Here is a 576,716-nt window from a genome sequence, read left to right on the forward strand (position 1 = left end):
ATAGGAAGTCAAAATGGAATTCACATGAGCCTTCATTACCTTAGTAAGGTACGGAAGTAAGGAGATGGGTCTAAAGCTATCCTATCTGGTGGGGTCCAGTGAAGGTTTTTTTAGGAGAGGGGCAACTTTAGCATGTTTCCAGGATGTGGGGATGATGGCTGACTGAAGTGAGTTGTTAATTAGCGCCTGCCCCTCCCGCAGAATGGAATCCTGGAATAATCTAAACAATTCAGGCTTGACAGGATCTTCCGGGGAACCGGACTTTACTTTTTTGATCAAAAATTCCATCTCAATCTGCTCAATGGGCGGAAAAAATTGTAGTGAGTATGGAAGATCATTTGAACCTGTGATGGAGCTAGGATTCATAGTGAGTCCGTCTGAGTTCAGGGAGTTGTACATCCCTTTAACTTTGTCAACAAAGAAACACGCTAGCTCTTCCCATTGTGCGTCGATCACTATCAAGTTGCCTGTACCCTCCCGGGCCTCGGTCAGGTCCTTTACTACAGCAAAGATGGTTTTGGAGCGGTTGGTGCTGGAGTTGATCAGATCGGTGTATTACTTGGCTTTAGACGTCTTTATAAGTTTATGATAAGCTTTAGTGGCTACTCTAAAATTGATTTTGGCCAGATGGTCATATGATCGCCTCCAGAGGCGCTCCAGTTGCTTACATTGCTTTTTTTTAATTGTAAGTGCCTCAGAGTACCACGGATGGGACTGGCCACGCTTAGGTCTTGAGCATTTCATCGGAATGAAATGATCAAGTGATTCTTTTATCCACTCCCTGTAGGCTGTATGGGCCTCCTCCAAGTTGCTGGGCCAGATTGGGCAGGAGGTTTTAAGTCTGGCTTCGAACGTGACATTGTCTAGCTTATTCCAGGAGCGCTTCCACAGCAGGGGTGGGGGCTTTTCCCTACAGCTAGCTGGAATCTTGATTGAAATAAGGACTGGAAAATGATCGGTCCAGCTGAGGGGGCTAGGAGTGGAAATAGAGGCTTCCTGGATATTTGTAAACACCGGGTCTAATAGATGACCTGCCTGATGTGATGGCCCATTGACTAGCTGGTTAAGCTGGCAGGCCTCCAGATCGCCCAGAAACTTCAGTATAGCGGATGAATCACGACGCTCAAGATGGAGGTTGAGGTCCCCCAGTACAGTGAAGTTTGCTGATTGTAGGGCCAGCGCAGAGATAGTCGAAACCAGCGACTCTTGGAAGGCACTAGCTGACCCAGGAGGACGATAAATCAGGAGCCCCGTAAGGGTAAAAGTATCAGAAACCCGTATCTTAAATATCGCACTTTCGCAGCCGGTTATATTTGTAGAATTAAGGGTACACGAGTAATTATCTTTAAAGATCACTGGGGCGGCGTGGCTAGCAGCCGATGCAAGCGGACGCAGCCTAACGAGGCTCCCGTCCTTTGCCCCATTAATCCGTCCAAATATCAGTAATCCGGAGCGGAATCCCCGTGCAATCGGGTTGATTCCGCCCTAATCATCGGCGCCTGCTCAGGGTTTGTGTCGGGCCTGTAGGCTGCCCGCGTTCGGCGCTGGGGTTCCTCCGGACCCGGGGACGGCCGGAAACAACATGGCGGAGTGAGGACGCGACGAGCCCTAACACCTAAGGCGAAGGGGTCTGGAGCTCGGCGATCGTCATCCGACTCCATCGGAAGGAGGGGGCTACCCTTGTGAGGCGACCTGGTGCCCGCGATCGGCGGGGAGGTGACGGAGGCGCTGTGGAGCGAGGTGAGGACCGGAGCCCGGGGGAGACCGGAAATCGAGGTCCCGGCTTCTGGGCCTGCTCCCCTCTGACGTCGGCGCGGGCTGCAGCGCGCACAAGAGACGTGCGGGCGGACCCCCGGGAGGATACCGGGTGAGTGGCCGAACCCAGGACACGGGCGGAGTACTACCGCAGACCGCCGGAGGTGCGGGGGATGTTCTGGCGGAGGGCGGTAGGAGGCCATGTGAGAGGGAGCCCGGCGGCAGAGAGCTGGGCGCGAGTCCTGCTGCAAGACCCGCCAGCCTTTCCCCGTGAGCCCTGGGGGGGGCCCGACTGCCACTCATAAGGCGCGACAGCACTGAGAGGTGCACCCCTGTCCCAGCTGCTCGGCCCACCCGGACTGCCAGCTCCCCCATTATCCGACTCCTGGGGGGCCCCTACGGAGGTGGTCAACGCTCTACGGACACCAGGAGAGGCGTGGTGGTACATCATCAGAGTGGTGGGACAATAATTACGAGTCTTGAAGCTGGGGACAACACAGGCCCAGACAGGGGGCTCAATAACCACCCGAGTGGATGGAGGTGATGGCGGGCTAGCGATCTCAAGCTGCGCAGATGAGCGGCCCAGTTGGTGCATAGCGGCGGAAACTGGCTGACCCGCCAAGGAGTTGACGTCCCAGCCCTCCGCTAGTGGAGCTGCATCGGCAGGAGTGCGGAAACGTGCGCACGGACGTCCAGCACACAGACTGCACTATTGGCGACCCACGGGGTGAGGGGGAGCGCGGTGGATCGGCACCAGGGTGCGGAGCAGGAACCTCTCCGGACCGATAGAAGTGAGCGGATCACTGCGGACCCGCACTGCAAAGGAGGCCGGTTTGGGGCAGCCACCCCACCACCGAGGTGGTGGACAGGGGGCACCCGGGTGAAGCGGCGAGACCCCTGGAAAACAGCTACCACTGCCGACGGGCGGCTCCTGACCGCTCGGCCCGCGGACTGCCCCCACCTTGCAAGTACCGGCTCGGCCTAGGAGCAGCGACCGGTCATCCTACTGAAGATCCTGTCGGTAACGCCCGACCCTGCTGGCCCATCGGTCGCCGGGTGGAGACATGGGGAAACCGAAAGGACCGAAAGGGGAGGCAGGAATGGCTACGGAGGCCCCGGACACCTTGCAACAACCCCAGTCGGACTTGCTGACGATGCAAGACAAAATCCTGGAAGCCATAGCGGCCACGAGGACCGCTCTGCAAGACGACATTGCTCAGGTATCGACGGGCCTAGGCCTCTTGCGGGCAGATCATGGGAAGCTCGCCGACAGGGTCAAAGAAACGGAAGTAACTCTGAAAGAAGTTGTGCCAGGACAAAAGCTTTGGAAAGTAAACTGACGGACGCCCTGGAGCGCATACAGACATTGGAAAGGAGGGCGGAGGATGCGGAAAACCGAAGCCGGCGGAACAACGTACGTCTGGTGGGCCTTCCGGAGAAAAGTGAAGGGACGGACATACTGGGCTACGTGGATAATTGGCTGAGGACAGTTGTGGCACCGGAGGGCCTATCCCCGTTCTTCACGTTGGAGAGGGCGCATCGTGTGCCTGCTCGACCCCCGAAGCCGGGACTCCCCCCGCGACCGGTGGTGATTAAAATACTCCACTACAGGGACAGGGACTGGCTCCTACAAAGAGCGAGAGAAGCGGGACCCTTCCAGGTCGAAAATAGCAGAGTAACACTGTTCCCAGACTACACCTTCGAAACTCAAAAACAAAGGGCCTCTTTCCTTTCCATTAAAAAAGAACTACGAACTGAGGGCCTGCAGTACTCGTTGTTGTTCCCAGCGAGGCTTCGAATCTCTTTGGATGGGAAAGCACTGTTCTTCACATCATCAGCGGATGCCTGGACTTGGTGGGACTCTTATAAGGCTGGATCAGATGGGGCACGTCTCAGAGCTGCGGAGGACCTCCAACAGAGATCAGTGCGACGATCCAAACGGCTTCGGAAACGTGGCCAACACCAAAAGCGGCCGACGGACTCACAGACGGCAATGGAACGGAAGGCAGCATTGCAAGCGGTACAAGAAGTCTCTGGTGTGGTGACACCACAGCGGCGGGAGGAATCGCCTTCGGAGGACAAATGAACAGGGTCGGAAACTGAATTGTCGGAGGTGGACAGCACGAAGGGCCCGATTGTGACGCCACAAACGGCGGAAGAAGTATTTGGCAGTTGAAGCTCATGCTTGGGGGGGGCTGGTGGTGGCAGCCTGGAACGACTGGCGAGCCCGAACGCTGGAGCAGGCAGAAGTGAGACTGGTTAATCGTGAGTTTGGATGACTATTGTGGGGTGGTAAGGGACAAGGGAGGCGTATTGTGCAGAAGTTACTAGTTAACGTACCCAGAGGCCCCTAAGGCCACCACAGTACAGACTGTGGAGTAGACAGTTTTGAGAGCACTTTTGCTCTATTGTTTGGACGGGGGCGACTCTTTGTAGTTGGGTCCTGTTCTAGGGGGGGGGATGTCTGGAGATGTTGGGGTGACTCAGGACAGGGTGGGGAGGGGGTGGAGAGGGGCGGGGCGGAGTGGGGATGGGGAGCGAGGGGGAAGTGAAACAATGCAGTTGGGGATGGGGGACGGGGGGGGTGTTACTGGTGTCTGGCCATTAAGGGACAGAGTCCTTAGCAAACAGAATCGAGATGATGGATAGTGTGGGTTCATTAAAATGTGTGTCCTGGAACGTGCGGGGTCTGAACTCAATGACTAAAAGGCACAAAGTCCATTCTTACCTGGTCCGCAGGGGGGTCCACATTGCCTTTCTGCAGGAGACCCATCTGACCAAAAAGGAAGGGGCCGCTTTACAGAGGAGATGGAGGGGTCACTTGTTCTACACCACATATTCCGCATTTGCTAGGGGAGTGCTGCTTTGGATTCGGGCGGGGGTCCCACTCAAGGTTACTAGGCATACTGCGGATCCAGAGGGCCGATTTGTAGTGGTCGAGGGGTTACTGAGGGGTCGTCATATAGCGCTCTGCAGCGTCTACGCACCGAACACTGAGCAAGCGCCCTACTTCACTAAACTATCCAAGCACTTAGCGACCTACTTTGCGGGCCCGGTGTTACTGGGGGGGATTTCAACTCTATAGCGGACACCACCTTAGATAGGTCTCACCCACCGCTGCACGCATCCCCAGTGCACAGACTAGCGAAACATAGACTGCAATGGCAGGGGCAATGGGACCTCACAGATGTGTGGCGAGCACAACACCCTAATGACAGGGACTATTCCTTTTATTTCTGCATGCATGACCTACATGTTCGTATAGATGCATTCCTCTGCTCTCAACACATGTTGCCCTTGGTTACCCGCACGGAGTACCTAACACGCACTATCTCAGACCACAATCCCCTGCTACTCACCCTGGCCTGGATGAACGGAAACACACCAATTCCAACGTGGCGGCTCAGGCCGGACACGCTGGATGATCCACCGTTCAGGGCGGACCTGGACCTTAGGAACACCCAATACTTTGTAGAAAACGAGGAGACCACCTCCTCCAGAGCCACCGAATGGGACGCATTCAAGGTGATGGTAAGGGGTCACTGTATTGGGAAGTTTTCAGGCGCACGACGAACGCTGGTGGAGGACCTGGATAAGGCGGAACGAACGCTGCGAGACGCAGAGAAATTGCGACCCGGTCACCCCGAATTGCAGGACAGGGTTAGTGCAGCGCGCGAGGCGGTTGCAGTCGAAATGGAAAACCTGCGCAGCTTTGATTATAAATCTTATTTAACTAGGACTCTCGCTGAGGGGGACAAAACGGGAACACTCCTGGCCTGGCTGGCCAACCCCCATAAAGGTTCTTCCCCGATACTGTCCCTAACAGGTGTGAGCGGGGAAGTGCACAATACCCAACCAGGAATAGTGCAATGCTTCACAGACTACTACAGCACTTTATATCGGAGGGGAATGGAGGCCCAACCCGAAGCAACGGAAGCCCTATTAGCAGAGACCCATCTACCCCGTCTTGACCCGGAACTCGCTACGGCGATCGGAGGTCCGATCGACCTTGCAGAAATTAGAGGAGACATTAAGAAAATGGCGCGAAACAAAACGCCGGGGATAGATGGACTACCAATTGAGTTCTCTGCGAAGTATGTGGAGATACTAGCCCCAAAACTAAGGACGGTGTATAATGAAGCCAAAGAGAAGGGAGAGTTGCCCCAATCGATGCGCGAAGCAATCATGATTCCGTTGCTAAAGCCGCGTGGGGATGGCACAGATCCAGCTTCATACCGCCCGTTGTCAATGCTGACGACGGATTACAAAATCTTGAGTACGATCCTGGCAGGGAGACTGATAGCACATATGAGGGGTTTAATCCACGAGGACCAATCGGGATTCATCCCCACCAGGAACACGTCCCACAATATTCGACGGCTGCTCAGACTACTGGCAGACCCGCCGCAAGCTGCAAGAAGCCCGGTGGTGTTATCTGTCGACATTGAAAAAGCGTTCGATAGTCTGGAGTGGGACTATCTCTACGCAGTGATGCGGGGTTTTGGCCTAGGGGATGACTATATAAAATGGACCAAGGTGCTATATGCGCGGGCGGGAGCAAGGGTGAGAGTGGGAGCATTAATATCAGATCGCTACGAGGTGAACAGGGGAACGAGACAGGGCTGTGCTCTGTCGCCTCTGCTGTTCGCTATGGCCATGGAACCGTTTGCAATGATAGCTCGGAGAGGGGATGCATACTGTGGGCTTGAAGCTAAGGGGGTACACCATCATATATCATTATATGCGGACGATCTCTTGCTATTCTTAGATAACACCGAAGAGGCGGTTAGAGGCGCGGAGGGGCTACTACTGAGATTCGGGGCGCTGTCGGGCTTGAAGGTGAATTGGGCGAAGACTTGCCTTTTCCCGCTCCGAAAGGAGGAGAAACAACCGCCGACGACCGTTGGCATGCGCTGGGAACCAGATTGCCTGCACTACCTTGGGGTTTACATCTATCACGATCCCACCAACTTGCTTGACGGGAACATTGGTCACTGTATCCGATCGTTGAAGGGCAACATGGCCTTCTGGGCTACCCTCCCCCTGTCCATGACGGGACGGGTGTCCCTCCTTAAAATGATTGCACTTCCACGCTTGTTGTACCTGTTTAGGACCCTCCCGGTATGGATACCGGGAGAAGTGTTCCGGCGCTTAAAATCAAGCGTGGTGTCATTCCTATGGGGAGAAGGCAGGCGGCGAATAGCATTGGCGACTCTCATGCGCCCCAAAGACCAGGGGGGGCTTGCAGTCCCAGACTTCGAGCTCTATTATCTGGCGGCACAACTTCAATTCTTCACGCAGGAGGTGGCAAGGGTGTATCGGGGACCTGACCAGGAGAGAGACGCGGGCACCCCCCGCCACGTGCTGGCGTACATAGCCCTGCAACAGAAATTGCTCTTGAGGGGGTTGACCCTGGAGGAAAGGACTCTACGTCTGTGCTGGAACCGCATGCAGCGGCGTGCGGGTCTGGGACATCCATACGCGCCCGAGATTCCATTAGGGATGATGACAGCGCTTCCACACGGAGGGGACTGGTCGAACCTCCAACTATGGGAGGACGCAGGCCTCCACGTGATAGGTGACTTATACACCGACGGGGTGTTGATGGACTTCCGGACTCTGCAGGAACAGTATGACCTCCCACGTGGGGACTATTTATTACATGCGGCAGTGGTGGGGGCAATTCAGAAACACTGGGGGGAGGGACTGACTGAACCTAAATTGTCATTGGCGTGCCAATACACGATGATGACAGCAGGCACTTTCAAGGCGGTTACATGTCTCTACTCCCGCATGAGCACCGAAAACATTCTGCCGTTAACACGCCTCAAAACTCGCTGGGAGACTGACCTGCAGAAAGAGATCCCGGACGCGACGTGGTCCCATCTAATCCAACGGGCCAGGAAAAGCACCAGAAATGCCCGTTTCCAATTAATACATCTTTACATCCTGCATAGGGCCTACCTCACTCCAAGTAAAATAATACAATACTTTGGCGCGATAGATGCAGCATGCCCCAGATGCACGCTAATAGGTGCCGACTTGCTACACATGCTCAGGGAATGTCCGCGATTGCAGGAGTATTGGAAGGGAGTAGGGGACACTCTAAATGAGGTCACGGAAAGGGCCCTGCATTACGATAGCGCGGTCACCCTCCTACACTGGTTTCCACACACACGCAAAACGAAAATATCGAGCAAGTTTATAGACATGGGCCTACTGATTGCGAAGAGGGAACTCACTAGGGGTTGGAAATCCAAGACAGCACCAACGCGCCAAAAATGGCTGCATGAATTTCTGAAATGGGCAACGGCAGAGAGCACACTCAGGTACCAGCTAGCCCGGCGCACGGCAGATGAGAAAGCACAGGAAGCGGCACTAGCATGGGAGACCCTAGTCCAGGAGCTGAGGGATAGTGTAGAAACGAGGGACGATGAAGACGAAATACCACACGGGGAGGCCCCTGAAGAGACAGGGTAGGACACCGCACTAACACCGGACACACACACCTAAGCATTGTTACCAAGATCCTACTTACACCAACTCGCCTGAGTTTACGAACATGACACTTTGGTTCAGACACCGGGGACATGGGGAGGGGGGCGGGAGAACACAGTTAAACTGATCAATACTACGAAGGGAGCTCATACACCACCACGGAATGCGGGGAGGAACCGGGGGGCAGAACACCCAAAAGCGGAGGGGGTTGACTAACTGAGCCATCTGTGACTGGAGATTGTACACTATGATATGTGATTATCTGCCACCCAGCCTCCGGGATGTGGGTTGTAAGGCTGTGTACGTAATGAAGGAAAGTACAGATGTGGATGCGACCCTGAGACCAAACTGGTGTATAAGAGATGTGACCCGCTATACCTCTGCAATAAAAATTGTTTTACAAAAAAAAAAAAAATCTTTAAAGATCACTGCTATGCCACCCCCTCTTCCCATGGGTCTATTCTGAGTACCTATGAGGTAGCCTGGAGGGAGAGCCAGGGCAGAAATAGCCGAGGTGTCATCGGTTAACCAGGTTTCTGTCAAGAATAGGAGGTCGGGGGAGTGATCTGTGAGGAACTCGTGAACGTCTTCATGGTGTTTCACTAATGACCTACAATTAAGGCTCACTATGCTTAACTTTGTAGAGAGCTTAGCCACTAAGGTTGCTGATACTGGCAGCTGACTAGTCTCGGTGGCCTTAAAGCCACATTGATCACATTGTGCACAGAGGGAGCCGGGATGCCACGAATGTGCCGTACATACTGCCTGTCTCCCAATGGCAGTCAGCTCCTCACGAGCGTAAGGGGCCATTCGATTGCCTGACGGCCAGGGGTCCGGGCGACTGGCGACGGACTAGGGTGGACGGGCGCAGACGGGCTCGCCTTCGGCGAGCCGCTGCGCGGGAGATTATGGTGCTACCTAAATAGGCACCGGTCCCGCCTCTGGCGGAAGCATGACGCCCTCGGGGGCCGGGCCAAAGGTCAGGGACGCCCTCCACGCAAGCGGCACAAGCCGTGGTGGAACGGGGCGGTGACCTGATGGAACACGAGGAAAGCTGCACAAAGGTAAACGTTTTAAACAAATGCAGTAGCGTAACTTTAAAAGCAGAAATACACAATATCAGTAACGTGAGTTTAAAATCAGAGAGCAAACGCTGCTGCGGCACCTAGCATCTCAGGCGCATCCGCTGCACGGGAGATTATGGTGCTACCTAAATAGGCACCGGTCCAGCCTCTGGCGGAAGTATGACGCCCTCGGGGGCTAGGCCAAAGGTCAGTGACGCCCTCCACGCAAGCGGCACAAGCCGTGATGGAACGGGGCGGCGACCTGATGGAACACGAGGAAAGCTGCACAAAGGTAAACGTTTTAAACAAATGCATTAGCGTGACTTTAAAAGCAGAAATACACAATATCAGTAACGTGAGTTTAAAATCAGCGAGCAAACGCTGCTGCGGTGCCTAGTATCTCAGGCGCGTCCGCTGCGCGGGAGATTATGGTGCTACCTAAATAGGCACCGGTCCCGCCTCTGGCGGAAGTATGACCCCCTCGGGGGCTCGGGCCAAAGGTCAGGGACGCCCTCCACGAAAGCGGCACAAGCCGTGGTGGAACGGGGCGGCGACCTGATGAAACACAAGGAAAGCTGCACAAAGGTAAACGTTTTAAACAAATGCAGTAGCGTGACTTTAAAAGCAGAAATACACAATATCAGTAACGTGAGTTTAAAATCAGAGAGCAAACGCTGCTGCGGCGCCTAGCATCTCAGGCGCGTCCTACTAAAAGATGTATTTTATTATTCTGAGTTCAGGCATGCTAAATTCGAATTTCTACCATGTTCCCTGAGTCAGTTAGGATTATAAAAATTTAATAATCTAACTGCCCACTCTGGCCTATGAGAACAGGTAGCCTTCAATAGTGAAAAACGAAAATTGCTGTAATTCACTATTAGAACATGCTACACACGTCAGAGCATGTCCTACCATATACTTACAATGCACCCTGCACTTGGGCCTACCATAGGGGTGTCTAATATGAAGTAAAGGGAAGGTTTAGGGACTGGCAAGTGGGTGCACTTGGCCAAGTCGACATGGCAGTGCTAGACTGCACACAGGCCTTTCAATGGCAGGCCTGAGACACACTTTACAAGCTGCTTCTGTGGGTGGCACAACCAGTGCTGCAAGCCCACCAGCAGCAGTTGATTTACAATCCCTAGGCACACATGGTGCACTGTACTAGGGGCTGACAGATAAATCAAATAATACAATCAGGGAATAACAAATTAGTACATCAATTTAACATAGGGAGCACTTGCACTGTGGCATTGATTAGCAGTTGCACAGTGCCCAAAGCATAAATCCAGTAAACACATATCAAAACAGAGGAGGCAATCCATCAAAAATGGAAGGGAGACTCACGCCAATGATGCCAGGTCTAACAGGTATGATGTATATAATTGAATTGGAAAAATTCAGTCTGGCGTTTCTGGTGACCATAACAACATGTGCAAGAGTTGTGCTTAAATTTTTGTCTGTTCATTCCTTGCCTACCTTCCTTTTCCTTGTGTCCCTCAGTCTTCCCAGGACTTGCTTGCTTTTTCCCCTGTTAGATCTGTATAATGTGATGATGATTTGACTTTAGATTCCCAGGTAAGTAGTATCTGTAGGGGACTACTGGTTTCCCATCCTAAGTTTGCACTGTCCCTTGACTCCTTGATCACTTAATTGAAAGCAGTATGTGTTCAAAACTGGCTCATAGGTATGCTGTATACCACACTGAGTTGCTCAACCCCCGTTAATATATCAGATTGTCCCACCCTAGACAGTGATGCCCTGGTAAATGCAGCCTAAAGTGTTGTGTTTGCAACATGTCTCAATCTGGACAGTCTTAGGAGAGTTGAGTTAGGCTTGGCCTGTGTTCCAAAACCTTTTTTTGTTCAGGTACAAGTCTTCGGATAGGTTTTGGATGAATCTCTTGTGAGTAGCTATCAATATCTTTTTTTCCTCATTGCCCTGAAGAGTCTGTATCTAATTACTCGATTCCTTCAAGGAAAAAATAAAATATCAGTAGTCAGATAAGGAGACCTATTCATCATTCTGACAGCTCTTCTGATTTGAATCTGAAGTTCAGGGAGTAAATATACTATTTTGGTTACACTCTGAAAAAACAATTCCATTCATGAATATCGGACATTGTCTAGATGGTGGGTGACTTCAGATTTAGAACACTGTCTTCTTCTGCTGCAACTCAGCTGACTTCTCCTTCCTCTGTGACTGAGCAATACCTCTCCTGGTATGAGCTACAGCTCTGATGGACAAAAGTTCTGTTTCCTGCTCACAGCGAGGCCCTCAATGTATTTCTTTGTACCAAGGAAGACAAGGGAATCAGATTACATTCACCGGCTGGCCTTCTGGGGGCGTAACACAAACCCTGCAGCTCCTGCCAAGCAGGGTAGCCCCATCCCTTCAGAGACCCCAACCCTCCAAGGGTCCCCATTTGAGCGAAGATCATTCAATATCTTTGAGATAAAATAGATGCAGGGACCCCTCATCACATTCTGTGAGTGGGGGAGTGTGCATCATTTAGCTGCTGCTTCCATCTCAATATTTTAGAAGGTCTCTTAGAGTTGGGTGGAAAGCGACATCATGTATAAATCATTAGGTATCTGTCTCCACTCGCCTCTCAGTTTCCACACCTCATATACAGGTAGGGGATTCGCCAATGTCAGAGTCTCAGTTGGAAACGTCTTGTTGGAAACCTATTCGCCTAAGGTCCCCCAGCTCAACAGTATTCAAAGCCACGTCCTATTTCTGACATGCCTTTTGACATTTTTTTTCTGTTTGTGACTGCCAAGCAAAGCATGGTGGACATGATCAGGAAACACGCACAAGTGCACTGGGAAAAAGAACGGGCAGTCCATCAGGACGTTTCCTTTTTTTGTTTTTCACAACAAAAAACCCTGTTTGGAGGTTTGTTTCTGAACAACAAAACAACAAAATCAATTCATAGGATGCTACCATGATATGGTGGTTCACCCGGCAGTCCCCTAGTGGCCAAAACCTAGGGCTAAATGATCTGCATAATAATCTTGTGGGTCAGTAGTTTTAGAAGTTATTATTAACAAGCACTGGCGTTGCCAGTAGGTCTCGTAGAATGCAGTGCATCCTTCTTGCTGTAGTAGGGTGATTGGGTGGCTGTTGGTAATTAGAGAGTGGCCGGAGGGAAGCCGGATGGGGGCAGGAGAGCTGAGATAGCGTGTTAGGGGAGGAGAAGCCGCAGAGCGCACGCTGAGCGAAGCCCTTTGATGTGCTGTGCGGCCGTGACTGCCAGCGTGTTAGGGGAGTAGAAGCCGCAGAGCGCACGCTGGGTGAAGCCCTTTTATGTGCTGTGCGGCCATGAATGCGCGAGCTTGTTTGCTCACGTGATTCACGTGAACTTAAAGAAAACCGCACGAACGAAACCCTTGGTTTCACGATTGTTTTCAGCACTTGAATTCTCGCTCCCTCAATGCGCTTGCGCGCATTGATAGGTCACGAGACCTAAAAACCAACACAAACCTTTCAGCTGGAGACTTCACACCCTCTCGCTGCCTCAAGGAAGTAATTCTGATAATTGGTTGTTTGTCTTATCTGGGACACCCATTGCCAGAATTATTGGAAAGGTTGTAGATAACTCCAAATGAAGATAATCTAGCAAATTCTTCCCTTTAGTAATTCCTAAGATACTGGTGCAGGAAACATAGTAATGTTTTATTTGCTGAGGTGGTGTGGTCAATTCTGATCTTTTCAACCTTAACTGAACCTGGACATTATCCTCAACAAGTACATTTATATTATATTGCAGCATTTGTATAGCGCTTACTATCTCTATATGGGGACACTGGAGCACTTACCCACACATATCGCAGGCTACACATGTGAAGTGTGTGGTTGAAAGGGTGTGAGTATTTATTTTGAGCTTATGTGGGAAGTATTTTCCTGTTGTGCGTAATGACCACTGAGATATGGTTATCGTCTTATGGAACGTAGCGCCTTGAGGTATGATGCGTGAGGGTATATGAGAGTTAGACATCCAAATTATATTTGCAATAAACGCTAAAACATATAGGCAACTATACAGCACTAGCCTAGCCCTAGGTGCTGCAGGAGACTCTGCACCATCTGTGATAGCAACCACTGTTGCAGGAGGTTCATAAGTTCTTTTTTGTACAACCTGATCTTTTTGCCTGTTTATTCCCTGTTTATTCCCACTTTTGGAAACAAGCTGAGAATTTCGACATATGTAACGAGGTATGCCTTAGCTTTGTAACGCTTATCCTTGCGAAATCTGTGCACTTTTTCATTTTCACCATATTTTTTAAACCAGACTTGACCGTAGTGTATGATATTGTGTGCGTAGAACAGAAAGGATGACAATATGAAAGGAAGTGGAGGTAGGTACTTCCTACTGTTGAAAAATTATCTTAAGCTGTGTCAAATTGTAGATCACACTCACCTTTACTTATTTAAGCCGTTTCTTTGTCCAACTATACTAAGACACTGCTTCGACCAATTTTTGACATTTTGTTTAGCAGACCTCTCCCCTCTAATAAATTACGTTGGGGGCCTGGCTTGCTCTGGTAATGAGGACCCATGAAATATTTCCTGAGTGTCCCATTCAGATTAGCCTTTAAGTACTCTGCCTTTTTCTTTAGCAACTTTTTTTGTAACATTCTGCAAAATGCTCAATATTTCTAAACTTTTCCTCATTTTCAAAAAAAGGTGGCAGCAGAACCTCCAAAACTCGTTGCCAGCTTTATCACTCACTTTACTGACAGTTTATAGTCTGACACATAATAAAACCAGGAAAACAGGAATTTTCCTAATCAGCGAAAGTCACATTAAGATGCCCCCCACATGCATCAACCTATTTAGGAAGTGCAAACGGTGCGAATCGGTAAATTCGGCCGTTTGCACTTCCTAAATACGTTTTTGGGATGCATGAAACAATTCGCTATTTTTTGCATTTCTTAAAAATGCAAATGCAATTAAGGAATCGCATTTGTGCGATTCCTTAAATACAATGCATCAATTTGTAAAAAATAGCGAATTTTGAAATTGGAAGTGCAAATTAACACGAGGTTGACCCATGTGTTAATTTGCGAAAATGTTTAAAAAAGCAAAAAAATGCATTTTTTAAACTTGCATGTTACAGACACACATGTCCTTAGGACATGTGTGTGTGAAACATGCACTTGAAAATACATTTCAGGGGTGCACCCTTGCAATGCATCAAAAAATTGCGAGTGCAAAAAAAAAAAAATGCAAAACGGCATTGATTCCTATGGGCCTCTAGGCCCATAGGAATCAATGTAATGCCATTCCTTAATTGAGATTCGCAATTAAGGAATCGCAATTTCCGAAAATTAGGAAATCCTAAAAACTTTTAGGATTTCTTGATGCATAGGATTTTGCATTTCCTTAATAGCGATTCCTTAATTTTCGCTATTTAAGAAATGCAAAATCCTAGATTGATGCATGTGGGTAGTCCAAAACATGGTAAGCGTGTGGGCCCACAGCCCCTATTGTACCTTACATTCCTTAACAATGTTTTCTGTTAATTGGGATGTTTGATTGATTCCAGTAGTCAATTAAATTGCTACTTTATTTGAAAGGCACATTAGAGCTCGACCTGTTGATGCTGTCTCTAACCATGTGGAATTTCGAAAGCCTCGCTATACCTGGGATCAAGTGGAAAACATCAGCGCCGTCAACGTGAAAGACACTATTTGCAAAGAAAGATCTCAACATCTGCAGAGGCATTTCCTTTGCATTGTAATTAAAAAAAATAGACACATTCCATTGCCCGTGATGGCCCTGTTCTCTCCTCTTTGAAATATGCGTGTGCTTTGAACCTTAAATACAGGCCATCTCCAAACATTTGTCAGCACTCTTGGGAAAGTTGATTTATAGCATATCTGGAGAACTGTCAGCAGGGAGCTATGGCAACCAGGAGGAGAAGCGCAGCTAAGGGTTCCATGTTGCCTAGCAGCAGGTTTATTCCAGGTGTGAGCAATTTCATAGTCATTTGCAGAAACAAAAGTAGGAATGGAAAAGGTCTGTCAAACCCATGAAGGCTGGGCTGCTTGCAGATCTTGTTAAGTACAAGAGTGCAACTAATAATGGTGACCAAGTTGTTCTTCGAAAATCTAAGTCTTTCTTCGTTGACACTTAACCCGATAAATTACCTTGTTTTATTTTTTTTGAAGCAATTCCTTATTAGTAGTTTTAGAGAATATTACAAAATCAGCAGGCAGTGTATCCCGCCAGGGACAGCCATAAGCAGGTTCAGACACTAACATTTACAGTTTATTAGGCGACACAGTGCCTCCAGTAACTCAAGTTCGAGCAGTAACACTTTTAAAGAACCAGCCCTCTAGTGAGAAGAGCCCGACATTCCAGTCATAGGCAGAGTGAAACCTCTGTGGCTTGTCCCAGAATTGCACCTTCACCACCACCCAATGCCTACAAGTGCACTTTACCCACTACCCAATGCTCAGAAGTGCAGGTGTACTATCTCCGGACAGTATTGCCCTCCAATCCCATCAACACCCTCCAGGGCACATTGGACTGCCCCAGCCTATCAGGATGGATTATATCATAACATTCCACACCTTAACGGAACATTCCACTTTAACGCATCACAGCGAATACCAATTGTGCATCGCCACTCCTGACGCAAATGTGGTGGGTCACTTCTCTAGGGTGAAGGGGTCCATTGCCAAGGGAGCAGTTAATGGGTATCAGCTGATCAGGTTTATTAGGAGGTTTAGTAAACGTACCCAGATTGCGTAAAAAACAGGCATCTGATCAGCAATCTTATAAATCATGCCGTATCCCTGGTTAGCCCTAAGAGCCACTCCGAAAGTGTGGGAAGGGTCGGTGCCCTCCACTGCCGCAAAATGCACGCTTTAGCCAAGGCTGCAGCCAGCCAACAATGGGAATGTTTGTTAGGTATGACGCAATCGGTCATGTCATGGACATAGGCAAGGGTAATCTGCAGCCCAGGGGCGGTGCCTAACTATGGCCACACCTCTGCCCAATATAGAATTAGTGATGTACAATGCCTCAGAATGTGTGGTAAAACGCTGCCCTCTGTGCACACCTCCAACAAGTGTCATGAAGAAGGAAACCTGCCCCATTGAGCCCCCTTGGGATCATATACCAGTTCAGGAGGACCTTGATGCAAGTACATTCCAGTTTTTTCTCTAGGGGAAAGGTATTATTTATTTATTTATGCAATTTGTATAGCGCGCAAATACCCGGAGGCGTCTCGGCGCTGAAAAACAGTATCACAGAGCAGAAAGAAATAGCATTTACTGGTTGAAAAGCCACGTTTTTACTAGCCTCCTAAAGATGAGAAGGGAGGGGCTGGCCCTGATGTGGGTGGGCAGGGTGTTCCACAATTTTGCAGTGGCGATTGAAAAACATCTTTCCCCCCATGACGATTTGTTTGTCCGGGTGACGGTAAGAAGGCCAGCTGAGGAGGAGCGCAGGAGTCTACTCTGGATGTAACGTCCTAGTGACCTTCTTAGGAACTTGGGTCCTGAATTGTTAACTGCTCTATATGCAATACAGAGAGCTTTAAATTTAATTCGATTCCTGACTGGCAGCCAGTGGAGCTGGCATATTGCCGGGGAAATTGATTTGAACTTGGGTGTGCCTGATAGGATTCTAGCTGCTGAATTTTGAATTAACTGCAGTTTGTTCAGTACTTTTTCATGAGAATTAAAAAAAAGCCCATTACAATAGTCGATCTTAGATAAGATCAAGGTGCACATCAGAGTTCTTCCTGCATTCGGTGGGAGAAATTATGAGTGCCTAAAAGGTCCGCCCATGCCTCCGGGGCATAATCTTGATTGAGCTGATATTGCCTGGTGGCCATAGCGAGTTTCCTCATGGGTGGCAAGAATAGTTTACCAATTGGTAAATTGCACAGTCCAGAGACCAACCCCTTAAATCTACCCCAGTTCTCTAAGTATTGCTGAGTGGGAGAGCTCTGCAGGTCATGCGGAGCAACCCCAAGTTGGCCCCTCAATCAGTGCCTCAGTTGGGTATAGATCATTGCCGAGAACGAAGTTAAGTGAAATTCCGTACATAGGTCCTGGTCTTAAGGGTATCAGTCTCTAGCAAATGGTTCCCACATGAAATTCCACAAGTATGCCAGTGTTATGTGCCCATGTTAGGCGCAAGTGGCAATCTGCACATTTTCTTACATTGTACTCTTTTGCACAATATCATTTTCTGCTGAGACCTTTAGCACATATTCAGATGTGTGACAATGTTGGAATAGTTTCTCTGAAAGGCCATAGGGACAGGGTGGTCCTGTTATTAAAAGTAGCTGGTGGCCTCCCTGACCAGTTTTAACCCACATTATCACACATAAGATACCACACCACCAAGACTCTACCTTGCAGTCATCATAGGACATACCAATAAAAGATCTCAGGCGGACCCACTGGACATTGCTTTGCCAGCCCAATGAGGAGCAGTAGCCCTATGATGAAGCCCGACATCCTTTGGGGATGTGTGAGGGCAACATGAAACAGTACTGTTGACTGCCACTGTGCATATGCCCGAGTCCTGCACAACCTACTGATATGACCTCTTTCTCTTTAGGAACAGTAGCCCTAATTTTTGTTTGTGACATAAACCAAGGAGCACAGGCACTGTTCTTCTCATCCAGCTCCTACTGCCCCACTTCCTCTCTCTACGAAATCCTTTGATACATATTTTACAACATGGATAGTCACAACTTCAGTCCATTGTATCATTGAGCTGGACACTTCAGACATTACATTCTGACCATGTGCAGTGGCTTTGTATCAATAGTTCCAATCTATTTATGCATGTGGTTTAACTAAGAGACAGATATTACTGGCACAAAGAGATGCAAACTATACCATGTTGCACAATTAAAAATTAGACCAATTATCTTTCACCTGGGCTGAGACATTAGCCACAGACTGGATAATCCATGGTTAAATTACCCTGCCAGTTACGACTTTCCAATTCCAATATTGTCTACAAGACCACCCAGCAGGCAGATATGAATCCCTGTAGAAGGTTATGTGCACGAATACTGCAAATTACCATGCAGGAATGGGGACACAGAGGTTTTCCTTAGTGGTTGTGACTGTGAGGGTGCTTTGAGCGGGTCCTTAGTATACAAGGACATTTCACTTCATGAGGCATGTAATGTTTTGGTTGCAAAGTTTTCCTGGTATCTGAAAGGCTCCCTAACCACCAGGATTCATACGGTCTTCAGACTGCTCTCTAATGGGAGTCACTTGATGCTGAATGATCACGGCAGCTGTGAAATGGAACCAGGCATCGCTTATCTGGTGACAGTTAATTCCATAGTTACTTGTACACAAGTACTGTTTCCAACTCCTGCACATTTAGGGAGGCAATGCTGTGGCCTTCGATACATTTATCCAACATACGCTTTGATTCTCTGAGCAAACTGAAAGCCATGCTTTTTCACAGGATGTGGCCTTAACATCCACCAGAGAGACATCTGATCTCCAGGTTGAGAAGTCTTTGTCCGAAATGCAGACGCTACTCCAAAATAACTTCCCACTGCATTTTATGGAGCTGATTAACAGTATCTTTAAAATGTCTGATACGAAGAAAAAAGTTCACTTTTTTAAATGTATTGGCTCTGGTCTGGTTAACACTTCCAGACAGTCTTTGGAGTTATTCCATATTTCATACACTCTGTATTGGGAAGTGTTTGTAGGGGTCTCCCTCTTGTCCTGCTACTTGTGGCGGGAATTTTGATTTTAATATTTCTACTCATCAATGGACGTCCCAGTTCAAACCAGAAAGGAGACAGCACTGCTTGTGCAGCGATGCCGTGAGCACTTGATACAATGCTTCAGCACACCTCAGGTTCGATAACTGAATGAGCACTTTTTCTTATCGTTCAGGTCAGTGTGGCCTCACTACATACAACCTGTATTTGCTGCCTCCTGTGCAGTCATGAATGTATCTTGGATTTCTGTCTCGGATCACAATTGGTTGCGCGACTGGACTTTGAAGTATTAATGGACTCCTTGAAAGCCCATGGGTATAGTTATCCCAAGTGTATTCCTTTGCTGATGAATGCATTCTTTAAGCCATCCTGGGCTCCTAGAGATGTGGATACTGGCTTTACAGAAATCAGACAGGATGTAGTCCTGTGGCTGCTGTGGGAACTGGATGGAACCACAATTTGCTCTATAAACCTGCTTCGAGGTACACCCCTGGGAATGTTGCAACTACCAGTCAGAACACACAAAGAATTGGGTTTTCATTTGGTGGTAACTATTTGGCCTATTTTTCAACAAAATGTATCAAAATAATATTTTTCTTCTATTATTCTAAGCACCATGGCTTTCAGCGTGCTTGGAGTTTTAAACAGTATATTGGGTTTTAGTGACTTTTATAAATATTTTAAAGGAAAGCTTGCTTTTAGATCATTTTTAAAAGTGGGTTTAATACTTTTCATTTTAATTTGAATATGGCCTGCTGCTCTATATCGCCCCTTAATATGAGGCATGGGTGTTATGTGCCAGGGTTAGGCCTATGTAGCAACGCTGCAAATTTTCTTACATTCACACAATAACAATATTTGCTGCGACGTTTTGCACATGAAACTGCGTTGCTTACACATCTGGCTTTGCAAAACATTATCATGATGCCCCGAACACTGAGCACTAGGCCTTTTATGCAAGATGTACAAATGTCATCCTATTTTCATACATGGGACAACAGGGTTATCTGCTTAACCATAACATTGCTAATCTATATGTACATCACTAGGATGCTTTCTATTATCAATGATAGGCATCTCAGAGGGTGGAAAGTGGAGGCACTTCAGCTGACATCGAGGGTCCCTGCATGCTGATACTTCACCAAGCAGCGGTCTGACATCTCTGTGAGGGGTGTCCAGTTCGTGACCTGGACGGGTCCTACATTCTTTCTAGCCAGGTAATAGTGTTGGATCATCCCGTAGGGGAATTCTTGGCTACGTACCTACATACACTCTAGGTACACATAGAGTAGGGTTCGGATAGTGGGAGTACGCCCAATTACTAACTTGTATTATATGCCTGCATATATACACTGTCTTCGCACCAAGGTGGAAACATATCTACTATTTACTCTTTTGGCGCTTGTAATCCCTTTTATCTGCTTCTGTCTACTGATTATTGCAGCACATGTATTCTATACAAGAATAACTTTGGTCCAATAAATACATTGAAAATGTCTCAGTGTGTGCTATCTGTATATTTCTCTGAGAGCAAAAGAGCATGAGTGACTGAGGTTCTAGCTCTGCTACAATGATTCCTGAGGGGGTCACGGTTGTGATGTTCAGTGGTTGTCAGAAACTATTCGCTCTCTGTTTGGGATGGGGGGCTTGTGGGGGCATTGTGAGCTAACTAGTCTCTAGGCCAACATATCCTGTTGTGGTGTCTGGAATCAGTCTACGCACCTCTCCCAAAGCTTATGTTGTCCAACAAATGGGCAGATCATTTGGATTAGTGAAAACTACATGACACCAGGTTGGCCAGTGCACGAAGGACCTCCCTATTTGGATTCTCCAACCATGCCAAATTCGTCAAAGAATTAAACTTGTGTTGGGTGTGACAACTGAAAAACAAAATAAAACAAACATTGGAATAGCCAATAGGTCCCGCCTTTGGGACCTTAGAAGTGTTTAGCCATGCAGCACATTACCCTGGGTGCTGTGCCACCAGGGATTGGAGAGAGCTATACAATTACTACTCGCTGGGTCACGCAGTGTGATTCAGGAATACATGCTTGCCTCAGGAAACATTTATGGACACATTCCAAGGCTTTTTAATACACAGACAGAAAAAGAAGTGCTTTGATGAAAGTCAACAGCACTATAACATTTTGTGTGTGACTGCATCACTAGAATATTGAACACCCTACGAAAAAAGCAGTGAAGTACTTTCAAATGACGGAGATGTCACATTCCACCTCCTCCAGGGCTCTATTCACCAGGCACCCTTCTCCAGAGTTTTCCATTCAATACACTGTTCGCACCATCTGTTGAAGAGCAAGACCCCAGCCACACCCTCTGTCGCAGGCCCCTGGGTACAGGAGCACTGGACATACCATCAACAAAAAAATGCCTCCATTTGGTAGGCAGATGGGAAATAATTAATAAAGAGGGACGGCGTCGGCATTTCATAATCTCTGCGAACCTAAAAACAAAACAATATACCGGACCTTGTGTAATGTAACTGGAGTTTTTGAAAAGCACTTCAAAGCATTTGGATCAGTTCAGTTCATGCGACATGGGAGGAGGTGGGAGGGACACATTCTGCTCACATTTGTCAGGTAGAGGAGAAATAATGAATAAACAAGGGCTGTGTCTGCATCACTCAATCTCTGCTCACCTAAAAACGAAAAAAAAGACCCCAATCTTGTGAAATGTTACTGGCACTTTCGTAAAGCTCTTCAATACCTTTGGGTTAGTTAAGTTTGCGCTTTATAAAAATACTTAAAAAAATTAATCTGACATTGTGTAATGTAACAAGACTTGCCCTTAACTGTGCTGCGAGGTTGGGCTGCTGAAGGTCTGGTGTCTGAGGCTTGCTAAAGCAACAAGCAGTGAAGCGGAACATGTTTGGGGAAAATCCTCTCACTTTGAAGTCAAAGAGTATTAAAGAGTCAATTTCCAAAACTGTTTCTGAAGCCTCTGAAATTTCATCTCTGTAATTGAATGAGATGGGAGATTAAGACATGGGCACAGAAGCTGAACCGCTGAAGATGAGCAAACAGTGACACGAGCAGGAATCAAAGAAAAAAATAGTCCCCAAATTAAACACATAAACACAGAAGCGTAATGTTAACAGTAATTGGGCAGTGCTTGGTGGGAGGCAACTAAACACAAAAGGAAGAGGAAGGGTTAACCACTAACAAGAAAGCATTTTTGAATGACAATTGAAGGGATGAATAAAAAGGGAATGGGTGGGCTGTAAGCCGACAGAACTTACAGAACTAACATTTACACTTTTAACAGTGGTGGGAAAGTAAATTTAAGAATAGGCAATTTAGAGCCTGCAACAATTAATTCTACTTTCATGATTGGCATGAGTTAGGGGGTAGAAACCTGCTGACATCAGCAGATCCCGTCATCAAGCTCATGTGGTTTATGGCAGCCAATGCATAAAAGAATAGCAAGTGCACGCCATCTTCTATGATATGTGTCAATGGCTAGTCAACATAGGGGTGAGTGCTGAATCTGTCCTCTCCCTCCGCTCACTCCTACACCCTTTCACTGTCTGTGGGGTCAGTTAGTGAATTGGAACCTGGTGTCAAAGAAAAGGTCTTCATTTTGGTGTTTGAATCTAGACTGCTCTTGAGCAACCTCAACACTTATGTCAAAGCTCCATCACAGTGACTTCCCAAAAGCAGCAATTAGGCTGTAAAACAACAGAACACATCCACCCATAAAGACCGCTATCATCTTTATCGAACGTTTGTTATAAATTACAGAAATAAAGATACGATCTAAAAATTATTATAGCAATATTGATAACAACAATAATAAAAATCATTATGATTATTGACAATAATAATAATTATGACAATAATAACCATACAAATCATAATAACAACAGTTGGTGTTATTTTTGCTATTATTTTGCATTTTATTTTTATAGTCTGTGATTACTATTAATTTCTATCAATATTATTATTACTATTATTAATATTGTTAAAGTTGTTATTCTTGTGATTGTTATTGTTATTATTGCTAGAGTGTTGTTATCATTAATAGTACTAATCAGAATACTAATACTTAATGCTGTCAATATAACCACTGCTTAGTAACAATACCGCAACTAACAATACTATCATTATAATACTAATATTATGACAAAATTACATCAGTAAATAATGATGCATGCAGAAAACAAAGTATGCAAATGGTAAAACTTTTAACATTAGAGGTGACCTTTTCGATCATTGTACACCGCTGTGTTCAGTCCCATAAGGACCTGTAATCCTTACACTGACCACTAGATGGAAGAACTTTGCAATTATCTGTATACTTTGCTGCAAAATGAAGTAGCTTCTGGTGAAACCATTGAGGGGAGTTTGTTTAAAGTAGTTGTTGTTTTAAATCTATTAAGCTATTGTCCACTGAACTGTGTATATCTGTATATTTATGAATGATTTATAGTGCTAGTCTTCTGTCCAGTTTGACCCTACCTGGGCTAGGTGTTCTGTACTCTTACAACCTAATAAAGTGCTGTTGAACAAAAAAGTAGCTTCTGTTGAAATTTCAAACAATAAAGTCTGTTTATGAAATAAGAGATTGAATGACACACTTTACAAAGAACATTTTGTCTGCGTTTCAGGGGAGCAGTAATATCATGTTTTGGAAATGTAATTATCACTAATGCACCGAGGCATGTGGTGAACTTAAATTGTCACAGGCAAAAGTAAAGAGATGTACAACCTAAAAAAGAAACATAGACAACAGATTAAGTAAAGCACCTGCAGAAAAAACAAACATGGGCAAGGTTGGAGACAATATTATCTATTTATCTATCTCTCTATCTTTCTCTCTATATATATACACATACATATACTTTTTTGCTTAAAATCTTTATTTCGGTATTTTTTGCCATAAAAGAGTACAGATAAAACATGGATTTAAAAAAAAGAAAAGTACATAAAATTCATTAGTATAGACACCTGCAAAATGGTACAATTCAGACAATCTTATGAACAGATCAACCCAAGCATTCATTGGCAATTAAAAGTCGTCGCTTGGACCACAGAGCTAGCAGGTACTCGGAAAGCGCAAACACAATATGTCTAGATGTATCTGTTTTTTGGATTCTAAAAGCATATAGACATTGAACAAAACCCATGTTTTTACATAACGGTACTAGCCAATAATTCCTGGGTTTGCTGTAGGCTGGACAAAAAAAGAGTATGTGATGTTCATCCTCTAAATTACAGCTCCACCCGGGACAGGACTTATTGGTAGAGGCAGACCATTTGCTTGTGAAAGCTCTTAAGGGTAATGTACCATATCTCCATTGGATATAGAGTTTCCTTAATCCTATGGGATAGATAACGTCCATAAAGTCCTCAAAACAGTAGGAAATTTTAAATGTTAAAAAGGAATTGGTCAAGGTACCAGCATGTGAGTCATACAAAGTCGAGTTAGGTTTGTTATCCATAAAAATCCTCGTAAGGGACTTGCCTGAAACCTCGCGGCACGCCCTTTCCGGATCATACCACAAGGCAGGCAGACCCATTCTCCCAAATTCCTGTTTTAAGAAGACGAGCCAGGGAATTTTTGCTGCACTATTACAATTTAGTATTTCCTTCAGTTCTAGCCTGTAGTTCATCAGTTCTGGCGTTATCCAGAGCCTGCACTAGAACCTGAGGGGTTTTAGAGCTAACTCGTCCTCAATCCCAGGTCTAACCTTAGCGGAAGAAGCGGTGTACTTTGAGGGAGCGCCAATAATTGCCGGATAAATTTGTCTTCCGTTTTGGAAATTTCAGGCCTACACAAATGCCCCCAGAGCTCCCCACCATACAGGACCGCTGCCCTCGCTTGGGTTTTATAAATCTCTAACACGGGGCTCACCGGTTTAAATGTCGATCTATTGGACAGCTTGAGAATTCCCCCCACCAATTGGGACAATTTCATTTCAGATTTTACTTGTTGGGGGCCCCAAGACAAGTTTTCATTTATCGTGACCCCTAAGTACTGGAAGGTCGTTACCCTCTCCAGTCTCACGGATCCCAAAATAGGGGTAAGGCGGGTAGATGCAGAAGGATTGAAAATCATAAATTTTGTTTTATCAACATTAATCTCCAATCCTCGGCATCGACAGAAGTCCACAAAGCCATCCAATAAGAGTTGGATCCCCATAGGAGACTTGGAAAGTAGGAGGGTGTCATCAGCGAACATAATCGCCGGCACCCTCCTGCCTGCCAGCCTAGGCGCATCATTGTTGTGGACTTCATCCAGATGCAATATTACACTATTTACATAGAGGCAAAACGGGGTCGTTGCCAAAACGCACCCCTGCCTCACCCCCTGCCGACTGGGAACCTGGATGACAACGCCCCATTCCTCCCACATCTGACCTGTGCAAAGTTCCCTTCATGCAGCCTCATCAGGACACTCAGTATTTCGGATGGAACACCCAACTCCAGTAGCACCGACCACAATTTTCCCCTAGGGACTAAATCAAAGGCGGACCGAAGGTCCACAAACACCATGTAGAGGCTGCCACCCTCTATCTTTGCCGTTTTCCAGTACAGTAAAATAAGGCGAAAGATCTGGTCCATGGGGAATGTGTTCCTCCTAAACCCCGCTTGGAACGGACTGAGGACATCGTGTTCCTCCATCCACTCCTGCAAGCGATCCAAGATGAGCTGCAAAAAGATTTTTTGGGGCACACCAATGAGGCTAATGGGCCTGTAGTTGGCTGAGAGCAGGGGTGAGCCTTTCTTGAAAATTGGAACTATCACTGCTCCCAGCCAAGTACAGGGTACCTCCATGCCTCTTAGATCTGCATTGAAAAAAATGTGCAGATAGGGACCCCAGATCCTAGGTTGGTGCTTAAAAAGGTCACCTGGGAGTTTGTCAAGACCCAGAGCTTTTCCCGAGGCAAGTTTCCCTATGGCATGACACACCTCCTCAACAGTAAATTCCAAATCATCTGGCTGTTCAGTTAAAACCACGGGTGCCGACATAGTTTCCAAACCCAATTCAGCTGAGTATAGGGCTTTAAAGTGGTCTTCCCAAACCCCAGCCTCAATGTTAGGTTCTATAGCAGATTTTGGTTCTCCAGACCCTGTACTAACTATTGCCCAAAATCTGCGTGCATCCCTGGAGTCTAGGGCGGAAGTTAGATTTGTCCACCTTTCCATATCCCACTCTTTCTTCGCGTGGTTCAATGTCTCCTTATAGTGGAGTCTCAGAGTGCGGGTTTTGTGTTTATCACTCCCAAGCTTAAGAGCCTTAAGCAACTCAGATTTAGCCTTCCTACATGAGGTGTTATACCAGGAAGATAAAGGCACCCTTTTCCTCCTACTAGAGACATACATATACATATATATTGTGTGGCGAGGGTCTGAACAGAGCGCCTCTGAATTTGCGACAACGATTAACAACACACTAAATCTCAAGTTCACATGTACCACCAGCACTGAAAAAATAGTGTTTTTGGACTTAGAAGTCTATCACGAAAAAGGCAAGATAGAAATACGAACACACAGGAAGGAAACTGCAGGGAATGCCATACTGCACGCACAAAGCTTCCACCCCACTAGCCTGAAAGAAAGCATACCCTACGCAGAGTGTCTAAGAATGAAAAGGAACTGCAGCACAGACAGGGACCTGCAAGCTAATACTGACAGCCTTTTCAAGACACTGAGTGCAAGAGGGTACCATCAGAAGACCCTGAACAAGGCCAAAGACAAATGCAACAGCCTAAAGAGACCTGATCTGCTCCATAAGAGCAGTAGTCAAAACTCAGAACCCAAAACCACAAGAACTACCACGACTCCCAGGCTGATAACAGGGTACAACAAATATCATGCTAACCTTCGCAAAATCCTATACAGGCACTTGCCCCTCATCAGAAGCGACCCCACCCTAGGCCCAACGTGTGCAAAATTACCACAGCTCACTTTTTGGAGGGCCACATCCATGAGGCAAGAACTTGTTAAAAACGCACCAACCATGGAGAAAGGCAACACCTGGCTTAAAGCTCAGACAGGGTTCTTTAAATGCACAAAATGCAAGGCTTGTAAGCATGGGGTGAACACCAAGGTGGTACACTTACCACTCGTGAAAACACCGTATGAAATCAGAGGGCACTACAAGTGCAAAACAGACTTTGCGGTCTACATCCTTAGGTGTACCTGTAACAAACTATATGTGGGCAGCACCATACACCCTGTTCACCTCAGAATCCTGCAACACCTTTATGCCATGCCAAATGACGATCAATCATACCCAGTGGCACGGCACATAACTACCCACCACAATGGCAGGGCGGAAGATCTATCATATTTTGTGATAGACAGTGTCACTCTGAATCCCAGGTGGGGAAACAGACTACAAACCCTACGAAGATTAGAATTGAAATACATCATCACGCTCGATTGTAAAATCCCCAATGGACACAACTCAGATGAAGCACTAAGCGTACACCTGTAACCTGTGCGCACCCTATAATGTGACTGACAAGCCTCCTCGCGCTCGACCCCAAACAGCAACCCATTCTTCTGTAAACATCATGTTTCACCATCCTCTTGTAAATACACACACAACACTTGGCACTGTACATAGTAACCACACAGTCACCACACCTCACTAGCTACCAGCCAGGAAGCGCTTAACGATCACAATCACAACTGCCAGCATCAACTTCCACTCAGACCTCCACTCTCCAAAATCGCCATTACGGACATACACAACGATAGGACAAGAAGGCACCACAACGCCAAGTAGGGCCGCCAGGCACCTTCCCCGAAGGGTGAACTGTATCGCATACAGACCCCCACCTTGGGTCACAAGTCATTATGCCCACTGGGGCATCATTGTCAAGCACCAAATACCAGAATCTCTCACATTAACGGACAGCGCCGCGTTCCAAATCAAGTACATGGCATCTGCCTCTTGCTCACCTGGTCCGTGGATGCAGGCGATACGGTCCGAACCCGGCCACTAGGCACAACAGAGGAGCACCGCTCGAGGGTCCCGGACTTACAATAAACTCCAGTCCGACGGCCCCACTGAAACCGTGCTCAGTATACAACTCGATCTACTAGCTGTACATTCGCACCGGGCCCCCATGGCGTTCCCTCGCACAGTGGGAATCCCCGCACAACATAGACACTAATGGTTGCCACACTACCACCCTAGGCACAAGATTCTAGCCACCAAGTGCTTAAGACACACAAAACACAAGCCGCACAGGAATAATCAAACATATGGCTTACCTGATCCCCTTGCAGTTACAGAATGAGCGCGCGCAGGAATATTTAAAGCCGCGAAACACTTTGTTATTTTGTCTATGTGAGCTGCTGCACGTACTGACACATGAGACAAACACCACACGTGGAGGCACAAGGTATACATTCCAAGATATCAAAATGTTTTACGAAAAGCAGTAATAAGTGTATGATCAAACATAGCACCAGCAAGCATAGTTTAAACATTTCAATGTAATTGTTCGTCTACATGTTTTCAAATGTATAACCCTGACTTGCATTTTAAAATGACACAAACTTTTCCATGTCTATCACTATCTCACATGTTACCTTGGCAACCCACCTGACCCTCTAATGGTTACTCTGCACTACTATAAAAATGCTCACTTCTTTGGTGAAGACAGATGTAGTGAACAGGGCGGACTTGTCCGCCGAAACGCGTCTGGTCGTTTTTGGAATAAATTATCTTTGATCTTCAAACCCACGGAGTCGGTGCCTGTTTTCAAATATTGCAGAACCAGGATTGGAACTATGCATATATATATATATACATCTATACATATATATCTAGCTATCTCTCTCTCACTCTCTCTCTCTATATATATATATATTACCTACTGGCGGTCGCCAGCTGATTGGCTTTCGGGTGTCTGTCAACATTCCAAACAGTCCGGAGCGGCCACCATCTTGTGTCTCGGTAGGATCGAGACACAAGAGGTGGCAAAAACAAAGGGGGAAATGACCAAAAGGGGGCAGGGTAGAGCCCCCTGACCCCCTAGGTTTGATGTGGGGGCCATAAAAGGGCCCGTGGGGCAAAAAAATCAAAAACAAATCTGATTTTCGTGCACGCACCGGGGAGCGTACCAAGGGGAAACCCCAGTGAAACAGTAAAATAATAATTTAAAGTGCTTAGAGGTAGGGTAGCTTTGCATAGAGTTGTTGTGTTGTGTGGGTGATTTAAGTACCAGCATGTAGGTACCAATACAGAGTCTTAAATTCAATGTACACCGTCTCCTCTGTAGATATCTTGCATGTTGTTACAGAAGTTATTGTGGTATATGGAATCCATAGCATAGTCTGTCAGGAAAGCAGAAACAACATGGAGGCAGGAGATGAAAAAGAGATGTCAAATGCACATTGGAGATAATATAGTGGGAGAAAGGAAGTAACTATGAGCAAAATTACTATGTAACACAAAAAAGTTGGAGAGTATACTGTAAGTCTCACTTTATATTATATTCATTTTGGTACTATTTCATGAATTACATATAAAAATGAATAATGTCTCGAACAATTTTTAATTATTAAATAAAAATGTATTGCTCTGATTTTTCAAAATTTAATAACACTTCCAACATTATATCGTCAGGAATGTCCTCATTTTCAGTCCATGATTCCATTTCTTCCACACAATTAACTAACTCTTCGTCTAGAGACTGATCCATAAAGTCAAAGTCTTCCTCAGGATTGTTTTGAAGAACTATTTCGAAAGAAATATTTGCTTCTCCTTCCATTTTCTTGCTGTAAATTATCAGTAGAGTTAGGGCAGCGTTGGGTTTAAGTTTAGACATGTACTTCTGAGTTTTTAACAGTGAAGTTATCTTTGGGCAGTGTATGGTATCAGGCAGGAAGTAGAAATCTCAAAAAAGTGTATGTGAAGAAGCCTAAGTAATTTCATAATTATACCAGAGAAGCCTAACTCAATCCATAACTATAACAGAGAAGCCTATCTCAATCTATAACTATAACGGAGGGACAGTAAATAACTATCAGAAAACGTTTTTACAATTTAACTTAAAGTGCTCCTTACAAATTAACTTACCTTATTAAAAGGTGATGAAGATAAATGGAGAAAATTTTTTCAAGATGTACCTCAGGTAGGTGTAGTCAAAATGGCCGTGTTTCCCTCTCATTTTTCATTTATATTCATGTACATAACCAATCAAATGTCAGGAAAAAAAAGTAGAAAATAAAAGTAACATTTTAATTGGTTGTAAATCCTAACACTTCATATGTGTTTTTGTCATGTAATTTACCTCAGGATATTTAGACAGGGCTACAGCTCAAATGGCTCAATGGAATTCCACCAAATTTGGGAAAATGGTAGGGACTGGTATGTAGTAGGGCCTATTCTATATTTGGTGAAAGTCTCTCCAGTGGTTTTTATGTAAATAATTTTTTTTACATTTTGGGAGCGCTTACCGGTGCGCGCCCCGGTACGCGTACCGGCAGCGCTACGGGAGTCCTCCATCTTGTGTTTCGGTAGATTTGAGACACAAGATGGAGGACAAACAATGTTGGGAATGGGTAAAAGGGGGCACGGTAGACACCCTCTGACCCCCTAGGTTTTCTGAGGGGGGCTTAGGAGGCCCATATAGGCCCAAAAAAACCACGTTTTTTTTAATTTCCTCGGGGGAAGCGCCCGGTACGCGTACCGGGGAGTGTACCGGGGAGCGTACTTTGGTGAAAAACAGTGAAAAAAGTTAGAGAAAAGTAATCATTTTGAGTGATCAGAGGTAGGGTAGCCCTGAAAAGAGCTTTTGGGTTCTGTGGATGATTTAGGTACCTACAAGTAGGTTCCAATGCACAGTCTTAAATTCAGAAGGAATATTCTATTCCCCTCATCTGAGAAGTGCACACCATCTCCTCTGTAGATATCTTGCATGTTGTAACGCAAGTTATTGTTGTATATTGAACCCATTCCATAGTCTCTCATGTAAGCAGAAACAGATTTATTCACATGTTTCCGTGCTTTCTCAAATTGTGGACAAAATTGGTTGGACCACTTCCATTTCTGTCTTTGGCATATATTGGAATATACCAAGGCAGTTTGTGGAAAAAGTGTCATCAATTGCCCAAAGGTGTCCTTTAAAACCATTTCCAGACCTACCCCAGTCAAAGTGCCTAGGTCATTTCCACCACAGTGCAAAATTATACGGTCAGGGTGTGGCAGATGGTGAAAGGTTTTCACCAATGGTATCAATTGATGACATCTCAATCCTCTTTGGCCAATCCACTTGATGTCTACATTTGGTAAATCAAGGTTGTGAACATTTCTGGTAGCTGCATACCTTTGAGCCCAGTGGATGTAGCTATGTCCAATAATCCAGACAGAATACATGGTGAGAGGAGGTTCTGGTGCAGTCAGATGAAGTGTAGGAATAAAATGGCAGTTGGAACAGTAGGAGTTTGCAAAAGAAAACTGTGGAGTTTCAGTGCTGTTGAGCAATGATTGGTAGATTCAGATAGTTGAAAACTGAAAGTTAGGGTGCATGGTTCTGTTCTGTAAAAGAAGTAATTTGAATGGTTAAGAAAAGGTCATTAAAAGAAAGATTGCACCTGATAAGCTGGTGTATTGAGAGGTCAAACATCCTTGCTGAGTTCATTTGCAACATTGTAGAATAAACTTTTAACCCTGAGAGCTCAGTGAGGAGGGAGTTGCTATGGTAACAGGTAGAAAGGGCTGAGGGGGGGGAAGGGTGTTGGTTTGAAAATAGAGAGGGAAGAGTTTTGATTGGTTACCATGAGGAATATGTGTGTAGAATTAGAGGTTTTCTGTGCCATTCATGGTTGAGGTGCCTGTAGTACATACCTTTTGCTCTGCTAAAGAAATATTGGTGTGTGTATCTCACACTGTTCTCAATCTCCCAAAGCATTTGTAAAGGCGAGTTATGATTCATTCAATATAGATAGAGAGTGTAGATTAGGAAGCACATTGAGCTTCTTTGCTGTTGGTTTGTGTGATGCTTTTTGAAAATGCAATATTTGAACCTTTCACAATCATGTCACCTGTGTTACCTCAGATTAGGAAGCAGACTGAGCTTCTTTGCTGTTGGTTTGTGTCATTTTTTTTTGGTAATGCTTGGTAGGAATGTTTGCAAGAGAGAGGAAATGTTTTTTGTAAAATAGTGAGTTTTTAGTACTGAAATGGAATGCTTGTACATATGACCTGCGTTCTGTTTCTAAAATGTTATTCAAAAAACGATTTTGGGGCAAATCAATGGCTTTTACATTTTTGAGAAGGAATAAATAGTGTGTGCATGATTACATAAAAATATTTGAACCTTTCACAATCATGTCACCGGTGTTACCTCAGATTAGGAAGCAGACTGAGCTTCTTTGCTGTTGGTTTGTGTCATTTTTTTGGTAATGCTTGGTAGGAATGTTTCCAAGAGAGAGGAAATGTATTTTGTAAAATAGTGAGTTTTCAGTACTGAAATGGAATGCTTGTACATAGGACCTGTGTTCTGTTTCTAAAATGTTATTCAAAAAACGATTTTGGGGCAAATCAATGGCTTTTACATTTTTGAGAAGGAATAAATAGTGTGTGCATGATTACATAAAAATATTTTAACCTTTCACAATCATGTCACCTGTGTCACCTCAGATTAGGAAGCATACTGAGCTTCTTTGCTGTTGGTTTGTGTCATTTTTTTGGTAATGCTTGGTAGGAATGTTTGCAAGAGAGAGGAAATGTATTTTGTAAAATAGTGAGTTTTCAGTACTGAAATGGAAAGCTTGTATATAGGACCTGCGTTCTGTTTCTAAAATGTTATTGAAAAAACGATTTTGGGGCAAATCAATGGCTTTTACATTTTTGAGAAGGAATAAATAATGTGTGCATGATTACATAAAAATATTTGAACCTTTCACAATCATGTCACCTGTGTTACCTCAGATTAGGAAGCAGACTGAGCTTCTTTGCTGTTGGTTTGTGTCATTTTTTTGGTAATGCTTGGTAGGAATGTTTGCAAGAGAAAGGGAAATGTATTTTGTGAAATAGTGAGTTTACAGTACTGAAATGGAATGCTTGTACATAGGACCTGCGTTCTGTTTCTAAAATGTTATTGAAAAAAACGATTTTGGGGCAAATCAATGGCTTTTACATTTTTGACAAGGAATAAATAGTGTGTGCATGATTACATAAAACCTTTCACAATCATGTCACCTGTGTTACCTCAGATTAGGAAGCAGACTGAGCTTCTTTGCTGTTGGTTTGTGTCATTTTTTGGGTAATGCTTGGTAGGAATGTTTGCAAGAGAGAGGTAATGTATTTTGTAAAATAGTGAGTTTTCAGTAGTGAAATGGAATGCTTGTACATAGGACCTGCGCTCTGTTTCTAAAATGTTATTGAAAAAACGATTTTGGGGCAAATCAATGACTTTTACATTTTTTAGAAGGAATAAATAGTATCTGCATGATTAAAGAAATACATTTGAATCTTTTACAATGATGTCACCTGTGTTACCTCATACTAGGAAGCACATTGAGCATCTTTGCTGTTGGTTTGTGTCATTTTTTAGATAATGCCTGGTATCAACATTTGCAAGATAGAGGATTTGTATTTTGTGAAATAGTGAGGTTTCAGTAGTGAAATTAAATGCTTGTACATAGGACCTGTGCTGTGTTTCTTAAATTTGATTTGAAAAATGATTTTGAGGAAAACCAATGGCTTTTAGATTTTTGAGAAGGAATAAATAGTGTCTGCATGATTAAATAAATATATTTGAACCTTTCACAATGATGTCACCTGTGTTATGTCAGATTAGGAAGTAGATTGTGCAGATGAGGCGAGGCATGTCCAGAGTTACAGAGGAGGTGAGGCCTGTGTTCAAGACTGTAGTGGGAGAGAGGCCTTTTCTGGGGAGCATAGGGGGTGAGGCCTGTGTCTAAGAGTGTAGTGGACTAGACTTCATGAAGCCTATCCCCCACTGTAGTCTTAGACACAGGTCTCACCTCCTTTGTACCCCTGGACAAACATCTCTTCCACTACACTCTTCAATACAGGCCTCACTTCCTTTGCACCCCTGGACAATCCTCACCTCATCTGCAACCCTGAATAGACCTCAACTCATCTGCATCCTTAGACAGGCCTCAGCTTATTTACACCCTTGGACATGCGTCACCTCATCTGCACCCAGTTACCATCAATTATACCCAATACATTGAGGCCTGTGCAGAGGACACAGATGAGGTAAGGCTTGTCCAAGGGTCAGAGGAGGTCAGTCCTCTCCACTGCACTCATGGATACTGAATGCTTGTACATAGGACCTGCGCTCTGTGTCTAAAATGTTATTTAAAAAACGATTTTGAGGAAAATCAATGGCTTTTAGATTTTTGAGAAGGAATAAATAGTGTCTGCATGATTAAATAAATATATTTGAACCTTTCACAATGATGTCACCTGTGTTACCTCAGATTAGGAAGTAGATTGTGCAGATGAGGTGAGGCATGTCCAGAGGTACAGAGGAGGTGAGGCTTGTGTTCAAGACTGTAGTGGGAGAGAGGCCTTTCCTGGGGAGCATAGGTGGTGAGGCCTGTGTCTAAGAGTGCAGTGGACTAGACTTTATGAAGCCTATCCCCCACTGCATTCTTAGACACAGGCCTCACCTCCTTTGTGCCCCTAGACAGATCTCTCTTCCACTACACTTTTCAATACAGACCTCACCTCCTCTGCACCCCTGGACAATCCTCACCTCATGTGTAACCCTGAATAGACCGTTTGCTTATTGTCATTGCTTTGTTGTTTGGTAATAGTGGTCTATAATGTGTTCTTTTTTTCTTTACCACAGATTGAAATCAAGATTTCAATAGTAACGAAATATGCCCTCAAGGCAGAGGAGAAGGAAAGATGCCAAGTGGAAAAAATCAAAAACAGCAACAGAATTACAGCACTCCACTACAACAAATACTTCAAAAAACAGGAAAAACGCTCCTGGTAAGACAACTAAGTCTTTTTTACGGAACATATGTAGATAAAAAAAAAATGTTGGTCAAAATGTGGATAAAGAGAAGGAGAGAGCAAATTTGAAAAGGAAGGAGAGGCCCACCCAAAAATGTTAGTCCTGGAGCAGGAGAGAATAATATGTATAGGAATAGAAGGCAAAACCAATTTAGGGACATTCGTAAATGAATGTTTCGCAATAGGGTGGTTTTAAATTAGTTAAAAAATATTAAAAAAGGTAAACAGAGATCTGCTTTTTATAAGATAAAGAAAAGTGTAGAGAAGATTGTTGATCAGGCTTTTGAAGTTAAGAAAAAATTATTTATTTTAATAATCAATAGAATTAGGACACCTAACAAGACAATTGATGTTTTCAAATCAAACAGTAGATGGAAAAGAGTAATTAATCGGACTCATTTTTTGTAAAGTTTTTTCTGGAGAATGGATGCACAGTTCAAGTTGTGAGCCATTTTTCAATGAGGAGAGTTACTTCTAGGAGAAGGATTTAGTGCATCCAGTTGACACCAGTGGTCGAGCATATGAGGTGAAAGACGGTTGTCCGATTAAAAAAGAGAAAATTGTGCCTAGAGAACCAGAAGAGGTGTTAACTGATGAAGTTTTAGGGAGACGTACTAAGGGTCCAGTTTACACTTGGAAGTGTAGTAGTATTTGTAGTGTGCGACAGGAATCAATCGATTTGGTTTGTAATTTCTTACGTACATATAGTAAGAAAAGTCTAAAACAGAAAATGAAGATGTTGCAAGACTTAGATCCTTGTAGAGTGAGAGAAAACACAGGTTTGCAAGGGCATTCACTGGCTTGTCTTTCTAGAAAAGTCTGTCAGAGTGTTTTTCATCATTCTAGGATGTTAGCAGTGCATTATAACAAAATGAGGAAATTAGTGAGAAGGTTGTATTATGCAAAAAGTCCAGCACTTAAACTTTAACAATTAAACAGTGCTCTTTTGCATGGAACTGAATTAGATGTGAAGAAGATTTGTGAAGAAACTGAGATTTGTTATTTTGGTGATAAAGAGGACAGTGTAGAAATTGACACAGAAATTCAAGGTAATGTGGAAGACAATGTACAGATTTCAAGTACAGAAAAGTTTGACCAGGAAATTACCAGGTTTAAGGTGAAATCAAGTGAAAGGCCGAATTTTAATTGTGTGTGTTGTCGATGAACTCATTATAAGCATCAAACTAGATTAGTTGATTTATACGTAAAAAGTGAAAAGATAAATAATTATGAGTGGAAGGATTTTGCCACTTATTTGTGGGTGGAGAATTCTTTTGATTTGAGTTCTGATCAGCGTATTTGTAAATATTGTTATGATAAATTAAATCAAAAAAGAATGCCTGCTAGAGCTGTTCATAATATTCTGGAGTTGGTAGACATTCCTCCTGAATTGATGGATTTAAATACATATGAGTCTATTTTGATTCAATGTGTCCATCCTTTTCAGGCAATTGTTCGCATGGAGCCTAAGATAGGAAAATTGCCTCCTTCAGATGTACACAGAGGATTAAAGGGAAGAGTTGTTTATTTGCCTCTAGATTTCAAGAAAAATATTGATACAATTGGTGTAGAGAAAGTGGAAGAGGAACCTCTGGTTATTCTAGTTAATGGGGTTCCGACAAAGAGTAAGAAAATCTGGCAAGATTTAGTGGATGTTAGGAAAGTCAAAAAGGCAACGTTGTATTTGGTCAAAAACAATGATTACTACAAACATGTATGTGTTGGAGCAGAGGAAACAGCTGCAGATGAAGACAGTGATTGTTCAGCTGGCCAAATTGAAAAAGCTGATGTGTCTAGAAGTGAAGAAATATATGAACATTATACTGTTCATCCTTTGCATTCCAAAGAAGTGATGGGGAATGCAATTGACTTGTTTCAAATGAAAGCTGCAAAAGGAAGTCCCATTAGTGTATGGGAAGAAAGTTTGGAAGCGCGTTGTTTTCCAAATTTATTTCCAACAGGTCGAGGTGGACCATATGACGGTCGACCACTTCAAATTCCTGCATCTGAATATCGAACTTTAAGATTATATGCTGAAGATCCAAGGTTTCGTCAATGCATTCCATATTTGTTTCATCTACTGAATGAAAGTGACTTTTCTGGGCTTTCTTATGCAGTAAACCATATACTGAAAAGTGGAGCACATCTGCAAAATGATTCGGCGAGGGACTTTATGGAGAAAGTCAATCTGCAAGATAATATTTTGGAATCTCATCTAATCAATCTCGTGGCATGTCAGCGTGGTACAAGTAAGTATTGGTACCGTCGTCATGGGGAAATGAAATGTATGCTAAGAAACTTAGGAACTCCTACATGGTTCCTCACTCTTAGCTGTGCTGAGTATGCATGGGACGACTTACTTCAATTTCTACGAGAGGCAAATGCAAATATACAAAATATAGAATTCAAAACTGCTGGAGAACTGTGTTCTTTGGATCCAGTGAATGTATGCAGATATTTCAATCATAGATTTGAATCTATGATGTCTTTTATTACCAACAAAAAAAATCCTCCCCTTGGAGAGGTTTTGGATTTCTTTTGGAGAAAGGAGTATCAAGCGAGAGGTGCTCCTCATATACATATGTTGTTGTGGATTAAAGATGCACCCAAATTTGGAACAGATTTGGATGAGACAGTGATGAGCTTCATTGAAGAGTATTCAACATGTGCTGTTCCGAAAACTACCGAAGAAAACAGTTTACGGCAACAAGTTTTACGCTTTCAATCCCATAGTTGTGGAAAGTACTGTCGTCGAAAATTCAGAAACAAGGACAAGTTCTATACAAAATGTCGTTTCGCGTTTCCACAACCAGTGATTTCTAAAGGAAGAGTAAATAATTTGATGTCTTCTCTGCGACATACTGTGACGAGGAAATCACCAAAAAATACATACAATTTAAAAAGAAGAGTCCAAGCACATCAACGACTACAACCCAGTGATTTTGTCCATGTGGAATGCTAACATGGATATTCAGTTCGTTGCTGACAACTCTATTGCTGTGGCTAGATATGTGACATCTTACATCACAAAAAAAGAAAAGACAGAACTGAAGTAAATGTGGGAGGACATTTCACATGAAAAGAGTCTAAGCAAGAAATTATACTGTTACAGTCTGAAGATGTTGTCACATCGAGAAATTGGAGCATATGAATGATCTGATCGATTGTCATCAGCAAGTCTATATGCCAAATCTAGAACCATCATTGGGGTGAGTCTAGGTCTTGCTGCAACACGAAACCGAGTTTTGAAATCTGTACAAGAAATAGAGTATTTGGCGGAGAAAGAACCAGAAAGTACAGATATTTTGAAGACAAACATGTTGGATACATACTATCCAAATAGAAGTCCTTACCTTGAGAACGCTTGTCTCTATGAAGTTCTGCAAAGATATATTTATAAGAGGAACATCAGAGAAGATATCAATAATGGAATATATGGTGTCATTGGGTGTGAAGGATGTCTAGTGAAGCAGAGAAAAGGCCATTTGATTAATCATCGAAAATTGAGTTGCGAAAATCCAGAGAAAAGGGAATTTTACTATTTAGCTCTTTTGCAACTCTTTAAGCCATGGCGTACAGAAGAGCAACTACTTGGAGATTTTCTCTGTTACGAAGATTCTTTTAATGCAACCAAGGATACCATAGAATGTCCAGTTTTTACAAATTATCTGCAAATGTTGAACGAAGAGATAGAGCAAGAAGCCACAATTGCTGTAGAGATTGCTAGAGACAGTTCTCAAGACAGTCAGAGTTCTACTTCATTGAGTCAGGATCCACTAGGAGGACCAATTATCCAAAATGAAGCTGCCACAGCCATGGATGAGGTGGAAAGAGCTATGGAACAAGCTCAAGATGATGTAGTTATCTTAGAAGATTTGGTGAAACAACTAAACCTTGAGCAGAAGCAGATATATGACGAAGTCACAGAGCAGATTGAACATGGATTCAGTCATGAGAAAAAAGAGTGCTCATGTACATCATTTAAGCCTGTCCAACTGTACGTGAGTGGAGAAGCGGGAACTGGAAAAAGTTTTCTGATTAAAGTCATTGCAACTTATCTGCAGAAAAGGACTGAATCACCGCTATCTTGTGTTGTTACCGCTCCAACTGGGCTGGCAGCACATAATATTAAAGGGATTACTTTACATCGTTTACTGATGCTGCCAGTGGAGCATGATAACAAATTGCAATACCACAAGCTATCTGGAGATGCGTGTTCCGAAGTTTCGAGAGTCCTGAAGAAAATGAAACTTCTTATCATTGATGAAGTAAGCATGGTCTCAAATCTAATGCTTGCTTTTCTGCATTTGAGAATGCAAGACATTCTTAGAACAGAGTACCATGTGTTATTTGGAGGGAAACACATTAATGTTTTTGGAGATCTACTGCAGTTGACTCCAGTGAAAGGACAACCAGTGTTTAAAATGGTCACGCATGAAGATACCAGGAAGTGCCTAGGAAGCATTGGAAACGTTAATATATGGTTACATTTCAAATATGCAGAACTACTCCAAAATATGCGGCAGGCAAAGGATGAAGATTATAAAAATATTCTACAAGATGTAAGAATCGGAAAAGTAAGTCAGCATGGGAAAGAAGCTTTACATGGACGAATAATTTCAAATTTGTACCCAAATGAAAACATTCTTCCAGGGAATATTTTTAAGAAAATTAACGAGAAGAAATCTGGGATATGTTTGATGCCAACTCTGAAAGAATGTTCCATGTTCAACAACAAAATGTTAAAGTTAGAAAATGAAGAGATAGTGAAACTGGAAGCTATAGATAAAATAGAGCATATGGGAGCAACAATTATTTTGTCTGAAAAGTTGAAATCAAAATTGCATTCATTAGAGAAGACTATATCTAAAACTGCTGGTTTTGAAAAGACTCTGAATGTGTGTTTAAATTGTCGTATCATTTTGAGAAGGAATTTAAATGTTGAAAGAGGTCTGGTAAATGGAGCAATGGGTCATGTTGTTGATTTTGTGAATTACAAAAATAGAGATGGAATTGAAATTTTAAAAATAAAATTTGATGGCATTGACGAAATAGAACAAATTTGTCGTTGTTCAGCTAGATTTTTGCTTGTGAAAGACTTATATGTTCGCAGAAAACAGTTTCCTGTTTGTTTGGCACATGCGGTGACAATCCATAAATCTCAAGGTTTAAGTGTAGATAGTGCTTTGGTGAACATTGGAAGTTCTGTGTTTAAAGAGGGTATGGCATATGTGGCATTATCACGAGTCAGAACTTTATCAGGATTGTACTTGATTGAGTGTGATGAAACAAAAATTTGTGCAGCTCTAGATTGTGTTAAAGAATACAATAGGTTAAGAAGAGAGTATGCTCCACATTTGCCTCAATATCCTCTGTTTGAAAAACGTGTGGTAGGCCGAAAAAGAAGAAATGAGAATAACTGCAGTGAGGTAGTAGTAAAAAGACAAAAAGTAGATGAAACTGTAATTGTAAGCAGAAGGAAAAAGGATTCTGTTGAAGATGTTGTTGGATTTCAGTTTGAAAACAGTTCTGGTGTCAACTGCTATGCTAATTTAGTGGTTAATGTTGTTTTTATTCTTCAAAATTTACAAGAACAGATCGTTGAAAATCGGGATCAAACATTCTGCTGTTTTTTTAATTCTGTGTTTGAGAAATGTAGCAGTGATAGAGCAAAAATAGAAAGTGTTTCAGAAATTCGAAATCTTCTAGACATATGTTCTGGTCAAAATCAATTTTCACAGAATATTCAGCAGGATTGTCAGGAATTTTTAATGTATATGTTTGATGTATTGGAAGATGAAGGAGTAGATATAAAAAATCTTTTTAGCCTTTCTTATCAATGGCAGCATGACTGCGACAACTGTAGTTTATCAAGTAGTACTACAATAGACACTGAAAGATTTATATATTTGACTTTACCAGACTGTAAATCAGTGTCTTTTAATAATCTAGTTAAAGCAGCTGATCACAATATGGTGTGTACCCAATGTAAGCCTGCAAATCGGTCCACATTATTTATACAAAATTATGGTCAGTATGTCATTTTAATGTTTCAACGTTGTAGACCTGATAGAAGTAAATTGGCAACTTCTATTAAAAATTCCGTGGCTTCTCAGTTATCAATATCAGGACGAACTTTTGCAACTGTAGCTATTATTTATCATGACGGTCCTTCAACAACATCAGGGCATTACACATGCTATTTAAAATGTCGAAAAGGTTGGACTATGTGTAATGACACTCATTTGACTTTCAAACAACGTTTGCCTTTTGACTTAAATAATTCATACCTAGTGTTTTTAGAACCAAAATTTAAGTAAAGGTAATTGCCCTATGAAGACGGGAGCAGTTAATAAAAGTTAGTTTGCTGTTTAAAATTATATTGTGAGTAAAAGTGATGAAGATAATATAAAAATTATAGTTCTCATAAAGGTACGGTAAGTGGATCGCATAGTAAGTGATATCAGTATTATAGGAAATGTTCAACATGAGAGAGCCAGAGCTGGAATTATGAATATTTAAATATTGTGAAAATGTTGTTTGAGCCTTTCTTTCAGAACGTCGGGAAAACGGTAATTTTAGAGTTTGTTTTAAGTAATTTGAAAATATACTGATACATCTGACACTATTTGGCCTTAAGGAAAGGTGAAGGAATGAGCAAAGAGTCATGACTGAACAGGAGTATATGCAAACATTGAAACATATTTCAGATGTTCTTGGAACTTTTTTTCTAGAGAGTCGATGAAATGGATTTTTTAGAGAACAGCAGAGTACCTTCCAACGAAAAGGATCTTCATGATGTACTATTTGGCCTAAAGGAAAAGTAAGTGAATCAAAGATTAGTGTACATATGTGATTTGTAAATGTATATGTTTTTTTTAAACACAATCTTTTTGATTGTGTTTTTTTCCCGCTGTAATATGATGAAAAGTTTGAACTCACTGATTTTAGTGAAATTCAATATGTTCTGAGAACAGCAAAAATAAACTATCTAACATGTTGTATAAATTATTCTATAGTTTGTATTGTTTAATTTATATTGTATTCCCTTTGTCTCACACTCACTTTCCTTTTTCCTCTCTGTTTCAGCTCTCTTTACTCACTCACACTGCCTTTCTCTCACTTTATTTCAAATCCATTCGTTTACTGCACTTCTTTCACAACCCCTCATTTCCATTTCAAGTGTCTGCATCCCCTCTCTCCCTTGCATCACTTTTCAGCTTTCAGTCTCTCTGTTTTACTTCCCTTTTCCGTCTTTTCCTCTTTTGCTCTTTTAGTAATTCCTCTTTACTCACTCACCAGTATTGTTGCACTTTATCACTATAACTAACCCACTCTCCCTCTGTTTCACTTACTCTCAGTTATCTTCCATTCCTCATTCTTCTAAATGCATCCTTAATTAGACTCCTTTCCCTCTCAGTCATTATCTTTTTACTTACTCCTGTTTCCGGATTTAGTTTTGCTAACTTACATTCTTTTAGTATCTTTCTTACCTTCAGTTCATTTCTCTCTTCTTCTCTTCCTCTCTGTCAGTGAATCTATATGCCTTACTCTTAGTAATTTGCTCTCCTTCTATTCCTTTTTCCTTCTTTTTCTCCTTCTACCTTACTTTATTTCCCTTTCTGTGTCCTTCACTCTTACTTTATTTCTTAATACACTGTTATGATTTTTAATCTCTTCATTTGTATCTTTTATTTTAAAATATATATTTTACTAATTAGAACTTATTTTTTCTTCTCTCTTTCACAGATACAAAGTGTAGTAAAACATGTAATTAAAGTTACATTAATTATATGGTAAGTGTGACTAAAAAAATGTAGTTTGTCATCACCCTTTGCTTTAACTTCACTACTATTTTCTCACCCTACCTCACTCCTGTTTCTTTACTCTGCTTCCCTCACTTATTCTTATCCTCCATGTTTACTACCATTTCCCTAACTCCCCTCCCACATTCAACTTCTTTCAGTCCCCCTGCTTTACTTCCCTTACCCTCTGTTCCCTTCCTTTGCTCCCTCACTCATTCCCTTTCCCTTAATCATTTACTTTACTCTTGTCACTCCTTCTCTCAGTCCGTCTGTTCTCACAGTTCCTCACTTCCGTTCCCTCACTCTGTCTCTCTTATCGTCGCTGTCTCTGTCCCCTCATTCTGTCAATACTCTCTCGTCATGCTCACTCCCTACAACTCACCCACACTCTCTCACTTACCTTTCTTTGCTGCTTCACTCACTACCTTTCAGTCACTCCTTCCCGTACTCTCTCTCTCTTTTCTCTCTGTCAATCCCCATGTCTTACCCTTATTCACTTTTATCCACCCTCTTTCACCCCTCTTTACTTACACTCACTGCTCTTTTCTAACCCTCCATCACCGTTGTTCCTTTACTCCGGTTCCGTCACTACCCCACATTCCCCATCCTTTACTGTCCTTCCATTTACTTTTAACACCCACTCACATTCTCCCGGTACCTCTGCTTTAGTTTTCTTCCTCTCTCTTTACTTCTTTCACTCCCTTATTCATTTTCCTTTTCTCACTTACACCCTATTACACCTTCTCTCTGTCTTACTATGTAATACACAGTCCCTCTGTGTTGCTCCCTCTAGCTCTCTTTCTCTTAACATCACTCTCTCTGTCTCCTTTCCTCATGCTCACTCCTTCATTATTTTTTTTTCTATTTTTTTGGGTGCGCGCCCCGGTGCGCGTACTCTAAGGAAAAAAGAATGACAGAGTTTTTTAAAAATGTAGCATTTTTTTTTAAATTGGAGGTAGTTCTAAAAAGAACTGTTTTTTTAATTCTTTTTGTTGTTTTATATTTTTTTATTGTTTTTTTAACATCTTTTACTTTTTTTGGGTTTCTGAACAGTTTTATATTTTTTTGTATTTTTTATGGGGAGAAACAAAAACAGGGAATTGTAAACGGCTCAACTGGAGCAAAGAAAAATCAGGAAAAAATCAGGGTTTTTTGGGGCAATTGTGGTTGTCACCAGCAAGGACGATGACCTTTACGCTCTGCTCACCATAGCTGATGGTCTTACCACAAAAAATACAAGTGACCCTGAATTCACCAAACCGTGGTTGTATAATTGGCATCATCTCTCTTGTCTCTGGTCCCGATGGAGTGGGTTGCTTTCTTTTGGAGGTGCTGGGTGAAGATTGGGGAGGGTTACTGGCCAGTTCTCTGATCTCTGCAGCAGAATAGTTGTTGGGATGCTTGCGCTGCATATGCCGAATCATGGTGTAATTACCAAATGAATATTTTTTATTAGGGTTCCCCCTTGAATGTTCCGAGCCACAGATTCGGCAAGTCACCTTTGGCACATTCACTTTCTTCTTGCCCTCTGGGATGAAAAAAAACTCCCATACAGTGCTCCTTTGGCCTATATGGGGTATTGTCTTCTGGCAGGAATGTCCTTCTTCCTTCCTCCTCCTCCTCCTCCTCTTCTTCTTCTTGACCACCAATGTAATGTTGTGGTGGTCCTCTTGGTGGTGGTGGTGGTGGTGCAGATGCTCCAGCTGCTGCTGCTACTGTAGCCATTTTAAAGTACAAAAGATTAGGGACAGATCTCCAAACAGGTTTTCCTCAGTCAAAGGACAAAGTCAGAATAAGAAAAAAAGGTGGGGGATTTCATCATTTGGAAGAAAAAAAAACTGTCCTGGACCAATGAAAAGTGTTATTTTCAGGTCACATGACCCGGACTTTCATCATTTGGAAACCAAAACTGTTCTGCACCAATGAAAAGTGTTAGTTTCAGGTCACTTGACCCGACGCGCTTACGCTACGCGCCCGGGGACGCGTTCCGGGCCGCGCCCGGCGGCGCCTATGTTGCGTGATCGTATGCGCTCGGGTGCCTCCGGGTGCGCTTATGCAGTGCGTCATATGACGCATCACGCGGCTACGCGATACGTCACGATGTTGTTTTCGTTCGCGGCAATAGCGCTAACGGGACGCTCCCCGGTACGCGCCCCGGGGCGCGCCGTAACATTGTGCTCACTGGTGAGCACATCAGTACGCGCTCTGGGAGCGCTCTGGGGCCCAAAAATAAAAAAAATAAAAAACTTAAAAAAAATAGTATTACTTCATTATAAAAAATATTACATTTCATACCTATAGAGATTTGCTATTAAAAAACCTATGAAATTCACTGAAAAAACCATAGGTTTCACATCAGTTATAGTTAGGAATTAGTATTTAAAAAACCTATGAAATTCACTGAAAAAACCATAGGTTTCACACCAGTTATAGTTAGCTGGAAATTTTACTCGCATAAAACCAATGAAATTCCCACGTTATAGTTAGTTGGACTCACTATAACTTGCGCGAGTAATGCACTGCTGATGACGTCACATATTACATCACTCATGACATGGTCAGTGACATCACTCATGACATCACTGATGACACCATCCTTGTGACAGAGTGACAGACCTCTTTTCACTGTAATGTAACCCTTGAAACACATATTCAAAACTAGAAACTAAATTTTTCAAAAAAATTGAGATATCCATACCAGTTACAACAACCAATTCAATAATTCCACCATCTATATACACATCCACTCATTCACCAACAGTTCTATATAGTCACTCATACATATACTCACTCATCATATGTAGTGGTACACCTATACATCCTCTTACACACCGACAGTCATCCAAAAGATACTCTCACACATACTCACACATGCAAATAAACTATTGAACATCCATTTATTTGCATATACAGCTATACACACACTACCACTTTACTTCTAAGGAAACTTACACATACTTACTCTCTTAAACAATCACTTATAGAAACACATACTAATTTAAACAGGAACTCTTACAATCCCTCACTCTCACATATACTCACTTATATACATCAATACTCACATATACTAGATCAAAACATATGTAGCTACTGATAAAGACACTAGTGAGACAGTCATTCACTCACTAACACACACATATACACACTCATCCACCCATACAGTCCTGCACATATGCTGTCTTCAAAACACATACAAAGAGAGAGTCAGTCCTTCATGCATCTATGTGTTAAGTAATACCTCCACCAAACCATACAAACACTCATACTGATACTAAGAAAAACATCTAATAACCCATATACATACACATGTAGCTACTCACCAACCCATGCAACCACTTATACACAAAGTGAAACACTAATACATATATTTAAATATTTAAACATTACTCTCTAATATATGAATTCACTAAGATACACTTAATAAACCAGTTAACCAATCAATTAAAAAAAAAACATCCAAGTAAACACTTATTTAAACATTTATTCTTCCATCAACTTTTACATATACATATATAACACATATTTTTTTTTTTAAAGACACACATTCACTGGATGGTGTCATCAGTGATGTCATGAGTGATGTCACTGACCATGTCATGAGTGATGTAATATGTGACGTCATCAGCCGTGCATTGCACGCGCAAGTTATAGTGAGTCCAACTAACTATAACGTGGGAATTTCATTGGTTTTATGCGAGTAACATTTCCAGCTAACTATAACTGGTGTGAAACCTATGGTTTTTTCAGTGAATTTCATAGGTTTTTTAAATACTAATTCCTAACTATAACTGATGTGAAACCTATGGTTTTTTCAGTGAATATATATATATATATATATATATATATATATATATATATATATATATATGGTCCAGTTGAAGGCATAGCGCCAAAACAAACGCTTAGACCATCCATATCTTTGCACAAATGGTGAAATTAAATAAATATTGAAAAAGAATAATTGCCCAGACGTGACTTTCTTCATGGTGTCATGGTTGCCTTGCTGTGTAAGGTGAAAGCGTTGGTGATTACGAAGATATATATAGTGAAATTCCTTCCAATATGGCATCTCAGCTCCAAGTACATGACAATACTGGCTTGCAGAATCTGTATGACCTAGCCTTTGATGAGTCATCTCAACCTGTTCCCACTGTCAGTCAGGTGGTCAATGTGAATCGAACAGTACCGACACCCTTCAAACCTAAATCGACATTTTTTCCACTAATGCCTCGTGATGCTGTGGATATATTTAGTGATCGGGTCATCATTGAACTCAAAGCCCTGAATAGATCGATCTTGGGTAAACACAGACAATTGAAATATAATGACCAGCAATATAATTTGCTAATCAACAAACTTAAATCCAACCACAATGTGATTGTCAAGAGTGCCGATAAGGGCGGTAATACTGTTCTATGGAAGACATCAGATTACATTGAGGAAGCTCAGAGACATTTATCTGACTCTACATGCTACATTTTGTCATCGCAATTCACTATGGTTCAAAGTCAGAACCAGATACGCAAACAATTGAATACTTGGAAAAGACTCCATCTTATAACTAAGGAGGAATGCAATTATCTCACTAAAGACCATCCTGTTACACCTTGCTTATATTTCTTGCCCAAAGTGCATAAACTTATCACCCCCACGCCAGGTCGTCCAATCATATCGGCCATTGGGAGTATGACTGAGAATATCTCCAAGTATGTGGACTTTTTTCTTCAGCCCCATGTCGCAAGTCTTCCTTCTTACTTGAAAGATACTACAGACTTTTTAACCAAGATCCTGACTATTCACTGGTGCAGTGATTTTTTGTTTTTAATTTTGGACATTGAATCACTCTATACCTCGATCAATCATCACCATGGTATCAATGCATGTCAATACTATCTAAACACACGTGCTCTATGTTTCAGAGAACACAACTCTATGCTCATTGCCATGATCAGATTGTGCCTAACCTCCAATTTTTTTCGCTTCCAGAATAACACCTATCATCAATTGCGTGGTGTGGCGATGGGCTCGTGTTTTTCCCCCAGCTACTCATGTCTTCATGTGGGTTGGTGGGAGGAACACGAGCTCAGAACCGCACACGTACATTGGTCATCACACATCGCGCATTATTGGCGCTACATTGATGACATCTGTATCATTTGGAAGGGCACTGAGGAGGAAGCCCTTTCATTTGTATCTGATTGTAATACCAACTCACTCAATCTGAAATTCACTGCTAATGTAAGTGTGAATGAAGCAGAATTCCTTGATGTGCATTTGTTTGTTAAAGATAACAAACTTGAAACCAAACTGCATCGTAAAAGCACTGCGGGCAATGCTATCTTGCATGCGCGCAGTTCACATCCGACTCATACCATTCGTAGCATTCCTTACGGTGAATTCATTAGAATTCACAGAATTTGCAGTGACCATGACTCATTGACTACATGCCTTGAGGAATCTAGACAGCGCTTCATAAAGAGAGGTTATTCCAGAACCATTCTGGATCAAGCTTTAGCCAAAGCTTTATCAGTGGATCGTACTTCACTCCTCACATCTAGTGATTCCACCACTGCCAGTACCAATAACACACGGAATACCTCTCAGTGTACTGTCAGATTGATCACAACTTTTTGCTCTCAGGAGCGCAAGATCAGGCGCATCATTGGTACTGAATGGCCAATTATCCTGACTGACTCCATTCTGGGCCCACTATTACCTGAAACACCCACTATCACATTTAGACGTGCGCCCTCCATGCGTGATGCTCTGGATAGAGCAGCACCTGAAAATCCACCTAAAATCAGTAAAATCAACAAAAAGGGCTTTTTTAAATGCACATCTTGTCGTGCCTGTAATTTTGCCACCAACACGACTCAATATGTTACTGCGTTCAGTGATGTACCCATCCTGATTAATGAATATTTAACTTGCAGATCTGAGTTCGTTGTTTATAAGCTCAAATGCACTTGCAACTTGGAGTACATTGGTAGCACTAAGCTGCCTGTTCATCAAAGAATACTGCAACACATTAGACCTATTGTTAACAGTGACAGTAATTACCCTGTGGCTAGACATTTTGAAGCAGTTCATGAGAAAAAACTGAAAGATCTTCAATATACTGTCCTATGTTCGGTACCTCAACCGAGCCGCGGTGGTGACCGCGAAAGACTATTGAGACAACGTGAATCCCAGCTTATCATGTCACTCGATACTAAGGCCCCCAACGGTTTAAATTTGACGGAGGACTTGAAAAGTTTCCTCTAAATCCCATTCTGTTATTGGTTCAGGTCTTGGTTATTTTCTGTTCCCTTTTCCTAGACTGTGATTACATTGATTCTTATTCTAGTAACTGCGTCATCCAGTGGTCTGGATCTAGTTGTTATCTGTTCTGATGATTTTTGTATCAGATTGATGGTAGTCTCTTTTTCAGCATCGGTGTTAATTTAACCCTTGCTCTCTCCTGTACCTATTTTTTTGTCTCGCTAACTAATTTCCCTTGCTTTCCTTTTTTCTCTTTATTTTTTCAACATTATTTTTTGGTTGGGCCCTCTGTTCTGTCTTTTATTTTTTCTACACCACTTTTTCAGATTATCTTAGGTACATGTGTTTTTTATGTTTAGCACTTCCTTTTGCATGACTTATATGATTGGGCTTTTTAGCAGTTGTGGCAGTTCTCTATTTTCTAACAGTTATGTGGTTATTTTCATTCTTGACACTTTGTCTTGATGCTTCTGACACAATTGGTTTATTTTATATTGTTGGCTCACAATTGCTCTTTATTGCTCCTTTAACAGCAATGTATTGTAAATTTTGGCACCATGCCGTTACATTTGCCCATTGCATATCACGTTGCATTTATTAGAGCATCTGACTATTTTAGTCTGTTTTCTAAGCTATTTTGGCCATTTTTTTCTAAGTTCTAATTTACCATCTTATGTCAGACTCTTGTATTTATACCAACTTTATACATTGTTATCATTGTTTATTTCGCCACTGCCAATTCAATTTGTTTATGTGTTTTCTTGATTGTCATGCGCCTTTATTTCAAAACAGTATTCCTTTGTGCACTTTCTTTATTTCCTTTTTTATGGGTGTGTTCCCTGAAATTAAGCCCCTCCTTATGTTGTGTATATATACTTTTATTTTCCCCTGAGTGTCTGTATGTGACCAAGCTCCCTTGTGGAGTGAAACGCGTCATTCAGTAATTAAACGTTTTCCTGCATACTCACTTGAGTTGATTCGTTTGTGAGCAACTTTGGCCGTTTGTTGTGGCGTCCTGAGGTCTGCACCCTGCTGTTGCCTGTCGTCCATTGACAGGTTGGGATCTCTCTTTCATATATATATATATATATACACACACACACACACACACACACAAACATACATAACCTAATGGTGATAGTTATGGTTAGGACCATAGTTTCCATAGGAAAATCGTTTTTTGTTTTGCCAATAACATTGGCGCTGCTTGACAAATCTTCATGACATTTTTACAAACTTCCCTTTTTTGATTCAACTGCTATGTTGAAAGTTTCAGGGATCCATCAAGCAGGGGCCCCATGTTATTTTACATAGGGATTTTTCATTATTTGAACATGACTACAGTCCGAACCACTTAACAGAATTACACCAAATTTGGCAGAAAGCTAGATGTGTGTTCAGAAAGTGTGCTTTTTGTGATTTGGTATAAATATATTCAGTAGTCTCAGAGATATTTCGGTTTAACAAAAATAGACATCTGGGAGCCCAAAATCCTATTGAAGTCCTACTGAAGTTTGATTGGCTGCTAACACTTTAACTAGGTAAGTAAGTAAAAAGCATGTAGAGCGCACAAATACTGAGGTGTCTTGGCGCTGGGTCTAGCACGGGAGCAAGAGGTTGCTCCATTCCACTGAAGGGAAAATCCAGGTCTTGAGCATTTTCCTGAACTGGGGTCTGAAGGGTTGAAACCTACCCAATCAGGGAAGTGTTGGCAGCCATCCTGGGACCAATATACATGATAACACTCTACTAAAATATATTGTAGTGAATGGCAGGTTTTGAGGGTCACAAAAACGAGAATGTAGAAAGGGTGATAACAGATTTCAGTTGCAATATAAATCATTTGTTGATGGTACCATACTAATTTTAGGAATTGCGATGTGTTCTAATATAATTTTAACCCGTGGAAAGGCCTTCTGTTGGGATTTCAAGAATCATGTTTGAGAGAAAACTGTTTTCTCATGATTTTCCAATAGAGGTTATGGAAGGTGCACCAGAAGCTAATATGAGAGAATATTTTCTGTAAATTTACACTATCTTTCTCAGTCATATGAAAATGAAGCCTGACAGTCGATTTCTTTGTGTTCTGCAGTAGCCTCCCAGTGTGTTCTAAAGAACAACAAAAATGCTAATGGTGTTACTTATGACAAACGTGTGGCACACCTGTAGCCATGTTGATTGCATTAAATTGGTAAAACTTAAAACATTTAATTTAGAAAGGAACAAAATGAGGGGGTTCTGTTTGTAAGAGAGATTATAGTTAGTGCTGCAGGAAGAAAAATGAGGACACATTTTAAGTGAGTGCTCGAATATCTTGCTCTTCTATTTCATTAAAACATTCTGATATGCAGACTGAAATATGCACTTTCAAAACATGCACACAAGCCGACTGAAAGATGCACTTTCAACACCAGCAGCAGACTGCCAGTTAACTCCCTTGTGATCACCAGTTTTACTAGTGTTCTAAAGAGCAACTAGTGTGCTAAAATTCAGAATTCATGCCAAAGGTGTGGCACATATGAACGCCATCTTGATGGAATCAAAGTAAAAACCTGAAAGCATTTTCTTTGGAGGATACTGCAGTAAATGACAAAATAGAGAGCTTCATAACAAATAATTCTCCAAGATGACCACCAGAAAAAAGCCCGAATATAGCACAAATGTCACCCAACTGTAGCCCAAGTGTAGCCCAATGACAAACGTGAGCAAAACACTTAAATATTTCGTTTTTTTGCATTTTTATATAGCACAGACCAGACTCAAAGTTATAGGAGTGCTTTACATGATGAACATCAGTTAGTTTACACATGGACACATTCATTTTGGTTTTAGGCACGGGGAGATTGACTGATCTGCTCAGAATCACAGGATGCCAAACTGATGCTGAAACTGGAACCTGGTTCCCCAGTTGCAAAGCCTACAGCTCCGGCTGTAATGCTACATCCTCTCCCTTAAGTGTAACACATAATCAAGTGATCAACTGGACAAACAAAACATAACCATAGCAAATTATGTAAAAGTGTTTTGTTGCTATTTGAGAACTCAGAAAATATGCCCTCATTTTAGTTGTTTAGAGCACTAACCATAATTTCTATGGGAATAAAACCCACTCATGGAGGAGGGTGCAGAGACAACAAGTTGACCATGCTGTGCAGGCACGAGGGGCTGTGGCAGCACAACAGTTCATGGAGGGCAGGGAAAGGGGGGGCATGGACAACAAACCAACCAGGCAAGAGAGGCTGTGGAAATATAAAAGACCATTGAGGTCAGAAAGAAGAGGCAGTGGCAGTACAACCAAACATGCCAACAGACCTGATGTAGGCAGGAGACTCCTGATGTTTTATGCCCAAAAGGCCTTTATTGTATTTGTCTCCTGACTAAAACCTCCACTTTTTCAATGTAAGTCAATGAGGAAATCCAATTGCCCAGGTTTTTTTCAAAATCTCCATCTTACCAAGTTCAAAATGTTGGCAAGTTTGGTACACTGGATCACCGAGGGCAGGAGGAATGGGGAAGGGACATGGACTCGGATAAACGGGGGCAGGAGGGAGATGGGCGGGGCACCTAAGTAACCCTACAAGGCAGGCGTCAGGGGTTGCAGCAATACAATACATCACACAGGGCAAGTGGGACGGCAGTGCAGGAAACCGACCCTGGAAAGGAAGGGAACAGGGCAATGCATGGTGACAACAGAGTCAGAGGGGAAAGAGGCAAGGGCAGCAAGCTGACCATAGTGGACAGAAAGGAGGGCCAGTGAAGCATAACGGACCATGAAGGGCTGGAGGGAGAGGCAGGGGATCGACAGCCGACCAAACAAGGCAGGAGAGAGACGATAAGGTTCTGCACAATGAAAATAGATGGCAGGGTTCCAGGGGCAGCGAAAGAGCAGCAAGCTGACTATGGAGGGCAGGTGGGATGGGCACTGGAAGCACAACACACCATTGAAGGGATGGTGGGAGGGGATCAGGTCAGTAAGCTGACCACACAGGGCAGTTCGGAGCGGCTGTGACAATACAGAATACCATGCATGGCAAGCGGGTGGGTTAGTGGCAGTACAAAGGCCATGGTGGGCAAGAGGGAGGGGGCAGGGGCATACAAAATTGACCATGGAGGACAGAACGAAGGGTTAGGGGTTGGACGCAGACAAAAGAGGGAAAGTACTTCACAACAGACCATGCAGGGCAGACAGGAGGAGCAGAGGCAGCACAACAGAGCATGGAGGGCAGAAGGGAGTGGCTGCAAAATGCACCAGGAAGACAGGTGGGAAGGGATGGGGCATGGAACTTGGACAGACAGGGTGGAGGTGGCAGGGACAGGCGGCAGCCATATGACAATGCTAGACAGGTGGGAAGGGCAGTGGAAGCTCAGCAAAACACTCTGAGTAGATAGCAGGGTAGTAGGTCCATGGAATATGGTAGGCAGAAAGGAGGGAGCAGTGGCATTCACACAGATATTGGAGGGCAGGGAGAAGGAGAGTAGGGAGATCAAGATAAGCACAGAGGCTAAGCAGGAGGATAATGATGCTGCCTAGAATTGGGAAATGCCGGTGAGGAGGAGTAGGCAGGGTCATTGAGCTAAATGGAAGTCAGTGGAAGCACATCAGACCATGGTGGGCAGGAGGAAGGGGCTGGTGCATGGACTCGGACAAAAGAGGCTAGGGAGGAGGTGATTGGGACAGCAAGCTAACTGTTTAGGGCAGGCATTCAAAGGAGTGGTAAACAACATCCATGCACTGCAGTAATGAGGTAGCAGGATTAAGGACAATGGATAGCGAGCACAAGGGGGCAGGAGCAGCAAGCTTGGGTGGGGCAGCACAATGCCAGGCCAGGCCCTGCGGTCAACCACACCTCCAATGTGCATTGCGCTGGTTATCTTAGTTCACGTAAAAAAAACTAGAAATTCACTGAAAAAGAAGGTTACAGGGACGTTTTAGTTAGGAAATGGAATAAAAATTCAGAAATTCACTAAAAAAAACAATGGTTACAGAGACGTTACAGTTAGACCCAGGTGTTACTCGTACAACACCAGAGTAACTCAGTTGTTGTAGTTAGTGAGGTAACTATAACTCACTCCACCACAATGCACTGCTTACGACCTCACATATTACAGCACAAATATCTTTGGTTTTGTATGAGTAACACCTGAGCCTAACTTTAACGTCTTTGCAACTTTTGGGTTTTACATTGAATTTCTAAGCCATTTCTATTCTATTTCCTAACTATAATGTCCCTGTAACCTATGGGTTTTTCAGTGAATACCCATATATATACCAAGGCAGTAATGTCGAAACGTGTTACAGCAGATTAAATAAAGAGAAAATTGTACTATATATATATATTCACTCCACGAAACTTCAACAAATCTTGAAGAAAACAGGACACCCAGAGCTCCAGTTAAAGGATTTAATTAGCAGATGAAAAAATCTTCACGACGCGTTTCGCCATTAAGGCTTGGTCACGCTCGTCTGATAATATTAACCACCATTTTTAAATACCAAACACCTCGGTGAATTGTGTGCACATTGTAAAACCAGGAAAAGCGGCAGACATATTATCGTTGGTTCACATTCAAGGCATAACAAAATTTATACATGATTTGTGGTATACCACATCTTGATAAATCTCAATTCGTCTTCAGATAATTGTTCCGTAATATCGTTCATTCCCTACACCCAATTTACCATATTGTGCGTAATTTCAAATTTCTGTTGTAAATTACATCATTTTATACCTTATCATATCAGATACACCAAGATTAAGTCAGCATGTTACTTTGTTTCATGACCATGATGTTATCAACGGTTTAAACAGTACAACAACCTTTTGTTACATAATTCTAGCAAGCGTGAATTTCATTGGCTCTTTGAAAAAAATATTGCACTATTGGTTCTACTCGCGGTTGCTAAGCAATCGAAGGGGTTGCAATATATCAACATTGAAATACATGTAAAGTCCTCTTAATCATGCGATATATAACTCATCAAATTGCAACCTCCTTACGCCGAATAAAGCATAATCAAAGTTTCATATTGTGCAACAGGCAGAAAAGTCTTATATAGTAGTGACCTGAATGCTCGATGAGCCCTAGTGGGCGATAGTGCAATTTATGTATATGAGGAGTCCATCATGTATGTTACGCCCAAGTGGGCTATATATTCACAATTTTGCTAATAAATCGTTCAATATTGAAATCCGCATTCTTCCGCTACCCAGTGATAAGTGAAATCTAAAATTAATAAAAATAATTGAAATTATAATCAAGAAGGCTGTAGACAAACATTTACAATTGCTGTTCTCATCAGAATTATTATTCATGCAAATGTACAGATAGTTCCTCACTAATGTTAAAGCCTTTAGGACTCAAACATTCGAAATCAACAATATATTTGGATTCAAGTTTTCAGACGGACAGTTCACGGTTGCCCCCTCTGACCCCCAAATCCACATTGTCAATCACTACAAACCGGACCAGTTTTTCATCCTGCATATGCTCCGCAAAGAAATGCCTAACCAAAGGGTATTGTCTGTTGTTATTGCGTATGGCACGTAGGTGTTCTAATACCCTTTTCTTTGCTTCATGCTTTGTACTGCCCACATACCATTTATTACATGGACACGTCAAAATATACACACTAAAAGGTGTGTTGCAGGTAAGTCGTTTACGTATTGTTAATTCCCTGTTAGTGTTAGGAACAATGAGTGTCTTGCAATCATGGCTATATTTGCAGGCTTTGCATCTGTGACAACATTTAAAGCCTAAATTACCCATATTATTGGAAGCCATTGTTGAGGTGACATGATTTTGACTTAACTCATCTCTCAAAGACCTCCCTTTTCGAAATGTGATCTGGGGATTGTCATCAAGATATTTTTTAAGATGACAATCAGTCTGCAAAATATGCCAATGTTTTTTGAAAATCTTGCGCACCTCCTGTGCTTGTCCAGAAAAAGTAGTGATGAATCGTATTGTTTCTGATTCTTTAGTCTCTGTTCTCGGGTTCAGTAATTCTTGCCTATTTTTTAGATCAATCTACCCTTGCCGCCCGGTAAGAAGTTTGGGACATCGGGGAAAAGGAGCGTGCGAGCGCTGCATCTACTTTTGTGTGGCTGCTTGAAATTCCAGATTACCTGGTGTAACCGAACAGACTGCGGGCTGCTTGATAAGGAATTCAGGGGCAGGGAGCAGATTACTAACAAACGACAAATTTACAGTTGGTGATCTACACAGAGCTCCTCGAAGATATTTTCTAACATGGCAGATGAATTAGATGCTCGTCGCAAGAAAACTGCGGACAAACTGTTCTTCACAGATTCAAGTACTAATATTGACGAAATGCCGACCGCCACTAACATTGGAACTGAATTGAGTTTACAGGCAAAATTAAACTTATTGGAAAAATTATACAGGAGGGAACTATCCAAATGGTGGGAAGCGGAGTCTCTCCAGAGATACATTGAGGTAAAAAGAGTACCTAGAGGACTCCGCATTTTTACGGTTCCCACCTACGAAGATCCAGACGCTGAGATGTTGCAAGAATGGTCTGACAACTCAGCAGCATGTTCCATGACCATGATGCGTATTCTGGTAAAGTTTGCTGTCAAAGATAGGGCCAAGCTTCTTGTGGAAATTGAGAAATTGACACTAGAAATTAGTCAATTAATCTCCAAAGAGGCATTGGAAGAACATCTTAAGAAACTGATTATGAAGATGGAGAAATTAGAAGAGGAGATTACTGCTAAGAAACAACGCAAGTTTATAAGAGACTACAAAGATTATCAATCCGGACGCACCTTAACCTTTCAAAAGAAATACGACCATTTGTTTGACAAAAAGACCGGATTAGCTGTGGCCAACAATTCAATATTAACCATCGGACAAGATGCAACAGAGAGTGATATATCAGATGGGAATATTTCTGATGCATCCAACTCAGGACCCATTCAAGATTCAGCAATTGACCCAAGAAGGAATCCGAATTTTTTATTACAGTTCCAAATGATCAACAAAAATCGCACAGAAATGTTCCAGAATGGGGGCTCACAAAGAGGACGAGGACGAGGCAACAGAGGCGGAATTACCGCAACAAACAAGCCAAAAAGAGGAGGTGCCGGCGGAAACAAAGCTCCAATGGGAATGGCAACGAGGAGCAAAAACCAGAAATGAATATGACAGTGGTCAATCTATCGGACAGAGTGCTCACCCAAGATGAGATGGATACATTGGCCTTGGGACTTTCATTTTGTCCCTCGAATAACATTAATTTTGCTGAGACACGGATTGATCTTTTCTTGTTTTCTAGAAAACTAAAACTTAAGAAATGGTTTGCAACTAAGCCCAAGACAACAGGAATTGTAAGTACTCCTATGACTATTAGTAATTTAGACACATATGATGTGGAATTACTACATGCTATTAACTCTAATTTTGATAATATCTGCAACACCCCGGAGTGGGACACATGGGGTTTTGACGGGGGGGCTAACCCAGGAACTAAGTTTAAACCAAAATCAGTTTTTCTTCCATTGATTCAATGCGACGCTATTGATGTGTTTGAAAGAGGGGTTTTAAAAGATTTAACCAGAATGCGATACCAAAAGATATCACGGACAAACAAAAATTTAACAACTGACCAGATTATGGCTATTGACAATTTGAAATGTGATCCCAATATTGTCATTAGACAATCTGATAAAGGTGGGAATGTTGTGGTAATGGACAAGATCAAATATCTGAATGAAGGTTTAAGACAATTGAGTGATGACAAAATGCTATTGTAGAATTGCTCATGATGAACTATTGAAATCCAATACAAATTTTAGGGACTTGCTATCAGAATGGAGAGACAAAGGATTATTGGAGTGTGAAGAATTCCAATATTTATATTGTGCGCATCCCAGAATCCCTATTTTGTATCTGCTCCCCAAATTGCATAAGGACCCCATTGATCCACCTGGGTGTCCAATAGTGTCCTCAATTGGATCATTGTTGGAAAATACTTCCAAGTACATAGACCATTATCTCAGATCTTATGTGATGGCTCTCCCATCATATATCAAAGATACCACACATTTCCTCACGGTTATTAATGGTATCCACTGGGACGACCAGTACATCTTGGTCACATTGGATGTAAGCAGCCTCTATACCAGTATACAGCATGAGGATGGGTTGGAGACTGTTAAACATTTCCTTAAGACTAGATCTGTTTCCTTTGTGCAACATTCAGAAATGATCATATCTATGATCGATTTTTGCCTCAAAAATAATTTCTTTTTCTTTGACAACATCATGTATCGACAGTCACAGGGCACAGCCATGGGGACCTGCTTTGCCCCCAGCTACGCAAATTTATTCATGGGCTGGTGGGAGGAGTGGGTCGTCAGGGAATTGGCGGAATTCGAAAATGTTGCCCTGTGGCTTCGATACATTGATGATATTTTTTTCATTTGGTATGGAGATGAGAGGTCTGCCAGATTGTTTATTGATAAACTCAACCATAACCATCTAAATTTGAAACTGACAGAGCATATCAGTAATCAAAAGATTGAGTTTTTAGATGTGACTGTGGAGGTAGTAAACAATCAGCTCAACACCAGACTTTTTCGCAAAAAGACTGCGGGTAATAGCATTCTTGATGCCACTAGTTGCCATCCCCGCAGTCTAGTGTATAGCATACCATATGGTGAATTACTTCGTGCTAAGCGCAATTGTAGCACACAGGAGTCATACAAAGAGGAAGAGATGATCATGTGTCGTAGATTCCTTGATAGGGGCTACAGTCAGAAAGTGATCAACACAGCTATAACGCGGGTTGATCTAAAAAATAGGCAAGAATTACTGAACCCGAGAACAGAGATTAAAGAATCAGAAACAATAGGATTCATCACTACTTTTTCCGGACAAGCACATGAGGTGCGCAAGATTTTCAAAAAACATTGGCATATTTTGCAGACTGATTGTTATCTTAAAAAATATCTTGATGACAATCCCCAGATCACATTTCAAAAAGGGAGGTCTTTGAGAGATGCGTTAAGTCAAAATCATGTCACCTCAACAATGGCTTCCAATAATATGGGTAATTTAGGCTTTAAATGTTGTCGCAGATGCAAAGCCTGCAAATATAGCCATGATTGCAAGACACTCATTGCTCCTAACACTAACAGGGAATTTACAATACGTAAACGACTTACCTGCAACACACCTTTTACTGTGTATATTTTGACGTGTCCATGTAATAAATGGTATGTGGGCAGTACAAAGCATGAAGCAAAGAAAAGGGTATTAGAACACCTACGTGCCATACGCAATAACAACAGACAATACCCTTTGGCTAGGCATTTCTTTGCGGAGCATATGCAGGATGAAAAACTGGTCCGGTTTGTAGTGATTGACAATGTGAATTTGTGGGTCAGAGGGGGCAATCGTGAACTTTCAGTCAGAAAGCTTGAATCCAAATATATTGTTGATTTCGAATGTTTGAGTCCTAAAGTCTTTAACATTAGTGAGGAACTATCTGTACATTTGCATGAATAATAATTCTGATGAGAACAGTAATTGTAAATGTTTGTGTACAGCCTTCTTGATTTTAATTTCAATTATTTGTATTAATTTTAGATTTCACGTATCACTGGGTAGCGGAAGAATGCGTATTTCAATATTGAACGATTTATTAGCAAAATTGTGAATATATAGCCCACTTGGGCGTAACATACATGATGGACTCCTCATATACATAAACTGCACTATCGCCCACTAGGGCTCATCGAGCATTCAGGTCACTACTATATAAGACTTTTCTGCCTGTTGCGCAATATGAAACTTTGATTATGCTTTATTCGGCGTAATGAGGTTGCAATTTGATGAGATATATATCGCATGATTAAGAGTACTTTACATGTATTTCAATGTTGATATATTGCAACCCCTTCGATTGCTTAGCAACCGCGAGTAGAACCAATAGTCCAATGGTTTGTTCAAAGAGCCAATGAAATTCACGCTTGCTATAATTATGTATCAAAAGGTTGTTGTACTGTTTAAACCGTTGATAACATCATGGTCATGAAACAAAGTAACATGCTGACTTAATCTTGGTGTATCTGATATGATAAGGTATAAAATTATGTAATTTACAACAGAAATTTGAAATTACGCACAATACGAGAAATTGGGTGTAACGAATGAACGATATTACGGAACAATTATCTGAAGACGAATTGAGATTTATCAAGATGTGGTATACCACAAATCATGTATAAATTTTGTTATGCCTTGAATGTGAACCAACGATAATATGTCTGCCGCTTTTCCTGGTTTTACAATGTGCACACAATTCACCGAGGTGTTTGGTATTTAAAAATGGTAGTTAATATTATCAGACGAGTGTGACCAAGCCGTAATGGCGAAACGCGTTGTGAAGATTTTTTCATCTGCTAATTAAATCCTTTAACTGGAGCTCTGGGTGTCCTGTTTTCTTCAAGATTTGTTGAAGTTTCGTGGAGTGAATTTTAAAGCTAGCTGGTAGCTGAAACAGGACCGCCCGTGACAGCCTCATTTCCGAACCAGCACTGGTGGAGTGTATATATGTATATATATATATATATATACATATATATATATATATATATATATATATATATATGCGGAAGCACAAACCCCAACCACACAGCGCCTTTTTTCCCAGTAGGCACCAATCAGGAAACGGACCACCACGGCAAGTGATGTTATCTCGTGCTTTATTTCCTCATAGCAGACATGATGCGTTTCGACCGGGGAACCCGGTCTTGATCACATGACATGTTGTGACCCCTCATGTGATTAAATACTATTCATTTCGTTACATGCTCCTCCCTATTGTGTATGAACATGGAAAACAGACTTTCTGTGTGTCTTACATCGCCCTTTACATAAGGCGTTATTGTCATGGTGTTTAAAATAAACATATGCCATTTACAAATACACAGATTAAACATAGTGGGCAAGTGCCCATAGAAACTGTTAAAAATACATCCTCTCTAACTTAATCATAATTAAATTTCATTATGTAGCAGATTTCCAAGATTCATTATTGAGGGCATGTTTTGAACAGTAAATTCATTAAAAATGTGTTGTACCCAATGTGAAAAATAATATTAAATAAACATATTGAAAATTCAAAATATAATAAAACAAATGCAATTCAATTATTTTTAGAATTTAAGTTATCAGAGAATTTGGGACACTGTCCAAAATTCATATGTTTAATTCATTCTTCTGATCATTATGATGCTTTTTGTTGTATCTAGTCATCAAAGTGCCAGTTATCTAGAAAGTGACATGTGCGATTAAAGTACAGTTAACAATGTAAACAATTCTATAAACTCAAGCTGATTATCTTAAATATTACAATATAACTACAATAACTTTAGACTTACTGTGCAAATAGCAAAATGCAGACCTCCCACCCCTCTGTAATATGTGACATCATCAGCAGTGGATTGCGGGCGCGCGAGTTATAGGTAGCAGAACTAACTATAACGTAGGAATTTCAATGGTTTTGTGTGAGTGAAATGTCCAGCTAACTATAACAGCCCTGAAACCTATGGTTTTTTCAGTGAATTTTTAAGGTTTTTTAAATGATAATTTTTAAATGTAATAATAGTTATATGTAGTTTTTGATACTGATTTTCTACAGTTTTTTTATCTGTTTATTTTTATATATTTTATTTTTTAAATCACATTATACATTTTTAATATAAATGAAAAAAATGTTTTTAAAAATATTGAAACTGATTTTTTTTTGTTTTATATTTTTATTTTAATATGTTTATATTATTTTCTTATTTTTTTTTCCGTTGGAATTACCAATGTTATCCTATGGAAGGAAATTCAGTTTGCAGGTAAAGTATGGCCACGTTACTTTTGTAATCCAGTGCTGGACTCCCAGGTTCAGCACTGGGACCTCTATGTAAAACAGGCAAGTAATTAAGTTTTTATCGTTGGTATGATTTTTAGCGAATATTTGTAAGTTTCAAAAATCGGCACTTAGAAACTTTTTCAGCAAAAAGCAGGCAATGTTATCCTATGGAAGGAAATTGAAGGTACTGGTAAATACGGTTAGAATTACTTTTCAGGATCCATACTGAGCTCAAAGATGCAGCACTAAGGTCTCTCCTGTGGCGCGTTTTAAGTTGGAAAATTAATTCCTCCTCAATCCTGAGGGTCCCTAGGGGCCAACTAGCCCACCAGGTACCTCCAGTATGCCCCAGAGAGCTGCGTTGCAGAGAGGTGTTCAGAGGCCACGCCCCTTTTTACAACACTCTGTACCACAGCTCTGTGGCGCTTACTGGAGGTACCTGGTGGGACCCTCAGGATTGAAGAGGAATTAATTCCTGAACTTAAAACACGCCAAAGGGCGTGTATGCACACATATCACCTCAGACCCCGCCCCCTCCCTTCACCACTGTGCCAACGCGCCCCGTGGTGCGTTTTAATTTGTGGGATTACCTTCCCTTGAATCCTGAGGGTCCCTGGGGTGCAACTAGTCCAACAGCTACCTCCATTAAGTGCCACAGAGCTGTGTTGCAGAGAGGTGTAAAAAGGGGCATGGCCTCAGAACACCTCTCTGCAATGCATTACCCTGGCACATACTGGAGGTTCCTGGTGGACTAGTTGGCCCCCAGGGACCCCCAGTAATCAAGGGGAATTCGTTCCCAATCTGCAAACGCGCCAGGGGGTGCGTTTGCATAGAGCTGCAGCGAGGGGGCGGGGCCTCTGCGCAATGCCGTTATTTTCCCCATTTTTTTTTAAGAAGGGGAGCTGTGTGGCCCCCCTTCTTTTCCTATTTTTTCGGCCCTGGGGAACCCATCCCCCAGGGCCTCACCCCTATTTAAAACATTTTTTTAAATAATTTGAAAGGGGGGCCGAGTGGCCCCCCCAAGGCCTTAATCAGCCCAGGGACCCCATCCCCTGGGGCATGGCCTTTATTTTTATTTTTTTATCTTTTGGAGGGGGGCTGCATTGCCCCCCTCCTTAGGCCACTTATGGCTCCAGGGACCCCATCCCCCTGGGCCGGCCTTTTTAAAAACATTTTTTTTGTAATGTTTTACTTTGAGGAGGGGTGCCGCGAGGCCCCCCTCCCGGGCCACTTATGGCCCCAGGGATCCTATCCCCCGGGGCCTGGCCTCTCGTTGGTTGGAGACTGTGGGGGGTCCCCAATCCTAATGCTAAGATGCAGCTCCCATGTGGAAAAGCAATTTGGTTTGCATTTTGAAAGAGAGAGCAGGTTTCCCTGCTCTCTCTTTCAAAATGCAAACCAAGCTTGCTATGGCAGAGCAGGAGACGCGAGGCTCCCGCCCTGCCATAGCAAACTACAAAGTCCCGGGGGTGGGCACCCCGGGACACTGCAAGAGCCAGCCCTGGGGTTGGCGGTCCCCAGGGTCACGACAAGGCTCCCTCCCACAACCTACAAAGCCCTGGGGGGTGGTGGTTTCCGGGGCTGGGGGGTACGTCACGGACCCCCCAATTTACATATTTAGAGCCCCGGGGAGGTGGTGAACCCCGGGGCGTGTGGGGGGGTATGAGCCCCCCACACACAGGGTATTTAAAAAAAAATCCCCACCGGGTGGCGGTCCCTGGGGCTGCGGGAGGACCTGAGAGCCCCCCACACCTAATTTCAAGAAGCCCCAGGGGGTGGCGGTCCCCGGGGCTGGGGAGGCCTGAGAGCCCCCCACTCCTCATTTCAAGAAACCCCGGGGGGTTGCGGTCCCTGGAGCTGGGGGTGCCTGAGAGCCCCACCACCTAATTGAAAGAAGCCACAGGGGGGGTGGTCCCTTGTGCTGGGGGGGCCTGAGAGCACCCCTCACACAATTGAAAGAAGCCCCGGGGTTGGCGGTCCCCGGGACTGGGGGGGCCTGAGGGCCGCCCGCACATAATATAAAAAAGCCCAGTGGGGTGGAGGTCCCTGGGGCTGGGGGGCCCCTCTGGGCCCCCGTTTACATAATAAGTATTGCCCCCGGGATTTCCCGGGGCCAATTACCAAAGAAGCGTGGTTTTTTTTTATCAGCAGGATCTGCCCACCCTGCATGGATTTTGCTGATTTTTTTTAATATATTTTTTTGGGGCCTTGGTGTTCCTTGTGGGACCCCCTGAGCAGGCCTAGGGGGTCAGGATGTTTCTGCCCTGCCCCCTTTTTGTGTTTTGCATGTTTCTGCTCAGCATACAGAGAGAACAGGGAGAGTGGGCGGTGTTACTCGAGGGCAGGGGGGGCTTGCCCACTGTTGTTAATACTGTCTGTTTGGGCGGCATCAGGAGTAACACCGCCCACTCTCATCAAGGAACTTCTGCTTTCTCGCCGTGCGAGAAGGCAGAAACAAATAGTAGTTATTACGGTAATAACTACCATTTGTTTCTGCCTTCTCGCACGGCAAGAAAGCAGGGGGGAGGGCGCCCAAACGCCCCCATAGAGGAGCCGCCACGGCACGGTTTTCAGCCAGTGAGGAGGAGCGAGACAGAGACAGAATGAGAGGTAATAGGAGGAAAGAGAAAAAGAGACAGCTGCCAGAGGAAGGGCAGGGGAAGTGGACACTGTTGTTTTTATGCAGTTCGCATGTAATATAAAGTGGGAGGAAGAGGGAGGAAGCAGCTGCTTAAGCAAAGGTGTGTGAGGATTAGTCGAGTCCTGTTACTCTGTCGCCTGCTGCTGCTCCTGGGCCTTAGCCACTGTAGTGCCGCAGCTATGACGTCAACAGCTGCGACAGTGAGGGCAGCCCCATGTATGAATCCCCTAGAGGTGAACATCCTGATGTTTCCCCTATCATGACCGGGCCGTATGGTATGGTCCCAGTCATGTGATGGTATCGCAATAAGAGTGCATAACGCGGATGCGATGTCACGAGCCGCACGTACGCGGTAGCAGTATCACATACACATACTGGCTCAGTGTCTTTATTGAAATAGGCCCTGTCGCAGATAAATAGCTTGCCAGCTCACCTGTTGCAGAGGTCCCTGTGCCCAACACAACACTGGAGATGAGGGTGGGCGGGTTTCCCATCGCGATCTTTCACAGGCGGCCGCGTGTGGTTAGAGGATGCCCCGCGGTGCTCGTGCCCCTACATCTGGCTGCTGGTGCCCGCCGCGAGTGGAGTCTGTGGAGCGGAAGGTCAGGAGTTTTGCCATTGCTGGGGGCGAGAGCTGTACTCTGAGTGCTGCAGGGGTTGTGTTTCACCGAGACCCCGCAGGCGCTGATGGTGTGCTGATGGTTGCAGGGAGAGTCGCGAGCGCATGCGCTTTGGCCCGAACTGAAAGGAGAGGAATCTGACTGTCATGCTACCGCGCTCCCATACGCGGTGTTAACCCTGTGGCCCCTGAAGGCCTGAGAGGGCTGCAGGGAGGCAGCCAACCACCAACGGACAGCGGCAGTAGTAGCATCCACCCCTATGAGGTCAGCCAATTCCAGTCAGCTTGCAAGTGCTGTGGAGGTGTGATTGGTGTGCTCCCAGTGACAGCATTTGGGCCAGCAGCAGGCTTCTAAGTTTCATCCAAACCTCATCCAGGGAAGGCACACATTGTGAGGTGCAGTGTCACGTCACTGCAGCGGGCTGCCCTAAGGAAGGCTCACCATGTCCATCATCCCCCCAATTGAGCCATTCGTAGTGGAGGGGTCTCCCTCTGCCCAGGCGCCCAGATGGAAAGAATGGGTAGAATGACTCATTATATTCTTTGATGCGACGAAAGTACACAAGGACCAGAAGAGGGCTGTGTTACTCCACCTAGGAGGGAAGGACATTCACCGCATTACGAAGACTCTGGTAGAGGCGACGCCCAAGACTCACATGAAGCCTCATTATCGTGCTCACTGGCCATTTTGAACCAATGGCCAAACTGGACTACGAGCGCTTCATCTTTCGTCAAGCTAGGCAGCTACCTGATGAATCACTCTATACATTCCATGGCAGACTCAAGTTCCTAGCCTCCACGTGTGGATTTAGTGATGAGACGGAAGAAATTAGAGGGCAGATCATCCAAGGGTGTGTCTCGGCGAAGCTTCGCAAGAGAATATTGGAAGAGTCAGGCAAGCCCTTAGTGGACATTTTAACCCTGGGAGGCACAAAGGAGCTGTCCAAGGCCAGGGCCTTGCACATGGAGGCGGCACTGCAGTCACCAGTCAAAGCCGAACTGGTAAATGTAGTCATTACAAAGCCAGGGGACCGTCGCAACAAAAAAACTTTCACCAGTGGCCCACAAGGGAGTCAACAATATTGCGGGTAGTGTGGTGGTCCACCTCACAAAGCAGTTGATTGTCCAGCGAAGGGCAAGAAATGCACAGGTTGTGGCCGACTAAAAACATTTTGAAAAGGTATGTCGCTCCAAGCAATACCGAAAGCCCAAGCAAGCAGTTAATACAGTACCCGAAGGATGTGATGAGTCAAGTGACATAGACGACGATGAAGAGGAAGAAAAGGCGGTTCACACGGTGCACATGATTGGAGCTGCATCGAGCAGGAGCAGACGTCTGCCCCAATGCTGTATTTAGGTGGGCAAAATAATTAACAACAAGGGGTGGTGATGGACAGAGTCTCTGAATTAAGCAGAAAACTCTCACCCAGTCAAGAGATCAGGGGCTAGATCCAACACCGTTTTTTAGCTCACTGCATCATCCCAGTTTCAGAACCTGGCTGTATGCAAATTAGTCTGTTCCTGTCCCAGTGCATGATGGGAGCAGGGCAAACCAAACTACAAAGCCAATTCTTACACTGGAAAGGAAACAAGCTACCGGGGACCGGTTTCTGGCATTACAGCCTCTTCGGCCCGGCTTGCTTGAATCCTGATGGTGCAGTGAGCAAGGGACTCATGTCTGAGCATACCCTTCCACGCTTAGGGTGGACAAAATAATTAACAACAAGGGGTGGTGATGGACAGAGTCTCTGAATTAAGCAGAAAACTCTCACCCAGTCAAGAGATCAGGGGCTAGATCCAACACCGTTTTTTAGCTCACTGCATCATCCCAGTTTCAGAACCTGGCTGTATGCAAATTAGTCTGTTCCTGTCCCAGTGCATGATGGGAGCAGGGCAAACCAAACTACAAAGCCAATTCTTACACTGGAAAGGAAACAAGCTACCGGGGACCGGTTTCTGGCATTACAGGAGAGAGAGTACTCTGCTTAATTCAGAGACTCTGTCCATCACCACCCCTTGTTGTAAATTATTTTGTCCACCCTAAGCGTGGAAGGGTATACTCAGATGTGAGTCCCTTGCTCATTGCTCCATCAGGATTCAAGCAAGCCGGGCCGAAGACGCCTGAAATGGCAGAAACCGGTCCCCGGAAGCTTGTTTCCTTCCCAGTGTAAGAATTGGCTTTTGTAGTCTGGTCTGCCCTGTTCCCATGATGCACTGGGCCAGGGACAGACTAATTTGCATACAGCCAGGTTCTGAAACTGGGATGGTGCAATGAGCTAAAAAACGGTGTTGGATCTAGCCCTGATCTCTTGACTGGGTGAGAGTACTCTGCTTAATTCAGAGACTCTGTCCATCACCACCCCTTGTTGTAAATTATTTTGTCCACCCTAAGCGTGGAAGGGTATACTCAGATGTGAGTCCCTTGCTCATTGCACCATCAGGATTCAAGCAAGCCGGGCCGAAGACGCCTGAAATGGCAGAAACCGGTCCCCGGAAGCTTGTTTCCTTCCCAGTGTAAGAATTGGCTTTTGTAGTCTGGTCTGCCCTGTTCCCATGATGCACTGGGCCAGGGACAGACTAATTTGCATACAGCCAGGTTCTGAAACTGGGATGGTGCAATGAGCTAAAAAACGGTGTTGGATCTAGCCCTGATCTCTTGACTGGGTGAGAGTACTCTGCTTAATTCAGAGACTCTGTCCATCACCACCCCTTGTTGTAAATTATTTTGTCCACCCTAAGCGTGGAAGGGTATACTCAGATGTGAGTCCCTTGCTCATTGCACCATCAGGATTCAAGCAAGCCGGGCCGAAGACGCCTGAAATGGCAGAAACCGGTCCCCGGAAGCTTGTTTCCTTCCCAGTGTAAGAATTGGCTTTTGTAGTCTGGTCTGCCCTGTTCCCATGATGCACTGGGCCAGGGACAGACTAATTTGCATACAGCCAGGTTCTGAAACTGGGATGGTGCAATGAGCTAAAAAACGGTGTTGGATCTAGCCCTGATCTCTTGACTGGGTGAGAGTACTCTGCTTAATTCAGAGACTCTGTCCATCACCACCCCTTGTTGTAAATTATTTTGTCCACCCTAAGCGTGGAAGGGTATACTCAGATGTGAGTCCCTTGCTCATTGCACCATCAGGATTCAAGCAAGCCGGGCCGAAGACGCCTGAAATGGCAGAAACCGGTCCCCGGAAGCTTGTTTCCTTCCCAGTGTAAGAATTGGCTTTTGTAGTCTGGTCTGCCCTGTTCCCATGATGCACTGGGCCAGGGACAGACTAATTTGCATACAGCCAGGTTCTGAAACTGGGATGGTGCAATGAGCTAAAAAACGGTGTTGGATCTAGCCCTGATCTCTTGACTGGGTGAGAGTACTCTGCTTAATTCAGAGACTCTGTCCATCACCACCCCTTGTTGTAAATTATTTTGTCCACCCTAAGCGTGGAAGGGTATACTCAGATGTGAGTCCCTTGCTCATTGCACCATCAGGATTCAAGCAAGCCGGGCCGAAGACGCCTGAAATGGCAGAAACCGGTCCCCGGAAGCTTGTTTCCTTCCCAGTGTAAGAATTGGCTTTTGTAGTCTGGTCTGCCCTGTTCCCATGATGCACTGGGCCAGGGACAGACTAATTTGCATACAGCCAGGTTCTGAAACTGGGATGGTGCAATGAGCTAAAAAACGGTGTTGGATCTAGCCCTGATCTCTTGACTGGGTGAGAGTACTCTGCTTAATTCAGAGACTCTGTCCATCACCACCCCTTGTTGTAAATTATTTTGTCCACCCTAAGCGTGGAAGGGTATACTCAGATGTGAGTCCCTTGCTCATTGCACCATCAGGATTCAAGCAAGCCGGGCCGAAGACGCCTGAAATGGCAGAAACCGGTCCCCGGAAGCTTGTTTCCTTCCCAGTGTAAGAATTGGCTTTTGTAGTCTGGTCTGCCCTGTTCCCATGATGCACTGGGCCAGGGACAGACTAATTTGCATACAGCCAGGTTCTGAAACTGGGATGGTGCAATGAGCTAAAAAACGGTGTTGGATCTAGCCCTGATCTCTTGACTGGGTGAGAGTACTCTGCTTAATTCAGAGACTCTGTCCATCACCACCCCTTGTTGTAAATTATTTTGTCCACCCTAAGCGTGGAAGGGTATACTCAGATGTGAGTCCCTTGCTCATTGCACCATCAGGATTCAAGCAAGCCGGGCCGAAGACGCCTGAAATGGCAGAAACCGGTCCCCGGAAGCTTGTTTCCTTCCCAGTGTAAGAATTGGCTTTTGTAGTCTGGTCTGCCCTGTTCCCATGATGCACTGGGCCAGGGACAGACTAATTTGCATACAGCCAGGTTCTGAAACTGGGATGGTGCAATGAGCTAAAAAACGGTGTTGGATCTAGCCCTGATCTCTTGACTGGGTGAGAGTACTCTGCTTAATTCAGAGACTCTGTCCATCACCACCCCTTGTTGTAAAGTATTTAGGTGGGAGCACAGGAGGTCACAGCTGTCGTGGACACAGGAGCCACCATTGACATAATGGCAGCTGCCCTCTACAAATCCATGCTCCCGGCACCCACTCAACAGCCCACCAAAATCACGGTCTTCGCATACGGACAAGACCAGCCGCTGAAAATTAAAGGGAATTTTAAGGCTACCATCACCCCTGAAGATAAATCAATCAGCACCATGGTGTACATCACCAACGATGGACAAGGCATGCTCCTGGGATGCAGAGCAGCTGAAGACCTGTGTATTGTGTTGTTTGCATTTGGAATCCACCAGGAATCAATCCAGCACATACTCACAGAGTTTGCATCGGTCTTTGAAGGCATTGCAAAAGTACAGAAGGAAAGAAATCCACCTTCATATTGACAACACAGTACAACCCATGGCCCTGCGACACCGGCGTGTGGCTTTTTATCTACGCCCATTGGTGGAGCAGAAGCTGCTCAAGCTGGAGCAGGCGAGCATCATTGAGAAGGTGTCTGGTCCCACACCCTGGGTTACCACAATTGTTGTCACCCGGAAACCTAAGCAACTCGGAGCTGTCAGGATATGTGTCGACATGAGATTGCCCAATGCAGCCATAAAAAGGGAGCAACACATCACCCCGATGATTGATGACTTGATCGGAGAGATGGCAGGTGCATGTTGGTTCTCGTAACTCGACCTACAATCAGGATACCACCAACTAGTCCTTGATCAGAGGTCCAGGAATATTATGACATTCTCCACTCACGTGGGACTTCCCAGGTACACTCGGTTGGGCTTTGGGATAACCAGCACCGCAGAGGTGTTCAAGAATGTCATCCACGAACTGATCATGAACATCCCCGGAGTCATCAATGTGAGTGACGACATTATGGTACATGCCAAGTCCATCCCAGAGCATCACTTGCACCTGGTGCTGGTCCTCCAGAGAATAAAAGATGCTGGACTAACATTGCACTGAGAAAAATGTGAGTTTCTCAAGACCAAGCTGCGGTTCTCTGGGTACACCTTCTCGGCCAAGGGGGTGAATCCTGACCCCGACAAAGCCGAAGACAATAAAAATGCACCGGCCCCGTCAACGTCATAGAAGTACGCAGCTTTTTTGGCATGGTGAATTATTGCGGGCGCTTCATCAGAGACCTTACGACTCTCACCCAGCCCTTGAGGGAGCTCACCAAGGACTCAGTACTGTCGGTGTCGGAAGAACCACAAGCCAAACCCTTACAGGACATTGAAGATGCTCTGTCGGCTGCCACTACTTTAGCGTTCTTTGACCCACAAAAGCTCGCGATGATTGCAGTGGACGCAGGCCCAAAGGGTCCGGGCGCAGTGCTAATGCAATGCCGCACGGTGGAAAAAGACTGGGCCCTGGTGGCATTCGCCAGCCGCTCGCTCACGGACACCGAGCAGCAGTACTCCCAAATTGAAAAGGAGGCTATTTCAATCCACTGGGGTGTGACCATTTTCACCTTTATGTCTACGGCAAGCCATATGTGGTGGCCACGGACCACAAGCCTCTTCTGCCCCTGTTCTCAGGCACCTCTTCAAAGCCCCTGCCATGGATAGAAAAATGGATGCTGCAATTACAGATCTACAATTGTCATATTGATTAACAGCCAGGTAGCCGTAATCCTGCGGATTATCTATCCAGACAACCCAGAGGTGCTACGGCCCAAGAGGAGGAGGATGCCGCTGACACAGAGGAGTATGTCAGATGCATCACAGAATGGTCATGTCCTATTCCCCTCTCAATGGGTGACCTGAAAAGTGAAACTGAAAAGGATGAGTGCCTGCAAAGAGTCAAGAAGGCGATGGAGCACGGCAACTGGCATAAAGCCCAAGACAAATGGAAGATACTCACCATGGAGGCCCGCAGAATACTGTCGAGCTTATATCATGTTCAGGAAGAGCTGGTGGAAGACACCACAGGCTGTTTCATGCGAGGTCACTGGCTGGTAATTCCGTCCTCATTGAAGGAGAGGGTCATTCAACTGGCCCACAGTGGACATCAAGGAATGGTAAAAACCAAGTCGAGACTACGGACCAAAGTGTAGTTTCCCTTAATGGATGAGCTTGTGGAGGCCGCCTTTGGTGGGTGCCAGTGTGTCAGGTAACCGGAGGAAGCCCCAAACCTGCTCCTGTGGCCACAGACCCATGGCGAGGCCTAGTCCATGGCTGAGCGTCAGTCTCGACTTTGGGAGCCTACCGGACCGAAGACACACCTTCGTGGCTATTGATGATTACTCCAAGTATACAGAGATTGAGATCGTGAATACACTAAGTGCCGCTGAAATAATCCAGAAGCTGGAGAAGGTGATGGCCACACATGGCATTGTAGATAAATAGCTTGCCAGCTCCCCTGTTGCAGAGGTAGCTGTGCCCAACACAACAGCCACCTCCTTTGTGATCCTCTGTGGCGGGGCTTATTGAAAACACCAGTGTTCGGTTAAAGCGGTGACTTAATGGGCTAGGGAACAGCAAGGAGGAGGCAGCGAGGCACCCACACTGCTGATGCTAGGATTAGAGGTCGGGCTGCAATGAGAGGTCTGCGGGTGGATTGAGCCAGGGCAGGGGCCACCAAGCACGCACAGGGACTCGGGAGGGGCATGAATGGTGCATTAATGCTAAGGACGCCGGCAGGTAAATCCATACCCTGTTTAAACCTATGCTGTAAGTGATATCTGTCAGTAAAGGTGAAGCAGAGAGCAAAAAATGAAGGCACACTGGCACGTAGCCAGTGAAAAAATGGTGAAAAAGACCCAAAGAAGAAAGGAAAAAAAGCAGAAGCAGATACTACTGCTGCAATACTCCGGAGCCAACAAAGTCCATACAACAGATGATCCCACAAGCCCTGTAAGCTCGACCTAAAACAGATGAATGTAATTATACCAAACATGGCCTGAAAGTAGAACTTTACTCAAGGAAATGCCTTTGCTTGGTTTGTTAAAAATCTGTTCAGTGATTTTTGAGAAATTAGGGGCATATTATCAAGAACGGCGTTAAAATTATCGCCGCTTTAGCAGCAGGAAACTGGTGTGAAAATGGGCTTCTATGGGAATTCACAAGGGCATATTATCAAGCCTATTATCGCCGCTTTAGCGGCAATTTCCTGCTGCTAAAGTGACGATAATTTTAACGCCGTTCTTGATAATATGCCCCTCTGTATTTATAAAATATTTAAGGTGAGCTTCAAGTGATCAAAACATTAGCGATAGCTGAACTATTATTATGAATATGGTCTCCAAAGATGGGTTAGCATACCAGCTACGGGCTAAATTTAAAATAATATTCAAATCTGAATAAACAAGATACCTTATTTTCCACTTTATCTACTTCAAGGTCTGCAGACCCAAAGCCTCTGATTGGCTAGCCACAACAAAGCTGATTCTGTTATTGGCCCCATTACATTACACAAGGCACAGCCTGTGCTTCCTGAAACATGGAGTTCAGTATCCTGGAAAAAATATATAAATGTGCCATAATGGGGAAGGAAAGAGCATGTCTTGACCCTCAGGCTCTGGTTGGGTGGTGGTGGTGGTTAGGGGTGGTGGTGGTGCTGTGAGCGGGGGTAGGGGAGGGCCAATGGGACAAATTCGAGTTACAAAAAGAAAAATTGATTTTGGTGGTGAGTTTGTAGACCCCAGATAGCGTTCACAGACCACAGCCAGGTCTGAGATTTGTAACCTCTTGGCTAATAGTCCGCAAACCTGAGGCAAGAATTCCTGGACCCTTGGTGAGGCGCCTTCCTGCAGGGTTGGTAGACCCGGTACTGAGCCTCCCACGGCTGGTTGGTCTGTTCTTTTTCCCTATCAGGTTGGGGCTCCCACTCAGTTGGCACAACATAACAGTGCTAGATAAAATATCTTATGATTGCACCTTCTGAACTGCATGTGAAACCCATTGCTCTACAGAAAACACAGAAAAATCCCCTAGAAACAGAGATACATTACCTAACAGACCATGTGCAATCAGTGAAAAAAATGTTTTTAAAAGGACAACAGATGTATAAAACTATAGTATTTATTGGGATATAATCGCATTAAACGCATACATTTATAGAAACAAACAATGCCAGAAATAAACAAAACGTTATTAAGAATATTTGATAAAAATACAAATAATAAAAACACTGGCTCTTCCAATTACATATCGTACGGTTTTGCATATGTGGTTATTCATATTTCAAAACCCATACGAGACAAGAAATAAACAATTACGCTTCTCTTCTTCTTCTTTGTTTATGACTGCTATTGTCTGTTTCTATAAAATTATAAGTGAAATATGATTATATCTTAATAAATTATATGTTTTTTTTACCTCAGATGTCATTTAAAAAGTGCACATTTTGTGCATGGCCTGTTAGGTTATGTATCTCTGTTCCTTGGAGAATTTTTTATGTTTTGTGTATAATTGATCCTGTCCCCTTGGTTTCAAGGTGTTCTCTCTCTCTCGCTCTTGTATTTTACAGTGTTTTGTAGAACTAGTCGGTTGGTGAGTTTGTTCCTTGACCACAGTTTTTTTCTATGAAACCAATGCCTCTAGTCAATCTTTTTGTTTAAATGGTGACTTAAAACGAAGCATTTGGCACAAACTGGCTGTCGGCTGAGGGGTTTCACTCCCCAAACACCTATTTATTTCAACTCACTTTGCTGGTTTGACACAACTTCAGGGGGTCAACTGTACACTCTTACCTACAAGGACAACAGTCATCACTTATCACCTGAACTAAGTACTTGTGCTTCAGGAAATGGATAAAGGCAAGACCTCTGACTTTCCTGGTCAGTGTCACTGCTGTCTCCCCATGCAGCTCCACCGTTAAGGCTCTGCCTTTGAGCCCGAGCTTCTTTCAGGTTGGTGTTCGAGGCTCTCCTCCACCCACAAGATCCTGCCTGAGCATCATCCCTGGTGGTCTAGTGGCAGAGCACCCTGCTCTTCTGCTATTCTTCTTTGTGTCCTCTGTTATTTTACCCTGTACCTCTTTTCTTTTGCCCATTCACTTGCCTCTTTTCTCTTTATTTGCCTCTTTTTATCTTTATTTGCCTCTTTTCTCTTTTTTTGACTCTTTTCTTTGCCCTTTGGTTTTGCCTCTTTTCCCTTCCTTTTGCCACTTTTTTCCTCTGCTCACCCCTTTCCTGCGATCCCCACCACTGCTGTCCATTCAGCCCCTTCCCCCAGAGTTTTGCACACGCCTCCCACCTGATCGGCCTCCTCCCGACCCCTACATAATGATAGCCGATGCGTGTGCAGCGGGCACACCGCTAGGCACCCCAACTGTGACCAGCGGCAGGGACCCCAGTCACCCTACCCTATGTCGTTACAATCCCAGCACCCTCCACGCTCTCAACCTCAGACGCAGCAACCACTACAAGCTCTACACCGAGCAACACCCAAGGCCCGTTCTCTTGCCGTCACTGCCGCCGCACCTTCACCCACCACCGGACTCCAGCCGTACCCCAAGGCCACCATAGGCTAACGCACACAATCCACTAAACTGCATCCTCCTAAACATATGCTCCCTGCACTGACACGCCATAGAAATCTAGGACCTCCTCAACACTCTCATGCCCAAGATCCTGAGAAAAAAACACCACAACCACCTAGGAGGATGGCTCACCATCATCCACAAAAGCACCCTCCGACTGAAGACCACCGACTCGAATAATGCCTCGCCCCCCCCTCCCGAATGGAACAGGTCCACTTCCAGATCCAGACCAACCCCAGAACGAAGCTCCGCAAAACACTCGCCTTCAGACCACCTGTCCCCGGCACCCAGTTCACCGACCTCACCCCATGCCCTGGCCTCCACAGACTACATACTCCCAGGAGACCTAAACTTCCACCTGGACAACCACAGCAACCCCAGCACCACCACCCTATTAGAGAACCTCACCAATATAGGACTAAAGCAACTTGTCTCCGCCCCCACCCACACAGCGGGACACACACTGGACTCCATCTTCGCAGAAGGAAAGAGCATCTTCTTCAGCCACACCATGGAACAGCTCTGGACTGACCACCACTGCATCCATTTCTCCTTTACTAAACCCACCGCACACAGGCATGCGCGCTGCCTCCCACGCAGAATCTGTAACAAAGTCTCCAAAGAACACCTCACCTCCGCTCTCACATGCTCTCCTCCCCCAACTACCACAGACGGCAACAACGGGGCAACCAACCTCCACCAATGTATAGCCAACTGCACAAACACACTAGCCCCCCTTCAAAACCCCACAAGACGACACAACAAAAAAACAAACTGGTTTACCATGGCACTCCAAGAATCCAAGTGATCCTGCCAACTGGAAAAGACGTGGAGTAACAGCAAAACCCCGGAAGCACGCTCTGCCTACAAAACAGCCAGCACGGCTCACCACTACCTCATCAAATCCACAAAGAAGAACTTCTTCCAAGACAGAATCCTCTCCAAGGCCCACATCTCCAAGGAACTCTTCACCATCATACAGGAATTTGCCTAACCCAACAGTGAAACAACTGACATTCCTCTTTCCCAAGACCTCTGCAACAGACTGAGCTCCTTCTTTCAACGCAAGATCAAGACGCTCTACGATAACCTCAAAGACAAAGACCTGTGCACCACCTCCAACCCACACCTCCAGCGACGCCACCCAACAGACCGTACTTACCTGGACCCCACTCACGACAGAAGACACCCTAAAGACCATGAAGAGCATCCACTCTGAAGCACCTTCAGACTCCTGCCTGCCACACATCTTCCATAGGGCCATCACAGCCATCGCACCGAAGCTGCATCGAGCCATCAACTGCTCCCTCGAAACCGCCACATTCTCCGACAACTGGAAGCGCCCGAAGTCAACCCCCTCCTAAAGAAACCCTTTACAGACCCTCAAGAATTTCAGGCCCATCTCACTGCTTCCCTTCACAGCCAAGGTCATTGAAAAGGCTATCAACTCTCAGCTAGCACACTTCATCAAAGTCAACAACATCCTAGACACATTTCTCAATATGTATTCCGCAGCATCCACAACCCAGAGACCACCCTCCTAACCGCCACGACAACATACGCACCCTCCTCGACCAAGACCAAAGGCAGCTTGCATCCTCCTGGACCTATCAGAAGTCGTCTACACCGTCTCCCACCAGATGCTAACCACCAGACTCCACGATGCCGGCATCCAAGGAAAGGCACTAGACTGGTTACACCCATTTCTCATGGGTAGAACACAGAGAATAAGACTCCCACCCATCTCTCACAACCGACAGATCAGATGTGGATTACCCCAAACATCATCCCTCAACCCCACCCTCTTCAACATCTATATGGTCCCCCTCGCAACCATCATCAGAAATCACAGGCTCAACATCGTCTCCTATGCCGATGACATCCAGCTCATCCTCTCCCTCATCAAGGAACTCAACATCACCGGGCACAACTTCCAAGAAGGGATGAAAGCCATCACCACCTGGATGAAGAACAGCTTCCTAAATTTTACTCTTAGAAAACAGAAGTCCTTGTCCTCAGCTCCACCCCCTCCACATGGAACGACACATGGTGGCCCCGCGCCCTCAGAAACCCATCTACTCTGACATATCATGCACGTAACTTCAGCATCATACTGGACTCATCGCTCACTATGAATCACCAGATCAACGCCGTCTCCTCTGCATACTTCAACATCCTCCGTATACTACATAAATCATTCAAGTGGATCCCCTTCGATGCCAGGAAAATGTTCACTCATGCCCTCATCACTAGTAGAACGGACTACGGCAACCGTCTCTATGCCGAAATCAACAAAAAACTCCTGCGCAAACTCCAGACGGTCCAGAACGCCACAGCCAGACTAACCCTTGATATCCCACGACACCACCATATCACCCAACACCTCCATGATCTCCACTGGCTCCCCGTCGAAAGCAGAGTATCTGTCAAGCTGCTCATGCATGCCTACAAGGCCCTCCACATCATCTGACCTCAATACCTCTACAACTTCCTCTCTTTCCATGCCCCCAAGAGAAACCTCTGCTCAGCCGACCTCTCCTTAGCCACCTTCTCACGCTTTTACAGGACCAGATTGGGTCAAAGGTGCTTCCCCTATCTGGCAGCCAAGACCTGAAACAATCTCCCTCTCCACCTCCAGCGAAACCCGACACTGCATCATTTCAAGAACGACCCTAAAACCTGGCTCTTCGTATGACCCCACCGGAGCTGCTCTCACCCTCCCCATAGCGCCTTGAGACCCTAACAGTGCGCTTTACAAAACCCTTATTGATTGACTGATTCAGACAATTATTCGATTGGATATCAAAACTGTTGACATTGAGTTAGTAACCTTGGACATGGCTCATACCTCATAGATGTCTGGACTCCTAATTTGACACAATCATTGAAATAAATCCAGGCATAACAAGGTTCTGAAGTAGCCGTAAGGCAACATATAGGGACCTATAAAACCGGGTATCCACCCACTAAAATTAAACATGCTAGAAAGAGGTGGAAAGTAAGTAACTGATTTGTTACCACCTAGAACAGGCAGGAAGAGGAAAAAGCTTCTTTTTAATATATAACCCTCACCCATTCTAATAGTAGCATGCTTCATCATCGGGTCCACCCTGACTCTTAAAGGTCAGGGTGGGCTCAACTGTATTCCAGGGAGCAGATTGCATTTGCACTTAGGTACATATTGATCGACTGCTTAAATATGGGGCTTCCAATTGCTGCGTACAATATCTTGAGCAATAATGATGTCCTTTTTTGGCTTACTATGTTTTAACATATTTATTAAAGAGTTTTTAGAGATTGTTTTACTACTACGTGCTTAACTAATGTGATTAGGGGCATTGTACTTTTCATGTAGTGCTTTTCTTTGCACTTGCACTTTAGAGAATTATGCACTTGCACTTTATCTAATACCTTTATTAGATGATGACATTATGTTCATTTACCATCCTTGTGTGCATTCATGCAGTGATTTTTATCTCTGAATTTTTTCTCTGATTTATACGTATGATGCCATTTTATTTTGGGGACATTATGTTTGTATTTATTAGTACATTATTGCAATCATGTGTGATGTTGATATTAGTCTTTTCATTTGACACTAGTCTTTGCATTTACCCCACAGCCTTTTGACTATGTCTGTAAGCTTTAGTTTTGTTTTTTTGCACTATGGATGGAGTTAAGTTGCACTATTTAACAATGGCATTTTGGCAGTGTGTCATTTAATCAAGAACATGTGCCTTATGGTCAAAACGCGTCATGGTAGGTGTGGCGGCTCCCCTCTGCACATGTGGGAGTCGCGGTGAATCACTAAAAGTATACGCCTGGCACGCAGCGCATAATCATGGGACTCCACACACTTGACTAGCAGTGTCGACCGGAAGTCACGAGAGACTCCGGCCCGTTTATTTATGCTCTCTGGCCACGCCTGGCCAGAGAGTGATACATTGTGCCAGGTGTGTTCCGGGTGGGCTGGCGGCCCCTGCACAACTAGACCGCTACACCCCATCCCAACTTGGTTCTTTTGTTTTTCCTTTCTCTCGTTCGAAAGCCAAAGCTCAATTCAACACACAAAGTCAACTAGCTTTCTGTTAGACTTTGGGTTTTGCCGGAGGTTGTAATGATGCCGGTTGAGCTCTCGTTCATGTCGGGCTGTGACTACACTCTGCACTTTGCATGTCATGCTGATTTGAACATTCTGGCTCTGTTGCGTCCTGATGTGACCCATTGTCAGTGCCACTTTCTTCTGTGACCGAATTTCTTTCAGGAGTCACATGTAGGTCCCCTCTCGGGGTTGGCTCAACAGTGGACGGGACTTCTTTGAACCACAATATATTCCTGGTAATCACTTCCCTGTCATGTTCTGTGGTGACAGCTGTGCTTTGGTCGACTGGACGGTCCACAGACCCGGTTCATAGGGCGTTCAGAATTTTCCTCCACCCCATCGATTCTGCAGTATCACCTTACACCCAGGGGTTACCACTCAAACTTTAGCTCTTCGTTGGCGACTGGCCTTTTCGTTAGTCTGTTGCCGCCGTGCTTGGGCATGTGCCAGGTTATTGGGGCTCCGGCCTCCCGTTTGGTGTTGTCCGTAATAGATCTCGTCGACTGCCAATTAGCATAAGCGACCACGGGGACTGCTGCGTCGTGCAGTGAGGTGTAATGCGGTACTCTCTCAGGAATTGTTGTAGCACCGTTTCTGGGTCGGTGCCCTCTGCCACAGCTATGCGCAGTATTTTGTTGATGGTGCGCATGAACCGCTCGACCTCACCATTTGCTTGTGGCCATTGAGGCGTTATCCGGTGATGCTTGATTCCTAGACGTGTCATGAACTCCTTGAATTCACTGCCTTGAAAAGCTGGTCCGTTATCGGTCTTGATGAGGTATGGTAATCCAAACATAGCGAAGGATTTCTCCAGAATCGGATGCAGGTTGATGAATGAGGTGGATGGCAGAATTTCGACAATCGGATATTTGGTATAGCTGTCAATGAGGACGGCGGTAACTCTCCCATCCGGGAAGCTTCCAAAGTCGCGGCTTACCCATGACCACGGTGATGGAGCAGGGTCTTCGGTGATTACCGGTGCCGAGACTTCTGCACTGCTAGTAATCTGACAAGCATTGCAGTTACGCACGACTGCTTCCACGCTGCTCTCGAGGTCTGGGAACCACACCTTCTCTCTCATTCTCGATTTCATCCTCCCAATACCTTGGTGTCCTTCGTGGGCAAATATTGTTGCTAGTACCTGCAGGCTGTGTGGTATGACGATATGTCTTCCTCTCAACACTATGCCGTCCTCCGCCGAGCTGAGTACATGTCAAATTCTCCATAGTTTTCCTAAGCAGTTCCTGTCGGGTTCACACCACTCTGAGATGTTCTGAGAAATCCGTCCCACGAGCCACTTGTAGGAGCGTTGATCACCCGCTGAAGCACCGCATCTCGTCCTGTTTGTTCCTTTATTTCTCTTAACTAGAGGGCCCGTGGGCATGACCACTGAGTGACCATCTGGACGAATTCTTCTGTCCTCGCTTCCTGCTCGTCCGCCTCGCTAGCTGGTGGTGCTGGGTGTCTGGACAAAAAATCTGCCGGATTCTTGGCACCTGGCCGGTATGATAGCTCCATTTGATAATGTTGCAACTGTATGGCCCATCGTTCAATCCGTGGAGGCGGGTTAGGTGCTGCTCCTCTGAACAAGGGAACTAGAGGCTGATGATCCGTTATGACTCGGAACGGGTGCCCGCTTACATATCAATGAAAATGTTTGCATGCCCATTTGATGGCAAGCGCTTCGTGTTCTATTTGCGAGTATCGGGCTTCTGTGGCTGTGAGCGCTTTGCTAGCAAATGCTAAAGGAACCCAGGCCCCTGGTTCAGTCTCTTGGGTCAGCAGCGCCCCAAGGCCTACTGGGCTGGCATCTACTAGTAACTCTGTGGTGCGTGTGGTGTCAAAGTAGGCCATGGTTGTGCTGTCCAGTAGGGCCGACGTCACCTGTTTGAAAGCCTTGTCCTCCTCTGTGGACCAGACCCAAGGAGCTTCTTTCTTCATTAGCTTTCTTAGTGGCTCTGCAATGGTCGCCAGGTTCGGGATGAACCTCCCGCAATATGTTGCCATTCCTAAGAAGCTTCGTACTTCAGACGCGTTGGTTCGGGCTAGAGCCATTTGTATTGCCTGAGATTTTCGGGGGTCCACTTTGATGCCGTCTGAGCTGAAAACATAGCCAAAGAAGTCAATTGTTTTACAGAAGAACTTGCACTTTTCTTTGTGAAGTGTCACCCCATGGGCGGCCAATCGCTGAAGCGTAGCTCAAAGTCGCCTGTGATGTTCCTCAAGGGTTTTGGAGTGAATGAGGATATCATCGCTCACATTTAGCACGCCTTGGAGACCTGACAGAAGTTCCCTTACAGTGTTTTGAAAGATCTCTGCTGCGGAGGATATCCTGAAGTTTAACCTTTTGTACCTACGCAGCCTCAGGTGGGTTGAAAATGTTGTGATGTATCTGCTTTCTTTCGCCAACATTAGTTGGTGATATCTGGCATTGAGATCAAGTTTTGAAAACTACTGCGAGCCATTTAGATCAGCTAGGATATCGTTGACTGGTAGTGTCAGGTGTCTCTCCCGTCTTATCGGTCTGTTAGGCATTCTCATGTCAATGCAGATCTGGATCTTCCCTGGCTGCTTCGGCTTTTCTGCAATTACCATGAAAGATACCCATGGAGTGGGCCCATGCACTTTTTCGATAACCCCCTGCTGCTCAAGTTTAACGAGTTCTTGTTCCACTAGCGGTCGGAGGTGAAACGGGATCTGACGGTGTCTCAATGCTACAGGTTGAACTGCCTGATCTATGTGTAACTTCACTGGGGGTCTCTTGATCTGTCCTAGCCCTTTAAATAGTTGGGGGAACATGTCCAGAATGTCGTCAACCTGGAGGAGCTTGACTGCGTTAGCAAACGCGATGAGATTGAGATCTTCAGCAGTGTGGCTTCCAACAAGTATGTCTGCCTCCCTATCCACGACATGGAACGTGGTCATTACCTCATGTGCTTCGGACCTCACTCGAACTGAAATCTTCCCCTTCAACGGAAGCGGCGTTTGGCCTCCATACGTGAATATGCGGACTTTGGATGGGGTCAGCACGGGCTTTGGTTTTAGCTGCTTGTAATGCTGTGCTCCCATGACGTTGACAGTAGCCCCAGTGTCAATCAGGCCAGTGACAGGGGATCCGTCTATTTCAATATTGCATTTGGGTTGTGGTCGTCATCTTTTCTTCAGATCTTCTGCAAATCACACGAAATAACATTATTCGTCTTCCTCGGTGGAGGAGTCTTCTAGGCATTGGGTGTGGCGAGCTGATGTTTTGACTGACCGCTACCTCGTTGGTTCATCTAGTGTAGAAAAGTCAGCCCATAACGCACCGGATGCCCAGGCTGCTGGCGCAAGACGCCTCTTAGTTCCCATCTTGAATAATTACCAAATAAAGAGACGGGCGCTGGAAGCAGGAAGACAAGGAAAAAGGTTTATTTCTCATGAGGAGAGCCTGTCATTTGGGACACTCGCATAGTGTCTTCGGGAGGTGCTCTAACATGTTTCTCTGAGGCTTCGTCTTTTATACACAGGTTTGTGGCACACAGGCATCCTTTATTACAATCAAGACATTGTGAAGTACGAAGATATTCCAACGCGTGGCTACAGTAGGGGCCCTTATCCTCCATACAATAGGAGGGGGCTGTCATGCAGCTGAGTGTTCTGCTGATTCCTTTGGAATGTGTGCTCCTGATCGAATCTCAGGGGGTAGGGAGGTCATGATCAATAGTGGCTCTTTTTAAGAGAGGCGAGTGCATACAGTAGTGGGCAATAAACTGTATCCTCAGGCTAAGGAGGTGACCAGCGGTCCATGTAGACAATTAGGTTCGGAGAAAGAGGTCATCAAAGGAGGGGTATTCATGGAGGAAAAGGAGGTGTTGGTCAGGCTCGGGGGTGCGATTTTCAGAGACAGAGTCATGCGGGAGGGGAGGGCTCATGACTTGTGCATGTGAGAGCGGGGGCAGTCAGGGTGCATGGGGGAAGCTTGCAGGGTCAGGGAAGGGCACTGGTGATCGATCGCAAACAGAGAGACCACGGTACCTAAAATGGCTGTTGTATATATGTGTGCATGGGTCTATGCTGGCGGGGTAACACAGTCAGTGTTTTGCAATGTCCATTCTGCTTACGACAAGAGGTACAGTGAACACAAATGAACGCCGCTTATGTACACATGCATTGTCATTTTCAACAGTCGCCGCTTTTTTACATAAGCAAGTTCAATTTCTACCTAGTCGATGCTATAGGCAGAATGCAATACATGTTAATTTACATTTGTTGGGTTCTTCATACAAGCCTAGAGATTGGCATAATACTTTAGTCGGTGTAGAATCAAGGAAAAATGTTCCGACACATTATAAAATCAAGTTCACATTTTCTCTCCAGTGACATCAACATACAGGAAAAAAATGCTCTGATACCTTCGGGTCTTGTCAGTACTATAAGAAACGTTTGAAAAACTAACTACATGAGTGACCGATGAAACATTTTAAAAGGCAATACAAAATGGTTGAGGGAGGGATTCAATTCGCAAGGGGTGAGTAGAAAGTTCTGGAAAGGGGGAGGGTCTTTGTCGCAATGTCTTTTAACAGAGTCCGTCTTCTTTTGTTGGCGCTGCTGAGCACCGGCGGTGGAGCTATAGGTCCAGCTCGGATTCATCCTTACACGTTGCAGGGTGCGATCAGTCCTCTGCTGTTAGATCACAGTCCTGTTTCCTAACTTATTTTCTTAGGGGTGCCTCAAGCTGGGCACCTGCGTGTCTTTTCTTTTTCCGTGGCAAAACCTCATTCTATAGTCAAAAGTTTATGCGAAAAGGGTGAGTTTGTTGGATAATCGAGGGAAGAGAGGGCGGAGTGGGGCTAGATCTTTGAACACACCAAGGGACCAAGGGAGCAAAGGACAACGAGCAGGCAAGCCCAACAGTCGGACTCAAAAGGGGACGGGGGACTTTAGGCACGAGTGGGTCAGCAAGTCGAGGGCTTCAAGGCAGCCCTTCATTCCTCCATCTGCTGAGTTTGAAAGTTATGCCTCGTCCCGCGTCTCGTTGCTCTGCAGTTCCACCTTTGGTTGTCACACGTGCTCCATGATCTGTGGCCAGGCTGTGCGTTACGTCCAGCTCCTCTCCTCCGGTGATTGTATCTTTGAATGGGTAGAAAACAAGTTTTAGAAAAACTGGCAGGAGAAGACATTTATACATCTCAATTCCGTCCCCACTCCTGCGTAGGTGGGGGATATGTTCATCGATCACAGTCAGAAGTCGTCACTTATGGAGTCTGTCGGAGTGCATTGTTATTGATTTCATGGACCTGTGTGGCGTTCATGCGCGATGTATGGTGAGAGGAATTGGACTTTTATACATGGTGTATTATCTCATCACTCAAAACTCGAGCCCCTATGTAGAGACTCGCCCTTTTTCATTGTAACCCAAGTACTGACAGTCTTACACTTCCCTTCGGGGTCTGCTAACTCTTGCAAGCAGGCGCGTTATCGTCATGAAGAAGGGGGAGCGGGCAGATGTTAAACATGGCTTTCCTGAGGAATGACCGTTAATCAAGGTCATCAATTACGTTTCGTGGGTAGCTGACATGAGGCTAGGGTTAATCGGGGCGCGTGGGGTACTCTGGACATCCGCACTTAGGCGCAGGGGGGTGGGGCATTCGGGGCATTGGGGATCGCATTTCTAACGAACTGAGAAACAGAAGACCATTGACGTTATAGTTCCCTTATAAAAGGCCAGATTAGGGGACGTCCGTCGTCTTACCTGTCCTTTCCTTCATTACCAACTCGGGTTCTATCGTTTTGCAGAAAGGAGAGGTAGTAATATGGCAAGTCACAATCGTTTTGGTCAATTTTGCTGAACACCTTTGCGTTCGAGGAAACCCAATTATGTTTTGTGCCGGAGGGGCACAACGTCACCATACAAGGAAAGAGGGAACAGGGGGCTTTTGGAGAGAGAAAGAGAGAGAGAGAAAGAGAGAGAAAGAGAGAGAAAGAGAAAGAGAAAGAGAAAGAGAAAGAGAAAGAGAAAGAGAGAGAGAAAGAGAGAGAGAAAGAGAGAGAGAAAGAGAAAAAGAGAAAAAGAGAAAAAGAGAGAAAGAGAGAAAGAGAGAAAGAGAGAAAGAGAGAAAGAGAGAAAGAGAGAAAGAGAGAAAGAGAGAAAGAGAGAAAGAGAGAAAGAGAGAAAGAGAGAAAGAGAGAGAGAGAGAGAGAGAGAGAGAGAGAGAGAGAGAGAGAGAGAGAGAGAGAGAAAGAGAGAAAGAGAGAAAGAGAAAGAGAAAGAGAAAGAGAAAGAGAAAGAGAAAGAGAAAGAGAAAGAGAAAGAGAAAGAGAGAGAGAAGAGAGAGAGAGAGAGAGAGAGAGAGAGAGAGAGAGAGAGAGAGAGAGAGAGAGAGAGAGAGAGAGAGAGAGAGAGAGAGAGAGAGAGAGAGAGAGAGAGAGAGAGAGAGAGAGAGAGAGAGATACAATAATGGGCCATTCAGGGCGCGCACAACACAGAACAACAGGGGTTGAGTAATACGGAAACACAGGCAGAGGGATGACGTAGATTCATGCATCACGTACACACAAACTCAGACGGGGGAGACAGTTCATGTATTATATACAAAAATCCAAGACAAAACATAGAACAGTTATTGGCCAAAATGATCTCCTCCTGTACGCTGCGCATTCTCAGCATCCTAAGCTCTCTTTACTTTTTCTTTTCTTTTTATTGTCGGCTGCCTTTACTGGAGGTTGTGGTTGCACACACTTACGTCTCTGCCACTTGGTCATGAACTAACCTGGTCGGGCTAGTGCTCACGGTGGTATTTTCGAGTCATTTTAGCAAATGTGTTTCCAGGCTGAGACAATAGTCGGTGTCAATGGGGCAGCTTTGAGTTACATGTCTATGAGGATGCGAAAAAAAGGGGGGGTAGTAGGTTTTTAAATATTGGCAATATTCCTAGTCCTCTCGGCGGAGGATACTTGTGTAAACCTTACCTCGAAATATACCCTAAACTTTTCCCTATTTAGTTAAGTGTGGAGTGCTTAATCATGTGTGCACATTATTTTTGGTTGTATTATTCGGAATGCGTGGGCACCATATTCGAACGCCTTTTTCCCGTCTTCTTCGTCCGTTAGATCACCATTTTCCTTTTTTGTATTCTTAATCGATGTTCCAAAGTGACCTGCAGAAAGAGGGAAAAAGAAGGGGGGCGGGGGCAGCATTTAAGAACACATCAGCGCGCATAAACCCGAAAAGGCTTTTACTTACTACATACTCGGTCTATCTCCACGGAACGCAGTTCTTGCCAACTCGGCATGTAAGCCCAGATGAACCTTTTAGTGTGGGAGAGATGATTATCGGAGGCCGGTGGATAGCATAGGTCACCGAAGTGTGGTATTACGGATCGTATGTAGGGAGGCTAGATGGCACTCCTTCGGAGCGACTTAGGGGCATTTTAGCACAATTTTCCTGATACAGGTGGCATATAAAGTATAGACTGAATTCCAGGGTCTTTTAGCGGTTGCTTTAGGCTGTACAAAAATGTGCAAAGTACATACAACAAAAACCTGGACCATTCATGTTTGCAGTATTTCTGCGTACTATACCCTTTAACCCTTATCTAATCGAGCTGAGTCATTTCACCTATATTTTAGTTATATCGAAAATAGTGATCATTCATTCGAGACTTATCAATTTAAGCGGGACAACTATATTTGCTTTCTCCAAAAATCTTTAATAAGAATGTCGGTGCACAAATACGGGCCTACAATCCCGTGGGCCGGCCACGGAGCAGGCTGGAACTGTATATGTGGGGATACCTATTAGTGAAAAACTTTAATAGAGTCGGTGGTCGTTTATTTCATAATAAAAAGTGCGAAAAGTGTAATAAAATCATGTCGAGACTTCAGTGTGAGCGAGTGTCATAAGTGTTGGGCTTCGAACTTTCAATAATCATGATGCGTCAAACTTAACAACAATTCATTGTCCGAATGTTCAATCAATACCCATCTGATGTCATTTTACTGTCTGAACACATAATCAGTACCCATCCAATATCAATTCATTGTCCGAACATATAACCAGTACCCATCCCATATCAATTCATTTCCCGAACTGACAGTACACATCCTGAATCAATTAATTGTCCGAACATATAATCAGTACACATCCTATATCAATCCATGTGGTTAAAAAAACCTGCATACATATCTCATGACAACAGGGCTGAACAATCGGGGTACAACAAGGAGTTGAAAGTTTCATTTGCATCGGCGCCATTTTGGGTGCAGTCAGGCAGAACCAGGCATAGTCTAAATCTCTACTAACTCGTGGTTGGCCCAGAGCTTCCTTTGGCAGTCCAAAAGTTCCGTTAAAGGGCAAAAGAAAGGATCGGTGGTCTGAACCATCAGTCAAAAAGGGGAGGGAGGCAACAATTTTCCTACCGGGTCATACTGTGTTTTCACCGGAACTGATCCGAACTGTAGTCTGCAGGATTCTAGTCATTCAAACTGAGGCTGGCGCCAGCATGGGAGCGCCGACGTCCTGCGGCTACATTTCCATCGTTCCGTGGGCAATCATGGCAGTCATTCCCCATCGGGGGTATCTGCGGGAGTCGGGGACTCCCGCGGCTCCTCTAGAATCTTCAAGGACGAGGAGAACTTTTATGATGGTGGCATCCACAAGCAACCGGGCCATTCCTTCATGTTGGGCCCGCTCTTGCAAGGTCGACCGCCATTTTGAGAGTTCGGCAGCTACCGGCGATCGCGGGGTCAAATGAGCAGACGGGCTCCAACCTGCAGGGCGAGGTGTTGCAGCATCGCCACAGTGGATGAACCCTTTTCCGGGTGCGTGGAGCGTCGCTGCACCGCAAGAGTGGACGAACCCTTTGCCGGGTGCGAGGAGCGTTGAGGGCGCAGCTGGGGAGCCTCCACCTGAGGAGGTGGGAGAGGCTCGTTCGCGCCGCCTCTCCCTCCCGGTGCACCCTACGGCGTCTCGCTTGACATTTGTTATGGCCGGACCAGGCGATGAGGACGGGGGGGTCGGAGGCATGTACAAGACACCCCCCCCCCCAGGGTTGTCGCAGCCATTATTGAAGAAAGAAGAAACGTCCCGTCCGTCTTTGGGCCGGGCCTCTGGTTGATGGTGGCCGGACGCTCCTTGCCACGGCCCCAGGAACGGGTCCCTTAGTCCATCCTGGGGACAGGCCTTGGCGCGCGGCGCCGCCTTCGGGCTGTTGGCGTAGCGGCCTCTCCACCCCCAGACCTCCCATGGAAGCCGGTCCAGACTGGGAGAGAGAGAGAGGGGGGGGTCGAGGACATGGACTTTCCCCCTCCCTGCAACTCTCCAGGGTTGTCGGAGCAGTCCCCTTGGCCGGGTCCCGTCGGCCTCGGCCTCTCCTCCGGCTACACCCCATGTGATGATCTCCGGCCGACGGTTGGCAGCAGGACCCGCCCTACATGTGTTGCTTCCGGCTGGGCGTAGCCGCAAACCTGTTGCACTTTGGGAGTTTCCAGAAAGGGGGCGGATGTCTGCTGACTTGTATCTTTCCCAGGTTGCCGTTATTTGGGCGTGGCAGGCGGTGGGACAGACATGTTTGGAGCAATGAGGGGCGATGAAGCCTCGTTGCCTCGTGGCCGTCGCAATGTCAAGCTTGGCTTCTCTTATCATTTTCAGGTTTCTTATTACGGGCTTATTTCTAACGTTTCTTGTTTCTAGGACAATAATAGGTTTTATCATTAAGTATTGTTATCGTTTCCTTGTTCGTTATTTAATAAAAAGTTCATCAGTGGCCTACTGATTTCGTTTTCCTATTCCTTTCTTTCCAGGTTATTTCATGCTAAAGTTTCTGTTAACAGGATACAGTGATCACTTCGTTATTATTGCATATGTCCTTTTCACTAGGGGTGCTCTCTGGTCGGGCCAGATGACCTACCTCTAGTGAATGGTCCGGGTGAAACTGGCGTATCAATCAGTGGGGAGTAGATAGGCATGACAGATTACAACGGGGGACAAAGGTCCGCATTACCTACCCTTCACTACTTGCAAAGATTTTCCTACGTTATTTGCAAACAGGGAATACCTCCAAGAAAAGAACCAATTTCCAAACAGTCAATGTTCGGACAAACAATCAATCAATGAGGAATGAAATAGGCACGACGGGTTACAATTGGGGGCAAAAGCCTGCGTTACCTACCCTTCACTATCTGCAAAGGGAGAGAGAATATTCCTATTCTTCCCCGTTTGTAGGCAGAGAATGATCCTTAAGAGAACCAACTTCGAACAATTCAATGCTCGATTCAAACAATCAATCAATGGGGAGAAAAATAGGTATGACGGATTACAATGGGGACAAAAGTCTGCATTACCTATCCTTCACTATCTGCAAAGACTAAACAGAGTATGGCGACTCTGTGCTTGTTTGCAAATAGAGAATCTCTCAGAGACAATAAAGTGAGTAATACTAGTATTTTCAAACAATCAAACAATCAATTTCGCAATTTGTCGTGTGTCACGACCTTACCCGGACCGGACCATGTGGACAGTTCTTCGCCTTCCTTTTTCCAGCGCCCGATCGTTCTCTTTCTCCATGTTTTTACCGCAGCATTCCTGTGGGATTCCAGTCAGGACAATAGGTCACTTGAGAGAGGTCCGTTCGGAATCGGTGAAGTTCATTCAATCGGCAGCCGGACGAGGGCCCTCTCAAGGCAGGTATACTCCAATCATTTAGATGTTCACCTCATCGTCTGGACCTCTCTTACCGGACCTTATGTCGCTGATGGACCCCGCGTTGGGACGCCAATTGTAGAAAAGTCAGCCCATAACGCACCGGATGCCCAGGCTGCTGGCGCAAGACGCCTCTTAGTTCCCATCTTGAATAATTACCAAATAAAGAGACGGGCGCTGGAAGCAGGAAGACAAGGAAAAAGGTTTATTTCTCATGAGGAGAGCCTGTCATTTGGGACACTCGCATAGTGTCTTCGGGAGGTGCTCTAACAAGTTTCTCTGAGGCTTCGTCTTTTATACACAGGTTTGTGGCACACAGGCATCCTTTATTACAATCAAGACATTGTGAAGTACGAAGATATTCCAACACGTGGCTACAGTAGGGGCCCTTATCCTCCATACAATAGGAGGGGGCTGTCATGCAGCTGAGTGTTCTGCTGATTCCTTTGGAATGTGTGCTCCTGATCGAATCTCAGGGGGTGGGGAGGTCATGATCAATAGCGGCTCTTTTTAAGAGAGGCGAGTGCATACAGTAGTGGGCAATAAACTGTATCCTCAGGCTAAGGAGGTGACCAGCGGTCCATGTAGACAATTAGGTTCGGAGGAAGAGGTCATCAAAGGAGGGGTATTCATGGAGGAAAAGGAGGTGTTGGTCAGGCGCGGGGGTGCGATTTTCAGAGACAGAGTCATGCGGGAGGGGAGGGCTCATGACTTGTGCATGTGAGAGCGGGGGCAGTCAGGGTGCATGGGGGAAGCTTGCAGGGTCAGGGAAGGGCACTGGTGATCGATCGCAAACAGAGAGACCACGGTACCTAAAATGGCTGTTGTATATATGTGTGCATGGGTCTATGCTGGCGGGGTAACACAGTCAGTGTTTTGCAATGTCCATTCTGCTTACGACAAGAGGTACAGTGAACACAAATGAACGCCGCTTATGTACACATGCATTGTCATTTTCAACACTAGTGCCAGGTGTCTCACAGCTCCTGTTGGTGGCTTCCTTCCGGAGCTGTATCTACCTTGTGAGCCTCCGCGACATACACTCGCGAAGTGGTTGGGAGTTCCACATTTGGAGCAGGTTTTTCCTTTCACCGTACAACTTTCTGGCTTGTGCTCTTCTCTCCCGCAGTATCCACACTGTGATCGCCACGGTGTTTGGGTTGGCCACCTTCCTCGCCCGCCCCGGGACGATGTACGTACTGCATCTGCCCGCTTCGTCTTAACTGTCACCGTCTGCTCAGGCTGTTGGTTGAGGGCCGATTTCATCGCCGTTGCTCTTATGTCTGAAAGCTCATGGGATCGAGCAGAAGATCAGAATCTCTTCCAGGGTTATTCGGGGTTGTCGAAGGATAAGTGTTCGCAAGGTTTTGTTGCGGCAACCCTGGATAAATTGTGCTGTGACCTCCATTGTCTGGTCATCTTCGGTGCACGTACTCGCTAGTTCCCTGAGGCGCGCATGAAAGGCATCCATTGTCTCACCTACACGCTGCCTGGCTTGTCGAAGCTTGAACCTTTCATAATGGGGATTGAGCTGAGGATCGAAGTGGGCATCCAATGCTCGGACTGCAGCATCATAGTCGGTGGCAGCGCCTGTGTTCGGAAGGTGTGCGAACAACTTGTATATTTCATCGCCTGCAAAGTGCAATAACAGTGACCTTTTCACGGCTCCGTCGGTCTCCCTCGTCGCGAGAAGTAGTTGTTGAGGCAACTCACCCATACCTTTCACCTCGGTGATGCGGTTGCCAGGTCTATCAATTCACTGAATGGCGGTAGCGCTGTGATTTGCGTGTGGACGGGAGGCGGAAGGGCCATGGGGATTGCTTGCTGCCGGCCTGCTTGCGTGGCTGGAATCACAGGTTGAACTGCCTGCTGTTGGGCTGCTTGCCCTGCCGGGTTCGACATGATGTGGCCTCACTTATTTATGTCCCCGCTAGCGTTGTCCTGCGATCGCTCTTCTTTTGCCCTTGTGGGTGTGTTTGTCTTTCCTCAGTTGTGTTTGCCAGTGCTGGTTTGTCACCTTATTCTGGTGTTGGAGGTTGTCGGGTATTTGCGGAGAGCCTTTGCCTTCAGGTGTAATTGTCTTTGGGTCTTGATTATTATTTTTTTTTTCCTGTTTGTTCCTGTGGGCCCACTGTTGGCTTTGCCAATGCTCCTTTGCCACGTCGCTCACTTCTGGGGTCGAGCTTGCCTTTGCTCCGTGGCAGGTTTATCCTGAGAGGGTCTCGCTGGGCCTTCGCGCGTCTCCCCGCACGTTGGTTCTGAGCGTCGGCTCTCGATCGCTGTCCTCCGCGCATGCGCGCGATTGTTCCCTTGCTCACGGGCCTCCGGCTGGGTCGCCGGGCCTGGCGCTGGCGCGTGCAGCGCTTCGCTCACCGCGGTGGATTTTGGGGCACCTTGCTGGGTCAATCGCTACTCCGCTTGGCAGATGCTGATCGCGTCGCACTTCTTCCCGCTTCGCTGGTCGCGATGCCTCAGGTAAGGCGTGGGTTTCGGCTATGCCATCCTCGTCGCCAGTGTGGCGGCTCCCCTCTGCACATGTGGGAGTCGCGGTGAATCACTAAAAGTATAGGCCTGGCATGCAGCGCATAATCATGGGACACCACACACTTGGCTGGCCTTGTCGGCCGGAAGTCACGAGCGACTCTGGCCCGTTTATTTATGCTCTCCTGCCACGCCTGACCAGAGAGTGATACATTGTACGAGGTGTGTTCCGGGGTGGGCTGGTGGCCCCAGCACAACTAGACCACTACAGTAGGCACTGGCTTGTGCAACACAATGTGATGTGCCGTGAATCCAATAAAGCACTTCTTTGAATTTGAAACCGGAACATCTTGTGGTCCGTACCTTGTGTGCCCTGCTTGTCTCATGGTGAGCTAAGGATTGTTTCTTCATACATCTTGAGATATATATATATATATATATATATATATATATATATATATATATATATATATATATATTACCTACTGGCGGTCGCCAGTAGGTATATATAGTTAGGATTTTTTCTCTATGGGATTTTTGAAAATTCTATGTCTAATAACTTTGCCGTTTGTGGACGGAATTGGCTGAAATTTTCAGGAAAATGGCACATTTTGTTTCTGAGCAGCCTTTGAAAATTTGGGGGGGGTTCGTCAAGGGGGGGCCGAGAAAAAAGGGGGGTCCCAAAACGCGTTTTTCCCATGTTAATTTCCATAGGGCGGTTGGCCTCACTTTTAGCCCGAACGGCTGAATGGATTTGCACGAAACTTGGCAAAATTGTAGGGACTGGTAGCCCGATGTGCCTTTTATAGGTCTCAATATATGTGCTCCAGTGGATTTTGAGAAATTAACGTTTAAAAAAAGATATATATCTGTAAGCGCGGACCGGGCAGCGGCCTAGGACGCGTACTTTTCGCGCAACGGAGCTTTGTGAAGCGAAGCTGATTGGTTCTCCGGCGTCTGTCAACATTCCAAACAGTCCGTAGTGGCCGCAAACAGTCCGTAGTGGCCGCCATCTTGTCTCTCGGTAGGATCGAGAGACAAGAGGAGGCCAAAGCGAAGGGGCAAATGACCATAAGGGGGAATAGTAGATCCTCGCTGACCCCCTAGGTTTGATGTGGAGGTTTTAAAAGGGCCCCGCGGGGCAAAAAAAAAAAATTATAATAATAATCTTACGGCTGAATGGATTTGCACGAAACTTGGCAAAATTGTAGGGACTGGTAGCCCGATGTGCCTTTGCTAGGTCTCAATATATGTGCTTCAGTGGATTTTGAGAAATTAACGTTCAAAAAAAGATATATATCTGTAACAGCGCACCGCTTCGCGTACTTTTCGCGTTACGGAGCTTTGCGAAGCGAAGCTGATTGGCTCTCCGGTGTCTGTAAACATTCCAAACAGTCCGTAGCGGCCGCCATCTTGTCTCTCGGTAGGATCGAGAGACAAGAGGAGGCCAAAGCGAAGGGGCAAATGACCATAAGGGGGCATAGTAGATCCTCGCTGATCCCCTAGGTTTGATGTGGAGGTTTTAAAAGGGCCCCGCGGGGCAAAAAAAATAAATAATAATAATAATCGAACGGCTGAATGGATTTGCACGAAACTTGGTAAAATATTAGGGACTGGTAGCCCGATGTGCCTTTGCTAGGTCTCAATATATGTGCTTCAGTGCATTTTGAGAAATTAACGTTCAAAAACAAGATATATATCTGTAACAGCGCTCCGCTTCGCGGAGATAAAATTATATCTGTATTACCTAGCTGTTGCTAACACCAGTTAGCGACGGCTAGTAGGAGATAGCGACCATCTTGGGCCCCACTTTGCATGTGAGTGATATTTATCACTAATGACATGCAAAGTGGGCATGCCAAGATGTTAGCGACTGGAAACAGTCGCTAACATCGCTATCTCCTATTATCAACTTTTGGAAATATTCGAGATAAGCGCGAATATCTCCAAAAAGTAACAGCTGCCCTGAGCAGTTCTTAGCCATGTTATCCTATGGGAGGTGGATAACATGGCTAAGAGGATTAGCTCGGTAATGCATGAATATCGCTGAGTTTTCAGCGATATTAATGCATTGCGGTCGGTTTTTATCGTATTTGCGATAAACTTTGATAATAGCAAGGTTTATCTGCGATAATTTCTGACGGTAAAAAAATCTTTGCAATGCATCGTTAGGGATAAATATCGCTTAACTTTGGTAATATGCCCCAACGTCTGTTAACGTTCGATTCGAAGGAAATCAGGAAGTGTTGAAAAACATTGTCTGCGCCATCTTGTCTTTTTTCAAATGCCACACTTTTGTCGTGCACGGCAGCCATTTTAGATGCCTTGACCAGACCCACTCTGTGCACGCTGTCGATCCTTAGCATGGCTCCCCACCCTCGCAAGCATCTCCCCCAGGCAGTGGTCACCCCCGCTCTCTGTCTTATGCATGGGTAATAAACCTCCCCCCATCTGCGCTGCTCTTTCCTGAGAATCACACCCTGTGCCCGCCCGACACCTCCCTTTCGCTCTATTCACTACTGCACCCTCTGACACTCCTTTTCCTCTGTGTCCGATTGTCCAGGCTGGTCCTAGGGTATCAGCTAGCCCTGCAGATGTAGTTTATGGCCACAGCTGTAAAGATTCACCCCTCTTCAAAGGAGTTATAGTAGATCAAGGCCCACACTCGATGAGATCCGTCACAGCAGAAGCGTTGCTATTATCTGAAAACCATCCTGTATTGTGATTGGGGAGGGGACCGAGCGTGAAGCGGAAGATTCCAGGGATGACTCTTTGTACATCAAAGTTTTTACAATTATGTGTCACATTAAAAATATATAGCACTCCGACAAAGTAGTAAGATTATAAAACTTTAATAATTTATAAATATATACAAGAAAACAAAAATAGTAATAACATATAAACATTTTTAGGGAAAAACAACGAAGTAGCGGTCGGCTGTGCGAATAGTCCCAACGCAGCACAACGTCCAGATTTCCGGCGTGGGGCGGGTCATCAGTAGCAAACTGTTGTGCGAATAGTTCCAAGGCAGCAGAACGCGCTGAAATCTAGATGACACGAAAGTGATGTCTAGTAAGTTGCCACCCAGCAAATAACGGCGTGGGGCGTCGCGGGGGGTGGGTCTTCAGTAGCAAACTGTTGTGCGAATAGTTCCAAGGCAGCAGAACGATGGCACCAAGGTGATGTCCAGTAAGTTGCCGCACTGGTTTTGGTATCCTACAATGCTGCTCCGAATAACGGCGTGGGGCGCCCCGGGGGAGGCGGCGTGAACGGGCCTCTCCAGGTGGAGTGTCATCTGTTGTAGTGGGGTGCCCCTTTACCGTTTCAGTTGCCATTCCGTCCGTTTTTGGTCCACTGTGTCAAAAGCCGCAATTCAGCTGAGTTGCGCCCACTCTTGCGGTGCAGCGATAGGCGGCTGTCACAGGACTCTCAAAATGGCGGCAGGCTCTTTCCTTTTTGGGCCTGGTCCACTGAAATGGCCCTGGGACACCTTGGAAATCGGATGCTTGTCTGCTAGGTCTTGGACCCCATTCTCGAAAGCGTCCCCTCCGCCTTGAGAATTCATCAAAAGTTTTGGGGGCCCCGACTCCTGCAGGCTTCTGGTGGGGAGCGGCTGCCATGATTGCTCGCGGAATGACTACGACGGAGCTACGAGATGGTGGTGCTCTCATGCTGACGCCAGCTTCAGTCTGAAACATCCAGAAACAAGGTGGGGCTTTCATCGTTTGGAAAAAAAAAAAGTTTTCATCCAATGAAAAGTGTTGTTTTTAGGTCATATGATCAAGCCTTCCATCATTAGGAAACCAAAAGTAAAATGAACCAATGAAAAGTTTTATAAACAAGTCACATGACCTGTTATGCGGCATAGGGTATAAAATGCGGAGAAAATACGTTGGCACGTGAGGCGGCGTCAGTAGCGGACCGATGTGCGAATAGGCCGAAGGCAACACAGCGCGCCAAGATCCGGATGGCACCGAGGTGGTGTCCAGCAAGTTGCAGCACTGGTGTGGCCATCCTACAATGTTGAAAGTCGGCGTGGGGCGCCCCGTTGGCCTGTGAGTTTGCGTCAGTAGCGGACCGATGTGCGAATAGGCCGAAGGCAGCACAACGCGCCAAGATCCGGATGGCACCGAGGTGGTGTCTAGTAAGTTGCCGCACTGGTGTGGCCATCCTACAATGCTGAAAGTCGGCGTGGGGCGCCCTGTTGGCCTGTGAGATGGTGTCAGTAGCGGACTGATGTGCGAATGGGGCCAAAGGCAGCGCAACAATATTTTCTGACTGACACCACAAGGCGCTGAGATGCCAAGATCCGGATGGCACCGAGGTGATGTCTAAGTTGCGGACTGATGTGCGAATGGGGCCAAAGGTAGCGTAACAATATTTTCTGTATGGAAGATACCACTAGGCGTTGAGATGCCAAGATTCGGATGGCACCGAGGTGATGTCTAGCAAGTTGCTGCACTGGTGTGGTCATCCTACAATGCTGAAACTCGGCGTGGGTCGCCCCATTAGCCTGTGAGATGGCGTCAGTAGCGGACCGATGTGCGAATAGGCCGAAGGCAGCACAACGCGCCAAGATCCGGATGTCACAGTGGTGGTTTCATAGTTGAGAGGCACTTCATCTGCAGTGGGGCGCCGAGATCCGGATGGCACCGAGGTGATGTCTAGCAAGTTGCTGTACTGGTGTGGTCATCCTACAATGCTGAAAGTCGGCGTGGGGCGCCCCATTAGCCTGTGAGATGGCGTCAGTGGCGGACTGATGTGCGAATGGGGCCAAAGGCAGCACAACGCGCCAAGATCCGGATGGCACCGAGGTGGTGTCCAGCAACTTGCCGCACTGGTGTGGCCATCCTACAATGCTGCGCCGAAAGTCGGCGTGGGGCGCCCCGTTGGCCTGTGAGTTCGCGTCAGTCAGTGGGGGCTGTTTGAGGATCTGACTGCATTGGAAAGCAATGTGATGCTGTGCGTCGCCCCCAAGATGGAGGTTCCTCGGCTGCAGTGGGGCGCCCCTTGGTGTTTCACTCGCTATGCAGCTGAGTTGCGTGCGCACTTGTGGCGAATAGGCCGAAGGCAGCACAACGCGCTGAGATCTGGATGGCACCGAGGTGGTGTCCAGCAATTTGCCGCACTGGTGTGGCCATCCTACAATGCTGCGCCGAAAGTCGGCGTGGGGTGCCCCGTTGGCCTGTGAGGTGGCGTCAGTAGCGGACCGATGTGTGAATAGGCCGGAACCAGCACAAGGCGCCAAGATCCGGATGGCACCGAGGTGGTGTCATAGTTGAGAGTTCTGAGCAGCGCTTGTAACACTGTCTGAAGCTTATTTGCACCTGCTGCAGCTTCACTATTGCCCTGGTGTGGCCTAAGATCGCCCATGACATAGGCGGCCACCTCCCGGGGTCCGGCGGAACTTTTTTCCTTTTCCTTTCTGCATCTTGTCCCAAATTCGTTTGACCTGAAGACACGACCAGGTTCCTGAATGTGTGCAGGGGGACGCTATTGATTGAATCAAAATGGCGGCTTCACACAAAGCTGACTCAAGCGTTTTCTGGTGGTTTCATAGTTGAGAGGCACTTCATCTGCAGTGGGGCGCCGAGATCCGGATGGCACCGAGGTGATGTCTAGCAAGTTGCTGCACTGGTGTGGTCATCCTACAATGCTGAAACTCGGCGTGGGTCGCCCCATTAGCCTGTGAGATGGCGTCAGTAGCGGACCGATGTGCGAATAGGCCGAAGGCAGCACAACGCGCCAAGATCCGGATGTCACAGTGGTGGTTTCATAGTTGAGAGGCACTTCATCTGCAGTGGGGCGCCGAGATCCGGATGGCACCGAGGTGATGTCTAGCAAGTTGCTGTACTGGTGTGGTCATCCTACAATGCTGAAAGTCGGCGTGGGGCGCCCCATTAGCCTGTGAGATGGCGTCAGTAGCGGACTGATGTGCGAATGGGGCCAAAGGCAGCACAACGCGCCGAGATCTGGATGGCACCGAGGTGGTGTCCAGCAATTTGCCGCACTGGTGTGGCCATCCTAAAATGCTGCGCCGAAAGTCGGCGTGGGGTGCCCCGTTGGCCTGTGAGGTGGCGTCAGTAGCGGACCGATGTGTGAATAGGCCGGAACCAGCACAAGGCGCCAAGATCCGGATGGCACCGAGGTGGTGTCATAGTTGAGAGTTCTGAGCAGCGCTTGTAACACTGTCTGAAGCTTATTTGCACCTGCTGCAGCTTCACTATTGCCCTGGTGTGGCCTAAGATCGCCCATGACATAGGCGGCCACCTCCCGGGGTCCGGCGGAACTTTTTTCCTTTTCCTTTGTGCATCTTGTCCCACAATCCGTTTGACCTGAAGACACGACCAGGTCCCTGAATGTGTGCAGGGGGACGCTATTGATTGAATCAAAATGGCGGCTTCACACAAAGCTGACTCAAGCGTTGCTGCTGATGCTATACAGAGAAAAACTGGTTTTCAGTTTGTACATTCTTCAGGATTTTTCCATCCAAGGCTGGTTGAGAGTTTGTATAACAATGGCTTCAGATTTTCAACATACTACTCTTCAACATTCTTCCTAAATGTAACAATGTGAGACTCACTAGGAGAACGGTGTAGTGAGGGCCACAAACGGCTGTTTGTCTTTCCTTTCAAAATGCTGCCAACAATATTTTCGGAATGGAAGACAACACAAGGCGCTGAGATTCGGTTGGCACCGAGGTGGTGTCCAGCAAGTTGCCGCACTGGTGTGGCCATCCTACAATGCTGCGCCGAAAGTCGGCGTGGGGTGCCCGAAGGGGGGGGGGGAGGCGGCGCAAACGAGCCTCTCCCGCTTCTCCATGTGGAGGCAGTTCATCTGCAGTGGGGCGCCGAGATCCGGATGGCACCGAGGTGGTGTCTAGCAAGTTGCCGCACTGGTGTGGCCATCCTACAATGCTGCGCCGAAAGACGGCGTGGGGTGCCCGAAGGAAGTGTCCTTATCCAGGGCATTATCGCTGTATCATGTCCTCCACTAAAATGGCCCTGGGACACCTTAGAACTCGGACGCTCGATTTTTTTTTCCTTTCCTGTACATGCAAAAAAAGGTAAATGCCCGGTACGTTACACGCTTCATCTGCCACGATGAACTCTCCAGAGGAACCGAAAAAAAATATAGTTGTGGTAACTATACCATGCATCGTCATATGGAGAGGTGGCACCAATTAATTATAGTGCTGCATAAAAGAGAGATTTGGAGGAGAACCCCTGACCTGCTAGTACATTCATCAAAGAAGTGGCACTGAGAGCTTCAGAGGCAAGGGAAACGGTCCCAAATTTTTAGAAGAACTTTGGAAAGATTAAAATGACATGTTTAGATTGTGGCAAATTAATTTCATGTGGACAGATGAGTGTTACTCTAATAAATACAGCATATGAACATCATCATAGTCGATGGTTGGTAGAGACATTTTGACTATATCCTGGACCTGCCCGTCCTCGCCCAAAATGGCGCCGGAATAAATGGGACTCGTAACTCCTTGTTGTGTACTGGTTGCAGAACCTTGAAATCACGAGATACGTATGCAGTTTTGAAGCACATGGCGGGCGGGGACGAGAATTGATTGAATATTTCGACATCCCTATTGATATTAAGTTCTGATGTGTTATTGATTACTGTACTGTTGAAAGTTCGAATTAACGTCACCCATGGTACTTGCCCGCAAATGTATATCTAGATAATTTTATTGTAACTGGCCCTGTCGTATTTTAATTATAAAATGTACGTCCACCGATTCCGTAACTGTTAGACACCTTAGTTCTTGCAACCTAATGGCCCGCCCGTTACGTTCCTCTACAGTGTAAATGTCTACTCATCACATACGATTACAGTTTGCTCCGTGGCCGGCCCACGTGGTTATAGGCTCGTATTTGTATAATGAAATTTTCAAAATAAAGGTTTTTAAAAGAAAACATGGTAGTAGTATATACATTGGTAAAGTTTGTAATAATAGTCACTGTTTTAGAATCATTAAAAGGCAAGTGAAATAAAGAAGACCAATTACATGAAGGGTAAAAGGTATAATACGAAGGAACGCAGTAAAGATAAATGGTCAAGGGCTGTTGTGTTTTCTATTCCTGCAACATAAAGTGATCGATAAGAATCTCATATTCAGGCGTATCGGCGACTAAGACAGCAGGTCGACCCTCTTTTGCTCAACGGCTCCATCATGGGACGAAGAAACGCTCTTTTTCTCGAAAAAAGAATATATTTTACTTGCAGGACAGTTGTAAAATTTCCGGGAAAGTACATTAGTCTGGAACATTATAACATATATTTAAGAAAAAATAATGTTCGGAAGTAATGAAAAGCGTAATTTTTAGGTCATATGACCAAGCCTTTCATCATTACAATAAGAAAAGTAAAATGAACCAATGAAAAGTTTTATTAACAAGTCACATGACTTGTTATGCTTACGTTACGCGCTGCGCGCCCCGGATGACTTCCGGATGCGCTAACGCGGCGCGTCATATGACGCATTACGCGACAACGCAGGTCCAGAATATAGTCAAAATGTCTCCACCAACCAGCGGTCGGAACACAACCCCTTTCAGCAGGCTAAATAGTTCTGTTAAATGAGAACAGAAGGGACAGGCAACAAGAACCATCAGTCAAAGAGGGGAGGGCTAGTTCTTCTCTACCGGGTTACATTGGGGCGCTACCGGAACTGATCGAATTGGTAGTCTACAGTGTTTCTGGATGTTTCAGACTGAAGCTGGGGTTAGCATGAGAGCAGCATCATTTCGTAGCTCCGTCGTGGCCATTCCGCAACCAATCATGGCAGCCGCTCTTTATCGTTATTTTGGGCGGGGTGGGTGGCGGAGCCGAGCTGTTTTGCAGCCATCATTGTGTGGAGTTCAGTTCATCTCACTAGTTTTGTATTTGTCATGAGGGGTTGTTCCTAATGTTTCTATTTTAGCGAGGTCAAAAAGAGATCCCATTAGTGGCCTACTGATTTTGCTCGATTCCTTTTCTTTTTTTTACACGATTTTTCGTTATCTGCAAAGACTAAACAGAGTATTGCGACTCTGTGTTTGTTTGTAAATAGAGAATGAACCAAAGAGAACTAATTCTAAAACAGTAAATACTTGGATAACAATCAATCAAATGGAGAGAGAAGCAGGCACGACGGATTACAACGGGGGCAAAGGCCTGCGTTAACTACCTTTCACTATCTGCAAAGAGAGAGTACTCCTAATAGAAATGAGGGGGGGGGGGGTACCATTCAAAGCAGATCAGTGTGCATAAACACGAAAATGTTTTCACTTACCACGTACTTGACATTCGACAGCTTATGATATTTGCTATTAAAAAACCATTGAAATTCACTGAAAAAACCATAGGTTATAGACCATATATAGTTAGGAATTAGCATTTACAAAACCTTGAAAATTCACTGAAAAAACCATAGGTTATAGACCATATATAGTTAGGAATTAGCATTTAAAAAACCTTATTTTACTCACACAAAACCATTGAAATTCCATATATAGTTAGTTGCACTAACTATATATTGCGCACCCGCAATCCACTGCTGATCATGTCACATATTACATCATTCATGACATGGTCAGTGACATCACTGATGACATCACTGATGACATCTGAAATGACATCACTGATGACATCACTGATGACATCTCATTTGACATCAATGACCACATCACTGATGATATTATTCATGTGACAATACAATGCATCTCTTCACATTTTAATATAACCTCTGTTTCACCCAGTGTTAAAAACAGAGTATAATTTTTGAAACCATTGACACACCAATACTAGTTACTACATACGTACTCACTGATTCCTACGTCTACACACACATTCACTCATTCACCCATACAATCATTCATACATACAATCACTCATGTTTACAAGACAATCATATGCACTCATACACCTATACAGACACTCACACTCTGCCACTCATCCATGGAGTTACTCACACACCTAGTCAGTCCTGTAAAGAATCAATCACACTTCCATTTTCTACTCTATACAGTTAAACATAGAGCACCTTACGTTTTCAACCATATACTAACACATACTTACTCTCTTATACAATCATTGATACAAGTACACATTGATCTGTACAGAGTCACACACCTCCCATCCAGCCACACACACACTCAGTCTCCCATGCAAATACTTGGGCAATCAATCAATAACCCATATAGTTACTCATATAGCTACTGATCAACACATGCAGCAGTTTACAGAACAACAGACATAATGATGCACAAATTAAGACAGTTTAGTCACTAACCCATGCACTCAGTGAGACACATTTAATCACTCACTCATACATTCAGTCATGCACCTACTAAATCCTTCGTCCAGACACTTATACATCCACTCATTCTTCAATATGTAAGACATATTTTAACTTTACAGAAACATAGTCACTGGATGTTGTCATCAGTGATGTCATCAGTGATGTCATTTCAGATGTCATCAGTGATGTCATCAGTGATGTCACTGACCATGTCATGAATGATGTAATATGTGACATGATCAGCAGTGGATTGCGGGTGCGCAATATATAGTTAGTGCAACTAACTATATATGGAATTTCAATGGTTTTGTGTGAGTAAAATAAGGTTTTTTAAATGCTAATTCCTAACTATATATGGTCTATAACCTATGGTTTTTTCAGTGAATTTTCAAGGTTTTGTAAATGCTAATTCCTAACTATATATGGTCTATAACCTATGGTTTTTTCAGTGAATATATATATATATATATATATTTATATATACCAAAGAAATTACGCAATATACGGTTTCACACATCATTTTTTATAAATGAGTGTGGGATTTTTCTTGTATGGTGTGTTCACTTTCTTAGTGTTTGAAGTGCTGCATATTCTCCAGGATTGCTTCCTTGGAATCGGCAAACCCCTCCACGCTTGGTCCAAGAGGATTGAAGCAGCGACTCCATTCCAGGAGTTTTCTTTGTTCCACTCCGTGAGGAGTAACCTCAGTGCCCCGGGAGAACAAGAAGCAGTTCCGGACTCGAAACGAGGAAGTACGCCAGAAGTGGTTCCGGTTCGTGGGAGGTGATCGCTGGAGTTCTCTGGCGTGACGCTGCTCATGGTCGGACGGGAGGTGAACTGGCAGTACTCGGAGAGACGACGGAATACTTCAGTAAGTCCCGTGTGGAGTGTGCACTGCCCCGTTTTTCGACCCTATTTTGACTACATTGACGGTATTGACCAAACGGGGCAGTATATTTAATTGAGCTTATATCCGCCACCATGTCCGCCGACATGTTGCAAGGGCGGTCTGAGGCAGCCAAGTCTATGTTCTCTGATTCCCCGTCTGGGGACGAACTATTACCTGCATCCTTAGGGGACCCGATGGAAGCTCACGGTAATGTCAAGGACTTGTTTAAAGCTCTAGAAAAAGCCAGCAAAGCAGAACAAGCAAAGTGGTGGGAGCATAGCTCCCTCACCGGATATTTGGAAGTGGGCAGAGTCCCACGGGGATTGAGGCTCATGCTGGCACCATCGTACGAGAACCCAGATCCCAAAATGTTAACAGCCTGGGCGGAATGCAATCTAGATTCCTCCAAGAGACTAATGATTATTCTGGTAGAATTCGCCGAAAGTGATAGAGCGAAGCTGCTTTTGGAGATGGAAAGGTTGAATGAGGAAATAGACAAGCTACCTAACACTGCACAAATCACAAAATATAGAGAGGAAATGCTCGTCCGACTGAAAAGAGAGGAAGAAATAATCAAGAGGCGCAAGGCGTATAAGTTTAAAAGAGACCGGCTGGACTATGAACACGGGCAGATCTTCACGTTTGCTAAAAAATACGATAACCTCAAGAAACCCACACCCAATATGCCGGCACGCAACTTGCCGACAACGTCAACACCAAGGGTGGAAACTGCAGAAATCCCTTCAGCCTCTGACGCGAGCTCTAACATAGAGAGCGAGTCTGACAATGAACAGATCAGGGCACAAAGAGTGAGGTTTCGCAAACTCACTCCTGCACAGGAGTTGGAAGTAGTACAGAGGGACAGAAAGCAAACTCTGCGTTCAAGTGCACAAGCTGCCACAGGAAGCAAGACATCAACGCAAAGCGGGCAGCCAGGAGGAAACGTAACAAACAACGCAAGTGCGCCAAACAGAACAAGAAAGAAGCGCAATCAATGGAATCGCCGTTAGTTATCACAGGTGATTCCGATGTCCAACCTCCCACAGTCATAAACTTAACAGACCAGCCTCTCTCCATCAAAGAAACTTCGATATTGGGACTGGGGCTATCATACAGCGCGAAAAACAACTTTGATTATGCCGACACCAAAATAGAGCTTTTCAAATATGTTAGAAAGCTTAAGCTGCGCAAATACCACAAAGTACACAGTAAAGCCGAAATTCCCATCCGAGACATACCAGACGCCCAGCAACTTTCCTCATCAGCCCACGATGAGAGCCTTCTAACTGCGTTGATTGGGATGCAAGAGGAGCCTATAGCAACGCAATCTGGCCCACGCTCAGGACAAATTCACAATCTGATCTCTACAAAGTTCAAACCAAAATCCAAGTTTTGTCCACTTATGATCAAAGACAATATCGATCAATTCCATGACAGGGTGTCCCAAGATCTGAGAGAATTGTATTTGAAACACAACACCTTTTCCAAAAAACATAACTATCAAGACTTTGAATACCATCAATTGATAAGGAAATTGAAGAACAATATTGATGTGATAGTAAGACAATCCGACAAAGGAGGAAACGTTGTATTCTGGCCTCGTAATATGTACTTAAATGAGGCAATGGGGCAACTAAATGACCGCACATGTTACCGAAGAGTTGACATTAGTGAGGTTAACCTGGCCAAGAACAGCGTGTATTCATAACTTATGGCATGGAGGAGTGCAGGAGTAATAACGATGGACGAATTCAAATTCATGAAAAACGAAAATCCCATCACTCCTGTAATCTACTTTGTGCCGAAAATACACAAAAATAGTCAGGTCCCACCAGGGCGCCCCATTATATCGGCATGCAACAGCATATTGGAGAACACCAGCAAATATGTTGATTTCTTTTTGCAAGACTTTGTCAAATCATTGCCCTCCTTTGTACTGGACACAGGTGATTTCCTCAAAAAAGTGTATGACATTAAGTGGAAATCCAGCTATTTAGTAATATCCCTAGATGTGTCTGCATTGTATACAAGCATACACCACAGGGATGGCCTGAGAGCAGTACAACATTTTTTGAACTCTCGACCTGAGCAACTAAGAGACCATACACGCATGATCATGGACATGATTAGTCTATGCTTGGAGAACAACTTCTTTCTCTTTGGAAAGCAATACTTTCAACAAATCAGAGGAGTTGCAATGGGGGCCTGCTTCTCTCCCAGCTATGCCTGTTTACACATGGGATACTGGGAGGAGCAGGTCCTTGCACTCAAATTTGCAGACACCATGTCTAACAAAATAGTCAAATGGTTAAGGTACATCGATGACCTTTTTTTAATTTGGGATGGTACTGCACAAGAAGCTGTTGATTTTATTGACAAATTGAATGATAATGAGCTGAACTTACAATTTACCAGCCAGATTAGCGAAACATCTATTTGTTTTTTAGATGTAGAAGTCTTTATAAAACAAGGTAGGCTGGAAACAAAAATGTATAGAAAAGCAACAGCTGGCAACAGTGTCTTGCACTCCAACAGTCACCACCCTGCCCATCTTATTAGGAGCATACCTTACGGGGAAATGCTCCGCATAAGACGCATTTGCAGTACAGAAGAAGATTGCAGGGCATCCCAGTTACTTTGTAAAGACAGATTCATACAGAGGGGCTACAAGGATGAGGGTATACAAAGAGCAATGAACCGAGCGAATGTTCTAGATAGGGCATCTCTACTACCAATAAATCCTTCAGGTTTGGTAGGGGCTCAGACAGCAAAATCAAGGGTCATCAAGGCAGCTACAGGCACATTAGACAGTGAAATACGAATGATATTCACCTATAGCAATCAACATCGCACCATAAGGAACATTGTTAAACGCAACTGGTCACTGATTACCAGTAATCCAGTCTTAGGAAAAGATATCTTGGGGGCTCCCAAGATAGCCTACAAACGCGCCAAGACAATGGGTAACTGTCTAGTGTCCAGTAGTCCAGAAATAAGGACCAAGAATGTGTGGCTAGGAGCAAGTAAAGGCTTCTTACATTGCTCTTCTTGCAAAGCCTGTAAGAATGGGGTAAGCAGAACAGAATACTCCACGCCATTCAACAATATACCTACTATCATCAAGGTAAAACTGACGTGTCGCACCGAGTACGCAGTGTACGTGCTGGAGTGTCCCTGTGGCCTGCGCTACGTGGGTAGCACAAGACCACAGGTGCAAAAACGTATACTCCAGCACCTCAGGGCCATCACCAACGGCGACGCTGCGTACCCGGTGGCCAGACACTTCGGTGAGGTCCACAACAAGAAAGCGTCTGATCTGCGGTACTTTGTAATAGACACGGTCCCACCACAAAGAAGAGGTGGTGACCGTGAGTTACTCTTGCGCAGATTAGAGACACGCTACATCATCCTATTGGACACCAAGAATCCTAATGGGCTTAACGCAGGGGAGGACTGCCATACGTATTTATAAATACATATACAAAAGTTAGATTTATCCCATAGACCGGCTGCCTCAGATCTACATTCAGTTAATTTTACTTCATATCAGAAATATTATTTTGCACACATTTTTTGCATATCATTTATCACACAGGGTAGCACGCAAAAGCCTGTAACCAAAAATCAATTTGCCATACTTGCACACGTATAGATGTATGTCTAATGTTAAAGGTGTCCACAGCCCATTGGGGAACAATTATATTATAGTAGCTCATGAGTATCTGTAGATAGAGAATAGAGGGAGCAATATTCACTTTTAGGCCAGTTTACAACTATGAACAAATTAGGAACAGAACTAAGTTATTCTGTAGAGGTACAAGATACTTACACCTACTTTTTAACAAATAGTATGTAAGAATATATATATCAATGCTCCAAGGTGTCCACCTTTGAGTAGCACGCGAACAGCAGCTTGGTTTATGTATAGGTGAGGACGGGGATCCATTCGTAGACGCCGCTCCGTACGGGATCTGCCCGACGCGTTTCGAAGCTCTATATGCTTCTCTTCAGGGGCTTTAACGGAAGCGGTGTGCGCAACCGCCGACCCACATCCCCATTTTATATATAACACACCCACCGATGGGAGGCTCAAATTAGACTGTGCATTCTGGGAAGTGTGGTCCGGGAAGCACACAATCAAGTCCTGTATGGACTCCACAATTGGGCCCGTCCTCGATTCCAAGTACGACTGCTGCTTCACTGTCGTGACCCCCAGGGTACCGGGGTGGTGCATAATATATATATATATTTTTTTTTTTTTATATATTTTTATATGTGATGTTGGTATAATATGTGTACTGCATTATTTGCACATTGCATTTTTTGCACAGTCCTTACCATCCCTTGTTCCTCATAATCCTTTCCCTTTAAACTTGCTGCTTTGTTGTGTATATATATGAATTTTACCAAATGTTACATGCGCGCTAATTATACAGAAAATTAGGGGTTATTAGTATGCATGTACCAGAGCAAAATGTATAATGTGAATTAATTTACTATCCCTTGATACAGTAAAATGAAACAACATAGCTACTAGTTCATAAAGACATCCTGTACTTTCATTTATGCAGTCAGTAAATGATTATAGTAATTCATCTAGGTCTATGATGATTTTGGCACGTACCTATTGGTTACTAGCACTTTAAATGTAGCACATCCGCCCTACAACGTTGTCATGTGATTAAGGTGCTTCGAGCATCGAAACGCGTCGTGGTGGAGTGGTGGTGAGCAAATAAATCACTGCACTATACCTGGGTTTGCTTCGTCTCCTTTTTGCTGCCGGACCGCTGCAGAACGTATTTATGCTGAATATATATATTTATATATACCAAAGAAATTACGCAATATACGGTTTCACACATCATTTTTTATAAATGAGTGTGGGATTTTTCTTGTATGGCGTGTTCACTTTATTAGTGTTTGAAGTGCTGCATAATACTTTACTCATTGCCTCTAAGTAAAACCTGACTGCTTTTGTGCCAATCAACGAGAGGGTTATGTACAGGTTAATTTGGGGTTTGCTTGTGTTTCATCTGACAAGAAGTGTGGTTGATGCTTGAGTAGGGTTTCACACCCCTAAAACAGTAACAACATTTCCTACACTGTATAAGCTATTATATTATACATGTAGTTTATTAAAACCATAAAGTCTTAGCTACTGCTGGACCTTAAAGCTGTCTAGTCTAGAAATGTGACTGTATGTGTTGTTTGTGTTCTGGCCAGCTGTTCTGCAAATACACTGCGCTGGTGAAATGATAGATAATCTGGCTGATGCTGAACCCATAAGCAACATCCCTGTCCTATGCCACTATGTTCAAGATACAGCCGAACTTTGCATACCACATGTACACAGAAGATATACAACTATACTTGAAGATATCCTCCCTAGACTATGTCATTCAACTAAATAACACGTTAGCCAAAACCTATTCCTGGTTCTCTCAAAACAACCTCAAGCTTAACTCTCTGAAAAACGAATTCCTTCTTTTCTCCCCACCAAATAGCTCCTCGCTCGTCCATGATTGGCTCAAGCACCGAGATGCACTCAATTGCACACCTACCATCATTGATTCCATGAAATCCCTTTGAATAACACTGGACAACAGTCTAAATTTGAGAGCTAACATCAGAGTGACCACACGCAGTGCAACTTTCCAACTGAAAAGGGGGGGCCCTCGGCCCCCCCGCACGCATGGCGGCGCGGCGACCGTCGCCCCCACTGTCTCCTTTGTTGCCACTCGGCGGTGGGGGCGTGCCCTGGGGGGCGCGGCCCACCGCTGATTGGCTGGCGGCCCCCTTGACCCGGATCCTGGGAAGTGGGTCCGGGTCGGGGGGGGCGGGCTAGAGGAGGGGCCACCTGGCCCCTCAGGAATAAAGAGATAGGGAGCGCCCAGGAGACCCCCTTGTCCCTGGACGCTCCCTCGCCGAAACGGTGTGCCCCGCGCTCGGGGCTGCTTTGTTTTCCCACCCACCATCCCTTGGAACAAAAAGTTTGGTAACAGTTCTTATCTCTGGTTGAAGGGTAAGTTCTGGATGTACGGTCCACGGGTCTCACAGGGTAATAGAGATGAACGGTTGGTGTATTTTGTTGATGCTTTTGTCTAGGAATCTTCCCCCCTTTTAGCAAGTCATGGGTGAAGTGAACTGTATTTAATGCTATGTGTCTTTAGGCCTTTTTTCCCTTTGTAGCTATACGTTGATACTGTTTGAAGTGAACTGTATTTAATGCTATGTGTCTTTAGGCCTTTTTTCCCTTTGTAGCTATACGTTGATACTGTTTGAAGTGAACTGTATTTAATGCTATGTGTCTTTAGGCCTTTTTTCCCTTTGTAGCTATACGTTGATACTGTTTGAAGTGTACTGTATTTAATGCTATATGTCTTTAGGCCTTTTTTTTTTTTTTTTTTTTCCCTTTGTAGCTATACGTTGATACTGTTTTATTAGCCAGTGTAGCTGTCCTTTAGAATTTTTCCCATAGGTCGTCGTATTTATTAGGTATGGGGCATGCGGTAAGGTCATTATCGGTGAGCACATATTTTGAGGTCTGAGGGGGCGGGCATCATCCTATGGAGGTTCCCGCCCAGGGGGAGGAGCCTGCGGGCCACTCCCACAACTCCAGGGGCAAGGTAATAGATGCTGCAAAGCAAAGGAGCGCGGGTAGGAGTAGTTCACGCTTTCCTTAGGCTGGTAGCCACCCCGCGCGCGTGGACTCATGACGCCACCGGCGCAGAGTAAGGGCCCTCCTTTAGTGGGTAAATGGAGTTCAGGGCGTAGACCGGGCAATTCCCGGGGTAACACTGCGCATGCGCACATCCAGAGGGGAGGCGCAGCTTGTAGGACCTGACACCGGTAGTGACCCTGCCATATGGCCAGAAATGTACAAAAATTCTAGATGAGGATGTTTAGTATAAGTTAGGAACAACATGTATAGAGTTTTGTTAAAGTCAGGCTCTCAAACTTGTTGCTAAGAGTATGTACCTAAATGTCCTGCTGAATTTTTGTATGAATTGTTGATTATGCAATTAAAACCTTTTTAATTTCATACTTTAATAAATACGGCCGGGCGACTAGCGCCCGCCTTCCAAAAAGTAAAGACGTCTCGTGTCCTCGTTCCTGGGTATGGGGTGCCGGATTGGGGGGGAGGCGGCAGCTAGTCGCTGACCATGTCATAATAATGAAAAAACTGAAACCATTTCTACCACTTTCAGACTTCAAACAAGCAGTAAAAGCACTTGTGGTCTCCAGACTAGAATACGTTGCAGCAACACTGTCAGACTACCCAAAACGAGAACAGCTCCACTCAAAATGACTCTTAATGCGGCAGGGAGACTGGTAACAGGAACTAGACGCTTTGACCACATCATCCTATTGCTTTGGTATCTAAACTGGCTTCCCCTTGAAGCAAGAGCTCAACTGAAAATTAAATTGCCTGCCTCACACACAAAGCATTACATTTTAAAGAACCAAGTTACCTGGCAGAAAAGAGTTGAATATCCAGTGGCATCCGCTACCTTAGAAGCGCTAACTCTCTCAGGCTGGAACCTCCTAGATTCCGAAAGCAAAAAACTTCCACACGATCCTTCTCCGGAGCTGCGCCAAGGATCTGGAATGCCTTACCACCCAAGGTGCGCTCTAATCCATAGATCCACTTCTTTAAAAAAGAGGTAAAAAAAGATCCTAATGAATAGATTCCTGGCATAGTCTTTCGGAGAGACAGGGCACAAGGGTCGTCTCAATGCCGGCAGCCTGTAGATTGGTAAGAGGCAGGTCGTTTACTGGAGAACCCTCAAACACTCTGATCCTCTCGGTATGTGGTTCTGAATAGTTTCAGAGCACCAGCAAATACCCACCACAAAGTCAATAGAGCTATGAAGACTAACGGAATTTTAATGCACTGACTGTTTTATAATTATGATATTTTGTTGCAACAGCCCAATGCTGCTCTTTACTCTAGAGGTATCTGTGTCTGTACCTTTCATCTTGTTTCATTCAACCCTATGTACAGCGCACTGATACCCCTGGGTCATGTGCGCGCTTTATAAAACACTCTACAAAAAGATACATTAAACTAGGCATGGCATTAGCTTTACCCATTTGTCCTGCCAGGAACACGTTTCCCCCATTTTATTTAGAACAAAAAATGGTCTGTGCCACTGCATTCTTTTTCTGGAATGGGACCCTTTGTGACCTCCAGGGACTGAGCATTTAACTTATTTATAGAAAATGAAAGTTGCCCTAATTAGAAAGTTTTGTGTTTTAGAAGTTTGAGACTCTCCCTCGTTTTTCCTGTGCCGATTCCTTCGAGAGTTTCCCTCAACTTCCAGAGGAGGTCTCTCGTTTGCTTCCATGCTCTCTCCCTCAGTGGGCCTCTCTCTCCCTCCTGCCTTCTCTGCCCTCCTCCCCTCCCCCTCAGTAATTCCTCCTGACCCTGGCAGGATTCCACCATCCTCAGTCTGCCGGACGACCAGGAGCTAAGATGCAGGGCCACGATAAGGAGCACCTCTACAAGATCCTGGTGATCGGGGACCTCGGGGTGGGGAAAACCAGCATCATCAAGCGCTACGTGCACCAGAACTTCTCCCCGCACTACCGGGCCACCATCGGGGTCGACTTCGCCTTGAAGGTGCTGAACTGGAACCCAGAAACCGTGGTGCGACTGCAGCTGTGGGACATTGCTGGTAAGTGATCGGATAACTCTCCACCGAGAACTGCCCTTCTAGAACCCGTTTAGATACAATCTTCACTTTTTCTGCATGCTTCCCAAAGTCTATGTAAAAAATACCTGCAAAGGCTGGAACTCTTCAGAAATGCGCCGATGGGGTCTGTTGTTTGGATTTTAAACTCTAGTAATGGGGATGTTACTTTTAATGTGCCTGTCACATGTAGCTAGTGGTCTCTGCCGTATATTCGTCAATGTTGTATTTTATTGTATTTCCTCCATAGGCCATCATGCACCTTGTTTATCGCCAGAAGATGTCAGGAAAGAGTGTGATCGCGAAAGTTTGTGTAAAAGTTTGTAACGCTGGTTTGTATTTCTCTGTACAGTAAAACACGCCCTCTGTTACAAAAAAAACTTCATTTAAGAGGGAAAGTGAATTGTGTACCACCACAGTGGTGAATATAATTCGATGCATTGCCTCAAAGAAAATGTCAAAGTGTTACTAGTTCTATGCGGTTTCTACAAATTGACCTAATCTATACGTGCAGCCGCACTATCGTTTGCAATCAGGGCAACCAGTGTGCCTGGCATCATTGCGATTACTGACGTAACAGAGGAGTCGTGAGTTTAATAGCAGGTCTCGGACGTTTGCTGGTCTATAGCATTGGCGTAAAAAACTAGAAATTAGTTGCTAAATATTAGCTCAGACATTAGCGTCCCCGCTGCATTCCAGGTGTAAAGTTAACACAGAAGTGTCTATTGAATCCATCCACCTTCAGATATATGTGGCAAACCTGTAGAGGACGAGTTGCATTCACAGGGGCCAGGTTGGGTCTGCTGTCATGGTGATTCTCTTAAAGTAGAGTGTCTACTCTGAGCATTGCATAGTCCTGCAAATGCACAAGGCGCTGGGGAAGGTCCTAAGAAAATGATACCGAAGTGTTGGTTTTCACAGTGCGCAGCGAAAGCATGCCTAGATTCACACACTAATGCAAAAGCTTTAAGCAAGAAAGTGCGCAACATGTAATTATTTTATTTATGTTTATTTTTGGCATGATTATTGATCAACCTTGACCTTCTAAATCCTGCAATCTGACTCCCTGTCACATGGCGCCTCATCAGCCAGTCATCTTTTTGGCCAATGTTTGATCTTATACATTAATGGTCCCGTGATATGGGACTCCAAGTCCCAGAATGCTACTGGGTGTTCGTTTAAAACATTGGAACAGCCGAGAGGTGCTACTCACATCCTTGCATCTGTGCCCTGTATTGGCACTCATTTTTACACACAAATAATGAGAAGGAATGCTCATGTTGCTATTGGCTGGCTGACAATGACTGTATCGCAGAAAAAAAACCCGACTGAAAGCATGTGCTCTTCATGTGATCACTGTCTGCGCGAGCCCTAACCTTGATCGCGGAGACGCCCAACTTGAACCAAAGGATTGTAACGCGTAGTGATCCGTGCTGACGCCCGATGGGGTGGGAGGCCGCGGTCATGTGCTGTGTGGCCATATGATGAGGCTTGCAGTTAGCCGAGGGACCGAACAAGAGCTGACAGTGTTCTGCAGAAGTATGCTGCCTGCTGATTGGTTAACCAATGAAACTGATGGCCTGTGGCTAAGGCGTGACTTGCTACACTTATTACAAGTATGAAAAGAAGAGGAAGCGTGATATTAATGATTAGCTACAAAAAGAGCCCTGTTGGGTATCAACTTTAACAAAAAAAAAATAATAAGGAAATCATGTGCCAAACCACGTTAGTACGAGCAAGTAATTGAGCTCTGTAGATATAAACCGGGATTTAAGTGGAATGAAAAAACGGGGGCGGTGGGGGTCACTCAAAGGGGCATGACCATTGTAAGTAAGGGCTTGGCTTAAAAACACATAAGCTAAAAGTCTGTGCTTAGCATAGTGTTCCACCCAACGGGTACTCTGCTGCATCTGTTATTGCATCCAGATATATATTACAAGTAACACTACACCAACAACAATCCAGGACTATTGGCTTTGTCAATAGTTGTTAGTTGCCTAAGATAAATAAGCAGCAACTATGGCTTCGTTGTATAGAATGTTGAAAATGCTTCAGTTTTTAATGAGTTGTGAAAGGATTATCACAAGTCACTTTGAAGATACCTCAAAGGCAGTGAAGTGTGGTAGGCTGCAGAGTTAAGATTCCCCTCCCCCGAGCATGAGGGCAAAAATGGAGATCCCAGTAGGGACACGTCTCAGCACCTGCTTTTTAGAGATGCCGGTGCTCAGCACCTGGCCCACTTAAAGCCCTGTATATAAATATATCCGGTACAGAGGGAAAACTCAGCTTTTCATTTTCCAATAGTTGATATATATTTATGGATTCATGTCATGCAATTATAACCTCTATTAGTGTCACCCTTACCCGCGACCATCTCCCTGCTTCTGGCAGGTCGCTCCACGCACCGCGCAGCTCCACCTGTTCGGCACCAGTGCTCCCAGCCAGCTCCTGCCAGGGTTTGAAGCCCGCTTAGGCTCTGCCCATCGTTGGTTCTTTTCGTGATTGTTACTGTTTGGTGTCTGTAGAATTGTGCTACTTTATAACTGAACATCCTTTTGCCCCCCACTATCCCCCTGACCTCTGCTCTCCCTCGCCACCCCCTCCCATCCCCGGTTCCCCCCGCTGCGTCCCCTGCGGCCCCACCTCCTCATCCCCCATTGGCCACCCCACTCCCGCCTCCCAGCTGCACCTCCCTCCCACCTCTCCATTTATGGCCACCCGTCTGCGCCCGTCCGTGCCTGAACCGCGACCAGCGCAAGAACTCCTGGCCCCCGCGAATGCCACGACGCCCGACTCCACTACGATGCCAACACCCTCCACGCACTCAACCCCGGACGAAAACACACCTGCTTCCGGGCCTCCCCGAAGCGCACCCACGGACCCTTCTCCTTCCGGAACTGCAGCTTCACCAGCATCCGGCACACCAAACCTCCAACAAAAGAACCCAACCACCTCAGATGCATCCTCCTGAACACCAGCTCCGCCCTCAAACACGCCATCGAACTCTGGGACCTTTTCGACTCTACCTCTCCAGACTTCGCCTTCCTGATGGAGACCTGGCTGAATCTCACCTCAGCCTCCGACAATGCCATAGCCATCCTGGAAGACTACAAGATCACCTGCAGGGACCGTACCAACGGCATTGAAGGAGGAATCGCCATAGTCTACAGAAACACCCTCAGAGTCTCGACCAACACCAACGACACCCTCAGCACCGCCGAACACATGCCCTTCCAGATCCACACCGACCCCAACACCACCCTCAGAGGAACCCTCGTCTACAGATCCCCCGGACCCCAACCACAGGTCAGCAACTCCATCGCCGACTTCATCAGCATACACGCCCTCGCCTCCGCAGACTACATCCTCCTCGGAGACCTAAACTTCAACCTAGAGAACAACAACAACATCAACTCCACCACCCTGATCGAGAACCTCACCAACCTCGGACTTAGACAGCTCGTGACAACACCAACCCACGCTGCCGCCAACACACTGGACCCCATCTTCACTGCAAGCCCCCACGTCTCCTTCAACCACCCCACCGAACCCCACTGGACTGACCACCACTGCATCCACTTCACCTTCAGGAATCCCACCACGCACCACCGCACCCAACAAATGCCCCAACGCTGCTGAAGCAAGGTAAAAGAAGACCAGCTAACCAACACCCTCGCCCAGAACCCACCTGCCGACTCCGCCGACCCCAACACCGCTGCCCGCAACCTTAGACAGTGGATCGACATCTGCGTCAACACCCTCGCCCCGCTCAAGACACACTCCAACAACCACACCAGCAAGAAAGCCACCTGGTTCACCGAAGACCTCCAGGCCTCCAAACGAACCTGCCAAAAACTGGAGAAGAACTGGCTCCGCAAACGAACACTGGACAGCTACGCAGCCCACAAGGACACCACCCGCAGACACCATCAACTCATCAGAACCGCCAAGAGGGCCTCCTTCAAAAACTGCCTGGATAACAATGCACACAACAGCAAAGAGCTCTTTAACATTGTGAAGGAACTGTCCAACCCCAGCACCAACACCAACGATATCCCTCCTTCGCAAGACCTGTGCGATTCACAGGCCACCTTCTTCCACCGCAAGATCGCCGACATCCACAACAGCATCAATGCCGCGATCGCCCCGAAAACCACCGCCCCCACGACCACCACCTGCACCAACTGCCTGCTCTCCTGGACCAGCTTCAATGACGAGGAAACCAGCGAGACCATGAACACCATCCACTCTGGGTCACCACTGGACCCATACCCCCACCACATCTTCAACAAAGCCAGCACAGCCATCGCACCCCCTCTTCGGAAAGCAATCAACACCTCCTTCAAGGCAGCAACCTTCCCAGAAAGCTGGAAGCATGCCGAGATCAAGGCCTCACTCAAGAAACCCAAGGCGGACCCCAAGGACCTTAAGAACTTCCGACCCATCTCCCTGCTCCCATTCCCGGTGAAGGTCACCGAGAAAATTGTCAACAATCAACTGACCCGCTTACTCGAGGAGAACCACATCCTGGACCCGTCCCAGTCCGGGTTCGGCAGCAACCACCGCACCGAGACCGCCCTCATCGCCGCCACGGATGACATCAGGACCCTGCTTGACAACGGAGAAACAGCAGCCCTCATCCTCCTGGACCTGTCAGCCGCCTTCGACATGGTCTGCCACCACACACTATGCACACGCCTACACGACGCCGGGATCCAAGAGAAGGCCCTCGACTGGACAACATCCTTCCTATCCGGCAGTACTCCGAGCGTTTGCCTCCCCACCTTCCGCTTCACGGCCACCGAAATCATTTGCGGTGTACCCCAGGGCTCTTCCCTCAGCCCGACGCTGTTCAACATCTACATGGCACCCCTTGCCCACGTTGCCCGACAGCATGACCACAACATCATCTCCTATGCCGACGACACCCAGCTGATCATATCCCTCACCAAAGACCCTCACACCACCAAGACCAACCTCCACGAAGGAATGAAGACCATCGCCGATTGGATGCGGAACAGCAGACTGAAGTTGAACTCGGACAAGATGGGGGTCCTCATCCTCGGCTCCACCCCCTCAGCCTGGGATGACTCCTGGTGACCTGCAACCCTAGGAACAGCCCGACACCCACCAACCACGCACGCAACCTAGGGGTCATCCTCGACTCTACCCTCTCCATGACCAAGCAGGTCAACGCCGCCTCCTCATCCTGCTTTAACCCCCTCCGAATGCTCCGCAGGATCTTCAAGTGGATCCCCACCGAGACAAGAAGAACAGTCACCCAGGCCCTCGTCACCAGCAGGCTGGACTATGGAAACGCCCTCTATGCAGGAACGTCGGCCAAGCTCATGAGGCGATTGCAACGCATCCAGAACGCGTCAGCACGTCTGATCCTCGACATCCCCCGCCGCAGCCTCATCACACCCCACCTGAGAGACCTGCACTGGCTCCCCATCAACAAGAAGATAACCTACAAGCTCCTCATCCACGCACACAAAGCTCTCCACAAAGACCGGCCAAGCATACCTCAACACTCGACTCAACTTCTACACCCCCACCCGCCAGCCCCGCTCCACCAGTCTCGCCCTCGCCACAGTTCCCTGCCCCTGATGAGCAATCACCGGCAGCAGATCCTTCTCCTACCTCGCTGCCAAGACCTGGAACACCCTCCCCACCAACCTACGTCAGACCCAGGACCTACTGGCCTTCAGGAGACTCCACAAGACCTGGCTCTTCGATCACTGGCAGGACCCCCCACACCCCCAGTGCCTTGAGACCCTCACGGGTGTGTAGTGCACTTTCAAGTGTTATGATTGATTGTTTGATTACAAACGTAAGTTATACAACAATGGCATCAATAAAGTAAGGATTAGGCCTCCAATCAGTTGCTGTTTTTCAGGGAATTGTCACATTTTTTTGCACTGGTCTTTGCATCGCAGAAATGGTCACTCGGTAGGATTCGCAGAGTCCATCCTTGTGTTTATTAATGAGACAAATTTTTCACTGTGAAACAAATGCAGAGATGAATATTTGCAAGAAAAAAAGCTGACCTTTGTCACTGCAGTCACATTTGTAACATTGAGCAATTGCAACCGTTATCTCTTAAAGGGACAGGAACTGCAATAAAAGTAATTTCATAATACAAAGGGCCATATGGAGAAGGTGCTGGGGCTCCCTGGGCAGCTCTCTTCTCCCTCTTTTGCCAACAGCTTCCATTCTCAAAGTGGAAGTTGTGACTCACGGACAGCCTCAATTATGCAAATAGATACCATCCCTTTCGGGTAACCCATTAATGGATTGCCCACTGATACATATCCTTTTTGACTCTCAATTAAGGCAGAGGGGCACCACTTTCAAGACTTTTCTTTCCTGCAAATCTCACAGATCCACAATGGAGACATTTCAAGTCCCAAACCAGTTTGTGTCCCCTATATCCATTTAGTACATGTTGCCGCTGGTTCTTGTACTTACAAAGCTTGCAGTTTTATGTAACACAGGACTTGATAGTGCAAAACAATCTTGTACATTGAGCAATTAGATAGTAGGTGTGACGTCAAACTATTTTACCACATATACATCAGTTCCCCAAAATGATAAGAATAGCGGAAGCGAGATCACACAGTCTTTGAACCCTAATTTCACCTTGACGTTAAGGTTGTGTTTCGTTTATGTGGGTCAAAAAGGTCATCTTGGTCAAACTGTTACTGTTAGACCTGGCACCATTGGCGTGGGTCTCCCTTCCATTTATTGATGTTGCCTCATGTGTTTTTGCTGGTGTTAGATGCTTTGGGTACTGTGCCACTGCTGTCCAGTGCCACAGTGCGAGTGCTCCCTACTGTAAATGTATGTATTAATTGGTGATTCCATGATTGACTATTTGGTTTACTTGTCAGACCCTAGTACAGTGCACTGAGTGTGCCCAGGGTGTGTAATTCCAAATGCTGCTTGTGGGCTTGCAGCACTGGTTGTGCCACCCAAAGAAGCAGCCTTGTAAAATGTGTCTAAGGTCTGCCATTGCAGAGCCTGCGTGCAGTCTGGTACTGTCATGCTGACTGGGCAAGTGCACCCACTTGCCAGTCCCTAAACCTCCCCTTGTCTTCATATTAGTCACCCCAATGGTAGGCCCAAGGGCAGGGTGCATTGTAAGTATAAGGTAGGACAAGCACTGATGTGTGTTGCATGTCCTAATAATGAATTACAGCCATTTTAGTTTTTCACTGTTGCAAGGCTACCTGTTCTCCATAGTCCAGAATGGGCTTCTAGGTTATTACATGCTTATAATCCTAACCGACTCAGAGAACATGGTAGAAATTCGAGTTTAGAATGCCTGGACTCAGAATAATAAAATACATCTTTTAGTGACGTTTATTTTAATATTCTGTGTTTGCAAATACCACTTTTAGAAAGTAGGTATTTGCTTGCCTAATCATTTAAGCCTGCCTCTGCTAGGTTGTGTATTCCTTTGTCTGGGTTTGTGAGTGACAGGGCTGGGGGATTCCAGAAGACAGGCTGGGGCAGCCCAGTGGTGAGTAGAGAGATCTGCATCTAGATGGGAGTGAGGAGTTGCACCTGGGACCTGAATAGGGCTGGTCCTTCCCTCTACAATGCCGGCTCCACCCCTGTGGTGCGTCTGATGTCACTGCCATGCACACTGAAAGAAGAGAAGGAAGACTGTCAACAAAGTGCTCCAGGACTGTACTTGCCTTCCACAATGCTGGCTCCATCTCCTGTGGGGCGTCTGATGTGCCTGCCCTGCGCTGTGAAAGGAAATGAGAAGTCTGGTATACAGAGTGCTTCAGAACTGGTTTGGACTAGGCACAGGCCCCTCTCCCCTCAGAGAACAAAGGATTTTGGGGTATAAGTATTGGGACCCTGATCCCAAGAAATTAGATCACTTCTGGACTTACAAGACGAAACCTCTGCTGAATAGAGGACCCTGAAGATATTGAGGAGAGACTATTCCCAAGCTGAAGTGCTGCTTGGGGGATTGGCCTGCAATGGTTGCCTTACTGCCAAAGAGAGGAGAAAGAACTTTGTGGACTTTACTTTCAACTTATGCAAAAGATCTCAAAGGGCTTGGAAGAGAGCTTGCCCCTGACCGAAGTCCCAGGACCAGTGGACTTCACCAGCCTTTGTGAATTGCTGCTGGTAACGCTGTTTCAGTGGCTACAGAGGCAGGGAGCTGTGACTCTCATGACCGGCCCAGTGTCCTTTAGGCACCGCATCAAGCAACGTCCACCTCGAAAAACGCAAGCTCTGAGCTCACCTACTCTGTCCTGACGCCGTCACCGAGCCGTTGCCTGCACGCGACTGGTGGACACTGTGACGTGCAACGTCTCGCTACACTGACTCGTATTGGTCTGTCCGACGCAGTCACTGCTGCTGACTTCGAGTCCTGTGGACGCACCGGAGTTGGGCACCACCTCGCATGCTTTGCGATGCATCACCCTACTCGCACCGCTGTCCGGACTGATCGACGCCAGCTCCCGAACTCCAGCTCTGTCGCAGCCCCGCAAGCTGCAAGCACCCCATCGAAGCACCGTCTCGCCCTGCGAGGCATGCCTTGGAACCACCGACTGTCAACTGGCAGCTGCCTGCACCGCCTCGAGGGACAACGCGCACTGCAATGCTTCCTTTCTGCATCGCGACGAACACCGGAACCGGCTCGCACATCCGTGCCGGCCGCCTCAAGTAAAAGGCAATGTGACTGAGCCTGTCGACATCTGAGTGGGCCCGTACCGATGCGGTCCGCTGGATTTGCTAGACTCTGTGTTATTTCAACAACGCTATAGCCAGAGAGGGCTACCAACTCGCACAGAACCTTGATTTAAGCCTTTTTAACCAGAACTCTTGAAATCTAATAGTGCTGTGGATTCTTTTTGTTGTTTATTGGTCTTGTGGTAACTCTATATAAAACATACTTATTTTTGATGTATAACTTTGTGTGGTGTCCATTCATAGTGTTGTCACTGGGTTACTGTGTGTGGTCAATAATGCTTAACTTACAATGCCTCTGAGATAAAGCCTTGCTGCTCGTGCCAAGCTACCAAGGGGGTGAGAAGGGGTTATTTTAGGAGTGTAATCCCCTTATCCTGACTAGAGGAGAGGATCCCTATTTGTCACAAGTATCTACCTATGCCAACTAGAGACCCCCAATTCTAACATTGGTGGTCAGCGGATGGGATTTCGGATTTGCATTTGTGACTCATGTACAGTGATTGGTGAACACTACTTAGTGAGTGCAGACCATAACACAACCATGTACTTCTGATACTTGTTTTGGCCAGAGATCTCCATTTTTACAAAATCATGCCTGATTCAGTCATCGTGGAGGAGACAGCATCTATTGCATCTGTTGACTGTGATTGGGAGGAAGAGAAAATAGAGAGCTACACCAACAAGCAGCTCAGGAGCTTCTGCAAAAAGTTTAAAATTCCCCTAACCAGAAGGAGCAGTATCACAAGGCGCTGAGGGCCTGGATGGCGGCAAGGAATGCCCCTGGAGATTTAGTGGATTATGAGGATGCAGAGCAGCAGCTTGGTGGGCCACTGGGTCCTGAGAAGAGGGGTGCGCCCTCCCCAGCGGGTAGCAGTGTTTCTGCCAGAGGACTGTCCCCCGAAGAGTTGGCAGAGACGAAAGAAAACAGGATGCATGAAATGGAGATGGCCAAGCTCAAATTGAATGGGCAACTGGAGCTAGAAAGCAAGAAGATGGCTCTGGAAGAAAAGAGATTACAGTTGGAGCATGACAAAGTTTTGAGGGAGTTGGATCTGAAAGCAAGGAGCCTAGAGATTACTCCCTCTGGTGGCAGCACACCGTGAGCACATGTGGAAGTTAGAGTGTACATCCCCAAAGATGTGGTAAAGGAGTTTAAAAAAAATGATGATATTAGGCAGTGGTTCAGAGCCTATGAGGTAGCCATGTCTTCCCTCCGGGTCTCTGAGAGAGATTGCGGAGCGGGGTTGTGGGGAAGGTTCCTTAGTGAGGGGCGGGACACACTGTTGGACTTGCCTTCTGAAGTCCATAATTCCTATAGCCACATGAAAGATGCACTCATGACTAGGTATGGTCTGACCCCTGAACTCTATAGGCAGAGGTTCAGGAAGTGCAAGAAGATAGAACATGTTACCTGGGTAGAATATGTCACTTTCTTTCGCAGAGCGTTGGATGGTTGGGTGAAGGGCAGCAAAGTTAATGATTTTCAAGGTCTCTTGGATTTGATTGCATAGGAGCACTTGTCTGATATTGTTTTCCAGAGCTGTGCCAACACCTGATTGATAGCAAACTGACTAACTCTAGGAAGCTTGCTGAGGAGGCGGAATGCTGGGTCAGTACCAGGGTCCGCAAGGGTCACGTGGGAGACTCAGCCAAGGGTGGGCAGGGTCCCCAGCAGAAGCGTGGGGGGGACAAGGGTAAACAGAGGGAGTTCCGCAGAGGGCCCCAAAGTAATTCCCACGGGAACCAAGGGAAAGGTTCCCAGCCCCCCCCTGAGAGAAAGCCAGTGGTCCCCGACATGTAATCCTGTTCCACAGGAACCCCTGAGATGTTACAAATGTGGGGACCCGGGTCACAGGGTGAGTGATCCCAGGTGCCGCCCCGGCAGATGGTAAGTGTACCCTCTGGGGAGGAGATTGGTGTCCAAGGTGGGTGGAGTCCCGCAGAGATGTCCCTTGTCTCTCTAGGAGACTGTGAGGTGGTCCAAGAAAACCAACTGCCCAGGAACACTAAGAAATATGGGCAGTGGGCAGTGGGTGAGGATGAAGGTGGAGGCTCTTAGAGACACAGGAGCCAGTGTGACAGTTGTCAGGTGTTACCTGGTGTCTCAAGAGCAGATTGTCCCTCATGCATTTTGCCGAGTTGTTCACGCCGACATCACAGAGAGCCATTGTCCCATGGCTTAGGTTCCCTTTGATTGGGGAGGGGGTCTCGGGTACTCTTCAGGTAGCTGTGAGGCCAGCCATGCCTGTTGACTGTTGGGGAACGATTTGAAGAGCTCACCTTGGGAGAAGATGGAGAAGGTTACTCACCTGAGGATGGAGGGTCTGCCTGACTGGGCGTGTGGACCACCCTGTCAATGGCAGCCAGTAGGGGTGCTCAAGAGGACCTGGAGCCTTAGAGGGAGGCGGAGGAACCTGCCTTAGAGAGAAGAGGCAGGGGGTACAGGAAACCACCTCCCAAAGTTCCCACGGCCCAGGAGGAGGTAGACCCTGAGGGGATGCCCTGGAGCCTACCGGGGACCAGGTAGCTGAACTGGGGGACCTGCCTGAGCTGACCCATTGGCAGCAAGAAGGAGGCCCCTCCAGGGAAGAATTCTTTCAGGGAGCAGAGAGAATGCCCGTCTCTTGAGGGCTTGCAGCAACAAGCTGCAAGCCAGGCAGCAGGTGATCAGTCTGGGTCACATTGGATCTACTGGGAGAATGGTCTCCTGTATAGTGAGCCTAAGGTTGCTGAGCCTGGGTCAGCCCATGTGCTGGTGGTACCCCAGAGCTTCAGAGCCTTCCTACTGAGGCTGGCTAATGATGGGCCATTGGCAGGACATTTAGGACAGGACAAGACTTTTGAGAGGCTTGTCACCCACTTTCATTGGCCCCCAAATGCGCAAGAGTTCAGACACTCATTGCAGGACCTGTCAGACTTGCCAGGCAAGTGGAAAGAGTTGGAGGAAGCAGAAGGCTCCTCTCCAGCCATTCCCTGTGGTCAGTACCCCCTTTTAGCAGGTGGGGATTGACATTGTGGGGCCACTGGTACCCAAGACAGCCATGGGGAACAGATTCATCCTGGTCTTGGTGGACCACGCCACTCGGTACCTGGAAGCCATACCTCTGAGGACAGTGACAGCCCCCGTGGTGGGACGAGCACTGATGGGCATTTTCTCATGAGTAGGATTCCCTCGAGAGGTAGTGTCTGACATGGGCACCAACTTAATTTCCAAGTATATGAAGTCCCTGTGGCAGGAGTGTGGGGTAACTTACAAGTTCACCACACCTTACCACCCCCAAGGAAATGGGTTGGTTGAAAGGTTCAACCGAAACCTAAAGGGCATGATTATGGGTCTTGAGGAAGCCATGAGGCTTAAGTGGGACGTCCTCTTACCATGCCTGTTGTTTGCATACGGGGAGGTCTTTTTATATATAAACAGGGGAACCCAAATAACCCAAAGGCATCTGGGAATAAAGCAACTATAACAAAAACAATGCCTATGGTAAAGGTTTTGAACAGTATAACTTAATTATAGAAAAGACACCACTAATTGTCCTTTCCTTACCTGTAATAATGGTCATATGAAATTAAATCAAAATTAAATCAAAAAAACCTGTTTTCCTATGTAACTTGAGGTTACACCAATCACTCAAAGTGGAATATTGAAGCTATTTATTATCAGTTAGAGCTTGTTATTTTCTTTTTTTAGTAACACATATTTTTTAGTAACACATATTTTTACAAAACATTTGTACAAAACACACATATACATATACACAATTTATACAATACATACAAAAAACTTTTCAAAATTAACCAGTTTGTTGGTCTAAACGGCCCACATCTATTTAAAAAAAAGGACGTTGACTATAATTATGTCAAAGCATTCCCTATATCTGGTCATCAACAACAAAGCAAATAAGGGCTTGAAAGGGTCAATTCCTTTCTCCCTCTAACTAATATCAAGCTCCTTATTCATGTAATGACATATATTATATCACAATCTTCTTGTGTTGATGCCTTATTATATGTAGTCGACGCGTTTCAGCCTATATGTTAGTTCAGGCCTCTTCAGGACTTTAGGGCAATTCAACCAATTCATTCCTAAAGGTTAAGAAATAGATTGACTATTAGAGTATTCTAAGTGTATAGTGCTTTAATCTAGTAAACACACATTACTCCATACTACAAGGCAAAAATCTAATTTTTTTAAATGTAATCTAATTCCCTCGAGGTAAAGGCAGCACAACATAAATTAAATCTAACACCCAAAGTGACAAGTGTATATGAATTTGAGGTCCAAAGAATAAAGTAAATTAAGTTCAAGTTCACTACACACCATTATCGCCCTTAACACCCAAACGTGACAAGTTCCTCATCAAAAGCCCTCTGATATGCGGACCACATACCTTAAGTCAACATCTCTAAGAGGCAATCCACCCCATGGGGTCTTTTAGAAGCTCTCACAAAGGTTTGTAGGGGATACCAATTAATTTTCAACTGATCGAGTATCCACCTCCTGTATAAACAAAATTACGATATCCTGGAGTAACTACATATATCGGGCAATTAAAATTAGAAAACTAATTGCAACCTTACCCGTGTTACAACGGTCAATACTCCCGGTTAGATTAGAGTGGCTACTGCATTACCTGTAAGAAACAGGCATTCGATAAGGTCTCTATTTTATTAAAAAAACGAGCTACATGTAACAGGATTTATATGTCATACAGAATTCAAGTACTCACCTAAATGCATCAATCATTCTCATTTGAAAGGGACCGAATCTCTGACTGCTTCTGAGGACGCGGAACGCCGATTCTCAAAAGGCTTCCGGGTATTGGAATAAACGGCGGACTAATTCGATTCTCTGCCAATCATAACACTGACTCCCTAAACGTCACTACTACGCAACTAAGATTAGAGGTTGTTTGTCTACGAAAGCTCGCAGCTGACCGCCGCGAGTAGGGGTCATAGGGAAAGAACTCAGCTCGTGAATTTCCAAAGAAAATATTAAAGGAACCAGGGACCTTGTAATGGAAACAATTACACGCGCTATTTCACTAAGGTGAAGCAAACATAACACTCGTTTGGCATTACATGCAAACTCTTGCATATATTAATAAAATAATAAGGAAAACAAAATTATCCTACATAACCCAGATCTTATCACGGCATCAACTAATCCACACTAATCATTTAGAATTAGTGTTTCTTGTTAATAATCTTTATGTCGACTCTCTAAAAATTATATAAAAAATATATAAACACCTTATAAGCAAAGTATGAGGCCAACCTCTCACATTCTAATAGTCTGCCTAAGGGATTTCACAAAAGGGAAATTACAAGTTAAAACCCTTCTATTCAAAAACCAGTTCACATTATTTTCACATATCCACTCGATGTATTCACAAACATTTATATTTCATGTTTCAAAACATAGTCACAGCTTAACATGATGAGTACTTCAGAGCACATCATTGTTCACTAAAGAGGGTCTGATCATTGTAGCAGGGCCCACATCTCGTCTCTGTCATTAAGACTGGTTTTAGATGTTTGGTACTTTTCTATTGGCCTTGCCTCCAACCGGTTAAGCTTAATTTCAGTCTCTCCTTTATTGGTATTGGTCACTTTACATAAAACGGACCACTGTAAGTCTTTTTCTGAATGATTGTGCCTCAAAAAGTGGCTAACCAGAGGGGCCCCAGTAATTTTACATTTGATTCTTGATTTATGTTGTAAAATTCTAAATTTTACAATTTGGGTTGTCTGTCCAAAATAAAATTTGTTGCACGGGCATTTTATATAATACAGAGAAATTGTTACACCGGGGATACCCAAGAAAACTTATCAAAACAGCTCTGAAGAGAGCTTGGTATACCCCAAGAGAAGCACTCATGACTCCTAAAATTAAAAACAAGGAGACTCCGTTAACATGTGTTTTGACTTTTGACCCAAGGGCGAATAAAGTTAAAAAGATTATCCCAAAAAATTGGAAATTGATTGAACAACTGGGTATTCCTCAGCCTTTGTTTGCCTTTAAAAAGGGTCAAAATATTCGAAATCAATTGGTGAGAGCGACAACTACTATTAGACCGTTGCCTGAAACAGGGACGAGAGAACTTTTAGGTTTGCCCCCAGTTAATGGACACTTCAGATGTCAAAATTGTGCTGCATGTGAACTTACTAAAGATACCAAAGAGATTGTTATCAACGGGAGCACACGCACACAGAAAGAGTTTTCCAATCGTAACTCCACTGGGAGGTGCCACAGAAATCTCTAGGGTTCAGTCCCTTTGAGCTTCTCTATGGGCACCTGGTCAGAGGACCTGAGTCAGGTCAAGGAAGGCTGGGAGCAATCTCCCAGGAAACCTCCCCAGGATGTATATAGCAACATGCTGGCCTTCAGGAACCAGACTAGGCGTTTCAGGCAACTCGCTGAGGCGAATCTGGAAGCGGTGGTATGACAAGAATGCCACTCTGGTAGAGCTTCAACCTGGTCAGAAAGTGTGGGTCATGGCCCCAGTGGAGCCCTGTGCGCTCCAGGATAAGTGGACCAGACCATTTGAGGTTGTGGAGCGCAAGAGTCCAGTTACCCACTTGGTGGACTTGCGGTCTCCCAGGAACCCCTTGAGGGTACTGCATGTCAACCGCCTTAAGCCCCACTTAGAGAGGTCTGAAGTGGGCATGCTCTTGGCGACAGATGATGGAATGGAAGAGGAGACTGAGCCTCTTCCTGACCTCCTGGCGGCCACAGAGTAAGATGGGTCAGTGGATGGTGTTAACCTCTCTTCCACCCTGACCCCTGAGCAACAGAATGACTGCTGCAGCTGCTGGGACAGTTTTCTGATTTGTTCTCCCTGGTTCCTAGTATCACATGTTGGTGCGTGCATGATGTGGATACAGGTGACAGCTTACCTGTGAAGCACAAGTCTTACAGGGTAACTGACAGGGTAAGGGCTTGCATCAAAGAGGAGGTCTCAAAGATGCTTGCGCTAGGGGTGATTGAGTCCTCCAGCAGTCTTTGGGCCAGCCCAGTGGTCCTTGTCCCAAAGGCTGCGGTGCCGGGTGCCACACCCGAACTCCAGTTCTGTGTTAACTACCGAGGGCTCTATTCGGTCACGAAGACCAACGCGCACCCCATACCCAGAGATGATGAGCTCATTGATCGGTTAGGGGCTGCACAGTAGCTCAGCACGTTTGACTTGATGTCTGGGTACTGGCAGATCACCTTGACTGATGGGGCAAAGGAGATGAAGAATGCCCCTGCCACCTTTCAGAGGTTGGTCAACCAGGTGTTGATTGGACTGGATGAGTTCAGTGCCGCCTACCTGGTTGACATCGCAGTGTTCAATGTCACTTGGGAGGAACATCTGCGCCACCTCTGGGAAGTGTTGTTGGCACTGCGGAAGGCAGGCCTCATGATCAAGGTAAATAAGTGCCATATCGGGCAGGGGTCTGTGGTGTACTTGGGGCACCAACTTGGGAGCAGCCAGGTGGCGCTCCTACAACCCAAGATTGAAACCCTCCTGGCTTGGGAGGTGAGGGCCTTTTTAGGACTCTCAGGGTACTCCAGGAGGTTTTTCAAGGGGTATGGCAACATTGTTGTTCCCCTGACAGAGCTGACTTCCAGGAAGCAGCCCAAGAAAGTGATTTGGACTGACACCTGTCAGAAAGCTTTTGAGGCCCTGAAAGCTGCCATGTGCATGGTGCCCCTGCTCCTGGCACCTAACTTCTCCAAAGAGTTAATCGTTCAAACAGACGCTTCAGAGCATGGTGTGGGGGCTGTTTTGTCACAGATGAATGAGGAGGGCCTAGATCAGCCTGTAGCCTTCATCAGTAGGAGGTTACTTCCACGGGAACAGAGGTGGAGTGCTATTGAGCGTGAGGCATTTGTTGTGGTCTGGGCACTGAAGAAGCTGAGACCCTACCTGTTTGGGACTCACTTCCGGGTTCAGACAAACCACAGGCCCGTCAGATGGCTAATGCAGATGAGGGGTGAGAATCCAAAGCTGTCGAGGTGGTCCAGTTCCCTACAGGGTATGGACTTTACGGTGGAACACCGCCCTGGTACAGAACACGCCAACGCTGATGGTCTGTCCAGATTGTTCTGCCTTAGTGATGAGAACTCCCAGGAGGTAGGGTAGTTCTCCGCACATTTCAGCTGGAGGGGACACGTGTTAGACCTGGCACCATTGGCATGGGTCTCCCTTCCATTCTTTGCTGTTGCCTCATGTGTTTTTACTGGTATTAGTTACTTTGGGCACTGTGCTACTGATGTCCAGTGCCACAGTGCGAGTGCTCCCTACTGTAAATGTATGTATTAATTGGTGATTCCATGATTGACTATATGATTTACTTGTGAGACCCTAGTAGAGTGCACTGAGTGTGCCCAGGGTGTGAAATTCCAAATGCTGCTAGTGGGCTTGCAGCACTGGTTGTGCCACCCAAAGAAGCAGCCTTGTAAAATGTGTCTAAGGTCTGCCATTGCAGAGCCTGCGTGCAGTCTGGTACTGTCATGCTGACTGGGCAAGTGCACCCACTTGCCAGACCTTCCTTTGTCTTCATATTAGTCACCCCAATGGTAGACCCAAGGGCAGGGTGCATTGTAAGTATATGGTAGGACAAGCCTTGATGTGTGTAGCATGTCCTAATAATGAATTACAGCCATTTTCGTTTTTCACTGTTGCAAGGCTACCTGTTCTCCATAGGCCAGAATGGGCTGCTAGGTTATTACATGCTTATAATCCTAACAGACTCAGAGAACATGGTAGAAATTCGAGTTTAGTATGCCTGGACTCAGAATAATAAAATACACCTTTTAGTGAAGTTTATTTTAATATTCTGTGTTTGCAAATACCACTTTTAGAAAGTAGGTATTTGCTTGCCTAACCAATTAAGCCTGCCTCTGCTAGGTTGTGTATTCCTTTGTCTGGGTTTGTGAGTAACAGGGCTGGGGGATTCCAGGAGACAGGCTGGGGCAGCCCAGTCGTGAATAGAGAGATCTGCATCTAGATGGGAGAGAGGAGTTGCACCTGGGACCTGAATAGGGATGGGCCTTCCCTCTACAATGCTGGCTCCACCCCCTGTGGTGCATCTGATGTCTCTGCCCTGCACAATGAAAGAAGAGAAGGAAGACTGTCAACAAAGTGCTCCAGGACTGTACTTGCCTTCCACAATGCTGACTCCACCTCCTGTGGGGCCTCTGATGTGCCTGTCCTGCACTGTGAAAGGAAAGGAGAAGTCTGGTAAACAGAGTGCTTTAGAACTGGTTTGGACTAGGCACAGGCCCCTCTCCCCTCAGAGAACAAAGGATTTTGGGGTATAAGTATTGGGACCCTGATCCCAAGTAATTAGATCACTTCTGGACTTACAAGACGAAACCTCTGCTGAGGAGAGGAACCTGAAGAAAGTGAGGAGAGACTATTCCCAAGCTGAAGTGCTGCTTGGGGGATTGACCTGCAATGGTTGCCTTACTGCCAAAGAGAGGAGAAAGAACTTTGTGGACTTTACTTTCAACTTGTGCAAAAGATCTCCAAGGGCTTGGAAGAGAGCTTGCCCCCTGACCGAAGTCCCAGGACCAGTGGACTTCACCAGCCTTTGTGAATTGCTGCTCGAAACGCTGTTTCAGTGGCTACAGAGGCAGGGAGCTGTGACAGACTCTCACGACCAGCCCGGTGTCCTGTAGGCATCGCATCAAGCAACGTCCGCCTCGAACAACGCAAGCTCTGAGCTCACCGACTCCATCCTGAAGCCGTCACCGAGCTGTTACCTGCACCGCGACTGGTGGACACCGCGACGCGCAACACCTAGCTACACCAACTCGTACTGGTCTGACCGACGCTGTCACTGCTGCTGACTTCGAGTCCTGTGGACGCACCGGAGTTGGGCACCGCCTCGCACGCTTCGCAGCGCAGCGCCCGACTCGCACAGCTGTCCGGACTGATCATCGCCAGCTCCCGAACTCCGGCTCTGTCAGCGCTCCGCAAGCTGCAAGCACCGCATCGAAGCACCGTCTTGCCCTGCAACGCATGCCTTCGATCCACCGACTCTGTCAACGGGCCGCTGCCTGCACCGCATCGAGGGACAACGCGTCCTGCAACGCTTCCTTTCTGCACTGCAACGAACACCGAAACTGGCTCGCACATCCGTGGGGGCTCCCTCAAGTAAAATGTACTGTGACTGAGTCTGTCGACATCTGAGTGGGCCCGTACCGACGCGGTACGCTGGATTTGCTAGACTCTGTGTTATTTCAAAAACACTGTAGCCGGACAGGGCTACCGACTCGCACAGAACCTTGATTTAAGCCTTTTTAACCAGAACTCTTGAAATCTAATAGTACTATGGATTCTTTTTGTCGCTTATTGGTCTTCTGGTAACTCTATATAAAACATACTTATTTTTCATATACAACCTTGTGTGGTGTCCATTTGTAGTGTTGTCACTGGTTACTGTGTGTGGTCACAGATGCTTAACTTACAACGCCTCTGAGATAAAGCCTTGCTGCTCCTTCCAAGCTACCAAGGGAGTGAGCAGGGTTTATTTTAGGAGTGTAATCCCCTTATCCTGACTAGAGGAGAGGGTTCCTATTTGTCACAAGTACCTACCGGTGCCAACTAGAGACCCCCAATTCTAACAGTTACTGAAAGGAGAATGTGTAATACATTTTGTGGGCCATCTGGCTGTTTGTTCGGCTACTGACAAAACCATGAAAACGTACATTCCTCTCTTTCAATCAGTTGAGTTACATGATGGACCTGGATCAAATTAGCAGTGCATTTTGATGGACCATTCCTTATGTTGCCTGTGAGATCCAAATTTGATGTTATCCAGGCAGACTATTACAGTAAATGGTTGGAAGCTGAATTCATGGCCGATCCCAACACTACAGGGGTCATTAAGTTTTTTCAGAAAGTATTTGCTAGAGAGGGTTTTCCTAGAGAGTGCTGCTCGACAGTGGAGTACAATTTGTGTTGAGAGAGATGGTTGAAATATTGAGACTGTCCAACATTTTTCATCATAGAAAGCTCTGTATCATCCTCAAGCCAACAGTTTTGTAGAAAGGATGAATCATATGTTAGTTGAATGTGTGCAATTGGCAGTGAGTTGTGAGATGAATCGTGAAGAAGCAATTGAAAGCATGTTGTGGGCATATTAAACTACACCTAGGTATGTGAAGGGTAAAAGTCCTTTTAAAATTTTGAGAGGAAGATATGCTTTCTTTGATATGTGTCCAGCTTGGATGAAAAACTGGGGCCTACGGGTCAATCATGAAAAGATCATTGATGCAGAGTTTAGGCCACGCATTGAGGAGTACCAGAAGGGTTCAAGGAACATTTTAGCTCAAAGAATAATGTAAGAGGAAGCTTACCAAAGGTGTAGGTTGGGGATTGCATTAGAATTAAACCTCCAGTGAAAGTACCCAAGGGCATTTTTAAGTTTAGCCCTCCTATGAAGGTGGATGCTGTTAGCAGCAAAGTTGTCAGTGTCAAAGGGAAGGATTGGTGGAATATCTCCAGGATCTGTAAAGTGCCTGCTGGTCAACCAGTTGTTCAGAGGAGGGTTGATGGAAAATAATGTCAGCAGGTTTGACTCCGCAGCAGTATGAGGGTGAAAGCTTCCCAGAGGTTGGGATGATGTTGAGTTGTATTTAGTTAATTTGTATTCATTTGTGATTCATTTCTGACATATGTATCTGTACACTTTTCTGAATTTATTATGACAAGTATTTGTCATTTAATTTAATTATGCCATATTGTTTATATGTTCTTATATTAGAGGAATCAAATTATATCATTTAAAACTGTGTACTAATTTATTCATGTTTATGTATTTATTGGTTATTTTGATATGGTTGTAAGGGAAGCGAGATGTGATATTCTTGCTGAAATGTATGTGCGTATGCAGGGTTCTGTTTGGAGTGTTGCCGTTTGAATGCTCCAGGTGTTCTGATCAGTTAGATGTCTGAGAGCTCAGAGGCTGTGGTAAATAAATGAACACCTACCTCATTCCTGTGTTTGGAGTAATAAACTACTACATTTTCCTATGTGTGTTTTCATTGGATATTGTTGTTGTGCTGTTAAGTATTCCTTTCTTTGGTCCACATTTGACATGACATGTATCTTATAACTGGGAACCAGAATGTTCTTTGATGTATTTAGTATGATGACAGAACAATATTTAAATTTACTTTGCCGTCATGATAACATGTTGTTGGATGTTCAACTTTTTTTGTTCACAGTGTAAAGACCTACAAACGCACACGTTACATAAAGATGCACAAAAACACTAAACCTTTGTCTAAAGTATCTATAGTGCAATATGTGTCTGTTTATTATTTTTAAGCTTACCACTCTGAATGAAATCCTTTGACTCCTTTCATAAAATCCTTCTTTTAGAGTACAGCTTAATATTTCTAATTCAGTCTTTTTAGCAAAGGCACTCTTTCTTCTTCTTATTTTTATTATTAAAAGAAAAAGTACGTCATTCAATTTGATTAATATACCATAGGTTTTCTTCTTCTGGATTGCTGGAATTTATGTTTCATGCTGAGAATTGTGAGAGACATGCATAAACACTTTACAATGTCACATATATTAAAACCACTCGTCTATAACCACAGAGGTTTGATTTGGTTACAACTGCATTCTTGTACTTCCTTCTTTTTAACAATGCTAAAAGGTGTAAGCAAGAGGTCTGAAAATGCCTTTAATAGCCAAAACCAATAAATAGCAGATAAACAAGGTATTATATGTCCTAATGCTGGATCACTATGACTACCACTTTTGCCAAGACTTAAACCATCACCACCATAATGACCATCAACATGACCTCCATGCCAACCCCACCACAATTACCCTCACCACATCACCATTACTGCCACTATTATTACCATGACCACCACCACCATTGCCACCAACATCTTCACCATAAACACCAGAATTGCAATCACCTCTTTCACCATCACTGCCGCCACCACCATTAACACTTCTATAACCAACATCACCATCTTCATTTGTCATCACTTTTACCACTGCCATCAACATCTCTACTATCAGCAAAATCACCACTACTGCCACTATCACTACTACCACCACTGCAACCACAGTCCTAACCACTATCACCACCACTCTCATCACAATTACCATCAGCAATATTACCATCACCACATCTGTCTCTCATGTGAGGGACTGTGATTCTATGACTACAGCAACACTACTACTACCACTACCGCCAACATGGCTACAACTAATAGCAACACTACTACCAACATCACCAGGATCACGTGTACTACCACCACTGGTATACTACCAAAACCAACACAACAACTACCAATACCATCACTGTCAACTTTATCACCAACATCATCCCTACCAGCACTATCAGAACCATTATCAATAACATTCATGCTACCACCATCACCAACACTAGCAGCAGTACTGTTTTCACCATCACCAGTGCCACTTCCACCAACATCACCACTACCATCATCATCATCTCTACCACAATAATCAACATTGCCTTCTGTGCTACCTCCATCACCACTACTATTGCCATCAACGTTTTTCCCACAATCCACGCTACCACCACCACAACGGCTATCACCACCACTATCATCACTTCTACTACTGGCACTACTGCCACTACTGTGAGCATGACTCCCTTCATTATAACCACTACTCTCACCACCACTTACACTGTTATCACGTTTCAGTGACACCTGCCCTTGAACCCACTGTCAACGTTCTGCATGGCAAAGGTCCAGAGGCCCAGCATCCAAACTACCAGCCCCCAGCTATTCCACACCAATCACCTGTAGGGCCAGGGTGTGTACAAGACATTCTTGTGTAGCTATCTCTCTTTCAAGTTCCCTATGTACTTCGTAGAAACCCTCTTCAGCCCCTGTAGCAGGCTTCTACTGCCACAGTCCCAAGCTTACCAGAGAGCCAGAAGGAGAACGGAACATGGATACCACCACAGTCACCCTTGCCACCTTTCCGACAGGTCTCCATCAACTGCTACAGTCTTCTGGAGTCCAGGTGCAAGGCAAACTCTACTACAGAGGCCTGCTGCATCAATTGTAGATCCATCTATCTGTCCTCCGCCCCCACCCACTCCACAGCGGCGAAAGCCATCTCTTTGTCCATCAGAAAGAGTGGACTTCCGCACCTGTAACTAAACATTGCGAGTATGGAGAAGCTGTCCAGCCACTAATACATGCTCTAATTGGCAGCTACTGAGATATGAAACTGAAAGTGCAGCTACTCACACATGAACAATCACTGGCAGTCTGCCCCTCTTTCTCACACACACACAGAAGCTCAAATACTATTTCCCCACCGTACACGCACACATCAAACACTCACTTCACAGACCATGCAGCAATATTGACCTTGCATTATATGGTGTTTGATATTTTTTGACTGAGTTGCATGATTTATTGCTTTCGACCTGAAGAAAGAAATGAAATTCTCCACTTTGAATATGACGTTCCAGTCTTCTGAACCACTGTAATTTATTAGTTCACGTTAATTGTTGCTTAAACGTGCAGTCATATCGAGGCTTTGACATCACAGTCTGCTTGCTCTACGCCAGTGGAGTCTAGAGCTGGCGAATTCTGAGTCCCTCTTCTTTTTCTATAAACTCGATTGTTCCCAATAGGGAGGCTTACAGTATTGTTAGACCTCCGATAGGGCTCTTGTTGATTGATATTGCAAAGGTTTGCAAGAGTGATTGTAATTTGTGTAATCAGTTGTTAGTGACTGTGGGCCCGATTCACTGAACTAACTTAAGACAAAATCCTAAACGTACTACTTTTGGTATTCACAGAAGTTAGGATTTTGTCTTAAGTTTGTCTTAAGACAGACTTAAGACAGACTTAAGACAAAATCCTAACTTAAGTCTGGCCTGCCAGCTTATCCGGTAGGCAGGTGATTTTTAATTTCCCTTCGGCTTTATTTCCTACAGATCGTGGATCCGCGCTGCCAATCCAACCGCCACGCTTGGACTCTGTTTTCTAATTCATACCAAGTGATCACAGTAATTAACCTCCGTGCTCAGTCTCACCCCGCCCTAGAACCACTCTAACCACCACATAGAGACAGTGTGGTAAAAACCAGGCGATTCACTTGTTTAGTCCTGTTGATGATCCCTGTTACCTAATGAGCTTGGGATCGAAACGCAGTCGACGTGTTAAATAGTGCCATTTATTGCTATTATGTATGCTCAAATATGGTTACAATAATTGGATAGCGTGATTCACTGCATTTCTAAACGCAAGCTTCCAAAAGCTCGAAAATTTGTCTGTTATTTTCTGTTTCTGTTTTTTTTGTTTTGTTGAATGTTTTTTCGTCCTTCTGGTTCACAGATCGGGTGCAGGACTGCGTCCCGTTATATTTGTTCCTCCTTCAAAGTATCTAAGTAATCTTTGTTCTTATTTACATATAAAACTCTTTGTCCAGCTGGACATCGAAATTGTTATAGTACCCATTCAGGTCTATATTGTATTTTTTGTTGCTTTATACTTGTCTACTAAGGACCATTGTAAAAAGGTGGGCATATTGAAATAGGTTTCCTAATGTCATTAATCGATCATATAATATGTGTTAGACACACATTTGTTTATCCGGTGTGTGAGATGGCCAGTGTTTGTTATGTTGAGGCTATCTTTTTAAGTGTTTCATAGACGATCATAGCAAGTTGAGAAAGTAGCTTTAAGGGATTCTTCATCCTGGCATACCCTTCAATTATTTTGTTTTCGGTAAACATTTATGTAAATATGGCGTTTGTCATCTTTTATAACCTGTGCCAGTGCTGTCAACATAACAAGACAAGGATGTGCTTTAGACCATGACCACAGATGTGTAATTAAGAAACGATTCACTGCCGTGTTACTTAATAAGATGTAATTGGCAGTGAGATGTGAAATCTCCATTGTACATGACCTTTGACCGCTCGCCTTCGTTTATGGGATTTCTGAGGAACCCAAATTGCTAAGTCACATTTTTGAGTACTGTGGGCTAGGTTGGGATCAAAGAGCAGCGCGTGTCTGTCCTTAGAACACAACAAAGCAATTTGTTTCTTTTCAGTTTGGTAATAATTAGGACGGGGTGTCATTACTTTACGCATTATTTCAATAGTACATTGGAGGTGAAATGCACATCTTCAGTGTTGCCCTTGATTAGCTGTCAAAACTCAAATAAAAAGGAAAATAAATGAAAGTCTTGCTAGATGAAAAGTTTTACTCTCATCTGGGATTCAAATGTCTAACATTGAGAATCTATGCTACTGCCCTGTTGGTGATATCCAGCCACTCCTATTTAAACACTCCAGGTCCAGCTTCTTTACGAGCTCTATATAAGGTGCACCATTGAACAGGTCCAGAATTGTTTACTGTGCTACGAAATGGTAAAATGTACCAGCACGTGCTTGAGAGCAAATACACTTATTGTGGCTTGCAATCAGTATGTCTCAAAGTTCTTACTGTACATAGCACTTAGATACATTGTACTTCTAATTTTTCTCACATATCTCAGGTGTCGTGTTTTAGATTTCACTTTTTGTGTTAGCCACCTGGTTTCACTTTTTAATGCAAAGACGATGTCATATTACAAGTCATAACCCAAGTAGGCGTCATCAGACAAAGCAACATTCTAGATACCCAATTATTTATGTTTCTCAGAGATGCAAGACTGGTTTAAGATCACATAATTTTTCTCTACAGTGAATGCGCCCTGTTGGAATTGGTATTCCTGGTTGGCTGAGGTAAGCACCCAGGCCAGGCAGGAACCACCACTCTAGTCAAGGTAAGCTAAGTACACGCTTCAAAGATAGCCTATGCTCACCTTCTGATAGCTTAGTACAGAGTAGTCAGGCTTCTCTAAAGAGGTGATGTGCAAGTATTTGTGAAAAACTAACACAGTACCACACTAAATACACGACAAAACGGCTCCATACAGGTTTAGAAAAATCAATAACTATATTATGAACAAAACAAGACCAAAAGTTATAAAAATCCAATGTATAGAAATCAAGATATTGAATTTCAAAAGAATAAGCGAAAAATAACAAAGCGATTTAGGGGTTACTTTGGGCTAACCGCAATGGAGTGCAGGCAGGCTACAGGACATACGCAGGTCTAGGTGAACAGCGAAATGCATCATGAGAGGTGTCGAAGTAGGTTCTCCAAGTCGAGGATGCGTTGATATTCTCCATGCGCTGATGGGGATGCGTCGGTTCCGTATACAGGTGCCGGAGTCGAGAGGCGTCAAGCGATGCACCGGGTTTCTTCAAGCAGTCAAGGAGATGCGTCGATTTCGGGAGGCAAAACGCTGGTTCCAATGTGATGGCGAGCGGGATTACCAGCTCAGTTTACCATACTCACCTGGGCCCATAAACATTCACACATTGAACCAGTAATCCAGCTTAATTTCCTGCCTACCAGAATTTTATTCACTTTAGGACTTACACCTGTATACTATGACTTACCAAATCTTTGTCACCTGTGCTCTAAGTCCTGAGGATCAAGGGAGTTAGAATAATAGGTAGAGAAAAACTTTTACCTTCATGAAATAACCACAGACTTGAGTAAGTTTTAAACACTTTATCTATGCAATATTTTGTGAGTCGACAGCCACAATAGTGAACTAAAGACTTTTCGAGTAAGAAAATAATTATTAAAGCAATATTTCTGCAAGACTTTAAGGTTATATTTTTAGACATTGGTACCTGGGAAGGGTGAGAAAGGCAAACGGTACAAGGACATACTACATAGATTATATTAACCTAGAATGATGCGAAGACCAACCCTGTCCACTTGCGGGGACAAGAAAAGGCTCCAGACTAATCAGGTGCCAACAGGACAGGAAAGGTGCAGGTCAGGACAGGTATCCTCAGCTAAGTACAACGCCAGCGCCACACCCCTATCTGCGGCTAACACTCAGATCCGACTGGATCAATCGATTCTTCTCCCTCAGTAAACTCCCGATTCGTCTGTCAGAGTGCTCGACCAGCCCTTTGCCCTTCAGCATACGTTGAGTCAGTGACAGGTCTGGGACAAGTCAGACAATCTAACTGACTAAGCCTACCTTAGTTATACTATTTTCCAGGGCAATGTTGCAAATTCATGTATTCCCTTCATTTGATTGGCCAGAAAGGTGAGGAGAGGTCATCATGATAGAGCGCGCGAGGCCACCTGACCAATAATTTCGCCGTTTCCGGCTTCAGGGCCCATATATTTTCAAAATCACCATATACATTGATCAGGTGACTTCACGAGCTCTACCAATTTGTGTGTGTTCCCTATTATTTGTTTCTCAGTGCACCCGACTTACCATCCACCGACACGGGTACCTAATGACCACAATGAATCAGGGAGCTAGCTGTAAAAGGAAAGGCAACAAAATACAAACCCAACCAATAACATTCAAAATACTTGTTGTGAAATGACCACGGACAACTGGAAGTTTTAAAATGTTTATCTAAAGTTCGTTATTTTCATGCATAAGGTGTACAAGAATAAGGCATTCAAGAACTAGTATAATGTAAATGATATAACTATAGAAAAATAAAGACAAGGTAATCATCGAAAATATTGCTGTGGAATACAAATGAGAAAAATACTACACAACCTCAAAAATGTTCACGTATGGACAGACTATGCATGGGTAACTTATAGGAGGGCCTATAAAGAGTAACACGCTAAGCTTAAAGTGAATGGACCTTTAAACAGTCTAGGTAAAGAGGTTCTAGACCATATCAGAAAATGACAAACTGCAATGCAAAATATAATTTCTAACAGGTGAGAATTCATGGAACACGCTTATGAAAATTGCAATTGACTTTCAATGGTTGCGGAAAGCATGGAAAATAACATATGCAAAGGTATCACTTTTATTGAAGCAAAAGGTAGAAATATAGAAAGGTGCAAGTTTAAAGAACTTAGAGCAGTATTTACCTAGACTGGTGTGGAAACCAAACCCTGGCCACGGGTCAGTTAAGGACAGGAAATCCTCAAGGAAGGATACCCCTCAAAGGACAGCAGGTGCAGAATGGACACCCCGGACAGGACAGGATACCCTCGGATTGGGAATCAGGACAGGACCTCAGGACAGGACAGCAAACCCTCAGGACAGGACCGGAACCCACAGTTCGGAAGCAACGCCTGCGCTCCACCCTCTCTGCAGCTATCGATCAAGACCCCGATTGGGTCAGCGAACCCCCAGCAAAGTGCTTCGCCAGCACTTTAAGGTTCAGTAGAACCTTAGTCTATGGTCAAATTCGGACAGAGTGCTCCGCAGCTCTCTGTATCTTCAGTCACCTATTGAGTGCGATGGGTCAGTGACAGGTCAGCTAAACCAGACAAGTCGGACAATTCCCTAGGTGAACCCAGGGTAGATATACTGTTTTGGGGCAGTGTACCACCCCCCAATGTTGCAAAGTGTCAAAATCCTTCAATTTGGATTGGTCCTAAGGTAGGATTTGGGTAACACACCAATCATAACAGAGTATTTGTATGCCCCATTACCATATTCTGGTACCGCCTAGTGAGATAGGGGTTCCCATGAGAGACTACACGGCAAACAGTAGCGCAACATTACAATGTAACATATAAGGAGCCACATTCGCTGTTCTCGCGGGGCAGAGGTGACTTTCTCAGGAACATCTTGCCCATCACTGCCAACTGGCTGTGTTCCATCAGTCAAGGTCCACTGTGCCGCAGAAAGTTGCGCAGGCGCAGAAGGGACCTCCAATATGGCTCTCCTCTCTCTCAGACCCCCATTCCCCGCGGTACATGAAAAGTAAGCGAAAACAAATTAATACATAATAATGTCATCATGAAAACACATCACAGGGTTTGTACTTCTAACTTATCATCAAAAAATATACTTATGCAATCTACATGTTAGCTACATAGAAACGATGACATTAGCAGTGGCACGAGCAGTACCACATTGGGCCAAGCTATGTATTACGCATGCGCATAAATTTCCCTCCACTTCTGCAGACGCGTCAGGACACGTGAGTGTGACTGACGCATGCGCAGTAACTAAATACAAGCGGCGGCCATTTTTAGGTGACTCGAGTAAATTATTTTAGTAAAACACATGTGCAAGCTTCGGGATCCCTATTCAAACTTAATATAAACGTTAGTAAAACATACACTTGTTACCTTATTACATATAAACGAGGTTCTTGAGTACAGCAAGTCCGCAAAATATGCGAAGCTTTGCTTCATCAATCCCCTCTTTGATGATATTTACTATCATCACAAACTAAATGGAACCAGATGCCAACTTTCTTTCACACTTTATACAGCTCTATCTCTTCCAACAATCGCTCCAATTTCTCTCTTTCAGTTCTGGTAGGGTGAGAAGTCTTCACCTTTTTGTATATCTGATCATTCATTTCCTCCAATTCGATTTCATCCACACTCCGTTTCAACCCTCTTGCATTTACCTCGTGCTTTTTGGTGCGCTTGCGACATTTTCAACAGATAAAAATGAGAAATATGATAAGACCTATAATTCCAATTGGCATCAGTATCTTGAACAATAAGCTTTTACCTACGCTAGCAAGCCAATGACCTACATTTGAGAGACCATCTACCAGTCTCTTCCAGGCACTATCAACCTCGAGTGGTTTGAGTTCCTTTGTCAAATTAGTAATGTTTTTCACATATCTTTTGATCTGTACACTTTTATCCGGAATATAAGTGCAACAATGTTGCGCCTTCAACATCCGGCAGACTCCGCCCTCCTTTGCTAATAAGGTATCAAGAGCAAGTCGATTCTGCAAAACCATTGATCTGATCGCAACCATTTCGGTGTTGACCAGCAGAAATCCATGAGCTGTCTCAGTAGACAATACATCCACTATAGTAGACAATTTACAAATTCTGTGAGTGTTCAGAACCACTCCCACTCCAGGTATCAGTGCACTGAAAATACTACCCATAATTTCACCTATACTTTCTCTTTTACTACGCACTAAGCCATTAGTATTTTCATTGCTTCCAGCTTTCCCATTCACATGGTATATTTTCGGGAAGACAATGCCAAAATAGCAGCTTCCATACCAGTGATCCGGCAATTTGAAATAAGCCTTGTCCCCACAAATATAATAAATTCCAGGAAACACAGGCTCTGACCCATTTTTGAAACCCCAACCTCCAATTACCTTGTAATTATGTTCGCATTCACTGGAACCAATGAAAACATTATTATAATAGCTAGTCTTCTCGCGGTGAAGACATAGCTTGCCTTTCTTTTCAAAATCCAGCAACAGAGCAGGTCCCGCCCCACCATTTGAGGTGCCTTCCATGTTCTCTGCCCACTTTGGCTTTTTCTGACTTTCGTCATTAGCCTTCTTTTGTATTTTAATTCTTCTTTTCTCTGCCATGTTCAGGAACATCTTTTCCTGTTCACGCAAAGAACAAGTCAAGTTATCTCTGTGTGCGTCCGCTATGTCAATGTTACCTATAGTCAGAAAGTAGTCTCCCATATATCTTATGGTGTCACTTCTGATATGTACAGGATTCAAGTTCCCACGTATAGGAAGTTCAGAAAAGATCACGTCATTGTTAGAGTACTAGTACTGTAACGGTCCTCTTTTGTAAAATAAACTAGCTAAAATGCTACAGGAGATTCCATATGTCAATGGCAAGTGATGGTATGTCACGCCTTCAGCTACAGAGGTAGGTAGCTTCATGCAGACATAGCAATCTTCAATTTCCATAGTCTCTACATAGTGTATTAACAAGTTTGCGAAAACATTTAAGTGTGTCTTGTTCTTAACTCCATGATAATGTAGTCCTCCCTCATCTGATGCTTCTAAGTCTTGTTTTGTTTGTCTCAGTGCTCTCTCGTGTCTTGTTACACTCTGTGTTGTCAGTTCCTCACTGTCAGTATTTACAATTTCAGTAGGGACAATATTAGTATTTTTACTTACAGTAAAGGGTATAAAGATTGTTAGTCCTATCCAGATAACTATCAGTACTACTATACTACATATACACACCTTGCAGCATGTCTTGAAACGACTGCAACTAGGTCTACCATTCACAGTTGAATCAGACATTTCGGCTCAGAAGAAGTTTCTCGACCCCTCTTTGTGTCTTTACACAACTAGCTTACTTTGTGCAAATTCACGGTGGTTCGTCTTCTTCTTCAGCAGAGTACTCAGGGACGGGCTCTCCGTCGCTTACGTCAGTTATATCAAGATCTTCAAGTTCTTCCAAAACGAGTGTCCATTCAGGAGACTTGTACTTTTTGTTTTGTCTTTTTATTCGATCACTCCTTCTTTTGGAAGTGTTTTCCTCTTGCTCGGCTATCCGTGCACTTCTCCTTGCTTCTGCACGTTTTTCTTCCACTGTCTTTATCCTTAGCCTCAATTTCTTTACGAACCTAGGCTCAAGGTGCTTTCTTTTCTTGAGTCTCTTAGTTGGTACTTGGACTTCGCCTTCTTCTCTTACCCTCTTGTTCTCTTTAACTTGTGCCAATTCTGCTTCACCTTCTTCTTCTTCCCCTATCTGGCTAGTTCCAGGGCTAGCATCTAGTTCTTCTGCCTGGTTACTAATCTGACCTTGTTCAGGAATATTTTGTTTTTGGCTTTCGATTGTCTCTGTTTCTGTTTCTGTTTCCTGAACCCGTTCTTCTAACCCTGTCTGATCCTGTTCAAGCACTTCGATCTCTTGATTTTCTTCTGCTCGAACTATTACTCTATGTCTAGTCTGTCCCTTATCCACATCAGGAGTTAGTGGAGGCGTATCGAACACCTGTTCTGTCCCTGTCTGACCTTCTCCTTCCTCAGTTTTGATGTGAATCTCAAGAGGCTGAGGTTCTTCGCCTGTGCCTTGCTTTTCCTGACTAGTCCACTCTCTACCTTCACAAAGTCACTCTCTTGTTCGGATGGGATCTTCGGTCAGATCAATCAATGGTATCCACTCTTCTGGCCATATGCTTGGCAGCTCGTCATCAGCTACTCCTGGCTCAGTTTCCTGGACCTCTTCAGCAGGCTGGATTCTTGGCAGTTCGTCGTCAACTACTCCTGAGCCAACGTCTGCTGTTCCCGCAGCTTGACTGGTGCTGGGCTGTTCGTTGTCAGCTGCTTCTGGTCTGGCTCCTGCAGATTCCTCTGCTGAATGCCTCTCTTCTTCAGGTTCCCCGTCTGGTAATACCTTCTGGGTGTGGCCGGCGTGGATCCACTGGGGAACACCTGCGCACTTCACTGCAGTGGTTGTTACCAGGATTACTTGGCGTTTCTTTCCCCACCTTGGTGCCAGACAGCTTGACCGAGTGTGCTTCTTTATTTTGACCCAGTCTCCTGGAACCAAGTTGTGGAGAGGAGTCGTTGGATTGAGGATGCCGTCGTCTCCAATCTGGTGAGAGATAGAACGCACTTGGTCACCCAATCTTCTGCAGTATTCAAGCACCAAATCATCAGTAATACTCAACAGAATGCTTCCTGGCACCCATGCTTGTCTCATCACTCTTCCCATAATGATTTCATGGGGACTCAGGCCTGTCTTGCGGTCTGGAACACTTCTCAGTCCCATCAGGACCAGGGGCAGGGCCTTCACCCAGGTCATGCCAGTTGCATCAGTCAGCTTTGCTAGTCTGTTTTTGATAGTTCCATTTACTTGTTCCACTATCCCAGAAGCCTCTGGATGATATGCACAGTGAAGTTTCTGCCTTATTCCAAAGGCCTTACAGAGTTCAGCCAGTATTTCATTCTGAAAATGTCCGCCCTTATCTGATTCAATAATGAATGGCACCCCGAATCTAGGTATCAGTTCTTTTAGTAAACACTTCGCTACTGTCAGTGCGTCACTTTGGGGAGTAGGGTAAGCTTCTACCCACTTTGAAAATACGCAAACAATGACAAGGACATATCGCTTCCCTTCACAACGGGGCATAGTGATGAAATCAATCTGTATCCTTACAAAGGGACCCCCTGATCTCCCAATTTTGCTCAGTTCAACCATTGTCCTCTTGCCTGGGTTCATCTGTTGACATGACAGGCACCTCTGGCAGAGGGATTCTGCTACTTTCCTGAACTTCTTACTGTACCAAGTCTGTTGAAATACCAGAATCATGGCATCCCTACCAATGTGTGATCCCTCGTGTATTAATCTTGCCATTGTGCCAAGCAAGTGTCTGGGTAATACAGGCATACCAGTTGGGCCCAAGATGACACCATCCACACGTCTCGGTCTACACCCATCCTCCTTCCATTTCTCTCTTCCTTGCCATGGGGCCGCCTCCTGCCACTCTCTCACTTCATCCCAAGTAGGCACTTCTTCAAACACTTGAAGTTGGCAGCTGGCTCCGATCCCCCCTCGTTTAGGATTAACGATATAGTGATCTCTGGCGCACCATTGGGCCACTCGATCAGCATAATCGTTTCCCAGTGATACTTTGTCCATGCTCTTCTTATGAGCAACGCATTTTACCACTGCCAGTTCCTTGGGTAACTGGATGGCCTCTAAAAGGTCATGAACAACTTTTCCATTTCGAATGGGAGTACCTGAGGAAGTCAGGAATTCCCTCTGTAGCCACAATTGGCCAAAGTCATGCACAACACCATAACAGTACTGACTGTCAGTGTACACTGTTATGCGTATGTTTTTCCCAATTTGGCAAGCTTTTATCATAGCAATCAATTCGGCTACTTGTGCAGACTTTATGTTATATAGATAACCTGCTTCTTCAATTTTTGTTAAGGAGACTACTGCATAGGCAGCACTCAGGCCTCCTAGTTCATGTCTTAGACAGGAACCATCCACAAATAATTCCATGTCATGCACAGGCAATGGAGTTTCTTTAATGTCTGGGCGTGGCTTGGTGCTGAACTCTGTCAGATCAATGCAGTCATGTTCATCATCATCCCCACCTTCCATGTCCATGGGGTCGGGGAGTAAAGTGGCAGGGTTCAGAATACCGCACCTAACAATGCTTACATTTGCTGCACCCACAAGAATCCTCTCGTATTTAGTCAGCCTACTAGGGGTGAGATACTGCGTTTTGGTTCTGGTCAATAGAATTACCACTCCATGTGAAACATACACAGTCACAGGATGTCCCATGACAATGGACTCACTCTGTTCTAAACTTGCGCAGGTAGCAGCTACTGCTTTCAGACAGCCTGGTAACCCAGCAGCTACTGGGTCCAAGGTGGCAGAGAAATAGGCCACAGGCCTTCTGGTCGTGCCATGTTCTTGAGTCAAGACTGACAATGCGCAATTATCGCGAGTGTCACAGAATAGGGCAAACTCTTTGGAATAATCTGGCATTCCCAACGCAGGGGCTGTACACAGACAATTTTTCAGTTTTGTGAAGGCCATTAGGCTTTCATCGTCCCATTCTACAATATCTGGCATTCCTCTCGTGGTCATTTTTATCAAAGGCCTGGCTAAGACTGCAAATCCCAGAATCCACTGCCTGCAGTACCCTAGCACACCCAGGAACATTCTGATTTCCTTTTGAGTACGGGGCAACTGCATCTTTTGAATTATTCTCACTCTTTCTGATGTGACTTTTCTGACACCCTTTTCTATCTGGTGTCCTAAATATTTCACTGATTTTGCACAGAACTGAAGTTTGTCAGGGGCCACTTTATGCCCTTTCTCACACAGATGATTTAGTAGGGCAATGGTGTCAACTATACAGTCCCTATGACTTTTAGACGCCAGTAGGAGGTCGTCTATGTACTGCACTAGGACAGAGTTCCCAGGTAAGATCAAAGTCTCAAGACATTTTTTCAAGATCTGATTAAAGATAGAGGGGCTCTCTGTATACCCTTTAGGGACCCGGTTCCAGCAATACACGTGACCTTCGAAGGCAAATGAGAAAAGAAATTTGCTGTCGGGGTGCAAGGGTATCGAAAAGAATGCATGACACAAATCAATCACAGTGAACCACTCAGCATCCCAAGGAATCTGGTACAATATCACTGCTGGATTCGGGACAATAGGGCAGCAAGGAACTACAATTTTGTTTACTTTTCTCAGGTCTTGCACTACTCTGTACTTGCCACTAGGCTTCTTGATACCCATAATCGGGGAGTTGCATGGGCTACTCATCACTTCCTGTATGATGTTTCCTTCTAGTAATTTTTGTATTTCCAGTGTGACACAGGCTTTCACTTCAGCATTCATTCGGTAGGGCTTGGTGTTAGGGTATACCGCATTGTCCTTGATGGCTATCTGTATGGGGTCTACATCCCTCATTAATCCTACATCTTTTCCAGTGAAGTCCCACACCTCTGGCTTTACTGCTTCCTGGAGTTCTTTGGGCAAGTCTTGCAGAGTCAATCGTTTAATTTCTGAGTCCTGTCTGAGCAACAATAATTTATAAATGCCATCTTCATCCGGGGTCTGAATTTCAACACCTTTTGGTGTGCAAAAGATGGTACAGTTCATTTTGCACAGCAAATCACGACCCAGTAGATTCACTGGACTGGTGTCACAGACGACAAATCTATGCATTTGTTTAAAATTTCCAATTGAAATTTCCATTGGTTCGGTAACAGGAGTACTTATCAATTGATTAGATACACCCACTACTTGGATATTTTCTCCCGAGAGGGGTAGGTTTGGGACGTCCACTGTTCTTACAGTAGAACGGGTAGCGCCAGTGTCCAACAGAAAGGTGACATCATTTCCGTCAACCTTTCCTTCAATGTATGGTCCAGACTGGTCTACCGGCAAGGAAGCGCCAAGTACGCACTCCTCGTCCTCCCCTCTCAGGCCCCGTCAGTACTGATCATTACAAAGGAAGGTATCATTCAGCAGATACTGCGAAGTTGCTGTATTTCTGTTCTCACCGCTTTCCCAAACTTCTATCTCATCACCCTCTGCCTGTTTTCCCCTGTATACCTGCTTTGGTGCACGAGGCACCTGAACTGTTTTTACCTGTGGTTGAGTCTTTCTTGGTCTTTCTTTCTGCGTCTGTGGAGTTAAATCAGGTGTTTTGGCGTTATCATCTATCAAATAGGGACACTCGTTACGCCAGTGTCCAATTTCGCCGCACTGATGGCAGGGAAATTTCTTCATAGCCTCTTCCCTGCTAAATTTGGGCCGGGGCTTTCCTCCACCCCCACCCCCAGGACCTTTGTTCTCAGCATTTTTAACCATGTTACTCAACTGTTTTTCCTGCTGTTCTGCGAGCTTTACTTGAGCCCACATCACTTTCTCCTTAAGGGCCTTTTTCTTTTCTGCCATCTCGTCCTCGCAGTACTTTGCGTACCGCAGGACCTCATCCATCTTTTTGGTGTGCCAACAGATTTTATTATCTTTTATTCACTGACAAATTTCGGGTCTTAAACCATTTACAAACCTGTAAATAAAATGCGTCATGTCTTTCATCTCGATGTTATCAATACCACTGTATGTTTTGAATACCTGCAATAACCTCTCATAGAAGGAGTGCACTGTCTCGTCCCTTTCCTGTGTTGTCCTATCTATCTTGGTCCAATCAGTTTCCTTAGCTGGCACTTTTAGTTTCAAATGCTGAATTACCTGCTCATATTTTCTCATGACTTCTTTTGATGGCTCCCCTGTTTCTTTATTCCTTGGGTACTCTTCACTAGGCCAGGCTATAGCTATTTTACACTCGGTCCATAGATCTACAGGAACCACAATGTCGAAAAACCCATCCAGGTCTTTCCACAGACATTTCTGTACCTTCACGAACCTTTCCACCTGCCTGTACCAGTCTACTGGTTTCTCTCGTAATTTTGGAAAATCGTTCGTAAAGGACACAATATCCTGTCTGGACCGGGGACATGCACATATTTCCCTCCGGGTACTTCGCGCATGGGGCATAACTGCTCAGGTTTTTCTACCTCCCTTAAAGCAAACTCAGGAGTCGCTTGCCGGGAGCGAGCCTCTTCTTTCTTTCTCGCCCACCTGCTTCTCCATTTTTCCACATCTCCCCATTTTTGCAGCACCCACAATAATTCTTTTATCTGCAACTTTTTCCCAGCCACATTCAGGTGCTCTATATCTTTGTCTGAGAAGTCTGCTCGGTATGGTTTCTGCAAGGGCTTGGATTTTGAAATATCTACCCCCATACTGGCTGCGGTGTCTGTCAGTTTTTCGTGGAGCACTCTGGTGTTTCTTGTAAGGCTTTTACACATAAACGACAATTCTTCTTCAGAGTAGGTATTCAATCGATCCAACCCCACATTTCCTGCCATTAATTCTTCTATTTCTACTCTCAGCTTGTAGAGGTCTAAAGGTTTCGTTTGCGGAGTCTGTTTCTCTAATTCGCGACTCCAACTCTCAATTTCATCCGGAGTTACCAGAGAGACACTCCTAGTACCTGTTGCTGACTCTAATTTAATTTCTTTCGCATTAAAAGGGTTATGCCTCTGCTGCATTCCCTTTCCGGTCTGTTTGTTTGGCAAGTCCAGGAACGCAACTTCAGACTCGCACTCACTGGACTGATCATCTATGATTATCGGTTCCTGTCTCGGGGGTGCCATGACTGGGGTCATAACTGGAGTAATCGGATTTCCCTGACCATTTCCGTATAACGGAACCACTGGTCCAATAGTTACTGGAATAGTCAACGCCTCAGGACTGGTATTTAACTGGGAGATTTTCTGAATTATTTCTGTCCTTTGTCTAGCTAGAGCCTCTTGCTCCTTTTCCACTAGTATCCTTCTTAAAGTCGTGTCATGTAATATCTGTGGGGTCAATGGAGGAGTAAAACTCGGGGCAGTAGGATGCGTTTCACTTGGTCCCCCACCATAATTCGGTTTTGGGAACAAGGTTCCGGTGTTAAAGGACCTGCGCTCTTCCTCATATGGAGGTTGAACAAAAGGCAGTCCTGAACTTGATGGTTTCTCTTCGTTTTCATACAGGGGTCTGGGAAAGAAAACTTTCGTACGAGAATATTTTTCTTCTTGGGTTGCGGGCACTTTGGGATATATATCCCTTGTTTCCGCCGGTTCGGGTTTCTCAAAATAGGGCAATACCTGACCACCCCCTCCCAGTCCTAGGGATCGGTCTTCTTCCTTTAAGAAGTGGCGACGGGGAGCATCTCCTACACTGGAAGGACGGGCCCCCTCATTATAAGGTGGCGGACTTCTGGTACAGATGTCATCTATCAATTCATCATCTGACTCCCCAGGGGCCCCCCAATGCTTGCACTTTTCGGTATTTTTCTCACCCGCTGCAGGGTTATGACATGCTGGCATCATGGGAAACAGACCTTCAACAATCATACTCTGCCTCCACTGCTTCATCCTTTTATCCCTGGACTCCTGCTTTAGCCTTGGGTACCACTTGGTCAGACCTTTGTCCATTCGGGGTTTCTCTCTTTCAAAAGCCTCAATCTCCCATTCCTCTAATGCCTCATACTGCGTTAGTCTCGGTCTGGGGTGTAATTCATTCATGCGGGTTCTCAAATTAAATAAAATTCTGCCATTGAAAGTGCCGTCTAACGGAAAAGCCAATACTCCGTCATCTTTAGTGTACTTTACCCAATTCTCCAACCACACACAGGTGTTGTACCCTCTGTCAAACATCATGAATGAGGCAGGAGTATTTGGTGGCGGGATAGTAACGCCCTCTCTAGATTTAATCGGTTTGTCTGTTTTGAAATAATTCTTTACCCTATTTACAAGGGACATCTTTCTCTTAGCTCCGTACATGATATCGTATCTATTAGCCTTCCACTGATCCCTTTCGAACCCTTGGTTTCTTGGATCGGGTCTAGTCTCTGGACTATACGAGTGCCACATACGTTTTTTACGCTTAACTCTGTTTACAACTACCTCCAATCAGAACGCGCTTCGGAAATCCGTGCAACCAATGGGTGTGCGACTCTGAATAATCTCTGCCAATGGGTGCGCGGCCCCTTCGTGAGACAGTTCCCACGCTCCGGCGCTCACCCCTCCTTTACAATTCCAGCTCCGCTACCCGCCCGCTGCTTCTACCAATCCTAGCGCGGCACAGAGTGACGTCAGAGGCGCTTCGCGACTGACTCCCTCCCTTCACAAGGTAACGGAAACTTTCTTTCTTTTAAAGTGCTCAGTGCTTGGTTATTTTACAACAATTACACATTCGCCACAGTGCTCAAGTGTCTAGACAGAGAAAGAATTATTTTACTGCAAGTAAACTACTTCCATTTACTTTTCACGCGCTGCGGGTAGATCTCTTCCGCCTACCCTTCACTCTAGCATCGGTGAACCTGTTATTCCCCTAAACTCATCCACTTCTCCGGGATATATCCGAGTCTAAGGTTTCCCAGTGGACCCTTCTGCTTTCACGCTAGCTCCGAGGAACCTGCTACTCTTCCGATGTGACCCTTACTAGGTTACGCCACTATGGGAATTTTGCCAATGAACCCCGTTACTGACATTTATTCACACATGTATTCAGAAAACCCTAGTTAGTGCTTCCCGGTTATCTTAACCTGCACCTAACTTTCCTCGAACCTGTGACCTCAGGACAATGGATTCTATTCACCACTTGCCCTTTCAATTCCCCGGGGAGTTCGGACAACACGAAACAATACGGTTTACGAACGCATGGATTAATACATATAACAATATAAGAACAAGAATAATAACAATACAGCAATTCATGAATTCCAAAACAGCGTATTCACAAGAGAATGATCAGGTCTCTTAGAACAGCCGCTCTTCTAGCAGCATTAATGTACTAGCAGCTTCCGACTCAACTAGTCTAACCAATCCTGCCTAACCTTTAGCTAGTCCCTAACCATACCTCTGCTACCAGAAAAACTGATAGAGCGCGCGAGGCCACCTGACCAATAATTTCGCCGTTTCCGGCTTCAGGGCCCATATATTTTCAAAATCACCATATACATTGATCAGGTGACTTCACGAGCTCTACCAATTTGTGTGTGTTCCCTATTATTTGTTTCTCAGTGCACCCGACTTACCATCCACCGACACGGGTACCTAATGACCACAATGAATCAGGGAGCTAGCTGTAAAAGGAAAGGCAACAAAATACAAACCCAACCAATAACATTCAAAATACTTGTTGTGAAATGACCACGGACAACTGGAAGTTTTAAAATGTTTATCTAAAGTTCGTTATTTTCATGCATAAGGTGTACAAGAATAAGGCATTCAAGAACTAGTATAATGTAAATGATATAACTATAGAAAAATAAAGACAAGGTAATCATCGAAAATATTGCTGTGGAATACAAATGAGAAAAATACTACACAACCTCAAAAATGTTCACGTATGGACAGACTATGCATGGGTAACTTATAGGAGGGCCTATAAAGAGTAACACGCTAAGCTTAAAGTGAATGGACCTTTAAACAGTCTAGGTAAAGAGGTTCTAGACCATATCAGAAAATGACAAACTGCAATGCAAAATATAATTTCTAACAGGTGAGAATTCATGGAACACGCTTATGAAAATTGCAATTGACTTTCAATGGTTGCGGAAAGCATGCAAAATAACATATGCAAAGGTATCACTTTTATTGAAGCAAAAGGTAGAAATATAGAAAGGTGCAAGTTTAAAGAACTTAGAGCAGTATTTACCTAGACTGGTGTGGAAACCAAACCCTGGCCACGGGTCAGTTAAGGACAGGAAATCCTCAAGGAAGGATACCCCTCAAAGGACAGCAGGTGCAGAATGGACACCCCGGACAGGACAGGATACCCTCGGATTGGGAATCAGGACAGGACCTCAGGACAGGACAGCAAACCCTCAGGACAGGACCGGAACCCACAGTTCGGAAGCAACGCCTGCGCTCCACCCTCTCTGCAGCTATCGATCAAGACCCCGATTGGGTCAGCGAACTCCCAGCAAAGTGCTTCGCCAGCACTTTAAGGTTCAGTAGAACCTTAGTCTATGGTCAAATTCGGACAGAGTGCTCCGCAGCTCTCTGTATCTTCAGTCATCTATTGAGTGCGATGGGTCAGTGACAGGTCAGCTAAACCAGACAAGTCGGACAATTCCCTAGGTGAACCCAGGGTAGATATACTGTTTTGGGGCAGTGTACCACCCCCCAATGTTGCAAAGTGTCAAAATCCTTCAATTTGGATTGGTCCTAAGGTAGGATTTGGGTAACACACCAATCATAACAGAGTATTTGTATGCCCCATTACGATATTCTGGTACCGCCTAGTGAGATAGGGGTTCCCATGAGAGACTACACGGCAAACAGTAGCGCAACATTACAATGTAACATATAAGGAGCCACATTCGCTGTTCTCGCGGGGCAGAGGTGACTTTCTCAGGAACATCTTGCCCATCACTGCCAACTGGCTGTGTTCCATCAGTCAAGGTCCACTGTGCCGCAGAAAGTTGCGCAGGCGCAGAAGGGACCTCCAATATGGCTCTCCTCTCTCTCAGACCCCCATTCCCCGCGGTACATGAAAAGTAAGCGAAAACAAATTAATACATAATAATGTCATCATGAAAACACATCACAGGGTTTGTACTTCTAACTTATCATCAAAAAATATACTTATGCAATCTACATGTTAGCTACATAGAAACGATGACATTAGCAGTGGCACGAGCAGTACCACATTGGGCCAAGCTATGTATTACGCATGCGCATAAATTTCCCTCCACTTCTGCAGACGCGTCACGACACGTGAGTGTGACTGACGCATGCGCAGTAACTAAATACAAGCGGCGGCCATTTTTAGGTGACTCGAGTAAATTATTTTAGTAAAACACATGTGCAAGCTTCGGGATCCCTATTCAAACTTAATATAAACGTTAGTAAAACATACACTTGTTACCTTATTACATATAAACGAGGTTCTTGAGTACAGCAAGTCCGCAAAATATGCGAAGCTTTGCTTCATCAATCACACCATATCAGTATGAAATCATTATCATTCAATAAAGTTGATCAATGTTCCCGCCCATAATTTGCTTTCCCTTTTTTTGTTTATTTTTTTTGTGATTGATTTTACCCCTTTTTATGCAAGGATATTCAGATACATAAGGCAGCAAGCTTGTGATAAAAAACAGTAAAAGAAAAAAAGCAAAGACACACAATCTACATAATTATGAAACAGCTCATATAAAAAGAGTACAAACAATATAGGGATGGGCAAAGTATAGCAAAACATTACATAAAAGAAATAACGTCAAGTTGTGATTAATGGGTTGTCCAGAACAGATCAAAACCAGTTTGCACCTAAATCCATTCAGATATGGGAGACCAGATCTTCACTACCATTGCGCTCTTCCTTCTCTCTTTTGTTTTATATATTGATAATTCTAAATTATACATGGCAAGCAGCCTTGAGCACCAACTCAAAAATATCGGTGGATCAGGACTAACCCAATCATTAGTAATGCAAGCCCGTACCACCACCATACAAATAAACAAAAAAGACATAATGGCTCTTGATCTTGTTTGTGTAATAGTGTCCAACCCAACCCCTATTAAACCAATTCTCCAGTTATACTCAAAGAGGATCCAATTATTGTACTAAGAAACAACTCAATTTCCCTAAAAAAATTCCCCTAACTTAGGACATGAAAAGAACATATGAATTGAATCTGCTGCATAAAGGCCACATCTATTGCATTTGACACCAGCAGATTCCCCCCATTTAGAAATTTTACTTGGGGTGTAGTGAAGATCGTACTGGGCCATATAATGTTGAGTGCGCATCCTCCCCGTCATCAGAACTTGATTAGCGAGCCCTAAGGATTCACTAATATTAACATCCTCAACCCCCAGTTTTCTTTCCAATTTTCCTTTACAGGCATCTAAATCATCAGGAAATGTTTCTACTAGTTGTACATAAAATTGACCAATAGGTGTTCTTTTCTTCATTTTTTCAATAAGCGGGATCTTTACAAGCTGTTGTTCATACCCGAACCCTTGCTTAGTTAAAAACCTGCGCATTTGCAGGTATTTAAAGAACTCATGTTTGCCTAAACCCTATTTCGATTGCAACCACCACTCCCACTCACCAGCAATTCACTCCAACACCTCAGTTACCCGCATTAACTGATCCCCATCCACATACACATCACCACCTACAACTCTATATCTGCCCACACCAGAATGTACACCCATCCAGGCTGGGGCACAACCACCTACACTCATATTTCAGCTACCCTCCCCACTCACATCCACTTCTGATACCACGCTGGACGAGTTATCATATCCACCCACCCCACTCATAATAGTACCAGATACCAGTCTGGATATGATTATGCCCGCACTCTACCAAATCAAAGAGGAACTCCACATTGTCAAAGAGATTATATCTAGGCACCCAATGCACATTAGACCTGCAAATATGTATAGATCAAGCAAGCCCGCAACTCGCCTTTCACTCACCTCCAATCACATTCTCCCCATCTGGAATTCCATTCCATCCCCCAATCTCCCTTCCCGCTGAATCCGGAGCACCAACCTATTTTTGGAGAGTGATATATACGCTCCCTTCTCCATTCCTATAAACCCCCTCTCTTTCCCCATCTCTCCAGCACACACGGCCATTCCGACTATTCCCCCCAACCAACACCGGTCCTCCACACACAACAATAGAGGAATCATCGATAATAATCTTAGTAGAATCACACTCACACTCGATCCCACCACTTCTCTCGTCACAACCCATCTTAGATGCACCCTTTTGAACTGTAGATCGGCCTCTAGACACGCAGCAGACATTGCCGACCTCAATATCTCACAAGAGCTTGAGCTGATTGTGTTAACAGAAACCTGGCTAACTGAATCCTCCTCACCCCTCTTGGACCTTCTTGTACCACCAAACTACGACATCATTGGATTGCATAGAAGTGATAAGACTGGGGGAGGAATTGCATGCATACATCGGAGCAGCATCTCAGTAAACAGAGCCTTATCCCCCACACTCTCCTCTTGTGAATACATGTGCATTTACATCAACAGCAATGGCACTCCAATATGCACACTACACATCATCTATCACCCACCTGGCGACAACCTCACCTTCACTGAACACTTCATGGACATGGTCACAACGAACACCGGACGTCAAAACGCTCAAATATTCCTAGGCGACTTCAATCTCCATTGGTACGACCTCAACGACTCAATGGTTAACAGTCTCAAAAACTTCATCGGTGCGCTCGACCTCACCCAAATTTGCAACAGCCCCACACACAACAAAGGCGCAACCCTGATTTTAATAATCTCCAAAAATAAGCTTGATTCAATCCTACCTTGTGATTGGTCAGACCACCATATCATCACCTTCTTTATCAGGGAAACCGTGAAACTCAACGCAGCCCAATCCACTAAACCGAAGATATGGAAAAGAGACTTGAAAAAACTCAACCCCAACACTTTACCCGCCTACAGCCATAAACTACTCCAGCCTCCGTCTGGCCTCTCCAACGTACATGACCTCACCAACCACTACCTTAATTCTATGACCTTGGTTATCAATGAGGTTGCTCCTCTTCAACTAAAGAGAGTTTCCTCGAAAGACTCTAAACCTTGGTACAATGACCTGCTGAACGATGATAGACGCTCTCTTAGAACTTCCGAATGCAATTGGAGATCAGTCCCATCTGCCAAGCACCTCAAAATTCTAAGTAATAAGAGAAATGCTTACTATAGAAAGATCAAGCGCACTAAGCAGACTTTTTCACGCACCAACTAGACCAAGCAAGAAACCGTCCCCAAAAACTTTTTGAATTAATCAAATCCCAATCTAAGGATGAACCTCAACGACTACATGGCATCGCACGTACTCAACCCACGTGTGAAGAATTCTCTACCTTCTTTAATCTGAAGACTGAAAATATCAAGAAATATCTCCTTAATGACCTTACAGTCTTACAGTCAAACGCTCACACAAAACACTTCCTATTCTTCCAACGTCGCCACAACAAGCCACTCCAAAACTTGAACTAAAAACGACACAGCCTGGTCTTCCTTTTATACCTCCACTGAAGAAGCAATAGCTAAGATTCTTAGCACCTTCAAGCCAGCCAATCACACCACCGATCCTCTCCCCGCTAACGCAGTTAAAGATCTAACCCCTTTGATTATGCCGCTCTGGACCAAGATCATCTATAGCTCACTTCATCAAGGCTGCATACCGGACATCCTCAAAGTAGGATACATTTCACCCATCCTCAAGAAACCCACAGCTGACCCCATGGACCTTAACAACTCTAACCCTATTTCCAAAAGCCCTACCCTAGCCAAACTCTTGGAAAAATGTGTACTCCAACAACTGACAAAGCACATTGACCAATTCGATCTTCTTGACAAACACCAATCTGGCTTCAGAGCAGGGCACAGCACCGAATCAGCTATGACACACATTATTGACAATGCTTTACAAATACTTGATCAGAATGGATCATGCCTACTCATCCTATTAGACCTCTCCACAGCCTTTGATACGGTCAAACACGAGAACCTGATAGATCTGCTGAATCTCAGAATGGGCCTATCAGGGTCAGTGCTTAATTGGTTTACCTCCTTTCTTCAAAACCAAACTCAAAAATTCAAGGTCAACAACTCCCTGTCTAAATCCATGCCCACAAGGGACCGCATTATCACCAACACTGTTTAATTTATTTATGGAACCACTTACTGTTCTGTTGCAAGCATCCAACGTCCAATTTCACATGTACGCAGACGATACACAACTTTACCTTAAGATACACACACCAGAAGACATCAAACTGATCAACAAAACGTTTTTGAACACCCAGTCATGGTTAGCTGAGAACCATCTCAAGCTAAACACACTAAAAACTGAATTCCTCCTATTAGCTCCACCTGCCAAAATACCTCTCTAGCATGATTGGTTCAAACACCTTACGTCATTCAACGTCCAACCACCCATCATTGACTTAGCAAAATCATTGGGTATAACCCTTAACTGCAACCTCAACATGCATAAACATATTAGCAACGCAACAAAGGGTGCACATTTCCAGATTAATATACTAAGGAAGCTGAAACCCTTCTTACCAATCAATGATTTCAAGACAGCAGTTCAAGCTCTAGTTATCCCCAGGGTAGACCATGGACGTGTCTCTCTTTGTGGCCTCCCCAAAGCGACAACAGCACCACTAATAGCCTCCATCAATTCTGCCGCCAGACTCATCACGTGCTCGAAAAGAAGGTCCCACATCTCCCCGGACTTAAGAGCCTTGAACTGGCTAACATTGGAAGCCAGAATTCACCTAAAAATCGCCTGCATGACTCACAAAGCCATTCACCAAAAGGCACCCAACTATCTCACTCAGAAACTCACTATCTCTGGGGGTAATAGATCCACAAGAAGTGCGTAAAACCTACTACTGAAGCCCTACAGATTCAACAAGACAAAAACTTATAAACGTTCCTTCTCAAGGATGGCTCCTAGGATTTAGAACGCACTACCCCCAGAAACCAGAGTTATCACATCTACTGCATTTTTCAAAAAGGAAGTAAAAGCGATTCTCATTGAAAAATTCACATGATCATTACCTAAGGAAATCATGACCTCACTAGTACCTCTACTGGTAGCTCTTTTATCACACGGGTACAAACAGACAATCTAGGCTCCACAGTTGCTATCGTGTTCTGCACCCTTTTGTTTGATTTACTTTGCACAACATGTTACTTATATTTGATCTACCTCTTTTGTTTCGATTTACTTTTCACATTATGTCATGTATACTTGATCGACCTGTTTCTATTTTGTTGTATAATTTTGCATCACTGATTGTAAAGCACTCTGATATCCGCAAGGGTCTGATTCGCGCTCCATAAAACTTTCAAAATAAATAAATAAGTCTGCAAACAATGCCAGTTGACCGTCAACACATAAATCCCCTAGGCAGTGTATTCCTTTTAATCCCTATCTATCAACCACTTGATCACAAAAAATGATTGGATGCAGCCCAGGAGCTGCAAATGGGGTATAAGCATTCCGCTTAGAGACACAAAACTTATGCTTGACTTGCTTCCAAACAGAATAGGCTGCCTTAAGAATTTTAATTTTGGTTTTCTTAAAATAACTTGGTTCAAATATTTTAACTAGGCATTCATTAGTCTCATCCCCCAACCCGAATTCATATATTGATGGTCTATGGCATGGCAAAATTTCAGCCCTGTCACCAACTACCAAGGGGCTGATACATTTCATCATTGCTGCCCAATAATACAACATAAAATGTGGAATACCCCAGCTGCCACGATCTTTTGGTAGCACCATCTTCTTGTAAGCTCTTCTCTGTCTACTATACCACCATAGGAATCTGGTCAACTATCATCTCTACGCAGACGACACTCAAATCTACCTCAAGGTTGCCTCCACTCACGATCTCTCCGTCCTAAGCTCTACCCTCGACTCCATTCAAAATTGGATGTCAACACATCAACTGATTCTGAATCCCTCCAAAACTGAATTCCTCCTCCTCTCCTCCTCTCTTTCTCCTCCCCCGGTTCAATCATGGATGGACCAGATGAATCTGCTGAACAACAAACCCATCATTGTCGACAGCGCAAAATCCCTCGGTGTCATACTCAACACAAAACTCAATCTACTCTCCCACATTAATTCAATTGCAAAGTCTGCCCGATACCAACTGCGCCTTCTATGGGGGATTCGTCGCTTCTTCCCGGAGCAAGACCTTAAAACCCTGGTCCAATCGTTGGTCCTCTCCAGACTGGACTACTGCAATTCTCTTCTGACTGGCCTCCCCAAATCCCACCTATCCCCCCTTAAGTCTGTTCTCCATTCAGCAGCTCGTTTCATTTATGGGGCCAAAAGAAGCGACCACATCACTCCCATGTTATCCACCCTCCGCTGGCTTCCCATCGAGGCTAGAGCTATCTACAAGACTGCCTGCATCACCCACAAAGCCTTGCACTCCTCCTATCCGCGCTACCTGGCGAATAAACTGAAACTCTCTGGAGGCTCTAGACCATCACGAAATGCGGAAAATCTACTGCTGGAACCTCCCATTTTCAAGAAGGAAAGATCGATGACCCAATCCTTTTCAGGCAGCGCAGTGAGAGTCTGGAACTCACTTCGGCCTCAGCTCCGGACCACCACCTCCTCCCAGGCCTTCAAAACTGACCTCAAAGTTCTCCTCCTTCAAAGACACTTCCAAATGTAATCCATGCCCTCTCTATTATCTGAAGGAAGCCCTTTTAATAATTGAAAATCTACTTTGCATGACTTTGGAAGTGTCCTCCCAGTGTGTTCTTGTGGTTTGAGTGTCTGCCATTTATTGCAGTATTATCCTACCTGTCTTTGGGACTCATGTGTAACATGCACCCGTCACTTTCTCTTGTAACACACTGTTTTCTACCTCCTAAATTTGTTTGTTTTCGATACCTGCACAAGTGCCACCAGTGCCTACGTAACGTTTGTTCTTGTGCTTGAGTGTCCTCCATATATTACAGTATTTTACCTCTGTTTATTTTGTACGCTTTTGTAACCTGCACACGTCACTTTTTCCTCCTGTAATGCACCGTTTGCTACCTCTTGTATTTTGTTGGCTCACGATTGTCACTTTTGTAATGCACCGTTTGCTACCTCTTGTATTTTGTTCGCTCACGATTGTCACTTTTGTAATGCGCCGTTTGCTACCTCTTATATTTTGTTGGCTCACGATTGTCATTTTTGCGTCATTTAATGTAACGTTTGCTTTTGTATTTTGCTCACTTGTAATGTTCTCATGTATCAGTTCTGTTCCTATTGTGAAGCGCTCTGACACCTTAGGGTAAAGTCCGCGCTATATAAAAACGCATAAATAAATAAATAAATAAATAAATAAATAAATAAACAAATCCTCTCTAATTTCTTAAAACATGATAAGGGAAATTCTAGGGGAATTGTTCTGAACATATATAACATTTTTGGCAATACCAGCATTTTTAATACATTAGATCTCTCATAAAGGGATAAGTGCAAATGATCCAACCGCTCCAATTTTGAGTTCACCCTCGCCAATACTGGATTCATATTCAGTTCTGGAATATTCCCAACAGGCATTGAGATTTTAATTCCCAGATATGTGAGATTTGGGACAGTAGCCACATTTGCCGGGGGATCACCACCTGAGTAAAGGACTTGGGTTTTGGCTATGTTTATTTGGTAGCCAGAGAGGCTCCCAAACTGACTTGCCAATGTATTGATCGCAGGAAGTACAGTAACAATATCACTTGTAACAACCACAATATCATCGGCATAGGATAATGCTCTATACTCCATATGCCGCCGTTGACTTGGTTTTATGTCTGTATGCCGATTCAATTTGTTAAAAAAAAATCAATATATAAAGCAAATAAAAGAGGGGAACAAGGGAACCCTTGCTGTGTGCCCCAACCTATCTTAAATGAGCCCGACTCTTGACCGGAGATTCGTATACTTGCTTCCGGACAAATATACAATGTCCTAACTGCTTGCCGGATCTTAGGGCCAAATCCCTTCAGCCGTAGAACCTACCACATGTATGGTTAGAAAACCCTGTTGAATGCCTTCTCGGCATCCAACAAAATTACCCCCAAAGTGGTCTCAGTTGCTTGTGCCCAGTCGAGGAAAGAAATCACACGCCTCACATGATCAGCAGTATCTCTGCCTGGGATGAACCTGTGTTGGAAGTTGGAGACCAATGCAGAAATAACTTCAGCTAAGCGCAGGGCAATTATCTTAGAATAAACTTTACTGTCAGAACTGATTAATGAAATTTGTCTGTACGATGTGGGCAGTAAATCAGGCTTATCCTTTAAAAAAAAAGAATAGTTTTGCGCCAAGACTCTGGCGCAAATCCTCTTTGCGCGGCCGATAATAAAGTCATAAGTTCTGGTTTTAAAACTTAGCGAAACGTCCTATAAAATTCAAGGGGGATACCAGCAGGACCCACAGCCTTGTCTACTGCAAGTGATGTTATTGCTGCTTCAACTTCCGCCGAAGTGATATCTGCGTCTAATTCTTCCATTTGATCATGTGTCAATTTTTGGCTTTCGATATCCGAACAAAACTCCTTCAATTTCTCTTCTACTCCAATAATTTCATCCTCTGCATACAGCTTCTGATAGAATTTACAGAACACATTGAGCACTTCCCCTGAGGCATCCTGTACCTGACCAAGATGATCCTGAATCTTATTGATCCTATTGGCAATTTCTTTCTGATGTAGTTTTTTTCACAAGGATCCTACCTGAATTCTCACCAACTTCATACAATTCTGACCTATACATAGAGATTTTGGTGGCTAATTTAAGAGCAACATTTTGACATATCTTCATTTTATGGACGGCAATATCCCATAAAATTTGTTCCATGTTTTGACCCCTAATTACCGCTCCCATAAGTTCTATTTCTAATAACCCTAATTTATTCATTCCATCTTGAATTTCGCCACATGCTTTTCGCTGTTTATCAAGAGAATAACTTAGCGTTTCCCCTCGGACCCCCGCCTTAAATGCATCCAAACGATAGGATTTAGGCAAAACCCCGATTATTTAAAAAAAATTCACTAATCTATTTGCACATTTGTTCACAGTATTGAGAGTCCAACAAAAGTTTGCGTTTGAAAGTCCATGCTCTTGGTGATAATCTGCTACTAAAATTCAATTCTAACACAACAGGATTATGGTCTGATATGATTTTATGTTTAATATCAAACCTAGCGTTTCTTGCTTTCTCTGATGTTATAAAAAAATATTCTAGACGCAGATGTTTTTTATGGGGTGCAGAATAAAATGTTGCCCCCAAAGCTCCCTTACCCTTAGCACACCATACATCCACCAACCCAAATTCTTTAAGTAACCCTCTAGTAGCTTTGAAAACGTTAGTTTTCTTCCCGTCATATAAGCTATCACTTGTTATATCAAATCCTCCCTACAAAAGGAGGTTAAAATCCCCACAAAGTATTAGTGGAGATGGCCATGCCGCTAATTCAATACTCAAAAAATGCAGCATATCTGGATCATCCTGATTTGGACCATATATTGAACATATCATCACTGAGCACCCTCGATCCATAATTCGACGATAACCCAACGTCCCCAAACATCTTTTTTAACCCGTTTGCAGACCCCCAAACCAAATCTTTTAAAAATCACCACCCCTCTAGTGGTCGCGCTCCATACCCAGGTCATTCAACCACTTCTGGTTGTTCCATGCAATGTGAGTCTCTTGTATACAGAGCAGATCCACCTGCATTGTAGTTAGAATTTGGGCCATGATCCCCCTTTTCTTTTTGTCATTTAGGCCACAGATATTCCATGAGCACACAAAAAATTTACCATCTTTATAAAAAATTCAATTCGACTTTCCTTGCTTGCTCTGCCCAAGCCCTAAGCTGTATTTCAACAATAAAAAAACATGGTTCCGAAAAATTTATTCACCATAACCTTGATGCCAAACACATACCCTACCCGTATGATACTGTCCTTTGCCCCTCCACCCAAACCTCCCCTCCCACCCCAAGAGCACCCTCCCCCCACCCAGACCCCCACCCAAAGAGGCATAAGGACCGAATAGTCCTTTTTTGTGATGGAGAGAGAGGACTGTGTACACTCCTCTTACCCCCCCACCCGTGACGAGAAAAAGAAAAAAACCAGAAGACTAACTACTGAGCAACACTCCCACTATATTGTGCTTAGAAATTCCTTCACAGCAATCTCTGTTTTATCTTTGTGAATAATTTTGAGTTTAGACGGATTGAGGAGGAAGGCCTGTGCCGCTGTGCGACTTTTGCTTGGAATAGTGGGATCATCTGGCGCTAATGCCATCTATGTTGGACCGCGGCCTGACAAAAATCAGGACGAACAAAGAATTTACAGCCCTTCCTACCTCTCTTTTGGTCCGGCCTTGCTAAATCATACAAAGACTCCCAAGCAGAAAGTTATTAAGACAAATCAATATAGCCCTGAGTTTCCCATCAGGCCCCCCTGCACCTCCCCTCAAATAAAAGGGAAATTCATGAGCTCTTTTAAGTTCTACTTCCCACTTCCATTGACTCAGTTCAGGTAAGACCTCTGAGAGTAAATCAATAACAAATTGTCGTATATCTTTGCCTTCTTTGCCTTCTTTTCCTTCTGGAACACCTAGTATACATAAATTTTTCTTCTAAAACAATTCTCTAAATCAATAAGTTTCCAGTTAATATCATCTCTCACAGACTGTAAGGAAGTTAATTTTGTTTTCTGCTGCACTATCTCATCCTCCATTAGAGATATTCTTGCCTCCACTTCCCCAACCCTTATAGAAATCTCTGTATAATTCTTAACAACACGCCGCACTGTATTTTGAAGTTTATGGACTGTACCCTGAGTGCGTAGACCCTCCGGTTTAGTTTCCTCCCAATGTGTCATTATGGCTTGGTAGATAGCACTCAGAGTGATCTCCTTTTCTGCCAAAGCACCAGTACTGTCAATCTCTCCAGTTGCACCAATGTTACTGCCCAAATCTTCATTGCTCTCCCCAAGCTGTGGTGAGAATGAATAGTCCCAAACCAATGACCCAATTTTATCAGATGTTTCCTTAGAAGCAGATTGGAGAGATCCCTTAATTTACGCACCGTTCCTTTCTCAACAGAGACATCCAAACTCCTTTCATCGTCATCCTGCAGGACAGAGATGGTCTCACTTCTATCATCTGCCCAGTCTCCTCCGACAATCTCATTGCCGAGCAGTTAGATGGATCTGACATCAAGTAAAACTTTCCACCCAAGTCCCCTGAATCCAAATCTTTTATCATATCTGTATTCAAACTTTCCATGCTACATCCAATATCTTGTAGTACCTCTCAAGAACTTTTATGGACCGAAGACGTAGATGGAGACGGAGACGGAGCAACCTCCTGAGGATTAGCAGGGAGTCCTGCTACTCCCGATATACACTGAGGAAGAGCCAATGATTCAGGTGCCTCTAATATGTTCCCTGATTCCTTCTCCCTATTCACATTCATATTATTGATCCCACTAGGGGGTATCTCATTCTGAGATATATCCGATCCAGCACCTGTATTGCTGCATCCTAAGTCTGGCAAACATACACTTTTTCCATTCGCTGTCAACACCATTGCCCCTTGCTGCATTGGAGGCATTAAAGGCTTTTGTTTCGTTCTGAATTCTAGTGTAACATTTGTTGGTACTAATGATGCTGCAACTTTGTCGCCAGATTGAGCAATTGCTGATGCCCCTGGTGATACGTTTCCCCTGCGTCTTCTTAAACTTTTAATATTTTCCCTGCAACGCTGTCTCCATTCCGTGAAACCCCACTGCCTCATCCGTTGCCTGCAGAAGTGGAGAGATGTGCGGGGGGAGTCGAAATCATTGAAACTGCCGCCCGAGTCTTAGGACCCTTCCTGGCGTTCTTCAGCGCCATCACTATCTGTGCGCTCCGGTTTCCATCTGATCCTCCGACTGAGCCACAGCCACTCGCCAGGACCGCCGCCGAAAACAGAGCACTCCGGAGCTCCACAAATATCCAACAGAGCTGAAGTGTTTACGATGACCTGCTCGCGGAGGCCCCTCAAAATACATGTAGCGCCACAGGCACAGCATGCCCAGAAGTTTATTTGCAGTTTTGCACTACATTAGTCGCCAGGAGGTTAAGCATGGGGGGTTTACACCAAGGAGCGTCCACAGCCTGCTCACACGATCGTGGACACGACCGCCATCTTGCCCTCGAGCAGCCCATAATTTACTTTCCCATGCACTTTTATTCCACCCAGCAATATTTGTTTCAAAATCATAAACCATGTATTCGTACAGTACAGCGTTCAGTTTCCCAGGAACATCACGGGTAAGACGGGTTTTGGCTGCTATTCAATGACATGGACTCCAAGGCACTTTGTGCTTGATTGCGCATGCCAAAGGATTTTCAAAATGGAGTTTGTAGCACCCTTCCGGCCCAAACACGAGCTATCAGCAAAGTTAAAGAAAGACACATTAGAATACAAAAATAAATGAATGCACTGTATACCACTTATTTCTACTCTAGCCCCATTACTTTAATTTTGCTATAGCATTAATAGTTAAGCAGGACATACGAAGTTTAGTTTAAGCAGAAGCATGTGTATAAATGTGTGAGATGAAGCGGCCGTCTTGGCACTAGTGTGCAGCTGCAAGAAATGCCCACCAAAAGCGAAAGACGTCATACTACGTAGATGCAGTAGACGCATGCACAAAAGGGTTCCCACGTTTTTGGCGGCCATTTTTAGACACTCGGATTACTGTTAGTGAAAAGCACATAGGAAAGCCTCCCCTAGATACTAAAATGCTGTGAAATGCAGGTTTTAGTATTCACAAAACATGTTGATTAATAAGTTACATGTTATTTCGAGAGGATTGAATCCGAGCAAGTTTCTTTACGTATGAAACCATGCTCCATCAAATGCATTGCACCAATTTCACTCCTGCAACCGGGTCAGAGCACGCTTGCAGTGAAGGCAGAGTCCAGCTCTCCTTTAGCAAAGTCAGACGGCAGTAGGCAGCAGAGCAACAAGCTGAAAAACAGGCCTTAAAGAGCCACAGTCCAGTTGAGGCCTTTAAGCAGCACAAACGTTCTTCTGGCAGAGCTTTAGTTACAAATAGAGTAGTGTCTGGTTTTAGGGGTTCAGAGACCCAGTACTTATACTCGAAAGTGCCTTTGATGTGGGGTGGGGGGTGACTGCAAAGTGGCTCCTTGAAGTGCACAGATCATCCTTTCAATCCAGTCATGTCTGTCTGTGGGGGGTAATTTGTGTGGGACAGGACACTACTTATTCAGTGAAGTTTTAGCCCCTTCCTTCCATCCTGGGCCGGCAGGGCTATCAGAATGTATATATGTAGATAGGCATTAAGACACACCTAACCTTCCTTTGTTTGTGGATGTCTAGAGAGAAAGCAGAAAGTGTAGCTGACACCCACCTCAGACGAGTATTGGAGACAGACTGCAAGATACACAGAGCAGTAATTGTATAGAAATGTCCACTTTCTAAAAGTGGCATTTCTAGAACAGTAATATCAAATCCAACTTCTCCAGTAAGGAGGATTTATCAATGCCATTCCAAAGGTATAAAACAGGAAGTAGCTAGTCCTTTCTGGATAGGAATTGCCACTTAAAAGTGTATAAGGGATTCCCAATGCTAACCTATGAGAGGAGTAGGCCTCATAGTGGTAAAAAAACATATTTAGCTGTTTGTCACTACCCGGACTTGCAAAACATAAAAGTAGATGTCCTGCCTTTCACTTACATAACACCCTGCCCTTAGGGCTACCTGGGGTTCACATTAGGTGTGCCTTATTTGTAGTAAAAGGGGAGTTTACGGCTTGGCAAGTAGTTTTAGATGCAAAGTCCAAGTGGCAGTAAACTGCACGCACAGGCCCTGGAATGGCAAGCATGAGACAGGTTATGCTATTCAGGTGTGCACTGATTACACACATGTTTAGGACTGGACAACAATGGTAAAGTGCTCAGAGTTCTAAGGCCAACAAAAAGATTCAGCAAAACATGGAGGTCAAAAGCAAAAAGGTTGGAGGAAGACCACCCTAAGGATGATAGGTTTAACAGGCCCTTTAAACATTATTTCCTATAATGCTGATATGGTAGGTCTACAACGGTTCTATACTGTTACCTCAAGTATGCTTCTCTTTTTTTTATATTGTGCAGGGAATACTCGCTAGCAATACCCTGGTATACTGTAAATATTTTCAGAAAAAGTCCATTACACCGTGATTGGAATCTCAATTGAGAGGTTTTGCAGAGTGTGAATGGTGAGCACTATTACCGCACAAAACATACACCAGTACATACAGTACTGCTCAGATTACTTACCGGTAATTTCCATTACTTCGATTCTCTCTTCCTTGTCCCAGTTCTTACTATGTAGGTTTTACCTATTTTACTCCCTTTTTCCATACTTTTTACCAAGCTTTTTTCCCTTTCTAGTTACCCTCCAAACTCCACCCATAACCCCCTCCCTATTCCTTAGCACTTGCTGTTTTGCTTTTGTGCACCCATTTCCACTCGACCTTCCAGAGGTTCCAGGGGCACCCCTCCTTGATGCCTGATCTTTATTTTACTTCCTTTTTTTGGTTGAACTTTACGTTTTTTTCCTCCTGTCACTGTGTTACCCCTGAGCGTTGGCCTCAGGTTTCAGTGGTCGAAGAGGAAGTCAGTATGTGGTTCTGGACTGTTAGAATGGTTTTCTCACAGCGGCAGAAGTATTTTTCCCTCATTTTCGGAAGCCGGCAGCATTGTAAGGGGTGATAAGCTTGGGCTCAGCTCCTCCGATATAGATTACTGATATTAGACGCGGCACTTGGAACCTTGTTTCCTGATATATTATTTCCCATAAAGACAAGGCATGCTCATTCTCTCCCTGCGTTCCGGGAGGTTGAGCATAGGAAGTTGGTGCCTTATGGGCAGTTCAGCTCGATCTGTCCTGCTGTTTTGCTCCCTGAATACCAGGAGAAGCTAGCTGCCTGCCTATGATGGACTTCGAAGTTGGAAGAAGATGTTTCACAGCAGTAGCCCACGGTTTTAATGTCATCATACAAGGTTAGACAAATCGCTTTTTTGTGCTTACTAACATACTCCGCCAGACCTGCGTTGTTATTATTATTATTATTATTAAAGGGGCTTATAAAGCGCATGGTGACGCCACCAGGCGTATGCCCGCGCTGTGGAGAAGAATCAGGGTGTCTGAGGAAGAGAACTACAGGGTGAATAAATGGGTTTTTAGTAGTTTTCTAAAAGTGAGCTCATTATTCGCTAGCCTAATGTTGGAGGGGAGGGAGTTCCATTTGTTGGCTGCCAACGAGCGGAACGATCGACCTCCCATTCTCGCTTTTTTTATACGAGGGATCTTGAGCAAGCCCATTCCCATGGAACGAAGGGATCTGTTAGGCTCATAGGGAACGACGAGGTCAGCCAAGTAGGACGGTGCTTTATCAGAGATAATCCTATAGCACCAGAGAAGTGCTTTAAATAGGATTCTCTTCCTAATAGGCAACCAATGAAGGGTAGCTAAGGTAGGTTTAGAGGGCACTCTTCTAGGAAATCTAGTTTTGTAGCACCTGCAGCCTCCTGATGTTTTTTTCCGAGGTACCTAGAAGGAGCACGTTGCCATAGTCCATTCGAGAGGTTACTAGGGCCTGAATCATGGTGCGCCTAGACTCCAGGGGAAGGAGGTCAAGGGTACGGTTGAGGGTTTTCATAACCCCAAAACATTTCCCTACCATTTTATGTACATGGTTATTAGGCCTCATACAAGTAAAAGAGTGTGAGACAGCAAGGGTAGTCTCTTTTATGCATTACTAAGCTGGCTAACAAACCCCCTGTTTTCAAATGAGGGTTTGTTTCTCTCCTCATTTGATCTATATGTTTGCTTTACAGAACACTTGCAAGTTTGAAGGGGGTTCTATCTACTACAATTTCTTTTTCTTCATCTTAGGCAGTTCAGGGTCCTCTTGATGGGGTCCTAATCCTCCACAAATATAGGAGTCTTTACCCTCTTGTCCCATTATGTGAGCTCCTGCTTGAGCATCATGATGGGCAAACATGCAGAAGCAGAGGCATTTGTGTCCCTCTCATTCTCCAGGGAGAGATTCTCTTCATGCTGGTCTGAGGAATTCTCAGAGAAAGTCTCACTCTTCTCCAGCAACACACAAGAACTTACAGAAGAAAGTGAAATGCTTGTTGAAGGCTTACAGTTGTTTTAGGATTAGTATGGAATCCCTCCATCTCCTGGTTCAGATTCTTCTGTTTATTCTGTGTCCTCTTCTTGCTCGGTTTCATCATGGGCCTCTCCAGAGTATGATGAAGAAGATTGGGGGTTCCCAGATAGCTCTTCAGCTCCACTAAGAAAATATATACATAAAGAAAAAAATAATTCCATTCCTGATTATTTGTCTTCCAACTGGCAGCTTCCTGCTGATTCTGAACAGCCGTCCTCCAGTGGTGACTGGTTTAGACAAATTCAGAAACCAGCGTTCCCTAAACTCCCAGTTGTGGCAGATCCTGTGGACCTAAAAGCTGAGGGGACACTGAAGCAGACATATACTGGTTTCAGTGTTTCTGTAAGATTAGAAATGCATTCAGTTTAGACATCCCAATTATTGGTGAAAGTCTTTCAGTCCCTCTCTTCTGACATTCTTGAGGGGGAAGATTGTTTTCAGCTTCTTGCTTGGACAGAGGTCTGGGCTAAATTTCTTTCAGGTGTGGTTTTTGACAGCCATAGCGCCTCTGCTACGTCTTCGACAGGGGTAGTGGCGGCCAGACATCATTTACACTTGAGAGGCTGGAAGGTTGATTCTTCTCAAAAGACTTGACTCCTTTGCATGCCCTTCTCGAGGAAAAAGTTATTTGAATAAGATTTTGAAGAATTACTGAAGAAGTCCTTCAAGAACCAGAAACATACACTGCCTTTCAAATACAGGCAAATAGACTTTCACAAGAAAAAGAAGAGACCAGGCAAACACAAAGACAAGAGGCCCAATTTCTATCTCAATAGGTCAAGATTCCAACCTATATTTTAAACTTCTACCTCTCACCAACCTCCAGGTAACAAAGGCAATCCTTCTCAGTATTCCTGACTATGCCCGGGAACCAGTGGGAGGTCATCTCTATTTTTTCAGGACTACTGGGCCTCCAGTGTCCAGGACACGTGGGATCTGCAGGTTATAAATGAGGGTTTCACCATTCCTTTTATCTCCTGGCCTAAGGCTCCCTCATTTTCAGCCTGCTCCTCGTCCAGGACACAGCTTCAAGAGGAAGGCCTTACTGGACAGTGTATTAATTTTATTCAGGAAGAAGGCTATCTTTCAGGTCCCACCAGGACAACAGGGGCTGGGATGGTATTCTCGGGTATTCCTGGTCCAGAAACCTTCAGGGGATTATAGAGTGATCATTGATTTAAAGCACCTGAACAAGTTCATTCCAACTGTTCATTTCAAGATGTGTTACCTTCAACAGATCATTCCTTTTATCTCGTTGGGGGATTTTCTGCAAGTCAACAATTTCTCAGGTTTTGTATCGGGTCCTCCCCTTTGGGATAAAAACAGCTCCTTCTGTTTTCACGAAAGTAGAAGAGGTAAAACCTTATAAAGTAAGGACTGGGAAGATGAAGAGGATGAGGATGGTTATTGTTGTTGGAAGTTTCACCTTTACTCATTTCTGTGCATGAGGGCTTATTTTTTTATCATTGGACTTTGACCAAGAGCAAGAGAGAAAAAAGCCTGAAAAGAGTGGCATGAATTATGTTACATTAGGCCATTAAAACACACAAAGCCTTTTGAACCATGAAAATAAAAATGTTCTTGTCCAATGCATTTAACAGGCCTCTTAATCATCGAAGGAGCACTTTTCGATCATTAAAGATTTAACATCTCCTACTGCATACAATATAATGGCAAAACCCTTTTTTGGAAATGTGTATCAATCTATACCATCTTTTCAAGAAATATAGCCGCTAAAAAGTCTTGGCTTATTACAGAAGAGCATCAAGTCAAAAAGGTACCAGGGCCCTCAAAATCCTCACCCAGTTACTTCAAGGCTTTCACACCAGTATCTCCCACAGTTGTCACAGTCACTGCTAAAACTATCAAATCTGGCGTTGCTCTTGACTCTTGCCAACTCATATTGTCAATAAGGTACTAGTGATCATCAGTCCTGTGCTGACAGAGACATCATTAAGAACTTTTTCATCAGGTGTGATTCTTGGTAGCTGGATAAAGGATTTTCGGTGTGAGAAATAGACACACAGTTTATGGTAAGCTGGCAGCTTTGTGCAGCTATGCAGATCCCTTTTAGATATTTCGTATGTTCATAGTCCACTTAGCTGGTGACTGTACTTGGTTGTCCATTCTGAGATATTTTATTTAAAGTTCATGGTCATGAGCAGGCATAGTTTAAAGGGAGAAGTGATGGAGAGATTTCCTAGGATGGACTTGGTTAATATTATTCCAAATCTGATTGTTATTATGAAATGCCAGGAAGTGGTCCTAGCATGTTGCTAGTCGGGACCTGCAGTATTGGACTAAATTAGAGTCCTCTCTTGGCCAGCGGTATGTGACAGATCTCTTCAGCTGTTCTGTGCCTGTTCAGTTGGTAACGGGTTGCCTATTGTTTTGTCTTATGTGAGTGCAAGAGTGTCAAGCAGTAAAAGGGAATTAGAATGCAGCCTGGTTGAGCTACAATAGGCTGCATGATTGCTGAGTGTTATGTTATTAGTTTTTATGTGGGTTGTATATTGCATTGTATAACACTTACTTACTTAACTTTTCTTTTACAATAGGCAGCACTCTGCTCCAAGTCCCAGAGTTAGTATTTTATTGGCAGTTATTGTTGGTCATTGGAATTAGTTGTGTGCTCTGCAGGAATCATTCCATGCCTTACTCTAGTTTCTATGTGATAGATTATATTAGTAGGAATTAGGCGTGCTCTTTAGCGGGAGAGGGGTGTAGGAAGCTGGGTTACTGGTTGAGTTGGGTTAAACCCTACTCAAGCAGTAAACACCATTTCTGTCAGGGTGAAGTCACAAGCACAAAAGCAGTCAGGCCTAACTTAGAGTCACTGTGTAAAAACAATACTCTGTTAGAAATGGAGGTCTCTAGTTGGCAGAGGTAGGTACCTTTGTCCAAATAGGGACCCTTGCTTCTAGTCAGGGTAAGGGGGCTACACTTCTAAAATAACCCCTGCTCATCCCCTTGGTAGCTTAGCATGAGCAGACAGGCTTATCTCAGAGGCAGTGTGTAAAGCATTTGTGAACACATACAGTACTAGGGTGAAAACACTACAAATGGACACCACACCAGTTTGGGTCACCCGGCGTCGGTTACATGAGGCTTTGCACGTTTTTGCGATGCTTCGCACAGGTTCTTGCAGAGAGAAGCTGCAAAACCCTCTTCTGAGGCCTTTTGACTGCAGGGGGCACCTCAGGCAAGGGTAGGACTCACAGATGGCAGAGTCCAGCAGCACCAGCAGAGTTGTAGGAAGTCTTTTGTGTCCCTGAGACTCCTTAACAGGAGGCAAACTCTGTTTCAAGCCCTTGGAGATCTTTTCCTCAAGCAGGTGACAAAGCAAACAGCAAAGTCCTTTTTTCCTTTCCTTGGCAGCAAGTAGCCACTACAGACCAACCCCAGACAGCAAACAGCACAAGGGCAGTATTCCTCCTCAGCTTATCTGGCTCTTCCCCTTGGCAAAGGTTCCTCTTGATTTCCCAGAAGTGATGTAAAAGTCTGGGGTCTGGGCCCCTCTTTTTATACACCAACATCCTTTGTGCTCTGAAGGCAGAGAGTGTCAGTACCGAGCCAAAACCAGTTCTGGTGGCACTTTGCAAGTGTACAACAAATTCCTTTGTCGGTGTGAGCCTTGGCTCCAGACACACCACAGGGGCCGGAGCATCATCGTGGAAGGAAGACACAGCTATATTCAGGTGAAGGTGTAATTCTTCCCACCACTCCAAATGCAGACCAGGCCTATTCAGCCCAGTGCTGACTCATCAGACTTTTGGAGCTGCTGCCCTTGTCCAGCCCCTGTCATCCAAAAGCCAGACATGCAATACACAATTCTAGCAGAGGCACACTGGATGGTTAGGCATGAAAATCCTACTTTCTAAAAGTGGTATTGTCAAACACAGAATGTAAAAATTACACTCTCTAAAATAGGCATACTCACTTAGTATGCTTGGGTTCAGGCATACTAAACTTTATTTCCCTATTTTGTTCCTAGGGTCAGTTATGTTTATAAGTATAAACAAACTCTCCATTCTGGCCCGTGGGAACAGATAGCCTTGTAATAGTGAAAAACGAAATTGCCAGTATTTCACTATCAGGACATGCCACACACATCAGGGCATGTCCTACCTTTCACATACAATGCACTATGCCCACAGGGGTACGTTGGGCCTACCTTAAGGGTAACTAATATGTAGAAAAGGGAAGGTATACGGACTGGCAAGTGTGTGCACTTGCCAAGTCAACATGGCAGTCCCAGACTGCAGACAGGCTCTGTAATGGCAGGCCTGAGTCACATTTTACAAGCTGCTCCTGTGGGTGGCACAATCAGTGCTGCAAGCCCCCCAGCAGCATTTGATTTACAGGTCCAGGGCACACATAGTGCACTGTACTAGGGTTTGACAAGTAAATCAAATAAGTCAATCATGGAATCACTAATCCATAACAATACTTTACAAAGGGAGCACTTACATTTTGGCACTGAACAGCAGGGGCAAAGTGACCAAAGCATCTAGGCCAGCAAAAATGGGATTCAACATACAGCAAAACACAGGCGGTAAAGCCAAAAAATGGAAGGGAGACCCACACCAATGGTGCCATGTCTAACACACTCCAAATAGTAAATGGATGCATCAAACTTGTTGGCTGATTTGAAGTATTGGGTCAGAAGATGTAACGTCATTCCCTAGACCCAAACAGGATTTTGGGCAGGGATGGGCACACTTACGAACATCTCCACGGTCACCTTGCTAGCCAACCAAGCCCTTGCAAAATCCAGGCCTCTTTACGCATTCTTTATAGACCTCAAAGCAGCCTTTGACAAAGTCCAGAGAGCCAAACTATGGACAAAAATGCATAACTGGTGTGCTCCAACTAAACTCTAAGGCTAAGTAACACTCCAAACAGTAATACAATGAAAACACAAAACAACAAAAATCCCACATCAATTTAGAAAAATGGAGTAAAATGTAATACATTATTTGACACCAAATGACAAAAATCCAATCCGTGGAACTCGAGATATGCAGTTTTGAAGATTTAAGTGACAATAGTGCCTAAAAGCACAAAGCACCAACTGTGGTTATCTGTTTGCGCTGGGTTGGGACAAAGTCAAGTTTTTAGGCTTACCCCGATGGAGCACGGGCCAGATACAGGAATCAAGTTAGGCCTACTGAACAAAGTATCTTTAATGCTGGCTGCTGAGCGTTGCTAGATCCTGCATAGAGGATGGATGATGCAGCAGTTATTCTGATGAGCTGTGGGCTGAGATGTGAGGTCCTACATCGAGGATACACTGTGAAGCGGCATTGCCAGAGAGTTATGGGGCTACGATGCGAGGCTCTGCATCAGGGATATATTGTGCAGCACCGGATCCGAGGGGTTGCAAGACTTTGATGCAAGGTTCTGCATCGAGGAGGCATCCGGATCAGCAGTTCTTAAGATCTGCAGGGTCCTGCATTGGGGATGCGTCGCACAACGGTAGTTCTGATGGGGGGCTGCAATGAGATGTGTCGCACTGCATTGTTTTTGCCTAAGAGACAACATCTTGGCTGGCAGAGCTCCTTTAGCCTCACTTCCAAGGGTCCAGGAGTAGGGTGGCACAACTTGGGAAGCAAGGTCATAGAACAGACTCCGGGTGCTGGGTTCAATGGGGGTAGAGTCTTTTCTGTCCTTGAGGCTCTGATCTGGAGGTCAGCCAACTAGCCCTTGAAGTCACTTTGGTGGCGGTCCTGATTTCAAGATCCTGGTGCAGTCATTTTCACTCTGTCAGCAACGGAGCAGGCAGCATTGCAGCAGAGCAGCACAGCAGTCCTTCTAAGTTTTCCACATGTCCAGAGGTGTACTGAAGAGTTGAGTATGAGTGTCCAATATTTATAACTGGTGCCCGCTTTGAGATAGGAAAGTATTCTGGAGGTTGCACCCCCAGAGGTGTCTGGATTTTCCTTACTCCCCTCCCTGAGCTTGTCTGAGGCACGAAAGTCTAGTGTCAACCCCTATGTGAGTGTGCTAAGGCAGTGATGTGCAAGTGTGATAGGTGACAGCCCCCCATCAAGTCAGAGATGGCCCATCCTGCCAACAAATATTCCCCTTTTGTCTCACTGTCTGGGAACAATACACAATGACCGACTGCCAGCTACACCTGGTCATGTAACCCAGGATGGAGGCTGCAGCCACTAAATGGTTATGTCAAGAAAATGCAAATGTTCTAAAAGTGGCATTTTCAGAATTGGGACTTTAAATCCAACTTTACTAATTAAAGAGGGTTTTAAAATATAATTCTTTAGACATCAAACTCGACCTTCCTATTTGCTCCAAATCAAAAGTTATCACTTAATAAATGTAATAAGGTAACCCAAACTTATTCTATGGAAGAGGTAGGCCTTGCAGTAGTAAAAAAACAATCTAAGAGTTTTTCACTACAGGACATGTAAAAGGTAAAGCTACATGTCCAACATTTTTAACACACTGCACCCTGCTCTATGGGCTGTTTAGGGTCTACCATGGGTGTGACTCATAAGTATAAAACATAAATATTTAGGCCTGGAAAAGGGCTTATTTTCCAGGTCAAAATATTAGTTTACAACTGCATACATAAGTCTGAGACATTTTTAAAAGGCTACTAAATGGGTGGCACAATGAGGGCTGCAGGCCCACTAGAAGCATTTGAACTGGTTAGCAGTGGTAAAGTTGGCCTAAGACCAGCAAAAAAGAATTTATAAAAAATAAAAAGATTGAAGGCAAAAGGTTGGTGTAAAACAATGCCATGTCTGTCAAGTCAAACAGGGAAATATGGGAATTTCATGCATTAGTTGGCAGTATTAATAGGTAATTAGTTATAGCTAGGGTGCAAAATTTGACTTTTAAAGGAGAGATTGCATCTTTGAAATAAAGTGTAGGTCATTTGCAGGGATACAATAGTCAGTATTAAGGCAAACATGCATGTGATTTAGCGTGGGCTGTACTCAGGTAACAGAGGCATGCCAAGGATGGAAAGAAAGGAAATTTTAATTCAAAGTCAGTTTTCATGCAGGTTTTTTAGGAATATTGTGGAGGCGTTTTGATACAACATGCAAACCTGTAGAAAGAGATAACATTATTTGCAAGGTTTTAAATATAATTGTAGGATATGAAAACACAACATCACGCGTACACCATCCTCACCCTTGGGTAAATAGTATTAAATAAATATGCTTTCATTTTCCGGTAAAATTAAATGGAAGGAAAATACAAAATAGGAATGTTATACTTTAAATGTGTGTGCTAGAGATGTGCTTCCTGTTTCTCTCTGATGATCAGGGTGGGATGAAGGAGAGCAGCGTCTGGTTAGTGGATTTGTGTAAACTAATGCTTCTCAGTGCAGGTAGCACCAAGGGCTGTGTCCAATCTGGAGCACCCACAAAATAGTGTGAGATCTTGCATCTGGCTTTCATTCGGTCCTCATGTAGCAGTAATCAGACATACACGAGGAAAGTTCTTACTTTAAAATATCCTTAACTGAGCAATAGAAGGTCGCGCTGAGGTGTCATTCACGAACCTTTGCCTGCTGCTACAGGAGTAGCCGTCAACCTTCCAGTGTCCCAGCCCTTGCAGAAGAGGAGGAAAACCACCGGTGAGGCCGCAGAGGAGACGTGAGGCGCGGCCCCGGGACTGCGAGGCTCAGCGTTTAATTCCATCAGCTGTTGCCTCTTCCCGTGTGAGCCGCGCCCCCTCCCAGTGTCCGCCCCCATTGAACTGCTGATAACCTCTCACGGCCCCCGCTTCGCGGGAGCCGCTCGCGCTGAGGTGTCATTCACGAACCTTTGCCTGCTGCTACAGGAGTAGCCGTCAACCTTCCAGTGTCCCAGCCCTTGCAGAAGAGGAGGAAAACCACCGGCGAGGCCGCAGAGGAGACGTGAGGCGCGGCCCCGGGACTGCGAGGCTCAGCGTTTAATTCCATCAGCTGTTGCCTCTTCCCGTGTGAGCCGCGCCCCCTCCCAGTGCCCGCCCCCATTGAACTGCTGATAACCTCTCGCGGCCCCCGCTTCGCGGGAGCCGCTCACGCTGAGGTGTCATTCACGAACCTTTGCCTGCTGCTACAGGAGTAGCCGTCAACCTTCCAGTGTCCCAGCCCTTGCAGAAGAGGAGGAAAACCACCGGCGAGGCCGCAGAGGAGACGTGAGGCGCGGCCCCGGGACTGCGAGGCTCAGCGTTTAATTCCATCAGCTGTTGCCTCTTCCCGTGTGAGCCGCGCCCCCTCCCAGTGCCACGCCCCCTCATATTCTACAGGGATTTAACCAAGGGCATTAACGCGCATCGCGGGACGCGCGCGGGTCGCAGCCCGGGGCGAAGCCCGGGCAAAGGGCGGGCCCGTTGTTGCCCGTTAGTGCCCGGTAGAGACCGGACCGGGCCCCACCCCCCTTGGATTTGACAGTTACTACTGATACCATCTAGTGTATAGGGCTCCATACAACAAATGTCCACCATGCGCAGTAGAACCAGAAGTAATACTAAAAAAGCAATGGCCGTAGCACAAGTTACTGGGCCTATAGACCACTTTATTTCACGGGTTAATGAAACAATCGATCATAGCATCATCCTGTTGGAAAAAAGAGTATCCTTGGATCTTATGAATGCCAAACGCTCGTCCTTGGGCCTTTTGGCAACTGTAAGTTCACCTGTCCAGCAACCGTTAACTAATTGTTCCCTCCCTTTACCTTCAACTGCTGCTGGTACATATACAGTTCCAAATGCTGTCGACCTATCAGTAACTCAATCTGATTCTGACCCGTCATATGTTGATCTTGAGGCCACTCCAGACTTAGAAGCTTGCCAACCATCTGAAAAGTCAGAGTTGAGTGCAGACAAACATCCCCATGTATCAAGTGTAGGAGCTATCCCTGTATTGCCTGATCCAGGGAACAGAGGTACTACTAAGAATGCGTTTAAGACTAAGGAAAAGCCTAAAACTAAAATTAGGAATCACAACCTTGTCTCACCTACCCCTAACTCTGCATCAGGCATACCCTGCTGGGTTGAAAATATGGTAATAGACTTAAAATCGGATCTTGAAGCTACAATAGCGGCTCAAATTAAGCCCTTAATATCTAAAATTGACAGACTGACGTCGCTAATCAACTCGAAATGGGCTAATAAGGCAAGTGGGAATGTGCCTATACAGACGCACGGGGCAACAAAAGAAGTGCCTCTGGAAAATGCACCTAGTACCAGGCCCTTGAAAGATCCTCCCACTAAGGCCAATACTTTACTAGATAACAAGGGAACAGCAACACAGCACTCGACCCAAACAGGGGATAAATCTGTTGTATCTCCCCCAACCCCTAGTGTGATTGGTCCCACCCCGACTATACAAACACCATCTGGCCCAAACAAAGTGATTAATCAACCAGCAAAGGGTTGCAATGGTTTGGTCACCAATTCGACAACAACTTCTTCTTTAAATAAAACTCAGGAACCAAAGACAAGGCAGGCCCGTTTTAAGACCCACTCTTCACGCTTCCCATTTGACAAATTGGCAGTGCTCAGGCAATTAGCAATCACTCCCTACTGAGTGCTTCATTGAATTTTGAAGAGGAGTCTTTTCTCCATTCCTTCCCGCAACAGAGTCTTTTCTCTACCCTTAAGCCTCAGGAATGCAGGTAAATGCTGTATTTACACTTCACCTACGAGGGGAATCAGTGGCAGAACATCCTCCCCAACCCTCCGGACCTCTTGCAAAAAACACGACTGATGCATGATTATTCCAAGACGTCTTGTTGAATCATGCATCAGTCGTGTTTTTTGCAAGAGGTACACTAACATGGCTTTTTGGCAGATTGTATATGTACTTTTGGTGATGGATGATTTAGGCTGATAATAATAGTCAATATTGCAATGGTCATTTGTTTTATTGTCCTTTACAGTGATTCCTGACGAAGGGCACTAGTTGCCCTAAATACATTTTTAATAAAACACTGTCTTGGACGAATCATGCATCAGTCGTGTTTTTTGCAAGAGGTCCGGAGGGGCACAGCTAAAGCATGGGAAACCTGGAAAATGGTATAATATTCCGCTTGTGGAACAAAGAATAAAATTTAGGTCGAAGAGAGGATGAAAAGATATGTAAGGAATATAATGAACAAACTGATTAATATGGAGGAGTAACTAAAATAGTCGCCAATCTGGTGCAACACAGCTGTGCTATTGGAGGGGGCGAGATGACGCCCCCCTTGAAAAGTTGTGACTTTCAGAAAGTGAACATTTTCTTGTTTAACCATCCTGTGTGCCTCTGCCTCCTTGTGGATCAACTACCTGGTTTTAGACTGACAGGAGCTGTTTATGCATTCACTCCCGACACTCACACAAAGGGGACTGAGGTGTGCCCTACATATGCTTATGGGTCTTACTGGGCTAAGGTAGTGGGAGGAGTTGTCACTAACACCTGAATAGGCTGTGACTGCTCTGCACATTGCTGTCTCCACCCCTGTAGTGGGGCTGGACCAGGGAGGAAAGTACTGGTTTTACTGAGCAAGAGAGATTTTCAGCACAAAGACTGCAAAGGGAAAAAGGGGTATAAGTATTGGACCTAAAACCCCAGAACTTTATAATACTTCTGGAATCAAGAGGAACCTCTGCCAAGGAGAAGAGCTTTAAGGAGGAGACTGCCCCTTTGCGGTGTGTTGCTTTGCTGGGTTTGCCTGAAGTTGCTGCTTTTGCCATAGAGAGGAAAAAACGGAACTTTGTTGTTTTCCTGCCTGTGAAGTTTCTCCAAGAGCTTCTGTGTGCTTTCCTCATGTTGTGAAGTGTCAGGGACACAAATACTTCACTTCCAGCATTGTTGAACTCCACAGCTGGGAGTTCTGACCTACCTTGTGGTGCCACATCCGGTTTCGGGCCCTTGGAGGTTGTTCCTTGTTCAAAGAACTATCAAGCACTGAAGAAACCTTCAAAATCTACACTTTGTCCTTCTTGCAGTTGAAATTTCCAAGGCAGCTCCGCCATGTGGGAGAAAATCCTGATGCACAGCTTTGTGTGGCTAAATAAATCAGTGCAACGCCTGTAAACTGCCCGAAGAGTCGTCACACGTCAAGCCTTCTCACCGTGTTTCTGAAGTCCGAGACCACCGCACCGACTCTGATGCAGGCCCAGATGTGCAGCTAAAACAATCAATGCATTACCGGTCAACAGCTGCCAAAGTCGGTGCAGTCCCTGGAAGCATTCTGCAGAAATGCTGCATCGCCTCCCTAAAGACTCAGGAACTGACCCAGCGCTGTTTTCCAATGCTTCCCCTCTCTGCAGCTGTTTTGCCTTGTGAATTTTGAAGCATTTGAGATACTTTGTAAAAAAACATGCATCCATTGTTTCCTATGAACAGAATCGCTTGAAACCTTTTAAAAGTTATATTTTGAGTTTTGTATGTTGGATTTTTGTTCTTTTGGTCTTGTTTGGTTTAAGTAAAGATATTGTATTTTTCTAAACTGGTGTGGTGTCCATTTTTAGTGTTGTTACTGTGTTACTCTGTGTATTATGTACAAATTCTTTACACATTGCCTCTCAGATAAGCCTGACTGCTCGTGTCAAGCTACCCGGAGGGTGAGCAGGGGTTATCTTATGTATGCAATCCCCTTACCCTGACTAGAAGGAAGGGACCCTACTTGGACAGGTTGCGTACCACAGCCAACTTATGACCTCCATTTCTAAGACTTGTGGTTAAGTGTGCCGAGTCTTGCTTCCCGGAGGCGAGTCCCCTGCTCCCTGAAGAAAGCGCAGCGGGCAAACTAATTCTGATGTCATCAACACAGTGCCCCATTGGCCAATGATTTAGAAACAGCTCTAACAGGGGTTGGGAGAGAAACGACTGTGTGTCGGGTCAACACAGATAGGGAAGCAAGCTCTGAGAATTAAAAGTGTTAGAACGCCAGACAGAGGCTCCCTTTCTGTGGACACTCACTGCTAGCAGCTTTAGGAGTAATGTGCACCCTCTTTTTTGTATGCCGTGTTTGTCTGATAAACAAGACACACATCACCAGAGGATAATACTTATCGTCCGGTGGTATAGACTAGTATCAGTTGCATTACCATATCTTCAATAACAACATCACAATTTCTACAATAGTGGCCCCATAATTTCCCTTCCAACGAAAAAGAATGGATAAAGTAGCAAACAGAATATGTCATATCTCTATGAGTTAAGTGCTCACTGCTGAGACACAAGACTCAGCTTTTCATCCTTAGAAGGTGGATATAGGTGCAGCATAGTTTTGGGTATGTGTAGCATGTGCTATTTCCAAAGTTACAATATGCCCAAAATTGATGTAGAAAGTAGTATACAATGTACGCTAACAGAACTGTAGTCTATGGCCTTTCTTCAGGAGGAGTGAAGGAGGAGAAGTGTGGCTCACTGGTTAGAGGAGGCAGATCCTGAAGCAGAGGTCAGACCCGGGACCAGGGTTCAATTCCCGACGCGGCAGGGTCTTGAGCCCAAATATCCACGGACTCGATAATTCTCGTTTCGGTGCCTACTCGAATCATGGGTTCACACTCTGCAGCTCTGGGCATTAGCCTGCTTAATCTCCACTACGGCCCCCCTGCGGCGGGATGCCTGGCTTTCACCTTGGGGGAAGCCAGGACGGGTTCCCAAGGCAAGCGCCGAGATGCCTACGGGTAATCGAGCGCTATATAAGAACTAATAATAATAATAATAATAATATCTGATCATCCGCTCAGGATAATGCTGAACAATTTGAAAAAGGTATTACTAAAAGTTTCATCAGCTGCCCCGCCCACCTACAGACAGGCACGGGGAGGGAGAGAGCTTGGGTGGCTGACAGCAGCACTTCAGGACCGGGTATGCGTGCTGCACACAGGGTACCCACAGCCATCTGAGCATACTCTGGCTCCCAAGATCAGGTCAGTGCTGAAAAGTGTGCATGTCCCTTTACTCGGCCAGAAAACAAATTGTCTGTCATTCTACAGCAATTTTCAATTCAAGAATTGCTGTGCGACTTCTGCATCCACAATCTTGCAAATAAAGGATATTATGGAGACGGGTCTGTAATTCACAGGATACTCTGAGAAGATCAATGTTTTTCAGTGAAGCAGTGATTATAGTATATTTTAATCTCTGAGTTCCAGTAATTGAAGACAGATGTAGGTGATGTTTGTTATCTACACAGCAAGTATAAAGAAGCAATCTTATTTTGTTAGCTCTGTATGGTTTCGCCTGGATGTTCGAGATATTTCATTTTCCATCCCCTTTGCAAACCTGATTGTGGCTTAGGACTAAAAAACATAAGATCATGACTAGGTATTTGTGGAGCAATCAGTGTGCAGGGTGGTGACCATGACTACTTTTCTGTCTCTGCCCACATCTTAATGTTTTTGTTCTCAAAGAAAGACATAGTTTTGCACTGTTGACGAGAGTGGGGTTTGTTGCTGCTGGTTTTGTAATTTCCTGGAACACTTTGATAATACTTTGGCTTGCTTAGGTGACTAATAGAGTCTGATTGTCTAAGTGATCTTGCCTTTGTTTTCAGGTTTGCTTAATAGCAATCTTTCACATAAAGCCAAAAGAAACAATTGATGGACGGAATGCTAGACAATGCAAACATTCACCCCCAGTCACAGGATCTAGGTTAAATCCATCATTCTTTTGCTCACCACATCACCCCAGTTTGGACTTAGCCATATGCAAATCAGTCTTGACCCTGTTCCTTGTGGGACCAGTCCAGCCCGAACTGCCAAGCCAGGTCCTCCCTGGACCGGACAGAAGCATCCTGAGACCGGTTCAGAGCATCACCCTTCATCAGCCAGGATAGCTTGAATCCAGTGGTGTAGTGAGCACGGGACCCACATCTGGGCATACACTTCCCACTTAGGGTGACATGAAGCCATCAGATAGCTCCTAAGTCTTTCACATGTCTTTTCAATTTTCAGCTCATTTTTACCAGCTTTAAATTAAACCACTTTATTTGCAGCCTTCTCAGTTAATTAGTATTGTTTTTTGTTAAGGAAGGACCTCTTCATTAACATGTCTAGAAATTCATGACGGAGGCACACGGGGAGTCTCATGGTTGTCAGAAGATGACATCGGTCTATTGACAGAGATGAAAGCTTGACTAAATCTAGAAGACTTGGCCTCTGAAAAAAATATAAGGGTGAATCAAATGGTGGGCTCTGCTCTTGTAAGTTTTCATTCGGTTTCAGTGCAAAATGTACTGCATTCGGATTTACTGTGAAATTCGATCAGTTATCAGAACAGGGAGTAACCGTTATTGTTGTAGTGAGGTTCTCGAACGTGAAAGTGCAAACAACATAGTACACTGGAAATATGTTAAAATCAGCTTAAATATCCTAAATAATCTATATCATCAAGGGCATGTTTTTTTACTTGCAATGTACACTCACATATTTAAGTCAAAGGACTAGGGTTGACAGTACCTTATCCTCAAAGTATTTGATGAAGATAGGGTTGTGACTTAGCTTACGTTAGAATAAATTGCTGATGAATGAGGAGCTAGGACATCACATGAGCCATACAGACACCTGCGCGAGCAAATTGCAATCCAACCCTGAAATCTTTATACACATTAACTCATGAGAGGGGAGCCCTAGTGTTAGACCTATGTCCTCTGATCTATCCTTCCATAGGAGTTTAGGCAGAGGGAGAGGAAGGTTATTAAGTATGGTGACAGTATCTGAAATTAGTCAGGTCTGGGTCACTCAATCTTTCTCCTCTAGCAGTTCATGTCTTTTTTCGGGTAGGCTTTTAACTGATCTAGCTTTTGTCAGACTGTTGTTGATTGACTCTCATTTAGGTCATTAGGGTTTGCCTGCACCATTTTTCATTTAGTGGGACATAAAGGCACATGTTTGCATGACTTGGTCTTTGTAAGGATGATCATATTTCTAAGTAATCTATGTAAAATAATACCTTCATTGTCCCTTTGATCTCCTACAAATAGTAATTGTTTGTTATGTTTGATTCGTTGCTAGAATTTCTGTGAAACACACTCATTAGTCCTTTGGGGTGGAGTGCCTCTTGGTCACCTTTAAATTGAGTAATTTCTTCAAATGCGTCCTTGGGTGATCAATATGCATACTCGTTCAATATCTGTATATATTTGAACACATTTGACATTAAGCATTTCACCCATTCTTGGCATAATGTGGAGTATTTTCATCACAGGTATAAAATACAGAGTCAAACCTTTAAAATAGGCGTTTTTGGTGCTCACTCATCTCTCAACGTCAATATTGTACTCATGGAACTTGGATTCTTGCACATCAGTTGCAGGGGAAGAATTGACAGCTGCTCTATCGAGGATGTTGATTAGGGGTGGGCGTAGTTCGCGAAGTAGCGCTACGCGAAGCTACGCGAAGTGCACTTCGCACTACGCGAACTTCACGTAGCACTACGCGAGCTGCGTAGTAGCATGTTCGCACTGTGCAAGATGCGTTTTCAATGATTGCACAGTGCGAACAAGCATCCGGCACTGTGCAAGCATTGAAAACGGCATCTTGCACAGTGCGAGCTGTAGTTTTCTGCTGCTCGAGGAGATTATTACTCGAGCGGCAGCTTTCTCAACGCGAACAGGTAGTTTCTCATTGAGAGCGGTCGCGAGCATGCGCAACCACTCACAATGAGAAACCTGACCTCCTCGCGTTGAGAATCTCTCGCCGGGATGTCATTTTGCTTGCTCGCGGTCGCGAACATGACGTTCAGGACCGCGAACAAGCAAAAAATGAGCGCTGCACTACGCTACGCTGCACTACGCATGTTCGCACTGTGCTACGTGCCGCTCGCGTAGTGCGAAGTTGCAAAAACTTCGCAAACTCCGCGAGCGGAGCGTAGTGCTTCGCCCACCCCTAATGTTGATGTAAAGGGACTACATGTCATGGTAAATATAAATCATAACTCACGGCAAAAAGGGGTGCCTTTCATGCTACTGATGAAGTTGGTGCTGTCCCTGACAAAGGCATAGGTTCTGGTCCAAAATGTTTTATGAAATGGACGATCTATTGACAAATTAACCCCAAAATGGACACACATCTGGAGATAATCAGACATCCCTGATTGTGTTCACTGTTTTTGTGAAGTTTGGGTAAAGTATAATTCAACGGTGTACATGCAGATGTTTTATTTGGCAACTGGTAGTCATGAACTCTACGATAACCTAAGTCCCTTTCTTGAATAGTATTTCTTTAAGTCATGCTGCAGTCAAATTCCAAGTAAGTTTTATTTAGTTGTCAGGATTGGATAATTGTATCAGGTCTTACTAAATATAGTATAATTGTATCAGGTCTTACAAAATATAGTAATAGTCATGATTCTATTGTGTTTGTTTAGGGAAAGGATGACATCCTTCTCAGCTCCCTCATATGGAAATCAACGTGTCTCCTTTTGCTTGTGAGCAAGTCCAAATCTTGTTTTGAGCTGGCAAATTTGCTTTTCTTTATCCTTGAAGATTCTAAGTCTATTATTTTTTTTCTGAGTGGCTTATATAACTCATCTTTGGTATTGCAGAAATCAGGCCTAGCAGTCAGTACATGATAGGCACTATAAATCTACATTTGGGGTTAAGGATTACCCTTAAATTGATATCTAACTAGATCCTGTAGGCCTAAGAGGAGCGCAAATGTACTTTAGTGCAGATTTCTCCTTGAATGTATAATACAGACCTTCATTGAGCACTGCTGACCTACACTATTAATGCCCACTCACATTATAAGACCTACCCCAGGTCAGTACAAATCCCTAAAGTGTCCCATCTGCAACAGGCTACCTTTGTGCAGATATTGGGTGCCGTTAGAAGGTAGTCTCACTTAAGCAGCCGGCACAAGTTTACTTACTGCCTTTTCCATCACCCAGTAGCACAGTAAGTGACATCACTGGATCTCCCATCATCTACCTGCACAGGAACTAACATCACTGAATTTCCCATCATCCATCTGGGCAGGAATTGACATTACTGGTTTTCCAACCAAAACTGCCTTTTAAAGAAGAAGCCAAGCAAGAGGACTTCATTTCCCATTACCTATGATTGCAGGAAATTACATTATCAGACCCCAGACTCCTCCCCCTCACAGGACCTTATTTATGAGAGCTGCATCATGGCCATGCAGTTGGTATGCCTATGGTGTGCCAAAGGTGAGCCAAAGGCATCAGTGTCTGCGCTTATCTGCCCCTGGACTGTGCCCAGCTCCAGGTCACTGCCCAGCGATACTCTGCAGCACTCTTTAGGTTGCTAGACCCCGCATGCCATTGCCCCAATTGCTGCAGTTCTGTACCTCCCACAACATTAAGAGCTTTCACCTATACCAATTGCTGGTTCTCCAGCAGCCACTCACCCACCACACAAATACTAACTATGCCCTCAACACCCCATCCCAACATACACACCATAAAAGCACCAATGCCTACAACACCTATACTCCCATCCTCACCACACTCCAAGGCAAATCCACACTCCAACGCAAACTTGAATGCATGTTTCTCAACACTTGATCACTCAGCAAACACACCCAAAATGTGGGAACTTCTGAGCAGCAATCCACCTGACACCCTATTCATCACAGAAACCTGGCTTAATCCGTCATTGGTTACCAGCCTTGCTACAGCAATCCCAGCAGGTTACAAGATGGCTTGACAGGACTGCCTTCATGAGTCAGGAGGAGGGCTCACTGACATTTACAATGAATCCATAGCCCCACACCACCAACAGAACGACCTATAAGGCTGCACTATCTCCAGCAAATTAGATACACCAAGAAAAAAAGCACTAGTGGACCGCATTGAAGGAAGTTCCAACAACTGTAAAGAGATCTTCTCGATCGTCAAAGATTTCACCTAGCCCTCAGCCACTGTCAACAACATTGCTTCTACGACAAAATATCCAACTTCTTCCACAGCTAATCGCAATCATCTACTGCTATTTCGCACACCAACCCAACCCCAGAGAACTCATCGCTAAACTACCCACCACAAACCCAGATGGCCACCTGACTGAGTGGAAAACGCTCACCAGAAACAACCCAGTAGCAATCATGAGACCATCTACCCAGGGGCCCGAGGGACCCATGCCCCCCCACATCTATAACTTGGGAACATCACCAATATCTCCATCATGTCTACCACTTTCCCGGATGAATGGAAATTTGCAGAAATCAACGCCCTTCTCAAGAAGCCCACAACTGAACCTAAGCAACTGAGCAACTTCTGTCCCTGCTCTCCTATCCAACCAAAGTGATTGAGAAGACCATTAACAAGCAACTTACAACCCACCTCAAACTTCACCATCTTCTAGAAAACACACAATCAGGATTCAGAAAGCACCATGGCACCAAAACAGCATTCAACACAGCCAACAACGATATTCAAAACATCATGGACCCAGGAAAAACAGCAGCCCTTCTCAACATATATAAGACATTACTAACCAACATCATCCTATTATAAGACATCGCTGCCATCTCCAATGCTGATGAAACCCAACTCACCCTCTTCCTGACCGCCAAGACAAGCACCACCAGAACCAACTTTACCAACGTCATGACCATGGTAGCAGACTGGATGCAAACCAACGGCCTGACGCACAGCTCTGACAAGACAGAAGTTCTCAACTTCGGTAACAAGAACCCACCATTGGATTCCACCTGGTGGCTGTCAGAGCTAGGACCAACACCCACAGCCAACACAAGAAATGTAGGCATCATCCTAGATGACAAGCTCAACATAACAGCTCAAGTCAATGCAGTGTGCACCTCCTACTTCCACATCTTAAGCATGCTGCAAAAGACCTTCTAGTGGTTGCCTCAGAACACCGGACGGGCCATCACACAATCACTCATCACCAGCGTGCTGGATTACTGCAACACTCTCTATGCTGAATTCTCCAAATAACTCCTACACAGACTCCAGACCATCTAGAATGCAGTCGCTAGACTCATACTTGACGTCCCAAGCCACACCCACAACTTAGCAAACTTCACTGGCTCCACATACACAAGAGCTGCCAATTCAAACTTCTCATGCACACATTCAAAGCCCTAAACAATGCAGGGCCAGAATACGTGAGTAGTCACACACATTTTCAACAACCCACCAGACACCGACACTCTGCCTCACTCTCACTCATGCCCCGCATACTCAAAAGCAAAACTGGAGGCTACTTATTCTCCTACATCGCACCCAATGCATGGGATGACCTCCCTCAGCACATCAGATCCTCCTCCTCCTTACTTCTTGAGTTCCGCAAGAAGCTGAACACCTGACTCTTCATATAAACCCCTTGGGACTACACACCCACACACATTGGCCAAGTGACTGGTTACCCCATTGCAGAGGTCTTCAAACTTTTTGATGCCAAGACCCCCTCCTCAAAAGTTTTTAGGTGTAAGGACCCCCTCCTGACAAAATATTCTAGAACCTGTTACTCTCCATCAATAACCATAAACACCCTTAATTCCTGTGGCAAATCATTTTTACGGTGGGTAAATATTATTAAACAGTGTAATCTGTAAAAATGTTTAGGTTTTTCACTGCCAGGTAGCTAAGTATAAAATAGCTGGTAGTTTAAGTGAAAAATACATTTAAAAAAGATTTAAACCTAAAAAGCTGTTACTCAGTGGGAAATGCACAATAGTACATTATGACATCTTTATTGGTTTAATGCACTTCAGAGGTCTATGTGTAACCATGGACCCACATAATTAATTCTTTGATGGTGCAGTGGAGAATAGTGACATGTGCATTTTTTGTGCTAGAAAGTTACAGATTGTTACCGAAAACACGGTGAATATGAAAGTCATTATTTAAAACTTGCATTTCAGTAATACCCAGATTGTAAAAAAATATTTTTTTTTTTTTTTTTTTTTTTACAAAACTGTCCCTTCAACACCTCCTGGGGTAGTAGGCTCTATACAAATTCAATTACAATTGAAAGCACACACTTCAAATCTCAATTGTTCTCTTTGCACTACCACTCAAAAAGAATGCATCTGTATCATCACAAAGCTTTGAATGATTCAATCAATTAAAACCAGTACCTGCTTTCAAGCACCCTTTATTTACATTTTCACCTAGCACATGTTTGTATTTCTTTCAGTCAAGCTGCTGCACCCTGAGAGTTAACTGTCTGTGACCTTCCGTTTCGCAGCACATGACACTCCTTGAATGACACTCCAGCTAAAGCATAATAACTATTAGAATTAACCGTCCCAGGAGGGTTGTGTTTTTCCATAAAGTAGGGGAACAGCTATTTAAATATGTTTGCGAGTGCTTTCATTGCAGAAACCATCTTCTTTACACGAAAGGACGCACGATTGCACTGTATAAATGTAACATTTGGCAGAATTATCCATCAATGAGAGCAAAGAATTAAGAATTAAAAGTTAAAAGAAATAAATCTTACACGTCAATCTGCAAACATTTATTTAAAAGGAAATATAAATATTCTAGCACCAGGTGTCAAATGCCTTTCTAGTACAGGTTTTTTATGCACCACAATAAAAAAAATCGAAAATCGAAAGTATTTGTGTAGTTTAGGTGAAAAAAACAGGAAAAATGACAAATTTCGAAACAGCAGAAGGTAAGGAAAGTTCGAAGTTGGGTGGTTCTGGCCTCTGATTTCCATCCCATTTTCCCCTCACTGAGAACGGCCTGCACCAGCCCCCCCTCCAAGCCCAGATCGCACCTTCCCTTGTAGGTGCAGTGCATAAACAGGCCCAGCACGAGGTCAATTAAGCTAGTACTTGCCTCCTGCAGAGCCTGTCTGCCTCTTAATGTCGATGTCACCAAGACCCATCCTCCTTCATCAGCTGGTGTGAAGTGTGCACAATAGGATTGCTCTTTGGAGCAGCTCCCAGTGCGAGGCTCTCTCTGGCACATCGCTCAGCTGGGAAATGTACGCCCCCCTTCCTGTGACTCCACGCCCCCCCCTGGGGGTCACGCCCCACAGATTGAAGACGTCTGCCCTATTGGGTGATTGGTGCGCTATACAAATCAACATATCACATGTCCATGTGTAACCATCTCAGAGCCTCTAACGTTAGTTGAGCAGTAGTTGCCTTATCTTAAAAGGTGGACACTGACTGTTAGCACTCAATCCATTTATTGCGAATTTCCCATGAGTGAGACTTAGATCACGTGCTTCATGTAAATGCCCCAAAAATGGGAAGTCATATGCGAAAAATCCTTGGGAACTAAATGGGTGGAACCGATTATCAACAATAGTTCAAAAAATGTGCTCACCCTCACTAACACTGTTATTTTTACTTTTCCCTTTTAAGTTGTTTGTTATTATTTTTGTAATTAATTAATAATCATATATCATTTTTTATCACATATATATGAGTGTATGCCTATACACATGCATGCACGCACACATAATTTTCAATGTTGAACTCATTTAATTTGTACATTAACTCCAATGGATTTTCTATAGAAGTGTTGTCTATTACCAGCGGTTGGCCGTGTGTGGTGCTTGGTTTGCTCCAAGGACCACAGCTGGGCTGTAGTAAATTTTAACCTGTTTTGGCACTTTTAGAGCTAAAGTAACTTCAAAAGTGTATTTTGTGAATTACTAATATTTTCCTTTTTGTGGATGTTCTACACTAGCATTTTCTTCCCAAAGCCCTCTTTCATTCTCCCTGAACCCCTCACATTTAGTAGTAATTATTCCCTTACGTTCCCAACACTCCCCTATCCCCTGTATTTACTACTAATTTGCATATCTTCATGTGCTAAGGTAGTCTGCCACCCCGTCAGATATTGCAGCAGAAAAGATAGAATACCTCTTTCCATTGGTTTGTGAATTTCAATTTTGCAGTTCGTATGCACTCTTCTATCAGGCCCCCTGTGCGAGAAAGAAGGGAGGCAAATTAGAAAGAACACTTCTAGGTGTTGGGAAAGGAAAGACAGGGATGGAGAAATATGTGCTTAAGAAGAGGATACTCTGTCGAGGGAGGCAGTGATATGAGCATCATCACCGAAGGTTTACGAGGCATATGGAAAAAACTCTAATAGCCACTCGGCTATTGCAGAGGGGAGTCTCCATGCTTAATCAGCAGCTCTTAAATATCTCTCAGCGAAATGAGAGGAATAATTATCTAGACATAGATTATTTTTTCCCTCCTATAATTGGTCTCGTTCTCTCTTACTTGACACAAGGGAGAGGTTATTTCAGGCCAATAGAGAATTTAAACTTCAGAAATCTGTTTTATAAAAGTAATTAAAGCTGAGAATTGTGAAAACGCTATTAGCAATCAAGCATTCCCCAAAAATACTGAAGGATAACATGAAAAGCATATGTGCCCCCTCCTTCGCTCCTCTGGCTCACTTGAGTCCTGGAGGGCATTCCAGCTGTGACATTCCTCTAGGATCTTTTATTAAGAGTATTTTACTCTTGAGGGCATATTTACAAAGCCTTTCGCTACTGGAGGATCACTTTTTGTGACGCTCCGGCAGCGTAGCGCCATTTCACATATTTACAAGTTGGCGCTAAAAACCACTTAATGTGGCTTAACTGCACCTTGTAAATATGCCCCTTTCAGCAGCAGTCTGATGTGGCAAAGGGGCAGGCAATGGGTGCTGTTTTGGGCGTTCTACCGCAACACCTATTGCTTTTTGATGCTGCCCCAGATTTAAAAAACTGGAGCTGCGCCCAAAACTAAGGCCAGGTAATGCCTGGTTTTAGAATAGCGATATGAGGAGAAATGTCTAATTTCTGCTCGTTTTTGTACTTTTTAGTTGCTTGAAATATGCTTGAAATAACCAATTAATGTAACATTCAATGACCAGCAGGGACTAAGACGTTTGATCTCAGAGTACGTCCATGTTTCGACCCTCTCTATTACTACGAAGTAATCAAACCACCGCTATGGGGTCTTCATCACGACTATAGAAACACGTGTGTGAAACTGCGTAGAAAATCACGGTAGCTTCACGGTAGCCTTGTTTGGAAAAATCTTCTGAATATAGCTGCCTTCAATCACAAATCACAAATTGCCGATAGAATCAGGTCCATACATATGGTGTATTTCAAACTACCAAAATAATCTTGTATCCTACCTCAAATTCAAAATCTTGAAATGCTGCACAGTTTCACATCTGACAGATTACAACACTGGGAAAATCCAAACAAAGCGGATACAAAGCTGTTCATATTTAAATGCTAATTATCTTTTACTACAGCTACCTATTGGGAGGTCTCAGGTTGGTGCACTACAGTGCAAGGAGTAGACAATGACCTTAAATAAGCTCTTTGTGGCTTCTAGGCTACCTATTCAAATCTACTACTATATAGGTTAAAACAATTATATTATAATATATTATATTATTTTTAAAAATGCAGGTAACAGAAGCGCACATAAGACCTCTAAAAGGATGATCCTAATGAAATTGAACCTGGGGTGTTCAGACTTTTTCTGAATACGTTGAGGGGGTTGCTTTGTGTATTTTGCCAGTTTTAGATATGTTGGTGCTGAATAACAAAAGAATTTAGGAGTATAGGAAGTGTTACTACAAGAGTATTCTTTTACGTCCTCTTACAAGCCCTTGAGAAAAGAGAGTAGAGGGCAGTGTCCTTTCTATTTGTATTAAATGTTTATAAATATGACCTCAATATTAACATTTGTGACGTTTTGGGGATAATTCACAAAGGTGTGTAAAAGTAGTTAAAAGATTACTATAGAAGTACTATCATGAGTACTATTAACGAGCGCTAACATGCCTTTCTGAAGAGACCCCACTATTTTGCATTCAAAGAAAAATGTATATAGCTTTTTTTTTTCAACTAAAACACAAACGCAATTATTTGATTTGGTTTTCTCAGAGTAAGCAGTTGTTTTTCAATATAAATCATAATTAATTTTTTCAGTCATATGAAGTCAGTATGTTAACCGTTTCTGGTCTCATACATGATTGCCTTATGGCAAATCAATGAATACATACATTTTGTGGCAAGTTATTCGCTTCTACAATAACAATTAGTTTATGCTTGTAGAAACCAGCCATGTTTTTTTTGACGGCCATAAAGACCTTGATTTAGAAGAGGTGGATAATGCGCAGGGAGCATGTTCCAGGACATTTAGGGGCTTATTTACAAGCCCCTTGCACCGCTTCTGCGTCACTTTTTATTGATGCAGTGGCTACACAATCAGTGCGCCACACTGGTCCATATCTGCAAACTGATGCATTGGGCCAAATGCGTCATTTTGTAGACCCCTGCGTCACGAGGTGCCGTTGTGGTGAGAAAGAAGAAAAAAGAAGAAAAAGACAGAGGAGAGCAGAACTCAGGTAAGTACATTAAAAAAAATATATATTTTTGGGACCCACCAGGATGGACTCTTCTTCACCTCAATGCCCTCCATTGTTGAGGGTCACCGCCTGTCACTGAATCTATATATTTTAATTTATAGTCCTGTCTGCTTGATTTTTGCTCCAGCTCTGCAACTTTCTGCTCTAATCCAGCTGTATGCACCTGTATCCTCTAACTCGCTGCACTCATGGTTTTAAAGAGCTGCTAACTCACTGCATAATTTTAGAGCAGGGCTGATCCCATTAGAGACTCCCAGCAGATGTAAATAGTTTGAAGAATTTCGGGAATTATTTATCACTCTACCCATGAAATCTGCTTTGGCCTTTGGCTGGAGAGTTTCAATAGGCTTTCAGCAGCTTCCAATGTTTAGAATATTACAATTTAGAATAATTCTGCCACCATTTGCATTTGCGCGGGTACACCACCATGAGTTCCTCTTTAAGGAAGCAGTGTAACCAGGGATTCTGTCTTGTACAATGAGTAGAGTTAAACATTTTTGTATAAGCGACATAATCAAGAGCTTGTTCTGTAGTATTATTAAGAATTAAAGTGCTTCATCAATATTGTCTGCTATTTTTATATTGCCTAATAGAGTCTCTGATTAGGACCGAAGAGGCTTCTCATTTATTTTAGACCAAGGAAAAGTTCTTGTTTAGTTTGAGGATCACAATTTCAAATGGAATTATATATTAATCTAACCAGGCTCAAGCAAGATTGAAAGTATTTACGAAATTTAGTAGGAGCAAATACAAGGTCTCATCTGTTGCCTGTATGATGAGTTGGAGACATTACTATTTGATCTGTACTGAAAAAGAAATGTGTGCTCACAAAGTTATTAGCAATCCCATCCAATCAGTCATCTATGTGTATATTGAAATCTCCAAGTAGGAAACGGTTAGAGACCCGAAGTCTGTCCTGACCATATTTTCTAATATATAATCATAAAAAGTTATCCCTCGATGGAATAGCTTCGGCTATAGGGACATCATTCTGTATCGCTAGTACTTTTTACAGTAGAAGGTACATGCACCGTGGTTAAAATCCATTTTTATAATCTACTGGCAACATTGTGCAGTGAATAATGACTTAAAACGTCTGTCTGTAGCCTAGGTGTGAAAAGATAGAGGGGCATATTCACAAGGAGCCATCGCCAAATTAACGGCACTTTATCGCAGCCAAAGTCATGATAAATTTACCCCGCCATTCACAATCAGGTGCAAACAGCCCACTGCACCAGTTTTCCCACGATAGCAGCCGCAAAAAACATCGCCACAGAGGGCCCCCGCAACTATTGCTAATGAGATGCAGAGTAGGCATTCCCGTGCAAAAAGCCGCGACAACACCATACCTCAACATTCACAACGACCAGACAGATCAAATATAAGAACACAAAACACACGATGTGGTGCGTTAGCAGCAGGTATTTTACACCTGCTCTGACCTGGTGCAAAGTCGGACAGCAGCCTGCACCACAATAGGGAGCCCTGCCCAGTGCATCATTGGAAGGGCAACAGATGCCATGGAGCCACTCATCATGCAGCACGGACACCCAAATGGGCCACAACACCGACCCGGCACCCCCCACCCCCGGTCCACCACAGAGGCAGCGCAGACAAAGACTGCGGGCCTCCAGGAAACGCATCTGAATCACAGGTCCAACATCTGACAACATCACTGTCCACTACAGGCTGAAAGGAACAACCATCCTACACATCCTGCCGGCATCGGCCAACAGGCCAACTGCACCGACACAGCGGACACCCAACATCCCACCCCACACCAAGCTGCTGGCATTGCACCGCCTGGTGGCCCCTGGCACACCCCAAACAACACTCACCAGAGGCAGCGGAGTCTCACAGCCAGCGACATCCAAGGCCCCCACACCTGAACTTGACATCACCATCATCCTGGCACCCCAGTCCCCATAAGGCCAACACAATGCGCAGGAACCACTGGAGACCAAGCAATGACCATATGCCATAGCCGGATGCACGCACGTGTTGGGGCAATCCACTGCATACATGTCCCACCTGTGCCCCCTGGTGACACAGCACACAATCAGCGCAACAGGAAGCACACTTCCCACACTAATGTGCTGGCAACATCCGAACACCATGGGACCTTCACCAATGTCAACTCCAAATGCACAGCCAGTGTGCATGACCCCTTCACCCTCCTACAGTCCAACAGCAACCAGTCGTCACAGGATGGCACCAATGGAAATATACAACCCTTTGGCGACTCCTAATTAACACCCCACTCACCTCAACTCCACAACTGTGCAATCCACAACTCTGGTAATGCACACATCACAAGTCCACAACCAAGATGCACAACAACATGCCCACTCACTAGACACGATAGAACAACTCACAGTGGTAACCTGAGCAAGCCGTGAACATGACCATTCAATGGCATGGCACCTCAGCCACACAGTAGACGATTGTTGGGAGGGGAGGCAACCAGGCATATGTGAAGGATGCAGCAGAACTATGATTGGGAAAGTACACAATGCCAAGCATGGCGTCAAAGTGCTGAACAATCCGCAGTATGCAGAACACACCCACATGCATGGCGACATACACCTCTGGTGAATGGAGTGTAGTGGACAGTGGTAGGAACCATGTCACCCCAGCCAGTGGGGGTCCTTGCGGAAATCTTGCCTGTGATGCCCCACCCGTAGGAGTTAGCAGAGTGGGATGTGCCGTCGGACGCCCGGCCAGTGTAGGTGTGTGAATAAAAAGCACGTAGCCCAGGGTGTTGTCCTCTTCCAGAAAGCCCAACGTCTCTGCCAGGGCGGTGCCTCCCACCCGCCACAAGGCTGATGCCATCCTCGTTAGCGCAGTTGCCTGAGATCCTGTGCTCATGCCATACCCCGGCCTGCTGGAACACAAGCCCGTCAGGGCCAACCCTACGCAGCCAGGGCACACCAATCTGCATCGGACACCGGCGTGTGTCATGGAGGGCCCACCACGTGCCAGTGTAAGCTCCAAGCCCAAGGCCCGCGATCCGGCCAGCCTTTCAGACCACCGCTGTTCCCCCGACGCTGGCCCACATTACTCCTTTCTCGTTTACATATTCGACCAGCGACCTCTGCGGCCCACTGGGTCCCATATGTGAGACTGTGTCCTGGCTCCGGAATGGCAGTGACCCCAAATCCGGGACAGCAGCCACAGCACCAGACCCCCTTCGATCCGTGAGGCATAGTGCCATATGCGCTTCTTGCGCCACATCCTGCCACAAACCCTGTCCAACGCCATCCGGTGAGCCGTGCTGCCACAAACCCTGTCCAACGCCATCCGGTGGCCCGGGGATGAGGGACTAGGACTACCCTGCGGACCAGTAGGTCTCACATCCTGCACCTAGTCGTGAATCACGAATGGCAGAGTCCACACCAGTGGTCACACAGAGAGGAGTAAGAGGAAGATGCGGCTCAGTCCGCACGAAAGCCGGGTCACAGTCATGGAGATGACTGAACACGTGGTGCCACTGAACCTGTACTAAGCAGGCCGGTGGGGCCACCAACCTATGCTGGCAACACTCGGTGAATGGCCCGTGCTGACCGCTGCTTCTGGCCTACACTGCTCTTGGCCTAGGCTGTGCTCGAGTAGGTCACAGATTTGGAACTGATCATCGAGTATGCTAAGGCAGATTACATGTCATTGCACGCAAGGAGTGGCCTAAGAGGATGTCATCTTGCATCTTGGCAGAGAGAAAAGGATCATCGTTACGGAGGTGTTCGTACACTACCGACAACTGCCCTGGTGTCACTGGCGCTGTGCATCGTGGGCCCAAGACACATGGCTGTAGGCCACTGCTAACCGCTGCCTACAGCCTACACTGTGGGCCAGTAGGTCACAGAGTCATGATTCAGCAATGGCGGAGTCCATATCAGTGTACCGGTATCATTGCAGTCTGCATCCCCACTCTGCCCCGGTGCCACTATGTCTGTTCCCCGACATTCATGAATACTCTCTGGTTGAACAGTGGTGGCGTCTGAGCCTATGGATTATGGGGCAGTTTTCACCCCCATGTAGCTGATACGGAATTAGTGGTGGCAATGGGCTGTCGCATTCCACTCCTCTATTTGTTGCTTTCAGATAAAATCAAACCTTTTGGCGTCTAGCCCTGGAGGACACCTTCCACTGTCCCCAGAAATACTCCACAACATACACCTCGGACATTGATAGTGAGCCGCTCAGGTCGCATGGCCAATCTGACTGCACCGCAAGACACCATCCCGTGACTGGGTGCCTGTGCCGGTTGCAGTGCATCCAGGGCCTCCAACTCTGTGCTGGTCAAGTCCAGGACCCCTTCTCCGGGGACATAGGCTGGCCCCTGAGGTGGAGGCCTTGGGGTCATCAATGCCATGACTCTGTGGCCTTGCGCTGTACGAAACCTCCAGGCCCAAATGCATCCCACAGGGCTCACACACTAAAGTGAGTCCAGACTGGCCCGGACGACGCATCACCGCAGGAGGCACATGCCCCCACCGCAATGGCCACCTCCTAACACCATCTGCCAGAGATGAAGCGGTGGTCCTGACCGACTTTGGGGTTTCTCAGGCCTGCCGTGGATGCCATCAACCCTGCTCAGCACTCCAGGTGCCAATGACTCAGTGCACCACAGGCCATTGTCTGTTGCTGATTGTGGTTTGTGCTGTGGAGCGGTTGCGCATGTATGTCACCGCAAACAATGTGGGGACCCTGAGATGTTGATGGTGAGGATGATACAGGTCTGCCACACCCCACTGCATCTGCATCAGGATTGTATCGAAGAAACACAATCGAAGAATTTATTCAGTAACACGAGCGTGCTCGTCTCTAGTGTCCACAGCCCAGTGCACTGCAACTCACTGACACTTCTGTTTGCATGTTGACTGTCCTCTAGACTTCATCCAGCTGACCCCATGTTGCTCAGCAGTTGACTCTGTATTTAATTTTTTTTTCTGTTTCTATTGTACTGGTGTCCAATGTCCAAGTGGTTGCCAACACCAGACATTCCATGTGGATTGGCTTATACTCACCCTACACACATCCAGCACAGCCGTCACTACATGTGGCCCTGCCAATGAAGGGGCGGGCGCATGTGTTCGTAGCCAGTTTGAGGACCACTCATCCCAAGAGTCCATCATTCTATATGATGCCTAAAAATTCATAAAAACCTACTTGATCCTCCACTACGTCCCATTGTATCGACCAGGCAAAGTCTTCACGAACCTACGGGGCAGTTTATTGATAGACTAATGCAACCGACAGTCCAGAATATGGTCACCTACATCCGAGATACCACGGATTTTCTGTCCAAATTGAATGCTCTAAATCTTGACGATCAAGAATCTTTGATACTATGTACAGCAGATGTTAAATCTCTGTATACCTCCATCCCGCATGGTTTGGGCATTGAAGCAATGGAAGAAGCAATCTTATCGACAGAATATGATCCCAAACTCCAGTCCTTTCTTATGGAACTCGTTAATTTCACGCTTTATCATAGTTATTTTAAGTTATTTTAAGTATGATAATACGTGGTACCAACAGCTGATTGGAACGAGCATGGGAAATAGCGCAGCCCCGGTCTACGCTAATCTGTATATGAAGGCGTATGAAACTCAACATATCTTGAGCAAAGCACAGTGGAAGAACAACCTGAAAATGTTTGTACGTTATATCGACGATGTTTTCATTTTATGGAAGAACAGTCCAGAATCATTAGAACTTGCTCTGAATGAACTGAACAGACAAGAAGAAAGAATCCAATTTACTTGGGAAATTTCAACGAAATCATTGACCTTTTTGGATGTCCGAGTCAATCTCAATGAAGGAAAGATTGAAACAGAAATGTACAGGAAAAGTACAGATAAAAACAACACCCTTCACTATCACAGTTTTCATCAAGAATCACTGAAAAGACATTTACCTGTATCGCAGATGATGCGAGCGAAACGCATCACGTCAGACCCTACAAAAGCCTCAGCTAACATCAAAGAAATGGGAGAGAGATTTCGCAAGAGGAACTATCCAGAACCTATTATTCAGCAAGCTGCACAAAAAGTTGAGAATATGCAAAGAAAAGATCTGTTAACTGTCAAACAAAAACCTCAACAAGACAGAATGACAATTGTTTCCAAATATTCTACTGCAAGTTTCAACTTTAAAAGGATCATAAAGAATCACTGGAACATACTTAAAGCTGAACCTGATTTCCAACAGTCCTTCCAAAATCCCCCTATTTTTGCATTCACTAGGAATAGGAATTCTGGTGAAATGCTCAAACACACCTCATCGGACAATAAACAATACAGAGGTACTCGTCCTTGCCTACAGTGTGGAAATTGCAACAGCATAATAAGAGGTAACCACATAACCCATCCAATGAAGGGAAGCAAAATCAACCTCAAAGTCAATGCAACCTGCGACAGTTCGAATCTGATCTACATGCTGAAATGTCCATGTGGCAAGTCATATGTTGGAAAGACTGAACGTAAGATAAGGACAAGACTAAATGAACATAAGTCAAATATTCGTACAAAAAATTTGAAGTCCACTGTAGCTACTCATTTTCTAGAGGCCAACCACAACATTTCGCAACTGCAATTTGTGGTACTTGAAACTGTGGATAAAATCGAAGGCAGAGACAATAATCGTGTTCTCCTCCAAAGAGAGAACCATTGGATTTACCTACTTAATTCGAGCAAGCCCCATGGGCTTAATGAGCGTATTGAATTTCTGTGTTATCTCTGAAAACTTGTTTAGTTTTATTGGATAGTTCGTATGGGTCGCTCTATCCATACTTAGCATCTACATAAATCATGGTTTGTATTTTTTCTGTTTCACCATTGTTTTTACAGGTAAGATAGTCCTTCGTCATTTTGTTTGTAAACAATCTGCATTTACCGCCGATTGGTGTGTTTACCGATCACGTGACAGGATAATCTAACGTATCAAACCGAGTCACACAAATGAACCTAGACTCAATTATATTAATATCCACTGTGATTGGTTCATACTTCTTCGAACTTTTTTCACGCCAGATAGGAAGGACAATCCGGTCACGAACAGTATACAAACGCGTTCTGCGTATTATAAGTAAGCAATAACAGCGGATTACTATGTTGCATATCATGTTACTCTTTTGTGTTAGCGCTAAGTAACAGCGTCCGTATTTATTTTGATTTCTCACAGTACATTGTTTTACTTCGTAGAACTTCAAGCACAAAACGTGAGACCTATTTCTACTTAATTTTCTTTGCATGCATGCACTTAAAGGGAGAGCACTGAATGTATATGGAATGTGTATTGATGCCGTCATTTCGTTACCATGTTTCATGTAGTGTTATCATATGATGTGGGAGACTTATAGATCTTATTTTTGTCTTGCTTCTAGCCATTGTCCCGGATGAAGGGCATACAGCCCGAAATGCATTGGACTGTGATTTGTGTTATTATGATACCGTTCAATGAATTGGTTATTTGATACGAACGATTGTTGATGGATTCAATAAGAATTTTCCTGAGTTGTTGAATATAAGAGATGGAATCAAAACGTTGCATGGATCTTTATTTTGAAAAAATTTGAACTCTCTGAGAGTGGAGCGCCAAGGGATGCCTCCAATGGACATTGGAGGCACTTGTTTTCGTAGCCAGTTCAACATGATCTCTGCATGTGTCCCTGTGGTCTTGTAGTATGCGTGTGGGCCCTGGGCCCTACAACTTTACATTGTGCTCTGTACATCGGATGCAGACATGTCACCGGAGGCAGCAAGTTGGGGCTTGGTCATGTAGCTTTGTCGTCACCCACTCAATTTCACTGTTACTGGCTCTGCCACCTGTAGTGGGCATGTTTAATTGCATGTGCGGAGCCAGTTGTGTCCCCTGTTCTGCAGCGTCGGCTATGCACATAGTTGCACGTTGTCGTCAATGTGTGTGTGCTGTTCTTGCTATGTGTGTGTGCTGCAGTGTGTCAAGGGGATCTGGGACATGATCCTGGGTGTTTGTGGATGTGCGTGTGCTATGCCTGTTTGTGCATGTGTGCCATTGTGCCCATCTCCCCCGGTGCCCCAGGCCATGTGTGTTGCACTCCCAGTTGGTGTTGTGTCAGGTCATCTCGAGCTGAGTCCATACTCCCTACTCCTTGCAACGTCTCCACACTGATGACTGTGGGCTGGGTTTCCGCCCAACTCCTCCTGTGGTGCTGGACTGCCACCTCCTGTCGCCATTGCTGCCTTCCTGTTGGCAGCGGGTTTGTGCGTGGTTTAGGTTGTCACGTCATGCTGTCGCCTATTGGCCTCCTGGATTGACCTCCTTGGCACTCCGCCTGCATTCCAGGTGGTCTGCTTGTGGGTCAGTTGCTGATAGTGTTCTGTCACTTGTGTGACGCTGGTCTTGTTTTCCATGCTGGTAATCATTGGGGGTTGTGGGGTTCGAGTTAGCCCACTGGGTCTGGGTGCATCCTTGGTGCTACGTGCTTTGGCTTGATTCTGGTGTGTTTTTTCCGGGGTTTTTATGGTGCATTGTCCCGCCAGATGCGTGGGATTTGCAGGCCCGTGGCCGGTTTTCGCTACTTTTTGTACCGCGGTTGGCCTCATCACATGTTTGTTTGCGTTTGCGTATCGCATTTTTGTGGTGTGGCGTTGATTTTCATGCAGACATTTGCCGCGTTGTCTGGTGTCTATCGCAGCTACCGCCTTGTTGTGAATTCCACGTTGACACAGGGTTATTTTCCCGCAATGGTCTGTGATGTTGAAAGTTGCGTTACGCTACTCTTGCGGTAGTTATCACACCTTCTTGTGAATATACACCAGAGTGTTTGCACTATGCTGTGTAGAAGGCATTTCTTGTGACTTGGCTCACTTGTCAGAGACAGGGTGAAATCCATAATCACTCAGTGGTTTCTTACTTCAATTGATGCTGAAGGTGGGGTCTCTAGTTTCATGTGCATTTTCATTTTTGCCTGGTTGTTTCTCCCTTCTGCACAGGTTATTTCTGATGCTTGTTCGGTACCTCTTCATTAATACTGCTTAGGCTGTGGGCAAATTTATATTAAAAGTGATCAACATAAAATTTCAGTGCTCTAGGTCATGTAAAATGCACAACCAGCAATGTAAAATGTCCAGTGACTATTACTGAAGAAGGCATATTGGGAATTTGCTGATGGCAAATATTTTGTTTGTGTGGCTTGTTTTGGAATATGGCTCATTGAGAACTAGAACTCTTTTTGTATTGGTCTATCATGCCATCAGAGGTCAATAAAGATCATTCAGTGTTCAAAGCAATAGAAGTCAACTACATGCTTCTTCTGAATAAACCAAAGTTAGCAGGTGTACAAAGGGTGGAACCACGTGCAAGTGCAATTTGCTTAAATGTATGGCTACATTACCAAATGGATATTTCAGACTTACCTACGACATTTTATCATCCGCAGAATAAGATTTCACAAACCACAACATACAAATATTGAAACTGCACCATTACATATTGTCCATATACCAGTCAAGGGGCTAGATAGAATGCAAATGTATTTATTTATTTATGATTTAGTAAGAGTTTTTTTACATCAACCCACAAGCTGGAAGGCAGCTATGCACAGCACACATATATAAACACTCTAAACAGTAAAACACAACTAACGTGATTTAACCTTAACATAGGGTATTCACACATAAAACCAGCAGCGGCCCATGCAGGTAAGAGCGCTGGGGGTTCGGACCAGATGGGGGGATTTCAACAGACGACCACGAGGGAAGAATTATTATTTACTTAATTTTCCCTCATGGTCGTCTGTAGAATCCTCCCAACACTGCCTCACCGCCCCCACTGCTCTTACCTGCACTGGCAGCTGCTGCATAATACCCAAATGCAAGAAGATTCTGAAGTCTGGACAAGAGAATACAGATTTAGCCTGCTAAATCCAAATACAATGATTCAAAAGTATGGACAAGTATAAAGAAATATTTCAGTCTGAAAGGGATTGCCAGGGAATTCCTCACCATCGTTGCCATGCCTATACATGATTGAGTCATGGTCCCAGGGAATTTGAGTCAAAGAACCTCTAGCTTCCGAATATCTCTATGTCTAGTGCTTCACTCTCTTCTTGACATTTTTAAGTTCCCAGAAGAACTGTTTTAAAGACCAGCGAATTTTGTACCAATATGAGCTAAAATGGGAGTCAATGCATGAAACAAAGAATTTGTATAATATAATTAAGGCTCCCAGTTCTCTGTTTTTACAGATTGTTGCATTTATTTTTAGAAGCGGACAAATACAGAAAATTGGGCATCTTTTAAGTGGCTCTCTGTGCTGTCTTTCATGAATTCCAGTCAACAGCTGAGCTGATTGACAGCGTGGGGAGTTGAAAAACTGAATGAAATGTCATAACATAGAGTCGTATATCAACACATCAACATATAGTTGTAGAATAATGCTAATATTTCCCTGTGGGTGTATTGTTATGTTATATTTAGCTTCTCAATTTGCTGAAACATGGCAGGCTACAAAGTAGGAGCGCTCATTTATCAGTTAAGTAAATGTGAAAATATACGATTTTATAACTGAATTCACTCACAAAACACAACATAAATACAGATAAAAACTGATAAGATGACACAAAAAATTAAAAAGGATAATTACAGAAGGGAATGTAAAACAAATAAATACCATAAAACCGGAAGCCTTAAATATAATCAAATACACCAGCCCCAATGATTAGTCTGGCTGCAGAATACAGTACCGCCTTTAAATTGTAAGCAGATTCTTGTACCAGTTTGAAGTACAGAAGACGCATGCTTCATGGACAATCTCAGTTACTGTACAACATTTGAACTGTGTTCCATTAAATTAGTAACCCTGGCCCGATGTACTATTGCTCAGGTTGCAAACCAGTTACAGCCTTTGTGCACCAACTGCTTTGTAACCTGACCTACATTTTTTGCTGCTACAGATATACTATTTTGTTTCAGCACACAGTAAGCTCAGTAGAATACTCCCACATTTATATTAACAGGGCAGAATTACATTTTGCGGATCCCACTAATTGCCTGTAAAAGCAGAGATGAAGGCTTCCAAATCATAGCAGACTTCCACTCCTGCATTCAATATCAACGTGCCATTTTCCCCTTAAAGGACCAGGCCTGATTTCAGAAAAAGGAAATGCCATGTTGTGAAGGGACATCTGGAAGTGTCCATTACAGACAGCTTTTGCTTTGTGAAGGGCTACCACCTGCTTTAACAGGTTAGTATTCAACCAATGGTTTGCAATTGCAATTGGAGTCGCAAAATATTGATACATTCTCACAAGCGTAACTCAGACTTGTCATTGCTAGTTCTGAGAATTTCTATTATTTTGAGTGCCCCTTTGACCAGCAGTATTTTTTGAGAAAGTACTGATAGAACAGCTGCACAAACTGGTTTGGAAGTGGGCCTTTTAAATAACAATCAATCTGTTTTTTGCCCAAATATGGTATGGGAAATGTTTCTAAGGGATGTTTTAGTTCCTTCTTGTCAGGGGGGAAGATTAGGACTTTTCCATCATCTCAAACATGAGTCGAGTACGGAGTCCCCAAAGGTTCTTTGATGGTTCCTAATACCCCAAATCTATCTGAAACATCTCCTGAATTTTCTTACTAAATTTAAAATATTTTAAATCCTGCGTGCGGATTGATCTGCATGTTAGTGATACTTTGATGGTGTTCACTGCTCTGTCAGTGAAACTCGTCAGTAGGGTGGAGAAAAGTGCAAGTGGCCAGTGGTTTAATGTAAAAAAAAAAGAAACATTACTCCTATTATTAAGACCCCAAATCGTGCTCATCTCAGAGGCCAGTTCACCGTGTTGTTTTGCAATACTCCATTTTTGGAAACAATATAAAACATCTATAGGTAATAGTGAATGTCATCCTTAGCATGAACTCACATTTTTTGTGCTCATGATCTGGGAAGCCTTCTTCAGTTTTTAACAAATTTTCTATTTCAGCCCCTCAAATTAACGTAAGACTATTGTAAAGTCATTGGGGAACTTAATATTAGATCAGGCAAAAGTCGGGTTGAAGTATGCACATGAAGAATAAAGATAGTTGGCAGGTTCATTGTAAGAAATTAGAGACAGTGAGCAGGATGTTACACTCCAAGTAGCAAAAGATCTTTAGCACCTCAAGTATTCTGGAATAAAGGACTGCAGCACATAAGAATACATTCCATCAATGCATCATAAATTCTCTACAAATCCACAAAACATTAGCCAATTTTATACACAGATATATATTATGTTTCAATATACACAGGTTGGAAGATTAAGGAATGATGATGGAAACAATATATATCTAGTCAGGTACACAGGTAGACAACCTTCATTTGCACTCTACGTCACCATCTGGAAAACCCTTACTAATGTCACCCTATGTATTATGTGCTGGTGCACCACCTACTTTTTTTTCACCACATCATATTGTAGAGGTGAAATCCAGGTTCTAATTTCCAAGTTTACTGTCGGATCGAACATAATATTTCATTGTCAAACAACAAGATTATCCAATTTATCACAAAAAAAACTTTAGTGAAGAAATAAAGAAAATGTTCAACACCTACAAATGTAATAAAAAAATTACAAAACAATAAAAACATCAATACAAGTTCAGTAAAATTACAAGGAGAGAAACTGCTCTCACTCGTCGATATACGATTTGTACAAACTGTCCTATAAGGTAATTTCATCAAGACGAGTGCTTAAGTGATCTCAAACTCCGGTTAGAATATGTGTCTAAAGAACCAAGCCGCAAAAAGAGATTTGGGGCCCGATGTAGGTAATTAGAATTTACTGATTCGTAAATACAGAATTTTACCGATTCGGTATTTACAAATCGGTAAATGCTATGTAGGTATTTTTACCGAAATACTTACCGAATCGGTAACATTCGGTAATTACCGAATCGGTATTTACGATTTTACAAGGGGGACAGGGTGTCACTTTGACACCCTGTTGCACCCCGGATTCAGGCTTGTGTGCCATGTGACACACATACATGCCCTTAAAAATAACGAATTATTAAGGGCCTGCGGCACTGTTTTCATTCTGTAAATTTACCGATTCGGTAATTTACAGAATCGGTAAATTTACCGATTCGGTAAATTGACAGATTTGGTAATATTTTGGCCCCCTACATCTGAAACTCCAAATACCGGTCGGTAACGGCCGTTACCGACCGGTATTTGCCGTCCTACATCTGCCCCTATGATACTGCAATCACTATCACATTTGAAGAATCACATTAAAAAAAATCTGAGACTATTTGTGCAATTTGTCATTCCCATAAGACTGCACAAGGGTGCAGTTCACCTAGCTCTAGGTCAAGAATATTTTGGGCAGAAGAATAACAAATGTTGCTCATGCTCATCAAAAAGAATTCATGACTGGCACAAGGTATACTGAGGTTCCGTAAAAATTATTACGACGTTTTGGGCATTACCGAATATGGACGAGTTTGGTATCTACGAACCGTAAATGGCGAGTTCGATAAGTGTACGCATTTTTCGCTACACTACCTGATAGGGTTCGCCTAATATTACGTGTTCTTCATCTGAACCCTCGGGTTCCATTTTAGATACGGCATCCATTTCGTTTCTTGCCCTCACGTAGTCAGCGAGCAGGTAACTGTTCGCCCCCTGACCCTCTAGTTCCCAAGCCTTGCGGAAGACGCATATTCCTTTCATGCGTCTTTATGGCCGGAGGAATGACACAGCGAAGGCAGATGGCTCAGCTTGAGGGTAATCTGGTCGTGCCGGTCTATTGTGACAGCCGTGCAGGCGATGGGATCCAGCTCTTTGATCCTACGATCATGCTTCCGATATTACCCCCACACTCTTTTCTCTACACGTGTCTGACTTCCTTGCAGCTGCTCTTGTCTCTTCTTCTTGGTCATTTACAACTCTAATGGGTGTGCCTAATGGTGGGAAGATGTACTTTTACAGTTGGGAACCGGCATTGCTACTGTAATTATGTTCCGGGATTCTGAACACATGAAAGCGACCCTTTTGAAGTTTACTGTGGGAACTGAATTGTAATCTTTTGTTCGCATGTTGTGCAATGGCAACATTTTGTATAAAAGAGAGCGACCTACATATGCAATTTGAAGCAGACTCGCAGAACCTACATGCCGATGTACTTCTAATGACTCTTGTTTCCCTGCAGTAAATAAACGCTGATCTTTGACGCCGAAGGAAGTGTCCCGTGTCTCTGTCACTGTGCGCCGAAACAGGTATCCCATGAAGGTTATAGGTGTTGTTCCCTGGCACCGCTGGTTCTGTTAAAACTCGTGTCCTTCAGTTGGCGCCCACGTGGAGCGACATCAGCGGTACCGGTCCAAAGCCTGACGATCGTGAGGAACTTCGTGTGAAATCTCCGAGGGAAGGTGCACCCCGCTTCATCGATCCTGTTGTCGAAATAAGTGGCCCGAAGATTTTCCCTGCGAAGATTCCCGCCTCCTGACGGCTACGACGGACCGATGCCCTGACTGTCGACCTGTCTTCGACGCCCGGCGCAGACCTTACGTACAAGCGAGACGATAGACGGGCCTTCCTGGTGACGCCATTGAAGTTCTGAGTTAAGTATTTGTGGGTCGCTCCCAGTCCTTAGTGGTTGTTCTAGCTTCTTGAAGCTTTGTTGTAGCTTATTAAAGCTTTGTTGTTCTAGCTCGTTGAGCTTTGTTGTAGCCTTTTAAGGCTTTGTTGTATTGCATGGTTCCATTGCATTTGTGGTTCTTAGTTGTGGTTCTTAGTATTTTATTTGACAGTTGCAATTGCCAAAAACCGAGGGTTTTGTCTTACACGAAGATTTAGCACTTCGGTAACCCTTGAAGTTTGATACTAGGTTAGTGTGCACGATGCCTAGCCATAGTGGTTTGTTTGGTATCTTCAAATGTTGCGCAATGGATTCCCGGTTGGAGGACTCGTGTCCGATACCTCCAGTTGGAACTCCGATATATGAGCTCTACAGTCGACATGGTGTGGGTCCTATTATATATAATGAATACTGGGTCCGTTACACGAAGAAAGACGGTGTCCTTAGTTGGCCACCGCATGGAAGTTTTGAACTTACGATTTTAGATAATCTTGAAGCTAAATTATTTCAAAAGAAAGCTAGGCCAGCTATGTTTGATTCTTTTCGGCTGTGGCGTAAAGAGGCCAAGCAGAAAGAAATCAAACAGTTTAAAAAGGATCGAAGAGAAGGGTTTGTTCCGATAATGCAAGTTGTACAACAATGTAAGCGAGAAAAAGAAGAAAAAGAAATGGAAGTTTCCACTAGATTACATCATATGAGTGTAGATAAATGTTATCCGGTTTTACCGACTGGTCTAGATAAGAAAGAAGAAGATTCGAAGGAGGATTCCTTGTTAGCGTATTTAATGAAATCGCCACCTCCTTATGCACAGGGTGCTACGGCTCCTGTAGCTCCTCCTGTAGCTCCTCCTGTAGTTCCTCCTGTTGTTCCAGCGGCTGCGGGTCAGCCCGTTGTTAATCCTACGTTTGTCCCACCACCTGTCCTTGTTCCTACTGCCCCTGTACCTGTACCTCCTCAATCTGTTATTTCTGTTACCCCGACTACCTTGTCTGTTTCTACTATGCCTTCCTTCGCTTCTAATGTTGTTGCTCCTGCTCTTCTTTCTTCTTCTCCTTCTGTTCGTAATCGTATCCCTAACACTGTTGCTACCCTTTATTCACCGCTTTCTGGCCAGTTATTCCCGTCTGATCTTTCCGAAACTCCTCAGAGACGGAGTCCGATCCCTAGTGGAAGGGAGAAAGAGACGTTAGTGACTATGGCACATAGATGGATAAGACACCCTGCTAACTACACTCCACGTGTGGTCTTCGACACGTTTTCTCAGTTTAATGAGCCTACGCAGAGATTCGTGTTCGAAGAAATGTGTAACTTTTTGAGGGAAGAATGGTATAACGATGATCTAGATAACGTACCGCCCGATATAACTGAACTCCAGAGTCACTTTTCGAACGGTATGATTGTAGGTGGAGATGTACGACGTGCCTTGGAACGTTTGTTAGCGTTCAGATCCACAGTGCATTCTCGAGTGTCATTTGATGATGCCACTGAGAATTGGAAAGCGGCTCCTGGTCAGTATCCTATGAGAGAGGTTCCGCCACTTTGGGTGCCTGGTGATCCGCAAGCTAACCCTGCGGTTTTACCGCATTTTCGAAGAGTGTGGATACACCTCCCATGGAAACGATCGGAAGTTTTGCAAGTGAAGCAATCCTTGCCTGATCCGCGTAAGAATCCGGCTGGTTAATATAAGGAGCTATCCCAATTGGTGGAAGCTTCTGTTATGAACCTTGCCGACATCGACATGTTGTTTGGTAATGTTGTACCACAAGCAGTTTGGGCGAAAATTCGTCAAGCAAACCACGCAAATGAGTTAGGTGGTGATTGGGCTGCACTGATAGCGGCTGATGCATTGCAAGTCGGTGAGGCTAAGCCTGAGCAGTTGATCTTGGATTTACCTCAGAAAATCATTACGCTCATGAAAACTCTCATGCCAGCGATGAAGGTGAACTGGGATAAGTTATCGGCTTGTAAGCAAAAGAAAGACGAGAGTGTCTCGGATTTCTTCACAAGGTTTGAGGAAGCGTTTGTCGACCACAGCGGTCAGGACATGGGCGCTGAGGGAGGCCAGCGGTTATTTGTCGACAAGTTCGTGTCGAATTTGTTGCCTGAACTATGCAACAAATTGAAGAATTCAGAAAGTGCATGGGCGGTTTCAACCACTGCACAGATATTAGCAACGGCTCAATACTATGAGAATAAAGAAAAGGAAGAAAGTGATCGTGTAGATAAGAAAACGAAGGAGCTCAAAATGAAGGTTTTGTTGCAGCAAGCGTATCCTCCACGATCAAACCAAAATGATTCACAACAGCAGTATCGACCGCGAGCACAGCCCGATAGGATGCAGCCGCGTTCTGACAACTCTGACTATAGATCTTCACTTGGGTATAATCAGTGCGCATATTGTAGAAGAGAGGGACACATAAAATATGATTGTCCTGCTTTACGGGACCGTCTAAATGGTGTGTCGACACGAGGAAACCGTGGTGGTGGTCCTCAACAGGCATCACGAGGTAGAGGTCGTGGTTCACCCCAAAATCAGATTGATCGCCATCAAAATCAATTAGACACGAATAATTGTTTTGACCAGCAAAATGCGGGGTCAGTTCGATCTGCACAATATAATGTGGACGATTATTACGTAGAACATGAGACTCTTGCAAACGACCATTACTAGGACAGCCACCGACAAAGAGAGGGAGTAGTATCAGTTCCGGTTGATCAGAGTGGACCTTACGTTGCAGTGGCTACATCGGGCGTAGTTGAGCCTTTTCTGTTAGACACTGGTGCGACGAAAAGTTCCATCATGCATTCGAAACTCCCTGGCGCACCTTTTTCTGGCTTAACGAACGTTTCCGTTGGATTCTCTGGCGCCCCTGTTAGCAACCCCGTCTCTAGTCCTTTGCCCCTTACGATTGGCCCTCGTGAGCTGAAGGCTCCGCTGATTCTATCTACCGGCTGTGGTGAGAATCTTTTGTGTCTGGATTTGTTGAAACGACTATATGCGACTTTGTATTGCTCTCCTGAAGGAGTGGAGCTTACATTAGGTTGGAGAGTGATCTCTCCTATGTACTTGTCGATCGATAAATTCCCACCGGAATTGAGTTCCCTTCCTGCGTCTCTATGGGCCACAGGTCCCAATGATGTGGGTCTGTTAGACATTCCACCTTATGTGATTCAATTGAAACCAAATGTGCGATTACCACGTTTACCTCAATATCGCATCTCTCTTGATGGTGAGCGAGCGCTGTTAGCAATCGTTCATGATCTTATTAAGAAAGGTGTTGTTGAAGAAACTCGTGGAAACGTGTGTAATAGCCCTGTATTGCCTATTTTGAAACGAACTGACCCATCCAAACCTCCTGTGTATCGTTTCGTAATAGATTTGAGAGAAGTAAATAAAATAGTGATTCCACAATTTCCCGTGGTCCCTGATATCACGGCCTTACTAACAATGATTCCGGCCTCTGCCTCCTGGTTCACGGTGATCGATCTAAAGAATGCTTTCTTTAGTATCCCGATTGCTGAGGAAAGCAGAGACCTATTCGGATTCGCATTAGGTGGTCGCAGTTTTAGGCTAAGACGCGCTCCACAGGGCTACTGTGAGAGTCCGTCAATCTACAGTCAAGCACTTAAAAGTCAGCTTGATGCCTTTGTTTTACCGACGGGTGCGGCTTTGATTCAATACGTTGACGACCTTCTAGTGGCAGCTGATACAGAAGCTATTTGCAAAACGGCTACAGTATCATTATTGCATTATCTGCATGACTTACATCACAAAGTATCACCTTCTAAGCTACAATATTGTTGTCAAGAAGTTACCTATTTAGGTCACTTATTGTCAAAAGAAGGGAGAAGGTTGACCCCAGAGAGAATCGCAGCGATTTCCCGAATGACTGTGCCAAAAACCCAGAGAGATGTTCGTGCCTTTTTAGGTATTACGTCCTACTGCAGACAATGGATTCCAAATTTTTCATTGTTGGCGAAACCATTGATAGCCCTTACGTGCAAGGATGTTTCATCTCCTTTGCCTTGGACTGAAGAGTGTCAGAAAGGTTTTTCTGAATTGCGTGATGCGTTGTGTTCGGCTCCTGTGTTGGGTACTCCTGACTACAGTAAGCCGTTTGCACTATACGTTCACGAGAGGGATGGTTGTGCATTGAGTGTTCTGACACAACCTTTTGGTGGCAAACAACGCCCATGCGCCTATTTTTCTTCGACTTTAGACCCAGTAGCTAGAGCCTTGCCGAGTTGTTTAAGAGCAACAGCGGCAGCTGCGGCGTCCATTCGACAGTCCGCAGGTCTGGTCATGGATAATATGCTTACGGTGATGGTCCCGCATGCAGTTGACACTCTTTTGAACCGAACGAAGACTCAACATTTGACGAGCGCAAGATTGTCTGGATATGAGTTAACGTTACTGGCCAGTCATATATGGATAAAACGATGCAATGTGTTGAATCCAGCAACATTGCTGCCGATCGACACAGAGTCAAGTGGTGAAGCACTACATGACTGTTATCTAAAAACTGAGGAGGAAACAAAGGGTCGTATTGACCTAAAAGATACTCCATTGGTAGATCCCGATGGTACTTTGTATGTGGATGGTTCCTGTTTTAAGTTGCCGAATGGTGATGTGACGACTGCGTATGCTGTAGTAACATTGAGTACAGTTGTAGAAAGCGCAAGATTGAGTCAGAATTCGGCTCAGGCTGCTGAGCTGATCGCATTGACAAGAGCGTGTGTGTTGTCTAAAGATAAACGGGTGAATGTGTTTACAGATAGCCAGTATGCATTTGGTGTGGCGCATAGTTTTGGGCGATTGTGGAGAGAAAGAGGATTCCTTACGTCGCATGGCACAAAGATTCAGCATGGTCAGCTTGTGAATTACCTTTTAGATGCACTCACATTGCCTAAACAGGTGGCCGTAATCAAATGTAGTGCACATCAGAAAGTAACGGATGACGTGGGTCGTGGTAATGCGTTTGCGGATGAGACGGCTAAAGAGACAGCTAAAGATTTGACGAATCGAATGTATGTTACGAGTTCAGTGAGATGGCCAACAGAGACTAGTATGTGTGAAGACACGATTGAGAGTGTGAAGGGAATACAGAATGAAGCCACTGAGACGGAAAGGTCTAAATGGAAAGAGAGTATGGGAAGGCTGGATGAGAACGGATGTTGGGTTGATTTGTCAGAGAAACAGAGATGGATGTTACCGGATGCATATGTGCTCGCTGTCGTTACAATGGCTCATGGTACAGCACACATAAGCACGAAAGGCATATGCAAGTTGTTGTCTCATGTATGGAAGAATGATGGGATTACTAAGTGTGCAGAGAGAGTGGTTAAGAATTGTATGGTGTGTTTGATGCACAATCCCGGTAAGGGCACTCCCACTCCACCTGGCCATTTTGCCCCTCCTACTTACCCTTTCGAAGTTATCCAGTTGGACTTCATCCACATGGAGAGATGTAACAACTTGAAATACGTGTTGGTTGTGGTATGTGCATTCTCCAGATGGATTGAGGCTTACCCCCTTAAGGATAATACTGCTTTATCCACGGCAAAAATTTTGCTCAAGGAGTATTTTCCCCGATATGGAATGCCTCGGGTTGTATGGTCGGACAACGGAAGTGAGTTCGTGGGAAGTGTGATGAAGAGTGTGTGTCGTGGCCTCGGTATAAATCAAAAATTTCATAGTGCAAATCATCCACAATCAGCGGGCTTGGTGGAAGGATACAATGGCACCCTAAAACTAAAATTGGCTAAAATTCAGGCAACAACTGGTTTATCATGGCCCGACGCTTTGCCTCTAGCTCTCCTATCGACCAGGGCAACTGTACACTCACGAGTAGGGCTTAGCCCATACGAGATTGTGTTTGGTCGTCCTGCTAATATATGGGGAGTCCCAAGGCCTAAGGAGTTTGATAGAATCGAATATCCAATGTTGATTGATTATCTTCATGATCTGACTGCTAAATTGAGTTTGATTCATCAACAGGTCTTTGAGGCTCTGCCGTCACGAACAGAGGGTCCTGGTCATCGGCTCCAACCAGGGGACTGGCTCCTTGTCCGCAATTTCGGACAAAAACGGAACCTTGAGCCGAGATACGTGGGACCATACCAGGTGCAACTAGCAACGAGGACGGCAGTTCGACTGGAAGGACGGAAGCACTGGGTACACGCTACCCACACCAAAAGAGTCCCGCTTCCTTTGCCTTCGGACACCTGGATGAGAAGAGGTTTTACTTCATCTGAAACCGACGTTCCACAACGTTTTGTCCCATTCAGCGAAGCTCAGCTTGTATCTGACACCCTTGTTGATCCCCCTCAAACAATTCCCTTTCCGTCAACCCTGGAAAATTCGAGTGCTGAACAATCATCTGAACAATCGAACACTCGTTTGCCATCCAATCCACTATTTGAAGACCAGACTCGCCCTGGAAGCAGCCGATACTTTCTTCGTCCACGTACAAGCCACGAATAAAAAGATTTTTGTTTTTAGGTTTCACATTTGCCCTGAACATAGTGGACATTGTATATTGTGTACCTTTTTCCTTTTCGTACAGCCAAGAACATTATAATAAATTGAATGTTCAATTTAGCTAAAACCTATCATCCAGGTTGGCCGTAGGGCCGTGCGGGTACTTCCTTCTGTTTAGCAGCTATCGACACTAGGTCGGTTTCTTTTGTCGATTTCTGGGAACTCCTGGGAATTGATAATCGCTACTCAGAACGAAGTGCGTCAAGAACGTCGCGGACGGTCGTTAGGGGATGAAATTGTCATTATCTGAGCTGTCGAAGAGAGATAAAATGTTGGCGCAAAGATTTGCATTAGATAAAATGTTTCGTACAAAATGGTTTTTGCTACAGGTTTTCATATTGTTCCTGACTGTATCTATGTTACTGGTGGGGGGAGTATATTTTGGGTCCCAATTCTTACTGCTTTCTACTATACCTACTCTTCCATCTCATGGTCTAAATTTCGTTTCAACTGTCTCTCCACATTCCTTTCATCTTCTGCCTCAGCACGAACAAGCCAGACGTGCGGAATTTAGAAACAACTCCTTTATTCAACTCTTGCATCAGCATCAGTTAGTGGTAAACACTACCAATTGTTGGGTGTGTGGGTTAATGCCACATACCATGGATAAGGGTATTCCGTACTTGGTGCTGCCTTATAGTTCCCAAGGGTCAGCTCGAGCATTGCAAACTATGTTCCGTAGCGCACTAGATTCCTACCCCCATCGAGAACCACACTCAGCAAACTTTGGTCCTGGCCCGTACCACAAGACTCTGGCGAGAGCTATTGCTGATTTAGATAGAGATATTTTTGAAGCATCGCTTATCCCAGAGGAGGAGGTGCGAGCATATAAGGAACTAAGTGAGGCTGAGTATAGTGTATCAGTGGGTGATAGGCAGCTTAAAAGCTCATCACCGATATGGATTGTACCTCACCTTGGTAACTTCTGCCTGAAAGGTCTCGGTCGAAATCCGAGAGCTCAGTTTGGGGAGAGTGCATGTACTGAGACATATGTCTTACCAACGCTCTCATCCCCTGTCTTCCTAACTGCCAAGGGTACCTATTTTGTATGTTATGATCGAGCCTATACGTGGTTACCTCATGACTTCTCGGGTACCTGCTACATTGCAAATCTTTTGCCTCCGACTTTCACTGTGGCCTCAGATTATCACAGAACTAGAGTTGTGAGAGGTGTTGTCAACAAAGAAGATACTGCCGGTCAAGAAGCAGGAGACTTCTTTAAGGGTTTCCTACCGTTTTGGGGCCCTATGGTCAATAGCAGGAACCTGAGACAGTTAACTCGTGTAGTAGAATCAACTGCCAACATAACTGCAAGTGCCCTTGGTAATTTGACAGCCGAGCTTCAGGCGGATAGACTGATGACGTTACAGAACCGTATGGTTCTAGACGTTGTTCTAGCAGATAGAGGTGGTGTTTGTAAGGTCATCCATTCGAGCTGCTGCATATTCATACCTGATAACGCTCCAACGGTTTATCAAGCCATCTCTAAGTTGCACAAAATTTCGGAGTCCATACACGTGGACGAAGGAAATTGGACGCTTCTGGGATGGTTTTGGGGCCTGATGTCGACTTGGGGTTGGAAAATTCTGATGATCATAGGGGTTGTTGTGACGTTTCTATTCACATGTTGTCTTTGTGTGCAATGTGGTCCTGCCTTATGTGGCCTTTGTGTTACAACGTGTATAAGACAGCCAGTTGTCACCAAAGAGGCATTGATGGATAGAATAATGTATCAGCAACATCTAAATGATCTGATGAATATCGAAATCGATTATGATTCCGACTAGTGCTTGCCTACATGAGGGCAAAAGGAGCGTCTGAGGTTCCGTAAAAATTATTACGACGTATTGGGCATTACCGAATATGGACGAGTTTGGTATCTACGAACCGTAAATGGCGAGTTCGATAAGTGTACGCATTTTTCGCTACACTACCTGATAGGGTTCGCCTAATATTACGTGTTCTTCATCTGAACCCTCGGGTTCCATTTTAGATACGGCATCCATTTCGTTTCTTGCCCTCACGTAGTCAGCGAGCAGGTAACTGTTCGCCCCCTGACCCTCTAGTTCCCAAGCCTTGCGGAAGACGCATATTCCTTTCATGCGTCTTTATGGCCGGAGGAATGACACAGCGAAGGCAGATGGCTCAGCTTGAGGGTAATCTGGTCGTGCCGGTCTATTGTGACAGCCGTGCAGGCGATGGGATCCAGCTCTTTGATCCTATGATCATGCTTCCGATATTACCCCCACACTCTTTTCTCTACACGTGTCTGACTTCCTTGCAGCTGCTCTTGTCTCTTCTTCTTGGTCATTTACAACTCTAATGGGTGTGCCTAATGGTGGGAAGATGTACTTTTACAGTTGGAAACCGGCATTGCTACTGTAATTATGTTCCGGGATTCTGAACACATGAAAGCGACCCTTTTGAAGTTTACTGTGGGAACTGAATTGTAATCTTTTGTTCGCATGTTGTGCAATGGCAACATTTTGTATAAAAGAGAGCGACCTACATATGCAATTTGAAGCAGACTCGCAGAACCTACATGCCGATGTACATCTAATGACTCTTGTTTCCCTGCAGTAAATAAACGCTGATCTTTGACGCCGAAGGAAGTGTCCCGTGTCTCTGTCATTGTGCGCCGAAACAGGTATCCCATGAAGGTTATAGGTGTTGTTCCCTGGCACCGCTGGTTCTGTTAAAAGTCCAGTCCTTCAATACCCTGACTTGGCAGAATTCCAAGATGATGTAAACACATCAATCGGCAAAGTCCTGTACCTCTACGGCAATCCACTTAAACATCAGAAAGCTGAAGGTGGGAGAGAATATGATTTTCATCAATCTATTCTAATAATCGCTTTAGGACTTGCATGCAAAAGGTCTTTTGCAAAATGTCGAGAAGACTAATTGGTCAGTAATTAGATGGGAAATTAGGGCTTCCTTTTATAAAGAAAGGGATGATCTTTGCCTCTTTCCACATAACAGGTATTGCTGTGCCAGTTGAGATTGCATTTGAAACAGCGTTGATACAAGTGGTTTCTCTCTCAGTAATAGTAAGGATCTAATCAGATTCTCGTGAATAGGAGTATAGGTTTTCAAAGTGGGCAACCTACTCACATGGCAAGATAGAAGTCTCCGCTGGTATACCTGGATTCCCACTACTTTGGCTTACTAGCCGCCAAAAGTTCTTCAAATCATTGAGGGTAGAAGCTTTGAACTAGTCTTGACTTGCCTTACTTCAAAGTGGCATTGAATTCTACATTCCCTGATCTCATGCCGTACTCCTTTTTTATTGCATTCAGAAGGGTATTCTTTGCCTCTACTGTGTTGGAAGACCATCCATTCTGGCTAGTCCTCTAAAGGACCTTCTTAAAGCTCTTAAGAAATTTATTTTTAAGCCCAGCGTATAATCTGACATGCTCTGCAACAATCATATCATAAATCCTCCAATTATCTCGACATTGATTCCATGTGAAAAGCAACAGCTGCATCCATGCCCGAAAACTCCTCGGAAGACAAACACACTATTTACCACTTCACATTCCTGTCATTGTTTGTAACCTCTAGCAGTTGCCTCAAGGCTCTGAGTGTAACGAAGAAGCACAATGGATCAGGTCCTTCACAGTTAGGACCAAGGGTTTATTGTCACTCTCATTCCTCTCTACCACTTTCATATCTTCCATCAAACATCATATTTTAACATCTAGATTAATATAATCAATATAACTTAAATAAACCCCTTTTTGGAAGGTAGGCATTAGCGTAGCATCAGATGGCAAGTGGCCACTGCGGGCCCATAAGCCATAAGGGTAAGATCTACCATTTGTACGGCAGCCCTTGTAAAGTATCCCTTCACTGGAGATGTTAAATAGGAATTTCCAACACTTAGGAGCCCATTACGATCTCGGTCAGAAATTAAGGCGGTCAGAACTTAAACCGGCTGGTCATTCTGGCTGGATTCCAAAGGGCTCAAGGAGCCCTCGGCTATTCGGAGACCGACCTGTAATCCATATGGATGGCGTTTTACGCCATCCAGATTACGATGCTCGGTTTCTGACAGGCTTTCCATGCCGGGCTTTCCGACATTGAAAGCTTGTCGGCAACTGAGTTTGGGAGCCCATAGCAGGATCCCCTTCTGGTTGCGGCCTCCGGTTGGGGGTGGAGGGTGCCTGCCACATGATGCAGGGATGCTCCCATAGGGAAATGGGAGTGTGCAACCGCAACATGTGCGGTTGCATCATAATTAGGCGGTCTGGACCGCTGACCAGAAATCAGTCAGACCCGTATACGTGTCGGTGTCGGGCGGAAGCAAGTCTGCCTGACATCATAATAAGCCCTAGGTCTTCCTCATGGCAAAGGTCCTGAATGATACCATCCACTCATAAGTTAAGTTCAGGTCACTTGCCACAATGACAAAATGGGACTTGAAATACAAAACTGGAATCTAGTCCAATAAATGAAAGGATGGAGATTCCATCCAGTTTCCAAGGCTCCAGTTTTATATATTAACCAATAAAAAAGGATTTGCCTTAATAAAAGCGTTAATCAGTCCTTGAATGTCGAGTGACCCAGTGGGGAGCTCTACTGAAGTGCAGATCAATGTAGTATTCACCCAAGCGAGCAGTCCACTTTATGACCATCCTGCACAGGACCTAATGACAGGAACACAATAGCTCTTGAAGCCATTTTAAAAGGTTTTCAGTCACCCATGTTTTTCCGGAAAAGACAAATCCATGGTTGTTAATGAATTGGCCTCACTCTAAATCTTCTTATTTTGAATTTATCCCAATAATGTTCCAGCTAATAACAGCTGTGATATTTGTTGTGAATATCAGCACTGCAACATGACTGTGGTCCTCTTCCCTACTGTCTGTCTTCCACAAGGCCTTTCAGAGACAGTCAGCCACACAAACATAGAAATTTCTTCAAAAACATACTGCAACAAAGTTCCCAATCTATGAACAACCTGCAAATATAAGGGGGGAAGAAAGTGAAGATTCTGGACTCCACCTGCATCTAAATTACGGGTGGGCTGGACTAGCGCAGTTTCACTCTGCAGAATTTTAGAGAGTTACCTAAAAACTCTCATAGAATGTGAAGAGTTCAGTGAGCGGCAGCGGCAGACTACGGTACATTGCTCTACTTGCACTGATTTTTACTGCTGTAAAATCAGCATGAACAACACCAAGCGGTGCACCAGAGGGTGCTGCTTCTTTCTGCCACTCGAGTAGATTTTCGACTCAAGCAGCAGCTTTCTCAACATAAGCGGTAGCTTTCTCAATGCGAGAGGTAGTGACCTGCTGCGACCACACATGTTGAGAAATCTTGCCAGGAGGCAGTCTAGCACTCGATTTTCTCACTCATCTACTTATCGTTGGCAAGCCACATGCGAACAAAAACTCTAGCAGTTGGCAGATTTTTTCTGGAAATCCACGCTTCATGCAGAGTGGACAAAACTCTACAAACTCTGCTGGAGGATCGGCGTTTAACGCTTACCCATACTTCAAACATGAAACTCAATACACCAACCAATCACATACAGGCTGACTCCATAAAAATAAATTCACACTTCTACCAATTTTTGGGTTCACTACAACATTGAATGTCTTTGAAGCTTTGCTGATCATCTCAAGGATCATTATTTGATGAGGGGAGAGGGCTTACTGGCAAAGGACACAAATCTTTGGGATGCCAGTGAAGCATACTTTGCCAGATATCACTTCTCATCTGAGGGGATCCTTGATATGGTTTCAGGCCGAAAACTGATGCTTGATTAACTTAAGCTTTCCCAGCCCATCTCAAAATATTGGATACGCTCCGTTTAGGTGCCACTGCTAGTTTCCAGAGGATCACATCTGATAATGTAGGCATCTTGATGCTTGCAACAGGCACTGAAATTCATCGTAAGTGTGAACCAATTTAACTCATACCTCTGTGACTGGAGAAAAAGTGAAGATGCCAATGGTATTCTATGCTTTAGCCAAATTCCCTTTTCTATTAGGCATCACTGATTGCCACTCGCTTCAGCCACCCCACCACGGGTGACACCTTTTCAACCACAGACACTGATAGCACTCCATCAGTGTATAAGCTGCCTAAAGTGCCTGGGGTTGCTTCACTAATGTGTATGATGTCTTTACTGTGAGCAGTAGCGGTCGGCAGTAGAAGTTACTGCAGGGCGGTGACGTGGGCAGGGAGAGGGGCAGTTTGGGGGGTAGTAATTTATGGATTATGGAGTTTTACAGGTAAGTACACATTTAAATAAATAAAACGAATTTTGTTGCGCGCACTGCGTCACCAAATGTGACTAAAGCGGTCACTGATAAAAAATTTACAAACGTAGATCTGTGAATGCTGCCCACAAATGTTAATGTAAATCTGTGAGAGATTTAATGTTTTCATTGTCCCTGGTAGGGGGTAAAGTCTCATCCACATCTCCGGCCACGCAATACTGGTGATTCTGCTGGTAGTGGCACACGTGATGATGCTTGTTGTGGTGCTTCTAATAGTGCTTGTTTTAGAGTGTTGTAGGTGTAGGTGGTAAGTTTGTGGATATTGCAAGGGGGATCAACTCAGGGTTTGTGGTCCTCATAGGTTGTGGTGCCTCATTTGAATCCTTTGCACGCCTTGATACTTCAGATTGACATTGGCGCTTTCTGTCAACCTCACAGCCAAGGTTTGTTGCATTTCATTCTCTTCCCTCAAGCTATGAAGATGTTCACTGTGCTTTTTTTCCATGTCTTGGTAACATTTCACAATATTATCCAAGGAACAGGTCTGCCTGTCGACCATCTGAGGGGTCCCTAAATGTGGTCTGCAATCTTATGCTGGTTTGCCCCCTTGTTGCAAATATCACCCCACACAATGGACTGTTGATCAATCCCTTCCAGAGTTCAGCATTTTACCATGACGAATGCCCTGATTGCTTGGCTGCCTGAGATTACCAGAAGATTGTCAATCACAATCCAGACATCATCTGAGATGTTGCAGATGGAAAATGATAAAGGGGGAGAGCTCCTTTCCACTGGGTGTTCTCTCCCTCAGATGACTGAGGGATAACTGGAGATGCACATTCATGGAACGAGTGTTTCAGGAAGTCAACTGAGATACTGGTAGGTTGAGGGCTTTGTGGACGTTAGACCTCTATACATACAAACATTTGTGGATGCTTAGCTGGTGTCCGGCGACTAGCAATCCTCAGGTGAGACCTTGGAGGAAGATTACTGACCAGCCATGAGGTTGTCTTGTCTAATGCTGTCTATGTGGAAGCAGCAATGTTCTCCTCTTTTTTCACCTTTTCCTCCTGCTCTATCTTCTTTGCTGCCTCCTCCCCATCATTTCATGCTCATTCTCATCTTTTTTTAGATGGCTGCTTGAATGAGTATTTGAGTTTCACCTGGAAAAGCCATACTCTGCTAAATCTACTTTCTAGGCACTCTCAAATGTTGGCATATACAGAACCCCCTTGTTATTGCCTGTACTGAATTTCATGCGGATTTACAGCAGCACTCTGGTACACGTGTAACATGAGCTTCTGCTTACCAATACATAAAACAAAATAGAAACTTTGTTACTTGAAAAGGAAATCTTCAACTTTTAAGAAGATACAGTACAGATACAGCCCGGCACCGCCCGCTGTCCTTGCTCCGGGGAGTACATTTGATACTGTGGTTGGTGTGGCGCCTCAGCTGACTCCACGATAGCCTGCCTAGTCCCCCTTACCTCCTCTCGGCCGTCGCTGCGCACCTCGCAGTGACCATCATTGCAGACCTACTTACCAACAGCAAGGCCTGCTCCTAGGAACTGGGTCAAGCCGGGGAGAGCACGGGGGCGGCGCTCGGGTGTCCTGTTGCCTCCATTGCAGTTTGCTGATACCTGGATGCCTTCTACTGGGTTGGAGGGGACCACAGGGCCTCCCCTGCTTCCTGGCATGTTTACGCTTACCGGACTGCATTCTATGGACGTGGTGCTGGTGGCCTCCCCCGCTTGCTGACCGGTAGACGGCCTCAGCTCCCGGGTTTTGACCCTTTTCAGCTTTATGGGATGAGCCCTCCTAGTCCTCCCGGTCGGACCAACACAAGGATACTGGCGAAAATCTCACCCGGCATTTTAACCTCAAGATGGCGCCTGAGAAGAAATGGACCTGCTTTTTGAATGATCCATAGCAGATCCATGTGAACTTTTATCGTACTACCTACCCACTACCCCTCCCCACTCTACTCCTCTCCACTTTCCAGCTACTGACCTCTGCCCTCACCTGTCCTGCCCCTTAGTCCCCACCCTGTTTATCTGTGCATTTTCCCACGTCATTTGAGATCTAGCTATTTTGTCTGATGCCCGATGGAGCTACCTGGTTTAGCTATAGGGGAGACAGATCGGGGATTCCCTCCTTGGACGTCACCTACCCAGTTGGTCTTTAGCCAGACTTCCTTTCGCCTCTCCTGTCGTCTCTTCCCGCACCCTCCCTCTATTTATGTCTCTCCTTCTCTCCTCTCTCAATATATTGAGACTGAACTATTTTGTCTGATGCCCGATGGAGCTACCTGGTTTAGCTATAGGGGAGATGGGTCGTGGACTCCCTCCTTGGTCGTCACCTACCCAGTCGGCCTTTAGACAGACTTCATTTCGTCTCTCCTTGTTATCTCTTCCCCTATCCTCACTTTCTCACCTTCCCTGCCCCCTCCCCGCTACGCTCCATTTATTTTGCCCTCCATGTTCTTTAAATGTTTTCCCAGTGAGACCTAGCTATTTGGCCAATGCCCGGAGGAGCTACCTGATAGCTATAGAGGACATGAGTTTTGTGACTTCCCCCTCGACCGTCACCTACCCAGCCGGACTTCGGGCAGACTTTCCTTCGTCTTTCTGCCGTATCTCCCTCCTACCCCTTTACCCTTACCCCTTCCCCTCTACACTTCACTTATCTCGTCTTCTATCCTCTTGTAATTGTTTGTCTAGCAACTGATGTAAATTGCAACTGATTTAATCTTGTAATTTTGTGGAATTTCATGTAAATCGCTCCGATACCTCCGGGTCTAGCCAGCGCTATATAAAACTCTTAAAATAAATAAATAAAATAAAATCTTTTTCATACTCAGAGACCCCAGTACCTGCAAGAGATAGTCATAATCAAGAAATGAATGGGCACAATATAGCTGACCTGGAAGACAGCTGTGGCTCCTGCTGGCTGTAGGGTTAAGTAGTCCAAGGGAAAGATGGCAGAGTCTAAAGTGTGGGCAGTATTATGTTTCATTGTGTAAATAGGCATCAGATATGTAGGATTTGGTTCACGTGTATACTATTCCCTTCCATGTGGATGTCTTCTCCTGGGTGTTGGAGGTTTACACCTAGGTGGAGCCGGAGCTCTCCAACTCGAGGGCGTAGGTCTCAATCCCCGTTTCTACAAACGGGGTCCCCTTGTTTTCCCGTCTATGCATTACGCGCCACCCCAGGTTCTACTAACGCGGTCTTCTTGTTTTCCCGTCTACTCAATCCCAATGGAGCACATGTCTACCAACTAGGTGGAATGTAATATATAGCTGTAAGTATAAGGAGTTTTCCTTACCTTTTACCGTTGCAGGCCTTGGTGCCGCGTGCCAAGCTATCCTGCAAATGCAGGTCCTGATGTGGCTGTGTCATGGGTCCCTGCGGGATTCCTCCACATTGGACTGAGGACATGTTAGCATCCTAAGAGTGAGACTCCTAATCCCCACAGATAGGTCTTTGTATACACCATATGATGGAAGATTACATTAGAATTCTACATTTGCTTAAGCTACCTTTGCAGCAATATTAGTGACACATAGTTATCTCTAGCCATTTATTTAATATTTAAAATATTAGTAATGATCACTTATCCTTTCCAATCCAGAATAGCTAAAACCTTATTTTGTCTTAGCTCATATCCTGCTCTGCACTATATAAGGGAGCTCCATCCTGAAGTCGTTACATTGCAGTTGTTCTCTACACTTGCTCACTCGTGGGACTCCGTAGACTCTCCTCCTTCCTCTAGTTCCTATATACCGATTAGTTCCTGTCTGTTGCTTAGCCTGGAGTTTTCTCTGGTCTCCAATGTTTTTACCTTTTTGCTGTATTTTATTCTGGAGCATTGCTGGATGGCCTGATTTCCATTCTGGCATTAGGTACTGTCCCTGAAGATGAGCTGCCTTTTCTCTGGTACAAGAAGTTGATCCCAGAGTCACCCAGATGACCAGCTCCTGACAGGAAAGCTACCTATAGTAACTTTATGGTCAATAATTCATGTAATGGTTCCACTCCCATATGTTAGAGGATGGAGACAAGGAGGTCTACATCTAGTTAGAAATCTCCACAAAGAAATAGTAAATAGCAATAAACTGGAGACTCACACCTGGGGACAGTAGTAGATCTACACACCTAAATGTGCCTTTTTAAATCGGACCCCAGTATTTTATAACAGCAGTATGCCTGTAAACAGACAGAATGGCATTGAAAATCGGTATGTCCTGGATATATAGGGGCTCCAAGACTATCAATTTAAAGAGGGTTGCAACCATGACACGGCGCTTTAATAGATTCCTCTTAAAGGATACTCATTTTTCTTTGCATGTTCAAGTGGGAGCATTAGCCTGTCAAATCTATACAATTCCTTGGGGGTCTTTATTGTATCCTTTGCTTTAGAATATGAATCATTCCTGCTTTGGCCTTAGACCACTTCTTTTTCCCCATAACCATTTCAGAACTGAACGACCAGTGTCAAAGTTTGTTATAGTTACAATGATATTCCGCAGTATACCACCGAGATATACATAAAATGTACATTTTTACAGCACATCTGACACACACAAAACATTCAAAAGACTCCATCAAACAGAGTTCCTACAATCTCTGGTGAGCTTTCGAGTCAGTTTTTGAGTTCATATTCCTCTAAATACACACCATGTTTATGCCATTCTAGCTATGACAGCATGTTATTATCCTTATGTGAAATTAATTACTTTCATGATGTCTTGTTTCTAAGGCCTCTGTGAGCTCGGGTCGGCATCAGGCTCAGAGTCCCCTAGCACATTATGTTTTATATGACTTTGCACTTCATTACACAGTTGATGTTGGTTTGGAATCAATATAAATGGTCCAAAGAGTACTTAGAAATCTGCTTTAGCATTAAAGCCATGATTACGAGGATGAAATGGTGGATAACTTCAAATAATAGGTTTTCCATAGTGCTGAGAATTAAGCAGAGGTTAATTGAATTTCTGATCTTTAAAATTATAACTGTACAGCTATAAATAGTGCATACCCAAAGAATACAATAGAAATTACTGCTGCAGAAAAAGGCTAGAAAGTTTCATTTTCATCATAAATTGCTTGTAAACCATCTAAATATCGACTCCAAATTATTAATGTCCCCGTATATTGTGTTCAAATATCATGACTGCAAAAAAAATGGACAAAAATATAAGAGGTAAATAGAATAGTTTTTAACCTTTTTTTCAATAATACAGTTTAAAATATTGTTTACTATCATATTATTTTTATTCTATTGCTTCAATGTATCGGATTATGTTAAATTATTTTTCATATAATTGCGAAATCAATTTTTGAACTATTTTGAAATATTACAGTAATATTTTTTTTATGGGTTGTTGAGTTTCTTGGTGACAATTAGGGTCATCTCTATTACCCTTCTTGAATTTGGGGACAATGATGGAAGTTTGCCAGGAGGCCGGCATATATGTGTTGCCAGGTTACTGAACACATAAGTTAGAATAGGGGACCAGAGCTCAGTGTTAAATTTAAATAAATCGATTGAGACACCATCGGACCCTGCGGCTTTTCCCTCTACACTTTGAGAGAAGGCCCCATCCACCTCATGACTATACAGCCACCTGAAATGTCCTTATGCCCTTGTCCCACCCATTCAATCCTCTGTATCACAATTATTTCCTCTGCATTCCTGGTATCAAAATACTTATATCTATTTAACCAATGTACAGTTTTGTTATTTAGTTGTACCCAAGACTTAGCTGAACCTGCCTTCAAAGGAGGAACACCAGCCAGTACCAATACAAAAGAGCAAGCTCCGGAGGAAGATTCAATATATCTTTGCAGGGAGTGGTGGGCTCCAAATCTGCTCCCAGCGGGCGAGTGGAGTTAGTCCTCTCAGTCACCATTTCTTTAGCTGGGTTGGTGGTACCCGTGTTAGCAGACTTTATAGCCATATCCTCACAAGTGGGGTTTGATAACATGTGTAGCATGCCTCCGTGACTCGTCCACTGTGGCAGAAACACTATCCGACCTTATTTGGCGACGATTAGATTGTGTTTGAATGGAGATTATGACAGTATTCTTGGTTTTTTGATACTTTGATTGACTCGTGATATCCAGATAGGGATCGTTCTATCGAGTCTAGATGCATTATATTGGGGTTCAGTTTTTGATCAAGAATCGTGTTAAATAGGGAGATCACAGTACTAATGTCATTAATTCGTGAGCCCTGACCCCGTCCATCTATACATAGGGGCCCCTCTGTTTGAGATGCTTGAGTCTCACAGTGGGGTTTAATCCAGGGCAAGAGCGGACTCTGTTCGAATCTTCTCAAAGGCTGGTTTTCAGTTGTGGAAGCTGCGACAGCTCCCCTAGGAATCCCCCTGGTTCTCTCTTTTTCCTCAAGCTGGCTTATGCATGAGCTTTTTGGTAAGTTTAGACATACAGGAGCGATAGTTGGTGTGGAGTCAGGAGCCCCATTGTCAATCAGAGGTGTAACAGATAAACAGGGCTCAGGCAGAGCTGAGCAGGCTATAGCTTCAGAAGAAGGGCAGGAAGAGCCTGCTTCTTCTTCTTGGTGACTTAGGGAATACACATATCTAGTGAGCGTCTATGCACAACTAGCACGATTCCATTTGAAATCACCCTTCGCTTGCCCATTGTCCAAAAGAAAATAGAAAAAGTACCTTTTGTTCACCTTGTCATTTGCGGGGCAAATGCACTGGAGGATTTCTCCTGGGCCTCAAAAGAAAGTGGGCCCAGCTCAGCCTCGTCCGGCCACAAACTGGCGCAGACGGGCCCGCTCTTGGTCCAGTCTTGGCCAAGGCACACTCCTAGGCACATCCCGCACTGCTGTACCCCGGTCCCAATTAATGCAAGCGCCTCCTGACGTGGACGTGATGGTAGTGGATTCCTGCTGCGATGGTGTCTGGGCTTGTGGTCTGCCACCTGGTCGCATTGCTGTGTCCCCCACGCTGCGGGATCCCGGGTCCCAATTTATGTACCACCCCCAGGCGGGGATGTGACGGTGACGGCTTCCGGCTGCGATGGTGTCTGGGGCTTGTGATCTGCCCCCTGGTCCCATTGCTGTGTCCAGTAGAGAGACTAATAAAGAGAGATTTTTCTTTCTGTGGCATTGTTATGACTTATGGTGACAAGATGATTCATTAACTTGATTCTCACCACTGTTATGTTCGCTCATCTGCTGATCCTGATTTTAAATCACGCTAAGCCAGCCCAGCTTTCTATCCTTCCAAGATCTGCACATTGAGTACTATTAAAGTGGGTATCAGTATCACCCGTTAATTACAGTATTTATAAACAATGGAAGTATGATATAAATCGCTATCAAAAAAATAAATGTTACTGTTACTGTGAATGAGGAAAAGGCAGAGCTTCAGATCTTACAATACCATTCCAGAACCACAGTTAGCATGTGAGCACACTAGTGCTGAAAGAATAAACAGACTGGTGAGCTTTTTAAAATGGGCTCTGTATGTACACCAAATGCACAGAAATTGGATCAATTGTTACCTTAAGGATAATGTTGTGGTTCCACATACAAGATATTTCTATACATTAAAATGCCTTCTTTTCCAAAAACTCCAATCTCTTCCGCGCATAATTCCTCCTGCAACACAGATACATTGTAGGATAAGGTGGACTAGTAATGCTATATCCTTTCGAATGTAAACTTCCCATTATCTTTTATATTTTCTTCATCTCCTGCCTCCTTGTTGAGTTTATGTATGCAGTATCATATGGAAAGGAGGCCACAGTCTGGATGTAGGCTGTGACCAAACTCCTAGAAAGCTCAAATTTTACTTATAATAGATATAACTCTGTCTTTGATAAATATATGATTCACACATAGTTGCGCTCTAACAGCAAAGATTATCTCTGAAAAATTCTGTGTAATGTGTGCAAAAAGAACTAAAACAACAACACAGTTACGAAATAAAAACCTTAACATTTCCAAAGCAAAGCAGCAAAACAACTGTGTATTTCATCAGAAGGACACAAAAACAACTCAATGAAAAACAATGGAAAAGGCAACCAATGCTACTGCTTGCTGAGTGCCAGGTGACATGAATGCTCTTTTTACCACATGCTTATTGTGCAGCTGTTGATGAGGAACAACAAAGTAGATGGAGTGCCCCTTTTCACATTCCACCCACACAAGGATAGGCAGCTCTAAAAGCAGGAGACAGAAGGACACATTTTGACCATGACAAAGAATCCATTGGATAGTTTCAGCATTAGCAGCTGAAGCAAGCCATTAACATATTCTCATTTTTTACTGCAAAATGAATGTCCTTTCCATAAAGTTTGTGATGTTCAATTAGAGAGAGTTTATCATTGTGGTATCTCAGCGCATGCCAACTGCACTCCAGCCATCTGTCCTGCTGTTGGCATTAAGGGCGCCCACGTTTCCCCATGTTCAACAAGCATTGTTCGATGAAATTGGATTTTAGCAGTGTGTTAGTTTCATATCAATTACATCTACATAATTGTTATGATCATGTCCTTGCCAAGTTGTGGTGTTCCAAGTCACATCCTGGCTTGTGAAGGATAGAAAAATAAATCAATGTTTTACGTTGGCATCATAGCTCAGTGTAGCACAATGCCAGTATACGTAGGTCACAATATGTGCTACAAGTGTGCTATCCGAATCTGTCACTATGTTCAGGAGAGCTACCACTTCCTCTCTACCACATTTTATGCCAGTTGATTTTAAAGATGCCGGGATTCCATACAACTCATTATTAGCGCGTTCTCGCTTCTCAGGATTATTGCTACTTTTCAACACAATAAAGGTTACTCCACTGTAAGTATGGCATTTAGTTAAGCAACTCTTGCTACCCAGCCTTCACAGAGAAGCAAACCTGTTTAATTTGCCCTCATAAAGTTCCACAATTCTGCATTTTGATGCCCTGATAGCACTTTTTCAGCCTCCTTGCGTAATTTGCAGTAATTGCTGTTTTGGAAAATGGGTTTGCAAGAATGATACATGTGAATCTTGAAAACAAATTAAATGGCCTCATGCTGTATTAGTAGAACCGTGGACTCAACTGGCAGTGTCTCGTGTGAGTGCCATTCCTCACCACCACAGGTATCAAGTCAACAACTGATTCCCCCGGCACTACAATCCGTGTGTGCAAAGCTTCCCATTAGAGCAAGACAAGAGAATACAAGGGGTCTAAAACCACTGGTGTATTGTAGCTCCTCAATGCAGCAAGAGAATAATAGAAGGCAAGGGGTCTGAAACCCTTATTTGCTCTTCCAATCACAACAAGAAGAGAAGACATGGAGTTTAAACCCTTGTGTATCACAGTTCTGCAAAACAGGAATATATCAAAAGATAAGGGGTCTGAATCCCCAGGCTATCGTAGCTCTGCACAGTAGGAGAAAACAAGGGGTGTATAAGCTATGGGCATCACAGCTTTTGAAGATGTTATGAAGAGAGAAGACAATGGGTCTAAAACCCCTAGGGATTAAAGCTCAATAGGCAGCAATGCAAGAGAAAAGAAAGGGTTTAAACCCATGTATATAGTTCCTCCTGACAACAAGCAGGAGAATACAAGGGCTCTAAAACTCATCACTCCACAAGACAAGAGAAAAATATGGGGTCTAAATTCCCTGGGTGTGATAGCTCCTCAAGAGAGCAAGAAAGGAGAAGGCACAGGGCCATATGTAGGTAATTGCCAAATACAGAATTCTTAATACCGAATTTTACCTATTCGGTATTAAGAATTCGGTATTTGTGATGTAGGTAAATATTCGGTAAAAAATACCGAATCGTTAATATTTCTTATTACCGATTCGGTAATAAAGAATACCTACCCATTCATTCCTATGGGCTTGGAGGCCCATAGGAATGAATGTGAAGACATTCGGTATTACCGATTCGGTATTACCGGGAGGTATTTTAAGGGTGCCAGGGTGTCCAAAGGACACCCTGTTGCACCCTTGAAATGTGCATGTGTGCCACATGGCACTTTAAAAAAGCAAACATTTGTTTTTTTAAAGGAATTCAGTAATTACCACCAACTTGAAGTTGGTGGTAATTAACGAATTTCTAAAGCCCAAAAGCACTCTTAAAAGTGCATCCTACATTGCATTCAAGGAGTCGCTATTACCGATTCCTTAAATGCAAGGCCAATTAGGAATCGGTATTAAGGAATCGGTATTTACCGATTCCTTAATACCGAATCGTTCCCTACATCAGGAATGCCTAAATACCGGTCGGTAACAGTGAAATTTACCGAATTTCATCCTTACCGACCGGTATTTGGGCCACCTACATCGGCCCTAGGTGTTTAAAAGCCATTAATATCATAACTCTTCAAGACAGCATGACTAGAGAGGTAAGGAGTCTACAACTCTTAGGTGTTGGACCTCCTCAAGGCAGCAAGACAAGAGAAGATAAGCAGTCTAAACATCACAGTTGCCATAACTCTGCCAAGCAACAAGATAAAAAAACAAGGGTTCTGAAATCATAGGCATCGTAACTCTGACAGCAAGATAAGAAAACAAGCAGTCTAAAACCCATGGGTGACAGAGCACCTCAAGACAAGAGAAGGTAAGGGGTCTAAAACCAGTAAGGGTTATTGCTCCTCAAGACAACAAGACAAGAGAAGACAAGGGGTCTAAATCCCGTAGGGATCATAGCTACTTAAGGCAGCATGACAAGAGAAGACAAGGGGTCTAGAACCCAAGTTTGTTATATCTCCACGAGTAAGCAAGATAAGAGAAAAGAAGGGTCTTAAACCCATGGGTATCTTACCTCCCTAAAACAACAGCAAGATAAGAGAAGATGAAGGGTTCAAACCCCAAGTTTGTTATATCTCCACAAGACAGCAACATAAGTGAAGGGTCTTAAACCCATGGGTATCATACCTCCCTAAGACACCAAGATAAGAGAAGAGAAAGGGGTTAAAACTCCAGAGAATCATAGCTCCACAAGACAGCAAGCTAAGAGAAACAAGTTTAAAACCTGTGAGTATCATTGTTCCTTAAAATTAACCCTGGGCGTAGTTCGCGAAGTAGCGCTACGCGAAGCTACGCGAAGTGCACTTCGCACTACGCGAACTTCACGTAGCACTACGTGAGCTGCGTAGTAGCATGTTCGCACTGTGCAAGATGCGTTTTCAATGATTGCACAGTGCGGACAAGCATCCGGCACTGTGCAAGCATTGAAAACGGCATCTTGCACAGTGCGAGCTGTAGTTTTCTGCTGCTCGAGTAGATTATTACTCGAGCGGCAGCTTTCTCAACGCGAACAGGTAGTTTCTCATTGAGAGCGGTCGCGAGTATGCGCAACCACCCACAATGAGAAACCTGGCCTCCTCGCGTTGAGAATCTCGCCGGGATGTCATTTTGCTTGCTCGCGGTCGCGAACATGACGTTCAGGACCACGAACAAGCAAAAAATGACCGCTGCACTATGCTACGCTGCACTGCGCATGTTCGCACTGTGCTACGTGCAGCTCGCGTAGTGCGAAGTTGCGAAAACTTCGCAAACTCCGCGAGCGTAGCGTAGTGCTTCGCCCAGGGTTACTTAAAATAGCAAGGCAAGAGAAGACAAGGAGATTAAAATCCGTGGGCAGAAAAGCTCCGTAAAAAATAAGAGAAGACTAGAGCTCTGAAACCGTGAGTAAATAGTTCCACAAGACAGCAAGATAAACAAGCATTTGCAATGCAGTAGGTCTCGAATTTACGCAAGTTTAGGCTATTGGCATTGTAAATGACAATGCGTTTTATTTATGTTTCAAAAACGAAAACATAAATCAAAGGCATTGTCATTTACAATGCAAATAACTCAAACTTGCGTCAATGCGAGACCTGTTGCATTGCAAATGCTTGTTCCATTTTATTTTGACTTGACACTGGAAATACATGTAATCTGCTTGTGCTAGGTAATTAACTAGTTTGCGAAAAATTGCGGTAGGCGACCCCTTGGGGTGTTTTTACGAATTGTTGGCTGTTACTGGCAAACACTCCAGGTAGTACAACTATTGTGGTATGCCAACTTAACCCGGTAAAGCAGCCTCAACCACCTCCATTATATATATATCACTAGTTTGGCTATTATTTTTAATGAACATTATTATGCCCATATCTGGTTGTTTTATTGTTCAAATTCCCTTCTCACAATGTATTTTATCTACAAAATTCTGTCTACCGCCCTGTGTACAACTTTATGTATTGTGCAATTTTTCTTGTCAAAATGCTTATTTCTTGCACAATCAGTGACACCTCCTACACCCTGAAAACACATTGGCAGCAACTGGGGTTACATACAGTGGCATAACCATCACCAGTGCAGCAGACACAATGGGGTCTGAGAGGCCCACTACACCCCAATCAAAGCAATCTGGGCGCCCATTTTTCTTCTTGCAGTATGGTCCATGGCACAACTGCTACGCCAGTCGCTCCATAACACAGCAAACTTCCCGAAACCAGAGACACCTTCAGGCATGTGTAGAACGCAATACTGTGTAATGTCCATCAGTAAAGATAAGGTAGGACATGGGAAATGCGGCTGAAGGTGGCTGCCCTATCTGTTGTCACATTATGCACATCTGCCATAAAGACATGCCAATCCCTCTCCGTGGCTAAAGCTAGTCACCCACAGTCCAAGTCAGGGCAGATTAACACAGGTCATGGAGCCAAAAATCTCAAACAACCAATGCTACTGACCCTTAGAGCACAGTCTAGATTCGCTTGACACCTACATTCCCACCCACAAGTCAACACGTAAACTGAGCCCGGGGTTTCCCATTCATAAAAAAGGGTGTGCTGTTGCAGTAGGGGGTTAATAATGCCTAAATGCACATAACACAAAGAAAGACCCGTCCAAGCCCAGGTCAGAGGTTCTTATGCGTTTTTTTTGTTTAAACTAAATATTACGAAAACATTAAGGGCCCTTAAAGGCGTTTGCGGCTCAATAGATCCTGGGGCTGTTTAAATGCAATGTTGGTTGCCAAGCAAAAGTGCAGCGGAAAACATCCCGCCTCCCACTACCCGATAATTTTAGTAAACCAGTATTTCTTCATACCTGTCTCTCTGGTCCATCCAGATGGTAGTTTTGCTGGTGTAGTCGATGTAGTACACCTTCCTGTCAAAGTCCACAGCTTCATCCCAATTCTCTGGCAAAGGCAGCTCCTTCCGCCACTGGGTGATGTTCCCCATGAAGCACCCAAAATGTTACTCTTGGCCAAAACATTTGAAGTGTGGAAGTTGCACTAGGGAAGCGGACGGGGCTTGCCCCTTCCACGCCACCTCAAAGAGAGGGTGCAGAGTATAGTGTCACTACAAAAGCCTCCATCAAAGTAAATGTACCTCTCTACGCGTCTTGCTAGTATAGCGCCTACAAACGCAATCATACACTGGCCACAAGTGATGAACTGTTTAACATGGACGCATGAAACCCTGCTTTCCTGAGTGCTTCAAAAATGCAAACGTGCACGAATTGTCACTTTTAAGGGAAAGCCGCACTACTCGAGGAAAAGTTTTTAAGTGTCAATGCTCCTCGGTACTGCGAGGAACCTGTTCAGTAGTGAGATGTTTCTAGTTACCCCTGTGGCTCCTGAGATGGCTTAAGAGCGTGGATGAGCCTGCCTGCATGGCTCCTTGCCACAGGTGAACCGTGCAGTGTGCTCTCGCCAGAGGTATGCACAGAGAAGAGGATCTCTGCCTCGTGCTTTCTGGGTGGTGCTGCTCTTCCAGGCACTGCGACTATGGCTTCCAAGCTCAGACCACTTCCTTTTTCCTCTTTTTCTCTTTAATTTCCCCCTTGTTCTTCAACGCCTTTCTCTGCTTGTGAGTGTTTTTGGCTCCTCCATGATTAGGTTTCGCCTGGCGTCCACAGCGCAGCAGCGTTCGCGCAGGCGAAATCTTTGGAGAAGCAGTATTTGGCTTTGTACCGCCTCTCTCTTACATTGGCTAGCTCCATAAATGGAGGCTAGCCATTGGAAGAGAGATATGTCCGTCATTGTCCGAGGCGATTCGTGGGTGTTCCGTACATTTTTTACCTCTCCGCCCCTTTTAGAACGTCATTGCGGCGGTGGGCGGTGGTTTATTTATTTATTTTTTAGTTTTTTTTGGGTCATTCCTCCAGGCTGACCGCCGCCGGAAGAAGTCCTGGTGAGTGCTCCCCTCCCCTCCCGCTGTCCGTGTGCCCGTTCCCGCCACCCCCTCCCGCTGTCCGTGTGTCCGTTCCCGCCCCCCTCCCGCTGTCCGTGTGCCCCCTCCCGCCCCCCCTCCCACTGTCCGTGTCTCCGGCCCCGGCCCCACTTGTAAATGCTTGTTTCATCTTGAACACAAGGCAGCACGGAGGTACGAGAACAAAGAGGCTCTAGATTTCTAATTGTTCTGCATTTATCCAAATTTAATTCGATATGTAGGATGACCCGATCAAATTAGAATAAAAGGATTGGACAACCTATTAAGATAAGATCTATACTCCCTAGTTGGACCGGCGCATCTATTGCACAGGATGACGCAATTCAACCTGTGGGTAACTAGAGTGTCGCACCGCAATCTGCCCACTTACAAAAGACCGTAGAGGAAAGAGGAGGCGCCACTTTCCAGGAGTCCTTTCATCCAGAGGCTGGTCGGAGATTTTAAAGTTCGAACACATCACGACATGCCAGGCCCATACATCAATGGCAAACACATGCCCATTGTGCGGTGGCATGCACAACGGCGCGTGTGGGGAAAGGGGGGGGGTGTAGCTAAACTATAGTGTGTGTTACAACAAGCGCCGCGCCCCCACCCGGGCCCTGGGCTGCTGTGTGTCCCGAGTGAAGGCATCATGGCAGACCGCACGGTGGAGCGGTGTTTCAATGTATGGCGGAAGCAGACGCGTGAAGAACACGCATTACTCTCTATACAACGAGATTCTGTCCCAGAGCAGGAAGTGGGGGCGGGCTCTTCCTAGAAATCACAGCAGGTTGCGAAAGGTTGCAAAAGTTACACCCCGAGTGAGCACTGAGTCAATGAGGTCTGGCGGCCTCGGGGCGCTATTCATCAGCACCGAGTCACGTTGGAGGGGCCGCCACATGGACATTTCAGACGGACGGCTTCATGCTCTCGACCAAACCTCCATGGACTGTCAGTGATTGGAATTATAGAAGTGCAGGTGCTCGCTGTCCCAGAGGGCCTGTGTGCTATTGAGAAGTGCAGCTACTCGCTGTCCCAGAGCGTCTGTGTGTGCTACTGAGAAGTGCAGGTGCTCTCCCTTTCACAATATAGAAGCACAGGTACTCAGCACCTGTTCATTTAAAGCCCCCTCGCTGTGCTTGCTTCCCTTCCCCCTCGCTGTGCTTGCTTCTCTGCCCCCTGCGTGTGTGTGTGGCTCTGGGTGGGTGTGTGTGGCTCTGGGTGGGTGTGTGTGGCTCTGGGTGGGTGGGTGTCACTCTGGGTGGGTGTGTGTCGCTCTGGGTGTGTGTGTGCGTGTGGCTCTGGGTGTGTGTGTGTGGCTCTGTGTGTGTGTGTGTGGCTCTGGGTGTGTGTGTGTATGTGGCTCTGGGTGTGTGTGTGTGTGGCTCTGGGTGTGTGTGTGGCTCTGGGTATGTGTGTGTGTGTGTGTGGCTCTGGGTGTGTGTGTGTGTGTGTGTGTGGCTCTGTGTGTGTGTGTGTGTGGCTCCGGGTGTGTGTGTGTGGCTCTGTGTGTGTGTGTGTGGCTCTGGGTGTGTGTGTGTGTGGCTCTGGGTGTGTGTGTGTGTGTGTGGCTCTGGTGTGTGTGTGTGGCTGGCTCTGGGTGTGTGTGGCTGGCTTTGGGTGTGTGTGTGTGGCTCTGGGTGTGTGTGTGGTAGTAATTGCTGTCTGCTGAGCTCGTCCGTAGGGTACAATAGGTCTCACATTTGCGAGAGATTAAGCTAATGGCAATGTAAATGAAAATGCCATTTATTTATCTGTTTTCAAAACCAACACATAAATACAAATTTTGTCATTTACAATGCCAATAGCTCTGACTTTTCCAAAGGCAAAACCATTGCATTGTAAATGCTTGTTAATCCTCCTCCTTCCCTGACCACTATAGGCTTCAGCCAAACTCTGCTCCTTTGTGTTCTCAGATCTTTTCTTCTAACTTGTGACTCGCTATGGATGCCGAGCAGGGTCAGGCAGGAGCCCCGGGCAGGATGGCTACTCAGCACAGGTCACTGACCGGGGCTTGCTGCCTGTGCTGGTGCTGTGTGTCATTGGCCGCGCGCTGTCCCGGGAGCTCCAGGCTCTCTCCTTTGCTCACTCTCCACCGGTTTGTGTGGCTAAATCTTGCAGGTGATTACCGTAAGTAAGGTAACAGACATGCACTATCAAAATCTTTTCCTGCAATGTCGTAGTTATTTTACCCCAAACATCTTGGGAAACCAAATACCTTGACGATAATTTTATTGAATTCTACTTAATTTTTATTGTCACAAGTTTGTGCTGATTGCTACAGCTGTTAAGTAACGTCTGTTACTAAGAATGCCAATTTTAAAACAAGCTTTTGCAATGCAATAGGACTCGCATTTTTGCATGACCTATTACATTGCATCACGGACAATGGGGGGCAGGGGGTGAACCACGGACAACAAGAGTGGGGGTGGGGGGAGAAGAGGTGAGAAGGCACGGACAAAGTAGTTCTCACAGTCCAAATAACACGTACCGTATAACACTCGAAGTAAAGGGGTCAGTTGCCATGAGAGGGTACAAATGACGACATGGCCGTAAGAAGGAGGGACTAACAAGCCTCATAATCAATCAGAAGGCAGCATTTGCGAAAGACAATGACATAATCCAATTAAAAACATGGGTGGAGACTGGGCGGAGCTTCCACAGAGCTTCCACTCCATACTCCATTACTGCAGGTCGAGCAGCGCATGCGCGCTGACGCTATAGGCTCGACCTAAAAAGGGGTCCAAAAGAGAAGGTTTTTCAATCTGCTCTTGAACTGTGTCAAGCAAGTGCCTTTTTAAAAAACTAAAGGTAAGCAATTCCAAAGCTAAGTCCCAGGTAACTGGAGTGGTTTGTTACCCAACGTAGGATTTTAAACCTAAGGACCTCATATCATTCTCTGGCAGGGGACCTCAGTGATCTGCTTAGGATATAGTATTTCGCTCTTTTCTTACTATTTCAAGCCACATTGGCGAATGACCTTAAAAATCAAGAAGATGGAGTGTGATATAATACTATTCAAGCTATTCAAGTATCAGAGACGTTGAACTTGCAAATTAGGATTATTATGCTCACTGAGATTGAGCACAGTCAGCACTCAAATATTCCATGACTCTGATTTGTTTCAAGGTAACCCAAGATCTTCTGAGGTGTGTCTACAAAGATGGTGCTACAATAATTTAGACTAGAGATTATCATAGTCATCGCTATAGTAACTCTCTTCGTTTCTGTCAGAATGGCTGTAACTTGTCAAGCGGGCGAATATAGTGGCAGCCAGATTTAATCAACTAATTAGCAAGCTGTCAAATACCATCCATTGGATTTTAACACAGGAGGTCAAAGGCCTGTAAATATGTCATTTATTCAGCTTTTTATGGCTGTTGAGTATTCCACCAGCATCACCAAAATCTTGCATGTATTTAGAGTGAATCAAAATCCACACATCGACTCACTGATCTCTTCTACTGTGAGAGAAAGGGCCTTAGCATCAAGATAATGAGCTTCATTTAGTTAAAGAACAGGTTTAGTGTTAGCAGTGAAAAGGTCTTTTGAAAGAGTTCACCCTCTTCAGATTAGACTAAACTGGATTATGCTTCATGACTGAGCATTCTTTCCTTCATCCACATCTGACATAGCCTTATCAGTTTGCAATGGAGTATAGAATGACCTCTCCCAGCTTACACCTCAGGCTGTCTTACCTCTGAAAGCCTCTACACCACACATGTCCAACCTTCATCCAAGAGAACCAGAGCCATGCCAAACCTTCAAGTTAACAACTATGTAAATAAGTCCCCGATATGTTGATACCAAAAACACTGCAGTCAAATTGCTAAAGGGCGAAAGTACATTTATTGGCTTTAAGAGGTAGAATGTCAAAAGAAACAACCTTACAGCAGGGCAACCAGACCTCCAACTGCCAAGATTGGAATTTAGGTAAATACAATTTGCAATGACATCTGAAAGTTTTAAGTTCAACATAATAATGATGTCACTGCCAAGCATGCGCACAGCTAAACCGCAACACCTCCCTCCTTTAGAGAAAAAATATAATTATATCACAGATAATATACACATAGAGTAAAGAAGGAAAAAGAAAAATACACAAGGAATAAATGGGGTAATGCAGGTAATAACGAAGACTTACACTAATATTGAATCATAATATTTTTGGTACAAAATTCGGGCCTCTGGTTTTATGGTATTTTTATTTTTAAAGTTTCCGTCTTTATGTATACATCTTTATTTGTAGGCCCTCTTATTGGTATTTATGTTGTATTTTGAGGATATATGGAGTAGTAAAATAGTTTATTTCTACGTTTATTTAACTCTTACATGCGGACTCATACATGTATGCCTGCCACGTTTTAGCAAATTACACCACTGGTTATAACGAAGCACTACAATCATAGGTATACTGCAAATATATGTTAACATATGCCTGTACTGAAGGAAATCTTGTCCTAATTATACATGGTTTTTAACTCTCCATGTTTTCTATCTTCTCAGCAGTTGTCTGGAATTCATGAAAGACAGCTTGGAGAGTCTCCATTTTCAGTATTTTCCGCTTTTAAAAATAAATGCAAACAGGAAACACATTCTTTGTTGTCTGTATTTATCTGTAAAAATCTGTAAAAACAGAAAACCGGAAGCCTTATATATAGTCTATCCCCTACTTGGGTCTGTGGCAACTTCTTATACTAAATACATCCCTTTCATCAGGAGATATGGTGAAATTATCATGAACACAGTGATCATCAACCCCTTGAGATTGTAGATTTGCATCAGACCTCACCAACCTGTACGTACATCACCTGTGTCAAGAACCACAACATACCTCTGTACTTCCTTTTTAATTAATGGTCCCATATATTTGGAATAACTCTTTCAAGTTAGTTTTTTTCACAAGAACCACTTTTTCCCATTTTCCACAACATCTGTTTCACACACTTCTTGTCTTCAAGTCAGGTATTATATCTTCACTGATAATCTCTTTGCCTGGTAACAATGTCCCTTTTATCAATTATTCTGGTTCCTTGTCCCCTTCTATTGTTAGTACCCTGCCTGGCTTAAGTTTGAAATTAGGTATCAAACCCTTTGATTCAAGGAAAAGAGATTTCATTGTTATGCATTTGGGAGTATTGTGATGTGCCCACCAAGTTTCCCGTATAACATCCTTGAGCGGAATCTCAGGGCCAGGTTTATCATGGTTTTGTGTTGCAAACCTAAGTGAAAAATTCTCAAGCCACGCAAGGCCACTTTGCATGGCCCTGCATGGTTTGGTAAATCTAGAGTAACATAACGTAGAGTAACGTAAAGCAGTGCAAATCATCTCACATCCTACAAGAAGTATTTGCCACTTGCCCTAACCCCCCTCTTGCACTCCTCAACAATACTCTCAGACTAGGCTCAGTTCCCGACTCCTTAAAGATAGCTGAATTCGTCCCTATTCTGAAAAAAAACCAATGCTGACCCTTCCCTGATGAGCAATTTTCGTCCCATCTCGCTGCTCCCTTACCGTAGCAAGCTGCTTGAGGCTCATGCCACCAACTTCCTTAGCTCTTTCATTGAACATTCTCGGTTTCTTGACCCCCAACAAGCAGGCTTTAGGCTAGCACATTCTACTGAGTTAGTCAGTCAGTCAGTCAAAAACTCTTTATTCGATAAAATTAATATCATAAAAGACATGGTACAATCATTTTTAAATAAAACATTTCAATTTGATTAACAAAAATTCAATACAGTTCATTCATTATCATTAAAAATGCAATACATATTAAAAGAGTTTCTAGCATTAAAAATATGTGCCTTTTAAGAGCTGTTAGTACTGTAATTACTATGCAAGTATAATATATCTTTCTACAGAAAAGTATTACTCAAAACAACTTTGGATCTGAGGTAAGCTGTTAATGTTTTTTCTTATGCCAATGGCTGCCGTCAGGAAACTAGCCACACAGAACATAATATAGGGGCTATCCAGTTGCATTAAATATGTTAGAGCGGGCCTAACCTGAATAAAGCCCGCCTTCTTCAGGAGTGGTAACAAATATTTCCGTCTACATGGCTCATAATGAGTGCAAAACATAACAAAATGAAGCGCATCTTGTAATGAAAAGCAATCACAAGAACAGGGATCCGCCTTGTCCGGTGCGCACCAAGTGCGGAAAACTCCCAAAGAATAGTGAATCAAATTTAGGCGGAATCTTGTCAGGAGGAATCTGTGGTGTCGATTATTCACCACTATTAAGTATGGTTCCGGGCCTGGGCCACTAACCAACCCATAGTTTCTTCTTACAAGAGGTTTTCTCAGCTCCATCTCCTCTCGATCTAATGTAAAAAGGTCCATTAGGGCCCTTTTAGTTGGGAGAATATCCTTTTTAGTTAATATTTCGGGGGAGTAAAACATGGCTGAGCGACCTATTTTTTGCAGACCCTTTTTAATGTAATTCAACCATACAATTTTATCAGCCCTCTCTAAATGCAGACAGTCTCTAATGATAGAGTGGTTTAGAGTAATTTCTTTGTTGAGCCAGATTTTTAGCCAGTACAAAAGGGGTGCCATTTGGATTTGGTCTGAGATATAGCCAATCCCCACTTCAGTATGTGTTGTAAAAGTGGGGGTAGACTGAGGGACTGAGAGGAGACCCCTCAGGAATTTGTTTTCCACTAATTGGATTTTTTTGGGTGTGGTATAACCCCATATTTGGCATCCATAAGAGGCACTGAGTTAGTCATTCTCTCAGTCATGGATGAAATTAGGAGGGGAGCTGACCATAACATCAGTCAGGCCTTAGTGCTCCTGGATTTGTCGGCCGCCTTTGACACGGTCGACCACAACATCTTGATCGACCGTGTCAGCGACACCGGCATCCAGGGATCGACTCTTAGGTGGATTTCCTCCTTCCTTAGTAACCGACACCAGGCCGTCCGCCTGTCCAACTTTTCTGCTGAAAAAGTTAAGCTGACCTGTGGTGTCCCCCAGGGATCCTCCCTCTCCCCCTTCTTTTTAACCTGTACCTGACTCCCCTTATTCGGTCCCTGCGCGGAAGCACGATCACTGCTTTTAAGTACGCAGACGACATCCAGCTGGTGTTCGACATTGACTCATCAGATCACTCAATCAACAACTTCCAGTCCACAATGTGCCTCATTAGCGACTGGATGGTGGCCAATCATTTAAAACTCAACCCGACAAGACTGAGCTGATCCTGACTGGAGGCCCCTCCAACCCGTGGAATTCTAACTTTTGCCCCCCCCTCCTAGGCACTCCCCCCTGCCCTGTTGAATCTGCAAAAAGCCTGGGGGTTATAATCTGTAAAGACCCAGATTAGCGCAGTGGTATCATCCTGCTTTTTCCACCTCTGCAGAATTCTAAAGATCCCCAGATTCTTAACCACGGAGGCCTTAACTCTGGCGCTTCTGGCCCTGGTCATCTCCCGCTTTGATTATGCCAACTCACTTTACATTGGCATCCCTGCCTACCAGCTCCGCCGTCTGTAACTGGTACAGAACCAGGCAGCCAGACTCATTTTCCACTAACCTAGACACCATCATGTTCGCCCCCTGCTTAAAAGTCTTCACTGGCTCCCGGTGGCCAAACGCTGCGAATTCAAACTAGGCTGCATCACCTTCAATGCATTGGCCGGCCTCGGCCCAGCCTTCACTTCTTCTTTGATCCACCGCTATCTCCCCTTTCGTAATCTTCGCTCCTCCCACTTGGCTCTGCTCACAACTCCCACTTTCAAACGTAAGAAACGTGCTGGTCTTAGATTTTCTCTTCTTGCCCCCTTCTGTTGGAATTCACTCCCTCTGGAACTTAGATTAACTACATCCTATACCCACTTTGGATCCCGCCTGAAAACTTTGCTGTTCTGTCAGGCCTATGAGTAACGCAATGCCCTTCTCTTACTCCTTGCTGCTGGTTCTGCTGCCCCCCGTTCACAGCGCCATGAAACCGTCTGGTGTAAGTGCGCTTTAAAAATAATTTTAGCATAACATAACATAACATAATTGCCTTGCATTACTCTGCCCCAGGGAGGCGTTCCATAGGTGGAGCGTGGGTGCTCCGACGCATCCATCCATGGATTTTCATTCCCAGATTTGCCATTAGTGGTAGACCTGGGAATGTGTCAAAATGCTACACCTTTATTTCTCCTTTGTTTTTCCTCTTTCTATGTGTGCTGCATTCTGCAGCAAATATAGAAAGAGGAGAATGCCGCTCAGAATTGTTTTTGTGCAGGAAGGTGTTCTTTCCTGCACAAAACAGTCCTACCTACAACGTAGGCACCCTTGCACCATGACGCAAGGTGCCTGCATTGGTGCTGGGCAGCCAAAAGTGCACCAGCACTAGGAAAGGACAGGAGTGCACCCAGTTATCCATGCCCAGTGTGGATAATCAAGCAAATCCCTGACTTAGTTGGATCTGCACTTACCCCTCTGCTTAACGCAGTTCTATCATCTGGAATCTTTCCCAAACTATGGAAAAAAGCCTCTGTGCTGCCGCTTCTGAAGAAACAGTCATCAGACCCCACGGACACTAACAACTATAGACCGATCTCTAGGCTTCCGTTGCCAGCGAAACTGCTATAAAAGGAAATGAATAGACAAGTTAGTGATTTCTTGTCATTCAATAACATCTTAGACCCATCGCAATATGGGTTTAGAGCCTTTCATAGCACTGAGCAGGCCTTATTAAAATCTACGGAGGAAATCGGAGAGGCCGTGGATAAGGGAGGAAATGCCATACTAATCCTATTGGACCTATCCGCGGCCTTTGATACTGTCCACCATAAGGTACTGCTGAACCGGCTTTCGGATATAGGGGTTAATGGCTCAGCATGGGAATTGTTGCGATCATTCCTATCGGATAGATCTCAAACAGTTGACCTTGGCGGAAATAGTTCTGAACCATTTACTCTTCCATGTGGAGTGCCACAGGGCTCAGCACTTAGCCCTACACTTTTTAACATCTATGTGGCACCGCTGGCCGGTATCATCAGGTCTTTCAGTTTCCAGCTCACCTCCTATGCTGACGACTCACAAATTGTGTTGTCGCTGACGGAGGGAGCGGAAAAAAAGACGGGTGATCTCTTCCATGAGCGTATGGGCTCTATCTCAACCTGGATGTCCTCCAATTGCCTAAAACTGAACTCGGGCAAGACGGAGGTTCTGAAATTCGGTAACAATCCCTTGGTCTGGACACCAGAATGGTGGCCAGAGGACCTGGGCTTGTGTCCTGAACCCTCAAGGAAAGCCAAGAATCTGGGGATCATGGTGGATAACAAACTCACCATGGGGGACCAAGTGAACATGGTGACTTCATCATGTTTCATGGTCCTCAGAATCATCAAGAAAATAAAGTTCTTCCTGACTAAAGATAACCTTAGGACGGTGGTGACAGCACTCATAATGTCGCGGCTGGACTATTGCAACAGTCTCTATCTCAATGTTCAAAAACAACATATGTATGTGAGATAACAATCCCAGGCATACAGTCTCAAAGAGTGGCACAATAGACAAATGGCAAACACACAACCAATTCAATATGAAAAAATATACATGTTTAATATGATAAAGACATATAATAAAAATCAATACATTGATCCTAATTGATAAAATAACATTGTACTAATACATATGTTGTCACAGTAAAAATTAATATATAAGGAGTTGACGGTTTCCTGTCGACGCGTTTCGACATACACACTATGCCTTCATCAGGACTGTAACCATCATTATTCTCATATTAAAAAGGATTTTTCGTATGATGAACACGTAATTTGTATAGTATATATACAGAATAGGAGAACAGAGTTCACACTATCAAAATTAGTCTCATGGACATCAATGTTTTTCAAGTTGTTTTCTATTATTGTGGGGAAGCGGAAAAGCGATATCTTCAGGTTAAGGATATAATTACCCTCGACGGTTTCTAAATAGTGAAAGTTTGTAACGTTGTTGTTTATAAATCTGACTGGAGGCTTCCAGCTCAGACGACTAATCGTTACCTCTAAGCATAAGGGGTCTGTGCACGATGTCTCTAGGCGCAGAAGGTTTGTGCACGATATTTCGATTGTATCGCGCAAGACTGGATGTGTCAGTGCCGGTAGCAAATATGTTGATTGTCCGCGGCTGCTAACCCTTACTGCTTGCGCATCGGTCACAGCATAGAGATGCGGTGTGTACCCGTCAATCGATTCCGCTTTCCAGTCAGATTTATAAACAACAACGTTACAAACTTTCACTATTTAGAAACCGTCGAGGGTAATTATATCCTTAACCTGAAGATATCGCTTTTCCGCTTCCCCACAATAATAGAAAACAACTTGAAAAACATTGATGTCCATGAGACTAATTTTGATAGTGTGAACTCTGTTCTCCTATTCTGTATATATACTATACAAATTACGTGTTCATCATACGAAAAATCCTTTTTAATATGAGAATAATGATGGTTACAGTCCTGATGAAGGCATAGTGTGTATGTCGAAACGCGTCGACAGGAAACCGTCAACTCCTTATATATTAATTTTTACTGTGACAACATATGTATTAGTACAATGTTATTTTATCAATTAGGATCAATGTATTGATTTTTATTATATGTCTTTATCATATTAAACATGTATATTTTTTCATATTGAATTGGTTGTGTGTTTGCCATTTGTCTATTGTGCCACTCTTTGAGACTGTATGCCTGGGATTGTTATCTCACATATATTGTTTGCCCTGTCCCAGGATATTTATCCACAACAGGGGGTCCTTGTTTTTTTCACAAAAACAACATATGAACAGGTTGCAATTGGTCCAGAATGCGGCAGCTAGAGTGCTGACCGGAACATGTAGGTTTACTTCTGTCAAAGGAGACTTCAGAAAACTACACTGGCTACGGATACAATTAAGATCACGCTTTAAAGCATTATCTATTGTCTTCAAAGCGGTCAATGGTATTGGTCCGGAGTTCACCAGGAACAAATTTTCTTGGTATATCCCAGGAAGAACATTAAGATCCACGGAAGCTAAACTCGTCCAAATTCCCCTTTTCAAAAAGGCCAACTGGGGAGGTAGAAGTTTTGTTCACTGTGCAGCTAAAGCCTGGAATGAACTCCCATTCCAACTTAGAAAAATTCCAGACTTCATATCCTTTCGCAAGGGTCTTAAGATATGGCTTTTCTCTTACTGTTAGACCTACATTTGCTAGGTGATCAATACTCAGCGCCAGGACACCCTAGGGTAATCACGGGCTCTACAATTAGTAATAACATAACATATAATGTTAAATACAGTGCACTCCTGCCCTTTAAGGCAGCATGGTGGCTCGCTGCATTGCACTGCATGAACAAATGAAAAAATGGGCTTTAGTATCTATTGCTTTTTGCTCTCATGTTAAAATAATTGTAATTAATGCTATACAATTATTTTTTCAATTTGTAATACATAATAAGTGAATCAAAACATTTTACTATAGTTGGGACTTTAAAAATACCTTTAAAAATAATTTAAATGTAATTAAAAATACATTCATTGCATATTTATTTAAAAAGTAAGTTATTAGTGCTGTGGCATTTTTAATGCTATTCTCTATTTAAAATAATTTACCGCAAATGTTTATATAATTGTTTCTTAAGTTTAATAAACATTAAGGGCCAGATGTTACAAGCATTTTTCCCATTCGCAAATGTGCTGATTCGCAGAATCGTCCCATTTGGGAACAGGAAAAAGCCTTTAGGGATGTATCATCCCAAAAGGCATTCACAAAATAGGGAATTGCGAAAATTGTGACTCCCTATTTTGCGAATGCATTTAAGGAATTGCAATTTGCAATTCCTTAAATGAAATTCAGGAAGCCAAAAAAAAATTGCGACCTGCCTTTAAGGAATAGCAAATTACCACCAACTTCAAGTTGGTACTAATATGCGAATTCCATGAAAAATGCACTTTTTTGCATTTTTGCAGGTGCCATGTGGCATACACACATGCCCTTAGGGAGTGTGTGCGCCACATGTCCACACATTCATTTTCCATTGGTGAAACAGGGTGTCCATTTGGCACCCTTGCACCCTTGGTTGCATGCGCAATTTGCGAGTACCTATTGGGTACTCGCAAATTCCGCAAGCAATTCCCATTCATTCCTATGGGCCTCTAGGCCGATAGGAATAAATGGAAGCCATTCTTTATTTGTGACTCACAATTTGCGAATCGCAAATAAGGAATATGTAGGAATCGCAATTATTTTAGCGAAACCAACATACATTGTATTTTGCAATTCAATAATATGGAATCGGTAACATTTGCTGTTATGGAATTGCAAAATCCAATATTGATACATCTGTCCCTAAGTATTTTCCTTATACTTTACTATAGGGAGATCTTTGCCCTGGTTACAGAGGACTTTACCTATATGTGAAAAGTTAGGAGTAGTCATGTTACACTATTAACTTATTTTTGTTGGTCCCAGGTGAATATTCCACTTGGAAACAGCAATGGGAGGGCTTTTCTGTCCACCTTCTAATCCTCTGGGCTAGATTCTCTCCATGAACATATCTGCTCTTAAAGGCTGATGATCAACCCAAACTGTAAAAGGCAACCCCTGCAAGAAAGAATTTAATGGTGTATTGCCAACACAAAAGCCATTGATTCATGCACCATAACTGATTACCATTCTTCTGCCCCTTTCAGGGATTGCAAAGCAAAAGCTACAACTTCTCTTCACCATCAATATTCTGAGAAAGCATGAAGCATGAAGACTAGCATCAGTGGTTAGAATGGGTCTCTTATGTGCTTTAAAATATTCCAGAATTGGCAAGCTACCAATGCATTTCTTGACAGACAGGAGTTGTCATTAACATTCATCTGACCACACTTAAGCTCCCACCTTTCGCAGTAACCTGAAAGGTTGAACCACACCATCAAAATTAACTACACATTTTGAACAAACTTCAGCAAGTCCCAGGAATAGCCCGACCTGATCACTGTCTTCCAGCGTGGGTGTATCACTAATACGCTTATCCAATTCCTACTTGGGACTAATTCCCTCTCCTGAAATTATGTGACCTAAGAAGGTCACCATTGTAATTCTGAATTTAAATGTACTTTTCTTTAGTATGAGACATGATGGCTGCAATATCTTCAAGATACATTTCAAAATTCTGTCGATGTTCTCTGTCCCTGTGGAATTCTCTCAAGTAACTTCTTAATCACCCTTTGGAAACGTGCAGCAGCAGATGCTAACACAAAGGGCATCCTTTAGAAACGTAAAGCTCCCATAGGTATGATGAAGGAATTAAAATCTCTAGGTTCAGAGTGCAAGGGTACTTGATGCTAGGCCGATGCAAACTCCATGATGCTGAATAATTTGGCACCCCTACGCACAGCCAATGTCTTGTTGTTATTTTGATCAACAACCATGGTATATGGTGAACGCTAATCCATTAATATTATCACTTTTCCCTTTTCCTGCACTTCCAACAGATAGTGGATCATAATCCACTCCTCCTTATTCTCACAGTTAAAATCACGTTCTTCATGCTGTAAAACATATTCACCACAGTCTCAATTTTAACACTGTTGCACACTTTGGCATAATTACCCTTTTCCCTACATTTTTCAATGTGGCATTTCATGCAAAACAGCCTAGGTGATTAAAAAGGTGGTTTGTGCTAACACATCTGTAACATTTCAACTGTGACTCTTGTAAATCATTACCAAGAGGAAAATTCTTGCAATCAGTTTGCACTTTTCTCACATCATCCTCTAAATTCTTCTTAGGCATTACTTAATTCACTAACCCCACAATTCCTATTGCATCCCTTCTCTCTCTGACTTTCACAGAATTCACACTACAATGAAGTGGTGATCTCCATTCCTTCCACAATCGCCACCACTTCTAAACAACCTGGGTTTTTAGTCAACAAATTTTCTTGAACTCGTTTATTGTTGGTGCATTCCACTAGCTGATCCATAATAAGTGTACCTGTGAATGTCTCAAAGTCACATGTACACACTAATGTTTTCAGGAAAGCTATATCATTCTTTCCGTTTTGCTTTGGGATCTAGCAAAATTGTTTCTCAGCCTAAACACAGACATTTCAATTACATCCCTTGGTTCACCGTCAGCGGAACGAATGGCTGATTCAAATAGAATTTTACATATATTTCTTCCCTCTGCTCCTAAATTATTCAAAAGTACTGCTTGTGTTTTGGCAGCTGAAACATTTTAGCCACCTATAGCAAAAATATATAAATCAAACAGTTTCTTACACTGCTTGCAAGGTAGCAGGGATCACCTTTCAAATAAAAACCCAGGTGATTGTGACATACTTGCTGCAGTCATCCCAATGCTGCAACTAGAAAGCCGACCACTAATAGCCCGAAGTCTATCAATTGTCTACAGATCAATGCCAGGTCCGTAATGAAACATAAAAATGACTTGGAGTGCCTTATACAACTCGAAATTCCAGATCTGATTTTCTTAACTGAAACGTGGGCAAATGACACGAATAATCCTGACTGGAATTATGTAGTTCCATCTGACTATTTTGTCACAAATATAGATAGGACGGGGACAAAGGGGGGAGGGTTTGCCTTAATTTATCGAGCCTGCTATAAGGTGAGAATAACACCGGAGCCACTATTGGACGCAGAGGCCATGTTTTTGAGTATAAAACTAAATAATATGGAATGTTTCCAAGGAATCTTAGTATACAGACCCCCTGGTCCTAGGCTATCTTTCATCACTACTTTGCAAACCCTCATGGAGTCCTGCTTTAATGTGGATTCATTTGCGCTGCTAGGGGATTTTAATTTTCGTATAGAGGCAACAAACAACTCGGATACCTCAAGTTTAATCGATACCCTAGCCAGTTTTGGAATTACGCAAATTGTGCGGGAACCCACACATCAGGCAGGACATACTTTGGACGGCATTTTTACTAACAGTGCCCATATTGAAATGATTCATTTGCTGCCCTTGCTTTGGTCAGATCACTATGCTGTCAATTTTATTATTAAGATCTTCAATAATAACTTGTGCCGCAGAAATCGATCCCCTCTGAGCAAGGTAGGTGCTTGGAAGAAAATATTCCAACAAGAGCTAACTACGGCCTGGAAAGAGAATCTGACTTGTAGTGCAGATCCCAATCAGGCAGCCACAGATTTAATAACTGGATAATCCAGGCAATGAATCCGTTGGTGCCGGAAATTAATAAAATGGCCAAGAAAAGACTGGTATTATCTCCTTGGTACTCAACAGAGCTAAAAACAATAAAAATAAAATGCAGATTCAAGGAACGCATTTGGTGATACACATACAGTTTAGTACATAAGATCAAATGCGGCTCAGCACTAAAAGAATACAAGGGAGCAATAATATCAGCTAAAATAGCCTATTTCACATATAAAATTCTAGCAGCTACAAACTCCCCCAAAGAACTGTTCAAAACAGTAACAGCTCTGTTCCGACGTCCGAGAGCCCCTGATCAAGCCTTTGTGGATAACCTTGTGGTTTTCTTTAAAATGGTCTATGAGGAGCTTCTAATCTCAGCGGAGGTCAACAGTACGATCCCTCTAGAAACATGGGAAACACATTCTCACCAAGGTAGTCTAATCCAATTCACCAGTCTGAATGAAAAGCAAGTGTTAGACATTCTTTCATTACCCAAGTCAGAGTCTCCACTTGACCCCTGCCCCCCATACATTCTACATTTAGATATGGATAAGGTTGGTGCATCACGGACCCCGCTGCTAAATCTAGTCATTGGAACAGGGATCTTCCCAGGAGGATGGAAAATGGCCTGTATTAGGCCTATTCTAAAAAAAACGTCACTTGAACCATTGGAGGCTAAAAACTACCACCCCATCTCCTGTCTACCTCTGCCCTCTAAGGTCCTGGAGAAAGCCATTAACTTGGTACTGACCGCCTACCTTGAGGAAAATAACATTCTCTATTCCACCCAGCATGGCTTCAGAGCCCGGCATTCCACGGAATCAGCTCTGATTATGGCTACAGAGGAGATCCGAAGAGTGCTGGATGAGAGTGGCAGGACTCCCTAATATTGCTAGACCTCACAGCAGCTTTTGACACAGTACACCATACAGTGTTAATAAATAGGCTAGAGTCCGTGGGAGTCAATGACAAGGCCCTGACCCTTCTCACATTTTTCCTCGATTCCAGGGAACAAATAATACATTGGGATGGCCTGAGATCGGAACGGTTCTCCCTCCCGGGTGGAGTCCCCCAATGCTCTGCACTTTACCCCACCTTGTTTAACATCTATGTAACACCATTGGCTAGACTATTTAAATATCATTGTCTAGTGCTTGTGTCTTACGCTGACGACGCACAACTGTTGGTGTTGGTCACTCAAAATGACAGTATGTCAGCGGAACGGGTCAGTTATTGCCTTTCCTCTGTGACGTCATGGATGAATGTCAACTTTTTAAAACTTAACACAGAAAAAAAAGAGATTCTGGAATTTGTCAAGAAACCTTCAATATGGAGCCAGTGTTGGTGGCCCCCTGAAGCTGGTACATGTCCGTCGCCGGTGTCTAAAGCCAGAAACCTCGTTTTTTTCATTGATAAAGATCTCACTTGTGCGCCCCAAATAAACCAAGTAGTCTGCCTGTTTTTTCACACTCAAGATTCTGCGTAAAATTCTTCCATTCATCCCGTTTTCCCTCAGGAAAAAGGTGGTTGGCGCCCTTATCCTATCGAGGATTGATTTTTGCAATTATTGAACAAAGAAATTTCCTTTCTGTGTACTCAATTTAAGTATATCCAAATAACAGATTATTTGTTACAATGACCATCCCTAATTCTAGCAAACCATTCATATATTGTAGCCACACACGTAGATATATGTACTATTCTTGATTTTTATTTTATAAAAACATGACTGTTAAAAACACTCTTTTTCTGAGAATCGGTTAAAATCACATTGGTTTCCAATGCTGCTTGTACCATTACACTCTTTTGCATACATTGGTCAATATACAAAGTACATTCATTATACACAATATACAATCAATACAACAATAAAAAGTCCTTATGTCGACGCGTTTCGGTGTCTTTTTATGTATAAAACACCTTCTTCAGGACAGAACAGATTCAAACATCAAGTCTTCTTTATTGAGTGTTTATTTAATACTTCCACTCTTCAGAAACCGGACCTTCAATCTATTAGGTACGTCTGATTTGATGCTCCTTAATCGAGCCTTCCTTTGTGTTTGATCGGTAAAGGTGTTCTTTGTGTCATCAGTTTGGGTTACGTTTTCCTTTAGTCCCCAAGCGTTTTCAATATGTTACCACTATTTAAACAGTTAGCCTTCATATATACGTATGTCACCCTGTACAACTTCTACAGAAGACGGCTGAGACGATCGGGACTCTGTTTTTTTACGCGCTCAAAGGCGCTCCATGGTAGTAAAATTCCCCCACTAACCATTTAAAATATTTTTTTCTCAATGTATTGATCAAATAAAGCTTGTGTTTGGCAAAAACATGCATGTGTCCTTACTGGACTGACAAGGCAACAGTTTTGATGTGATTTCCTTTCATTGCATGCTCACAAGCAGATTGGACTATGACAATGTACTCTACACAGGCATCCAACCCATCTTCCGCACAGACTTCAAACCATCCAAAACGCAGCCGCCAGACTCATTTTTGACCTTCCGCACCGAACCCACACCACACTCTCGTCAGAGAGTTCCACTGGCTTTCTATCCAGAAGTGCTGTCAGTTGAAACAATCAAGTCACTACACAACTTGGGTCCTGCATATCTCATTCACTGGCTTCACTTTCACCAACCCACCAGACAACTTTGCTCAGCATCTCTCTCAATTGCATACTTACTCCACATCCACAGAAACAGAACAGGAGGTCTCATTCTCCTACCAAGCAGCCAAATCTCGAACGACCTCTCCCCACACATCAGGGTCTCCTCCTTATGCAAGAAGCTGAATACCTGGCCATTCAATTAGTCTTCTTGTGGGACCATCAAGACTGCCTGTATTCAGTCCAGGTCTCACCACACGCATACACACACCTACTCAGCACCTGGATACCCTCATGAATGACAAGCAGCGCTCAACAAATCCACTTTATATTACATTACATGCTCTGTGATCACTTTTGTCCTTGCTAATATGAAATTTAATATGCGTTTTGGAGATTGTTAATACGTTCACATATCTGTTGAAAGAAGGGTTCATGTGTTCATGCATTATGTGATGGTTAATCATTGTAGTACACATAGCTTTGCACTAGACACCATGCTTACATTTTTTCGTAAATTCTGAATGTTAGTAAAAGATAAAAAATTCACTGCCGAAAATCGTGAAAAGACTCTATATTGTTCTTCTGACACCTTTGAATAAATGCTCCAAATGTGCCTTTGATTCATAAACACTGTAACACATTTAGTGGAGATACATTCGCAGAATCCCTGGCTACAATCTTTGATAATCTGTAGCAGAGACCAATCTCACAAAATTGATATTTTTATCTTACTTGGAAAATCGTTTACAATACAATAACCTGGGCTGTAAGTGATGTAATATTTTCTCAAAGGCTGTTGCTAAAGCCTGAGAGTTGAATGTAAGTGAAGTAAGAGTTATAAAGAAAAATTTAAACCCTAAGCACATACAGCAATTTAATATTCCTGGAAGACAAGAGCTGCACAATTTCATGAAGGCTGTGGGCTAGGTTCAGTAGCAATTCTGCAGGGCTGAAAAATCGAGCATCTGTAGCTTTTTAATCATTTTCTGTATTTGGAAACAAACTTAAGGGCCCTATTCACATAGGGAAATCTGCATGCAGATATCTCTGCATACACAGATGTATGCATGCACAGAAATCCCCACCTGGGACTGTATTATGCAATGCAACTCGTTTTCTTTGTTAGCACCGGGAGCACCTTTCAAAAGATGCGCCCAGTGCTAACAAGGAGAGTGCGCCGTATTACATTTAATGCTGCCCGGGGGGCAGCACATTCAAGTGATATACAGAGTGGCTTTGAAGCAGCTGTTCCGTACTTTACTGTGCAGGTGGGAACCCGCCTGCACTTTTAAAAGAGGATTGAAGATCCCCATGCTGAGGGGTTACTGTGAGTGACTGCACCTGCCTGTTAGGAGATGTCCGGGGGTCCATAAGAGGACTTTCCCCATGCAAGAGAGCTGCTATCAGGGGGCGCACTGACAGTGCGCCACCTTTTAGGTGGTGCATTGTCAATGAAGCTCCAGACAGCTTCTTTGCCTCTGTGCCCTCGTCTATAATAGAGCACGGGGCAGAGGCAAAGCGATTCCCTCATTTCATGGGGCCATGAGGGGAATGCCTCTCGTGAGAGTGCTGGTGCTATATCTGCACTAGTGCTATCTGCACAAGCATCTGCAGCCCCGGGGCACTTTGGTAATACGGCCACTGGATTGTATTCACCAAATCCAGGTGTAGATTTCTGCCCCATACAGGAGTATCCGAATATCATTACATGAGGGTTTGGAGGCTCGTATGACAGACGTTTCCACAGCTCTAAAAGTAACCTTAAGACCATATTTTCGGTCTACGCCTGTGGGCAGAGTTCTAGGCAATGGATGTGCCCCTGCTATTAGAACTTTAATTTGTAGCAAATAAGGAAACAGCATTTACCTGAACTAAAGTAGACACATCTGACAAAATTAATCCTGAAACAACATAAAGCAGCCCAGACTCTTCACTCTTCTCTTTTTCCCTTGTACTGTGTGAACTTGTGCCCGCTTGAGACAGTCTCAAGCCTAGAGGACGCACCCCACCCCAATCAAGAGAAAGAAGGTCTCTTCCTGGAGGCTGACCCAGATCCCACCTATGTGTCACGCCCGTTGTTAAAGTATCCTCTGCACTGTCAACCGTGACTTGGTTTATGACCTGCCTGTCCTGCAGAATGCTAACGTAGGACAAGGTAAAGAAATACACCCTTTTACTTTCAACGTCATTATAAACTGGACACTCATGTCACGTTCTCTTTAAAAAGTTCATACCTCGTCCCTCACAGAAACACACGCATCGCAAACACCATTACCAGTACACAGCATTAACCACCTATTTAGAGTTTAAACAGATTATACTAATATAGGCCTTGTCTAATTTTACTTGATCCAGTCCCAATGTCTAGAGCATTGCAGTAGCAATTCCTGTGACAGAGTGTTAACCATGATCCACATCCTAATGCAAACCTACCACCAAGCCAAGTATGTTTTATTGCTATTAATATCACAACCACTTGGTAAAGGACTGTATTTTTATACTTTAAGTTAATAGTCCTCGGATGGGGTAATTCTAATCATGTCATCTTTCACTTTGAAAGTCCTGTATTGCCTGCCCCTCTGCTACATACTACCACCTCCTATGCCGCACCCTTATTGTGCCACCTTCTGTACTGACCTCAGACACCAGATGGATGGCAGAGCCTTATAAGTCTACAATCACGTCAACTGCATTTTGTCTAAGCATTTCCCTCTACATAAGCATCAGGAAATAGGAAGTATAACTGTATAAAACAATAGGGACCTCTGTTTTCACAATGTCTCAGTACCAGGTCTAATAGGTGAACTTATACGCCTGGTATCTGTGTTTACTTCAGTGTCTGTAGTCTTATTCAATAATGTATAACCTTCAATTGTGATAATTCACTGATACATATATGTGCACCTCCTGGCACCCACTCTATTCAGTCATATATCCCCTGCAGACAATCCATGAGTGATATATCCTTTAGAACAGAACTTTTCTCACATCGTGTTCATTTCTGTCTATAAATGATGCCTTTCTCCCGGTACCTGTCACCCTGGAGAGGAGAATGACTTTTAATTTATTGGGTGTTGGAAATTAAATGACTGGTTGAGGTGGGTGAAAGCCTACTCAAGCTGCAGCCACCATTCCTTTCAGGGTGAAACAGAAGCAAACCCCCAAATTAAGCAGTGTTTATCCCTCTGGTAGCCTAGCACAAAGGCAGTCAGGCTTAATTTGTAGTTAATGTCTAAAGTATTTATGCAGCACTTCAAACAGTAATAAAATGAAAACAGGACAGATGAAAAATCCCACACCAATTTAGAAAAATAGAGTATGTCTCTATGCTCCATCGTATAGCCCATTCCTACTCGCTCACTCAGGTTTATAAATGAGCTGTTATGTTACTATTTGATTAAATGCCTATTAGATTCCCCATGTTAGACTCATGTTTGTTACCTTTGCCTCAAATTGTAAAGCGCTCTGATATCCTCCGGGATAAAGTTCGCGCTATATAAAACTCTATAAATAAATAAATAAAATCTAATAACTTTGTTTACACCAAACCAACAAAACTCCAATAAGTAGAACCAGAGATATGCAATCTTAATGATTTAAGTGAAAACAGGCGCTAAGTAGCAAAAAGCACCAACTACTGTTATCTGGTTGTGTTATACTGGGTCCAAGTCACAAGTTCAGGCTGGCTGTGACAGAGCGCGGGGAACATACAGGACTGAGTTCAGTCCGTTAATTAGTACCTTTTGCCTGGGCTTCGAAATGCAAAGTCCATGCAATGGGTTGTGCTGGCCTGCATTGAGAAACCATAGAAAGGAACTTGCAATTTGAGGTCCTGCATCATTGTTGAGGAAATCGCTGGGGCTCGCGATGACTTGCGTTGCAATGTGACGGTGCTGCCCACTGACCCTTGGAGAGATTGGAGTCCTGGGACACACAAGCAGGCTGGATTGAGCAGGGCAGCTCACAAAAGAAGGGTCCTGGTGTTGCAATAGCAAGCCTTTGGCAGAAAGGGCAGTCATTGGGCAACAAAGCAGGTCAGAGGGCAGACTTCACAGCTGGGAAGCCATTGTTCCTGGCAGGGTCCACAGGCCCAAAAGTGAACTGTAGAGCTTGGTCTGACAGTCCAATATTTATGCCTGGTGCCCCCTTTGAACTTGAAGAAGTTATAGAAATTCCAGCTCCAGAGATGCTTGGAATTTCCTGCCTCCTTCCCCTGGCCCTGCTTGTCTGGGTTCACAAAAGACTAGTGTCAAAATCTGTGTGAGTGTGCTCAGGCAGAGCCTTTGTGAGGAGCAAGTGTGGTCTGGGACAGCTCCTCCCCCTCATCAAGTCAGAGATGTCCCATCCTGCCAAACCCTATTCCCCTTTGGCTTATTGTCTGGGAGCAATACACAAAGACCAACTGTCAGCTACACCTAGTCATGTGGCCCAGGACACAGACTGCAGGCACCAAATGGTTAGGACAAGAAAAGCCAACTTTTTTAAAGCACCATTTTCAGAGTTGTCACTTAAATTCCGACTTTACAATTAAAGAGAGTTTTAAATTACAACTCCATGGACACCACACGTAACATTTCTATCGCTCCCAACTGAAAGATTCAACTTATTAAATGTAATAAGGGAACCCAGTGTTATCCTATAGGCAAGGTAGGCCATACAATAGTGAAAAACGAATTTCAGAGATTTTCACTACCAAGGCATTTAAAGTGTATTAGTACATGTCCATCTTTTCATAAACACTGCACCCTGCCCTCTGGGCTGTGTAGAACCTACCCTAGTGGTGACTTATATGTATTAAAAAGGGAGGTTTGCACCTGTCAAGACGTTTATCTTCCCAGCTCGAAATGGCAGTTTAAAACTGTACATACAGGCTGAAGTGGCAACCCTAAGACATGTTTAAAGGGTTACTTAAGTGGGTGGGACAATCAGTGCTGCAGACCCACTAGTTTTATCAGGCAACAAAGTCCTTAACTTAACCGGATAACCAGAAACAATTAATGAATTATAGACAACAATCTGTGCTATAACGAAGAACGTGTCCAGCCGGACACTGATTTAATCAATTGCAAAATTTAGACAGATTAAGGTGAACATTTATACAGTGGGATACAATCCTGTATCCAGCACACATGACAAAAGCAGGACAAAACCAAGGAATTTACAAGGGCGGGGTATTTGCAGGCAATTAGGTAATAGCAAGACGCTAGTGAAAAGTAATAAATCAGCCTAGCTGTACTCATGTAGTAAACACAGTTGGGTAACACAATGGGAAAACTGGTGTGTGACTACATAAACTGTCGACGGCGTTTCGATCCTATTTTAAATAAAGGATCATCATCAGGACTAAAAATACATTGCCTAAATTTGCAAGCCCTAAGTGGCTGGGGGGCGGGCAGTCAGAGTAAGCAGCCGTCCGGGGGGTGGAGGTGAAAAGAGGCCAGGCTCCTGTCTTGGTAAACTTGGATGGAGAGTGCGTGGTCGCGGTTCCATGGTCCTGTTGGGTGCCGGTGAGGCGGTGGGTGTAGAATCTGAAGTACGTGATGCTAGGTAGATGACGTGTCTAGGCGGTCAGTTGGAGTGCTGCCGGGGACCTGGGGATCCAGTTCCTTGGAGATAAGGTACATGAACCGATGTTCGTTGTAGAATTGAGCAGAAGTCTCGGCGGGGGGCCCGTCACGAGGTTTTCCAACGGTGTGGAAGTTGGTCTTAGTGTTCCAGATAGAACATCTTCAGTCCACTGTCGGGCTCAATGGCTCCTGTCAGGGATTTGAGCCAGGGGCAACTCGTAGCATTTAATTTACAAGCCCTGGGTACACGTAGTACCACTGTACAGGTGACTCACAAGTAAATTAAATGTGTCAATTGGGTATAAGCCAATGCTGCCATGATTTAGGGAGTGAGCAGATGCACTGAGTCCGAAGGCCAACAACAATGAGATCAGCAAAAATGGACTAGTAAGGCAACAAGTTTGGGGAAGACTAAGCTATGGCTGATAGACCTAACAATGGGTAACATTTGGATAATACAATACTCTCATACTATTTGTGTTTGGATATTTCAATACTCTTTGTGTATTGCTCTCAACAGCTTAAGTGATGCAACTGCAAACTCTCCTGAGTCACACTGTCAAAATTCTAAACCTTTTCATGTGACCCACCAGCCCATATATGGTATGAATATATACTTTTTGTGGGCATACATATATCCCTTCTCCACCGGGAGACAGACAAGTAGGCGTTCCTCATGACTATTGCATGTTATATGTGTGTCCAGTGTTTGACATGAGACTAACAACATAAGAGGTGAGTATTTGGACAGTAGTAATGTCAAACTCACAACCTACAGGGCATTGAGAAATAGGAGTCCTGGTGATAGCCCAGGACCTTTTTAGGCCATGGTGGAGGGCTGATACATGGTGATGAAGATGTGGGTGTAGGAGTAGTAACCCCCCTTGTATGCACTCGATTAATAGGTTTTTAACCATAACAATAGGCACTCAATATTAAGTGGCAACCGCAGTATCCTAAAGATATTTTAAAATTTCTAGAATCCCAATTAGAGAAGGAAAAAAAGTGCTTCCTGGAATATGGTTGACCCGCCCCCAGGTAACTACAATGTAAAATAGGTCGACATGTTTCGCGCCTGTCTGGTCTCAAAGATCTGTGGCACTTCTTCAGGACCAAAAAAGCAGGGTGAAGTGATGTGCACGTGAATAATGTCAGGGTCCAGGTTGAAGGTACCTGTGTTCAAGATCCTCCAGTTTCGTTTAACGATGTTCTTGATTCTGTTGGGTGTTGTGTGCGTCCCGGTCATCATGGGGATCGATGACGCACTGGCACGTTGGGGCGTGTGCATGTATCTCGCTAAAAGTGTAGTTGAGACTCCGCACACGTGCCGTTCTCTCTTGTGTTAACTTCTCGCCTTCATGTTTCCTTCATGTCACCACGATGTGCGTAGCCCAATGATAGGCTGTGGGGACTCTTTGATATGCCCCACGTGTAACTCTGATGCACATTTTGTCTCTTTTCTGTCATCTCTCTCCTAGGTGAAGCACAGGAGCGGCCATAACTAAATAGTTTTTTGCAGCTAGACTGCAGGGTATACTGTCCCCTGGCCTGCCCTGACATCTCCTCAGGGTATTAACCCTGACACTATTCACATGCACAACACTTTACTCTGCTTTTTCAGTCCTGAAGAAGCGCCACGGATCTTTGAGACCAGACAGGCGTGAAACATGTCCACCTCTTTTACTTTGTAGTTACCTGGGGCTCATTAAGCCGACTGAGGTAACCTCTAACCTTCGGGCTTTTTACTCTGTCAAGGGTACCCCTTCATTAAAAATCATAACTCTGCCAACCCTTAGACAGTTTTAATTCACGTTGCATGCACCACACCACCCTCCAAGAGAACCCACTCCACACACCCGCATACACCTTACGGCGTTTTGTCTCAAAACATCTCCGCTAATTCGACCCTTCGGGGGACCCGTGCGGCATTGCAGCGCCAGCCAGATGAGGAGCAAAGCGCCCAATGATGAAACAAGACATCCTCCGGGGTATATATGAAGTCATAAATCAGGCTTTTATTTTTCCATAAAAGCATGATATATGACTTCATATATAAGACATACTGAGCAGGCGAGAGTGGGCAAACGTGTTGAGTGCCTCGTGAAATAAAAATAAAGAATTTAGCTAATGTGGTATGCTAATCCGGGGTTTAGTAACTTGCCATATGACTTTGACCAGTTTAATAAATTTAGGGCTAATAGATCCCGGAGACACGGGCACCCGGTTGAATTCTTTCGTAGCATTCAATAAGATAATATTAAGAGGTTCCTAAAGAGTCACGGCCCAATATATCAAAGTAGTGATTAGATTTGTGTGTGAGGTCATGTCCTTCCCAGGAATGAAGCCATGTTGTTGAGGTGATGTGAACTGGGAGATTATTTTATCAATTATATTAGCCAAGAGTTTAGTAAATATCTTAGAATCAGAATTAAGACTTGACATAGGCCGATATGAGCTGCACTCTGTTGAATCTTTATCTTTTTTCCGAATCGTTGTAAATATGGCTTCATTTCAAGAGGACGGAAGACCACCAGCAATCCGGATTTCTTGCTGCACTTCTAACAGCAGTGGAATGATTATAGATTCCAAGATATTATATGTTTCAGATGGAATATAGTCTGGTTCCAGAGCTTTCCTGACGGCAGATTAACAATATTACTTCTATGTTCTTGTGCTGGAAATTCAGTGTCAAGTGGGTCATTATCCATTGTCGCTAATTTGGGCAACTCTAAAGGGCTCAAGCAGCTGTAAATACCCGTAAGGCTACACTCTGACTCCTCCTGATATAGCCTGGAATAGTATATAGTGAAAGCAGATAGAATTTCGGAGTGTCAAGAGCAGACACGCCATGAAGCATCCTTGATCTTGCCAATTTCACAAGTAACAGCTTGCAGTTGAAAAACTTTTTTATTGATTCTAGCAACTACTAAGGAAGTAAGCCCATCATTTTTAGGTATGTGGCTTGTGCAGCAGCAGAACAAGATGCAAGCTGTGTCATATGAAGTTGGATTAAACTATTTAATTGTCCCCTAATGGATTTCTCTTCTTCACTATCTGTATTAGAGATCTGAATGATAAACAATTGTGATACTCCCCTAATATAGGTGTTGATTGCATCCAAAAGCAATAAAAGTGTGAGCTGAGCCTAGATTAGTCACCACAATTTCATGCGTAAGTCTGCGTAACTATTATATGTAATCAGAGAGTTCTAAAACATGCTTGAGAAACTAGTAAAAGCTCACTTAAACTCAAATGCCCTAGTAAGATATGCCTCATATGCATTCAAATCTGCATTTCCTGAGGTGAGGGGTAAAACCAGTCTGCTAAATTCTGATTTTTCTCATGTGGCTCTCAAAGAGGGAAGAATGTCAGCAATCAGCTCAGATAAGGATCCACTATGTGATAAGCCTTTGCCCACTATATCTATTCCCCATTCATCCGAGGCAGAGGAATTAGAGGCAAACTACCTACTCTTCACCCTCAATACCTGCTCAAGACCATACTAAAGGAAATTCATGCAGTCAAAAGTAGTCAATCAATCAATCAATCAATCCATCAATCATAACATTTGTATAGCGCGCTACTCACCCGGAAGGGTCTCAAGGCGCTTGGGGGAAGGGGGGTGCTACTGCTCGAACAGCCAGGTCTTGAGTTGTCTTCTGAAGGCGAGGTGGTCGTGGGTCAGTCGAAGGTGGATGGGGAGGGAGTTCCATGTCTTGGCCGCCAGGTAGGAGAAGGATCTGCCTCCGGCGGTGGCTCTTCGGATGCGTGGTACGACGGCGAGGGCGAGGCTAGCGGACCGTAGCTGGCAGGTGGGCGTGTGGAAGGTCAGGCGGTTGTTGAGGTACTTGGGGCCCAGGTCGTGGAGAGACTTGTGTGCGTGGGTGAGGAGCCTGAACGTGATCCTCTTGTTGACGGGGAGCCAGTGCAGGTTCCTCAGGTGGCCGGAGATGTGGCTGCGTCGAGGGATGTCCAAGATGAGTCGGGCGGAGGCGTTCTGGATGCGTCGTAGTCTTTTCTGTAGCTTGGCTGTGGTTCCGGCGTAGAGGGTGTTTCCGTAGTCCAGCCGGCTGGTGACGAGGGCCTGGGTGACCGTCTTCCTGGTTTCGATCGGGATCCATCGGAAGATCTTGCGGAGCATGTGGAGGGTGTGAAAGCATGAAGAGGAGATGGCGTTGACTTGTCTGGTCATCGAGAGGGAGGATTCCAGGATGAAGCCCAGGTTGCGTGCATGGTCTGTCGGCTTGGGGGCGGTGCCCAGGGCTGGGGGCCACCAGGAGTCGTCCCAGGCGGAGGGTGATGGTCCAAGGATGAGGACTTCCGTCTTGTCTGAGTTCAGTTTCAAGCGGCTGTTCTTCATCCACTCGGCGACGTTTTTTATCCCTTCGTGGAGGCTGGTTCTGGCGGTGTCTGGGTTTCTGGTGAGGGAGAGGATCAGCTGGGTGTCGTCGGCGTAGGAGATGATGTTGAGGTTGTGTTGGCGTGCGATGGCTGCGAGAGGTCTCAAGTAGACGTTGAAGAGGGTGGGGCTGAGTGATGATCCTTGCGGGACGCCGCAGATGACTTCGGGTGGCCTCGGAACGAAACGGGGGGAGGCGGACTCTCTGTGTTCTTCCGGCGAGGAACGAGGTGATCCACTTCAATGCCATCTCTTGGATGCCGGTGTTGCTGAGGCGTTGGACTAGGGTGCAGTGGCAGACCGTGTCAAACGCGGCGGAGAGATCCAGGAGGATGAGTGCCGCTGTTTCCCCGTTGTCGAGAAGGGCTCGGATGTCGTCGGTGGCTGCGATGAGGGTAGTTTCGGTGCTGTGGTTTGCTCTGAAGCCGGACTGCGAGGGGTCGAGGGATCCATTCGTCTCGAGGAAGGCGGCAAGCTGTCTGTTGGCGATCTTCTCGATGACTTTGGCCGGAAAAGGGAGGAGCGAGATGGGGCGGAAGTTTTTGAGGTCGGTGGGGTCCGCTGTTGGTTTCTTCAGTAGGGCGCTGAGCTCGGCATGCTTCTGCAGAAACTGATACATTTGAGAATCTGGTGCTGAAAATATTGTCCATTGAGCAATTTGGTGAATTTGTGGATACATATCAAAATATCAAAACTAAGATGCAGACTCTGGAGGCTCAATCAAGTCAGGTGGATAACAAACAAGAAGTTATGCATGACCAAATAAAGGCTCCTAAATGCAAATGTGAGGACCTTGAAAATCGATCATGCAGATCTAATCTTCATATTATAGGAGTACCAGAAGGCTCAGAGACGGCAGGCGGCACTGACTGTTCAGAGAATGCTATGAATAAATGGCTTGCCAAACTTATTCCTACACATGTTCTGGCCAGCTCTCGAACCAGTGAACAAAGCTCTACCGAATCACTCTCGATTGCACAAGCACACAGGGCTACAACAGGGCCATATAAGGCAGGAAACAGGTCAGGCACCTTTATTGCCTACTTTCAGGACTGTAATGTTAAAGAAAGAATTCTTTCAATTGCAGGAGATTTTCTGTGCTAGAGGGCTATTATGTTTCTATTTTCCAGGATCTGGCTTGGAAGACAGCATCCAGGGTGCCAGAAATGTGGGCCCTTATTCCCAAGTTCAAGGTTGTGTCAGTTCCAGTTTCCTTTACAAGGGGCTCATCTCTCAAAATACACTGGAAAGGGTCCTTTGTTATATTTGCAGAACCTGAACAAGCCAGCCGATTTCTAGATACTGGATGTACCCCACATTGATTACCTTGTCACTGGTGTATGATAATTGGGTAGTTTGACTAAACTGGAGGGAGTGAGTAGTAGATACACTAACATGAGCACCCTCGCAGCCATCGCACGCCATCACAACCTCAACATCATCTCCTACGCTGATGACACCCAGCTGATCCTCTCCCTCACCAACGACCCCGCCACCGCCAGAGCCAGCCTCCAGGAAGGAATGAAAGACGTCGCGGAATGGATGATGCTCAGCCGTCTGAAGCTGAACTCGGACAAGACGGAAGTCCTCATCCTCGGACCATCCCCCTCTGCCTGGGACGACTCCTGGTGGCTCCCGGCTCTGGGCACCGTCCCCATCCCCACAGACCACGCACGCAACCTGGGCTTCATCCTGGACTCCTCCCTCATGATGACCAAGCAAGTCAACACCGTCCCGTCTTCATGCTTCAACAACCTACGCATGCTCCGTAAGATCTTCCGGTGGATCCCCACGGAAACCAGTAGGACGGTCACCCAGGCCCTCGTCACCAGCCGTCTGGACTACGGGAACGCTCTCTACACGGGTACCACAGCCAAACTACAGAAAAGACTCCAACGCATACAAAACGCCTCAGCACGACTCATCCTGGACATCCCCCGTCACAGCCACATCTCTGCCCACCTGAGAGACCTGCACTGGCTTCCCGTCAGGAACAGAATCACATTCAGGCTGCTCACCCACGCAAACAAGCCTCTTCACAACATGGGCCCCAAATACCTCAACAACCTCCTCATGTTCTACTCACCCACCCGCCAACTCCGATCCACCAGCCTCGCCTTCGCCACCGTCCAACGGATTCGCAGAACCACCATCGGAGGAAGTTTTCTCCTACCTGGCGGCCAAGATGTGGAACTCACTCCCCACCCACCTACGGATGACCCAGGACCATCTCACCTTCAGGAAGCATCTCAAGACAAGGCTGTTCAAGCAGTAGCAACCCCCCCCCCCCCAGCGCCTTGAGACCCTCACGGGTGAGTAGCACGCTTTACAAGTACGATTGATTGATTGATTGATTGACTAACGGTGGTAATTTTCTGGGGAGCAGGAGAAGATACTCCAATATATTCATCAACCTTTATGTCAACTAATGGTGTTTCAGAAACAGTCCAGTAGTTTGCTTTAACAGCATTCCTAACTGCAAGGTGGTAATGCCACATTTTTCCACTCAATTTAAGAACTCTGGAACCACTTTAATCTATGGTGTACCATGTGTTGTAGTCTAGATGTACAACAAACGACCTCCCAAGTAGCAACATGAAGGATCATAATCAATCCCTATAGAAATTCACATAGAAACAATTCTGGACCCTATTCAGAAAAGCAAATTCAGTTGTAAATGTAAGATTACAACCAAATTTACCTTTTTTTACAACTGTCAGCCATTCACAAAATGATTTCTGGCTAGTATAAATGCATTTAGTACTGTAGAATTATCTACTGCGAGCACAGAGAAATATGCCATAGCAAATCCCACTAAGGGGATATGAAATTGGAATTCCAAGGAATGGTTTGCTTTGGAAGTTTGGGAATGTCCACAAACACTGCCATTTGTGGGCATTTACAATCTTTGGTCTGACGCCTTTCCACTCTGCAAATCAATTATCTGAGACCTACTCCAGCCAATGGCTTTTCTGGAATTGCCACCACATTTGGGTGACTAGTGGGGAAGGGTAGTCTCCAAAGTAAAAAATCTTTTCCTCGCAGAGTGAAAAAATTTTCATTTGCACAGGAGGCTTTATTCCCCTAGCATGGACTTTTATGCTAACATAGCAAGTATAGAAAATATGGGACATGTTACCTGACATTTACACCTGGCACAGATATTTAGGTGTCCTTTTTCAGAAGTCAGGAAATATGAAATAAAGACAAAAATACATTTAGCTGGAAGAATACATCTCCACCCGCATTTCTATTTTTATTTTTGTGAATCGAGGCATGCATATTTTACTTGAGGATTTGTATTGGACCATACTGCATCTATCTGATGTGTTCTGCAGATATTTCACATTTACTTGAGTATTTCCCCATCAGAGTATTTTACGTTCGCAGATGAATTGCTTTCCAGGGGGCACCCTAAGTATCAGGTGCATGTGGTGCCAATCGGGGTGTGGCGTGTTTCACTTATTCCAATCTGGGTTACAGGTCTCACCCTGCAAACACTAGCTGAGTTTGCTTCTGTAACAAAATTGTACTCAGTCCAAAGACTCTGTTTGTGACATGCAGCAATGCACATGAATCCATTGAAATGATCCTTGTATGTTAATAGCACCTCCACCTGGTAAGGAGCATAGAGCGCTCGTGGATTAGCTGGCTTATTATGGGCACAACATTCTGTATTGACATCAATTGGGGTGAATGTTACTCATGAATATAAGCTTTTTTATGGTATGGTGTGTACTGTCTCCAACCACAAAAGTGAAATCACTTCCCGCGGTTGCACACCTCAACCTATGAGACAGGCACTGAGTGCTTGATGCACCTTTACAGCTGACTATGGGAGCCATGCTTCAGAACCAGCAACTCACTAATTAAACTCAAAATGTTAAACTATTAAGATTAGAAAACCTTTTAAATAAATTGTACACCACCTTACATATCCAAAAGAGTGAATTTCTTCATGAACAGGCAGAAGTTGCCACTTTGGAAGCAGTTTTTAACTGATCTTTGAACCGAGCACTCTGGGGGAAAGAAGCAAACTTGGAAGCTCCAAACTGGGCATCAGTGATGCAAGCCCCAAAAATGTACGCACTCAATACATTTTCTTGTCCTCTGGAAATAGCATGTGGGCTTGTGAAGCAGAGAAAATAAACAAGGACCTTACTTGCTCTTCCTAGGGCTAATTTCTGAAGATCACCCTTTATGGAGACTGCCTCAGAACTGCCAGAGACCCTAGTCAGTACATTTAGGGCTGGACACCCCTTCAGTCTGAGAGGTCAAGGAACACAGCAAAGGTATTTCGAGAAACCTTTGTATTTAACACTTTTCTAGTTTATAGAAAATTCCAAGCAATTATTTCATAATAATTGAGCACTTGCCAATGTGAATAAAAAGAAGATGAATGTAAAGGAGATATCTTACATTAAATAAAAACAACCTAGCAAATTTCTACATTATTGTCAGCCATTGTGAAGACATGTAGCCACTCCCCACATACCCTGACTACCTGGGTTGTATACCCTCACTTTGTTAGAAGGCCAGGTCAAAGGTAAAATTGTGCTTTCACCATTCATTGTGTTGCCAAGCACAGCATTCTCCTCTCTAGCTACTTACTAATACACAGGGTACATTGTTACTTTTTGCAATCACAAGACATGTGTGACTCAATCAATCCATACTTGTAGAGCGCAGCTTATCACCCATGAGGGTATCCCGGCATTAGGTTGCTGAGCTTAGTCAAAAGCCTTGAGTCTCTTACTGAGGTCCGTGAGCGTGGCTGATGTTCAGAGTTGGAGAGGAGGGCGTTCCAGGACTTGGAGGTGAAGTGGAAAAAGGAGTGGCCTCCGCTGTGGCACATGTGCAGTGTGTGTGTGAGGGAGGCAGAGTGAAAGGTTTCTGGATGGCTACTGGAAGTTCAGGAGTTGGTTCATGAATGCTGCTCCTTGGTCGTGGAGGGCTTTGTAGGCATGTGTCAGTATATTGAATTGGCCTCGTTTCAGGACAAGAAGCCAGTGGAGGTTCCTCAGGTGTGCGGTGATGTGGGTCCATTAGGGCAGGTTGAGCATCAGTGTGGCCGCTGAGTTCATCTGGCGCCTTCTCTAGAATTCGGTGGTGGCTCCTGTGTACAGTGTATTGCCGTAGTCCAGCCAGCTGGTGATAAACGCTTGCATGACTGTTCTTCTTGTGTTGATGGGGAGCCATTTGAAGAGTATTTAGAGCATGTGGTGAGTGTGGAAGCAGGCAGAAGAGACTGCGTTGATCTGTCATTTCACGGTGAGTTTGCTGTCCAGGATGATGGCAAGGTTGCGGGTGTGGTCTTTTGGTGTGGTAGTGAGACGGAGGTTGGTGGACCACCAGGTGTCATTCCAGGGGGAGGCATGGCTGCCAAAGATCAGCACTTCGGTCTAGTCAGTGTTGAGCTTCAAACAGTTAGCCCCTTTCCCCTTTGAGAATGTTGAAAACGTTCTTAAAAAATGAAACTGAAAAGTATCAACTTATGTTTTTAAATGCATCCCATTTCCCTTTAAGCAAAAGGGGTCTATTAAAATTGAAACAAGATTGCTTTATTAAAAAATAATCACAGACATAGTGGTCTGCTGACCTCAGCAGGCCACCATCCCTTTGATGGCTGCGATTCCTAGTGGGTCGCAAATTGTGACCTTTCTCATTAATATGCATAAGGCAGGTCTGTTTGCAATCCATAAGGAATCCCTAATAAAACTCAAAAGACTTTCATACACTACAAATACTGATTTCATACTTGCAATTATCTCCAAATCGCAATTAGGAAATCATTATTCCTAATGTTTGTACACCTGATTGTACATATGGCCTATAGTGTCATTTAAAGATGCAAATACTTCACTGTGAGTAGTAATCTTCACACACTCCAACACACACACACACACACACACACACCCACACACACACACATACCCACACACAGAAATATATTCTGGAGCTGAAAGGAGGATCCTTGTATGGACTTGCTCTGAAACACAGGCTATGCACATTTAACTTCCATGCAAGGAACAACCTTTCTATGGCAATATTACCGAAAGTTAGCACTGGTGAAAAAAAGCTGGGTAAATACATGATGTATTGTATTCCTGCTTGTGTAGTAGTGAATGGAGCATATAATTGTGCTTTACACCATGTTATAGGAAATGTTATCCACAAATGCACAAAAAGTGGAAGAAAATTGTGCCTCCACCACTAAACATACACATAACACATTAGTTGATTTAGAATGTTTTTAGACATGTATTAAAAATTCTAACACAGACATATAGGTCTATAAGTAAGTTTATTATTTTTTAAATAATAGATAGAAATTATTTTGCCCTATTTACTTATTTAGGGGGAAAATGGAACAAGCTGCATTTGTCTCAAAGGTAATGCCATTTTCACTTTCGGGCAGTGTACAAATGTATTTTCCACATTTTAGAAAGTCAACATGGCATAAATACGGTTTGAGAAATTATTCCATGTTTTGCCATCCATTGTGTAAAACTTTAGTCTGATTCCCATTTGCTTTGTTCCCTATTACATATTTAGTGGAAATTGTGCAAATGAATACTTCCTTATTCGTGCACCAATACAAAGCTTTTGTAATACCGTTGGTATATTGTGGCAAGCATTTTTCAAGCCCTGCTCAGCCCATGAGGAGAATTATCTGGAAGAGTGTCATAGCACAATGATGTGCAATAAGATATATTTATTTTCTCAACGGTGTGACTCAAAGGCAATGTTTGTAGTAGGGACATCTTAAGGATTTTGTCAGCCCTGGGCCAATTATATTTTGGGGACCCCTATTCGGAACACCTTTGAATTCATGATCCAATGTCAGCTCTTTAATGCCCTCTTTGGCAAGACACTGACAGTGCACAGCCACACTCATCCAAATTCTAAATGTGTTTACATCTAATATTCAGGGATTGTAACAGCAGCAGTTCACTAATATTACTGAAATAATAATAATAATAATAAAACTTTATTGTTTGATTAATTAAAATCATTACAATCATCCGTTTGTGGCATCAAAGAATATTAAAAGTAGCATTCATCTGAGGTTGTTTAAGAGAAAAAAAAACTAAATACAATTAATTCACATGATTGAACAACTTATTAGTCATATTAAAAAGGACACTTAGGAGCCGTTGTTGTCCTGTATGAGTTAGCGTCTACTAAAAATAAACACAGGACGAAAACCAGGATTATAAAGATACATAGTAGGTACTGCTAAAAACACAAATCTGTTAAAACAGTAAGAACACTACGTATGATGACTTAATGGTCCTAAGACACGTGGTGTCCGTAAATTGTCTATGTAAAGAATACAGCCTCGATCGTCTGCTATTTCACGGTACAAAGGGGTAGATCATCCCATTTAATGTTGACCATTGGTTACTTGTTGACATTCCCGGTTGTAAATCTTATTGCTGCTCTTGTCATGAACTTGGTAAATCGAATGTTAAGCATTGGGTTGTCCGGATTCATTGATGCAAGTATGGCTTGTCTGCATGTACGTATACCAAGTTTGTTCCATTCTCTTTTTAACATGGTCTTCCGGTCGTCGATAAGTACTTTACTGCAAATAATCTCTGTAACACCCTCTCATTTCTCATATGTGAGGTCCTGTTATGATTTAAAATAAACTTTATTATGGATGTTGTATGCAGCACAAAATTCCTCTACAGAATGTCAGTAATATACTCTCACACATCACACACAATAAAAACAAATTAAGTTAAAACACCAATTAAAACAACCTGTTTAAGAATTATCAAAGGTCATTAGGGCAAGACTCTCTGCAGAAGAGAGGTGGACCTATCAGGGACCTTCCTGAAAGGCTGGGGCTCTGGGCCAGAGCCCACTTTGCCCATGCCTTAAAACGTCTCTGGTTTGTAGTGGTATGAAAACAAAGAAAGTCTGTTCAATTCAGAAAGAACTGTAATACAGTCACAGTTATAAAATATTTTATTGAAGATGAATGATGTAGGACACCTAAATTCAGATGATACAGAAGTTTTCAAGACCTATGCAAACCTGTGTTATATTTAAATGGGAGTCAAGTTATGGAAACTTCAGAGCACTGTAGAGTTTGAATTAAAGTCCAGACCCGTACGAGGCTTTCAATCATCTACAGGGTATGAGTTCCATTCAATAGTCTTCACTCACCACCATTAAATCCGTAGCTTAGCCAAATGTAGTAGGATGGTAGAGTTCTGCATTTAAGGTTAGGTTCAGAGCATTCTATAGCCTTGGACTTTGCACTCTCAGCGATCTGATTCTTTATTTTTCCTTCTTGAACATTTGTTGGGTGATCCAGTGTGACGTAGCTGCATGGAGAGTTCTTTTTGGGATGTAGTGTGCTTTAGGTACTTCATTTAAAAATCTTGAGCTTGATTTTCGCTTCTACCAATAATCATTGAAGCACTGTCAATGTAGGCTTTTCGAAGATTTAGACACAATCTTGTTTCAATGTTCTACAGTCACTGTAATATTTTGGTCAGTTGTTATGGCCAGTCCTGTATAACCACATTGGAATTGTACAGCCCGAGCCTTGCTATTACCAAGGACCTTATCAATTGTATCTGGTGAGTGCACTAAAGAAAGATAAGGATATTTTAGTGCAAAGATGGTTCAGGTCTAAACGCTTGACCACAATGCTGATTTGAGTTGAAAAAGAAATGCTAACATTAAATAGAATTTTCAAGCCTTCATATATGTTGGGGGAATGAGGGGCGCTTCTGCAGTTCTGTGGCCATGCAGAGTGGATGGATTTAATGTCTCTTCCCATGGACGTGGTAAAGGGGTCACTTGAGGTCGCAGCTGCGACCCCCGGCTTTCCCTTGCCACCCCTGGAATTGTCTTTGTGACCCATGCATTTGAGATCTTAAATGAACAACAACAGAATACAAAGTGCATCCTTTCAATCCATACTCACCTCAGCAAGGCAGGCTGGTAGATGAGACGGCGAGGGAAGTTACTAATTCTCTGACAGAAGAAGGAAAATACAGGACTGGAGAGACAATCTACCTAGGTATGAGTCCTCTGCCATTAATTTGGACATAGGGAGTGTGCTCATGCACATGGAGAGGTAGGTATTGCTCATAAATATACTCTTAACAGGTGCAATGCAAAGTTACTTACACTTTTTAAACTGTAAACAGTCTTCTAATGTTAGTAAGCCCTCAACCTGTCTGTTTTACTGATGGTCCTTTCACAAACATTGATATGAAAAAATGTTTGTATCAATGTCATTGACTATCATGTGCCTAGGGCAGTGTATTATTCATCTTTTAAATCTGGTCAATATGTCATGTATTTTTGGTGTCAGTTTGTATAGTTCTATAACTGAGGAATATGGGTGTCTCTCAGCTGTACTGGGGGTTCTTCTAATATTGAATTGTTTGTCCAATTTGAACTTATTTTTGAAAATCATTAGAATGTGCAATGTCTAACTTGAGTCTTTTGGGAGCAACACAAACTTTTTTGACAAACATCATAGCAAAAGGTTGATAAGACAACAGTCTTACCCCGAATTAAAGGTAATTCGAAAGCAAGCATGTCAAGTCCCTCAGACCTTGTACTATACCTACTTCACAACTGACCAGATTGCATTAAAATGCACCAGCTCAGAATATGGTGAAACCACACACCACAAAGAGGTTCCTATGATGTAATTTGCTCCATGATCCTATGATGTAACTTGCGGTGATATCATCAGTCGGTCAAAGCACATGTGATGCTATGCGGGTTAAGCATCACATTTTAGTGAATCTACATCCATGGCTTTTTCTCCAAAACTCAAGGATTTAAGTTTTTGCTCTAGGCTTCTGTATCACTGAAACTTTGCAGTAAAACAAGGGAAGATCCATTTGCATTAGCAATTGGAAATGGAGCAAACAAATTGTTTTCTAGTCCATAGTGCTGAAGTATAAAGGCACCGAGTTAAAAATGGTGGAATTAATTGTGGAACCGCGACTAAACTATATAGCCCATTTCTTGATAAATCATTTTACATGTTTAATAAAGATTTTAGCAAATAAGTATTAGATGACAAGTAGCACTATTTTAAAAATGAAATCGCTTTCCTCATTTTACCTCTAACTTGGAAAATAGAGAACATTTAGCACAATGTGGGACACAGGAAAGGATACGAAAACACAAAAACACACTTACAAAAGGGTAAGTCAGTTGCAGTTACAAAAGTTGCACCAAAATCTGCTCCAGCAGTGCTACAAAGCAAAAAGGCCCAACTTTATTCCAGCAAAGTCTTGGAGCTAGTGACACGCTACTCAATGGAACCATAGGAAAATCACATATACATCAATGGAGGCAGGACATAATAATACCAGCACAATGACCACCCAAAAATATAATTTATGAAAGGAAAAAATGGTCATATGACTCTAAACATTCTAAACACCTAAGCAATTCATATTATAAAAATGATAATCAATAACAAATGAATTAAATTAAAATAATGCTATTAGTGTACAAAAAGCCATACTGCTGTCAAATACACCATAGCTTATTGCGTGACCCAAACACACACAGACACACACACAACCACACACACACACACACACACTATTTATGCACTCCCAGTAGTAATATTTGTCAAGGGTCTGTTTCCATTTTCTTTTCAATTTGTCGTTCCCCATAGCATAAACGTAGGTTTCCGTTTCCACTATAGTAACTACCTTTGGCAAATGTTTGTCTAAATCATGGCTGTAAACATATTACTGTTAACTTCGTGGATGGATATATTTAGTTTGTTATGTGTCTGTACCCACTCATGTACAAGTAAGTACCCCTGCTACCAGATGCAATTCTCCACCCGAATGTGCTGAATTCTATTTAGGCAGCAGTTCTAAAACCACTGTTTCATCTTTCACTGCAAGGAGATTGAGCTTGGCTTTGGAGGGCGACAGGACCCAAATCCTTGCTTCATTACAACTTAGGGCCCGATTCTGATGCAGTTAGGAAAGCATTCCCACCTATGGCCCAGTTACGATGCAGTTAGGAAGGCCTCCTAACGGCATTTTTTCCTTCCAAATCGGATCGTTAAAGTGTCTTCCCAACCGAGGGCCAGATTACGATGCGGTTAGGAACATCAGCTCCCATAGAAGTCAATGGGAGTCCAACCAAATCGTATCTGGAAGCATCCAGATGCATCATACTCAGTCAGCTGGACTCTCCTGATCTGAGTCGGTCAGAAACCATTTCCAAACCGATTTGATCGGGAAGATTTCCTAACCGCATCAGAATCGGGCCCTAAGTTAATCACATAAACTACATCTTTTAGCATAACACTCTTGAAAAGAAAATATGAGCCAAGATCAACGACTACCACTGTAAAATGTCTCTATACTTTTTTTTTACAAGCACATTCTTTTTTGCTTCAGTAAGGAAATGCATCTAATTCAGTTGTGGGGTACAGTGTCTCGTTACATACAACAAGAGGTTCCCTATAAAGTAGTGGTCGAACTTTCAGAATTAAAAAAAAAAAAGATATTTGGAAAACCATATGAAATAATGTTTACTGTTCTTTTTGCAGGCCAAGAAAGATTTGGGAACATGACACGGGTGTACTACCGTGAAGCTGTTGGGGCATTCATCGTTTTTGACGTGACGAGACCTGCTACGTTCGAAGCAGTGCTAAAATGGAAAGAAGATTTAGACTCTAAATTGACTCATTCCAATGGCACACCTATTTCAACAGTGCTATTGGCAAATAAATGTGACCAGAGGAAGGATGTGCTCATTAATAATGGCATCAAGATGGATCAGTACTGCAAGGAGAATGGATTTGTGGGCTGGTTTGAAACATCAGCAAAGGTAGGCTAAGCATTTTATTGGAACTTTGATATTTCTAAAATCTATAATATATATTTCATTGATTTGTTTCAAGTCTAAAAAGAAGTTGGTTCAAGACACAGATAGTGGCTTCTAGTTTAATGGCCGGAGGTCTTTGCTGAATAGGATGACATATCTCTTCATTTGATGTCCACATTTTAGTGCTAGCGATTGCTTTCGGGGCCAAGTAAAGGATTTTAAACTCTTTTCTTTGGTTCATGGGCGCATTGTGTAGGGATCTCAGGCACGGTTTGTTAAGTTTCCATCTGTGAATTTTCATCAGCATTTCATTGTCCATCTCAGAGTTTTCTAATGATATATTAGGATAGTGAGTTATAGATGTTGGTGAGTAGTATTGCTTGTGTAACCAGAGGACCAAAGTTTATACTTTACTATTGAAATCAACGGTTGTATGAACGCCATATCCCATTGAATGACTGGTGGTTCATTGCAATTTGACAGTGTGTCAATTCAATTTACCAATGACATTTTCTTTGTACCTTGCCTATTGAGACATGACCAGTTGCATCTGATGCATCATTCTGAATATGGTAATTATTTCTACCTTTGTAAGCTCAGTGTGTTGTTTTTGCTAATTCACTTTTAATTGTATGTCCCTATGTGTAAACTTCATGATGGTGATTAACTAGATAGCACACTGTATTAAAAAAAAGTAAGTGTTTATTACTACAAAACAACAATACCATGCAATTTTTCACAGATAATATGCTAGAAGGCAAATGTCATATTATTGTAGTTTGGCACCAACCTACCTTAAATTAACTAGTGATTGCAGAATTAAGCCTCCCATTCAGGCTATTGAACATCTTCTCTACCAAGAAAAGATAAAAGTGCACTTAAGTTTCATATTGCATTATCCTAAGTAAATTATTTTATCCACAAACCTGAGTAGGGGTTAAGCCTCTTCCAAATTCACACCTAACTTTATCTCAATACCATATAATTAAAATTGAGAGTGGCCTGCTTTTGAAATCACTTTCCTTTCTCTTTATCTATAAATGATATATTGAAGGTGGGCATAACATTAGGAGGCTGAAAGGCATTCTAGTTAGTATTTTGTATCAAAGTAGGACAATAGTTGGGAATTTGTATGTGCCCATACAGTCTTAAGATGCCTGCCCAAATTTACAAACTGTTGTGGAAAATTGTAAAAGACCTATTTGAATAAGCTAGTGAAAACAATGTAAACAATTTAATAAATGTTGTTTATGGTCCAATTGGTAATTTGTGGTTATCCTTGCTTCAAAGATCTGGATCCTGAGGTTTTTTGTTTTAGTGTAGTTTTCGGCTCTATATAGTAGTATTGCTGTAGTTAGGTTTAGAGTAATGCGTGTAGGTGTGATGGTCGTGAGGTTCAGCATCAAGTGCAGATGTTTCAGGTTATGCATGTTATGATATGTGATGACATAACATAACATAGTATCTATCCTAAGGCTTACCAGCGCTGCATGAGTAATGACATGCACCTTATATCTCCATAACTATACCAGAGTGGATTGGCTGGGATATAGCCAAGGTTTTAGCAACTTTATAAATGTATTCTCCGTGAGTTCAGTCCTCTGATCAATAGGAATTGAGGGACAGAAAAGGAAAATATCTTCCACCCTATCTGGTCCTTTGAAGGTGTGAGACCTTCAAAAGACATGAATTATTAGGGGATCTTAGTGTCCTCTTGGGAGTGAAGGTTACCAGGAGATCCCTAATCACTGGGGGCTCTGTTGTTAATTGCCCTGTTGGCCATGCAGAATCCCTTAAACTTTAGTCTTTGCTCCACTAGGAGCCAGTGCAATGAGAATTGAGCATTTTTGCCTGAGGAATACTTGGGCAGCTTAAGAATGGTCTTTGCCATTTTATTTTTGACCGCTTGAACGCTCTTGACAATGACTTTAGGTGAGCCCAAATACAAGGAATTCCCATAGTCTAGATGGGAATGATTGTATGTATTTCAAGGTGAGATTCTTGAATCAGATGTGCAAATTGATCAGTAAGGGAAATGAGGTGCTGTTTCTGAATCGCAGCAGTGTTGGACTTGAACCCAAAATCATTCCTGGGAAAAGAATTCATACCCACCCCCACTTCTGGAGGCATGAACAGGAATGGGTTATGGGGTTTTTCATGGATAGGTCCTAGCAACACATCCAGCTCTAGAAGTAGCCCCCTAACATGCAGCCCACCAGAAAAATGCCTGTGCTGCACAAGGGCCAGCTTGACCCTAATAACAGCAACACTCTTGGCTTTTGCATTGTGAAAAATGTGATCCATGATGGGGATCACATTTGGTTCCACAAAAATGTTTCTAGATCAGCCTGAAGTAAGAATCACAGTTACTCTCACTGTGCATTCTAGATGCCTGATTGGTCTCTTTGTAGTTTTACAGGTTGTTGGCACCAGACAGTAGCGGCTCCTGGTGGGAGTGCTACCAGGCAGTGACTTGGGGCGGGGAAGAGGCTGGGTGGGGGGTAGTAAACACTGGAATACTGATGAATGCAGGTAAGTTGACAATCAAATCCATTAAATGAATTTTGTTGCACGCGCGCAACAAAATTGTTTTATTGATTTGATTGTCTACTTACCTGCATTCATCCATATTCCGGTCTTTACTACCTCCCACCCAGCCCCTCCCCCACCCCACGTCACTGCCCGGTAACACTCCCATCAGGAGCCGCTATTGGCACCATAAGCAGACTCAGATCCTTTGAATAGTCCCCTGAGTCCTTGCGGGTACGGGAAGGGAAATCTAGTTAAATATTGATAAATTAGGTGATAATGGGTACTACTGTGATATACTTGTCCATTTGGAACACTTTATTTATGATTGCTTTTCTTAATGCATGTTAACTCTGGGTGGGGGTATTGATGTTAAAGTTTTATTGTACTCAATTTAGTAGACTTAAGATATGAATTAAATTTTACAGTAGTAGGAATGTGCTTGAATGCTTGTGTGTGCAAGGCATTTGAGACATATGGATTATCATTTTACACTTGTAAATTATAGTTATCTGAGTATTCTCCCTTTTAACCTATGTTTGAATCTATTTATTATAATTATCTGTGTACCTTTTTAAAGCAAATTACTGTACATGTAGGGCACATCATTTATGATCTGTATTATATGCCTGTGACTATTGCACTAATGTATATTTAATAAAACTAATAAAAAATATTTAAACGAACTCTGTAGTTTTACATAAACGTCAGAGTTATCTTCATGAATGTGAAAGCCCACTAAAGTGGCTCTTAGCGCTTTATTCCAGCAGTCTCATGTAAACATCGAGCTGAGCTGGAATTGATCAGAATTTTCTGTGCATTTTGGGGCTGTGTGGTATCTGGCTTGAGGGGTTGAATGCTGTTCAATAATTTCTACCAAATGGGTTTGGAACATTCTTTCCACAGTCCTTGCTGTATCCGCAAGTGTCATGGCGCCTGTTTCCCTGCCTTTGTCAAAATACTTATTTCTTGAGCAGGAGGTCCTTTCCTAAGGTCAATTTTACTTTTATTCTATTTTAGGTTTATTTGCACATGCACCCATTTATTTTTATATTTTTCTAAATTGTATTCGTGAGTTCGTGCCCCCGTTTGTTTTTGTAATATTTAATTGTATTTGTTTGCAGGCGCCCTCTCTCCCTTCCCCGTAGATGCTAGCCGCCACTGCTCTAGACTCTAACATTCTTTAAATAGATACATTAAAAAACAAATATTCCTCCAAATAACTTCTATCATGCGCCTTGCAAAATAAACTCTTACATTATGCTTCATCAAACTACTTGATTGAGAATATTCTCAGAACTATAACCTGTGACATCCAGGCCGTCTGATATATGGGGTCCACTACAGGCATACCTTCTACAAACTGCAACACAGGGGACGGATGATACTGGGACTGACGAGGCTGCACACTTGCCCCCCGTGGCAGACCCAGAATAGGCACACGCACCTTGCATCTAGGTGGGATGGGGATGCTGAGATTGTGGTTGCCCTGAGTGCCCTCGAATTGACGGATGTGCAGGATGTTGCTTGATTTACCTTCTGCGGACCCGCAGACCTGTGTCCGTGTGGCTGAACTGCGGGGTGGTAATGGTGGAACGTGATAAACCGAGGTGATGTTCCTCTTAGTCTTTCAGGTAGCAGTCACGCATAACGCTTAAGTTGACACGGGTGTTAGAGAGGGCGCGAATGCTTTAGGTATCAGATTGGTTCCATGCTGCATGTTCAAGATACCGGAATTTCCTGCACCACTGTCTGAACTGTTTCACAATGTTCATTCCATAGTAACCACTCACCCGACTGCTGGCCTACTGTCTACCCAGTCACGAACAGACTGCTTATGCATTACAGTGATGTTGGATGCCTCCATGCAGCTATGCTTTGTCTTCTTTTTCTTTTAATACTCTTATGCTCCTTCATTGATTAAAGTGAATCGCTGCCGGCCTGCTATGGTTGTAGGCACACTGCTGTGTAAATGAGCACGAATGACAATAAAGGTTGTTGAAAATCAAAAAAAAAACACAAAAAAAAACGACTTGATTGAGATTCCAAAGACTAAATTCGATAAAACCATATCTGTATACAATTCAATCAGTAGACTGAAGATTCGAGTTTGTAAAGTTTTAGGTGAAAATAGCGCCTAAAAGCACAGGTGGAAAGTCACAAGTTTATGAACTTGACCACAATGGCATATGGGTTGGTCATAGGGACCAGGTCCAACCTGCTGAAGTGATACCTTCTAAAGTCCGCTTGAGGAGCTGTTGTTCATGTTAGTGGTATGAGGAGCTGGTCGGAGGTTGCGAATGGTCACTGTTGTTGCACAAGGAGCTGGGACTAGCTAGAGGTTCACATTGCCGTGTGGGCTGTCGCTATCGGCGAGACAAACAGGCCTCACAGGAGATTCATTTTGGCGGCTGATGCGAATGGTACTATTGGCGCAATGGGCAGGTCCCGCTAGAGCTTCACATTGGTGATGGCCACGGGAAATCGATTCTGAAAACTTCTGTATCATCACCTTTTCTTCAATAGGCGTGCACTCAGATGCCAGCCAAAGGATGAGAATCTGTAAGGCACCTCCTGGTGTTCTAGACTCACTCCAGCAGAGGCCAGCAGGCGGGTTCAGACAGGTCCAGGCAGATCCAGATTGTACTGGCCAGGTGCAAGGAGTCTTCTTGTGTCCCTGTAGCTCGAACGGGAGGTCAGCCACTTGACCGTTGAAGTTATTTCTAAGATCCTGGGTTCAAGGCAAGCAGGTCTAATCTCCCTTTTTCTGACAGAAGAGATGTCCTTCTTCTGCACCTTCCACATGTACTGGTGTGTTCTATTGAGACCTTCCGAAGGTACCACTTGTAAACCTGATGCCAGCCATTGTGTGGGGAATTCCCTGACCTACCAATAACCTGCTTCTGGTCAGTTATTTCCCTTCTCCTGGGTGTGGCTTCAAACTGTCTAGGGTGACAAAAGTAATAGCAGGCCTGGTGCCTGGTTCCTTGGTGTATGGGGACATTTGAAATGTAATCAGGGTAGGGCACAACTCCTCCTCAGCCAGTCAGTAAGGAAGACCCTCTCATTCTACACCTAGGCCTTTTCTATCTCAATGTGGGGAAGAAATACAGAACCCACAACAGCAGAGCCATTCCCAGTTATGTGACCCTGAACACTGGCAGAAAAGCACATTTGGTTTAGGGCAGTAAGAATGCCAACTTTGTAAAAGTGGCATTTTCAGATAAATTTTACAATTAAAGAGGATTTAAAATTACAATTCATTTGAGTGTAAACAGTACATTTCTATCTGCTCACAAGTCTAAGGTAAGCACTTATTAATGTAATAAGGTAACCCATTGTTAGACAATGGAAGAGATAGGCCTTACAACAGTGAAACCCAGGTTTAGGTGTTTCTCATTTCCAGGACATGCAAAACTAGTAGACATGTCCTACTTTTTAAATACAATGTACCCTGTGCTTTGAGCCTTTAGGACCTACTTTAGGGGTGACATAGGTTTTGAAAAGGAAGGTTTGGGTCTGACAAAATGTTTATTTTGCCAGGAAGAAATGGCATTTGGAACCGGCCCTATAGGCTGCAGTTGCCCAGTCTGGGTTGATGCGGGAGGTCATAGAATGAAAGACCTCCTGTTCAGCATGAACAAGAACGAAGCAGTGAGCAGTGGTGATTGTAACCTGATTACTTCCCAGCTGTGTTAGTGATGTCCTTCCTACTTCTAAATGGCCCCCCCATTTCAGGAAGGAATGGAGCTGCACAAGATGTAGGTGAAAGTGTGAGTAAAGGTGCTCCCTCCTCACAACCAATGCATTGATGCCGAATGCAGAAGAGTGAGGGCAACCAAAGGATTAGGTAGTGAAGGAAAATAGGTGGACATTCTGGAAGGAGAGAGAAAACAGAACAGAACAGAACCCCTTGACGTTTCTCGTCTTTAAAAGGAACAGAACAGAACCCCTGGACGTTTCTCATCTTTAAAAGGAATATTATTGCTGCCAGTACCTGTTGGCCGGGGCACAGGTCCTAAAAAAAGAAGCGGGGGGACGCTCCAAGTTAGGTGGTGTCACCGGAAGTGACGGCACACAGGAAGTGACATCACAAACGGTATTCCCCATTCATTACAGGTATTTTCACAATGGCTACTGTAACGAGCCTTATCTCGCTCATGCTGGAGAGCCGAAGGTACCACATATTTGCCGGCTGTGGTAAGACTATCTCGGAAGGGTCAATGTATAGAAGTAGACATGTCACAGCTTTCTCCACTCACCGTGACACTGCCCCCTCTGTCCACGCCCCAAGGCACGCCTCCTGAGCTGCCCTTTTAGCGCCACTCCACCCCACTATTCATAGCCTGACTCCTGCCTCTTGGTTCTCTGCTGGCACATTCTCCACTCTCGAACGGTCTTCTGTTCTTCTCTCGTGTATCCTCTTTCCTTGTACATCTGCTTCTCCCCTCTCTGCGCCATCTTCCTCTTCTCACTCAATCATCCCTTGCTTTCATCCTGCCTCTGCAACTACTAATTGAAAGTCCAGCTTTTGGGCGGGGGGACGGCGTCCACCCGGTAAAAAAAAAAACGGTAAAATAAGTGGGGGGACGCCGTCCACCCGCGTGGTACCCCGACTCGAGCCCTACTGTTGGAGAGGATCCTTCGGCCACTCAAAGCCCTCCCTTGCTATATCAGTATAGATGGGACTGACTTTCATAAAACGTTCTGTCGATAAATGTAAAAGCTAAGATTCCCGAAGTGCGAAATTACGGTAAAAATCATATACATAAAACTTTGCTGATGGGCAGAAAAGAAACTCGAAGGAGGAAGAGCAGTGGTGGACAAGACTCATGCTTAACATAACTTGTGAGAAATAACCTGAACTAAGGTGTTTGGAAAACATCTTTGTGTGCACAGCTGCCGCAGGTATTTATTTATAAACCAACTCACTGGTCCACTTTCTAAAATCCCCTACTTAGCTTTTGATCCTTCTGTGGTTAACAAAATAAGTTCCACTGAGTTGATCAATGCAATATCTTGTCAATAAAATTCACGATTAATTTTAAGATGTGTTCTATATAAATAGTGAGAATTGCGCCATGCTTTTAAATAGTGCTCTCTCACTAAGAGGTAAGGATTTTAACACCTCCAAATGTATGTTCGGATATCATATTTTGTTTGAAACTTTGTGGTGCTATCGCAGTAAAACCCCATGAGGTGCATTTCGATGATTTACGACTGTGCTTTCCTGGGCACATTTAATTAGTATCCTTGTGTTCGTTTATACGACGTTTTGCTGTGGTCGGCTTTTATCTAGTTGATTATGTAAACAATTCTCGGTGGAGAATGTAAGCTGGATCTGAACATTGGTGAAAATATGTTTTACATAATTGGTGTACTCAAGCATAGCTATTCGCGTCTCAAAATCTGCTGCAACCCGGTCATAATCAGTTTACAGCTTTTAAAAGCAGCAGCATTTTTGCCCTAATCAAAGCAAGATATGAAAAGTGCGTGAGCCTCGATTCTCATTTCATACAGAGTTAGGAGATGTTTGATTGTCCTCAGGGCACGGAGAAATACATTTTCGGATTCGGCACACTTATTTATATGAGATATTAAAGCCAGTGTACTGTTGACGAAAGTGATACCGAGGGGTTTAACAAATAATGATGGGTAGGGTGAAGGAGAGTTCGTTCAGCCGTACGTAGTCAAGTTTAGTTTTGTTGACAACACTGCTTAATTTGTCCAAAAAAAATAAGTGTAGGTGGAAATTGTAGTGTCCTGCTAGGACACAGTCTAGTTGTTCCATGTGTAACCCTACACTAAACACCCACCCACCACAGACGTCACTGGGTCAGGTGACGCTGTTAATAAAAGACCCGAGCGCACGTGCTCGTGGCCAGATCTACTATCCCCTAACTGGTGTCCTGTGTCATCCTTTACTCCACCATGAGGGCCTAGGGCCCCAACTTTACATTGGCGACGAGGTCGGTAGTGAAGCCCATGCGTGCCACTGGCCAAAAATCGATTGAAAGGGGGAGAGAGCTGCCCGCCTAAAGGGCATCCCCTGCAGCACGGCGCAGCTCGCCGAGAAGCCGGTGGGCACGTCGGAGCCCCGCAGCGACCGGGAGGCCCACAGCAAGCTGACCGGAGCCCACCCGCGTCGGCCGCCACCAACAGGCACCACCAGGGAGGAGCGGACCGCCCAGTGCCCACCTGAGACGACCGCGAGGCAGAGACCCCACCGGAGAGGTGTACCGGCCGGGCGGAGCCCACCCGCCACGTCCGCGACAGAGCATCAGGCCCGCAGGCCGAAGGTGAGCTCCAGGGGCGAAGTGCCCGCCATGAACTATGCCAAAGTATAAGCAAGACCAGCGGAGCCCACCCGCGGCCTGCCCGAGGTGTCCCCTGTCCCCGCCGCGTGTATGAGTGAAGGCGGTGGGCGTAGAGACTGTAGACGGCGTGGGGAGTGTGCGGCCGGACCCGTACCTTAAGTGAACTACGAGGGGGAAGGGGCGGAGTAGCTAACCGCCTCCCGACCCCCCTCGCAACGTGGTCTGGGCATTGAACAGGCCAGCGGAGCCCACCCGCGGGCCGCCGGAAACACCCCCAGCGAGGAAGGACAAAGCAGAGCCAGCGGAGCCCACCCGCGGCCTGCTACGAACATGGCTGGTCTCCGCCGCGCAGCGCGTGAAAGGTGAGGCTGCTGTGGCGGGAGACCGGGGAAAGTGAAGCCTGCCGCACCGGACAATCACCAGAATCTAAATAGGCAGAGCCGGCGGAGCCCACCCGCGGCCTGCCTCGAGCGCCCCCGCCCAGGGAGGAGTGACAGGAGCGACGCGCTCCCCCGCCGGAGGAAAGCTCCGAACCCCCCCCCCGTGCGAGGACTGCCATGGCTGCCGCATGCGGGGAGGAAGGTAAAGACTGCACCCACCGACGCTAACCAGAGCACCGGCAGAGTAATGGAGCAGCCAGGGACGCCGAAATAATCCAGAACTGTGTGCGAGAGCCCTCAGCATAAAGGAGCATTTCCCCCCTCATGCACACACAGACGTTTTGCCCTTCCCCTGGCAGTACACAAAAATAACGCCTTCTTTGCCCCCCACTGCCAGAGAGAGAGAAGGAATCTGCCCAGAGCTGAACAAGCAAGCCTCTGCAGTAGCGCCGCCAACTAGAGCACCACAGCAACCCTAGCTAAACCCCCTGTGACCCACACACCGTGCATGGAGCCCTTGCACGTCCTGGGGTCACGGGAATAATGCAGAGACTCACCAGGTCACAGCAGCAACTCCTGCCCCTCATGTGCACCGAGTTAATAGAGTGCTCAACAAGGGAAGACAGTTGTGAGCAAAGAGGAAGCCAGCATTACTGCCACCCAGTGGCCTAAAGGAAAAGCGCACCTGCCACCAGGAGAAATAAAACAAGCATTGCACAACACAAGATAAATCAGCAGCAGCAAAGGGCAACAGACTGAGTAACGCCCCAAGAAAAGCATATAATCTCACGCAGCAAGTAAGTGCGCAACAGCGCAGAAGACACCCACACACACCAGCAAGGAGTCGGCAGCTGCCACTTCCAGCGCGACGTGGGAAGAGGCACGAACGCCTCACTAAGCATCCAAGCACTGACAGAACGTCTGGAGGAAACGACTGCCAAGCACTGGAAGAACGTCCAGGGAAACGACTGCCGAGATCAGACGACGGAGAGAGCAGCGACGCCTTGTGGCCACAGGTGTTCACCGCAGCATCAACTACCCCCGCCAACGGTCCAAAGCAGCAAGTCCCTGACAACAGCCAAAGCAGCAAGTACCCAACGACTCGCAACAGGCGTCCAAGAACTCCACACCCGCACGGCAGGACCGCGCAGCACTGCGCCGGAACGTGCCAGGAGCGCCAGAGTGACGCTACACAGCGACACGCCAACGCCACGGGACAGAGCACAAAAGCCCCCAACGGAGACAGCGATGTCTCACAGCAACCAGAACGCCATCGTCAGCACGCATGGCGGCATGCACCAGGAGCGGTGACGCAACCCTCCTCCGCGCAGACAAAAGCGCGCCAACGCCAAAACACCGTGACGGTGAATAGCGACCACAAAGAAAATAGCACAGCATGACAACTCATGCCCAAGATGAAAACCGACCACCCAGTCTGGTCACCAAGGAAAGAAAAGCAACAACAGAGAAGATTGCGACAACTGGCCCAGTCAGAGAAGAGAAGAACACCATGCCGGAGAGCTATGCCCAAACCAGAACGAAACAGGTGGAGTGCACGCCGCCTGGGGAAGACTGGTCGGGAAGGCCAACGACAGCAAGAGGACCAGACCACGTCGCAAGAAGGAACATGGAAAGAAAGGGCGCGACGCCATAAAGAAAAGGAAGAAGGGACAGGAAGATAAGACGACAGGTCTAGTCACCAAGCCAAGTGAAGACAGTGTCCTACCACATGGACAAGACCAAGGGGACGACATGTAGAGGGCCCACTACATGGAAAAGCCTGGTTAGCATGAGTAAGCAAGAAAGAAGACCGGACCGCGTCGAGGAAGTGAACAAAGAGGAAGAATGGAGTAACACAACATCACTCCACAGTGGAGGTGAGAGAACCACAGCACACAGGAACATCGGTGCTGTTCAAGGAACATCGCAACAGTCAGCACACAGGAACATCGGTGCTGGCCAAGAAACATCGCAACATCCGTGTGGATCCCAGTAATCCCTACAACCTGCATTCGAGGAGACCAACCACTGAAGAACTGCATGGGTGCCCCGTGAACCTGAAGCTTGCCGAAGCAGAGCATACCCGAGCACTAGACAATCCACCCTTGTGGACTACACAAGACTCGACTGTGGCCATGTCCGAAGTTCCGCAGCGACCCGCACAGCCCACGCGATCATGTGGCAGTCCAGGGGACAAGGGCCTCGGCCGCATGTCCTGTGAGAGAGGAATCCGGATGGGAGAGGTGCAGCAGCGGCAGCTCCACGACAGGCAACAGGAAGCATGAAGGCCCCAGGTAAACACCTGGCACCGAGAAACGGTCTGAAGAAGACACTGAACCCATGTCCTAACGGCAAGACCATCCTGGCGGATGACAGCAACACCCCCGAGGACATCATGAGAGACTTGGTGGTGAGTCCGTTGGCAGTTCGGCAGCGACGCCTTTGCGCGGCTCATGCGAAGCCTGCACGGTCCACCCGGTCCCATCGTGTCCGGCAAGAGGGTCCTCCCAGCGTCTCTAGTGAGAGAAGAGTCCAAGCAGGAGAGGCCAGTCTTCGAGGCTCCAGTGAGAGAGGAGTCTGGCAAGAAAGGCAAGTCGGAAGTTACTTGGCCGGACGGAGATGTGAAGGCATCAAGATCAGCAAATCCAAAGAAAGACCTCTCGTGCCATAGTCGTCTCCTACAACCAACAAGCGTTGTCATTCACTGGACTGGGAATACCTGAGAGAGCCCTCAAGGGTCACACCCATTCTGCTCCCGATGCTCCAAGTGATGAACACTGTATATAAGCGTCAACACAGCAAGACAAGGATGATCTGAAGTACACCGCCGAGGTGAAGCTCATCTGACTGACTTTGTAGTCCTGGAACTTTCAACAGTCTCCCAGCTGATCGCCTGAAGAAGATCTGTTGGGGCTATCAAATGTTATTGTTCTGTTTTCTTGCAGGTTGGACATTCGCTTTTCCTTTCATTAAAGTTTGGGAGGAATGTAGTGTCCTGCTAGGACACAGTCTAGTTGTTCCATGTGTAACCCTACACTAAACACCCACCCACCACAGACGTCACTGGGTCAGGTGACGCTGTTAATAAAAGACCCGAGCGCACGTGCTCGTGGCCAGATCTACTATCCCCTAACTGGTGTCCTGTGTCATCCTTTACTCCACCATGAGGGCCTAGGGCCCCAACTTTACAGAAATTAGTTTTCTTAAGACGCTACCTACACTTCCCCTCTGACACTGCCCACTTGCACCACTGGCGCTGACCACTGCCTCCATAGATGATTGCAGGTTTCGAAGAATTGGTAGATTCAGGGAGGGAGGGGATATTTGGCCCTGTTGAACATTTTGCTAAATAGTCAGAGTGTCTAACTGGGCACCCTGAAAGGGAGCATGTTGGAAATTTGGTTAGTATTTGAGGGGTGTGAAACCCTACTCAAGCAGAAACCACAATCTCTCTCAGGGTGAAACACAGGTAAACCCCAAATTACCCTGTGATTAACCCTCTGGTACCATGACACAAATCAGTAAGGCTTAACGTAGAGGCAATGTGTAAAGTATTTATGCAGCCCTTCAAACAGTAAAAAAGTGAAAACAGCACGTAAGAAAAATTCCACAACAATTTAGGTAAATAGAGTACAATTTAATGAATTATTTCACACCAAAATGACAAAAAGGCATCAGTAGAACCAGAAAAATGCAATTTAAGGGTTTAAGTGAACATAGTGCCTGGAAGCACAAAGCGCCAACTATGGTGATGTGGTCGCACTGGACCGGGACAAAGTCACAAGTTCAGGCCAACCACTCTGGAGCATTGGCTAGTTATAGGAACCAAAATAGACCCGCTGAATGAAGTACCTTAATATACTGGTTGAGGAACAATGTGAAGTCCCGCAGAGAGGATGCATTGCACAGCAGAGGTGAAGCGAAGTCCTTGCTTGGAGATGCGTCAAGCAGCAGTGGTTCTGCGGTGCTGCGGGGGTGATGTGAAGTATGTGTGGGGAAGTGCATTGCATAGCAGCACATCTGAGGAGCTGTCGTGCTGATGTGAAGTCCTTGCGGGAGACGCATTGTGCAGCGGTGGTTCCAAGGAGCTGCAGTGGCAATGAGATGTCCTGCGTGGAGATGCGTGGTGCAGCAGCATTTCTGAGGTGCTGGGGGTTGCGATGCAAACTTCTGGTTCAGGAATGTGTCACACAGCAGTTATGCGGAGGTCAGGGAGGTGATGCGTTGCCCTGCGTCCATTTTGCTGGGACCACAGATGAGCTGGCAGAGCTCCGTCAGGCCCACTTTCAATGGTCCAGGACAGGGGTGGCACACTTTTAGGGTACAGGACTCACAGTTTGCAAAGTCTAGGTGCAGGGTTCAAGAATGTTGGAGCCTGTCCTGTCCCTGGACTCTTATCAGCTGGCCAGCCAACTGGTTCTAGGAGTGACTGTGTTGACACTGGGTTCAATATGCAGGTTCCGCGCTTCATTCAGGCAGCAGGGCAGCAGGCAATAGGGCAGCAGAGTAGCAGTCCTACTTGCAGAGGTGCACAACAGTCCTTCTGAGTCTTCCACAGGCCGAGAGGTGTACTGAAGGGTTGAAATAAATAGGGGAAGCCTCCCTAATGCTGTCGGGTCTTACAGGGCACATGAAATATTTTTGTACTTTCATGGTCCTGTTTAGGGGAGGGAAAGGCTGCAGAATAATTAGAGGTGCTTTTTTAATATTCATCTTGCTGGAGTGCAGGTATATCTGGGATAAGTCCAACTGCTGGAGTGTTGGTGTCTGTGATTCCTGCAATTGTGGATACTTATACGTGTGAGCACTGATAGTTGGATCAGATTTACTAACTTTTCATGGAACATAGTGTAAGGGTGTGTGCATGATGTCAAGCATATGTTTTGTACTGGAAGGGTACCCTTAAAGTACAAAGTAATATACTTCGACATAGTTAACACTTTTTTGCAGTGCAGCATTCATGCAAAGTTGGAAAAGTTTGGAAAAATCAAACAATTTCTGAAAGTTAACACCAGCCTCAAAGAGGCATTATTTTTGTGGTGCAAAGCCCTTTCTACAAACTTTAGTGGATAGTGCTTTCTGTAAAAAACCATGATGGCGTGTATGGGAACGCCGATGAACCACCCATGGTATTCCCCACTCATGCAAAGTATCGTCATGTAGTGCATAGAAGTACTTTCTTTTAGGGCTGTTTTTTGCACTGGGAAGTAAATCACAATTCTGCATTTTGCACTGGTTTGTATGACTGTTGTGATACAAACCCAGCACAAAGTAGGAGTTGGAGTAGGAGTTTGGTGGCAGCTACTCCCCGCTGGGCGCCGAGCCTTGCAACTTTTGAAAGCAATTCGTTTGAGGCACTTTATGACTGTTTTGGCGAGTTTTTTGTCCTGTGTACTCGAGCTGGAGCTCGAATTTTAAATAATCATTTTAAATTAATGCAGTGACTGTGACTGTATTTATTTTACTATTCACCCTGACAAACTTGACCACTTACTCGCACTCACCAGGGACTATTACTAATCTCTCAGCTGTGGACTGTCCTCGCTCTGTGTAAAGGCAACCGGCACTCCAGCCAATCGCGGTTGCGAAGGGCGGGACAGGGGCGGCACCTTACGGAGTGTCGAGCGGTTAGCGCTCTAGACCTCTGCTTCCTGGAGGGTATTCAGGTTGCGAGGAGGCCGGCGTGTTTGCGGTAGGAGTTTGGTGGCAGCTACTCCCCGCTGGGCGCCGAGCCTTGCAACTTTTGAAAGCAATTCGTTTGAGGCACTTTATGACTGTTTTGGCGAGTTTTTTGTCCTGTGTACTCGAGCTGGAGCTCGAATTTTAAATAATCATTTTAAATTAATGCAGTGACTGTGACTGTATTTATTTTACTATTCACCCTGACAAACTTGACCACTTACTCGCACTCACCAGGGACTATTACTCATCTCTCAGCTGTGGACTGTCCTTGCTCTGTGTAAAGGCAACCGGCACTCCAGCCAATCGCGGTTGCGAAGGGCGGGACAGGGGCGGCACCTTACGGAGTGTCGAGCGGTTAGCGCTCTAGACCTCCGCTTCCTGGAGGGTATTTAGGTTGCGAGGAGGCCGGCGTGTTTGCGGTAGGAGTTTGGTGGCAGCTACACCCTGCTGGGCGCCGAGCCTTGCAACTTTTGAAAGCAATTCGTTTGAGGCACTTTATGACTGTTTTGGCGAGTTTTTTGTCCTGTGTACTCGAGCTGGAGCTCGAATTTTAAATAATCATTTTAAATTAATGCAGTGACTGTGACTGTATTTATTTTACTATTCACCCTGACAAACTTGACCACTTACTCGCACTCACCAGGGACTATTACTCATCTCTCAGCTGTGGACTGTCCTCGCTCTGTGTAAAGGCAACCGGCACTCCAGCCAATCGCGGTTGCGAAGGGCGGGAAAGGGGCGGTACCTTACGGAGTGTCGAGCGGTTAGCGCTCTAGACCTCCGCTTCCTGGAGGGTATTTAGCTACTCGTCGGCCCCAGCGCGCAGCGATGGCGCGCAGGGTAGGCGCCTCTGACTGCGCCAAAGACGAGCCTAAGACCAGCCCGTCTGTGCCCGTCCGGGCCAGGCCGGGTCACGGGGCAGGAAATGCTGCTACAGGTATGATCTCTGCGGATCAGCTAAGGGCTCTGCGCCCTAGTAGCAGCGGAAAATGTACCGTCCCAACACCTTCCCTAACGGGCATACAAGCATGTCCTCATTGTGCTTTTGCCCTATCTAATGTTCAGCCCCACCCAGAGGTCACACAAATTCGTAAGTTACCTACTCAATCCCCTGTTCAAAACCCGTGTGCTTTTACTTTTTATACTGTGAATTGTAGATCCTTACCCCAACACAAAGCTGATATTTACCATCTCTTAGCTGAAGAAAAACCTTGTGCGATGTTTTTAACGGAGACCTGGCTGCATGATAGTGCAGGTCCCGATGTAGCCGCCGCCTTGCCCTCTAACTATGCTATTGCTAGAGTAGATAGAGTAAGACAGGTTGGAGGTGGTATTGCCGTGATCTTTAACAGGGAGTTTAACTGTGACCTTGAAGTGGTTAACATCCCTGGATGCGAAGTAGCATTTTTTAAAATTTCACTAAACCCCAATTTTATGTTCTCTGGTTTTTTAATTTATCGCCCTCCTGGAAATAGTAGTGTTTGGGCTGCGAATTTGGTTAATTTCATCTCGCCTTATTTTCTTAATGCCCAAAACCTGACTGTATTGGGTGATTTAAATCTCCATTTGGAGGACAAATCAAATAGTATAGCTGTGAACCTCCTGGAGGATTTTACTACTCTGAATATGACACTGGGTAATGAGGGCCCTACTCACAAAGCTGGACATTTGTTGGACCCCATTATATCCAACATAAAGGAGTTAAAATGGCTAAAAACTGACCCTATCTGTTGGTCCGACCATTTTCTAACTCTCTTTAGTATTACCCTTAGAGAACCCAAGCGGCCATGCTCCACCCGGCCTCCGGCCCTTATGAGAAACTGGAAAAGGCTGGACCTGACCGAGCTGCAGAATGCGCTAAAGATATCCCCCCCTGTTCTGGGTTGTGATATGGACAAAAATGCGCTGGAAACCCATATTTGGTTGGAGAGAGCAGTTGATACTTGTTTACCTATTTCCAGGTGTAGAGGGAATGCTCACCGCCCACCGGCTCCCTGGTACACTGAAGAACTCAAATGCGAAAAAACTAAGTGTAAGGCACTCGAACGAAAATGGCGTAAACACTACGACCCTTTAAAAAAAGAAATATACCGTAAGGCCAGAAACCTTTATCACTCAGCCTGTACGAGAGCCAAAGCCTGTTATGTAACAGAGACCATAAACACTGCTGCTAACAAAGCGCGGACTCTCTTCAATACAGTCAAGGAATTAGCTGGAGCAAATTCCATGGCTGTCGCACGCCCCCTTTCCACCCAGAAATGTCAAGATCTTGCCACTTATTTTGTGGAAAAGATTGAGACCATTATTGCTAATATTAACCCCTCGGTGAGGGATGACAGAGAAGTTCCGTCCTCAGTTACATCAGCAGGATACCGGCTTGACTCTTGGCCATCCATCTCCTTGGACACCCTGAAATCCTTGGTTATTTCCATCAAGTCAGGCTCCCCCTGTGACCCTCTCCCTATTAGCATTCTGAGCCAACTTGATGACTCTGCTTTGAGGATCATTTCTGAGACATTAAATGCCTCTATTCATCTGGCAAAAGTCCCAGCGTCTTGGAAGCACGCCATGGTCAGCCCTCTGCTGAAGAAGCCGTCTGCTGATCCTGAGGTGCTGGCCAACTATCGCCCCATCTCCCTGTTGCCTGCTTTCTCAAAAATTTTGGAGAAGCACATTCACGGTGTACTTACTACATTCACGGAGAATAACAACTTACTCCATTTCTCCCAGTCAGGTTTCAGGGCTGGTTACTCCACCGAGTCCACCCTCCTGGGAGTCACCGAGAAGATCAGGGGGCTCTTAGACGAGGGGCAAACGGTTGCGCTTGTCCTGCTTGATCTAAGTGCAGCCTTCGACACCATCTCACACAACAGACTGCTTGCCAGGCTGAGTAAGGATGGTGTCGGAGGGACAGCGCTGGACTGGATCGAGTCCTACTTGTGCAACCGGACGTTTCAGATCTCGTCCTCCCAGGCTCAGTCAGACACCTTTGTTTCGCCCCATGGCGTGCCTCAGGGCTCAATTTTGAGTCCGCTATTTTTTAACCTGTATCTCCGCCCCCTCGCCGCTCTAGCTGAGCGAGTAGGTCTTGAACTCATGACCTATGCGGATGATTCGCAGATTATTTTTTCTCTCACCAACTCGGAGCCTTCATCCCCCTCTGCGCTGAAACTAGGTCTTCATGAAATCTTCAGCTGGATGTCAACGAACCAGCTGAAGCTCAACGGGGAGAAGACGGAGGTCCTGCTCTTAGGTAAAAATAGAGACCTGTGGCAGGATACTCATTGGCCGCCATCTTTGGGCGCTTTTCCTATTCCGGCTACCCAGGTCAGAAACTTAGGGGTGTGCATCGATGACACACTATCGATGAAACAGCAGGTCAATAAAGTGGCTGGCACTTGCTTCACTATCCTCAAATGGCTGCAGAAGATTATCTGGATGCTGCCTGTTGATACCCAGAAGACCGTAGTCAATGCCCTCATTACATCTCGGCTTGACTACGGTAACATCCTATACCTGGGTTCCAACTTAGCCGTGATTAGGCGGCTTCAGCTAGTCCAGAACTCCGCAGCCAGGCTGCTGTGTAAAATCCCCAGGACAGCGAGGATTTCGAAGCACCTTAAGGACCTGCACTGGCTTAGGGTTGAGAACCGTGTTCGGTTCAAAGCCTTGACCTACATGTTTAAGATCAAGGCAGGAACCGCACCAAAGTATTTGCAAAAACTAGTTAGGCCCTATTCTCCTGCACGCAATCTCTGTTCTTCAAATGGAGCAAATTTTGTGGTTCCTAGATTTAAACTGGCCAGAGTGGGAGGGAAATCCTTTTCCCATCTGGGACCAGCCCTTTGGAACTCCCTTCCCCCAGCTCTACGAAAGGAGGAGAACTTTGCCAGCTTTAAGAAAAGCGTTAAAACCTGGCTTTTCAACAAATAATTGTGATTTCTGACCGTGTTGCTTTCTGTGTTGTCGGTCTCTTAGTCCTGGCGCCGGGAAACCCTTTGTGGGTATCTGCGCGCATTATAAATGCAAAAAATAAATAAATAAATAAATAAATAAATAAAGTGTTGGTAAATTTGCCCAATAGTGATATATTGCTTATGAGTTGTCTTTGCTCTGTCCTCTCCAGACCCCACAAAATGTGCTAGGGCGTATCATATGATATGGGAATCTAAATTCTGAGAGCAAGGAGGAGACATAACTCTGCAAGCTGGTTTTAAAGAAAGAACAGTGTGCACAATTAAAATGCTATGAAGCAGGAGTGAATGCGGAAACTCATAAAAAGTCTCATAATCTGCATCTAATAATCTCCACAATGATCTACAATTAAACATGTTGCTCTCTGATCAACCAATAGGAAAAGTATTTATAGCACAGTGACAGTGTACAGTCTGCTACCACCCCACCATGGCAGAGCCCAGCCATCCTGGCATAAGTCTGTTAGTTTACCAACTGTTGAGATGGGTTGACAAAGAAGGAGGACACTGGAAGGAGAGTGTAAGATACATTAAATTTCAAAAGCACAGGAGCTTGCTGCCTTCTGTTAGCCTCCTTGGATCTCAATCTCCAACTGCCTCGCTCCACCATTTGGAATCTTGAGATCTAATTGATTACACAACAGTATGTCAACAGCTCGAGAACAATTAATAACATAACACAAAACACATAATTTCTCACAGAAGCCCAAAACCTCAGATAAACATCTCTTTTTTCACAAAAGAATACATTAAAAAACTAGCAAAAACAAAAGTCACAACTAAAATCAGCAGTTACAAATTACACATAACAATTATTTGAATATTGTGGTTTCATAGAAATTCGTCAACAAGCAGTGACACAATGCGCTACAATGTTTTCATTTACACTCTGATTGTGATTCTCACATGAACACCTTCATTCACCCTAGAAACACTACTCTGAGCAACATTTGTAATGAAGACCTTCCCTGTATTAGAGCATTGATCAATAACAAAGTAACAAATACAACAAAGCATTGTCATTTAATCCTCGCAATTTATCAGTTAAAATCTTTTTTTGTACATTATAAGCTAAAACAAGATCACACTTGGACCTCCACCTTGCATCATCTGACTTAACAGAATTGTGAGCTACATATATAACTCTGAATGGACCCACAAACTTAAAATTTCACTTAGACATCCTGTGCCGCACATCTTTCAACATAACCTAACAACCTACTTTCAACTTTTCCGACCACAATTTGCATTTAGAATCAAAATAATTCTTCATTTTATTCTGCGTCAGTCACCTTAGAAACAATGTTATCCAAAGACACCTTCTCATCGTAGATACACCACTTCCTTTGCAACACACCAGGAACAAGCTCAGTTCTAATTTTTCTCCTTCTTAGCAAAACAAAATATGAAACTCCTGTGATGCTTTGTGGCATATTATGATGTACCCAAATGTTGATCCTCAAAAACACATTAACACCATATGCTACAGTACTTTGGATTCCTTCTTTCAAAATTCTATGATTGTTCTCCTCAGCCACATTACTTTGTGGACTATTTAAAGCCACAGTATAGTGTTTGATATTCCTGAGTTTAAGAAACGTTTCCATCTTACCCAAAACAAGTTGAGCACCATTATCAGTTACAAGTTTTAAAGGGTATCTTTCAAAAGCAAACAACTTAGCTAAAAAATATTCAAGGAACCTGTGTACTCATATCCTCCACAAATTCATAACAGGTTGCAAGGGAGTTTCTCTTATTTGCTAATGCTTGTTAGATAACTAACAAACTTCACATGTATTGACTTTTGCATCCACTAATTGATCCATACCAAGCCACCAAAATGATTTTCTTTGAACTTTCGTTGTAGATTTTGCTCCTAGATGACCAGAATGTCTCTTATTTACAATATTCTTCTGCAACCCAACTGGAGGTACAAACTTACCACTCCTCAACAAAACACATTTTCCACAAATAACTCCGTAGACACATGATAAAAATTCAGGTAGTCACCGCTAAGGTTCTTAACTGTTGGCCATCCAGAACACATATATTGCCTCACTTTAATAATAGAAACATCCTTACCATATTCCTCTTGCTACTCTTCCTCTGAAATACAACCTAACAATATTTGATCACATCCACCAACTGCACATTCCACACAACATTTATAGTAGCCTAGAAGAAGCAGACCTATACTCTTACTGCCCAATAAATAGAGTAATGTTTTGTGGTCTGTGCACAAGATAAACTTGGTTCCACATATATAAATCTCAAACTTTTCAATGCCTCATACACAGGCAAGAGTTTCTCTCTCTATTGCACTTTATCTCTGCTCAGTATCGCTAAGAGCCCTTGATGCAAATGCTGCAGTGTTCTCATATTTACCCGCTCTCTGGCACAGAAATCCTCCAACCAAAACACCACTGGCATCCACTGTGATAGTATTTTGGTGTCCAGCTACAAATGTTTTCAAAGTAGGAATCTTTACCAAAATGATTTTGATGATCTCAAAAACATCTTTTTCCTTATCAATTCAAACAAATGGTTCTTTTTTCTCAACATTCTAGTTAAAGGTTCCATGATGGTTGCATATCCTTGAACAAATTTAGGGGCAGATTTACAAGGAAGTGCCGCAGCGTAGCACCGCAAGCCCTTTGGCTGCGCCATGCTACGGCACTTCCGAAGCACCGAGATGCAACATATTTACAAGAATATGTCGCATCTCTGTGCTTCCCCCTGCGCTGGCGCACAAACTGCAGCCATGCGCTGCGCAGGCACCCTTGCACCATGGTGCAAGGATGCCTGCGTCATGCTGAGATTGTTTTTGTGCAGGAAGGGCACTTTCCTGCACAAAAACAATCACTACAGGCACTTTCCGCTTTCAATGTGTGCTGTAGAATGCAGCATGCATTGAAAGAGGAAAAAACAAGAAAAAATGAAAACATTTCTCTTCGTTGTGCCTCGCTATGCCACCTCTAGGTTGGCGTAGCATTCAGATGCATCTCCAGATTTATGATTTATCGTAAATCTGGAGATGTGTCTTGTTCCATGGGTATTGTGTGGGAACACCCACAGCAACACCCATGAAACGCCCCTTCAACGCAAAGTGCTGCGTGTGAAGGGGTCGTATTTACAAGGAGAGGAAAAGTCATTCAGGGTGGCTTTTCCTCTCCTTGTAAATATGGAGGAGCCCCCTGCGTCACCAGTACGTCATGAAAAGTGGCGTACTTGTGGCGCAGGGGGCTTGTGTAAATCTGCCCCTTTGAATATTAATCGATAAGCCCAGTAAATGACTTGAGCTGGTCCTTATCCTTTAGATGTGGGATGTTTTCAATGCTCTAAGTAAGCCAGCTTTATGTTTTATGCCATCAGCAATAATTCTATGACCTAGTTGATCAACGGAAGCAGTGAGAAATTTGCATTTTTCTCTAGCTACAGCCATGCCACGTTCCTCAACAATACTCAACACTTTTTTCAATATACAATAATGCTCACACACATCTTTATCAAAAACACAATATCACCCTGGAATGCTTGCACTCCAGGAATATCCTTAAAAACAAGAAACCTCAATTTTTGGGAGACGCTAGCCACAGAAGCAAGACTAAAAGGTAAACTCACATAAATATATGCTCTAAATGGTTTAAAAAATGTAGTTAACAAATGCAATTTTTTTCTAAGTGACACCTGATTATACACAGCTTTTAAATCGATAGTGTTAAACACTTTTGCCCATCTTGCCATTGTCAACAACTCTTGCACCTTGGGTAATGGGTGGAAATTTACCAAAATGTTCTTACTTAAAAATCGAAGATCCACATACAACCAGATCTGATCCTTCTTTCTTTTTGGCAATCACAACAGTGCTGACCACTCAGATGCATTTGCATGTTTAATAACCTTCTTTCTGCACAACTCATTAGGATGTTGTTTCAAAGTCCTCTTTAATACTAAGAGGAACATCATGAACCTTATGTTTCACTAGAACCACCCCTCTTTTAAACAAATGTCATGCACAAAACGCTTAACCATACCTTTACACTCACTAAATACTTTTTCATGTTTTTTCAAAATTCCAAATAAGTCATAACATTTTTAGTAATGAGCATAACTGGGGCATCTGTACCAGGCCTTAAAACAATCCCTAACCTGTTTTCATCTACCCAACCCATGATATCTCAGCCTTCAACTGCCACATACATTTTCATAGCAATTTTCCTGCCTTTAAACTTAATAACATCTCAAACATACCCCAACATTTCAATTTACTTTCTTCCATACGCAACAGCTAATATCTGACTTACATAAGCTCTTATTGCCCCATAGCATTCTGAAAGTTCCCACATTCATCATTGTTACTGGTGAACATGAATTCTCCATGATACCCAACTCAATATCTCCAATCCAAACATTAAGAATTGTCCTTTCTTCTTTGCCACATTTCCCTCATCATTCTCATCTTGTACAGATAACATGACACTTGATGTTTTCTGTCACTTCATGAGCTTCTTCATTGCAAACACTACTAACTTTAACAACATTGCCAGTACTGTTATATATTCTCATGAAATTAACCACCTTTTTACATTTAATGCAATTTTTACCATTGGCTGGACATTTAACATTGTTGCCAATATGATTACTTGAACCGCACCTGTAGCAATTAGTGTTTCTAAGCATTAGTTTACTACCTCCCTCCAGCTTCTCATGCATTTTGTCTTGAACTTTGCTAAGAGCATCGACCTACACACATTCGCATTCACCAACTTCCTTAGTTGAGACACATACAGCACCGAGCATTCAATACCCTTAGAAATGTTGATAGCTTTAGTAAATGTAGGATGTGTGCAACACAATAAGTGCTCCTGCACTTTTATTGAAGCACAATTCAAGGCAATTTGATCTCTAATATATTGGCCCACACAATCTTGTAAATTACATGTGGCTGTGGGAATCCTTAAAGAAAGAACATAATGATTAATGAGTTCCCTACTGGATTGTTTCTGTGAATAAAAGTAAGTTCAATCTTTCCATGACTACCCTCAATACTTCAGATAAATGCAAAGAAGCCACTTCAGTACTTCAGTGTATACATTCCAACCATCTCCTTTCGATTCATTCAGTTGAGTTCCAGTTAAATGATCAAAAACAATTTGTCCTTCAGCTGCTAGGCAATTAAACAAAAGTGTCAGTTTCCTGGGCGGTGAGTAATTAACTCCATCAATTGGCACAAGGTAATTTTGAACAGGCTAATCAAATGCCTCCATTGTTGTTGAGGTCTGCCTGGGCTCTGTAAAAGCCCAGAAGGTTGTAGCACATGACCTCCTCTAGCCATATTTTCAGGATTATTCAAGTTACATGTGTCCCATTAATCCAGTACACTAGGGTAACTGCTAGCCTGTGCCAAAACAAGTCTGGCACAAAAGCTGAACTTAAATAAATCTTTCCATCACAGGGATCAAAAGGATTAGAATTAGAACAACTGTGGTCACGTTGTAAATTTCAAATGAAGCATGTTACATTTGTGCATCGACAAACCACATCAACAGTTCCTTTATACTAACCCCACATTGAACAATTTTGATCAATAAAAAATGGCAACTGATGTGACGTGACCATGTAATCATGTCTTTCACCAATGAAAGTTCAGTGTTCAATGCAGATAACCAAACCAAAATGGCTGCTGAAATTGATGTCAGTGCATGGTACGTCTCATGCTCCACGCACCAATCTAAAGTGGCAGCTGAGACAACATCACTGGATGTCCTACTCCACATACCAAAAGCCTGAGCCTGACGTCACCACAAAATCTCAGCCAAAACAACAGAATACCAAACCAGAGATTCTGAATCACTGCCACACCACCGTGATGAATCACTATAGCATCAAAGCAAATGAATAACCAGACTACACCACAATAAGGAATGGTTGAGCGCCGTCAGGATGGTGAAGCAGGTACAGCTCCCCAGCTACATTGTTTTCTTTCTCCCCATTGCCATTCTGTTGAGACGGGTTCACAAAGAGGAGGAAAACCTCAGAAGAGTGTAAGTTTTATCTTTTTCTAAACCACAAGAGCCCATTGCCATTTGTCATGCCTCCACGGATCTCAATCTCCAACTGCCACTCTCAGCTGTTTGGAAACTTGAGACTCGAATGATTACACAACAGTATGACAACAGCTCAAGAACAATTAATAACATGCCATAAAACATACTCCTGATACAACACTTGCCTAAAAAGATATTGCAGTCAATAATTTTGCCTTATTTCCTGTAGCATACTTCAAGAATGTGAATACTACACAGAGCTTAAAGCGTTTTATAGCTTGCTAAAGCAATAGCTAAGGGATACAATCCATCCAATAGTAAAAAAACACTGTAATATATCAGACCCCACATCACGATTTAAACAGAAACAGGGACAAGAAAATATATTGACAAGGAAGCTTTAAACACACAGAAATGGTCCCCGGAAGAGGAGGATCCACACGTTCTGGCAGAATGACATGGGTTGTGTACCCTCAAGGCTCTGGAACTACTAACTATGATGTTTACAATTATCCCTCAGACCAACATTTCCCACATGGTATAGTTCTAAAAATGCTATTAATGAAAATAGCATTAGTGTCTTTATGACCCCTGCTTCACCTGCTTCAGGGTTTGGTGAACTGAGAAGGTCTCAGCCTAGAGGAGGCCAAATCTCTCCTGGGACCTGCTCTGTTTCCCATTCATAAAGGTTGCACCTGCAGAGGATGGCACATATTTTTCTGTGGGTAACAGAGTGCTGCCCTGGTCATATTTCTCCATACAGGCATGCAGTGTGCTTGTACAAACACATACATACATATAAAAGCCATAGTTGACAACCTTCTCAGAAGTGTTACATATTGAAAAGCTGAATTTAAAGGAATTAAGCTAGAAGATTTATTTTTATTATCGACTCAAACCTCATATACAGCGCAGGAGCAGGAACATGCATCTTCGTCCTCACAGCTCCCGTCTCATTCCTCCCCAAGTGACCTCATAGCTTTCTCGAGCTTGAGAAGGACGTGAGCCCCAGAATCCTATGAGTTCACACAACATAACACTTCCCCCTCCTTACAAACAACAATTAAAGATATGACATACACTATTGCAACTTCCTAACAATGAGGAGATCACCTCCTTAACAAAAAAATAACATAAATAGTGTGAACATCACAGAGAGAGGACACCCCATAAAAGTACAAGGATGGTGTACCCTTCAAAGTGAACTGAATAACACTTAATTACATATGGGTGGAATGTAATCCTCTAAACATTTGGGATTGACACATATCCGCCCAGCCCTAGTGACTTCCACTTTCTCAGTGTCCATCATACTCTTTTCACTTCCACACTCAGTATTTACACCATTTGCTCCACTCACACTACATGGGTGTGGGTTGTACACACTCCATGGGCTCTTGCGACATTGGGACCTATTTAGGTGGATATATGTCACCTACTTCCTTAGAGGGGATTATATCTTCAAACCAATCAAACTTTCTCAGCTGAGTACACACCCTGGTATCCCCACAAATTACTTTACCCGTATCATGTTGTTCCAAACCTGCCCTGCAGCTCCCTCTAAATAAGGCAATCATTTTTGCATGCCACACCTTACCGTCACTGAGCAGTGCAGAATTGCATACAATCATCACTACTTTAAGGGGTGCAGAATATTTACTCTCCCCCTTGCACAACAATCTCCCTTTTTTCCCTTCACAACATCACAAACACGCAAACTCACTTTTTTCACCCCATGTAACTGGTCATACTTTTCCCTGTATTTTCCCAGATTAACTTCCAGGGAACCCTTCATTTTCTTTGCTGACCACAAAACCATTTGTGTGCAATTCAACCATCCCATATTATCTTTAGTGTGTGGTGATCTCCCTCTCATCAATTGAAATGGGGAATGTCCTGTGGATTCACACTGGGTAACCCTGTACGCACCCACAGTCTTCCTCATCTTGTCCTCCCAATCCATAACATTGCTGTTTGGCAATTCGATAATCCCTTTTATAACCCTGCTGATGCGCTCAATGCTTCAATTTTCTTCAGGGTGATAAAGGTATGTAGTTCTTTGTACAATTCCTGTTTCCCTAATGAACTTCTGGAAACAGTCAGCCACAAATTGTCCTCCATTGTCTGAAATTATATCTTTCGGCAACCCTTCTCGTCCAAAAACATCCTGATGAAACACAACAGGGTTTCAGTATCTGCCCTTTGGACCACTTTAACATCTGGCCACTTAGAGAAGTGATCAACCAATACTATGATGTATTTGTGCATACCATTAATATCTTTCACAGGACCGAAAATGTAAATTCCCACTCTCCCAAGGCATACTCGGAATAACAATAAAGTGTAAAGGTGGTTTGAGAGTAATCAAAGTTTTGTCAGAATTGATGCACTTCGTACATTCCCTGACAACCCTCTCTATTTCTTTACCCACTCCAGGCCACCAGTAAGAGTGTTTAATTCTACTTTTGCTTTTCACTATTCCTAGGTGTCCTTCGTGGCACAGATTGATCACCTTGTTTTGAAATACCTTCGGCAGAACAAACCTGCCCTCTCTAAGTAACAACTCCTCTTCAAGAGACAACTCATTCTTAACTTCCGAAAAAGGAATTAAATTCTTACGTAAGTGAGCCTTCTCTGGCCAACCCCCCCCTTGGATATGTTTAATAACAGTGACTAAAACCCCATCCTGGGAAATGGCTTTGATCCATTCTCCATGACTGATGCTTTGTAATTCGTCTTCAAAAATTGTCACCACCAGCCAATCATCCCAATCATTCTTTACTTCATCTTTCACCGGTAATGGACATCTGATCAAAAACGCTGCTATTCTGTTACTCATACCAGGCACATATTTGATTTCATAAACAAAACCTAACAACTGCATAGACATGTGTGATATTCTGGGAGACACGTTGTTTAACCCTTGAAGTGTGAGGGCTTTAGTGAGGGGCTTATGGTCTGTTCTCACTATGACGCTGGTACCCCTCACAAATTGGCTGAAGTTTTTAGGCCCCCACACACACCCCAAGGCCTCCCTCTCAATAACAGAGTACATTTCCTCCGTTGGAGTCAGCGCTCTTGACGAGAATTCAACCACGCACTCCATTCCATCCTCCTGTATTTGAGATAACACTGCACCTAGTCCTCTACCACTTGCGTCCGTTGTAATAAAACTCTTGAGTTTGGATTCAAAACCCTGAAGTGCTGGTGTGGAACAAATATCTTTTTTAATGGCATCAAAGCTGACTTGACACTCATTGGACCATACAAATGTGCAACCCTTCTTAAGAAGCTGATGAATGCAATGCATTTTGTCAGAAACGTTGTAGACAAATTTTGAAGAAAATTTGGCCAGACCTAAAAAAGATCTTACCTCATCCTTACTCTGGGAAGGGGGAACACATAAACGTAAATGTTTTTATTAAGTTCCCTCAGGGCCACACACAAACGGATCCGGCCATTCACCTTGCGTGCTACGACAAACTGGGTCCAATGTGAGGACTATACTCGCTCAATAATCTCACTGTCTACCAATTTCTGGACATCACTGATTACCTGTTCTTTGGCACTCATGGGAATGTCCCTTAATTTGTAGATGCATGGTCGAGCGTTCTCTTTTAAAACTATCTTGTGAGAAAAGTCTTTAAGTTCCCCCTTAGACCTTGGGGAACCTTGCTACAAACTCGGTGTCCTCACCATCTTTACTCCTATCTACACTTAGCACTGGATCAGGACTATTGGGATCAAGTAGTATACCTAACTCCCCTTGACCCCGGTCAATCCCATGACCTTGGTCGGTCAATCCCATGACGGATGCAGTGTCGGGCGGATAATGAGGCCCTTAGTGTCCCAGAACTTAACAAAAAGGTCTCACAGTCTACGTCTCTATTTTCACATCATTGAAAATGTTGGGGGTGCTTAGAAATAGGTATGATATAGGTAGCATGTCCTACTTAAAAACACTGTGACAAAGCAAGTACCTTGGTTGGCAATTTACTAGCAGACTCCACTACTACAATTAACATCTAATTCTGACTTCATGACTTCACCTAAATATGCTGGAAATAAATATTGAATTACAAATTTGGACGAAGCACACATTATAGTTGTATTTACCAGGAGTGTTAGCTCCTTGCGGTTTCCATCAGACTTACTGCCACCCTATTTGTGGTACGGTGGGCTACTTGAAAAATGCAGAAAAAGAAGACTTCTTTAAATCTCTATCTACGCATTTGGCTAAATTGTGTGCACTTGGGCATTACCTTTTGAGCTCAGTCATCTGACCAAATGTTTTACCCAAAATTTGGAGTATTCAGAATCAATCCAAAAGCTGTAATAAGTTTCTAAAAAAAAAACCTTTCAACTGTATATTACTGAAGGGAAGAATGCATAGAAGGTGCCAACTCTCATGGTCTGTTCACCAAAATGTAATATGGTGGTAAAGCAATAGGCTTTTAACAAGCCCTCTTCAATGCTCAAATCTGCCAGAGAATGTTTCTAATTATATTTTGTTTATAGAAGAGACATTATGGTAATTTTCATCAAATTACTGGACTATAGGAGGTAAAGAGAAGTTGGTTGCAGAGGACCATTCTCAGTGGAAGTACATTTAGTAGGCTGCCCACAGGGAAAACAAGGACGAAGTACAAACATCAACCATCTATATTGAACCCCCAAAGGACAGATGAACCAAGTTTCGGATGGTGTGTAGGACAGGGCAATTAATGGCATGAGGTCAATTGATTTAGTAGGATTAGATCGCACATGACCTTGGGATACAGTCTGTTACATTAAAGCTTAAAAGAAGGATTGCAATTGGCATGAAATATGCCGAAATAAACTGCATAAATACTGAGGATAATTACAGAAAAAAGCTTTTCATACCTTGCCTTCTTGACAAAACAGAACCTGACCATTTCGAGCAATGCATAGTTTTGAGATGCCTGAATGTTACTGTCAGACCCCCTTCACAAAGTCACCGTGTCACCAGGGGCTACTGGGACCCAACCACGTTGGTTGAGGTGGTTTTGCCACTGGTTTCCTGGTTTATGGCTCTGCAAATTTGGCAAAGAACATTCCTTCTGCATTAAATTCACAGGGTTCTGGGTGAGCAATCAAAGGTTTCTCAGTGAGGTAGTGTGGGTGGACACAGTCACAAACCTTAACAGTCAGCCAATCAAGATAATATATTGCCCAACTAAGTGCTTATCTTTTGAACTTTATTCACACAACACTTTTTATTGTACACAGCACAATAAGGGGAATGTGACCTTGGTGTAATCCATTCCCCTTCGATGTTCCCTGCTAATGGAATATTCCAATGTCTGTTGTCCCTGACATCTAATGTGGGGTAAGGCAGTGTTTATGTACAGGTGAAGTTGATTCAATCAGACGCAGGGCATATATCCACCCAACAGTTCCGTTCATGTTTCTCTTCTTGAGGTTATGTGTAAAAATTCTTAGAGCCAAATTTATAAACACATTGTCCTACTGAAAACTCACCAAAAGTGTCAACTGGTGCAATGGAGGTTTTTTGCTCTCCAGCACAAAACCGTGTTTTGCATAGGAAATTAGCCTTAATTAATGTAAAGTAGAACTTAGTTTTGCACTACTTTATAAACTACTTTACTTTATTTACTACTTTACTTTAGTTTTAAAACCTGGCTTTTCCCAAAATAACATTTATTAGGAGGACAGCCAATTAGGAGGACAGCCACATTCTCCTCCTTGATGTTTCTTCGTCCCCCATACTGCCTTTTACCATGATTTTAGCACAATTTGCACCAGGATGCAAATCCAAATCCAAATGTCAAGGGGGCATCCCATAGGTGGTACATGACATTCTCATGCAACCACCCATGGTTTATAATGCACCACCCTACATATTAACATTTGTAGACAGGGCTTTGCAGTATAAAAATGATTCCTCCTTGAGGCACAAAGTAGAGAAACGTTGTCTTTTTCCAAGGTTTTTAAACGTTGCATGTGTACTGCACCGTACAGCACACATACAAAGTATTATTTAGAGTATGTCTTAGCCTAATATATTTAGTTGTGCCTTTCTTAAGCTGGGAGAGGATGGGATGAATTACCTTATTTCTCCAGTAACTGGCTAATGCATAGGGTAGACTGGCCTCTCACCACCAACTCCTCAGAATATTATTATGCTGGAAATGCACCTAAGGAAGAAGGCCTTGCTGTAAGAAAGAAGATGCATGACTGTTGGTAGATGAAAAAGACTCAAAGACTTCTGACTCCAGTGGCACCCAGGGACTGGGAATATTCTCGAGGCTTGTCTCCTATTTCCTGTTCCAAGGATAACAAATGAGAAGGATGTCTGACTCTAAAAGGGCCTAGTTGACCATAAAAGACTGAACCCTAAAAAAGCCCTGGCTGGAGAGCGATTTAGTTCGAAGAACCCTATCCTGAGGAGCTGGAGATTGCAGCAAGCAAGAGATTTCCCAAAGGTGGAAAAAGTTACCCACTTTTTTCCAACCACTGGGAAAGCTCCCTACTCCGAGTGGGTCAAGCTGGTTGTCTTGCCTGCCTAGCCTGCTGTCTCCCAAGAAAAGTCTCATCACCTGGGAGACAGTAACTTAGGCAGGCAAGACAACCAGCTTGACCTACTCTGAGCTTTTTGTGGCACTGAAGATGGGCTCAACAGGACATTGCAGCAAAGGTATCTGGCCTCATAGACTCTTGCCCATCTACAACTTCCAGCCTTGCCTGAGTGAGGATGTTGAGAACCAAAAATCAGTCTGAAGATAAAACCTTGGACCAGGCTGAGGTGACAAATCTAGCCACATGATGAAGCCACCTCGGTGGCTAGGAAATCCACCTTTGTTTTGCTTGGAACTTTTGGTGCCAAGACCAATGACTGCAGCAACAGGTGCGGTATCTGACTTTAAGGGACCATTGCCGGTTTCACTAGAAGTGGATTACATTTTTTTAAAAATCCAAATGTGAAAAAAAGAGTCTCTTGGGATTCAAATGTTCTATATGTTTGTTAATATTTTTATACTTAGTAAAACATTTCAAATGGAAAGCATAGGAAGGTTTCTTACTCAATAATGGTTAGTGCTCAACAATAGTGCTGTGCAGATGTTAGCAGCTCCTGGATATTATTCACCACAGTCATGCACTTGGAGTATTTATAAAGCCCAGTGAAGCAGAGGTGAAAACAATAGATTGCCAGATGTACACTGGTTCTCTTTGACGCTTTTGCTGACATTCCAACATGCATGCTGCCAACTAACTCCAGGAATAGGTGAACTGAAAAGAGATTTCTTCCTTCCTTGTACCTGTGTTTATTTCTGTACCCAAGCAGGGCTGGTGCAGTGGGGCAAGAGAGGACGGTATCCAGGCTTTCTGGAGCCTCTTGGATCATACAGCTAACAAGTTAGCTTCAAATATTCAAGTCATGTTTGTCTCCAGACATCAGGCTGGCCAAGCTAAGTAGAAGGCAGGGCTGCCAACTGCTGCCAGGAGTACATTGATAAATTGCTAGTCTTGAATCTCACAACATAACCGTCTACATTTGCTATTTTTTAAGTTTACTTATTGCACCTTAAATATTGTACTTTTTCCATGCCATTTGAGCATAATTTCAGAGATGTCCTTGTCCTCAAAATGGGCAAGGTGTGGTCAGATGTTTGCTGTATCCACTTGTTTGAACTTCTGAAAGGGCGAGATTTTGATCGATACCTTATATCTATTGATCCAAACCTCGATCTGGTCGACTGAACCTTTATTGCCTGTCTTGGAAGGAAACAGTACACCTATCTGCAAATTAGTTCACCCAAGAAAGGACTCTACTCTCAAAGATCACGGACAACTTCTAGGTTTCAAAAGTTTATTGTAAAGATATAATGAGCTGCAAATACAAGCATCTCAGAATGAGATTCACGAGATACACAGGTCCAATTACATACATGTGCTCTCGAAAAGCCCTCAGACGAGCAACAGAAATCACTAACACAAGTTCTAAAAATAGCAAAGCTATCAGCATAGACGCATATCTCTCCTTCATTTAGGTTGGAGGAAAACAAACACAGGTTAGGCGTCCCTACCCTGTTCTAGATGGTATCCCTACTTAACCAAATCCCAACCTAACAAAGGTGTCAGCAATGAATGACCCCCAAGGGAAGTCACCCACTCTAAGTCTCTTGGTGAAAACCTAAAGTTCTCCAGTCATGACCCCTCACTGCCTACCCATCCGCTCTCTAAAGGGTCCTCAGGTCTCTGCTCTAACTCCACCCAGGGGTGCCGTCCCTAATACAAAACAGTCAACAACATTTGAGACGCCCCTTGCGAAACGCCTCTCACGTGGTGCAACTTCAGGCTTTTTCCATGATGCTTTGTATTGGGCCTCAGACGTTAGAGTTGACCTTGCTTCTCAGTCTCTTCTCCGGCCCGCTGATACCCCTTAAACATTCCAGAACCCTCCTCCATGTCTGGGCCGTCTACTGAACAGACCTCTATTCATTCACTTATAATTGGACCCCCCTTTCCTGTTGCAGACAGATATCTGCCGCCAAGAACCCAACTCTCATAGACTTCTAAAAAGGCTTGCAACATTTCTCAGCCCAGACATGTACGTGTAAATCACTGCTAAAACATTTCAGGCCTACAATATTTCACATTATGATTATAGCATTCAAATTCTTCATTTAATTAAAGCATGTTAAACTCTTATTCTATTATTTAGAAAACATTACTCTAAATCACGGCCCATTAATGCAATGACCAAAAACGTTAAACAATCTGTGTCGTGAAAAGAAACACCTTCCCTTTTAGCTCCAGCTCTGGCCCTGAGGCCTACCACGTTCTGCGTTTTACCACAGACCATCTTATATGTTAACAGCTACACGACATAGATTCAAAATAATCACGTCTAATAAAATCATATAATGTCACACATTTCTGTATTAGTTCCACTTCTACTTAAATCTCTATATTAGCTATACATTTAGAATATAATTTCAGATACTATTAGCACTCATGGCATTTCTCATCATGACTTGTGCTTACTATAGGTAAGTGTGATGTACTCATACATTTATATCAGTTTGCGCTCTCTCAGTTCCCCCCTTTGATGACCTCTCGGGGTCATCACTAACATTTAAACTGCAGTTATTGCTGGCATTCTCTGTGCTTCCAGAGCTCTCAGGCTCCTGTACTGATTATCTTGTATGGCAGCCAATCTCTGCAACTGTTCTCTTTGGGCCCTTTCTGACCTTCTTGCTCTGTACCATTTGAATACCCTCACCAATCCCCACAATATTATCCCACAGATCAATATTATGATGATAGGCTTTAGGATATACCAAATAAAGCTTTTGCCTAAGGTGGAAAACCACCCTCCAACTGTACTCATTCCATAGCCCACCTTTTCCCAGACATTTTCTCTACTCAAGTCTTCGATCTCTTTGTGTATATTAGTTATGTTCTTAATAACTTTCTCAAGGGGTTTTGAAAGGTCTGGAATGTAAGTGCAACATTCCTGAACCTTCAAAGCCTTACAGACTCCGCCCTCTTTTGCTAATAAGACATCTAATGCAAGCCGATTTTGAAGAACCATAGCCCTTATCGATTGCATCTCTCCTTCTACCAGCATTAAGGACTGAGCAGTGCTGGCAGACAACCTGTCGACAACTGTTGCCAGTCGTCTAATTTTAACATCATTAAGGATTATTCCCAAAAGAGGGAACATAGCTCCAAAGACATCTCCAACCATTTCTGCATCGCCTAAATCTCTCCTTCCCCTCGATGATGTCTGGCCCTCAATGATCAATAAGTCTTGTGCATGATATATTTTGGGGAAGACAATTGCCAAGTAACATGATCCATACCAGTTGTCAGGTAGTCTCACGTAAGCATTTCTTCCACATACAAAATACACATTTGGAATCACTTGCATTCCCTTCAGGAAATCCTTAGTGTAGTACTCTAAATTAAAAGCATGTTCACAGTCAACTTCACCCACGTATACATTTTCATAATACGTTTTGGCTCGGTGAAGACATAACTTTCCTTTCTGCGCTTTATCTAAAGCTATTGGACCACTACTACCCTTTCTCTTATGTGACTTCTCTTCCTCGGTCCAATCTAATTTCCCTTGTCCTGATTTTTTCAAAATCTTTTGTCTCCTGTAACGATCATCCACCTGCCCTATGAACTTTTTCTCGACTTCTGACACCTTGCATGTCAGATTATTTCTACGGGCATGTGAAGTATCTAAGGTAATCCAAGGAATGAAGAACTTGGCCAATCTGTCTTCACTCTTCCAGTAGTCCCATTTATTCATCTGCTTATAATTCGGGACTTCTGGCAACACAGAATCATAATTGGAGAAATAGTATTCAAAACTATCTCTCTCATAAAATATACTAAGCAATAAGCTACATGTAATGCCATATGTCAGAGGGAGGTGATGATATCGAATTCCTTCATCTACAGACGCAGGCAACTGCATGCAGACGTAGCAATCCTTAACCTCCATGGCATCCACGTATTCATACAAAAGTTTAGCATAAGCATTTGACCTAAAGTCTCCTTGGGACTCGTCTACATGTAACCTGCGGGCTTCTGCAGCCAATAACGCTTTCTCTTGAGTGTTTTCCCTTTTCTCACCTGCAACAGTGGGTGTAAGTGTTACTACAGAATTCGCATCAGTTACCTTTACCTCTTCCTCATGTCCCTTTACATAAGAAATTGTTACCACTAAAGCTATTAATATTATCACTCCTACTATTAGTGTACCTATTATACATTTAGCTCTGCGGTTCGGGGTGCCGGCCTCCATTTCGTCAGACAATCTAGCTTTTCCCTTTCTCTTTGCAAAAAAGTTCTTTTCCTCTCGTTCCTTTACAGTCTCTTTCAATCCCTTTTTTGTCTTTAGAATCCACACAGCTGGAGGCTGACAGCCTTTTTCGCAAAAAGTCCTTTCACAGTTCAAAAAGACAACCCTAGCCCTTCTCCATCCACTCAAGGGGTTCCCTAAAATTCTCTGCTTCCTGGGCGCTAGGTAATCTTCTTTTCTTCTACTTGCTTTATTTACAAAGTCCTTTAACAATCGACTATTAGATTTGTGGTTGCAGCTTCAATAGCATAGTTCAATATTTCCATGCGAAGAGTATGCTCTTCATGTGCTGTTATCGTGGTACCAAAGTCGGGGAATTTCAATTCTGTAAGAAACATGTGTTTTAACTTGCTGAGGCGGGGAGGTCTGGGGAGCACGAATGTTAGTGACCCTTCTTGTTCGACACCGGGTACCAACAGTTGTATTTCCACGGTGATAATGGGCTCAGAACTGGACACCACCACCGCTCGGATCCTCCCTGTCTCCGGTTTCACAGACATTTGTCGCCAGATATGTCCACTCAGGTGTGGAGTATCTTCTGTTAGGCACACGCACTCTTCTTGACCTTCTTCGGTCTGGTGCTTCAGCGCCCTGAGCACCTTCTTCTGGGTCTGAGTCTTCTGATATCGGAGGAAGGGTTGCTTCTGGAGTTGACCTCAGGCTAGAACTTCTTCTTTGCGGCCAATTTGCTTCTCCACGTGCCCTTCTACTCCTTCTCCTTCTGGTCTGTTCTCGCTCTCTTTCAGACCTGTCAGGGTCAGACTCGTACTCCCAGCTGTCTTCTCCTTCTGTAGCGTCTTCTGTTTCGCTGTTGTACTGACCGTCCTCAGCTTGGTCAGACTCGTTCCCTGCTTCCACTGGCACCTCTACAGCTTGGCTAGCCCCCTCTATGGCTTCTTGGTCCTCTGCTGGACGTCCATTCGAGAGAGGAGCTGTTTCCAGAGGTGCTGGAACCCTTTTCGTATGCGACGCGTGTATCCAGTTGGGCAGGCCTCCCACCTTTACAGCTGTACTTGTGATCAGGATGACCTGGTAGGGCCCACGCCAACGAATATCCAAGCAGCTTCTTCTCACATGTTTCTTCACCAGGACCCAGTCCCCAGGATACAGGTCATGGCAAGGGCCCTGGCACGCTGGAACCTCTGCAGCCTGCACCTGAAGGGACACAGAACGCATGGCGTCAGACAGCCCCTTACAATAGTCCAGGATCATATCATCTGTGATATTTAACAGTGCAGTAGCTGGAATTGATGGCAGTCTCATTGCTCTCCCCATTAACACCTCATGTGGTGACAACCCTGTTCTTCTGTCTGGGGTACTACGAAGGCTCATGAGTACTAATGGCAGGGCGTCAGGCCAACTCAGGGTCGTTGAGGAGCAAACTTTCGCTATTCTGGACTTGATCGTGCCATTAATTTGTTCCACAATTCCTGAGGCTTCTGGTCGGTAACTGCAATGGAGCTTTTGGTCGATATTCAGTGCAACACAAATCATCTTCACAAGCTCGCTGTTAAAATGTGTTCCCCTATCTGATTCCAAAAAGGCCGGCACCCCGAACCGAGGGATAAGTTCTCTAAGCAGTAACTTAGCCACTGTGAGGGTGTCGCACCTACGTGTAGGGTATGCCTCAACCCATCTGGAGAACACACAAACAACCACCAAGACATAGCGGAGGCGGTTGCATCTTGGCATTTCAATGAAATCTATCTGCATTCTGTTGAATGGACCTCCAGACCTTCCTATGTGACTTAGTGCAACTGGTGTTCTTTTCCCTACATTCAGCTGCTGGCAGGTCACACAACGCTGGCACACTGCTTCTGCTGCTATTCTAAACTTAGGATTGTACCAAGTCTGTCTAAACACTCTCAGCATAGCATCTCTCCCTAAGTGTACGGGACCATGTATGAGTCTAGCCATTGGACTCACCATCTCGTTGGGCAACACTGCTCTGCCGTCTGCTGAGACCCAAAAATGAGTCTCACCCATTACACATCCTGCCTTTTCCCATGTTTCCTTTTCTGAATCAGGAGCATTTTCTTGCATGGTTGACAGTTCATCCCAAGTATCAACAGTTTCCAGTATCATGGCTAATTCAGTTCTCACATTTATTCCACCCACATCCACCTCTGTGAAAGAGTAACCTTGTTCTGCGCAATACCGCGCAACTTCATCAGCATATCTATTGCCTTTCGAAACAAAGTCCTCATTTTTGGTATGTGCGATGCACTTTACAACTGCGATACTTGCTGGACATTGCAATGCTTCTAACAACAAGCGCACAAACTCTCCATTGCGAATGGGAGAGCCTGAAGAAGTCATGAACCCTCTTTGAGACCATAACTGCCCGTAATCATGAACTACCCCAAACCCGTATTGGCTGTCGGTGTAGATGGTGACTCGAATTTGATTGCCTGCTAAGCAAGCACGTGTTAGGGCAATAATCTCGGCTACCTGAGCGGAGTGTACTCCTTCCAGGCACCCAGCTTCCACAACTCCTTCAATTGTACAAACAGCATAAGCTGCTCTCAACTGCCCAACTTCGTCTCTTACACATGAGCCATCGACAAAGAAAACTTCATCTGGGTCCGTCAGTGGCTCATCCACAATGTCGGGTCTGGGTTTGGTGCATAGTTCAGTCACATCGAGACAGTCATGGTCTGTATATTCATCATCATCATCAATATCATTTGGAAGTGGCATTAAGGTAGCAGGGTTCAAAACAGAGCATCTCTTGAGGGTCACGTTCTCTGCAGCAAGAATAACTTGCTCATAGCGCGTGAGCCTGCTATTGGTCAGATGCTGTGTTTTGGTCCTGGTCATCAACAGTTCAACAGAATGTGGCACGCACACCTCTAACGGGTGCCCCATAACGATATTTTCACATCTCTCAATGCTGACACCCGTTGCAGCAACGGATTTGAGACATCCGGGCAACGCTGCGGCTACTGGGTCTAAAGTAGCTGAAAAATAAGCAACTGGTCTACGGGCATTCCCATGGATTTGGACCAACACAGACAACGCACAACCTTCTCTCTCACAACAGTAAAGAAAGAATTGTTTATTGTAATCAGGCATTCCCAATGCCGGAGCACGACACAGGTCCTCTCTCAGCTGTAAGAATGCCATCAAACAGTCTTTGTCCCATGGTACCGGATCACTCACCTCTTTGTGCGTCAGTTTTTGCAAGGGCTTTGCTTTCAGTGAAAAGTTCACGATCCACTGTCGGCAATAACCCACCATCCCTAGGAACATCCTGACCTCTCTCTGTGTCTGAGGCGCGTTCATTTTCATGATCGCCTCTATCCTGTCTGGTGACACTTTTCGTTTGCCTTTCTCAATTCTGTGTCCCAAGTACTGTACTTCTGTCAGGCAGTACTGCAATTTTCCCGGGGACACCTTGTGCCCATTGGCAGCTAGGTGATTTAACAAAGCAATGGAATCTTCCCTGCAAGCTTCTTCTGTTTCTGACGCCACAAGGAGGTCGTCTATATACTGGACCAGAACTGACTTCTGGGGCAGCACTAGACTTTCAAGATTTTTCTTCAGAAGCTGGTTAAAGATCGATGGACTCTCTGTATACCCCTGAGGGATACGACACCATGTTAGGACGCGATTTTCCAGCTTAAATGCGAAAAGAAAATGGCTATCTTCGTCCAAAGGGATCGAAAAGAAAGCCTGACAAAGATCTATCACAGTGAACCACTCTGCTTGGAATGGAATCTGAAACAGTATCACTGATGGATTCGGTACCACTGGACAACATGAAACGACTATGTTATTAATCTTTCGAAGGTCCTGCACTATCCGAAATTTCCCATTTGGTTTCTGCAGACCCATAATCGGGGAGTTACATGGACTACCCACGATTTCTTTCAGTATTCCCTGTTTAATCATGGACTCGATCACGGGTTTTATGCCTGCAATCGTTTCTGGAGTCAATTTATACTGGGGTGTTCTTGGGAACTCAGCATGCGGTTTCACTACAATTTTCACTGGGTCCACCCCTTTGACTAATCCAATCTCTTCCCCAGTGAAATCCCATACCTCTGATGCCACTGTCTCTCTCAAATCCCAGGGAAGCTCGTCTACTGTCAAAGTAGGGTACAGCTCCACACATATTCTTGAGTTTGCAACTTTGAAATCTGCATCATCATCATTAGTCAATACCTCCACTCCCTGGAGTGTACAATATATAGTACAATTCAATTTGCACAACAGGTCTCTTCCTAGCAGACACACAGGGCTTGAATCGCAAACTACAAATTGGTGCTCATCGCTGTACTTCCCTATTTTCACCTGTACCGGTTCTGTCAATTGGCTGGTTATTCTCCTGTTTGCGACCCCTACCACCTGTATGGTCTCTCCAGACATGGGCAGGTCTGGAACTGCAGCTGATCTGATCGTGGATCTAGTGGCTCCTGTGTCCACCAGAAATGTCGTAGGGCACCCTGCTACTTCTGCTTCCACATAGGGTCCCCTCTGATCTACCTCTAAGGCTGCCCCAAGGGTGCAGTCTTCTCTTTCCACTCTCTGTCCGGTTAATGGGTCCACATAATAGCATTCTTCACCTTCCACAAACAGGGGCATTTGTCTATAGGTCTTACCCATACTCCCTACTCGAGGAGGTTGCGGGAACTGGGCTCGGGGAGGAGCCCCCCCCCCTTTGAGCACCTTTCCTTGGTATGGCGTCGCCCCTCTCATAGGTGCGCTCTGGACCTCTTCCTCCTCTATCTCTTGCTCTCCTATCTCTACATTGTAAGGGCACTCGCGTTTCCAATGCCCCAACTCGTTGCACTGGTGACACCTAGTCGTTTTCTTCAAGGTAGCTATGTCTACTCTGGGTCTGAAGGTAGTACTCTCCTCATTACCCTTGTTCTGACTGTACTGCTTCTTACCTCCTGTACCTGTCCCTTGCTGCTGTTGTTGCGGTCCCCCTTTTCCTGCTGCCTGCAATTGTACCACCATCAGCTTCTCTTTTAGTTTCTTAGCCTTGGAGTCTACCTCATCACAGCAGTACCTGGCATATCTCAGTATTTCATCTAGGGGTCTACTTTGCCAACAAATCGAGTGTTGCTGAATCATTAAACTAATATCCGGTCTCAGTCCCAGGACGAACTTGGACACGAATTGCCCTATGTCCTTTGGATCCATTACATCCAAGCCGCTATACTGTTTAAACGCCTTCAGCAATCTCTCGTAATATTCATGGACTGTCTCTTTGGGTTCTTGTCTCGTTCTGTCTATTCTGACCCAATCTATGTCTTGCATTGGCACCTTCTCTTTCAGCCAAGTCATCACTCTCTCGAATTTTGCCATCACGATCTCGGACGGCCCATTAGTCCTAGCATCTCTCTCTGGTTCCGTTGTGGGCCACTCAGCGCTAACCTTGCATGCTGTCCACAGATCTCCTGGTACTACAATGTCAAACAGCGTGTTCAGATCTATCCATAGGACTTTTGAGATCTTCACAAACCTCTCGACTTGCTTGTACCACTCCACGGGGCTCTCTCGTAACTTGGGGAAAGATGTGGTAAAAGCAGCTAAATCTCCCCTACTCCAAGGGACATGTACATAGCTCCCATTGGCAACTTCACGCAAAGGGTAAGCTTCTATTCCCTGCTGTCCTGGTGTTATACCAATCATGCTTCTTCTGCCGGTCCCTTTCTTGGACCACCTCTCTTCCCATTTATCTAGTGCCCTCCATGTCCTTATTCCAGTAATCAGTTCCCTTATGTGTGTTTTCAGCCCAATCGTTCTCCTCTCATCTAGATCTCGATCTGAGTAATGTAGCCTGTGGTTACCCTGTAATGCTTTGGTTCTTGACAAGTCCACCATATATTTGCCTGCTAGTTCGACTAACTTCTCATGGACTGCTCTCGCCTTTCGTGTGATGTCCTTTGCCATATACAGTATTTCATCCTGTTCATACATTTCCATTCTTTCTAAAGGCAGGGTACCATCTACCATGTCATCCAGATCTGACCTTAAGCTGGAGACATCAAGTCTCTTGGCTTTTATCTCAGCTCGCAATATGTCTTTTGAAGGGGGCTCACTGGTCTCCCTACCATCCCAACTTCGAGCTCTGCGTTTGGGCTCGGGAGAATTAATGGGTGGCCTCCCTTGCTCCCATCTCTCCAGGTCCCATGCTCGGCCATCCAATCTTGGAAGGTGATGGAACACGGGCCTTTTATCCCTACTCTCTCTCTGCCCACTCTCGTCTTCTTCTCTCCTCTCACCGCACATCTCTCTGTTATTTTCCCTCTGGTCGCTACACTCCCTTTGCCTCGTATCGCTCAGTATCCGATACGATCCTTCCTGGTTCCCCATATTCCCTGGGCTGCGCTCATTTCTGTCATCACAGGGACTATGGTGCGACCTCTCACAACTCCCATTCTGTTCTCTGGTGCCAGGCACACAGTGTGGACACTTAAAGCTGTTCCTGTACTCTTGCGCTCTCCTCTCCCCTTCACTGAGTATTGGGCACGCCACCCCTTCACTCCCGGGGCCCCCGTTTTCCAGGTCTGTTCTACCTCCATTCCGGGCCCAATGGGTGACTCCCCTACTCCCTCTACAGTCCCACTCCGGGCTACTCTCCCCAGCCCCGCAGTGAGTTCGTGCTCTGCTGTCCTGACTTTCCCTTTCTGCTTCTGCAGCATTGATGCACTTTTGAGCCTTCACTGCCTCATCCCACTGCTTCATGTACTCATTTAGCTCTTGAAAGGATTTTCGTCCAGATCCCCTCAGATCCTTTGGCCATCTAGGGCCCCCAGGATCTCCTCCTGGGTCCCCTGCTGTGTGCATCGGGGTACTCCACTCTCTGGGTATTGGCATCTGACTTGGGGAATTAATCGTATCGTTCCTCCTTGCCTGCTCTGCTCTTTCTCTGTCTTTCCGTTTCCGTTCTTCCCCTTTTGCTCTCTCTTGGTCATATATCGATATTATAGGACCTATGGTAACCGGTACCTGTAGTGCATCTGGTAATGGGTAGGATGTGGCGCTTTCCGTTTCCGGCGCTCTTTGTACCACAAACCTACCGACTACCTGTTGCACCTGACTAGGCTGGAGCAACTCTTTCTTTGGCTCAGGATCCCACTCTGATCTGGGAAGCGGTCTATGCTCTCCTGCATTGCCCCCCTTTTCTCCTTCAGTATTCTCGACCTCTCCCCCTTTTCTATTATACGGGGGTGGCCTGTCTGTCAGTAATCTGTTTATCAGGCTGTCCTCTGTTTCGCTCTCATCATCTTCTTCTAGGGGGCTTTTATTTACTGGCGCCTCTAACACTGGGTACAGTTTATTTATTTCCAAATTATGCACTCTCCATCTTTTAGCATCCGCATCCCACCTGGCATCCTGTACTGCCCTTACCGAGCGTTTCACCCTTTCTTGCCGTCTGTTCATATTCCTTTCATGCGCTGCCCTAAGCCATGCTTCAAGGGCTTCAAACTGGGTTGGTCTAGGCAAGGGTCTCTTTGAGGTCATGACTGATTTCAATCGATGTAACACCTCTAATCTGAACGTCCCGTACTTCGGGAACGTCAGTTCCTCGTTTCCTTCAGTAATCTTACTCCACTCTGATATCCAAAGGATCGTATGCAACCCAACATTTACAGCCATATAACGAGCTGGCGTACCCTCCGGCGGGGCTTCTTCCCCTTCATACGATCCTCTCCTCTCTTTCTTAAACAGCGCTTTCAACCATTTAAAACACTTCATAATTATGCGCACAAAATCCAGCCTCGCTACTCTGTTTACTTCCTGATGACAATCCACCAATCCTGTCGCGGCTTTTTTTTTTTGCTTGGCCTATCACAGCGCGGTTTTTCTCCTGTCGGCCAATCACGTCGCGACCCTGTATGACGTGTTCGCTAGCTGGCCTATCACAGCGCGGTCTTTCTCCGGTCAGCCAATCACTGCGCGACACCACCTGACGTCTCTTTTCTCCGCTTCGCAGCAGCACCCCTCCTTTCTCAACTCGTCTCCCGGTTATGCATGCGTCCCATTCATACACTGAAAAATGACTACTTCCGACCAAGCGGTCACTTCTCTCGACTGTACGTCCACAGTCTATCTGTAATTGTCAACACAACTGACGAGATGTCTATCGTCTTTCTGATAGGTTACTTACACACACAGTAACTTCCGACCAGCGTCCGTTACTCACGCACTCACTCTTACGTTCCCCCTATCTCGGTCTCTCGGGTGATCAATGGTACCTCATGACCCCCTTCACACTAGTTGACAATTACTCTGGGTGTCCGATACACCCGAACCACTTAAGCTCTCCTTGAACTTAAGATTTCCACCGGTTGCGCGCGCTCACAACCTGTTCCACAGTCACTCTACAGACATTCAACTCCGCCAAACATTACAACATAGATACAATACAAAAACACCGCAATCTAACACGCATAACCCTTTATACTCACTCTCTCTGATACTGCTGCTTTTTCTGTCTCACGTCATCCGGATCTTCATCTGCGGGCTGTTCTTCCGATCATCGATTTCTAGGGGCCTTGGGGTAAGCTAACCTGGCCTAGGTCACCGTCCTCAAGAAGGCAACCATCCTCTATAGCTACCAACTGAAAGGGCGAGATTTTGATCGATACCTTATATCTATTGATCCAAACCTCGATCTGGTCGACTGAACCTTTATTGCCTGTCTTGGAAGGAAACAGTACACCTATCTGCAAATTAGTTCACCCAAGAAAGGACTCTACTCTCAAAGATCACGGACAACTTCTAGGTTTCAAAAGTTTATTGTAAAGATATAATGAGCTGCAAATACAAGCATCTCAGAATGAGATTCACGAGATACACAGGTCCAATTACATACATGTGCTCTCGAAAAGCCCTCAGACGAGCAACAGAAATCACTAACACAAGTTCTAAAAATAGCAAAGCTATCAGCATAGACGCATATCTCTCCTTCATTTAGGTTGGAGGAAAACAAACACAGGTTAGGCGTCCCTACCCTGTTCTAGATGGTATCCCTACTTAACCAAATCCCAACCTAACAAAGGTGTCAGCAATGAATGACCCCCAAGGGAAGTCACCCACTCTAAGTCTCTTGGTGAAAACCTAAAGTTCTCCAGTCATGACCCCTCACTGCCTACCCATCCGCTCTCTAAAGGGTCCTCAGGTCTCTGCTCTAACTCCACCCAGGGGTGCCGTCCCTAATACAAAACAGTCAACAACATTTGAGACGCCCCTTGCGAAACGCCTCTCACGTGGTGCAACTTCAGGCTTTTTCCATGATGCTTTGTATTGGGCCTCAGACGTTAGAGTTGACCTTGCTTCTCAGTCTCTTCTCCGGCCCGCTGATACCCCTTAAACATTCCAGAACCCTCCTCCATGTCTGGGCCGTCTACTGAACAGACCTCTATTCATTCACTTATAATTGGACCCCCCTTTCCTGTTGCAGACAGATATCTGCCGCCAAGAACCCAACTCTCATAGACTTCTAAAAAGGCTTGCAACATTTCTCAGCCCAGACATGTACGTGTAAATCACTGCTAAAACATTTCAGGCCTACAATATTTCACATTATGATTATAGCATTCAAATTCTTCATTTAATTAAAGCATGTTAAACTCTTATTCTATTATTTAGAAAACATTACTCTAAATCACGGCCCATTAATGCAATGACCAAAAACGTTAAACAATCTGTGTCGTGAAAAGAAACACCTTCCCTTTTAGCTCCAGCTCTGGCCCTGAGGCCTACCACGTTCTGCGTTTTACCACAGACCATCTTATATGTTAACAGCTACACGACATAGATTCAAAATAATCACGTCTAATAAAATCATATAATGTCACACATTTCTGTATTAGTTCCACTTCTACTTAAATCTCTATATTAGCTATACATTTAGAATATAATTTCAGATACTATTAGCACTCATGGCATTTCTCATCATGACTTGTGCTTACTATAGGTAAGTGTGATGTACTCATACATTTATATCAGTTTGCGCTCTCTCACTTCACAGCATGCCTGAACATGTAGTTTGATATGTCTTTTTTCCCTTACATAAAACATGGTATCACAATAAAATATGTCAAGTTATCTCTCTGTCTGTTTTAGAGCCCTCATCACAGAAACATTTCACGTGGAGTATATGTTTATGTCAAAGTTCATTTAACAACATATGAAGGGCGCAGAAACAAAACCTGCAGTTTGCAATCAATGTTAAGAAAACGCCAACAATGTGTCAGCATTAGCAAGACATTATTCCTTCAATACAAAAAACTAAAACAGGTCAAATTGTCAGCATCATAAAAGCATCCACATTTGTGAACATTTTCAGTCCATCAACCCACCAACCAACACTTCCATCTATCTATGAATTCTTTTAATCCATCTACCCTCACACTCGTGAAAACACCCAAGTACCTGTGCACATATGCCAGTTGTAGTATCGGTGATTTCCTGCTCGTTGTCCATGTGCTGACGTGTGCCCGTCTGTGTGCATTTGTGTGACTGAGTATGTGTGTGTGTGCATGTGTGTGTTTTTCTGTGAGTATGCATGGATTTCTAGTTATTTGTGTGCATATATTTATGTGTATCCAGGCTACTTTGTGTGCATTGGTTGCCACATGTATGTCGTGTTGCACGGTCTGCAAGCATGCCTTTATGTAACATGGCTGTTGAAAATAGTCCTGTTGTAAAGTCAAACCCATCTGCTTTGCTTTCACACGAGCAACAAAAAAAACTTAATTTGTGACACAGGTTGGCTCGGTCAAATCCGAGCCTTTCGAAAGTAAATGTCTCCGGGGCCATGAGTTGTGATTTAAAAGGCAATGCGTGTGTACCTCGGCCACCACAAATAGCTCTGCGATTGCTCAGAGGGCTCAGATGATGAAGAACAAAAATAAAGATTGCCTTTTTAAGTGTAGATCGCACCTGCAAGTCTATTTTTATTATTATTTGGAAGTTATTGGGGCCAGTGGTACAGTGTGAAGCCATCGCCTTCTATGTTGCCAGTGGGAACAATAACGCGTCGCCGGCTTCCAGTTGTGAGAATGTTAAGCTTCTCACGGAGACAATAAAATGCAGCCACGGCTGCCTTTCCTCATTAGACACAATGAGAAGCGCGTTCCAGGGGTAACAAAAGGAAGATGTACTTCTGAGTCATCTGTGGCGAGGTCAGGGGCATCAAAGCAATCGTTTTCATGAACAACACAGCCATGCATAATTCAACAGCCTCAAATCAGACATCAGAGAAGAGGGCAGTCCATTTTTCAAGCTATAACAGAGAAGTAAACACAATTCCTAAAAAAAATATGAAAATACTACACCGTTAGTTTCTGAATTGAGCACGATAGCAGTACACAGTCAGACTTTGTTTACTGTGCATGGCTTGATTGAGCGTCATTAGCGCGAATGACTGGATTCCTATTCCAGTACATCACTGATATGACGTCACCACAGTGTGTAATAGCATTTGTAACTCACTGTTGCTACGCCATAAAGGAATTCCAGGCTGCTGTGGCTGGGGTGCTCCGAAGGCCTGTCAGAGCAGCGGTTGAGTTGGTAGAGGAAAGGAAAGGGAAGGAATTTGGGTCATATCAGCAACAACTGGCGATAATTATTGCTAAGCGCACTTAGCGGTAGGATAATTATCGCCGGCTATTGCTGGATTCTATTGCCGAGATAGCGCGCTATCAGCAACGTTTACCTCCAAAGCAAAAGAAATCCAAGGGTTAGCTACAAAACTGTGCGATTGGCGATACCTTGCTGATAGGGCAGGGTGGATTTAGCCATGTAATCCACCTCCCATTGGATTACATGGCTAAATCAGATGGAAAGCTGGCATACAGGAACCTGCATTAAGCGTGGTTAGCGTTTCCGTATTCATCACTAAGCAGGTTAGCGATTTCCTTGTTAATTGGAGAAATGTCGTTTAGAGACATTCTCCATGTAAGTTTGGCAAGGTACGCCCACTTTGCATTTCATTAGAGATGCAGAGCTGGGCGTTGGGGAAGAAGGGCGCTAAGGCAAGGATTCACGCAATAGCGTGACCTTGCTGATAATGCGATATAATTATAGCCACTTTTCACCCGAAAACGGACGCTAAAGCGGCGATAATTATATAGCGGACCCTTGATGATATGCCCCAGAGAGAGGTCAGGTGGGACATGGAGGAGAAGCAATGTTATGTGTGGCTCCCCCATTAATCGTCTGCCCCTGCGTGGCAGTTAAAAGCAGGGGCAGATGAATTTAGGGGTCATACACAGTATAAAATTATAGATGGGTAAAAATTAAATTTCAGGGACTTTTTTTTCCTTGGGGTTCTGAGGGACATCGTAGACAACTCGACCTTCGTTCTCGTTGTCAATATGTTGTCAGTCAGAAGAGGCTGAAATGCCAGAAACCGGTCCCCGGTAGCTTGTCTCCTTTCTGGTGAAGAATTGGCTTGGTAGTTTGGTCTGCCCTGTTCCCATGATGCACTGGGCTAGGGACAGACTAATTTGCATTAGCCAGGTTCTGAGCTGGGATGGGGCAGTGAGATAAATAACGGTGATGGATCAAGCCCTGATCTTTGGACTGGGTAAGAGTGGTCTGCTTAATTCAGACACTCTGTTCATCACCACCCCCTTTTCTGTATCGTTTTTGGCCACTATAGGTGTGGCAGGGTATACTCAGACATGAGTCCCTTTCTCACTGCTCCATCAGGATTCAAGCAAGCCGGGCCGAAGAGGCTGAAATGCCAGAAACCGGTCCCCGGTAGCTTGTCTCCTTTCTGGTGAAGAATTGGCTTGGTAGTTTGGTCTGCCCTGTTCCCATGATGCACTGGGCTAGGGACAGACTAATTTGCATATAGCCAGGTTCTGAGCTGGGATGGGGCAGTGAGATAAATAACGGTGATGGATCAAGCCCTGATCTTTGGACTGGGTAAGAGTGGTCTGCTTAATTCAGACACTCTGTTCATCACCACCCCCTTTTCTGTATCGTCAGTCAGAACACTGTCACAGGTGGATAATGAAGAAAAGTCATTGGAGACAGCTGAACAGAGTGATAAACATATATTAATTGCTTTAGATATATGGGCAACAGCAGCAACTAGAAAAGAGGCTTTTGCCGCAATCACCACCAACTGCCACCCTTTGCGCTCTGAGCATTCCAGAACCCTTCTACACCACAGGTTTTGGAATGCTGAGTGCGAGCTAAACAAGCCGGACATAACACATCTCCTTCCCTTCAGTTGCACCAACAAAGTGAAATGCTAAAGTTCTGAACCAACAATAGCATATCATTGAAAATGAAAAATGAAAATATCATAATCATAGGTAAAGTCAATCAATAAAGAATTTGTATTTTTATTTATTTTATTTGAAGTGTTTTATATAGGCCAAACAAGAGCCTTACGGGTGACAGAGCGCTTCACAATTATAATGAGAGGCAGCCATAACACAAACGAAAAGTGAAATACATGAAATAAAATAATAATGTTCCCACCAGATAGGGTAAAAAATAATACATTTCCATACAAATTGATATAGATATATAAGCAAGTAGAAGTGAGAGAGACAGGAACCCATAATTGTTCGTAAATACTGGCATGGGCTGAGTCCGATAAGTGTTGGGACTGTGTATAGAGTTTGGGAGAGGAAAAACTTCTTAGATCTCGATGATGTGCAGGGCCGGACAGGTCGAAGCGGACACAGGGTGTTTTCGAGGCGGCTGGAAGGGTGGGGGACGGTCTATGAGTGGTGGGGACAGTTTTGGTACTGGGGGCCAGTTTTGCAACAGTGCTGCAATCTCTACCCCATGTAACAAAATTGGCAGCGGTGCTACAGTTGCCAGCTGTGCTGCTCACTATCACCACCACTCCCCCACCCCCCACAGGCCTGTCCAGTTGTATTGGCAGGGCTGGTTTAGGTTCCCAGTCTGGCACTGATGAATTGGAGGGAGGCGTGGGAAAATGGAGGGTCAAACAGGCAGGTAAGCATCATGATTGAGATAAGGACGGTGTGACCTCAGTGTGAGAGGAATTTATTGGCTAGTAGCAAGCAGTTTTACTGCTTTCCTGAAGATGGAAGCGGAAGGGTTGCACCTGGTCTCTGTAGGTGCAATTTCAGAAAAGAATCGATTGTAGGTTTTCTTTTTGTTGAATGTATGTGTCTTAAGTAGGAGGGAGCTTGTACTTCTAGAAGATCTGTTTTTATCAGATTGGGTCGATTTCTGGGACAGGTAAGAGGGGGTGTTGTGGTGTTGTGTTTGTGGGTCATACAGGCAATTTTGAGATGTACCCTCACCTCAAAGAGTAGCCATTTCAGCGATTGAAGGTCAGTGTGATGTGATCTCTTTTTTTTTTACCTAGTGATGAGCCTTGTTGCGGAAGGCCCAAAAGGGTTACACTCCACTACGGCCCCTACGGCCCCTCGCGGTGGGATGCCTGGCTTTCACCTTGTGGATACCCTGCCGGGGTATCTCACAGGGGAATACCAGGATGGGTTCCCTAAGCAAGCGCCTTGATGCCTTCGGGTGATACGTGCGCTATATAAGTCGCAATACATTTACACTACCGTAGTCAAATTTAGATATTACGAGAGCTTGTTTTGCGATCTACAGTGGCAAGGAATGGTTTTAGTTTTCTTAGAGCATGAAGCTGATGGTTAGCTCCTCTGGTGATGCCACTTATGTGCTTTTGCATGGAGAGGTCATTGTCCAGGATTATTCCTAGTAATGATGTGTGAGGTGCAGTTCAAGGCAGTAGGGTGTGGGAGCCAGAGGTTGACCCTAAGGGTGATACTGGGTGGAGAGATCAGAAGTAATTCTGTTTTATGGGTGTTAAGTTTGAGGTGGTTGTGAGTCAATCAGTGTTGTGTTTTAGTCAGGGTGATTATGAGGATTCTGATTGTTGTTGAGTGCTCGGTTGTAAAGAAATATATAAATATGCAGATACATAGCCGTATGGAAACTGCATTCACTTGGGCCACTACTCTTCTATGCCATACCTCAGAAGTGAACATATTTTTGCAAATGTAAATATAAACATGGGCTGGCTTTATGACAGACAATATCTGAGCGGCAGAAGAACAATAAGTGTAGCAGTTGTCCCCAAAGTATGCATCAGGTAGCACTCTCAGGCTTTGATCCTAAGAGAGACAGCAATTTAATTGAGATCTGTTAGTTGCCACTGGGTCCTGTAAAGAATTTTCAATTTACTAGTATTCAAATCGAAGAAGTTATTGCCCATCTAGTATTTTATAGGCGCAAAGAAGCCTCCCAGATTTTTTTAATTACTGGACAGTCCAAGAAGATCCAGAAAAATGTGAGTATTATTGGCTGTGTGAAAAAGTTCAGGAGTAAGAGGGCCAACTGGGGTTAGTGGGTTCAAATTGAAATAATGAGAGCTTCTATCTACTGGTGCCTAGACCATTTAAATTACTTTTTAACCCAAAACTGTGCACAAAGTGAACCTCTTTATTACTTGAATCTCAAAGTAAAGAAGTTGAATATCCGGATCTATTGTGGTGTTGAAACTCAGAAATTCATGAATCACATACCAATGGTTAATAAATCATTGTAGAGCCAATGCTTTTACTTAGTAACTGGCTCACAACGAAATACCACACATGAAATGCAGTGGACAACATGTTTGGTCCTGGGAACTTAATTTTCTTCTGTATTAACCTCGGGCAGTGTAAACAAATGAAGGGGGGATCATATTTGGGAGTGACAGGGAGAGGGGATGCCCATTGCTCTTGGGGAATAATGTCCTTTTATTTTTCCCTATTAGAAAAGTGGTGAAAGTACTGTTACCTCTAAATTCTCTAGTTTAGCTGCCCTGGTGTTTGTAAGAACTCTTATGCTCCAGAGTTTTGGCTGTGCACTGTATCTTGTCAGTTCAAGTAACTGGTAGTTTCCATGATGTACTGTCGGCCAGTGCTGGGGATTTACTCCTGGATATGTGTACTTTCTCACACATAACTTTTACAGGTGCAGCAGTGCTTTTCTCTGCCAATGGTCTCTAGTAATTTCATCAAGCAGTGTTGTTGTGGCAATCACGCACGTATGAGTCAGGTGGGGCGAAGCAGCGTAGATACAGCTAACAAGTGCAGAGGCCCACCACCCAAACAAATGAAGAGCTCAAACCGGTTCATTTGTAGAGGCGAAGAACTACCAAATGTGATTGTGATCTGCTGTAGCATCAAGCCTTCACAGATGCTTGTCGGAAAATTTCCGCCATCATAGTTGCTTTCCCACAAGACTCCATGGACCGGGTGGGGGAGTGACGAGTGCCCAATGCAAGTGCAGTCTTGGAGAGTAATCGTCCTTGCTCTTGGACATACATAGACATGCCATAAGAATCCAGGGTCATAAGAACTGACCAAACGACCTGGCACTGCAAAACTTCCACTAGGCTACACTGGGCTGTATTCAGTCCTTCCTACACAACTTCTCTTGGGCCTTCTTTCATAGGCAGCCTTTCCTTTGTTCAAGGTTACTTCCACAACCCTTCCTCAGCAATCATTGGGCTTGCAGATAAAGTGTGTGTATCCCACAGGTCCTCCTCTGAAATGGTCATCAATTCACATACCCAGTGCCCAAAATGCAAATGTTCAAATATTTTACAGTGAATTTGCAGAAGATCTGTGGCAAAATGTTAAATAAACTGTGCTTGAGCCTGTCCTGAGCCTTCTTGATGCCCTGGGGACCTCATTTCTAGGAAGGATTGGTTAATTAAAGGGGAGGAGTGTTCAGCCCTGCTCCTTGACCCTCATTGAAGCTCCCAGGCCGAACACACAATTTATGGGAGGGGGCATGCAGCTGCCTCCCCAAGCCTTAGTCAGGGACCAAGTACATAACTTTAGAGCTGGCATTGCGCTGTCAAGTGCAGATTCAGGGACCTGCCTGGTTTGCGTGAGGAAAAGTACGTCTGGGGCGTTGTCATGCAGCAGGTCCCTGATCAGTGTTGCTTATTTTGTGTGAGTGAGTGAGCAAGGGCTGATGAGTATATATGTGAGTGCAGAATTTTGTGTGGGTGGCTGCAGAGAGTGGGCTGTTAAATGCTGTTGGTGCGGGTGCAGTGAGTGTTGGATGTGGATAAATGTAAATGTGTTGTATTTGTAAAGCGCACGGCTGCCCATGCGACGGGGCGTCCCTGCGCTGCACTCATACCGCTGTGGAACCCTTCCTGGCTTTTCCATGTGAAATGTCCACTCCTGGGCACCCACAAGGTGAAGCCAGGCATCCAAGCGCTGCTGGGGCCGTTGTGGAGATTAAGCAAGCTATTGCCCAGAGTCACAGAGTGGGACCCATGATTAGACTAGGCACCAAGGCGAGAATTATCAGGTACGGGGAGATTTGAGTCCAAGAGCCGCTGAGGCGGTAATTGAACCCTTGTCCCGGGCCAGACCTCTGCATCAGGGTCTGCCACTCTAACAATTGAGCCACCCTTCTCCACATAAGTGTATGACAACCTGCGGGAAGTGCAGGAGAACGATCCATTGATCTTGTGTAATCTTGTGTGATGTGGTGAGGCAACAGCATGGTGAGTGGAAGCTGCAATTGAGGGTGTGAACATTATCAAAGGGAGGGGAGGCAGGTTTCCTGGTGCTGGGCATGGTTCAGGTCTTGCCTATGGCAGCTGCGGCATGTATCAGCTGTGTGCCCATGCTTCTGCAGCCTTTAAGTAAGACTTGGAAGGAGGAGGAGTGATGTCACTTCCTGTGCAGATTGATGATGGGAAATCCACTCATATCACTTCCTGTGGTGATGGATGTTGCAAAATCCAGTGATGTCCTTTCCTGTACAGATGATGATAGAAATTAGTCCTCTTGCTTGGCTTCTTCTCTTTTAAAAACAGTTTTGGTGGGAAACCAGTGATGTCACCTCTTGTGCAGATGGATGTTGGGAAATTTATCTTTTTCACTTTGTGGATGCAAAAACTGGCATTTTTTAAGTAGTTTTATCTCTAGGAGTTCAATATAGTTCGTTTTAGAGTCACCTTTCTGAAAGTGCTTGGTGGGGCTGTTAGAAAGAAATCTCTTTCTTCCCCTGATGGTATTGGGCCAGTCTATCTGCTCTCTCATTGAGAGTTTCTGAAGGAGTTGGGGAGGTGCTGCGCAGCAGCCAGATTGGCTGACTCCGGAGCATGGGGCTCACAGTTCGATCCGGTTTGATCACCGCTGGAAGCTCAGCTTCAAGTGACTCTTGGCAATAGCTCATTTAATCTCCCCGACGGCTCCCAGCACCTTGAAACCCTTAAGGGGGATGATATGTTCATGCTTTACAAGTAGACATTATTAATATTAGGGGACTGTTTGCAGTGAGAGCACTCTCGAGGGAGGGTTTGGCAATACCTCCACTGGAAGTCTGGATCGTCTTTGTCCACAAGAGGGGTATGTTTTGAAGTGCTATCCTCAGACACAACGAACAGTTGAATGGAGCTGAAACTACGATTGACTGTAGCTGTGGTAAGAAAGCAAGGTGTTGATAATCCAGTCAAATAGTAGACTGGAAGCGAAAAAATAGAACCCTTTTCTGTGGACATGACAAGCACTAGATATTTCTGTCATGGTGGGCTTATAGCAAGGGTAGAGAGCTCAATACATATGCCTCATTGGCTGAAGATTGGTTTGTTTCTACCAACAACCCCTGTTGCTGAGTGTATGGTCACTTTTTACTCTGGTTGTTGCTCTTTTAAAGGAATTGGGGGTTTCCCAGCCTGAAATTGTGGAATGATTCAAGCATGTTACCCTATGAAGGATCAAATGAAGGTAAATCTGTATTTTATTGTCATTGAGTATTCAGCCAGAAACTGCTCCAAACACAGATGCCATGTCAGTACCAGTACAAATTGTGGACGCTAGATTATTGGACACAATGGTGCCCTTATCTCCAATGATGAGGATATGAAAAAAATTGCATACTGCTTAAATTGGCAACAAAACAGATAATGTAAGTGTTAGGGGCCAGTTAATAGAGGCTCTGTATAGAAACTATAGCACAGAAGACAGTTTGGCATCCCTGTTGGGTACCCTGTCCGCATGGAAAATAGTTCAAGCAGCGTTTACTTAATAGAGAATTTAGCCTTCAATTTGAGCATAGTGTTTGAAGGATGGAAACATATGATACTGTGAAAAGACATTGGGACAAAACTGTTCAAAAGACTACTTAGTCTTGTCAAAGTCTTATCCAAGAAAGACAGTAGCAAAGGATTCTCTATAAAAGCATGCTTTATCCAGAAGTATCAGGGTTGTATAAGTATGTTTGAACATATTCTTACATGGAATAAAACCATGGTGCTCATCAGACATTATTGAAATATGCACTGTTAACCAGAATTTTAGCCAATAATTTGCAACCACTTTAGATATGATCACTCAGGAGATTTTTAGTGATGATCACATTGATAGTAAACAAACACCTTCATATCCAGGTAGCAGTTATTTGAGACCTTGAAGCAGGGCCGGACTGACTACCGGGCGTTTTGGAATGCTGCCGAGCTGGGGGCTGATTTCACTGCTGTGGGGGCTGATTTCGTTGATGGAGACCACGCAGGTCTCCATCAACTAAATCAGCCCCCAGCTCAGCAGCATTCCAAAACGCCCGGTATCCAGTCCGGCCCTGCCTTGAAGCAGTGTTCTCTTGATGACCACGGTGCTTGAAGCTCCAGGTGTTGTATTCAATGGCGGTGAGTTATTTGGTGAAGCCTGTGGTGGAGCCTTCTGCCCTCTACTTTACCACAGAAGTTGAAGCTACAGTCACAATTGAATGTGGAGCTCCAGGCTGGAAAGCACAGGCAGGTGAGTTCTGGCTGGGGCTCACTTTTTTTGTTGGCTGTCCTTCGCCACTATTCTTCCTCCTTGGTCTCCCCAGCCACTTTTTGTGAAACTGGTTCCCAATCAGTTCTCAATTGCTAGGAACTCAGTCCCACACAGAGGTGCAGAAATAAATAGCGTTGAAGTCTTGCAGGGGGAGGTGCTACAGAGACCATGAAAACACACAGATCTGTACCATGCACTCTCGGTTCGGTGAATAACGCAGTATAATCCGCAAAGAGGTAGACCCAAACTTAGGGTAATGGCCAATGATGAGCAAGCCTTTTTCCCACCTGAGTATTTTTCTAAGGGTGATATGGGTGAGGACGGTGTAAAGTGAAGTGAGCTACCTAAAATCAGAGAAATGCTCGAATGACACCCAAAGACCACAAAAAGACTTCACAGTCAAGTGCAACTGCTGCTGCTGCCCTCCCACGTCTGCCATGTTGTGGTATTCATGGCATTTTGTCAAAATCAGTACTGCGTGAATAGTGCTCCATAGAAATTACAATGTACTCCATTTTGCAATAGAAGTTAAGTGTCTGGCTATTTTATAAATGCCTTGGTTTTGGAAGTTGGTGGTTTAGGTGGCATTATTGATAAGAACAGCTCTATGATTTGGTGGATGTCGAAATTCCCTAGGCAACTCCAGCCAGTGACATTGTGCAATTTCTACTGTGTGTTTATTTAATTATTCGGATTTATTAAAGTTGCAATGGAGTTATCCAATTTTCCACTGGGTACCACACAATTTTGCATCTAATTATGATTTACAAAGCTGCTATTACCACCTGTAGTCTGATAGCAAGGACCTTGGGACCCACAGAAATGATTACGAACAGCATTCTGCATATGCATAAACATTTCAGACATTCTATAAGCGCTAGGATTTGGAAGGGGGGCGCATAGGATGATACAATGTGCCTATGAACCGTTCATTGGTTTCCTAATCACCCCTTGTGGAAAACCAAAAGGCAAAATCCATTCAATAAAGTTGTCTAAGTCTGCACTGGCGCAGTGTAATTATTTACCGCCTGGTCTGTATAAAATAGTGTTTACACCAGCCGGGGGGGTGAAAAAACAAAATTTGTGTGCCAGTCAGTTTGTGCAAATGCTATTTTGCCCTGGTTGTTTGGTGGGAATATCAGTAAACAATCTTTCTGCAAATGCACAGATTGTATGTAATCGGACCCGAGTCCTACTTATTTTAATTGATTTGACTAGGACAGTATCCCCCACCACACTCGAAAAAGGCATCTCCCCAGCTTGATTACTGCCGTGTTTGTCTCTAACGTCAGTTTCTCAGATTCTGACACTTGATTTTCAGAGAGCTGTTTGAGTATGTCACACCTGCAAGGAAGGGTTTCCCAGCTCCTTCAATTAAGCATGTTCTAATGTCTCACCTAATTGAGTTCAGAGCCGCTCGCTGGGGATGTCACCGTCTGGCAGCACAGGCAAAGAGGATTTACTGAGCTGCTGCTAATGAGAAAAAAATCCCAGCTCTCCCAGACACTGGCTTTTCTAGTGCAAATATATTTTCTTTTTTCTAATTGGGTCTTATCCAAACATAATGTTTGCGCCTTAAATTGTATTAATCCCTAAAAAGTGAGAGTTCATGAATTTGAACACTAAAGCAGGTAGTCTGACAAGTAGGTGACCAAATGTTGACATGGCAGTGTTGTTCTACTAAGACCACTTTTCAGGCATTCCTAACAAATCAGCAAGTATAATTGTTGGCATTATGTAAAAGGTGCACCTTAGTTTGTCAATGGGAGCAGCTACTACATATTTATGCAAAGCAGATTATTCAGCATCCTCGTGTCTTTGCCATACAAGAGGCAGTGTAGGCACTAAAAATGTATATGAAGAACCCAGGCATTAATTGTTCTGTTATTGTATGTAAACTTGTACGTATTTTTCAAAATTTGTTTTTTAAAGTCAGGGGGATTAGTTTATCCAAAATCTTTCTAGTGTGCCTGCATGCCACTGCCTTGTGCTCCTGCAAGTAAAAAAGATAACATGGTGAAACTGCACACACGCTCTTCTCAAAGGGCTCTTGGGTTTGCGCCACTTAAGGTGGATATGGCAGGATCAGATATTGTAGGACTTTGCATTTGCACAATCAAGGGCTGGGCAGTGGTTGTGCTTAGTGTCCACAGGCATAAGTCATGAAAGGATGCAGGCACAGACCCTCCACCTGGTTTGTTCATGTGCATGCCCGGTGTTGGGAAGTGCACAGGGAGCCTCGTTCTAACCCATGAATGTCCTGCATAAGTATAACTATGCATGGTTCATGTATCCCCTCTGTATTGGGGGAAAAAAGGAAAAATATGATTTCAGGGGAACTGGCTATGTCAGGCCAGACCTACAGTGCCTTGGGGATTTAGAGGATCTGGACATTCCTTGCCACAAGTATCAACACATTTAAATCCCATGACCTAGGCAAGTATCTGCCGCTCACGGGCACTCCAACGACCTCTTTTTGGTCTTTGATTCTCAAGGCGGACCAGTCAAATCTTACTTCTGAATAGAGATGTAGGGTTACAGATTCATCATAGTCATTTTTGAAATTACGTATGATAAAATGGAACCTCAATGCAGTGCTGTATCTCTTAAAAGAAACAGGAATTTTGTTTTATGTGAGGAGTAAATAGGTTTGTAAAATGCAACAGCTCAGAATTCAACGGTTCTCCACCGGTTGTGTTGAATCTGTTCTTTAAATAGTACTCAGTTCCAGCTGGGCTGAATATAGCTCAGTAGTTTGTCATAATAGTGTGGTTATGTTCTGTGCATTTGGCTGGGTTTGAGCAGATCTGAAATGGAGTTTGAGTGTTATTATTTAACCCTTACCTTTTTGATTGGCAGGCATACGTTCACCATGGTCACGGATGGCATAGGTGAGATCCAGATGACCCCAATGGAAGTTGCTTATAGCCTGAGCAGTGGTGGTCAGATGTATGTGGTGTGGGCGCTGGGCGGAGGGCCACCACTCTTGGTGGGTAACCACAGGATGATGCAGAGCAGGACAGCAGGTGTTGTAGGAGGGTCAGTCTTTAGGCATTCGGTGGATGGTGTGGTTTTTTTGTTTGGAGTTCTCAGCTGCTGGTCTTTGAAATACTCTGCAAAGATGGACCCAGCCATAGGGACAATGATCAAGTTCACAGTGGAATATGAGCATTTGAAGCAACTCCTAATATAAGCAACAATTCGATATAAAAGTTTCCTCAGTTATTTTCTTGACAGTTTCAGCTTCAGGAGAGAGAGAGAGAGAGAGAGAGAGAGAGAGAGAGAGAGAGAGAGAGAGAGAGAGAAAGGGAGAGGGAGCGAAAGGGAGAGGGAGAGAGAGAGAGGGAGAGGGAGAGAGAGAGAGAGGGAGAGGGAGAGAGAGGGAGAGAGAGAGAGGGAGAGAGAGAGAGAGAGAGAGAGAGAGAGAGAGAGAGAGAGAGAGAAAGGGAGAGGGAGCGAAAGGGAGAGGGAGAGAGAGAGAGGGAGAGGGAGAGAGAGGGAGAGAGAGGAGAGAGAGAGAGAGAGAGAGAGAGAGAGAGAGAGAGAGAGAGAGAGAGAGAGAGAGAGAGAGAGAGAGAGAGAGAGAGAGACAGAGACACCTATCTCCTAAGTAGAATTTGAGATAGGGGCGGAAAAGTGATGTCTGTGTTGGCTCAGTTCATCTTAGAAGGGATGATCCAAGTCAGCACAGACCGCTCTCACAGACAGCAGGTCCTCTCAACAGACTTAAAACAGCTGGCACTATCAGCCAGTAATGTCATAGCCTGGTACCTCCCTTTAACAAAGGAGGCACTCTTGGGGTAGACTACCATTTCCAACACAATTGAGTACTTTGCTGAGCAAGTCCATCCACAGTAATTGTAGAGTATCTCTGATAGGACGTGTGAGCAGGAAATCAGACTTGGGTAGTCTAAATTCATGCACATAGAGGCAAAGGATCACTACCAACCTAGGTGGTGGCACACATTCCTATTTACTTTATTAGAGTCTATGGGGACTACTGAACACATAGGCTCTAATGTGCATTCTATGGACAGATACATCTGTGGTATACCTACAATGAAGAGGAGAGGTTAAATAACTGAGCCTTGTGTTATGTCTACATTGATGCTGAAACGGGGTGATATAAATGAAAACTGTGACATAATGCTAGACGTGATGAAGAAGAAGCATGATCTCCACTTTAGGATAAGTACCTTGATGCCAGTGCTTAATTTGAGCAGGTGGTTGCCGGTGTGGCACATAAACATTCATTTTTTGGGGACCAGCACTTATTTATTCTCAACAGACATTTCCCAAAGCAAAAAAGTTACAAACACAAATAAGGGAAAGAAGAAGGAAGAGACATTTGGAAAAAAATATCAAAGGGAGATAAAGGGGCAGGGAGTTTCTGGCAGTATATTCAAGAGACCTGAAGTAGATTTGAGACTACACAACTATAATATTCACTACACTGACATTGATTGGTGCTGGCCACGGGCTTCTGAACAGATCATTGTGCATCAAAACGCATTCATTTGCAAATTAAACACTGCTTAATGCCCACTTGCTCTAGTCCCCGAAGAAAGGAGTGGTGTAAGACTGGTCAAATAATAGACCACTCTCCCTCTAGCAATCACTTTTCCTAGAAATAACCTTGGTAAAATCAGAGATGCCATTCCCAGTAATGGGATATGATTTTAAAATGGGTCAGTCTGTTCGTAATATGCACTAATAGGTCCTGCCTTGCTGTTTTATATGAGGAATATGACTGTATTCTCTTCTTGCTGTTTTTCCCATGGTGTTGTGCAAGTGATCGTCTCTCTTAGTGGACTGGATGCATGTAACAGCAGCCTTCAGACCTTTATCTGTGTACCCCGCATTCTTTAAATCGATGTGCCATCAAAGCCTGTTCAGCAAGGAAGTCTTCTTCCATGCTACAGTTTTGCTTGGCACTTAACATTGTTCCAGGAGGGATACTCTGTTTTAAGTTCTTGGGATGGATACTGTTTGAGTGCAGAAAGTTATTGCTAGTAGTCTTTTTCCTATGTAGACTTGCACTCAATGTAATACCAATAATGGTGATGCTGGTTGGTATCTAGAAATTCTATTTGGTGTTCACTGAAAATATTGGTGAAGTATAGGTTGACATAGTTTTGATTGAGTTTATCAATGATATCAAGTGCTTCATTCTCGGACCCTCTGTACATAGTAAACATTTCATATTATGTATTAGATCCACATTATGATGTGCTCATACTCATACCCTGGAGTCATGCTAAGGACCTAGGGCCCCATGCATCAACCTAAAAACCGGTCGCAAACAGGCAGATTCACAGAATCTCCCCCTCTGCGACTGGTATTTTTGCATTTGGGATGCATCATCCCAAATGCAAAATTCGCGATTTAAGGAATCGCAAATATGCGATTACTTAAATTGCGATTGCATTTAAGGAATCGCAAATTGCGATGTATCAAATGCAATGCATGACGACATTTAAAATAGCGATTTCGCTATTAGGGGACAAAAATTACCATCAAAGGAAACTTGACGGTAATTTGCTAAAATTTTGAAAAAAGCACTAAAGTGCATTTTTCAAAGTTACTTGTTACACACACACACACACACACACGCATTACAATTTCAGGGGTGCCCTTTTGTCACCCTTACACCCTTGAAATTGCATGCGCAATTTGCGAGTACCTAATTGGTACTCGCAAATTGCGCATGCAATTCCCATTCATTCTTCTAGGCCTGTAGGCCTATAGGAATGAATGGGAAGCCATTCCTTAATTGCGACTCACAATTTGCGAGTCTCAATTAAGGAATGTGTAGGAATAGCGCGATTCCTATATGCATAGGCTTTCGTGATTCCTTAACAATTGCAATTGAGGAATCGCAAAAGCCTTTCTTGATGCATGTGTGGGCTAGTCTTTCCATCAGTCCATGTAGCTAGTTGCATAGTTGGGAGCGCAAGCAGGTCCCCATTGCAGTCCTATTCAGTTGTTTGTAACTGGTAGAGTCAAATAGGAACACATTATTGGATAGATAAAACAGCCAAATGATAGCAAAATATCCAACAGCATTTCACTGTGCAATAGGTAAGATAGGGATCTTGCAAAAGCTTGAAGTTTGTGCATGAACCTAAATAAAACCCAAGTGGGTGAATTAAAGCAATGGACTCTTCTGCTTTAACAAGGTCTTCTCCAGATTCTATTTATAATTTGTAGTTGAATCCCCACAAAAATAGGAAAAACAAAAACAAATTAGCAGATGCTGCAGAGCATGTCTATATACTAAAATGCAACTGCCTAATAACAGTAATTAGGCAGGGCTTCCTTCAAATAATATAAAAACTTTGACAACAGCCAATGAGGTGTGGTTTCACTGTGAGTCAAAGGTGCAGCTGAACCATTTTTCAGATCCTGTGGAATTGCAACACTGAAAAATACAACAAGTATACTAAGGGCCCGCAATACAAAATGCCCCTGACCTGGAGACATCATACTTCACCCAGCAGAAACCACGTTTTATTTTACAAAATGGCTAGCTAGGATTTTGTGCCCTTGCTCAACCGCCACCTAAGAAAACCTACCACATCAACACATTTCTGAAAACTAGACATATGGGGTGTCTGGGTGGTGTGACTTTTGTGCCCATTTGTGTGGCTGGACCAAGTGCCTGCGACAGGACCAAAACTCCAATATACCCCCATGGGAGGGTTGGGGGGGGGGCTGAAAGAATGTTGCAGCCTTTTTGGGGTAGGGGCATGGTCATATACCTGGTGGGAAACCCCCAACTCTATTTTTTCTATACCCCTGGTGTCTAGTGGGCTTTCTATGCCCCCACCCCCAGGAGAGGGATGGCAGATTGGGATAAACCTGCATTCTGCCCTCAAGTGGGGCAAAAAGACTGCTGCTCCCTTTTTTTGGAGTGGGGGCATGGCCATGCCCATGGTGAGCAAGCCCCACCCCTCAGATTATTTTTATATATTCCTTGGTGTCTAGTGGGCTTTCTTCCTCCAAGGTGGAGACAGATGGGAGTTATTGCTCCATCCCCTCCCGGCAGGTGGGCAGAAAAACAAAACCTTTGTAGGGTGCTGGGGTGAGCACAAGCCCATGGCCGGAAACCCCGCTTACTACCTGTTAAATCAGTATTCCCTCATCCATTTCATAGAAAAAAATTCACTAAACATTATTTAATTATTTTGAAAACAGAAATGTATTTGTAAAGCTTACAATGAATAATGATTGTCATTTGAAACATACAAATTGACTGGTATCTCTCAAACTCTCCTGTTAATTGCCATGCTACAAGTATGAGGTGTCCTGATCTCACCCAGCTTGTGAATCTCTACTAACAGACCTGACAAAGTCTTTGGATATGAAGGATGTAGCATTGGAAGAGACACTGACATTTCCAACATTATTGGATACCATGCCTGAGATCTCCAAAGAGGAGTCCCAAACGCTTTCCATTTGCATACCATCAACCTCACTCTGGCTATCAAAGGAGACACATAAGGATTGTGTCCTCTCCAACCCTGAAGGAATGCATCTATCCCGGATGGTTCCACATCTAGACACCAGCTATAAAGTCTCCACATTGCAAATTCAATCTGTTTGCTGAAAGGTCCACTTTGAATGGACCACTTATCTTTTCAAGCCTTAGATTCAAGCCTTAGAGACAGTCAAGTCTTCAATTGATTGAGTCATTGTAATTTCATGAAAACCAGTCGATTTCACCTAAACTGAAACTGTTGTTTCAGTTTAGGTGAAACAAAAGTTTCACCGAAACTGAAACATTTCTCTTGAAACAACACTCCCTAATCACATTTTCACGATCCACAAGTCCTTTTGACTGTGGGCTTGTCATCCTTAAACAGTGTCCATTTCCAGTAACACACATCATTTCACCCTGTTTTCTGTGAAACATTATATCACTAAAGAGCCTGCCAACAATTCTAAGCAATTTATATACATCTTGCTCTCCGTCACTGACCATCACCCTTTGTTGAAACTAAACCATATCTTTCTCTCCAATCTTCTAAGCTTGCATCCAAATCTATAATGACATTCGCAGTCTCCCAAAAATTGCTTGACCAATCCAAGCCTCCATGTTCTCGAATCACCATTCTAACTCCTCCATTTCCTCTGAAGTCAGATAAATCTTCTGAGAATATTTCAAACCTCTCCCCAAATGCCCAGCTTTTATCTTTTGCAAAGCACGATAATTCAAAGGGCAGGAAAAATAGCCTGATTTGTCAGAAAGGATAGCTCACTATCCGAACTAACATCTTCAAAGAAATTTGACCAACACACAATGTATTTAGAATTTCTTCCTAAATCCTTTTCAGCCAGTCTCTAGGGAGCTTCAAAACTCCCCCTCCTATATCCACCATAAAACCTAAAAACGGGGTCTCTTGACTTGGAACCAAATTTGACTTCTGCTTGTTTAATACAGACCCAAACTCTCCAGCAATCTCAGTTCTTAATATCCATATGAAGTAACATAACTAACCTCTCCTGATCCATAATCAATATATCACCTAGCTGTGTGAGTAGTGTTACTCTTCTCTCACTGAGCCAAGCCACTACTTGATTCAAAAACTTTGTGAAACACCATTGAGCCCAAGGAAGGCCAAATGATAGACAAACGTCCACACCTTTCTACCCCATCAAAACTGTAGAAACCTCAGATGGGTTTTCAACTTAGAATTATCAGATATGCATTCTTTAAATTCAATCGTGTCACCCAATCTCCTTTTTGCAAAATGTCTCCCAACAGATGCTTACATTCCGTCATGAAATGGTGGTAAACCAACCAATCATTTAGATCTCTCACAATTGCTACAGAATGCAGTCTTTTGTCTCTCTTTTCTACAACATAAATATTGCGTATGAAACCTAACATTTCATCCTGCACTTCGAAAATAGCTCCTTTTACAATCAACTCCCAAACTTCCTTGTTCATTGGAACAACCTCTCCATTCTATAAACTATTTTCCTTGGTAATCAATCCTTAACTTAATCCACAACAAAATCTTTTCGTAACCCCTTGGCTGCCTTCAGGACCCAAAGATCCTTTCTAATCTGAGCCCATTTCTAATAAAATTATGCAAGTATGCCACTCAACTTTAAAGGGAGAGTAATAATGTCTTGATATATTGTTACGTGTGGATCGTCCAGTCCAGCGCTCACCATAGATACCGCTTCTGTGATTTCTTTGTCTTTGTGGGAAAAACCCTGAACCTTAAGCAGAGTAGTGTCCTTGATAAAAGGGTCTAAAACTATGAGTGTATGATACATTGGCCACAACCAAGGAACTAACCCATTGCTTGCCTGGCCACACCAAAAACACACTCATTAAACATTCTTTTAAAGTCAAGCTGTGACTTCTGGAGTAAACAGCAAGCACCCACAAACCCTGGCATTCTTTAATAAAAGCTTCTCCAAACAGCTTACCTTTAATTGCTGAACCTTTTTATTATTTTCCAAATTAAACAGGTTCGGGTCAATCTTAAGCCAAACACTCTTTTAACATTCTACAAACAATGCCGTATTGGCATTGCCAAAAAAAGACACCATGCATGCACAATTATTCAACATCTATTTCCTTGTGACTAAGATGGACCTATTTTGCCATGACAATTTTTTTTTATCTATGGCGCAATAACATCAAGAAGTCTACCTTGACAGGTATGCAAACCATTGTCTAGACCATTACCAGGCTCTCATCCAATGTTCCACAAAAAACCAAAAATTAGCATGTAAGTCAGAAATAACCATTACATTAATTGCCGAAGAAGGTGCAGGGCACTCCCACCTCACTCTTATGCGAACATGTTTCAGAATTTCTTTAGGCAGCCAAAATTCAAGGTACTCGGCCACAGGATCAGATAGAGTCCACTCAGGTGAAAAAGGGGTTTTAATAAGAAAGGATCAAACATGCTATTTCCCAAAGCATCAGTCAACACTTCTTGATCTTTTTTCCTTTCATCCTGAGTTTTAAAATCTTGATCTTCTGATTCAAAATCAGATGAACATCTAATCTCACCTACGCACTGCCAGATGACTCATAACATCTCACTGCAGTATGTCGCCGTTCCTTATTTTATGCTTTTTTTTTTTAATATATCTTTCTGGACCTTTTTTCTGCTCTACTTGTGTGACCTTGGCACAATCCTGGTCTGTGCGTCCAGAGAAGCTATGTTCTGCCTCACCGATCTCCAGTTTTTTCCTGAAAAATGCTATCCTCAGTATGTTTTCTCTTACAAGACGCCATGCCACCATGCTTCTTACTCTGACTATCTGTCTAACCAGATCATAAAAAACTTAGAAAAACTCCTCCTCAGAACCATGGGGCAACCTTTGGGACATTGAAAACATCTCTAATTTTCTCTCCATTTTGCAACTTATTTCTGCTGCAAAACTATCTGTCTCTTTGATAATTCTGTCTTCGATGAGATCATCCTGTGATCTTCACGATTCCTCTTCCATGATAATAAATAACAATTGGCTTCCAATTCTGCTGAAAAAATAAAACAATCATCACAGACCACAGGCATAGCTAAAACGTATCAAATAATATATCATCTGGCATTTATCAGTTTGTGAAAGGCCGTAATAAAAGAAGGGAGATGACTGTGCTCAATGTTTTTATGAACGCTGGAATGCTGATGAGTTCTATGTTCTTTAAAGGTGTTTCTATGATTTATTGCAATAAAGGAGGAATTGAATAATGTTAGCCCGCAGGTCTTGACATAAAATCGTCAATAAAAAGGCTGTGGATGAATTGCAAGGATCTTTATAAGTACCACTGTGTTATCAAAGAAAATGAGAGACTTTTTGATGAGTTTGCTTTTGGCCTAGAACTGATGTTCTTTTGCTTTCAAAATTGTGGTGGGGGTAGAATGAAGACCCCCTCTCATAGAATTCTATCTAGGGTTCACTTCATGTGACACTAGTGTTATCATTGCAAGTCCCCTCTTAATGTTATCCTATGGAAGAGATAGGCTTAGCAGTAGTGAAAAATGAAATAGGGAGTTTTTCACTACCAAGACATGTAAAACATAAAAGTACATGTCCTGCCTTTTAAATACATTGCACCCTGCCCTGTGGGTCATACAGGGCCTAACTTAAGAGTGACATATTTATACAAACGGAAGGTTTAAGCCTGGCAAGAGGTTTATCTTGCCAGGTCGAAGTGGCAGTGTAAAACTGCACATACAGTCTCTGCAATGGCAGACCTCAGCCATGGATAGAGGGCTACTTAAGTTGGGGGCACAATCAGTGCTGCAGGCCCACTAGCAGCATTTAATGTACAGATTGAGTATATGCAGTGCACTTTACTAGGCACTTATAAGTATATTAATTATGCCAATTGTGTTTAAGCCGATATTACCATGTTTGGGAGAGAGATCACAAGCACTTTAGCACTGGTCAGCAGTGGCAAAGAGTCCTAAGCAAGGCAAAACCGAGGTCAGAAAATGGAGGCAGGCAAAAAGTTGGGAGAAGACCACCATAAGACTATCAGGTCTAACACACCCCTCCTTCATCACAAAAAACTCCAGTGAATGTCTTCACACTTTCAAGTGAACCCAAGGATGAAGCACGCCACATTGCGTGGGTGAGAACTCGATTAACTTTTAACACTTATTCAAATCGCAGAATTATACAGCACAATCTATGTGCTTCCTAACAACCTATTATGTATATTTGTATTATGGGTTTGTTCATGAGAGAATTTTAGTGCTGCCACATTGAATAGTAATGTTTGAATCAAGCAAAAACGCACGCGCTTAGGCAGTTTTCTAGAGACATAGCTTTTGGGGATTCTTGTAATGGCTGTTCTTAATGTGAAGGGTGTGTGCAGTATCCCTGTGGGTTTGTGCATGGCCACATGTTTGCTTGTGGTTGCCCATGTTTGTGAGTTTTTATTTGTGATCATGTCACTGGCTGTACGGTATTTCTCCCATCCTTAGTATTTTCATCCTGCGTCCTGCTCACTCTCTCAGCATCCTATCCACTCCTTGCATTTTTATTATCCCTCCACAACCACAATGTCTCACTTTGCTCCCACAACTAAAATATCATTAAGAAAATGAATATAGTTGTAAATGAATAATTATTAACACCAAGTATATTTTCAATTGTCTGGTCCTGAGTGACGTTATAGACAACTAGAGTGAAGTCTCTTATTAGCCATGTTGTAAATATTGTGTATGTTTTGTGTGGCTCGTGCGCCCCTTCTTCCTCAGTTTCATTACCTACTCCAATATATAGGTAAAGTAAGGGAAGATTAATTTGTACTATTGCTGTCATAACAAAGATATTAATTACCATGGTTCACAATAATAATGTCCTCTTCTCCCAGAAAGTAATGTGCCAGCTTTCCAGACAACCATCCTTTCTCCCCTTTAGGACTATGAAAAAATAATAGGAGTCCTGCCCCCCAAATTGCGCAGTGTTTTCCTCTGTCTGCGGTTGAATGACAGAGGCACTCATGACTGAACCACGCGTGCCTCTATCACACAGCCCCAACAACAAATGTCTCTAAGCAACGTATTTCTTTACCACACATGCCTTTACCATACAGGCCTTTACCGTGCAATTTTGTGTAAAGGCATGTTTAGTAAACATGCCTTGTCCTTGTCCGCCCTAAGTCCTAAAATCCTGCCCCCTGCCCTATAACCCGACTCCCCTAGCCATATTAACAACCCCACCCCTAAAACTTTAAACTATCCAGAATCCCCCTGCCCTGGGCCCCAAAGACTTCCCCTGACCTGAAAACCTAAAACTCTGTCCCCTACCTTAAAACCAACCCCAACCCCCCCTGCCCCTAGTACTAAAAACTGCCCTCCCCTGTCCTGAAAACTGCGCCCCCCTCCCCACCCCGGCCATGAGCTCTAAAAATCTGCCCCTACCTTGAAACCTACCCTACTGAAAAAAGACCTCATATTCCACCGTTCCCCGCCATCTTCAGGCTGTCCCCTGTTGCTTACAGGCACATTGACATCGCACAAGTGTAAAGTCAGATTGTTTGTCAATAGGGTGATTTCACAGAAGTAGACAACCACCACTTCTATTTTTTGTTTTGTATAATGGCCATCCATGGGGGAATTTTCAGCAAATATCCTTCAGTCTGACAAGAGGGTTAAGTCTTCAAAAAGCATTATAGGTAGTAGGTAGGGGAGACGATTAATAGAGTGATAAAAAAAAGCAATGAACACGGATGTCTTTTAGAGCACGAGGCAAAAATGAATGTCCAACATACCATGTGAAAAGAAAATCATAGTTGACCAAAAAGCCATCATAACGATTTAGGTTCAACTAAGAATGAACTTTAGTGATCTGATAACATATACCGGAACCGAAGTATATTTAAAGGAGCATATTGTCGATGCAGAGTGCTTTATTTATCTGGTTAGGAATCCTGAAATTCCAATTCCACACAATCAGAGCTGTGTGTTTGTTTCCACCCTTTTATGGACTACTGTTTGTGTAAGATGTGGCAGCGGTATCATGGGCTGTCTTGTGACTTTTCTACTCTGCCAAACTCTGAGCAAGATGCCTTGCCTCACATTTTTTAGATGTTTGAGATAATTTCTCTGTAACAATCCATGCTTAAGGGAGAAGCCAGGTCAGATGACTTACACATGTTAAGACAGCCAGCATTCCACTGAATTAAAACCTGCATGACAAACTGACAAAGCAGTGCCTTTTGCACAATTATAGAGTTAATAACGTTTTACGTTAATCCCATAAAATGTATTCAATTGAAATGAAGTAAATTACTGACTATACTAACTTTCAGTTAGAATATTTTTTTCAACATGTCAGACTCTTGATGATAACTTTGTACAAAAAGGTCAAACAAGCCTTGGCAATTTCAATAACCCAGTTTATGAATAAAAGTGCTATTTGTACCTTTGATAGGCGGAAATGCTCAATAAGTCATCATGCCACACTCTTTCAGTCATCATTGCACTTAGGCATACATTCATCAATTGACTGACTCATCCTTTCATTCACTTTCTGATGCAACCTCACAAACTCAACAGCATATGCAAGATAAATTAAAAGAACACAAATAGAAAAAAAGAAACATACTGCCTTCTAAACATGGCGGGCATATGTTTGCAAATAACAAAACTAAAGATAACAGCGGGTGTCTGTCTTGTAAAGGAATGGGAATTAGTCAATAGTTATAGAGAAGTGGCCATGTGGAATGCAGAGCACTGCAGATGCAATGAGCGGCAAATAAAAAAAACCATAAGCACTGTTTGGAGAGCTGTAGTATCCTCTTAAAAACATTGAATTAAAAAAACCAAGAAGCAAAGAAATGAAAGGGGAACTATAAAAGGAGAAAATTAAAAATGAACGGACTGGCTAACCAGCTCTGATACTGAAGTGCACTAATTTTCAGATGGATGTACACTTGTGATTAGAAAATGCCCTCATTCACAGGGCCATCGGTGGAGTTTAAAACAGCTGCTCCTGCCGGACGGGAGCAAAGAAACGGGACCAGCTTCTGCCAGCACTCACTATGGTGCTAACTGGGGAGCTAGTTAGGGATGTGGGTGCCCTCTACTCCCCGCCTCCACACTCATCAAAGGCAGGAGTGTGGTTGCTCCAGGTGGGAATAGGGGCATCCTTTGAAAATGTATAAAAAGCTAGCTCGCACTAGGGGAGCCAGCTGGGGCCATGGGGGCCCTAGGGCTTCTCCTGCAGCCCATAAAAAGAAATAAAACATGTGGGTGCCCCAGGTTGCAACAGGGACACCCAGAAAGAAGAGGAAAAAAAGCCAAAATTGTTAGTGAGATGGAAGTGGGACTCAGGAACCTGCCTTCGAACATTAAGGCCCTGACCTCAGGATAATGTGTGTATTGTTTGTGTATGCTGTATTTTACTTTGTGTTTGTATATAAACACTAATTTTTCATGAAAGCAAGTATTTGTCTGGGCAATCATGTATGCTCCTATTTAATGTATTTTGAGTTGTGAGCCTGTGCTCATCCCCTGCATCTACCTCTCCCCGAGTAGCCTTGAACTGCTCGGCCCAGGCTACTACCAGTTGTCAAGTGCTGAAGGGGCAGTAGCTCAGATCCATGTTAAATCTGGCGCAGAGCATCAGGACTTAAAGGCCTCAACCCCAACAGTTGGACCCAGCAGCTTCTGCTTCCCCCATGGCCCTCTGAAAAGGGCTCTAACATATATACAAGTCCTTAGTGGCAGAGGGTCTAGAGAACTTTATCTCAAGCTATGTTCTGGAGAGAAATCCCAACTGATCAATTCTACTGACCAAATAATCTTCTTCATGAATAGCATTTTTAACTTGAACATTAATGACACTCCTGTTGGGATCTGGAGTTTGAAATCTATCCTATCGCACAGTGGTGTAAAATGTCCTTCTAAAAGGTTACAAATTTTGAAAAAACAATTGTTCTGGTTTTAGTTTGCTAACAGATGGAATTTTGATTGCATCAGCACATTCACGCCAGACCTACTGACCCTGCCATAGCCTATTGATTTTTATATTAACTTTTTTTTTTTTTTTTTTTAGAAATTTTTTATTACAAGCCGTAGGTAAGGACAATACATTGGTACATTAATTTCTTCATAATTAGACAAACATTAGCCAAAAAAGTTTATAAAATCCAAGAGACAACCCTAGACAATAGAATACCACAGTAAAAATAGAAAAAAAAATAGTGTTGCAAGTTTTACTTAAAATAATAATTAAAAAAACCGTTTTAAGATTATCCAATCAATAAACAACTGGTGATGATGGGACAACATCAAGAGTAATATTATTATTATTATACCGAACGTAGAGTGCAAATGCAAAGAGTATAATGACCAACACTTGAAGGTGCTGTTATGTGCAAAAAGTAGCATTAATAAAGTGACTAATGCAATAAAGTGCCAATGCATAATAACACGAAATATTTCGTTCTTAAAAGTGCTAATGCAGAAAATAGAAAAACCGGCACTTAAGAGTGCTAATGTTATTATGTGGAAAATTTTTAACCTGTATAAAGTGACTAGTGCAATAAAGTGCCGATGTATAGAAGCAGAAATAATAAAACATTTCCTAATGTAAAAATAAAATAACATACAAGAAAAATGTTGACATGATAAAAGTACTTAGCAATTTGATATAGCATAACAGATGGATACTTGTATTTCCTCAGATATAAATGTGATACCGTCTTTCAATTAGCTAAAATATAACAATCACCTTCCCTTTAATAGTTCAAGCTGGTCAAAATATTTCCAATTCCTTTCAAATCTTGCAGTCGCACCCACTCTACCTGCATAGGCTCTCTCAAAATTATAAGTTCTTTTCATTTTATTAACCCACTTAACATGGCAAGGACACGCCGTGGATTTCCAATTTTGCAGAATCAGGGACCTTGCCACGGCAGAGGCAATAAAAATAAACACTTCTTCTGATTCATTGAACCTATTCCTGTCCTTACTAATGCCAAAAAGGGCCACTTCTACTTCTGGAGGAAGAATTTTCCCAATTGCCATCTCCAAATCTGCGAAAATCTCCCTCCAGAAGGGTTCCAACTTTGGGCATGAAAAAAAAATGTGATGCCAGCCACCCTGTCCCCTAGTTTTGCATCTAAAACATTTATTCTCGTATTCGGGGAACATTCTTTGAAGGGCTTCCGGGGTGTAATATGCCAACCATCGGCAAAGAAAAGACATTCTCTTGTAATTAGCTGCTCGAAGTGCCCTGTTTCCTAAGTAACTTATTGTCTCCCAATCTTTATCAGACACCACACACTGTAATGTGAGACTTATTTTCTCCAGATGGTTGCCTATTATATTGGTTGATCCCGGAAGAGGTAACTTTTTATACCAAAATCCAATACCCTTATGTTTTTCCCCATATAACGATGTTAGCAAAGCATTGGGTGTTCTATCAAGACTTCCTATAACTTTTTTTATAAAATAACTTAATTGCAGATATTGAAAAAACATTAGCCGATTCGGATGCGTTCTGTCTCTAACCATTTGCCAGCTAATTAACGTATTTTGCATGAGAAGATGCCTTATTTCACAAAATCCGGCCGATTCCCATTCTGTCAAATGGTTTGAAGAGATCCTAAGACCCATTTTAACACATTCCGAAAGTTTCAAATAGATGGATCCATCTGAGCCATGTTTTTCAAATAGAAGCTGTAATCTTGATGAATACCCCACCAGTGTCTTATATCGTGTTCTCTTTGGAAGTTTTGCAGTTTTTAAGAAAATAAAAATTTGAGAACCTGATTCCTCAAGCATTCTATTTAAAAAAAAGTTGTCTCTTGTCTGTCTAGCCTTTAATAATCCTGCCATTATATCAAAAAAAGCTGCCTCGTAGTATGTATAAAAATGGGGAAGAGCAAGTCCACCTTGGTTAACTGGAAGTTGTATTACCGCAAGTTTGACTCTATTGGCCTTTTTATTCCAAATAAATCTTCTTATCATGGAATCTAGTTCATTAAAAAAGGCCAAATTAACTTTAATTGGGATATTACTAAACAAAAATAAAAGCAGGGGCAATATATTCATCTTTATCAATGCCACTCTGCCAATCAATGATAGGGGCAGTATATCCCAATGTTCTAAGAGGCTCTTGATTTTATTCCTAGTTCTTATATAATTCAATTGAAAAAGTTCTTGGTAGTCTCGGGTCACGTAAATCCCTAGATATCTTATTGGGTCCCTTTTTTCAGCTTGAGACTGTAAATCTAGCGGAAGGAAATCTAGATTTGAATTTTTTTTTGTGTGTCTCCGGGGGATGTCCGCAGAGCTCCACGCCTCTGCCTAGGCTCCCGTGATCCTCGACCCATGGCCCCGCCTCCGTAATGGCAAATGCAGCTTTGGAGACGCCGAGACGCGGATACCGCTGATACCGCCGCTGCTGGTGCCGCTGCTGGTGCCGCTGCTGGTGCCGGGAGCCTAAGCGGGAAAGGAGAATTCAAACCTACGGGTGTAATGCGGTGCTGAGCAGAGCAGAGGGATTCTGGAGATCGCTGGAACGTTGGGATGCGCTGAGAGAAATGACGCTGCCTCTCCGTTGCAGTAGCTGTTCTTGACCCGTCAGTCAGACAGGGGCTCGGAAAAGCTCGTTCCATGCAAATCACGCCGCCCATCAGTTCCTTCCCGAGGTGAGCAAGTGTACAGCATTATTTGCGGCCAGTCAAGGAGCTTTTTCATCGGTTCTGCTGCGGCTGCATCTCTTGAGGTTGTGGAAAACAGGCTGAATACGGTCAAATACAGGGCAGCTACGGAGTAGATACTTTCAGAGACTTAATTGTGTCAGGCTGTGTTAACTCTCCACGGAGGAAATTACTGCTTTGAAATACTTTGAAGTGATTGTATACCAAAAAGAAACAATAATAACTCGCTGGGGGCTCCTGAATTTGCTGGGAGCATTAAAAACTTTTTCTCTATCCAAATAAAATAGGGGAGTATACTTCCTAAAAAAAAAAAAATGGGCAAACTTTTGAAAGATGATGACACGGTAAAACTCAGTAAAGTGGAAGCGGCTGCCCGTCAGAGAGCTAAGACTCGCCTCGCCCTGGCTCTTGCTAAAAAAGCTGCATGAAAAGCGGCTTGTGATAAAAATAAAGACACCAATAGGGAGGAGGTGGGGGGCCTTATAACAGATGATACAACACCTGAATCCTCAGATAACGAGTCGCCCTCCTCCTCTACTTCCCTACAGCACAACGAACAGCAAGAAGCGACAGTGGAGGGAGACAAGATGAATTATGTTATTACAGCAGATGTACTTGCACAGCCGCAAGCGGAAGTAGAAATCCATCCTCTAACTCTTAACCCCACACCGGCACTGGCAACTACAGCGCCTCAGGTGGTAGAAGAGAGGAGAAACAGTGGGACGGGAGGAAAGGAGGTGAGAGATTTTCCACTGTTTACGAAAAGAACTACTCCGAAATCTCCCCTCTCTAATTCATCACAGCCCCTTTTGGTCTCTCTTACTTTGGATCCCCCAGCCTCTAATGTGTTATCTAAGGGCCCTGACATGACAGCATCTCCATCTTCATCTCAAACTCAGCTTTCTTCAGTAAATGTAACAAATGAAGTGGTTCAAGATGGGGGGTGTATACAAGATAAGACTCTCGGGAACGAAGAAATTCTAGGACTCGATTCAAGTCTTATCGACAAAGAAGCAAGATCTGAGGTAAAATTCCAGCTAGATATTCGTGAGATGCTCAATTTAATCCTTGATGAGATCCGTGAAATCAAAAACAATCAGCGAACGGAACTAGCTGCTATCCACGCTAGAATAGATAAGCTGGAGGAATTAACATTGGCACTCCCCAACAGGGTCTTGGAAGCTGAGTCAAGGATAGCAGTCCTTGAAGATCAGATGAATCTGGTTTCAGGAGAGACTAAAGAGGCCACTAAAAAGAGGATTTTTATGGAGAACAAACTCGAGGAGTTGGAAAACCACTCCAGTCGATCTAACCTGAGGATCGTAGGGGTCCCTGAAGGAACGGAAGGTTCCGATACAGTGCAATGGGTTAACTCTTTTATACAGAAAGCAGTTCTGCCAGACTTTGAAGGAGACTTGACAATAACAAGAGCCCACAGAGTACCGGCTCAGCGCTTTGCGAACTCTCCATTTCCTAGAACTATTCTATTAAATTTTGCGGACTTTAGAATTAAGGAACGGATACTCTCCAAGGCATATCAACAACGCCAGTTTTCCGTTTCCGAAGCTACAAAATGCAGGATTTTTTCGGATATGACAGCAACTGCAGCTAAAAGAAGGAAAGAGTTCGTAAAGCTGCTGCAGTTATTCAAAGCTAATGGTGCCCAGGCCTCGATTGCACAGCAATCAAAGCTGAAGGTTCTTGTCAAGGGAATTTTTTTTCTATTTACTGATCTAGAAGAGGCACAGACCCTTCTTAATCAAATATCAACAAGGGCCTAGGCTCAGTGGTTTGGCTATATTGAATGAATGTTGAATACGAGGAATCCATGTTATAATCCAGAGCTATAATTAGGGAAAAGGAAAAAAAAAAAATGAGAGTTTGAAAATATCTAGGCGGGGTTCCTGGGTTCGGGGTCACACCAGGGTCACACCGGGGTGTAACAAGAAGACACCCGAAGTAGAAGAAAGGGTGGGATGTGGGCAGCGTGGACAGGAAGGGGGGTCCCGCATCCATGGGGGGGTTCTTGGGGTGGGTGGGTGAATGCAGCAAAAAAATACAAGATTAGTAGGTTTTCTATTCTTAACATTGGTTGGTACAGAAGAGGTTTAGAACTTGATAGCCTTATCAATGAGAATTGACTTATGTAATATCCTGTCCATTAATGCGAATGGGCTGTTAAATAAACAGAAATATGGAGCACTTTTGAAATGGGCAATTGCTTTTAAACCCCACGTGGTCTTCCTCCAGGAGACGCACTTGAAATCGAACTCCCCAAAGTTATTTCTTCCTAGATATTTTTCCCATGTTTTTTTTTCCTCTGCTGGTGTTGCCCAAAGGGGTGTTGCTATTTATTTTTCAAGAAATTTACCCTGGGAGATTCTACAAATGCAAAGAGATTCTAAAGGGAGATGGCTTTGGGTGGCAGTGAAATTGTTGGGAAAGGTATTCAATTTTGTTAACTATTATGGCCCAATTTTCGAAGACACCTCGGCCCTGACTGAAATTAGTGAAATTCTAAGGAGTACTGCTGGGCAAATTATAGTAGGAGGTGATTTTAATTACATTCAGGATTTAAAAAAGGACACCTCTAACAAGCATAAGAAACAACTAAAACCAAAAACAAAAGGGGTGTTAGAGGCTTTTATGTCAGAATATCAATTGCGGGATCCATGGCGCTCTCTAAATCCCAACCTAGAATCTTACACGTGCTATTCCAATAGGTTTCACACAGCCTCTAGAATAGATTTCTTTTTATCCTCAAGATCGCTCCAAATTTCCAACACATTGATAGGTTGCAATCCTTTTTCAGATCATGGGAGGATCGAGGCTCAATTAATATTGGAGGGCACGACAGGGGAGCGACCAAGGTGGCAGCTGGATCGCACCCTTCTACAGAATATGATATGGGTTGAGGGTTTTAAAGAATGGATAAGGGAATTCTTTCTAGCAAATAAGGACTCGGCAGAGCCTTTCGCAGTATGGGGGGCATTCAAAGCAGCAGCGCGGGGGCAAATTATAGCCTTTTCTTCCAACAAAGCAAACGACCAAAAAAGAAAAATATCTGCCCTCCAGGACGCCGCAGAAAATGAGTATGCCTTGAAACTAAATCAAAAACCAAACAACTGGGAACAAGCTAAAGCATTACTTAGGGACTTCTTCATCTTGGAAGAGATAAATAGCTCAAAAGCCTTCCAACAAAAGCTATATGAAGATAGTCAACTCATGGGTAAGCTGTTGGCAAATTCGATTAGGAAAAAACAAGAATCCTCCATCATCTTAAAAATCCAAGATCCATCAGGCAGAATAGATACTAGAAGTGCGGGAATCGCGAAAATATTCCTTGATCATTATGAGAGAATATACTCTACTGATATCCAAGTTGAAGAAAATCTAATAAGGGAATATTTCGACAACTTAAATATCCCCAAAATTTCTAAATCTAGATTTAATCAAAGAGACGGCGATATAAGTCATTTGGAAATTCAAAATAGTATAAAAGCCACAGCGGGAGCAAAGGCTTCAGGGATTGATGGATTCCCAATCGAATTTTATAAGGTTTTTCTGAAGGAGCTGGAGGACCCTTTGAAATATTTATTTAATTATATAAGACGAGGTGGTAGGGTCCCCTCAGAGTTTAAAGAGTCCACAATTATTAGTTTTGTTAAGAAAGGCAAGAACCCGGAAGACGTAAATTCCTACAGACCAATTAGTCTTTTAAATTCTGACTATAAGGTTTTTATGAAAATTTGGGCTCAAAGATTCGTGTTGGCCGCCCAGGAGGTGATACATCAAGATCAAACGGGTTTCATAGCTGGACGCTATATGGCTGCCAACACAGAATATTTATTACAGGCACTAGATTATTTTAATCTTAACTCTATTTCTGCATGCATTCTTATGATCGATGCGGAAAAAGCATTTGATTTAGTTAACTGGTCAACGTTATTTTTTTCCTTGGGTTATTTTGGATTCCCCGCCCCTATTATTAATATGCTACAAAACATTTATGAGGGGGCATCTGCCCTGGTGATAATAAATGCCAAGCAAGCAGGGAAGATTAGAATAAATCGAGGCACAAGGCAAGGTTGCCCTTTATCTCCCCTGCTTTTCACCTTTTTTATCGAACCCCTGGTAATAAAAATAAGAAATAATAACGCAATATCTTCTCCAATTGCCGGAATGTCGAAGTTAAAATTATTCGCAGACGACATTATTCTTTATATGGCTCCTGATAAAGAAAATATAGAACATCTTATGAAAGAGCTACAGGAATATGAAAAGATAGGGGGCTATAAAATGAACGAAAAGAAAACGGAGGTTCTTATTTTGAATTCAAATCTAGATTTCCTTCCGCTAGATTTACAGTCTCAAGCTGAAAAAAGGGATATTAACTTTTGATCATATTAAAAACTGCATATGAGAACTTCATGGTAATTATTTCTTATGTGGAGAAAAAACTGCCTGACAGGTTTAAACCAAAATCTGAACGATGTTAGAGAATCCATTAGATTAGATACTTCTTGTGGTTTGGTGTAAATCTGCTAATTAGGATGTGATTTATTTAAGAAATAGAACATTTGAATTTATTATCAATAGGTTTATCTGTACCATCTAGTTTGTGAACCAGTTTGGAAATTTTGGTTTAGAAAATACATTCAAATTGAATTGGCTGAAATGACATCAGACACTCACCATGCTGGTTTGCAAACCAAGCTTTACGTGACTGGGTGACAAAGAATAAGATTTTTCTCTCCATCCCTATACAAAATGAATGCCCCAAAACAGACATTTATGAAACAAAGTCTGCAAATTATTTTACAAAACCTATGTTGTAGAACTCTGATTAAAACGTAAACAGCAGGTGGGTCGGGGAACCCCCAGAAATGTTTGGAAAACAAACCAGCTGATTTATCAGGAAACATTATGAAATGAATAAAGGGTAACAAAATTTCACCTAAATCATACATGATTTTCAAACCTGAAGTTAGTGGTTCCTAAACCAAACCTTGATTGAAAACATTTTGGGTTCACAAACTAACTTGAAAACTAGGTTCGCAAACTACTGGCATAATTACTATGGTCACAATCAGTTGTGGTACATGAACGATACCTGGTTTGTAAACTTAAAAAAAATAAAATAATGAACAATTTGATTGTAAAACCACAAATGTGTATTAACCGTTTAACCGCAGCGGCAATTCTGCCACAGCGCTGCAGTTTAGCGGAATGGGCGGGGCCGCGCCGGCCTACGGAGGTAGTGCTCGCGACAGCCGTTGGCCGACAAATGCAGCGAAGCGGTTAAGCTAAGTTGTTGTTTAGACATACAAACGAAGTACATCACTGAACTTGTCTAGCAGTAGTTATCAGCACCACTTGAACCATAATGCACCAATGGCAAAATGTAACCACAACGAACCATCTACTTAACATGAGTTCGTTTGAGGCTGAGGCTGATGACTATAAATTGCCAGTTTCCTTAATTTCTAGTTTTTTTGTGTCTCAACCAGTAGGTTCCTCAATGCAATTTCTTTTAGCTATATTTATTGTACATATGTAGACACACTGAGTGTAGTATTCTATTTTTTACCTTTATTGAATGCGTGAAGGCACCATGCCTCACAGCAGAAAAACCTTGAGTGTGTCATGTTGCCACCACCTCCCACAATAATAGTAGTACATAGCATTGATACTTTAAATGGATCTCCCAATGTGGTATATGTCATTCTGTTTTTAATATATACAGGCTGTAAGCAGAACTATGACCAAATCTAGTTAATATTCGCCTTGTGTGAATTTCTCCAGTTCTTTTCTGTGTAAAGTGGTCCTACATAAACTACAATTAGTTAAACGTTATCAGTGTTAGGCTTTCCCAGCTAGTTAGGCTTTACTGAGTAATAACAGTTAAAATGATCTTTACGTTTTGATAATTGCGTGTGCACATTTCTGCTTATTAATACAGTTCAATATACTGTGCTTTCTTGGACCACATTAATATCACCCGTGTGACGTAAATACACATATGCAATTTTGAATAGCAAGCTAAATTAAAATCTGATCAGTACTAGCAACACCTTCTGGCAACTTTGAATAGAAGATAAGAAAGCCTGTCTTTGACGTCAATGGAAAATGAGTGTTGACAAAGGGTCAAAACATGGACGATCTGCTTAGACTTGTAAAACATTTGGTCTCTAGAAGCTGACAACTTGAATTTGAAGATGGTAATAACATCACTGATTACAAACTGTGGCATGAAATAAGAGATGCCTTCTGCCATCAGAATGTGAAGTACTCTGAGTAATGAATGTGGCAAACCACAGCACATAGTTTATAACGATTCCCTGAAGGCGAATGAGCTGCTGATGCAAATTACATTCCATTGCTGTTGAGACAGAAAGATATTAAAAGGAAATATAGCTCACGCTGCTATCTAACATGAAAATGTTCCTTCATTTTCCTTATTCATAAAACATCTACCTTACGTTTTAAATACCGATGTTAACCAGTTCTCGGACAACATCTTTTCAAAGTTCATAGTTGGTTGCATGACATTACCATGCATGCCTTTTACACACATGTCTTTACCACACATGTAATACAACTCGTAGATCTTTACAACGTGCTGTATTATATTGTGGGTCTTTACAACATAAATATTTCCATGAAGTCATCACACTTGACACTCTAGTCAGTGCAAAAGGCCATTTATTAGGACAGGATGCAAAAACCAAAACTGTTCAATAATATATAACATCATAACAGAATATCATATATCCTCCTATTGTTATTCTATCCAGCACTTTCACCCATCCATTTGCATCACTTTCCGTCACACCTCCTGGTCCCACAATCTCCTTCTCTCCGTAGACTCATTCTCCCTACTTCTACAAACTTCCTTTCGATGTAACACGTTCTTGCCCTATCCCTGGTCATCCTGCACACTGTCATTTTACCCTGCATACACCCGTCCCCCTCCACGAGGGGTGGTTAGGTCTGCATCTGACTCGCCACTCCCCCTCTCTCCTGCCAACCAGCACAAACCCTGAAAGGCGTTTTGCTGCCCCACACAGGAACACTACTGCAACCTGCAAACACAATACACTCAATGACACCAAATCATCCCCCCCATAAACCTGCCAACAAATTACGTATCTCCATCATGCAGCATGCTTTGCCCATTTTAGACAGATGTACGCCATCTGCACGAAATAAGACAGCCTCACTTTCCAAAATCCCCCCATGACACAAGACTGATATTTCATGAGCTAAACAAAAAACTCTCATTGCGTGGTTCAATTTTCTATGGGCTCTATCCGTGGCCCCATGTTTCAAGGCCCCCCTCCACTTTCTCCTGGGCACAAACTCGGCCCAGATGATTCTGACACCAGCCAAGCGATGTTGAATCAAAACCAAGTCGCTTTTCATGTCTTGCAGTAGGGTGAGTCCAGAGACCTGAATTACGTAATTTTCTCCAAAAGAAGCAGTAGCTTGTTCAGACATGCCCTGTTGGGAACCATAGTTGCTAGGAATGGTAGCAAATTACCCCATCTTATTCCACTCTTCCCCCACCAGAGCACCTCATGCCGGCTGCTTGGCAATCCCAGGCTTCGTCCATAAATCTGGCGTGCAGCATACTTCTAAGCCCAGTGAATAAAGAAATGTCAAACCAACCATTTGACTGTCTTGTCACTCCTGTGGCTGCTTAAGTGCCCTAGCGACAAAGGATGAACATTAGCAGAAAGAACCCACAACCCAACAGAGAAGAAAAAAAACCACACACCAGTGCCTCACACCCACTTGATCACATATCTCTCACAGCACCTGGATTGCTATCTGCTAATCGGCCGGATTCGTGACCAATCTCAACTCAAACATGCCGCTGCATTCGCCGGCCCAATCCAGAAAGAATGAGTCCCATAGCGAGCCAGATCCCTGCCAAGACAGCCCAAAACCATGTGCAGCACACTCAAAACCTGAAAGGACTTGTGCCTGGTCTCATCATCATGGCAAAAAACCTCCAGCCGCCGGAGCCCCGGCCAAACAGAAAGATCCTGCCATTCCCACACCAGGCATGCTTCAAAACTACCTTCTTTCAGACGCCAGACCCACTTTTTCTTACCCAGCTGATCTGTCTAAAACTTCCTCAACCAGAAGCTCAACCTGTCCCCCTCAAGAAGTACCTCTCCACACAAAAACCCCTTTTCGTTTCTTAGGCCCAACAGTAAAGATACACAAAAGGTGCCCTAAAACACCCAGAGAATGTTCAGGTGAAACAGGGCAAGCTCAAAATGGTACCACGACATTCAGGCAGAACCTGCAACAAGTCAACCAACAGTTCAAACATAACAGCTTCCCTCGGCTATCTACCTCTCCCCACCCACTCCTTTCCCCACCCTTTCAGTACTTTACCAAACATGTCATCCTGTGCGGGATCAACACCCCAATACAGCTTGCCACAGAAGGATACACCCGCCCAGTTTACCCGCTATGGTGGGAGGGGACAAACCCGATCAATCAATGACAAAAAAACAACACAACCCTCCTGGGCTCCCCGGTCCACTTGAGACAGACTGCTGGAGCAGGCCTCAACAGACATAAATTCACTCCAAGTCAGCTGATTGCTCTTCCTGGTGGATGCATCTACTGAGTTGTCAGCCAGCCTAAAAGTGCTCATGTCCTCCCCAGTCACAGGCATCTGCCTGGATCGGTGTCTTGTAAGCCTCCGCTCCCGGTGCCAGATTGCGAAAGCACTGCCACGGTGAATGAGATTAGGAATTAGTGATCGCGTTGTTGACTCCAGGCACATGCTTAGCCTTAAACACAATGTTCAGCTCCAGGGAAAACAACATAAACCTGCACAGCAAACACCACACCCTCAAATCCTTTGCCCTCTGTCTGTTAACAAGGTCCACCACAGTCATGTTGCCCATGTGGAAAAGCACCGTCCTGTTCGCAAACTCAGCTGCCTAAACAGCCAAGGCTACCAACAGCAGAAAGAATTCTAAAAAGGCAATACTTCGCCCATCAGACAACCATGCTGCCAGCCAAGCATCAGTGCCCCAGCAACCATCCCAAAAGAACACAAAACCATGAGCCCCAGACGCATCAGAAAAAATCTGAATTTGCCACACCATGTCCTCAACCAGAAATTGCATAGAGACTCCATTGTACTCCTGCAAAAAAGGCCATCCAGACCCTCAAGTCCGCCCTCCCACTCATGGAAATCCGAATCTTGTGGTGTGGCAGAATAGCCCCAGCCATCGCCAAATCCAGTCGCCTGCAAAAGGTCCAGCCACCCGGACTACCGTACAGGCAAAGTTGAAAAAGCCCAACAACTTCTGCACCCCCCAGAGCTCCAGTTTCCTCAATTCCAGAACCTCCTCCAGGAAAGCGTAAAACTTCCTCAACTTGACCCCTGCCAGCTGGCCATCATGTGCATTGAGTCCAACTCGATGCCCAAGAAGGTCAAGACCGCAGCGTGACCGACTGTCTTCTCAGGCACCAAAGTAACCTCAAACTCCGCAGCCATAACCTCAAACCTCCATTGCTGCACCAACAGAAAGGAAGGCATCAAGATAGTACTATACAACCGGGTGTCCACTGTACCTCAAAAATACCCACTGCAAGAAAGTGCTGAAAGCTTCAAAGAGAGCATAGGAGAATCCTCCCCCCATGGCCAAGACTCTGTCCGCGTAAATCTCCCCATTCAGTTGCATCCCCTGCAAGGGGAAATCCTTTGGATGCCAAAAAGGCAACTTGATCTTACACTTCGCCAACTCAGATCCTGTTCCATAACTCCAGACCAACCTGATCGCATCATCGACCGAGGGATATCCCACCCTCATGTCCTCAATGGAAATTAAGTCATTCACCGAAGACCCCTCCGGCGAAGACAAATGATGACTCCCTGTTGTTTCTTGGAGACCACTCCAAGAGGCGACACAATCAAGTCCTGTAGAGACCAATCCTGAAAAGGACCCACAATCGTGCCTTCCTCAATCTCCCTCTGAAGTTTATCAGAAACCACACTGGGGGTAGCCTTGGCTGATAGCAAGTTCTCAGCCCACCTCCTGGCCCTGGGACCTTGGTATCCCACTCTGAGAGCTTCCCTTAACCCCAATCCAGCCTCAAAGCCATATTCCTGTCTGGATAAAGAGCAAGCCACAGTAACAGTGCTCCCAGCCTAATTGACACAGGATCCTTTTGCCAAAAGATACTTTATTTCGACCTCACAAGACCATAAAAGCACATATAATACATTTATAATTCATTAGAATGTATCAATATATAAATATTTCTATACACATAAATATAAAAACATCTACAAAATTAAAAGGATAAAATATTAAAAAGCTTAGTAGGCATTGTGCATCTCAGACATGGAATATAAAGTCGAAATGAGGTGTCGGGGTTATGGAAAGTATAAAGAATGGGCAGTTTAAACTTGTACTGTCTTTAGGACTGCACGACGAGCGCACCGCATTGAAAAAAGATAACGGGACACAGAATAAACAATAGGCATGCCAGTGTCGTATTTAAGGATTCTATAGGCCTGTAGGCAATGAGAGGTTCCAAGATTCCTTCAAAGCTGTCTTAGCCAACGGGCCATTGTTACCTTGTAGGTAGGGCAAAAGAACAACACATGCAGGTCGGTCTCCATACAGTTTTTGTAAGACAGACAAGCTTTTGTCTGGCTACCCCCCCCCACTTAAAGGTGACAGCATGTAAGGGGGAAGGAATGCCATGCCTGAACTGCATGTCGAGTTTTTTGGCTAGGAAGGGATGTATATCATCGATGTTAGGTTCTAGGAGGTATGAGAATTTAACATCTTAGAAGGATGTAGTAATTGTGCCTCTCCTGAGGCCCCTCTGGAGTGAATTGAGGTGATGATCCTTAAAGTTTTGTATCAGGACTTTTCTTGGTGTAACCAAAGAGCTTTCTTATGGGCTATTCCATAAATCTAGAAACCCCTCACTCATCACCTAGTGATGACATGCTTCATCATCGGGGTCCACCCTAATGACCTAGCGCCATCAGGGTGTGCTTCAACACCTGATTACAGTGGAGCAGGTTGTGAGTGGTGGTGCGTGAAAAAAATGAAAAGTAAGTGTGTTAAAAATTGTCCTGGTTTGAACTTGAAAAATAAAGATTTTTTATTGGTAAGCAACTGGACAATGTTAAAATCGTGGCGAGATAAAATAAGGGCAGTGATGAGCCCGTGTATCTCTTTAATTGTTGGGTCTATGTGTTGGGTCTACATGTTTCAACCTTAGCGGTTATGGTCAACCAGGTTTTCGTCAGGACCTCAAAAGCAAGTTGGTGGATGGTCTGCGTCCCCTAAAAGACGCACCCACTCCTACCACATGGGACCACTGGATGGCAAAAATGTGCCCGTGGTATTAGCTCGCTCCACAATGGGTGAGCTGTGAAAAAATCAAAACACCTGTAAAAGAAAATGCGGACATTTGTCACAAATTGAGCGTATTTACAAGCCTGTAACGTAGTGCAGTGCTTCAACGTTGTGTCTGCATGCTGTCACACCCTGTTACATGGTGAATTCAATGGTAGCATCATATGTCTAGTGTTACCGGTGTTGGGCTCTACTCCAGCATACTTCTAGAGGAGGGAAGTGATAGTGCACAATGTGGGGCGGTGAAAATTACCCGTAACTTGCACACAGAAGGAGTGTTGTGGTTATTTTTCTATTCACAACTTTCACGCAGTACAATGAATCATCACCGCGTGATACTAGCTCGCATACTGACTAGTTGGTGCGAGACTATATCCATTTGGATAGTGCATGCATTGTCAAGGTAAACTGCACAACACAGAACAAAAACAGACACAGTACAGACACATGACTGACAAAGAATATATATAACCAAGGCTCACTCTTAATGGAGTGTTCAAGGACTTCATGGGGCAGGGGAGGTTACCCTCGTAAATAAACGTATTCTGTAAAAGAATGGTATTTTAAAGGAAGACATTAATGCGGGCAAAAATGGCTTAAGCGCATCAAATTCGTGTCCTGTGTGCGCTCGTGAAGGCGCTAGTTGAAAAGACACGTCCTCAGTGAAAAAGAGCTTCTCTACTTACAGTTAGATGCCGAGGAATTCAGCTTGTAACCTACTGCCTGCACCGCCCCGTTAGTAATGGGCTAGGTGAAGGCGGGAGTAGATAAGCTGCAAACGCTTCCGTGATGGGCGTGGTTAAGCCGCGATCACGTGCGCGGGAGCCCGGCAGAGGCACTGGGACGGTGGCCTCATTAGATCAAACCAGTACAGCAATATCGAGAGTTCGAATCCCGGGCAGGAGGCAAAACAGATGACGGGCTCAGAATTATTACATTGATAGAAATAAAATAAAACAAAAGGATTGAAACCACTAGGCAAAGTTTAGTGACTATATAGTAACCACTCACTAAAATCACTGTCCAATTATTAGTGATTGCCTCATAGTCAGTGCGAGTACCCAGATAGCTATGGGGAAGTATGAATTAAGACCCCAAGTAAAACCCCAATGTGGGAATATGAACGCAGCCCAATTACACGGCTATGATTACCGGGGAGTTTGGTAAAAGCCATGGCTGATCTTCATTACAGGTGTGCCAGGCCATGGCAATTCGTACATATTCGCAGAAGGGTAGACAGCCCATTGAGTGGTCATAAGCAGGCAAAGTGTTGCTTCAAGGACAGTGGGTAGAATCAGAGTACTGAGGCCCAAGGGATATTATCATTAAGGCCAGTGATATGAGTAGAAAGCCTGTAGACCCAACGTTGTTCTTTTTCGTGTAGAGCTTTTTGGGAGTTGGAGTCGTTCAGTTGGCCTATGGCCCCATAATTCGGCGCTGTACAAGGCAGCTCCTCTAGCTTTTGCCTTGTATATTTCCAGCACCGGCCCCAGCATTTTACGTACACATTTCCTCTGCTGTTTCACGAGACCCCTTGACGTTTGCGTCAGCTTAAGACAAACCTTCCTGATTTGGTCACCCCACTCCATATTCTTGTTGAGGGTTAGGCCCAGTTAGTCACAGACAGAGACTTTCTCTAAAAATTCTCCGGCTAGTTGTGGATTGGGACGCATTGAGTGGCCTGCATTGAACACCATATATTTTGTTTTCTGTGTATTTATTTCCAGGCCCCTGTTCTTGCAAAATAGGAAAAAAATATCCAGTGCCCTTTGCATACCCATCAGTGATTTTGACAGCAGGAGGGTATTGTCTGCAAACATCAAGGCAGATACATTGCGGCCCGCTAATTTTGGTGCGTCGAGATCCCCTCCAGCTGCCAAAGCCTCCACTAGGCCATTTATAAAGAGACAACAAAGGGTAGGGGCTAGTACACACCCCTGTCTCAACCTCTCTCTATGGGTATGCGATCGGTGAGGTCTCCATTTTTTCCAAATCTTATTTGGGCATAGTTGTTCATATGCAATCTTTTCAGAATCTCACATAAGTAGGGAGGCACTCCTTGATCGTACAAAATAGCCCATAGTTTTTCTCGGGGAACTAGATCAAAGGCCGATTTCAGGTCCACAAAAATCATATAGAGACTGCCACCCTCCAAGATTACTGTTTTCCAGTGCAATAGTTGCAACCTGAAAACTTGAGCAATTGTGGATGTTTTAGTGTGAAAACCGGCCTGGTAGGGGGTAAGAATAGAAAACTCCTCCATCCAATTCTGCAAATGGTCCAGAAGCACTCGAGCAAAGATTTTTTGTGCAACATCGATGAGGCTAATGGGCCGATAGTTTGCATGAAGGCGGGGTGAGCCCTTCATAAAAATAGGGATAATTTCAGCCCCTAGCCATGTTATAGGGATCTCCATTCCCTGTAATATAGCGTTAAATATACTCCAGAGATAGGGGCCCAGACACTAGGTTCATTGCGATAGAGGTCTCCGGGGATCTTATTAAGCCCCGGGGCCTTAGCTGGTGTTACTCGGGCAATAGCAGCCGTAACCTCTTTTGGCCCAGGAGGGCCGCCCTGAGATCCCCGTCCTTTGGCAGCTTTCTACTGTTCAGAGGGACTTGCCAGCATGAATCACTGAGTGACGGGGTGCCTACCCCCACACTTGGAGCACTCGTGTTTGAACTTGCAGGGATACAGCAAACAAGCCCCCTTGTTGATGTTCCAACAGGTCCCCCCCCACCTTTGTGCCTACTGGTTTGGGCACGGGATGTGGCTGAAATGGCTTATAAGTAACCAGCAGACCAATAGCTGTGTGAGTAGAAGCCGAAGACTGGGTTGAGGACATCCACTGCATCCACAGCTCCGAGTCCACACCCCCCCAAGACTTTTCAGGGTCAAGGCTCACCCTGGCCTGGAACTCCTCATCGTTGCTGAGCCAAGCAAAGACACCAAAGTGTAACTGCGCTTTACAAATGATGTGCATATATCTAAATAAGGTAATGGCATCAGCAAGTTTCTCACAATATATGCTCCTATATATCAGGAAAGGCCGATGTTACATTTTCCATGGTGATAAGTTTGCGAGGTCCGCACCTTCCTGGTATATAAGGAATAGCACCTACTGTGCATGTTCTAAGGGTGCTCAACAGTAAGGTTCTTGTCATTTTGCATTGCTGACTCTCAGTCTGTGGGGTCAAACACACAAACGTTGATAGTATGAATGCTTGCATTAATTCTAACCACTGGCAATTGCTCATGGTAGAAATTCCAACCCAACGTTCTTTTGCCCGCCATGTCAATTCAGTTTACACCCATCCATATGCAAATCAGTCTTGAAGCTGCTCCAATAGGAACAGTTCAGCCTAAACTCTCAGACCATATCCTCCCTGAACTTGAACAACACAAGACATCGTCCTTCCTCATTTTGCTCTTTAATTCATGTAACTTGGTCCCAGTGCCACAGTGGGCATGGCACCCACCTCTGGCCATAGTCTGTAGAGGACATTGTGATACTTTTCTTAATCAAATTAAAAGTACTGAGCCAAATAGAGTTTCTAACCTGAGATGGGAAACCCCCTAAGCCATAGTACACTTGAAATTAGGAATAGATGCAACAGCCAAATTAAATGATGTATCAACTCTACTATATTATTTAAATCTTCCATGACGAAGATTGAACAGTATTTTGATTGTTTCTACCCTTTTGTTGGACACAATGCTACTTTCAGAAGAGACTTTTTAAGGAGTTATAGCTTGAAAAGGCTTGTGAAGATAAATCAACATCCTTAGTTTCTTTCAAAATCAGAGTTAAGATCCATTTGAAATCTACAAGTTTTGAGGGGGACTATCAGCAAGCCTTATTGACTTAATTGGAATTAATCATGGCTTCCTCATATATTTTGCTTAAACCACAGCAATACTTTATGGAATTAATTAACCCTAGATCAGGAGAAGAATTTCTGTTGCTTAGGATGCTATTTAGGGACAAAGATGTACCTGGTGTGTAAAACAACCCCTCAAAGAACAACACCTGTAGATTGTGTGCTTTAGGTGTAGAATCTGTAATACTTCCTATATAGTTTACAGCCCCAACCGATCTCAGAAATATATACCTAAAACAAATAATTAAAATCTAGAACATTTCTAGAATAAATTGTGCACTTTTCATTTGTTTACAGAGTGCCACTCTAGGCAATTACGCAAAGGTGATTTGATTTTTACGATTGGTAGATCTTAAATTGTTGTCTAATAACATGGTCATAAAGTTGCCTAATTGATGTTTACTTGAGATCTTAATTTGGTGAGGAACAACGGTGTGGTACTAGAACACCATGCCTACGTTTCATCTGACAAAATGTTTTGTCCTAAGTATAGTTTACAAAAATATCATCCCATTAGTGTTACTAATATAAAATCTGCACCCAACAAAGGGACATTTTTGTTAATAATATTTACGCATTATAATTCTGTCAGACATTAATTTTGTTATCAATCTTTTGACATACAATTTTGAGCAGCATTATTTAATTTATGTATAGGTTTCCCACACAGATATAGTTATGATAGTCTGCATTTGATTTTAAAATATTTGCTTGAGCAGGATGTTTTATGAATTAAGCTCAGTGAATTATACTTAGCGTACTATTAGTAAGACTGATTGCAAATAAATGTTGCTATTACTCGAGTAAGTATTGCGAAACTGCGGATTGATGAGAAGATAAGTTAAGAATAAGGACGCAGCAGAATTGTGTTCAATGTGCAGTCTCTAAATCAAATATTTGGGTAAGCCTTGATAGAAAGAATTCATATAATTCATCTTAGAACTATCAACGGTATGGACTATTGTTTTCTGAGACCTTGGGATAAGGAGAAGTGCCTATCTTGATGTCCCTATGAAAGAAAATAGATTTTGGTTAGATGGGAGACTTGATCTTCAAAAGTTAGTTGAAAATCAACCCAAATGTCAAGGTTTCATACAAAAAAAGAAAGTTAAGGGGTTCACATGGGGTCCGATTTTCTGCGATGGTGGGCAAGAAATCTTGAAGCAAAAAGACTTCCTTAGGGAAGGAAGGGGTGACATGCTATTGTTGAAAAGGTTAGGGTTTAGTAATGAGCCTTGTGGGACACCCAAATTGATGTTAACTGGTGCTAAAATAGTTGGAGATGAAGATACTGATCAGCCCTAATTGACAAGAAGGAGCTTCCAACAGGTCAAGAAGAACAAAGGCTACAGAAAGTTCTTGATCCCAAATCTTCTGGAACAGCCAGCAATGCAGGTTCTATGCTGTAGTATGTTTAAGGGCAGATTGGTACTGGAAGCAAAGAGATGCAACAATGGGTATTCAGAATAGTAGGATCAGCATTTACTTTTTTTTCAAAAAGGAAATACAGTAGCATTCTTCCATGCAGTAGGTCCTGTAGCCAAAGACAAGGAGAAGTTAAGAAGTTCTAGCAGGTTGAGGCTGACAATATATGCTCGTTGGACTAGGATGTGGTGCTGGCAGAACTTGCTAAAACAGATTGCATTAAGAGTATCAGTGAGATTCATTTTTTTTAATATTTTTTTTTTTATTAGGAATATTAATACATTTACAATGAATAAGAAACAACTAACAAACAAAAAGAAAAATAAATAAAAGAATAGAACAATACAGATAAAATCCGGACATAAAACCAGGCTCAACACCAGTATACAATCAGAGGGGTGCTACGACAGTGCTAAAAAATTCTAGCAGCACAATCCAACAGGACCAAATACGTCTTAATTACAATTCATAAAAATTTGATCTTAAAAATATAGTTATGGTGGTGATGGGATAGTTTCAGCGATACTCCTACAACTTTGCCCTCCTCCACTCTGTGACAGGTGCCCAGAGCCTTCTTCCAAAATCCCGTGTTTTTAGTCCCTTTTGTTCATATAGGCAGGACTCAATATTATGGATTCCCAGCAGCCTAGATAGCCACATTTGGAATGAGGGGGCCACCGTATCCTTCCAACCTGCCGAAATTAAAAGCCTGAGTACAGCCACAGAAATAAAAATCAGTGCTTCTTCCTCTTTTCCCAATTTTAAATTAGAATCCGTACCCAAAATCATTAGGGTAGGGGATAGGTCGATCTTAAGACCTAGCAGCCCCTCCCAAAACTTTTCAATCTCATTTTTAACAGGCGTTAAAAGGTTGCAATTGAAAAACATATGTAATAAGTCTGCTTGGCCATCCCCACACCTTGGACAAGTATCGTCGGTCCTAACCCCCCAGGCAAATAATTTCGCTGGGGTATAATACAGGTTAAATACCGTCTTGTAATGTTGGGCCTTTAAGTTTGTGGCTCTAAAAATCTTTTTATTCAAAAGAAGGGCCTGATCAACATCTACGTCAGGGTTGCCCAATTTTCTGGCCCAGGCCACCTCTGTCTTATCCACATCATCTTGGATCTCTGAGATAAAGATGTTATACAGGATCCTAATTTTTTTACACCCTCTAGTCATGGCCTCCAATAAGGGACAGATACCGGGGGATGTCAATTTGGGTCTCTGAGCCTTCAATGACCCTATCAGTTGGGTATACACAAACCAATGGTTGTCGGGGATTCCATACCTATTTTGTAAAACATCAAAGCTTACTACGCCCTCTCCGTCAATTACTTGCCGCAGTGATTTGATGCCCAACCCACCCCATACTTTGAAAGTCCTATCTGCTTCTAACGCAGAGAGGAGGCTGGAGTTATAGATGTGTAGGTATGGATTGATTTTAGGGATGTTGCAAAACTTTCTACAGCCCATCCAAACTCGCCAGACACCATCAATAATCTTGAACCTTGCCTTCTTATAGAATCTACGATCGATCTCACAGAGCATTAGCCCCAGCGCCTTCCTTCCTAATAATAGCTCAAATATCAAATTGGGGAGGGCCAACCCCCCCCTGTCTTTTGGTAGGGACAACAGATTAGTGGACCGTCTAACTTTCCCAAATTGCCAAATGAATTTAATAAAAATTGACTCTAGATTCGCGATCATTTTCTCTTCAAAAAATAGAGGTATAGCTCGAAATAAATATAATACTTTAGGGAACAGAGTCATTTTGACAGCGTTCACCCTCCCAATCAATGATAAATGTAGACCGTCCTACCTTCTCAGATCGGATTTAATTGATTTAATAAGTGGTGTAAAATTATCTTCCACAATTTTATCGACGTTGGCATTGATTGTTACACCTAGATAAACTGCTGCGTCCACAAATCTAGTATCAGCTTTCACCACATTCCTTGTGCAAATAATCTGGGTCTTAGCTTCGTTTAATAGGTAACCTGACCTAGCACCAAATTTTTTCGTTAGATCGGACAGAATCCCCATTGCCTGCTGGGGATCAGAAGAGAATACCGCGATATCATCCGCGTAAACTAAAACTTTATTTTCAAATCCGTTAAAAACCACTGGTCTTAACCTGGGACACCCTAGTATAGCCTGGATTAGTGGATCGATGAAAAGGGAGAAGAGGATCGGGGAGCACGGGCATCCCTGACGGGTCCCTCTCTTTATAGAGAACAGATTCGATTTCTCTCCCATAATCGTCACACTGGCAACCGGATCTTGGTACATTGCCTTAAGTGCTCTTATAGTTTTCTGTCCAAACCCTCTTCCTGCTAAGATATCCCAGAGATAGCCCCAGACCACTCGGTCAAAAGCTTTTTCCGCATCGAGCAGGATCATGGCCATCCCCCCCCCCGTGGCGGCATGGGCATCAAATAGAGCAATAGCTCTGCTAGTATGATCCGTTGTGCCACGTCCGGGAATGAACCCATGCTGCCACGGAGAGACGAGACCGCCTATGATCCTGCCCAACCTCAAAGCCCAGATCTTGGAATATAGCTTTGTGTCGGAATTGATAAGCGAAATAGGTCTGTATGATCCCGGATTCTCAGTGGGTTTACCCTTTTTATGGAATATAATAATGTTCGTCTCTTTCCAAGAATCCGGGGTCTGACCTGTACTGGCTATCCCATTGAAAAGATCTACCAGGAGAACAATAGTTTCCGATTCTATACATTTATAGACCTCCAAGGGAATGCCGTCGGGTCCTGCAGCCTTCCCTGATGCCAGGTCGTGTAGGGCTGTCTTAACCTCCAGTTGAGTAATATCCTTATCTAGTTCTTCTCGGGATAAGATATCAAGGTGCGGTCCTGAATCTTCCAAACTATCTTGCTGTTCTCCAACCCTACTCTCCTCATCATATAGTTTCTTATAGAATTCTTTAAAAACGTTGAGAATCTCCTTAGTTTCAGTATATTCTTCACCCCTTTCCACTATCTTTGAGATTACATTCTTAGACCTCTCTTGTCTTAATCGGAGAGCGAGAGCTCTACTGGCATGTTCACCTGTTTCATATCGATTAGTTCTAGTGGCCTGATATTCCCCTATCGCCTTTTGAGTGATCAATTTCTGTAGCTCTGTTTTAATAGTAGAGAGGGCATTATAGCTATTATTTCCATCACCACCTGATGCTATAACCCTGACATGCTCTTCTTCGATATTAGATAGTCTTTCCAACAGTTTAGTTTCCTCCAACCTATCTTCCTTTTTTATTTTTGCTGAGAAACTGATGGTCTCGCCTCTCAAAGCCGCTTTGAAAGATTCCCATACTATATTACGGGAGGCGCTATATCTATTAGCATAAAAAAAAGCTTCCGACCAGTTCTTTAAATGGGTTACAAATCTTAGGTCTGCCAATAATCTCCTTTCAAAGGTCCAATGGGATTTAGTTCTTTGACCACCAACCCTTTTATACAAAACTACCAATGGGTTGTGGTCCGACAGCACCCTCGGTAGCCTAGTGATGGTAACTTTATTGATTTCTGAGGAGGAAATAAAAATATAGTCCAATTTAGAATGCTTCTGGGCTGGGTTCGAGAAATATGTAAAGCCGGAGCTTTGTGGTTCTTTAGTGCCCCAAATATCGGTTAAGGCCAGTGATCCCATAAGTGCCTTAATTGCCCTGAAGACCCTGGGCTTCCTACCACCATACTTTGCATTGTCCTCCCAGTTTGCTGAAATATTTAGGTCTCCGCAAACTATTAAAGGTCCAGGCCAGCCAGCTAATTCGATCTCTAGAAAATCAAAAACCTCTGGGTCATCTCCGTTAGAGCCATAAATTACACATAAAGTTATGCCAATTTCCAACTCTGTGATAGCCCATCTCCCGTGACTGTCAGTCTTAACCCTTTTAACACCGCACAGGGATTTCCTCACCAAAATGGCGACCCCCCCTGATCATTGTAGATTGAGAGGAGCATGCAACTAGCTCAAAACCATTCAAAAACAGAAGATGCCTCTTTGCCCAAGGGAGGTGTGTCTCCTGGAGACAGAGTATATCTATTTTATTGAATTTAACAAAGTGAGCCAAACTTTGTCTCTTTCTCCATTCATTTAGACCGCCCACATTCAATGTGCAGATATTACAGTCTAACATCGTAGCTACTGATTTGATGACCCTGTGAGCCCTGACACTTAATTCTATTACCCTTATTTGATTGCTCTTTTTGTCCGGACAAATAAAACAGTAATGCATTTTATATTCCCATTTTTCATTTTCAACCATCTGCACCCCTCCACCCCCCTCACCCCCCCCACCCCCTGTCCCCACCCCTCCCACCCCCTACCCCCCAACCCCTCCATCTCTACCCCCCACCCCCCACACTGTGAGGCGCACAGATCTAGTCTGTGCATGCGATGAAATGCAAAGCTAACGGCGAGGACAGCTAAACATACAATTAAAAAAAAAACCACCAAAACCCCAAGAAGAAGAAAAAAACAAAACCCCAAAACCCAAAAAAACCTTCATAGTGCACATTGAAAAGTCTAACGCACTGAGAACCCTAACCTATAGACAAAGGACCATGGAATAGATTATACCTGTAATAACTGTAATACCCTTATACCATTATAGTCAATGAAACTACCAATTTATCAAAAACTATTTGCCCAGGCTGTCTAGATACTCCTTAGCCTTCACTTCTGAAGAGAAGTACATCGTTTTCCCTTCATTGATTATCTTTAACTGTGCAGGGTTAATCAAATAGGCTTGAAGTTTTTTATCTTGAAAGGGTTTTATCAACCCCCTAAGACGCCAACGACTTTCCACAGTCGCGTGGCAAAAGTCTGGGCGAACAAAAAACGACACCCCATCTACATTTCTCCTGGCATCAGGTCTAGCCTTATCCGCGATCGCCTGTCGAAGGACAAAATTACCCAGAAATATCAGTACTGCTCTGGGTTTATCCCCTTCCTTGGTGCTTCTTCTCTGTTTAAAAGGAAATCGGTGCACTCTTTGTAGTTCTTTGGGCCAGTCCCAGCTTGATAGCTCCGGGAAGGCTTGTTGAAACAGTTTGATGATAAAAGCCCTTATGTCCAAGCCTTCGGCCCCCTCCGGAATTCCCAAAACTCTCAGGTTGTTCCTTCTCAGCCGATTTTCCATTTCTTCCAACTTCCACTGTATGTCTGACACCTGAGAGCATTGAGCTTCAACCTTAGATACAGCACCTGCCACCTCGGTTTCTGTTGCTACCACACGCTCCTCTAGGTCCGACACTCTATCTCCTGTAGCAGCACAAGCTTTAGATAGTTTCCGCACCACTCCCTGCATTTTCCTCATCGCAGCCTGTGATTTCCGGCTATCCTGGCGCGTCTCTTCTCTGTGAGCCAAAATCTCTTGGTGTATAGACTCCAACAGGGATAGTTGTGTCTGTTCCATCAGGGGGGTACCAATTAGAGGGAGGGCAGAGGAGTGGTCCCAGCTTAATTCACTTTGCTTTGACTCTTGTCCCCAGGCAGCCTTTTTGGTTTTCATTGCAGTGGCTGGCATGTCACTCTCGAGATCGGGGTCCGAGTCTGACTCTTCACCGGAGCTGTGTTCCTCATCCTCCTCAGACCACTCACCTCCGCCTTCAGAGACTGAAAAGAAAGCCTCACTAGGATCATTCTCCTTTTTCCCGATAGCCCCTGCTGCTGCCTCCTCATTCATATCTTCATTTCCCGCCGGGGGTTCTGACAGGGTTTCTAATGTGCTGGGTATCTCTTCACTCGCACTCTCCAAAATTTTATTGCTACAAGATGGTGTCTCATTAATGCAACCTGCTGCAATAGGTGACCCTTCCACGGGGTCTCCCCCTGGTACTTGAGGAATAAGGGGTACATCAGAGTTCCCAAGTAAATCATGTGCAACCAATGGAGCACTTTCCCCCAGAACCTTCTGCCCCTTCTCCTTACCGGCCTTTACCAGTAGCTCCAAAACAGTAGCGGAAGCTAGCCGGGTCTTGGGACCCCCCTGTTGTCTCTTTCTTTGCTGGTCTTGTAATGGAAGCTCTCCATGAATGGGGTCCGTTATTAAGACCTCTGTCTCGTCTTTTGCAGCTTTCTTTCTGGCATTATTTGATTTTGAGCTGGGGTTCTGTTTGGGGGCCATTTCATCCCTCAGCTGCTGAAAATCTGCTCGATAGCTATTCCCTGTGCAGGTGGACTTCTGCTTCCTCTCCTGTCTCCACTGACAGCAACACCGAAGCGAGCTCCGCGGCTGTTCCCGACTCGGGAGATGACTCCGCCCACTTCTCAGCCCGAGGCGGCAGCCGGGAATCACAGCCTCCAGCGCCCGCAGCACTGCCCTGAAACGCCGCCTCGAAGACCCGAGCTGCGCGAGGGTCAACCACATTTCACCGTTTTCGGCACCAAGAGAAGCCTTTAGGCAAGGTATGCCAGCTATGCGCGGTGGGTTTATTCGGTAGTACTTTTCAAGAGGGGTTTCATCCTGATTACCGTCCTCGCCGTACCTGCTCTGCACCGGCCGCTCAAGCGGCCGCCATCTTGCCCGAGTATCAGTGAGATTCATGTGGTTAAAAGCCATCAGGAAGAGAGAGACCTGTTGAAAAAGGGAGAGTGAAAGTATTCAAGACATCAAGAAGGAGTTGATCAGGAAGCAGTGACTAGATATTATCAATACTATTACAGAGTTTAAATGAAGGTGGGATCATTTGTTTGAGAGCATTGGGCTTGGTAAGCTGTTTAACATTCGAAAATATTACTCTTGAGGAATTATTGGTGGATTGTATTATTTCTGTAAAATATATGGAGTATGTGATGTGAATCAATTTATGATATAGTCTTCAACAGTCTTTGTAGACTAAATTAGAATGATGGTTGTAATGACACCTTCATAAGCACTCTGAGTCTAAACCTAATCTCAATTCTCCAAAGGCTTTACATGCATAGATTGATTACATATTTAAAGTAATTGGAGTGAGACTTTGTTTGGTGCCTGTAAATGATGTCGGCAACATTTTATTTTATCATTTTGTTTTTTTGTCTACATCTTGTGATCTTTATGTGAACTCATACTCTTGTCTAGATCAAGGCATGTTATTTTATTTGTCATCCAAATTTAAGGATTCTGTTGTTTCTCCATACCTTTGGTTGGAGTTTTATCTGCTTTTGCCATTTCCATCTTTTCAGTCATTTTTAAGAGTCTTAGGGTACTTTCTCACCCTGTATACTTTCTGATGGTGATTGAATATTTGTGATCAAAATTGAGGGTCTAGAACTCAGCATTTGCGTTCCAGCTTAAGTATTACCTCTTGTCCTACATTCCTATTTTGTTTATTTGTCCTGGCCCCTCTTAATTTCTGTTTTAGTTTTCTGCCCTGGTTTGTTTGTCAAAGCAGTGCTACAGGCTTTTGTATGACTGTATCCTCACAATGTTTACTCAGGGGTCATGGGTATATCATTCAACAGGGTTTTTCAGCCTCCTGCAGCTCTAACATTACCCAATTTTGGGCCCGTCATATAGATACTAACCTGCTGGTAGCCCATGCAGACAGAAGTGCACTGCCAGTTATTGATCAGCTTTCTAATCCACTAGACCTTCAGTTCATATGGCCATGAGCTTTGATTTCACCACCTTCAATCTATAGTGCACTTTTAACATGGAGCAGGGTCGTAATGCCGCCCCTTGTAGCCCCTGCGGCACGGAGGCCCCCACCCCTTCCAAGGAAGACCAGACCTTCAGGAGACCCCATTCAACCCAAGACCAATGAATATTGGTGAGATATGGAAGACTTGGGGCCTCTCATCACATTCGGTAGGGGTATTCTCTCCTTCTCTTCTTCTTTGTCTACCTCACTGGGCTGTAATCTACCAGGCCACACCCCTGCTGCTCTGCTCCACTACCGTGCAGCTGCCTCGCCGTTGCCCCGCTCCACTCGTAAACATGTGAAACTAACCACTATCTTCGCTCTTCCATTTCCAGTATGTACTTTTTCTGAATGTCTTAAATATACTCTCATGAAGATTGTCATTTTTATTGATATGAACAAAAATTCTGGGGCTAATCCTGGCTATGCTATGCAACAGATTTTTTTTAAGTTGCAAGTAGATACTTAAACTTTGATCAGTCTCTCAGTCTTCGTGTTTTCATACAAAAGTGGTACAGTAAATGTTTGTAAGACTTTGTAAAGGAAGGAAGCCTCAATATTTCTGTTTACAGATGGAAAAGAGATAGTTCTTACAGTGATTTTGTATCAGCAACAATTTGCATAGTATTGGTAGCCTTTTATTCATAGATCATTTTATACTACATCTATGTGCAGATTATGGGCCTGATTCACAAATGTAAATTTACACTTTTGTGTCAGTTTACGGTTGTTTGCAGAGACTCATAAAAAGATAGGTCTTTTTATGAGCGGAGGCTCAACACTCGTAAATCCCTTTGTGAATAGGAAACAATCATAAACGTACCCAAAAGTGTAATTATACCTTTGTGAATCAGGCACTATATGTTAACTTCAGAGACCTAAATCGTAAATCATGTATTATTAAGTACTATTCAGACTTGGTTGATATGATAAACCCTTACCCGTTTACAAGCAATCCAATATCCTTGGCTGCTACAACAATATATATAAACTACTACTACACCTAAGTAGAGGGTTCCATTGTATGTCAGTATCACGTACATTTAAAAAAATATATATATTAGCATATTGGGTTTTGTAAGCAGAACCACAATGTACAATATGTTGTTCTTTATACATACATATTTCGTTATGCAGCATTACTTAATCTCAGCCATCGTATGTAGCATAGAAGAAAAAAGAAAAAAAACTGGTATAAATATCCTTTCTCTAGTCATTTAAATGTCTTGGCAGTATTTTCGTGATCATGTCAGTGTTATATATGTTATCTTCGTTTTCCAGGTTTGTGGATAATCCTGGTGTGGAACATGCAGAGTTCTCTGATCTCATCATACAGACTTTCACTATATGCTTTTAATACAATAAACATCTGCAACAACTATATGCTACTCTTTTCTTTTCTGGGTTCCCCTCTTATGTTCTAATCTATACATGTCGTTTTTCATATACCTTAATTCCTGTCAGTATCACGTACAGGACTAATTAATTCTCGGCACATGGCAATATTTATGTAAGTTCTGTTATGTTACACTATGTTATGTTGTGACTTTTGGGCGAGAGAATATCTTACCCAGGAGTGAATCCAGACTCTAGCTAAGAAGAGGACTGAACTGACCAAGTCTGAGGCCTAGGTAAAGAGCCATGTCTTCAGTTTCTTGCTTAATTCAAGCACTAAAGAGATGGCTCTGATAGGTAGGGGAATATTGCTCTAGGCTTTGGGTTTGAGGTGAAAGAAGGCGTGGCCACCTGCTCTGCCTCTGTGGATCCAGGATATGTGAGCAAGCAAGAGAACAGCCGATCATAGATTTGTGTTCAGGGTGTGAAAGTTCACACAGCTGTTGAGGTAAGTATGGTCTAGGTTGTACAAGGCTTTATATGCGTGGATGAGGAGCTCGAAGAGTGCACATCTGTTGATGAGGAATTGGTTCTGAAGAGTACCACTTCCATTTTGTCTGCGTTGAGTTTCTGACTCTTGGTTTTTATCCAGGTGGTGACTTTTGGCATGCATAAAGTTGGTCCTGCTATTGGACGTTCGCCATAGAGGGAGAGGATAGGCTGAATGTTTTAGGCAAAGGAGATGATTTTGAGTCTGTGAGATTGGATGATGTCGGCAAGCGATGTCATGTAGGTGTTGAACAGTGTGGGGCTGACTGATGATCCTTGGGGTACTCTGTAGATGAGTTTTACAGCAGTTGAGGTGTGGGGGTCCAGCCTGATCAACTTAATGCACTCCTGAGGAAGTAGCAAATTCAGTGGAGGGTAGACCCTTATATGCTAGACTCATTGAGATGGGATGAGAGACAGAGTAGAAGGTGGCAGATAGTTTGAGTAGGATGAAAGATGCAGTCTCTCTTGTGTCCATGATCAATCCAATGTACTCTGTGGATGAAATAAGGATGTTCTCTGTGCTCTGATGGACCTGACCCTGGAATAGGTCGGGTCAAGGAGGCTGTTGTTGTATAGGTGGTTCGCCAGTCATTTGTTGATGAGTTTCTCAAGGATGTTGGCAGGGTAAGGCATTAATGAGGTTGGCCGGTAGTTGTCCAGCATCTTAGTTTATGCTGAGAGTTTTTTCAAGAGGGGTAGTATGTTGGTGTATTTTCAGGTATATGAGAAGGTAGCTGTGCTCATGAAGTAGTTGAGTATAGTAGTCAAGGTTGTGCAGACGGGGTCCAGTTCTGTGGTGAAGGTGGAGTATGACCAGGCATCCTAAAGAGCTCCAAATCACATATTTGCTGCAATTTCAACCATAGTGATGATGGGCCAGGAAGCATGATGGTGTTCGGGAGGTTTTTCTGGCTTGGTGGTGAAATTGTAATTGTCAAAAATGTTGCTGATCTTGTGGCTGAAATGATGGGAGAGCTGGGTGCAGAAATTCTGAGATGGAGGTGATGATAGTGGAGCTGCCAGTGGGTGAGGTGAGTTCCTTTACAATGGCGGAGATTTCTTTGGCATTGTTTGTGCTGTTTTATATCCATTCAGCTTGGTGGACCTGATTTTCTGGTGGTAGAACCTGAGGGCTTATTTGTAGGAACATGTAAGAAATTGGTTTATTAGTTAAGAGGGGTGAGAGTGCCACTCATGCAAAAATCACAATCCTTGTAAGGGTGAGCAACAAGAGTCACCAGATAAACCTGTGATTACTTCAGCAGTTTGTAAGGCATTTATGCAGCACTAAAACAGTAATACATCGAAACATTACAAAATAAAAATTCCAAACCACCTAAGACAACATTGTTTATTTTAATGAATAAAATGACACTAAAACAACAGAAATCCAATATGTAGTACCGGAATCATCAATATTTAAAGTTTAGGTTAAAATAGCTCTAAGAAGCACAAAACACCAATCAGAGTTATCTGGCCGCAATGGTCAAAGTCAAAAGCTCAGGTTGACTGCAAAGAAGGGTGGATTAGATACAGGAACCAGGGTCCTTCGGGTGGAAAGTATTCCTTCTAACTTGGTGCATTTTCACGTGAGGAGCCTCTGTCAGAGTGTTGAGTAGGCAGAGGTCTGCGATGAGTTCATAGTTGGCGCGATGAGCTGATTGCCAGTTAGAGCTTCACATTGGTGGGAATTGCAGGGTGGTCATTGCTGATGGGAAGAGCACTGTGTGGTTGATGTTTGGAGTCTGTGACTGGGAAGGCTAGGTTGGTAGTCAGGTGCAGATCCCTCTGTGAAATCCACTTGCGATCGCTAGGAAACCAGGCTTGATTCTATTTCAACGTGAAGAGCCCAGAATCTCTGGATTTTCATCTGGAGTCCAATTATTGTGGTTTGGGGGCTGGAGGAATACACTCTGACACAAGTCAAAAGTTCAGGACTTGCAGAGATACATCTCAGGGGTCAGAACTCACTCTAGCCGAAACCAGCGGCTGCATCCAGGCAGCGTCCAGGCAAGTCCAGTTGGTACAGGTAAGCAGGGCAGTTGCAGGAAAAGGCCACTTTTATACCCAGTGCTAACCTGTGTGGGGGGTCACCACCTTTGTCTAGTCTTATACTGGTTCTGGTCAGTTCTTCCATTTTCCCTGGGCCTGGCTCTAATCTGTCTAGGTTAACAAAGGGCAGACAATCACATGTTTGAACTACATTTGCCAGTGGTAGGGCAGGCATCTTCAGAAGTCAGGAAGGAGGTGGGTGCAGTCCTCAGCCTACCCTGTGAAGCTCATGAAGGGCTGAGTACAACCCCCACGGCCATCCTGCTCAGGAGAAGAGCATGCTCCCAACACCCAAGGCCCTTTTGTCCACTGTCTGGAGGGAATACACATCACACCACTGGAGAGTGTTAACAGTAATTTGTCCCTTGACAATGGCATAAGTGTACCTTTGGTTTAGGCAATAAAATTCCAACTTTTTAAAAGTGCCTTTTCAGAATAATATTATCTGACAGTGCCATTTAAGAAGATTTTAAATTACATTTTAAAGGACTGAAAGAAGTACTTCTCCCAAACTGAAGTCATCACTGATTAAGTGTAGGAAGGTAACCCAATGTAGTCTATGAGAGAGTTAGCCTTTGTACAGTGAAATATGACTTTGCGGGGTTTTCACTCCCAGGACATGTCGAACTTAAGTAAACATGTCCTGATTATTTTTGTACAAACCCTGCACCCTGCCCTATAAGCCTTTAGGGCCTATCTAAGGGGTGACTTATAAGTCTTAAAAAGGAGGTTTTGGCCTGGCAAAAGGTCTATTTTACCCTGTCAAAGTGGCAGTTTAAAACAGCATTCAAATCTGCAGTGGCAGGCCTGAGACACGATTTACAGTGCTACTTTATTGGGTGGCACAATGAGTGCTGAAGCCCACTTTCTAGCCTTTGTCCCCCCCAAACCAGTTCTAGTCACTTCCTCTACCCCTCTGAGTTTGGTGCTATCCTGACTAGATAGACAGAGGGAATGAATGTGTAGATATGAGCTTCATCTGCCAGTGACAAGATAGGCATTCTTTGAAGCGCAGGAAGTTGCAGGGAGCAAGGTTTAGGCTTGGTAATGTTTGTTTTTTCTGCTTTAAATTGCAGTTTTAAAACTGCACACCAAGATTGCAGTGCAAAGCCTTGAGGCACGTTTTACGTTGATACATTAGCGGGTGGCACAATAAGTGCTGCAGCCCACTAGAAGCATTTAATTTACAGTGCCTTGGTTCATGTATTTCCATTACTAGGGACTAATCAGTAACTTAAGTGTGCCAGTTTGGTGTGTAGTAATTTTACTATGTTTGGAAAGGAGGACACAAGCACTATATCACTGGTTAGCCCGAGTAGAGTGTGCAGAGTCCTAATGCCAACAAAAACAGGTTAAGCAAAAAACTAGGGTAGTAAAGGCAAAAATCTGGGTGAAAGCCCCCCAAAAGTTGGTAATGTCCAACAGTGCTTTTGCCAGTTTCGTTACGTCTCAGTCTCCAAATGCATTCAAGTTGCTTGCAGTGGCACTTGTTGAGTCTAAGTTCTTCTGTGCACAAGCTCGCTTGCACCCTGGTACTGGTGGAGATGTTGATTTTGAGACTGCAGTATGTATGTATGTATGTATGTATGTATAAACCATTTTATAGCGCGCTCCGTTACTTGAGAGTATCCTGGCGCGGGTACAGGAGAGGCAGACAGTAAGACAAAGAGAAGGCATCTTAGCTTACACTCTTAAACAAATGTGTTTTCAGGTGTTTTTTGAATTCAGCCACTGTAGGCATAGAGCGCAGATGGAGAGGGAGAGCATTCCAGGCCCGAGCCCCGATCACGGAGATCGATTGGCCACCGAGTCTTGCTCGTTTAAAACGGGGAAGATACAATTTGAACAGAGTAGAGGATCTGAGGGTGCGTACAGGGACATAGCTGGTGAATCTCTTCCTCAGATACAGGGGGCCTTGATCGTGAGAGGCACGAAACGCAAGCACCAGAGATTTAAACAAAATGCGTTGTGCAACAGGAAGCCAATGGAGCGTGCGTATCTCTGCGCGGACACTCTTCCATCTAGGGATGTTGAATAAAAGACGGACAGCCGCATTCGGGATGATTTGCAGGCGTTTCACCAGATAGGCCGGAATGCCACTAAACAGTGCATTCGCATAATCCAGCCTTGCCAGTATGAGTGCTCTAGCAACTGTCTCCTTAGCATCCCTGGGGAGCAGGGGGAAGAATTTGCGGAGCATTCTCAGAGTGGCAAAGCAGGTGCCTGTAAGTTTCTTAATATGGACCTCGAATCTGAGATCCTCTGAGAACCAGATGCCAAGGTTTTTTGCAGGTCTCCCCATCTCTTTCGGGCTGGGAATATTAGGAGGCCACAGTGTGTTGTTGAACGAGGGGGGGAAGGAACCATAGAAGAGCACTTCAGATTTTTCCTCGTTGCATTTCAACTGGGCCTGCGTTAGCCAGCGAAATACGGAGGACAGGCACAGATGAACAGCCGACGTATCCAAATTATCGTCCGGCCAAGTAAACAGCAGTTGGGTATCATCTGCATACCCTATGATCTTAGCCCCAAACTGTTCCGCCAAAAAAACCAGGGGGGTAATATAGACATTGAACAGCAAGGGGCTAAGAGTAGACCCCTGCGGAACCCCTGTAAGCAGTGGTTTAGGCTCAGAGGCGTGAGGAGGCATCCAGACCTGCTGAGTCCTGTCAGACAGAAAAGAGGACAGCCAGTCTAAAACAACCCCCCCAATACCAATGGCCGACAGCCGGCGGAGGAGGAGCTCATAGGGGACGGTATCGAACGCGGCAGAGAGGTCCAATAAAATAAGGACCGCTCTGCCACCTCCGTCTAGACAGTCCCGAATTGCCTCGGTCATCTCCACCAACGCCGTCTCAGTGCTATATGCAGCCCTGAAGCCTGATTGAGCGGGGTGGAGGGCATTGGAGGCTTCAACAAAGCTCTCCAGTTGTTGAAGAGCAACCTTCTCGCAGATTTTCGTGAGTGCCGGTAAAAGGGAGATGGGACGGTAGTTACCGGGAGCCAACGCATCCAGTCCAGGTTTCTTCAGAAGCGGCAGCAGCTTGGCCTGTTTCCAAACTGAAGGCAGCTCGCCAGCGGCCAGGGAGAGATTAACTATCTGCGTGATCTCAGCGCTGACTTTTTCCGCCACTTCCGAAAGCACCCGGGCCGGGCACGGATCGGCTGGAGAGCCAGACTTCAGAGACTGGAGGAGAGGGAGAACAGTACACTCCGCAATTTGAGCAAAGTTCGTAAGCTGCAGTCCCGGACATGGACATAGTGGAGGGCCCAAGTCAGCTGCTAGGTAGTCGGCTGGAAGAGCCGCTAGAAGGTCCTGCTGAATCCTCGCTATTTTAGTAATGAAAAAGGTGGACAGCTCCTCGCACCATTGCGCAGAGGACGGGAGGGGAACAGCAGCAGCCACAGGTGACATAAAACTTTTAACAATAGCAAAGATCTCTCTGCTATTGTTGTCCGCCCTGGCGATGCGCCCTGCATAGAAGTTCCCCTTAGCTACCTTAATGGCTGCATAATAGTCTTTCTGGGCGAGCCGTAGAGCGGATTTAGCCTCAGAGCTATATCCACATCTCCACGCTCGTTCTAGTTTTTTACACCCCAATTTCAACTCTCTCAGTTCAGGGGAGAACCAGGGTTGAGAGGGAGAGCGCCTGGCTCTAGACAACGTGCAGTATCAGTGCAGTGCAGAATTTTGTTCAGAAGTAAAAAGGCTCATTACCAATTTTCAAAAAGCAAACTATTGGCAGTCTCTCAAAACAAACAAAAAGCTATGTTTTCGTATCATACTGTTAATGACCTGAAGACATGTGGTGGGCAGCTTTATTTTCTCAGTGTTTTAGCCTTACACAAAGTCAACTCAATTGTAATAGTTACCAATTTTGCTATACTCAAAAATTAGCTAAGACTTCGCACATTTGTCTATGGATTGTGTGCATTTTGTGTGGTGGTTTGATTGTCTCAGGTGGTGGGTTAAGAGCTATATTGATTTCAGGAGGAGTTGATTTGTGACTCGATTTTGGCTTTCACACAGGTCCCATCATCCCTATCATCAATGCCCTAATGCCCCATAATTGGCCTATGGTTTAATGTCAATGCCAGACCCACAGTTGATATAGAATTGCACATTTTAAGTGGCATTACACTTGCCTCATTTTTTAATTCGGCACAACTCTTATCTGACCACGTCATGGGCATGACTTTTAACCATCCTTGTTTTTTCAGACAACAGCACTGACAATGCTGGGTCTTGAAGATCCACATTTCTAATGGGAACATGTTAAACTAAATGTCCCATCCTGCTTAGCGCTGGGTTAAAGTCATCCTCATGTTATAAAGCCGGTTGACGTCTATTAGAGTCATCATTTGCTTCAGTTATTTTGTGTGGCAGTAAGACAGATTTGCTTTTGGGACTGTATAATGAAAGTTTATCCTTTATGTCCTAATTTCAACATTACAACCTACTCTGGAGCTAATTCATGAAGGTAAATGGACACATAGGTACATCAGCACGTGTAAATATACTCTTACACTTACATGTCCCGACCCCCTGAAACAGGGGTGGAGTCAGTAAACAAGTGATATACAATATTAAAGTTATTATTAGTAGTTGCTTTACAACACTATTTGACATTCCACATATATTGGAAGAGACCTCAACAATTTGAGCAGAAGTCTCTCAATCTAAAAGTACAGAATAATTTAGAAAAATAAATAAATTAAAGTAAATTAAAGTTTAAAAAACATTTAAAATATTTGTAAGATAATTTTATATGTGATTTTTAAATGTAGATTAAAGGTATATTTTTATACAAATGCTACAGCACAACTAACATGTTTACAAAAAAATTATTGAATGTAGCATTAAAATTAATGAATGTAGCATGATAACACAAATTAATATTGTGGTTTTTATGTTTTATTTAACAAATAACACCCACTTCAATTATAATATTTAAATGTATGTATTATGTATTAAAAGCTCATGAAAGTAATGTAAAAAGGTGAATGAATTTAATTTGCATTTTATTTCACAAATTGTAAGCTGCATTTATTAATAAATTAAAAATATCGATAAATTATATTGAAATAAAATCATATATTTTTATATTTTATATATAACATTAAAATAATTGTATATTTTTTTAAGAAGCTTAAATATGTTTTTTTATTTTAACATTATTTCCTATGGAGTTTTATTTAACATCCTACATCCATCACTTTCTATGAAAGCGTGTTGCGCTACATGTGAGTGGCCAGGGCTGGTGCTGCGCTTGCTCAAGCCTTGAACTGGAGTACATTTATCCCTGTTTTGAGTCATTTTTGGCTGTAGTAACCATTGAAGTGCAGTTCAGTTGTGAATAAAAAGGGGTTTACTCTTTTGTGGGTGAGTGCATGTCCATCCCTATCACTCCTTTAAGCACTCCTGACCCCTCCCTAAACCCCTCTTTTTAGGTTATAAATATTGCCCATTTTCGAGCTACTCCCCCACTCCTCCCTCATTTGCTACTAAACATATGCTTAAATACGAGACGAGGAGTGGAGACCTCCGCATGTAGATTTTTGAATAGCATTTTGCAGTACATTAGTGGTATACTATTGAGGTACTAATAAATGTACTACAAAATGCATTTTGTGAATAGGCTTTATGAATAGGTGTCCTGTCATACTGCAGAAGTACCATAGCAAGAACAGTTGGTGATTTATGCACTAAACTGGCAACAAGATGCCATAAGGCGGATTTGTTATTGGAACGGGTCGTTTGCCAAGTGCAAGATGGGCTGTGAAGTGCATCATAGAGTATTGGACTATTACATCTCACTTGTCTTGCATGTTCTATCTGAGACTCCTAAATATAGAAGGAAAAATTAAATGTAGTTTGAGAGTCAATGGATATAATGGGGCTGGAAAATGTCAATCAAACGTGCATATTCAGCACGCTTTTCAGCCATTTTTAGATTTCTATTTTTGAGCAGCAAACTGCTTATGTAAAAAAAAAACTACCCACAGTTGGAAGAACTTTTGAAATTACATTATATTTTCCACCTACTGTTTTATGAAGAATCATCTTATGCAGCAAGTAAGTGCATTTTTTATAAGAAAACCTACACTTATGTAAATACCGGACGCAAAAATACACCGGCACAAATTAAATTGGCATTGAAGATCAGGTGCTTTTTGTATTTTTTAAGTTCAAGTTTATTGAAACCAAACAGAAAATACAAATGTGAAAAGGCATTAAGAAATAATAATATACAAGAAATAATGGAATGAAACAATGCCAAAGAATAAGAAAGCGGAGTCAATAAACAACTCACTCTCGTTCATGAAAAAAGAAGGAGGGAGAAAAAATATAAAAATAAAAATGAGTGCTTTTTGTATTTTATGGGGATAAAGTTCAGATTGTTTTCTGTGTGTTGGTGCCACTCACACACTATTTGGATGGGCAGGTATCACCAGCTAAATACTTGTGGTAATAGCTTTTGGGCACTGGGGCTAAAATGGGCTCACATTCAATTTGCACCCAATATAACACTGGTACCTGGGTCTACATAGTATTGTAAATGACGTGTGACAACATTCTTCTAAAATTAGCTAGTTTTTCTTTACCACATTTGGTAATAGTCATAAGAACCTAGCATCTCCAAGCCCAAGGGAAAACATCTCAAAGGCATCCATTCATGTATTACCAGTGAAATGTGCTCCTAATTCCATAATCTATAAAACAGTGACAGTCACGGAGTCAGACTGCAATGCTCCTTTTGTGCAGTATCAAAAGCAATCACCGAACGTGAAACCTGAAGTTAACCCGGTGATGGTAAGCTGCTTTGTCAATAGCATAAGAAAACTCAGCAGAATGAGCGACCAATGCTCTCAGAACTGGGATGCTGACTGTGTTTGTGTGGTCACCGCAGGATTATAGATCATAATGTAACCTAATAAATATAGGGGACTGCTCAAGGCTTGCCAATTCATCTTTCTCTTAGGCTCTCAACAAGACAAGCACCTAAGAGTTATTATGGACTAGCAGTGTAAGCACTTCAGTTCATGGCTGGAGGCATTACTCTGTGGTGTCGGGCCTCAGGCCCACATGGCGCGAATAACTGAGACGGACACCAGGTGATTAGGTACAGTTACTGACCACGAGCACGTGCACCCGGGCCCTTTTATTAGTGAGGTCACGTCACTCGTGACACCCGTGATGGCTGGGTGTGTGGGTGTAGTGTGTCCAGCCCTCAAGGGAGTGGCTGGTAGTCTAGCTTCCTGCGGAACACTAGAACATGTCCTGCAGGACATTACATACTCTTGTGCCTGTTCCTAGTTTGACAAGCAACTGGTTCACACCCGCTGTTCCCATTGTCAGAGACTTCATATGTACCACGCTGTGCCCTGTAGCCACTCAGTAGCCAAAAGCAAAAGAGTGAGTCTTTAAAAGTAGGAAAGTTTGAGCCTCAATACATGGAAAAGCAGTAAACAATATCTTAGTGGATTCAAACTGAGGGCCCGATTTATTTGGTAGCAGAAATGGTACTCTGCCAAAATTAAAAGCGGAATGACCGTAGTTTAGTGACAGCAGAGACTACTCCATCTTTGCCGTGGCCAAACTTCTCCAATGGCCGACGGATTAAGGGCTGTCGTTGAATTGGCTATGTGTCCAAATGGCCAATTTAGAATAGCAGACATGTAGCTGTTTTTTTATTGCTCGTCACTGCCAGGAAACCCTTTTGGTAAGCAACAGTGAACACATAAAATTGCCCCCTCGCCATGGGCAATGACTCCCAAGGCGAGGGGCATTTTTTTTATTTTCAAAACCAAAATCCAGCTTTGGGGTTTTGTTTTTGAAAAAATAAAACTTTGTAACATTGCCGTACGGATCCGTCATGTTATATCTCAAAGTTACAATGCATTCACTTAAACCACCTTGATCGCAGTTCCTGTGAATGCTAAAAATGTCAGTCGGCCTGATAGACATTTCTAAATTTGGCAGCATGGACCTCCGCCAGGGTGATGAAGTGAAATACTGTGTTGTCCTGTCTGAGAACGGCCCGACCACCAACATCTAAATCGGGCCCTTTGTTCATCCAGAGAATACATGGATATTCAGATGTTCCAGGATAATATTCTATATCCAGGATATGGTTTTAAAATGTATTCAAAATAGATATCTTACATATTCCAAACTACATATGCCCATGAAGTGAAGGAGAAGGTGACCAAAGAAGCAAACAGGTAAAGCCTGATGAAAAACAACCTGATCATTTTACCCCACCTGTATCATTTATCCCACTCCCTTGCAATAATCAATTTTGTACTCAGAAGCAATTGTATTCTTTAAGATGTACCTATTCCCAGTAATGTTTGTCGACAGGTGTCCTGTGTCAAAGACTTGTCCATGTGCACTCTAAGCACTTTCTTCACGTACTGCACTATCTCCTTAAGGAAGTAGGGATTGCACTCAGTTCTGATTGAATGAATGATTTCACTGTATCATGTTTTAATGATTTCGTCATACATACGTTTGTTTATGCCTATGCATATGTTGTACTACTCAAGTGCATGTATAAAATGTTCATGTAAATGGTGGGTATTGTGCAAAAGGGGGCCAGTTATTCAAACAGGTAGGGGGCGGGCGGGCCACACATTCACACTCAATCACACCCATGTATTCTAACACACCCACTCACAAGACGCACTCACAAATACATACACACAAGCTTCAAACATAAAAAAACATATCACTTACCGGCTGCAGCATCTTCGGAGGGAAAGCCTCAATAGTTAATGGCAACTGGAACTTTCACCTCCTTTCATTGGTTGGTCTTAGGTCAGCCAATCAAAGGAGGCAGCATTCCCTTACTCGTCATAAAGTAGATGGGGTACAGTTAGACTGCTGTCCGCACCGTACTCTGTAATGAGCTATCTCTGATTGACACTTGACTCTGGGCACTTGAGGGCTTAAAACTGAAGCGCCCAGATCCGAGGCTACCAGTGACACTCAAAACAAAAGGTCTGGGTTTTTGAAGAATTCTACAAGTGTATAAAGAATGGAGAGGTCATTTGACCAAAAATGAAGGGATACACCCTCCCAACTCAAACATACTACTAACAAAAGAGTATCCCTCTGGAGCTAAGTTACTTAGAAAAGAGGAAGGGGACGGTACGTGCCTCAATTATGCACCACTCCTAAGGAAGTGGGGAAGACAAAAGATCCATTTTTTTAATATAACCATCACCCCCTCTAAGAGTAGCATGCTAAAAGTGAGGGTGGGCTGCTCAACCATATTTCATGGAGATCTCATGAAGATAGTTAAATAGGGGGCGCAACTTTAAAGGTAAAAATTCCTCATTCACTCCCGGGTATCCCTTTATTGCAATCGGGGTTTTTCAAGCAATGGTCCTAGGACCCTAAAATCACCAACATGTTTAGCCCTCTACTAATGACCTGAAGAGGTTCAGGGCTTTCGTCAGGGTGAGTTCTTAAATTTAGCACGACCCCATGGACGTATTTTACGTTTTCCTGTGTCGCATGCAAATACACTTTAACCATGCACAGGCATTGTAATACTTGCCACTCTAAGTTGTACCCAGTGTATTGGCGACAATTGCATCCCACAAAGAGAAAGAGTGGGTGTTTCTGCAGTCAAACCTTCGGCAAGGGTCTCTACCCGCTTCGTGACCTACTTAGCAAAGCTCTCTTTGGCTTGTGGCACTCCCCCTTGTCATGAGGGGCAGGACCTCTTGAGGCACTTTGCTGAGCATTTTTAGCCCCGCAAAGTTCAGCTCAGGCAGCCAGGTGCCTAAGCATTTAGAGCATGTACAGCTCCTGTCTGCCTGACCCGACCATAAAGAGTGTCTGTCAGACCTACCTTTGCTTAGTTTAACAGGCACTCTTCAGGTCTGAAGAAATTTGAGTGGCCCCTGCTGTTATTATGCATACTTTTTTTAAAGAGTTTAACTGATATACAATCTTACCCTCAAACAACTCAATGCGCTTTTGTTCTCTATAAAAATTTAGGGCCTGATTTAGAGTTTGGCAGATGGTAACTCCATCATAAATCTTATTATACGTACCATAGTCCAGTCCATCGCACTGCAAGTGCATTGTGCATTAATGTACTTCAATAAAGCAGATGAGGTATCTGTGCAGTTTGTGACTGAGTACCTGCCGCCAAAACTCTGTATCAGGCCCTAAATTTGAATCCAATGGGGAGGGCATTTTGTAGCCAGACTCTTCTCTGTCATCATCCTGCACGCAGAGGCAGACCTGCTGTGGATGCTTCATGGTGCCACCATTAACACTACAGTGCAGCACTATTTGTGCTACTTTTGTACTTGCACTATAAGCTAGATCTTCAATATTATACGCTTGTGTTCATACACCAGAGGTGACAGACAGCGTGAGGAGTTTCACTAACCTTGCTTGTGAACCAATCCGGTACCATTATTTGCTAATAGAAAGGTCAACGCCCAAGGGGCAGTGATGTGTGCAAGCATGCTGCGGTCATGTGCGTAGCACATTTTTTTCTAATGACTGTCTTTGTGTGCTATTGGGCCCTACCTGAGCCTCTCGTCTATGACATCCCACTCTCTTTACACTCAGCACAATTCCTTTGTTCAACACACTTCTAATGTGACTCTCAAAAGTACATTCACAGTACAGTCTTCCATTGTTTTTTTCAAGGTCTATTTATTGGCATTTCTATAAAAGCAAGTACAAAAACCAAACTGTGCTCTTGTAATTTCTTTGACATTGTCTTCATTGCACCATCAAACCTTTCTGTCTGGCCCCCCTCCTCCAACACAGCCAACAGCAATATTCGACTTGACCATCATAGGTGGCAATTCCTTCCAAGTGACAGGGGCGAGGTCATCACTTATGTTACCTCTGTAGCTATTCCAATGTACCCAGATCTTTTCCCACTTTTGGGGTCATCTCTGCCTTCTTATACCACCATCTCGATCAACATACACCCGTCCATATCACTTTTCCAGGCTTCCAGCTGCATCGCTTGTTCAGCGCCCCACAATCTTGCAACATTCCGGTTACCTACAGCCAACCCTAGGGTTATCCATATATGCTCCATTCGGAGCAAATATGTATCTTCCCAGATATTCAGGAGACAAGACTTTCCCAAGGTAGTGAGGGAATCCCCATAAACCTCGTCCATACATGCAGTCACCACCACCCAAAAACACTGCAGTATTAGACAGTCCCATATCATATAGTTTAGTTTAGTTTAGTTTATTTGGTTAGCACAGTTAATTAAAACCATTGCTATAAAATATCAGCATTAGCACAGTTATCACATTAGAAAACGAAAATGGAAAAACACTCTGTCAAGATTAAAAAGTCTATACATGTAAAAACAGTCTTATAGTTATCAGTGTTTTCGTACTACTGATCTGAACCAAAAATGATTTAGATTGAGAAAGTAAGTGCTAAACCAGGGGACAAAAGAAGTCTGTGATAAGCATTTGCGGGGGAGGGAGAGGAAGCACTGGGGTCAAAGAGGGTGAAAGGAGATAGTCAGGAGTCTCACGAACTTTCCAATCCTTGCAAGCGCTTGAATGTCTGAGGAGGTAAAACACAGGGCCGTTGCCTCCCAGCATGACCTAATGCCCCATTTTAGAAATACGGGTTTTAAGAGTGTTCTTCTAGGGGCATCCATGGCAGAGCAACAACACAAAAGATGCAGCCATGACACGGTGTGGTAGGTGCACAGGCTGCAGGCCCCCGCCCTCCTTTGAGGAAGCCCATCTGTAAAAGGCCGTAGAGCAAAGGCCTAGAAGGCGCATGAACATTATGTTCTTCCGAGCCACTGCATTCAGATTTTCCAGCAGATAAGATTGCGATACCCCAGGATGGTATGAGATATATAGGGGGAGCAGGACAGTAGGTGTGTTTAAAGCCTGGAGGTGCATCCGATGGGAGATTAGTTTCACCTGCTTGTTGATAACTTTTTTCCAGACTGAGTATGGAATATTGTCTGACGTTAGCAGTGAATTGTCAATCTCTAGCGATTTTATGGCCTTTGTAATCTGATGATTCCATGGATTTCCAGGACTGGCGAAGATTTCTTTAAGTTGGAATTTTAAGGTGGTATCTGCAGCTTTTAATGACCTTAAAAAATATTTCAAAGTGTCTGCTTCGTAATAGATGGACTGTCTTTGTAGGCCAAACTCCAGACGTAGTCTTGCCCTCTGAATGAATTTCGGAAGATGAAAGATTTTTTTGTAGATGGAAGCTTGGGCATGGTCAAGACTAGCGGAGCATGCACCAGGGAAGGCCTGATGCCCATAGTTTAAGGCGGGAAGTAGTGTAGCTTTGATCACCTTCAGAATGGGTTCTGCGGAAGGGCTGCTCAGGGACTGGTTCAGTCGGGTCAGGGAGTATGTTATTGCACCTGCTCTTTTTTTCAAGGCAGCTAAGTGGGCTGTAGGTCTAGAATTCTCGCAGAACCAGACTCCCAGATAATTATATTTTGAAGTTGGGTTGATCTTTGCAGGCCCAATGTGCCCCCTTAGACTTCTCTTGTTCTTGCAGCTGCCAAATATCAACACCCTGGTCTTTTCCTGGTTGATGTTTAGGGCATTGGCGGTGTTGTAAGTATGGAGCATGCTTAGCACTCGTTGTAGCCCAGATTTTGCCTGGTCCATTATAACAATGTCATCAGCATATTGTAGAATATGCAGATTCCTTTTTGCAGGGCCCAGTTTTGGTGGGAGAAGATTACTTTTCTCCAGAAATGTTCCCAGGTCGGCAGTATAAATGTTGAACAAAAGAGGGGCAAGAGCACAGCCTTGCTTCAACCCATCTTCGATAGCAATTTTTCTGGAGACAGTCTTTGGGCAAGTTTTGATTCAAACCCAAGTGTTCTTGTGCAAGGAGATAAGGGCACCTAGCAGGCTCTGTGGGATCCCCCATTTGTACAGTTTCCTCCATAAGATGTTACGAGACACTTTGTCAAAGGCTGCGCTGTAGTCTATAAAGCAGCAATAGAGTGGAAGATGATTTTTTTGTGCTGCTTGTTGACTGAGAATGGCCAGGGTTGTGATGTTATCAATAGTGGAGGCCGAGAATCGAAACCCCGTTTGAAAGTAAGGTAGAATGTTGTTTTCTGCTACCCATTTTTCTAAAAGCTTAAGAAGACACCGGGCATATGCCTTCGCCTCAAGATCTAATAGGGCAATAAGTCGATAGTTGGCTGGGAGTGTGTGGTCTCCTTTCTTAATTATGGGGCATAAGATCGAACCTGGCCATGAGTCTGGTAGCTGACAGGTCGTAAACACGTTGTTGTATAATGGGGCCAAGAGTTCGGCCCACTCTTCCAGAGCACATTTAAATACCTCTCCAGGAAGGCCATTGGGCCCAGGAGCCCCGTCGTTTTTCATGGCCTTCAGGAACTTGGAGACTTCGGCTGCAGTGGTCACCTCATGGATTTCTGTCAGGATGGAATCGACACGGTCTCTTAATTCGATCACCACGGGATCCGCCGTGTCGCAACTATATAGTTGAGTCACATGCTGAGCCCAATCTTCTTCACGAACTGCGTTCCCTCTGTTGGTATTAGAGGAACGGAGCTTGTTCATGTAGTTCCAGAACTGGGACAGGTTTTTGCCCCTTAACAGGGCAAATATTTTTAACCACTCATTCTGTTCTTTTAGGCTCTTAGCATCCCATGATGATTTTTTGTAGGCCTTGCGCCGTAAAGCCCTGTTGTTGGCAGAGTGCACAGTGCCATTCAATTTGTGCAGGCGCACGGCCCTCCTTAGGGCTTTCCTTTGTGTGGCTAGCTCTGGGTCGAAGGTCCGCTTCGGGCGTAGCCCGTGGGATTTATGTTGAACCACGGGACCCGTTAAGAGGGCATGTAATTTGATGATAGCATGATCCCACCGGTGATGTAGGTCAGTGGTGGCGTTATGCATGAGATTTGGAATTTCTTCTGTGAGCCAAGGACCCACCTTGGCAGAAACCGATATGTCCCATTTGATTCTTCTGACTGTGGTGTGGCGTTCAACCAGCGCTGAGTGTCCCACCACTGTTATCTCAGTGGCGGCTGGCGCTAGCATTTGCATTGCTACCGTTAAGGGGTTATGGTCACTCTTGTGACGATGAGGAATTTCCATCCTAGTTAGTTTGTTTCCCAGAAACGGTGAAAGGAAAATATAATCAATAGTTGAGATGTTCTGAAATGTTGGTAAAAAAATTAGCCCCAGGGTTCAATTCCAGTCTAATTGGCTTTGCTGAGTGTAGATTGTGATTGATTAAAAATGTAATCATGGCTTCTTGCTCTTTAGTTCTGGTGGCAGAACGAGCGTTGGTTGCCAAATCCTTGATGTTAAAATCCCCTAATAGCATTACTTCTGTAGATGCGAATTCCAATAACAGATCTTCCAGATGTTTGATCAATAGATCTGTTGCTTTTGTGGTTTTCGTTATATTGTGGTAACAATTGATTAGGAGTATGGAGAAGGCACTGCCTAAAAATGAGAGGCCGGTGATTAATACAGTCTGCCCTGTCATTGAGTTCCGAAGTATGGGGGTAGCCGCTATCTTGCACCTGTGCTTGATGAAAATAGAAAGACCCCCGGAGGGTCTTCCATGGGATTTGGCCCGAGTAGCTGGTTGGAAAAGTTCGTAATAGCCGAAGAGAGGTGTTGGGGCTAGAGCCCAAGTCTCCTGTAGACAGATGATATCACTTTTGTTCAGATATTCCACGGCTGATTTAGAGGCCATCGTTGACTTTAACCCAGCCACATTCCAGGATGTAATAGTCAGATTAGGAACTGACCGGTTAGCTTCCCCGTTAAGAGGAGCGCTGCTGGGCACGTGTTGTTGCAGGCTCTGGGTCAGGATGCCCGTAGCAGTTATCGATGGCGGGGGGGACAGGGCGGCTCAGCATGCAGCTCACCAGGCGATGGTTGTTGTCGCATGAGATGTTGATGAAATTATCCACTTTCGTCGCTTATGGGAGCCAGGCGTGAGTTGCGCCCCGGGACCCCTTCAGAACGCTAAAATGCTGCCTCGCAGGGGCCGCCGGAAGGAGAACGTGGGGATATTTTTGTTGTGTGGGCACCCACATTTCTATGCCCCAGTTTTCAAATATGCATGCTTAACCGAGAATTGCGTCCCTGGTAGATTCCCGGGACCACGTTGTTACGGTGGCCTGTGAGCCCCCTTTGCCTGGTATTGAGGAAAACATGACCGATGTCAGGTACGAAGAATTGACCCCAGACAGGGCTGGAACGTTTTAAAATAGCCGAATAAGATTGTTTCGATTGAGGATGTCGTATGGGCCCTTATGGACGTAGTGAGGGAAAAAAACATGTTCAGCGTCCTTTCCGGGACTTTGATGGTTCTGACTCCTGACTGATTTGCTTGAAGATGCAAGCACATTCAGTTGTTGGGGTCGTGCTTCAGATGAGTAATTGTTTCCCTCCTGTTGACTTTTCGCTCCCGGGGCATATTTAAGTTGGGGATGAAAAAGCCTCTGCTTTTGTATAGAAGAGTCCCCGCAGGCTTTAGTTGGAGCCTTTGGCAGAAGGCACGTAGAACAGCCCGTCGCTACACCCTCTGTTACAGTTTGAAGGTCTCCTTTCGATACTCTTGCCGGTCCCTGGCCTTTGTTTTGGCTATTCCAAGCGTCTGGCCTTGCTACTAAGGGCTGTGCAGTATTGTTCTGGCTCCCAAGGCCTAGGTCATAGGTGGCTTTTCCTTTGGTTTTATTTGGCAGTGAACCATACGTTGCTGTTGTGGAGTATAATTCGGTGACTCCCAAGGCCGGGGGTGTTCCCACAGGCGCGTCCTGTGTCATTAGCCCCGGTTTTTCTGTATTAGCCTTATTACACACCTGAATCATGCTTGTCCCGGTAGTTTGCGTTTTGGGTTTTGAGGCCAGACTGAAGATTGGAAAATAAGGAAGGTCCAAGGATTTGATGGCTGGCATGCTAGGAGCCACTGGCCCCTCAAACCCCACTCTCCTTTTCGCTAGGCGTTGCTTTTTGGATTGTTTTTTCAATTTCTTTCTCTCCCTCCTTGACAATGGAGGCTTCATTGGGAGAGTACAGGGCGTATAGGTCGTGTTTTTATGGGCTGTATTAGTGGGGATGGGCTGCGGAGTCGCTGATTTCGTCGGTGTTAGACTGCTCAGGTCGGTGCATTCTGGACCCGCTTGGAGGTTTCCTGGACTGGACCCCGGTGACAGACGAGCTGAGCAATTAGGATCTGGTTTGGAAGACGGGGAAGTAATTTTTCTCCCTGATGGAGTGCCGGCCAATGTAGCAGTGTGTAAAGGCTCCTCAGAGGAGAATGAAATTTGAGGTTCTTGTGTCAGTTTCACTGTCCCGTTTCCATTGATGTTGCTCTTCACACTGTCCAGGAGTTCTCCCAGGATTTCTGGGAGAGAGGAGAGTTTGTCAATTAATGGAGAGCAGGAACAGAAGTTCAGGTTATCCAGCGGCCCTGCAGACCTTTCAAGAACGCTTAGTCTGGAGCCCAGGTCAGACAGTGTTGAAGCCAAGGTTTGAATTAGGTCAATCTGCAGTTCCATTTTCTGAGATTGCCATAGCATGGCTGCGGCAATTGCGCCTTGCTTTACATGGACGGATGTCAACGAGACCAAGATGGGATTTATAGATCCCAGAGAAGTGAACACAGGTAACTCTTGATCATCTTGCACAATGCTAGAAGAGTTGGAATGCGAGCTGAGGCCCGGTGTGTGAGCAAGGGATTCTTCGATTCGGGCTTCTAGGGAAGCCAAGAATCGAGGGGCTTTCATACTTTAGGTACTTATTTAATGATAAAAGGTCCTTCTGACTGATTTGGAGAACACCTGAGCCTGGGCTGCATTGTGGTAAGGGCTTGAGTGTTAAATCTACTACGTTGCAGTTGTCAGAATATTTTAGAGGTGTAGGTGGTGCTCTGCCTGGACTTGGACTTGGACTTGTAACCTGGCCGCAGTATTTATTACAGTGGTGTTTGTAGTGGTGTTTGTAGAATCTGAGTCCAAGGCTGGTTCAGATGGGTTCCACAGGCCAGTAGAAAGGGTACATGGTGAGACAATGGAGCTGTCCTGGGTCGTGATGGCGTCGTCCTGAGAGGACGAGCGCGACTGATAATTCTCGCGTGAAACCAGGGCTTTGGGCGAGGATGAATGAGGATTTTCCGAGCAATGAGCTTTTGAGGTGTATAGGGCTGGAAGAGGCATGATTGTCATAAACCAGGATATCTGCGTTTGTTTCCGCGTCAAGCTGTGACATTCCGGTGGAGGGAGAGCCTGTTTGAGGCGCAGTGTTGCCAAAAAAGTCACTTATCCGAGGTTGAGACAGCGAGCCGCCTAAGTGAGGCGTTTTGACCTGGGGAGGCGGCAACTGCTGCTGGATGGCCCTCGGGGAGACGGCACGTAAAACGGTGCCCTTTCTCCAAGGTAATTTCCTAAGTGGCTTGGAAGACTCCATAGCGATTCCGCAAATATTGCAGCTTGCTGGGAGGGCGCTTGCACTCTCCCTAGTGCCCTCCAGGAACTATGGCGGCCCAATAGTAATAAAAAGAACTGCAGGGACAACAATCCGGGGGCAACAATCTGCCAGAAGATAGGCCTGCAAGAGCCCAAGAATGGTTCGTCAAGGGAACTGACAGTGCTGACGGTACAGATTGTAGTATAGATAGAAGGTGCTAGTTACCAGTTGCCGCACCGCTCTGGGCCCGTGGCCGGTCCTGACCGTCCAGGTAGATGTCCACTCTTTGATAATCCCTGCTCACCCCCTTATGCACACACTTCCGAGTGTCGCCCCCTTAAGTCGCAACACCACCGAATCTCCAGATGGGGGGCAGGGAGACGAGCTGGGAGATCTCTGCCACGGACGATGATCAAGCGAACAGGCTGCCAATCAATGGCTGGGTGGCCGGGGGGGGGTCTAGGCGGCCCAGACTCAGCACAAGCAGACCAGCGGACCCGCCGGCAGCTTGAGCTCAAGGCTTAGTTCACGGTGTTTGGTTCACGGACCTCCGTGCCTCCTGGCAGCCGTGGCCGTGGCGGCCAGTTTCGCCCGCTCTCAACTGGGCACCCCAACCGAGCTCACCCCTAGGCTCAGGCACAAGATTCCCCGCAGCCTGCAGCCCTTAGCGGCAGCTCACAGCTGAAGCTGATAGCCGGAGTAGAGTAGTGTGGAGCGGAGCCGCAGCCGAAGTCGTGCCGCTACCGCTGCCGGAATCTCAACCCAGATCTTTTGACTGGGTGTGAGTGTTTGATTGGTTCAAATGCTCCGTCCATCACCACCCCCTTTTGTACCGGAATCTCAACCAGGGCAAAGGCTGTTCCCATTCTGTTCGCCGTTCGCTGCTCGCCGTAGTAACCCCCGCAGGTTCCGCGGATTCCGCCGCACTCCCTGGTCTCCTTGTCTCCTCCCTGACGGGGGCTCTGCGCTTAGCGTTGGGGGGAGACGTGCTGCGGAGGAGCTGCCGCTGCTGCTGCTGTGGGTTGTGGAATGGCGGTCTGGCTCTCTGGCTCTCTGCTGCTCTCTGCTGGTTCCAATAGTACAGTAGTGCCTGCGGATAGAAATAAGTACTAGTGTGTCCACAACCACACCAGCAGTTCTCATTCGGTGTTCTACTGATCTTAACCAGTATGGTCTGAACATAATGGGAGCGGTGGAGGATCTTTAATTGAACTAGGCGGAAACCCGCCTGTATAGCCAGCTCTCTAGTGGATGCAAGGGTCTCCGCCCACTCGTTGTCCTCCAGGCACCGGTGGCTGGTTTTAACAGGCGTAGGGGGCATTGCCCTCCCAGTTTCGGAGTGGAGAAAAGGGAGAAATTAACACCACCATGGACATGGAGCAGCTTTAAATCATGGTATGCTCACTGCTTGGTGCTCCTACCAATTTGAAAAATGTTTATGTAATAAATATCATCGTTGTTTTTTTTTAGGTCGGACCCTCGGACGAGAGTCCCCTCCCAGTGCGCATGTGCTGAACTGGGCGAGGAGAGGGACATCAGCCTGATGGGAGTGGCTGAACCAAGCACCAGAGATTGGGCTTCAAATGGGGTGCTTCTGATGTGGCCCACGGCGCGGTCAGCAGAGCCTCATTGACTTTAAGGGGAATGGGTGGGGCTGGCAAACAGCAACACAGTGCAGTGGGTGGCAACAATTGTAGCACTCCTTTCGCCTTCGCACTGTTCATTGGATAGCTGCTGGGGGCGTGGGTTAGTTCAGTTCAGCTCTTCTTCCTAATTCCGTGATTTATCAGCATGTGTTAATGGTTTTGCACATGAGGGAGTGCTGAGGCAAGACCCCTCCTTCCATCACCTCGTGAGTGAGTCCCCTCGCCACTGGAAACGTCCCGGTCAAGCTGAAATTACAAGCACGCTCTAAACTCACAGTAGCTGCGGGCCGCAGAGTAAAACAAAAGGTAAAATCAGTTTGGTTGATACTTAATTTTCTATGTTTAAGTGTTTCTATGGTATGCCAATGCCGCCATTGCTAGTGTTTGAATATGCGGCTGTAGGCTAGTGCAGTTTATTTTTAAGGGTGCTAATAACAATGGCGCAGGACAATGATGTTGGCAGTGCACAGTGACCACTGATAATGATGCTGTGTGATACCTTCTGAGCCTCATAGATACTTTGCTTTGCTTGTTGCTTTAGCAGCCTTCTTAGTAATTGCCCTTGGCTGGGACGCACTCCGCAGGGATTGTTTCGGCTTCCCCTGTTGAATTCTCAGGGTAGTCCAGGTGAGCAATTAGATGTTTAGCCTTGCAAATTGCAGGAAGGCTGCTATACGAAGTTGTACCTTGAAGCGGATTTGCTGTACGCAGCAGCGTACGCTTTCTGCCTACTGGACGTCACATTTCGAGATCTGGTGAAAAGGAGTATGATGCACACTTGGGGCCCGATGTGGGCCTCAAGGCCCATAGGAATCAATGGCAATTACCGAATCGGTAAATACCGATTCGGTAATTACCGAATCATATCGATTCGGTAAAAATTACCAAGTTTTTTCCTACATCTCATTTACCGAATCTAGAATACCGAATCGGTAAAATTCGGTATTCTAGAGTCGGTAAATAAGATTTACCTACATCGGGCCCTACCGACACAATGTATATTTACAAATGCATTTAGAAAGTGTGGTACCCATGAGAGTGTATCAGACAGCAGCTGCCGTGGATCACAGTTTATGTATTACCGATTACTTAAGCCATAAAGTCCGCCATGGCTCGGTCTGGGGGAGGCATTGGCTGTTTATCGCTGCAATGTTCGAAAGGTATAGGCCTGGGGCCAATAATGCACTAATAATTGCACGTGACAGTGCTAACCTTCACGCACTTAGTTTCGAATCCTGGAAATAGTGGGGAGGGGCTCCATTTTCGAGCAGGGAAGCTGTGCTCGCCGTGTAAGTAAAATGCTGTAAACGGGTACTGTAAACTCCAGTGTTTTCAAGCCTGTGTGGTTATGGGGCCTAGTCAACTCTCTTTTGTCTTTAATGTCGCTTCAGCCTTATCTTGAGAGGGATGGGAGCATGCTGATGTGCCAAAAGTCTCAGGCTCCCACATATTTTGACTTTTTTTATGGAAAGGCCAAGGGAGTCTCCTCTTTAAACACTGCAGACACAGAATTGCCTGCTTGTGGCGTTTTTTTGCCAGGCCTATGAAGGAGCCAGCGTTGATATCCTCCATTCACAAAATGCATATTATAAACAGTGCACTCTGCTGCTAAAATGAAAATAACTTTGCCTGGCCCCTACATGTGTAACTCCGTTCTGCCAATCAGTCTGAGAACTAATTTAACCTCATAAAAAAATGCACAGTAAATCGCCACGGACTTCCATAAAAATGTTGTGCCCCCTCTCTGCACCACTCTCAGACTTCACCATCTGCCACTGCCTCCAGGCCTTCCAAGTCATAGACTCAGCACTCTTTCAATTGCCTGAGGGTATCAGGCACATTATTAAGTAACTTAACTTTTTGTTCACCAGGGACATGGCAGGACCTCCCTCAGTGAATGTTTGTATACCTCGGAGTTCCGTAAAAGACTTGAGATGTCCCCCTCATTGCAGAACCGTTCTATCCATCCAGAATGGGGGTTCCTCCAGGGAGCAGAAAACCAAATCATTTTTGGTGGTCAATTGCACCGCACAGTAGTATTTTTGGATATCAGGTAGGGCTATCCCCTCATTATACCATCCCCTCGTTAGTTTGTGTTGCACTATCCGCATCAGGCCCCCATCCCAGAACAACGTTCTAAACTTGCCCTATATTTTCTTAAAACACGATTTATGTACAATATATGGCGTGTTTTTCAGGACATAGACAAAACATGGTAGGGACATCATCTTAAAAAGAGCAGCTCTACCTAGAGCTAGATTGGCAGAGAGCCTCCAATGTTGAACATCTCGTTTTAACCTCTCCAATTTTGGCGACAGGTTGCTGTGGAAGACCAAGTCAAGGGTCCATTGTTACATTAATCCAGAGCTTTCAGCAATCCTCAGGTGTCGAAACCCACCTCACAATGACGGGGCAATCATGGTAGCCATACCTGAAAATTGGATATTTGGGATTTTCTTCAGTTCATTTATATCGTGAGCAATGACCAAAGTTGGTTAGGATCTTCATTAACCTCTTCAGGGTATTTTCAGGATCAAACATAAAGTAGGAGACCATCCACGTATACAGATATTTTATCCTTCCAGTGATCAGCCCATTGCAGACCGGGGACCAGTGGATCCTACCTGGTCCAGACTGTCAAAGGCTCTAATGCTGGGGCAACGATTAAGGGCAACAAAGGGCAGCTCTGCCAAGTACCTCATTGAAGACGAAATTCACAGGATGTCCGCCGGCCCCACAGGGGCAGCTCCTCTGTTGTAGTGTAGGAGCGTTACCCCACTTAAATGCTTCAAGAAGAAAAATAAAATGGTAATTCATTACCATTTTATTTTTCATCCACCCATCCCGAACATAGCGTTTGAACGGGTTTTGCCTTCTGAGTGACAGCAGCAGGGAGGAGGGTGGGTTGTCTATGCACTGTTCAAAGTGTGCATGTCTCTTTGGACAGCCATCTTGTGACGGTCAGCCACACATGTGCACTTTAAACATCTCTAACCAGCTGTCCTAAAATAGCTGGGTTAGAGCAAGTAAAGGCCTGCAGAGCACTGAGGAGCACTGAGTGAGGCCTTTCCTCCAATCAGGGCACTGCTCTCATGCCGGTGAGCAGCGCCAGTATTGGTCAAGGGAGATTCCTGGTAGCTGGGCTGCAGTCGCAACAAGGACGTCCGGATTTTGTGAGGTCCTGTCGAGTTTGGTAAGTGTTTATTGTTATTTTTTTTGATCGTGCCTGCCCCCAGGTAGATGCCAGCAGCCACTGCCTCCCCAGTCTTCCATTGTTGATGTTTTAGCAAGGCCTCTGCTCAACTCTGATTCCTAAGTCTTTTTGCCCTGAGTGTTCACAAGCATCACAAAAGCCACCCATTTGGCAATGTGCTGCTCTCAAAATTTTATTTATACAGCTCAGTACCCACATCTCAAAACTCCCATGTAAGAGAGCACATACTTCATGACCAGCACATGCGAATGCAACAACATCTACCACATGTTCAAACCTCGACTGGGCAATTCTAAGGTGTCTTACAGCCAAATGGCAAAGTACACTCCAACAGTCCAAAAACCTGCTGTAATGAACAATACAAACAGGCTTGTGGACTGCCAACAGGTATGGCAGTCCACAAGCACACAGAGAAGCAGTTATTGGTAGCGGTGTAATACAGATTCCTGCAACGCCTTTGGCACAGAAGGGCACCGCAATCCTTCAAGGGGTCCCATTCAGTCCAAGGGCAATGGTATTTGTGGGAGATGAGAGGCTAGGGAGCCCATCATCACGTTTTGCAGGTGACATCATTTACGCCGCTGGCTATTGGCAGACATGCACCATGCAAATAGCATTTCAGTAACATCCCATGATGTGGTCCTGGCTTAAATGAGGAATGTCAGGCAAAGAACGACACTCTTATTTGTTCTCTTCAGATGAATAAATTGTACTTGTACTTATTTCATGTTTTTATAACGTATGAGCTGTCTCTTCCTGTAAAGTATTTCCCATGTTGAATAAAATGCATTTCCTTGATTGCGTAGAAAGCAAATCAAAGTAAAATGACCTTCATAGGGAAGAACCCTGGCCCGCAGTGCAGATTTTGAGTAGGGTGCTTACAATTGCCCTTTTTAGGTCGCGCCTGTAGCAGCGCGCATGTGCTACCCTGGCGAGAGTTTTAGTAAGGGGCTTTCAATAGCTTACCACACGCTTATGTGTGTGTGGCCTATTGCTTGCGGTTATCCGCACGGGTACCCGCACGGGGGCCACATGTGTTTTAAATTATTGTGCCCAGACACGGGGATGATAATTCAAAACACATGGCTTGCTGTGGAGTGTGCGCACCACTCGCATGCTTGTTCTACACTGCTTTTAAATGTAAATGTACAGGAATTTATATAGCGCAAATCACCAAGCGGTTTCTAAGCGCTTGCTTAGGGAACCCGTCCTGGTATTCCCCTGTGAGATAACCCCGGCAGGGTATCCGCAAGGTGAAAGCCAGGCATCCCGCCGCGAGGGGCCGTTGTGGAGATTAAGCAAGCTATTGCCCAGAGTCGCAGAGTGTGAACCCGTGAATCGAGTAGGCACCGGAGCGAGAATTGTCGAGTCCATGGACATTTTAGGACTCAAGACCCCGCCGAGCCGGGAATTGAACCCTGGTCCCGGGCTGACCTCTGCTTCCAGGTCTGCCTCCTCTAACCAGTGAGCCACACTTCTCCACTTCTCTTCCATTAGATTGCTTCATTCCATAGTCTGACTACTCCGGAGAAGTGATACAATGTTTGTGGATTTACAAGAACTTAGTTGGGATCAGAGTCCTGACTTTTCTATGCCTTGCATTATATGGCATCAAGTGGACACAGAAACGGTGAAGAGTTCTGCTTAAAAATGAATCAATTGAATGCAAAAATGCAAGTGAGTCAGACAACACACTATTATATGGACTGTTCTCCCCATACGTAATGCACAAAACATTTAGTGAAAGAGGTCTAAGTACTGAAACTTTCCAAATTTTCCCTTAAGCTGATTTTTTAGAAGCTGAAAACATGCATTAGTAAATCAGGTAAAAATCAGTAATTTTACATTTAAAGTTATTTTATCCTCCAGAAGACTGAACTCTGCAGAAGAAAACCCTTTACACTACACCAATATAACATGTGGGCTTGCTACCTACCTTGACTGTTCAGAAAATGTGTTTTCCTCGGTTTGTTAGAAGTTTTTTGCACTTTTCCATAATTGTAGGTTATAATCATGTCAATATTTCTATAATAACCAATTTGGAGACAAGAGATTTGTGCCTTGGTATTCAACAATACTTTACAGTTTCTTGTGTAAGTCCCACATTGAACGCACCTCAATGGATCAGGGCACACACAGAATGCATGCAAGGTACCATGGGAAATGTGCATCACACAAGGCATCGCTCGTACATCCGGAAATACAAACAGTTGTGCGTGGTTACACTCTTTCTGGTGGTGCTGTTAAAAGGACTTCAAGGGTGCAGATCACACAAGCGTGGGGTGATTCACCGCAGTCGCTATGGGTATGTAGGCCAAAGCATTTCAAAACGTTAAGGTAGCAAACACTGCAGTCTCGTTAGGTAAGGGTGCATTCCTGCTCAGTGACATACTGACCACACTAAAAGCCGCAGTGCCGCTCATCCCCATGGGAATCCCTGCTCCAAACACATACAGGACAGCTTCTTCTTAGAACAAGGAGATCTCTGAGCAAGTTCTTTTTCTGCACAAAATAAGACTTGTTTCATATATTTACCCATCATCAGGATTGCAACACGCTATCAAAAGCAAAAAAAAGACATCAACTAAAGTAAAAAAAAAAAAAAACGTTACCCAACTCCCACCAATTCCGCAAACAGCACAACCTGGATTGAGCAGCCTTTCCTCTAGAAAGTTGGTCATGCAAACAAATGTCTTCAAAAGCCCTAGAGCAGCAAAAAATATAGATTGCAATACAACAATCAATGTTACACCCAGCCTGAAGTATTTACTTTCTTGACGATAGGATTGTCTTTCTGTCCAACCACAATAGGCTGCAGTACTTCAGAAAACAATTTGAGAGCAAAGAGTTCAAAGGAAAGCAGAGACTAAGACACGCCTCTTGTACTCTGCATTCCTGTGGGGCAGCTAGCGTCACATGTAGGGGGAAACCCTGCGACTTTGGCAACACCGCCACAAATCAGTGCACAATGCTTAAGCTGTGCTATTGTGTGTGTGGGGTGGAACTTGCCCATTCAGAGTGAACTCAGCGATTTCACTGTACACCTGAATCATGTACTCTGGGGACATGGTGATACTGCACACAGGAAAAAGCGCATGTATCAGTGTTTGCCCAGGTGTCATTCCCACTTCATTTTTTACCAGGGAACTCATGATAGGGTCCTATAATCCAAGCTGAAAGATTTTTTTTCAGTGAGCACCAAGATCACAGCCGTCTCAAGGTCTGAGAGAATGTGTCATTACTTACCTGTAATCTTCATTACCATGATTAAGGTCCTCCCCGCCCCAGTCCTGTTCCCTCCCTCCCTCCCTCACGCTGTTATTGTGTCTGGTCTTGTTACTGGAAGGAATTGTGTGGGGTGGAAGCGTTTATACAATAAAAATAAAGAAAGGACTAGCGCTGTAAGGCCTGGGGGGGGGGGGGAGGTCTGCCTCACTTATTTAAGGACTGGGACGAGGAGGTCCCACGAGGGGGTAATGTGTGGGTTTTCAAATACGTAGGAGGTCAAAGGCCAAGTTAAATAGGTGGATTGTCGGCCATCCCCAGGCCATAGGCTGGGATGAGTACTTTGTTTTCTGGAACCACATGAAGCCACTGTTTTGCTTTGGATAATGGGTGCAGTGAGCAACACAATCTGTCTGGTTGAACTTGGAAGCCCTTTCCTACCCGCTAATACCATGGTTCAATAAAAAAGAAAATATAAAAATGTTTTAATTCTGTAGGAAAGTATCAAAACGATAATACCTATATAGAATTAATACATTTCATCTAGTTGACTGAATTAATGGAATAAAATAGACTGCAACATGTCATTATTAGCCTCCAAGCTGGAATTCAATTAGAAAACAATGGAAAATAAAATATGCACATACACCAACAATGATTATTTATTGTCCCTGAAGTTCCACTCAAACTCATGAACGATGCCTAATGGTGTATTTCCTATTTATTAAAAGGCCCGTATCCTTCTACACTGCAGCACAAACTTAATTTTTTACTCAAACCATCCATTTTCTGAGTTCAGGCGACTGCTGCAGGATTCCAGTAAGTGATTACGTGTAATGATGGTTTTGCTCTTCATTTGTATAAAGTGTCCTGGATCCGCACAGCTGCTCTCCTTTTCAGAAGGCTTTATTCTGTGCACCACTTAGGCACTGCTGTGATGGTATTGTTGCCTTATTGGCCATTTACTCTAATTAAATTTCACGGCTCTTTGTAAATGGCTTGTGACATGGCTGAGGAATGTAGTACTTAAGTCTGAAAGTGCCTCGTGATGTAGTTGAGGTCTGGAAGGTCACAGACAGTTTATTTTGATTTCCAGACCTGTGTAACAATTCAGCTAATAGAAATGTCAATACATCCTGAGATGGTCTATTTGTTTACGAGCAGCTGGAGGTCATGATTCTATTCTACTATATACAGAGGGCTCATCTATTCTGCAACTAGAAATATTACCACATTCGCCTGCAAGAAAACTGACAGGACTAGTAGCATCATTTGTAGATATTTAGTAATCGGCATACCACACTTTTATGCCATTTCAATAAATTATGAAGGGTTATTCCACATCAGATCATGGAAATCCCATCAGAACGTGACTATCATCTGCAAAAGACTGGTGGTCTTCAAGTGCAGACCCCCTAGAGGCTAAGTCGAGTTGAAATACCTTAGTGTAATGCTATTATATTATCTATAGTCTACTTCAGGACAGTGGCGGCTCGCATAGGGCGTGCTTCGGAGTGGACATACGACGGAACGGAGGAACATAATACGTTCCTCCGTTCCGTCGTATGTCCGAGTTTACTACCCCCCCACCCTGCCCTTCCCCCAACCGGCCCCACCGCCCCGCAGCACACCCTATGCGAGCTGCCCCTGCTTCAGGATTTAAAGCAGGACTGTAAGTTTCTGTAAATGCAAATAAAATCTGACTATGATACCTGAACCAATGAGGAATGCAAGTACAAATATAAATCCTATTGGATATAATGGGTGCGTCAGACGGTGATATCCGTCTCCGGAGTAACCCGTCCGCCAAGATCTAAATCAGGCCCATAGTGTGAATTTCTAGGTTTAAATGCGTGCATGTATGTATGTAGTGGTGTAGTGGTGTCCTACATGGTGGACCTGGCTGAAGAGCAGCAGAGTGGAAGTCGATAGGATTCCAATTATTTTATAAGAGGCAGGTTGTACAATGGTTCGTGTTGTGTGCGCTCTGAATAGATTTGACTTGAACACCTTTTTGAATTATCTTCAATTTTGATCTGATTTATAATTTGCAACAGTAACCTGTATGCATGTAAAACCCTAAGTAAAGTATTTTTTAAATTAAAATGGTGTATCTAAAAAGGCAGAGATATTCTACTTTTAATGGAATGCTGTTGGTATCCATAATCCGGCAATGGGTGCAAAAACAAACCTAAGGTGAAAGGTCATGATTAAAGTACCAGCAGATATTCAGACACGAAGGAAATCTACATTTGGAGCAAGAAGAGGCATGAGGGAGGATGCAGAAGGAGTGAGATGTACTACATGGACCACAGCACATGATAGGGTGGTCAACCACAGTAACATGCCTGGCACTGACTGCACATGTATACAAACACATACATCCACAGCAACACACGAAAAACAGGGCAATTTCTTCACGAGGACCAGTTCCCATAGAGCACTAGTTAATAGTTGAGGGTGTTGATCCCTACTCAAGCAGCAACCACAATCCTTGTCAGGGTGAAGTCACAAGCAAACCTCAAATTAACCTGTGCTCAACACTCTGGTAGTTTGGCACAGAGGTCGGCACAGAGCAGTCAGGCTTAACTTAGAGGCAATGTGTAAAGTATTTATGCAGCAACTCATACAGTACTAAAGTAAAACACAACACAAAGAGAAGTCCCACACTTATTTAGAAAAATTGAGTAACATTTAATAAATAATTTAGCACCACAATGACAAAAATCAAATCAGTAGGGCCAGAGCAATGCAATTTTAAAGATTTAATTGAAAACAGCACTTAAAAGCACGAAGCGCCATCTGTGGTTATATGATGGTGCTGGATGGGACAGAGTCACAAGTTCAGGCAACAGAGTGCGGACCAGCTATAGGGGCCCAGCTAGGCCTGCTGATCAAAGTACCTTAAACCCTGGTTGTGGAGCATTGCATGATCCTGCTTCCAGGATGCGCCATGCATTGATGGTTCCAAGGAGCTGTGAGACTGCAATGCTTGGTTAGGAGCCGTTGAACATGATACCAATGAGGGGTTTGCAATAAGAATTCATGAGTCAAAGTTATGTAGTGCACTGGCTAATAACGAAGAAGTTGAAAGGGTTGCAATGTGAAGTCCGTTGAAGGCCTGTGTTGAGGATACGTCTTGTAGTGGCAGTTCCGAGGAGACAGCGGGCTGCGATGCGATGTGAAGTCGTGCATCAGGAATGCCTCACCCAGCGACGGTTCAGAAGCAAAACTGCGAGGAGATGTGTCCCGCTTAGTCAGTTCTGCCCAACGGACCACAGCTGGACTGGCAGAGCACCTTCTGGTCCACGTCTAAGGGTTCAGAACTTGTGGGGCACCACTTCCGGGACAAGACTCACAGGAAACTGAGTCCAGGTGCTGTGTTCAAGATGATGGGAGCCTCATCTGTCCTTGAGGCCTCTGATCAGGAGGTCATCCAACTTGCCCTTTGGGTCACTCTGGTGGTCCTGGGTTCAGAATACAGGTCCTGCCCTTCACTCAGGCATCAGGGCAGCAGGGCAGGTCAAAAGAGTGGCAGTTCTTCTCCCAGCAAAGCAACACAACAGTACTTCTTCTGGATATTTATCAGGTCTAGGTGTGTACTGAAGAATTGGGACTGAGGGTCCAGTGTTTATACCTGGTGCCAGCTTTGAAGTAGGAGATGTATGAGAAGGCACTAGAGGCTTCTCCTCGAAGTGTCAGGCATCCTCTCCCTCCTTCCTTGGTCCCAGCTTGTTTGAAGACATAAAAGAGTAGTGACAAACCCTTTTTGTGTGTATCAGGCAGAGCCTTTATAAAGTGCAAGTATGGTAGGTGGCAGCTCCTCCCTCTTTTTAAGTCAGAGTGGCCCAACCTACCAAAACCAATCTTCCCTCTGTATCACTGTCTGTAAGGAATACACAAAGACCAGCTGCCAGCTATACCAAGTCATGTGACCCAGGAACAGGCTTTAAGCACTAAATGGTTAGGACAAGCAAATGCTATCTAAACGTTTTAAAAAACAGATGATGGGCAGAATGCTGAACAAATCACAGATCTCGATTTAATCACTCAGTTTTTTCCTCCCCATACCTCCCTAGCTGTATGCAAATCAGTCTTGACCCTGCTCCCCATGGAAACAGTTCAGCCTGAACTGCCAGGCCAAGTCCTCCCTGGAATGTAAACAAGAATCCTGAGACCAGTTTTGGGGTATCACTCCTCATCAGTCAGACTAGCTTGAATCTAGTGGCACAGTGAGCACATGACCGTAATCTAGGCATAGCCTTCCCACTTTGGGTGACAAAAGCAAAAAGAACTGATGATGGATGGAATGTTGCACAAATCAAACAATTACCCCAGCCACAGTTCTGGGTTTTATCCATCGTATTTTTGCTCACCATGCCACCCCAGTTCGGACCTAGCCTTGTGCAAATCAGTCTTAACCCTGCTCCCCAGGAGAACAGTAGTGATTTTCCTTAGATGGGGCGCTGAATTTTTCCCTGGGAACTCATGACTATTGTCACATACAACACAACAACCTGGAGTCCCTATCCTTGGATCATTTATTTTAAATGCATTTCACTGCATGCATTCTTCACCTCTGCTACAAGAAGTCCTGACTGTGGTGTTGACAAATCAGTGCATGTGGGCAAAGCTCCATGTTTCTAGACATCGCCTTTGTATGAATCAGTTTAGCAAGTGACTAATGGCTCCATGTACTAAGTTTAAGCCGCAAATAGAGGCTGTGCAGGCACATTAGTAGAGTGGGACAAGCCAGAGCCCAGTCATGGGTCTGGCTTGGCTCCTAGAGACTGTAAGAGGCAAGCCATAAAAATATTTGGTATGTATATCGTGCAACAAACATAGTGTAAAAATATGATACAATCTCTTAACAATTAAAAAAGTATATTTCTTTACCATGAGGAAGCATTTCACCTTGGTACATCAGATTATATAACTGCATAGACTGACATTTATTAAAAGTGATAGCCCGATTCACAAAGACAATCTGAGACAAAAGTCTAACTTTACGACTTTTTGTATTCACAGAGGTCATTTCTTTACATCCGCAGTCAGGCCGAAATCTCCGCACCCGGGCCGTACTCGCTGGCTCCGGCCGTACTCTCCGGCCTAGGCATTACTCTCAGGCTCAGGCCTGATAAAGTGTAATCAATCGGCTGGAATACAATTATTTTTTCCAAAAAGGAACATTAGGAAAGTGTGATAAATGGTACAGGAGGTTATTAGAATCAATTTGGGCAGGGAAAATGGTGTGGCTGGACACTACTCATAACCCAGAAAAGTTTGCTCCTTCGCATCCTGGTACATGCAGTCCACGATTTGCGCTTCCTTGGTGTTGACTTTAATGTCAACACTACGGTTAACACTAGTGTTGACACTACAGTCAACACTGGGGGGAGCTTAAATAACTGGATTAGGTGTTCCTGGATGGACCATCACTGGCAGGATTGGGGGCAGAGCTGGGCACAGCCCCACATGCAAATTGATAGGCTGTGCCCTTTCTTTATACAAAGGACTTGACATTGTGCATTGTGCCTGTAGCAAGGCCTAAAGGCCTTGGGCATGGTAGAAAGCAAACTCTAAGCACTTCAAAGGGAATTCTCTATAAACGTCTCCTTCAAAGATGGAACTAAGTATAAAAATAGGACCCTCAGACCATCTCTTCATTTTGCTTTCTGGACCTGCAGGGGGACTCCCAGAGGACTACCTGCTGCTTTGGCCTGCTTGGTACTCCAGAAGACTGTTTTGATGCACCTGGAAGGGGTGATCAACTCCCTTAAGCCTGTCTGGAACCATCAGAGGCCTGCCCTGCTGCTTGAGCCCAGGACTACCAGAGCAACTCCAAGGGCTAGTTGGCTGGCCATCAAAGTCTCCAACCAACTTGAACTCATACCTGGACCCAGCTTGAGTGAATTCTGACTCTCCAAGTGATCCCCTGCCTGTCCCGGACGATTGGAAGTAGTGCCATCATAGCCACAATTCAAAACTTGGCTCAAAACTGCTCTGAGAGCCAAGACTAGACCAGGATCAACCTTCTTGTTTTTCTTAAGGGTGCAATCTTCTGTTGGCCTGACTTTGCAGCAGCTCATCCTACGCTCTTCTCTGCAACAGCAAATCCTGTTCGGCAGTCCTACACCGAAGGGGTGTCTAGCCTTGTGCATCCCTCTTCATCTACAGCCACCCGCTGGAGAATTTTGACTTCCAAAATAGAAACTAAGTTCAAACGTGGAAACCTTCACCCACGACTTTGTTCAATGGCTCCAGAATTACAAACTTTCCCCTTAGACACCGCCTGCAGTCTTTTCGTCCTGTTTTTGTTGACATTTCTTCTAAGTCCACTTGAAAGTGCTGACCTGGCCAAATTCACACCAGTCGGCCATGTTTTTCGACTTTGAACCTGGTTCTCCCAACAAGATGGCCACAGTTGGCGCTTTAATCTTTTAGGTACGAGTTTTTACCCTAAACTTTAAAAATTCATAATTCCCGTTCTCCTAACTGGACTTTTGTCATCTATGAGTCAAATCATTCATACAAATGTACTCAATTTTTCTAAACAGTTTTTTCTTGTTTTGTGCTTTCACTCTATTAATGTTAATGGGCTGCATTAATACTTTACACGTTGCCTCTAAGTTAAGCCTTACTGATTTTGTGACAAGCTAGCAGAGTGTTAAGCACAGGTTAATTTAGTGACTCTTGTGGCTAACCCTGACAAGGATTGTGGCTGTTAGGCTAACACCCTACTCAAACAACACCCACATTTTCATGCAGCAACAATACAGTCTATTAAATCAAATAAAAGAGATGCTTCTTCAGCGCACACCATGAACTCAGCGATTTAAAAGAGCACCCATGTTTTATAATAAAGAAAAAGTAGGCTCTGTGAAATAAAGTATTTCATAGTATAAGACAATTTGGATGAACAGGGAAGCTGGTATGATTAGAGTTTATATGGGTTCACATTTTGTTATACAACCACCAGATGGGCATCACTATCTCTCTTTCTTTCTCCTCTTTAAATAAAAGGTTGCTGTTTTGTCTTTCATTCTTCCCTCATGATGAGGAAAATTGATATAGAAATTGCAGACCCGATTCAGGGTCCCCCAGACTCAACTACCCATCCAAGAATGCATTTATTTGGGGGGGGTCATACCCAAAACATCCCTTTGAAGCCACGCCCTTGTCTGTTCCCTGTGTGAATGGCTGTGGTAAGATTTTATCAGCCATAAATGTAGGTGCATCTACTGTCACTAGTGGGTGGAAGTGGGAGTCAACAGAAGTAAAAAATATATATTATGTAGCTGTAAGTTTATACAGAGTAGTAATGCCTTGGTCTTTGCATTGTTGAGGATAGTGTACCATTTGTGGCTTAATAGGTAGTACCTGTATGTCTCTAGGTGTTGCTCAATGGTGGGTATGGAGATGGGTAAGCTGCCTTTGTCATTGGAGACCTCCTGCACTTCTCTGTTTTTCTGTGGTGTTCAAGGGAGGTGAAGTATGGGGCTTCAGGTCATTAGTTACTTGCCAGACAACCTTAAGGGCCATTGATTGTGAAATTCCAATTATGCCTTCATTGCCTCTTTGTTGTGGTCTAATGGCATAGTTACTTATGATAAATGGCACCTTTTTTTCTATGGTCATGTGTATGTTGGTTTTTATTTGGGTTGTGTTGATCTGTAAGAAGTTATTGAAGGATGTTGATTGGGAATATTTGAATGCCTACCTGATTGGTATAGTATTTGAATGCTGTTGTTTGCTTGAACCTCTTTTTATCTGTGTACTTTTCTGCTCCTCCTAAGATTTCACATGATTAACTAAGGCATGCAGAGTTTAATTTCAATGAGTTTGTGGTTTTCTTGCAGGTTTTGTTTTGCATTAGCATAGCCAAGCAAACATTCTAATGGTTATGTTTTGCATATCCTTGTTATGACAACCAGCCTATTTCATTTTTCACAACTGTGAGACCTAATCCTTTCCTAGGCTAATATTGGGAATTCCTTAATAAACTTTTAGCTGCCATTCCTGCTCAGAGAAGAGTAGCTTTATCATGTTTCATACGTTTGGAATGGCAATGACAAATCCTCTTTACTTTTGAAGTTGGATTTAACATTACTGTTTTAGAAATTCCACTTTTAGAAAGTGGACATTTCTCTATGCTCATAACTCTGTGTGCTTTGCAGCCTGTTTCCAATACACGTGTGGGTCGGGTGACAGCTATACTTTGTGTATTGCCTCTAGACAGCCACAAACACAGGAAGGTGAGGCTCATCTTCATTGAGTACTCATCTGCATTCATTTGCATTCTGATGGGTCTTCCGGGGCTGGGAGAAATGAGAGGGGCTGACACTTGCACTTCAACAGGTAGTGTTCTGGCCACACACAAATCATTGATTTACCACCCACTTTTTGCGCTGTCCATCCACTGCTTGCTGTGATTCAGGTAGTATTTCTTTTCTTCATGACTCTCATCTGTGTTGCTTTTTTTCACTCCCACCTCCATTTTGTCTTTTCCTTCCATCCCTTACCATTGTCTGTGTTACTTCTTTCCCATCTCCCACTTTTATCCATATTTCTTATTACCCTCCCACACCTTTATTGTGTTACTTTTTACTATCCCACTACCCCCTTGTCCATGTTGCTTTTTTTCTCTCAACCTCCTGGTTTCCACGGTACTCCTTCCTGTCTGTCTGTGTTGCCCTCCAATCCACCAGCAGACAATAAAAGAGTTATGACTCAGCCAGTACTGACCACGTCTTACCATTTCCACCATCTTTCCCATTATCCATGTTGACCACACCCACCCTCCTTACCATTGTATGTGCTTCCCATCCTCACTCCCCCATAAGAAAACAACCGATATGACATGGCCAGCGCTGGCCACGTCGTAGAGCTTTTTTTTCTAAATTTACTTTTAGCCGTGCTGCACAGTCATGCTGTTATCCAACATGGCTAAATGACATTGGCATGGCCAATAGCTTTCACATAGACGAGGCCTATTGGCTTTTTTAATACTTGCTCCCTCTTGTGATGCAGGGAGAATAGTGCAAATTGTGTAGGGAGAAGGTGTCCCTTCTATTGCACAGATGTGGGGGTCTACCCTTTTAGTATCTTGCCTCTTGGTTTCTGCTGATTCTGTCTAAACTGAATTCTAGTCTCCTATAATCTTTAATCTTTTGTCCTCGTTGGCCAGTTTTACTGATAATTTGACTATGCACATGATGTCTGATGGTTCAAAATGACACCCTCTCTTTTCGCAGTGCACCAGCACTTACACTGATTACATAGCCACGCTCTGATTTACTACTTGATGCTCTGAGAACGTATAAGTCTAGTTTCAGTAGCTTTTTTGCGCACCGCTGCACTGACGTTTCACCTGCAAGCAGTTTCCTTTAGTATTTAGTGAATGTAGACATGCTTATGCTAATGCTGGGTGCGTAAATTCTCAAACTAGAAATTGCTACCTGCATTGTGCGCTTAGTAACTATGGCATCCTAACTTGCAGGCTGCATTACTGCCATTCAGTAATCTAAGAGGGCCTGATTTGTTGTAGGTTACTGAGTACACACCTTCAGATCGTTTGGATCTTTGTTGGTTTTACATATATAATGGGTCTTGCTACTATACAACTGTAATTACAGGAGGAATTGTGAATAACAGATAGTGATTCGTAGTGCGATATTTTGTCAGTTGAAATCGATGGTTATTTCCTTTCTGTGGGGTACGGGCAGATGCAGGATAGCGCTGACCACGCTGACCCGCCCAAAGGACGAGGGAGGCCTGGCGGTCCCTGATTTTGAAATCTACTACCTAGCGGCCCAGCTACAGACCTTTACGCAGGAAATTGCGAGGGTGTACCGCGGTCCGGAGCAGGAAAGGAACAGCGGCACCCCTCGACATGTGCTTGCCTATATCGCCCTACAACAACGATTGGCACTCAGAGACCTATCCCTGGAGGAAAGAACTTTCCGTCTTTGCTGGAACCGATCACAAAGACGAGCGGGAGTCAAACATCCTTACACACCCGAGATCCCTATGGGCATGGTGAGAGCGATCCCACATGGTGGAGATTGATCGCACTTGCAACACTGGGAGGAAGTAGGGCTCCAGATGCTGGGGGACTTATACGACGATGGGGCACTGACCCCATACCAAACGCTGCAAGAGCGCTACGACCTGCCACGGGGGGACTACCTACTGCACGCGGCGGTGGTGCGAGCCATTCAGGCACACTGGGGCGAGGGGCTAGTGGAACCACCAACGACGCTGGCCTGCCAGTACACTATGATGTCTGCAGGGACCTACAAGGCGGTCACATGCCTCTACTCTAGAATACTAAATGAAACCTTGCAACCTCTGACCGGGCTAAAAGCCAAGTGGGAACTAGACCTGCAGACGGAAATCCCAGATACCACGTGGGCGCAGCTGGTGAGACGCGCTAGAAAGAGTACGAGGAACACACGATTCCAGCTGATTCATTTCTATGTTCTCCACAGGGCCTACCTTACCCCAAACAAAATAAGGAAATACTTCGGGCGGAGGAGACAGCCTGCCCACGATGTAATAGAATAGGAGCGGATCTGACCCACATGCTCAGAGACTGTCCTCACCTACAGAATTACTGGGAGGGGATTGGCGACACCCTGAATGAAGTGGCAAGTAAGGACCTCCGTTATGATACAGCCGTCAGTATATTGCACTGGTTCCCACACACGCCCAAAAATAAGATATCAAGCAAATTCATTGACATGGGCCTCCTCTTAGCCAAAAGAGAAGTGACCAAGGGATGGAAGTCGAAAATGGGCCCCAGGCATCGGAGGTGGCTAAATGAGTTTCTGAAATGGGCGGCGAGCGAGAGCACAATCAGGTACCAATTGGCACGCCGAAAGGGGGACGAGAGACCTCGGGAGGCGGCAATGGAGTGGGAAATTTTGGTGCAAGCCCTGCGAGACAGCTCGGTAGAGGAGGAGGAAGGAGAGGGGGAGGCACCAGAAGACGCGACCGGCACACCCATATCAATAGCGCCCTCACCAAGCACACATATCCAGTACACGATTATGATCTCCTGCTAGTCACTACACAGACACACATATGTTGGCTAGGCGCAAGTGGGGACATTTGGGGGGGAGGGGTTAAGAGGGGGTGGTGGGGAACTTCTAGGTCAAGCGGTGCAGGAGAGGCGATTATTTCATGAGACACCGGGGGGGGGTGATGTAAACTTAAAAGCAGACAGCGGACCTCCTCATACGACACACACAGCGACTAACGGATGTAAAGATTTTCTTGTTTACGAGTATTGCCGCCCGGCCTCCGGGATGTGGGCTGAATGGCTGTGTATAAAGGTTGGATGTACGGACAAGGGGGCGAGGACTCCACGCTGATGACAAGATTCCTGTTTAGGATGCTATGTTATGTTATGTTATGTTATGTTATATTTCTTTTTATATAGCGCGCGGCGACTCAAAAAGAGTGTCCCGGCGCTTTAACAGCGAGACCTACGGCAAAATAACATAACACGGCAATAATAACAGAGAAGGGAATGCAGTGAAAAAAAGGGGAAGAAAGGCCTATAGAGTAAACAGCCAGGTCTTTAGACCCTTCCTAAAAGCCAACAGGCTGGTAGCGCCCCGGAGTGTCAGCGGCAGAGAGTTCCACAGCTGTGGTGCCCGCAGTCCAAAGGAGCGACCTCCGATACGAGCTCTTTCCATGCGTGGCACCACAGCCAGGAACTGTGACTCCGATCTGAGAGCCCGGGCCGGATGGTAAAAGGACAGTCTCCTTTGAAGGTACTTTGCGCCCCCGGAGTGAAGGGCCTTATAGGCCAAGGTCAGCGTCTTGAAAATGATGCGCTTGCGGATAGGCAGCCAGTGTAAGGCCTGCAAGAGACCCGCCACACTGGCTCGCCTATTTAAGCCATAAATGGCTCTTGCCGCAGCGTTCTGCATCACCTGGAGGCGCTGTAGCAGATACTCCGGCAGGCCCAGGTAGAGGACATTGGCATAGTCCAGCCTGGACCCGATCAGAGCCTGCACAGTCAGTTTCCGGTGTTCTTCCGACAAAAGGGGTAGAAACTTCCTTAGTACCTTGAGGAGACCGAAACAAGTGCCCGTCACCCCCAGAATCTATACATTTGGTTCTGCAATAAAAACGGTTTAACAAAAAAAAAACAGATAGTGATTCGTCCTAACCCACCCAAACATGCCACACAGCCCCAACCTCTGCTAAACCAACTGCCCTCTTCCCATGAATGCACAGATTAGTTGGTTGGGGATAACAGGCCACAGTTGTTTATCACTTTGTCATAAAGCCATGAATCACTGATAAGAACCATGAATCAGTCACAATAAAACCATAAATCACTGATACCAACTGCAGGTCCTTGCCTCTACTCGCAGGCTTCAGTTCCATCGTTATTTGACTGGAAACTGTGTAACGCACCCTTGACTTGCATGCAGCAGCATCTAGGCTTCCCTTGCTACCTATGTTTGACTTCGTAGACATTCAGGCCATGTTAGGGTTGCAAGTGATATGTGTGCTTTGTGGCTACCCTGTTGGCTCCTCTATTGCCCCTGCCCCGGTGCCACTGCCATTAAGTATCCCAAGGCATAATGGTATGGCAAGGCATAATGGTATGGCAATCCTGCCCTTCTTGGTCCTTCCAGCTTCCTGTGGGCATGATTGAGATTGCTTAAATTTGCTGCCTCCATCATGCTGCCAATAGTTGCACAACCTTTGGCAGCTTCACCCTCTGCACCTACATCCAGATCTACCAATGAGTATACAAGTTGTTCTAAAACACCTGAAATATTCAGAAAGATCATAACCATGCCCACACCCAACAAATGGACTTTGTTCCCCTTGTGGTAACAAGGGACCCGTAGGTTAATGATCCTGTGGCTCATAAAATCCCAGCCCATGCTCTGCAGAAATTGCCCATTGCTATGTTAATATAGGCGGGCCCAATAGTTTGGCTACCATGGTTATATCCCTTCTCATTGTGTCCGGTGCTGCCTCCTTCCCAGATCGTTCCTCCCTGCCCCCCCAGGTGGACCACAAGTATGTTTGATTGAGCCCTACTTTCCAGCTCTCTCGTCACCATCACTAGCAGTTGGTCACACATCTTCCTTGGTGTGTAGCACCCCTGTTGGAAAGATAGATCTGCTACTTAACACAGGTTCAGGCTGATGCATGTCTTGAATGCCCAAAACTTCTATTTTCCTAACAGCTTCATCTCAAATACATGCTACGCTGCTGTTGCAGCGGCCCCCATGCTAAATGAATGGGTGCTGAAGCACTGAGCTGGCAGCATTGACCTGCCCTGACCTGCCCTGCTCAGGGCTTTATGGATTACCATGGGAAACTGGAATGTTCTTAGGAATTAATTGAATTGCTGGATGAATGAAGGTCACTCACCCAGTGCAACGCCGCCCCATCTCTCCTTGCCCTTTCTTCCCAGCATTTCTTGGGACCCTGATGACTGTGGGAAGGAGGAAAGGTTGCTGTCCTGGCCTCTCCTGTCTTCCAAAGCCTCAAACACCACCTGGTTCAGCGCCTGAGCTGTTGGGCGTGTTAGGCTCCGCCTCCAAAGCCTAGCTGCTCAGACTAAGGCAAGCGTTCATTGATGGTGTTTATAAGTTATGGAAAATGGTTGGTTAAACAAGAGCCCTGGTTGGTGTTGGAATCACTTTTTTGCATTGGCCTGGGTTGTATATCCTCATACTCTCAGTGTCTTTGCATTTTTTTTTAATACTTATATTGGTGGTGTTTCGCTAATTCACTTTTCTTCCTTGGGTACTTTTGACTCTTTCAAACGAGTGTTCATCTGGTTGTAATGTAGTTATTTTCCTTTTACTGATGGATCTCAAAAGTTGTCAAGGAAGCCTTCTTTGTTCTGAGGAGGGTCTTATATATAAATGACATAAAAAGACCAAAATGTCGACGCTGGTCATTGCTATAATTGAAGTACTTCATATTACGCGTTGTTGTACAATTTTTTGACAGGCTGGAGGCGGATTGGTTTGTTGAGTTCGTAGATCTTTCTTTAACACAACTTCCCTGTTGTTCCTCTTCTTTACAGATAATATCTGTGTGTACGGGGACGTGTGTGTTTAGTGGCTTTTTTATGCCTTTTTGACTTGCACAGATTTTTTTATAATAGTATTTTTTATGATTATGCTTTTGTATATATTATTAAAGATCTAATATTTTTTTCACCCAAGCATGATTATCTAATTTTTGTTTTAGCTATCTTTTTGTATGTATTAATAATGATATGTTCAAGAGTTTTTTCTTTGGAAGCATGATATCTAGATATTCATTAAGTCCCCGCATCCCTGGGGTTATTGGGCTCTCTTTATTGGCGCAAAAAAGAAAGGGAGCATACATATTCATTCTATTAATTTATCCTCTAACCCTTTCTGCACAAAGCAGATACAATTTGAAATAAACTATACTTCCATTAAACCGCAAGTGCTCGAAACATCATAAAATGCAGACAGTTTTTAAACAGCGTTTTAATGGTCTACAAACTGTTCGCAATAAAGTTTATTTCCCCAAACGGATTGCATTTGCAATCCTGCCTCTAAACATTTCTAGTTGATGCAGCCATTTCTGTGACCCTGGAGTTGGCTGGAGTGCTAACAGCTCATTTGGTGCCTTTTAGATTTTGCAGGTGTCCAAGTGGAAATGCAGTGATGCAATTCGGTTGTGCGTACAGATGGGGCAGTATTATCGCTGCTGAGTTTCAGAATTCCCTTCGTGTCCATTTATTTTTGTCAAATTTAGCGTTATCTGCACATACCAACTGTTTCCTCCAAATGTATTTTGCTTAATGCTGACGAAGATATTGTGACTATGTTGTACGTGTAACTAACTACATTTTACCTATAATTGGTAATTCTGTATTTGCTCAATCGGGCCCTTTTTGACAAATGTACGAAAAAAGTATGTGCTGTAATTGGGTTCTGTAGACACTAATTGTATCAGAAGAACTGGAATTTCCACGGCAGATTGTCGAATTCAAAGAGAAAAGATAAGGCAGCCCATACATAAGTCTCAACCTCCAGTGAGGTCTGGCCTGAGCCTTTCTGGTATATGTTATTACTGCTTCGCACTACATGCAGGCACTGGATGTGTTGTGTTGCAACAGCAGTCCCATAAAGCCTGGCCCACATCCCTCAGTGTAGGGATGGTCTGCAATTTATGCAATTATCCTTGGACTGGTTGTGTGTGTCTGTGCGGGGGGTGTGTCTTTGTGCGAAAATATAGGAACTATTGATGAGTCAAGGTGGCACACAGGGCCAGACTGGCCATTGCGGGCATCAGGCCTTTGCACAGGAGCCTGGAAGGGTGCAGCTGGTTTTGGAGCGATGGGGGCGGTTTTGTTACTGGAGGCCAGTTTTGCAGCGATGCTGCAATATCATCGCCCAGTAGCATAAGCAGCAGTGATCGGGCCTGGTTTTGTTACCCAGCAAAGCTTCACGCTTGCAACCTCCCCCCCACCCTACCGTGGCTGGGCGCTGGCTTGACAAAATTGCCAGGGCTGCTTTGGGTTCCCAGTCCAGCCCTGGTAGCGCAGGTATAATTGAGGCAGTAAACTACTATTGCAACATCACACAACACACAGGCAAGAAAAACTGTTCCCACATATGCCAAAGGTATGATGCTTAGTGCCAAATATCTGTCCTAAATATATTTTACAAAAATCTCTCCCCATTGGAGGTAATAATAGAAAATCTACACTCAATAGTGTCGATTTTGTTTGTAAACAATATTGAGAACATGATATGCGAATGGGCAACGATATTGCAGCAAACAGCCAGAGTAGTAGCCAGTTCTATCAAATTCTCCTACTGCTTTGGCAACTCTCAGGAAAATTCACAGGCTAAAAGTCGGATTGAGGGCTACCCTCAAACCATTGTTACGATGAATATAGCAGGGACCGCAGGATTCATTCAGATTCATTTAGAGTATGCCACAACCTTGCTCCCCCAACCCCATTTAGAGGCGAGTGATCCACTGGATTTCTACCAGTGGAGTCCAAGCATGCTCTCCTACAAGAAACCCCTGATTCGGCTCTCCTTCTGATACAGGACTGTCTTGAAGCAGTGGTAGCAGCCGCACCTTAATTCATGTAGAACAGCACAGCAATTCCATGCAGGGAAAACAATTGATAGCCCTGTTGCACTCCCTACACACCAGGTTCATTGTTCATTTTTGCCTGAAACAAAGGTCTGATTTGGAAGCTTGTTTCAGAAAAACAAGAAGATGAGAGGCTGCCAATCGGCGCAGCACCGTTATGGTTACATCGACTGCCCCTCGTCTGATCGATTTCTGCCAGGCTCCCTTCCCCTACAAAAGCTCTTCTGCTCGTTCCAGCCATCCCAAACCTTTGGCCAGATAAAGGAGCGCAGACGTCAGACCTAGTTGCCTTAGTTTCGCCTTTACTTCCAGAAATTAGTGTCTTTTCTGCTGGGTTTGAAGCGTAAAGGTCAGGAAGAGGTGGACCCTACTACTGTCCACTGACCAGGGGCCAATGGACCTGGTAGCCATTTGCAAGATCCGGTTCCAATCTTTGAAGTTTAATAACTTCCCCACCATCATTCTTGGTAGTCCCCCTGGGACCACAGGTATGCTAGGACTTGGTGTGCTCTTTCAACTAAAAATAGAGTTGGTGGGGCACCATTATATATGATGTCAGTGAGCCACGATTCCACATAAAGATCCACCGACTGCCCCATGATCCTCTCTATTAGCTCTGTGACCTAATGTTATTAAGGCTGAAGCGACCCTCCATGTCCACCACTCATTCCTGGTGGCACCTAAGAATCTTCCCCAGCTCGTCCACTTGATTCGCTATTGTTGCTCCCATGGACATGAAGGCATCACCGCACTGTCCCTGTTGGTAGATTGAGAGGGAGATTGTTGCTTTTTTGGCAACGGAGTTCTGTCCGACCTATCTTTCACCATTGTCTGATGCCTTCATTGGGTTCTCTACCCTGTCAATTTGTAGTGTGATCATTCGCCCCCCCCACCACGTCGTTGTGCTACATGTGCTTTATTGAATGCAGACCATAATGTGTGGTATATGAGGGCCACTGTCTCGCTTCGCTTTGAAGGGGATATGTGACTACCACAGCTTCTCTCTAAAGGAAGCCTGGTGCACAGTTTTCAGTGCTTCACAGCTTTAGAAATCCCTTGTCCTCTTCCCCAGCCGTTCTTGGTACCGGGCCTGGTGGGGGAGGCAATCAAAGGGGAGGGAGGGCTCTCGGAGTCTCAGGCCATTCTACGTCATCTTGGTGGGCCTGGGTTTGGCGCTTTGCTCCACTGCAGTCATACCCCCAGCTTCTCTCTACCGATGGTACCTCCTAGCAGGTTCATTCAGCTCCCTTCTGCGGGAGAGTGCTACCTGAGCTCTTCCAAATCCAAGGATAAATTGCCAGAGCAGGGATCACCAGCAGGAGCTTGGAGATGTCCATCCTGTCGTTCATCAAAGGAGAGGGATGAGGAATTCTTGTCCCGTTCAGTTCCCCAAGGACAATATCTTGATAATCAATGAGAAAAGGACACTTGTATCTACAAAAACCATTGGTTCTCTTTGACAACCCTCATAGACGCTGAAGATTGTAACGATGCGGTATATTTGTTTTTCCGCCCCTCATCTAGCGTCATGGCATAGTCATTGGGTGGTCAAAGGTATAGTATGCCTGCCTCACCCGAGGCACCTCTGGAGAATGTAGAAGTGTCCAGAGATCAAAATGACACCTCCAGAGGGATGGTGTCCAAAGGCCAAACTAAGAGGGTAAATGTAAAAAACAGTTGTTCACCAAAACGACAACTTTATTAGAAAAGGTGAGTACTGTTAGCTAAAATAACTGGGTATATTCGATAATCGTGTAACTGGATTATCATATATGACATTGGTAAAAAGTCGACATGTTTCAGCTCCTGATGGCCCAGCTGGGTCTGCAGAGCTTTCGTCAGGACAAATACAAAGGGGGGGGTATTACTTACACTACTTGTGCAGTATTCATGTGCTTACAGGCAATCACAGATTCATATTCCTGTTTGCTGGGAGAATTCCTCCTCTTCAGGGCGCATAGAGTCGCTATTAATCATGGTCTGGGCCACGTGAAAGTCCAGAAATTTCCTGTGCTGACTCTGCCCCTGGAAGCTAGTTTTTGTAGATACAAGTGTCCTTTTCTCATTGATTATCAAGATGATGTCCATCCTGTGCCAGCTTAATGCCTCCAGTAGAAGCGTTCTCCAACAGTGGGCAACGTCACTAGATTACACTCTGCAATAAGCTTTCAATAAAGTTCTTTCAAATCAAAATAAGATTCGTAGATAAAATGTTGTTCTTCTTGTTCTTCCTTTATTAATAAAGAATTCTTCATTATTCAGATTATGGCGGTTACTGACGAAGAAACGCCACCACCTTCTGAACCTTAATCACGTCGGTTCCGAATCCAGCGCGGACTACACCCGATGTATGCACTATATCTAAGTGACTCCACAAGTGAACCCTTGGGATCACACGAATTCACAACTGATATCACAAATCTAAATTCCCCTGATGAAGGGCAAGCCCTGAAATGCATTGGGCATACAAGGCAATGATTATGACTGAAATAATCTGAATCATGAAGAATTCATTATTAATAAAGGAAGAACAAGAAGAACAAAATTTAATCTACGAATCTTATTTTGAATTGAAAGAACTTTATTGAAAGATTTTTGCTGAGTGCAATCAAGTGACGTTGCCCACTGTTGGGACAACGCTTCTACTGAATTCATTCACACCCTTAAACTCAGGAGTGTTTACCTGATTGCACCTACTCACAGTTCTACCTGGACCCAAATCCCCAGCTGACAATAGGAGTGCGACTGTTCACCATTATCTTCTGTCCAGCTTAATCCCTGCCATGCCCTCCTCATGTACGACACTTTTAATAAGGCTGCTGCTTTGGCATTTTTCCGTAACTGGAGATTGTGATAGATGCCTTGTGAGATGGTGTTTGTCTTCAACATCTTCTGTGATATACTGTGACCTACTGAGGATCCTCTGAACACATTTTTCACAGATTTTACGAACCTGTGATGTATTGGGAACATCCACTTAACTTCTGTTTACATATAGGGGCCAGTGCACAAAGACATATATAACTACATGAAGTAGTACTACATGTTAGATTGTTGGTGTTTTCCTTTATTAATGATCACTCTTTTGTCACAAATAAATCCCATTTTCCTACACGTCTCTATTCCACACTATCAGGCCAATTCACAAGAGTACGTGATGTGGTACTCTTCTAGTACTACTTTACATATGCATAAACACCTTAGTAAATTACCCCCACCGTTTTTATTTCTCAGTGGAGGTGAGATGAGAGGAGCTCTCCAGCTGGCACCCCTTTTAAGAGTTATTTATTAATTTGTTTGAAAGGTTTTATATAGCGATGGCTAGACCCAGGGGTATCAGAGTACTTTACATGGGTATCAGACCATAGTTGAAGGTTACATTGTAACCTGTTTTAGAGACAGTTCATGTAGGCAATTTTGTTTTTTGGTTTGAAAAATATGTTTGCGTGGAAAGTATTTTACTAGTTTAACATGTTACAAGTACATTTAAAGTTATAAGCACTTAGGCATAATACAAAAAAGGTACATCCTCCAAAGCTTCTACGGGTGGTGTCAAAAACAACTTCCCTGTACCATCCTTTTGTAGTACTCCGGAAATTCATGAGTATGTCAGGAGTACTGTAAGAATAAGTCATACTTCTATAAGCCAATCTTTGTGAGTTGGCCTCTAACCTTTTTGTTTCTCTTGGTATATATATCGATAGGAGCTCACTAATTGGGGAGAGGATGTAGCCTTAGGCTATAGCAGTCGACCTCGAAGCTGGGGAACCGGGTACGAGTCTCGGCAACAATGCTCAACATCCTGTGATTCTGGGCAAAACACTTAATCTCCCCATGACTAACAAAAAAAATGAATGTGTCCTTCTGTAACGAAACTGGTGCTCGTGTAAAGCTCTCTGGTACCCGATGTCTCGGGTCTAGTTCGCTCTATATAAAACTCTAAGAACCCTTTTTTTAAATGTGCCTTTCTTACACCATTGAAGTCCACCAGGCCTCACTCTAAAAACCTGCAGAGTATAATCCTCTATTGCAGTATATAAATCAGCTTTAATTGTTACACATGCTGGAAAAATGCTCTGATATACCATTCCTGGATGGGTGGCTGGATGTTCTATCTTCCAGTAGGTTAAAAGACGGGCTTTCCCCAGAGAGAATGAACATCAGAGATGCGGATGATCTGAAGCTTTCCTGCACATTGGATTTTCATGGCAGCATATACAGTGGCGATCATATAATGGGAAAACCCATACGTTCTGGGCGTTCCAGCTGAAGATGGTATTCTGCATTCCCAGACATGTCCGTCCTTCCAAGACACCCTTCCGGCTTTTTTGGCTGACACCAACAGAAGGATTTACAAATGAGCCAATCAGGAGCTAGCATTCCATACATCAGACATCCTTCAACACGCACAGAGTAGAAGCCTTAGGCTAAAGGGTGCTAAATGCTCACCTCCAGAGCAAGTGGTTGCCAGTGGTGACAGTCTGGGTCTGAGGAAAGTGTGCTAATTGGTCCAAGTAGCCCATGACCCCAAGTGAAGTCTACTGGATTATTCTGATGATGTCAAGGGGTCAATTTACATTGAGAGCCAATTAGAGTGTGTCGCCCTACTTAGTTTCCTTTTCCATGTTCTTTTCAGGGAGGTTTACATTTGATGTTGGCCTTTCCCCTAGAGCAAGACCACAAATAGCAGACCTGTCTTCCCAGAGAGCTACGTATGATATAATTGGTTATGGTCCACTAGTCCCCAGTTCAACATGTACTGCCAATCTTAATTGAAAATGGTTATAACTGATTGGTACATTTACATCTCTTTTCGAATTCCATTCCAATTACTAGGAGGCATTTTTGTAGAGTGTGTGGTACTTTCGCCAACTTATATTTTCATGCAAAATTGTGGGATCAATAATCGTGTAGTCTCAACAGTTTACAATACAACAGTTTACATAATCTCTTTGATGGCATGAAATCTTTATATTTACACCCAGCATCCTCATTGTTCAGCCAATCACCTTTTCGATCTACGAGCTTCGGGCTGTCTCAAGACTGAAAATTAGGTGTAGCATTTCTAAGAAGAAAATAATACTTATTATATAATGAAGAGTATGATACTTTCAATAGTATAGCTTACTCAAAGGAGAAATATTGTGGTCCATGGCAAATGTGAAACACGTGTAAAGAAGGGGACTGATTACTAACATACTCTATAATTGGCCACTAAAAGATGATGGTCCTTGTAGAATTATGCACTGATTGGCTGTGCAAAAGATACAATGGGGGAAACGCTTTCCCTTCCTGGGATCAACTTAGAATAAGTAACATCTAAGCATTTAAATCACTATGCAGGTGTGTCTATATAAGAAAAAATTCAAATGGTATGATTAAGAAAGTGCTGAAAGACCGAGGGAGATTAGCAATAACTTTTTGTGTTAAATACCTGTTATTAGTTAAAGCATATAACAGTTTGGTCTACAGGATGTATTTTTACTCTTCCTAGAGGAAAAGTTAAAAAATACCATCTCTTTTATATTGTGAAATGTGGGTCTTGAGCAGTTGGCTGTCCGCCATGTGTTAAAGTCTCCTACCTTCCTATCGGTATGTCTTGTCCCATGTGGTTGGGTGACAAGTTTGCAGCCATGTACACCAATTTAGTGAAACCTAAATTACAGGGAAGTTAATTGTAGTAACGTTACAGTAGTAAATACAATTGTAATAGGCTCCACCTCCTCATTTGATGGGGGTAGATGTACGTTTACCATTAAGTTCAAATCTCCATTTGGAAATGGTGAATAGCAAACATTGGAGATTTACACTTAGGTGTAAGAGTAAAAATACAAAAGAGAATATACACGTGCATACTTACTTTTATGAAACGCCCTTTTAGTTGAACACAGATTTTGCTAGCACAACATTCTGTCTGCCTCTCAAGCAATACCAATCATAGTGAAGCTCTAGGAATAGTAGAATAAACTCTAGTGTGGTAAATATCAAACTTCTTTTAAAACGCTAGCAATTAATATTTGATAGCAGCACAATTGGGACAATTAGCCAGTCTATGTATATTGTTTTACTTACATATTTTAGCACTTATACCAGTATAATCATCTTTAGAAAAAAGAGTTACAGGGGAATATAAAATATCAAATTGAAAGGATAAGACAGGGTAAAGAGGAAATGTTTTATGAATAGTTTTCAAAAGGAAAATAAAGCAAGCATGGTAAATTGTAAAGAATAGATTACATTGCTTCACGGATATTTTGTTGATGAAAAGGACATTAGTTTACATTATTAGAATGGCCAAGAGTCTTGATAAGTGCGAGCAAGGTGTGCAGTAAAGACAAAGGTTTCGATTCACAAATATTTCACTGTGACATACTCTTGTAGTACTTCTGAATTCTAAGAGTAATACAGGAGAAAACCAAGAGTAGTCCAGGGTCCTGCCCTGGGGTAGTTAATTCAGTGAAATCCAGAGCGACTGCTTATAATTTGCTCCAGAGATGGCAAGCACACCAAGTGAATACCTTCAAGACTCAAGACTCGGGTAGAAGCGCACCCGCTGATACCTACTACATCGACCATCATGCTCCAGGGTCACACGCTGATGGGACGAGCAGTGTGCGACCTCATTCGGAATTACTATTTATACAGACTCCCTTGAGCCGGTGGGGGTGACGACCTCGAGATTACGCACCTGCGCGCCACAAAAAGGTATCTGGACCTATGAATATTTTCGGTAGCCCACACAGCAACCCCGTGCACACGCCTAATCCCTGCTGACGAGCGGTAATAACCGCGAAACACGTGTCCAGGGATGGCAAGCACACCAACTGAATACCTTCAATACTCAAGACTCGGGTAGAAGCGCACCCGCTGATACCTACTACATCGACCATCATGCTCCGGGGTCACACGCTGATGGGACGAGCAGTGTGCGACCTCATTCGGAATTACTATTTATACAGGCTCCCTTGAGCCGGTGGGGGTGATGACCTCGAGATTACGCACCTGCGCGCTACAAAAAGGTATCTGGACCTATGAATATTTTCGGCAGCCCACGCAGCAATCCCGTGCACACGCCTAATCCCTGCTGACGAGCGGTAATAACCGCGAAACACGTGTCCAGGTATGGCAAGCCCACCAAGTGAATACCTTCAAGACTCAAGACTCGGGTAGAAGCACACCCGCTGATACCTACTACATCGACCATCATGCTCCGGGGTCACACGCTGATGGGACGAGCAGTGTGCGACCTCATTCGGAATTACTATTTATACAGGCTCCCTTGAGCCGGTGGGGGTGACGACCTCGAGATTACGCACCTGCGCGCCACAAAAAGGTATCTGGACCTATGAATATTTTCGGCAGCCCACGCAGCAACCCCGTGCACACGCCTAATCCCTGCTAACGAGCGGTAATAACAGCGAAACACGTGTCCAGGGATGGCAAGCACACCAAGTGAATACCTTCAAGACTCAAGACTCGGGTAGAAGCGCACCCGCTGATACCTACTACATCGACCATCATGCTCCGGGGTCACACGCTGATGGGACGAGCAGTGTGCGACCTCATTCGGAATTATAAGTTGCTCCATGTTCCACAGTGCAGGTGGAAGCCAGAGAGCGCCCCCCCTTAGGTGGGTGGAGTGAGTGAATTAACCTTCCTGCAGGGGAATGTCCAGGGGCGTCCATGAGACCCACTTTCTCCCCTCCAGAAAGCTGCCCTCAGGAGGCGTATTTACAATACGCCAACTATTGTGAAGTACTGTGAGTGGGTCTACTAAGGGCCTCTTAGCCTCTGCACCCATGTCTGTAATAGGACACAAAGAGGCAAAGTGCTTCTCTCATTTGCATGGTGCCATGCCTCAATGCAAGTGAGGGAATGCTCTCTCAAGGTAACACTGGCTCTTACATGTGCACCAGCCCTATCAGTATTACATAAGTGGCTGCATAACCATCTACAGCCCCTTCTGTAATACCCTAGTGCCCCAGGGGCACACAAAGTGGGCACACACACCGCTGAACTCCCAGGGAACCGGACATAATACGGCCCCTGATGTCGTTATGACGCTAGTGCAGTCGCAAATACAAAAAACTGTGGTGCAGGGGGAAGGATCCTAATAATGCTGCCACAATTGACGCATGGACACCAGCTTAAAAACACAGTTTTTGATTTTGATAAAAACAGAATGCACTTTGTAATAAAGATTGCATTAGGAATGGGCTAGACCTGGTGGCTGCTATATAGAAGATTGCAGGTCATTTTTTAAAACTAGATAATTGATTGATATTTTTAATGCAGTGTTCTTTTGCACAGAAATGTTTTTTGAAACATAACACTTGACCAATATAGTGTACTAGAATTTGAAATAATAATAATGGTAAATGTGTTTAAATGAATTCAATTACTTCTTATCGTTTAATATCGCTCAAGATTTTCTACTTTCCTACCAAAAAGTGTTTTGTAAATGGAATAAACAATCATCAATCTGACAGGTTTGTTGCTTTTTATAGGAGGTAGCAATGCTTCCAATATTAGTTCAGCATTTTCCAAATAGTGTCTACCAGATGCTGAAAGCAATGCACCTCGTCCATTACTAAGGAAACTCTACATAGCAGGCAGAATAGTGTACCTAAAAGACAATATAATTATGGTGAGACATAAATGCTACTCTGGTCTCACCCAACTAGTGATTGATACTTTCACAAAGCTTTGAGTGAAGGGGTGTCCTGCCCAATAGAGCCAACAGTTGAAGACTGCATACCCAAAGTCTACTCTTTGGGGTATATTCACAAGAAAATGTCAGAGCGTAGAGTTGTGCCAAATGTAGCAGTGCCGTGCTCCAACATTTTCAAAACGCAGCGATGCACCATGTTCACGAGCTTACAGCACAGCCTTGTGTTTCCCCTAGCGACGGTGCAAAAGAAGCTGACTAGCGCCAACGCAGGCACCCTGCCGCCATGTTGTAAGGGTGCCTGCGCTGCAGGGACAATTGTTTATGTGCAGGATGGAACACCTTCCTGCACATAAACAATCAGTAAAGGCGATTTGCACCTTCTATGTGTGCTGTATGCAGCACACGTTGAAAGAGCATAAAAAGTGGTGCTTAGGTGGCGCTGAGGGCTTGTAAATATGCCCCTCTGTGTATAATTTCCACAACCTCATGTAGAAAGCTGATGCTGTCAAGACAGTCTTAAAAAATGTCTTCCAAAAGAAAGTGCTGTAGTTTTCCTGGATTCCTAGAAACCATATCTCTGAAAAAGTATGTTGGTACTGCTGTAAATGCACCTATAAATATGTAAATAGAGTTTTCTGAGCCTTGCTACACACTCATTCAAAAACACCCATCAAATTCTGCTGTTTTTTCAGAGGCCAAGGTCGCAGCAAGCCATTTTTTTAATGGCGTTGTCATATTGTTGATGTAAGGCTCCTGCACTGCATTGGTAGTTTTGTTTTTAAAAATAGAACTACTTATGTCTGAATACTGAGAATGGGTGCTTTATCTTATCAAAGCAACTGCCATCCGTCATTTTACACTTAGTAGGACGCATAAGAAACGTACTAAATCTGCTAAAGGCAGAACACTGTAGTAATGCTCCTATTACTACATTAATGTCGGTAAAGTGGAAAGGCTCCCACTCTCTTTATAGCTTATACCAATTTACAGTATTTTTTCTAGATTCAAGTAAAATGACCACTGTCAGCTATATCGCTTGTTCTATAGCCAATGACACCCTGATGTTTGCCATAACTATTTTATTGTAGGAAAAGTTAATAAAATATATAGATTTAAGGAGCAAACCTGTTGCCTCACAGTAAAAGAACATTAATTAAGAACAACTTATGCATGCACGGTATTTCGTTGCTATTCAACATTGTTATATAAGGTTGTCAATTTACAGCTGACTCGGAAGTGTATTCCCTTCTTGCTTTTTGCATTCCTTCCCTTGTTCTTTACTTCCTTGCTAGTGTTCTTCCTTCCTTTAGTTCCTTCCGTACTTCAGTTCCCTCCCTCACGTCCTCACGTATCCCTTCTTTCCCTTGGTCATCCATCTTCCTTTCAATCCTTTTTCATTTCTTTATTGCCTTCATACATTCTTCCTCCCTCCCACTCTTCTTTCTTACTCTCGTCCTCCCATTTTTTTACTTTCTATTTCGTCCTTCCTTCGTTACATCTTCCTTCCCCGTGTTTAGCTTGCCTTCTCCTATCCACGCATGTTTGTCCTACCTTTCTTCTTTTCTCCCTTCCGTTAAACATCTTTCCTTCCTTCCCTCATTCCATCCTCCCCAAATTTCATCATTCCTTCCATCTGTACTTCTATTTATTTATTCTTTCTTTCTTTCCTGCTTTCTTTCTTTCCTGCTTTCTTTCTTTCTTTCTTTCTTTCTTTCTTTCTTTCTTTCTTTCTTTCTTTCTTTCTTTCTTTCTTTCTTTCTTTCTTTCTTTCTCTCCTCCCCAACTCCCAGCCAACCAAGCTCAGTGCATATTGTGTGAATTTTGTAGTCTACACTAGCATTTTAATGTTGATCACACTGCAGTTAACAATGCTGTCAGGAAACATCTCATTAAAAGTCAACAGTTTTCTGCAAATAAATGGGTCCTCCATGTTATGCAAAGACTCATTCACGCCTTCTTTTGTCTTTCAGGACAATATTAATATTGATGAAGCTTCCAGATGTTTGGTGAAACACATCATCGCTAACGAGAGTGACACTCTGACTCAGTTTGCAGAGCCTGACGTTGTAAAGCCACAAATGAATTCTTCCAAAATTGTTAATTGCGCTTCTTGCTTTAAATCCTAATGGTGCTCTCTCAAGAATAAAAATGTTAATAATAACATAAATATATTGTGACCATACGTTGTTGATTGTCCATCGTTTCTTATTTTTAAATGGCATACTGCCTATGTATCACAGAAATGTTTCGTAATTTTAGTAATCTAAATATATGCATATATGTAATAACTATGTGAGTGACTTCTTGAGCGAACTGTGAATTGATGGAGAGGACGAAATAGAAAAATAATCAGAAATGTACAGACATTAAATGGGAATAATCTGAGTTGATAGATCCAGATGGAAGGTAGACCATCGCACTCACTTGTGGATTGCTGGTAATTTAGTAAATAATTTGTTACCTGATTTAATTTCTTTAATTGGTGCTGATTGGTGAATTATCCCTAGTATGAGGATAAATAACTGCTAAATAGCGCTGTCCTCAGGACGGGGGAGCGTCTCCAAATCGCACTCAGTTTGTACTTCAAATAAAGTTGTTAAAAAAAGGTTTTGTAACTTTTCAGCCTCAAATGCATTGGGCGCAAAATTGTTATTTACGTATTAAATAGATGTTACTGAATGAAGTAAAACCCATAAATTAAGAATTGAGAAACCAAAAGAAATGTAATAATTGTGAATCCTGGAACAATAAAGAATTCAAAATTTACAAAAACTTTTTGGAACAACTTTATTTGACGTACAAACTGAGTGCGATTTGGATGTCCCCGTCCTGGGGACATCGCTAGTTAGACATAATCTGAGCTTCCCAGCATTAATTGATTCATTAGGATTTTGATTGCGTATAATTCGTAATTAGCCAATGCGTATCCTGTCGTCAATGGTATAATACAAAAAGTCAGTGGGCAAGATTGAGAATTTAGTGGGCAGGCTACACCATCGCAAAAGTGATGGTGTACCCTCTCCTCCAAATCCTTTGTCCACCATCGTCATTTAGAGATAAGCGGGCCTTAAGTTTCCATGGACACAGCACCCATTTGCTCCACCTATGGAATGCTTCTCTCGATGGCCTGATAGAGTAGGGACCGTCGCAGGAAGGACATTACACCGCCAGCCCTATATTGGTGGTGAGGCACAGAACAGTACAGTAAAGTCCCCACATACTGAGGAAAACTCCCACGCTTTGGGGATCATTTGTATTTTAATTTTTTCAGAACCACATTCTTACAAACTTTTTCAAACCTCCAAAGTGAGATATTGTTTCTGAAAACCGAAAACGTTTGTGAACGACCATCTAAACTGATATGAGTCATCCACCAAACTTTTTGTTTATAATGCCACTTACTTTCAATGTACAGAGATGACCACTGGGACGTCAGTAATCTCTAAGTATGGCAGATGGTAGCCTGTCAAAGTGACCAAGGTACCCTCTGCCAACCTGACAGTCTGATTACTGTCTACAAAACCTTAAATCAGGCCCTGAGGTGCTTATTTCGTGGGCCAAGGTAGTCCTGATGAAGTGCAGCCCGTGCAGGTAAGAGCGGTGGGGCGGGGAGGTGGGGTATTGTCGACAGACAACAACGGGGTAAACTTAAATTAAAAAAAAAAGACACTTACCTTGCGCTTGCCGCATTGCCGGGTCAGTGGCCTGGAATCAGCTCCCGATAGACTTACGATCTGTAAGTGATCTGGGTCTATTTAAAAAGATATATAACCACAACACCCAGACTATGTCCGGGATAAGGGGAACCAGAGGCACGGGGTGCTGGGAGTAGGCGGCCTCCAACAGAAACTGTTAAACACAAAAGAGCCGCTGCCAGTGGGTTGTAGCTAGTGCTAGAGATAATTAAATAGTGAGTGCTGGCATCTCACAAAAAGTGAAGGACTGGTCTCACACACCACCTGGTGTCATGCTTCATCATTGACCAGTCCTTGCCCTCTAAAAACTTGGTTTGATAGAGGGCGGGCATACACCTGACGACAGGGATGCACTTCTAAACTAAGTGGGGGCCCTAGGACAAATAGTGCGGTTTAAAAGCCCTTAGAGATGTCAAATTAAGTTTTAATGGTGCTGGCATCTATATAGTAATTACAAACAAGTGATTGGTGTGATGGGGATATTATTGTCCCCTACCGATATCAGTGAGGTCAACATGTTTCTGCCAGTGGCCCAGTGGGGTCCGTGGCATTCATCAGGACCTAAGTGTGAAAGTAAATCCGGGCTCCACTCTTACCAAGCTCTGGTTAGAGGTATTCGACTGGGTGGGGTGATAAAGATCACTCTCCACTGCAGTCTGAGCTGTATCTAAAGCCCTATGTGTGGGATAGAATTTGCCACATGGGAGGGTGAGGGCAGGAGACCTGTTGGATCAACCGTGTAATGTGACGTGGTCCCGGCCTCTACGCCTACGTCTGTGCTCCTCCGCTCCCTGATGATAAAAAAGAAGCTGAAAACATGGTGCTTTAAATAATCTGTGCATGCTCTTGCCTATCCCGTCTCTAGGTAATGCACCGGTGCACTGCAGTAGCTGTGCGCAATATAAGTGCTGTTTGAAAAAAAAAAAGTTTACTTTGTCGTCGTCTGTCAACACCCCCCGCAATGCAAGCCCCACCGCTCTTACCTGCATGGGCCGTGCCTGCAGTTTGTGGTGAATTCCACCTCCAAATTTCGGCAGGTAAAACATGGTAGAATTTGAGTGGCGCAACACCACAGTATTCTGAGTTGTGCAGCTCGAATGAGGAAGACATACAGTACTACAAGTGCAGTTGTCAGGATGGAGAAATACTACTGCACTCATTAGGTACTGATCCTGTGGTCTGATTGGTTACTAGGTACAGTTATAACTTCCCTTAAATAAAAGGTCTATTTTAATGAGGACATGAAAAATAAATCAGTGACATTTCAGACTTGTTTGTAATCATGGGGCAAAAGACAAGACAAATGAAATGTAGTAGGGAAATGGTGTTTTTTGAGTGAAGCCTTGAATTGAAAAAGGTTTGGGGTAAAGTTTACAATACACTAAAGGGAGGGTTCAATTATGTAGGTGTATTTAAAAACAGAGAGGGACAAACCTAATAAGAGGAGCAGAACAATGCATACGAATGACAATAAGAGGCACAATTCAAAATATCCAGGCTTTGATAGTCGGAATATTTCTACCTTAGTTTGCCTCTAAATTCTATAGCAAATTTCTGACTTTGGTTTCACATAGGATACCAGGAGTACTAAGGAAATCTAGTATAGTTGAATGCTCCCCTAATAATTGAAATGCATAAAGGTTCTGCATATAAAGTTTCCGCATGGGGGAACATTTTGCATGCATAAACGTTATGCCCATTCTACCATCTCACTTTTCAAGGACACACATTGCCAAATATGTTTTGTTGCGAGCCAAATTTGTACCTTTTCATAGATTGGTATTGATTATGCGTTGGCTTCCACATATTTTTTGTATGAGGCTTTATTTACCATGAGATTTGTTTGAACTTGAGACAATCTATTGTGAATTAGACTATGTAGACTCCAACTTGATGTCCATTCTTGACACAATGGGGAGCATCTTGATGTGGGACCCAGTGGGATGAATAAATAAGAGATGCACGTGGAAGCAGCGAGAACACTGGTGTAGGAAATCCTAGGGACTGCCAAATCTACCTAAATGTGATGGACCAGATAGAGATAGAATTGTAAATACACCGATAGAATCTCTTTAATGCAATCTGTATGCTCTTCAGTTTGACAATGATAGCTATAGAAGAGATGAGTTTAGAATCACACCAATTTATTGAGAGTGTTCATAACTGAGGTGGTCTGTGACTCTCCATAACAAACCATATAGCTTGTTAAGATGTGTTGCAGTGGTTGAACCATGTGCCTGTCCATTGATAGTATGATTTGTTGTGGGTATGAAGCGACCTAAACTATCGGGGAGCCTATCACAACTATTGTGGAATTGTATTCACTTTCTCAAATAGGTTCACTATAAATCTAGACTAATGGTGTGCCACAAATGTGGTGGTATGGGCCTTCTTTTGTTAGGTTAAACACTGTTGATTATTTTCCACTTAGGATTAAGTTGTGCAGTACGGAAACAGAGCATACTGAAGGCAACTTTAATGTAGAGCAGGCAAGTGAGAGAGAGCCTGACAGTACACTGCGGCATTGACTGTTATTGGCTATAGTCAAGGATTTAATCAATATGTTTAAAGGGTCAGTCAGTCAAATATCTTTATTCATTTATAATACCAATAACCATAAAAGCATATTAAAATACGTAATTAAAAATAGTTATTGAGCCAAAAAAGTACACAATTACATGTCCCATTATTATAGATTTCCGAAAATTAAAAACATTTTTAAGAAACGCAGTAACAGATGCAATGACAAATTAATTTTCTAAAAGTTGCAGTACTAAAAAAGCGGGTCGGCAATGTCTCAGACCGAGATTCTTAAAAACCGGAATAAGTCATCTCTTTCTTGCTGTGTCATAAAATTTACAAAAAAACATGATATGGATAGCTGATTGTACTGAGACATTGTCACATGGGCACTTACGCAGATCTCTTGATCAATCTTTTACTGCAGGAAAACTTACGGATCTATATAAAAAATATCCAATCTGAAACGTGTCAGCAAAAAACGGTCAAAGTCTCTATCTATTAATAGTATATACTGCTGGGTTGTTGGAGTCAACAAGGGTAAATGATGGGCTTGTACCGTAGACTTTCACATTTTAATAATGGCTCTTATTTCGCCCAGAAGACCCATGCAACTGGTTTTAAAGGCTTTTCTAGGTACACTGCACATGGAACGAGGCTCTGGGAAATATTCCGTATGTCCTAATTTTGTAAGCCACATTTTCACGTATTCCAACCATCTTATATGTTTGACACCATCAGACCCCAGCGCATCCGCCAATATGTAACGATTAAAACCGGTTTCATCTGACGTCCAGATTCTATGCCAGAGAAGGACAGACTGAATCTTGATTGTGTCCTCCAAGTATGGCATACCAAATGCCAGGTAACAAATATAGTTTGAGGTACTTTCTGGTAGGGCAAGGAGAAACTTGAGAACAATATTTTCTGCAGTCTGCAAAGTTTTCACGTCTGCGTAACCCCATATACCTGCCATATACCTTCTCCATAGGTAGCTATAGCCATGCATTTAGCCCTATAAATATGTAGGAGTTCCGCCAGTGAGTGCCTTCCTAGTTTACGACTGAAGTTTGATAGGGCCATTAAAGCCTTGGCAAACAGCAGACTTCTAGTTTTAACTGCCTCAGACCATAATCCTGTCTTATTAAATAGTATCCCTAAGTATGAAAATGTTTTGGTGCACTCTATCGGTCTACCATCTATATGTAATGTTTTAATCCTCTTATTTGACCTGACTCCGCAATTCATTGTGTATGTTTTGGAACAGTTAATAGTAAGTCCCAAATTTGACATAAAATTAGAGAATGAATTAACAACTCGTTGGAGACCAAGTGGTGTAAGGGCCATTAAAACTGCATCATCTGCATACAAGAGTGCAGGGCTGAGGGGCTTTGCCGCCTTGGGTAAGTCCCTGCACTCCTCAACTAAAAGAGTTTCTAAATTATTTATATGTAATGTGAAAAGAAATGGGGCAAAGACACAGCCTTGCCTCACTCCTCTCCCAACTCTAAAGTGACTAGTACATTCTCCACCCAAACCATATCTGACCTTAGCCTTTGCCCCTGAGGAAAGCTCCTTTAAAAACACAATTATTAAAACATCAACACCTAAGCCTTCTAAAATTGACCACAAATTGTCATGAATGACGCAGTCAAAAGCTGCTGTTAAATCAACAAATGTCATAAATAATCTTCCCTTTTTAGCCCTTGTGTATTTATCCAATAAAATATGCAGGTTAAGATCCTGCTCACCTGTGCCTAGGCCCTTGCGGAACCCATATTGCAGGCCGCTTATGACATCTTGATCTTCTGCCCATACCTGCATTCTTTCTAGTAAAACTAGCCCGATGATCTTAACAGTTGAGTCCAGCAGTGAGATCGTGCAGTAGCAAGCAGGGTTCATCCTGTCTCCCTTTTTAAAAATAATAGATTTGTACCAAGTTGGTAGAAAAACGCTTTCACTACATGCATTAAGAACCTGAGTTAAAAGTGGACCCCATAACGCTAATTTTTTTTAAAAAAGGTCAACAGGTATGCCATCAGGCCCTGGGGCTTTGCCACTCTAGCTAGAGCTAATTGCCGCAGTGACCTCATTAAGTGTGAAATCCAATCTTAATTCTTGTGCTGTGACATCCTTGTTCAGCGTGGTTCCCTGTGCGTCTGTTACCGGGTTGTTATACAGGTTGGAGTAGTGTTGTATCCACTCGGGTTCGGAAATGGCAATCTCCATGGAAGCCATCTCCTTATCAGCTAAAAAAGGGGCATTTACTGCTTTCCAAAAGGCTGAAAAATTGCGACTATTAGAAGCATCGTGTAAAGCACACCATGCTTCCTTTTTTAAAGTAGTCTGTCTAGCTTTCAGTGCAGCATTGTAATTTCTTCTTGCCTCCCTGATATGGTCCTTATTTTTCACTGTGACATGGACGCAATGTTTAAGCTATTAGTAGGTTTCCTCTAAGTTTCAACAAAAAGTGTTTTTTTTATGTAGTTTGAAATAGCCATGAAGTTTTCCATAATCTCTTGAGTGGGCGACCTTTCATCCAAGCATGAAAAAAACATACTTTTACAGTTTGACACAACTTTTGAAGTAAATTCCTCAGTATCCACAGTAGTGCATATCTATTTTGTCTACTCAAGGCAATATTATCAACATTATCAGCGGAGATGGTCCTGCGTTAGTGCTCTTGTTAAGCACTATCACGTCTATACTTCGAGGGAAATGATCGCTTAGGGCAATCTCATGTGTCTTAAAGTTTTTATTATGTGAAGAGTATCTGCTCAAAGACAGTATAAAATATATGGTATAGAATATGCCACAGCCATTAAAAGGAGGGCAAAAAGGAACCATGGGTGAACACAGATTATTAACAAATCCCAAATCAAACATAAACATGATATCATTCAAAGAATAAGATTGAATTAGTACAGCTTTTCACTACCAGAGATCCTTATTGCTCCCCTTCACCTTCCTCAGTCTGTGCTGAATTCCATATAAGTGCAGGCTTTATAGGCACATTGGTTTCTCAGTAAATGTATATACTAATAGCAATTTACCGTGATTGAAGGTATTTAAAGTTTAAATTGAGCCTGTGAATTCAGGTAAAGTGAACAAACACCTTCAAGAAGGCAGGCAGAGTTTCCCAACTTCATCTGGAAAAAGGTAAGCTTCTCAACTCTGATTTGCTGTAGCTGAAAGTCCTGGATGACACACAACTCTCCCTCATTGCAGTCTGATGTCCTGCCCCAGAAGGGTGGGATATCAGGCTGCAGGGAACTGGTTGTTCTGCGGATGTGGATTTCCCCACTGATTCTCAGGGCTGCAAAAGTACATTCTCTGCCCAGTGAAGCCCTGCCTATTAGAGAATGGACATGCATGCACGGCTGACCAGCAGAGTAGCTCACAGACGAAGCAAAAGCAGCATTTTCCCACTGTTAAATAGTATACTTTTTTTCACTCTCTTGCAGCTTCACGATTTGGAATTTTGTAAAAACATATGTGATGTTGTAAAACTTTTAACTTCAAACCTTCGTACATTCCTAACCTTGACCTAGTGCTTTAAAAGAGTGATTTCCTAGGAACTCACCACCTAAAGTGGTTCCATTTCACAGTTCAGCAGACTTTCAAATGAATGAGTCCTATGCATTGGCAATCTTGACTCCTCACAAAACGTCCTTTATGATACATTTTTACCACACTTTCAAACTTACCTAAGTCTATGAATTTATGGAATTTTAACAAAACCTCCACTATATGGCGAAAGTTGACTTCCCAAATGTTGAACACTATTAATATCTACTGAATGTGCCCATGTCACTAAATATGCCCCACGATGTGTATATGGATATCAGGTATTGTTCTGGAATCTAATAGTGATTAAACCCAATCTGAGGGCTTAACTTAATATTGGGTCTTTACAAGTGGAGACAAAGAGGTGTTGCATGCAGCTGACCAATCAAGCAGGATCAGGCCTTCAGATTGTTCCACTTCAAGGGCAATGGACATGTCTTCCCTAATGTGGCCTGTTGTGAGTTCAATTCCTCTCCCTGATCTAAATCCTGACTGTCTGTCGTGCACACTATTGTTAGAGTCTACAAAGTCCTGACGCTGGTGTGCTGCTGTCCAGTCCAAGGTTTTGCTGACAAATTAAGATTCAATATGGGGCTAGCTTCTGCTGGATCCTATAGGGAGGCTGATGGTTTCTTCAGTGATTCGTTAGTTATTGCTTTTTTTAAGGCATTAGATACTAATCCTTAGTGGAGTGACATATTAATAAGTTCTTGTAAATCTTACAAAGAAAGCACAAGAAATTCAGCAAACAGACTAGTAAGTGGCTGTTAAAGGATTCTATCTACTCTCATCCATTGCCCATGAATCCGTTCTCTGCAATGCGTCACAGAAGGGGTCTATATATTTATGTCCCATCTTCAGTGCATATATTCAATAGCAGGGAGTTTTACTAAGATTTTACACCATGCTCAAATCACAAACGTGATGCAAATTAGTTAAAAAATCTTTTATTTCAATTCACTTTCCTGCGCTAAACTTGTTCAGGGCTGGAAATAATGTGAAAGTACCGCGAAGCAGTGCAAAGCGCTGCTTTCCATTACTTAGCGCCTAGAGGAGTACCATGGGTGGTGCATGGACGTTCCAATGCAACGACTCAAGGTTTCTGATGCTAAACCCTATTTACTACATAAAGCAGACAGGATTAGGGTAAAAAACTGCACCCTTTTAAAGTAGGCGCAAGGAATGAGAAATGCTTTCATTTCTCTTCCTTTTCTGATTTTGTACGTGTGCTGCATTTTACAGCACCCATACAAAAAGGGAAAAGGGTTAAAGTTAGTCTACTAACCACAAAAGAGGGGAGAGGGTCAACCGTATCTACAACTCTACCATCCAGAACCCCCTAAGTCACGTTATACACACAAGAAGGGGTGGAGAGACTCAAATACACATATAACACCACAAAACAGAAAAAATACAACTGTTTTGGAAAACTGCCCTCACTCACACACCGTAGTGTGTGACATGCTTCATCATCAGGTCTGCTTACAAAAAACGCCCTGGTGTAGCCACACACAGGATGGAGCATAAGGGAGGGGGTAAACATAAAAGACCAAAAGACGCAATACAAAAACAAACACAACATATATCTAGTGATTGATCAGTGAGTGTCACCCTGTGAGTAGGTCTAGTGATGCGACAAAGTGCAGTTAATAGGGAAGTGGTTTAAAACTGGTATGAGGATACCGATTGTACCTTTATTAATGGGTTCCACAACCAGGATTAAAAGAAAAATAGGATGGTTAGTGTTTAGAAGAGAAGATTTAAGTTCTCAAAACAAAACACCCCTCCTGGTACAGCTTGTGCCAACATGTTTCGACCGACTTACTGCGTCTCAAAAGGTCACCCCGGTTTTCTTCAGGACGTATGTCGTTCCCAGTCCTGATAATAGCCTAACCTCAGTGCGGTCAAGGTGCCAAAATCAACTGATCACAAAAGATATCGACTAAATCATCAAGTGTGGAGGGAATTCCCAACACCACAGGAAACAAATACGAGTCTATTTTCATTGTAAACTCGACATGGCGCCCAGCAGAGAAGTGACCCAAGAACACAACTGTTCCGGAGGGACGACCTAACAGCACTGCCTGCTCCCGGATCACCGCGTAGTCTAAACATGGTATTTTGTACTGGAAGTGTAGCCTTCCAGTACAAAACCTATGTTACCCTCATGGAGACACACTTGCACTTTGGCGCAAAGGTGTCTGTGTGGCACAGGGCAGCTCATTTCAGCACTGGCGCTAGCAAAAGGGGAGGAGAGTGCCATATTTCTGAAAATATGGCGCTCTTCTCATCTCTCCTGTTCATGCAGTACAGCACAGCATTTGCGTCTGCTGCACTGTGCTGTGTGAATAATCAAATCTGGCGCTAAAACTCTCCCAGTTAGTGCCTGGGCTGCAGACAGCAAATCTGAGAAACACAGGGCAATAGGTACCTCTTTGTGTTTCCAAGCTCTGCTGCAGCAGCACATGCTCTAACCGGGAGATTTGAAGTGTTAATGTATGCTTTGAAGATGGAAAAAAGAATCGTGCTCAACATTAGAGCAAAGAATGGGATCCTGATGCACCCCATAATCTGCATTTAAATGACTCCTGCCCATTCAGCATGCTGGAAAAGATAGGTAGCAATAACATACTATACTTTCATCATTCTTTCCATCATTCTCATTAATGTCTGCATTGTGAAAACATCTTACCTTTAGCACTAAGATGAAGTATGTGGTAAAGAGATTTGTGATTAGTACCATGGATCCAATTTGCAAATGTAAATTGAATTCCTGCAGCTATAAATGAGTTACAGTCTTTCACGTTTATTCAAGTCTGCAGGACTAAGCATATGGTAAACTGAGTTTCATTGTTTGTCATTTAAGAATTGTTGCAAGCATCACATTAGGTACAGCTCAGTGGCGCTTTGATAGTGTACTCCACAATGCTTCCAGTTTGGTATGTACACGGTAAAGAAAAGTTTAAGTTCCACAATCTATAGTAGAACTCGCTACAATAGGGGCCATCTGTACCAAGAATTGATTTGCAAAAAGTGGTTGCAAATAGCACATCACTTTTTGCAAATCAATTGTGATTTAATCAATTATATTCTATTACCATTCAGAGTGGGTCGCGATTCGACCTACATTATCCATAGTCATGAGGTCAGTTTCAAATTGCAACTCACTGTGATTGGATGCTGGTAGAAATTAGGTTATTAGCTGAGGGGGTGAAAGCTCCACTCAAGTGGCAACAACAATTCTTGTTAGGGTGAGTCACAAAAGACACTAAATGAACCTGTGCTTAACCATCTGGTAGCTTCACATAGCTGTTAGGCTTACCTTAGAAGCAAAGTGTGAAGTATGTATGCAGAACACAAACAGTAATAAAGTAAAAACACAATACAGTAAATACTAATAAAATGATACCCAAACAACTAGAGTCCAATTAGTTGAACTGGAGATTTGAGTTTTTAAAGCTTTTTGTGAAAGTAGCAGAAAGAAACCTCTGGCCCTTTTTGTACACTTTTTATCATTCTTCCTCCTAAGGATAAACTGTAATGTTATTTATGACACCAAGCAACAACGGCATGCATGCCATAGCAATGAGAATGTTCATTTCTCATGCAGCGCCATTGCTTTTGAAATCCTGTAGAGGAATATATTAATTAGCAATGCACTCTTTTGCAAGCTTCATACATGAAGTGATTCAATTAGATTCCACAAAGGCTTGGCTCACAAAGGCCTTTGCTATGAGTGTGTGTAACTTACTATTGCTGTTCTCCGGGCTTACTTGAAGTGCCTCTGGCTTACTCCTGGATTTTAGGAGTAAGCCTGGAGTGCAACAGGAGTATGCTACAACTACTCATGCAAGATATTTGCGACTCATACATTTTGGGGCCTATTAACAACGACATTTTGTAACATGTAAAATAGTACTCTTTTATGTCCTCTTACAAGCCTTTGTAGATTAGCAAAAAAAACATCTAAATCAAATAGAATGAGCTATACAGGAAATATACACATAGCATTATTTCAAATAGAAAGGATGGAAATTCTTTGCACTTTTGCTTACTGATTGACAAAAGCATGGACTAGTACATAAAAGAGTACCCCAGTAGTACTATGTCTCCTACTCATGAATAATTTTGTGAATCGTGTCGTTTGTCTGCTCTGATGGAATCCACACACAAATGGTCGCCCCCTCACCTGCTGGTGTGGTGTAGGACTCAGGCAGTACAGCTGATCCTAGCCAATCAAACATTCAGCTCATTTAGGGTGATAAACACTAAGGCATGAGTCTCAAAGTAAGAAATCTACACCCATATAATATTTCACAGTTTGTATCAGATTTGTGACTTTTTAAATGAATTACAGTAGATGCCTGGGCCATGTTTATTAATACTTGGCGCCGGCAGGTAATCATCAAAAGTGACACAAAGCAGTGCGGTGTTTATTTGGGATTTACTTTCCTACTCAAAACTGGAAATATAAGGTAGCAATATGTGTTTCTTTGCAACAGTGAAACATCTCGTGGGAGGTGCATGAGCATTCTCACACTATTACTCATGGTTTTTAACTCAAAGCTCTATCTGCTAGCATTTGTAGACAAGGCTTTGTGACATAGAATGCCTCCTTGAGGCAGGCACGAATTCAGAATAAATTGTATTTTTTCCAAACTTTTTTCAATTTGTATGTGTATTGCACTGTTCCGCAGATATATAAAGTGAAAAATGTTTTACAATTGAAGCTTATTGTTTTCTCCTGGATGTGTCCCTTTCCAGTACAAAACCTATGTTAGATGCACACACAACTAAGCTCTATGGTGCAAATGTGTATGCACTTTTCAAGGCAGTCATAAAGTATGGCAGTATTTGGGAAGAGAGAAGCAGCACCATATCTTAATAGATAGAGCACTGTCCTGCCCTCTGCCTTTCATGCACTGCATGAAAAAATAGCAAAATTGCTCCCAGGAGGGGTACTAGAAAACTACAACAGCAAAATGTATTTGTGGAATTTTCTCATGTTAGAAAAATCTGCATGAGCAAAAGATGCAGATATTTGCTTTTCCACATGAAACCTTTTTTTTTATTCTCCCTGAGGGAAAACAACTTCTCAGCTGAGAACCCCCTTCTCCAATACCCTTTTTAAAATGGCAGGAGATCCATCATTCTTAATACCTGAAAACCTCATACTGATGCAAGGATAGTTTTGGGTGTACTTCAAGGGTGAAAATGCAGTTGCCCATTGATACTTATTCCTGCACACATATGATTGTGGGTGTTTTCTACAGCTTGCTGTACATCCTCACAACTATCGTTTTCTGTATTCATAATTGCAATTTAGAAGCGAACAATTATGTGGGAAAAATGTGGAATTTCCTCTTGCAGCTGTTTTATCAGCGCATCCACATGTAAATTAAATGGGGCAAAATATTTGTGACATGGATCATTTAGACTTCTTAATACTCCTCTGTTGCTTTATTTGGTAGTGCAATTTTCTTAGCGCTTTTTTTACCTTCAGGGACAAAGAAAGTGGTATTGGAAGAGTGACTGAACCTTCTTGAATTTTGAACCGAATCACAGACCCTTCGGAATCAACCATTATTATTATTTTGTGGAGAAGTGGTTTAGATTATTTTTCAGGAAAAAATATATATTTTCTAATCCGACTTTCAAGACTGTCTTATTCACAAACATAATCTTAAGGTGAAGTTGTGCTGATTATTCATGAACTGTTTGTACCTTTGCTAGAAACAAAGTACTTCTCATCAGAATCAAAGCACCATTCGGGGGCAAATTAATGGGCCCCATTAGGATGTCGGGTCGGATCGCCACCGCCATGCGAGTGGTGGTGATCCGCCCGACATCCTCCCCCGCCTGCCACCCATTTTACCCCCGCCATATTACTATGGCGGGGGGACCACGGCGGACGGAAAGACCGTCCGCCGCTTTTTCGCACTGTCGACAAGTCGACCGGGCGGAAAAGAGTTTAATATATTGGGGTGTCTGTTAGACACCACCAACAATATTATGACAGGGGCGGACACAAACCTTTCCGTGGCGGCAACGCCGCCATGGAAAGGCATGCAGGAATGACTTGCAGGGGCCCGTGGCGGGCCCCCATGGATTCTGGGGGGTGTGGGGTGCACTTGGGGGGGTATCTATGGTACCCCCCTGCATTTCAATATATAAAGTGGCAGGCACCGCACGGTGCCTGTCATGTTGTACATTGAACTGCTTGACGTGCATGTTAAAAATGCACCATGCGCCCGCCACTGTGGCGGGCGCATCCTAATGGCCCAAACGGGACCCCCGCCCTTATGGCGGGCGGTCCCTTTTTGCGTCGGGATGTATGTGCCCCTATGTGTCAATATTCCCTTCTTTTTCTCAAATATTTTCTTAGGTAGTGTTGCCCTTGCTGGATCGGCAGAGCTCATGATCATAAACTGGTGGATTTTCAATTAGCAGCAGCTTTCCATGAAATAACATCCAATTGGAATAATGCATTAAATGTTAATTTTCAATCTTGGTGGTAACCATAGGTTATATACAAACTATGGGCTTGATTGAGATATTGGCGGGTAGGCTACTCCATTACAAAGGTGACAGATATCCCAACAACTGAAATAAAAATCCTATCAGATATAATGGGATTTATATTTCGGCAGACGGGATATCTGTCATCTTTGTAACGGAGTAACCTGTCCACCAAGATCTAAATCAGGCCCTATATCTTGCCTCTTTCATTGTCTGTAAATTTGATTTACTGTTGATACCTGTTAAGAGAGGTGTTTGAGCCTTTCTTGTTGTTACCACTCAGTAAGGACATTGGTGTTCCAAAAATATGCAAGCCATCTTGAATAGTTTATATCTGTCTTTTTGTTATATGCCCTAATGTTTTATTCATACAGCATTTCTCTTTGAAATATGTCTACATACTGTTATATTATACATATTGACCATAGCAACCTTTTATAATCCCTCATTTTTCCCCATACATAAATGGTTATATCCTTTATTGCACCTTTATTGGTATTACAATCTTCTCAATAATATAGCCTTATAGCCCGCCGTAGAGGGCTATACTGGCTATTAAAGGCCCTCTCCAGCGTTAAAGGCCCGAGCGAAAGGCGAGGGCCTTTAACAAGGGAGAGGGACTTTAATAGCAGGTATAGACAAGCTACGAAGGGCTCTAAGGCTATTAGAACATTCTGCCACTAGATAGCAGAATGTTCTAACAAAAAATAACAATGTTTTATGGGAGCGTGAGGGGATTGGAATCCCCTCAGGCTCCCTGAAGCCTTTGTTCACAGCCAGAGCTGTGAACAAAGAAACATTGGAATGTTGGAGCTCCAGGCTTATACCAGCCATTATAAGCCCGGAGCACTCCATTGTTTTCAATGGAGCTCCCAACATTCCAATGTTCTAATATAGACTTATAGCCCGCCGTAGAGGGCTATACCGGCTATTAAAGTCCCTCTCCAGCGTTAAAGGCCCGAGCCTTTAATAGCCAGTATAGCCCAGCTACGAAGGGCTATAAGGCTATTAGAACATTCTGCCATTAGAGGGCAGAATTCTCTAACAAAAAAAACAAAGCCTCATGGGAGTGTGAAGGGATTAGAATCCCAACAAATTTATTGGAAGGTTCCCCAGGTCGTTTTCACAGGGAGGTGGGAGAACAGTGCCAAGTAAGAGACCCTGTGGTTTGTTATTACTAAATGGGGTCAGGGATACTGACTGAAACAAGACGTATGAGGGGGTGCTGGTCTGAGGAGAGTCCTAATATGTCAATTAAATTATACTGGCAAAAGAATATATAGAACAATTTTCATACTGTATACCCAAATATTATAAAATAGATAACTCCACCAAAGATATAAAAAATAAGTTAAAAACACAGTTTATTGTGGTACCTCCCTTAAGGGTTACAATCTAAATTATTCAAATGCAATAAAAGATTTGTGATAAAAAGACATTTGTGATAAAAACAGTCAAAAGAAAGAGTCGACGCGGCGTTTGGGTGTTCGTTTACAATAGTCACACCTTCATCAGGACATTTTTTTTTTTTTTCAAAACCTTTATTGCACTTTGCATATTACACAATGGAATGCCTACAACCCAACGGGCCGGCCCGGCCGCTATTTCGTAGTCGCTATTCACAGTGCAGCACAGTAATGTGGTCCACAAAGCAATAGATACAATAATTGTGCGGTGGAGCGTGCTGAAAAGTAAAAGTGCAGTTTGAGAAAGCATTTTTAGCGGTAAATGCGGTTTTGATGGCATTTTTATACCTTTTTTGAAAAACAATAAACTCTCAACTTAAACTGTTAGGAATGTGTTCTGCTTGGGTTCTCAGATTAGATAGAACCGGCCCATCAGGGCCTTACTAACCCAGCCAGAACGTTACCCTCTGCCCCTCCCTAGGACCTATTCACACCAGGTATCTACCCCCTAAGGACAGGGAATTTCTAAGATACATACCATGTACCTCCTATAATCGGCGATCTCGCAGTCCCATACGAACCCAGACCTCTCTACCCAGACGGCAGTATCAGAATCGGCGATCTCGCGGTCCCATTCGAACCCAGATCTCTCTACCCAGACGGCAGTATCAGAATCGGCGGCCTCGCGGTCCCATTCGAACCCAGACCTCTCTACCCAGACGGCAGTATCAGAATCGGCGATCTCGCGGTCCCATACGAACCCAGATCTCTCTACCCAGACGGCAGTATCAGAGTCGGCGGCCTCGCGGTCCCATTCGAACCCAGACCTCTCTACCCAGACGGCAGTATCAGAATCGGCGATCTCGCGGTCCCATACGAACCCAGATCTCTCTACCCAGACGGCAGTATCAGAATCGGCGATCTCGCGGTCCCATACGAACCCAGATCTCTCTACCCAGACGGCAGTATCAGAATCGGCGGCCTCGCGGTCCCATTCGAACCCAGACCTCTCTACCCAGACGGCAGTATCAGAATCGGCGATCTCGCGGTCCCATACGAACCCAGACAACCTACCCAGACGGCAGCATCAGACTCGGCGATCTCGCGGTCACATACGAACCCAGATCTCTCTACCCAGACGGCAGTATCAGAATCGGCGATCTCGCGGTCCCATACGAACCCAGATCTCTCTACCCAGACGGCAGTATCAGAATCGGCGGCCTCGCAGTCCCATTCGAACCCAGACCTCTCTACCCAGACGGCAGTATCAGAATCGGCGATCTCGCCGTCCCATACGAACCCAGATCTCTCTACCCAGACGGCAGTATCAGAATCGGCGATCTCGCGGTCCCATACGAACCCAGACAACCTACCCAGACGGCAGCATCAGACTCGGCGATCTCGCGGTCCCATACGAACCCAGATCTCTCTACCCAGACGGCAGTATCAGAATCGGCGATCTCGCGGTCCCATACGAACCCAGATCTCTCTACCCAGACGGCAGTATCAGAATCGGCGATCTCGCGGTCCCATACGGACCCAGACAACCTACCCAGACGGCAGCTTATCCTATGATTACCATTATACAAAGGGGTTGATCTCACTATTCATCAGGGGTATAGAACCATAGTATTCCCGATCACACAACGGTTGCCAATTTAGATAATGTGCAGTATGGTCGTTAATTCAAGGGGCTCCTCTCTCCCTTATTCAGTTACCACTTACCTGATCAGGGTTAGCATCTGTTCACATAGCAGCATCTGACTAGAAGAATAGGTTACCCTCTCATACAAGAACACACGGCACATGTCGGTTCACTAAGAACTGGGGTACTTTATTTCCCATCATTACAAACAAACATATAACACCATACTACAACACATAGCCTGCAAAGAAAAGTAAAAGATTAGGTCGTACACTCTAATGAGAAAGGGTCGACATCACCTTATTAATATGAAGTCCACAATCAGCAGTCATCTAGGTTCCCTTCTCGTCTGGGCCTTGGCTCGTCTTGAAGTCACACCTCCGCAATCACGGATACACGGCTGCACCGCTATGCGCTGTTCCCTTCACCCTTCTCCAAGCCCCTGGGACCTTCCTCTCATCAGCTACTCTCCTTCCCTGGCTGTTCTGCTAGGAGAGTATCTGTTTCTCGATTCTTCTCCGCCTTTGGAATGGCGTCTGTCTTCCCTGGAATAAGTAATAGGTTTTCTACTAACGGCTAGATGCCGCCTACAAACTGACTCCACAACTATCTCGGGCTTTCACTAATATAGAAGCGTGTTTCTTCATGGAAAATTCCAGCCAGTAACCTGCCGCCCACCAAATTCTTGTACCTCCCCGTACCAAGCACACGTTCCCAGCCGGCCGGCCTGATGTTGTGTCTTCGGTATGAAGAAAAATACAATCCTTCGACAAGGGCCGGCCTGAACCGGTTCTCTCCAAGCGAACAACACCTCGTAACTAAAACATTACACTTGACCTAGAAGCATCCCAAGCTGCCGGGGCAGAAAGAAAGATGGAGTCTCTCCCGTTTGAGGCCTACCAGGCCCGAATTCAGCATAACTCCATAGAAAGTGTAATAATACCCTGACTAAAGGACGGATTACCCCTGATACTAGCAAATCTATCCCCTAGCCTATATGTATAAGCTCTAATCTAGGGAGGAGAATGCAGAATTATATCCAAGTGCCTCGTAAATAGGCTCTATCCACTACTCTAACCCTTGCACTGGAATGATAAGAGACTGAAGTCACCATCCATCCCCTTTCCTCAAAAGAGGGCCGGGAAAATCGAGCAGAACATTTCACCCTTGACTTCAGTCTATTATACATTCATCAAACAGAACTAACATCTGTGGAAGAATAATACGAAACAAAACTAACTGATCTATGTCTAGTACCAGGTTTGCAGTATTGAAGTAGAGAAGGAATACACTGAATAAAGCAACAAATAGCAATCAGAATGCTAATAGTAATCAAAATCCCCCCTAATATTTGACGCAACATATGTAGATCAGGTAGCCAATTAAAGAGCCAGTCAAACCAGCCCTGGTCAATGTGTTTTCTAACCTCTTCCGTCAAGTCATGAAGTTTGTCAATATGAGCCTGAATGGATTTTGTATGGTCAGACAGGTTAAAACAACAAAGACCCTCAAAATCAGAACAATCATGTCCATGTTTAAGCAAAAGATAATCAATAGCCGCCCGGTTCTGCAAGATAGCTCTACGTTCACCCTGGGCGTCTAATAGTATGTCAGACAAAATCGTAGAAGTATGATTAATGGATTTTACCATCCAGCAGGCCATTTTCCCAATAGACTTGGCATTATAGACCGCCAAGGCAGGAACACCAACAATTGAGAAAGCTAAGCTAAGGTATTCAGATTTGGAATATAAATGCATAGACGAATCACAGTCCTCTTGTAACATTACAGCATCTCGGATCACACGGGAATTAGCATGGGGATGTGAGGAGAACATCAACAAACTCAGTCTGGTAATGGCACAAGGGCCTCCGGAAATGTTCGCGGGAATATATGGCCAGGATGTATTACCACAAGAGAAGAGCCAACCAGAGGGTAGCAGCATTGTACGGTAATGACTGGGGGTCACCACTAAACTCTTACAAGTCATATTATTTTGAACAGAGGTACATGATTTCGGTGATCTTCGGAAGCATAAAGTCCTTTCATGAGCTGTGAATGATGTAGCACCTTTCAATTTTAAACCCACACACTCAGAAATAGCATTGGGATCACAAGTAAGAAAGAAGCATAAATCACCCTGCGTGATATTATAAGTTATTATCTGGGACTGGATCAAGGGTGTTGAATCGGACAACTCAGTACATAAAGGGCAGTATTCATGTGTAGCAACGTCTCCCAGAAGGACATTAGGACGGGCATTCGATACATTGAAAATATGGCCCAAAGTCTCCAATGAAGCAGGGACAGCAACTAAACAAGTCGCTAGAATGTCAGTCACCGACCGCATCGGCGTTAAGCAAAAATGAGGGGCATTAGTCACCCGCTTGGCCAAAGTAGTCCAAAAGTTCGATGATGAATCCCACGCAGCAAAGGAACGCGGCATCCGGGTTCTCAAATCAGCCCGGGTCGATGGGTTCCCTCCTCTCCCGTCGTAGCAGTCCAAAAGGAGTCCAACGCCGACACATCCTGCAGCAACAGTCCAGAGAATGATCTGAAAGAGAATCAAAAACAGGCATTATTCATTCTCGTAGGTAACATTTGTCAGCTGGGACAGCTTCCCAGCTATCTTTCCCTGGTCTCATGACTAGAACAGTATTATCATGACCGGTTGCAATAATTTCAGCTTGTTCAGGGGGATTCTTAGGCGATTGCACCCAAACTCTAGCTCCAGGATTATCCGTGGAGCCGAAACCTTTTTGTCCTCGTACAGTTAGCAACGTTGGGGCAGTGCCTTTTGTGATCTCACCACTGAAAACAGGCATTATCAACAATTGAGCAATTCGGTCAGTTTTATGAATCGGTAAATCAACCTCACTGCTATTCAGCAGGAGCACCTTAATCTCTCCCTGATAGTCACTGTCAATGACTCCTCCAAGTACTTGTATACCTTTCACAGCCAGCCCCGATCTAGGGGCGATTAATCCAAAATTTCCAGTGGGTATACAGACACCAACACCGGTTTCAATGATGACTCGATCTTTACTCTTTATAATAGTATCATTCATGGCATGCAGGTCTAGACCTGCCGACCCCGGGGTCGCTCTGCATGGAGCCAGTGCTCCGGGGGTAATTTCCCAGTATATCACAGGGTCACTAATTTGATTGGGCTTTGCATCGACATTTGGAGGAAACAAACGCATCAATGGAGATTCAGCATTTAGAAAGGGACGATTATTCAAAATTAACAAGGCCTGAAATAAACAGTCCCTCCAATTCCTATAACGGTCGCCGGTTAGCTTACACAGTTGATGTTTCAGCAAACCGTTCATCCTCTCGATGAGTCCCGAGGCCTGAGGATAATATGGTATATGAAACACCCATTCAATATTATTCTCCACACAAAATTCCTGTACCAATCTTCCACGAAAATGGGATGCATTATCAGATTGAATTTGGAAGGGGACACCATAATGGAGCATAATCAATTCCAATGTCTTAATTGTATTCACTTGGGTAGCTTGTTTACAGGGGAGGGCCACTAACAGGCCACTGTATGCATCCACAATGGTGCAAATGTATTGACAGTTTTTACTCATAGGAAGCGGACCAATATAATCAATTTGCCAAATTTGAGCGGGCAGTTTCCCGCGATGTAAATGACCTTTAACAATCTGAGGCACTTTCCGCTGCCTAGCATGCTGACAAATGGGACAATGCAAAATAATGTCTTTGATTAAATCTAAAGGAATATAAATTCCTCGATCAGCAGCCCACCTGCTAGTGGCTTTCTCTCCATAATGTCCTGCTTTCTGGTGGGCCCATTTCGCCAATCCTTCCATATCAGAATCCTGCATGTCCACCATTGCCTCAGCAATTTTAGATTGTTCATCTGCAATATTATGAAAGAATTTGTCAAGGGAGTCTATTGGGGTATGAGCATCCACGTGAAAGATTGTAACAGTACTCTGCGGGAGCATGTCCCAAATCTCTTGCCATAATTCTTTCCCCCACAGTTCTTTTGAATGCAATTCCCAATTATGGGAATGCCAAGTCGGTAACCAAACTGCCAATCCATTGGCAGTAGACCAGGAATCAGTAAAAATATGACATGTGCCAGGTAACTCTTGCTTCAGAACTTGATAAACAGCATAAAGCTCAGCAAATTGGCTACTCTTTCCCTCACCAGTTGTACTCAGCAACTTTTGTGTGATCGGGTTATAGGACACTGCCTTCCAATGTCGTTTTGTCCCTATGAACCTTGCCGAACCATCAGTAAACCAAACGTGGTTTCTGTCCTCCAGGGACAAATCATCAAATGGCTTACCTCACCTGACAGGGGATTCCTGTACTAAAGGTACGGAGCATTCACTCTCTGTCTCAACCGACGGTGCCCGCGCCACCTGCTCATGCAAGGATGCAACTCCCTTTGGTCCCACACGTGCCCTGTCCTGTATGTACCATTTCCATTTAATCACACTCGCCTCCTGAGCATGTCCAATTCTGTGAGTTTTCGGCGAACTCAAAACCCACTGCATGATAGGAATTTCAGGTCGCAGGACCACATCATGTCCCAAAGTTAATTGCTCGGTATCCACCAGAGCCCAATAACATGCAAGCAACTGTTTCTCAAAAGGTGTATAACGCTCACCAGCATCAGGTAACTTTTTAGTCCAAAAACCTAATGGTACTTTACTTCTGCCTTGTTTTTGCCACAAACTCCAATTTGCATAAAGGCCTTGCACAGACACATTCAAATCCACATCACCATCGCACACAGGCCATAAATCCAAGGCACACTGAATCGCTTCTTTTGCCAAACTAGACGCATCTTGCTGTGGTTTACCCCATTCAAACGCATTCTTTTTATGAGTGACTCGATACAAGGGGGCCAATATCTGACTCAAGTGAGGAATATGCTGGCGCCAAAAACCAAATAAGCCAATGAAGCTTTGGGCTTCTTTCCTATTCCTCGGAACTGCAAAATCAAGAATCTTTTGTTTTACTTGTGGGATCACTTCTCTGTGACCTTCATGCCAATTAATACCCAAAAATTTTACAGTCTGGGATGGACCTTGTAATTTATCCGGGTTGATTTCCCAACCTTTCTCACGTAAACATTCAAGGATTTTATCTAATTGGGTCTGCACTTCATCTTGTGTTTCACCTTGAATCAGAACATCATCAATATAATGACATATCTGAATTTTCGAATGTACAGGTACCTCAGCCAAATGCTCTGCCACCAGCCGGTGACATATCGTAGGACTATGCACATAGCCCTGGGGAAGACTTCTAAACGTCATTTGACGTCCGTTCCATGTAAAACTGCATTGTTCCTGGCATTCAGGGGCAATCGGGATTGAAAAGAAAGCATTAGCAATATCAATGGACGCATACCATGTACCTGGATGCTTTTGAATTCTTTCAATTAAAGTAATAATATCCGGTACTGCGACAGTCAAAGGGGGCGTATACTTATTCAATTCTCGATAATCAACAGTCATGCGCCAGGAGTTATCACTCTTACGCACCGGCCAAACAGGATTATTCCAGGCAGAGGTAACCGGAGTTATAACCCCTGCATCCACCAAATCCTGAATAGTGGTACTAATTTCTTCATGGCCACCTGGGATACGATACTGCTTCTGGCAAACTACTTTTGTCGCCTGGGGAATCTTTACGGGGGGCATTCTTAAACGACCAACCCGTACGGGTCTAGACGATATATAATGTTTAGTTCCAAATTGATAACATCCATCATCCAAATGTAAAGTCATTCCTTTCAAAATGTCAATTCCAATGATGTACTCTACAAGGGGCACGACTAATACAGAATATTCTTTTCTAGGAATTCTTCCTATTCTCATTTCAATTGTAGTTTGTACTGTGGGAGTTTCCTTTCCACCTAAACCAGTAATTGTAAAAAATTGGCCTTTAAATTTCTTTGATTTTCCATGAATAAGAGTGGCCTCCGCTCCTGTATCTACCAATGCTCGGGCCCTTTGGATATTACGATGTCTCCAAAAAATGTCAATATCTACATAGGGTCTATTATCTCGGTGAGCCCATCTGTGTACGGGAGCTTGACCTACTTCCTAGTCATTTTTACTGCGTTCTATCATCCAGGACAAATCAGGATAAAGGTTCTCACGTTTCTCAGGTATCAATATATCGTGTTCATATCCATCTCCCTTACGAAATGGATTTTTGTCCTCCGTATTGTACTGTGAATTTCGATCAGAAAATCTGTGTCGATCCTCCCTCCTCCTCAACTCAGGGGACTGATCCCTTTCATCTCTACGTCGGTTGTTACCATAATCATCTCTCCCCCTCTCTCTCTCCCCCTCTCTCTCTCCCCCTCTCTCTCTCTCTCTCTTCCACGACGAGGGGACACATCACGTACATACCGTCGATCATCACGACGATCAAAACGCACACGATGGGCGTCATCACCGCTGTCATCAGAATACTCACGATCACACTCATTCGTCCGCACACGCCGGGCACCCTCCTTTCAGTCCAACCCGCGCTTGCGAAACAAGTCCCACAAACGAGAAGTAGTTTCACCATCAATATCCTCCTTCCTCACACCATCAGCCAAAAGTGCCATAAACATGTCACGTCTAGTAAGCTTATTGTCACCAGGAGTACGAGTGTCAGGCCGAGACTGTCGCTCAGGTTTAAACCAATCAGCCAACTCACCGAGCTGGCGCACAGATTCCAGTACCATAGATAACGCATTACCAGTCTGATTGATCAATAAGGTCATCATGACCTGCTTATAAGCAACCGGGGAAGAACGAATAATACGATTCCGCACAGAAGACGTCAACAAACCATCAAGCAATCTGTCAGCAGTACTCAGAAAAATCGCAGTTTTCATCACCTCCTCTTTGAGACGTTGTGCAGCATCGCGCAATGTATACCACGGCTTGTCATTCACAGGCCAGTCAGATTCAGTAGGGTATTTCTGATTACACCCCTCAGTCGCCAACTGAAGCAAACTGATTTGACCACCACCGTTATAATTACGAAAATGATCCTGTACAGTAGAATCCGAACTCAAGGAACAGAATTTCAAAGAATCGCCAGCATCCAACATAATGCCAGCAGCGCCCAGTTCATAAAGGCGCACCATCCACGTAAGCAAGGTCTCACCAGCGCGCTGTCGAAAGCGCTGCAAGATATCACTAATTTCCTGTTGAGTAAAATCCTCCAAAGAATCTAAAGGAATACCGTTCGGGTTACCGGGAGTCTGCTGCAACTTCCTACGAAAAACAGGATGTGCAGAGACCGCAGAAAGAGCACCAGAAGGAGCCTGATCAGTAAACCTAGGAGAACAATCCATATGGGAAGCATCAACCGAATGCAAAGACCGATCGCAGTCGCGGGACTCAACATCCGTAGCACAAGAAGCAGATTGAAAAGTCCGTCTAGAGCGAGAAGACTCGCGATTGTTAGATTCCTCATCCGAGGAACGGGAATCACTCGAATTCCAGATATTACCATCCCATTCATCAGGATTCCAATCCAGTCCGGCTTTCGCCACGACCAATCGCACTTTCCGTTTAGAAACGTGACCCCGACGATTCTTGTATTTATAACGTGCAATCCGCACCGCCGCCCTTTCGGCGATAGTCTGATACGTCTCAAGCTTGTCGGCAAGCAATTTATTTTGACACCGCAACAAAGTGTGATCATTCTGAACTTCAACAAACTTCCGTTCCATGTCAACATGCTCCTTCTGTAATTTCAACAACCTCTCATGTACAAGTCTGTACGCAGACAAGACAATCCAACCCCTGCGTCCCAAAATAGGAAGCTCATCACCCTTCGCCACTGGCGCCTTCTGCAAACAGGAAATCAGATCATCCGGCTCCGCCAGCCCCAGACAAGAATTCCAACTTTCACTCAAACCAGTAGAATCAGCCCACTCGCGGGCCAAGGCCTCATAAGGCGTTGAATCCCAGCCGGGAATATCAACAGGCAACTTAAAAACAGATTTCGACTTTCTTAAAAACATCCTGACAAAACAAAACTACACACACACAATAGAAAAAGAATACAAAAACGAAAGCACGTATACGCCGAGGACAAATAGAAAGACAACAACAACGCACACAGGTTTCGTAAACAGTTCGTGACGCCAAATGTTCTGCTTGGGTTCTCAGATTAGATAGAACCGGCCCATCAGGGCCTTACTAACCCAGCCAGAACGTTACCCTCTGCCCCTCCCTAGGACCTATTCACACCAGGTATCTACCCCCTAAGGACAGGGAATTCCTAAGATATATACCATGTACCTCCTATAATCGGCAATCTCGCGGTCCCATACGAACCCAGACCTCTCTACCCAGACGGCAGTATCAGAATCGGCGATCTCGCGGTCCCATTCGAACCCAGATCTCTCTACCCAGACGGCAGTATCAGAATCGGCGGCCTCGCGATCCCATTCAAACCCAGACCTCTCTACCCAGACGGCAGTATCAGAATCGGCGATCTCGCGGTCCCATACGAACCCAGATCTCTCTACCCAGACGGCAGTATCAGAGTCGGCGGCCTCGCGGTCCCATTCGAAACCAGACCTCTCTACCCAGACGGCAGTATCAGAATCGGCGATCTCGCGGTCCCATACGAACCCAGATCTCTCTACCCAGACGGCAGTATCAGAATCGGCGATCTCGCGGTCCCATATGAACCCAGATCTCTCTACCCAGACGGCAGTATCAGAATCGGCGGCCTCGCGGTCCCATTAGAACCCAGACCTCTCTACCCAGACGGCAGTATCAGAATCGGCGATCTCGCGGTCCCATACGAACCCAGACAACCTACCCAGACGGCAGCATCAGACTCGGCGATCTCGCGGTCCCATACGAACCCAGATCTCTCTACCCAGACGGCAGTATCAGAATCGGCGATCTCACGGTCCCATACGAACCCAGATCTCTCTACCCAGACGGCAGTATCAGAATCGGCGGCCTCGCGGTCCTATTCGAACCCAGACCTCTCTACCCAGACGGCAGTATCAGAATCGGCGATCTCGCGGTCCCATACGAACCCAGATCTCTCTACCCAGACGGCAGTATCAGAATCGGCGATCTCGCGGTCCCATACGAACCCAGACAACCTACCCAGACGGCAGCATCAGACTCGGCGATCTCGCGGTCCCATACGAACCCAGATCTCTCTACCCAGACGGCAGTATCAGAATCGGCGATCTCGCGGTCCCATACGAACCCAGATCTCTCTACCCAGATGGCAGTATCAGAATCGGCGATCTCGCGGTCCCATACGGACCCAGACAACCTACCCAGACGGCAGTTTATCCTATGATTACCATTATACAAAGGGGTTGATCTCACTATTCATCAGGGGTATAGAACCATAGTATTCCCGATCACACAACGGTTGCCAATTTAGATAATGTGCAGTATGGTCGTTAATTCAAGGGGCTCCTCTCTCCCTTATTCAGTTACCACTTACCTGATCAGGGTTAGCATCTGTTCACATAGCAGCATCTGACTAGAAGAATAGGTTACCCTCTCATACAAGAACACACGGCACATGTCGGTTCACTAAGAACTGGGGTACTTTATTTCCCATCATTACAAACAAACATATAACACCATACTACAACACATAGCCTGCAAAGAAAAGTAAAAGATTAGGTCGTACACTCTAATGAGAAAGGGTCGACATCACCTTATTAATATGAAGTCCACAATCAGCAGTCATCTAGGTTCCCTTCTCGTCTGGGCCTTGGCTCGTCTTGAAGTCACACCTCCGCAATCACGGATACACGGCTGCACCGCTATGCGCTGTTCCCTTCACCCTTCTCCAAGCCCCTGGGACCTTCCTCTCATCAGCTACTCTCCTTCCCTGGCTGTTCTGCTAGGAGAGTATCTGTTTCTCGATTCTTCTCCGCCTTTGGAATGGCGTCTGTCTTCCCTGGAATAAGTAATAGGTTTTCTACTAACGGCTAGATGCCGCCTACAAACTGACTCCACAACTATCTCGGGCTTTCACTAATATAGAAGCGTGTTTCTTCATGGAAAATTCCAGCCAGTAACCTGCCGACCACCAAATTCTTGTACCTCCCCGTACCAAGGACACGTTCCCAGCCGGCCGGCCTGATGTTGTGTCTTCGGTATGAAGAAAAATACAATCCTTCGACAAGGGCCGGCCTGAACCGGTTCTCTCCAAGCGAACAACACCTCGTAACTAAAACATTACACTTGACCTAGAAGCATCCCAAGCTGCCGGGGCAGAAAGAAAGATGGAGTCTCTCCCGTTTGAGGCCTACCAGGCCCGAATTCAGCATAACTCCATAGAAAGTGTAATAATACCCTGACTAAAGGACGGATTACCCCTGATACTAGCAAATCTATCCCCTAGCCTATATGTATAAGCTCTAATCTAGGGAGGAGAATGCAGAATTATATCTAAGTGCCTCGTAAATAGGCTCTATCCACTACTCTAACCCTTGCACTGGAATGATAAGAGACTGAAGTCACCATCCATCACCTTTCCTCAAAAGAGGGCCGGGAAAATCGAGCAGAACAGAATGACAGTACGGTCTGGCATGAATCAATGCAGTTCGCAGTGCAGGTGCCCCCCGGAAGAGGCCTTTTCTAACCTCATATCCCAGCAAGCCAACGTCCCTGCCCACCTTGTGATTCCCATCGTCCCCTGTCCCACAGTTTCAACCTAAGGGGAAGAACGCGTGTAGTGGCTGTGACCGTCCCCTCACCCATCCACCCCGCCTAATTACAACCCTCTTCATCTTCTTCACCAGAGTCTTCCTGATCGTCCTCTGACAGTGGATCACAAATGTCCCCTCTATACTCATTGCATTTCAACCAAATCTTGTTCCATTTTCCTGGGCAGGCTCGATTGGAGTATACTGCCCTCTCGGTCAACATTACCCTATCCATATTCAGACACCATTGGGACTTAGTCGGCAGGTCTGCTGCACCCCATCGCTGTGCTATGTCACGCTTTGCCACCATTAACCCCGTTGTGACCCAGAGCTGTTCATATCTGGAAAGGTCAGTAGGCTCCCATATATTTAGTAGGCACCTCCTTGGGTCAGGCAGCAAGGACCGGTCCAATGTTTGTGAAAGTGTTCGGAGTATTTGCTTCCAGTACTCCTGGATCTGGGGACAATCCCATATGGTGTAAAAAAATGTGCCTTCCTCCCCACACCCACGAAGACAGTATGGATGAGACACCCTATGTATGCGATGTAACATGGTCCTCGTATAATAGACCCTGTGTAGGATCTTGAATTGCACTAGTCGCATGCGCGCTGAAATGCCCACTTCCCTGGGGGACCCAAGTGCTTCATTCCATTCGTGTTCGTCCATTTCGTTCACGTCCCCCTCCCATTTCCCCTTAATGTGGAGTGTAGGATCCGGGGCATTATTGAGTAATTTTCGGTAAGTGAGCGATGTTGCTTTTTCCAACATGTAGTCAGTGAGGAGGCGATCTTCCAGTGGCGAGCACTCAGGCAGAGGTGTGTCGGGGGGCAGGGCCGCGAGCAGTGCATGCCGAATTTGAATGTACCTGTAAAGTTCCCTGTCTCCAAGATCATGTATTTCCTTTAGCCGGCCAAAGGGTATCACTGCGTTTCTCTCCCACATATCCCCCACCGTGGTAATTCCTATCGTGTCCCAGTGTGTAAATCCCTTAGTATTCCTCAGATTGCCCAGCGCCCAAGAGTCCCACAGCGGAGTCATCTTGGTGACCTTCCCCTTCCAGCCCAGCGCCCCCGTTGCCGTGTGCCACAACTGAACCGTTAATTTAGTGGGGCCCAGTAATGTCCGTACCTTGCGGCGATCATACAACGGGCCCAACAGACTGTTTGTGCCCAACTGTGCCCTGTCGGACTGGAACGCCGGCTCAGCGTGCGATGCGTGGATCCATTGATTAATTGGTTTAAGGTGTGCCGCCCAATAGTACAGTTTTAGATTGGGTAGCGCAATACCCCCGTCATACCAGTCTCTGTGCATCTTGGATTGTGCCACTCGTGCCGGGAGGTTCCCCCATAAGAGGTTGGAAACTAGAGCTGCCACTTTCTGGAAAACTCTAGGGGGCACCGGATAGGGTGTATTCTCAAGGACGTATAAAAAACGTGGCAATGCCATCATTTTGTAGAGCGCCGCCCTATCCCATCTTCGGGGTCAGTTAGATAAAGCAGCATATCGTCTGCGTACAAGGACAGACGGTCTTCCCAACCCCCGGTCCATGTTATACCCCTGAGGAGGGGCGAGGCTCTTATGAGGGTCGCAAGAGGTTCCAGAGAGATAGCAAACAGCAGGGGTGACAAAGGGCATCCCTGCCGCGTGCCTCTTCCCAACGGGAACGTGCGTGAAATATGGCCGTTAGCCACCACGTGAGCCATCGGGTCAGTGTACAGTAGTTTGACCCTTGCGATAAAGCGCGGACCAAACCCCATGTGTTTCAGCGTTTCAAAAAGGTACTCCCATTCCACCAAGTCAAATGCCATTTTGGCGTCAAGTGCTAAAATTACTGCTGGTGCGTTAATAGAGTCCGCTCTAGCCAGTACACCGTGTAGTCGTCTCAGGTTCAGCGCCGTGTTTCTGTGTGGCATAAATCCGGATTGGTCCGGATGTATAATGGACGACAGATGGGGCAGGATCCTTTGCGCCAGGAGTTTAGCCAGAATTTTCACTTCAGCGTTTAGCAAGGAAATGGGTCGGTAAGAGGAACATTCCTCCGGTGGTTTGCCTGGCTTGGGGATAGTTACAATGGTCGCCGCGCGTTGGTCCAGCGGAAGTGAGCCCCTCTCCAGACAGTCCCTGAACATCCCTAAGAGATGAACACTGAGGGTCTCTGGCATCGCCTGGTACCATTCAATGGGTATTCCATTCGGTCCCATTGCCTTACCCGGGTGTAGAGCTTTAATTGCCAATTGGATTTCATCGGCAGTGATGTCTACCTCCAATTCGCTTGACGCCTCCGGAGACAGTGTTTGGACTCGATCGGGGCCAAGAGTGCCCTGGCTCTCTCGGGCGTGATCACACACTCCGGGGTGTATACTCGTTCAAAATGGTCCGCAAGTAGCTCTGTGATACGCCTTGGGTCAGTATGTGTCACCCCACTCTCATCATTCAGACGGTGGATCCCCCTGGAGTTGCCCTCCCGCTTATCAAGCCACGCCAGCATTTTCCCCGCTTTGTCCCCCACCTCGTAAATTCTATTTTGAGTATCGGCTATGTATCCCTTTGTTAGCTGGCGCAAGTGGTCATTATATAGCTGCTGTTGGAGGGAGAGTGCGTGAAGGGTGGAGGGAGAGGGGTGCTGCTCATGAGCCACGGTTCGTTCCTGTAGTGCCACCTCCAGATTGGCCAGCTCCTGGGATTGTTGCCTCTTGTGCCCCGTTATGGTGTTGATGGCCTGCCCCCGCAGGACTGTTTTATAGGCCTCCCAAAGTGTTTCAGGGGAACGCACTGAGTGTACGTTTTCATGAAAATAGTGTGTCGTTGTACGTTTGAGAGCTTTGCGAACTTGTGGAACTTTAAAGTAGGTTGCATGTATGGGGTAAACGCGTTTGCGCACACTAGTCTGTATGGAAAGTTTCAGTGTGAGCGGTGAGTGGTCCGAAATCCCCCGAGGGTGAATTCCCATTGCATCTATATACCGGAGGCCCTCTCCCAATGACAGGAAGTAGTCAATGCTGGAGAGGCTGCCATGCACCGCGGAGTGAAAAGTGTATTGTTTCAAGCCGGGGTGTAAGTGCCTCCAGACGTCTGTCAGTCCCATGGCCGCTGTGAAACGCTGGAAGTAAGTGCTTCCCCCCGTCGGGGCCGGTGTGGGGTGTTTATCTAATTGCGTGTCCATTACCGCGTTGAAGTCCCCCCCCAGAATGATCTCACCCTCGGGAAGAGTCAGAAGGAATTCCCCTAGTTTTGGGAGGTGGACCGAATGTAGTGCTGGTGGAATGTATACTGACACTAAGTTAAAGAGTGTCCCTTCCCACTGTCCTTGCACGGCCGCGAAGCAGCCTTGATCGTCAGTCTTAAAGGATAGGGGCATGAATCGCGAGTTTTTCTGTATTAGAATGCCGGACCCCCTGGAGCCGGATGTGAACTCAGAATGGACCCACATTTTGTAACCTCGCCTATCCAAGGCCTTTGCGGCCCCCCCTATCAGGTGCGTCTCCTGCAGCAGGACTACGGTAGGACGTTGTCGCTTGATGGCAGTCAGTACCAACCCCCGCTTAATTTTGTCCCCTAAATCTCTCACATTCCAGGACATCAAACTCAGGGGTGGGCAGCGTGAGTCGGGTGGCGCTACCCCTCCTGTCGGTACAGAGCTGTTAGCCATTGGGGATTATGGGGTGTGTGATGCAGCGACCAGGCAATGCAACTGGACCAGTAGCTATGCCGTCGCACAGCAAGGAACCCAGAGACATCACGGGGGCATACCATCGTTGTCCTTCCCCACTAGCGTGCATTGACCCCCACATAACTGGAGACATCGACTTCGACCGTTTGCGTACATTCCCAACATGAACATTTCAAAACAAACCCCCCTCCCTGCCCCCCTGCTCAACGGACTTATAACTGCCCGCCACCCCAACTGTGCAGAGTGCTTTTCCCATCCCACAACCAGAGTACTTGCGTGTAGGGGGGAGAGCGTCTCCCCGGGCAGGCGGCCTCCCTGTAGGCTTTCGGGGTAGCCATGCCAGCGTCTACGTGCAGCAGTTAAAACGATAAGTCAGTTTGGCGATCGGCGACTGCATAGTATGCAGAGTCCAGGGCCGGGATTAGTCTTCCTCGCCTCCCCCTTCAAATCCATGGGAGGGCGAGTGTTCCGCTCCCTCCACTCGACCAGATGTTTGTGAGCCAGTTCTGCTACCTCCTCTACGGTCATGATCCGGTCTGTGCGGTCTGCGCTGTCGTCCAACGGTGCTCCAACCCTCAAGCCAGTCCTGGGCAGCACCAGGGGAATCGAAAATCCACACTTTTTTGTCCGCCACCACCCGCAGCTTAGCCGGGAATAGCATTGAGTACGGCAGTTCTTTCTCTCTCAAGGTCTTTTTTACTTCCAGGAATGTTCTCCGTCTCCTAGATACCTCTGCCGTATAGTCCGGAAAGAAAGCAATCTTCGAGTTCTGGATTTGAATGGCCGGCGCTACTCTTGCAGCCTGCAAAATGGCGTCCCGATCTCGGAAATTGAACAATCTAGCCAATATCGGTCGCGGTGTGGCTCCTGATTTGGGTTTTCCCCCCGGAACGCGGTGGGCCCTTTCGATGGAGAAGAAGTTTGAGAGTCCCTTGGGCTGGAGCCGATTTTTGACCAAGTCCTCCACGTAGAGATCCAATGCCCCCGTGTCCTCTGATTCCGGCACACCTATAATTCGGACATTATTGCGCCGGGAGCGACCTTCCTGGTCATCCAGTTTGTCCCTGAGCATTTTGTTATCAGTTTGTAGACGTTCCACTGCCGTTTGCAATTCGGACACATCCTCAACCAGCGATTTAGTGACCACTTCGACCTGCTTGACCCTCTCGTTCATTTTTTGGAGATCCGCCCTTATCAAGGTGACTTCAGTTGCCGTGGCACCCACCGTTGTTTGCACCTGAGCCAATGCCGCCAGGACATCATCCAGCGTAGCCTTTCTTACCCCCTTGGTGTCGGTCACTTTTCCGGCGGTCTTGCGCTGTTCCTGGGGCGGTGAATGCCTCTCATAAGCAAATTTGTCCAACTTGGCCTGGGTTGAGGTGTTTCTGGGGCCCCTTTGGGACATGGTGCTGCCGTTATTAAAGCAGCCAAATGGCACAATTGGTTGTGTCCGGGTTGAGCAGGGCCGCCCCTTCGTGCTTCGGCGGTTGGCCGCGTCGAGGTACGTGGGCACAGCGGGGGGGGGTGGTATCTCCCCGCAGGTATGCAGTGGTGTAGTGCTCTCGTAGAGTGTATGCACAGGCCAGTTACTGAGTGCACACCCTCGCAATGGGGCCGTTGGGAAATCTGGTGGTGTGCTGCAAGTTGCGACCAACACCGGGCGGTGCTGTCGTGGTATGCCTCTCTCCAGTACCCCCTTGATGTAGATGCCGCCCAGGTTCTCGCCCCTCTGGTGGTGCAGCCTGCGTATGTTTCCCTGTGCCCCTGCTGGGAAGTCCGCAATTACCACTGTCCGTTGACCGCGGTGGTCGCCGTGGGGTTCGGACGGCTGCCGCCGGGGCCTGGTGCGCTCCACGGGTGTGGCCGGACAATGGCGGCACCGGGTCCGACGTGCGCAGCGCCTTTCGCGCTTTCGGTAGATTCTTGCGTGACCGGGGAGTGCTGACGGGCGGTGTTGCAGCGCGCCCGTGCGCCTGGGTTGCCGGAGGGAGCTCTGCGGTGTAGTCGGGGTGACGCGCTCGGTAAGCCGGCGCTTCCTGTCACTCACCCCCGCCTTCAGGACACTTCCGGCTGGAACTGAATGCACTGTGGCTCCGGGGCTTCACGGCTGAAGGCAGGCCCGGCTCCTCCTCCGTCTCCGGCCAGTGATAGTATGCCCGTTCGGGCCGCCGCCGCGCCCAGAATTTCAGTACTGCTCGCCGCACGGACTCTGGGTCCGGTCCGCCCTTTTCCGCCAGCGATGATCAGGATATTTGTAGCGGATTGTTGCGGAAAGCCGCCTCTTCCCGGGAGCCTCCCTAAGCTGCGGCCGCCATCGTTGGCTGCTAGCCACGCCCCTTCATCAGGACATTTTGACAATTGATTTGTAATCTAAAAAATTAAAGCAGTGTTTTAGATATATTGTAATTAGACAGATATACAGAAATGCATACATAGCGTTTCTTTTTCTTTTTCGTGTTCTTTTAGCCCTATAGACTCCTAGACCTGTTCCTCTGTAGGGACCACCCTTTGTACCCTCCCTTGTATATTATTGTGTACTTATGAAGGAACCCTTTTTTAAAAAAAACATATAAAATAGAGGGGGGTAGTTAGATTTAAAGACTATCAGCCTGATTCATCAAGCTAAATTGCGGGCGCAATAGCAGCGAAAATGCTATTGCGGCCGCAATTTCCCAAATCGGCATTCATCAAGAAAATAACCAAAGCGCTAACCAAAGATTGCGAATTCGCTAATATAATCTCAGATCCCAGTAGGTTTGCGCCAAAGCACGGAATTAGAGAATAAATGTAGCGAATCCGCAATACAGTCGCAATCGGTATTCATGAAAATTCTCTAATAGCGAAAAACCTCAAATTCTCTATTAGCGCCGCGCAAATTAAGGACAACCCAAAGCATGTGGTAACCATAAAAGTCATTAGAGAAAATTTTGAAAAACCGTTGGCCAATCAGGAACAGGGAAAGGGCTGACCAAACACACATAAGGAGATGCAGCAGCAGCAGTTGGTGTCTCACAATGCCAGGAATGTACATGCTGGTCAGGCGGCGAAGGCTACAGCGAGCAGCACGGAGGAGACGCAGAATACAGGAGAGGATATTCCGCCAGCGGATCACCCTGCTGGGACAAACCAGGGAGCAGATTTATGCGAAGTACCGGCTAAATGGGGCCATGATAATTCAACTCATACACGACCTTGACCCCCTGATGCAGCACCCAACAAGGCGGACCAATGCTGTGCCTACACATGTACAGGTATTGTGTAGCCTGCACCTCCTGGCCTCTGGGAGCTTCCAGGGGATAGTAGCGGCTGCAGGGGGGATATCCCAGCCCACTATGTCACGCTGCCTCCGGAGTTTTGTTGACGCAATGCTCACCCAGCTACACCGACACATCAAATTCCCCACCAGCCAACAGGAACTGGACTTGACAAAGTTAATCTTCTACAATGTGGCCCATTTCCCATCTGTGATAGGATGCATAGACTGCACCCACATTGCCATCTGCCCACCAGCTGCGACGGAGTACATGTACCGGAATCGGAAGTCATACCACTCCCTTAACATACAGATGGTCTGCAATGCCAAGACTATCATTACTGACATCGTGGCCCAGTACCCAGGGAGTACCCATGACTCTTTTATATTCCGGCACAGCGGCCTCCACACACGACTGGCCAGGGGAGAATTTGGGGAAGGACACCTACTTGGTAAGTACACATTGTCAACAATTACACATTGCAATGATGTAGCTGCGCAGCACAGGCACTCACCCTCTGCTCCTCTCATTCAGGTGACAGTGGCTACGCCCTCCGGGAATACCTCCTCACCCCATACCTCAACCCGGCTACACCACAGCAACGGCGGTACAATGTTTCTCACATACGGACAAGGAATTGTATAGAACGGACATTTGGGCTACTCAAGAGCCGGTTCCGCATACTGCACAAGACAGGTGGGGCCATGTACTACAGTCCTGATGTGTGCTGCCGCATTGTGGCTGTCTGCGCAATGTTACACAACATTGCAACCAAGCGCCGGATACCAGTAGAGATCTCTGGCAGTGAGTCTGAAGGGGACGACCGTCCACCAGCACATGTGTGTCATGCACGCGGGGAGAACCCTGCTGAAGGACACAGACGGCGCAACCACATCACTATGAACAGTTTCTGAAGCCCACAATCCACTCACCCAACAATCACTACTGCATGGCAATGTAAATAATGACTGGAGGCCCATGTATGTTGCATGAATAAATATTATTGTTAAATCCACAATAATAACGTAATGTCTACATTCATAATATTGCAGCAGTACTGCGCCATACTGCTCCTAACTAGCCACTGGACATGCTTGTATCATCAGCATTATCTAGGAAATGTTCAAGTAACTCAATTGCGCCTCCGGCGCGCAGCCCCCAAACGCCGCTCTGGCTCTTCCTCTGGGACGGCACGTGTCCCTGCAGTGGGCCTGGTGCTGCGGCGTAACACGCCAACCAGTGAGGCAGACAGGCTGCTGACACTGGAGGCGCCCTCACTGGTGTCGTCCCTCCCCACATTGCCTTCACCAGTAGGATGGAGTGCCAGTACGGCAGTGGTGACCTGCTCCAACACCCGTCCAACATCCTCGACACATTGGATTAGCTGCTGCTGCTGCGCCAGGCACCGTCGTGAGAGCTGGGAGGTGGCATTCCCCATTATGTAGTTTGAGCGGGTGTAGGCTGTCAGGCGCGTAAGGAGATGCCGGTGGCGTCGGCGGGCGGAGTTGCGCTGCGATATGAGTGCAGCAGTGTTGGCCTCCATGGCTGCCGTCATGCGCTCAATCCTATCACCCACATTGGCCACATTGCGGCCAATTTTGTGTAGCTGCAGCTGAATGGCCCCTTGCCGTCGTGCCTGCTGTTGGTGAATGCGTAGCATCCGGCGCTCAGTGCTCATGCCTGGCATGCGCGCAGCCATCCCCCTCCTGCCGCTGTGTGATGTGTCATGGTGGCGAGCCCTGACATGCCTGCTCTGCTGGCTGCCCACAGTGGGTGTGTGCACAGTCACCACAGTAGCTGCACCAGTAGTAGATGGTGCCGCTGGTGGTGGAGTTGTGGTTGGCAAAGGTGCAGCACCTGATGGTGCTGGAGCTGTTGGTCTTGCCCTGCCTGCAGGGTTAGGTGCTGCCGATGATGGTGCTGGAGCTGTTTGTCTTGCCCTGCCTGCAGGGTTAGGTGCTGCGCCGGATGGTGCTGGCGCTGTTTGTCTTGCCCTGGCTGCAGGGTTAGGTGGTGCGCCGGATGGTGCTGGCGCTGTTTGTCTTGCCCTGGCTGCAGGGTTAGGTGCTGCCAATGATGGTGCTGGAGCTGTTGGTGTTGCCCTGGCTGCGGGCTGTGGTGCTACGCCTGATGGTGCAGGAGGTGTTGGTGTTGGCACCTCCTCGGCATCCTCTTCTGACTCATCGATCTGCAGCATGTCGCTGTCGCTGCTGTAGTCGGCGCCACCTGTGAGGGGAATTGGACTTACATTAATAGCATGTATCTGTCACACGTACAGTTGCTACATGCATGCTGGTTGACATTCCCTGCCTGGCTTAGCAATTGCTTATTTTGGGATATGTGAGGCTGCATTGGGGTTCTTTTACATTATGGGCAGACTACATGTCCCACAATTCTTGTGGCCATGATCTCATGTGCATTGTTTGAATGACTTGGAATGTATATGGGAGGCTATAGGGCCATGACCATTGTTAGGGGACAGGGTCGCAGTCGCATGCCACTTACCTTGGCTGTCTTGGCTGGGTCGGGATGAGTCCAGGTTGGTGACACCTATGCACGCCTCTGTCTCAAGGGTGTCCTCCACGCGGTCCTCCATGGGGGTATTGGGAGGGACAGTAGGTTCTCCGCCCCCAGTACCAGATGTCTCGCCCAGCCTCTCTGCCACCCTCTCCTTGGCACGACCTCGGAGGTCGTACCACCTCTTCTTGAGCTCGTCCAGTGACCTGTGTGTCACGCCCACAGCGTTCACTTTAGCTGAGATTCCTAGCCAGATGCGATGTCTCTCCATCTCTGGCACCCTCCGGGAGTCCTTTCCAAAAAGTTTTGCGTGGTTTTCAACCACTCCCTCGATGAGCTGCTCCAACTCCTGCTCGGAAAACTTGAGCTTTCTCTTGCGTCCGGTGTCACTGGGCCCTGGTGCAGACTCCTCTGACATTGCTACTGTCGCAAATGGGTAAATTGCGCTACTTTGGAGGTGTCCCGGTAGGAGCTTTGTTTAGCTGCAGCCTCGCGATCAGCCTCGCAGTTCAGAATGGGGGTGGGAACTGCCTGCTTCCTGGTTGTGATGTCATCACGGCGCTCGAAAAGCGACTTCCCATTAGTGCGATCTCGCTACTGGCGAGATGTCGCTAATGGGGATTTGCGATGGCGCAAAATAGAGACGGAATATCTGGGTAATAGCGATTTTTCGGCGATTTTATTTTCTCGCTATCGATTTTAGCGTCCGTGTGCGAATCGCTTTATTTACTCGCTAACTATGATGAATTCCGATCTGCGCCTTTCCATTTGTGATTCGCTGTGAATCGCAAGTTGAGAGTCGCAGATTCCTTTCTTCATGAATCAGGCTGAATGTCTTTGAAGTTAACCGAAAGAAAAAATCTTTGTAAGCAAATACCTGAATTTTTGAAGCTTTTATTTAAATTTAAACGACTGCTAGATCGGCTGGAAACTTGTATACATCAGTTTCTTATGATAATGTAGTACCTTGATAAGGGGAGAATAATTTCCACAGTTATCTATCTGGTATTTCAAGGTATCTGATGGTTTATGTTATATTTCATTAATGTTATTTTTACCTGTGATGAGGCAACTACGTAATGTAGTTCAAGCACGGAGGAGCCACCGTAATTTACTCTCAGGTAAGTATAAAAAGGAGTCTCGGATCCCTTCGTCAATTCGGAATCACTGTGTATTAAATAAGACACATTGTATAGTGGACTCTTACTGAAATTATCATAGTACCGTCATTATAAAGTCTACTTTTTATTATAAATTCTTCACTTACCGAGTTATATGTTCGTTTTTTATGGGGCAAGTGCGACTGATAGCTCACTCTTCTTAGGCCTTGGATTTTAAAAACGCTTCCTGTTTTTCATGAGCCTGTTAGAGTAAACGGTATACAAGATGATGAATGTGCTGGTTCTATTGGTTGTTGGATTAGTTTTTGCTGACACGTATTGCTATGCTTCTACAAAAACTTGTTTGAAAAACAGCTTGGTCGACATTCATCTTAATAAATGGGTAGCTATTAACTTGTAAAATATGGGACGTATTTAGACACATTAGGGTCAATGCCTTTCTTAACTTTTTAGAACGCGGGACATATTCAAGTACCTTGAGATTGAGATTATAATGAGATGACTCCTTATGGAAATTCTGTAGATATTTTCCGCATTTCTGGCCGAGAGGTACAAGCTTGAGGTTATAGTAAGATAACTAATCTGGCGTAGAAGTGATGCAGTATAGCCTAAGAGGTGGCGACATTCAAACAAAGAGAAAAAAGAGAGAGAAATTCTATATGTCCCTCTTTAACACCTTCAGGAGTGGCTTAAACAACAAAGAGGAATGGGAAAGATTGATCCTATAGTATAGGGAATAGTTTAATCTCAATGAGGTTCCTGAATCTGTACATAGATTGCACTACGAATACATATGTAAACAGTATGTTTTATATTAGCTGAAGGTAGTGGCCTTGATACTAAATGAATTATGTATGGACTTAGGACATGACGACTGTATATATTTTACATATTATTTCCCAATGTTCTGACGGATCCCTACAATGGCCATTATAAATGTATTGAGCCTTTATATATGGAAAGGATGTTATTTAGACAACAACCATGGAATGTTATATCTGGTCACCATGTTAACATCATTAAGTGAAACCCTGGTGATGATAGGGCCAATGTATTGTTGTATCTTTGTACTTTCGCAAAAATATCTTCAAGTGTAAATAAACTGATTATGCCAGAAATCTGATTTACAAAGTTATAAGGGTATGTGTATAAAAAATCACAAAATATTTTTTTAAATAAAATGTCATCATTAATTGGTGATGAACGGGAATATTGTGAAGATTGAGATGTGATTGTTTAATTCAAACATAAAGCTAAGGAATTTTAAAAGAAGTAAACACGACTGATGATCTGTCGAGCTTAGGTACAAGGAAGGTTTAACCCTCCCCAACCGAACATGGCCGCCAAAGTCATAACGGGACTCGGAAATCAAACGCATAATCATGCAGTTTGGGCTTAAGAAAGAACTAAAAAACTGTCACTTCGGGTTCCGCAAGAATAATAGATAAATACGAAATAAATATCTGTTTTTTAAAATATAACTCAAAAATTATCGGCGACTTCCGGGATAAAAAATGATCATTGAACGAATAGAAAGTAGAAAATCTAATCTTTATTAAATTATACAGCCAAGAACCCTATTTATGGTAATAGGCAGATAGAGTGATACAATTTTAAAAAATATTAAACTTAGAGTAAAAAAAATATAAGAATCATTAAACATCCATTTCCGGGTCATGAATGGAAGAGTCAGTATAAATGCTGGCGCTGAATCCCGGCCATTATTTTCCCGGACGACTTGAATACGGAGGAGCAGGGAGGTCGAATTAATCTATGAAGGTATGTGATTCCCAACCTGATAGGAGCCTTTTTGATGCCGTAAAAGAATGCCAGGATGAGAACTGACTTTGCGTTAATCTATAGCGATGGTAGTCTGCCTATAATAGGTAGATTCGCTCTAGAAGCTTGATTGTACTGAAAGGTATTGCTGTAATCAACAAAAATTAGTCCGCTCGGCTAGAGCACGCGGAAAATATCTACAGAATTTCCGTGATTAGTTATCTTACTATAACCTCAAGCTTTTTACCTCTCGGCCAGAAATGCGGAAAATATCTACAGAATTTCCGTAAGGAGTTATCTCATTATAATCTCAATCTCAAGGTACTTGAATATGTCCCGCCTTCTAAAAAGTTAAGAAAGGCATTGACCCTAATATGTCTAAATACGTCCCATATTTTACAAGTTAATAGCTACCCATTTATTAAGATGAATGTCGACCAAGCTGTTTTTCAAACAAGTTTTTGTAGAACCATAGCAATACGTGTCAGCAAAAACTAATCCAACAACCAATAGAACCAGCACATTCATCGTCTTGTATACCGTTCACTCTAACAGGCTCATGAAAAACAGGAAGCGTTTTTAAAATCTAAGGCCTAAGAAGAGTGAGCTATCAGTCGCACTTGCCGCATAAAAACAAACATATAACTCGGTAAGTGAAGAATTTATAATAAAAAGTAGACTTTATAATGACGGTACTATGATCATTTCAGTAAGAGTCCACTATACAATGTGTCTTATTTAATACACAGTGATTCTGAATTGACGAAGGGATCCAAGACTCCTTTTTATACTTACCTGAGAGTAAATTACGGTGGCTCCTCCGTGCTTGAACTACATTACGTAGTTGCCTCATCACAGGTAAAAATAACATTAATGAAATATAACATAAACCATCAGATACCTTGAAATACCAGATAGATAACTGTGGAAATTCTTCTCCCCTTATCAAGGTACTACATTATCATAAGAAACTGATGTATACAAGTTTCCAGCCGATCTAGCAGTCTTTTAAATTTAAATAAAAGCTTCAAAAATTCAGGTATTTGCTTACAAAAATGTTTTCTTTCGGTTAACTTCAAAGACATTGTCTTTAAATCTAACTACCCCCCTCTATTTTATATGTTTTTTTAAAAAAAGGGTTCCTTCATAAGTACACACAAATATACAAGAGAGGGTACACAGGGTGGTCCCTACAGAGGAACAGGTCTAGGAGTCTATAGGGCTAAAAGAACACGAAAAAGAAAAAGAAACGCTATGTATGCATTTCTGTATATCTGTCTAATTACAATATATCGAAAACACTGTTTTTAATTTTTTAGATTACAAATCAATTGTCAAAATGTCCTGATGAAGGTGTGACTATTGTAAACGAACACCGAAACGCCGCGTCGACTCTTTCTTTTGACTGTTTTTTTTATCACAAATGTCTTTTTATCACAAATCTTTTATTGCATTTGAATAATTTAGATTGTAACCCTTAAGGGAGGTACCACAATAAACTGTGTTTTTAACTTATTTTTTATAGCTTTGGTGGAGTTATCTATTTTATAATATTTGGGTATACAGTATGAAAAGTGTTCTATATATTCTTTTGCCAGTATAATTTAATTGACATATTAGGACTCTCCTCAGACCAGCACCCCCTCATACGTCTTTTTTCAGTCAGTATCCCTGACCCCATTTAGTAATAACAAACCACAGGGTCTCTTACTTGGGATTAGAATCCCCTCAGGCTCCCTGAAGCCTTTGTTCACAGCCAGAGAGAGCTGTGAACAAAGAAACATTGGAATGTTAGAGCTCCAGGCTTATACCAGCCATTATAAGCCCGGAGCACTCCATTGTTTTCAATGGAGCTCCCAACATTCCAATGTTCTAATATTATGTATAGCCTCTCTATATAATTATCATGCTTCATCTATGAATGTATTGTACCTTGCTGCATCGTTGTTGATGTTACTATTTATTTCTATAAACTCAAACTTTAAAGAAAAAAAGAATTAAATCATCACCATAAACTAAAAGTGGGGGCGATTACATGTTCAGAACATAAAATTGAATAATTCAATGAAGGTCACATGAGGGATACTGACGGGTGGACTTTTGGCAGTGTTACTGCATCTCTGCCTCTGTACAGATACTGACATTATTGTTTGATTTAGCATTAAAAATGACATAATTATATGCAAATGAAGGCTTGGAGAGGAACAACACAATGGGTTGACTGAACTGCTTACAAAGAGTGGACGAAATCTAATCCAATACTCTCCAGTGCAAAATCTGGCCTTCTATTCACCCGGGTGGGTTCAAAGAGTGTGCCAAAAGGAGCTCAGACTGTGAAATAGTAAAATAATTGTATTCACTCTGTAGCTGAGCAATAATGAACATCTGGACTCAGAAAGAACTAAAATATTTTGCTTTGAGTTTTCAATATATCTCTATGAATACCTTGTATATCACATGCAGTAAAATGTATCCTCTCAATCACTTTTTGCTGCTGCTCATGAGGTACCAGGTCCTTGCACCTCAAGATCCTTGATTGTCCTGAGATCAGTCTGTTCTGCCCAGAAAGTTGGGGAAGTTTATGACCTGATGACTGCAAATGTGGTTGCAAACCACTGATCAGTTACTGACTCATGAGTTGGGGGGGGGAACTGATTTGCAAAGAGACAGCATTTACTATGGGAATTGTTTCAAGCAGTCATAAGACCACTGCTTACTTTGATGTTTCCCAAGTGGGAGAATCTTTTTTTAAATGCAGCACCTATCCCTTTAATTTATGCAAGCTAAAATTTAAAAAATCTTTCCCATTCAAAATTGCATATGAAATCAATGTAAATCTGGTTTCCCTTGCAGGCCTTCATCCCAACTGTTTGATCCATTTGCAGGGCTTTGCAAATACCCACTATACTAGTTCAACATTTAATTTGTATTCTGCTAATACATAGGTCACAATTTCATTTGCAACCAGTCAGAAGGCTAATTGCATATCCTGGTTTTCAAATGGGTACATCAAACCCCTAATTCTTACTGTTTCGCCTCTTATGTCAGCTAAGGTTTGTATTAAGCTAAGTGTCAGTTATGATTTGACTTTACCACCTTCCCTTCTCCAACATAAAAGTTTATCATGTTATGTTATGTTAATTGTTATGCTAAAATGTTTTATAGAGCGCACTATTACCCAAAAATGGGCATCTTGGCGCTAGTGGCAAGAAACTCTCAAAACTTGTCAATAATCTGAAAACCAATGCAAACTCTTCCTTTAAGGGGCACCAGCCCGATGGTCCACAGAGAAAAAACAGGCTTTTAGATCCTTCCTAAATTTCAAAAGGTTTGGTTGGGCTCATAAGTGCTTTGGCAGTAGATTCCACCATTTTGCTGCCATATAGGAAAAGCTTCTTCTTCCCCAATGAACTTTCTTTATTCGGGAAATATGTACTTTGTTAGCTGTACTAGATCTTAAAGTACGTGGGGGAACAAACCAGTTGTAAATGTCCTGCAATCACCCCAACTTTCTTAACCAAAGCATTAGGTATGTTTGTCGTGGTGACCGTTTTATTTTTTTATTGTCTCTTTTCACATTACTTTGTCAGTTTGTTACTTTTGTGTCAGTTTTCTTTCCCCCATTCACCCATATTTCAAGGCACCTGCTTCTCTTTTTTGATTCTGTGTTGTCATTTAACTTCTTATTTTCAGCTAGGCTTATGAATGACATAATGGTCTAACTTGGTATGAAATTCAATACCTATTTTTAAAGAGAGAAAATAAAAGAGAGTGAAATGACAACACAAAGTTATCATTTGCTTTGTCAATTCCAACTATTATGCATCAACCCTTCCTGGCTGGTAAACATCATCCAAAGCTCAGAGGTATTCATGAAACCACATCATTGCCCAACATTTCAAAGGAGGTAAATTAAAAAGGAATGCATATACTACAAATGAATAACACATACAGAATAACTGTTGTATTATTCTGGAGTACTGCTTCCTTTATGAAATTGATAGGAGGTCTGCATGGTCCAAGAGATTCACCCCACACCCCATGTCTTTGGTCGGAGGACTCCTGACACATTTGTCATAATGCCTAATGTGTGGGTTCATTGTGGGAGTGTATTACGAAAACAGGGCTTGACTCCTCGTAAATGTGTTTCCTGAAGTAACAACATGTTCTGCCACAAATTTTAGCCTGATGACTATCATATTGCTGAATGGTTTCTGAATGGTGCCTGTGGCCCTATTCTCACCACAAAACCAAGCTTGCAAAGCCATCGCAATAAACCACTTTTGGACCCGGTACAGGTTATGTATTAAATACCTCAATTCCTATTTAGTCTCTGTGCAGACTTCTAATTGTAAAGCAAAACATAATGGTCTTTTCATATACTTTGCCAAACACATGGTGACATGGGCCAGAATTGTAATTTTATCAAGTAAAAGATGATTTAACCATTTGAACCAAAATTAAAATGCTTTGTATACCTGTGTTAGACACTGTTTAAAACATGGAGCTTACTCGTGCCTACTGTGAGACCTAGGGTTGCCACATTGTGGCTAAAGCCACAATCCTTTTCAGGGTGAACCACAAAAGATACTAAATTAACCTGTGCTTAACCCTCTGGATGCTTGGCACAAAAGCAGTCAGGCTTAACTTGGAGACAATGTGTAAAGTATTTAAGCAGCATACAAACAGTAGTAAAGTGAAAAAATCACAAGATAAATCCCACACCAATTTAGAAATATAGGGTAACATTTAAGAACTAAATTGAGACAAAAATAACAAAACTGCAATCAGTAGACCCGTAGATATGCAATTTCAATGATTTCAGGTAAGTACAGCACCTAAAAGCACAAAGTGCCACTCGTGGTTCTCTGGATATGCGAGACCAGGTGAAAGTTGATAGAGCGCGCGAGGTCACCCAGCCAATGATTCCGCCGTTTCCGGCTTCAGGGCCCATATACTTTCAATTCACACTATTCATTGACCAGGCGACTTCACGGGCTGCTATCAATTGTGTGTGTTCCCTACTTGTTATGACTCAGTGTACCCGACTTACCATCCACCGACACGGGTACCTATGACTTCAATGGATCAGGGGCCTAGCTGTAAAAGGAAAAGCAGCAAATGCAATTTCAAATGACATTCAATATTGTTTAAAATGACCACGGACAACTGGAAGTTTTAAAATGTTTATCTAAAGTTCGTTATCATCAAGCATGAGATACACTAGAATGAGGCAATCAACAACCAAAATAACGTAAATTATATAGCTATAGAGAAATAACGACAGAGTAACCATTCAAATCCAGTATGAAATGCAATTGGCAAAATACTATATAATCTCAGAAATGTTCAAGCATGGACAGACTATGCATGGGTTACTATAGGAGGGCCTATAAAGAGTAACACGCTAAACTTAAAGTGAAGGGACCTTTAAACAGTCTAGGTAAGGAAGTTCTAGACCATATCAGAAAATGACAAACTGCAATGCAAAATATAATCTCTAAAAGGTAGGGTGACATGGGAACATATCATGAAAAATATGCAAATGACTTTTCATTCAATAGTTTGCAGCAAAAGCATGGAAAAATCAACATATGCAAAGATGTCACTTTATTGTAGCGAAAGGTAGAAATATAGAAAGGTGCAAGTTTTAAAGAACTTAGAGCAGTATTTACCTAGACTGGTGTGGAAACCAAACCCTGGCCACGGGTCAGTTAAGGACAGGAAACCCTCAAGGAAGGATACCCCTCGAAAGACGGCAGGTGCAGAATGGACACCCCGGACAGGACAGGATACCCTAAGATTAGGAATCAGGACAGGACCTCAGGACAGGACAGCAAACCCTCAGGACAGGACCGCTCAGGACAGGACCGCACCCGCAGTTTGGAAGCAACGCCTGCTCTCCACCCTCTCTGCAGCTATCGATCAAGACCCCGATTGGGTCAGCGAACTCCCAGTAAAGTGCTTCGCCAGCACTTTAAGGTTCAGTAGAACCTTAGTCTATGGTCAATTTCGGACAGAGTGCTCCGCAGCTCTCTGTATCTTCAGTCACCTATTGAGTACGATGGGTCAGTGACAGGTCAGCTAAACCAGACAAGTCGGACAATTCCCTAGGTGAACCCAGGGTAGATATACTCTTTTGGGACGGTGTACCACCCCCCAATGTTGCAAAGTGTCAGAATCCCTCAATTTGGATTGGTCCTAAGGTAGGATTTGGGTAACACACCAATCAGAATACGCTATTTTGAGCCTATATTAGCATACTTGGGTACCGCCTAGAGAGATTGGGGTTCTCATGAGAAACTGTGCAGAAATACGAGTGACAATTAACATTGTAACACATGAGGAGCAACATTCTCCGCTCTCGTAGCGCAGAGGTGGCTTTCCCAGGCACATCTTGACTGTGGCTGCCAGCTGGCTGAGTTCCACTGTCCAAAGTTGCCACCTTTCAGTATTCTCTGGTTATGCGCAGAAGAGACCGTCAATATGGCTCCCAATCAGTTCGGACCCCCATTCCCCGCGGTACATGAAAAGTAAGCGAGAACAAATTAATACACAAACATAACGTTATGAAATCACATCACAGGGTTGTACTTTCAACTTATCATCATAAAATATACTTATGCAGTCTATGTGTTAGCTACATGGATACAATCACAAGAGCAGTGGCACGAGCAGTACCACATGATGGGCACAGCTATGTATTACGCATGCGCATAAATTTCCCTCCACTTCTGCAGACGCGTCAGGACACGTGAGTGTGGCTGACGCATGCGCAGTAACTAAAATACAAGCGGCGGCCATGTTTAAGTACACGGATTAAATGCATTAGAAATACACATAGGCAAGCTTCATAAACTTTTACTCAAACTTAATATAAATGTTAGTAAGACATACATTTATTACCTTGTTACACATAAACGAGGTTCTTGAATACAGCAAGGTCGCAAATATGCGAAGCTTTGCTTCATCAATCCCCTCTTTGATGATATTTACTATCATCACAAAATACATGGAACCAGATGCCAACTTTCTCTCACACTTTATACAGCTCTATCTCATCCAGCAATCGCTCCAACTTCTCTCTTTCAGTTCTGGTAGGGTGAGAAGTCTTCACCTTTTTGTATATCTGATCATTCACTTCTTCCAATTCGATCTCATCCACACTCCGTTTCAACCCTCTTGCATTTACCTCGTGCCTTTTGGTGCGCTTGCGGCATTTACAACAGATAAAAATGAGAAATATGATAAGACCTATAATTCCAATTGGCATCAGTATCTTGAACAATAAGCCTTTACCTACGCTAGCAAGCCAATGACCTACATTTGAGAGACCATCTACCAGTCTCTTCCAGGCACTATCAACCTCGAGTGGTCTGAGTTCCTTTGCCAAATTAGTAATGTTTTTCACATATCTTTTGATCTGTACACTTTTGTCCGGAATATAAGTGCAACAATGTTGCGCCTTCAACATCCGGCAGACTCCGCCCTCTTTCGCTAATAAGGTGTCAAGAGCAAGTCGATTCTGCAAAACCATTGATCTGATCGCAACCATTTCGGTATTGACCAGCAGAAATCCATGAGCTGTCTCAGTAGACAATACATCCACTATAGTAGACAATTTACAAATTCTGTGAGTGTTTAGAACCACTCCCACTCCAGGTATCAGTGCACTGAAAATACTACCCATAATTTCACCTATACTTTCTCTTTTACTACGCACTAAGCCATTAGTATTTTCATTGCTCCCAGCATTCCCATTCACATGGTATATTTTCGGGAAGACAATGCCAAAATAGCAACTTCCATACCAGTGATCCGGCAATTTGAAATAAGCCTTGTCCCCACAAATATAATAAATTCCAGGAAACACAGGCTCTGACCCATTTTTGAAACCCCAACCTCCAATTACCTTGTAATTATGTTCGCATTCACTGGAACCAATGAAAACATTATTATAGTAGCTAGTCTTCTCGCGATGAAGACATAACTTTCCTTTCTTTTCAAAATCCAGCAACAGAGCAGGTCCCGCCCCACCATTTGAGGTGCCTTCCATGTTCTCAGCCCACTTTGGCTTTTTCTGACTTTCGTCATTAGCCTTCTTTTGTATTTTAATTCTTCTTTTCTCTGCCATGTTCAGGAACATCTTTTCCTGTTCACGCAAGGAACAAGTCAAGTTATCTCTGTGTGCGTCCGCTATGTCAATATTACCTATAGTCAGGAAGTAATCTCCCATATATCTAATTGTGTCACTTTTGGTATGTACAGGATTCAAGTTCCCACGTATAGGAAGCTCAGAAAAGATCACGTCATTGTTAGAGTAATAGTACTGTAACGGTCCTCTTTTGTAAAATAAACTAGCTAAAATGCTACAGGAGATTCCATATGTCAGCGGCAAGTGATGGTATGTCACGCCTTCAGCTACAGAAGTGGGTAGCTTCATGCAGACATAGCAATCTTCAATTTCCATAGTCTCTACATAGTGTATTAATAAGTTTGCAAAAACATTTAAGTGTGTCCTGTTCTTAATTCCATGATAATGTAGTCCTCCCTCATCTGATGCTTCTAAGTCTTGTTTTGTTTGTCTCAGTGCTCTCTCATGTCTTGCTACACTTTGTGTTGTCAGCTCCTCACTGTCAGTATTTACAATCTCAGTAGGGACAATGTTAGTATCTTTACTCACAGCAAAGGGTATAAAGATTGTTAGTCCTATCCAGAGTAATATCAGGACAACTACACTACAGACACATACCTTGCAACATGTTTTGCAACAGCTGCGACTAGGTCTACCACTCACGTTTGAATCAGACATTTTGGCTCAGAAGAAGTTTCTCGACCCCACTTTGTGACTTTACACGAGTATCTTACTTTGTGCAAATTCACGGTGGCTCGTCTTCTTCTTCGTCAGAGTACTCAGGGACGGGCTCTCCGTCGCTTACGTCAGTTATATCAAGATCTTCAAGTTCTTCCAACACCAGAGTCCATTCAGGTGACTTGTACTTTTTGTTTTGTCTTTTTATTCGATCACTCCTTCTGTTGGAAGTATCTTCTTGTTGTTTAGCTATGCGTGCACTTCTCCTTTCTTCTGCACGTTTTTCTTCTACCGTCTTTATCCTTAGTCTTAACTTCTTTACGAACCTGGGCTCAAGATGCTTTCTTTTCTTAAGTCTTTTAGTTGGTACTTGGACTTCGTTTCCTTCTCTTGCCCTTTTGTTCTCATTTACTGTTGGTAATTCTGTTTCAGTTTCTTCTTCTTCTATCTGACTAATACCAGGACTCGCATCTATTTCTTCTGCCTGGTTACTAATCTGGCCTTGTTCAGGTAAATTAGGTGTTTGCTCTTCAAGTGTCTCTGATTCTGTTTCCTGAACACGTTCTTCTAATCCTATCTGATCCTGTTCAAGCACTTCGATCTCTGGACTTTCTTCTGCTCGAACTATTACACTATGTCTAGTCTGTCCCTTTCCGATATCAGGAGTCAGTGGAGGAGTATCATACACTTGCTCTGTATCCTGCACTTGTTCAGTATCGGGCACTTGTTCAGTCTTATTCACTTGTTCTGTATCAATCACGTGCTCTGTCCCTGTCTGACCTTCTCCTTCCTCAGTTTTGATGTGAATCTCAAGATTCTGAGGTTCTTCGCCTGTGCCTTGCTTTTCCTCACTAGTCCACTCTCTACCTTCCTGTAGTCGCTCCCTCGTTCGAATGGGATCTTCAGTGAGATCAATCAATGGAATCCACTCTTCTGGCCATATGCTTGGCAGCTCGTCTTCAGCTACTTCTGGCTCAGCTTCTTGGACCCCTTCAGCAGGCTGGACTCTTGGTAGTTCGTTATCAACTATTCTTGGGCCAACATCTGCTGATTCTATAGCTCGACTGGTACTGGGCTGTACGTCGTCAGCTACTTCCGGTCTGGCTCCTGCAGAATCCTCTGCTGGACGCACTTCTGCTTCAGGCTCCTCGTCTGGTGGTACCTTCTGGGTGTGGCTGGCGTGTACCCAGCGTGGAACTCCCGCACACTTTACTGCTGTGGTAGTTACCAAGATCACCTGACGTTTTTCTCCCCACCTTGGCTCCAGGCAGGTCTTCCGAGTGTGCTTCTTTATCTTCACTCAGTCTCCTGGGACCAGTTTGTGGAGAGGAGTCGTTGGATTGAGGATGGCGTCTTCTCCGATCTGGTGAGAGATAGAACGCACTTGGTCACCCAATCTCTTGCAGTATTCAAGCACCAAATCATCAGTAATACTCAGCAGTTTGCTTCCTGGTACCCATGCTTGTCTCATCACTCTTCCCATAATGATTTCATGGGGACTTAGGCCTGTTTTGCGATCAGGAACACTTCTCAGTCCCATCAGGACCAGGGGCAGGGCCTTCACCCAGGTCATTTTAGATGCATCACACAATTTTGCTAGCCTGTTTTTGATAGTTCCATTTATTTGTTCCACTACTCCAGAAGCCTCTGGACGGTAGGCGCAGTGAAGCTTTTGGGCAATTCCAAAGGCCTTACAGAGTTCATCGATCACTGCATTCTGAAAATGTGAGCCTTGATCTGATTCAATAGTGACTGGCACCCCGAATCTAGGTATCAGTTCTTTCAATAAACACTTAGCTACTGTTTTTGCGTCATTTTGGGGAGTAGGGAAAGCTTCCACCCACTTGGAAAATAAACAGACCATGACAAGGACATATCTTTTCCCTTCACAACGGGGCATGGTGATGAAATCAAACTGTATTCTTACAAAGGGACCCCCGGACCTCCCAATTTTTCCCAGTTCCACCACAGTTTTCTTCCCTGGGTTCATCTTTTGACATGACAGGCACCTCTGGCAGAGGGACTCGGCCACTTTCCTGAACTTTTTACTGTACCAAGTCTGTTGGAATACTAGAATCATGGCATCCCTACCAATGTGTGACCCTTCATGTATCAACCTCGCCATTGTGCTAAGTAAGTGTCTAGGTAACACAGGCATACCAGTTGGACCTAAGATGACACCATCCACACGCCTTGGTCGACACCCATCGTCCTTCCACTTCTCTCTTTCTTGCCAAGGTGCCGCCTGCTGCCACTCTTTCACTTCATCCCATGTGGGCACTTCTTCAAACACCTGAAGTTGGCAGCTGGTTCCTGGCCCCCCTCGTTTCGGATTTACGATATACCGATCTCTGGCGCACCATTGGGCCACTCGATCAGCATAATCGTTTCCCAGTGATACCTTGTCCATGCTCTTCTTATGAGCAGCACATTTTACCACTGCCAGTTCCTTTGGTAACTGGATTGCCTCTAAAAGGTCCTGAACCACCTTTCCATTGCGAATAGGGGTACCTGATGAAGTCAGGAACTCCCTCTGTAGCCACAATTGGCCAAAGTCATGCACGACCCCATAACAGTACTGACTGTCAGTATACACTGTTATGCGTAGGTTCTTCCCAATTTGGCAAGCTTTTATCATAGCAATCAATTCGGCTACTTGTGCAGACTTGATGTGATATAGATAACCTGCTTCTTCAATTTTTTCTAGGGACACTACTGCATAGGCAGCACTCAGGCCTCCTAGTTCATGCCTTAGACATGAGCCATTTACAAACAGTTCTTTATCATGTACAGGCAATGGCGTTTCTTTTATGTCTGGGCGTGGCTTAGTATTGAATTCTGTTAGATCAATACAATCATGTTCATCATCCACCCACCCTTCCATATCCTTTGGGTCAGGGAGTAAGGTGGCTGGGTTCAGAATACTGCACCTAACAATGTTTACATTTGCAGCACCCACAAGAATCCTCTCATATTTAGTCAGCCGACTAGGGGTGAGATACTGAGTTTTTGTTCTGGTCAATAAAATTACCACTCCATGCGGAACATACACAGTTACTGGATGTCCCATGACAATAGACTCACTCTGTTCTAAGCTGGCACAGGTAGCAGCGACTGCTTTCAGACAACCTGGTAATCCAGCAGCCACTGGATCCAAGGTGGCAGAGAAATATGCCACAGGCCTTCTGGTGGTGCCATGTTCTTGAGTCAGGACAGACAACGCGCAATTATCGCGAGTGTCACAGAATAGGGCAAACTCTTTGGAATAGTCTGGCATTCCCAATGCAGGGGCTGTGCACAGACAATTTTTCAGTTTGGTGAAGGCCATTAGGCTTTCATCATCCCATTCCACAATATCTGGCATTCCTCTCTTGGTCATTTTTATCAAAGACCGGGCTAGGACTGCAAATCCCAGAATCCACTGCCTGCAGTATCCTAGTACACCCAGGAACATTCTGATCTCTTTTTGAGTACGGGGCAACTGCATCTTTTGAATTATCCTCACTCTTTCCGATGTCACTTTTCTGACACCTTTTTCTATCTGGTGCCCCAGATATTTCACCGATTTTGCACAGAATTGTAACTTGTCAGGGGACACTTTATGTCCCTTTTCACACAAGTGATTCAGCAAGGCAATGGTGTCAATCACACAATCTTTATGACTTTTAGACGCCACCAAGAGGTCGTCTATGTACTGCACTAAGACAGAGTTCCCAGGTAAGACCAAAGTTTCCAAACATTTTTTCAAGATCTGATTAAAGATAGAGGGGCTCTCTGTATACCCTTGAGGGACCCGGTTCCAGCAATACACGTGACCTTCGAAGGCAAATGAGAAAAGAAATTTGCTATCTGGATGCAAGGGAATGGAAAAGAATGCATGACACAAGTCTATCACTGTGAACCACTCAGCATCCCAAGGAATCTGATACAGAATCACTGCTGGGTTCGGGACAATAGGGCAACAGGGAACTACTATTTTGTTGACTTTTCGTAGATCCTGTACTACTCTGTACTTGCCACTAGGCTTCTTAATGCCCATAATCGGGGAGTTACATGGGCTACTCATTACCTCCTGTATGATGTTTCCTTCTAGTAATTTCTGTATTTCCACAGTAACACCAGCTTTCACTTCTGCATTCATTCTGTAGGGTTTAGTATTAGGGTATACTGCATTGTCCTTTATTGCTATCTGTATGGGGTCCACATTTTTCATTAACCCTACATCTTTCCCAGTAAAGTCCCACACCTCTGGCTTCACTGCTTCTTGGAGTTCTTGGGGTAAATCCTGCATGGTCATTCGTTTAATTTCCGAGTCAGGGCGGACTAACATTAATTTATAAATGCCGTCTTCATCTGGGGTCTGAATTTCAACACCCTTTGGTGTGCAAAAGATGGTACAATTCATTTTGCACAGCAAATCACGTCCCAGTAAGTTTACCGGACTGGTGTCACAAACGACAAATCTATGCATTTCCTTAAAGTTTCCAATTGAGATCTCCATGGGCTTGGTAACAGGAGTACTAATCAATTGATTAGATACACCCACTACTTGGATGGCTTCTCCCGAGAGGGGTAGGTTTGGAACGTCCACTGTTCTCACAGTAGAAAGGGTAGCGCCAGTGTCCAACAGAAAGGTGACATCATTTCCGTCAACCTTTCCTTCAATGTATGGTCCGGACTGGTCTACCGGCAAGGAGGCGCCAAGTACGCACTCCTCGTCCTCCCCTCTCAGGCCCCGTCAGTACTGGTCATCACAAAGGAAGGTATCATTCAAAAGATACTGCGAAGTTGCTGCATTTCTGTTCTCATTGCTTTCCCATACTTCTATCTCATCTCCCTCTGCCTGTTTCCCCCTGTACACTTGCTTTGGTGCTCGGGGCACCTGAACTGTTTTTACCTGTGGTTGAGTCTTTCTCGGTCTCTCTTTCTGCGTCTGTGGAGTTAAATCAGGAGTTTTAGGGTTATCTTCGGGCAAGTAAGGACACTCATTACGCCAGTGCCCAATTTCGCCGCACTGATGGCAGGGAAATTTCTTCATAGCCTCTTCCCTGCTCATTTTGGGCCGGGGCTTGCCCCCTCCCCCTCCCCCAGGGCCTTCGTTCTTAGCATTTTTGACCATGTTACTCAACTGCTTTTCCTGCTGTTCTGCGAGCTTCACCTGAGCCCACATCACTTTCTCCTTTAGAGCTTTTTTCTTTTCTGCCATCTCGTCCTCGCAGTACTTTGCGTACCGCAGGACCTCGTCTACCTTTTTGGAGTGCCAACAGATTTTGTTATCTTTCATCCACTGACAAATTTCAGGCCTTAAACCGTTTACAAACCTGTAAATGAAGTGCGTCATGTCCTTCATCTCGATGTTATCTATACCACTGTATGTTTTAAACACCTGTAACAGCCTTTCATAATAGGAGTGCACTGTCTCCTCTCTTTCCTGCGTTGTTCTATCTATCCTGGTCCAATCAGTTTCCTTAGCTGGCACTTTTAGTTTCAGGTGCTGAATTACTTGCTCATATTTTCTCATTACTTCTTTCGATGGTTCCCCTGTTTTCTCATCTCTCGGGTATTCCTCACTAGGCCCGGCTATGGCTATTTTACACTCAGTCCATAGATCGACCGGGACCACAATGTCGAAAAACCCATCCAGGTCTTTCCACAGGCATTTCTGCACCTTTACACACCTTTCCACTTGCCGGTACCATTCAACTGGCTTCTCACGCAGTTTCGGGAAATCGTTAGTAAAGGACACAATATCCTGTCTGGACCATGGAACGTGCACATACCTCCCACCGGGTACCTCGCGCATGGGGCATAAAGTTTCGGGCTTATCTACCTCTCTCAAAGGGAACTCAGGGGTTGCTTGTCTGGATCGGGCCTCCTCTTTCTTATGTGCCCACCTCGTTTTCCACCTTTCCACGTCTCCCCATTTTTGCAAAACTGCAAGCAACTCTTTAATCTGCAATTTTCTTCCTGACACATTCAGACTTTCTAAATCTTTGTCTGAAAACTCAGCTCGGTATGGTTTCTGCAAGGGCTTCGATCTTGATATATCTATCCCCATACTAGCTGCAGTGTCGGTCAGTTTCTCGTGGAGCACCCTAGTACTCCTGGTAAGACTTTTACACATAAACAGCAACTCTTCTTCAGAATAGGTGTTCAGTCTGTCCAATCCCACATTTCCTGCCATTAATTCCTCTATTTCTACTCTCAGTTTGTAGAGGTCTAAAGTTTCGTTTGCGGAGCCTGTTTTTCTAATTCACGACTCCAATTTTCAATTTCTTCCGGCGTTACCAAAGAGACACTCCTGGTACCCGTTGCTGACTCTAATTTAATTTCTTTCGGATCAAAGGGATTATTCCTCTTCTGCACTCCTTTCCCTGTTTGTTTGTTTGGTAGGTCCAAAAACACAACATCAGACTCACACTCACTGGACTGATCGTCTATTAGTAAGGGCTCTTGCGGGGCCATTATCGGGTTCATAACTGGAGGGTTCGGACCTCCTTGACTATTCCCGTACAATGGGACCACGGGTCCGATTGTTACCGGAATAGTCAAAGCTTCAGGACTGGTGTTTAACTGGGAGATTTTCTGAATTATTTCTGACCTCTGTCTAGCTATGGCCTCTTGCTCCCTTTCATCTAATACTCTTCCTAAGGTTCGATCAGGTATCATCTGTGGGGTCAGTTGAGGCGTAAAACTCGGGGCCGTAGGATGCGTCTCACTTGGTCCCCCACCATAATTTGGTTTCGGGAACAAAGTTCCTGTTCCAAATGACCTACGTTCCTCCCCATATGGAGGCTGCAAAAAGGGCACTCCTGAACTTAAGGGCTTCTCTTCGTTTTCATAAAGAGGTCTGGGGTAAAAGAGCTTTTCACGGGAATATTTTTCCTCCGGGATCCCGGACATACTGGGATATATATTTCGCACCTCCGGGGGCTCGGGCTTCTCAAAATAGGGCAATACCTGGCCCCCTCCCCCTCTACATAGGGATCTGTCCTCCTCCTTCTTAACAGATGGACGTTGGGCAATTTCTCCTGTACTGGAAGGTCGGGCTCCCTCATTATAAGGTGGCGGACTTCTCGTAAAAATGTCATCTAATAATTCATCATCTGACTCCCCAGGGGCCCCCCAATGCTTACACTTTTCGGTACTTTTCTCACCCGCTGCAGGGTTATGACATGCCGGCATCATGGGAAACAGACCCTCAACAATCATGCTCTGCCTCCACTGTTTCATCCTCTTATCCCTTGTCTCTTGTTTCAGCCTGGGGTACCACTTAGTCAGACCTTTGTCCATACGGGGTTTCTCTCTTTCAAAAGCCTCAATCTCCCATTCCTCTAATGCCTCATACTGCGTTAGTCTCGGTCTGGGATGCAATTCATTCATGCGGGTTCTCAAATTAAATAAAATTCTGCCATTGAAAGTGCCGTCTAACGGAAAGGCCAATACTCCGTCATCTTTAGTGTACTTTACCCAATTCTCCAACCACACACAGGTATTGTACCCTCGGTCAAACATCATGAATGAGGCGGGAGTATTCGGTGGCGGGATAGTAACGCCCTCCCTAGACTTAATCGGTTTGTCCGTTTTGAAATAATTCTTTACCCTACTTACAAGGGACATCTTTCTCTTAGCTCCGTACATGATATCGTATCTATTAGCTTTCCACTGATCCCTTTCGAACCCTTGGTTTCTTGGATCGGGTCTAGTCTCTGGACAATACGAGTGCCACATACGATTTCTACGCTTAACTTTGTTTACAAAGCTACCTCCAATCAGAACGCGCCTTGCAAATCTGTGCGACCAATGAGGTGCACGCGTTCAAATAATTTCGACCAATGGGTGCGCGGCCCCTTCGTGAGACAGTTCCCACTCCTCGGCGCTTCACCCCTCCTTTACAATTCCAGCCCCGCTACCCGCCCGCTGCTTCTACCAATCCCAGCGCGGCACGGAGTGACGTCAGAGACGCTTCGCGGCTGACTCCCTCCCTTCACAAGGTAACGGAAACTTTCTTTCTTTCTAAAGTGCTCAGTGCTTGGTTATTTTACAACGAATACACATTCGCCACAGTGCTCAAGTGTCTAGACAGAAAGATTTCTTCTACTGCAAGTAAACTACTTCCATTTACTTTTCACGCGCTGCGGGCAGATCTCTTCCGCCTACCCTTCACTCTAGCATCAGTGAACCTGTTATTCCCCTAAACTCATCCACTTCTTTCCGGGATATATTCCGAGTTTAAGGTTTCTCAGCGGACCCCTCTGCTTTCACCCTAGCTCCGAGGAACCTGCTACTTTTCCGATGTGACCCTTACTAGGTTACGCCACTATGGGAATTTTGCCAATGAACCTCGTTACTAACATTTATTCACACATGTATTCAGAAAACCCTAGTTAGTGCTTCCCGGTTATCCTAACCTGCACCTAACTTTCCTTTAAGCCTGTGACCTCAGGACAATGGATTCTATTCACCACTTGCCCTTTCTATTCCCCGGGGAGTTCGGACAACACGAAACAATACGGTTTACGAACGCATGGATTAATACATATAACAATATAAGAACAAGAATAATAACAATACAGCAATTCATGAATTTCAGCAGCGTATTCACAAGAGAATGATCAGCTCTCTCAGAACAGCCGCTCTTATAGCAGCATTAACGTACTAGCAGCTTCCGACTCAACTAGTTTAACTAATCCTGCCTATCCTTTAACTAGTCCCTAACCATACCTCTGCTTACCAGAAAACTGATAGAGCGCGCGAGGTCACCCAGCCAATGATTCCGCCGTTTCCGGCTTCAGGGCCCATATACTTTCAATTCACACTATTCATTGACCAGGCGACTTCACGGGCTGCTATCAATTGTGTGTGTTCCCTACTTGTTATGACTCAGTGTACCCGACTTACCATCCACCGACACGGGTACCTATGACTTCAATGGATCAGGGGCCTAGCTGTAAAAGGAAAAGCAGCAAATGCAATTTCAAATGACATTCAATATTGTTTAAAATGACCACGGACAACTGGAAGTTTTAAAATGTTTATCTAAAGTTCGTTATCATCAAGCATGAGATACACTAGAATGAGGCAATCAACAACCAAAATAACATAAATTATATAGCTATAGAGAAATAACGACAGAGTAACCATTCAAATCCAGTATGAAATGCAATTGGGAAAATACTATATAATCTCAGAAATGTTCAAGCATGGACAGACTATGCATGGGTTACTATAGGAGGGCCTATAAAGAGTAACACGCTAAACTTAAAGTGAAGGGACCTTTAAACAGTCTAGGTAAGGAAGTTCTAGACCATATCAGAAAATGACAAACTGCAATGCAAAATATAATCTCTAAAAGGTAGGGTGACATGGGAACATATCATGAAAAATATGCAAATGACTTTTCATTCAATAGTTTGCAGCAAAAGCATGGAAAAATCAACATATGCAAAGATGTCACTTTATTGTAGCGAAAGGTAGAAATATAGAAAGGTGCAAGTTTTAAAGAACTTAGAGCAGTATTTACCTAGACTGGTGTGGAAACCAAACCCTGGCCACGGGTCAGTTAAGGACAGGAAACCCTCAAGGAAGGATACCCCTCGAAAGACGGCAGGTGCAGAATGGACACCCCGGACAGGACAGGATACCCTCAGATTAGGAATCAGGACAGGACCTCAGGACAGGACAGCAAACCCTCAGGACAGGACCGCTCAGGACAGGACCGCACCCGCAGTTTGGAAGCAACGCCTGCTCTCCACCCTCTCTGCAGCTATCGATCAAGACCCCGATTGGGTCAGCGAACTCCCAGTAAAGTGCTTCGCCAGCACTTTAAGGTTCAGTAGAACCTTAGTCTATGGTCAATTTCGGACAGAGTGCTCCGCAGCTCTCTGTATCTTCAGTCACCTATTGAGTACGATGGGTCAGTGACAGGTCAGCTAAACCAGACAAGTCGGACAATTCCCTAGGTGAACCCAGGGTAGATATACTCTTTTGGGACGGTGTACCACCCCCCAATGTTGCAAAGTGTCAGAATCCCTCAATTTGGATTGGTCCTAAGGTAGGATTTGGGTAACACACCAATCAGAATACGCTATTTTGAGCCTATATTAGCATACTTGGGTACCGCCTAGAGAGATTGGGGTTCTCATGAGAAACTGTGCAGAAATACGAGTGACAATTAACATTGTAACACATGAGGAGCAACATTCTCCGCTCTCGTAGCGCAGAGGTGGCTTTCCCAGGCACATCTTGACTGTGGCTGCCAGCTGGCTGAGTTCCACTGTCCAAAGTTGCCACCTTTCAGTATTCTCTGGTCATGCGCAGAAGAGACCGTCAATATGGCTCCCAATCAGTTCGGACCCCCATTCCCCGCGGTACATGAAAAGTAAGCGAGAACAAATTAATACACAAACATAACGTTATGAAATCACATCACAGGGTTGTACTTTCAACTTATCATCATAAAATATACTTATGCAGTCTATGTGTTAGCTACATGGATACAATCACAAGAGCAGTGGCACGAGCAGTACCACATGATGGGCACAGCTATGTATTACGCATGCGCATAAATTTCCCTCCACTTCTGCAGACGCGTCAGGACACGTGAGTGTGGCTGACGCATGCGCAGTAACTAAAATACAAGCGGCGGCCATGTTTAAGTACACGGATTAAATGCATTAGAAATACACATAGGCAAGCTTCATAAACTTTTACTCAAACTTAATATAAATGTTAGTAAGACATACATTTATTACCTTGTTACACATAAACGAGGTTCTTGAATACAGCAAGGTCGCAAATATGCGAAGCTTTGCTTCATCAAAGTCAAAGGTTCATGCTAACTGCAATGCAGTGGAGGTCAGCCACAAGGACCAGGTTAGTCCTGCTGAAAAGCTACCATTCTAAATTCCAGCACGAAGAGTTCAATTCGCAGTGGAGGATATAATGAGGAGCAGTGGCAGTGTTGCAGTTGGTCTTCACTCTAGCACAAAGGGTAGGCTGGGTATTGCAGAAGTTTGTTGCTGTATCGTGGAAGGTCATTGCAGGAGTATTGCATTGGTGGTCATTGCAGGCTATCGATAATGTAGCGTGCAGTGCAGATCTTGAGTTGCCAGTCGCCGCTGGTGGTTGCTACAGCGCGAAGAGTGGGGTTCACTGGATTTTCACGTTGCCAGTCGTTGCTGGCAGTCGCTATAGCGCAGAGTCAAGTTCACCAGAGCTTCCAGTTGGCAGCCAGCACAGGCAGCAAGGTCATGGTGTAAACAGGCCCATTTATGGTCACAAAGAGTCCTGTCCTTCAGGAGTTTTCCTAGCAGTAACTCAACTGGTGCCACAACAAGGGTCCAGGACCTTAGGGGAACCTCTGGTGGATCAGGAACTCAGTCCCGTAGAGGCAAGCAGTGCTCAGGCAGTTCCAGTTACAGATCCAGGCAGCAGGTCCGTTGGGCAAATGCAGGGCCTCTGGAGCCTGTCTTCTTCCTTTAGCTCAGAACAGGAGGTCAGTCAGCTGACCCTTAGAATCACGTCAGCCTGAGATGAAAGGTACAGGCCCAGTCTTCCTTCTCATCAGGTGGCAGGGCATCCATCTACTGTAGTATCTACTGTTCCAGGAGTGTACTGAAGAATGGGGCTGAGGGTCCTATTTTTTACCTTGTGTCCCTTTTGGAGTCGTAGAAGCTCCTAGAAGTTCCCCTTACAAATATGTTTGACATTTCATGCCTCCCTGCCCTGGTCACAGATTGACTGAGGTTACGGTGGACTAGTGTGAAACCTTCTGTCAGAGTGCTGAGGCAGCCCCTTTGAAGTGCAAGTGTGGTAGGTGACAGCTCCACAACCCATCCTACCGGAGATGACCTATCCTGCCAACATCCAGACCCTCTATTGTAATGCTGTCTGGGAGGAACACACAAAGGCCAACTGCCGACCACAGCAAGTCTAGTGACCCAGGAAGCAGGCTGCAGGCACCCAAAGGTTAGGACAGGAAAATGTAAACTTTCTAAAAGCGCCATTTTAAGGACTGTGACTTAAAATCTGACTTTACTATTAAAGAGGGTTTTAAGTTACAATTCCTCAGGCACCAAACATGAGTTTCCTACCCAATGAAAAGTTATCACTTATTAAATATAATACGGTGACCCAATGTTATCTTGTGGGATAGGTAGGACTTGCAGTTGTGAAAAACAAAGTTGAAAGTTTTTCACTAACACAACATTTAAAACTTAAACATACATGTCCAACTTTTGATACAATGGACTCTGGCCTATGGACTGTCTAGGACATACACTAGGTGTGAGTTATATGCATTAGAAATGAGGGTTTAGGGGTGGGAATGGATTTACTTTGTCAAGTTGAAATGGCAGTTTAAAACTGCTCACACAGGCTGTACTGGCAGGCCTGGGATATGTTTGAAAGGATACTTAAGTGGCTGGCACAATCAATGCTGCATTCCCGGTGGTAGCATGTTATTTACATTCACTGGGTACCTGTAGTGCTTCTTTAACTAGGAACGTCCAAGTTAATTAAATGTTCAAATTGGGCGTGAGCCAATTTCACCATGCTTAAAGGAGAATGCACATAACCTTTAGCACTGGTTAGCAGTGGTAAAGTGAGCAAAGTCCTAAGGCCAACAAAAAAAGATTCAGCAAAGTTTGGGGGAAGACCACCCTAAAGATGACAAGTCTCACACTTGCCGGATAGGAGCCAGAAGTTTAATTTTCTATCACAATTTAACGGGAAACCAATCAGTACCTTTTGCTCAACTTTCTTGGCGATGAATCTTTATTTAATTAGTTGATTATTGGGAATTAATATCAGAATTTCTAAGAGTATCACCATAGAATTATCATTTCATATAACTAAATAAATTAAACTAATAATGACAAACTCTTTTTGAGAGTCAAAAATGCTTTATCCAAATAAATGTGACCACTCATCAAGTACAATACAGCTCGAATCATAAGTCATCACACAAGACAAACATTAACAAAATAAACAGCAATTGAACATACCAAATGTCAGCGCAATGAGAGAGTGGATAGGCGTAGAGACAAAAGATAAAGACATTTGCAAAATAGATTTATGCAAATTCAGAATATCATGCTAACCAATCTCACAAGGTTTCTAGAAATCCGAAAAGCTACCCTCTGGCCATGAGAGTAAGCTACGCACCACAAGAAGAGTTGAGGAGCAAAGTAAAAGAGTCAGGATTAGCAGAACAACAGTCAGCCTAATACTCCCGCCTATACCAACACACGTCAATCCACCACACCGAACCCCCAACCCAACACAACTGAAGCTACCTACGCGCCTATACCCACTTCCCAACCATCCACTCTGACAACCCACCCACCGTCATCCACAACTCTACCCGCACCAGCAGCCCTGCCACCCTCCCCCACAGCCCACCTAATACACACACCTGCAACACCCTTACTGCCCCTGCATACAGTGGCCCCAAACAGCACTCCAGGCCGGCCCCCAGAGCCTACATTTACACCCTAAACACAGACCCATTCCTCACTCATACCACACCCACAGCCCTCCCAACATTTACACCCCCACCAGCTGCACCCCTCCTATCCACAATCACACATACAACAAACTACACACCAGGCCAGACTCCACTGCATGCATCCAAATCCACACCCATAACACAGCAACTTACCACACGCCCGCCTGCACAAAACGACAGACTTGATGAGATCATAATTTTATTGAATCATATCAAAGAAGAACTCCAAGCACTCAAGGATCGTTTCTCGAAACAACCTCTGGGTATTAGAGCTACAAGACACTCCAAAACTAGCTGGGCAAGAATCCAACCTACAACAAACATGAATCCCTATCATCCCAATTGGCACTTAGTCCCCTCCTACAACAATTCATCTCGGCCAATTAGAAGCACCAATCAGCTCTCAGAGAGCGATTTACTCTCCCTGGTGAGTTCATATGTCTCCGCTCCCATGAAGCCTACCACACCTGCATCATCGCTGATTCCTACTATCACCTCCAATCCCCATAGGACCAGTAAACCAAACACTAGAGGCGTCACAAACACAACCTTAGAAGAATTCCTATCACTCAGGAACCTTCTTCAACCATCAGTACGCCCAAACTCAAATGTATACTCCTAAACTGCAGATCGGCCGCCAGACATGCAGCGGACATAGCTGACCTCATCCTCACACATGAGCCAGACCTGTTAATGCTAATCGAAACCTGGCTAAAATAATCCTCCACACTAATCATTGACATCTTAGTCCCACCTAATTACAACATCATCGGACTAGATAGAGACAGAGCTGATAAGTCCGGGGGAGGTATAGCCTGCACACATCGAATGAGTATTTCAGTAAATAGAGCCATTTCCCCTTCTTTCCAGTCATGCGAATACATGTGCCTTAACATCACTATCAAGGGCAAACCTGTCTGTTCTCTGCACATCATCTATCACCCACCAGGTGAAAACCTCAACTTCATTGAACATTTCATGGACATGGTATCTTCAAACACGGGGCAACAAAATACCCATATATTCCTTGGAGACTTCAATCTCCGTTGGGACGATCCTAATGATACAGAGGTAAACAGTCTCAAGAATTTCCTTATTGACCTTGACTTAACGCAATTCTGCAACATCCCAACACACGGCAAAGGTTCTATTCTGGACTTATTAATCTCTAAAACTGACTCCATTCAGCCATAGTCGATCCAACCCTGCGACTGGTCAGACCATTATATCATCACTTTCACCATTAAGGAAAAGGTGAAATTGAACTCAGTGCAATCCACAAGACCAAAAGTGTGGAAAAGAGACCTGAAAAAACTCAACCCCAACACCCTGCCTTCCTCCTGCTCCAACCTAGCTGCCTCCCGCAGGATCTTCCAAAGTACACGATCTCACCAACCACTACCTCTCGACCATGACATTGATATTAGAAGAGGTAGCACCTCTTCAACTAAAAACAGTCTCTTTGAAAGATTCAAAACCTTGGTGCAACGGTATACTCAACGAGGACAGGCTTTCGCTCAGAACTTCGGAACGGGCCTGGAGATCAATACCATCGCCAACCACCTCAAGATCCTCAGGACAAAAAGAAACGCATATTTCCGAAAGATCAAGCGCACCAAAGCCGACTTTTTCAGCCTTCAACTTGATCAGGCAAGAAATCGTCCCAAAAACTCTTTGTACTGATCAAAACTCAATCTAAGGAGGCACCTCATCGTCCACAAGATTTAGAATGCCAGCAGCCAAATTGTGAAGAATTCTCCACCTTCTTCACCTTGAAGACCGTCACCATCAAGAAAGACCTCCTAAAGGATCTATCCTTATACGCGAGACCCAATACACAAATCCCTCCTGCTCCCCAAACTGCGCCATGCCAACTCCTATCAAAGTCCAACCCAAAAAATAATGCAGACTGGTCATCATTTACCTCCTACTCCGAAGATGCCATAGGCAAAATACTCAGGGCATAGAAGCCAGCTAACCACGTCTCTGACCCGCTTCCTGCAAGCACAGTTAAAGACCTCACTCCACTGTTTCTGCCTATCTGGTCCAAGATCATAAACAGTTCACTTCAACAAGGATGCATTCCCGATACCCTCAAAGTAGGCCAGGTTTCACCCATTCTAAATAAAGCCCACGGCAGACCCCACGGACCTTACCAACTATTGCCCTATCTCCAATATCCCTACCTTAGCCAAGCTGCTGGAAAAATGTGTGCACCTACAGCTGACGAAACATATTGATCACTTTAATCTTCTCAACAAACACCAATCAGGATCCGTGCAGGCCATAGCACAGAATCAGCCATGACACACATCATTGACGACGCGCTGCAAATACTCGACCAAAATAGATCCTGTCTACTCATCCTACTGGACCTCTCCTCGGCCTTTGATACGGTCAAACATGAGAACTTGTTACACCTTCTGAAACTCAGAATGGGTCTGTCTGGGGCTGTGCTTAGATGGTTCACTTCATTTCTTCAAAGTCGGACACAACAATTCAAAGTCAATAACACCCTGTTCAAACCCGTCCCAGTATCTTTAGATGTCCCGCAAGAATCCGCACTGTCCCCAACACTGTTTAATCTCTTCCTAGAACGTCTCACTGAAATTCTACAAGCCTCTAACGTGCAATATCACATGTACGCAGATGATACACAACTATATCTCAAGATACACACCCTAGAGGACGTGAAACTACTTAATACAGCGCTTAGAAACACCTAAACTTGGCTGGCAGAAAATCATCTCAAACTGAATGCCCTAAAGACCGAATTCCTACTAATAGCTCCTCCAGCTCAAATCCCCAAATTGCAAGATTGGATGAAACATATTACAGCGTTCAACGTTCAACATACCATCGTAGACTCAGCAAAATCACTAGGAATCACTTTAGACAGTAACCTCAACATGCAAAAACTTTTCAGCAATGCTACAAAGGGAGCCAACTTCCAGATAAACACATTGAGGAAAATGAAACCCTTCCTACCACACAATGACTTCAAACAGGCAGTACAAGATCTGGTTATACCCAGAGTGGAATACGGATGTGTCTCTCTATGTCGCCTACCCAAAACATCAACTGCACCACTCAGAGCCGCAATCAACGCCGCAGCAAGACTCATAACTGGATCTAAACGTACCTCCCACATCTCCCCGGACCTTTAATCCTTGAACTGGCTACCCCTGGAGGCGAGAATCCAGCTGAAAATTGCCTGCATGACACACAGAGCCATGCATCACAAGACACCCAGCTATTTGGCACAGAAATTGACGATCGCGGGTGGGTCCAGATCCTCAAGAAGTGCGGAAAAACTACTACTGAAACCACAAAAATTCCATAGGAAAAAAACTTCTCTGGGATGGCACCCAGAATTTGGAATGCCCTACCCCCAGAAACCAGACTCAACCCTTCCACTACCTTTTTTAAAAAGGAAGTTAAAGAAATCCTCATGGCCAAGTTCACATGATTAAAATCTACTGAAACCCTGTGACGAGACGCACATGCGCCCCCACCCACAAGACACTTTCTTTTTTGATGTTACACCTAATTATGCTGTTTTTACTATATGCTTTGTACATATGTTTTTGATCTGCTCTTATTTTCGGTATAAGTAACATTTATTGTCTGTACAGCACTCTGATATCCGCTAGGATCTTGTTCGCGCACTATAAAACTTTCAAAATAAAAATAAATATATAAATGAATAGTATTAGGAAACAGCAACACAGCTCTCTCCTCTCACAAAGTAAGAAAAAATTTACCATAATCCACACCCTCTTACTACTAATAGTTATTCCCTATATTCGCTAAAGGTCCAACCCTCATTGTAGCACACGGAATTGTTCAATTTCATTGGTCCAAAACAAGGGGGGGTTTCAATCACACCACTCTCGACGTGCCTAACTTTTCAAATGTTTCATTGTTTTAACTTTGCACATTGTAATCAGCTTCTAACAGAGGAAATTCTAATATCAAGCTATCGTGGTTTGGATCAACCTGTAGTACAAATGTCCTCATGCTTTGCTCCGCAAGGAAATTCCATTCATTTATTTTGTTTCCTCTGCAGAACCTTGGCCATCATCATGGACTTGTGAAGGACAGATCACAGTTTATCTCCCTTCTACATCTCTAATATGCCATGTTAATTCTAAAACGACTCTCCGGCCTTTTCTGCAGAGCAGAAAAATACACTTCTAGGAAAAACAAATACAAGTGTTATTTATCATTTTTAAAAACTCCACTATTGAACGCACTTTGAATGCTTTCACTTGTTTTTTCTTTTCTTACACACTGCTTATTATTTTCTAACTATTAGTGAAAAATAAACTCTCTGCTTTTGACTGTTATTTTCTGCATTAATCATATGCATTTGCGGCCTACTCTAACACTCCCAGAACGCGCTTGCCCAGTTTTCATCTTTCCCCTTTTAGTCTTGCACTGTTAGTTTTCACGCCTTTTGGTTAGTATTGCACACAATGAGGAGTTCAATCCGAGCAGATTTTATTTCACAAAAACCCTTCTCCATCAGCACCATTAGCTACAAAGAGATGGTGCTTGTGTCAGGCTGCCTAACGTCACTCACACACCTTTGCACCACAGTGCACAGGTGTCTGTCTGATGTCTTGCCTAGGTTATATACTGGAGGGGCGCCTTTCCAGCACAAAATACTACACCTTGTCAAAAATGACTGTGCCTCACTTAAGGAAATGGAGCACACCCTCATAGCAGCACAACAAACATCACTTCACCTCCAGAGGGGAATGAGGATCGGGCGTACACTTGCACTAAACAGAAAAATTAATTGAAATGCAAAGCTCATTTTTAAGAGTGTAATTATCCCAGGTGCTGGTGAAAATATTGAATTTCCCACAACGCTTCGCATCCAATGACTAGTGTGTTGCATGACCCATGTCCATCTTCAGAAGAAAATCAGAACAGAAAATGTTGAAAGACTGCTATGCTATACTGATATGATGTATGTTGTCATGGTCATTATTATAGAATGTAGAATGTGAGGTGTTGAGAATTCCTAAAGGGTAGGTTAGCCCTGTTTGCTCCTGGCTCTGGGGGATGGTTGACGCCAGGTTTTGTTCTTTAATAAAGAAGACGTGCATCAACATCTATGTGATGTTTACACAGTTACTTCACCTTGTATATGGGATCATAGCATTCAATTGAATTATTTTTAATTTATCATGTAAACGGTGCACCGGTAAGTCAAAATACACAACGTTCATGTGTTTGCGGGGTGTTGGACATTTTAACACAGGTGTTTATAATTTGGGTGCATCTTGCTTCAATCGACTATCTGTTCAAATGAAGAGATTATAAAATAGAAGCTTTAGAAAGAGTTTGAAGTCCTTACTCTTCTTCATGATAAAAGCATGATTGTGCCCATCACATCCCAGGTTTCATCACCTGGTCATTTTTTAGATTCAGCTGCTCCTTGCATAATCCACAGACCGTCTCCTGTATCCACAGACTGTCTCCTATAACTTGGTTTTGTTCACAGATTAGTTCAGGATGGGTACCATACAGTCTCATTGCTGGAGTTGGAGTCTTAGACGCCGTCCAGTCCACAGAGTGTAAATCTCCCTACTGCCACACGCCAGGCCACACCACCCACCTTTTAATCAAGATTTGCTTGGAATGGGAGTCCAGAGGCAGGGATTATAAAGACTGTGACTGCCATAGCCAGGCCTCCTTCCAGCTCGAGATTATGCGGTAAACAACATGTCGACGGGAGAAATTTACCACCTGATAATCCTAATCAAGTGGCTGTTGCCCCAAGTGGAAGCTGTACAACCTAACTTTGGAAATCGCGCCAATATTTGGGAAAATATTGAGTTACATCTCATCAAAAATACATAACTTTACGGAAATTCAAAGCTACATGATTCATTTGTGCTTCCCATTGGTTAAGTTATCGCACAAAAAATGCTACAGAACAAAGTTATATGTGCTTATTTACAATACACCTGTTAAAAGAAGCCCACACATTACCTTTCAAGTGATCTAGGAATTGTTGACTCTTTATTACATTTCATAAAAACAGTTGTATTTTTGTGATTTAGAAGTCTTAATCCAGGTCGAAATTCCCAGGTATTGCCATATCACTTTTATGTTACTGCTTCTTTTTTCTATGCTCGATAGTTCAATAAACTATATGTCCCACTAGTGCCTTCCGGGTTTACCCTGAAGGTTAATTGTATGTATACTGGCAGGGCCACTCAGCATCTCATTATTCTGGGGTTAATATACTGAAACAATAGAACTAGTTTTGGTAATAGGAACACCAGCTATTTCAGAATCTTAATGCTTAGGTGATAAATGCTAAATAAGTAGCTATGTCTCATATTTTACCTAGCAGCACTTTAGACCTGTTTCTGGGACCATTTTGTGCCACAAAACGCCCAATGTTCACAAAGCCTTTCCTCCTTCATGAAATGGAAGTAAATTGCTTGGGCATAATCTACTCAATTTATTTATGTTACATTTAACTAAGCATCTATGATCGTATTGAATTTGCAAAGACTCAAACTACTAGGATGGTAGGGAGAAGACGAAAAAGGAAGTAGGGAGGTAAGGTTGCTTGCCCCAGAGGGGCAAATGCAGGTGGGACTGATGGAGGGGCAGACGGAAGGGAACCGACGAGGATGGAATCAGTGAGAGCAAGGAAGGCGAGCGTAGAGCAAAGAGCATTGAACCAGCGAGAACAAGCAAGGGGACTGGTGAGGATAGAGTCAGCGAGATCAAAAAAGGGGGTGAAGAGCATTGACTCAGCAAGAGCAAGGAAGAGACCGATGACGATAGAACCCGTGAGAGCAAAGAAGGGGAACGAAGATGATTAAAGCAGTGAGAGAAAGGAAGGGGACCAGTGAGAATGCCGTCAGTGAGAGCACAGAAGGGAAGTGAAGAGGCTGACTCAGCAACAACAAAGAAGGGGACAAAAGAATATTGAACCACTGAAAGCAAGGAAGGGGAGCGAAGAATATGGAACCAGAGAGAGCAAGGAAGGAGACAGAAAAGGATTAAAGCAGCAAGAGCAAGGAAGGGGACCTAAGACAATGGAATCAGCAAGAGCAAGGAAGGGGACCGAAGAGGATGGAATCACCAAGGAAGGGGACAAAAGAGGATGGAATCACCAAGGAAGGAAGGGGACAGAAGAGGATGGAATCATCAAGGAAGGAAGGGGACGGAAGAGGATGGAATCTTCAAGGAAGGGGACAGAAGAGGATGGAATCACCAGGGAAGTGGACTGAAGAGGATGTAATCACCAAGGACGGGGACAGAAGAGGATGGAATCACCAAGGAAGAAAGGGGACAGAAGAGGATGGAATCATCAAGGAAGGGGACAGAAGAGAATGGAATCACCAAGGAAGGGGACAGAAGAGAATGGAATCATCAAGGAAGGGGACAAAAGAGGATGGAATCACCAAGGAAGGAAGAGGACAGAAGAGGATGGAATCATCAAGGAAGGAAGGGGGCAGAAGAGGATGGAATCATCAAGGAAGGGGACAGAAGAGGATGGAATCACCAAGGAAGGAAGGGACAGAAGAGGATGGAATCATCAAGGAAGGGGACAGAAGAGGATGGAATCATCAAGGAAGGGGACAGAAAAGAATGGAATCACCAAGGACGGGGACAGAAGAGGATGGAATCACCAAGGACGGGGACAGAAGAGGATGGAATCACCAAGGAAGGAAGGGAACAGAAGAGGATGGAATCATCAAGGAAGGGGACAGAAGAGGATGGAATCATCAAGGAAGGGGACAGAAAAGAATGGAATCACCAAGGACGGGGACAGAAGAGGATGGAATCACCAAGGACGGGGACAGAAGAGGATGGAATCACCAAGGAAGGAAGGGAACAGAAGAGGATGGAATCATCAAGGAAGGAAGGGGACAGAAGAGGATGGAATCATCAAGGAAGGGGACAGAAGAGGATGGAATCACCAGGGAAGTGGACTGAAGAGGATGGAATCACCAAGGACAGGGACAGAAGAGGATGGAATCCCCAAGGAAGGAAGGGGACAGAAGAGGATGGAATCATTAAGGAAGGGGACAGAAGAGGATGGAATCATCAAGGAAGGGGACAGAAGAGAATGGAATCATCAAGGGCGGGGACAGAAGAGGATGGAATCACCAAGGAAGGAAGGGGACAGAAGAGGATGGAATCATCAAGGAAGGAAGGGGACAGAAGAGGATGGAATCATCAAGGAAGGGGACAGAAGAGAATGGAATCACCAAGGAAGTGGACAAAAGAAGATGGCCTCAGCAAGAAAGGGTACCAAATAGGATGAAATGAGCAAGGAAGGGGACCTATAAGTTGGAATCAGCAAGAGCGGGTAAGGGGACAAAAGAGGATGGAATTAGCGAGACTAGATGTGGGCGGTCTTGATGCACCCGCCATTAACATTTCTGAGAAACTTTGCAGTTGTGTATACGTGAGGTATCATACACATTTGCTCACCGCAGGAAAGAAAGTAACACATCTGATTACACGTACATTCTAATAGTGGTTTCTGCTTCCCTTCAGCCATTGCACTCTGTCAGAAGCTCACATAAAACTGGAAATGAATTCGATGACATCAGTATATGTATTTTATGTCCACACACCATCTGCTCTGGGCTCAGCTGATTAGAATATCCCTGGGCATTAAACACTGTCTTGGGTAAAGACATGTTTCCACATTATACCTGGAATTCAATATCGCATCCGGCGACAGCGTGTTACCATGCAAATGTATTCAACAGATAGAATTTCAGACAACTGAAAATGAAAATTCAACCACTGTACACCTGGATTGAAAGCAAATTGAATTGCTGGTTTACAATAATTGTGACACCATCAGAGAGTGTTACCCATGCTTGTGGCAACGCCTCAGAACTTGAAGGATGTTTTCCAAAGCACACTGAGATTATACTGTAAATGTACTCGGTGCACAGGGCTGATAAGCACTCTCCAAATCCTGAATTAATTTCCTGTCACACACAGAGATTCTAGAAAAGCTACCATGCATTGGATTAGATTGATATTATTCAATAGAATGACTTTAGAGTGATCATCCAAATGTACTTTCAAAATAAAATGTTCAGGTTTATTGCAGTAATGGTGCTTTCTGTCAGTAGCATTGAAGTCTCTGTGCATCAGTCATGTAGGAATATATGCTAAAGTGAAACAGAAGGAACGTTTACATTAGAAACCATAGTGTTTTAATAGTAGTCGATTAAAAAGGCACACAATTGCAAAGGTAAATATATTTCTTGTTCTTTCTTTGCATAGGCATGTCTTAAGTATTTTACAATAATATTATTGGCAAATACAAGCTGCTCTATTTCTGCTTAACCTAAAGGAGCATTATTGTGCTCTTTTCTTTGTCTATGATTAATATTAATCCACATGTATGGGAAACGGACATTCTAGTGTCAAAACAAAAATATATTGCACCAACCCACCTTCATCTAAAGCAGAGCAAAAAAGTAGGAGGGGCCTGTATGTTTATTGTAATTTGTGCAATATATCTAAGCCTGAGGTAAGGATTGCTCTTCATTAGGGACTGTAGTCCAAGCGATTTAGGCAAGTTTTTTTTTGAGTTATCAATAATTCCTTACCATACAAAACACAGCAGCTTTCGTGCCTATTATACTTACAAAATGTAATCAATCAATGTGATATGCCCCCGATGAAGAGGGACTCATCTGAGCACTTTGAAGGCGCGTTAGATTGTAGTGCTGTGTATGTACCCACCAGAAGTTACCCAAAATAGAGAGGCATATTTACAAGCCCCTTGCACTGCCGGTGGTTCACTTTTTTTGGCGCACCGGCAGCGCAGTGTGGTGCTTCATGTTTACAAGGCCACGAAAGCCCCCCTGCGTAGCCTTGTAAATACAGCCCCGGTTCACAGAGCACTTTGCGTGAAAGGGCCGTGCCATGGTTGTTGCTCAACACCCATGGATTCAGCGTTTCCTCCGATTTACATTTTTCATACCTGGGAATGCGTCAGAATGCTATGCCTTCCCATGGGAGGCGTAGAGGGGTAAGGAAGATCAACGGGCAGAAATACTTATGTTTCTCCTCGTTTTCTCCTCTTTCTATGCATTCTGTATTCTGCTACACACATAAAAAGAGGAAAACACCTCATGTAATTGTTTTTGTACAGGAAGAAGACCCTTCCTGCACATTAACAATCTTCCCTAAAATGCAGATAGTGTTTTCCTCTTTCTATGTGTGCTGCATTCTGCAGCAGGCATACAAAGAGGAAAACACCTCATGTGATTGTTTTTGTGCAGGAAGGTGTTCCTTCCTGCACAAAAATAATCTCCTCTAAAACGCAGAAACCCTTGCACGATGGTGCATGGGTCCCTGCATTGGCACATAGCAGCCAATTGTGTGCCAGCGCTGGGGAAAATACAGGGATGCGACATGTAAATATGACGCATTTCTGTGCTGTGTCACTTTCTTTTAAATAAGGTCCAGAGTATATAAAATCTCCAGAGATCCTTTAGCTCACTGGAGGTTTAAGTGGTCTGGCAAAGCTAAATCCCATGTACTATTAACTGTAGTCACTGAATATAAATAGTGACTTAGAGCAGGTGGAGTCATAACTGCTGTTGTCCTGGCCCTGTGCATAACTTTGTTCGCTTGCCTAATTACTGAAATTAACCTCACAAGGGCAAAGCGATTCAATGCAAAAAAAAACCTCGTCAAGACTCCAAGACTTTATGAAATGAAGTCAAGGAAGCTTCTTGTCTAAGAGAGTACAACATGCTACCCTTTCTGGCCACACCGGCCAACTTGGCAGACCTGTGCCGCAAAAGGCTGATGAGATGGAGCTTACCTTCCTCATGCCCAGCTCATAGGTAGGGACAACTTGACTGGACTCGATACGAAAACATCTTCCAGATATGGAGTACCTTCCAAACATTTAAGTGATGGACAGAATGAAGATATAATAAATAATCATCTTCCAGAAGTCCTCTCCATACCACAGCTATTTGGGATGTCGAAAAGATAACAACCATTATATCCACTCACAAATCCAATATCCAGTCATGAGGTAAAGGCTCAAATACACCTCCGTCCAATCCACTTCTTTCTCCAGACAATACATAGATGATGTCCTCTTTCTTTAAAACCATCATGCTTTTCATGACAAAATACCTAGGTCCATTACAGCGCTTACACAGAAGTGCTCACAACGTTGAGTTTATTGGGCTGTACCTTGGGCAAGTTTTTGTCAAGTTTCAAGGGAAACGAGATCAGCAGTCATTGCTTCATGGTACATGGTCATACTCGTAAGAAATTGGGTTATTATTTGAGGGGATAAGTACTAACCTCAATTGATAATCACCATCCTTGTCAGAGTGAACCCTTAAAGTCACTATATTAACCTGAGATCAACTCCCTAGTAGCTATGGCGCAGAGCAGACTTAAAGGCAATGTGCAATGTAGTCATGCAGTACTAAAAGGTTATTAAAGTTTAAATACAAGCAATAAAAAATACCAACATAGATTTGAAAATTCAAGTCAATTTTAATTAATATAATAACACCAAAATAGCAAAAATCCAACAAGGGGACCAAAAAATATGAATGATTGATATTTTAGGGAGACAAGCTGCAAAAAGCACAAAGTGCCACTGATAGTCATAGGTCATGGTAGACCGGATCATACATGCAATTTGATGCTGACCACGGAGGAGCGTGAATCAGATACACTATCCTGGTTACAGATTTTAACTGCTGGCTTTTGTCTTTTAAGTCCCTTTCCATCAAAAGCATACACTTCTAATAAACCTCAGTACCACAGGAGAGGTACTTAGAAACTCACAGGATGTCAGGCATAGTCCAGTCCAGGTATATTTCCACTGATCAGCTGGGAAGTTAAAGAAAGGGTCTTGGTTATCTTGTATCCATGTAGCTTTAATAGAAGATCAGTCTTATGACCCTTGGAGTCAATTTGATTGTCCTGGGCACAAGTGGGTGAGCAGGTCCAGTCTTCTAGGCTCTTCTCAGGTTTCAACCAGCAGGTTCAGACCTCTTTTGATCTTCCATGAGTGTAGAAGGGTTCTGGAGTGGGTGCCTGGAGATGCCACTTTTATGCCTGGCATGAGCTAGTGGGTGGGAATAAATCCACGGCAAGCCCTGAAGAATGGGGTAAAAGTTCCTGAAGCTAACCCTACCCATTTTGGGCATTGAACGTCTTCCACGACAGTAAACCTGCTCTCTGTGGGCTGGATGTGTGTGTTGGGAGTATACTATGGCAATCCTAGTGTCCTCCCACATCTAACACTAAAATCCAGCATGATGCAGGTCCTGTACCCACAACAAACTCAGAGATAGAGGTTTGGTCAAACAAAAAATGACTTTCCAAAAACACAAAAGTGGAAGAATTGTTTTTGAATTCCCATTTCCCTTCTTTGAAGTGTGTCCCAACTTTTATAAGAAAACCCATGAGACCCGTTGGGCAAGCTTTTCCACTCTACAGACAAAACAAGACCCACTGTGATTAGTGCCTTCCTGGCTGTGGGGAACAAAAGAAGGGCTCTGCCCAGGTGTCAGATAACATTTGTCTGTGACAGGGGCTGCCTCTTTGAAGGGCGCTCCAGTTGTTATATGAAAAACCCCAGTGGACCTGTTAAGCGGGATTTATCACTTTAACGTAAAAAGGATGCTCATATCCCCATCCTGTATATTCTGTGCGGTTCAGAAAGATCATCTCTGCCCATACAGGTCAGCTTATTTTTGGAAGGTATTTTACACCAATTCACACCTATTCAAAAGAAAATTAGTGGCTGTCAGAAGTGAGACAGCAAACTGCAGATTAGCCTCCTGCAACTTTATGCAAGAAAAAGATACATTTCTAAAAGTTATCTTTCCGTAATATTTAGTAAAAATCCGACTTCACCATTGAATTTGATTTTTTATAACTATTTAGATAGTTGATTAATTATTTCCCTAGCTAGCCCTATTCCTGAAATACAGTATTATTATTTAATATTGCATCCTAGGGTATATCCAATGAAAATAGCTTTGTGGCATTTTCACTCTAAGAACATGTTAATCATTAAAACTTTGTATGTCCTCCTTTTAAATACCACACACCCTGCCTTATAGGCAATAAGGGTACTCAGGGAAACTTCTGAATATGTAAAAGGAGGATTTAGACCTGGCTAAAGAGGGTATTTTGGCACCTGAAATTTGCATTTTAAAACTACGAAAGCCAGGACACAAAGAGTATCAGTAGACTGCAGTGGATGGCACAATGGGTACTGCAGTCCCCTTCTGACATTTAACATATAGGCCGCAGGTACACTTTTGTACCAAATTCTAGGGACTTATAGGTAAGTTGAATATGCCAATTAGAAGTATTCAAATTGTACCATGTTGAAAGGAGGAGCACAAGTACTTTAACACTGCTTAGCAGAGGTACAGTAGGCAGAAGTCAACAGCCAGCAAGTATACATGGCCTTAAAGAGTCATTAAAAATAATCCAGCCTACAGTATTTTTTTTGTTTTATTTAATATATCAACATGTAGGAAAGGTTGAGTATAGGATTCATTTAAATTATTTTATATTACACAAACATTTAAAAGTTGAATGAAATTTTAATATTAAAATAGGTTTATTACATTTTAAAATATTACAATACAAGTTTATTAATTATGTATATATTTAATATTAAGCATCCTACATATATATATATATATATATATACATATATGTATATATATTTGGGTATTTCTAGTTAGGACTGCGCTTATATAGGAAATAGATATTTTGGTTTGCTTATAACTTGGGCCCTGTTAGACAAATCTTTACATTCGTCGAGGGTCTGTGGTCCCATTAAAAAGAAATATGAGCATAGTCCCACCCTTTACAGTATGAATTCCCCTGGATGAACCACAGCCTGTTTTTTTGTTATCCATTGGGGAAAGGGGCCTGACTCCCCATTCCCTGAACCTACCTAAGGTACAATGCCTACAAGGGCCCCCATTCCATAGGGGCATATTCACACTTTTGGGGGAGAGGGACCAGCCTCCCTACCTACCTGAGCCTTGGGAAGAACCTGGGGACCTCATCTCTTTGGGGACACTTTCATATATTTTAGGGAGAGGGCACTACACCCCTTCCCTTGTCTCTTCAAGGCTCTGGGGATTCCATCTCCTAGGGCCAAACATTTATAACAAATAGAGGGAGCTCACAGACCTTCACCTTAAACCTTGCAAAAGCCCACTGGATGTCATCCCCCTGGAGCTGAAAATTGCAATAAGGGGAAGGTGGTATGGCCTCCCTCCCCGGACTGTTGATTAGTCTGCGGAACCGCATCCCCCTGGGGTCCAATATCATTGCAGTGTTCCAGCCAATAACCCGCCTGCATGTTCTCAGGCCGGCAACGTAACTTTGCTCATTCCCTGGCAATGTGTTAAGAGAACACTCTCAACCCGTAAATCATGTTTAGTTCTCTTTATTGCATCCACCATAAACCTGCATAGCCACCACCTGGGCAGCTCGGCCATGAATGCCTCGCCGTTGCCTCGGAGCAATCACATTCTAAGTGATGTATACAAAGGTCCAAAGGACCGCATCTCTGCTTAGGTGACATGAACATATATAAGAATATAGGCAACAACACATCCCCCCCAACAATATAATAAGAACCAATAGAAACTAGGGTAGGAAAGCTATAGTATGGTAAGCATCACCAGACGTTTGTGAAAAAAACTAAGAAAGAAAACAGAACAAAAGTATAAAACATTTAGGTGTCACAGAACACTTTGACCACCATTCTCCAGGATGTGAATCTAAACAAATTCTTTATCTCCACCCTACCAAAAATGAATGGTTATACATAATCCTTAAGGTAGGTTGGTCTCCACCTGGTACATGCTCCCAAAGATGACCACCTCATGGGAGTGTCTAATTCAAGTTTCCCATTGTACTCAGAGTACGTTCCATGTTTACCCAGATCACTCACAGGAACTCCCTCTCCCTCTGCTAAGCATGAATTACACTTCCCCAGACGAGACATGCTCCCCATTTCACCATTTTCCAACAACACAACATTGTTTTTTATCTCCTTTGTCTAGAAAGGTCCCATGAACTTGGAACCTCCCTTGACAGACCATCTAGGTTGATTCCCATAACCATACTCTCCTACCTACCACCATCTACGAATGGCACCATGTTTGACACCAAAACGCACCTTGTATCCTCTTTGGTAATCTACCACTATATCCCTGACAAGCCACAGTTTTCCTCTCCCATTTCAACCATTTAGGGCTGAGCTTGGACCCTCCAGACAAATGTCCATTCAAACTATGGAACATAGAAACTCCAGTTAAAGTGTTGGGAGTGGCATGATGAACCCACAATTTCTCAGTTGAAGTCCTCTAAACAACTCTGTGCTTGTCACCGCAGCGTGGGCACAATCTCTCACCACGCTATTAATTTTCTCCACCAGGCCATTGGCTTGGGAGGCATACAGTGCAGTGTGCTGATGTTCAATAGACAACTCTTCGAGGGAACCTCTCATTTCGTCTGCCACAAATTGGACTCTGTTAGACCTGGCATCTTTGGCGTGGTTTCCCCTATCTTTTTGCCTCTACCTCCTGTATTTTTGATGCTGTGCTGGATTTCGTTTTTGCTGGTTTAGATGCTTTGGACACTCTGCCACTGCTGATCAGTGCCAGAGTGTAAGTGCTCCCTGTGTAAATTGGTATTCTGATTGAATATACATGTTTGGCATATTTGTATCACCATGAAGTCCCTAGTAAAGTGCACTGGGTGTGCCAGGGCTGGTGATGACAAATGCTACTAGTGGGCCTGCAGCACTGATTGTGCCACCCACAGGAGTAGCTCTAAAATGATGTCTCAGGCCTGCCACTGCAGTGCCTATGGGCAGTTTAGAACTGCCATGTCCTCCTGGTCAGTGTCCCCACTGACCAGGCCTAACCCTTCCCTTTTTGTGCACATCAGTCACCCCTATGGAAGGCCCAAGGTACCCCCCTGGGCAGGGTGCAGTGTATGTAAAAGGTAGAGCATGTACTAGTGCAGGTGACATGCTCTGGTAGTGAATGGCAGCCATTTTCGTTTGTCACTACTGTAAGGCTATCTTGCTCCATAGATTAACATGGGGGATGCTGGCTACAGTGGTTAACAGCATTTCTTCCCATAGGAACAAGATAGGACATAAGTATCTAGTATCCCTGAACTCAGAATTTAATAACACATCTTTTAGGAAAGGTTGTTTTTAAATCCTGTGTTCCAGAACAGCACTTTTAGAAAGTCGTGTTCTCTTGTCTGACCCTTCTGTGTGCCTGGGCCTGTTTGTGTATTGACTGTCTGGTTTGTGAGTGACAGGGGCTGGGGAATTCCCCAGCAGGATGGATGAGTCAGCACTAGGCTGAATGACTGCATCTGCAACTTGAGTAGTGGGAGGAGTTAGCACCTGGGCTGAATAGGGCTGTGCCTGCCTTCCACAATGCTGGCTCCACCCCCCTGCTGGGTGGCTGAGGACCCTGCCCCTCACTCTGAAAGGAAAGAGCAGCCAGCAAAACAAAGTGCTCAGGATCCACCCAGAACTGGTTCCGACCGGGCTCAGGGCCCACATGCACCCAGAGAACAAAGACTTTAGGGGTATAAGTACAGGACCCCTGACAACAGAAAATTAGATCATCCTGGAAATCAAGAAGGAACCTCTGCCAAGGAGAAAGCTGAAACTGAAAAAGGAAGATTGTCCTGCTGTTGCTCTGCTGGACTGACCTGTTGCTTTGCTGCCAAGGAGAGGGGAAGGACTTTGCTGCTGAGCTGTGTCCCCTGTCTTGAAGGAATCTCCAAGGGGCTGAGAAGAGCTGGCTCCCTGTTTTGAAGTCCCAGGAACAAAAGGACTTCACCCCCAGCTTCCCTGAACTCTGCTGAGAGAGTTCTGTCCCTCCTAGAGTGCTTGATCCAGTTGTGGGGCCTCTGGAGGTTGGACCTGTGCTGGGAAGCTTGAAACTAAGCTTGAGTGACTTTTGAAACTGAAAAGTGTTGCATCGCTCGCTTGCGGAGCGCATCCCCGACAGTGCGAGAAGTTTCCCGCCGCTACGGAGGTCGAGATCGTCGCAGCGCCTGACGCCGCTGCCAGAGACATCGCATCCTTCGTTTGCGAGACGCACCAGACCGGTGCGGGAGAATCGAACATCGCTGCGAGTATCGTCGCAGAGCCTGTCGTCGCTGGGTGAGAACGCCGCACCGCTTGCTTGCGGACCGCATCACGTCGCTGCGAGTGTCGTCGCAGAATCATCGCATCGAGGAGCTGCGAGAGAAAGGATCGCCGCTGGACCGCGCATCGTCGCCCCGGAGATCGTCGCAGCACCTACGAGATCGTCGCATCGTGCCTTTGCGAGAACAGACTTCCTACGGAACCTACGCACCGGAATCCATACAAGTGGCCTTCCTCCCCATACAGACCGGATTCGTCGCAACACACCCGCTGCTGCAGCGGGGCTGTCGCATCGCCTCCCCAGGGTCTCAGGAGCAACGCATCGCTTGTTTTCCACCGCACCAGCTTCTGCTTTTGGAACTTTGTTGCAACTAAAGGTACTGTGAGTAAACGTGACGCAACTGTGAACTTTTCACGCATCTGTGGTTTATTTTACCGCAACTTGAAGAATTTTAACACAACCTTAAGAACTCTTTTTGAAACCATATCCTTGAACTGTGTATGTTGGATTTTTTGTCGTTTTGGTCTTATGTAGTTTAGATTAAAAATACCTTTATTTTTCTAAACAGTTGTGGAGTCAGTTTGTGGTGTTTTCACTGTGTTACTGTGAGTGTTGGTACAAATACTTTACGCATTGCCTCTGGTTAGCCTAGACTGCTCGTGCCAAGCTACCTAGAGGGTGAGCAGGGGTTTTCCCAGAGGGTTATCTACTTGCCCTGACTAGAAGCAAGGGTCCCTATTTGGACAGTGGTACCTACCTCTGCCAACTAGAGACCCCCAGATCTAACAGACTCCATTTTCAGGAAGAATCACCCTGGGAACCCCTGATGTCCCTTGCTATGCGTGACATGAGGTACAGGCCCTGCACCCAACCCTTGCCCCGCTGCTGCGCCTGGTTGGCTATGTCATGTAACAATATAAAAGGTGTCATTTTAATTAAGGAAGGCCTACTGAATTTGTCAAAGTCCCCCCCAAAAAAAACAATAGTGGCAGGGCAAAATGTTTTTAAGAAAGGGTCAGCACATTAACAAACATAAGCAAACCTATTGGCTGTGTCAGAAAGTCACTAAAAACCATAATCACACGTATGTTGCATGAATCCAAACATTGCAATGTTTAATAATAGTGATTGTGATAACATGGTTTCATTAAAAACATACTAAAAAAAAATAAGGTGTGTTTCAGTGTTTTAATATTTTTCAGGCCATGATGTGCAGCCATAAAACCAACCACTAGAGATCCCTGTACTCCAACTGAAGAGCATACAGCTCCAGCTCGGAGTGCTTTAAAACATTATGGTACGCTCTCCTGGGTTCATGAATTCAATGGGCCAGGAGACGCACTGTGTTTTTGTTTAGTGGTGCCCCATCACCTTCTAGGGGCACCACCAACAAGAAAATTAGTGCATGTTAGTGAATAGCATTTTGTAGTACACATGTAGTACTACTGTCACACTACTTCATGTACTAGAAAACCCAGTTTGTGAGTAGGCCCCTCTGTTTCAATCAATTAATATATATATAGTTTTTTGAGCCAGCTAGTGATAATATTGGTGTGGGGGGTCTCATTTAGTTTTTATGTGGTATTTTAGGGCACTTATTGTCTGAACTTTGTCATTGAAATGGCTGCTCTCATTTGAGAAAGAGAGGTGCCAGAAATGCTAAAGACTCCATTAGTATGTCAGGTGGATCTCCACTGCCTGCATGACAGTGGCGATCCACCCGACATATTCCCCCACCCGCATGTAAATTTCCCCCGCCACATTACCATGGCGGGGGGGCCCCAACGGACGGAAAGTCTGGTAGACACCACCATCCATATTAGCATACATGCGAGGACATGCCTTTCCATGGCGACAATGGCGACAATGCCACCACAGAAAGGCATGCGGTTCTCAGCATTGGGGGCCCGTAGCGGGCCCCCAGGGATTCTGGGAGGGTGGTGGATGCACATGGGGGGTACCTAAGGTACCCCCCTGCATTTGACAGTACAACATGGCAGGCACCGTGCAGTGCCTGTCCGTTGTACTGTCAAATGCCTAACTTGCATTTCTCAAAAAACGAAAATAGAATGCCAATACTGATATACACAATTTCGACCAACAATGTGCTACTCTGAACCTGAAAAAACAATTCAAGGACGGGAATTGCTAGTTAATAGCTTTTTATTTGCAATATTTTTTAGAAAGATCAATTTTTATTTTTTCAAATAATATAAGAAAAACTATTTACAAAGAAGGGACAGAAACAATTTAAGAAAAAGCAGAACATTTGTCTTCAATCATTCAATATTCCAACCATATCACACGCATACAACACACTTTCATACCATTCAGGGGAAAGACTATAGAAGCATAGAAAGTATTTTGTTTAAAAAATATATATACATTTGCACATTAGCTTCACAAAAGAACAAAAAAACAAAAAAGCCACAGCCTGCGGACAAAATACTACGTCAATAAACAGAACGTTTTTTTGAACACAAGTACATTCGTCTCAAATGATTATGTAAATAAACTTGTAAAGGTTCTTAGTAATGTACAGACGGATTGGAAAAATTAAGTAGCCAAGCCGTTCTTCGCAGGTAAGGTGTGGCCAGGAGCCTACGCGTTTCGAATCCCGATCGTTTTCATAGGATTCTCTTCAGGGCCTTAAGCAATATCAATTGGTGGAATGCTCCAGGGCGGAGGGAAGCAGGGAGTTCGTTTCTTAACTCTGTTCTAGTGGTGTTCGAGCAGCGCGGAGGGTGCATTCGGGGTGCAGCTCTCCAGGGGCGGATTTGCCGCGGCTGGCAGTTGGGCGGGAGCCGGATCGCTCGCGCTTGTAATCCGTTCTCTCACGGCAGAATGAATTAGATTTGAGGGCCGAATTTGAGTCACCTTGTTAATCCATAATATATGTGGGTTTCCGACCAGCTAGCTCAATGGAGACCTTCGGGCGGCTCTTCGGCGGTTATTTGCTCTCGGGTCAAACGACGTTAATCAGCTCGCGTTCCAGTCGGCACTAACTTCAAAGACATGCGCACAGCCTTGCTGATTAGAGCCCACCCATAGTTGTTTTCTAGTAACTTGCATTTCTGGCATTGTGGCGGGCGGTGCTTTTAACACCGCCCGCCACAATGTCAGAAATGCAGGAGGCGCCTGCCCGTGTGGCAGGCGCATCCTAATGGGATATGCAGGACCGCCGCACCCTTAGCGGGTGATCCCATTTCCCAGCAGTATGGCGGGTGTACAAAGTCCGTCCGCCATACTAATGAGCCCCTAGATTGTGCAATTGTGATAATCATCATGAGACTGCCAATAAGTCGGTTATAAGACCTTTGATGAAATAAAGCTTATTACACCCTCCTCCATAAATTACTGGCAGAATTATTGCACTTGTGTCACTTCAGTGTGACAAGAACGGACCAATCTTTGTTACTAGGGACATCAGTACTATTGATCCTATGATGCAGTGGTAGATGTTGACTTCTACTGCCGTTTTAAGGTTTATGGTAAAACCCTCTGCTAAGGATTAATATTTTACATACTGGATTTTTGTCAGATAGCGCATGCAACATTATTGGTGATATGACTAAAGCTGCCAGTCTGCATTTTTTACAGCCAAAATTTCACAGCAAGTTATGTATATGCTGCTGACATCTTTTGAGACCTAAAGGTCATGAGGGGTAATAACAGCAAAGCCAGTTTGTCTTTCTGAATTTATATAGGCATATAGGGATCACTGAAAGAATATCGACTACCAAAATATCGACTACCCAAAATATCGAGGAAAAAATATCTACAGCAAAAATATCGAGTTTGTATGTACAAACAGGTAAGTACAAAAATATCGAGTACAAAATATCGTTTACAAAAATATAGTTGTAAAAAATATCGTATTTACTAAAAACAGTGTTAAATTAAATTAATATTAATAATTAATTACTAAAATATACTTAAAATTACTTAAATTAACTTATAATAATTAAATAACTAATGAAAGTTAAATAAATATATTTTTATTTCATATTTATTAAACATATATATATAGTAATAAAATACAATAAAATAATACCCAAAAACTGAAAACTGACCCTGAACCCTAAAAATACCCCTTTACCCAAAAACTGAAAACTGACTCTGAACCCTAAAAATACCCCTTTACCCAAAAACTGAAAACTGACCCTGAACCCTAAAAATACCCCTTTACCCAAAAACTGAAAACTGACCCTGAACCCTAAAAATACCCCTTTACCCAAAAACTGAAAACTGACCCTGAACCCTAAAAATACCCCTTTACCCAAAAACCCAAAACTGACCCTGAACCCTAAAAATACCCCTTTACCCAAAAACCCAAAACTGACCCTGAACCCTAAAAATAAAAACTATTTATTTTACTATCTATAGTATATACTTACATATTTTCACTTTCTATATTATTTACAGTCGATATTACTGCACTTACCTTAAAAACGATATTTTGGCTGTCGATATTCTGTCCAGTCGATATTTTGTCCAAACGATATTTTTTCCTCGATATTCTGTCCAAACGATATTTTGGAGTCGATATTATGTCTGTGCACCGGCATATAGGCATATCATAATGGTACCACTTGTTTATTGGGGTACATGGAAATGGGAAAGCATTAAAACATTAAAACACCATACAACAATTGAGTTATTGCTATTTAAAAGCAATACAGTTAGGCGGACATTGAGCTTTATCAATTTGAGCCATCCAATGGCCATAGTACACTTTCGCTGATGCTGATGCTTTTTCGGCCCTTTCTAAGCTAATAGTGCTGTTGCACATGTAGTTCCAGTGCTATCTTTAAAGGGCTTTCCCTGATTTTCATGGGGACGTGGACCCATGCAAATAAGGGAATCACTTAGCCTCTGCACCTGTGCCGTATCATGGATGTGGGCACAGAGGTGAACAGGTTCTTAGGAGGCACACTGACAGTGTGCCACAAAAAAGGTGACTATCAGTAAATCTCCTTAAGCCAATACAATGGAAGGGGAAAAGGAGGTCCCAGGGACTCCCTGAGACATCCCCTTGTAGGGAAGTACAATCACTCACTGCACCTGCCTGCTGGCGCATCTCTCTCCACTCTTTAAAGTGCAAGAGGCATGCTGTCAGCACTGCAAAACACAGAGCAGCTTGTAATGTGCTCCCGATTTCACTGCATGCTGTGCCCTCAGGGCATATGTGGGCCTTCAGCTCCCCTTAGGGCAGTGCATTATTGTAATAGGGTGCACTGTCCCTGCTTGCGCCGGCACATCACAAGATCAATGCATCTAATCTGTAATAGGATAATACAAGTGTTTTGACTGTTTCCATCTCCATTAGTCAATGTCAGTTTCAATTTGTTTTATTACTTTAGGCTATTACTGATTCCACTAACAGAAAAAAGACAGAATAGGAAGATAAAAGTAATGTACAATAAAATATGAAATTTAGACTCCATTAGGGAAAGGTAATTAGAAAATAGCACAATAGTATGCAAATTAACTAATGCTCTGCCAAGATTTAACCAGTGATTTAGATTCACAAAAGGAGACAAAATAGTGGAAAGCAATTAGACTAGGCTTTATGTTCTGAGAATGTAAAAGTAAATGCATCCTCTACTAAGGAATGGAAATTGGGGATTCCTTTTAAGTAAAATACGTATTATAAAGGAAAGGGGAGGTGTCTTGGCTGTTTTAGCAACAAGTACCTCAAATTCAAGGTAATTTTACTTCTTTTCAAAAGATTTGTCACCTTTCTACTGCCCTTCAAGCGCCTCTCATGCTGCCTGCTTGTCATATAATGTATTTTAACATTATATGGTATTGTGATTGTGGGAAAATCTGAATCTCACCCGAGTGGGTCACAAATTACCAACCTCATGAACATTAATGAGGTAGGTCGCAATTTGCGACCCATTAGGAATTGCATAAATCCAAGAGATGGTGGCCTGCTGAGGTCAGCAGACCACCATGTCTTTGATTGCTTTTAAATAAAGCACTCTTTTTTTTATAAAGCATCCTCTTTTCCTGAAACGAAAATGGGATGCTGTACAAAAAGAAAAATGTCAAATGTTTTCCTTTCATTGTTTAAGAACAGTCAGTGGTCCGTGGGACCACTGCCTGCTCTTGAAAAATGCTTTTACAAACAATCGCAAATGGATTACCACCAACTTGAAGTTGGTGGTAAAATGTGAAGGTTTTGCGACCGCAATACGGTCACAAAACATTCAACATACTACTGCAATAAGGTATTTGGAAGGGATGTCCTAAACAAGCCCCTTCCAAATACCGAATCGCAAACCCATTTTGCGATTCGGTAACAGGTGACCGTATGGCAAAATAGGGTTTGATATATCTAAAAGCCTTTTTTGCATTCACAAACAAGCTGATTCTGTGAATCTGCCCATTTGCAGAAGCAAAATTGGTTGACACATGTGGCCATTAGACTCTTTTGAAAAGTATTGTTTTTTTAATAAGTGTATGTTCAATTGAGTGTTTTCAAGAGCAACTGTTAGAACTGCATTTAGATAAAAGAGAATTAGTCAATTCTATTGGTTAAAAAAAAAAATTTATATTATGCAAGATTAAAAACCTAATGAGGGAGAGCAAGAAACTAGGTATTATTATGCTACTTTCCTCACTATCATCATAAGATCAACATATTTCAGCTCATCAACTGGTGACCAAAGGATCCTCGAGCGTTTATTAGGACCATGGACCCCGTCCGTCTGTATATTCTGAGTTGCCTACTTTTAGCTAAACAAGAAGAAAACTCCTATCTTCATTAAGCTAAAACAAGACCTGGGATCCCATGGAGCAAAACACAACAACACTAAGGGTGTCTTCATGGGTGGACAGGCCATAGCGGGCACCGGGTGTTTCCCCGGTGGGCCGCTAGAGTGGGGGGGGGGGTCGGTTTTAGGCCCCAGGGGGGGGGGCGTTGTTGTTACTAGGGGGGGGGGGGCTGCTGAGCAGTTTGCCAGCAGTTCCCAGTCCAGCCCTGGGTGCCTTTGAATTAAAATTAACACATCAACACACATACTCTACCTCCATAAAAGCACTCCACACCTGTAGCCATAGAAAACTTCTCACGTTGTACTCAGTTCTATTGCTTTCCTAAATCTTCAGCCCTTAGTTGTCAGGAGACTGGAGAATAATGTGCAATGGAGGTTTGTGGGATTCAAAGCTTTCCAAGCTCTTTACCACTCTTCCCTGCCTATGTTGTCCTATGAAGAAAGTGGTCTTCATAATATAAATGCTAAACCTAATTATCATTATGAACATTTTATAAGGGGTGCCACTGCTTGCTATGTATCTTGTTAATATAGTGGGAGGACCGTCGTTATCATTCAGAAATGATCTATTTTGGTAAATCGAGATCATTGCGCTGCAACAAATGACTCATGTTATAACAAAGCAGATATTGCCTAATCTTTAGAGGCAGAAATCACAGATAGGGTCAACAGCACTGTGTCTCAAGGGCAGCATTCATTAGAACCAAGTAGTGCCCATCGGTTAATTGTGCCTCATATATATAGTTGTGTGACTGTGGTTATTATGAAGAAATGAGCTAATTAGATAAATCAAAATTATCTTGGAGACTTAGTGGCTTATATGATGCCACATTAAATCTAAAGTGTAGCATACCTTTGATTGGACTGCTCTACAACCCAGTCACCTACCTGCTGTGCTCTGGTCTTAACTTGCCTTACTGAAACCAAGATGCATGGGCAGCTTTTAAAAAGCTGTGTACATAGATGGGGGTAGGGGTACTACTCCCAGTTTTGAGGTGTGCACACTTAGCTTTGGACCACGTGGTCCTATTCCTAAGTCATCAATATTCAATCAAAAATTCATTCGGAATGCTTCTTTTAACGTTTTTCTCTGTAATATTTATTGATGATAATTTTCTCATCTCATTACTTCATTTTTTCAAAATATCAGCAAATTTCATTGTTTTTGACGTATTTCACATTAAACCCAATGCATTTCGGGTACAAATGGACCCTTCATCAGGGGTCTCTATGGAAAGAACAAAGAACAATATTGAGCCCAAAGCTGTGTTCTAAATGATACATAAAACGCAGTACAGTGCAAAATGAAAGCGAACATAATAATGCTACGAGTCTCATTCTATGTCATGTCTAATAAACAGTTCCTCTCACTGTGTCAATACGAAAATCCAAAGCTAATAAAACATCTATGTCTTTTGCGGTTATTTCCTAATCGGAACGACCAGCGTTCCGTGTCCGTTACTTACAAAAATGAACTGTATCAATCTGCCTCTCCTCCTCGCCAATAGCAATCTGGTTAGGATCACATACAACATTCTGTCTTTAATGTTTGATCTTATTGGCTGACAACGCGGTCACGTGCCCGCAACTCGTTCCCATTGTTTACATGTGTATATCTTGTCTACACCACTCAATGAGATTACTGCGCAACCACTACGCTAATATATTTCATGACAGACTCATTAAGAAATGTCCAATCATTATGCTCAGCTCAAAGATCGTATAAAATTCATCGTTAGTTATGGTTTCACGATCTCGAAATTCAAACTGAATTGCCTACTATCACATAATTAGTCAACCACCAAAATTAAACAATGCATTTAGCTTTTAGAATGACAACAAGGTATATACATATGCAGTGATGATGAGCTCAGGACATGATCATAATATATCGGCCATATTGGAATGGAGTGTAACAGTGATAATCAACATGTATTATTATCAACAATGACATTATAACTGTAATATCGAGGTTACCCCGGGGTGACACTGTTCGCCCAGGCTAACACGGGAACATTCAAATGACCTTCTCATTGATTACAAGAAACATGTTAGTTCCAGTCTGTCATTAAGCCCATCTGGCTGAAGACTTCCCATCTTTTTTATCCAAAAGTATTCTGATCTGAGTCTCATTTTGTGTGTGTCCAGTCCTGGGCGTGCAGCGACCACTTCTAGTATAGTATAACGTAATTGGGAAATGTTATGTCCTGATTCTGCCCAGTGTGCTGCCACTGTGGATTTCAAATTCTTTTGACGGATGTTACTTTTATGTTCAGTGATTCTTACCTTGATCTTACGTTCGGTTTGCCCAACATACAATTTCCCACAGGGGCATTTGATTCCATGAATCACTCCTTTAGTGTCACACGTGCTTGAATGTTTCAATGGAATCGATTGACCAGTTCTAGGATGTGTAAAGGACGATCCAGTTATTACGTTATTGCAATGTGTGCAGTTTTCACATTTGCGCATGCCTTTGTGTACTATCTTGTTAGGACTCTTTTCTTTCTTTCTCAACAATTCTTTTACATTTTTAGATCTGTTGTAAGCAAATGTTATGCTTTCTGCAAACAAAGGTTCAAGATCAGGTTCCTGGGTGATTATAGCCCAATGTTTCCTCATGATGTTACTAATTTGTGATGACTGCATGGAATATTTGAGAACACACACTGTGAGTTTTTGGTCTGTTTTATCTTTTTTTGTAAGTAGGGACTCTCTCGTCATGGCCATGACTTTCTTTTTTGATTCTTGTAGAAGTTGATTTGGATATCCTCTTTTTTCATATTTTTTGATCTGTCTGTCAATAGTGTCAGAAGCATCCATGGCGTCCGATGTGATCATTTTGTAGCGGATAAACTGCGATAGTGGCAAATGCTGCTTCAAAGCTTGATGGTGAAAACTGGAGTAATGCAATCCACTGTTGCGGTCTGTTTCTTTTATATGTACATTGGTACATATTTGCCCATGTTTTATGGATACTTTTACATCAAGAAAAGATAGTTGATGTTGATCAATGTCGTATGTGAACTTGATTCTTTCATGGGTCACATTCAATCTCTCAATGTTTGCTTCCAATTCTTTTTTCTTGCCTCTACACATAATAAAGATGTCATCTATGTAACGTTTATTTACAATCAGGCCAGTTTTCCAATCTGGGTTGTTGAGTATATGGTCACTCTCAAACTTGGACATAAATATGTTCGCGTACGACGGTGCTCCAGCAAAACCCATGCTGGTCCCGCTGCATTGTGCAAAGTACTCTTCTTCCCATTCAAAAGTGGTGTACCCATATAAAAGATACGACGGCATTCTTAACTATTCTACAGGAGGTGAAGATCCCAGAAAATGAAGAAGTCTGGCTCAGTTCCATTGACGTGACCGCGTTATACACCTCGATCCCTCACAATGAGGGGCTTGAAGCAATGGAGTGGTGTCTATTAAATAATGAAATTGAGGGACCAGAAATTTTTTTCTTGTTGGAAATTTAGCATTTTGCGCTTTTCCACAGTTACCTAGAATGGGAAGAAGAGTACTTTGCACAATGCAGCGGGACCAGCATGGGTTTTGCTGGAGCACCGTCGTACGCGAACATATTTATGTCCAAGTTTGAGAGTGACCATATACTCAACAACCCAGATTGGAAAACTGGCCTGATTGTATATAAACGTTACATAGATGACATCTTTATTATGTGGAGAGGCAAGAAAGAAGAATTGGAAGCAAAAATTGAGAGATTGAATGTGACCCATGAAAGAATCAAGTTCACATACGACATTGATCAACATCAACTATCTTTTCTTGATGTAAAAGTATCCATAAAACATGGGCAAATATGTACCAATGTACATATAAAAGAAACAGACCGCAACAGTGGATTACATTACTCCAGTTTTCACCATCAAGCTTTGAAGCAGCATTTGCCACGATCGCAGTTTATCCGCTACAAAAGGATCACATCGGACGCCATGGATGCTTCTGACACTATTGACAGACAGATCAAAAAATATGAAAAAAGAGGATATCCAAATCAACTTCTACAAGAATCAAAAAAGAAAGTCATGGCCATGACGAGAGAGTCCCTACTTACAAAAAAAGATAAAACAGACCAAAAACTCACAGTGTGTGTTCTCAAATATTCCATGCAGTCATCACAAATTAGTAACATCATGAGGAAACATTGGGCTATAATCACCCAGGAACCTGATCTTCAACCTTTGTTTGCAGAAAGCATAACATTTGCTTACAACAGATCTAAAAATTTAAAAGAATTGTTGAGAAAGAAAGAAAAGAGTCCTAACAAGATAGTACACAAAGGCATGCGCAAATGTGAAAACTGCACACATTGCAATAACGTAATAACTGGATCGTCCTTTACACATCCTAGAACTGGTCAATCGATTCCATTGAAACATTCAAGCACGTGTGACACTAAAGGAGTGATTTATGGAATCAAATGCCCCTGTGGGAAATTGTATGTTGGGCAAACCGAACGTAAGATCAAGGTAAGAATCACTGAACATAAAAGTAACATCCGTCAAAAGAATTTGAAATCCACAGTGGCAGCACACTGGGCAGAATCAGGACATAACATTTCCCAATTACGTTATACTATACTAGAAGTGGTCGCTGCACGCCCAGGTCTGGACACACACAAAATGAGACTCAGATCAGAATACGTTTGGATAAAAAAGATGGGAAGTCTTCAGCCAGATGGGCTTAATGACAGACTGGAACTAACATGTTTCTTGTAATCAATGAGAAGGTCATTTGAATGTTCCCGTGTTAGCCTCGGCGAACAGTGTCACCCCGGGGTAACCTCGATATTACAGTTATAATGTCATTGTTGATAATAATACATGTTGATTATCACTGTTACACTCCATTCCAATATGGCCGATATATTATGATCATGTCCTGAGCTCATCATCACTGCATATGTATATACCTTGTTGTCATTCTAAAAGCTAAATGCATTGTTTAATTTTGGTGGTTGACTAATTATGTGATAGTAGGCAATTCAGTTTGAATTTCGAGATCGTGAAACCATAACTAACGATGAATTTTATACGATCTTTGAGCTGAGGATAATGATTGGACATTTCTTAATGAGTCTGTCATGAAATATATTAGCGTAGTGGTTGCGCAGTAATCTCATTGAGTGGTGTAGACAAGATATACACATGTAAACAATGGGAACGAGTTGCGGGCACGTGACCGCGTTGTCAGCCAATAAGATCAAACATTAAAGACAGAATGTTGTACGTGATCCTAAACAGATTGCTATTGGCGAGGAGGAGAGGCAGATTGATACAGTTCATCTTTGTAAGTAACGGACACGGAACGCTGGTCGTTCCGATTAGGAAATAACCGCAAAAGACATAGATGTTTTATTAGCTTTGGATTTTCGTATTGACACAGTGAGAGGAACTGTTTATTAGACATGACATAGAATGAGACTCGTAGCATTATTATGTTCGCTTTCATTTTGCACTGTACTGCGTTTTATGTATCATTTAGAACACAGCTTTGGGCTCAATATTGTTCTTTGTTCTTTCCATAGAGACCACTGATGAAGGGTCCATTTGTACCCGAAATGCATTGGGTTTAATGTGAAATACGTAAAAAAAAATGAAATTTGCTGATATTTTGAAAAAATGAAGTAATGAGATGAGAAAATTATCATCAATAAATATTACAGAGAAAAACGTTAAAAGAAGCATTCCGAATGAATTTTTGATTGAATATTGATGACTTAGGAATAGGACCACGTGGTCCAAAGCTAAGTGTGCACACCTCAAAACTGGGAGTAGTACCCCTACCCCCATCTATGTACAATTACTTAACAGTGTTCCTAGACAAAACACTTCATGAGGGAGTCGCACAAAATTAAGACAATTCGTAAAGATTGGGAAAACAATCACAAGCATAAACGTGTGCAACTGATGGCCTAAGAAAACAGCTTTTAAAAAGCCACACACTCAGCATGGCTTACACGTGACTGCATGAATGTCCTTACACTCATAACATAAAGATGTGTTAATGTTGCTAGGTGAAGCTGGAATGGTCAACTCAAATTTGGTAAGAGCAGGATGATGAACATTCATTCTTACATGAAGCTGAAGCACTAACCCCAATTGTAGTATGGGCGAATGGACATACTTGCATTAATAGCAATTGCCTGAGTACCAACCTAAAGAACACCACTGTACAATGACAAAAAGATTTGTTTATAGAAATTCAACCAATGAACAACAAGAGAGTGCGGGTTTTCAGGTAATCTAAGAAGAAGCACTCTTAGTCCACCTGAGAAATATAGTAAAAAACAACAAAAGAGTGCACTTTCCTTGAGAGAGGAGAAGTCGGAAAAAGAATCACAATGGATTCTTTAGAAAGCCTTCACTTACCAATCTGGTTGGTGACATGCTTCATCATCGGGCTCCACCAGGAAGGTCTACACCCCCCCACCCGGTGTGCTTCGACACCAGAATTACTGTCGAGCAGGTTATTTTGTGTATGAGTGATCAAGTGATGTGAAGTAAAAGTGACTAGGTTGTGTCTGAAAGAATTTTATTCGTAGGCCAACCCAGCACGGTTAAAAAGGAGAGCGGGCGGAAAGCTGGATAGATATTTCAGCTATGCCACGCTCAGTGTGGTCAACATGTTTCTGCCTATCTGTGTGCAAACTAGCTAGGCATTCATCAGGACCAGTGTGCAGACCCCGGCGATATGAGCGCGCTAAGGCTCACCCTGATGCGCTGGTCATAATGTGAAAAAAAACAGGAAAAATAATTTAAAACCTGCTATGTGCAGGGTACTGGATGATGTTCGGCACCTAACAGCTATCTGAAAAGGAAGCAGACACAGACAAACATATATATATATATATATATATATATATATATATATATATATATATATATATATATATATGGGGTTCATGATCGGACTTGAACACAAATGATACACCCCAGAGAAGCTTTTTGAGTTTCTTGATGGCCCAGTAGATATACAGGGCCTCTTCCTCAATCACAGAGTAGTGGCACTAATGCCCTGGAAAAAACATTATAGTTTCTTCCCTTCCTTCATTGACCTGTTGTAATACCATACCTAAACCTTTGGCACATCCATGACCAGGACAGATTGCCTTCCAGTGTCAAAACTCTGTAACAAAGGAGCATCAGGCAGCTCTCTTTTAGTGTCTTGAAACTCAGAATAACAATGAGCACAACACTTCAATCCTTTCTTTAAAACTGCCCTCATGGTGTGCGTGAGACAGCAAACTGGGCACAAATTTATTGTAATATTTGGCCATGCCCAAGAAAGTGGCCAAATGATCCCTGCAACTCGGAGTAGGAAGGACATCAATATACCTCACTAACTGATCCTTTTAAAGCCATCTTTGGTAAGCTTGTGACCTAAATACTCAATCTCTTAGATTACACTTGCATTTATTCTCCCTCCAGGTTAAGACCCTCTCTTTGAACCTTTCCAGAACTTGCCCGATTCTGTCGTCATGCTCCACTTGAGAGGAAACAAACACTAACACATCTTCTTGGTAGACCTTAACATCAGATACTCCACACAATATGTCTTCCATGACCCTCTGGAATATGGAGGCAGCTGAGTTTAATCCAAAGGGTAACCTCATGAATTTGAACAGACCAAAGGGAGTGACAAAAGAGGTCAAATTCATGGAGGCATCATCTAACTTAATCGGATGATACACAGCCCTGAGGTCTAGGGTTGAAAAAACACAGTGACATCAAGCAGAGCTAACATCCATTGCACTATTGGGAGTGAAAAATGTGTCCAGTTCCTTCGAACATGGAAGAAAATAGTCCCAAAAAGTTACAAGTGACAGTTCCTTGAGACAAAGAGGCAACCAACAAAGGATAAAAAAGTGTTGAGATACTTCTTGACTTCACAAAGGTAGACAGGAGAACATAGGACAGAACTGTAGGCATCCACAAATAGCATGAAAAAGAGACCAACGCAAGATTTTGGTCAATGTGAAGTAGGACTCGCATACTTAGCATAGTGTAAAGGGATTTTTTTAAGTAGTCTAATTATAGAAACGTCCCAGCCACCACATTTGCCTGCAAGTAACTGACCTGCATCATTCTATCACATCTCAACATTCTCGAATCCCGGTTCTACATTCTGTCCCCAAATTAGCATGGCAACGTAAAGGCAAGATGTTACAATGACAAGATACCACACTCAGAACTTATTCTCCGTATGTGGGAATTTCGGCATCTGGATAGAGGTGGATCTGGTTTTAACCCCTTTAACATCAGTATTATCAAAAAGCTGTTTCCTATGAACCTATGACAACTCTCACACCCTTCCTTTTGTGGCATCTCTCCCACTTGTTTTGTAATCAATCAATTCATTTCTTTTGTAATATAGAGCTCTGCTGTGAGCAAAACTAGATTATTACAACACTTGGATACTCCTAATAAAAAATATCAATACATTTTAAAAGGTTTATAAAATAAGTTTAAAAATGTATAAACATCATAGCAAACAACTCTTTCAGTAGACATAGAATTAAGTTATCGAGATCGGCCCAATTTGTTACATAAAATGTAAAATATAAAGGCAATCTATAGCAGATACAAGGTATCACAATGGTTGGACAAAGAAATAAAACATGATTTAAGTCTTGGATCCATCCTCTACTTAAATTACATAAATCAGTCTCATTATTCAGAGATGGCCTATGACTCTTATAAGCTTTCACAGGTAGTATGCTTAACCTGAGTGCTAAGTGACCCGCCCATCTCCATGGTTAAGTGAAAAAGAAAGTTACAGTTAAGGATGCATAATCTCAATGTTGTGTGTTAAGAAAGAAAATAGATTTAATGACTTGCAATGATTGCTATCCTCCATAAAGCTGAATCTTTGGATTGGATTTTTTAGAAAGAGCCTAAGGTGACTATGTTTGAAGGTATTCTAAGTTAAAGTTTAGTTTTTCCATCGCAGACCTGAGATTTTTATTAAACGCATAATTTTTGAGAGGAGCCGAGAAAGACTTTACTTATACCAAATCTCTGAGTGTGCCTTCCGAGCGCATGAAGCAAACTGTAGGCCCAGCGGACTATGCTAGCCATAACAAAAGCAACAAAGCTTGGTAATGCTAATTCTAGTTGCATCACCTGGACTGGGGTAGCTTGACTAACAGTTGTGAGTTTAAGCAGAGCTTTCCCTTAATATTGGTTTAAAGAGGACCATTTCTCAAAAGAAATGTATTCTAGTGCTGAGGTGAATGTGGGAGGAATCTTAACTTTAAAAATTTACAATAAATAATTAAAATGACTCCTACCAGAAGATATGTACAATTTGCTCAGAGCACTAACATGTGCAAGAGCCCTACTTTCTGGGTGAGAAGGGTGCAGTTCAAAATCAAAATTCTTTGAGTACACAAGTTATGTGTATGCTTTTACTGTTTCCACATTATTTCCTTCAATTTTCCAGGAAAAAGTGATGACACACTTTTCTTCCCTTAAAAACTAAAACATTCATATTAGATATATTAATATTTGAAACATCCTGCCTGGCATAGCTATTCAGGGTGCTCAGACTTGAAGTTGCATAGAATGATATAGTCAGCATACAGTAGTACATAAAGATCATATCTGGCACAGCAGAGGGGAAAAGGTTCTTACATCTGAGAATTGGGCAGGAAGATCACATAAGTAGATGATGAAAAGAAACGGAGCTAGAGGACATCCCCTTTTTAACCCTTTCCCAGTATAGATTTTGGGGTTAAACCCTTTGTTTCCACCCATCAACACTCTGCACCAATTTATCAATTAGAGTTAGTACAATCGTAATCCTATCTATAACAGAGTGTTTGTGAAGGAATCCAGCTTGTTCTTGTGGTATTATCCCTTTAGCAAGTGCCCAGTCTTGCAGCTGTTCTAAAATGCTTGCAGCAAACATTTCCCCTCTTAAATCTAGGAAACCAATCTGGCAGAAACTGCTGGGTAAAGAACAAAAACTTTTATACTGTTAAGGATTTATGATGTTACCTTTCCAGAAGTTTGGTGCTCGACCAGTTATAAAGCAGTACTTGAAAAGAGAAACTAAAACTTCTCCCTATGCCTCGGGATCCCTTTTTAGAGCTTTTACTGAAATTCTGTTGGGACCCATTGCTGAAGGATCTCCAGCTTTATCTTTGCAATTACTGATTTTTGTGTCAGAGGTCCTCTAGGATATTCATTGCTATCTGAGAAGCAAGTGAGGCTGTTCAATTGATTTCAATAGTTACAGTTTCCCTATAAACATGCGATATGTTATCGATCCCGACTGGTTCAGGGATAGAAACAATACATAACAGCTTTCTGATGCCACTTGGCATGGCAATCGGAGACCAGAACCATTTGGCATCCTTCGTTCAGGCTGCCTGTGGTAAGCCAATCCAATTTTCATTAGATATAAACTTTTTCTTTTTTTCTGTGTAGTTTGAATGTCTTCTTTCTACAAGTAGAGTATTTTGCATGTTGTAAGCAAGTACGATATTGTTTTTCTTTTTTATCTAAGTGTTATCAGTTTGTATCTCATTTACAACAGCTTTTATAAAAGATTCATATTGGTTGATTGGGTTTGCCACATGTGAGATATGTTGTGAAAGGTTAGTTACATTTAGATAGTTCAACTTCCTAGAGTCTCAATATAGCTTGCCCTGCCGCGCGTCACAGGCCCCTTTGCTACTGCCAGGAAGTGCCACTTTGCCACTTCTGGTAGCCTTCAGCCCAAGGCCATGGAAGAGGAGCATAATCACTCCCTTGAAGGGGATGAACTTCCACAGCAAGAGATTACATGAACAAGTCATAACTAGCTATTGTGTAATCTATAATGAAGGCACCAGAGTTTCCTCCGCTTTTGGGGGTTGCTGGATGTCAAGTCCCATCCTCCTGTTCATTATTGCTGCGTTAATTCAAAGGAGAGAATCAAGTAGAAGCATCCTACACCTATCTGCTTTGATTGTCATGAAGAAGGCTGACTCTAGAACATTGCAGCGTTCTTCAAGGTCTTTATCCTTAAAGCAATATATTAAATTGCAGGAGATTTTCACAATAACATCCACCAACAAACGCATGCTGCAATTGTTTACTCCATTTGGACTAGAGTTACCAAATCAAATAGTTGACTCAAGTTTCTATTGTTTTGCTGGAGAATTAGAGAAAGATATTCTGATACCTTGTAAGCTGATTGAACGCAGAGTAACGACCTTGAATTCCCAATAAAAGTCAATAGATAATGGGATATCAAGGCTTCCTTTTGCTTGATCTTTCAATACGGAATCAGCAGGAACATCTATAATATAGTATGAATCAAGAGTGACATTCTTTCTAAGCCATGTTTCCAGGAGACAGATGATTGAAGGATTCAGGTCTAGTAGAGTGCTAAAACCAAAAAAGGTATGCTGATCCTATGAAGGCAAGAAGGGGGGAGATCCGAAAATGCGACAGATTGTCCTTTAGGAAAGGAGGGAAAGAGGAATCCCTTCTATCGGAAGTAGGGCCCTCACATACCAAGCCAGCTGGATGTCATGCTTCATCATAGGGCATGCACCTTGTAAGGTTGGTGCTGCAATACCTGACAGGCCCCCAATAAGGGGCTCTTTGGCAGAGATCTTTTCTTCCTTGCCGTATAGTGCCGTGGGTGTGAGGGACCTAAAAGTGTAGATGTCCTAAACTAAGGGTAAGTAGACCGTGCGGGGATAAAACAGGAAATGGAAGTCCAGACAGAATAATTTTAATTAACCTGACTTCAAACCTGGTTAAAAATAGAGTGGGGACTACCTGATGTAATGTGTCAGGATGTTGCACTCAGCTTCATGTGGTCAACATGTTTCTTGCCTGTGTGTGTGAGAGCGATCTAACAGCAATTCTTCAGGACCAAAGCGAGATTGTCTATCTACACTAAAAGTGGTGTTCTGGTTCTGTTAACCTTGATATACCACACAGTGCACCTAAAGGTGAAGTGCCTGTAGATGCGATGGCCAACCTGTAGATGCGATGGCCTACCTAAAAACTATTATAGACTGGCCCCATCAACTTCCAGCAGGTCAGGACACTTGGAATTTCCAGTGTCGTGTAAGGACCGCGGGGATGGCAGAATACCCACCCCAAAGCTGCCGGAGCCTAGTAGAGAGCCTGTCATATTACAGGATATTATTTTAAGACTATTGCTAAAATGGCAGTTTGGAAGATTTCTTAGCTTTGCTTTCATTGATTGCACTCACGAACAAGGACAAAGAAGTCTTGTCCCCTCGTTTTTGCCTACCGCAGATTGAGGACACTGGCTTCTAATTTTCCTTCCATTTGGACTAAAACGTATAGTAAGAGAATCTGATTAAGCCTTAGATTAGGAACGATTAATTGCAATTGTTGAACAGACCTGGTTAGGAAATTTAATGTTGGAGATAAAACAATGGGAGCTCATCAAGAATGAATGAGGAATACTGCAAATGTCATAATCATTTTTATGTAAAGTATTGCTAATCTTAAAATTCTCAAGGGAATCAGGCTTGACCAGAATTCCACACAAGCAATGGAGAGGTCTTGTTTTTCTGGAAAGTTAAGCAATTTTTATTCTGCAGCAGAAAGTGATTGAAATGTGGTATAATATCGGCAATAGATCTTATAAACTTTGTCTATTCAAAGGACTGTTTGTCAGTTGAAGAAAGGTCTCTTATTTCATTTTTTGAAGAGCACTAAGAAGGGGGAGATTCTTCCATCCCTATACCTGTTTTCTCAAAAATGGTGCAGGCCAAGGGAGCTTCTGGCAAGGATACAACTTCATTAGAGATACGATGACAAGCTCTAACTTCAAAGGCCTGTGGGTTTAAGAGTTGCTTAGCGATTGTCGTGGTACTTATAGAATGGGATTCGGGGACGTCTGAAAGTTGGGCAAAACTTTCTTCTAGAGAGGTGAGGAGTTGAATTTCACTGCTTCCATTTGCTATCAACTTTTTAATTGAATCTTATCCAATTTGTTTTTTTTCTAGTTAATTCTATGCTTTGTTTTTTATTTTGTAAGACGACGCCTCCATTAGAGCTTCCATTGGAACTGACTCTATTTCTAGTGTTTCAGTTGATTGAACATCCTTAGCCATCAAGGATACATACTTTTTAAACAAGCATTTGCAATGCAATAGGTCTCGCATTAGGAAAGTTTGAGCTATTGGTATTGTAAATGACCCATTTTTTATTTATGTGTTAGTTTTGAAAATAGCGAAATTAATAACTTTGTCATTTACAATGCCAGTAGTTTTAACTTTCGCAAATGTGACATCTAAAGCATTTGTAATGCAATATGTGTTGTATTTACGTGACTTAGATGTATTGATATTACAAATAACAATGGCTATTTTTTATTAATACTTAAATAAAAGTTATTGTAATTTATAATGGCATTAGCTTAAACTTTTGTAAATAACTTTTGTGAAGATTATGTTCAGTGTATTTTATTGTGACGAAAATCCAAGAACAGGAGAGAAATATTAACATATTTTTTGTGACATTTGTAATAAAGCTTGGACCTTTGAGAGAACATATTTGAACCAGTTGTTGTTGAATGGTTGCACAGATTGATGCTGTGGTGGCGCTGAGTGATGTTGTGGTGGCGACGAGTGATGCCGTGGCGTTCAGTGATGCTGTGGTAGCGCATAGTGATGTTGTGTTGCCCCTGAGTGATGCTGTGGTGGTGCTGAGTGATGCTGTGGTGATGCGATAGAGTGAGTGCAATAGATAGATAGAGTGAGGGCGTTAGATAAGAGTGAGGGTGATAGATAAGAGTGAGAGCGATAGATACATAGAGTGGGGGTGATAGATAAGAGTGAGAGCAATAGATAAGAGTGAGGGCGATAGATAAGAGTGAGGCCGATAGACAGATAGAGTGAGGGCGATAGATAGATAGATTGAGTGAGGGCGATAGATAGATAGAGTGAGGGCGATAGATAGATAATGTGAGGGTGATAGATAGAGTGAGGGCGATAGATAGATAGAGTGAGGGTGATAGATAGATAGATAGATAGATTGATAGATAGATAGAGAGATAGATAGATAGATAGATAGATAGATAGATAGATAGATAGATAGATAGATAGATAGATAGATAGATAGATAGATAGATAGATAGATAGATAGATAGATAGATAGATAGATAGATAGATAGATAGATAGATAGATAGATAGATAGATAGATAGATCGACAGAGTGAGGGCGATAGAGTGAGGGTGATAGATAGATAGAGTGAGACGATAGATAGAGTGAGGGCGATAGATAAGAGTGAGGGCAATAGATAGATAGAGTGAGGGCGATAGATAGAGTGAGGGCGGTAGATAGAGTGAGGACGATAGATAGATAGAGTGAGGGCGATAGATAAGAGTGAGAGCGATAAATAGAGTGAGGGCGATAAGATTTCTTAAGTTACTAGTGCAGAGGAGAAGCTGTACTGCCTCTATGATTATTAGGCACAGGGATTTGTCCAGCTTAGTGGCACTAAGGAAGGATAAGGAAGGATGAAAGGCTGACCAGTGGATTCCTTTAAGGTTGCAAGCTGAGCTCTGCAGTATGCGCATTAACCCGCTGATATACATTACCAGCAGCTGAAGGAATTCAGTTTCAGGCAGACCACAATGTTCCAGCCCCTGAGCGTCAGAGTGCATGCTTAACTCTCTCCTGTATGTGCATTGCAGCACCTGTTTCTAGGTATTAAAAAAAGAACTTAAAGGAAAGAGAAAACATGGTGTCTGGCGCCATCTGGAGGTCTGTCTACACGACCATCCCGCTACCCACCAACAAAACAGACAGCATGTCATAAAAGATTATCTTTAACGATCCGGACCATACTACTGCAGAAAAACCTGTACAGACAGGACCTTGCCTGATCCTAGCAGGTCTGATGCAAAGGACCCCCACCCCTGAGGCCCATGAAACAAACCACATAATTACAATACTCATAACCATAGAGTAAATGTTTAACACACGCTGTTAATTATCCAATCTAAAAACTTACCGACTAACAGGGTAACACTCACGTGCAACTTGCACAATAGTTTAAAATCTGTCTGCAATGTTGCTACACTCGCAATAAACTAATTTAGCAGACGACTATTTGTAAACTTAACTAGGTTAAATCTAGCTCTGGGCCTCTAGGGAGGAGCGAGCAACCTACCCATTCACAAAGCACTTCAGCGGCCCATCAGCCATGGAAAGCGTTTTACAAAAAGGCCCGTATCATAAACGATTAAACCATGTCTGTAACCTGCTTTTTCGGTGAACTAATAGAACTTTTCAGGGGCCCTGAGTTCATACAGAGGGAGCAGAATTCTGCAATAACGTCACTTTGTAATCATAAATCGTATTACCATGCATCCTGTGTGTGTTGTGTGTGCTAGAAATTAATCAGTGATGTCACAGGCCATGGTGCCAAGTAACCCGAGAGAAAACAATGTGTCACGTGAGTGGATGCCATCAGCTGTGGCCCAGCACCACACTGGCACGAAATACAGCACGCAGGCCTAGAATTCGGCATGGCCTCTTTTGAGAATCACTATGCATCCAATCAGCGGTGCTGAGAGGTACCTATGATTAAAGTCACAGGAAAGCAGCTTTGGCATGCCGGGGAAAAGCCCTATGAAGTTAAACTCACACTTTGTTTTGCCTTTTGCAGTTTTATATAGCACGAACTCGACCTGAAGGTGTTGCTAGGCACTGGGAGATTAAGTGACTTGCTCAGAACCACAGGATGTGGAGTCGAAGGCGAGGCTCGAACCCGGTAACCCAGCTCCAAGGTCGGCAGCTCCGGACGTTATACCACATCCTGTTTTTACTGCAGCGTCCACGCACACATTACAAGAAGCAACTAACTTCATGTACAAAATGCACATTGTATTTGAGAACGTGTGGGCTGGCGCCTTTGGCATTTTCAATGGCACATATCCACATCTCCATGGTGTACTCTGCTCATTTGTTAAATATCCGTGGCTCTGCTAAGCAACTTCAAGCACACAAATCCCCCTCCCCACCAGCTGCGTAAATGTGCCACATTCTATCCCAGAGTCAGTGTGGGAGATATTTTGGCACGGAAATGCCTGACGCGGCGGGGTCCTTCATCATTAGCTAGGTCTGAGGTGAAGGAATCCCCTCTAAGCCACTGCTCCTTTGCCTCAGTGTTGTTCTTGCCTGCCGCCTGTCTTCTTTCTATCTCATCCATCTTTCCAGGCAGGGTGAGCGGCGCGCGCAGTCCCCAGAGAGCAATTAAACTCGCCTCCCGGGGACTCCTCTTCAGAGCGGGGTCGGAAGGGGCACGAGGGGCTGGGGAGGGTAGTGAGGGGACATTAGTCATTCTGGCATTCGGGGATGCGCGCCTCCTGCCCTCCTCGATAGTGCAGGCCTAAGCTAAAGGTCGAAGACAGCCAACACTGATGAGACGAAAGGACAGCAGATCGAGTGCAGCGACAAGAGCCCAGTGAGGTAAGGCCGGGAGGGGTGTGTGTGTGCATGCGGTGTGCGTGTGTGCATGCGTGTTTGTGGGTGCGTGCGTGTGTGCATGCGTGAGTGTGGGTTTGTGCGCGCGCGATTGAGAGAGGCGAGAAGCTGACTTGTTGGGAATGTGGAACAGGAGATGTGCACGGCGCAGGGGTGGACGTGCGCGCCCACGAGGTGAAATCGCCGAGGGAAAGCGCGTGCCCATCCCCTGTCCAACATTCCCGGCAAGTCGGCAACAATAGGTCTTTCACTAGACGCAAGACCTAAAAATTGAAAAGTGTGAAGTATGAAGAAACAGTTAGGTTTGCAGAAGAATGTACAGATGTTTGAGAGGCCTGGGACTCGTCAGAAAACAACTTTCACAGAGAGAAAACAGCCTCCTATGCTTTAATATTATCCTTGTTTTTAACTCTAATGTATACTTTTCTAACTTGAGAAGCCCATCAGCTAGTCTGATTAAAGCTCTTACCGTGAGTGGTATTTACCTCCTCAAAGGGCTGCGTTTCAATACTAGGGCTTATTTCCTCAATGGTCTTAGGGGAAACTGAGACCACTTTTTGTGAAATGAGAGATTTTAAGATTGCTGTTAAGATATCCAGCATATGATCTGCGTTAACTGTAGATTTTTCAAAGAGCTGCAGCATTGACTCCAGGATTCAAGTATTTACAGGGAAGTCAGGCGAACAGTAGAGGTCATCTGCTCAAGCTGGATCCTCGCTTTGGATGCTATTAAATAATTTCAGAATTTCTTTTGGGGTTTTATTTATAGATATGTTCTTCTCACCAAGTGTAAGCAAGCTCAAGTCGACATCTGGAAGGGTGAAGTTCAAGGTAAGATGTTTATCGATTTTTTTGTAGTCTTAGCAGTACAGTCAAATGATAAGGTAAACATCCTTTACAATGAAACTTTTTCCACGCAGTAGCTTTACAATGCAGGAATTACAACGCAAGTCGTTACAACGACTTGCGCTGGAGGGCGCTGTAGGATAGGGAATAGTTTAATTTACTATCCAAAACCTTCCCTACTATCCACGGGGACTGGAGTTGTAATAGTAAATTAAACTATTCACTATCCAGCGCCCCCCAACGCAAGTCGTTGTAACGACTTGCGTTGTAAAACCCTGCGTTGTAAAGGCATGCGTGGAAAAAGCATGCGTTGTAACGACATACATCCAATGATAAGGACTCTAGACCTAGCTGAGATTTGTGTCCAGGAGTGACATCGGTGGCAAGATCGTGTGTAGCGTGCTGGAGTGGAGTGGCTGATTCAGGTCTGTCTTTGTGCTGCCCTGCCTCGTTTTCATGCAAAGATCTTAATTTAGTGGGAAAAAAATGGGATAGTAGGCAGGTCCTCTACAGTGCCTTGAATAGAATGGTTTCTGAGCTTCCTAACCGTCATGGCAGGGGGGTACTTAGCAACACAGACAAGAACTAACATTTGCCTTTAGAGCTTATGTTTACTGCCACCAACCACAGGAGTTAGGTACTACTGCTCATGTAAGCAGAGAAGCAAGCAAAGAGGCAAGAGGAGTAGCAGTTATAGGACAGATGAAGTTTGTGTGAGATTTCAGCTTTTGATATCCTCAGTAGAGAAGAAGATAAAGGGAAAGGCTGTTGCACGCAGAAGTGCAGCGTCTATAAGGGATTCAAGAGTTGTATCCACAAGAGAGTTCTGACATGCGCCAAATGCTGGCTCTCACTCTCCATTCGCACCCTCCCTTGAATCCACAGAGCAGTGAGGAGAGACTTGGTCAAGGACTGGAAGACTTGCACCCACAGAATCAGGGGAACAGGAGGAACCAGGAGTGGGGTGCAACAACGCACGGAAAAGCAGCACCGCAACATGAGCCGCCGACTGACTTGGGAGAGTCAGGGAGAACTTCAGGACTGGTTCCTTCTCTGTTGTTCCCTTTGCCTTTTTCACCTCCTTCTATCGACGCCGCAGAGGGAGATTACGGCATCTCGAAAGGGGCATAAAACTGCCACAAGAACTACCCCAATAACTGTTCCAAGTGGATGAGAGATGTTGAGAAACTAATGCAACAGTATACAGAAAGTATATGAAAAAGAACCACTGCTCCCAGCACCATCGCCGACAGTGCTGCTTGCTGCTTCCTATTTCCTGCTACTTCCGGCTGCTTCCTGTGGGTGGGCACAAGCACGACCAGGCTGAGGATTGACGAGCAGACCAGAGCACCAGTTATTGTAGTGAACTCTTGTATGCCTTCTGGATATGATTGACATTGTGATCTACCATGGTGTGCCAGACTGGAGTATCAAAACAGCCAAGATACAGAACGAATGAGCTATTGAAACTGGGTAGATCTGTCTTATGTTCTTTTCCTGACTTCCGGTTCTCAGAAGGCCCTGTCCACATTCTGCAGTGGACAGTGCCTGTTCGGTGACTGAACCGTGGCTCCTTAGATGGAAACAGGTACAACTTTGCTTCTCCGACCCATAGAAGGGCAGTTTAATAAAGCCCATGGCCAGTATTGGGGGTGAGATTGGAACTGAATCTTAGAACGGTTCCTTCACAGGGCATCTCCTCTCTGTTATGTTGCATGTTTGTGACCAAGTGCGTATTGCGGGAAATGTAGCTAACCTCAAATGCGTAAAATATTAACCTAAATTATAACCCTTATGGCACGTTATAAGTTACAATTTCACATTTTTCTTTTTGACAGGAACAATGGTGAATGTGTGCATCAGACAATCCATAAACAATGTTATGCACACTCATAATGCCGGGTTCTAAATGATGAGTATTTGTTGTTTATTGTTTATTTAAAGGAGTGCAGATTGTACACGGTGTAGATGAATCTTAATTGTTCTTAGGGCCTTATCTACAAGAAATTGATGCAGTGCCGCAAGCCATTTAACGGCACTGTGCTGCGTCATTTTCAAAGCATGGGATTGCGTTCTATTAACAACAGTACGACGCATCCCTGTGCTTTCCACAAGTGGCGCACATGCTTCAGTGGAGGCACCTACCGTCATTTTGCAAGAGTGCCTGCCCTGCAGGAGGATTGTTTTTGTGCAGAAAAGGACTCCTTCCTGCACAAAAACAACCATTAATGTCATTTTCCTCTTTCTGTGCATGCTGCAGAATTCAGCACACGACGAAAGAGGGAAAAAGGAGGAGAATTAAAAATATTTCTCCTCGTTGATTCATTTCTACGCCTCCCCTGGGGAGGCATAGGATTCTAACGCATTCCCAGTTTTACAAAATGTTGTAAATCTGGCAAAGCGTTGTTACATTGTGGTAAATAAATAATTAATTACCGGTACTATTTTTTAATATAATCAATAAAACAGATAGCTCAATAAATAAGAGTCAGGATTCGAGGTATCTTGAGTCTATAGGCTTTAATCAGACATAAAGGGCAGGAACAGGACAGCCTATACGGGAATGAAGGATGGCAGCTGCCGGGGAAATGGGAAAAGGCTCAGAAGGGTAACTTTTTGTAACAGTCCACAGTATATATATCAAAACAATTGCATTACATTCAATACAGTAGGCGTAGCAGTAGGCGTGACTCGTAGCAGTCGCGAAAGATAAGGGCAAAATGATGTAACAAGAAGGCGTGTACAGGGCGTATACATAGACATGTGATGTAAACGTAACAGAAATGTCATAAACGGGGCGGAAACATGGAGGGGGCTACCTGAGCAGCCGGGACCTCTAACCTAGTAGTGCGCGCAAACGGGCAATGACGTGTTACCAGGGAGAACTGGGGGCTATGACTTCTGCGCTAGAAGAGGAGACTAAAGTCTGGAGTGTCAGAGCGACATGTACCTAAGGCATATCTAGTATCTGGTGTTTGGAGTACATATTGATAGAATCCAAAAGTTATCAGGGCAAAGGCTACTTGATACTAAGACTGATGCGTGCATAATTCTACATATGTTGCGTGTGCGAGGAATATTCTATGAATATTAATACAGTATTTCTCTTACATGGAGACATAAAGGCTAGACCATGACGGAAACTATTGATGCGATGCAGTAGCTTAGGAATGCAGAGAAGGAGGGCTGGACTGATAACTAGAAACATAACATACTCTTGGCAGACTGGGAGGCAGAGCCAGGCCGGGCCGGGCACTGCGAGGCAGGAAGTAAGTGAAGGGTCGGGGATGCAGGTGGGGGCTGTATCGCTCCTCGGAATGGGTTCAGGAGACAGGAGCTGAATCTGAGTCCGGGCCTTTTTGAGGCCTAGAAACGGGGACAATTCAATGAATTAACGTGCACACTGTGAAATGTGGCAACGTAGGTTTATATAGGCCTAATATTCGTTGTTTTCACGAGGACTGGAAACTGGCATATTAGAGATGGACACAACTGTAATTGCGTCTTTAATTGATAAGAGGGGAATACATGCATATCGATCATGCACATATAACATAAGATGGGGAACACGTAGGCACATACAACATGGCAAAATTTACTTTTCCACATTCCCTCCTTGTGCCCTACGTTTCCATCAGGAAACATCAATATTCATGATACCATCTATCATTTCATATAGCATCATTTGCTCGTCTCGAATTGTCTTGGAACGGGATTTAGGACTAGGGATACAAGAGGTAGCACACATGCCGCAAATCGCAGGGCCACATTGTATACAAAGGCAGCAACTGAATATGATCATTACTGCAATACCTAGGAATGACAATACTTTCCATCCCCAGGCAGATATAATATTCCAGAGCCAACCGGACCATGTCCAGGTGCCTGGATTCTGGTGTAACTGATGGGCAATTTTATGAAGTCTGGTTATAGCTGAATAAACAGACGGCGCGTTATTAGGAATGAAAATGCAGCAACTAGATCCGATGACTCTACATGCTCCTCCTCTATCGGCCAGTATGACGTCAAGAACGAGACGATTTTGGAGCACGACAAATCTCATAGCAGATTGCTCTTCAGTTAAGTTACCTAGAGCAGAAGTAGTCTCATTCACTACTGCTTCAAGGGTTCTAGTTAACCTACGGATTAGCTTACTATTCTGGATAGGTCCTATAAAGAAGAAGAAACCTTTATTAAAGTCTTGATACTGTTCTAGAGTAGTTTCAGTTTGATCGACAATTGGGGACTCGATCTCTCTTCTATGTCTAACGTGTACTAGATGTGTATTTCTGTGATAATCAGATGGGGCTAGGAAAACTGGTGGCAGTAGGAAGGCAATGTAACATGTTCCATCCCAATCGAGGGGCAGACGAACATATGCGGTCTGACCACAAACAAAATAAGAATGACGTGAGGCTTTGGAAATAGATTTCCCACTGTCACTATACTCGACAGTAGTAGTACAATCACTATGTCCTACATGTGCGGAACCATTCTTTCTGACACATAATTCGCCTTTGACTGGTAGTACTGAAATAGCAGGCAAATCTGGAGTAGTATCAGACTGAACATTCAGGACCATGAAATTCGAAGAATAATTACCTAAATCATATACTTCATTTTCTAGATCTAACCCTGTTCTATGGGAGAGACCCTGCTTGTCTGGAAAACATGTTCTATTCAGAAGGGACATATCATTGGAGGATGACGTTAACGTGGACCATGCTCCACACGAACCATTATGTGAAAACGGATAAGGAAAGAGTGGCAGAACTCCCTTCGGTGTCTGGAAAGGGGGGAGACGACCACACACCCAACAATTAGTGGCATTGCTGGTCTGGTGTGAATAGTGCAACATTCTGATGAATGTATTATTTCGCATGGCAAGACGATAGGATAGCTCGTGAAGAGGCAGATCACTAAATGTGTGCTCTACTGTAGCATTAGAAAACATATGTACATGTGAAATTGGAAAACATAAATGTAAAGCATAACTTGTGCAGGTAACCATAAGACTCAAAAATAACAAGAAACTTAGAACAATAATACATCTTTTAGAGTTTTGACTAACTCTCTCACTATGGGGGTCTATCTCATACATGTCAGGAACCTGTCTAACCGTTTCACCCGAGAGGGACTTAGACAATTAAACTGGCTGACTTATTTTACTAGACCGAAGTTTCTCTTTATACTCCTGTTGCGGAGTTTTCTCTAACAGGGGAACTTTGAGTTCAGAGTCTGTTTTTAGGCAGTCTTTAGGAATAAGGCAGTCTTTAGCAAAAGTCTTTTCTCGTAATCCATGGAATTTTCTGATATGGCTCAGGTGGACCCATCCTTTCCTGCCTTCAAGTTTTACGGCGGTCCTTGTTGTAAGCAATACCATGCGAGGCTCCTTCCAGCGGGGCTCCAGCGGACTTGAACGATCAAAATTCCTCACCAACACCAGGTCGCCTGGAATGACTTCATGCGGTTTCACCTCGGTGTTGTCTGGAAATGCGGCGGCAACCTGTGAACGACAAGAGTGTAGGGCAGACATCAAGGAAGCTAGGTAATCTGTCAGCATATTACTGGAAACATCTGTAATACTGCGGGGTCTAGGTGTACCCCACATGTTTGGGGGGCGGCCGAATACGACCTCATACGGGGACAGACCTGATCTGGAATGTGCAACCATCCTCATATAAAATAAAGCAACTGGCAGGGCAACTAGCCAGTCTACACCTTTTTCTCTACATACTTTTGCAATGCGGATTTTCAAAGTCTGATTATGTCTCTCTACAAGACCGGCTGCTTCAGGATGGCGCACACAATGGAACTTCCACTGGTACCCTAACAGAAGGGAAACATGTTTCATGAGCTCAGATGAGAATGGCTGGCCGTTATCTGAATACACGACCCTAGGGAGTCCATAGCGGGGAAAGAACTCACGAACCAACTGCCTGGCAGTGGTCGCGGCTGTGTAATCTGGGACTGGATATGCTTCTGCCCACCTGGACAAAGCGCATACAACTACGAGGACATACTTGAAACCTCGACATCGCTCCATCTGAATATAATCCATCTGGAGGACTTCAAAAGGGTGGTCAGGAGGTTGGAATCCACCTTGTTCCAACGGGACACTTTTACCTGGATTGAACTGACAACATATCATACAGGTACGGACTTTCTGCTTGGCTGCAGCTCGTAAGTGCTTATTGAACCAAAGGTTCTGAATACTGTCTAACATAGCTTTTTCTCCTAGGTGTGCTGGACTATGTGCGGTATTAATAATGACTTGAACCATCGAGTCGGGGAGAAACCATGTGGCTTTTCCCTTCGTCAACCATCCTTGTTCTGTCTGGACCCCTCCTTGTTCGGACCATTTCTTGATTTCTTCGGGAGTAGCGTGTAACTGTATGTCTATGACATCTTGTGTAGGGTCCTTGACTGTCATACAAGTAGTCTGATCTGGAGTGAGTATCTGTGTCGTGTTAACTGGAATGTCTGGGGTCTGAGCTGTAAGCTTGGCTGTTCGATCTGCTAGATCGTTACCTTGGGAAATGATGTCAGTAACTTTCGTATGTGCCTTGCACTTCATAATAGCGATAGCTGTTGGTAAATGTATTGCATCTAACAGAGCTTGAATAAGGAGACCATGCTGAATCTTGGTTCCATGAGAAGTCATGAAACCTCTCTCCTGCCAGAGCACTCCAAAGTCGTGTACGACTCCGAATGCATAACGTGAATCTGTATATATGTTTACTTTCAGGTTCTTGGCACGTATGCAGGCTTGGGTCAGAGCGACTAGCTCTGCTGCTTGAGCAGACAGTGTGTCAATACGATGTGTTTCTATAACTTCGGTTTCAGTAGTCACTGCATACGCGGCTACTAGTTCTCCTGTACTTGTTCTCATACATGAACCATCCACATAAAGTGTCAGGTCCGGATTAGGTAATGCAATATCTGTCAGGTCTTGTCTTGGTTTTGTCATAGTGTTAACAACTTCCACACAGTCATGTGTGGCAGGATTTGAAGTAACTGACGGTAACAGTGTAGCAGGATTTAGAATGTTGCAGCGTCTGATTTCTATGTGTGGCTGAAACAGTGTCAGTTCATAACCTGTTAAACGTGCAATTGTCAAGTGCTGAGTCTGTGTTCGGTTTAAAAGAACTTCCACGGAGTGTGGAACTTGTACTGTCAGGGAGTGTCCTAATACTATGAAATCACTTTGTCTGATAGCTAGAGCTGTGGCTGCAACTGACTTGAGGCACGCAGGTAAAGCCTGGGCTACTGGATCTAATGTGCTCGAAAAATAAGCACAGGGCTTGTATTGTCCTGCTTGATCTTGTGTAAGAACAGATAATGCAGTACCATCACGTTCTGTGACAAAAAGTATAAAAGGCTTACTGTAGTTCGGTGTTGCTAGAACAGGTGCTTGACATAAGGCTTTCTTTAATTCATTAAAAACAAGTGTATGTTCCTGGGTCCAAGGGAGGACAGTCGATACGGCTGCCTCCTGTGTCGTTAACTGTATCAGTGGCTTGGCTAGAAATGCATACTGAGGAATCCATTGTCTGCAGTAAGAAGTGAGGCCGATAAAAGCTCGTACCTCCTTCTGTGTCTTGGGCTGTGGAAGACGTGCTATTAACTGGATACGGTCAGGTGTCAACTGCCTACCCCACTTGGACAGTAAGTGTCCTAAGTAGACCACTTGCTGGACACAGAATTGTAATTTGGAAGGGGACACCTTGTGCCCCTGCTCGGCCAGGAAATACAGGACTGTGAGTGACGCTCGCTCGCAGTCACGTTCAGAACGGGCTGTGATCAGTAGATCATCGACATACTGGAGCAGGGCAGTGTCAGTTGGCATGTGAATATTGTCTAGTTGTCTCTTAAGTGCTTGACTGTAAATACTAGGACTTTCTGTGAAGCCTTGAGGAGCTCGTGTGAATTTATAGCTCCTTCCATTTAAACAGAATCCGAAAAGGTACTGGCTATCTGGATGAATGGGGACACTGAAGAATGCGTTCTTGAGATCGATAACTGTAAAGAACGTGGCTTCGGAATCAATGGCTGTCAATAGGGAAGAAATATCTGGGACTACTGGGTACTGGGGTATGATACATTTATTAAGTTCTCGAAGGTCAATCACTAATCGATATACTGGAGGTGCATTTGGATCAGTACGTTTCAGGACTGGAATGATAGGAGAATTACATACATTGGAGTCAGTTTCTACAACCACTCCTTGAGCAATAAGTTCGTCAATAATTTTGGATAAGGCTGCTACAGCCTCAGGTGGCAATCTGTACTGTCTGATTCGTGGCAAAACTATACCTTGTTTGAGAGTCACACGATGGGGTGTGATATGCATACAACCTACATCAGTTGGACCTTGCGCCCATAAATGCTGTGGTACATTCAATAATCTTGGATCAAAATCACGTAATACATAATGACCTTTAAAGTCTCTCAGAAACAATCGGACCCCTTCTGGGGAGCAGCAAATTACTGCACCTAATTCTTTTAACGTCTTGATGCCTAACACATTTTCTGGACATGATTTCGTGAGTAACAAATCAGTAGTTCGGGACAATGGACCAACTTCTAGAGTAACTGGTTTCGAAATTTCATTAACAATCGGCTTTCCTGAAAATCCAAGGGAAACATTTTTAGAGCCTGAGAGCGGAGCCCCTGGAACCTCGTCATGACTGATAGTAGTCCTACTTGCCCCTGTATCAATCAAAAACTTTCTGTCTTTCCCTAATACTTGACTGTGTACATAGGGACCCTCTTGATCTACAGGTATCTCGATGAGAGGCAAGCCTACCTCCCTCTCTAGGCTGTTTCATGAACATGGTTGATAATCTAGATACTCTGTCTGGGCATACTGGTACATCTGCTGTGTAACATGCTGTGTTGCAGCGATAGGCTGCGGTGCTGGAACTGTCTGTTGTGCATTCTGTGGTGACTGAGAAGTCTGTGAAACTTGTTCTTGTCTAGGCGGACGTGGTCTTTCTTTAGTTTTACCTGTAGCTATGTTGTGTTTCAGAACTGCACACTCGTTTATAAAATGACCTGGCTGTTTACAGTAATTGCAAGTCCCTTTAACGGGAGCTGCAGGGTAACTGGCTTGATTCGGACCCCTCTTCTGACTGTCTTGTGGAACAGATTGTGCAACTAATACTTTCATTTTCGTGTCTTTCATACGTCTCCTTTCGTGTTCTTGCTCTTCCCTGATTCGGTTCTGGTGATACTGGAGCATTTGTAACATTTGCGACGAAGTATTAGCTTGCCAACTACTTTCGACTTTCAAAACTCGATTTTTAACTTGTGGACTTGAATTCTCGACCAATTTGGTAACAAAAAGATGAGGGTACGATTCACTACTTGTTTTCAGACCACTGTTAATAATAAAACATTTTTCAAATCTAGAATAAAAATCACTAGTGTCTTCATCCTGTTTCTGTTTACAAGCTGAGATTGCATCCCAATCTTCCTTTTTCGTGGCTAGTATTCTTGGCAAAACCTGTATCAATAACTCGGGCAATTCTTTAACTTTACCCCCAAGACCGGTACCTGGTACTCGTGAATTATCCTCAGCTTCTAGAGCTGTCCAATCTATCTTTTTCTCCCCCACCTCCCATTCTTTTTCCTTGAGTTTTTCATATACCCCTGCGGGCAACAGGACCTTTAACATTTTAATGATATCAGGATACGTGTATTCTCCCATACGGAGCATGTCTTTTAATTCTCGGTGGAACCCTGCTGGATCTTTGTCGTGACAGGGAATTAACTTTTTCATCTCTAAGAGTTCCATCTTTGTGATAGGGGTGTAAACAAATACTCGTTCTAGTTCACCACCCGCTGTCCTAACTGGGTGTACTTCTCGTAACGGATGCTGTCTATCTATGTAGAATGATTTACTTTCTGGAGGTGAGACATGAACAAAATGCGGATTTAGAAACGTTCTATATTTGTGGCGCTGTTCTAGAATGATACTAATTAAATCAGTACCTAGACCTCTCCATCTATACTGGAGTAACTCGTTCAAAACATCATGTAACGGACCTGGATCAGAATGCTGTTCCTCATATAGTGTAATGAGGTGCTGGATCATATACATACCCACCAGTCGCTGCTCGGCTGGGGGCAGTTTCAGAAACATTTGTGCCACTATTTCGTCTGGAAAAGTGGTAGAGTCAGTAATCCATCGGACTGCTGATCGGGCTAGTTTTTGTTCATGCATTGTACTAAGTTCACTATAACCGATTCGTGATTTCAGAATGTGATCGGTACCTTGAAATACTTGCTCAAGAGAACCTTGTTCTGGTGCTGGAGAAAGGAAAACTTTCTTGTGATCTAGGCGTAAATGTCGGTCGGGAAGTCTAGTTCTACCTACATACGCTATTCTGGAGGGATTCTCGTCGTCTACCTCTTCAGTAGAAGAGTCATTTTCTTTCTCGGTTACTTGTGCTGCTTCTCGTTTCTCGTGTAACTTTATTATTTCCCTACGGATTTTCTTGTACATACTCTCTATACAGTTCTGTGTCTTGTGTCTTCCCTCGGCTATATGGTCACTCCACCTGGTCAGGACCTTAATTTCTACCGGATCTTTATCTGGATAATCTTGTTCTCTTATTAAACAATTAATTAGAAACTTTAAAAGCATGAGCTGGGTCTCGACTTTTCTTTGGACCATGGCGTCGCCAATACTTTCTGGATCTACTCCTGTACGGATGAAACGATATATTCTGTCTAGATATCCTTTCATATTCGGCAGGGTGTCCAAATATTCGGTCACCCGTCTTACACGCAATGAATACAGGACCATATCATCATCGCCTGGGACTGGACCATAACGGCATTCGGTAAGGGCTCGCTTGATATCTGCAACTGACTGAATTTTTGGCGAACGCTGTAACGCTCGTTCATGTAGCTCGAGTAACGTTAGACGTCTGTGTTGAGGCGGGGTTCCAGGAGGACTTCCCCCCGTGGCTCCTAAACTAGAATCGTCGACGGGTATTGTACGGGCTGGGAGAGTGACTGATGTAGCGGGTACATGTACTGTAGGCTGGACCGGGGGTACCGTAACAGGTGCTGCAACGGGTGCCCCGGTGGCTGGAGGAACAGGAATTACATTATTTACGGGAGCTGGCGGAACAGGATTGGCATATTCTGGGACTGTGTCGTCCAAATAGGACGAGAGAAAAATATCAGCTGCGGTCGGTTTGTGACGTAGCTTAATCGGAACTAATGGCGGCGGAAAATTACATGGTGCTTCCGGGGTCGCTTTTGGCAAGCCCTCGGCAAGAAGAGGATACATACCCTTAATAAGGGCATTTCTCTGTCTGTCTGACTGTTCGGCTTTAACTCGTTCACCTACTTCGATTAATTCCCTTTCTTGGGCTCTTTCTGAGGATTCCCTACTTAATTCTATTTTTCTGATTTCTTTTTCGGTTCTTCTATGAGATTCTTTGCGCCATAACTCGATGGCATCTTTCTGGGACTGTCTGGCTTTCTTTTTCCATAATGCTTCTTCTACTCGCATGATGCACTCGGCATCCCATGTACCTGACATGGGCCATCTATATTTCTCCTCTAATTCCTTGGTGTAATCCACCCATAAGTCTAGATATAATATGGCACTTAAGCCATGCTTATGATACATAAAATGACCTGGACTGTCCCTAGGCGGGACAGGAACTGCTTCCTCGAGCAATCCTTTTCTGGTCTTTAACTGACGTAACTTAGAGAATAGAGGCATTCTTTAGGCTGGAATCTGAACATAATACAATACACGATAAACACAATAATGACTGGAAAAACAAATCACTCATACCACGACATGGAAAACATATTAAATAACATTTAGAATAACAGTTCGGACAGAAATATTACCTGATATACTGAGAACAGAACACATGAATTTCTCGAGAACGGAACTTACTAGAATGACTAGATGCACTGCTAAAACAGTACGAAACATACCGGTCCCATAAAGAGACACGTCAGGACCCGCGTCCACCTAGGTGAACACTTCGTGTTGGATTTGCGTACCCAAACCCACGGACCAGAGACAAATTAATTGACCCTGTCTAGATACTACCCCAGCAACGGTACTCACCGGGCAGCAAGAACGGAAGGCCTCGGACTGGACTGGACTGCTACGACGACGGACTACGAACTTCGGACTCCAGTTACAGGTGGGCCTCCGGATACCTCGGACCTTGGACTCTCAGCTTGGGCTCTGGTCGGGACTCGCCGCGTTCCTCACCGCCTCGTCTGGATGCTGGACCGCAACCTCCGTCTCCTCCGTGGGCCTGAGGGATACTTGAAGCAGAAATATCTGCACGTGCACGGTATGGTTCCGTCACGGCTGCAGAGGATCAGGGGGCCTGCGTGGCTTCTCCGGCGCGTGGGGAAAGAGCAAGTCCCTATTCGGGCGCCATTATGTGGTAAATAAATAATTAATTACCGGTACTATTTTTTAATATAATCAATAAAACAGATAGCTCAATAAATAAGAGTCAGGATTCGAGGTATCTTGAGTCTATAGGCTTTAATCAGACATAAAGGGCAGGAACAGGACAGCCTATACGGGAATGAAGGATGGCAGCTGCCGGGGAAATGGGAAAAGGCTCAGAAGGGTAACTTTTTGTAACAGTCCACAGTATATATATATCAAAACAATTGCATTACATTCAATACAGTAGGCGTAGCAGTAGGCGTGACTCGTAGCAGTCGCGAAAGATAAGGGCAAAATGATGTAACAAGAAGGCGTGTACAGGGCGTATACATAGACATGTGATGTAAACGTAACAGAAATGTCATAAACGGGGCGGAAACATGGAGGGGGCTACCTGAGCAGCCGGGACCTCTAACCTAGTAGTGCGCGCAAACGGGCAATGACGTGTTACCAGGGAGAACTGGGGGCTATGACTTCTGCGCTAGAAGAGGAGACTAAAGTCTGGAGTGTCAGAGCGACATGTACCTAAGGCATATCTAGTATCTGGTGTTTGGAGTACATATTGATAGAATCCAAAAGTTATCAGGGCAAAGGCTACTTGATACTAAGACTGATGCGTGCATAATTCTACATATGTTGCGTGTGCGAGGAATATTCTATGAATATTAATACAGTATTTCTCTTATATGGAGACATAAAGGCTAGACCATGACGGAAACTATTGATGCGATGCAGTAGCTTAGGAATGCAGAGAAGGAGGGCTGGACTGATAACTAGAAACATAACATACTCTTGGCAGACTGGGAGGCAGAGCCAGGCCGGGCCGGGCACTGCGAGGCAGGAAGTAAGTGAAGGGTCAGGGATGCAGGTGGGGGCTGTATCGCTCCTCGGAATGGGTTCAGGAGACAGGAGCTGAATCTGAGTCCGGGCCTTTTTGAGGCCTAGAAACGGGGACAATTCAATGAATTAACGTGCACACTGTGAAATGTGGCAACGTAGGTTTATATAGGCCTAATATTCGTTGTTTTCACGAGGACTGGAAACTGGCATACTAGAGATGGACACAACTGTAATTGCGTCTTTAATTGATAAGAGGGGAATACATGCATATCGATCATGCACATATAACATAAGATGGGGAACACGTAGGCACATACAACATGGCAAAATTTACTTTTCCACAACATGGATGTTGCGTGGTAACATCCACAGCAACACCCATGGAACGCCCCTTTCACGCAGAGTAGTGCACAAAAGGGGCTCATATTTAAAGGCCATGAAAAGTCACAAAGGGTGAGTTGACATGGCCTTGTAATATGGGCAAGCCCATTGCATCAAAAAAGCGACGCACCGGTGGCGCAATGGGATTGTAGATTAGCCCATTAGTGCTTATGTTTCTAGCAGCTTTATTTCAAATATTCAGATTGTCAAAAGAAAACAATTAAAATGCTTTATTTATATTGAGGTTTTCCCAAGAAGTATTTATGCATACAAAATCGGGTACTTCTTGAAAGCAGATGATATATTTAAACTTATCTATATTTATGCATATTGATAGCTGTTTTTCAAACAGCCACCTGGTCCATAATAACATTATACATGTTTTATTTATATTTAGCATTTGAACCCTAGAGATTACTTTCGAACAAATACTTCTAAAATAGCATACTTCTTAAAAACAGATGGAATGAACGAGAATGCGTGCCATGGTTGCGAGGGATAACATGAAAAACAAGCTGTGCAATGCCAATAGGCGGTGTGTTGACAGCAACGCTTTTGGCATGCTGGTTTCAGAGTTACTTTTCTAAACTGTACTGTTTGTTGGGGGGGGCTGCCGGCTTTTGTCAAAATAAAAAAATATTTCAGAAGAAAATTATTTTTGGTCCAAAGAAGGCATATGGGGCCCATATTATCAAGAAACGGTGATACATTATCGCTGCTTTTATCAGCAGGAAACTGTAGCTAAAGCGGCGATAATGGGCGTGATAATATGCCCTTGTGAATTCCCATAGAAGCCCAGGTTCTGGTGTTAACCTGGGCTTCTATGGGAATTCACAAGGGCGTATTATCAAGCCCATTATCACCGCTTTAGCGGCAGTTTCCTGCCGATAAAAGCGGCGATAATGTATCGCCCTTGCTTAATAATATGGCCCACCGTTATGTGTGGGTGTGCTGCTTGTAAAAGAACCGAAAGCTATCCTTCAAGTTAGCCAGAGACTGGAGTGGGCCGACCTATTTCCCTATGCTGCAGTGGGTGTGTGGAAATAACATGTGAATGACACAACGAAGCAGTGGCGTCACTAGGGGGGTGCGGGGGATGCGGACCGCACCGGGTGACACCAAAACATGGGGTGACACCAATCTGCACTGCAGCCTCGCCTCTGCTCTCACCTTTACTGTCGCTCCCTGTGCAAGCTTGTTCCTCGTGCTGTTCACACTCGCCAGCGTCTCGCAGGAGATCTGCAATGCTTGACTGCAATTTTCTTTGCTCACAAGGCAACTCTATAGCAGCCTAGCTCATCTGAGGGTGCATGGTTTCCTATTTTTCAGTATCTTGCACAGTCTTCAGTTTTCCAGTGAACCAGTTCCAAATTTCAGCTTGCTCTTCAGTACAGTGCCACCTGTTGCTCGCACTCCCAATCCAGGGAAGACAGATGGAGTAAGAGAGAGAGGGAGACAGAGGGAGCTAGAGGGAGTAATACAGAGAGAGAGGGAGTAAGACAGAGAGAGAGGGAGACAGAGGGAGCTAGAGGGAGTAAGACAGAGAGAGAGGGAGCTAGAGGGAGCAAGACATAGAGAGAGGGAGCTAGAGGAAGTAAGATATAGAGAGGGGGCGCAAGACAGAGAGAGGGAGCTAGAGAGAGCAAGACAGAGAGAGAGGGAGCAAGAGGGAGTAAGACAGAGAGAGGGAGCTAGAGAGAGCAAGACAGAGAGAGAGGGAGCAAGAGGGAGTAAGACAGAGAGAGGGAGCTAGAGAGAGCAAGACAGCGAGAGTGGGAGCAAGAGGGAGTAACAAAGAGAGAGAGGTAGCTAGAGTGAGTAAGGCAGAGGGAGCTAGAGGGAGTAAGACAGGGAGAGAGAGAGCTAGAGTGAGAAAGACAGAGAGAGAGGGAGCTAGAGTGAGAAAGACAGAGAGAGAGGGAGCTAGAGGGAGTAAGACAGAGAGAGGGAGACAGAGGGAGCTAGAAGCAGTAAGACAGAGAGAGAGAGTGAGCTAGACAGAGGGGGTGCTAGAGGGAGTAATATAGAGAGAAAGGGAGCTAGAGGGATCAAGACAGAGAGAGAGGGAGCTAGAGGGAATAAGAGAGAGGGAGCTAGAGGGAGCAAGACAGAGAGAGAGCGAGCTAGAGGGAGTAAGACCGAGAGAGAGGGAGACAGAGGGAGCTAGAGGGAGTAAGACAGAGAGAGAGAGGGAGCTAGACAGAGAGAGAGGGAGCTAGAGGGAGTAAGACAGAGAGAGAGGGAGCTAGAGGGAGCTAGACAGAGAGAGGGAGCTAGAGGGAGTAAGACAGAAAGAGGGGGCTAGAGGGAGTAAGCAAGAGAGAGAGGGAGCTAGAGGGAGCAAGACATAGAGAGAGGGAGCTAGAGGAAGTAAGACAGAGATAGGGAGCTAGAGGGAGTAAGACAGAGAGAGGAAGCTAGAGAGAGCAAGACAGAGAGAGAAGGAGCAAGAGGGAGTAACAAAGAGAGAGAGGTAGTTAGAGAGAGTAAGACAGAGAGAGAGAGAGGGAACTAGAGGGAGTAAGACAGAGAGAGGGAGCTAGAGGGAGTAAGACAGAGAGAGAGGGAGCTAGAGAGAGTAAGACAGAGAGAGAGGGAGACAGAGGGAGCTAGAGGGAGTAAGACAGCGAGAGAGGGAGCTAGAGGGAGTAAAATAGAGAGAGAGGGAGCTAGAGCGAGCAAGACAGAGAGAGAGGGAGCTAGAAGGAGAGAGAGAGAGAGAGAGAGGGAGCTAGAGGGAGCAAGACAGAGAGAGGGAGCTAGAGGGACTAAGACGGAGAGAGAGGGGGCTAGAGGAAGTAAGACAGAGAGAGAGGGAGCTAGATGGAGCAAGACAGAGAGAGAGGGGAGCTAGAGGGAGCAAGACAGAGGGGGAGCTAGAGGGAGTAAGAGAGAGGGAGCTAGAGGGAGTAAGACAGAGAGATGGAGCTAGAGGGAGTAAGACAGAGAGAGGGAGCTAGAGGGAGTAAGACAGAGAGGGAGACAGAGGGAGCTAGAGGGAGTAAGACAGGGAGAGAGGGAGCTAGACAGAGAGAGGGAGCTAGAGGGATTACGATAGAGAGAGAGGGAGCTAGAGGGAGCAAGACAGAAGGAGAGGGAGCTAGAGGGAGTAAGAGAGAGAGAGAGGGGGCTACACAGAGAGAGGGTGCTAGAGGGAGCAAGACAGAAGGAGAGGGAGCTAGAGGGAGTAAGAGAGAGAGAGAGGGAGCTAGACAGAGAGAGGGAGCTAGAGGGAGAAAGACAGAGAGAGAGGGAGCTAGAGGGAGTAAGACAGAGATAGAGGGAGCTAGAGGGAGTAAGACAGAGAGAGGGAGACAGAGGGAGCTAGAGGGAGCAAGACAGAGGGAGAGGGAGCTAGACAGAGAGAGGGAGCTAGAGGGAGTAAGACGGGGAGAGAGAGAGCTAGAGGGCGCAAGACAGAGAGAGGGAGCTAGAGGGAGTAAGAGAGAGAGAGGGAGCTAGAGGGAGCAAGACAGAGTGAAAGGGAGCTAGAGGGAGTAAGACAGAGAGAGGGGAAGCTAGAGGGAGTAAGACAGAGAGAGGGATCTAGAGGGAGCAAGAGAGAGAGGGAGCTAGTGGGAGTAAAACAGAAAGAGGGAGCTAGAGGGAGCAAGACCGAGAGAGAGGAAGCTAGAGGGAGTAAGACAGAGAAAGGGAGCTAGAGGGAGCAGAAGAGAGAGAGGGAGCTAGAGGGAGTAAAACAGAGAGAGGGAGCTAGAGGGAGCAAGACAGAGAGAGAGGGAGCTAGAGGGAATAAGAGAGAGAGAGGGAGCTAGAGGGAGTAAGACAGAGAGAGATTGCGCTAGAGGGAGTAAGACAGAGAGAGAGGGAGCTAGAAGCAGTAAGAGAGGGAGAGAGGGAGCTAGAGGGAGCAAGACAGAGAGAGGGAGACAGAGGGAGTAAGACAGAGGGAGAGGGAGCTAGAGGGAGTAAGACAGAGAGAGAGGGAGCTAGAGGGAGTAAGACAGAGAGAGGGAGACAGGGGGAGCTAGAGGGAGTAAGACAGAGAGAGGGAGCTAGAGGGAGTAAGACAGAGAGAGAGGGAGACAGAGGGAGCTAGAGGGAGTAAGACAGAGAGAGGGAGCTAGAGGGAGTAAGACAGAGGGAGAGGGAGGTAGAGGGAGTAAGACAGAGAGAGAGGGAGCTAGAGGGAGTAAGACAGAGAGAGAGGGAGACAGAGGGAGCTAGAGGGAGTAAGACAGAGAGAGGGAGCTAGAGGGAGTAAGACAGAGAGAGGGAGCTAGAGGGAGTAAGACAGAGAGAGATTGCGCTAGAGGGAGTAAGACAGAGAGAGAGGGAGCTAGAAGCAGTAAGAGAGGGAGAGAGGAGCTAGAGGGAGCAAGACAGAGAGAGGGAGACAGAGGGAGTAAGACAGAGGGAGAGGGAGCTAGAGGGAGTAAGACAGAGAGAGAGGGAGCTAGAGGGAGTAAGACAGAGAGAGAGGGAGACAGAGGGAGCTAGAGGGAGTAAGACAGAGAGAGGGAGCTAGAGGGAGTAAGACAGAGAGAGAGGGAGACAGAGGGAGCTAGAGGGAGTAAGACAGAGAGAGGGAGCTAGAGGGAGTAAGACAGAGGGAGAGGGAGCTAGAGGGAGTAAGACAGAGAGAGAGGGAGCTAGAGGGAGTAAGACAGAGAGAGAGGGAGACAGAGGGAGCTAGAGGGAGTAAGACAGAGAGAGGGAGCTAGAGGGAGTAAGACAGAGAGAGAGGGAGACAGAGGGAGCTAGAGGGAGTAAGACAGAGAGAGGGAGCTAGAGGGAGTAAGACAGAGAGAGAGGGAGACAGAGGGGGCTAGAGGGAGTAAGACAGAGAGAGGGAGACAGAGGGAGTAAGACAGAGGGAGAGGGAGCTAGAGGGAGTAAGACAGAGAGAGAGGGAGCTAGAGGGAGTAAGACAGAGAGAGAGGGAGACAGAGGGAGCTAGAGGGAGTAAGACAGAGAGAGGGAGCTAGAGGGAGTAAGACAGAGAGAGAGGGAGACAGAGGGAGCTAGAGGGAGTAAGACAGAGAGAGGGAGCTAGAGGGAGTAAGACAGAGAGAGGGAGCTAGAGGGAGCTAGACAGAGAGTGGGAGCTAGAGGGAGTAAGACAGTACCTAGCGCCGTACATTTCCGACAGAGGTGGTCCATGCGGTAAGTCGTGAGGGGGTGACACCATGAGTTACCCGCACCGGGTGACACCAACCCCAGTGACGCCACTGCAACGAAGGACCAGGCGTTGAAGAGGACTGTGCTGACTGAAAGCCATCAGTATGTTAATCATATAATTTTAGTAAAATTAAAAGGTTTTGACTATGTCACACCTAATAAAAAACGAGTGAAATGTTTCGGCTTTAGGTAACATTTTAAATCAATGTTCAAAATTCTGTAAAAAATTCTAAATTAATACAACAGTCGTCAGATCAGGTCGGACAACATAGTCATCACGATCACCTTCCTGAGAGACAGAATTCACAGAAAGGTCAGTAATTAAGTGACATCCCGTTGCCAACAGCGACACCCAGAGGTCAGTGTGAAGACTAGGGCTTCTTATTTTTAAAAAGAAACGGCACTGAAATATTCAGTGCAAGAAACCGTCACTTAAATTGTACAGTTTGACAAATCACACAGTTATATCAGTATGTGAATTAGCAATTCACAGAATTTAACTGACATTTACTGAAAATGTATTTTTTGTGTAATATAGTTTCTCGTTCCGCTTTCATTGCTCTATAGATTTCCTCTCAGAGATGGCTGATAAAAAAATTTATGAAGGTATTTGGAGAAATGTCAGTTTTCTATTGATAGAGCACTCACAGCACTCTAATTTGTGAGGGTGCACTATACTCATGATCAGATCACACTCGCATATAATCATAGTGTTAAGATGTATTATGTGTATGAAATGCATTTACTTTACATGATCAATACGAAATGTAATGTGCACGTTAAAATAAAGTGCATAATTTAAAAGACACCATCATATCAACATGTAAAAGTGTGCAATTTAAAAGTATATTCACAATAATATAATTGTGTGTGTTAAAGTTGTCTGTAGTCTAGGCCCAAAGTTGGAAGTTGTTTACGAGTTAGTTTTGTTCTCAGCTTCAGAAGAAATAATTGCAGGTATAAAGAACAACTTCGTTAGTTTAATTAGGGAGATACCTAGTGTTGGACCTGGCCCTTTTTGGCTGGTTCACCCCGAAACTTTTTGCTTTTTCCTAGCCTGTTTCTGTACCCTGGTGTTGGTGATTTTGGGTCTCTGCGCACTTTTTCACTGTGGTCCAGTGTAAAGTGCGTGCGCTCACTGTGTATGTGTGGTGAGAGTGACCTGCCCTCCCATAGGAATGCATGGGGAATATGTGTGACCATGGTAGTTCCTGATGTGTGGGGTGTGCATGGTCGAGTTTGGTATGTGCGAAGTCGTGAAATTGAATGCTGCGCAATGATGTCTGTGGCTTTAATGTGTCTAGTGTGGAAGTGCCACTTCTAGAAGTTGGTGTGTCTGTGCAGTGAATGTGCTGGCTTGTGATTGGCTGGAGCTGGCTGGTGTGCCTGGCTCCTGGAGTCAGGCTGGGTCTGCCCCGGTGGTGAATGGTGAGATCTGCATGTTGATGGCAGGGAGGGGCTGCACCTGGGACCTGAATAGGGCTGGGTTTTCCCTCCACAATGCTGGCTCCGCCCACTGTGGTGTGTCTGATGTCCCTGACCCACCCTGTGAATAGGCAGAGGGGCTGAGCAGAACAAAGTGCTCAGGAACCAGTTGCATCTGGTTCGCCCCTTGCCTGCACCTTTGGAAACAAAGGGGAATGCTGTATAAAAAGAGGCTGTGACCTCATTTAAAATGTTCATGTTTTTCCTAACTAGAATCTACCAGGGGCGTGCTGCTGCTGGGGTCCAGGGGAAGGCTTGCCTCCCTGGGCCCTGCCCAGCCCCTGGATGCTGGAGGAATTTCCTTGTTGGGAGCTGCTTGCTCCACCTTGTCTCCAGGACCTTCTCTTTGGGACCCTTGTTGCTTTGGAATCATTGCTGCTAGGACCCTCGTTGCTTCAGGGGTCATTCCTGGGGACTTTGGGGGTTTTAGTGCCCCCCCCAGCGCCTCGTGAGCGCTTTATTTTTACTTGTCGGCAGAGCGCTGTTGTTATCCCTGAAAGAAGCGCTCCTGCCTGTCCCTCGCAGCGCCGGGCTGCAATCCCCTTCGTAGGGATTCCCTATGCCTTTTTGCTTATGGCGGGTGGCACCCCGCTGATTGCGAGATGTTAATGGCAGGAGCCCACCCTGCATAAATGCGTGCATTAATATGGCTAATCACGGGTGCCCACTCCGTTTCTACTTTTATTTTTAAAATCGAGGGTGCCCACCCCTCATTTGGCACCAAGAGAATCACCGCCGCGGCCCGAGCCGCATTAAAATGGCCGTCGCGTCCGCGGCCCGCCTGGTTGTGGGCGGGACCACCGGACGGAAGTCCCGAGTGTGCCCGGAAGAAGAGAGAGGAGGTCAGGAGCCCACCCCGCCTCCTCGGGCCCCAGAGAAGGAAAAGAAAAAGTCCTCCTGCGGCCCGGGGCTCCCGTGAGCTGTGGAGAGCCCCAGGGCCACCAGTGGGGAGGAGAAGCCTTGGTCCCGCCTTTCCGGTCTCCCGTGTGGAGAGGGAGACCGGAGTTGTTCCCCGCTCGCATGCTGGCCGCTCCCACCGCGACCACAGGAGGAGTGCTGCCGGTCCCGCAGCACAGGAGGAAGAGACCGGCCCCGAAGACAGCTGACCGGTGAGTGGTGCCCCGGGTGTAGTGTTGTGGAGGGGGGGCTTTACCTTTATGCTGGTGTTATACTTCTAAAGGTGCTCATGCTTAGAAGTTTTGTTTTGTTTTGCCTAGTATGTTATACTAGTGAGTTTGTGTCCCTGCGTGATCTAGGCCTATGGTCATTAGTATTGCGTAAGTGGTTACTGGTTGTGTTCTACCATTGTTATTTTGTGATACACTTATTCTATGTGCTAGAAGTGCTACTTCTGCTAAGTGTTGACCCTGACAGTGGCCCACGTGGCCCTTTCCTGTGTAAATAATCCCGTGTGAATATTGCCCGTGCCAGTTGGCACAATACATATTGTGTGATTACTATCTGATGTGTTTTGACAATACAAAAGATATTTTTATATAACCTTGTGTGGAGTTGCTTTTGTAGTGTGCCTGGGATGTTGTTGCTGCTTTACACATCGCCTCCGGGATAAGCCTGTCTGCTCGTGCCAAGATACCAAGGGGGTGAGCAGGGGTTATCTTGGCTTGTGACTCCCTTGCCCACTACAATGGTGGTTTCTGCCTGGCTTTGGCGCAAGCCTTAGCCAACCAGAAATCCCAGTTCTAACACCTAGAATGTCTTTGAACAGCCTGAGAAGCTACGGGAGGATATCTTCTGTGCCTGGCTTATCTACACTCCAAGGTCACAAGAAGCAAAGACGATTTAATTGAAGAAGTTATAGAACGCTACTGGACCCTTGGAAACTTTGGAGAAATGAAACAAAATGTCACGTGATACCTTTGGGAGGGGGCTGAATTCATCATCTTTGTATTATGCGCAGGGACAGATGCGGCAGACTTCTAGATTTTCGGAGAAGAGAGAGCACCTTAAGAACGAGCTCTGTAGCCTTAAACTATTTGACCCATTCTAACGTGAGTACTTCTTAGGAAGTCTACACGTGCTGACACTTTCGAAAGCCGAGATAGGGGAACCACCTAGAATCACCATCAATGAGAATAGTATAGGGAATGAGATGTCATGCTTTCTTTCCTAATGAAAAGAGGCTTGGACTCCGCCTCCATCTTGGGTTGCTTGCTAATCTTGGAGTTTATACTTTTATGTCTCTTTTGCCGAATCAATCATATGCACAGATTTGGCTCTGTATTGATTTTCCTGTACCTATATTCATTGATTTTGCGGTGTGTTCATGTACAATTGTTTTTGACCTGATAATAAAAATCCTTAAATTAAATTCGGAGTTTGTGGTCCTTATCAAATGAATACACTGTAAGTATAATTTTAACGTGTTGTTTTTCCCCTCGACAAAGACCATCCGAGCTGAACTTGGATAATAAGGCAAGGCCCAAGTTTGGTTCTATCACTATAGACTGGAGAGTGGTGATATAGTAGCACGTTATACTGTACTGATATAAAGGCATTCCTGCATTTCTTTCATGGTCTGCAGGAATCCCCATTAATTCGGTTGCCACCAAAATACAATCAGCGAACAGATGTAGAAGAGCACATAAAACCACTAATTGCTCCTGGACTGCAGCACCGCCACTGTCTTAAAAACCCCAAGATAAAAACATTTGTGATTTACTTCAATGTATTCGCGGCAAGAGAAAAAGAAGCCGTTCACATCCAGAGTTAGGGTTCTGGTGAGACATCTCTGCTCCAAAACAAGACCCATGAGCGAAAATTATGTGATTGTTCATCATTATCAATAATTCATTATTTGGGCAGACAGGCCATAAAAGACAGATAAAAACAACAACAATGCACAGCATGATAATACAACATCGTTAGAAAAACAGGTCCAAAATTGAAACGTCAATTGAATAAACTTCTTAAAACAGCAAAATGTCTTAATAAATATCAGCAACCAAAAGTGAACACTTAAGGTGATCATAACATTTACAACTTATCAATGGTAAAACCGCTGTGAGCAAGATTAAAAAGATTAAAAAACGTTTTCACTGTGCCTCTAATTCTCCAACTCATGTTCTACCTGTTAACAATATTGGCTCCTGTGTAGAGCATGGCCTTTCACTTAGTCAACAAATTCAGAAAGCAGTACAAATCTGTAACTCCTACCTAGGAATGGCTGTAAAGGCTTTTCATTTCTAAATTGCCAATGCCAGGCACCATTCATCAAGGCAAAATTGTCTCAGAGCGAGTTCTAGAATTCTTTTGCATCCCTGGGTTTGCCAATTAAATGTTGTAATGGGTGTAGAATTGAGTCGCCATGCCTATTTATCTGTATATTGAGAATCAGGCGTCTCCTTGACACAGATCATTTCCATTGGTTGCCCTTAGTTTCCAGGGTGAAGTTTTAAGGATCTTGACTCATCAACCAATCCACAATGGATGCTTAAGTACTTAAAGATTAGATTTAAGCTTCATGAGCCTAAAGTCAGTATCAGTCACCATTCGGCCCATAATTCCAAAAGCTCCAATTGGTTGAGATGCTTGCGTGTTAATGGAGTCAAATATTGGAAGGAGCATTGAGGTGAACTAGAGTGGACTAGTTTTCAGGAGGGCTTTACCCCGATAGTATAGATGATGGGTCTGCCCCGGTTTCAGGTTCCATTGTGTTTCTGTGACATGTGCCGAAAGTAGCTGACCTTGGGCCATACTCGATAAGGTTGACAACATAAATACGAAGGAATGCTGAAGCGCAACTATTGTCTAAGCCCCAAACTATTTATTTGTGACAGAGCCTACAGGCTCAGTAAACTCAATTAATAAACGTACTCAAACATATTTTCCAGAAAATGTTTAACCAGATTTGAACTGACATTAACAATCTATTGATTGTACCAATGTTTCCAATACAACCTCTAATTTAAAAAATAAAAATGTTGCAGAGTTTCAACATCAGAGGTCATAAAGACATTGGGGAGAGGATGTGGCCTCACGGCTACAGCTGCCGACTTTGGAGCTGGGGAAGTAGGCTCGAGTCTCGGCGTCCGCTGAGCATCCGGTGATTCTAGGCAAATCACCTAATCTCCCCTGCCTACCAAGAAATGAACGTGTCCTTGTGTAACGTAACTGGTGCTCATGTAAAGCGCCCCACCTTCCGGTCGAGTTCTCGCTATATAAATCTGCAAAAAAAATAAAAAAAAGACAGTAAAGATGCACGGCTCCTTCCAATGTTTAGAATAGTTTTGGGTGAAACAGCCTTGATGAACGCTGAGAAGGTCCGTGATATGGTGGGCAACTTTGCCTGTTCACGAGTGGACGGGAGGATGGACCGAAGGACCGTAATTAGTTTGTGGGTTTTCGTTTTTGGAAGATAAACACATTTATTGAAACATTCCAGGCATGCTGTGGAACATCAGAAATATTCAAAGCATATGAGCAATCTGGCAGTTTTGAGAGGCAAAACGCGGTAGCCCGTGTCACATGGCATTTTATTCTAGTAGCAGTAGGAGGGCATCTGTAACAAAAATGCCCCCCCTCGAAATATTCTTGTCTGTCCACCTTCGTCTAGAGGTGCATTCTCACTTCATCACCGAGCATATCTAATATCAAGGGATGATTTACGTAAAAATATTGAAATATGAGTGCAATGGTCACAGCTCGTATGCATTAATCAGAGATACCGATAGTACCAAGGAAGCATAAGTATTTTCAATATTTTGTAAATGAATGTTAATGCTTCATTTAGTACCTAATTAAAAATATGCTTTATTTCCATGGGCCAATTAGTGTTTGCACAGAGCAATTTGTTAACTGTTCACTTGGTAGTATCTGTAATAAATATTTAAGTACATTGCGGCTTGTAGATGAACTTCGGTAGCAGATTTTCTCCCAAGCAGAAAAATAGGAGTGAGGACCATGAACCTCTTAGACTGCTAACACGGAGTATTTTACACAATTAGGGCCAGATGTAGGTAGGCAAATACCGGTCGGTAACGGCCGAAATTCGGTTATTTCGGCCGTTACCGACCGGTATTTGGAAAATGAGATGTAGGTGGGCATTTTACTGATTCAGTAATTTACCGAATCGGAATTTTAAGGAATATGTCTGCAACATGTGCACCCATACACAATTGAGGGGTGCAACAGGGTGTCAAAGTGACACCCTGCCACCCTTCAATGTTTCCCCCTTTTACCGAATCGGTAAATACCGATTCGGTAATTGGCATTTATTCCTATGGGTCTCCAGGCCCATAGGAATGAATGGCAATTACTGAATCGGTATTTACCGATTCGGTAATTACCGAAAGTTACCGATAATGTAATTTTGTCGGTAAAATTACCTACATCCGATTTGCCTGTTCTTAAATACCGAATCTGTATGATTCGGTATTTAAGAATTGTTAATCTGGGATTACCTACATCGGGCCCTCAGTCTTGTATTTTTAAGCCACATTTCTCTCACTCTCCCCTGACAAGAACTATGCATCCCTCACATTTTTCTTTAATTTTGTACAACCCTCTTTTCTGAAGGACCAATTTGTGTTAACTCCGTTGATTTTGTCTACCCAACAAACATAATACAGTGTGGTATATTGTACTTCTCATATACTCCCATCATAGCGTTTCAAAACTTTCAAACCTTGTCATAGATCACACAAGTGAACCTATTCTCCATCTGCAGGTTCACTGGTGCATTATTTAATACACTTGTGAGGCTTTGAGTATGCCAAGAATCTACCAAGGAATTCCAGGGGTTGAGTTGTTCAAACAGAAGCAGAAGGTTCTATTGGTGAATGCAAGGTTGCTGAATATCAAGGATGCAGAGTCTTGATTCCACTTCAAGCCTCCTTTTTTCTTCACAGTGACATCCTGTCTGTTCATCTACACTTGCAGGCGCTTTTACATCCCTGCTTCCTTCGTTTGCCATTTTGTTTCTATCTTTCTCTACCTCATTCTTTTTTTACTTTTCTCTTCTTTGCTCAAAGTCTGATGACATAAAAATAAGCTCTGGTCCTAAAACATTAGTGCCAGTGCTGATCACCTTCAACCACCGACGCAAATTAGATACTGTATGGAGAGTGGATACAAGTGGTCGTGATTGCGCAAGTTTAGTTAAAGTGACACAAGATCGCTCGAGATTTCATGAATTGTCCCACTCTAAATATTACGTACGACAGACACGACTTTACTGGCGTCTGGCATTTTCCCAGGCGTCTGAAAGGGTGGGGGGGGGCCAGTGGACCGAGTCCCGAGTCCTAGGGTGGCTGCTGCCCACCATTGTTGATGTGGTGACAGCCAACCAGAACCCAAACTCACTATAACATCCCTGTGAGCTTTGTATTTTTCAGTGAATTTCTAAGGTTTTTTAAATTCCATTTACTAACTATAACATCCCTGTAACCTTTGTTTTTTCAGTGAAAATATTATATATATACATATATATATATATATATATATATATATATATATATATATATATATATCATGCTCCACGGGTGATGTCCAAACAAATGAGCAGCACACGAAAGTAAGTAGCTTTCACCCCTCAGCTTTATTCTTGGTACGTTTGTGCGTAGGCAGAGTTAATAATCAACACCTGACTCTCGTAGTCCGACGCGTTTCGTTATGCACTTCCTCATGGACAGTTCAAAAGTCAGTAAGGTGCATGTTGGGGCCGTTAGTTCCATTGGTGAACACAGCCTTTCCTTTCCTGAATGGATGCACCTTCATTTGCGTGTAAAAAAGGCTCTGGATGAGCCCCTCCGCTGCAGCACGCCCTTATCCACACTTACTCCCCACCAGCGGTGGCCCCCTCTTCCTCGGGGGTGGTGCCAGCTCGACGGCAGGACAGCCGCCTATATATCATGCTCCACGGGTGATGTCCAAACAAATGAGCAGCACACGAAAGTAAGTAGCTTTCACCCCTCAGCTTTATTCTTGGTACGTTTGTGCGTAGGCAGAGTTAATAATCAACACCTGACTCTCGTAGTCCGACGCGTTTCGTTATGCACTTCCTCATGGACAGTTCAAAAGTCAGTAAGGTGCATGTTGGGGCCGTTAGTTCCATTGGTGAACACAGCCTTTCCTTTCCTGAATGGATGCACCTTCATTTGCGTGTAAAAAAGGCTCTGGATGAGCCCCTCCGCTGCAGCACGCCCTTATCCACACTTACTCCCCACCAGCGGTGGCCCCCTCTTCCTCGGGGGTGGTGCCAGCTCGACGGCAGGACAGCCGCCTATATATCATGCTCCACGGGTGATGTCCAAACAAATGAGCAGCACACGAAAGTAAGTAGCTTTCATGATATATAGGCGGCTGTCCTGCCGTCGAGCTGGCACCACCCCCGAGGAAGAGGGGGCCACCGCTGGTGGGGAGTAAGTGTGGATAAGGGCGTGCTGCAGCGGAGGGGCTCATCCAGAGCCTTTTTTACACGCAAATGAAGGTGCATCCATTCAGGAAAGGAAAGGCTGTGTTCACCAATGGAACTAACGGCCCCAACATGCACCTTACTGACTTTTGAACTGTCCATGAGGAAGTGCATAACGAAACGCGTCGGACTACGAGAGTCAGGTGTTGATTATTAACTCTGCCTACGCACAAACGTACCAAGAATAAAGCTGAGGGGTGAAAGCTACTTACTTTCGTGTGCTGCTCATTTGTTTGGACATCACCCGTGGAGCATGATATATAGGCGGCTGTCCTGCCGTCGAGCTGGCACCACCCCCGAGGAAGAGGGGGCCACCGCTGGTGGGGAGTAAGTGTGGATAAGGGCGTGCTGCAGCGGAGGGGCTCATCCAGAGCCTTTTTTACACGCAAATGAAGGTGCATCCATTCAGGAAAGGAAAGGCTGTGTTCACCAATGGAACTAACGGCCCCAACATGCACCTTACTGACTTTTGAACTGTCCATGAGGAAGTGCATAACGAAACGCGTCGGACTACGAGAGTCAGGTGTTGATTATTAACTCTGCCTACGCACAAACGTACCAAGAATAAAGCTGAGGGGTGAAAGCTACTTACTTTCGTGTGCTGCTCATTTGTTTGGACATCACCCGTGGAGCATGATATATATATATATATATATATATATATATATATATATATGAAGGTGGGCCCCCCCACTGAATTGGAAGGCCAATGAGTCGCACTCGCTGCGCAAGTTCAAAACCATTTATTGAGAGCATTTGCAGGCAGGTGATTGATTCCGGGTAATCCTGACGCGTTTCGTTGACGGCAGTCAACTTCTTCAGAGGTCGGCCCAGTGAATAGAAAGCCGCGCGGGGTCACCAGAGTCCTTTATTGGCATGTCCGGCCCTCTAGTGGACACTTATAGGCGCTTGCTTGGCATGCTGGTATTCGTGGTTCCTAAGCCTTCCATGCACTAACTGCCCTGTTTTTCAATGTCTCTCACTGGAACCAAAGGTGTCCAGTCGTGTAGCTCCTCGTTGCAGGCTCACTTTGAAAGTCTGCTGAAGAAACATGCCCCACTCTGGTGCTAGGCGGCAGCCTGTTTTCCTTTATCCGTGTGACCGGGTGAGTTCAAGGTGTGTCCTTTGTGTGCGGAAAACGTGGCGCTCTTGTTGTCGGTGCTGCACTCTACGACAGGACACAGTCGTTGTATATGGGAAGGTGGGCCCCCCACTGAATTGGAAGGCCAATGAGTCGCACTCGCTGCACAAGTTCAAAACCATTTATTGAGAGCATTTGCAGGCAGGTGATTGATTCCGGGTAATCCTGACGCGTTTCGTTGACGGCAGTCAACTTCTTCAGAGGTCGGCCCAGTGAATAGAAAGCCGCGCGGGGTCACCAGAGTCCTTTATTGGCATGTACGGCCCTCTAGTGGACACTCATAGGCGCTTGCTTGGCATGCTGGTATTCGTGGTTCCTAAGCCTTCCATGCACTAACTGCCCTGTTTTTCAATGTCTCTCACTGGAACCAAAGGTGTCCAGTCGTGTAGCTCCTCGTTGCAGGCTCACTTTGAAAGTCTGCTGAAGAAACATGCCCCACTCTGGTGCTAGGCGGCAGCCTGTTTTCCTTTATCCGTGTGACCGGGTGAGTTCAAGGTGTGTCCTTTGTGTGCGGAAAACGTGGCGCTCTTGTTGTCGGTGCTGCACTCTACGACAGGACACAGTCGTTGTATATGGGAAGGTGGGCCCCCCACTGAATTGGAAGGCCAATGAGTCGCACTCGCTGCACAAGTTCAAAACCATTTATTGAGAGCATTTGCAGGCAGGTGATTGATTCCGGGTAATCCTGACGCGTTTCGTTGACGGCAGTCAACTTCTTCAGAGGTCGGCCCAGTGAATAGAAAGCCGCGCGGGGTCACGAGAGTCCTTTATTGGCATGTCCGGCCCTCTAGTGGACACTCATAGGCGCTTGCTTGGCATGCTGGTATTCGTGGTTCCTAAGCCTTCCATGCACTAACTGCCCTGTTTTTCAATGTCTCTCACTGGAACCAAAGGTGTCCAGTCGTGTAGCTCCTCGTTGCAGGCTCACTTTGAAAGTCTGCTTAGTAAATTCCAATTACTAACTATAACATCCCTGTAACCTTTGTTTTTTCAGTGAAAATATTATATATATATATATATATATATGTCAGGAACTCCGAGAATTCAGCAAATGCAGCCGCAAGCTAAATGACGGAACGGACCCAATTGGATAATTTCAACGCTTTTATTTTCTGTGCACCCTCTTGGTCGCCATGACGCGTTTCGGGCCCAAAAGCCCTTGATCACATGACATGGTCTAAACACACCCAGTGATTTGTAGTGCTGGAACGGTCACATGACTCCAGGCCTATAGAGATAAAGAAAATACTTCAGCCTAGACCGGATTTTTTGACACATCAACATTTACATTAAGTTCATGTACGTTTTTAAACCCCATTTCTGCATCACAGTTGTCCCATTCATGGAATGTGCAAAATTTCGCAATAAATACATTAAATATTTAAAATAAAATATTAATACATGTGCAAAATTGCAATACACCTATATACAAACAATCTTAATAGATTACTGTACAATAAAGTTCTCTGTGCAAAATAGCAAGAAAATTAAAGTGCATTGTGCAAACTTCCAAGGAAACGGGGTATGTTATTTACAAGGGATTTCGAAAACAGTTCTGCACAAGTGGGCTTTGTCAACAAATTTCCGGACCACTGCTTCTACATTGCCTGGAATTCTATCTTGTTTAATCCAAGCACCACTACAGGAAATAGTAACATTAAAGTGATTAAAGTGATTATTCCCTAAATTAGTGTTACGTTATAATTCTGTGATTTTAAAAACTGGCAGTACTAAAAAAATGTAGCTTACTTAGTTGTTCCTATTCCTTAATACTTTTATGCAATTTTAACTCTTTGATTCACATAACCCGCTTCTGTTCTTATTCCAAATGTAAGCAAGTATATAAATCCTCAGTCGCATTAAGCCCAGACGGTGTCTTAGTGTCAAGTTCAAGAATGTACCGGGTTTCCAAGGCTCTCAGTTTTGCCTCTCTGTTTCCACCACGGCGTGATGGTAGCACCATATCAATTGCATAATATCTCAGGCAGTTTACATCTCCTTATATATATATATTACCTACTGGCAGTCGCCAGTAGGTATATATAGTTAGGATTTTTTCTCTATGGGATTTTTGAAAATTCTATGTCTAATAACTTTGGCGTTTGTGGACGGAATTGGCTGAAATTTTCAGGAAAATGGCACATTTTGTTTCTGAGCAGCCCTTGAAAATTTTGGGGGGGTTTGTCAAGGGGGGGCCGAGAAAAAAGGGGGGTCCCAAAACGTGTTTTTAACATTGAGTTTTCCATAGGGCGGTTGGCCTCACTTTTAGCCCGAACGGCTGAATGGATTTGCACGAAACTTGGCAAATTTGTAGAGACTGGTAGCCCGATGTGCCTTTTGTAGGTCTCAATATATGTGCTACAGTGGATTTTGAGAAATTAACGTTTAAAAAAAGATATATATCTGTAACAGCGGACCGGGCAGCGCTCCGGTTCGCGGACTTTTCGCGCAACGGAGCTTTGTGAAGCGAAGCTGATTCGTTCTCCGGCGTCTGTAAACATTCCAAACAGTCCGTAGCGGCCGCCATCTTGTCTCTCGGTAGGACCGAGAGACAAGAGGAGGCCAAAGCGAAGGGGCAAATGACCATAAGGGGGCATAGTAGATCCTCGCTGACCCCCTAGGTTTGATGTGGAGGTTTTAAAAGGGCCCCGCGGGGCAAAAAAAATAAATAATAATAATAATCGAACGGCTGAATGGATTTGCACGAAACTTGGCAAAATATTAGGGACTGGTAGCCCGATGTGCCTTTGCTAGGTCTCAATATATGTGCTCCAGTGGATTTTGAGAAATTAACGTTCAAAAAAAGATATATATCTGTAACAGCGCTCCGCTTCGCGTACTTTTCGCGTTACGGAGCTTTGCGAAGCTGATTGGTTCTCCGGCGTCTGTCAACATTCCAAACAGTCCGTAGCGGCCGCCATCTTGTCTCTCGGTAGGATTGAGAGACAAGAGGAGGCCAAAGCGAAGGGGGAAATGACCATAAGGGGGCATAGTAGATCCTTCCTGACCTCTTAGGTTTGATGTACCATTTTGCCAAGTTTGGTGTAATTCCGTTCAGCCATTCAGGCTGTAGACGTATGTAAATGTCCTATGGAAAATTGCATGGGGAAAACACATTTGAAAGTGTTGAAATTTAGAACCAATTAAAATGTTACTTTGGTTTTGTATTTGTGTGTGATGAAAGTTAATTGGTTATGTATATATGTCAAATGAGAGGAAACCACAGCCATTTTGTGATACTACTGTCTGAGGTACATTTGTGAGGAATTTTTGGTGGTGAATTTCTGGTGTTTGATTTACACAGTACTAACACTTCTCCTACTTTTAAAAAGGTGAGTTGTTAATTTGTAAGGGGAACTATGTTGTACACTTGAAGATAATTTGAAAAATGTTTTCTGTTATTTATTTGCAGTCCTTCTGTTATACTAAATACTTGATAAAGTTAGTTTTATATTATGTATTACTAAAAACGATAAATGAAAGTGATTATTTTTTTCTGCAATTTACAGCAAGCAATTTCAAAATAAAATGGCTCACAATGAAGAGACCGTGGCAATTTCTTTTGAATTGTCCACTACATTGATTGAAATTGAGAGCACCAATAATGAAATATTGTCACAAGGAGGAGATGACTTGTATGATTCCATTAGATTGATTGAAATGGACAGCACCAATAATGAAATATTGTCACAAGGAGATGACTTGAATGATTCCACTACATTGATTGAAATTGAGAGCACCAATAATGAAATATTGTCACAAGGAGGAGATGACTTGTATGATTCCATTAGATTGATTGAAATGGACAGCACCAATAATGAAATATTGTCACAAGGAGGAGATGACTTGAATGATTCCACTACATTGATTGAAATTGAGAGCACCAATAATGAAATTTTGTCACGAGGAGATGACTTGAATGATTCCACTACATTGATTGAAATTGACAGCACCAATAATGAAATATTGTCACAAGGAGGAGATGACTTGAATGATTTTTTTGATCAATCTGTTGATGGCGAATTTATCGAATGTTTGGAGACCATAGAGTTACAAGAATCATCATTGCAGACTTTTCATGAGGAAATTGCTGATGAGGACATGTTACTAGTTCTTTCAAATTTAGAAAATTCTGAAGAATAAATTTATATTTAGAAATCAAAAATTGTTTGAGACATTATTCATTTTTATTTTTAATTTATGAGGTTGTAGCGAAGTGATTGTAGTATAAAATGAGACTTATAGTATAGAGTGCAACATTTTTATGTTACATGGTAAGTTTACTCATATTTACTTCCCTTCTGCCACTATATTATCTCCAATGTGTATTTGACATCTCTTCTTCATCTCCGGCCTCCTTTCTCTTACTGTGTGTCTCCGATGCATCTTATCGCTGCTATTTTGTGTAATTACAGAAGAGAGTAAAATAAAATAGTTCGGAACGTGAAAAGGGGGCAAAGTAGAGTACCCCTCACCCCCTAGGCCTTTTTAGGCGGTCCCAAAAGGATCAGTTTCTGCTTTCCTGAGAGATTATGGTATGAGTTCCATATACCACAATAATTTGCATTACAACATGCAAGATATCTATCTCCTATTACCAACTTTTGGAGATATTCGCGCTAAGCGCGAATATCTCCAAAAAGTAACACCTGCCCTGAGCAGTTCTTAGCCATGTTATGCAATGGGAGGTGGATAACATGGCTAAGAGCATTAGCTCGGTAATGCATGAATATCGCTGACTTTTTAGCGATATTCATGCATTGCGGCCGTTTATTATCGCATTTGCGATAAACCTTGATAATAGCAAGGTTTATCTTCGATAATTTCTGACGATGCTTAGCGGTAAAAAATTCGTTGGTAAGCATCGTTAGCGATAAATATCGCTTAACTTTGGTAATATGCACCAATGTCTGTTAACGTTCGATTCGAAGGAAATGAGGAAGTGTTGAAAAACATTGTTTGCGCCATCTTGCCTTTTTTGAAATGCCACACTTTTGTCGTGCACGGCAGCCATTTTAGATGCCTTGACCAGACCCACTCTCTGCACGCTGTCGATTCGTAGCATGGCTCCCCACCCTCGCAAGCATCTTCCCCAGGCACTGGTCACCCCCGCTCTCTGTCTTATGCATCGGCAATAAACCTCCCCCCATCTGCGCTGCTCTTCCCTGAAAATCACACTCTGTGCCCGCCCGACACCTCCCTTTCGCCCTATTCACTACCGCACCCTCTGACACTCCTCTTCCTCTGTGTCCGATTGTCCAGGCTATCACCTAGCCCTGCAGATGTAGTTTATGGCCCCAGCTGTAAAGAATCACCCCTCTTCAAAGGAGTTATAGTAGATCAAGGCCCACACCCGATGAGATCCGTCACACCACACGTGTTCCTACTATCTGAAAACCATCCTGTATTGTGATTGGGGAGGGGACCGAGCCTGAAGCGGAAGATTCCAGGAATGACTCTTTGTACATCAAAGTTTTTACAATTATGTGTCACATTAAAAATATATAGCACTCCAACAAAGTAGTAGGAATATAAAACTTTAATAACATATAAATATATACAACAAAACAAAAACAGTAAAAACATTTAAATAACGAAGAGACCGTGGCAATTTCTTTTGAATTCCTGATGAGGACATGTTACTAGTTCTTTCAAATTATGAAAATTCAGAAGATGTTGCCTGGGGGTGGGTCGTCAGTAGCAGTCTGTTGTGCGAATAGTTCCAAGGCAGCAGAACGCGCTGAAATCTAGATGGCACGAAAGTGATGTCTAGTAAGTTGCCGCCCAGCAAATAACGGCGTGGGGCGCCGCGGGGGTGAGTGAGTCCAGTAGGCACCACAGCTATTCTTAGCCGGCATTGCAGAATTACTGCTGGGGACAATGCCTGTGCTGTAGCAGGGTCACAGCAGAAACAAAAAGGATTCTGTTGAAGATGTTGTTGGTTTTCAATTTGAAAACAGTTCTGGTGTCAACTGCTATGCTAATGTAGTGGTTAATGTTTTGTTTTCTCTAGAAAATGTAAAAGAGGGGGAGGCAGTCCAAAGTTCCGTTAAAAGGGCAAAGGAAAGGATCGGTGGTTTGAACTATCAGTCAAAAAGGGGAGGGGGTGCAACAATTTTTCCTACCGGGTCACACTGTGCTTTCACCGGAACTGAGGTCTGCAGGATTCTAGTAATTCAAAGTGAGGCTGGCGCCAGCATGGGAGCGCCGACGTCCCGCGGATACAGTTTTGTCACTCCACGGGCGATCATGGCAGTCATTCCCCATCGGGGGTCGGAGACTCCCGCGGCTCCTCTTGAATCTTCAAGGTCGTGGAGGACTACGGTGGTGGAGTCAACCAGTGACCGGGCCATTTCTTTATGCTGGGCCCGCTCTTGCCAGGTCGACCGCCATTTTGAGAGTTCGGTAGCTACTGGCGATCGCGGGGTCAAATGAGCGGACGGGCTCCACCCTGCCGGGCGAGACGTTGCAGCATGGCCACAGTGGAAGAACCCTTTTCCGGGCGCCTGGAGCGCTGAGGGTGCAGCTGGGAAGCCTCCACCTGGGGAGGCGGGAGAGGCCTGTTCGCACCGTCTCTCCCTCCCAGTGCACCCCACGGCGTCTCGCTTGAGATTTGTTATGGCCGGACCAGGCGATGAGGACGAGGGGGGGGGGGGGTCGGAGGCATGTGCAAGACATCCCCCCCCAGTGTTGTCGCAGCCATTATTCAAGACAGAAGAAGTGTCCCGTCCGTCTTCGGGCCGGGCTTCTGGTAGATGTCGGCCGGACGCCCCTGGCTCTGGCCCCATGAACGGGTTTCTTGGTTTATCGGCTGCAGCCGGATTCCGTCGGCCTCGGCCCCCCGACCGTTGGTGGCCGGACCGGAAGAGCATGTGGCGGGACTACCTGCAACTCTCAAGGGCCACCGCGGCCGGACTGGGAGAGAGAGGGGAGGGTCGAGGAGACATTCCCCCCCCCCTGCAACTGTTCAGCGTTGTAAAGGCAATCCCCTGGCCGGGTCCCGCTGGCCTCGGCCTCTCCTCCGGCTACACCCTACATTAGGATCTCCTGGCCGAGGCGTGGCAGCAGGACCCGCCTTATATGGGCTGCTCCCGGCTGGGCGTAGCCGCAAACCTGCCCCACCTTGGAAGTTTCCAGAGTGGGGGCGGATGTTCTACTGACTTGCATTTTCCCTAGTCTATCGATTTTTTTGGCGTGGCAGGCGGTGGGACAGCGAGGGGTGATTTGGTTTCTCTTACTGTTTTTCTGGTCTCTCACCACTGGCATATTTTAACGTTTTCTTGTTTCTAGGACATTAATAGGTTTTATCATTACGTTATGTTATCGTTTCTTTGTTCGTTGTTTAATAAAAGTTCATGTTCATCAGTGGCCTACTGATTTTCGTTTTCCTATTCTTTTCTTTCCAGGTTGTTTCATGCTAAAGTTTCTGTTAACAGGATACAGTGATCACTTCGTTATTATTGCATATGTCCTTTTCACTAGGGGTGCTCTCTGGTCGGGCCAGATGACGTATCTCTAGTAAATGGTCCGGGTGAAACAGGTGCATCAATCAGTGGGGAGTAGATAGGCATGACAGATTACAACGGGGGAGAAAGGTCCGCATTACGTACCCTTTCACTATTTGCAAAGATTTTCCTACGTATATTTGCAAACAGGGAATACCTCCAAAAAGAACCAATTCCCAAACAGTCAATGTTTGGGGAAACAATCAATCAATGAGGAACGAAATAGGCACGACGTGTTAAAGGTTTGCGTTACCTACCCTTCACTATCTGCAAAGGGAGAGAGAATATTCCTATTCTTCCTCGTTTGCAGGCAGAGAAGATTCTTAAGAGAATCAACTTCGAACAATTCAATGCTCGATTCAAACAATCAACAAGGGGTACTGTGAACACAAATGAACGCCGCTTATGTACATACACATTGGTATTATCAACAGGTTGTTCCTAATGTTTCTATTTTAGGGAGGTCAAAAAGAGATCCCATTAGTGGCCTACTGATTTTGCTCGATTCCTTTTGTTTTTTTACACGATTTTTCGCTATCTGCAAAGACTAAACAGAGTATTGCGACTCTGTGCTTGTTTGTAAATAGAGAATGAACGAAAGAGAACAATCAATCAAATGGAGAGAGAAGCAGGCACGACGGATTACAACGGGGGCAACGGGGGCAAAGGCCTGCGTTAACTACCCTTCACTATCTGCAAAGAGAGAGTACTCCTAATAGAAATGAGGGGTGGGGGGCAGCATTCAAAGCAGATCAGTGTGCATAAACACGAAAATGTTTTTACTTACCATGTACTTGACATTCGACAGCTTATGATGTTTGCTATTAAAAAACCATTGAAATTCACTGAATAAAACATAGGTTATAGACCATATATAGTTAGGAATTAGCATTTAAAAAACCTTATTTTACTCACACAAAACCATTGAAATTCCATATATAGTTAGTTGCACTAACTATATATCGCGCACCCGCAATCCACTGCTGATCATGTCACATATTACATCATTCATGACATGGTCAGTGACATCACTGATGACATCACTGATGACATCTCAAATGACATCACTGATGACATCACTGATGACATCTCATTTGACATCATTCTTGTGCTAATACGATAAACCTCTTCAGACTCTAATATAACCTTAGATACACTCAGTGTATACAGGCACTCACACACTGCCACTCATCCATGGAGTTACTCACACACCCAGTCAGTCATGCAAAGAAACAATCTCACCTCCATTTCTTCAACTATACAGTTAAACACACTTTACTTATTGAAACATATACTAACACATATTTACTCTCTTATACAATCCCTGATACAAGTTCACAATGATCGATACAACCACTCACTCATTCAGTGGCTCTCATGCACAGTTATTTATATATGCCAACTCTCACATGTACTGTGTTTAACATATGTACTTACTATGACATGTAGCATTGAGATATCCATTCACTCATCAATACACTCATGCACACAGTCAACTGCCCATGTAGCTGTTTCCACATGCAGTCTTGAACTCATACACCTAGTGAATAAACTGCTCACACATCTATGCATAGAGTCACACACCTTCCAGCCACCCCCACACAAACTCAATCTCCCATAGAAATACTTGGGCAACCAATTAATAACACATATAGCCTCTCGTATAGCTAATGATCAACACATGCAGCAGTTTACATCACAACAGACATAATGATGCACAAATTAAGACAGTTTAGTCACTAACCCATGCATTCAGTGAGACACATTTAATCACTCACTCATACAGTCAGTCACGCACCTACTAAATCCTTCATCCAGACACTTATACATCCACTCATTCTTCAATATGTAAGACATATTTTAACTTTACAGAAACATACAGTCACTGGATGTTGTCATCAGTGATGTCATTTGAGATGTCATCAGTGATGTCATCAGTGATGTCATTTGAGATGTCATCAGTGATGTCATCAGTGATGTCACTGACCATGTCATGAATGATGTAATATGTGACATCATCAGCAGTGGATTGCGGGTGCGCGATATATAGTTAGTGCAACTAACTATATATGGAATTTCAATGGTTTTGTGTGAGTAAAATAAGGTTTTTTAAATGCTAATTCCTAACGATATATGGTCTATAACCTATGGTTTTTTCAGTGAATTTTCAAGGTTTTGTAAATGCTAATTCCTAACTATATATGGTCTATAACCTATGGTTTTTTCAGTGAATTTTCAAGGTTTTGAAAATGCTAATTCCTAACTATATATGGTCTATAACCTATGGTTTTTTCAGTGAATTTCAATGGTTTTTTAATAGCAAATATCATAAGCTGTCGAATGTCAAGTACGTGGTAAGTAAAAACATTTTCGTGTTTATGCACACTGATCTGCTTTGAATGCTGCCCCCCCCCCTCATTTCTATTAGGAGTACTCTCTCTTTGCAGATAGTGAAAGGTAGTTAACGCAGGCCTTTGCCCCCGTTGTAATACGTCGTGCCTGCTTCTCTCTCCATTTGATTGATTGTTATCCAAGCATTTACTGTTTTAGAATTGGTTCTCTTTGGTTCATTCTCTATTTACAAACAAACACAGAGTCGCAATACTCTGTTTAGTCCTCCCCTCTTTGACTGATGGTTCTTGTTGCCTGTCCCTTCTGTTGTCATTTAACAGAACTATTTAGCCTGCTGAAAGGGGTTGTGTTCCGACCGCTGGTTGGTGGAGACATTTTGACTATATTCTGGACCTGCGTTGTCGCGTAATGCGTCATATGACGCGCCGCGTTAGCGCATCCGGAAGTCATCCGGGGCGCGACGCGCAGCGCGTAACGTAAGCATAACAGGTCATGTGACTTGTTAATAAAACTTTTCATTGGTTCATTTTACTTTTCTTATTCTAATGATGAAAGGCTTGGTCATATGACCTAAAAATTACGCTTTTTATTACTTCCGAACATTATTTTTTCTTAAATATATGTTATAATGTTCCAGGCTAATGTACTTTCCCGGAAAATTTACAACTGTCCTGCAAGTAAAATATATTCTTTTTTCGAGAAAAAGGGCGTTTCTTCGTCCCATGACGGAGCCGTTGAGCAAAAGAGGGTCGACCTGCTGTCTTAGTCGCCGATACGCCTGAATATGAGATTCTTATCGATCACTTTATGTTGCAGGAGTAGAAAACACAACAGCCCTTGACCATTTATCTTTACTGCGTTCCTGCGTATTATACCTTTTACCCTTCATGTAATTGGTCTGCTTTATTTCACTTGCCTTTTAATGATTCTAAAACAGTGACTATTATTAAAAACTTTACCAATGTATATACTACTACCATGTTTTCTTTTAAAAACCTTTATTGTGAAAATTTCATTATACAAATACGAGCCTATAACCACGGGTGCCGGCCACGGAGCAAACTGTAATCGTATATGATGAGTAGACATTTACACTGTATAGGAACGTAACGGGCGGGCCATTAGGTTGCAAGAACTAAGGTGTCTAACAGTTGCGGAATCGGTGGACGTACATTTTATAATTAAAATACGACAGGGCCAGTTACAATAAAATTATCTAGATATACATTTGCGGGCAAGTACCATGGGTGACGTTAATTCGAACTTTCAATAGTACAGTAATCAATAACACATCAGAACTTAATATCAATAGAGATGTCGAAATATTCAATCTATTCTCGTCCCCGCCCGCCATGTGCTTCAAAACTGCATACGTATCTCGTGATATCAAGGTTGTGCAACCAGTACACAACAAGGAGTTACGAGTCCCATTTATTCCGGCGCCATTTTGGGCGAGGACGGGCAGGTCCAGGATATAGTCAAAATGTCTCTACCAACCATCGACTATGATGATGTTCATATGCTGTATTTATTAGAGTAACACTCATCTGTCCACATGAAATTAATTTGCCACAATCTAAACATGTCATTTTAATCTTTCCAAAGTTCTTCTAAATATTTGGGACCGTTTCCCTTGCCTCTGATGCTGTCAGTGCCACTTCTTTGATGAATGTACTGGCAGGTCGGGGGTTCTCCTCCAAATCTCTCTTTTATGCAGCACTATAATTAATTGGTGCCACCTCTCCATATGACGATGCATGGTATAGTTACCATAACTATATTTTTTTTCGGTTCCTCTGGAGAGTACATCGTGGCAGATGAAGCGTGTAACGTACCGGGCATTTACCTTTTTTTGCATGTAGAGGAAAGGAAAAAAAATTCGTGCGTCCGAGTTCTAAGGTGTCCCAGGGCCATTTTAGTGGACCAGGCCCAAATCCAAAGAACAGGCCGCCATTTTGAGAGTCCTGTTGCAGCCGCCTATCGCTGTAGCATCAAGAGCGGCCGAAACTCAGCTAAATGGCAACTGAAACGGTAAAGGGGCGCCCCACTACAGCAGACGAGCCTCCACCTAGGAAGGCCCGTTCACGCCGCCTCCCCCCCCCCCTTCGGGCACCCCACGCCGTTATTCGGAGCAGTATTGTAGGATGGACACACCAGTGCGGCAACTTGCTAGACATCACCTCGGTGGTAACCGAATCTCAGCGCCTTGTGGTGTCTTCTATTCAGAAAATATTGTTGCGCTGCCTTTGGCCCCATTCGCACATCGGTCCGCTACTGACGCCATCTCACAGGCTAATGGGGCGCCCCACGCCGACTTTCAGCATTGTAGGATGGCCACACCAGTACAGCAACTTGCTAGACACCACCTTGGTGCCATCCGGATCTTGGCATCTCAGCGCCTAGTGGTGTCTTCTATTCAGAAAATATTGTTGCGCTGCCTTTGGCCCCATTCGCACATCGGTCCGCTACTGACACCATCTCACAGGCCAACAGGGCGCCCCACGCCGACTTTTACCATTGTAGGATGGCCACACCAGGGCGGCAACTTGCTAGACACCACCTCGGTGCCATCCGGATCTTGGCATCTCAGCGCCTTGTGGTGTCTTCTATTCAGAAAATATTGTTGCGCTGCCTTTGGCCCCATTCGCACATCGGTCCGCTACTGACGCCATCTCACAGGCCAACGGGGCGCCCCACGCCGACTTTCAACATTGTAGGATGGCCACACCAGTGCGACAACTTGCTAGACACCACCTCGGTGCCATCCGGATCTTGGCATCTCAGCGCCCAGTGGTGTCTTCTATTCGGAAAATATTGTTGCGCTGCCTTTGGCCCCATTCGCACATCGGTCCGCTACTGACGCCATCTCACAGGCCAACGGGGCGCCCCACGCCGACTTTCAACATTGTAGGATGGCCACACCAGTGCGGCAACTTACTAGACACCACCTCGGTGCCATCCGGATCTTGGCGCGTTGTGCTGCCTTCGGCCTATTCGCACATCGGTCCGCTACTGTCGCGAACTCACAGGCCAACGGGGCGCCCCACGCCGACTTTCAGCATTGTAGGATGGTCACACCAGTGCTGCAACTTGCTGGACACCACCTCGGTGCCATCCGGATCTTGGCGCGTTGTGTTGCCTTCGGCCTATTCGCACATCGGTCCGCTACTGACGCCGCCTCACGTGCCAACGTATTTTCTCCGCATTTTATACCCTATGCCGCATAACAGGTCATGTGACTTGTTTATAAAACTTTTCATTGGTTCATTTTACTTTTGGTTTCCTAATGATGGAAGGCTTGATCATATGACCTAAAAATAACACTTTTCATTGGATGAAAACTTTTTTTTTTTCCCAAACGATGAAAGCCCCACCTTGTTTCTGGATGTTTCAGACTGAAGCTGGCGTCAGCATGAAAGCACCACCATCTCGTGGCTCCGTCGTGGTCATTCCGCGAGCAATCATGGCAGCCGCTCCCCACCAGAAGCCTGCAGGAGTCGGGGGCCCCCCAAACTTTTGTTGAATCCTCAAGGCGGAGGGGACGCTTTCGAGAATGGGGTCCAAGACCTAGCAGACAAGCGTCCGATTTTCAAGGTGTCCCAGGGCCATTTCAGTGGACCAGGCCCAAAAAGGAAAGAGCCTGCCGCCATTTTGAGAGTCCTGTGACAGCCGCCTATCGCTGCACCGCAAGAGTGGGCGCAACTCAGCTGAATTGCGGCTTTTGACACAGTGGACCAAAAGCGGACGGAATGGCAACTGAAACGGTAAAGGGGCGCCCCACTACAACAGACGAGACTCCACCTGGAGAGGCCCGTTCACGCCGCCTCCCCCCACCCCCGGGGCGCCCCACGCCGTTATTCGGAGGGCGGCAACTTACTGGACATCACCTTGGTGCCATCGTTCTGCTGCCTTGGAACTATTCGCACAACAGACCGCTACTGATGACCCACCCCCCGCGACGCCCCACGCCGGATACCGAAATCAGTGCGGCACCCAGGCAACATCACCTGGGTGCCGTCCAGAAATCTGGACGTTGTGCTGCGTTGGGACTATTCGCACAACCGACGGCTACTTCCTTCTTTTTCCCTAAAAATGTTTAAATGTTTTTACTGTTTTTGTTTTGTTGTATATATTTATAAGTTATTAAAGTTTTATAATCCTACTACTTTGTTGGAGTGCTATATATTTTTAATGTGACACATAATTGTAAAAACTTTGATGTACAAAGAGTCATCCCTGGAATCTTCCGCTTCAGGCTCGGTCCCCTCCCCAATCACAATACAGGATGGTTTTCAGATAGTAGGAACGCGTGTGCTGTGACGGATCTCATCGAGTGTGGGCCTTGATCTACTATAACTCCTTTGAAGAGGGGTGATTCTTTACAGCTGGGGCCATAAACTACATCTGCAGGGCTAGCTGATAGTCTAGG

General features: G+C 44.2%; 1 protein-coding gene across 1 annotated transcript; it reads left to right on the forward strand.

The window, feature by feature from the left end:
- The first annotated feature begins 112,074 nt into the window (after nucleotides 1-112,074).
- Nucleotides 112,075-429,679, forward strand: RAB38 (RAB38, member RAS oncogene family). The gene is made up of 3 exons (XM_078656234.1): nucleotides 112,075-112,319; nucleotides 274,843-275,123; nucleotides 429,468-429,679. The coding sequence occupies exons 1-3, from the start codon at nucleotides 112,118-112,120 to the stop codon at nucleotides 429,621-429,623; spliced, it is 639 nt and encodes a 212-aa protein (XP_078512360.1). The 5' UTR covers nucleotides 112,075-112,117; the 3' UTR covers nucleotides 429,624-429,679.
- Nucleotides 429,680-576,716: the final 147,037 nt, after the last annotated feature.

The sequence above is a fragment of the Lissotriton helveticus genome, chromosome 8, assembly GCF_964261635.1.
Source record: "Lissotriton helveticus chromosome 8, aLisHel1.1, whole genome shotgun sequence".
Lineage (NCBI taxonomy): Eukaryota > Metazoa > Chordata > Amphibia > Caudata > Salamandridae > Lissotriton > Lissotriton helveticus.

Bases quoted from the DNA above. Each gene is read 5' to 3' on its own strand.
- RAB38 (XM_078656234.1), top strand. From the start codon at position 112,118: ATGCAGGGCCACGATAAGGAGCACCTCTACAAGATCCTGGTGATCGGG. The intron at 112,320-274,842 runs GTAAGTGATCGG...TTCTTTTTGCAG, and splicing joins GCAGCTGTGGGACATTGCTG to GCCAAGAAAGATTTGGGAAC. The intron at 275,124-429,467 runs GTAGGCTAAGCA...TTTGTCTTTCAG, and splicing joins GGTTTGAAACATCAGCAAAG to GACAATATTAATATTGATGA.